This window comes from Schistocerca americana, chromosome 1 (assembly GCF_021461395.2).
Source record: "Schistocerca americana isolate TAMUIC-IGC-003095 chromosome 1, iqSchAmer2.1, whole genome shotgun sequence".
In the NCBI taxonomy this organism is placed as follows: domain Eukaryota; kingdom Metazoa; phylum Arthropoda; class Insecta; order Orthoptera; family Acrididae; genus Schistocerca; species Schistocerca americana.
In genome coordinates, this window is record NC_060119.1 from 566,770,776 (window position 1) to 567,347,491 (window position 576,716).

The 576,716-nt window shown below is 42.1% G+C and overlaps 2 protein-coding genes and 1 non-coding gene across 3 annotated transcripts; 2 read left to right on the forward strand and 1 right to left on the reverse strand.

Moving 5' to 3' along the window:
• The first annotated feature begins 66,725 nt into the window (after nt 1-66,725).
• On the forward strand, nt 66,726-216,068 carry LOC124606522 (amphoterin-induced protein 3-like). The gene is made up of 4 exons (XM_047138510.1): nt 66,726-66,789; nt 191,714-191,884; nt 197,931-198,504; nt 214,373-216,068. Exons 2-4 carry the CDS (start codon nt 191,714-191,716, stop codon nt 214,660-214,662), a joined length of 1,035 nt encoding a protein of 344 aa, XP_046994466.1. The 5' UTR covers nt 66,726-66,789; the 3' UTR covers nt 214,663-216,068.
• A 924-nt stretch (nt 216,069-216,992) lies between these two features.
• LOC124577761 (sodium channel protein Nach-like) lies at nt 216,993-410,063 on the reverse strand. Its single transcript, XM_047131226.1, has 14 exons — nt 409,957-410,063; nt 396,349-396,555; nt 393,732-393,750; nt 365,576-365,716; nt 365,318-365,463; nt 353,914-354,109; nt 328,846-329,047; nt 284,144-284,197; nt 282,705-282,867; nt 273,183-273,289; nt 271,759-271,863; nt 243,851-244,077; nt 239,219-239,344; nt 216,993-217,061 (listed from the first exon to the last, which is right to left on the reverse strand). Exons 1-14 carry the CDS (start codon nt 410,061-410,063, stop codon nt 216,993-216,995), a joined length of 1,869 nt encoding a protein of 622 aa, XP_046987182.1.
• A 10,479-nt stretch (nt 410,064-420,542) lies between these two features.
• Trnat-ugu lies at nt 420,543-420,618 on the forward strand. The gene has a single exon. It is a non-coding gene; the product is annotated as a tRNA-Thr (tRNA).
• Nucleotides 420,619-576,716: the final 156,098 nt, after the last annotated feature.

Here is a 576,716-nt window from a genome sequence, read left to right on the forward strand (position 1 = left end):
GCGTAGACGGCTAACGTCGTGTTTCGTGTCTCTGGGAAGTCATTAATGTACAGGTTAAACAAGATGGTCCCTGGGATGCTTCCTTGGGGTACTCCAGCTTGGATACCGTGTTGTTGTTTATCCTGCACGTTAGTGTTGAAACATCTGTTCGTGAGATATGAGTGTATGAGACGTACGAGTCCGTCCGGGAAACCAGCTTCGCTTAGTTTGCGTATGAGTCCGTTGTGCCAGAGACGATCGAAAGTCTTTTCGATGTCTAGGAACACGGCCCCTGTGGCTTTGTTCATGTTGTAGCCGTGTGTTATATGTTCGACTACGCGGAGGAGTTGTTGTGTTGTCGAGTGGTGATTCCTAAAGCCGAATTGCTCCGGTCTTAGAGTGTCGTTGGCGATGCAATGCCTAGTGATACGTTTTAGTATTACCTTCTCAACAATCTTGCTGAGCGAGCACAGCAGACTGATAGGTCGAGTAGTGCTGCTGATAACACGGCAACAAATGGGGTCTTGCGTTCTCCGTTTCGGAGATGCTATCCAACTACGAGAGCGCGGACTAATTTTCGTCGAACCAAAATCCAAAAATGTTTCGGGATTGCATTAATAAAAAATTCGAGAACAGTTAAGAAGATGGTTTTAATAAATCGGGTGTCCTACATAGCCGCCTCGCACTTGAGCACAACGCACACAACGTTCATACAATCATGCGAAACCGTCAGAAAAGTCATTCTTTGGCATTTTGATCAACTCGCGCGTCACATTGTATCTTCTTTTGTCTTGGCGAATCATCAGAGACTCTACTCTTTGCCGCTTTGTGGTAGGATCGTATTGATAACATCGGCTGTCATTGACGTCATGATTTTTTCAAGAACAAGAACTGTCCGCGTTTTTCATTTCAGTGATGCAGCAGCAGGCGTCCACGCGCCCTTGTTTTTTGTGCGTGCAGGACAAATTTTGCACACACTTTTCGCTTTTTCAAAAGATTCAGGAGACCGTCTTCAGCACTTCATTTAGAGATGTTCAGTTCGTTGCTCCATTGCTCTTTGCGTCAACAACATTGACACATTACCGTTGCACGGCCACTGCTTAACATAGATGCATAGATACAAAGGTACAAAAAGATCTGTAGGAAGGTGCTGATTGCTGCAAAAAAGTCATTTAATGACAAAATAATATATAATGCGGGGAATAAAAGCAAAACACTCTGGGATGTTATAAAAAAGGAACCGGGGAGAGGCAAACAAACGTAGAATAACATACTGCTAAGGGAGGGGGATAAGGTAATAATGATCCACAACACTTAGCTAACTACGTAAATGTATTGCAGAGAAGTTACAGCAAAAATTCCCCAAAACAAATTTAACACCTGTAAATAATGTTGCATTAAACACAATGATGTTACTTCCAACCAACGAGAATGAAGTCAATAAAACTGTTCAAAAACTAAAAAATAAAAAGTCAGTAGCTTAGATGAAGTACCAATGTGTCTACTAAAACAATGCACATGGATTATACAAGGCCCGTTAACAAATATAATAAATGAATTCTTCACATCAGGGACATTTCCAGAGCAGTTAAAACAGGCAAGAGTTGTACCTTTACTTAACAAAGGTAATTCTCAAAATTAATAGAAGCAATTATGAAAGACACATTACGAGTTACCTGAATAAATACAATCTTTTAAGCGAATCACAGTTTGGTTTCTGTAGCAGCAAAAATACGGAGTCAGCCATAGTAGAATTAATAAAAGTTGTACTTGATGCTCTCAATAAAGATGAGTGTGTCACAGGCATATTTTTGGAGCTTTCTAAGGCCTTTGATACAGTCGACCACAAGATCCTATTAAATAAACTAGAAGTATTGGAGCCGGCCAGGGTGGCCGAGCGGTTCCTAGGCGCTTCAGTCAGGAACAGCGCGACCGCTACGGTCGCAGGTTCGAATCCTGCCTCGGGCATGGATGTGTGTGATGTCCTTAGGTTAGTTAGGTTTAAGTAGTTCTAAGTTCTAGGGGACTGATGACCTTTGAAGTTAAGTCCCATAGTGCTCAGAGCCATTTGAACCATTTTTTAGAAGCATTCGGAATAAGAGGAGTAGCTAATGACTGGTTTCGATCATACCTAGCAGACAGGGTACAAAGAGTAGGGACAGCACACACTTGAAATAGATCCAAACATTTAGTAAATACTTATCAGAACCAAAATACATTAATATAGGTGTTCCGCAAGTTAGCATATAAGGACCAATACCATTCCTGATATACATCAATGACTTTCCCAGTAGTGTTACTCATGGTGAAAACATTCTCTTCACCGACGACAGCAATATTATAATCACTGAGAAAACAAGAGAACTCCTCACAGAGAAAGCAAATGAAACTCTCAAGGAAGTTTACGATTGGTCAGTAAGCAATAAAGTGACAGTGACCATAAAGAAAACTAATGCCATGAATTTCAGTTTGAAGAGAGAAAATGACAGTGTTAAATTAAATGTAGATGGCACCTCTATAGACTGCGTAACAAATGCTAAATTTATAGGAATGAATATCGATTCTCAGTTGAAGTGTTGTGAACACACAAAGGTACTTGCAGACAGAATGTCATCAGCATGTTATGCACATAGAATCCTGTCATCAATGTGTAACATGCAGTGTCTTTTAGTTACATACTGTTCATATGTACACTCAGTTCTTTGCTATGGCATTCTGTTTTGGGGAACAAATGCACAAAATATGAACACAGTTTTCAAACTGCAGAAAAGAGCCATAAGAATAATAACCAAAATTGTAGTCGAGCTCATTGTAAAGACCTGTTCAAAACACTGGGGATTTTAACTGCACCATGTGAATACATTTACCAATCAGTTGTGCACATCAAAGATAACATTGGTAATTACTGCACAAACAGCTCTGCCCATGACCATGGAACAAGAGCTAGACTCAACTTACATTTACCAAGAAAAAATAAACATAAAACTCCAAAACTGAATTTTCTAACAAGGAATAAAACTGTACAATAAATTACCAAAAGAGATTAAAGAAGTTGCAAAAATACACTTATTTAAAAATGCAGCTAAAACGTTCCTGTTAAGCAATACGTTTTATACATTGAAGGATTACTTAGATAAAACAGAGTGGGGGTTTGGTAAAAAAAATGTTATACAAATAAATAATAATAATGATTAATAAATATCCAACATTCCACATAACATTTTCACGCTATGCTTTTTCCCTTCTTTTTTACTTTTCTATAAACACTTACCCCCAAGCTATGCATGGCACAACACTAACACCTATTCCTCTTTCTGAGCTCAGCATCTCACTCATTATAGAGGGATGCTGACTCAGTTTTTCAGGATACAAATTGAAAGTTGTGGTACGGAAAATGGCACAGAGATCACCGATGTGTGTGTGTGTGTGTGTGTGTGTGTGTGTGTGTGTGTGTGTGTTAGTGTGTGTGTGTGTGTGTGTGTGTAGCTACGTGAAGTGTTACGAAACAATGTGTGTATAGTGTGTGCAGTGACTGAGAGTGAGATATGAGTGAACAGTGTGGCATTACATTATTTAATAAGTTATTTGTAAAAAGGTATTGTATACTAGGAGTAAATCTAATGATAGTCTCTAACCAGATGTCAGTAAATCTATGTGTATACGAATTCGCTTATTTTAAATTGGTCTAAACGTGTAAATACTTTGACATGTCCTATATCCTTGTAAAAAGAGATCTACTGATGAATAAAGCTACTACTATTACTACTTCTACTGCTACTACATTGTCTGCTCACAACTGACTGGTCGAATACGTGTCTGTTGTTTACAGTTGTTAGTTCAAGCTGCCACCACAGTACTGCGCTGACGTCGCTTCTATGTTAGGAATAAGATCAGTCTTGAAATTTTTTGGGCTGACGTAATGGATGTACGGATCTCACAACGCGCCATTTGTTTCGAAGGTCGCCTGATATTTCGGTATGTGATTTGTATTGTGGAGATTTGTGACAGGCTCTATGTGCCCAACCTTTCAACAAGTTCGGCTGAACAGTGTCACCTCATAGCGGTAGCCGTAAGAGTATGGGACGATATTGACTGTCGTCTGAGTGTTTGTCGGGGGTCCGGTCGAAGGGAAATTGATCATTTGTGAAAGTTAAATTCATACGTTGATCTTAAACGTGAACTTCAGAAAGTCATATGGGTCTTTTGAAAATAAAACGTTAGTTAAAATTCATCCTATTCGTGTAGAAGATATATTCTTATGAAATGAGATGAATCTTCTTTTAAACGCCCTGTATATTTTACCATCATAGTCCCGCATTAAAGCATACTGTATCTTAACCCTAGACAGCAGTAACTTTATTTTTGTTTGTTTACATCTGCATTTTGTCTTCGTGATACTGTGTCGGTAGGAACACACGCACTACGGCCCATTGCAGGTAGCAGCATGGTGCGACACTTCCAACGTTAACATAGCGACGTGCTCAAGATGAGTCACCAGTCTCTTCCTACTCTTTACGGTGTCTTTAATGCAGGCTCGAAACAGGCAACAGCGTCACAAGGTTGCCGCGAATGTGCAGCTTGCGTCCTCCTGTCTACCTCCAAGCAATTTCTGTGCAAGCAGTCTTAGGGCTTGTGTTAGATATTATGCAGTGCCCCAGAATCACAAGGTCTCACACCCAACCTTGTCATCTGCAAAAACTATGTTTGGTTCGATACGACAATAAAATGGTACAGGCCAGTATGAATTCCCTCCAAAAACATTCTTGCCTACGATGCCGAAAATTACTTGTAAAAATATTATGGTCACTCGAGACTTTAGATGGCGCTATGGTATTATATACTGCAGAGAACCAAATCTGTATTAGATAAATTCAGTGACATCACTCTTCTATGGTTCGGACAAGACATCTGCTTCGTTGATTTAGTGCTAAATGCAAAGACAAGTTGGTAGCAGATTTCCAGCCTTCACGCATTTCCACTTTCTTCACCACTTCTGCGTAGGTTTTTTTCTCTAATTTACTTTGTACATCAGTCGCGGTCTTTTTTCATTGACGCACAGTGGTAAGCCAAAAGACTATGATCATCTTAGTAATAGGATGTTGGTCCGTTTTTGGAAAGCAATAGAACAGCGATTCTGTATGGCATTGATTCAAAAAGTCTTAGAAGGTTTCCGGAGGTATGTAGTATCAGATGTCTAAGCGCAGGTCACGCAATTCCCGATAATTATCAGTCAGTGGTTTGAGAGAGCGGAGTTGACGCCCATTAGCGTTACAGATGTGTTGAGCTCAGGAGTATTTGGTGGCCAAGGATCAACGTGAGTGCACTGTCACGCTGCTCAAACCACTTAGCACGATTCTGGCCATGTGACACGGACAGTCGCCACCGCCGAAGGAGATGACATCAAGGATTATGGGATGCACGTGGTCCGCAATAATATCCATGTAGTCTACACCTGTACAGCTGTAATGGTGTCTTCCATTATTGACACAGGCCCCATCGAAGCCCAGTATAATACCGCCACCACTGGCCTGTATCCGTGGCACACTTCATGTTTCGAGCAGCCATTCGCCTGGATGACAGCATGTCCAGACACAACCATTGGTGTGGTGTAACAAGAAAAGTGAGTCTTGCGACCTGGCGACAGGTTTCCACTGTACCACGGTCCAGTCTCGATGATGTCCACTGCAGTCGTAATTGGCGACGTCATTGGGTCAACACGGGAATACGTATGTGTCGTCTACTCCCGAGTCCCGTCTTCAACAATGTGCTCTGAGTGGTGTTCCGCGGAACACTAGTACCTGTCGTCAGATGTCACAGATCCCCGCCTTTACTGCTTTACAAAGTGAGCAAGTCTCCGATCTCGACGTCCTGTGGTGAGTCATAGACATTGAGCAATCTGCCGTCCTTCGACAGTTTCCTATACGTGCCGGTGACAGCAGCACACGAACAGCCCACCAGCCTCGCCGTTCCCAGGCGCCTGGCTATAACACTCTGCCTTTTTAGAGAGTCACTTCTCTCAGTGAGTTTCCCAGACTGCGGTCCGTATCGCCGCAAGAATGATTTTGCATTCATCTATGCTCCTCGTATTTATTTAACTTACCGCACTATGTGTTTGCAACGCCACCAGGTAGCATTCAGCGTCATTCCTCCGTATCTCTTCATTATTGTTTTAAAAGCATTTCGTGCCTCGGGATATGACTTTCTTCAGTAGTGTTTCAGAATCTTCTTTTCCCTCTCACTGTGTTAAGGTATGTCATCGCAGTCTTCACAGTCCATTTGATTTTCACGGGGCGACTGTAACTCCACTTCTTAAAAAAATTCAGTCTGTTCCTTTCCTGAGTCCCCAAGGCCCAGTCTCACAGACAATAAATTAAGGAGTAAAAACAAATTGACTCTGGGTAGTTTTGTGGTGTTGTTCTGTCCGTTTGAATAGCACGCCGTTCTCAAGTTCACGCCACTCTCCACGGGAACTTCAACTATCACTGTCGAGGTAAGCGATACGCGGTGCTTACACCACTGCCGGCGGTGAGTTCGTGTGTGAACTTTATGGTTTTCAATCAGTAAACGTGGAACCAGTTGGGCACCAACTCTACGATAATCCAAGTATAAAATCATTCCCTGCACTGCACTAGATCCTAGTGCCAGTTTTTTCCTCCGAGTACATTCACAGTGGGACGCCTGTCTTCTCAAACGACCTCGTCGACTCTTCCTCTCTCGCACCGCGTTGAGGCTCATATTGAACGGTCGAGTTCCAGTCTCTGAAGAGTTTCACCAGTGTAACGCTGCCGGCGGCCCGGTCCGGTTGGCCGTGCGGTCCAACGCACGGCTTTCCGGGTGGGGAGAAGCACCTGGTCCCCGGCACGAATCCGCCCAGCGGATTTGTGTCGAGGTCCGGTGAACCGGCCAGTCTGTGGATGGTTTTTAGGCGGTTTTCCATCTGCCTCGGCGAATGCGGGCTGGTTCCCCTTATTCCGCCTCAGTTACACTATGTCGGCGATTGCTGCGCAAGCACGTTCTCCACGTACGCGTACACCATCATTACTCTACCACGCAAACGTAGGGGTTACACTCGTCTGATGTGAGACGTTCCCTGGGGGGGTCCACTGGGGGCCGAACCGCACAATAACCCTGGGTTCGGTGTGGGGCGGCGTAAGGGTGAAGTGGACTGCGGTAGTCGTCGTGGGGTTGTGGATCACTGCGGCATCGGCGGGGACGGAGCCTCTCCATCGTTTCTAGGTCCCCGGTTAACATACTATACAATACAAAACGCTGCCGGCGCCGACGCACAGAAGTGTGTGGATAATTTTAGCAGCAGACTTTTTCTCTTTCACGATAAATTCTGTGATAATGAGCTATTGAATTGAAACACCCTTGTCAATTAGTTTGCAGGTAAAGCTGTGGCCACGTTAAGATATCTTAATGTGCCAGCCATGTTTCGATCCAAGAAAAGTGGGTGGGAGGGGATATTTATGTACGTCAGTTCCTAAATATCTGAGTTAAGTTTTGGAGAATAAACCAGTATGAAAACTGAGAGTGTCAAAAATGGCCAGGAATTCTACAACTTAATAGCTACGTCTAACAAGGTCTATTTTCCAGGTGACTGTGAGTCGGCCTCCTCACGTAAATGCACATACAACCAGGTTAAGCTCCACTTTCACAGGCTCGCCCACATGATGTCATCAACAAGCACAACACGATTCGTGGGTCCTCAGGTAAAAGTAGCAAACGACAGGAATTGGAGTAAGGGAAGACAGAAGGTAAAGAACGTCCTCTAAAACAAAACAATAAAGAGAAAGAAGTTGCAGAACTACAGACTTCCCAAGCAAAACGACTGAAAGCAACAACATTCCTTCGTTTACTCGCACGTACCGTCAAATTTTGCACATCAGTGTTCCACAACCGTAGTTCTTGGTGAAAGGCTGATAACTGTGATTGAATACTTCGAATTTTATATTTTACAACTTCTGATGTTAACAAAGTTGTAACAGTTGGTTGTCATTATAGTTCTTTAAATTAACTGCTTGACACACGTACTACAATTTCCAGACGTATACTTTTCAAAGGCTACATTTTTCCAAATTGCAATTTCTTGGACGTATGTTATCTATATCTACTGTTTACCGATCTAAACGAATTGCTAATGTATTAAAATATTTTATATAGCTCATGGTAATGAGTCAGTTTATTATTATTGAGTTAAAACACTTTTCATTTTCCACCTATCTATTTATCTATCTATCTATATCTGGATCCCGCTCCAGCTACTGCCGGGTCTGGGTGCTGACGAGTCCTCTCCATTTGGCTCGGTCCTCCCACCACTTTTCTTCCTCCACATGCTGCCAGGTCACACCTCCTTTCTGCACAGATATTCTCATTCCCATTTTCCACCGTGTTCTTGGGCGCCCTGTAGGTCTTTTCCCACCCATCTTTAGTTCTCCGATAATTTTGGGGAGTCTCTGCCCATACCATCCTAATCTCTTTTTTTCAATTTCTTCTCTCATACTTTCTTGTTACTTTTTATTTTATTGCTGTTATTACAAAAATCGTACACATATATGACAGCGTGTTATAAACTATCTCATCACAAATATCCGGGCTCCTGTTGGTGGACATTACTATGTGGTATATGTGGTGCGTCCACCCTACGCCTTGATAACGGCATGAACTCTGCGGCGGACACTTTCAATGAAACGTCTGAATGAATGCGGAATAATAGCAGCTCATTCTTCCTCAAGAGCCAACTAGAGAAGGTAGTGACGTTGGATGTTTGGGTATGGAGCGAATTCGAGATTCTAAATCATTCCAAAGGTGGTCCATTGCATTTAGATCTGGAGTCTGGACAGGCCAGTTTGTTTCAGCAATGGTTTTTGTCCACAAACCATTGCCCCACAGGTGCTGAAACAAACTATGATCGTTCCCGAACTGTTCCTCTACTGTACGCAGTACACACTACTATAGAATTTGTCTGTATCCTTCGGCATTTAACGTTCTCTTAAGCGCCATAAGCGGGCACAAGCTAACCACGTAAAACTCAGCCGTACCGTAGCGCCAGATCTTCCGTACTTCACTGTTAGCACTACATGTGATGGCAGGTAACGCTCTCCAGGCATTCGTCAAACACGAAACTCTCCCATTGGGCCGGCCGCTATGGCCGAGTGGTTCTAGGCGCTTTAGTAAGGAACCGCGCTGCTGCTACGGTCGCACGTTCGAATCCTGCCTCGGGCATGTATGTGTGTGATGTCCTTAGGTTAGTTAGGTTTACGTAGTTTTAAGTCTAGGGGACTGATGACCTCAGATGTTAAGTCCCATAGTGCTTAGAGCCATTTGAACTATTTTGAACCTTCCATTGGATTGCTACAGAGCATAAGTGATTCATCACTCCAAATTACTCGTTCCCAGTCATTCAGCGTCCCATGACATCGCTCTTTACACCACTTCAAGCGTCGCTTACCATTGACTACAGAACAATGTGGCGTACAAGGAGCTGCTCGACCATTCTACCTTACTGCTTTTTACTGTCTACGCACAGCCACTGTGTTGGCTGAAACACTGGCAGCACTTTGGAACTGACGATTGATTTCATTCGATTTTTTACAACCACCGTCTGCAGTGTTCGACGGCTCATGTGCATCAGTGCATGAAGTCTGTTTCTTCCTGGTTTTGCTGTGGTAGTTCCTTTGCGTTTCTACTTCATAGTCACGACATCAACAGCCGGCTTGGGCAGCTTTAGAGGTGTTAAAATGTTCGTGATGGATTTGTTACTCAGCTGACATCCAGTGAGTAGTCTACGTTCGAAGTGACTGAGCTCTACTGACCGACCCATTTTGCTGTTGCTGCGGCTCTACAGCCAACAATATATTTCCCGCCTCCTATTACACTGGCGGGTCCGCCTCTTGTGACGTCTAGTTATCCATTCCGCATTATACCCTTCGTAATATAATTAAAGGATCACTTTTTCGAAATCCCGCGATTGTCTCCCTTTGTGACGCATTAATTCGAAAGTTGTCTCAAATACGCGCACAACCTTCCTCTAGAATGGTGCAAAACCGTGGCGCCCTGCTGTTTCATCCTCCCGCTCAGTAATGCTTCGAACAGCAAGGTGTCGACAAATGCGAGGAAAAGCCCAGAGTTCCGGAGTTCTTGTGTAATGTATGTTAGTGATGTCTCATTGGCACCAAAATTCACCTCAGTTCTGTTCAACGTCGCCGTGACATTTCAAACGACGAGAAGGTCTCACATCCCCTCTTGCCCACATTTCACCCTTTCTTTTGGCACCTCTGCGATGGGTCAGAACCGCGACACCCAGCGTTGAAATCTTGCGGATTCTTATGAGTGGCCGAGCAAAACATTTCAGACACACCGCTCTTCAAACCCTCAGCGGGTAGCATAAAGAGTGTCAATGAAATCACCCCATCCATCGGCCCGTTGGTTGCCAAGCATTTCGCGATCGAAAACGACAGTTCGCAGAGCAACAGGAAGTTCTTTGCAAATCTTGCCACTGCCGGTACCCACTGGTCGTTTCAACTCCGTTCTATGGACGCTGGGGGGGCTGCAACACCATAGAACATGATCTTACCTCTCTGGAGTGTTGCTTGAGGAATTTTGGCTGTTCCATACAGGATGGAGCTGTTAAGTATCGTTCAAAACCATTCGACGAAATTTGATCGCGATCCGTGACGGTAAAGTATTTTTATGCTTCTTCGTTTGTCCTTTTTCGCGCCCTCTTGTGGCATGTTCACGGAAGGGTCCAACGTTGAGAAATGTGTGAATAACACGAGAAAGGGTCGGTTTAAGACCACCCTTCGTGCCATTCTTGCACCTTTGTTGGGCACGTTGAAAATGTACCTGTCAGACACTTAGCCACGAATTCAGTTTCGCAGCTGCTTTAGTGCTTGAAAGGAGGCAATCTCCACCTAAGGGTGTCGAAGGGGTTGCCTAAACTTCAGGCGCTCGAGCTGCTAAGTTGATTGGTGTCGAAGTTTCTGATAGATACATTTTTAACGTTCTCAAGAAAGGTGCGTCGGTGGCAGCGAGGATGTTGCCGAACTGGGTCATCTTCGAGGAACACACTGCCATTTAATTCACTCATGAATCAAAGTCGTACCCTCCCGTCATCACGGCACAGGAGGGAGTGAAAAAGGAGCATTTTACTGCGTCGGATCATGGTCAGATTTCCTTGAATGATATTGAACTGTTCCTAGTGATTGCATCCTGTATGGCAAAGCAGTCGCTACACACCAACGTGGTGACATCAAGTTCATCATGGTTGCAGCTCCTCGATATCTTTAGAGTAGGATTGAAACGCCCAGGGGGTGGCAGTAGTGGCAAAATTGGTCAAAAACATAGACCTGCTGCTGTTCGTATTGCGAAATGTCGTTTTCGATCCTGAAATATGTGGAAATGAACACGCCAAGGGAAGGAGGTGGTACCATTTACGCCCTTTATGTCGTCCCTGTGGCGTTTTCATGTCGATTTTGAGCGGCGGTTAGTCAGAAATGTTTTAATCGTCCACCCATACGAAGACCACGTGATCTCAAAGCTATGTGTCGCGGTTCTCGTCACCGATGAGGCGTCTAAAGAAGTCGTGAAATGTGGTCGGAGAGGGTTTGACTACCTCCCCGTCGTGTGGTACATCCACGGTAGCGTTGGGCAGCACTGTGATGAAATTTGGTGCCAATGTGACATGATTAACCCACCTTACAGCTAACTTGATCTTCTGAACTGTGGCCTTTTATTAGCATATGTCCACACTGTGCTGTATGAAGCGTCGCCGAGGTGGGGGTGGCGGGGGGGGGGGGGGGGGGGAGGAGGCGGGAGGGTGACGTCACAGGACACCACGCTTTTGCACCATTACAGAGGAAGCGTGGAGGCACCTCTGAGCCAAATTTCAAACAAGCGTTGCAGTGGGAGGCAATTACGGGGTTTCGAAAAAGTGATCCTTTAATTTTTCTGCCCTGTGTATAAAGATGTCCGAATACTTTTGATCAGATAGTGCAAGTGCGGGTGACGACAAGTAATAAACTTTTAATCCACCCTCCCCCCGCAGGCTACGCCGAACCACTGGTCCACACCTGACGTCAACACATAGTAGAGTCCTTCGGATGATGGTAATGAGAAAGGTTTAAATATATATGTTATATACACAGACGGAAAATAATCGCAGTACAAAAAATTATTAAGGTAGAGTAATGAAATTTCGGGAACACATTTGTCTAGGTAACGTATTTAAGTAATTAATGTTGCAATACCACAAGTTAATAAATGTAAGCGCGACCCAAGTCATTGCAGACACGAAACGCTGGTATATTATTAACAGGTGTAACCACCAGAATGTAGAATGCAAGGATACAAACGCTCATGTAATGTGTTGTACAGCTGTCCGATATCTGTCAGTGCCTGTCGCACTTGGTCAGTCAATACAGGGACGGTTAATGCTGGTTGTGGATGACGCTGGAATTATTGTCCGATGATGTCCCATATGTGCTCGCCTTGGAGTGCTGTTCATGATGGCAGCACAACAGGTCGAACCACAATACTGACGTACTAATTTACATTAAGAGTGCGTAGGATAACCATGAGATTGCTCCTGCCGTCATACGAAATCGTACCTCAGACCACAACTCCAGGTGTAGGCCCACTGTGTCTACCGCGCAGACAGGTTGGTTGCAGGATCTCAACTGGGCTCCTCCTAACCAACACACGGCCATTACTGGCACCGAAGCAGAAGTAGCCTTAATCGGAAAACACAACAGGCCTCTCCACCTTGCCCTCCAATGAGGTATCGCTTGATACCGCTGAAGTAGCAAATGGCGATGGTTTGGGGTCAGTGGAATGCACGCCAAAGGGCGTCTGGTTCGGAGCTGTCCTTGAAGTAATCGATTTTTAACAGTTCGTTGTGTCACTATGGTGTCAACTGCTGTTCTGATTGCTGCTACAAATGCCTATTGCTGCTACAAATGCCTATTATTTAGGATATTGCCTATAAGGCTGTTAACTATTTAGGATGAGTATTATTGCGAACGTGATGGAATTCCCACATTTCCACGAAGTGGGGCCGGGACTGTTCCTCAGCTAAGTAACGTAACTTGGTACTTTAGTTTTTTATGTTTGACGGTGCCTTATTCTGGCATACATTAGTTTATTTTATGCTTCTGAAGAAGGCTACGTTACTCTAGCTGAAACCTGGGTAAAGACCAGTAACATTTCGCAATTGAGGGGGATATTTGACATATTAATTTATCACAGTTGCGCACAGGGCTGCAACGTGTAAAAAATTCGTATATTCTTGACTAACATCAACTCGCTACGTCCAATCTCAAAGGTAACAAAGGCGCGAAATTTGAATAGACATCATCGTTTAGATGTAGAAACACTCCTACCAACTTTCGTTTATTTCGCACAACTTGGTGTTGTCGTCAGTATATTCCGGCCTCTGGTTAGTCAGGTGGTGGAACTTCCGGTTCCGATATTATCAGATGACTTGAATACGTTACAGAGTACTCGTCAACCACCTAAGGAGTTGCTATGCTTTCTTGCCGCGCGCCATCCCGAAATGGAACAGTGAAAGTGAGGGAAACATGAGATATACGAGAAGTGGTCTTCGGTACACGCTGTAAGGTGGCTTGCGGAATGTAGCTATTAATAGAAAATAATTTATATACTAGGTGATGTTGCTAACTGGGAACAAACTGCAGGAGATGAGTCCTAAGTGCATAACGGGTAAAACAAGATGATACGGGACATGTGACCGGAAACGATAGGGGAAATATTCTTACGTAAAGGTGGATCTTTAACAAAATGAATTTCAATGATTCGAAGTACACATGAGAACACACGAGGCAAATAGGGAAGTTTTGCTCGTACTAGTGTTTTAGCTCCACACTAAAGAGGGCAGTGAGCTGGAGCACCACCATGTAGTAGCAACATCGTCCTTCGTATCACCAAAGGCACATCTCCCAGCAAGGGATTCAGAGTCATGCGTAGCAATGGCAGAGATAAACCTCACATTTGAGGCGTTGTGGAAGGATGAGTGGTCCGACGGCACAGTCGCCAATCACAGCTGCCCAAACACAGGCGCTGAGGCCACCGTACTGCGGGGATTCTCCGTTGCCCACACATGGGTCTTGTGAAGATTGACAGTACCGCCCCTCGTAAAAGCATCCTCATCTGTGAATAGGATGGATGACAGGAATCCCAACAGCGTAGTGACATGTGCGACGAACGGTGAGAAAACGTCGCCGAGGAGGCAATCCCGTAGATAATAACGCCTGCAAGTGGTGTCAGTGATAACGGATAATGGCAGTTGTTGTGAAGAATGTTGTACACAGTACTCTGGCTTGCCTCATGCTGGCGAGCCATCTGCCTAATGGTGACACCAGGGTTACTGTCAAAGATCTTTATCTCCACCTTCAGCTGTGCGTACCTCACTTCGGACGCATTTCAGGCCACATGTCCATTTGACATTTTCTTCCCCTTATCATCTGAGGGAGCGTTTTTTGCGGTTTGTCCTCATTTACCAAATCACCTAGTGTAACAGCTATTGGAGACGACGGTCATCCAAAAACATAAACAAAAATTCATCATTGTGAATGAAAATGCACACAAAATGGTGAAATATTCTATAATATTTATTATTTACTTCACATACCGATTTTCGGCCGTTATGTCGTCATCAGGTACAGGGATAGAATACATGTGCTGAAGAGTGGGCAGTCCCAAAGAGAGCGCAGCTTGCGTTGCTGACACTTGACTAAACTGATGAGCTCGCCACTGACGTACGTGTATTCAGAGTGGTATCAGAAACGACTCGCAGAAGTTGTGTGAAGGAATTCTGTTTGTCCTAAATGAAACAGGTAAGAATCACTTTTTAGATTTCTTGATGTAGTTCTGGTACTCTGTTTCATAAGAATACACAGAATACACGAGCAATAGCCTTTAATTCCTGATTGCGTTTTGAAAGGCTGGCTTGCAATCTACCATACTGCATCCACATGTTATGAAAATGTGACATATGGTGCCATCTGTTGACTCCTCTTGGAATCATTGTTTCTGTACGAAAGAGCGTGCATAAAACGACCTCAAAGAATGTGTGCATTCTCCTTAGGGTTGGTTGGTTGATGTGGGGGAGAGGACCAAACAGCGAGGACATCGGATCCACCGGATTAGGAAACGATGGGGAAATAAATTGGCCGCTCACTTTCAAAGGAACCCTCCCGGCATTTACCAGAAGCGTTTTAGGAAAATCACGGGAAACTTAAATCATGATGGCCTGACGTGGGTTTGAACCGTCGTCCTCCCGAATGCTAGTCCAGTGTCCTAATCACTGCGACAACTCGCTCGGTCTCTCTTTATGGCCCAACTGCAAATTTGTACCTCTTGGGTGCGCTGTCGAGCCCGAAGGATGGGTTTTGTTTCTGAATTCAAATTAAGTACAAAAATCGGACCGGAAGCTCATCTAAACTGAAGAGCTATTCACTGAGGCCAGACAACGAATTGAAAATGGAGAAAGCAAACAAACGTTGCCGCTGCTCTTGGTACGAAAGAGTCTGCTGTAAGAAAAAGACTAAAGATTGTGAGTGGAGAACATAGATTTTGTCATTTCCAGAGAACTGGATCCAGCGCATTAAGTGTGAGAGATGGTGGCACAAACAGAGCTCCTCATTTGAGGGTGACATTACGTTCATTTGTGACATTTGATAAATGTGTTCTCTTTGGGATTGTTTTGGATACTCTTAAGCGCAGGTGAACGAAAGAGTACAGTAAATATGTAGTGCAGTGAAATTTTGTTGGATCAAAGATTTTAAATTAGTGCATCTGCTCAGTATCTGTATTTCCAGAAATGAAAAGTCAATGTAAGATTTAGGAATAAGACGGGAGGAATTATTTCAGTGTAAATGGGATGTAAGAGTACAGAACTAAGATAAAATATGTGACACATTAACTAATGAACTACATATAAATAGCAGTTGTTCATAGAAGAAAATAAATGTTAGATTATACTTACGAGACATGTTCCAAGGGTGTGGCTGAAAAAAAAAATCTTGTCTTTAATAGATCCTAAATTACAAACAAGTAAGATATACACTCATGTTCAAGAAAACAAAACATCTTGAACGACTAGAGATAGGACGTCCATGTTCACAGGACATTTCTACACTACTGGCCATTAAAATTGCTACTCCACGAAGATGACGTGCTACAGACGCGAAATTTAACCGACAGGAAGAAGATGCTGTGATATGCAAACTATTAGCCTTTCAGAGCATTCACACAAGGTTGCCACGGGTGGCGACACCTACAACGTGCTAACATGAGGAAGGTTTCCAACCAATTTCTCATACACAAACAGCAGTTGACCGGCGTTGCCTGATGAAACGTTGTGATGCCTCGTGTAATGAGGAGGTATGGGTACCATCACGTTTCCGACTTTGATAAAGGTCGGATTGTAGCCTATCGCGATTGTGGTTTATCTTATCACGACATTGCTGCTCGCATTGGTCGAGATCCAATGACAGTTAGCAGAATATGGAATCGATGGATTCAGCAGGGTAATACGGAACGCCGTGCGGCTGTAACGGATCGTGCAACCACGTCTCGATCCCTGAGTCAACAGATGGGGACGTTTACAAGACAACAACCATCTGCACGAACAGTTCGACGGCATTTGCAGCAGCATGGACTATCAGCTCGGAGACCATGGCTGCGGTTACCCTTGACCCTGCATCACAGGCAGGAACGCCTACGATGGTGTACTCAACGACGATGCTAGGTGCGCGAATGGCAAAACGTCATTTTTTCGGATGAATCCAGGTTCTGTTTACAGCATCATGATGGTCGCATCCGTGTTTGGCGATATCGCGGTGAACGCACATTGGAAGCGTGTATTCGTCATCGCCATAGTGGCGTATCGACCGGCGTGATGGTATGGGGTGCCATTGGTTACACGTCTCGGTCACCTCTTGTCCGCATTGACGGCACTTTCAACAGTAGACGTTACATTTCAGATGTGTTACGACCCGTGGCTCTACCCTTCCTTCGAACCCTGCGAAACCCTACATTTCAGCAGGATAACCTACGACCGCATATTGCAGGTCCTGTACGGGCCTTTCTGGATATAGAAAATGTTCGACTGCTGCCCTGGCCAGCACATTCTCCAGATCTCTCACCAACTCCAAACGTCTGGTCAATGGTGGCCGAGCAACTGGCTCGTCACAATACGCGCCAGTCACTACTCTTGATGAACTGTGGTATCGTGTTGAAGCTGCATGGGCAACTGTACCTGTACACACCATCCAAGCTCTGTTTGACTCAATGCCCAGGCGCATCAAGACCGTTATTATGGCCAGAGGTGGGTGTTATGGGTACTGATTTCTCAGAGTCTATGCACCCAAATTGCGTGAAAATGTAATCAAGTCAGTTTTAGTATAATATATTTGTCCAATGAATACCAGTGTATCATCTGCATTTCTTCTTGGTGTAGCAATTTTAATCGCCAGTGTTGTTGTAGTCTTCAGTCCTGATACTGGTTTGATGCAGCTCTCCATGCTAGTCTATCCTGTGCAAGCTCATTCATCACCCAGTACCTACTACAACCCACATCCTTCTGAATCTGCTTAGTGTATTCATCTCTTGGTCTCCCTCTACGATTTTTACCCTCCACGCTGCCCTCCAAGGCCAAATTTGTAATCCCTTGATGCCTCAGAACATGTCCTACCAACCGGTCCCTTCTTCTTGTCAAGTTGTGCCACAAACTCCTCTTCTCCCCAATTCTCTCCAATACCTCCTCATTAGTTATGTGATCTACCCATCTAATCTTCAACATTCTTCTGTAGCACCACATTTCGAAAGCTTCTATTCTCTTCTTGTCCAAACTATTTATTGTCCATGTTTCACTTCCATACATGGCTACACTCCATACAAATACTTTCAGAAACGACTTCCTGACACTTAAATCTATACTCGATGTTAACAAATTTCTCTTCTTCAGAAACGCTTTCCTTGCCATTGCCAGTCTACATTTTACATCCTCTCTACTTCGACCACTATCCGTTATTTTGCTCCCCATTTAGCAAAACTGCTTTACCGCTTTAAGTGTCTCATTTCCTAATCTAATTCCCTCAGCATCACCCGACTTAATTCGACTACATTCCATTATCCTCGTTTTGCTTTTGTTGCTGTTCATCTTATATCCTCCTTTCAAGACACTGTCCATTCCGTTCAACTGCTCTTCCAAGTCCTTTGCTGTCTCTGACAGAATTACAATGTCATCGGCGAACCTCAAAGTGTTTATTTCTTCTCCCTGTATTTTAATACCTACTCCGAATTTTTCTTTTGTTTCCTTTGCTGCTTGCTCAATATACAGATTGAATAACATCGGGGAGAGGCTACAACCCAGTCTCGCTCCCTTCCCAACCACTGCTTCCCTTTCATGCCCCTCGACTCTTATAACTGCCATCTGCTTTCTGTGCAAATTGTAAATAGCCTTTCGATCCCTGTATTTTACCCCTGCCACCTTTAGAATTTGAAAGAGAGTATTCCAGTCAACATTGTCAAAAGCTTTCTCTACGTCTACAAATGCTAGAAACGTAGGTTTACCTTTCCTTAACCTTTCTTCTAAGATAAGTCGTAAGGTCAGTATTGTCTCACGTGTTCCAAAATTTCTACGGAACCCAAACTTATCTTCCCCGAGGTCGGCTTCTACCAGTTTTTCCATTCGTCTGTAAATAATTCGTGTTAGTATTTTGCAGCTCTGACTTATTAAACTGATAGGTCGGTAATTTTCACATCTGTCAACACCTGCTATCTTTGGGATTGGATTTATTATATTCTTCTTGAAGTCTGAGGGTATTTCGCCTGTCTCGTACATCTTGCTCACCAGATGGTAGATTTTTGTCAGGACTGGCTCTACCAAGGCCGCCAGTAGTTCTAAAGGAATGTTGTCTACTCCCGGGGCCTTGTTTCGACTCAGATCTTTCAGTGCTCTGTTAAACTCTTCGCGCAGTATCGTATCTCGCATTTCATCTTTATGTACATCCTCTTCCATTTCTGTAATATTGTCCTCAAGCACATCGCCGTTGTATAGACCCTCTATATACTCCTTCCACCTTCTGCTTAGCACTGGTTTTCCATCTGAGCTCTTGATATTCATACAAGTGGCTCTCTTTTCGCCAACGATCTCTTTAATTTTTCTGTAGGCTGTATCTATCTTACCCCTAGTGAGATAAGCCTCTACATCCTCTAGCCATGCCTGCTTAGCCATTTTGCATTTCCTGTCGATCTCATTTTTGAGACGTTTTTATTCCTTTTTGCCTGCTTCATTTACTGCGTTTTTATGTTTTCTCCTTTCATCAATTAAATTCAATATTTCTTCTGTTACCCAAGGATTTCTACTAGCCCTCGAATTTTTACCTACTTGATCCTCTGCTGCCTTCACTACTTCATCCCTCAGAGCTACCCATTCGTCTTCTACTGTATTTCTTTCCCCAGTTCCTGTCAATTGTTCCCTTATGCTGTCCCTGAAACTCTGTACAACCTCTGGTTTAGTCAGTTTATCCAGGTCCCATCTCCTTAAATTCCCACCTTTTTGCAATTTCTTCAGTTTTAATCTGCAGTTCATAACCAATAGATTGTGGCCAGAGTCCACATCTGCCCCTGGAAATGTCCTACAATTTAAAACCTGGTTCCTAAATCTCTGTCTTAGCATTATATAATCTATCTGATACCTTTTAGTATCTCCAGGATTCTTCCATGTATACAACCTTCTTTTATGATTCTTGAACAAAGTGTTAGCTATGATTAAGTTATGCTCTGTGCAAAATTCTACAAGGCGGCTTCCTCTTACATTTCTTCCCCCCAATCCATATTCACCTAATACGTTTCCTTCTCTCCCTTTTCCTACTGACGAATTCCAGTCACCCATGACTATTAAATTGTCGTCTCCCTTCACTACCTGAATAATTTCTTTTATCTCGTCATACATTTCTTCTATTTCTTCATCATCTGCAGAGCTAGTTGGCATATAAACTTGTACTACTGTAGTAGGCATGGGCTTCGTGTCTATCTTGGCCACTGTAATACGTTCACTATGCTGTTTGTAGTAGCTTACCCGCACTCCTATTTTTTTTATTCATTATTAAACCTACTCCTGCATTACCCCCATTTGATTTTGTATTTATAACCCTGTATTCACCTGACCAGAAGTCTTGTTCCTCCTGCCACCGAACTTCACTAATTCCCACTATATCTAATTTCAACCTATCCATTTCCCTTTTTAAATTTTCTAACCTACCTGCCCGATTAAGGGATCTGACATTCCACGCTCCGATCCGTAGAATGCCAGTTTTCTTTCTCCTGATAACGACGTCCTCTTGAGTAGTCCCCGCCCGGAGATCCGAATGGGGGACTATTTTACCTCCGGAATATTTTATCTAAGAGGACGCCATCATCATTTAACCATACAGTAAAGCTGCATGCCCTCGGGAAAAATTACGGCTGTAGTTTCCCCTTGCTTTCAGCCGTTCGCAGTACCACAACAGCAAGGCCGTTTTGGTTAGTGTTACAAGGCCAGATCAGTCAATCATCCAGACTGTTGCCCCTGCAGCTACTGAAAAGGCTGCTGCCCCTCTTCAGGAACCACACGTTTGTCTGGCCTCTCAACAGATACCCCTCCGTTGTGGTTGCACCTACGGTACGGCTATCTGTATCGTTGAGGCACGCAAGCCTCCCCACCAACGGCAAAGTCCATGGTTCATGGGGGGAATCGCCAGTAGTGTAGTATATTCTGCAGAAATGATTGTCATTCGCACCTTGTCTGCCCGTGGGTTCAAGGTTAATATCGAAAGCGCGGCGTAACCTTACTAACCGGTAAAATGTGCCTGAGGGTCTCGTTGTCGCTATAAACCGAAGATAATATATCATTGTGACTTGAGCAGAGGTGAAGGGTGCCTCGTAGACGTATGAGCGAATCGTAACGTCATATCAATGAGTTTGAAAAAGGGTGCATTATTGGCATGAGAGAATGTGAGGCAGCCATCTGTATAACTGGTGCTCGTGTAGGCCCATGTGTTTCGGCAGTGTAACGGGTGTGTACAGAATGGTTGACGGAAGGCCGTAGAACGCAGCGAGATGGGTCAGGTCGCACCACCCAGACCACCCCCCGAGAAGATCGACACCTCATCCTAATTATCTGTGTCCTCCTCACCTCTGGCGCAACAGTGGAACGCATCGTACACTATCAGGGGCGACAGTCCGTCGGTTCCGTGCGCGTCGTCCACTTCTCTGCCTACCTTTGAAGAATGTGCAGCAACATGCTAGACAGCAGTGGTGTGTGGAACGACGTCATTAGCGACAGGAATGGCATCAGATAATGTTTTCGGAAGAATCCAGGTCCTGTTTGTTTGAAATCTATGGTCGGATTTTGGTTCGCCGCAGACAGACGGAGCGGCATCACGGTGATTACGTTCGCGCCAACTCATGGCTGCAATCACAAATCACAGTTGGTGCGTGTCCAGGGCATTGTGACAAGTCTCACCTACTTGAATGTCATACTGCGACCGGTAGCCATACCCCTTCTAAACAACACTCGAGACGCCATTTTTCAGCAAGATAATGTACGACGACATGTTGCTGCACGGACCCGTGTCTTTCTGGTATCACAGGATATCAGCCTTTTGCGCTGGCCCGCCAGATCACCAGACTTGTCGGCAGTCGAAAATGTGTAGAGTATGGTGAAACGACGGGTGCGGCGCTGTGACCCAGTGCCGACCACCAGAGATGAACTTTGAAACCAGGTGAACGCAGAGTGAATGAATATACCACAGGACTCCATTCGCACCTTAAACGCGTCGATGCCATCACGAAGGAACAATTTACCAGGGCCGATGGCGGGCCCTGTGCCTACTAGGCAGCAGGGCACTGTGACTGTAATGCTGATCATTTCTGCAGAACATACTAATGTACATGTTCTGTGAATATGAATGTCCTATCTGTAGTCGTTCAAGATAGTCTGTTTTTTTTTTTGAACAAAGTGTACTAGTGGGATTAATTAGGTAACGGAAGCAGCCATGATTATAAAAAGTAATTTTTCAGCGAACATGTCAGGTAAGTTTATTATTAAATTTATTTTCTTCTATGAACAATTCTTGTAATTTGTATATCGTTCATCGATTACATAATCTTGTATTACTTTTACACTGAAATAATTCCTCTCGTTTTAATCCTAAATCTAATATTAACATTTTCATTTCTGGAAACAGAGATATTGTGTAGATATACTACTTTAAAATCTCTGATCCAACAAGATTTCACTGCATCATATATTTATCTTTGTACCTGATGATGACGTAACAGCCGAAAACCAGTTTGTGGAATAAATAATAAATATTATGAGCCGTGTGCGGCTCCCGTTCGTGCCGTTCATAGCTTGGCATCTTGTAATAGCGATAGTGGCGTCTCGTTTCCTTAGTGTGTTCACTGGTGTCACTAGGTTTGCTCGCTTTGTCTCTCCGTGAGTGGCAGCAGCAGCGCTTATCGATAGCAGCCTCTAATATTTCCGGGTCGTCGTGTGTCGAGCGAGTGGAGTTGGGACGGAGCGGCAGTGAGGTCCGGACAGCCAGTACTCGCCCGACCGCTGGCGACACACATGCACTGTCCGATGGAAGGATGTGGTCGCGAGAGTGCACGACCACGTCAAGGACCGCCGGATTCAGCGAGTTTTAGTTGAATGGACCGTGATACTCGAGTAGTGCAGCTTTCACCTGTGTGTGTGTGTGTCCGCCCGTCGAAGTGACCTCATGGCATTAAGCTGTCAGTCAATGATGTATATTGGGATCTTTCCCGTGGCTGCCTTGAGTAGGAACGACTGTTGGTTGGTCGTTCAGTCGGTCGTCGCAGAGGACGACGTGCATTTGGTCTTCCGACCGCTTCTGGCTTCTCTGTGTTTGTGCTGACGTATAATTCGTCCGTGTTGTTTCACAGTGACTGGTTTTATTATTGTGAGTTGTTGGTGCAATTGTTTTCCCAGATCCGTGTGTATCTTGTGGTTTTAAATGAGCAGTTATTTTATTGCTGTCTGCGTTCTGGATTTGGTGGGGAGTTGTGAACGGACATCAGTTAGCTTGGGACGGAGCAGTGAGGAGGTCCGCAATACGAGGGCAGGCCGGGACCACTGGCGGGATGCAGGCACTGACGAACCGCGGGGCTGTAGCCGACGACCGAACCCAGCACGTTCGAAGTTGAGTGAACCGTCTTCAGTACTGAACCCGCCACTCTTTGAGATCTCGCTGTTGTTTGCGTGTTCCTGCTCTGAGGGTCGGTGAGACCAACCGCATTAAGTGGAGTCTGACAGGTTGGCGAAAGCTATTAGCCGCCTTCTACTCCTTGATGTTAGTTTGGATTTAGTATTATTCTTATTAGTGAAGTGCCTCTAGCGGTATTTTCTGCCTTGTGGCCGCTAAAGCCCCAATTATCTGCCCTGGAGTGTTTCCTTCGGCCTTGGGTGTGCTTCTAAAGACATGATGCAGTCCGTGTCTTTGCCCTTACCTAAAAATATTCCATCGTTGTACCGGTGATCGGACGTTAGGCGGATTGGTTAGTCGGTCGGTCGGCGCTCAGACTACCCCTAGTGTGAGTTGCCATCCTGTTACGTGAGTACAACTCTTGGCTGCCTGTCTCACCGCTTACACAGCTGTAGTCACCTTCCTCAGGTCGATCCAGGGAGCACTGTCTGTGGATCACTCCATCTTATTTGGACAAGTTGTGATAATTCTTTAAAATTTACTCTTATTGCCTTGTCCACTTGTAATTCTGGTCTTCAGCCGTTAATTGTTCGTAACACTGATTATGGCCTTCAGCCGACAAATTACTTTCAATTTTCTCTTTATAAGGCCTGCAGCCGTCACTATAGCCTGTTACAGTTCGTTAAGATTGTTTTAAAAATGTTTTAGTATTTTAACATGCAACTGCCTTCCTTACTTGTAATTCAGGCCTTCAGCCCTTGCGTATTCTGAAATTACTTGTGGCCCTCAGCCCACGAATAATTTTCAACCTTCTTAATTAGGCCTCCAGCTGTTGATTGTGTGTAACATTGTTTGTGGCGTTCAGCCAACCAATAATTTGCAATTTTTTTTTAATAGGGCCTTCAGCCGTTACTATAGCTTGTTACCGTTTTCATTGTTAAGAAGAAAATATCTTAGTATTTGTTAATGGGTAACTGCCTTCCTTACTTGTAATTCAGGACTTCAGCCGTTGTGTATTCTGAAATTGCTCCTCGCTTTCAGCTGTTAAATGTTTATAACACTGCTTGTGGCTAGCAGCCGACAAATAGTTTCAGCCCTGCCCTCGGCTGTCACTATAGCTTGTTACAGTTATTAAGATTGTTAAAAGGGTTTTTGGTATTTTCAACGTGTAACTGTTCACCTTATTGGTAATTCACTTCTTCAGCCGTTGTGTATTTTTTGAAACTGCTGCTGGCCTTCAGCCGAAGAATAATTTTGAACCTTCTTAATCAGGTCTTCAGCCGTTGATTGTGTGTAACATTGGTTGTGGCCTCCAGCCGACAATAACTTGCAATTCTTCTAATAAGGCTTTCAGCCGCCTGTGTAGTGAAATCTTTTAAAAATGATTGTTGAGAGTTTGGTTTTTTTAAAAAAATAAAGGTTCAAAATGGTTCAAATAGCTCTGAGTAGTTTGGGACTTAATTTCTGAGGTCATCAGTCCCCTAGAACTTAGAACTACTTAAACCTAACTGACCTAAGGACATCACACACATCCATGCCCGAGGCAGGATTCGAACCTATGACCGTAGCGGTCGCGCGGTTCCAGACTGTAGCGCCTAGAACCGCTCGGCCACACTGGCCGGCTAAAAATAAAGTGTATGTGTTTTATGTGCAACCAACGGTAATGATCAGGCCCCGTCCAAACGTTTCCTGCATACCCTATGTCCCACGTCTTATATTGTAGACTATTATACCAGTGATGTGTGTTTCTTCATTCATAATGTATAAAATAGTCTATTAAGAACCGAGAGAACAGACAGTCAATGCAAAAATTAATTACGTAACTTCATCCTTACGAGGCGATACTCATCCTATGACTCTTGTACTTACGGTTGTCTGTTTACATTGTTTTGCATTGGTAAAGATGTGTCGAGTCGAATTTTTTAGAAATTGGCCGCTGCCGCATCGGTCTCTATTGCCAACGGGAAACTGGTGCTACGTATCGGCTGACTCACCCTTTACGGAACAGCCTAACCTTTGACTCGTTCACAGCCCTGCCAGGTGTCACGTCGTGACTGCTAGCTGTGCGCCGCGCCGCCTTCCCACGTCAGAGCGCCACAGCCGAGTGGTCGCCGGGGGTCGCAGGCTGCTCTTGTTACACTCCGGCCAGCCGCAGCTGCGGGCCGCCAGGTGGAGCCGACGCGGCCCCGGCCCAGCTCGCGCCTCTTGTGCGGGGCCGGTTACACCGCTCCCGGCTCCTCCTCCCCACCTCCTGATTTCTCTTCAGGCAGCAGCCGGCGAGCATAATGTGTCTTTCCCGAATGACGCCCACCCTTATCTGCATTAGCATCGCGCCTGTTGCTGTTCCCATACATCTACATCTACACCACTGGCCATTAACATAGCTACACCAAGAAGAAATGTAGATGATAAACGGGTATTCATTGGACAAATATATTATACCAGAACTGACACGTGATTACATTTTCACGCAATTTGGGTGCATAGATCCTGAGAAACCAGTACCCGGAACAACCACCTCTGGCCGTAATAACGGCCTTGATACGCCTGGGCATTGAGTCAGAGCTTGGATGGCGTGTACAGGTACAGGTACCCATGCAGCTTCAACACGATACAACAATTCATCAAGACTAGTCACTGGCGTATTGTGACGAGCCAGTTTCTCGGTCACCGTTGACCAGGCGTTTTCAGTTGGTGAGAGATCTGGAGAATGTGCTGGCCAGGGCAGCAGTCGAACATTTTCTGTATACAGAAAGGCCCGTACAGGACCTGCAACACGCGGTCGTGCATTATCCTGCTGAAATGTAGCGTTTCGCAGGAATCGAATGAAGGGTAGAGCCACGGGTCGTAACACATCTGAAATGTAACGCCCACTTTTCAAAGAGACGTAAGAGTGAACAAGAGGTGACCGAGACGTGTAACCAATGGCACCCCATACCATCACGTCAGATGATATGCCAGTATGGCGATGACGAATACGCGCTTCAAATGTGCATTCACTGCGATGTCGCCAGACACGGATGCGACCATCATGATGCTGTAAACAGAACCTGGATTCATCCGAAAAAAATGACGTTTTACCATTCGTGCACCCAGGTTCGTCGTTGAGTACGTCATCGCAGGCGCTCCTGTCTGTGATGCAGCGTCAAGGGTAACCGCAGCCAAGGTCTCCGAGTTGCTAGTCCATGCTGCTGCAAACGTCGTCGAACTGTTCGTGCAGATGGTTGTTGTCTTGCAAACGTCCCCACCTGTTGACTCAGGGATCGAGACGTGGCTGCACGATCCGTTCCAGCCATGTGGATAAGATGCCTGTCATCTCCACTGCTATATAGTTATACGAGGCCGTTTGGATCCAGCACGGCGTTCCGTATTACCGTCCTGAACCCACCGATTCCATATTCTGCTAACAGTCATTGAATCTCGACCAACGCGAGCAGGAATGTCGAGATACGATAAACCGCAATCGCGATAGCCTACAATCCGACCTTTATCAAAGTCGGTAACGTGATGGTACTCATTTCTCCTCTTTACACGAGGCATCACAACAACGTTTCACCAGGCAACGCCGGTCAACTGCTGTTTGTGTATGAGAAATCGGTTGTATCTTTCCTCATGTCAGCACGTTGTAGCTGTCGCCACCGGCGCCAACCTTGTGTGAATGCTCTGAAAAGCTAATCATTTGCATATCACAGCATCTTCTTCCTGTCGGTTAAATTTCGCGTCTGTAGCACGTCATCTTCGTGGTGTAGCAATTTTAATGGCCAGTAGTGTACATGGTTACTCTGCAATTTACACTTAAGTGCCTCACAAAGGGTTCATCGAACGATTTTCATACTACTTCTCTACCATTCCACTCTCGAATGGCACGTGGGAAAAAGGATCACCTAAATTATTCCGTTCGAGCTCTGATATCTCTTATTTTATTATGATGATCACTTCTCCCTACGTAGGTGGGTGTCAACAAAATATTTTCGCATTCGTAAGAGGAAGTTAGTGATTGAAATTTCGTAAATAGATTTCGCCGCAAAGAAAACCGCCTTTGTTTCAATGACTGCCACCCCAACTCGCGTATCATATGAGTGACACTCTCACCACTATTGCGCGATAACACGAAACGAGCTGCCCTTCTTTCCACTTTTTCGATGTCCTCCGTCAGTCCTACCCGGTAAGGATCCCACACCGCGCGGCAATATTCCAGCAGAGAACGGACAAGTGGGTTTGTCGCACCTTCTAAGTGTTCTGTCAACAAAGCGCAGTCTTTGTTTCGCCTTCCCCACAATATGATCTACGTGGTCTTTCCAATTTAAGTTGCTCGTAATTGTAATTCATAGGTATTTAGTCGAATTGACAGCCCTTAAATCTGTGCGATTTATCGCATACCCAAAATTTATGGGATTTCTTTTAGTACACATGTGGATGACCTCGCACTTTTCTTTGTTTAGTGCCAATTGTCACTTTTCGCACCATACAGAAATTCTCTCTAGATCATTTTGTAATTGGAATTGATCGTCTGATGATTTTACTAGACGGTAAATTACAGCGTCATCTGCAAACAGTCTAAGGGGGCTGCTCAGATTACCACCTAGATCATTTATGTAAGCCAGGAACAGTAGAGAGCCTATGACACTACCTTGCGGAACGCCAGATATCACTTCTGTTCTACTCGATGATTATCGTCTATCACTACGAACTGTGACCTCTCTGAGAGGAAATCACAAATCCAGTCACACAACTGAGACGATACTCCATATGCATACAATCTGATTAATGGCCGCTTGTGAGGAACGGTATCAAAAGCCTTTTGGAAATCTAGGAATATGGAATCGATCTGAGATCCCTTGTCGACAGCACTCATTACTTCATGGGAGTAAAGAGCTAGCTGTGTTGCACAAGAACGATATTTTCTGAATCCGTGTTGTTTATGTATCAATAATTCATTTTCTTCAAAGTGATTCATAATGTTCGAGTACAGTATATGTTCCAAAATCCTACTGCAAATTGAGGTCAGTGATATGGGTCTGTAATTCAATGGGTTACTCCTATTTCCTTTCTTGAATATTGGTGTGACCTGTGCTACGGTCCTGTCTTTAGGAACAGTCCTTTTCTCAAGTGAGCATTTGTATTTGATTGCTAAAAAAGGCGCTATTGTGTCTGGATACTCTGAAAGGCACCTGATTGGTATACCATCTGGACCGGAATTCTTGCCTTTCTTAAGTGATTTGAGCTGTTTCGCAACACCTAAGATATCTATTTTTATGTCACTCATGCTAACAGCTGTTCTGGTTTCGAATTCTGGAATATTTACTTCGTCTTCGTTCGTTAAGGAATTGCGGAAAACTGTATTTAGTAACTCCGCTATAGTGGTACCATCATCGGTAACATTTCCATCGCTATCGCGCAGTAACGGTATTGACTGTTTTTTCCACTGCAGGAGCCAACAGTTTTGTAGTGCCATCCGAGGGGGAAACAGTGAACCTGTCGATACCACTCATTTGCTGTAACCAGTGACATCATAAAATGGTGTACATAAACCACTCGTAGAAATCCAGAATGAGTAAAATAAACGCCGTAACAAGAATTACAATTATACTCGTGAAACGAAATTGGTTGGCGGCTCCAAGTCACAAACTGTCAGCTTTGCAAACGAGGAAGGTTACGTTTAATCAAGAACGTTGGTACTATTCACACTAATAATCATGCAGTCGGCATCACGCGAGGACTGGAGATTCCGTCTATACATCTCTTTTAATTTGAGGACCCGCAAGCCCTTGATGCAGTCGCCGTATGACCTACGAAGATGTCTCCCGTAGTCAGAGACGAAACTTCTGGGAATAATTTTACATGCCGGCCATTGCCTCCCAGATCGAATGTTTTAACTGAAGTATTGGTCAGTAATTCGTGTGTCACTGATACCACACCACAGTTCGCGTACCTCGATAAATGCAGTCATGCTTCGACAGAAAAAAAAAAAAAATGAGAATACGCAGTTGCAATGCTGACGTCAAGCAACATTACCTGAACTGCTTGGTCGATGTACTACCGTTACTTTGTAGGGTTTAAGTCTTAGTTTCTGCATAGCTCTGTCAGCAGTCACTACTGACACCCAAGTAGAAACGCTAATTAGAGCAACGATTCTCTCGGACTTCTTTCCAACCCGTCTGAAACCAATACTACACCAGCTCGTGCAATAAATCGTAGCATTATGCGCTGATCGTAATCTCTCTGTGTTTTAAATAGTTCTCGCGCAGCACCAGGGGCAGTGTCTGCGTCGTTCGCCAAATACTATTCAGTATTCATTTTCTTTTGTGTTATGGGACTCATAATTAACTGATATGAATAGAAAGCGTTATAGTAAATGCTTAAAGTCAGCGAAATTATGTTACCGTAACTTTGACCTACGAAAGTGAACTGGTGAACAGCAAAAATAATTGTTTCCTCGAAGTCTTTCACGGTGGCATGCTTCAATAAAAACATCTCGGTCTACAAGCCGCGTCACTTCGAATACAGCACTCGAGCGTTCGATAACTGTCTCCACCGTCGATTATCAGGAGTCAAAAATCACCGACTGCTGAGATTGGGACTGTGTTCTGTTTTATACACTGTAGCGCCAAAGAAACTGGTTATAGGCATGCTAATTCAAATATAGAGGTACGTAAAGAGGCAGACTATAGAGCTGCGGTCAGCAACACCTATGTAAGACAACAAGTGTCTGGCGCAGTTGTTAGATCAGTTACTGCTGGTACAAAGGTAGGTTATCAAGATTTAAGTGAGTTTGAATGTAGTGTTATAGTCGGTGCACAAGTGATGGGACACAGCATCTCCGAGGTAGTGATGAAGTGGCGATTTTCCCGTACGACCATTTCACGAGCGTACCGTGAATATCAGGAATCCGGTGAAACATCAAATCTCCGAAATCGCTGCGGCCGGGAAAAGATCCTGCAAGAACGGGGTCAACGCCGACAGAAGAGAATCGTTCAACGTGACCAAAGTGCAAACCTTCCGCAAATTGCTGCAGGTTTCAATGCTAGGACACCAACAGTGTCAGCGTACGATCCATTCAACGAAACGTCATCGATATGGGCTTTCGGAGCCGAAGGTCCACTCGTGTTCCCTTGGTGACTGCATGACACAAAGCTTTGCGCCTTGCCTGGGCCCGTCAACACCAACATTGGACTGTTGATGACTGGAAACTGTTCCCTGGTCGAACGAGACTCATTTCAAATTGTATCTAGAACGTGTACGGGTATGGACACAAGCTCATGAATCCATGGACCCTGTATCTCAGCAGGGAACCGTTCACGCTGGTGGAGGCTCTGTAATGATGTGGGGTATGTACAGTTGGAGTGATGTGGGACCCCTGATAAGTCTAGTTACGACTCTTGACAGGTGACAGGTACGTAAGCGTGCTGTCTCATTACCTGCATCCATTCACGTCCATTGTGCATTCCGACGGACTTGGGCAATTCCAGCAGGTAGTGCAAGGTACGAGCATCGACCTCAGAGCTTCCTGTCCATTCTATCCGCTGCAGCCCCGCGCTCAGGGGTGAAATTTTTTGACGAATTTTCGCTAATGCCAAGACCCAAGTAGCACTTAGTTGAAAACTGCTGCAGTGGTCGTAGTTAGTTGAAAGCCGATGTCCCAGAACATATTGGCTGTTGAGAATCGAACATGTGTCCTTCGTTAATGCTGTTTTCTGTCACAGCAGGGTTATCTGTCTGACGGAGGCGAATGCTTCTTAAGTGCTGCGCATAACGTCGCATGATACAGCACTGCGTCCAGCAGGACGGCGCCCAATGCTGTAAACACAGGCGTCCGTAGCCGCAGTTGTCATTTGATGGAGCTTGACTTTGGGTACTGGATGGATTACGTATCTCGTATGGTGTTTCTCCAATGTACTAGCAGTGTGGGCAGTAGCCGCTCCTGAATAGGGTACCAAAATCAGACACTCGCTTTCTTCTACTGGCGTCATATACTTTTTCCTCAGGAGAGTACATTTTGTTTGTATCTCTGACTAGCCATTGTTGCGGTAGGCTTCCCATATGTTCTATAACTCAGTCCGAGAATAAATTATCAGTGAAATTGACCGAGAAAATCTTATCATATTAACGACGGTGAGATCTTACTAACTGTACAGAAACTGAAAATAGACAATTATGGATGGCGGTTAACGCCGCGTTCTCCTCAGTAAAACCATTCCGACAATTCATGAAGTCAGATGGGCTCCACCTGAATCACTTTTTATGTTTATTTGGATTGCTGACCTAAAACGACTGTCTACGTGCTTCCGTACTAGCCCTCATTTTTGTTACCTTGTTTTCGCGGTCTTTACGCGAGATGAATATATTGGTGGTTCAAAAATGGTCCAAATGGTTCTGAGCACTATGGGACTTAACATCTGTGGTCAACAGTCCCCTAGAACTTAGAACTACTTAAACCTAACTAACCTAAGGACAGCACACAACGCCCAGTCATCACGAGGCAGAGAAAATCCCTGACCCCGCCGGGAATCGAACCTGGGAACCCGGACGCGGGAAGTGACAACGCTACCGCACGACCACGAGCTGCGGACTATTGGTGGTAGTAGGATCGTTTTGCAGTCCACCACAATTGTCGGTTTTCTGAACTTTCTCTGTAGCGTTTAGACAAAAGAATTTTCTTCTCACCTAGGTTTCCCATTTGAGTTCACGGAGCATTTCCATCGTATTCGCGTATTGATCGAATCTATCGGTGGCAAATCTAGCATCTCGCGTCTGAAATGCTTCGATAATTTTCCTTTAATCCGACATCACGGGGATCCCAAACACTCCAGCGGTACTCAAGAACGGGTCGCACAAATGTTCTGTGTGCGGTCTCCTTTATAAACGGCCTACACTTCCCTATAATTCCACGAACGAACTGAAGTCGACCTTACGTGTTCCTTTCATTTCATGTCGCTTTGGGGACGTTACGCCTAGACACTAGGTGGTTATAATTAAACTGATTGTGTTCTAAGTGCTATAGTACAGGCAGTATGCATCGCAGGACGCTCAAGCGTCGTAGGTATGTTCATTAATCTGTGGGCTCGGCGGAGTATTCTGAAAAACTAGAAGTTCCATTTTCTGCCACCAGGTGAAAATATGGCAATGTAAGCAGTCAGAAGGTGATTTGTGTGCAGGAAAATGGGAGCAACGATCAAACACATGATAACGGTGGTTCTGACACGTTTATTAGGATATGGTCACATGTTACAACTTATGTTCAATATGGCATTCCGACTCAGTAACATGCTGCATCCGTAACACGGCATGGTCGACAGTTGCTCGAAGCATTTTCTATGTAATGGGAGCGATATGTCGTCATATGCTATACTTCAGATCTGGAAGAGTCTGGGTACATACCTGACAGACACGATCTTTCAGATATCCCCACAGCGAGAAATTGTGTGGATTTAGATAGGCAGATCTAGAAAGCCACAAAAATATGTTCAAATGTATGTGAAATCTTATGGGACTTAACTGCTAAGGTCATCAGCCCCTAAGCTTACACACTACTTAACTTAAATTATCCTAAGGACAAACACACACACACATGCCCGAGGGAGTAGTCGAACCTCCGCCGAGACCAGCCGCACAGTCCATGACTGCAGTGCCGTAGACCGCTCGGCTAATCCCGCGCGGCGGAAGGCCACACATCTTGAAACAGCCTAGAGGTGGTGCGCTCGTCACCGAAGGTTTCTCGAAGCAAATCTTTCACATGGCAAGCGATATGTGGCGTCGAACCATCTTGTGCGAAAATAATGGTGTGGAAACAGTTGCGCTCTTACAAATCTGGAATCACGTGTTACACAACGAGGTCCTTATAACATGCAAATGTCACTGGGCACCTAACAGACCCGCGAAGTGTCATCTCTCCGAAGAAAAACGGAACGAGAATGATGGAAGTTGTAAAATCACACCACACAGTCACATAAAATGTGGATGTTCCTGTAAAACATGTGGCGGAGTAGAACCCAATATGCGAAAGTTCTATGCATTCACGGCACAGTGCGGAGTAAAATGTGCCTCGTCCGTCTAAAGACACCTGTCACATGTCGTCCACTTCCACGCGTGCTAAAAAACGATGTGCGAAGTCACGGCATTGTAGTCTTGGATTCATTTGATGCACATTCAGAATCTTGTAAGCACACCAGTGTAGTAAAATGCACGGGCAAAATCTTGTGAACTGTTGGCAGGGGCAGGGACTATTCCCGTGACACAGCTCGGGCACTGGTTGCAGATTCTGAGGCATGTGCTGCACGGTCAGCTATAGCTACAGCAACTTCATCAACAACTGGCATAAGAATGGGACGCCTCCCTCCCACTGCTGCGCCACCTAACTCACCTGTTTCTTCAAATTTCTTGCTCATATTATTTAGTGCATTTATTGACATGGTGCCTCTTCGCAGCTGTTTCTGTCGGTAATATTCCCGCACTGCGGCGTTGTTATTTCTGCCATTCTGATAAACAACTTTACCAGCAGTGCACGGTCTTTCTGCTCAAGGGGCCATTGCGTTTCGTACAGAAAACTTGCCAACAGTCACTTCACAGAAGAAATCAACTCGCGCCGCCAAGAGACAAATAGCATACTGACATGAAAAAGGGCAACATTTCATATTCTAACTGCTCACAGCGCCATAGTTTCACCTGGTGGCAGGAAGTTCAACTCTAATTTTTTTCAGAATACTCTGTGAGTGCACCGATTACTGAACGTAGTTACGATGTTTCAGCGTCCTGCGATTTATAGAGCCTGCGCTACTGCACTCAGAACACCGTCAGTTTAATTATATTCGACCAGTATTTAATCCATCTGACTGTGTCAAGCAGCATTGTACTCGAATACTGCAGGATTGTTTTCCTAGTCATCCGCATTAAATTATTTTTATCTATATTTATCTGAACACAAAATAAGCAGTCTCGCATATGCGGATGCCTTAGTGGTGATGGCAGATTCGATTCAAAGTTTGCTAAGTAACATTTCAGAGCTAGATCAGAAATGTAAGGACTATTGTGTTAAGATTAGCATCTCCAGTGGGAAAGAGATATAAACGGATTGAGTGCCAAATAGGAGGAACAAAGTTAGAACAGGTGTCGGTTTCAAGTACCTAAGGATGCATATTCTCACAGGATGGCAACATAGTGAAAGAACTGGAAGCGAGGTGTAGCAAAGCTAATGCAGTGAGCGCTCAGCTACGATCTACTCTCTTCTGCAAGAAGGAAGTCAGTACCAAGACTAAGTTATCTGTGCACCGTTCAATATTTCGACCAACTTTGTTGTATGGGAGCGAAAGCTGGGTGGATTCAGGTTACCTTATCAACAAGGTTGAGGTTACGGGTATGAAAGTAGCTAGGATGTTTGCAGATACTAGTAGATGGGAACAATGGCAGGAGGGTGTCCACAATGAGGAAATCAAAGAAAAACTGGGAATGAACTCTATAGATGTAGCAGTCAGGGCGAACAGGCTTAGATGGTGGGGTCATGTTACACGCATGGGAGAAACAAGGTTACCCAAGAGACTCATGGGTTCAGCAGCAGAGGGTAGGAGGAGTCGGGGCAGACCAAGGAGAAGGTACCTGGATTCGGTTAAGAATGATTTTGAAGTAATAGGCTTAACATCAGAAGAGGCACCAATGTTAGCACTGAATAGAGGATCATGGAGAAATTTTATAAGGAGGACTATGCTCCAGACTGAACGCTGAAAGTCATAGTCAGTCTTAAATGATGATGATGATGATGATGATATTTAGAGAAAGCTACATTTATCACACGTAATATTTCCCTGAGGAAAGACGTTTGCACTTCCGAACTGGCGACCCACAGAGATGTAGCGATGAGCCGTTTTTCTGTGAAGCCCGGTTGGCCGCTTCACGGATGTCGCCGCACCGCCATTTCAGAGTTTACGGGATGTTTACGCCCTCCGCCTGCTCGCCGCAGCGTTGGCGGCCTCTTGGCAGCCACGGACGTGATCGGCCCGCCTGCGGACTTTACGGGCTGTAGCGTAGCTTTGCGGGCGGAACGCGACAGTTGAAAGCACAACAAGCGCCCGTCCCGCAAGCTGAATCACTGCCCGTAAAGCTGTCCGGCCGCATCGTATTTGCACTCCTGGCACGATACGCGAAGGCGCTATGTACTCGTAAAGTTCCGCACTCGGGCACGGTGATTAATGGGTCTAGGATAAACCCAATCCTCTCAGTCGATCCGTGAACGTAAAAAAACAATATGGAAGTTCAGGATCTTCTCACTGCAGGAAAGTATAGTAGGAAATGCAGAAATACAATAATTCCTCTTGGTGTAAACAATGTCAACTCTCTTTAAGTGTAAGATAAAGCATGTACATCTACATGCAGACTCCGCAAATCACACTTAAGTGCCTACCAGAGGGTTCATCGAATCATCTTCACAATAATTCTCTATGGAATTTTGCCATATGATGACACGATGGAGACCGTGGCTGTTGTTTGAAGACAAATGTTGATGGTATTAGGACAGCAACCAGCCACAAAATTTCTTTCAGTTCCTTTATTCAAAGGGTACCGTTACCGGCTTCGAATCGTTGTGATTCATCCTCAGACGGTTTACACGCTTTCTTTATGACATGTAGTGGTTCTTTTTTTTTTTTTTTTTTAAAGAATGCAGTGGGAATGTATTTACATCTGTTGGACGAATGTTATGAAAGCAAACACCACTTGTCATAAATAAAGCGTGTAAAGCGTCTGAGGATGAATCACAACGATTCAAAACTGCTATCGGTACCCTTTGAATAAAGAACCTGAAGTAAATTTGTGACTGGTTGCTGTCCTAACACCATCAATAATTCTCTCTTATTCCAATCATGAACAGCTCGTGGAAAAAACCAACACGTATATCTTTCCATGCGAGCTCTGATTTCCCTTGTTTTATTATGGTGATCGTTTCTCCCCATGCAGGTCGATGTCAGCACAATTTTTTCGCATTCGGAGGAAAAATTTGGTGACTGAAACTTCGTTAGAACATTTCGTCGCATCGAAAAACGCCTTTCTTTTAATGATGTCCACCGCAATTCCTGTATCATGGCAGTGACACTCTCTCCCCTATTTTGTGACAATACAAAACGTGCTGCTCTTCTTTGAATTTTCTCAATACACTTCGTTAATCCTATCTGGTAAGGATCCCAATCCGCTCAGCAATACTCCAAAAGAGGACGCGGACAAGCATAGTGTTCAAATGGTGCAAATGGCTCTGATCACTATGGGACTTAACATCTGAGGTCATCAGTCCCCTAGAACTTAGAACTACTTAAACCTAATTAACCTAAGGACATCACACACATCCATGCCCGAGGCAGAATTCGAACCTGCGACCGTAGCAGCAGCGCGGTTCCGGACTGAAGCGCCTAGAACCGCTCAGCAACAATGGCCGGCAAGCGTAGTTAGGCAATCTCTTTACTAGACCTGTTGCATCTTCTGTTCTGGCAGTAAAACGCAATCTTTGGTTCGCATTCCCCACAGCATTTTCTATGTGTTCTTTCCAACTTAAGTTGTTCGTAAATGATATCTTGTCTAAATCGTTTTGCAATTTGTTTCAATCTTCTGATGACTTTACTAAACGATAAACGACAACATTATCTGGAAACAACCTAAGACGGCTGCTCAGATTGTTTCCTCGATCGTTTATGTAGATAAGGAACAGCATTGGTCCTCTAACAGTGCCTTAAGGGAACGCCACAAATCACTTCTGTTTTACGCGATGAGTTTTCGTCAATTACTGTCGCTCTGACAGGAAATCACGAACCCATTGACATATCTGAGGCGATATTCCATAAGTACGCAATTTCAGTACAACCATCTTGTGTGTACAGTGTTAAAAGCCTTCTGAAAATCTAGAAATACGGAATCAATTTTATATCTCTTCTTAATAGCACTCAACACTTAGTGTGTGTAAAGAGTTAGTTATGTTTTACAAGAACAATGTTTTGTAAATCCGTGTTAACTGTGTGTCAATAGACAGTTCTCTTCGAGGTAATTCATAATGTTCGAACACAATATATGCTCCAAAAATCTGCTGCATATCGACTTTAATGATATGGGCCTGTAACAAAGAGAATAAATCCGATAATAACGGAGTACAAGAGAAGTGGAACACATCTGGAGCAGGAATTAGGAGCTTTTCACTAAGAGACAGTATGATTCGTGATACGACCCGTTAAAATAAAGATCTCGCCAAGCGACGTTTATCGATGTGGCACTCGTGTTGCCACTGAGATGATACGATATGCGATACAACATACTATGTGACTCACCATGCGATAAGGAACAAGACAGAACGAATCACGTTTCTGATTCAATTTAAGTTGCAATCATCAGCCCCTCTCCAGAGGGCGTTATTGTGGCTTATCATTATTTAAAGCCCATAAAACTGAAAAAGAAAAGGAGATACTACATCTACATTTATACTCCGCAAGCCACCCAACGGTGTGTGGCGGAGGGCACTTTACGTGCCACTGTCATTACCTCCCTTTCCTGTTCCAGTCGCGTATGGTTCGCTGGAAGAACGACTGTCTGAAAGCCTCCGTGCGCGCTCTAATCTCTCTAATTTTACATTCGTGATCTCCTCGGGAGGTATAAGTAGGGGGAAGCAATATATTCGATACCTCATCCAGAAACGCACCCTCTCGAAACCTGGCGAGCAAGCTACACCGCGATGCAGAGCGCCTCTCTTGCAGAGTCTGCCACTTGGGTTTATTAAACATCTCCGTAACGCTATCACGGTTACCAAATAGCCCTGTGACGAAACGCGCCGCTCTTCTTTGGATCTTCTCTATCTCCTCCGTCAGACCGATCTGGTACGGATCCCACACTGATGAGCAGTACTCAAGTATAGGTCGAACGAGTGTTTTGTAAGCCACCTCCTTTGTTGATGGACTACATTTTCTAAGCACTCTCCCAATGAATCTCAACCTGGTACCCGCCTTACCAACAATTAATTTTATATGATCATTCCACTTCAAATCGTTCCGCACGCATACTCCCAGATATTTTACAGAAGTAACTGCTACCAGTGTTTGTTCCGCTATCATATAATCATACAATAAAGGATCCTTCTTTCTATGTATTCGCAATACATTACATTTGTCTATGTTAAGGGTCAGTTGCCACTCCCTGCACCAAGTGCCTGTCCGCTGCAGATCTTCCTGCATTTCGCTGCAATTTTCTAATGCTGCAACTTCTCTGTATACTACAGCATCATCCGCGAAAAGCCGCATGGAACTTCCGACACTATCTACTAGGTCATTTATATATATTGTGAAAAGCAATGGTCCCATAACACTCCCCTGTGGCACGCCAGAGGTTACTTTAACGTCTGTAGACGTCTCTCCATTGATAACAACATGCTGTGTTCTGTTTGCTAAAAACTCTTCAATCCAGCCACACAGCTGGTCTGATATTCCGTAGGCTCTTACTTTGTTTATCAGGCGACAGTGCGGAACTGTATCGAACGCCTTCCGGAAGTCAAGGAAAATAGCATCTACCTGGGAGCCTGTATCTAATATTTTCTGGGTCTCATGAACAAATAAAGCGAGTTGGGTCTCACACGATCGCTGTTTCCGGAATCCATGTCGATTCCTACATAGTAGATTCTGGGTTTCCAAAAACGACATGATACTCGAGCAAAAAACATGTTCTAAAATTCTAGAACAGATCGACGTCAGAGATATAGGTCTATTCGACGTCAGAGATATACTGAGTGCACCTGTACAATATAAATGTCAGACAAAGTTCGGCTGTTGTTCCTCGTTAGGCCTCTCAACGTGAAATTCTCACGAATTCGGCATTATGAGTCCAGATAGTTTCCACATTTTGCAGCAACTAGTACCAGCTACGCTGACAAAGAAGCACAAAAATTTTCGACGCACTGTTTCTTTTGCTGAGGAGCTACTCATTAGAATTGGGTAAGTTGGTGACAGTGTTCGAATGAAGTAACAACGCCACCATGAAAAGCATGTTTTTTTGTAAGACCAGCTAGTATGGTACTTTACTCAGTGTGGCCATTTATAAACAATCGTTCCAAATCAGTAAACTTAAGATACCATATCTACACCTGTTTAGTTGCGCAAGCTAGTATATGATTCAGCTTGAGGAGCAATAAGAAGAAAAGTTCTTGATTTGGTGTGAAATCAGTCACCGTCGATGGAGTAGCAGTGGGTGGTGTACTCTTCCTAGGGGTAGACAGTGTATTTGAAGAAACAGAATAAACCCTTGATGATAAGCAAAATCGCGACATATACTTCTCGGCTTCGTTCAGCTGCTCATTCAGAAGCAATAGGAATTTGGTGTTTGGATTTGTTTTACACTTGTCACGAAGTTTCCTGAAATTACGGGTCAGAGACTGAAAAAACATCCAGTCAGCATCATCAGCTGATGAATCCCGGTGTCTTTTCATTTCAGGAAGTTTTTCACTACCCAGCATCGGCAGCATACGAAAAAGAGAAAAGCGAGGCAGCTCCGCACTTCGCATAGCAGCCGGCAGTATCGTCGCGTGTGGCGCATATCTGCTGACTGGTCTAGAGCCGTCGGCACACGGACCGTGCATCCGAACGTTGAGCGTTGAGCGTGCCGAGTTTATGACGTCATCGCGTGGAATAGCACGTTTGGGAGTCTTTCTGAACGTCCAGAGCAATATCTGGCATGTCAGGTATTCTGAGCGTGCGTCTGAACGTTGACCGATGAGAGCACAATGCCAACTAAGTCACATGCACGCCATTTCCCTGCAGCACAGACCTTTGAGGCGCCATATTGGCATTCAGTTCAAGCCTATACGTATTATATGCCGTTTCTGAGCACCAGCAAATTGAGAATCACTGGAAAACCCGTTGTTAACTGTGTGATTCGTTCCAATAAAATAATGAGAAACATCAGATTTGTGGCAAACGAATTATTGTGACTTGCGTATTATGAGAGTAGGCTATTTGAAGGCAGCGACACACTGAAGATCCACTCAAAACGCATTGTTCTTGTTACACTTTGTTATAATTAAATTTCAATTAGTAACATATCTACAATTAAGGTTTTCAGCAAGAGTTAACATACTATGATAAGATACATGACGCTTGTTGTTGGTATAGCGCAATGAGCAGCGTCACTTTCCAATAATGAGATATTTGTACAGGGCGGTAGTTCGCGTCTTGACACCTTCATTTTTTTCCCCTAACATTCGCGTTTTTATTAGGCTCTGATACTTTATTATTAGTTTAATATTAGTATATACTATAATATTTGATGTTACGTAAATACAAGTTTACCTTTTTTTGAGGGGTGGCACTTCGAATGGCTTAATCTGCAGGACAGCTTACGCTACTTGTATAAAGATATTTTGCTCCTTTCTCTTTTACGCTTCATAATTCACATGTTGCAAAGATTCTGCTACTGGGTAGGAACACTGATCAAGTAAGACTGTCCTTGGGGTTTTACTAAAAGTCTGGAACCGCGCGACCGCTACGGTCGTAGGTTCGAATCCTGCCTCGGGCATGGATGTGTGTGATGTCGTTAGGTTAGTTAGGTTTAAGTAGTTATAAGCTCTAGGGGACTGATGACCATAGATGTTAAGTCCCATACTGCTCAGAGCCATTCGAACCATTTTTTTTTTTATAATTTAGGTTAAGTAGTGTGTAAGCTTAGGGACTGATGACCTTAGCAGTTAAGTCCCATAAGATTTCACACACATTTGAACATTTTATCTGCCGACTTAGTCACACACAACGTCCACCATATCTCATGTATTTTCTTGAGAACGGAAAGAGGTATCGCAGTCTGTCCACCGCTAAAAACAATGTCATTATGTTAACTATATTTCATACGCAGCAACCCATGACCTAAAACCCACCAAACGTAAACCGGCCGGCCACTACATACTTCACTACAACCTTTTCAAACAATACGCGATGTAGTACGTTACTGCGATGTATCACAATAATTATGCACAATAACGAAACGAAAACCAGGTTATCATCAATTTGTGATATCGGACAACACTTCTAGAAAATTGATAAGGAACAACTGATTCTTGCTATGGAACAACTGCTAGTTTCTACGGAACAACCAACAATTGTTGCAGAGCACCCAACCAATGACAGGAGAAGGAAATGTAAAGGGAGGGAAGTGTTAACTGCTGTGAAGCCTGTGCACGAGCACTCTGTATGCATTCGAAATTTTATGCAGAGCGATATTTGACTAAAGTTGTTGTGGAACCGTTTTGTGCGACAACATACAGTGTGATTATAATTGAAGTTAAACTTTCAAACCGCTGTAGAAATAACACCACAGGCAAGAATGACGCCAAACTGCAACAGTATATTATCGGAGAAGGGGCAAAACGTATGGCAGAAGAAAAAGAAATTGTTACAAAATGTAGCAATAGATGGCGCAGTAAACATTATAATTTAATAATGGTCGACTGCAAAAGACAAATGAATCATACAAATATGTCTAAAGCGTACATTTGACGTTAAACAGTGTGCTTAGGTGTGTAGGTGTGATACTGATAGTTGCATAAGCCCATCCACCTCGGCAAAGTCATATCACATCAGTTGGGAAAAATCGGTTTTTTTAATTGTCCTGAGGCCAGAAACCTCATAAAAAGCATCTCTCACATCTGTTTTTAACCCCCTCCTTTCCTCTGTCCTTTTCCCAGGCTCCCTCTCCCCCCCTTCCATCCTCTTTCTTCCCCTCCTCCCCTGTCTTTGCCCCCTTCTCACCCCCGAGCCCTTTTACATTTCCCTCCTCTGCCTCCTCTCATTCCCTCTCGCGTCTGCCCTTCCCCCCCTTTATTAGTCCTCTCCCTCCTTGGTTCCCCCCCCCCTTTTCGTTTTTTCCTCTCCTCCCTCCTTGTTTTTCCCCCTCATCCAGGTCCCCCCCCCCCATCTGCCTTTGGATTGGGAGTGCCATATTTGTGCCGCCATTTTCGTGCAGTGTTTTACGGTGTGTTTTTCCAGTGAGTGTTCCGTGTTGTGTCTTTTGGGAAGTGTAGCAAACAGCCATCATACTGTTGCTGGGTGTAATTTTTTTATCTCTTGTGAACAGAAACCAGACTGTCGCCATGTTTTTTAATTGTGTGTCTACTATGTTACTTGTCTGATTCCTGTGTATTTTATCAACATTGCCAACCCCTTTTGCTTTCTGTTTAAACTTTCCGCATTTTTACGCCATTTTACACTTTAAATCACCGTTTTATCGCCTGTTTTTCCTTGTTTCTTTCTTCTTCCTTTTTTTACAAAAAAGTCTGTAGGCTGTAGAGCAGCGTAGTAAGCTGCTGCCAGTCCGCCCCCTTCAGGGGGAATTGAAAATCAATAAAGAAGAAAAAAAATCTGTTTTTAATTGTACTGAACCCACAAACCGCATAAAAAGCATCAATCACATCGTCTTTTAACTGTCCTGAGGCCGAAAAAAAGCATCAATCAAAATGAAATCGGATTATTAATTTCCGGGTGACTGCCGCAAAACATATTCAATATGCTGTCCATCGTTTTTGCAACAAGTTGAAATCAAGAAACAGCATGTCCCACAACTGAACGACGTGTTTCTGGGGTCGCGTGCAGGATGTGTGGCGCAATGCATGCCTTACAACGGGGCACTGAACACAACATCTTTCAGACAGCCCCACAGCCAGAAGTCACACTGATGAAGTTCAGGTGATCGGGACGGCCAGGCTGTAGGGAAATGCCGGCTGATAATTCTAGCATTTCCGAAATGGCGGTTCAGCAACTGCTTAACTGGATTTTCAATGTTCAGAGATGCGTCGTCTTGCATGAAAATCATCCCATCCACACATCCATGCTATTGGAGACCTGGAATGACGTGGTTGCGCGAAAGACACTCATAGCGCTTACCAGTGACGGTTCAGGTAACAGGACCGGAATCACCTGTCTGGTTCAAATGGCTCTGAGCACTATGGGACTCAACTGCTGTGGTCATTAGTCCCCTAGAACTTAGAACTACTTAAACCTAACTAACCTAAGGACATCACACACACCCATGCCCGAGGCAGGATTCGAACCTGCGACCGTAGCAGCAGCGCGGCTCCGGACTGGAACGCCTAGAACCGCACGGCCACGGCGGCCGGCGGAATCACCTGCCTCTTCGAAAAAATACGGCCCTATGGTAAATGATGCCGTAAACCCGCACCACACAGTGACCTTTTCAGGATGAAATGGTACCGGTTGATTTGCTTGTGGATTTTTCGTTGCCCATATTCGATAATTCTGTGTATTGATGTATCCTGTCAGATGGAAGTGTGCTTCGTCTGTCAACAAAATCTTAAACGGCCAATCACTGTCCACTTCCATGCGAGCAAGAAATTCTAAAGCAAAGGTCTCTCTTGCTGGCAGGTTAACAGGAAGCAACTCGTGCACATGGGTAATTTTGAATGGTAGGCAAAGACGGATGTTTCGTAGGATTTTACGCACCGTGCTCAAGGGTATGTCCAATGTTCGGGCAGTTCTCCCTGCACTAAACGTTTGCACACCACCTCTCGTCTCCACCTGCATTGCTGTGGCCACTGCTTTCACTGACGTCATATCAATTCGCTTCCTCCCTCTACCAGCTTTCACACCAAAAGAACCCGTCATTTCGAATTTCCGAATTATTTTCTCCAGGCCCACGGCAGTTATCGGACCAACGCCTTTTTTCAAAGTTTTCAATATCCGGAACTTCTGCAGAGCGACGTGTGCACAGTCATCATTCTTGTGATACAGCTTTACACGCAGAGCGTGATCCTGCATTGAGGCGAACGTCGTGTATTTACAAGCTGGTAATTGCCTTAACGTACGTTTGAAGCACAGCATTGTATGGTAGTGAAACACGGACTGTGGGAAAACCGGAACAGAAGATATTGGAAGAATTTGAGATGCGGTGCACAGACGGATGTTGAAAATTAGGTGGACTGATAAGGTAAAGAATGAGGAGCTTCTGCGCAGAATCGGGAGGAAAGGAATATGTGGAAAACACTGACAAGGAGAAGGGACAGGATATAGTACATTTATTAGGACATCGGGACATGTCTTCCATGGTACTAGAAGGAGCTGTCGAGGGAAGAAACTGTAGAGGAAGACAGAGACTGGAATACATCCAGAGGCTGCCATTAGAATACATTCATAGGTTGGCGCAGGAGAGGAATTAGTGGCGAGCCACATCAAACCAGTCAGAAGACTGATGATAAAAAGAAAAAGAAGCCTTAATACGATGTTTAAGAAAATTGTTGGCTGTTGACCTTCAGCATAACAAAATGCACCGAAATGCGCACATATAGGCAGAAAGATCCAGTACTGAATGATTAAACAACCGCAGCATAGTCACTAAATCCAGTGACATCCATTAAGCATCCAGGAGTATCACTAATCGTGGGAAATGGTCTACTGACTGAGCTATCGACGGAAGGATCAGGAGACGCCCTTACAGCTTTACTTTCGCCAGTGCCGCTGTCCTGCTTTCGAAATCTCACAGAAGTTCCCTCTCATACTTCAGCTGGTAAGCTTCAAATCATTACAAGACAAGACAAGAGGGAGAAGAGGCACTTGGAGACGAGGATATTGAAGAAACAGACAGTGAAGTGGGGGAAGAAATTTCTTCAAACGACGATACGTCTGATGAACTCTTCGTTGCTCCTGAAGAAACTGGGGATCCCTTGCAACAGCCAGATTTAGGCGACTATGAATATAGAGATTTCGTTTTGGGGAAGGATGGACAGAGAATCTGTACGACGTTGCCATTGAGAACTTATACAACCAGAACTCCTCGAAGAAATTTAATTACCAACCTCCCTGGTGCAAAAGGAACTTCCAGAACAGGCAAGACTACTCTCTTCTTCATTGAATTATTCGTGAGTGAAGGTATTACTAAGAAACTTGTACTTCACACTAATAAAGAAATCAGTAAAAGACAGGCTTTGGCCCCGAAGTTAGAGAGGTACAGTGGATCCATTGATGACATAGGGGTGAGAGAGCTTATCGCATTTATCTCTGTTTGTGGGGCTACCAAGAACTCTGTTGTGATTCTTGATGGTCTTTATAGCCTAAAATTTGGTCTTTCATTTGTCAGATGTGTGACGTCCAAAAATCGATCTGAATTCCTCCTTTCACCAATGAGATTTTGTTCTAAACAAACACGCGATGAGAGCGGGAGAAATGATAAATTAGCGCCCATTCATGGGACATTTTCAATGCAAACTGTGAGAAATATTATACCTCTTCCAAGTATATGACTGTCGATGAAACTCTTCTTAGTTTCGGAGGGAGGTGTCCCTTCAAAACGTTTATTCCTTAAAAAAGCGATAAATATAGATTGAAGACTGTGTCACTTTGCGACGTTTGCACACTTTACATATTTTTGCAGTGTGATAGCCTACGTAGGTAGAAATACAATTCAGAGGGAAAGCTCCCTTCCTTTGTAAAAATGTTATGTCGTTCGCCTGTGTGAAAACATACGAAATAACAATCGCAATGTAATAGCAGGCAACTGGTTTGGCTCGTACGAATTGCCTGAGACGATTACAGAACGTAAACTCACATTTGTTGGCACCATGCGGAAAAACAAAAGAGAAACACTTCCTGGATTGCTCGCTGGGAAAGGATTAGATTCTATGACATCAAGATTTGTTTACAGCCCGACAAAATACTCACCTCCAACGTTGGAAAGAACAACAAAAAGATAGTACTTTCATCCACGATCCATGATTCAGGAACCGCAAATCCTGATACACGGAAACCTGAAGTCGTTCAATCCCATAATTTGACGAAAGGAGCAGTTGGTTGTTTCGACAGAATGTGTCACTCTTACACAACAGTGCGATATTTCTGTGGCATACTCGACATGGTGGGAATAAACAGCTGTGTTTTATTCACCTTAGCTGGAAGCAAACTGATTTTTGAAAAATCTTGCCAAAAGTTTGGCTGAACCTCATATGGAGCGAAGGCAAGCTGATGTGATGATTAGGAGAACCCCAAGTCTCGAAATAGGGTGGTTTTTGGAACTAAGGAAGATAGCAATCATCCAGTCTCTTGCAAACCTAGCCTCAAGAAAAGGAAATGCCACATGTGCGACAGAAAAAAGGCAACAGTTGAAACAACATATGCACCAAATGTAACCATCCAGTTTGCAAGGAGTACGAAAAATTAAGTCTGTCATGTTTACTGTGTGATCTTGCGGATTCACAAAATGAATCCGGAGAAGACTGATTCTGTGACGGAAGAGATTATACCGACATTTGGTATTGTCTGTAGTATAAGCTGTTTTTGCTTCGTCGCTGAAAAGGCAATTTCCAAATCTGTGGCAGTTTTAATCAAACTGTGCTCGAGTTTATATTTATTTTTGAAGTCAATACAAAATTTCGAGTTTATGTACTTTTCTACGTCTGTTTCCGGACGTTGATTGGTTGGCTGTAATTCGTTTCTGGTGGCAATTTTCAAGAAATTTCTGAAGATGATGCCTGAAGTCTGAGTTTGCGATGAAAATATGTGAAGTTTTGTAAGTACCTCTACCTATACGAGAAATAAGGCCGTTCTCCTATTCATTGTTCGCTCAAGTTTATATCTCTTTCTGGTGTCAATAAAATACTTACCAGGCTTGGTGTTTTTCATTACGGTGCATCGATAATTTTTAATTTTTGGACCGTCTGACTACAACTGAATGAAACACCATTTTCATGCCACGAAAATTATGTTTCATTCAGTTGTGTCAGACGATCCAAAAACTAAAAATTATCAATATACCGCAATATTACACGCAGCTGAGGAAGACAGGACTACGAAAGTTGAAGCTGTTGGTTTTTTCCATTTCGTAATTTAACAATGTACCCACTTCCGTATCATTTTCTTGCATTATTGGTTTTCTGAAATGACAAAATGCTACTTTCCATGTATTTTCAGTGCTAAAAACTGCTTGAAATTTCTAAATACGCTCGTAAACACCTGTGAATTTACTGTACAATATTTTGACGCCGGTACGATGCTATCACTTGGCCCCGGAGCAAAAAAATGTGAGTAAGTTCCAGGCAGACCCCACGTTGGCGACGGCGGGTTAAGACGGAAGTTCCATTTTAAATTCTCCGCACATGTAGTGTCAGATATTCAAGGGATGTAACTGCTTTCAGCGATTGTTCGTCAGTCGTTCAGTAATGGGTCTTTCCACCTCTCTATGGGCAGTTCATTACATTTGTTAATGTCGAGGGTGAATAAATAATCCCCGATTCATGCTTCATTCCTCTGTAGATTTTGCTACAATTTTATATCGTTACGGTTCTCTCGCACAGCTTAGCCACATATCAGGTCATCGACAACGTCTCTACGGAGCGCTAGCTGCCATCCCTTCATGGCTGGTAGCTTCTCCATTGAACAAGAGATTATGTAAACGGTCAGTTGTCTCCAGTATAGTGCTACATTGGTTCGGGGAGCATTATGGTGAATGCCAATTAATTTCTTAGTCCCAGAGCACGTGGGGCATCGGCGCTATATGTCACATCTTCTGCATCTTACTGCCGAGGTAATTCAGAAATACCGTGTCTTATAAATGTATGTTTCGTGTTACATGCTACCAGCCACACACTAAGCACTTGAAGAATTCGCGCTACAACGAACCCCAAGTGTTTCTTGTACCACAGTGGAATGAGTAAATTTCTATGTTGATGGTCGAAATATTCAGCTGATCGGCTGATGTGCTATGTCGGTAATTGAAAGACTAGTTAGACCAGCGTTACATTTCCGAAGCTCCCTGATCCCCGCTTGCTGCACACAGTATGACCTCGCCTCTGATCCAATGACCTTTTATCGCTCAGTATCGCGCTGTACCCGCATATGAATCACTCCCGCCGGCCTACGCCACAGACTTTTCGTTCTAAAACAATTTTAAGTTTTTCATTCCCTGAGTACGTTGTCAAGAACTTTTCCTAAAGTATCATTAAGTAATGGTTTACATGGATAAATGAAAAATTGTAAAAGTAGCTATAGCTCGAAACGTTAAACGTTCAATACGATAAAGTTTTATCGAGCTGTAAGGTACCTGAAACGGCATAACGAAAGAAAACTCTCCTCCAACTAAAAATTATTTTCAGCTCTTTAGCAGTCAGTTCGCCGGGAATGAAAGTTTCTACCAGCTTCGAACCCGGACGATCGCCGCACTCATGAAATACTCCAGCCGGCTGAGCTTCTCAGTAAATAATACCTCTCTTTTCTTTAAGTTAAGTGGTCTCCCTTTAAGTGGCTGGTATATAAAGCGGAGCATGGTGCAATGCTCGTTCGATTGTCCAGGTAATGGTTGGCGTGAATGAAATTTCAAATTAGGTAATAGGAAAAATGCTGTTAAACTCGTCACCGATATCAGGCTATCGGTATCGCTGCACCATTATCTGCCAATACGAAGCTTTTTATCCTGAAATGAAAAACAGTTAATATTCCAGTCTAAAAACAACTGTGCTGACGCTATACTGTAGGGTTAAGTCTCACCAATAGCCAGCGTTGACATTTATTTGTATATTCAGTTTTAATCCAGAAATCACGATATAAGTTTTGAATAATAACGTTGGCAATCTCGTAGCACAGTTTTATACACATATATCACCTATGACGAGCGATACAGTGTGTCATTATTTCATTTCCTTGTAAGGGAATCAATAAGAACAAAAGACTGGCAACAGCGAGTACAATACATATTGGGCGCATAAGATCGCTACTACACACCTAATAATAATTCTGGTGAAAAGGGAACGCGTATCTCGTAATACAGCATGATATCTTACACCAGGCACAACTCAAAGCTTTAATTTCCCACTACCTCTCACTACCTTTCCCAACTTCTCAGACTTTTCCACACAGTCTTTATAGCGGCTAAAATCGACGTTTGGGTTCACAAAATAATGTGTAAGCGTACAAAAGCAACATATCAATGCTGCCCATTAAAACTGCAACGCCAGAAACAATAGTAGATAACTAATTTCTGCTTATGGTAAGTCTACAGTGTAGTAGGAAGATGATTAAATTTTTAGCTGATTTGGGGCTGTACAGAGAGCAAAATTTAGAGTTGCCAGCTCTGGCTGTAACAAAGACTGATCGACCTGGAGGATCGAGACAAGATAAGGATGAATGACAGATACGAATCCGCCATTCCATGCTGTATCTGTTCTATGTTAGAGTTCATCAGGTGTGGGGCCGACGAATAGTTGTGGCCCATCATCAGATGTTTCCGACTGTAAGACATCTGGGGCAAGTGCTCGCCAGGCCAACAGTCGAACATCCTTTGTACTGCGGTAGGTCAGGACAGCACGGGCAACATGCAGTCTCGCGTAATCTCGTTGAAAGATAACGTTAGGGTGGCCTCAAAGATAGTACACAGCCACCGACCTTTGCCGGCCGAGCGGTTCTAGGTGCTTCAGTCTGGAACCGCGTGACTGCTACGGTCGCAGGTTCGAATCCTGCCTCGGGCATGGGTGTGTATGATGTCCTTAGGTTAGTTAGGTTTAAGTAGTTCTAAGTTCTAGGGGACTAATGACCTCAGATGTTAAGTCCCATAGTGCTCAGAGCCATTTGAGCCACCGGCCTTTACACGTCAGGATATGATCTCTGCTGTCCATATGACCGGCCACGTGGTGACAAAGGAGCTTGAGAGAAGAGGAAAAGAGCTGGGTGCAACGAAAGTAGGTGAAGATTTATTTAAAGGAGATAATGAAACTGAAATGTATCTACAGTTAACGTCTATGATGAAAATGTTGGGAATGATGCATTAGAACAGGGGGCGAAAATCAGCCTGGAAGTGATAGAAATTAAAGTTACCTCGAATTCCGAAGAAGTATTTTGTAGTGGCAAGGAAGATTTGAGCATAAGCGAAATTAAAGCTAGGGAGTAAGAAGCATAAGGTAAAATTCAAAAGTATTCAAACAGGGGAGCGACGTGTCGACTGCACTCTAAAGGTTTAACACCTGGAATAGTTCGGAAATAATAGCGCAAAAGTCTCTATTTCTGTGTGCAAGGACGTACAAAAATTTGAGGGCATGGGCGCGCTCTAGGTGCATGGTGGTCGCAAATTCATGAGGAATTAAGTGATATAATGTAAAGAATGGAATACGAATAGTTAACTGGAACTTTAAGTATCATATTGAGATGGGTAGAAGTTACTGAAGTACATAAATGCCTAATTGAAACAAGATTTAGTATGAATTCATTAGAGGGATAGTAGAATAAAAATTTGAACTCACATTAAGAAAGTCATTACTGTTGGTTACTGGGTAAACTGATGTTAACATGGAGCTCTTTTTGATAAATGAAAGGACTGTTGTTTCAAATAATCAAGTATTTCAGCCGGGTAATTGCGTCATTTACAGTGCCACTTATGTGTGTGTCAATTCCACTGGGGAGACCGTTCAGGGCCTGAACTCCTGGGATTCGTTAGAATGTAATATATTGATCACTTCCCCGACAGATCTCACATCTTCATTGTTGGCTGTAGCTCCAAAATAACTTATGCGTGGTCGCGGTACTTGTCCTCTAGTCCCGGGCTCGTCTCCGAGAGATTCTGCAACTCTGAAGTGTAAGGAGTCCGACACCAGAACACCTTTCATGATGAAGTCCCATACTCGTTGACAGAGCGTAGGGGAACGATGCGGGAGACCCGCCGTGCTATGCAAGGTCCTAGTGGAGGTGGTTTGCCATTGCCTTCCTCCGGCCGTAATGAGGATGAATGATGATGATGGAGATGACACAAAAACACCGTCATCTCGGGGCAGGTGAAAATCCCTGACCCCGCCGGGAATCGAACCCGGAACATCGTGCTCGCGAAGCGAGAACGGTACCGCGAGACCACGAGCTGAGGACAGAACATCTTTAAGGTAATGTGAAATGATTGAGAAAGTAACGACGAATTCTGTGCTGTGGAGCAATACCGTGTGCTGTTTCAGAAGATACAAATATCGTTTCAAATGAGTTGATTTATTAAAGCAAGCAATAAATTGCGTAAATGCACGCAAATGCTTAGAAAACGTCTAAAAGTCAGAGATCTACAGTTACTGTTATTGTAATTCAAATGTTCAAGTTAATTTAATACTAAATGTACATGTTAGTGTATTTGTACTGAATACTTTTAAATTCTTTAGGTAAGTCTCATAGCTTCATGTACCACCAAGTTGTTTGCACTGCTGTGTAAGACGCCAATATAGGATGTGCTCTATCATTAGTTATGCTAGGTGCTACTTAATGTCGTATCCAGGAAACTAAATGTCAAATTAAGTAGAAGTATTGTAATGTAACGAGTTGAGGAAGGAACCCTTCGTCTAAATGGTCATGACAAGCAGTTAACGTTTGTTGAGCGGCGGAGAACGCATTAACGAGTCTCGGGAGAGTCCCCAGGTAGCAGTGAAACATAACAGAGACTTAAGTGGGTGTTGAGTCTGAATAAATATGAACAGAAAGCTATACCTCAGTAATGATTGCTGCTAAGCAGGTATGGAGAGGGCCTACGGACAATGACAATATTAGCACGAGCGAGCGACTGGGTTTTACCGGCAGGGCGAGTAGAGGCTGATTCAGGGTAGCCGCGATGGACCGCAGGTAGCAGGACCCTGGAGTACACGACCGGCTAACTGTAGACATATTCATCACTTTAATAACATGAACTGAGGCTAGAGAAACTGGTAGTGTGAGTGCAAGAGCATCAAATCAATCAACACAATGCATTACATCGTACAAAAAGTTGCCAACTGCAATCATAAACATATTTACAATTAGACCATTCACTCCACCACATATGTTTACACTTACTAAGTAATAAATGATTTTCTGATGCAGAATAAACCATACGGCCGATAACAGCGTTGCGGAGTAGACATCACTGAGGGTAACAACCAATATTACACCGTTGATGTTAAATATTCTATAATATTAAGTTTATGCGAGATGTAGCTATACAATAACGGGACTGAAGCTGTCGCATAGTAAATACGCATGTGCCGAAGATGAACGACCAATAGCTGTGGAACGTGAAACCTTCGCAGGCTAATGCGGTACCCTGGTGCCTGTAGAAAAATCAGTATGGCCATTGTCCTCGTTTGTGTCAGAGCTGTTATTTAGTTTTGCCAGGAAAATAATGCGTGTAATATAGAGCAACGAACTGTCGTCAAGTTTCACATGAAACTTGGATAAAACTGCTACTGAAACCTGTCTTTTACTAGAAGAAGTGTTTGGCGAAGACTGTTTATCACGTATCCGAGTTCTTGAGTGGTTCAAGCGTTTCCAAGACGGCCAAGAAGACGTTGAAGATGACTCACGCCTGGGACTTCCATCAACTTCAAAAACGGATGAAAATATTGAAAAAGTAGGTAATATAATTCGATCTGACTGTACATTGAGTATTCGATCGAGTGCTGAAACTAGGAACTGACAAAGAATGGTAAATTATACTTAAACAATTTAAAATGAGAAAAGTACGAGGGTTGGAACTTTAATAGTGGCAACTATTTATTTACAGCTCGTACAAAATAGATACGTGTTTCAAAGTTTTACTGACGAGGGCTTAAGTCAGGGGAGTGCAGTAGGTGGTATAGCACTTAGCAGCCCCATCAGTCAAACAAATCAGTAACAGCTTGCACTGTACGTGCTTGAGTATTGTCCTGCAAGATGATGGTCAGGTCCTGCACGAAGTGTCATCACTTCTGTCTCTAAGCTGGTCGTAGGTTGTGTTCCACAAATGAACAGCATAGAGAAAGAAGTGGTGACACTTTCTGCAGTATCTGAACATCATTTTATAGGAGAGTGATGGATGCAAGCTAATACTGATATGTTTGACTCATGGGGCTGCTAAGTGCTATACCATCTACTGCACTCCGTTGACTTAAGCCCTCGTGAGTTCAAAAAAAATGTTTATATGGCTCTGAGCACTATGGGACTTAACAGCTGTGGTCATCAGTCCCCTAGAACTTAGAACTACTTAAACCTAACTAACCTAAGGACATCACACACATCCATGCCCGAGGCAGGATTCGAACCTGCGACCGTAGCAGTGGCGCGGTTCCGAACTGCGCGCCTAGAACCGCGAGACCACCGCGGCCGGCCTCGTGAGTTCAACCCGATTTCTAAAGTGAAGGAAACACTTCACGGCATTCGCTTCAGAACTGCTACAAATTTGAAGGGCAATAGATCCCGCCACTCGAACTTTCAACACAACTGGCAGTGCTAAGAGTATCCTACGACTTCCACATCGCTGGCAACGGGTTGTACACATTGCAGGTGAGTGACTGCAATGAAGGTCAGTAAAACTTTGAAACACGTATCTATTTTGTACGAGCTGCAAATAAATAGTTGCCACTATTGAAGTTCCAACCCTCGTTTGTGTGAAACTGCTGCCGAAAATTCTCACGATTGATCAAAAACGTCGTGAAAATGTTTGCAATGATCCTTTGAATACCATTGAAAATGATCCTACTTTCTTGGAAAGAATGATAAAATGAGACGAATTTTGATTTTTCGCTTATGATCCAGAAAGGCAGAAACGGAAGCACCAATTCATGCGTTGGAAGATAACAATTTCACCAAGCGTGAAAAAATCTCGAATAAACAAATCAAGATTCAAAGCGATGATAATTGTTTTTATCGCGATATTTATGGAATTGTGTATCTTCACTGGGTTCCTGAAGGTCAGAGTATTAATGAACATTACTTCCTTGAAATTGTTGGTCAACTCCTCGAGAAAATAAGAAAAAAGCCATCCGAATTGTGGAAAAACAAGTCACTGGTTCTGCATCAAGACAATGCACCAGCTCATACCACATTTCCTACTTAAGAGGTTTGTAGAGACGTACAGAGTCTCAGTGTTAGGGCACCCATCTTATTCGCTTGAATTAGCATCATGTGACTTCCATCTATTCCTCGAGGTCAAATCTGCATTTAAAAAAAAAAAAAAAAAAAAATTCAGTGCATCGAAACAGTGAAAGCAAAACTGGTAAGCGTCACCAAGGAGCTCACAGAGAGAGACTCCCATCACTGTTTTCATCGACGGAAAATTCGCATGGAGCGTTGTAGGGATAGAGGAGGGGGGGGGGGGTATACTGAGAGTGACAGAAACTAAATATGTATGTTTTTGAAATAAAATTGTTTGCAGCAATAGTCCTGTTATTTTCTAGTCACTTCTCGTACGTCTAAGGATGTCGAACTAGATCGTTCTTCACAATTACACTAATAAAATGAAGTAGTATGTAGTTACTGGCGAATAAATTTATTAATCTGTGATCAATGAGGATTACAATATCAATGAGGACGTGTTAGATACACAAATAGATCGATGTTAACAAGATATGTAATTAAAAATGATAGGAATTGGTGTCGGCAGATAGTCATGGCATAAACTGTCAGTTAGAATATGTAGCTCTTTAGTTACAGAATCATTAGAGTAGGAGTGGTGGTCGATTTGTATGTATGTGAAAGTATTGTACCACGTGCGTACCCTGGTGGGGAGCTCCTGAACTCTCACTGGCTGAAGTGTCATAACGTGGGTGCGTGTTGGTGGTGGAAGAGGTGCTCTTGGGAGCAGGATGGACGAACAGAAGGGAGAACAGTTCCGGACATGCCGTAGAAGACTGCGGCAGAGTGGAGTGATTGAATTTATTTAGACACACTTCGGGTCTAAGCTACGGGCTTATAAGAATGCAGATGAAGAAATTCACGTACTGAGTACATGTCGTGGCTTGATTCTGAGTGGGGATTCTGTCATTTTTCGTGTCACACAAGATAATTCAAGGACTATGCTATATTTCGCACCATTCAGTAGGAGTTTGGACCTTACTGAATAAACCGTCTGATATTAAAAGTTAAATTGCAATGCCGCCTATGTTGATTACAAATGTTTCCCCGTTTGTTTACGTTCACTGATTTCCAGTTCTTAGAACTTGTCTACTCTCAATTGTTCTACCGAAGGATCCCCTTTTAATAAAGTATTTTGCTAACACAGCAACATGTCGTAAAGCAGACGGTGTACAGCTCGTCCCGAGAACATTTACGAGGCGAGCTTTATTCGGAGCCATTCATTTGCCCTTCTGTCTCAGAGCAGTAACGTTGCATACGTGAACTAGAAGCGGTGTGTGTGTGTGTGTGTGTGTGGTTTGAGGTTTTCGGGCGCTAAACAGCGTGGTCATCAGCGCCCAAACGCATAGAAACAGGAACACATGCGGTGAAGGGACGAAGACGGACAACGAACAAGGAGAACGGCTAAAAGGCACAGGCCTGACGCAGTTCCAAATCTTCTTATGCAGAGGCAAAACAAGAGGAAAAGAAACGCACTAAAAAAGGAAAGGAAACACAAGGAAAAGAGAACAGAAATCGAAATGAAACAAGTAGGGTATCGTGACTGACGGACCTCGTGAACTAGAAGCGATAACGTTGTGTATCTAGTGGCATCCCATGTCAACACACCCGATTTTATCTTCGTGGTGTCGCCGCTGTTTTAGTGGTCTATTATTTAATATATTTAATTTTTTCCTTTGGTTCTGTTTAACTGGGGATCGTCTGCTGCGTACCGTAGTCATAGACTGCTGCTTTTGTATTTGCCTCGCGAATCAGGGATGTCGAGAGGACGAGTTCCATGAGGCCGCGTAGACGCTGTTCTTTTTTAACAATAATTATTGTTTTTTGGCTTGGTGAGAAGAGGTTATTTAGAAAAAGCATAAGATGTGTAAATTAGCACCGTTGTGCAAAACTTAACATCGATCTCACTAAAATATCCTATACATTAGCAGAACTAAGTTGACTTTTTTGACGAATTATTTATGAAAAAGTCACCACAAACAAGTCGTCTTCTGAGTCAGCTACCTTCTCTAGGAACGGACTGGACCTGCGATTGAGGAATAGCTCATGAAAGGGAACGAATACACGGTTAACTTAGTATTTCGAGATCAGGAGCTAATGGTCGGAAATTAATATTTAGTCTTTTATTGACATAAGCAACTTAAACCTCACAGGAACAACCTAAGCTCGTAGAAATTGTTGAAAGTGTCACCAGCACAATTGCACACATTACAACGGCCACCGAGCGAGGTGGCGCAGTGGTTAGCACACTGGACTCGCATTCGGGAGGACGACGGTTCAATCCCGTCTCCGGCCATCCTGATTTAGGTTTTCCGTGATTTCCCTAAATCGCTTCAGGCAAATGCCGGGATGGTTCCTTTGAAAGGGCACGGCCGATTTCCTTCCCCATCCTTCCCTCACCCGTGCTTGCGCTCCGTCTCTAAAAACCTCGTTGTCGACGGGACGTTAAACAATAATCTCCTCCTCCTCCTCCTCCTACAACGGCCAATAAACATCTGGCCTCTCTCTCTCATAAGACGCTATTGTGCTGTTGTACAATGAGACTGGCAGTTAGGACCTTGCTAACCAGTTACTCTTCAGTTTCTATTGAAGTTTCCACCCATAACCAGTTCCGAAGCTTTCCTGTGTACATTGTCGCTTTTCCGGGCACGGCATACTGTTGCTCTTCACATTAATGCAAATTCCAGAGTAATACTCCTTATTAAGTCGACCGCATGCAAATACTGTGTTGCATCAGAGCAGCTAAAAATGTATGTACTATGCACATAAAGGAGAAAAAGAGGACTGCAAGTTACGGAATAAAAGGCAGTTGCAGCATTCAAAATGCAGCCGATAAAAACGCTATATTGACTAAAATAAAAATTTATTAGGCCTGTTGAGGAAGGAGAGAGCCCGAAACGCGTCTTAGCATAAATGTCAAATATTGTTCGACCTTACGGCTTCCCCATCCCCGTTACCCAAGGTGTGGTAGGTGTATAATACCAACACAGTATTTTTATACAAATAATTACATAAAAAATACAAATAATGAATCATGTGTGTGTAAAAGTGGGGCGAAATTGCTCCAAACGTACGTAGATTATGCGTGCGCGCTCTTTTCATCTCCACCTCCAGCGCTATATGAAGTGTATGGTTTTTATACCCTCGATGCTCTTCACATTAATGCAAATTCCAGCAACAAGTAATACTCCTTATTAAGTCGACCGCATGCAAATACTGTGTTGCATCGCTTCAGGCAAATGCAGGCAAATGCCAGTATGAACCATGGACCTTGCCGTTGGTGGGGAGGCTTGCGTGCCTCAGCGATACAGATAGCCGTACCGTAGGTACAACCACAACGGAGGGGTATCTGTTGAGAGGCCAGACAAACGTGTGGTTCCTGAAGAGGGGCAGCAGCCTTTTCAGTAGTTGCAAGGGCAACAGTCTGGATGATTGACTGATCTGGCCTTGTAACAATAACCAAAACGGCCTTGCTGTGCTGGTACTGCGAACGGCTGAAAGCAAGGGGAAACTACGGCCGTAATTTTTCCCGAGGGCATGCAGCTTTACTGTATGATTAAATGATGATGGCGTCCTCTTGGGTAAAATATTCCGGAGGTAAAATAGTCCCCCATTCGGATCTCCGGGCAGGGACTACTCAAGAGGATGTCGTTATCAGGAGAAAGAAAACTGGCGTTCTACGGATCGGAGATCCCTTAATCGGGCAGGTAGGTTAGAAAATTTAAAAAGGGAAATGGATAGGTTGAAGTTAGATATAGTGGGAATTAGTGAAGTTCGGTGGCAGGAGGAACAAGACTTCTGGTCAGGTGACTACAGGGTTATAAACACAAAGTCAGATAGGGGTAATGCAGGAGTAGGTTTAATAATGAATAGGAAAATAGGAATGCGGGTAAGCTACTACAAACAGCATAGTGAACGCATTATTGTGGCCAAGATAGATACGAAGCCCACACCTACTACAGTAGTACAAGTTTATATGCCAACTAGCTCTGCAGATCACGAAGAAATTCAAGAAATGTATGATGAAATAAAAGAAATTATTCAGATAGTGAAGGGAGACGAAAATTTAATAGTCATGGGTGACTGGAATTCGAGTGTAGGAAAAGGGAGAGAAGGAAACGTAGTAGGTGAATATGGATTGGGGCTAAGAAATGAAAGAGGAAGCTGCCTGGTAGAATTTTGCACACAGCACAACTTAATCATAGCTAACACTTGGTTTAAGAATCATGATAGAAGGTTGTATACATGGAAGAACCCTGGAGATACTAAAAGGTATCAGATAGATTACATAATGGTGAGACAGAGATTTAGGAACCAGGTTTTTAATTGTAAGACATTTACAGGGGCAGATGTGGACTCTGACCACAATCTATTGGTTATGAGCTGTAGATTAAAACTGAAGAAACTGCAAAAAGGTGGGAATTTGTGGAGATGGGACCTGGATAAATTGAAAGAACCAGAGGTTGTACAGAGTTTCAGGGAGAGCATAAGGGAACAATTGAAAGGAATGGGGGAAAGAAATACAGTAGAAGAAGAATGGGTAGCTCTGAGGGATGAAGTAGTGAAGGCAGCAGACGATCAAGTAGGTAAAAAGAAGTGGGTTAGTAGAAATCCTTGGGTAACAGAAGAAATATTGAATTTAATTGATGAGAGGAGAAAATATAAAAATGCAGTAAATGAAGCAGGCAAAAAGGAATACAAACGTCTCAAAAATGAGATCGACAGGAAGTGCAAAATGGCTAAGCAGGGATGGCTAGAGGACAAATGTAAGGATGTAGAGGCTTATCTCACTAGGGGTAAAATAGATACTGCCTACAGGAAAATTAAAGAGACCTTTGGAGATAAGAGAACCACTTGTATGAACATCAAGAGCTCAGATGGAAACCCAGTTCTAAGCAAAGAAGGGAAAGCAGAAAGGTGGAAGGAGCATATAGAGGGTCTATACAAGGGCGATGCACTTGAGGACAATATTATGGAAATGGAAGAGGATGTGGATGAAGATGAAATGGGAGATATGATACTGCGTGAAGAGTTTGACAGAGCACTGAAGGACCTGAGTCGAAACAAGGCCCCCGGAGTAGACAACATTCCATTGGAACTACTGACGGCCTTGGGAGAGCCAGTCCCGACAAAACTCTACCATCTGGTGAGCAAGATGTATGAGACAGGCGAAATACCCTCAGACTTCAAGAAGAATGTAATAATTCCAATCCCAAAGAAAGCAGGTGTTGACAGATGTGAAAATTACCGAACAATCAGTTTAATAAGCCACAGCTGCAAAGTACTAACACGAATTCTTTACAGACGAATGGAAAAACTAGTTGAAGCCGACCTCGGGGAAGATCAGTTTGGATTCCGTAGAAATACTGGAACACGTGAGGCAATACTGAGCTTACGACTTATCTTAGAAGAAAGATTAAGGAAAGGCAAACCTACGTTTCTAGCATTTGTAGACTTAGAGAAAGCTTTTGACAATGTTGACTGGAATACTCTCTTTCAAATTCTAAAGGTGGCAGGGGTAAAATACAGGGAGCGAAAGGCTATTTACAACTTGTACAGAAACCAGATGGCAGTTATAAGAGTTGAGGGACATGAAAGGGAAGCAGTGGTTGGGAAGGGAGCAAGACAGGGTTGTAGCCTCTCCCCAATGTTATTCAATCTGTATATTGAGCAAGCAGTAAAGGAAACAAAAGAAAAATTCGGAGTAGGTATTAAAATCCATGGAGAAGAAATAAAAACTTTGAGGTTCGCCGATGACATTGTAATTCTGTCAGAGACAGCAAAGGACTTGGAAGAGCAGTTGAACGGAATGGATGGTGTCTTGAAGGGAGGATATAAGATGAACATCAACAAAAGCAAAACGAGGATAATGGAATGTAGTCGAGTTAAGTCGGGTGATGCTGAGGGTATTAGATTAGGAAATGAGACACTTAAAGTAGTAAAGGAGTTTTGCTATTTGGGGAGCAAAATAACTGATCATGGTCGAAGTAGAGAGGATATAAAATGTAGACTGGCAATGGCAAGGAAAGCGTTTCTGAAGAAGAGAAATTTGTTAACATCGAGTATAGATTTAAGTGTCAGGAAGTTATTTCTGAAAGTATTTGTATGGAGTGTAGCCATGTATGGAAGTGAAACATGGACGGTAAATAGTTTGGACAAGAAGAGAATAGAAGCTTTTGAAATGTGGTGCTACAGAAGAATGCTGAAGATTAGATGGGTAGATCACATAACTGATGAGGAAGTATTGAATAGGATTGGGTAGAAGAGAAGTTTGTGGCACAACTTGACCAGGAGAAGGGATCGGTTGGTAGGACATGTTCTGAGGCATCAAGGGATCACCAATTTAGTATTGGAGGGCAGCGTGGAGGGTAAAAATCGTAGGGGGAGGCCAAGAGATGAATACACTAAGCAGATTCAGAAGGATGTAGGTTGCAGTAGGTACTGGGAGATGAAGAAGCTTGCGCAGGATAGAGTAGCATGGAGAGCTGCATCAAACCAGTCTCAGGACTGAAGACCACAACAACAACAACAACCCACGATGCTTCCTTTCAAATAGTGACTTATTACAACATTTGACTGAAATCGACCTAATGATTTAAAAGTTGATGTGTAACGTACACATATAACAATGATTGATAGTTAGACATCCTAGCACCTCTATGGTTTAGCATGGGTTAAAAGGGCATAATTTAAGACTCCTGAAGAAATCTCACCAAATTTGATGTTTATACGATTCATTATTTCTACAAAAATACTGTGGGAGTAAGATACACCTGTTAGCCCTGGTTGAGGAAGTGAGGATAAGAAAAGGTGTCAAATGGAAATGTTCGAAGCTGGCCAGCGAGTATTTCTTTCCTGAATCCCTTCGAAGAATGTTTCACGAACACAAAGAGTTTATTTGTTTTCGGAGAATTTTTCTGAAATGAAATAAGAGTTGTTTTCAAAACTCCACAGCTTTTAATTTAAACCCAGACTCTTCTGAATAACGGCTTTTTAAACAAGAAATGAGAGTGAACGTAAAAAGTATTTGTTCAGTTTCCACATTTAAAATGTTGAACCACTGCCAACGACTTTCTCCATACGTCTTAACCACGCAGCATCCAGACACCTACTAGTGGACATTATTATGATGTGTGTCCACCCTGCACCTTCATGATGCTTTAAACTTTGCTTAGGACACATTCAGTGCAGTGTCTGAATGTCTGTGGGGGAATAGCAGCCCATTCTTCCTCAACAACCGGTAGTGATATAGAACTCTGCGGTCTGAAGCGAAGTCGACTTTCTAACACACACAAAAGGTAAGCCATTGGATTTAGATCAGTCTACATCTACATCTACATGGTTCCTCTGCAAGTCACACTTAAGAGCCTGGCGGAGGGTTCATCGAACCATTTTCATACTACATCTTTAACATTCCACTCTCGAATGGCGCGTTTGAAAAAGGAACAACTAGATCTTTCCGTTCGAACTCTGATTTCTCTTATATTATTATTATGATCATTTCTCCTTACGTAGGTGGGAGTAAACAAAATATTTTCGCATTCGGAAGAGAAAGTTGGTGATTGAAATTTCGTAAATAGATCTCGCCGCAAAGAAAACCGCCTTTGTTTCAGTGACTGCCAACCCAACTCGTGTATCATATCAGTGACACTTTCATCCCTTTTTGGCGATGGCACGGAACGGGCTGCCCTTCTTTGCACTTTTTCGATGTCCTCCGTCAATCCTACCCGGTAAGTATTTCACACCGCGCAGCAATATTCCAGCAGAGGACGGAAAAGTGTAATGTAGGCTGTCTCTTTAGTGGGTTTGTGGTATCTCCAAAGCTTTCTGCCAATAAAGCGCAGTCTTTGTTTCGCCTTCCCCACAATATTATCTACGTGTCTTTCCAATTTAAGTTGCTCGTAATTGTAATTCCTAGGTATTTAGTCGAATTGACAGCCTTTAGATTTGTGCGATTTATCGTGTACCCAAAATTTATTGGATTTCCTTTAGTACCCATGTGGATGACCTCACATTTTTCTTTGTTTAGTGACAATTGCCACTTTTCTTACCATACAGAAATTCTCTCTAGATCATTTTGTAATTGGAATTGATCATCTGATGATTTTACTAGACGTCAAATTACGGCGTCATCTGCAAACAATCTAAGGGGGCTGCTCAAATTATCACCTAGATCATTTATGGTTCAAATGGCTCTGAGCACTATGGGACTTAACATCTGAGGTCATCAGTCTCCTAGAACTTAGAACTACATAAGCCTTACTAACCTAAGGACATCACACACATCCATGCCCGAGGCAGGATTCGAATCTGCGACCGTAGCGGTCTCGCGGTTCCAGACTGAAGCGCCTAGAACCGCTCGGCCACTCCGATTATTTATGTAAATCAGGAACAGCAGAAGGCCTATGACACTACCTTGCGGAACGCTACATATCACTTGTGTTCTACTGTATGATTTACCGTCTATCACTATGAACTGTGACCTTTGTGAAGAGGAAACCACGAATCCAGTCACACAACTGAGACGATACTTCATATGTACGCAATTTGATTAATAGTCGCTTGTGAGGAACGGTATGAAAAGCCTTCTGTAAATCTAGTAATATAGAATCGATCTAAGATCCCTTGTCGACAGCACTCATTACTTCATGGGAATAAAGTGTTGGGTTGTTTTGGGGGAGAAGACCAGACAGCGAGGTCATCGGTCTCATCGGATTAGGAAAGGACGGGGAAGGAAGTCGGCCGTGCCCTTTTCGAAGGAACCATCCCGGCATTTGTCTGGAGCGATTTAGGGAAATCACGGTAAACCTAAATGAGGGTGGCCGGACACGGGATTGAACTGTCGTCCTCCCGAATGTGAGTCCAGTGAGCTAGCCACTGCGCCACCTCGCTCGGTGGGAATAAAGAGTTAGCTGTGTTGCACAAGAACGATATTTTCTGAATTCGTGTTGGTTATGTATCAATAAGTCACTTTCTTCAAGGTGATTCATAATGTTCGAGTACAGTACACTCTCCAAAATCCTACTGCAAATTGAGGTCAGTGAGACGGGTCTGTAATTCAATGGTTGACTCCTATTTCCTGTCTTGAATATTGGTGTGACCTGTGCTACTTTCCAGTCTATAGGAACAGACCTTTCGTCAAGTGAGCAGTTGTATATGATTGCTAAGAAAGGCGCCATTGTGCCTGCATAGTCTGAAAGGAACCTGACTAGTATACCATCTGGACCGGAAGACTTGCCTTTCTTAAGTGATCTGAGTTGTTTCGCAACACCTAAGATATCTACTTTTATGTCACTCATTCTAACAGCTGTTCTGGTTTCGAATTCTGTGATATGTACTTCATCTTCTTTCGCGAAGGAACAACTGAAAACTGTATTTAGTTAACTCCGCTTTAGTGGCACCATCATCGGTGACATCTAGGTCGCTCGATGGGCAGGTCCATTTCAGGAATAATATTGTCCGCAAACCATTACTTTACAGATGCTGGTTTATGACACGGTACATTGTCGTGCTGATGCGATCAACGTCCCACAACTGCTCCTCTACTGTGTGTAGTACACGTTGCTGTAAAAAGTGTTCATATCCTTCCACAATTAGCGTTTTCTTAGGCGCAAGAAGGGTACCACACCCTAACCATGAGGAACACGTCCATATGCAATCAACGTCCTACAACTGCTCCTCTACTGTGTGTAGTACACATTGCTGTAAAAAGTGTTCATATCCTTCCACAATTAGCGTTTTCTTAGGCGCAAGAAGGGTACCACACCCTAACCATGAGGAACACGTCCATACCGTAAGACCAACTCCTCTGTATATTTCAGTGTTGGCACTACACATGAAGGCAGGTAAGAGTCTCCAGGCATTCGCCAAACCAAAATCCTTCCATCAGGTTGCCATTGCGTGTAGCATGATTGATCACTCGTTTCGTCATCCACCGTCCAGTAGTGCCGCTCGTTACTCCACCTCAAGCGTCGCTTAGTACTGGCTACATAAACGTGTGGCTTATGAGGAGCCGCTTGACCGTTTTACACCATTATTTTAACTACCTACACACAATCATAGTTGCTACGGAGTTGGTGACAGGTTTTTACAACCACCCTCCATAGTGCACGCTGGACATTGTGCGTCAGAACACGAGATCATCTGGTGCTGGTTTAGTTGTGATTGATCCTTCACGTTTCCACCTCACAGTCACGTCGCCAACAGTCGACTTGTTACTAAGGTTCCATCTAATGACTATACCACGTTCGACTCCCGGCTGGGTCGGGGAATTTTCTCTGCCCAGGGACTGGGTATTGTGCTGTCCTCATCATCATCCTCATCGACTGCAAGTCGCCGAAGTGGCGTCAAATTGAAAGACGAGCACCCGGCGAACGGCCTGCCCGACGGGTGGGCCTAGCCATACGATTAAATTAAAAAAAAAGTTCGAAATCACTGAGTTCTCCTGAACTGTCTCATTCTGTTGATACTGCTTCTCTGCTGGCAACACAAAATTCCCCGCCTCCTTTTATACCACAGGGTCCACCTAGTAAAGCTCTATGAAGAGTAAATAAAACTAAATGAAACCAGAGACCTTTTCAGGTCGCAAACGTCTATGGTCATCTATGGTCTATGATGCATGCATGCAGACTGAAATCGTGAATGAAAATATGTACCAAGGCCGGGATTCGAACCCGGGATTCCTGCCCATTAGACAGTGCACCAACCACTACGGCACCAAGCATAGTGGCTTTGCGCAATTGTTACTGTGACAGGATAGCGTAGTGGTTTCCGCATCTGCCTAGTGAGCACGGGGACCCGATTAGAACCCTGGGATGGTAAAATTTTCATTCGTCCCTTCAGTATGCGTGTATACATTATACACTGATTATACACTGAAGGCTCAAGGAAGTTGGTAACCTGCCTAGGATCCCCGCGAGGAAGCAGAAGTGCCACAAAAAGACGTGACATGAGCTCGACTAATGTCTGAAATAATGCTGGAAGGGATTGACACCATGAATCCTGCAGGGCTGTCCATAAATCAGTAAGAGTAAAAGGGGGTGGAGATATCTCATGAACAGCACGTATGCTCAATAATGCTCATGCCTGGAGAGTTTGGTGGTAACGGAAGTGTTTAAACTCAAAAGAGTGCTCCTGGAGTCACTCTGCAGCAATCCTGGACGTAAGTGGTGTCGCATTGTCCTGCTGGAATTGCGCAAGTCCGTCGGAATGCACAATGGGCATGAATGAATGCAGGTGATCAGACAGGATGCTTACGTACGTGTCATCTGTCAGAGTCGTATCTAGAGTATCCGGAGTCCCATATCTCTCTAACTGCACACGCCCCGCACAATTACAGAGCCTCCACCAGCTTGAACAGTCCCCTGATCACATGCAGGATCCATGGATTCATGAGGTTATCGCCATACCCGCCGCGCACGATACAATTTGAAATGAGATTCGTCCACCAGGCAACATGTTGACGGACCGAAGGGAAGCGTAAAACTTTGTGTCGTGCAGTCATCAAGGGTACATGAGCGGACTTTCGCCTCTGAAAGCCCGTTTCGATGACGTTTTATTGAATGTTTCGCACGCTGACACTTGTCGATGGCCCAGCATTGAAATCTGCAGCAATTTGCGGACGGGTTGCACATCTGTCACGTTGAACGATTCTCTTCAGTCGTCGTTTGGTCCCGTTCTCTTAGGATCTTTTTTCTGGTCGCAGCGACGTCGGGAATTAGATGTTTTATCCGGTTCCTAATATTCACGGTACACTGGTGGAATGGTCGTACGGGAAAATCCCCACTTCACCGCTACCTCGGAGATGCTGTGTCCCATCGCTCGTTCGCCGACTATAACATCACGTTCAAATTCAATTAAATCTTGATAATTTGCCATTGCAGCAGCAGTAACCGTTCTAACAACTGCGCCAAGACACCTGCGGTCTTATGTAGGCGTTGCCGACGGCAGTGTCGTATTGTGCCTGTTTACTTCTCTCTGTATTTGAAGCCGGCCGCGGTGACCGAGCGGTTCTACTCGCTTCAGTCCGGAGCAGCGCGACTGCTACGGTCGCAGGTTCGAATCCTGCCTCGGGCATGTATGTGTGTGATGTCCATAGGTTAGTTAGGATTACGTAGTTCTAAGTTCTAGGGGACTGATGACCTCAGATGTTAAGTCCCATAGTGCTCAGAGCCATATTTTTCTGTATTTGAATACGCACGCCTTCATCGGGTTCTTTGGCATTTCAGTGTGTAAAGAGTGGTTGATTGCATTATTTCCTCAAGTAAGTTCCATTCGTTACTATTTGACATAAAATTCAACTGATTATGTGGCTATAATAATCTGAAACTCTTAGTGAAAAAGTTCAATACAGTTGATAATCACAACTGCGACCGTCAAGTCTATTCCGTAATTTTCACATTTGAAGTTATCCAGTAATGTGTCTGATTCTGCTTTCAGGGGTCCGTTTGAGGAGAAAGGACACAGCACACCTGCAAGTACGTAAGCGGTTTCTCTCGCCTGAGAGTAGTCGTGCTCGAACCCCGGTGCAGTCGGCGGCAGTGGCACGGCTGAGCAGATAGCGGACCGCGACTTCTGCCGTGACGTCACAGTCTGCGCGGGCAGCGGTGGCGCAGGGGCGCCACTGGTTGGCGCATCCAGGCGTCCAGTCCAGTCGACCAGCGGCGGCCGAGGCAGCCAACAGCGAGCGGGCGGCAGCAGCGGGCAACGAGCGGCATGCGGCGCGGGGTGGCGGCACGTACGGCGGTATAGCCCTCGAGGTAGGTGGCGCCGTCAGTGTTCTGCTGCCAGAGTGCGTGACAAGCCGAGTGCCGACGTCTGTGTGTGGCATCGTGTTAACAGTTCTGGTGTTGAGTGGGGATCACGAGTGACGTTGACTGTTGGACACCACAACGAGAATAAAGGTCAGTTCAGCGGTAAACAAAAGCAAATTTTTATTTACGGTGCATAAAGCATTTCGAACGTTGTCGGCCTAATTTCAGACAGTATTTCCAATATTACCCTACATTTGCGTCGGGCGTCGACTTTTTGTTTGCGTACCAAAAATCTCTCAAACGACCACTAAAAATTTTTTGCCGTTTCTTGTGACTGACTGATTGTTGTGTGTACCAGAAGTGGCGATCACAGGAATTTGTCTCAAACTGAAGTAATAATTAACTAATGTGTGAATAAAAACAGTTGTATCAGGTGTTTAGCTCACCAAACTCGTTTTATTCTTTCAAGTATAGGAATGGTGTGTTTTCGACATTTTTTTACGCCCTTGCATGCGTCCGTGGAGCCTTTTTTTTTTTTTTTAATTTTTTCGAGATCGAAAATATTTTATGATCGCTGAAAGAAGTTTGGTATACAGATGAAACGCCACGCAGCTACTTAATCGAATTAAATAACAAAGAAGTGCCGAGGGTTTGCTGTCACGAAACTGATTTTCCTACGTACTGCGCCCCCCCCCCCCCACCTCACCGCGAGATGGTGCTTTCCCACATGCCACAAAAAACCAAGTGATGTGGAGCATTGTTTTATTTGCGAAAAGACCATAATGTTCACGCGCTGGCCCTAATTTATTTTTTTCGTTGCTTCCTCTACGTCTCTAGAGGCATATGACTGTATGTTCCTACCAAGGACGACATATTTTTTCAATCCCTTGCCCAGGCAGAATTAGTATTCCGTTTGTGCCCCCCTTTGCCCCTTCGACCCTTCGAGTAAAGATACCTCAATTTCCGTATTTATTAAATCTGTTTTGATAGATTTTAAAGAAGTCTAGTATTCCGAATAGCACTAACTTTACTAAAATTAATGGCAGATCGACTTCAGACATTACTTACTTGGTCAATTCTTAAACCATTGTTATAAACTGTAAAATAAAGAAATTGCGGCATATTTTTGCAGGAAGTACAGAAACTGTCAGGATCGGACGCTGACGTAGGTTTTTTACCGAACCGAACACCAGAAAACATATGGTTCTCAATTCTTTGTTTCGACGGTAAGTGGTTATTGTTAATGAAAGAAATTTTGTTTCACTGAATGCCCCCTCCTGTTATGGTTGTAAACATTTACGTTATAGATAAACTGAAGAGCAAAATGTTGATCCGTAGCTCCTCTAGTTATTTTGATAGTATACCTGTCGTTCAGAATTTCCCTTTCTATCGCGTCTTTCTAGTGTCTCTGCGACACTTTAGGCGACAATATATCTGCTATAATTAATCTAATCTTTTATTCTTCAGTGATACGCCTTCTGCTGTTAAGTATTTACGATTATCTCCTTCCCGTAGTTTTGCAGTAAGGCCTGTCGAGATAAACCATGTCATACTACCTCCGCCAGTCATGCAGCCATTGAGACTAAGACTTGTTTGTAGACATCTGATGGCTATCAACTGTTTTCTGCGCTACGTTTAGTGCTTGTAATTAGTATGTTCTGTTAATTATTAAGTAACTTTGGATATACAAACATTCTCCTTGCAGAAGGGGAGAGAGGGAGTGAAAGAGAGAGCGAGCGGGTAAATACTGTGGTATGCAGCATATAGCTGTACTTAGACCAATCATAAAGACATTCCCATTTTTCTTCTATAAAAAATGGGAGCAGACAACCTCTTCGACCGGGAACGGCGACGGCGTCTTGAATACGTCGTTTTTTTTATTATGTTCTCAGATTTACGTATATTGTTACTTCCGTATTATTGACTCTTGTTTCATGAGTCCTGTAACTGTTGTTAGTTCCACGCTAAATGGAGACGCGATCAAGGTCTGGTAATGACAGGAACGGTACTGCGATGAATAACCTGCAGCGCATAGCTATGGAAAGACTACAATATTTGGTATACTTAAAGAGAATGTAGATACAATGTGTGTATCTGTTTTCTGAATAGCGTCTCTCAACAAAACTCGATTAACTAAAGAAAAACTAGGAATTCTTCAAGAACAGATTTTGAAATTGGCAGCAATTTCACAACTTCGCGCAGTTCTTTGACGAATCAGGATAGTTTGTGGACAAGATTTCTCGTTAATGAACTATATGCATTAAATCTTGTAGATGGACGTTGAGTAGTCACGCAGACTACTCTGTGGAATACGACAACCAGTAGCTGTGTACGCTGCACACAATAACTGTTGCAACTCAGTGCGTTAAATGGTAGGGGATCTTCCGCGGCCGTTATGCTTCTCGAAATAACGCTGGTGAATGATTAGCCATATAGTCAAGCTTCTTTGTGTTGTGTTTATGGCCTGATAACACGTGGTCCGTGAACGACCCCCGTGAATCCTTTGGATTCTTCGCTAATGAAAGGCAGACGAGAGCTCTCTTGTGTTGGAAATATGGAACAAGATGTACCTGCCAACTAAGAATCACACTTGTAGTGAAAATTATATTATCTTACGCAATGACAGCATTATGCGTTTTCTTTTAAATTTTAGGTACTCGGGGGTTACCCATAGCATAATAAAAAATCTGTGTACAACAGAATAATATCCGGAGACTGACTTGTCAGTGCTATAGTTTACTGACCAATAGTAGCATGTGATTGTTGGTAAATCCCATTAGTAAAATGATTCTGAGGCGCAAGTCAATACAGCAGTTCTTACGTTGTACCAATCTACATGACTGCTCTGCAGTTCACGCTTAAGTGCGTTGAGAGGGTTCATGAAATAGTTTCACACTATTTCTTTATCGTTCCAATCTCAAGAAGTACGTAGAAAAAAAGAACGCCTGAATCTTTCCGTGCGAGAGCGGATTTATTAGATAACGGTGGTCTTTCCTCCCCATGTAGGTGGGAATCAACGAAATGTTTCGGCTTTCGTAGGAGGAAGTTGGTGGAAAAAATCTCGCCGCAACAAATTTGTCTTAATGATTGCCACCGCAACTCGCGCATCTTATCTGTGACGCTGTCTCACCTGTTTCACGATAGCACACAATGAGTTGCCTTTCTATGAACTTTTTCGATGTCTTCCGTCAATCCTGTTATGTGACGATCCCATATCGCGCAGCAGCGCTTCAGAAGTGGATGGAAAAGACTAAATGTTGCATCTTCTTGGTATTTTGTTTACCCTCACGCGATAGTTACAGAATAATTGCGGATCGGAAAGCAAGTTTGCGACGTAAAGCGTATTTACTATTTCACCGGCTGTGTGATAAGATAGTACTGGAGACAGTCTCCCTTTCAAACTGAACTTCAAAATGGTTCAAATGGCTCTGAGCACTATGGAACTCAACTTCTGAGGTCATTAGGCCCCTAGAACTTAGAACTAGATAAACCTAACTAACCTAAGGACATCACACACATCCATACCCGAGGCATGATTCGAACCTGCGACCGTAGCGGTGTCGCGGTTCCAGACTGCAGCGCCTAGAACCGTACGGCCACTTCGGCCGGCTCAAACTGGACTTCGGATCTGGTAACTCGCCTTCGGATCGTAAGTTAAGCCATTCCTCTTCATTCGGTTGGTTGTTATCCTCGTATCGAACCGTTCCCTCTCTTCATTGCAAGTCGAAGCCTTCTTCCATCGGTACTTTTTTTTTAATCTCATTTTGTTCGCTTTTGTTCGTCGCAACTGCTCGGGGCGGACGTCGTAAGACATCCATTTATGTTCGTTGTTGATCGATTGACTCAGTTTTTTTTATTACAGAGGGCACGTAACCCTCTGACCGAACATGCTGAGCTACCGTGCCGGCTTTCTCATTTTGTTCGTTTTCATTCGTTGTATCTGCTCTGGGCGGACGTCGAAAGACACCCGTTTCAGTTCGTTGTTGATCCATTAACTCAGTTTTTTTTTATTACAGAGGGCAACTAGGCCTCTGACCGAACACGCTGAGCAACCGTGCCGGCAATACTCAATAATTGCTCAGCTCATAATTTTCGCTGTCTGTTACGGGATGGAAGCGATTATGTTCAAGAGCCAAATTTCTCATCATACAATTCCCCATGAATAGGAGCCCCCGTAATCTGCTGCCTACCTTCTATCAGACCTATAAACTCGGCATTCCAATAGAACGTCGTGTGCACGAATGAGTCCTCAGTAGCTCATGTGTTGGTCTTTAATTTGGAGTCGACATAAATATACAGATTATTTATCATGTCCTGTAAACGCACAGGAGCAGCTGTTGGTTCGATGTGAACTGACATTTTGGAAGCGGCAGTAGCTTCACCTTCCAGTGCCAGAGAAATCGCATCTCCCGCCAATCATTCATGAATCATTAGCCCCCAAGCATTTCATTTACTTTGTGGGTTGGTTCGCTCACCCAGTAGGTGACTGCTCCTGCTAGCAGATCAAGAGGCAGGACCCCCAGAAGACACAGCTATTTTCCGTGTCTTAACGTAAGAAGACCGCGCCATGTGGCGAGCACGTCTGCGCCGCCCTTCTACGTTCCCCCCTGCGACAGCCTACAGCCGGATGTTCGCCTCTGCAGAAACCCGGCCTGGCGTCGCGTCGCGCCGATGTTCGGCAGACGAACGACCGCCTTTTCTGTCGCCGCTGCGGTCTTGAGATTCAGAGCGGCTCGCCTCCCGGAGAGGAGAGGCCAGCTTTTGTGCCGCGGCTGCAGCGGGAACCCGTTCCGCGGCTTGCGCTATGGTGCGGCGCTGCAACTGCCCGTCACGAGTCGGCACTTCGCAGATCGCTTTGTCCCGATAGCAGCGCCCGCTGTCGCGGGCTAACCAGCAGCGCCCTCGCCTGCAGCCCGCCAGCTGCTCCTGTCCTCCTGCTCTGCTTGCGCCTTCTATTCTGCATGCTGCTTTTTCTGCCACTGTTACTGCTCCATTATCTCTAATAACCCTCTCAAAACGTCGCATACATAACACTTTGGCAGACTATAGACTGCGACGAAAGTCCGTCATAATATAAAATTATTTGCCACACCAACATCGCAATTACCAGTTGTCTACATCTACGTGATTACTGCGCTATTCACAATAAAGTGCCTGGCAGAGGGTTCAATGAACCACCTTCATGCTGTCTCTCTACCGTTCCACTCTCGAACGGCACGCGGGAAAAACGAGCACTTAAATTTTTCGGTGCGAGCCCTGATTTCTCTTATTTTATCGTGATGATCATTTCTCCCTATGTAGGTGGGTGCCAACGGAATGTGTTCGTAATCGGAAGAGAAAACTGGTGATTGAAATTTCATAAGATCCCGTCGCAACGAAAAACGCCTTTGTTTTAATGATTGCCACTCCGATTCACATATCATGTCTGTGTCACAATCTCTCCTATTTCGCGTTAATACAAAACGAGCTGCCCTTCTTTGTACTTTTTCGATGTCTTCCGTCAGTCCCACCTGATGCGGATGCCACACCGCACAGCATTACTCCAGAACAGGGCGGACAAACGTGGTGTAAGCAGTCTCTTTAGTAGACCTGTTGCACCTTCTAAGTGTTCTGCCAATGAATCGCAGTCTTTGGTTTGCTCTACCCACAATATTATCTATGTGATCGTTCCAATTTAGGTTATTTGTAATTGTAATCCCTAAGTATTTAGTTGAATGTACAGCCCTCAGATTTGTGTGACTTATCGCGTAATCGAAATTTAGCTGATTTCTTTTAGTACTCGTGTGAATAAATTCGCACTTTTCTTTATTCACGGTCAGTTGCCACTTTTCGCAGCATACAGGTATCTTATCTAAATAATTTTGCAGGTCATTTTGATCATTCTACCCTTTTACTCCTCAAGGAATCCATTACAGCATGTCACTATTTTACCTACTTCTACACTTGTGTTCCGCAAGCATGGCTGACGGTACCCTGTTCCACTACTAATTATATATCCTGTTTCATTCGCAAATGAAGCGAGCGTAAAGCGACCGTCTACGTGTCTCCGTGTCTCCGTACAAGCTATTATTTCTCTTAATTGTAGTGATCCTTACGCGAAATGTAAGTTAGCGGCTGCCGGTTCTCTAAATTCTCTCAATAGCCTTTCGCGAAAAGGTCGTCGTATGCTGTCCAAAGATTTCCAGTTGAGCGTCTCCGTAATACTTGTTGATCGAACGTACCTGTAATAAATTTAGCAGCAACCCTCTGAATTACTTCGATGTCTTCCTTTAATCCGATTTGATGAGTATCCCGAACACCCGAGCAGTACTTAAAAATAAGTAGTGCTCTATACGCGGTCTCCTTCATACAGGGTGAAAGTTATTGAACTATATGAAAACGTAAATTAATTACAAACTACTGCGTACACGACCTTTATTCGACCTGTAAATGTCACTAAAGACATTCGGATTTGAGTTGTGACGTGTTCGATATGCCTGCCATCCTTGGCGATGATGTGGCGCAGAGGAATAGCGAAATTCTGCTGAAGTGCCGGAAAATCGATACGTCGATGACCTCCTGAATGGCTGTTTTCAGCTGAGCAATGATTTTGAGATTATTGCTGTACACCTGATCTTCAGTACAGCCCCGCAAAAAGGAGTCGCAGGTGTTCAGATCCGAAGAATATGGCGACCATTCGAGGCCCATGCCAGTGGCCTCTGAGTACCCCAGAGCCAGAATGCAGTTCCCAAATTGATCCTGCAGGACATCGTTCTCCTGCGTTGATGAGGTCGATCTCGGTCTTGCATGAACCATGTCTTGTCGAAATCAGGATCACTTTGTATAATGAGGATGAAATAATTTTCCAAAATCTTGACATACCGTTCGGTAGTACCGCTCCATCAAGGAATATTACACTGATTATTCCGGGACTGGACACTGCACACCACACAGTTACCCACTGAGACGAAAAAACTTCTCGATCGCTAAATACAGATTCTCAGTCCCCTAAATGTGTCAATTTTGCTTATTGACGATCCCATCCAAATGAAAGTGAGCTAAACCAAACCATGTTCATACTAATTCCCATCATGCCCCGCGACCACCTGTGAAGTTTGAACATCCTGACGCAAACCGTTCAGAGGTTATGACTATTTTTAATTCATATAGTTCAATAATTCTTTCCTAAAACTCCCCCAGTTAACCGAAGTCGACCTCTCTCCTGCCATCCATTTCATATCGCTCTGCAATATGAACCACCATCAGCTGACAATGAAAATTTTTGCCAGACCGGGACTGGAACGTGGATTTCCCACTTCGGCTAGCCGTGCCCGAATCACGGGGAGACCCCGACTTCCATATGTCGTCCATGTCACAATCCACTCGTACGTTACATATATTCCCGTCCAAGGAAGACGTATTTATCGATAGTCGAGGGCCTGGTATTTGCGAATAAAATCAAAATAGCAATGCCTGTGTTACTAAGAAGTATGGTGCAATGTTCCTTGTATCGTACTTCGTAATAAGACAGGCATTGCTATTTCGTGTTTACCCAGACATTTAATCGGCGTGACAGTGTCGAGCATCACATCACTAATATTATATTCCAACATTATAGGATCGTTTTTCCTTCTCATCTGCACTAACCTCCTTTTTTTGTGCATTTAGAGCAAGCTGTCATTCAGTACAACAAAGTTCGTCGAAATCATCCCGTGTCCTCCTACAGTCACTCAATGACTACACTTTTCCTTACACTGCGGCGATTTCAGCAAAGAGTCACAGATTGCTGCTCACTCTATCCGTCAGATTATTTACGCATAACTTTAATGTAGAGATCAAGATCGGTCCTGTCACACTTCCTTGCGGCAATCCTGACGACACTCTAGCCTGGTGAACACTCCCTCCAGGACAACTCACAACTGTTGCTAAAGAAGTCTTCGAGCCACTCACGTATCTAAGAAGCTTTTTTTTCTGTACAAATTACTTCTGACAATAAATATTCATTTCCAACTGATGGTTTATGCCAGTCCTGGATTCCTGCTCATCTCAAGCAGTCACTTCACCCAATTCGGCCATTCGACCACGCCTCCAAGACTGACTAAAAAGTTTCAGTGTCGCTCTTCCTTGAGTGGATAAGTAGAAGTGTTACCTCTGGGGCAATCTATTTTACAGTAGCTTACTCTCCCACAGAGATACACATAAAGTGAATTAAATTCAGTGAAATGAATGTACTCATTGAAAATGTAAAGGCATGAAAATGCATAAATGAAATCTGTTTATGAATGCTGAACCGTTGACGTAAAGCATATCGCAACAAATGAAAACTAAAAGTAGACCAATATTCCAAACAGGCATTGTGAGTAGCTGCCATTTTTAAAAGAATTTCATTGATATCTTTTCGTGTCAATGCACTTGATTTCATTGTGTTTTATTTTATTCATTTCAGTTAATTTAATTTATATACGTCTAACAGCATTCGTTCTGGAATACATACGATTTGAAATAATAGTTTATTCTTCTACATGGGAACCTCTTTCGAAAAGACGATGCATCTGAAAAGTTTCATAAGCCTTAGTGAATAAAATACAGTGTAAGGTATATGGACTTTCCTGTCTCGGACTGGGAATGACAATTCCAGCAATTTCTGTTCTTATTTGTTCACGTATTCTGTCAAATTTATAATGTTATCGATATTTACATTCTATGTTTGATGTTACCGTCCCATATAAAGACCACGAGTTCCATTTTTCAGTGAATTTTTGTACAGAGAAAAATAATAAACTTTCTTCATTCATTCAGAGTCAAAATTAGTTCTACAGACAAGTGTAAATAATTGTTATTTATCAGAACACTGTATATCTTTAATAATTAATTTCACTATGAAAAAGAGCAATAGGTTCATTATTCATGGATGTGTACTAACTTTTTGCAAATAAATGATAATTCCAAAGACGAAATACACGTCTATGAATTTTGAAGCAGTTAAGCAACGATAGGAAACAGATAAAATGACGAAGCTCATTATGCAGGTAGAACGATGTTGTTCTTTTGTGGTCTTCAGTCGAGAGACTGGTTTGATTCAGCTCTCCATGCTACTCTATCCTGTGCAGCGTTCTTCATCTCTGAGTAACTACTGCAATCTACATCCTCCTGAATCTGCTTAGCGTATTCATCCCTTGGTCTCTCTCTACGATTTTTACCCTCCACGCTTTCCCCGAATACTAAATTGGTGATCCCTTGATGCCTCAGAACGTGTCCTAGCAACCGATCCCTTCTTCTAGTCAAGTTGTGCCACACCTTCGTCTTCTCCCTCATTCTATTCAGTACTTCATCATTACTTACGTAATCTAATCCTCAGCATTCTCCATAGCACGACATTTTTAAAGTTTCTATTCTCTTCTTGTCTAAACTATTTATCGTCCATGTTTCACTTCCATACATGGTTACCTCGAAGGAAACGATCTATTGACACACAGTCATCACGGGTTTAGAAAACATCAGTCCTGTGCAACACAACTAGCTCTTTATTCACATGAAGTGCTGAGTGCTATTGACAAGGGATTTCATATCAATTCCGTATTCCTGGATTTCCGGAAGGCTTTTGACACTGTACTACACAAGCAGCTCGTAGTGAAATTGCGTGTTTATGGAATATCGTCTGTAATGTGACTGGATTTGCGATTTTCTGCCAGAGAGGTCACAGTTCGTAGTAATTGGCGGAAAGTCATCGAGTAAAACAGAAGTGATTTCAAGCGTTCCCCAAGGTAGTGTTATATGCCCTTTGCAATTCCTTATCTATATAAAAGATTTCGGAGACTATCTGAGCAGCCATCTTCGGTTGTTTACAGATGACGCTGTTGTTTATCGACTAATAAATTCATCAGAAGACCAAAACAAAGTGCAAAACGATTTAGAAAAGATATCTGAATGGTGCGAAAAGTGGCAGTTGACCCTAAATAACGAAAAGTGTGAGGTCATCCACATGAGTACTAAAAGGAACTCTTTAAATTTCGGTTACACGATAAATCAGTCTAATCTAAAAGCCGTAAATTCAACTAAGTACCTAGGTATTAGAATTACGAACAACTTGAATTGGAAAGAACGCACAGAAAATGTTGTGGGGAAGGCTAACCAAAGGCTATGGTTTATTGGCAGGACACTTAGAAAATGTAGCAGACCTACTACACTACGCTTGTCCGTCCTCTTTTAGAATACTGCTGCGCGGTGTGGGATCCTTACCAGGTAGGACTGACAGAGTACATCGAAAAAGATCAAAGAAAGGCAGCACGTTTTGTATTGTCGCGAAATGTGGGAGAGTGTGTCACAGAAATGATACGGGATTTGGGCTGGAAATCATAAGAACAAAGGAGTTTTTCGTTGCGACGGAATCTTCTTACGAAATACCAATCACCATCTTTCTCCTCCGAATGCGAAAATATTTTGTTGACACCGACCTACATAGGGAGGAACGATCATCACTATAAAATAAGGGAAATCAGAGCTGGTACGGAAAGATACAGGTGTTCATTCTCTCCGCGCGCTATACGAGATTGGAATAATAGAGAATTGGTTCGATGAACCCTCTGCCAGGCACTTAAATGTGATTTGCGGAGTATCCATGTAGATGTACACTCTATACAAAAACTTTCAGAAAGAACTTCCTGACACTTAAATCTATAATCGATGTTAACAAATTTCTCTTCAGAAACGCTTACCTTGCCATTGCCAGTCTACATTTTATATCCCCTCTGCTTCGACCATCGTCCTTTATTTTGCTCCCCAAATAGCAAAATTCATCTACTACTTTGTCTCATTTACAACGAATCTAATTCTCTCATCCTCACCTGATTTGATCGACTACATTCCATTATCCTCGTTTTGCTTTTGTTGATGTTCATCAGAATGATTATATACATTTGAAATTAAATACAGAGTGATTGAGAAAGAAAGAACAGATGTCAGTTATTTCTTACAGACTAATAGTGAAATATGGAAAAACATTGCGCTTGTCACTGGTCAGAGGAAGGTTCAAAGTTTGGTGTTCGCACAGACACTGTACCTTAAACTCAACATGAGCACCACGCGTTTCTCGAGAAACGTCGAAACGGTAGGTCATTTCATTCCACACACGAGTCCACAGGCCCCTATTTATTGAATCGACAGCTTGAACAGTTAGTTTTTCCAGCTCTTGGTGCGTATCTGCGATAGATAGGAGAAAGACTCCGACTTTTATGTGACCCCACAAAAAACGGTTTCGTTGATTAGGTCTGGTGACCTGCGAGGTCAAAAGCAATGAGCAAGAGCCTGTTGTCCACCTCTATCAAACGTTATGGTACGTATTGTTAAGATAACGCTGCACCTCAAGATGAAAGTGAGGCAGGGCGCAGTCACGCATAAAAATGAAATCACTGGAAACTTCGTGAAATTGAGGAAACAACCAATTTGGCAGCATGTCCGTGTATGACATTCATGTGTCAGCTTCCACCGCAAAAGAGAAAGGTCCATAAACTTTATGAACAGAAACGGCACAAAACACATTCAGTTTCGTGAGTCTCTTTCTAGTTCGACGACGCCACGATTTTGTGAACCACAAATTCTTAGATTATGGCGGTTCACTTTACCCGGTAGGTGAAAGGCCGATTCCTCCGAAAAGATGAGTCTGTCGGAGAAAGTGTCCTCTCCCATATCCTGGAGACGTGAAAAGCAAAATACGTATCTTCCGTTAGAGTCGCCGGAACGAAATTGATGGAGTAACTGCAACTTGTAAGGCGTCGTTTTAGAAAACGCTACACCATTGCTGGAGGAAGTTGCAGTTCCTGGCCGGCTTGTCTTGTGGACTTGCGAGGGCTGCGTGTTATCGCGTCTCGGATACGCTCGACAGTTTCATCAGACGTGCATGGCAGACCAGTGCTCTTCCCTTCGCATATGCAACCGCCTTCCAAAAATTTTGTTTGCCAGTCATGAACCTGCTTGTGCAGAGGCGGCGGCTTGCTGAATCGACGGTGGAATGCACGTTGCATTTGAGTAGTGGATTGACTTAGTGCAACTTCCAACACACAATCATTTCTCTTGTGATGTAGTCGCCGTGCTGCCAGAAACAACTGCGCAACGATTTCTAAACTTTGAACATTCCTTGATACAGTGACAAGCGTACTGTGTGTCTATCTTTTATAGTTGGTGCGTAATAAACAACTGAAATCTGTTCTTTCTTATTGAATCACCTTATATACTGGTCGGCCAAAAATAGACGTAAACAGTTGGAGATATTAGACAGTCCTTGTTACTTCTGCAGTGCATTTCTAAAGACTCGGCGATTATGTTTCTCCAGTTGACCAACAGTTTTTGGTCTCTTACGTTACGTCCCTATTTGTCCAACGTGCAGAGGAAGTAGTTGTAGAGGGTTATGTTATAACTTCTTACGAGCCATTACGGACTTCTGACTGGCGTCAAAATGTTGCAATCCTTACTATTACGCTGACCTGTCTCGAGCCCCAGAAAAAAAATGGTATCGTGTTACGGACTGATCAGAATGCGAAATACGGTGGTGTCCTATTTTGATTTGATTTTTGTTGTTGTACGAAGTTGTTACAGTACATTGAATGTAATCAAAGTAGCTCTCATTCATTCTCTGTATAAGTAACAGCAGTGGATCAAAAACTGAAGCTTGTGGAACCCATTTAATATTCTCTCTGTCATCTGAATCATTTCTATAATACACAAAACAGGTAGCGTCAAAATATTTCAGTCTTAACTGTATTGCGTCTGTATTGCTTCTACTGGGACAGTTTCGCCACTTGGCGCGGTTCCGTCCGCAAGGGCGGAGCCCAAGATCTGCTCTGCTGCCGTGGCGTGACGTCGACCATTCAGTCACAATGGCGGGTGTAGCCTGTAGTTTCATCGTCTTATCATTCGTCCGCAGCGATCTTCGATACGTGATGTGGTACATTCTGCGCTATTCCGAGAATGAAGCAGACGCATTTCGCTACGAAGCAATGGAATCAGTTGTACTCTAGAACAGATGGATAAGATTAAGGATTACTCATTGTACACTCACACCATCTTCGTTTCTGTCTTGTAACAAACACAAGCAAACTGTGACCGTTCGCTGCATGTTTTCTGTCGTACTGGTTGTACTTTTTTTTCAGTAAAAGAGAAAAATATTATCGCCAGAGAGATTGGCAAGGGAAAATATTCGTCCTGAGTGATACAGGCTTCTTAATTTGACTTTTCATAATTTCCTACAGCATAAAAGGTTGTAATATCGCTTACAAAGAACGAAGTATCGCTTCGCCGTTAAAATACGTGTCGTCATGAGAGAAGTTAGATTCAGAATTCCCGACCAAACTTTCTCAACTGGAGCGAATCTTGTGTAGCGAGCGTTGAGGTAAAGTTAGTCAACTCAGAATCCAGCAGATATTTCGGAAAAAAGAGTATCGATATTGGAAAACAACCTTGTCTGCGTACTTCGCTGGAGGTCGAAACTGAAGAAACCAAACCGCTGCTACAGGCAAGGCTGATCAAGTGGAACGCCCAGAGCTCACTTTAGCGGGCTGAGGAGGCGTGCCGCTCCTACAGGACTTGCTTTGTTTGCCCACGGTCACTTGTTGAAGTCACAGCACTATGGGTAACTCGAAAATAAAGTAAACTTGGCATACGAGTCGATGCTAAATGAGAGAACATGCGACCATACGCATGCAATGGCCGCTCCATAATAATTTAATCTGTGAAACTGCAGAGACTTCCTCCTGGGATGAGCGTACTAGTATTCACGGCCGTATGCCAATACCGTACACCAATTTAGCTATGCAAGCATAGATTATTGATGTATGAATTTAAAACGTGCTAGGAGAAATGAAATGACCTTCGTATCAGTGATACGTTGTCATATGAGAATTATGTAACTGGCTGATAAGGAGCAATCTTTAAGCCTGATATCCACTAAAATGAAGAGTAATGACCTTTAAAAAAATACAAGCCGTCCGTCATTTAGAGATTCGAATGACAGTGTTATCGGATACTGTACAATCAACTCCACTGACTCTATAGTTACGCAGCTGCTACAAGCATTCCAGTATATTTCTCCAGAGTGAAATGCAAGGACAGCATTTACCTTTAAAATTGTTCGTTGTACGAGGTGCATTCAAGTTCTAAGGCCTCCGATTTTTTTTCTAATTAACTACTCACCCGAAATCGATGAAACTGGCGTTACTTCTCGACGTAATCGCCCTGCAGACGCACACATTTTTCACAACGCTGACGCCATGATTCCATGGCAGCGGCGAAGGCTTCTTTAGGAGTCTGTTTTGACCACTGGAAAATCGCTGAGGCAATAGCAGCACGGCTGGTGAATGTGCGGCCACAGAGTGTCTTTCATTGTTGGAAAAAGCCAAAAGTCACTGGGAGCCAGGTCAGGTGAGTAGGGAGCATGAGGAATCACTTCAAAGTTGTTATCACGAAGAAACTGTTGCGTAACGTTAGCTCGATGTGCGGGTGCGTTGTCTCGGTGAAACAGCACACGCACAACCCTTCCCGGACGTTTTTGTTGCAGTGCAGGAAGGAATTTGTTCTTCAAAACATTTTCGTAGGATGCACCTGTTACCGTAGTGCCCTTTGGAACGCAGTGGGTAAGGATTACGCCCTCGCTGTCCCAGAACATGGACACCATCATTTTTTCAGCACTGGCGGTTACCCGAAATTTTTTTGGTGGCGGTGAATCTGTGTGCTCCCATTGAGCTGGCTGGCGCTTTGTTTATGGATTGAAAAGTGGCATCCACGTCTCATCCATTGTCACAACCGACGAAAAGAAAGTCCCATTCATGCTGTCGTTGCGCGTCAACATTGCTTAACAACATGCCACACGGGCAGCAATGTGGTCGTCCGTCAGCATTCGTGGCACCCACCTGAATGACACTTTTCGCATTTTCAGGTCGTCATGCAGGATTGTGTGCACAGAACCCACAGAAATGCCAACTCTGGAGGCGATCTGTTCAACAGTCATTCGGCGATCCCCCAAAACAATTCTCTCCACTTTCTCGATCATGTCATCAGACCGGCTTGTGCGAGCCCCAGGTTGTTTCGGTTTGTTGTCACAAGATGTTCTGCCTTCATTAAACTGTCGCACCCACAAACGCACTTTCGACACATCCATAACTCAATCACCACATGTCTCCTTCAACTGTCGATGAATTTCAATTGGTTTCACACCACGCAAATTCGGAAAACGAATGATTGCACGCTGTTCAAGTAAGGAAAACGTCGCCATTTTAAGTATTTAAAACAGTTCTCATTCACGCCGCTGGCGGTAAAATTCCATCTGCCGTGCGGTGCTGCCATCTCTGGGACGTATTGACAATGAACGTGGCCTCATTTTAAAACAATGCGCATGTTTCTCTCTCTTTCCAGTCCGGAGAAAAAAAATTGGAGGCCTTAGAACTTGAATGCACCTTGTATTGTAGAGTGCTCTTCACTTACCTAAGACAAGGTATGTCTGACGAGTCATCGGGAAACACACCGACATTGACTATGGAGAAACGTTTATTCAGAGTTCTATTCGGAGCAAATACTTATCACTGTTGTTTCGTGACATTTCCTCTTTTAATAAAACTGAACAACCGCCGCACTGTTCATCACGCTACTAAATTAGGAGGAAAAAAAGGACGTTTTCATAGTTCCGTTTTCTGAACCCTTTTTCAGTCAACTGTATAAATCACTCCAGTTGGATTTTTAGCTCCCGTCGATGAAGTCTTTTGTGATGGAGCACAAGTTCGGATCGGACAAGGATGACACTAAACACTCCGCTACACATTGTTTGATGATGTTGGTCTTCTTTGGTGATGCGGAATCCAAATGTTTCTACCATTGCCTTTGCTCTTTGGTTTCGGGGGTCTTAATGATAAACCCATCAGTCGTCACGGTAATAAGGTGGATAAAAAAAGGCTTCAAAATTGTCCTGGCACAAACACGACGTGTACGCTACTGTCTCTGTTTCGGCGCGCTTTTTGAATGAGTGTTAAAAGTCGTGGAACCCAGCGGGCGGCGACCTTTGACACGTTCAGAATGTCTGAAACTGATGCATGATTCCAGAATGAGATTTTCACTCTGCAGCGGAGTGTGCGCTGATATGAAACTTCCTGGCAGATCAAAACTGTGTGCCCGACCGCGACTTGAACTCGGGACCTTTGCCTTTCGCGGGCAAGTGCTCTACAATCTGAGCTTCCGAAGCACGACTCACGCCCGGTCCCCACAGCTTTACTTCTGCCAGTACCTCGTCTCCTACTTTCCAAACTTTACAGAAGCTCTGCAAAGTTTGGAAGGTAGGAGACGAGATACAGGCAGAAGTAAAGCTGTGAGGACCGGGCGTGAGTCGTGCTTCGGAAGCTCAAATGATACATGATTGATTTTCATTTTTTTTTTTCGCTACCGCCTTGGTAGTAATAGGCTGGTTTTCGAGCACCAGGGCCATCAAGTCTCTCGCGGTTCCTGGTTCTTGGTCTGCCAGATCGTTCACCTTCCAGACTTGTTTACCACAGGGGCACTGCCTGTGTTAACGAAGCACTGTCATACGGTAGTGCACCGTTGCCGTACACTTCGACCAACTCAGCATGGACTGTTTCAGCGTTCCTCCCCTTCATATGCAGAAAACTAATTATTCACAGTACTTCATTTTCTCAACAGCCTCCACTATTTTATTTTCGCGTCTCTAGCGGCATGCTGCGGTACTGCGGCACGGAAATTTCAGTGCGTACCAGCTCTGCAGATACATTGGGTGGATAAAAATATGGACACATCGCGAGAAATGCATGCCTGAACAAAAATTCAGGCGCTAGCCAAGCCTGCAAGTTGCGATGTTGTATATAACCACGAACGACACCTATACAATGTCCTCAATACGTGGGAAGTGTCAGTCTTGGTTAGAACAGTATTTTGTGTAATCCTGAGTGCACTACGTCGGAGCGCAGTGCATTCGAATGTGGGAAAATTGGTGGTGCTCATATGATGGGTGCGTCCGTAACCAAGGTAGTCGAAGTGGTTAGTGTCTCAATCATCATCTAAGTCACAGCATATACAAAAGTGTGTGTGACGGAGTGTTATTCAAGAGGATTGTGACGAAAAATGTCAGGTCGACAGCTGCAAGTCACTGCAGAACTCATTGTCGCTTTTGCGAAACTTGCCAGCACCAGACGCAGGAAACTGCAGCGCGAGCTGGGTTTCCAAAACCACTTACCGGTGATGCAAATACTGGTAACGGGAAAACGAGGTTCCGTAGCCTTAAAACCTGGGCTATGAAACTATAGAATGCCATTTGGTCGGATGAGTCTTGTTTCAGTGTTTCCAAAGTCTAGCCGAGTTTGCGTCCCAATAGTGAAACTTGGCAGGGGTTAGGGGATTTATGTGGCAGCTATGGTATCGCATGGGGTCCATGGTTCACACAACCCACATCATCCAGGACTGGTTTAGTGCTCGCGAGGATGGATTGACGCCTCCCCCTGCAACCAGTCACCAGATCTCAATGTTGTTGACTTTGACTTACGAGGGGCGTTCTATAAGTAATGCAACATTTTCTTTTATGAATGCAGGTTGGTTTTATTCAGCATTCCAATACCCCATATTATTCTTCACTGTTTTGGCTACAAAAACCCTATTTTTCGACATAATCTCCATCCAATGCAACGTCCTTACTGGGAGGGCCTGAAAGCCCAGATGGTACTACTCTACTGATCGACGTCGGAGCCAACGTCAGTATCTTCGCCATTATCCATGTACTGCTTTCCTGCGAGTGTATCCTCCTTTGGGCCAAACCAATGGTGGGCGGACGCTGCTCTTTATGATCTTCTGTTAGGCGGCACACACTAAGTGAGCATCTAAACTCGTGTACAAGTATGTCAGCACTTCCAAGAGAGACTTCCATTCGAGCAGTGAGGTATTTGATTATGATCCGTCGATCACCTCGAAGGAGAGTACCCGCACATTCCATCATTGCAGGAGTCTCAGCTGTGTGGGGCCGACCGCCACGCGGGAAATGGAACAGGTTTCTGCGACTTTGTGCGATGAAGGCAGATTCCTCGCCCAACGACTCACCGTGCTTTTGTTCATTGCAGCGTCTCGGTAGACATTCTGCAAGCGCCTATGAATACCTGGGACTATATGTTTTTCCGCCAAAAGAAACTCAATGACAGCTCTCTGATTGGGACGCATCGACGTTACAGACGCCATTTTGAAGCCTACGTACAGTGTCACCACCTGTCGGACGTTCATGAAACGATAGTGACTGAAGCGGGAATATTCCACGATGGCCCACAACAAATTCTGCGTTTTTTCAATCGAAACTGGCCGAGAAAAAAGTATTACATTACTTACTGTACGCCCCTCGTAGCTCGGGGAGAAGGGTTCGTGATCGCGTGCCCTCTCCGTCATCGTTACGTGAACTTGACACTATTTCGCAGGAAGACTGGTATAATATCCCGTTGGACACCATACAGGATCTCTGTTTAACCATTCCAAAACGACAGGAATGCCAAGGGTTTTCGTATACCGTATCATAGCGTAGTTTTTCGTGTTTATATACCGCGTGATGAAAAAGTCAGTATAAATTTGAAAACTGAATAAATCACGGAATAATGTAGACAGATGGGTACAAATTGACACACATGCTTGGAATGACATGGGGTTTTATTAGAACCAAAAAAATACAAACGTTCAAAAAATGTCCGACAGATGGCGCTTCATCTGATCAGAATAGCAATAATTAGCATAACAAAGTAAGACAAAGCAAAGATGATGTTCTTTACAGGAAATGCTCAATATGTCCACCATCATTCCTCAACAACAGCTGTAGGCGAGGAATAATGTTGTGAACAGCACTGTAAAGCATGTCCGGAGTTATGGTGAGGCATTGCCGTCGGATGTTGTCTTTCAGGATCCCTAGAGATGTCGGTCGATCACGATACACTTGCGACTTCAGGTAACCCCAAAGCCAATAATCGCACAGGCTGAGGTCTGGGGACCTGGGAGGGCAAGCATGACGAAAGTGGCGGCTGAGCACACGATCATCACCAAACGACGTGCGCGCAAGAGATCTCACGCGTCTAGCAATATGGGGTGGTCTTTTTTTTTTTGTTCTAATAAAACCCCATGTCATTCCAAGCATGTGTGTCACTTTTTACATCTCTATCTACATTATTCCGTGGTTTATTAAGTTTTCAAGTTTATACTTTTTGACCACCCGGTATTTTTGTCCACCTACACTCAGATAAAGTATATAGTTATTTTTTGGTATTCATTATAATTTTTGATTTTTTTCTTATTTTCCCAACAGCTCATAATAATAACTGACTCATTTGAGAAATTTATCTTTGTTGTATATAAGATCGTGGTAAAGAGCTCATTCTCTTGCTGTATTGATGGGGGTTTAAAAACTGAAGCGAATGTTTCCGTATGCTGAATGCTGTATTGGTTGATTCGTTGGTAGGATGTTGAGGTATACATGCTGGAGGCGAACTTGGCCACAACATCGTCCTTTGTTGTGCGGATTCGCGTGCGGACGCGCAGGTGTCCTGCGAGGTTGGACGCGGGGGAGGACAGCAACACGGCGAACCACAAAACACGGCAGCGACAGGCGGCGCGGCGCCGTAACATCCGCCGGCCTATCGCGAGCACCCTGCATGACGCCGCATCCGCCGCTCCGTTCTGCACGCCTGCGGTTCCACAGCTGTCGCTGCTCTGCCGGTAGCTGCCTACGTCACTGCACCGCACTTGCAGGGAAGACAGCACCGTCCTCAAAGGCGAGTGTTTGTCGGAGACAAAGGTGTCTTCAGGAGTGCTCCAGGGAAGCGTGATGCGGCCGCTCCTGTTCTCTGTGTAAACGAACTATATGACAAACTGAGCAGCAGTCTGCGGTTTTTTGCAGATGACTCTGCAGTATACGGAACAATATCGTCTTCTAACTGGCTGTAGTAGGATAAAGAATGACTTGGACGGAATTTCTATTTGGTGTGACGAACAGCAGCTAGGAATAAATCCTATAATATTTTAGTACAGTATTAGAGGCGTGTTGGTTGAAACAACCACATCGATTAAATATTTAGATGTAACGTTGCCAAAGACAGCAAAGGACTTGGAAGAGCGGTTGAACGGAATTGACAGTGTCTTGAAAGGAGGTTATAAGATGAACATCAACAAAAGCAAAACGATGATAATGGAATGTAGTCGAATTAAGTCGGGTGATGCTGAGGGAATTAGATTAGGAAATGAGACACTTAAAGTAGTAAAGGAATTTTGCTATTTGGGGAGCAAAATAACTGATGATGGTGTAAGTAGAGAGGATATAAAATGTAGACTGGCAATGGCAAGGAAAGCGTTTCTGAAGAAGAGAAATTTGTTAACATCGAGTATAGATTTAAGTGTCAGGAAGTGTCAGGAAAGTATTTGTATGGAATCTAGACATGTATGGAAGTGAAACATGGACGATAAATAGTTTAGACAAGAAGAGAATAGAAGCTTTCGAAATGTGGTGCTACAGAAGAATGCTGAAGATTAGATGAGTAAATCACATAACTAATGAGGAGGTATTGAATAGGATTGGGGAGAAGAGGAGCTTGTGGCACAACTTGACAAGAAGAAGGGACCGGTTGGTAGGACATGTTCTGAGGCATCAAGGGATCACAAATTTAGCATTGGAGGGCAGCGTGGAGGGTAAAAATCGTAGAGGTAGACAAAGAGATGAATACACTAAACAGATTCAGAAGGATGCAGCTTGCAGTAGGTTCTGGGAGATGAAGAAGCTTGCACAGGATAGAGTAGCATGGAGAGCTGCATCGAACCAGTCTCAGGACTGAAAACAACAACAACAACAACAACAACGACGTTGCCAAGCTGCATAAAGAGGAACGTGCACCTAAGGTCGGCTGAAGGGAACGCTAAGGGTCAACTGCATTTATTGGGGAACGCTAGGAAAGTGTAGCCGATCTGCAACCCATTCTTGGATGCTATTAGTGTGTTCCGCCAACGCCTCTACTCTCTGTCGTTAAGTAATGGCCGTCGCCACAGCGTTGTCCTTAGTGAGTGGTAATGCGTAAAATACGATCTTCTCGTCACATTCTTGACACCGTGAATCTCGGAATATTGAAACCTCTAACGATTTCCGAAATGGAAGTAGACGCGTGGAACATTCCAGCTACCACTCCTCGTTCGAAGTCTGTTAATCCCCGTCGTACGGCCGTAATCACGTCGGAAACCTTTTCACAAGGGCCACCTGAGTACTAATGACAGCTCCGCGAATACATGTGTATCCGACGCTACCGCCATCTGTATATATGAAGATAGCTATCCCATGTGTTTCGCCACCTCAGTGCAAATCCGCTGAAAGCGAATATCTTGACATCAGCTGTGTTAGGTATAGTTGTACTTCCTAATAGTCACATATGAAAATTAGTGCTGGACCGGTAGTGCAACATGGATTTACGTGCAGGTACATTTTACGTGCCAGCGTGGGCACAAGATTTCATGGGCCCCGGTTACTCAGGCTAGTTCTCACTGGTGCGGGAAAACAGACTGAAGCTGCGTTTATTAAATGATGAATGTAGGGGACTATGATGTAGCGGTGTGACATGTGGAAGTTTGGGTCGGTCCGGGAGACATGCACTGAAAGCCGAAGTGGTTAAAGCGACCGCTCGCGATACGCTGACAATCCGGGTTTGAGTCCCGTTCTAGCACAAATCTCCATATGTAACTAACAGGTAGGACACCTATACTTTAAACAGCTGATGCCAAGATGTTCGCATTTAGTGAATTTGTTTCAAATTAATGTCGGACGGCTGTCAGTCGTCATTCTGTTCATCCAGACATACAAGTAAAAATTGCTGAGAAAGTTTAGAGAATGCATTACTCAAAAAATTCCTACAGTTAATGATGTAAAATGACTCGAGAAACATACTTCCTCCACCTACATCTCGCAACTCAAAAATCAGAGCAATTCAGTCCAGTATAGACATACTACAGAATGATTATATTAACCGATTGCCTAAGTGTACTGAAGAGCCTAAGAAAATGGAACATTTGTTGCCTGTAATTGTAGACATTATTAAAGAAGTTGATACAAATTTGGAAATTTGTAAGTTCCTGTAGGACAAAACTGCTGAGGTCGTCGGTCCCTAGGCTTACACACTACGTAATCTAACTTAAACTTACGCTAAGGACCACACACACACACACACACACACACACACACACACACACACACACACACACACACACACACACACACTCTCTCTCTCTCTCTCTCTCTCTCTCTCTCTCTCTCTCTCTCTCTCTCTCTCTCCCGGGGGAAGACTCGAACCTCCTACGGGGCAAGCCGCGCGAACCGTGCTTCAGACCACGTGGCTACACCGCGCGGCAGTTGATAAAAAATCGAGGAGGAACAGTAACATTTTTTTCTGGATTCCAGAACAGTGGCATTTCTCGTAACGAAACAGCAGACAGGTTAGGTAACTATGTCAAACATTATCAAGAGGAGTCACTGCCTAAAATTTGGCAGCAATAAGGTACGTGATAGTCTGTGCACTGTGTTACAGAACATATTTTAGATTCAGTAGTATTAACTGACAAGCATGTCATTACTATAGAAGTGCATAATTTCCCACTGGTGATGGGTTATAATCCCGAAAACCGGTTTTGGCAAATAAAACATTTCTAGTTGAGCTCATGGTGCATAGATTTCTTTTAGTAGACATCTTAGGGAAGCGAGCAGTGAACTTATGCTGAATCCTAAATGGTAGACTTCGTCACCAAGTAACGTTGAGCCTATTAAAAAAAAAAAAAAAGCGAGCATCGAATGGCAGACGTAATGGGATTCGGCCAAGATCTCAAAAACTGTACAATACAGCCGGCTGTAAACTAAAACAGCGTTACATCTTTCTTTTACCGACTGCAGTAGAAACAGACGAATCATAACGACGATTACGTGCATGTGTTTAGTTCACATAGATTTGCAGCCCACATATTTCGAAGAGATTTGAAGGAATCCCTATTATACGATTTGTGCAATAAAAGAGGGCAAATTAACCATGTACTATTTTCTTGTACCAGGTACAGAACATGACAAAAAATATTTTATCCGATCATTCGCTTACGCAGACATTCTTCTTTCAACAACGGCCGCAGTGTTGCTAACGGCTTAAGAGGGAACTAGCATTGATTGGGATGTTGAAGCACTTAGGAGATTTAAGAGTATAGATAGTGTACATGATGTGTGGGTATCTTGTATGTTGATATGGTCTCCTTTTAATACGGTACAATGACTGAATAGTCGTTAGTGGCGTTATGTTTCATTTATTCAAGGTAAGTTTTTTCACATAGCAATTAACGAAGTGCGTAGTAGAACAATCATTCAAAATGAAATTCTGTAAATGTTTTGGTTGGCTGTACGGCGATACCCAAATGTCAATAAAGAAGGAAAAAACTATTTATCTTGCCGCCTAACAACCGTGAATAGAGTAAGAGTTACTTTAATGAGATTGATGCACAGTGTATTCTCATATTTAGGTACATTATGTAAGCAAAAGTGTTGTAGCGGTATATTCTCGCACCTTAATTTGTGGGACTAAATGCGAGAAAGTGTTGATATGTAAAATAAATAAAAATTGAATTTACTATATTCCAAAGTTTGAGGCCGCTGGTGCTACTGGCAACAGTCCTGAGGACATTTTTTCCTGTAGTGATGGTAGCAATAGGAAAGCCAAGATTGTATTTACTCTCGCACCAGGAGAGGGACATTGAGAATGTTGTCTATATGAATTAATATTATACGATGAATTCGTCAAATACTTCTACTATATAGTACAACATTTACTCATCTAAAATTCAGATTACTTTTACACAATAAACAGATTCATTCCTTTTCCACCCTTCTGCCCTTGCGAAAAATTCTTAAGTGAGAAATGCTTGGTAATCAGCTAGTGGAAGGAGTTACAGAAGAGATGAGTTCATCTCTGCTACTGACTTTCAGACTTTACTTCGAATGTTCGTTCCTATCATCTCTCTGAATAGTGACCAGTTCTCCTGGGATACCCTGTGTAAAACAACATCTTATTACTCCACCAGCTTACACACTAACGGCCAATACAAAACCGTTATTTCAAGGAGAGTTCGACACACTGAAATTCGCAGAACGGCTGTGCGAGTCAACGTACACGATTACTCTCCAATGGGGCAACATTATGAGAATCGGGTAAAATGACGTCGTAAATGCTGTCAAAGAATTGGCGTCTTGTAAATTTCAGAAACCAAAGGAAAATATGTGAAGAAAACACTCAAAAATCACACTGATGGGCTCTGATTCATCAGAAGTTAACTATTGCGCGGGTAGCAGTTCTCCGGTAAAGTAAGTCTTGGAAGTGAAGCGTAGTGAATTATGCTGTATTTCAATTAGAGAAATAGTGAAGGATTAAAAACCACTGCATACAATGGTTTTTTGTTTAGGGTCGCATATTGCACAACGAGCGAAAACTGAAAAGACTGTAAATTTCCTTGCACGAGACAGAACGCAGAGTTCCTTTTAAATCGTCCATTTAAAGAAGCGATAAATTTGATATCCATCTCGCTGTATTTGCCGGAATCGATTTTTCAGGTAAACGACAAGGTCAACCGTTGGCGGATAAGATTCGCAATCTGGAAAGCAAACATTCGGTGACGAATCTCTAGATAGTGTACTTGTTATCACATGATTTGTCACCATCGTGAAATCATCTCGTTGTAGCTTAACTTGATTTTTTCAGGAAAAGCTGAATAAAGTTTCCAATCTTTTGGTTATTCGAATAAAGAGTATGTGTATATAGCCCGTGGCAAAATTTACGTTCTCACCCTTTTAAAGCATTTCGTTTTAGTTTTATACAGTATATTCAGATGGGCTCACAAACAAACTTGCCATTTTAATACTATAAAGATAAGTCGTAACATCGTATACTCACATAGACGAGAAACTTCAAGTATTTTGTTGAATAATCTCCAGAATTATTCTTGTTTTACTTTTTGTATCTAGAACTATTAGTCTAGAAGTGACCATATAGCCAGGGATATATCTCTAGATCAACGAGTTATATGTATGCTGGACAACGAAAGTCTTGGATATTGCGACGTAGAATTATCAAGAAGTACAGACAAAGAAAAGTGATTCATAAGAACGACAAAAATAAGAATGAAAAGCTAAGAAAAGTGAAGGATAGTACTGCAACTAATCGTAACTACAGTTTGTGCTGTGTTTAGAAGCAGCGATGTGGTGAATGTAAATTTCATAATATGGATGAAAGTATAAGGGTCACAGATGTGACAGATATCCATACCTGATGTAAGGATTACTTGCAATAAAGGGATGGACAGCGCTGAGTTAGTAAAATTGATAACATTGAGGGTGGCATCAAAGGATCTGAGGGCAGAAAGCAACCTATCTCCAGGGGAATAGATGAAAAATGAAAAGGTAGTCTATTTCATGCATCATTTCTCACCTTAAAATAATTAGAACACCTTGAGGAGCCGCCAGAGATTGACGCCTATTTCCTTTTACTCAAGATGTTTGTTACACTGTTAGATACGAAGCGTGTGCTGCGCTCGAGAAACAGGAAGCGGAAATTGGACTTTGAAGACAGATTCGATGATGAGGAAAGTAACTCGCACGATACATTCCTTGGAAAAATTTTCAGACGTAGTATTTATAAGTCAATTTCGTTTGTGTCAAAGTAAATAACTTCTGAATCATTGGGGCTGCACTACGTAGGTAATAAGAGAACTTTTTCTCGGTTTTCTGTCTGTACCGGATACAACAGTAGATGAATGGCATATGGCAACTAGAAATTTAAAATATGAAGTAAGCACAGCGTAAAAGTTGTTAACAGTATAAACTGTCATCGTTCGCAGCATTAATTTAGATTTTTAGAAAATTTGAAGGTACACTCCATGACCATCCGAAATGAAAGTAAGACTGCGAAGAAACAACGTTATTCATCACACACAACACATTTTCAGTATAATGGAACATGACGCCATGGATTTTTTTGTCATTTACTCCTGGAAACCTAATAACATATAATAGATGAACAGTTGCAAAGCAATCTCAAACCACTAAATGTGTGTTTCTCTGAATGATAGCTATGTAGAGAGTTATCATTCTGTGCATTGACATTTGTTAAAAACGGTGTATTTACTTAATGCTTATTGACAGTGTATCGTTTCTGTATTACCAGTGTTTTTTTTTCAGACGCTAAACCGATCGAGGTGGTGAAGTGGTTAGCACACTTGACTCACATTCGGGAGAACGGTTCAAACCCGCGTCCGGCCATCCTGATTTTGGTTTTCCGTGGTTTCCCTAAATCGCTTCAGGCAAATGCCGAGATAATTCCTTTTAAATGGCACCGCCGACTTTCCCACCCTCCCTTAATCTGATGGGACCGATGACCTCGCAGTTTGATCCCTTCTGCCAAATCAACCAATTTATGTCAGACGCTAGGCTCCATCAGTACATAAAGCAGGGGCTGTTAATGGTCTCCTTCGGTTAGTACTGACAGTTAATTTGAATGGATTTGTTTAATAATTATTTATTAATGTAATTAGACGACCCAACATTACATTCCCTAGGTATCACATAATGCTTTCCACCTTCCATGAGAAGATTGGAGCAGCTATTTACAGTACAGTTTCCATGCAAAATATTGTAATCATTTACCTTGTGTAGAAATATCTCGAAATTCCAATTAAGGAAAAGGGGTGGTGGAATTTCCGTATTATTCAGTGGTAGCTGTCGATTTAACAGCAGTTAGGGAAATCTCATTCCATTTGAGGTCAAGAAGGCTGAGGTACCTTTCGTTGAAATGGCTGTAGATTTATACACCAGACAGATTTCTACACCAGAACGTCGAAAATACTATTGTCTCAGTAGGCAGAGAGAGATTCCTGCATCTTTGTGAAAGGGGTGGGGGGGGGGGCGGGATTTATCACAAGAAAAAGTGTTGTTTAAAGTGTCTGACCTCGATTGCTTGATAAATAGAGCTTGAAGAACTCGAGAGGTCGTTTTCATTGGTTCACAGACCACATTCTGATCGGAACAATAGATCTTTTTGCCCCATTGAAGGAAACGGCACCTTGATTGCAGGCTGTTTTTGGGTGGAGTTGGTCAACACCGAGAAATCGACTGTTTCCTAAGAAATTCTTGACCTGGACTTGACAAGTGTGAACCACCTTTAAATCGCTTTACCTAACGCTATGTGCTAATGTCTTCTTAAAAAGGTTGTCGGTAATCTTAGTGGACAAGTATTTGAATAGATAACAATACTCTTCCCTAACCCATTTGGTAAAGAAGTATACCGCAATTAGTTTCACATGAATGGCTTGACTAAAGTTTCCACAATTGGCGTTCGAAAGTTGACTCTGTCGCTCAGAAGGAACATACTCCAGAATGGACTCGTTATCTGTGCTTTGGTTTGTTGTAATTACAGATTCCGTTATTTTGATCGTCTTTTAGTACGTCCATTTTCACGTCGATAATTTTACTCCACTGTAGACAAAAATCGAACTTCCTTTAAAGGCTGAGTCAATTGCAACGTCAGAATTGAAATTTAAAAATTAGGTTCACGTACTACGTAGCAAAAATCAAACGAATACTGTTACTTAGATTTGTCAAACATGAGTTCTTACAAAATTGCAAGTGAGTATGGAACCATATAACTTAAAATTACACCGTGTAAGGCTTTTGTACGAATTCGAGCGGAGTTAATAATTTCTGGTTTATTTTGTTTTAGAAAATTACTGTGCTATTTGATATACAGTTGAAATGGAACACAATTCACGTATTTACGTGAAATATTCCACACTTTTCCTTTCTTCGGTTCGGTCTGTTTCAAGAGAGTAGCGTTTGATTAACAGCTGCATACTTCCGTTGGATATCACTGATTCTAATAAATTAAAAGCACCAGTTTGCTTTTGTTATACAGTATTACGTTTGTGTTAACCGGTTTTCGGCTTACAAGCCCATCTTAAGACATTACTGAGTATTGTCACCGAAGTTACAATGTTTGCAAACAACACTGAAAGAGAAGTAACACATCTAGACTGAAGCAGAAACATACAGTAAGTAACCTCTTTGACAGTGTGGTGGTAATGCAAAAAGTAAAAATTTGAACAGTAAATAAATAAAAATGGAGTAGACAGGTAAAACTTTAACACAAAATAGGAACAGCATGCCTGCATAAGTTTCTATTAATAGACAAAACTAATACAATAACACAACTACCAGCCAGTGTCCTATATACTTCACTTAGTGAACAAAGGCCATAAACTCAACCTGCTCGAAGCCCTGGAAATTAACAAACATCTTGCTCACAGTCCAGATATAATCTTAAATGACCAGAGACAGCTCAACACCTCCCCCCTCCTAAACTTCATATGATCATCTCTGTTGTTCACTACTTCCCACACTGTCTGTTCCTACATATTCCCATTTTCCTGTATTCATTAAGGTCTTTTGTTTTATTGACGTTGTTTATGTACTCCATGTAGATTGTTGTTTAAATTGTCAAGGCTTTCTTTTAACTGGTAATTGTATTACTGTCCATGTTTAACACCTCTTGTAGTTGTCTCATCAAATATTGTTTGTATTTTACTTGGTTCATTTATTTAATGCATACTGTTGCACAGTCACAATTTTTAATGTAATGTTAATCTTAAAGTGCAGTACCACCACACTCTCAAAGATTGCATTTACTGTATGCTCCCTCAAACACCTTGATTTTCCTGCATCTATTTATTTCTGTTTATCTTATTGATATTTCTTAAGTTCCTTATTTATTCTGTAGTTACATTGATAATTGTTTCTTCTTTTAATTGGTTTATGTATCACTCTCCATGTTTTATACCTCCTGATGTAGCCTTGTCGAGTACTAATCCTATTTTATTGGTTTTATTTAGTAATAGAAACTGTTATGTAGGCATGCTGTTCCTATTTTGTGTTGAAGTTTTTTCTGCCTACTCCATTCTTATTTATTTACTGTTCAATTTTTTACTTCTTCATTGCATTATCACCACCCTGTCAAAGATGTTACTTACTGTATGTTTCTGCTTCAGTCTAGACGTGTTACTTCTCTTGACGTTTTACTTTTGATTGCAAATATTGTAATTTCTTCGGTGACAACTCAGCAAATGTCTGAAGATGGTCTTGAAAGCCGAAAACTGGTTAACACAATAAAAGTAATATTGTAGAACAAAAGTAAACTGGTGCTTTTCATTTATAATAATGTCGTTATACCAAGAAACGACGGAAGATTCTGTTAACATTACTGATTCTGTTCTTTTGTTGCCTGCCCCATGGTGGTGTACAGGGCGTACCAAGAGGGGTGATCAGTGTTCGCAAAAATGTCTAGTAACCAAGGGCTCTAAGATGCATGCTTTAAGAGCTATGAGCACTTGTTCATCTTCAAAACAGTGAAACCCGTCTCTTCTATTGGACATATGCTCACAGCTCTTAAGGTATGCATTTTAGAGGCCGGGTTTTACTAGACATTTTCGTTTAGAATGGTCGTTCCTGTCATCCCTGCATATTGACAATTCCTCCTTGGACGCCCTGTAACACTTTACTGCTAAACCAGCCAAACGTGTTCACACTGTGTCGCGTTTTAACTCGTGCAGTTCCAACTTATCCATACATATTATAAAAATGTATGCATGCATTCTACATTTCCTCCTAAACTATAGGACCGATTTCAACCAAATTTAGTACACACATCACTTACTGAAAAGAATCGCTGCGGGGGGTAGCAGTCACCCACGACGCGCAAATAGCCGTACTTTAGCCATCCAGTATTTGGAAATGAGAGCACTTTGTGACTTTGAAGGAAAGTTACACACAATTTCAAACCCTTACGAAACTTTCTCTCGCTGACAAGTACCACAAAATAAAGAAAGGAAAAAGTTTATCGCTTACATTTTTGCTGTTCATGCAGTAAAACTGCACATCAGGCGTGACGTTCTAAATTACTTTTTTACTACAAATTCTGTTTACAACACATTTCACCGACAATAGCCACATTTACTACTGGATGTACCGGCGAAGTTATATTATTGTACAGCACATAGTCCAACATCAAGTTGCATGGAAATGAAACTGCATCGCGAAATTCACTAGACACACAAGCGAAATAAGCGTACAGATACATGTGAAGTGTGTTAAATATTTGTGAAATACATTTGACGTGTGCATTCACAGGCAAAGCCATAGGTAAGATCATTCTATACTCCTGGAACGATTTCAACCAAATTTGGTATTCGTGTTAGTTGTGATCTGGAAAGAAATATTGTGGGAGTTACAAACACGTATGTCCTATTGGCCTGAAGGGGATAACGTGGAAAGAGAAGGGGGAGGAGTAGATGGCCAGACGGGGGGAAAGGGGAAACGAACGGAGAGAGGAGATGGACTAATAAAGATCGGAATAAATACATACCCGGGTACTCAGGTAATTTAATAAATATGTATGTTGCCGTCTGAAGGGTTCTGGAGTACGCATTACTGAGAACCAAATCGAAACTCGTGTGTAAGGCGTGAAACTGTTTCTTAAAACTAGTCGTCAAACAAAGCTACGTACTGCCAAATAATTGGACAATCACGTGGACTTTGACGATTCTGTAAAGTGAAAACAAAAGCGACCACAAATCATTCCTTTTCGAAATAAATAAAATTCAATACTTAAACAGAGCCACCCTGTACTTCATGGAAATCTTTGAGTTAAGTTGTGGTGAACGAGAACTTCTGGAACGAGATCGTCTGGACGCGTGATTGCGACTGTTTACGTCCCTGGATGATAAGAGGGAGATGACCTCTGCCACCATACGCTCTCGGAATAAAGAGCAACTCGTAGAAGTCTGCATCGAATCTGCACTTGATGAAATCGGCCACAGTTGTTTCCTTAATAGGAATGCAGCAAGTAACTCTGAAGACGAAATAGTACCTAATATTTTTTTTCCGTTGCGTAACTACCCTAACCAGTGGAATACTGTTGACGGAAAGTTCCGCTACAGCCGCCTAGGCGTTAACGATTTCATAATGAGGCTTTTTCCCCTCTATTCCGAATCGTAGTTTAAGTAATGTTCTCCTGATGTTTCCTCACTGCAGCCCGTATGTTTCCATACAGCACCGGAAAAACCGATATCGTAGATCCAGTTCATCTTGAAGATTCCGAAGCTCTTTAATAACACAAAGACGCTAATATTAGTTTCCGATTACGTTGGCGAACACTACGTAATTCCTTCTTCGCTATAAGCTCCAAACTATGTTTCTTAGCGTATATTTCACAACAGGGAAATGTATGGCCACGGAAAGCGCTGCTGGAAAAAACTCTCTTTGCGCATCTGCTTCTTTCTGGAACTATTAAATGAATGTATGATGGAGTGAAACTTATTAAGGCGGAATTAAACGAAAAGTCAGAAAAAACTGAACAGATGCGCTGAATCCTAAGCGCGAAAAACGTGTTCTGACGAAAGAGCATTCTGCCAGAAAGGCACTCGAATCCCTATTACCTACTTTCTGCCACCAGTAGCCTTTGCCGCTATGCTATGCGAGTATTTTCGCTGTCTAAAAGCTGGAAATCAAAGTTCAGCTCCCCATATGACACCAGTTTGCGATGTTTTCATCCCCATCATCCATTTCATTTCGGCGAATGTAATTCAATTGAGAGGAGAAATTTGATGAAACTTTTGTGGTTCAACTTCTTTCTTATGTCTGTAGGTCAGGTTTTGCTCATTGGGGTGACAGCCTGTCCTGTCAGCTCACAAAATTCTATGTTGGTATGCAGGAGAAAAGTAAAAATTTTCATGTATTTATTGGGCATTTCTTTTCTCTTTAATACTGCGAGAGGCTGCATTCAAATGCTCTGCGTCCTAGACGCAGCAGATCCTATAATACGTCTGAGTACCTAGAGGCTGGTCTGGATCGACATCTACATGGATACTCTGCAAATCACATTTAAGTGCCTGGCAGAGGGTTCACCGACAATCAAGGCAGAATGCAAGTGTTCGTTCGACTGGCCCTACTTCCCAATATCAGGAAGTTTGCTTTGGATCTCTCTATAAGCGTCTGCGTGTGTTACGGGATTTACAGACTAGCCAACTGAGAAGACGGCTAAGTGTTACTCTTCTGTTGCTTCCATCACGTGATGGGCTTTTGCATAGAGCACACCTCGACTTCAGATTGAGTTCAGTGCTCCTAGTCCTTGGTTTCTCAAAGTATCGTTTTCTATTGTCGTCCACAAGTATCATTCGTGAATAATAACTGCCTGTCTGAGGACTGAATCTGACGGAAGCCAATACAATTCTATGTAGAGAACGCAAAAGAACTTTTCCCTCTTCTAGCAGTAGTAAAGCGTAGGTTGCTGCAGAAGCGAAGCGTTTCTAGTCATTGCAAGAAGCTCAGCCGTTTTCTTGAAGGTTTCTAGCACAGATGCACGAAACTGTGTGGATATAACCTAGTGCCGGCCGAGGTGGTCTAGCGGTTCTAGGCGCTACAGTTGGAACCGCGCGACCGCTACGGTCGCAGGTTCGAATCCTGCCGCGGGCTTGGATGTGTGTGATGTCCTTAGGTTAGTTAGGTTTAAGTAGTTCTAAGTTCTATGGGACTGATGGCCTTAGAAGTTAAGTCCCATTGTGCTCAGAGCCCATTTGATAACCTAGTGTATTATTTCAGAAGTTCCGTGAAGAATTTCGAGGATGATGCTGTTGTATACAGATATGTCGAAACGCTAGAAAACTGTAGCGAAGTGCAAGAACACCTGTAGAGGATTTGCGCTTGGAGTAGCGATTGGAAAATACATTTTGCCCGTAAATAGGCAGAAAGAAATAATATATGACTAGAAAATGTCGGGGTAATCACAGAAATCTGCGGTATCCATAAAATATCTAAGAGTATTGCGTGCGGAGTAATTTAAAGTGGAATGACGATGTAAAACTAATCGCAGGTACGGCACAAGCCAGACAGGCTAATTGGAAGAGTGTACCTAGAATGTGTGGGAAACAGGGAGGACAAGGGGAAAGACAGAAACCAAGTGGGTTGTTGAACGTCGGAAGGACTGGTTGGAATTGGGGATCAAGATCGAAGGAAAGGAAAATTGGAGGAACAAATATACACCGACCAATATGCCGGAGATCAGTGCCAGAAAAGAATACAGGAAAAGATTAGTGTGTCACCAGTGGAGCTGACAGGAGAAACGGACACTGAAGATCTCAGAAGAAGAGCGGGAGAGAGGAAGAGAAAGAATGAAGAGGTTCTGGGAGAAGAGGAAAATGGAGTCTACGAAGGGGCTACCTGTGGTCCTACAGAGGCCGTTACTGGAGGAGGAGGAGGAGGAGGAGGAGGAGAAGAAGAAGAAGAAGGTGTAGGTAGCTTACAAATCCATCGTTCGACCAATACTTGAATGTTGATCGTCAGTCTGGGATCTTTACGAGATAGTACTGATACAGGAAATAGAGAATATCCAACGAAGAGCAGCACGTTTCGCTCCAGGTTCATTTAGTAAGCGCGAAAGCGTAACGGGGATACTCAGTCAACTCCAGTGGTAGGCGCTGAGGCAGAGTCGCTGAAGCGTGCTGCAGTACGGAGTGGTTTACTGTTAAAATTCTGAGATCGTACTTTCCTAGAAGAGAGACGCTATGTATTGCTTCCTCCTACGTATATGTCGCGAGAAGACCATGAAGGTAAAATTACAGGGATTCGTAATTGGTATGAAAACAGGAACCTGACACTGCTACACAAAGTACCCTCTGCCACACGCAGTATGGTGACTTGCGGAGTATAGACGTACACACTGATAAGTAATACTCATGAATCTGTCTTACAAGTATTTAGGGAGACAAGACACTAGTGAGTCATTTACATTGCCGTAATAGTCTTCCAGTGAATATCAACCTGGCATCCGCTTATCCTACATTAGTTTTATGTGGTCATTACACCACTAATCACTCTGAAACAGTTGTGTGGAATCAGTTGATCGTGTGGTCTTGAAAAACAGGATCACGGTTTCTGTGAGCGACCCGCGACTCTGAGCAGCCGCGGCGCTCAGCGTTGTCTCGTCAAGCATGACCGGATCACCAGGCAGCCGCGTGCGGGGCTACTGGGTCGCAACAGTGTTGTGGAAACGGCGAGGCGCCAAGTCGAGAAGAAACCCTGAGGCGATTGTCCACGGCGTTCGCGGCTGGAGAAAAAGCTCGCTTTGTGGCTCCGTTCTGTTCTGGAGAGCAGCGGAGCGTGGGAGTTTCTCCGGAAGTCGAGGCCACGTAGCAGTCTGCCCGCTCCCTGCAGCAGTCTCTGCCTCTTGGTACCCCATGGCGAAGAGCCTGATATCTGCTGACAACGGTGTCACCACACGTTAAGGAGGAAGTCCTAAGAACCGAAGATGTCGAGACAATTAAGTCTGTGCAATACTGAGTCTCGAATTTAGGTTTCTTGCCTTCCGGAGCTGTGGCTGTAACCATTCGGGTGTCTTAGGCAGGATCCACGCTGGACTCACTTTTTGTTTTGAAAATTGTTTATTTTCCTGCACAACGATACAGTTTCAATAAGACATTATTGGTACATAGTCTGCTGGTGTAGAATCACTCTGGGAACGAAGTCTTTGGGGGAACCTTGCTCATCGTGTTATACACGATATGATCAGAACTACGTGGACACCTATTAGTGACTATTAATATCATGTGTATCCATGTCTGTACAGGAATGAGTTCATTATTCCTAAAGGGCCGAAACCGTACAAAGTAGTGATGGATACTGGGATCTGCAGCGGAGTCGGGAATCCAGCTAGTCACCAAGGTGTTCCACTTGTTTCAGGCTGGGACTGTGGGCGGTGTAGTTCATTTCGGGAATTTTAGTGTCCACAATCGATTGCCCAATAGGTGTCGGCTATGCTGATAAAATGAGTCATCGTCTCCGAACAGTTCCTCTACTGTATGAAGTACACAGTGTTGTAAAATGTGTTCGTAACATTCCGCTTTAGCATTGTCTTCAGCGCAATAAGGGTCGACACCCTAACAATGAAAAAACCACCATACAGTAATATCACCTCCTCCGTACATCTGTTGGTACTGTACATGAAAGCAGGTATCGTTTTCCAGGCATTCGTCACACGCAGGATATGACAGTGCACCATGTTTTATTGTCCTGTTCCCGTTTTAATCAATCTTCGTGTTGTCCTCTCTCTGCCATCTACCTTACAGGAAATTTTAGCTGATGACGCTCGAGCAGCTGCTCGTGTTCTTCGTTTTATCACTTTGATGGACTTGTCCAAAGACATCTAACTTTTTAATAATTTTATCTGCGTCTTTGTAAGAACTATCTGGTGTCACCCCCCCCCCCCCCCCCCCCCGAGTTCTACCAGATTACATGTGCACTTACATTTGTGACTGGGCGCTAATGACCTTAGAAGTTGCGCGCCCTAAAACCCCACAAAAAAAAAAAAAACACGCAGGATATGGTGGGCGATGCACAGTGACCAGTTTTCGTGCAAAGCGCCGGGCGAGCTCATTCGGAAGGGGAGGCCGACAATGTTTGCCACCTCTCGTCCGGTCGGCCAACAGATTCGAGGCAATATTTTACATAAACTGTTCAGTAAAAAGAAAAATTCACTTTTGAAGTAGCTATAGCTTTTTACGTGAGATTCACGATGATGTGACCATCGTTTCGTTAATGGTCATTGTTACTGCGATATTTGCGTGGAAGTAAGATATTGTGAGAAATTCGAAGTTTGTAATGAAAAAGAGGTTATGATTTTGCATTTGGTGCATATTACATAACACGTTTCTGTGTGTGAAATGTAGCTGACACTTAGAATTTTTCTTTACACATGGGTGGAGGTCTCTGTCACCAACCTAAAAAAAAAACTGATCTGATGTAGTACACTCATTTGCAATCGCGGCGCGCCAGCGATAAAATCAGAGTGAAATATCCACAACATTCGTAGTATTTCATAAACGATTTGAGATATCGAAAAGAGGTTTTGGCAAATGATGGCACACAAAGAGGAGAGTATTTTGCCATATGTTTACGATGAAAAACTTCATTATCTACCCTGTCATTCCAATAACACACTTTTTCAAAGAAAGAATGTAATTTTTGAGTCATCGATAGCTGCTGAAATGACGAATGGAACAGTATAACTGAAGACATTACACGATTATTTTGTACCGAGGACGAATTTTTTCATAAGCTACTGACCTTACTTTCCCTCAGTTCCTCACTTGATAAACATAATGAACCACTGTTTCAGAATTCTCCCGCAATTGTGTCTGCACAACATGTTGTGAGGTGACATTTGTAAAGTCCCTAGGCGCTCAGTCCGGAGCCGCGCGACTGCTACGGTCGCAGGTTAGAATCCTGCCTCGGGAATGGATGTGTATGATGTCCTTAGGTTGGTTAGGTTTAAGTAGTTCTAAGTTCTAGGGGACTGATGACCATAGTGCTCAGAGCCATTTGAACCTTTTTTGTAGAGTCCGCTTTGTTTCGGCAAAAGAAACAAATTTTAACGTGGCAACAAGAGAAATGTGTAGCTTTTTCTCAAAATTCGCCACTCATGACGCTTCTCTGAAAGATACAAATGGTTAACAAGCCAATCGAAATTAAGTCGCTGCAGTTCAGAAGAATTTTTTTGAGATACTATCCAAAGCAAGGGTGACAGTTTTTCGAATGGTCACTGTGCAAACGTGGGCGTGGAGGGTCTCCACTTAATAAATAAAAAAAATGTGGGCTTCAGTTTAGAACGACACTTCCCCTCCAGCGCTCGACATTTCCCCTCCAGCGCCTGCTCGTAGCCCCCGCAACTACCGCTCTCCCCACGCGTGCCTTACCGGCTGCGATCTACTGGCCACAGTATTTTGCGTGGACTCAGTAAAGTGATTAGCCAGGCCAAATCGCTCATTTCCTGTCATCCACTATCCAGTGGCGTCGCTCTTTTCACCACCTCAGGTATCGCTCAGCACTCACCTCATTACATAAACGTATAGCGTATGAAGAGTTGCTGAACCATTCTACCTAATTCCATTTAACTCACTGTGCACTGTCATTGGGTTAGCTCGACTGCACGTAGCCATGATCTCATGGTAATTTTTAACCCCCCCCCCCCCCCCAGCAGTGCTCGACAGTGCCTGTTCATCAGTACATGAGGTATGCCTGGTCTCTGTTTCCCTGTGGTTGTTCCCTTACGCTTCCACTCGACAGTCAAATCGCCTTCATCAGACTTCTGCGGCATTAGAAGGGTTGGAAGGTCCCTGATGGTTTACTTACTCATGTGACACCCAATGAGTAGTCCACTTCCGAAGTCACTGTGCCTTTCTGCTATTACTGTTTCTCTACTAACAACACAATACTTCCCACCCCTTTCATATTGGCAAGTCTCGTAACATTTAATGGCAAGTTCCCCATTACATAGGAAGACCCGTACACTTTTGATCAGATAGTGTATACAGGGTGATTCGAAATTGTTAACAACCAGATGATAGGCCGGGCCATGAAATGCGTGTTTTAATGAATTTAAACGAAAGTCGCCATAATTTGTAAATTACATAATGGTCTTAACTTGCGAAACACACTGATATCAAAGTTTAGCGGGAATGGATATCACTTTGCGTATTCTATCTTTCAGATCAGTGATCACCCTTTTCAATTCCAGTTGCCTTACAGTCGTTTACAAGCGTACACATCTTGTCAGGCCATGTACCATTATTCTATATGCTAGATGACCCTTCTTGTTCCCATTATTTAGAAATGGTAGGTTGTAGAAAAAGACGTAAAAATTTTAAAACTACTAACAGCCCATAGCAAAAATTAACAGAAGAAGAAAACTATCACATCCAAAAATCGATAGCCCAAAGCAAGAAATTAAAATGTACATACATCAAAAAAAGTTTTGCATCACCTCGTTTCCCAGAGCTTCGCAACCTGTACAGAAAATTGGAAGAGAGATCAACATAAACATCATTTTCGCTCTTTTTATTGCTCATGAAACCTTCACACTACACACTGCGTGGTGTACCACCATACAGCGAGACCTTCAGAGGTGGTGGTCCAGATAGCTGCACATACCGGTTCCTCTAATACCCAGTAGCATGTCGTCTTGCGTTGATGCATGCCCGTATTCGTCATGGCATACTACCCACAAGTTCATCAAGGCACTATTGTCCCACTCCTTAACGGCGATTCGTCGTAGATACCTCAGTGGTTGGTGGGTCATGTCGTCCATAAGCAGCCCTTTTTAATCTATCCCAGGCATGTGCGATAGGGTTCATGTCTGGAGAACATGCAGGCCACTCTAGCCGAGCGATGGCGTTATCCTGAAGGAAGTCATTCACAAAATGTGCACGATGGGGGCGCGAATTGTCGTCCATGTAGACGAATGCCTCACCAATATGCTGCCGATATGGTTGCACTATCGGTCGCAGGATGGCGTTCACGTGTTGTACAGCCTTTACGGCACCTTCCATGACTACCACCGGCGTACGTCGGCCCCACATAATGCTACGCCAAAACAGCAGGGAACCTCGACTTTGCTGCAATCGCTGGACATTCAGCTCTAAGGCGTTGAGCCCGACCGGGTTGCCTCCAAACACGTCTCCGACGATGGTTAGGTTGAAGGCATATGCGACACTCATCGGTGAAGAAAACATGATGCCAATCCTGAGCGGGCCATTCGGCATGTTGTTGGGCCCGTCTGTACCGCACTCCAGGGTGTCGTGGTTGCAAAGATGGACCTCGCCATGGACGTCGGGAGTGAAGTGGCGCATCATACAGCCTATTGCGCACAGTTTGAGTCGTAATACGACGTCCTGTGGCTGCGCGGAAAGCACTAGTCAACGTGGTGGCGTTGCTGTCAGGGTTCCTCCGAGCCATAATCCGTAGGTAGCGGTCATCCACTGCAGTAGTAGCCCTTGCGAGGCCCGAGTGAGGCAAGTCATCGACTGTTCCTGTCTCTCTGTATCTCCTCCATGTCCGAACAACATGGCTTTGGTTCACTCTGAGACGCGTGGACACTTCCCTTGTTGAGAGCCCTTCCTGGCACAAAGTAACAATGAGGACGCCTTCGAACCATGGCATTGCCCGTCTAGCCATGGTTGAATTACGGACAACACGAGCTGTGTAGCCGCGCGGGATTATCCGAGCGGTCTTAGGCGCTTCAGTCATGGACTGTGCGGCTGGTCCCGGCGGAGGTTCGAGTCCTCCCTCGGGCGTGGGTGTATGTATTTGCCCTTAGGATAATTTCGGTTAAGTAGTGCGTAAGCCTAGGGACTGATGACCTCAGCAGTGAAGTCCCATAAGATTTCACAAACATTTGAACGAGCTGTGTACCTGCTTCCTGATGGAATGACTGGAAGTTATCAGTTGTCGGACTCCCTCCGTCTAATAGGCGCTGCTCATGCATGGTTGTTTACATCTTTGGGTGGGTTTAGTGACATTCTGAACAGTCAAAGGGTCTATGTCTGTGATAAAATACCCACAGGCAACGTCTATCTTCCCGAGTTCTGGGAGCTGGGGTGATGCAAAACATTTTTTAATGTGTGTATAACTGTATATTCCATGAGTCTCGAAATACTTCGTGCCTGTAGAACTAAATTTGGCAAGCAGCACATAAAGCGCATGTTAAAAGTTGGTGGTTATCTTCTCAGTATTTTGAAAGTAGATTATTTTTGTACCTAAAAGGTACAGGTAAGTATATTTAAATAGTATATGAAAAGTACACATTCTTATGTTAATAACATGAATATGGATGTAACCTGTTTTAATCAACGAAAGAAAATTACGTCCTCATATGATTATATCGGGGATATTCGAGTTACGAAATGAAGCTAGAAAATACTCACAAAAATAATTGTTATAGTCTCATGATATGTTGAAACTGAAAAGTGGAAATCTGACAAAGAAAGAAAAGTCAGAACGACTGTGAAAACTCTGCTCGGTATAAACAAAACTGCCACATTAATAGTCCTCAAAGTGGGGGAACGGAAAATAAACTTTATAAAAGGATTACTCAATCCTGATGCCATGTATAAAACTTCGTTTTCTTATAACACTTCAAATGCATTAGTCAATTTTTTTTAAGGGGGGCTGCGTAATTGAAGTTAAACAATACCTATTCTAGAAGCTACATTTTTTAGGTCGGTTAACTAAAGTGTGGTCCAGGGTCAGTATTCGACTAAATGAATGTGGAAAACCTTCCCAACGCATCCTCAAATTGACTGGTATAAACATCTGGTGGCCTGGAACTGCGAAAAGATAATCCTCGTCTCTACCGTCTGTCACATTACTGTGCACCTTGCCAATTCGAATGCAGAATTCGTAGCTCTCTGGCTTTATGTGGCACTGTGTTGTACTCTCAGAGCTTCAGATGGTCCCTATCCTACAGATATTACTTAGACCTTGAAATTTGACAATGGCGTCCCTCATTCATAAAGCATAGAAATAGTATTTTTGTCCTTCGATTGGTGTGTTTGGGATTAAGTATAGATGTATACACCTAAAACGATACACACATGTATTCTTCCGAGTGTCCTAAGATAGCTCTCTTCTGCGAAACTTAATTCAGAATCATCACGCCATAATGTGTTTTAGTTTTCGAAAGACAAGTTATAAACTACTGTTGTGATGCCGTTGTGCATTAGGGGAAGGGGATAGCCTTATAGGATTTCATGGGACGTATGCATTCTTCATGTTTGTGATGGGAATCGGCTACGGAATCTGAAACCAGGGTGTCATATCGGATCGTCTCTGCAATTTGGTAGGGCTGAAGGAACAAGCGACAGAAAAAATTGAAGACACAGTTTCTGCACGGGTCTGTAAAGGTTCGTATTCATGTTAACTGTAAATCAGTGCCGAAGCCGTAGCTGCACCAAGGAATCTGCATAATTTTCCGTGAACAGTGACAACTAAGAAAACTCAGTGTCTAATGAGTGGTAAAGCTACAGTGTTTCTCGTCGTGGTTGGCAATGTAAAATCTGCAGCTTAGTGTAGTTGCAGAACGTGACGGCTAGAAATTGGATAATTTTCTGTAATGAAGAAAACCTTATCTAGATTGCCTTCTCTTGCCCCCCCTCCCCCCCCCCCCCCTCCGCCCCCTTTTGCGGACGCCTATGAGCATGATTATCTGCTTGAAATTCGAATCGCACAAAAGTCAGAAATACACATGTCTCATTGGTTTTACTTTCATTGTATAACTTGAAATATTTTAAATAGGTACTGTTTGCCGGTGCTAATGATACCTTTAAATTGCCACAGAGCCCACCTTCTGGCACAGTTCGGGTGTTAACACTAACCACAAGAAAGTACTACACTTCGCCCACTATAAACCAAAAGCATACTCGAAGAGCGTCTTTGTAGTATGTCGTTCATATTCCATTAAATTCTGGCATCCACACCGCTGTGGTGCCCGTTTCACTCAGCTGAACAGGAACAATACAGTATCCCAATGTGTGACTGTCACTTCTGTAGCGGTTGCATTGGCAGTCTCTACTTTATCCCAAATCTTTAAGCATGCATTGCTGTACTGTGTTTCAGCACCGTCATTTATGCTGCCTTACGATTCGCAAGAGTTCTGAACAATCATTGCTGCTTATTTGTGTATTATCAATCTGCGAAACCTGTCGGATTAACTCGTTTAACACATCCTCAAAATATAATCGTATATGAGACCGCAGCAACCAAATCACGCGTGGAAATAAGACTATAGCCATAATGTAAAATTTGCTTATAACTGATAATTAATAAATAAACTACATTGTTATCTATAATCCCTGTTTTGTTCTAAGAATATTTACTTCACAGCCTCATATGGCGATTTCATTAAAATAAACTGCTTTTTAGCTGAGGCATTCAGTGTTACATTTACACACCAGTGCTTATTCCTAGTTTGTCATGTAAAAACATGCACTGGCGCTCCGCAGTTACGTCATCACATCATAAATCTCGGATCAATTGAAGAATTAATAACACAGACCAGAAATGTGATCGAACGCTACCTAAAGACATTGTTCAAAATTTGGCCATTTGTTTTCTTACACACAGGTTTCTGATCAGTTTTTCGGTGAGCATTACTTCTTATTAATTTCGTACTAATATGAACAACATAGAGAATCTACATGCTAAAATTCTATCAGCTGCTGTCTGAGCATCCGTCACAAACTATGCGTTGTCAGCAGTGAAGTTCTTACATTTACAACACAGAGAAATATACATGGACAGGTACACCTGTCACTAATTCTGCTACTGTGCTGCAGTTCGTGAAAAATGCTCACTCACCACAAAAATTGCTGTCCATAAAAACGTTTTTTTTAGGCTATTACGAATGTATACTTCTGTACATCACGTTAGGTCACAGTATATATATATATATATATATATATATATATATATATATATATATATAGACTAATATTTATGTGTTTTCTGACAATCACTACGAGAACTTACACGCAGAGTACATGAAACTTCCCAAACGGGGCTTCAGAATTCATGTTCTCCTTCTACCTTGGAAATTTGGCTATGTCAATCTACCTACATAATTAACTAATAATAACTATGCAAAGGCAATGCTTTTTTGATCTAGGTAAGGGTATGAAAGTTTCATTTTATTAGATCAAGGTTAGTATAATAGATAGGCACTAAAATGTGGAGTATTATCGCTTTGACAAATGGGCCAAACTTATAACTTTTTTTTTTTATTTTGTAGGCTGGTTTCTTTGCCCATGGTACCGAGTACGATGCAGTTACTTAGAGAGTAAAATTGTAACAGGTTCAAATTAACCGTGATTTGTAGTTCGGCGGTCAACTACTCCAATAAATTGCTTAAGCTTAGTGTAAGGGACAAAGTGCACAGAAACACAATGTGCTAAGCGTGAGAGTGAACAACAGGTGTTTTTCCTTATTGATTCTTATACATATTGAGTATTACCTGTTTTTCTCTGTTACTCACATCCATTTTCCTGAGAATTTCGAACATCTTGCACGATTATATTTTGTCGAGAGCCTTTTCTCGGCTTGGTGCATAAGATGTTCAGCTGATTGTGCGGTAGTTCTCGCAGATATCTACCCTTACTATCTTAGAAATTGTGTGGATATTTTCTTCTAAACTCTTGCGGTGTCTGAAAGTTCACAGATTCTACAGATCAACTTGAATAGTAGCCAGCTTTCCACTCCCAGCAGTGATTTCAGAAATTCTGAAGGAATATTAACTATACTTTCCGCCTTGCTTGATCACAAGTCTTCTAAAAGCTCTGTGGAACTAGTTTTCGACATATTAAATTTAGCAATGAAAATGGCAAGTACGTAATCCTGCTAGTGGAAAACCTGTAAGGCGTCTACTCGTGTAAACTTGAAAGGCACGAACGCAAAAGGATTATAACTACAGGGAGCATCTGATACGCAGTAACTCTGCCGTCTGACTACTCCTTCAGTTGTATGCTCCCTTACAAACGAGATACCGCTTTTCCTTACTTAACACTAAAACTTGTGAAAATCAAGAAAGTAGTCCTTCGTTCACAGCATCCGAAATTATAAAGATATTATTTCGCAACTTGTCTTTAAAGGAAACGTGAAACAAAATACAGAGCCCGGGAGGTGTGTATATTCCTGTGTACAAACTCTGCTGTCTGGCTACCCCGGCGCGGTTGCAAAAATATTCGTAATCGCCATCCTGTTTGAAGGACACCGTGCCTGAGTAGCTGAGAAGCTGAGCTCTAAACATTGCAGCTGATGCTGAGCCGAGCGCAGTCATTAGCGTCGATCAATATCACACAACAGTTCACCACAGTGACGCGTTCGTTCTTCGTTCACATCTTAGCTGGTACTGTACAGTAATTTCCATATCTTTTTTAGGATTATGTTATCTTGGGAACGATACAGGAGGAAACTACTGAAGCAAAAATGATCGTCGTGAAACAAAATCTTAGCGAGTACTACGGACTAGACCCGGCTTTTATTAACATGTATCGTTTCATGTGTATCAGCCACTGTTTTTTTTCTGCAATGGCGGTTATTTTTATTTTGCGTGCTACGCCATTTCGACTGTGTGGCCATTCTCAAGTAAGATGTTTAACTCGTTAACTACAAACTCTTTAGGTTACAGTTGCTTTCATGGGCAGTCCGTGTATGCCTGATAAGGCTTGAAAGCTGTAGCCATGATAATTCGTACAGTACAAACATTAGCACGAAACCATGCTATTCAGTAAATGGCGCGGTTTTGTGACACTGTTTGTACTGTATAGAATATCATGGTTGCTGGTTTCAAGCCCGACTAACCACAAACTGCCTATGAAAATGAAAATGACTGTAACTCAAAACACATGTAGTTAAAGGGGTTAAACATTTTAATTGCGACTGGCTACACAGCCGAAACGTAGTTCAAAATGGTTATGAGCACTATGCGACTTAACTTCTGAGGTCATCAGTCGCCTAGAACATAGAACTAATTAAACCTAACTAACCTAAGGACATTACACACAGCCATGCCCGAGGTAGGATTCGAACCTGCGACCGTAGCGGTCACGCGGTTCCAGACTGACGAAACGTAGTAATACGCAAAATAAAAATAAGGTGAAAATAAATAACAGCCATTGCAGGAAACTTTTTTTTTTCAAGCATTTTCGAGCAGCTATTTACCCTAGTGCAAATAAATTAATATAATTGTTCGTGAAGTGTTTATCCCCCCCAGATGATCTCCGGCACGTGTGTGTGTGTGTGTGTGTGTGTGTGTGTGTGTGTGTGTGTGTGTGTGTGTGTGTGTGCGCGCTGGGATTTGATGTAGCATGTAACTACCTCTCAATCTCATCTGCATCCGACTCCACGGCCTAGAAAATATAACCAGGACCCCGTAGTCCCGTCATCCTGACAGGTTGCAAGATAACATACATCACCAGCTTGAGATGAACGTTTTTATTCCTGTTAGGGTATTTGTATGATATTGGCGAAGAACGCAACCAGCCAACAATTCTTGGCTATCGCGGAGGTCACAAGATCCAGGATGGATAAAATAATACTTTTACGTATTTTTGTTTTATTTAGAATCTGAAGAAACATGACTGCTGACAGCCTGCTTCACGCCCACCCCACATCTTACTGGGAGAATGTAAACAGTGGATAAATAGATAAACTCTTTTTCTCCACGAGCGTCACACAGAAACAAATGTTCGACTTAACAGTGCTCTGGTGCGGGATGTAGGATTAAAACTGTCTGTACTGCAGCAGACGCGGCCAGACGTCCTAACGAAGCTAAGCCTCTTATCTGGTGGCCGATAGCCTGAACTTTAATCCTTGGCGCTGTTGTCTGTGCAACGTATCGGCGCAGTCGCCGGCGAGGCTGGTGCAAGACTTCCGGCGAGCGAGCGGAATTGTTTCCCGTTGACTGGAAACGTTCGCGTCACGGAGAAAGCGCTAGCCACAGGGGAAGACCTTGGTTGTGCAATCACAGGTTGCCGGAGGATGTTTCAACACGTTCATTGCTCGGAAGCGCGATGAATGGCGAGCAGCGTCGTACGCCTACACACCCGTTAAACTTCTGAGATCCTCAGTGTAGCGTTGCCTGCGCCAAGCGGAGGAGGGAAAAAGTTAATGTTATGATAGGACATTGTCCACTCGGTCCTCTAGGAAGAACACCGCTTCGCTTGATATTGGCGCAACCTGGTGAGTCGTTCAAAGTGCCAACAAAGTTGGATGTCTTGCATCGAATAATTTACAGCATGTTGCCGTGCGAGTCATACAATTTCGCGATCGTCTTCAACGCTCTGTACAAAGAGATGTAGACGTACATATAGTATAGAATGTAGCCTGAACGCCTCACATTTTACAAGACTGTTAAATATGGAGCAACAATACGCGAAAGTTCCTGTTTCTTGATAATCTGCTGATTTCCTCTATCATAACACACTGAACCGCCAAAGAAACTGGTATAGGCATGCATATTCAAATACAGAGGTATGCAAACAGGCAGATTACGGCACTGCGGTCGGCAACAAGTATCTGGGCTCAGTTGCTAGATCGGTTATTGCTGCTGCAATGGCTGGTTATCATGATTTAAGTGAGTTGGAACGTAGTGTTACACTCGGTGCACGAGCGAAGGGACACAGCATCTCGGAGGTAGCGATGAAGCGGAGTTTTTCCTATGCGACCACTTCACGAGTGTACCGTGAACATCAGGAATCCGGTAAAACAACAAATATCCGACATGGCTGAGGCTGGAAAAAGATCCTACAAGAACGGGACCTACGGGTATGGAGGCAACATCATGAATCCATGGACCCTGCATGTCAGCAGGTAGAGGTTCTGTAACGGTGTGGGGCGTGTGCAGTTGGAGTGATGTGGGACGCCTGATACATCTAGGTACGACTCTGACAGGTGACACGAACGTAAGCATCCTGTCTGATCACCTACGTCCATTCATGTCCATTTTGCATTCCGACGGACCTAGGTAGTTCTAGCAGGACAATGCAACACCCCCACACGTTCAGAATTGCTACATAGTGGCGGCAGGAAGACTCTTCTAAGGTTAAACACTTCCGCTGGCCACCAAACTCGGCAGACATGAACATTATTGAGCATATTTGGGATGCCTTGCAACGCGGGAGATCTCCACGACCTCGTACTCTGCAGGATTTATGGAGAGCCCTGCAGGATTCATAGTGTTTCCTCCAGCACTACTTCACACATTAGTCGAGCCCTCGCCACGTCGTGTTGCGGCACTACTTCGTGCTCGCGGGCCAGGTGTACCAGTTTCTTTGGCTCTTCAATGTATTGTCTTCCTAGATATCGAAGGAAACGGAAATTCAAACATTCTTGCTGACTTTTCGAATTTTAATTAGTAAAAAGACGACCAGTTGTTTCGTCTAGAGGAGGCCATTGTCAAGTATATCTGAAAGATGTGCTGTAGGGAAGTGACGTCAAACTGTTTCCCTACAGCATAATTTGCAGATACAGTTGATAATAACCTAATATAAAGGCCGAAACCGGTCGCACGGACTTAATGAAGTTCTAATTAAGCAGCTGGAGCGTGTCTGCATTAACTAAACGACAGTTGCGGAATCAGCACTCCTCAGCATTGAGAAACTAATTATTTCGAATTTTTATGATGCAGAACGTACTGTACTGGAGTACATTCACAAAAATACCGAAAACGTTCCGTACGTGAAATCCAAGGCCGCAGAGATAGCGATTTTTCATCGCAGTTACGTTGTTTACGTGGCAGTAAAATATGTTGCGCTGGCACACTCGACATTAACTTCTGACACATCACGCCACAACTATTGAATTTCAAATATCGACAAGCAGTATTCCACACCTTTTTTTCCTAGACGTTACCTAAGTGTGATAGTCTGATTACTTACGTGGTGATCGCACGCCTCGGGGAAGGGACAAGCAGTTAAAATACCGTGTCCGCCTTTCGTAGTTCCACTGCTGCGTTCTTAGTAAAACATTCACGTCCAGGATACGCATCATGTGTTTTCCGACGATGTCTTACGTAATACCTGCTTGACCAGCTTCGCGCCTGTTAAAATATCAGAGCATGAATGTAAAGGTTTGTCCACTCAACGTTGTTAACATGGACTTTATCTTTCCAAGATGACACACTGCGTTACTTGGTTGTTCTCTATGATTGCTTACGCGCGTCCATACGTTTCAGTTTTTAGCGTTATATCGACGAATTTAGAAACCATTATTGTATGGTTAGCTGTCACTGCTGTCAGTGATGAACTCCACTTTAGTGTGGCATACTCAAACTACACTAATGGGATAAACAATCATGCTACTGCCCACCTCGTTAATGAATGAATGTCACCTGGTGGCGTTGCGGGCATTGTTGCCGAAAGGGGAAATTTATCAGCGGAGCATAGAAAAATGGAAATCTAATGACAGTACGGATCGCTAATAAGTGACTTCATCAAATGGCCGATTCTTGTGGCTCGGTGCCTAAGAAACAGGCGAACCTGGCCGGCTCTTCCCGTGCTGCTGTCATGGGGTACTATGGAAGGTCGCTGAAGCACAGTCATAACACGAGTGGGTGACAAGGTGTTGGACGTCCACGTCTCTTCACAGAACGTGAAGGTCGTGGACTTGCTCGACTCGCTCTGTAAGGCAGGATAGGCGGCGATTTGTGACCGACCTGACGACAGAACAATACCAGCACAGGCACAATCGAGTCGAAGCAAACAGATCAGCGCACATTGTTGAACGTGAGGCTCCTTAGCAGACGACCTCCACGTGTTCACATAGGGTTGCCATATCTAGCTGGGACCTTGTCGGGACACTCTGAGATGGGGATGGAGAAATGAAGTTAAAAATTTATTTAATGTAATTACATTTTATTTAGAACCCTACATGGAACTTGTTGCGGCACAGGTAGGTGGTACACCATACTTTTTGGAAAGTTTCTCCCTTTTCAGGAGGTCTTTTTTTCCCATTTACGTATTTATAAAACTCCGCGCAAGTCAGCTTGTTGTTAAACTGGCGCTGTAAGACTGATTCCACAGTGCCTGTCAGCAGTCGATTTCCTTCATCAGTCCACTGGGCTGACATAAGCGTAAATACTCTTTCCACAGTGGCGTGCGAGAATAGAAAACAAATACTCGCATAATTTTAGCAGTTGGCATTTGCGTTCAGGATTTTCAATTTCCTTAAGAAAGTAAATCCAACTTTCTTCCAGACTGTTTAGACTTCCATTCTTCCGAGTGCGTGCCCCTACGTCACGTCGGTCCCCACAGATGCGCAGCATTAATGCGCAATTTTAAGCCTGCCATGTTAAGACGGTGTATATGAATGTATTTAAATTTTATTAATTTTGTTAATAAAAATATTAATTTTTACACAATCACAATCATCAGCATCATTTCACTCAGGAACTGTGGAACAGCAGCAAACGGGTTACCTTGTATGTCCCATATCCATAATCTCTCTCTCTCTCTCTCTCTCTCTCTCTCTCTCTCTCTCTCTCTAACGGACAGTCTATCTAACCTAATGGAAAATGGCAGCCTAATGTTTGAAACCTGAAATTACTGCGACAGCAACAGCTGTTCATTTCGACGCACTGCTCTCTTCACACTTCGCGTAAATTTTAAATATTTCTGCATAACAACAGTTTTTATGGAATACGCAGAAGAAGAGTATGGTCTTTACCGGTGTTCATCGACGTTTGGCGATGGTTTTAATGGGAGATGCCCGTTGCCTCCAGTCTCTCTATCTCGAGTAATTGCGTTACGTTCAATTTTCTTACAACATTTAAATTTGTATGTTTCCGAGGAATGCTTGGAGCATTGTTTATAAATAATACCGAACCATTGACTCACTGTAGTCGCTGTAGACTCTAATCTTTAATATTTCTTTTTCCTGTTTGCCATAGATTTGGCGTGTTTTAGTCCTGCTATGGGCGTGTGTTTAAAGCACTTTGGTGTACTTGGGGTTTTAGTACACAGCGGTTACAGATATCTATCGCTGCTTATAGTACCATCGTAATTAAATCTCGATTATTTTTTATGTTAAGACATCACACGTAGAACAAATCGTCAAACTCAGAGAGAAATGGCACAGCAGTAAGACAGCGGACTCAATTCAGAAGGGCCAGGATTTACTTCCCCCTGCGGTCATTGCGGTAGGTTTTACATGGATGCCCTAAATTGATTAACGCGAATTCCGAGGCGCTGCCTTTGAAAAGGAGAAAGCCGAATTTTTCTGTGTGTTTATCCTGTCTGAGCTTGTTCTCAGTCACTAATGACCTCGTCGGCGACGGGAGGCTAAGTTCTAATATTCCTTACGTTTAGTTTCATCAAACACGGTAACACATCGTGGGCAACTGTGGGTTTCTTAAATCACATGTCCCAACAAGTGTCCTTAACAAATACTGAAAGGGCATCATAAATATTTCGCCAAAGATACTTAGTTAACCTATATATAATCTACGTCACTTTGTTGAAGCGGTAGGGTTTTTTTTCACACGAATATAACACATAAAACATGGTAAAATAGTCGACATAGATTCAACAGATTTACTAAAGGTATAGTTTAAGCTTTCCGCGAATGTACCATCAAGCTCCAGAATCCGACAAGGCAGGAAAACTAAAATTATATATTGGTGATAGTTTCTAGTGAATATTACTGGCTACATTTTTTTAAAAACATAGTTTTGCTTAATATGTACGCTATTGTAGTACGGGGGACATCTAAGCTACTAGGACTGAATGTGAACTTGAATTTGTATTATCTGTGACGGTGTGTCTTTCCGTAATCACAACATAAAATTTACGATACTTGTTACGTTGTGTACAATGTACTTCTTGTACAGAGAGCCACGGCTACTTCGTCGACAATTCAGTTTAATGCCGAAACAGGTAAAAATTTTACGGATTATTGTAAAGGACATAGCTATTGCATTTCTTTAAATATCTCTGTTTATATGTTCTTACCTTTTTGTAATTCTATAGGTTGGGCTCATTCGATTGTACAGAAAGCTGTAGAAAGGAAGAAACTTGGAATAAACTTTCAGGAATGGTCTTACTTTAAACTGTTTACCGCCGTTGTCCTAAAGACCATCGAAAATGTTTGAGCTAGACATTTAAGATATCGGTGAAAGGTTTTAATAAATTCCGTTAAAAGAAACTTTTCTTGTTAAATATTTAGTCAATGTATTGTCTACCTGTAATATATATTTCCATCAGATTATACCGTAGTTAACTGAAGTCGGCATAATATTTTACGACCAGAGATGTATGTTGCATTTTTGATATCCGAAAATTAAATTCACTTTTGATCACAGTATTCAAGGAAATACTATTCTTCCATTAACCAAAGGAAATTAAACTTATCTTCTCTCATTCTTAGGAGTTAGATCACGCTCATGAACCTGTACATCAGTTTTTAAAATAACATGTGAGCACTATTTATTTACTGTACTTTGTACATCCACTAGACTCGATAAAAATCAAAGAACTGTGGACTGTTAAAGGGCCAAGAGTAGACTCCACAGATAATCATATTTTAGATGTTGTGCCTCTTTGTGTCAAATACTTCACAAAATAAACATCTTTACAATATAAGGCTCCAGAAGAAACTGAATACAACATCAGAATCATATATTTTGTTCAGTATCGGCTCCCTTTTAAACGAGTAACTGCTACGATCATAAAATAATAATAATAATAATAATAATAATAATAATAATAATAATAATAGTAATAATAATAAATCCCGTGGAGGCCCGGGAAAAGAATAGGCCTCCGGTATGTTCTGCCAGTCGTAAAAGGCGACGAAAAGAACAAACCACTAATAGGGCTAACCCCCCTTTTAGTGTGATTACTTGGTTCAGGACAGAACTAAAGAAGCCTCGGACAAGCGCCGTCATGGTCGGGGACGACGCTTGAACCCTATGCCCGCCCACAATGGTAACGACACTGCTAGCCAACTGGAAAATGATTTAAATCCAAATAGAGGTGTTTTGCAGGATATGCTTCCTGCAACCACCCTAGAAGGAAAGCAAAGACAGAGGATGAGATGGTCAGATGAAGTTAATCGACACCTCATGTTCTGTTATTACCAAGCAATAAACCTAGGAACTAACACAACTGGATACAGATCACATGTATACACAACACTATTACCAGATACCCAGAATTAAAATTTTTAACAGAACGACTAGCTGATCAGATCCGTGTAATAATAAAAAATAACGGGATACCCCAGTCAGAATTAGAAAACATCAAACATCAAGTACAACAAATACTGGAACAAAATAATGTGCAATCAGAAGAAGAAGAAGAAAATACAGTAATGGACTCAAACATCCCAGAGCAAACAAACAAAGACCAACACGCATCAATTAAACAATCAGAGGAAAACGAAATCTTAAGACAGCCACCAGAACAAGCACAACTAGAACACGAAGAGACACACATGTTAGATAGAGAAGAGAAATTTCAGCTGACATATATAGAATACAAAGACACAAATACAGACATCAGACCATTCTTGCATAGACCGCCAAATAACCCACAAGTCGAAACAACAATAAAAACTATCAACACAATCATACACAACAAAATAAATGAAAATACAACTATGGAAAAGTTAAAACTACTGGTTTATATAGGAGCACTCACTACATTAAATATGCACACTAGGCAGAGATCAGAACAAACTAACACACAGAAGAAACCCACAAAACCAGCATGGCAACACAGGCTACAGATCAGAATAGAAAAACTGAGAAAAGAAATCGGACAGCTAACACAATTTATAAGAAATGAAATATCAGACAAAAAACGAAAAAGGTTAGGTAAAATCTCACAACAAGAAGCAATAGACCAATTAGATGAAAAGAAGCAGAAATTACAAGCATTGGCCAAACGACTTAGAAGATACAAAAACGTGAAAATAGAAGGAAACAAAACCAAACATTCAACACAAACCAAAAGAGAGTTTACCAAACAATAGATAACACACACATTAAAATAGACAATCCACCAAACATAACAGACATGGAACACTTCTGGAGCAACATATGGTCAAACCCGGTACAACATAACAGGCATGCACGGTGGATACAAGCAGAAACACACACATACAAGATGATACCACAAATGCCTGAAGTGATAATTTTGCAACATGAAGTCACCCGAGCAATTAATTCTACACACAATTGGAAAGCCCCTGGAAATGATAAAATAGCAAATTACTGGCTAATGAAGTTCACCTCAACACATTCACATTTAACTAAATTATTTAACTGTTACATTGCAGACCCATACACATTCCCTGATACACTTGCACATGGAATAACCTATCTGAAACCTAAAGATCAAGCAGACACAGCAAACCCAGCTAAATATCGCCCCATAACATGCCTACCAACAATCTACAAAATATTAACTTCAGTCATTACACAGAAATTAATGACACATACAACACAGAACAAAATTATAAATGAAGAACAAAAAGGCTGCTGCAAAGGAGCACGAGGATGTAAAGAGCAACTGATAATAGATGCAGAGGTGACATATCAAGCTAAAATTAAACAAAGGTCGCTACACTACGCATACATTGATTACCAAAAAGCCTTTGATAGTGTACCCCACTCATGGTTACTACAGATATTGGAAATATACAAAGTAGATCCTAAATTGATACAGTTTCTAAACATAGTAATGAGAAACTGAAAAACCACACTTAATATTCAAACAAATTCAGATCACATCACATCACAGCCAATACAGATTAAGCGTGGAATTTACCAAGGAGACTCATTAAGTCCTTTCTGGTTCTGTCTTGCTCTGAACCCACTATCCAACATGCTAAATAATACAAATTATGGATATAATATTACTGGAACATACCCACACAAAATCACACATTTGCTATACATGGATGATCTAAAACTACTGGCAGCAACCAATCAACAACTCAACCAATTACTAAAGATAACAGAAGTATTCAGCAATGATATAAATATGGCTTTTGGAACAGACAAATGTAAGAAAAATAGCATAGTCAAAGGAAAACACACTAAACAAGAAGATTACATATTGAATAACCACAGTGACTCCATAGAAGCGATGGAAAAAACAGATGCCTATAAATATCTAGGATACAGACAAAAAATAGGAATAGATAATACAAATATTAAAGAAGAACTAAAAGAAAAATATAGACAAAGGCTAACAAAAATACTGAAAACAGAATTGACTGCAAGAAACAAGACAAAAGCTATAAATACTTATGCTATACCAATATTGACCTACTCATTTGGAGTAGTGAAATGGAGTAACACAGACCTAGAAGCACTCAATACACTTACACGATCACAATGCCACAAATATAGAATACATCACATACATTCAGCAACAGAGAGATTCACATTAAGCAGAAAGGAAGGAGGAAGGGGATTCATCGACATAAAAAACCTACATTTTAAGAAAATTCTTTCTAGAACGAGCAGAAACTAGCAAAATACACAAAGCAATCACTCACATAAATACATCGGCTACACCACTGCAATTTCATTACCTCCTTTACAACCCTTTAGATCACGTAACATCAACAGATACGAAGAAAGTAAATAGGAAAAAGAAAACACAACATGGCAAGCACCCGCATTATCTAACACAGCCACACATCGATCAAGACGCATCCAACACATGGCTAAGAAAAGGCAATATATACAGTGAGACGGAAGGATTCATGATTGCTATACAGGATCAAACAATAAACACCAGATATTACAGCAAGCATATTATTAAAGATCCCAATACCACAACAGATAAATGCAGACTTTGCAAACAACAAATAGAAACAGTAGATCACATCACAAGTGGATGTACAATACTAGCAAATACAGAATACCCCAGAAGACATGACAATGTAGCAAAAATAATACATCAACAGCTTGCCTTACAACATAAACTAATAAAACAACACGTTCCTGCATACAACTGTACACCACAATATGTACTGGAGAATGATGAATACAAATTATACTGGAACAGAACCATTATAACAGATAAAACAACGCCACATAACGAACCTGACATCATACTCACCAATAAAAAGAAGAAATTAACACAACTAATCGAAATATCCATACCCAATACAACAAATATACAAAAGAAAACAGGAGAAAAAATTGAAAAATACATCCAACTGGCTGAGGAAGTCAAAGACATGTGGCATCAGGATAAAGTTGACATCATACCAATTATACTATCAACTACAGGAGTCATACCACACAATATCCACCAGTACATCAATGCAATACAGCTACATCCAAACATATATATACAACTACAGAAATCCGTAATTATTGATACATGTTCAATTACCCGAAAGTTCCTAAATGCAATATAACACATACCGTACAGTTAAAAGGAAGTGACGCTTGATCAAGGTCCGCGTCACTCCATTTTTAACCGGACTTAACGTCTGAGAAAGTGAAGGAAATAATAATAACGTAATGTACTATGTATCGTGAAAATGTATAAATCCTTAATGATAAAGTTTAGGCCCTGCCTCAATACAACGTAGATTATCTTTACTAACATTAAAATACCTGACAGTTCTTTTTGTCTGCATTTCCTGTATCTTTCTGAATGTCCTTCAGTGTTTGACTGTATCTTTGCGCTCTATCTTACTGCCTTTGCATTGCTTGGATTTAAATTGTGAAATTACTTTATTCACAGAGTATAACATGAAACAGTTTCATCCTCGAAGTGTAATAAGCTACACAAATGGCTCAAAGTAAACCCTCCTATATTGTCTCTCGGACATCGTGTTGTTAGTGGGCTACATTTCACATCGCTGTGTCCGGGTGCAGCTTCGCATCTCGGCACGCCATCTGGAAAGACAAAACGAACAAAAAGGAGCCCTACCGTAACAGCCAGCGAGGCAGTGTTTCCAATAAGCAAGACTCGTTTCATGGTTACTGGAGATTGTCATCACGGATGTATAAAACTACGTAGCTGCAGACAGTGCAGAAATTTCGCAGTTAATGTCGATGAGCTATTTCGGCGAGCGCCAGTAAGTGACAGAGGAGAGGGGGGGATTTTATGAAGTCGACGTACCGGTATCAAGGACACATTATTTCTGAATCTTAATTATTGCCTTTTAGTTGATAATAGTACGAAGCAATTTTCACAATGTATATTCAACCAGTAGTACATTATACCGAATATTACATTTTAGTTTTTGCTTTATTTCAAAAGTAAAAAAATTGTTCTGAAAATAAATTGCTTTTGAATGAATGTACCGATACTGAAAAAAAATTATGACGAAATGTTTAGCCAACCGGAGTTCAGAAGTCTACAAAGGAGATCCAAATGGGGATATGGAGACAAGATATCAGATATGAAGTCCAAGAAGACTGAGTAAAGGAGTGTTCCGAAGAGAAGCCGTAGGGTGATTATTGCCGAGTGTGTTCCTGCATTTCCCCGCAACACAGTCTCATATCTCACTATTCCCCCGCCCCGTTGCAGCTATCACTCGTTCTATGCTCTTGTAGTTAGTGTTAGCATTAGTATTCTGTGACCGTACTTTATTAACGTTATGGTACATTATTAACTTCTCAGCATTTGTCTTCTTTGGTATTGGGCTTACTACATTCTACTTAATAATTCTGAAAGGTTGTTCCAGGGGAAGTTAGGACATGTAGTAATGCCATAGAGCGAGACACCTTACCAAATCCTCTACGCCGATTTTTTTTTGTTAGCACCACGCCTTGCTGAAAATCTGATATGCATGTCTATTTCGTGCGATTCAGATTTCTTAATCAAAAAATACCGAGAACAATCGAGCTAAAATTTTTACATGCATTTAATGTTGTTGTTGTGGTCTTCAGTCCTGAGACTGGTTTGATGCAGCTCTCCATGCTACTCTATCCTGTGCAAGCTTTTTCATCTCCCAGTACCTACTGCAACCTACATCCTTCTGAATCTGCTTAGTGTATTCATCTCTTGGTCTCCCTCTACGATTTTTACCCTCCACGCTGCCCTCCAATACTAAATTGGTGATCCCTTGATGCCTCAGAACATGTCCTACCAACCGATCCCTTCTTCTGGTCAAGTTGTGCCACAAACTTCTCTTCTCCCCAATCCTATTCAATACTTCCTCATTAGTTATGTGATCTACCCATCTAATCTTCAGCATTCTTCTGTAGCACCACATTTCGAAAGCTTCTATTCTCTTCTTGTCCAAACTATTTATCGTCCATGTTTCACTTCCATACATGGCTACACTCCATACGAATACCTTCAGAAATGACTTCCTGACACTTAAATCAATACTGGATGTTAACAAATTTCTCTTCTTCAGAAACGCTTTCCTTGCCATTGCCAGCCTACATTTTATATCCTCTCTACTTCGACCATCATCAGTTATTTTGCTCCCCAAATAGCAAAACTCCTTTACTACTTTAAGTGCCTCATTTCCTAATCTAATTCCCTCAGCATCACCCGAGTTAATTCGACTACATTCCATTATCCTTGTTTTGCTTTTGTTGATGTTCATCTTATATCCTCCTTTCAAGACACTGTCCATTCCATTCAACTGCTCTTCCAAGTCCTTTGCTGTCTCTGACAGAATTACAATGTCATCGGCGAACCTCAAAGTTTTTATTTCTTCTCCATGAATTTTAATACCTACTCCGAATTTTTCTTTTGTTTCCTTTACTGCTTGCTCAATATACAGATTGAACAACATCGGGGAGAGGCTACAACCCTGTCTTACTCCCTTCCCAACCACTGCTTCCCTTTCATGCCCCTCGACTCTTATAACTGCCATCTGGTTTCTGTACAAATTGTAAATAGCCTTTCGCTCCCTGTATTTTACCCCTGCCACCTTTAGAATTTGAAAGAGAGTATTCCAGTCAACATTGTCAAAAGCTTTCTCTAAGTCTACAAATGCTAGAAACGTAGGTTTGCCTTTCCTTAATCTTTCTTCTAAGATAAGTCGTAAGGTCAGTATTGCCTCACGTGTTCCAGTGTTCCTACGGAATCCAAACTGATCTTCCCCGAGGTTGGCTTCTACTAGTTTTTCCATTCGTCTGTAAAGAATTCATGTTAGTATTTTGCAGCTGTGACTTATTAAGCTGATAGTTCGGTAATTTTCACATCTGTCAACACCTGCTTTCTTTGGGATTGGAATTATTATATTCTTCTTGAAGTCTGAGGGTATTTTGCCTGTTTCATACATCTTGCTCACCAGATGGTAGAGTTTTGTCAGGACTGGCTCTCCCACAGCCGTCAGTAGTTCCAATGGAATATTGTCTACTCCGGGGGCCTTGTTTCGACTCAGGTCTTTCAGTGCTCTGTCAAACTCTTCACGCAATATCATATCTCCCATTTCATCTTCATCTACATCCTCTTCCATTTCCATAATATTGTCCTCAAGTACATCGCCCATGTATAGACCCTCTATATACTCCTTCCACCTTTCTGCTTTCCCTTCTTTGCTTAGAATTGGGTTTCCATCTGAGCTCTTGATATTCATACAAGTCGTTCTCTTATCTCCAAAGGTCTCTTTAATTTTCCTGTAGGCGGTATCTATCTTACCCCTAGTGAGATAGGCCTCTACATCCTTACATTTGTCCTCTAGCCATCCCTGCTTAGCCATTTTGCACTTCCTGTCGATCTCATTTTTGAGACGTTTGTATTCCTTTTTGCCTGTTTCACTTACTGCATTTTTATATTTTCTCCTTTCATCAATTAAATTCAATATTTCTTCTGTTACCCAAGGATTTCTACTAGCCCTCGTCTTTTTACCTACTTGATCCTCTGCTGCCTTCACTACTTCATCCCTCAAAGCTACCCATTCTTCTTCTACTGTATTTATTTCCCCCATTCCTGTCAATTGCTCCCTTATGCTCTCCCTGAATCTCTGTACAACCTCTGGTTCTTTTAGTTTACCCAGGTCCCATCTCCTTAAATTCCCACCTTTTTGCAGTTTCTTCAGTTTTAATCTACAGGTCATAACCAATAGATTGTGGTCAGAGTCCACATCTGCCCCTGGAAATGTCTTACAATTTAAAACCTGGTTCCTAAATCTCTGTCTTACCATTATATAATCTATCTGATACCTTTTAGTATCTCCAGGGTTCTTCCATGTATACAACCTTCTTTCATGATTCTTAAACCAAGTGTTAGTTATGATTATGTTGTGCTCTGTGCAAAATTCTACCAGGCGGCTTCCTCTTTCATTTCTGTCCCCCAATCCATATTCACCTACTATGTTTCCTTCTCTCCCTTTTCCTACACTCGAATTCCAGTCACCCATGACTATTAAATTTTCGTTTCCCTTCACAATCTTAATAATTTCTTTTATTTCATCATACATTTCTTCAATTTCTTCGTCATCTGCAGAGCTAGTTGGCATATAAACTTGTACTACTGTAGTAGGCGTGGGCTTCGTATCTATCTTGGCCACAATAATGCGTTCACTATGCTGTTTGTAGTAGCTTACCCGCATTCCTATTTTCCTATTCATTATTAAACCTACTCCTGCATTACCCCTATTTGATTTTGTGTTTATAACCCTGTAGTCACCTGACCAGAAGTCTTGTTCCTCCTGCCACCGAACTTCACTAATTCCCACTATATCTAACTTCAACCTATCCATTTCCCTTTTTAAATTTTCTAACCTACCTGCCCGATTAAGGGATCTGACATTCCACGCTCCGATCCGTAGAACGCCAGTTTTCTTTCTCCTGATAACGACATCCTCTTGAGTAGTCCCCGCCCGGAGATCCGAATGGGGGACTATTTTACCTCCGGAATATTTTACCCAAGAGGACGCCATCATCATGTAATCATACAGTAAAGCTGCATGCCCTCGGGAAAAATTACGGCTGTAGTTTCCCCTTGCTTTCAGCCGTTCGCAGTACCAGCACAGCAAGGCCGTTTTGGTTATTGTTACAAGGCCAGATCAGTCAATCATCCAGACTGTTGCCCTTGCAACTACTGAAAAGGCTGCTGCCCCTCTTCAGGAACCACACGTTTGTCTGGCCTCTCAACAGATACCCCTCCGTTGTGGTTGCACCTACGGTACGGCTATCTGTATCGCTGAGGCACGCAAGCCTCCCCACCAACGGCAAGGTCCATGGTTCATGGGGGGGATGCATTTAATAGTGATGATGATAAAATTTCACACACACTACTAAAAGTAAAGGATTTCTTGGTTGCAATAATCATCCTCGTAATTATTAATTTCAGTTTTCTTTGTTGTTGCGCTCAATATCCAGGAAGTTTTTCTACGTTTGTTGCAGATATTGTGTGGCCAGCGGCTTTTTAGATAGATGGTAATCTGATAACAGAAATTTATGTAAGGATATACAAACAAAATAGCGGATACCAGATCATGGAATATGCAAATACGCACTAATCTTGCTCTGCCTCTCACTCCTTCCTTCCCTTCACCTCAGTAATGTATAGCAAAAATGTTAATACATTAATTTGTTCTTAATTGAAATTATTACTCATTTTCTGACAGTTGTTAAGATTACATTGCGTCAATATGTAAAAAATGTAGCTTACTAAATACAAAATTTTTAGAAGTGAAAACTTTTACTACCTAGATCGCAATTTTCGTATCGCAATTAAAGTTCGATAACTAGTTTCGATTGCTATCTGCAACCATCTTCAGACCGTTCAAAATATGAGAAAGTGGTGAACAAGCATCGGAAAGCATCGTTAGCTGTAGTCATGCAACAACATGCTTTCGTAAGGACCAAAACAATAACAACACTTAGCTGTAGACGTCACCGTGAGCAAGCCAGGTTGTAGACGATAATGCCGGTCATATAGGAAATTGTCCAGTTGCATGAGTAGAAGCTGGATCAAAAGCTGATTACTTGCAATAGTATAACAGGTGGTGTTGTGAGGGCAGTATATGCAACGGTTCCAAAAACTGTCAGCTGTTGCATTGCCTGGCTTACATAAGAATGATCCTGCGTGACGCATAACGTAGTCATCTTGATAACGTATTACAAATTTAAGGATGAGAACGCTCCACGCCACCAGTCTCATTTTGTGATAGGAAAATTGCAGTCTAAACAGTAAAAGTTTTACTTTTAATATTTTTAAATTTAATAATCCACATTAAGACCGCCGTCTCGCCCCCCAGATCAAGTCAGGCTTCACTGAGAAGCATATAGATACGTCACAAGCAACTGACAGACTCACAGAGGCTCTTCGTGAGAAGAAATGCACAGATGCTCTCTGTAAGTTGTTATATTTTCAGATGTGGGAATAGTAAGGATACAAGGAAGAAAATGGTATATAAAGTTGCCTAGTCTCTTTTACAAATTTTCATGGTCGAGATGCCACTCTCATGGAATTTTATCGCTTTAAGTTGTTGCACGAGGCAGCTACCACGATCGAAGTGCAGCCTCATGACGGGAAATAGGTGCCGTCTATCGCACGTCCCATCCGTTAATCACTTCTTTGGTGGTGGTGGTGGTGGTGGTGGTGGTGGTGGTGGTGGTGGGAGTTGCAGATTCATAATAGTGCCGGTCGCTGTGCCATGGTGCAAGTGAAATAGAAATATTATTAGATGTTTAATAACTTCCCTTCCCATGAAACGTACTTTCAGAATTATTAAGATTGTCGAGAGCTGAAACTACAAAAACACTGTTACACCTGATACAGAGGATATGAGATAGGTGAGATACCCTTGGACTCAAAGAGAATGTAGTAATCCCAATACAAAGGAAGGTAGACGCTGACAACTCTGTATCAGAAGCATCAATTCCATAAGCTATGGTTACAAAGTGTTAAAACTAATTACCTACAGTGTTATCGAATGACTGATAGGTGACGTGGAGGGGGTGGGCTGGGCTGGGATGGGAGGGTCTGGGGATGGGGGATTACAATATGTTCTAGAGAAATGTAGGAACATGCGAAGCAATGACACTACGACTTATCTTAAGAGAGAAGTTGAAGAAAAGTAAATCTACGATTATAGAATTTATAGATTTAGAGAAATGTTTTTGTCTCTGTTTACTAGAATAACGGTTCAAATGGCTCTGAGCACTGTGGGACTTAACTTCTCAGGTCATTAGTCCCCTAGAACTTAGAACTACTTAAACCTAACTAACCTAAGGACATCACACACATCCATGCCCTAGGCAGGATACGAACCTGCGACCGTAGCGGTCGCGCGGTTCCAGACTGTAGCGCCTAGAACCGCTCGGACACTCCGGTCGGCATTTACTGGAATACACTTAACAGGAATAAAATACGGAGAGCTAAATGTCATCTACTATTGGTATTGAAACCAGACTGCAGTTAAGTCGAAGGACAAGAAAGGGAACCAATACTTCAAAGGAAATGAAGCAGGGTTCCCTGATGCTATTCAGTCTACACATAGTCGGTAGTAAAGGAAACAAAAGAAAAATTTGGAGACCGAACTAAGCGCAGAGAAAATAAATAAAAACTTTGAAACTTGCGCTTTGACATCGTAACTCTGGATCGAATAGCGTCTTGAAGAGAGTTTCTAAGATGAACGTCAACGAAAGAAAAATAAGGCTAACGAAGAGTATAAGTATTATGTCAGATACGCTGAGAAGAATTAGAATAGGAAGTGACACTGAAAACAGCAGACGACTTTAACACAAGAAGAGAATTTGAGCATAAATTATGGAGCAAAACAACAAACATAAATCAATGATATAATAATTAAGAGTTTATCGGAATGTCGCGCAACACAAAAATGCTTAAGTTTAGATGGTTACCTCGAATACCTAATGAACAGGTACTCACTCGAATTGTAGAGAGAAACCCCTCGTGGCGCAACTTAGCTAGTGCAAGAGGTCTCTTGACAGGTCACAGACTGAGGCATGAGGCATCGAGGAGTCATTCGGGAAATAGTGGGAAGTGTAATGTGGAATGGGGAGGGGATCGTTTTTTCTGCGTTATTGATGCTTAAATACAGGCCCAAACTTGATGTAGGTTGCCGTAGCTACGCGGGGATGAAGCAGCTGGCACAGGGTAAGACTACAGTGGAGATCTGCTTGAAACCATTCTTCGGAGTGTTTACTATGACGGTATCCCTCGGTTTCTTCAGTGGCGTCAGGAGATAAGGTGCTGCTCCGACGGTCGACTATGAGTGGCGTGTCGTCACCCCGCCGGCAATTACCGCCGCTGGAAACAAATTAGAGCCTGCGCAGGAACTGCGCTCCCATTGTCCGGTACACTCGCTCCGCCCCTCGCCGACTCATGCTGACTTCTCCAGCCACACGCGGCTTCGCGAAAAATGCTATACACACCGCTTACGGTACATAGCTTTTTACAAGGTGTGCAACTTTGCTTCCGCCGTTTGCCGATAGTTGGCGACAGCTGTAAGTAGCGGTCGAAAGGAACAGATCGCAGACGTCAGGCATTTAGCTTTCACCTCGGTCAACATAACCTCTTTCAAACATTAGTCGATTTGTGTCTGCATCAAACAGTTGTTCTTGATTGAAAATGTCAGTTTACGAGCCTCATTCTCATCATTTTTGGGAGGTGTTACTTTTTTGTTTCAATATGAAGAAAACAGCTGCCGAGTATCCTCGAATGCTCTCAAGTACGTATGGTAAGGATGCTGTTAGTGAAAGAACGTGTCGTGAGTGGTTTCAACGCTTCAAGAACTGTGATTTTAACGTCGTAGACCGGCATAGTGGTGGAAGAGAGAATGTTTTCAAAGATGCAGAATTGGAGACATTGCTGAGTGAAGACTCGCGTCAAACTCAAGAGAATTGGCACGATTAGTTGGAGTAAAACAGCAAGCCCTCAAGGCTATCGGCACGATTCAGGAAGAAGGAACTAGGGTCCTGTGTGAACTAAAAGCAAGAGACGCTGAACGGAGTTGGTGGGTTTGTGAACAGTTGCTTCAGAGGCAAAAACAGAAGGGATTTATGCATCGCATTGTGACCGGGGACGAAAAATGGGTTCATTACGATAACCCTAAACGCAAGAAATCATGGGGATATCTCGGCCATGCTTCCACGTCGTCGGCCAAATCGAATATTCACGGCTCCAAGATCATGCTCTGGATTTGGTGGGACCAACTCGGCGTCGTGTACTAAGAGGTGTTAAAACCAAGTGAAACAATCACAGGTGTTCGTTATCGAACGAAATTAAGGCGTTCGAGCAGAGCATTAAAAGACAAAAGGCCGAGACACAGCGAGAGGCACGGTCAAGTGATTTTGTAGCACGACAACGCTCGACTCCACGTTGCGAAACATGTCATAAGGTACTTGGAAACGTTAAAATTGGAAGACCTATTCCACCCGCCGTATTCTCTAGACGTTGCTCCCTCTATCACCTGTTTAGATCAATGGTGCATGGCCTGGCTAACCAACACTTCTGATCTGAAGAACAAGATACAAATTGGATCGACTCATGGATCGCTACAAAAGGTGAACAATTTTTTCGATGCGGGATTCGTACATGTCCGAAAGATGGCAGAAAGTAGTGCCCAGCGATGGAAAATACTTTGAATGATACACGTGTAACCAATTTGTTTCATTAAAGCCTCAAATGTTTGGGAAAAAACGGCGGAAGCGAAGTTGTACACCTTGTAATTATTACATTGTTCACGCGTTTAAGACTCTGCAAGTGATGTTGATGCTAACGTAGCAAAGACGCCTACCAAACTTAGAATGTGTCAAAGTAACTTCATTGTAAGCTAAAACATATGCCAGAATATCTTTTTTGGGCGTACGCTGTTCATTCTTTAGGGAGAGTAAATTATCAAAATTATAACTTACGTCAGAGTCAGCGACTTTCCAGCCAAACACTAAGCGAGCCCTAACTGGGTATACGTAGGTCACAAGTTTCCACGATTATCGTAGGACCAAGAGAAACCTTCTGGAAACGTGAGTCAGATCTGGGGAATGGGAACCAATTTTAATTTGATTGGGACAGTGTGTACCAGACAATAAGCTGAAAGCCTAGTGTACGTGAGAGTAGGTTGTATGTACTTAACTCCGTGGCAGGCACAGGTGAAGTAACTAATGCTATATCCTCGATTTGCTTAAAAGTATCCGGACACCCCTGTGTAACGCGTAATTTACAACTAGAAGTCACGAGAGGCGAGCACGCCAGTATAAAAGACGTTGAGTACTGCGTTGTCAGCAGAAAGCAGTGACGGCAGAATGCGTCGGGCAGGAGAACTCGTAGACGTTGGTCGCGGACCGGTCGTTCGATGTCACCTGAGTAACAAATCCATCGGGGACATTTCAACCCTGCTCAAGCTGCCCAAGTCAACTGCTGGTAATGTGAATGTGACATGGAAACGCTAACAGCAACTAAACAAAGGCCAGCGATACTTCATGCATTGACGAAATGGACCGCCGAGAATGGCGGCGGGTGGTTGTAAAAAATCCGAAGGAATCAGTGGGAGGACTCACTCGTGAGTTCCAAAGTGCTTCCAGCTGGCACAGCGACTGTACGCAGTGTGTTAACAACAATGGGGTACGATGATTGACTGGCTTCTCATAATCGACACATTTCTGTAGTTAATACTAAGCAGTACCTCAAGGTATTGTAAAGAGCAAGGCCACTGGACACGGAATCACCAGAAACGATTAATGTGGAGCGACGACTCACGCTATACCCTATGGCAATCCTATGGAAGGATCTGTTTGGTTAACGCATGGCAAACTTTATCTCCCATCATGTGAAGTACCAATAGTGAACTACGGAGGAGGTCCTGGTAAGGTGTGGATGTGTTTTCTCGATGTTCCGTATGGTTCCCTAATTATACTAAAGAATACGCTAAATACGGAAGGACATAATACATTTTGCAGCACTGTGTGTTGTTAGCCTAGCAAGGGCGTTGTTAACAGACATGGCAGTTTTGTCGAAATCTGTGTAGCTGCCGTGGTCTGGTTCTTAATCACGCAGTCTTGTTTCCGATCACTTTTGCATTGTTTGGCTTAAGCCTTTTTGTTGAAGCTCAAATCAGGAGCCTCTATGCAGTAACTTAAAAAAAAAAATTGTTTGTGAACGTGGCGTGGAGTCTGACATCGATGCTGGTCTACCGTTCCGCATCCTGGACTGTTTCCCGGAGGAGATTGCGAAGTACATCGGAGCAGGCGTTTCCTCATAACCGCAACCGAATGCTTAGGTACAGACGAAACACGGCTAAGGATTTTCTGCGTCTAACATGTTAAGCCATATTACTCTTGCGTAATACGAAGTGTGGAAAAAAATTGACCGTAAACAATTCAGATGGTTTCACACTGCGTTTCCTACGACTTTTTTTCTGCCGTTTGTTGTTTCTTTCACTTCTGTCATTGATTTTGCATGTGACGCGGTTCGGAGCCCACATTAAACGTAGGGCCCCTTATCTTAACGAGGTAGTCATTTTAGAAGTGGGTGGAAGGCAAGAGTACACCACCTCCAGTTGCACAGTGCCTAGTAAAACACTGTGTGTTGCTCAAACCAACTTTCAAGTTAATAACAATTTTACGTTGTTACATATAATTACTACTCCATAATTGTCTAGAGCATTACAAACAAATACATAGACCACCATTTTGTTCAGAGGTGTAGAGTATTTCTAACGGTTTCAAACAAAAACTGTGATATATGTGCAGGGTAAGGTCAGTATAATTACTTTGCTTCACCTTACCGCGATCTATATGTAACGTACAGCTTGTTTCCTTATCTATGATCTATACGCCAACGATACAATAAACGATAAATATAGAAAAATACTGTCATAGCCCGTCACACAATCACACAAGAGTTCTTTGTTTATGCTTTACTTAAAACTGCAAATATCTTGTAGCTTGTTCAGATGTTAATTTTGTGTAAACCAATCTTACTCGCGGCAAGACTTCTGGAAATATACGCACAGTTTATGTTATAATACTATACAGATTTTATAAACGATCTGTCTACGAACGATTATCATTTTTGGTACTTCGCTTGCTGTTTTTAAACGGAGTCCAGTTGTGTTCAGTCGCTGTTATCAGTCTGTTAAAACATAAAACACGAAACTTAGGAATGGGATTAGCAATCATCTTGCTCCAATTAGACAGCTGTCAAGCGGAAGCTGGTGATTCATCAAGAATTCAAAGCAGTTAGTCACCTATGCGTCGATGCGACGAGCTGCTACGGATGGGTCGCTGAACACCAGCAACAGCCAGCGAATGCACTGGGAAACCCCAAGTGGTACGTTAATCACCGCTGTGCTGATCACGTGACTTACTACATGGAGTAGTACTCGGTGAGACACGGGGAGAAGGGGAACTGCAACGGGGGATATAGTGCCACTTCAGCCTAACATTAAACGACGTTTACTTTCTTACAAACTAAGTTCTATTTTGTTCTTATCTGCCTTCCAATTCGCAATCTGTCTGCTCCTCGACATCTCTACGAACAGAACATTTCTGCTGTAAAAGTTTCTTGCGTCCAAGTTTCTTAATCCATACAAAGCACACACTGACGGAAATAAAGACTTATGTGTGGGATTCTAAGTCTCTAATGTCATTGCTGTCCTAAATGAAAGGGGTGAAGAGTTGCAGCACTTGTTGAATGGAATGACCAGTCTAATGAGCAAGGAATATAGACTGAGGCTAAATCGAAAAAAGTCGAAAGTAATGAGCAGTAGCAGAGATGAGACGAACGATAAATTGATATTGGAAATGAGGATCACAAACTGGATGAAGTGGAAAAGCTATATCGCCTTGGAAGGAAAAAATAAAAATCACGGACGATGCAAGGAGTATATAAAAAACCAGCACAGAAAAGGACATATCTGGGCAAAAGAACTGTACTAATATCAAGCATCGGGCGTTATATGATGGTGAACCAAGGACTCTGATAATACCGGAAAAGAAGAGAATCGAAGCGTTTGAAACATGTTGCTGTGGAAGAATGTTTAGGTGGGCTTATACGGTAAGGAATGAACAGGTTCTCCTCAGAATCGCTAAGAAAGGTCGTTGAGGAAAACATTGAGGAGCAGCAACAGGATGATAGGACATGGGTTAGTACATCCTTGGTATTAGTGGGACCAGACGAAGGTTAAGAGGAAGACACGGATGGCAATATACACGACAAATAATTGTAGACTCTGGGTGTTAGTGCTAACAAAAGCTTACAGCGATGGCTAGAACACTCGCCTGGTAACCCTGCAGGAGCGAAACCTGTATTCTCATTTGGCTATCCTAGAGAGAGAGAGAGAGAGAGAGAGAGAGAGAGAGAGAGAGAGAGAGAGACTCAGCTTTCGCAGTGTTTTATGGATGGTTAGATATTAGTGGGTGGAACACAATGACGACAAATTTGCCCGTCCAAACTACTCTTGAGCAGCACCAAGGTTGTATCCCGGTTGAACCGTTCTATGCGATGGACGGGTCGTTATGACAATGGGTCGTATGATGACAACCCTTCCTGAAATAATGTGGAGTTGTTACGTATTTATTTTAGGCGATCTCCGCACAGTTCGGCCATTCGCAACTGCACGCTGTACATTTTCTCATTACCTGCCTGTATTGGTTACAAATTTCAAGATATTGCTGTGTTCCTGTACCAAGATTGTTCCACTCCATCACTTCCGTAGTCCCTTGTAGTATTCAAATTATTTTTGTTCTTATTTGAATGTTACACATTTTAGTGCGCCGCAGAACTCACAGGAGCACAAGGGGAAGACATAATGGTGTGAAAGTTAGCGTGTTAATCAGAGAAACAAAGTAGAATCGATGATTTGACCCATGCCGACAGTTTTTCAAGTTTAGAGTAAAGTGAGCGTGTAAGTATTTTAAAATTTAAAAGAGGGATCTGCTGATATTCAGTTGTCTGGATAATGGGAGTTTAAATGACCGTGGCTCTGTTGTTATATATCACTGATTTGTTGCATACTGAAACAGCAGCATGACTGTCAGTTTATCTATTAAACATGACGCTGCTGCACAAAATTGTAAATTACTTCTCTACATAACTTGCCGGTAAATAAAAGTTAGAGCAACAAGGAGGTAAAATTATGAAACTGATTTGTATTTACCACAGTCATTCATAATGTTCGTGAGTGTGCTGATTTGCGCTAAATATTAACGCATTAGGACAAGCAAGAATAAACTTTATATAAGATTTTAATATATACGAAGGGGAGATACTAATGAAGAGTGCAACGAAGACTTTCACAGCTGAGAAGTCATCTGAACATTATAATTTATATTAGATATAATTTATATTAATATTAATATTATTTATATTAATATAATAATAATAATTTAATAATAATAATTTAATAATAATTTAATAATAATAATTTAATAATAATAATATAAAAATAATTTATATTAATTTATAATAATTTATATTCGATATAATTTATATTCGATTTTACATGTATGATTAGTAAGCTGTGGTCTAAAGCAAATTTCTTCAAAATGCTCTGACGTCAACTCGCTTCCAGTAAGCCAAGGAATTCCATGAGCAAACATATGGTTCGACTCTAGGTGGCTCAGTTAATGCAGCTGTAGAGAATTTTTATACGGAAAAAAATTGAAGAAGCACCCTTTCGACGGCCAAGAAGAAACCACTGATGGCTTCGGTACGTTGGCGACATTTTCGTTGCATGATCTCGTGAAGAAAACAAACAAACTCGTAGAATCTATAAATTTTGTGAACGATATTGTCATATAAAGTGCACATTCAGACGAGAGAGGGGTCAAATTTCCTTTCTGATCTATGGGTACTTAGAAAAATGTCGCAACTTTACTACCTCAAATCTACATCATTCCGACGCTGTCAATATTTTCACAAAAATCCCGGTCAACCATCCCAGTTAGAAGGGAGAAATAATTAAGGTACTGATGGAGCGTGCTAAAAGAATCTGAGTGTCACAGTATTTGGAGGAAGAATCCGAACATTTAAAAATTACTTCCAGAGTAAATGATTGCAATGACCAAAGGCAAATGAACAACATCCTAAAATATCTAGCGCTTCTGGCGAGAAAGAACCAGTAGAGTGTTAAGAAGACACAGCATTGCCACAGTGTTTAAACCAACAAGAAGAATGGTTAAATATTTTAATATAGTGAAGGGCCTGTTCTTACAGCTTTCCACGATAGGATCATTGCACATGCACATGAACTCAGGAATACATTGGACTAAAAAAAAGATTATCATCCACTTCAAGAAAAGGGTAACAGTCGTCTGAGCAACACACACTCTACCCATCTAATCTTAAGCATACTTCGGTAACGCCACATTTCAAAAAATGTTAATCTCTTCTTGTCTGAATCGCTAATCATCCAAGTTAAACTTCCCTATAAGCTTTCAATCCAGACAAATACTTTCCAGAAAAGACTTCCTGAAGTTTAAATTTATGTTCGATGTTCACAAATTTCTTTCTAACATACGCTTTCCTTCTATAGCCAGTCTACAACCTACATCCTCTCTACTTAGGTCATTGTCAGTTATTTTGCTTTCCAAATACCAAGACTCAAACTTTTAATTGATCTAATTCCCTCATCATAGCCTGATTTAAATCGACTATTTACCATTATCATTGCTTTAATTTTTTTTTTTTTTTTTTTTTTTTTTTTTGGTGTTCATGTAATAAACTTTTCAGAACACTATCGATTCCGTCCATTCGATCTTCCAAGTCACTCGTAGTTTGAGAGAATTACAGTGTCATCGGAAAATAGTTTTTTTCCTGCCTTTACCAGTCTGTCCTTGGTTTCATTCAGTGGGGGATTTGCTGTAACCCTGCTTCTCTTCCTTCCAGATTAGTACTTGCCTTTAGTTTCCTTTCACTTCTATAGATGTTACTTGGTTTCTGTAGAAGTTATGTATAATCCTTCGCTTCCTGTACTTTATACCTGCTACCATCAGATTTTCAAAGGATGTATTCTCGCCATCATTATCAAATGTTTTCTCTGAATCTGACACTGACTTTTCTAGTGTTCAGGTTCTCTAACACCCAACTGTTTTGTGGTTGTGTGTAGAGAGTCCGGGTTGCTGAGCTTCGACAATAGACAAAGTCGTTATAACATCTAGGGTTGTCTCCACTTCCAACGTGAGACATATATGTAGGCCCACAAACGTGCATTTGATCACAGCCTAATACTCATAAAACTGAACATCGCTAAGGATGTAAATATCGGATTAGCAAACATGCATTGTAAGAGCTACACTTTTATAAACTTTCTATTTTGAGGAACAATTTTCCTTCCTATTGCCAGTCCACATATTATAACCCCTTTACTTCGTGTCACCAGTTATTCTGCTGCCCAAATAGAAAAACTTCTGTATCACTTTTTAACCTTTTCTCAGCCCTATTTCCATTTCATTGAACTGGTCTTCCGGGTCCTAATAAAGTAAAAACGGAAACAATGTTGAAATAGAAAGCAGGAGTTCAGACTGTCCTGGGATGTGGTGTTACTACTCTACTAATCCGCGGAAGAATCTCAGTTGATGGTGACTAGAGGGCCCTTCTCTTACTTTACTTTATGGGCCATTACCCTTAAGCATTTGACCGGCGAAATGAAGAGTTTGATTGTTGTCAATATCATATATACAACGTAGGTATTTTAAATTACCACAATAAAGTATGAACTTAATGATGCAGTTTGTACAATTGAAAGCTGTTGTTGCATTTCACTGCTTGGAATATCACAAGCGCTGTAGACCGCCCTCCGTATACGTCGTGTGTTGATATCTTGAACATATGAAGTCTCAAGAACACTGCACCGGTAGGTATCCAGCCGACATCGATATTCACCTGATTGTTCAACACTGACCATCTGTCATCTTTCGCTGGATTCCAACTGGCGAGGCAGGCGTTTATTAAATGGGGTGTTGTTTAGGAATCTCTTTGCAATGAATTAGCCTCTACCTTTGCGTTTGCACCATATGTGTATAACCGATCATTCAGAAAACAGGCAGTAATGAAACGACCAGCCGTGGAGAGCTGCTGAAACACTTTTGTAACAGACCTAGGTTGGGGAATTCCTGCTGTTAACAGGTGCTTGAGAAGCCTGCACTGTTGCGTTTCATATCGCGAACATCCTAGTATCACGTGGTTGTCTGCTGTATTATTTGGATGTTCTTCCAAGTACGGGTATGCCTGTTTTTTCATCCTGTGTAACTGCGAAGGGTAACCAAGACACAACCTGATGCGTGCAACAGTAATGATGTGTCGCCTAAACAGTTTTATTCACGAAAACAAAGTTTTCGACTGAACGCTCGAATATATTGAAGTCTAATATGTTCCTTCCAACTGCTATGACGTCTGCCACATATGCACCAATTCCTGAAGGGCTTGCTTCTTCAAGCTGGCAACGAAATCTGTATGAGGTAGGCAACTGTAGTACAGTGACCATTAATCGCACTTCATTTCTCCAAGTGGTCCGCCAGCTCATGAAACATCAGTCGCTCTTGATTCACAGTAGCTAGATATATTTGTCATGGCGTTAACACGATTAATTTTAGTACATCAAGCAGTTGCGGTTAGTACCATTTCTGTTTCAATAGATTTTCCAGGACCCTCCGTGAATCCGTGATAATACGGGCGTCGTCTGACAAGCTGTTTATCGAAAGACCCCTGTAAGCTGACAGTCAATTTGGCAAACGTAGACTGAGTTCGACGTGTTTGAGAGAAATTTTTATTGCTACCGATTTGACCCGATGGCGGCCGTTGTGTGTGTGTTAATGTTTCGCCGCTCATAATTCGCGAGTCACACACAAATTGGTGAAGTGATTTTTCCTTTGTCTGCATTTATCAGTGTTCTGTACCTCAACAGGTAAAAACAACCATTATAGGGGCATTTTGCTGTGTCTCTCTCTGTCAAGACCCCTTTTTCTCACGAATGGTAGAGGTATCAAGTTGAAATTTGTAAATGCTACTGCCTATGGTCCCTTGGCGGTATAGTCATCTGACTATATTGTTTAGATTCCACACTTGTGGAAATTACAAGAATAAAATAAAAAGTGCACTGGCAGTCACCATAATGGTAGACGTGTTGCGTCTTTCCCAGCCCTGTATCACTCAAAAAGACGTTAAGAAAAATGAAATAATCGAAGCTCCCCGCTTCCGCTACGGACGAGTCTAAGAAGTATTTCCCTGATTACAAACATTCCTAAGGCATTAAGTATGACACACAAACAAATTATTTTTATCTTGAATTGCACGTGACATACTCAAGTTTTTGTGTACATGCATATTTTCTGTTACTTCTTTGCAGGGCACAGTGACGTAACAACAGCGGAATCTGACACCATTTGCGAACATGTACTAAAACCATGAGAAAGAGCAAGGTGTCCTCTGGTATCGCGAGACACATTCACGGTGATGCGTCATCTGAGAAAAGGACGCTTTTCGGACAGTGATCATCATCTTCAATCTCAACCAACATGGCAACAGCGAAGTCATAATGAGCACTGTAATCCATTGTTTGGAGGTTCTGTAGGATCTGGACGTTGGACGCGCGGAAAAGTTGTTTATGTAGGATGGGTGGACAGATGTCTTCGGAATCTGGAACTCAGGTGAGGATCTGCGGACTGATCTTGGTTCTTCTCACGAAGGCCTCTCTCACTGTCTGAACTATGCATGAGCTTTAGGCCTGCCTGTTCTAGGGAGATCACAGACGCTCCATGTTTCCATAGACTTTGCCCACCACATCTTGATCGTTTTAACATCTGGTGGCTCTCTATGGTATGCCGTCTGGAATTTTCCCTCGACTGTTTTTAGTGACTGTCTCTCGTGGTACTAGAGGACACATTGAGCTATCTCCTGGATTGAGTTGATTCAATGGACCCACGATTCAAAGGGCCCTGTAACAAAGTACCAGTAAGTGTGAATGTAAACAAAAACTTGAATATGTCACACGCAATTCAAGACAAAAATTTTGCCTGTGTATCATACATAATGCCTCATCAACGTTTTTAATCAAGGAAGGGCTCTGAGACATCCGATGTATATTGCGGCTTTGTGTTATTTTGATGGATTTCAGATAGATTTTGATGTACATATTTACGTTTCAATTTCAACCACTCATTAGACAAGCGTCTTGTTTTATATTTTATTCTTTATATACAGAGCTAAAGTCAGTGCATGAACCACATTGTCGCGAAGTATTCTGACAGTAGCGGGAATGGCTACCAATGCGGACAAACTGGCAGCTGCTTCAAAAGAGATAACCTTGATAACACCTCTGTACTTTTGACAAACCCGCGGATAGGAAACAGCGAATTTGGCAAACAAGTTGGATCTCTACCAGGGGCCTTAATGCGTTTCTTGATTGCGACAACTTCGGCAGTTATGCTGGCTCCCACAACGCTCTTAGTACCCGGTTACATGAGAATCTTCGGCAAGTTGTGTTGACCGTCAAGACCACTGCGCGCATATTTCGCATGGGGCAAACACGCCGGTATTTCGGAGCCGCTATATATAGCGAAGCAGCAGCGGTGGACGCCCGCCCGCCACGGACAGCGGCCGGTGGGAGGTTCCGCCAGACAGCTGGGCATCGGCCATTCACAGCACAGCGCAGCACAGGTAGGCGCGGGCCTTTCATCCGCGAGACTTCATTCAGCGCGCCCTGCCAGCTGCTGGCCGGCCAAGAGCTCGCGACTGGTCCGCCGCCGCCCCTGCCACCACCGCCGCGTATGCCTTCTCACGACCCAGATGCGCGCCTCCCCAAAAATAACTGTAGCCGCGGCGCCACTTGCCGAAGGTGACAGCCGCAGCCACGGTCCGCTCGGTAAACACGCCGGCGCTTTCAACACCGTTGCCGAGGCGAGAATAACTCGGCGAGCACGTGGAAAGTCTAATGAGTTTACGAGTATTCCATTGTCATATGTAATAATTCGTATTCCAAAGAAAGCACGTGCATGAGGACTGCAGCAGTTACCGAAAATATTGGCACTAATTATTTTTGGCTGGACGGAAAAACTAGTAGAAGCCAGCCCATGGAAGGCCAGTCTGGGTTCAGGAGAAGTGTAGGAACATAGGAGGCCGTACTGACACTGACTTACCTTAGAAGACAGGTTAAGGTTAGCCCAACCAACGTTTACAACTTATGTAGATATGGAGGAAGCCTTCGGCAGTGTCGACTGGAATGCACTCTTTGAAATTCTAAAGGTACTAGGGCTAAAGTACCGGGAGCGTAGAGTTATCAACTACTTATACAGATATTTGACTGCAGCTGGACGATTCGGACATGAGAGGGGAGCAGTAGTGGAGAAGGGATGAGACAGGGTTGTTGTCTCTCAATGTGTACATTAAGCAAGCGGCACAGGAAACTAAGGAGAAATATGGAAGAGGAATTACAGTTCAATGATAAGAAATAGAAACTTAGCAGTTTGCTGTCGATGTTGTAATTCTGTCAGAGGCAGCAAAGGATTTGGAACAGCAGTTGAACGGATTGTACTGAAATGATATAACATATAAAATTTCAATAAATATAAAAGAAGGGTAATGAAATTTTATGGTAGTAAATCAGCTGATATAGATAGCAAATAAGATCCTGTAAGCAGTTACTGAGTTGTTATTTGGGCAGCAGAATGACTGACGAGGTCGTAAAAGTATATAAAAAGCAGATGGCAATAGCAAGAAAAGCTTTTCTGAAAAAGATAAATTTAGCCCTGAATATAAATGGAAATGCTAGAAAGTCGTTTCTGAAGGTACTGGAGTGCAGCCTTGTATGGAAGAGAGACGCTCATTAGACACGAAGAGAACAGAAATTTTTCAAATTTGGTGCTACAGAGAATATTGAAAATTAGATGGGTAGACTGAATAACTAACGAAGAAATACTGGATGAAATTCACGAAAAAATTCTTTTTTCACTCATTTTGACTAAAAGAAGGATGTGTTGATAGCCCGTGACATCAAGGAATTATCAAGTCGGTAATGGAAGACTGTGTGGGAGGTAAAAACTGTAGACACATAAAGCCTTTAACACAGAAAGCAGGTTCAGAGGGATGTAGTTTGCAGTAGTTAGGCAGAGGTACGTAGACAAGACTAGCGTGCAGAGCTGCGTCAAAATAGTCTCCGGACTAAAGACCACTATCACAAGACAAAGATTACTGATGAGCATCCAGGCTTGTGATAGCCTGCTACCAACATTAGTTGGTCAAGAAAATATGACACGAAAGTTTCTTTAATACATAATTGTTTCACTGGGTTCTCCCTGCAAGTCTAAGTGTAAAACTGAAAGAAAATCTGTGGCTGAATAGGTCTTCCAAAATTACTGGCATTTAAAGTTGATCACACAGCTGACATTTAAATTGCACGGTACTAAGTAGGACACTGTGAGAGGTCGGGTCGGCCGCCTGACTGTGAAGGCTTTCTCGTCCTAGCTGTATCAGTCCAATGTAGAAGACGGGGAATACGTGTACAGTTGAGTGCCGGGTTCCTGTTGTTGACCACGCTGACGGATGGGTGCCACCAGTGAGGGGGTGGCGCTAGCTAAGATCAGTCTCTCCGCTCTCGGCCGGAAATAAACATAACTGTCACTTCCAGCGGGCAAGTTTCCACATGTCAAGATTATTTTTAGTGTTTACCTTGGAATCGGGATTTGACTGCTGTAATAATGGAAAAGTAAACATTGTCAGAGTGAAACGTAGCAAAGCGCTGAGCGAAGTCATCCAGAGGAAGAAGCTCACAAATGTGTGTGATGAATAAATGAATTTCAGAATTCAGAGCAAAGTTAGTAGGTAACATGATTTCAAAACAAAAGCAGTGTTAGCTGTGGAAAAATACGAGGGTTGACTGAAAAGTAATGCCTCCATCTTCGTAACTCTTCAACAGTTGGCAGCATTGGCTTGCAGTAGGTACTGGCTTGTGCCGTAGCCTCTTCTCTACAGCTCCAGTTGGCGGGAAGCCTTAGCACTGAATGGTTGTGTTGTTACAGTTTAAAGTGTGGAACCCTGCGCAGACGGTCGGTCAATGCGATTTAAGCAACGTGCAGTCATTGAATTCTTGACAGCAGAGAGTGTCACTCCAAAGGAGATTCATTAGAGAATGAAAACAGTTTACGATGATTGTGTTGATGTTATACTGTGCGTCGTTGTGCGAGTAAGTTTAATGATGTTGAGGCGGGAACATCTGACCTGGGTGACAAACAAGAGTTGGGCGTCCTGTGACAGTAACCACCGAGTTTCACAAGCAAAATGTTGATAATCTGATTGAGGACGATCGTCGTATCACTCACAGAGAAACTGCAAGCAGCACAAGCGGCAAGAACATGTGGATCACATTATTGCTTTGCTTGGCTGTGGAAAGATCTGTGCCCGATAGGTACACTGCGTACGGTCAACATAGTGGCTGCTAGAATCAGTCCCCTGTCTGCTGACAAAGCAGTAACAGTAGTGTTGTACATATCCAATAAGACACTGAAGAGAGAGACTAAAAAACCCAATCTAAGATATTATCTCGGGAACTGTCAACTCCAATTTCCTTACTTGCCGGCACTACTGTAATGAAGAAAATTTGTCTCCACAGTCAACTGGTTACCTGCGTGCAGGACATCACATAGTGTAATTTAATGACTTCAACTCTGGAGACGTGTAATAAGTAGGTTTTGACCGCATAAATAATTTATAAACCCCTGACATCTTTTGGTAGAGAACGAGAAATAACAGAATTTGACGGCCTGTTCAGCTGCCTAGCTTGAAAAAGATTTTTCCCAGGACAAAAACGGGAATTTGGCTAAGTCTAAGTTTGTTTCTTCCCGTGTGTTTTCATTTTATTTTATGGAATACGATAGTACTGATAACGAAGAGAAAAGGGACAGGCTGCGTTTTAGCGGCAGCACATGCCGAGCTATTCAGAAGTACTCTCAAAGGAATTGCAGAGCTCAACATGTGGTCGCGACGAGACGGATTACCATCACCCCATGAGTCAGTGCATAGAAAGTTGACGCTTGTCTTCAACTCATTCACGTACAATACACTGATGGGCACATGTACACTCATCTTTCGTAACCGCTGTTGTACGTATCTGGGGACAAAACGTAATTCCACCACTCTTACTTTACCGGCCAGCTTGAGTTCGACCTCTGTGCCATATGCACGACCTTTCAGTAAGTTACGAAACACCCAATTACGCATCAAGCCATTTAGTGTTTTCCTGAAAACTTTTTTGTAGTAAAACAGTTTGACGATTGAGCTTACCTTTGTCTGCATTTGTGTGTTCTGTACCTCAACAGGTAATAACCATTATAGGGGCATTTTGCTGTCTCTCTGTCAAGACCCCCTTTTCTCAAGAATGGTAGAGGTATCAAGTTGAAATTTGTAAATGCTGCGGCCTATGGTCCCTTGGCGGTATAAAAATTTAAGGTTTTAAGTCAACTTTAAATGTGAACGTTTTAAGTTAGGCTTGGCCGTGACTGTTATTGACACATATAGTTGTCCAGTAATCTAGTTTCTCCAAAAAAAATCACACACACACACACACACACACACACACACACACACACACACACACACACACACACAATACTAACAAATGTAAATCCAGCTGATGATGGAGGTTTAAACCTTTCAAACGCGTCGTGGTGATAAATAAACAGTTACTGGTAACAGTAAACTTCTTGTTTAATATAATTTCTTCCAAGTCAATACAATCAAAGAATACGGCTATGTGTCATGTATTTTGATACTCGCATACACACTTGTCAAGCTGTCTGTATGTATAAACTGTGTGTATTTATAATTTTGTACGGAACCTCAGAGCGCCAGTCCTACTTAGGTTGTTTTTATTGGCCTCGTCACTCAGTACTTCTCTCTATCACTGACTTGTTAAGAGTGAAAAATATCAATTTTATACCATGCTTCGGAATCCACTTCAAACAATGAGATCAGTACTGGTGGGATAAGCTAGTTAAGAGGTCGTAGGAGAGCAATAGCGTACCATTTTCTGCAATACCACGCCAAGTGAAGCACTTTGGTGTTGGAAACCTACATTCGGACTGAAGGCAGCCTTACTTCTAGAGAGGCAGTTTAGTTTTTGAGGGCAGAAAATAGAAATATTTCTTAGCGTATAACGTCGCGTTGATAACAGTGCAGAGGATGAACACTGAGAAAAAGGAGTTTCATCGGCCTCGTTGGAGGACGCATTCGGGGAAATAGTCGTACATCATCTGAGAGGGCCGCATCTGGATCTGAGTCAGACTACTCCAGAATCTCGGCTGTTTACAAACACCTTTCGTATGCAGTTCATTACTCGCATCTCACATGCGCTATTTACAGAAGAGTGTCACAGTCAAACGAAACGTTACTTACCTCACCTTGGTGAGAGCATTACGTATTATACTCATCCCTCCGTAAGTCGCTACTCTCTTCCACCTCCAGATACCTCCTCTAGTCTATTTGTAGTAACCAAACACCGATGGAATTTACGTCTGTTTCGATGTTCGCTTCAGAGACGCCGAGCGGACGCTGCTGTTTTCAGTCTCCTGTTGTTTGAAATAACTCTGGAAAGAAACTTCACTGGCCACTGTTTGCAAGAGACTTGTCTGATGATTTACAGCGGTGAGAACTGCAAGGGAAACGACCGGTAAATAGACAAGATATCATTCTCACAGCACATTTCACATCTCGCGCTACTGTAGGCGCGGCGAAAGCGCGTGGGTGTCAGGTGTCTCAGAGGAGAGCCAACTTTCCCATACATCAGGGCGCCACTGTCTCCACGGCAACACCCAGACAGTAACAGTTAGTTGCCCCGCGGTTCGAATTCCACGTTGGACCTCGTCTCCGCTAATAAATTAGTCAATTTCTAGGCCGGAGGAAAGTAGATCCTTACCATAGCCAATACAGACCTGGCGTAGTAAGGCATTGTTGTAATCAAAGTGACATTCAGGTTGATAAATATGTAGCCTTATTTACTTTCAGTACGTACTGTGCTCCATGAGAAAGCTATCTGTTTCCCCACTGGTTCTTAATAAAACAAACACCGAGGTGACAAAAAATCAACTTGTATACTTCCGCAAGCTACCTTACCATGATGGAAGGTACCCAGTGATTATAATTAAACTGCAGCGGTTCACATGGATCCAATGCGCGCTGTATACTTGGCAGATATTTTAATGCATTACAGCCGAAGAAATTTACGCCGAAAAAGTTTCCAATTTTGGCCAGCAGGTGCAAATCTGGCATTGAGTATGCAAGAAAGACCTATAGAACTCCTTACATATACAGTGGGTTGGGACCGGGACGTGAGCAGGGAAGGTCAAACAAGTGAGAAAGACATCATATTGATCTTATTACTAACTGCCGCTTGCACAATTTGTTCAATATAAGCACTGGAGACGTCACCGAGATGCTGTACAGCACCAGATTTGCACCTGGTGGTAAAAAATGGAACTAATTTCTTTCCACCATAAATATGTTCCACATCAACGCATTAGCATATCTACCAAGTTCCACTGCCATGGACCTCCGTGCGTAGGTGCACTTCAATTACAGTCACCCAGTACATCTGCTTCCATTGTCATTTCCCTGCTTTTCCGTTAATTACTGGCTGGGTGCGAGATAAGAACGACGATCTGTAAGCCTCTTTACGACCTCTAATTTGCTTGATTTTTCTGGTCGTGCTAATCCCGAGACGCTCGTCGAGTGGAAATGTAAAACCTTCCTTGAACTTGTTCCAGGTGCCAAATCAAGGAAAATGTGTTTCAAACATTCACTACTAGATCTTCCGTGGTCTCTGTACTACGCAGTGCTTCCCAGTCGAGTTCAGTTCAAAGTTCCATGCGTCAACGTCTCCTCCGTTTGGCTCGGGATGGTCTGAAGACTTTTCGATGACTGGGCACAGCGTTTTGAACTGCGACATACATTTTGCAATAATAGAGAAACGGTGAAACGTAAGCAAGGCCTCTGTTCCACAAGATTTACACAAGACACTTGAGTCGGATTAGCCTACGAACCCATTACAACGCATGCAACTGACTCCGGTGATTTTAAAGATGCCGCTGAAACATGGTTGTCTGTGCAGGCGTGGCGTGTAAAACCTCCAAATGCAGTATGACCAAAGTGGTTCATACTCATAAATCTCAAATGGCTGCATAAAAAAATCTTACACTTAAAGAGGAGAATGGAAAAATTCTAACGTATTCAAAAGAGGAAAAACTGTGACGCCTTTGTACTTCATCTGAAAGACAAACCACCTTTATCAGCTGCAAAACAGAAGTACCTTTTTGACAGCGTTACGACTTCCTTCTCATCGGCAGAGGCAGTTCTACAGTAGACTTCGCAGTATCTGATTCCAAGAATGAAGTTGTGTAATAAACAGAAGTCAATACTGAGAAATTTTTGCTTGAACTTCATTACGTTAGTCTCTTGTAAAAAGATTTAAAAGAACTGAGAATTGGTTTTTGTTGACTATAGTTGTACTAGTTAAAGTATTACTGGGGTACTTCTGTACTTACATTATCACAGTTCAAACAAAATTTCTCTGTATAAGTAGGTTTGACGCAAAACCTTTCGTGTTGGCACTTCGAACCAGTCAGTTTCCTGATACGGCAGTTAGAAAGTTCTTAATAAAGTATTTCCCCTTCCCCCTTTTTTTTTTTTTTTTTTTTTTTTTTTTTTTTTTTTTTTTTTTTTTTTTTTTTTTTTTTTTGAGTGGTGAGGTGGGCAGTATAATTCGGTGGTATCACAGTCCCGTCTTAGTTTTTAGATTCAAGTAAGTAATGTACAAAATGAAACTATTTTTGATTCTTCCGAAAAAATCGGAGATTTGGTACTTAAATTTTCCATTTCTACATCTAAATGTATACTCTGCAAATCACATTTAAGTGCCTGGCAGATGGTTCATTGAACCACCTTCACAATTCTCTATTATTCCAATCTCGTATAGCGCACGGATAGAATGAACACTTGTATTTTTACGTACGGGCTCTGATTTCCCTTATTTTATCTTGGTGATCGTTCCCCCCTATGTAGGTTGGTGTCAACAAAATATTTTCGCATTCGGAGGAGAATGTTGGTGACTGGAGCTTCGTGAGAAGATTCCATCGCAACGAAAAACACCTTTCTTTTAATGATTTCCAGCCCAAATCCTGTACCATTTCTGTGAGTCTCCCCCATACTTCGCGATAATACAAAACACACTTCATAAGTGGGAGAAAGCAACATGTTACCTGAAGCTTTGTGGAATGTACGTTCCCGGCATTTTATCAGTAATCCTCCTCGCGATACACAATGCTTCTCTTACAGTGTGTGCCACTCGTGTTTGCTGAGCATCTCCGTATCTTTCTCGCACTTACCCAATAAATGCGTGACGTAACGTGCTGCTCTTCTTTTGATCTTCTCGATAACACTCTGCCCTACTTCATCAGGAGTCCCAAACTGATAGGCAGTTTTCAGGAATCGGTCGAACGAATATTTTTTAGGCCTCCCATTCCACATGTGGTTTCCCTACAGCTAGTTTTATATGATCTCTCCGCAAAATAACACACATGCACGTGCACAACATGTATATGCAATACTTACAGAGGGTGATTCAAAAGTCGTATTCCATTTCAAAAGTAAGTTAAACCAGAACTCCACGAACACACTTTCAGAGGTGCCAAAACAAGAAAAAGAAAGTCGGCAAACTTGAGCTCTATAATTCATGCTTAGAGAGCAAGGAGCACTGCTTCAGTAGACGAGATGTGTATCACAGTAACGAAGATGAACAAGTATCATTGCTCTTAAGGTATGTATTTTAGAGCGTATGTTCACTAGACATATTTCTTGTATTGGTCTATACTACCAACTCTGAAAGTTTGTCGAAGGGGACTTGATTTTTGAATCACCCTGTATGCGTAATTCTTATCTGTGACAGTAAATGACATTGTCTCAGAGATAAATTGGTCCAGTCTCCTAATTCGGACCAAGGTTTTTGGGAGTGTTTCTTTAGTTGTCATGTAAATTCTGAAACTAGCAAGCACTTAGTCTAATTTACTCCTGATTGGGAAGCCACGATTTCCCCACTCCCAGCCTACTGGGATCTTCGACTGACCAGGACGATCTTCTAAAACATCCCGCCCAGCTCTCCTGAGAGAAAAAAAAAACGCTCTTAATAGATATTTGACTGTTGCTATTGATTCCGGGGGTGAGGATTAAGTATCTCGAGATCTTCCAGCAAGCAAATGATGTACTTAGTACTCCAGTACAGCAGAAGCGTCGGCAGACGGTGAACACCCACCGTGCAGCAGAGTAGAAAGCTAACGGTACACAGGGAGCGAGGTTACCGTATTGCAAGCGCCGTCAGAGTAGCTCTCTGGGAAAGACGGACAGAACTCGCACAGTTCCCACCGCCTGCAGTCTCACGTCGGAGCTGCCTACGGGAAACACGTAACGGTGCCGCAAATTACACATACTGTGCACCAAAGTAGCATCTTGACAAGTCCACTGTCTACGCTCTGACCTAAAACGCCTACCTCAAAAGAAACTTCAGCCTTGGAGTCACATTCATAGTATTATCGATTACAATCAATGTCGACAGCAAAAACATTTATTTTGCGGTCGAGACGGTTAGTATACCATCGTTTAAAGTACTTTTAGCCAGACTGCTGTTTCGCCACGAGAAATGTTCTCAAAATTACGTTTTATTTTTGTTTATCCTTTGCAAAGGGCCGTATGCGCCCAGAATATTGCAGCGTGTTTTCAATCGTGCAGGAACCTGGTAGAACGTGTAATGCCGCACATTGTGGATTTTCGTGTTGCAGCAACCAGGCGACAGGAAATCTTGACGTCAACTACCTCATCTTTATTCCATGTGAAACCCACCCACCCACCCACCCTCCCTCCCTCCCTCCCTCCCTCCCTCCCTCCCTCCCTCCCTCCCTCCCTCCCTCAACATAATAACCGCGAAATATTCAGTATGAAAAATGCACTGCTTGACACTTGATAAGGAACTACGGACACTATAGAAAATCCGACCAATGACAGTAAAAGGAAACGTAGAAGGCGGGACGTGTTAACTGTAGCGATGCCTGTGAACGAACGCTCTGCTTGCATTCAACATTTGATGCAGTATGGTATTCGAGGAAAATTTTGTGGAATCGATTAGTGAGGCATTCCGTTTAGGATGGCAACGTGTCTGTAAGTCATCATTTGAGTGCTTGCGATCGTGAACGAAAAGTGAACGGCTTGAAGCCGGTCAAAATGTCACTACTGTGCCCACAGTAATGGTTGATCTCGCAATTAAGAAAGGCCAAGTAACGGACATTCCACTCCAGTGCAGATCGCTGCAGACCTTGCCACTGCTACCGATACACGTGTCTGTCAGTACCATTTTGCAACGATTAAATCAGGCTGATTTGTATCCCCGGAAGCCTATTAAATGCATTCCATTTCAACCACGCCATCATCGAGAAAGAGTTCGTTGGTTTAGGGAGCATGTAGGTTGGGGTAAGAAACAGTGGTCCATAGTGATGTCCTCCGGAGAATATCGCTACACTGGAAGTGCTACTGACCACGAGTTAGTGTGGAGAGAGAGGGAAACACGTTACACACAACAGAATATTACGAGCAGTGGTCAAACACTGCTGCATACTGCATATTGGCGCGAGATACCGTTACAGCACAGCGGTATTGTAGGGAGCATATTCTGGACCATTTCCATCTGTTTAGGGATCGGTAGGTCCCAGCTTTCTGTTCATGGACTAAAATGCCTACTCACACAGGGCAACTGAGGTGTCGGACTCGGTGGAAATTGAAGATACTGAACGTGTGGAATGCCCTGCGTCCCCGGAAATCAACCCTATTGAGCATGCCCGGGATGCTTGAGGCAGACATGTTTCTCAACAAAAACCCCTCCGCTCGCAGAGGCCTTACACGGTATTAGGCAGGTATACTAGTTTCTTTCGCTCTTCAGTGTAGCACAAGGTGCATAAAATGTATCTACCGTAGAACGCGTAGAACGTTTCGTAGGCTTCCTGGATCTTAAAACATTCATGATTCTTCAACAACCACTGAAAATTTCTCTAGAGAAACCGCTGCCCTGTCCTTCATTTGCTCGCTAATGAATTGTAAACCACCTACACCACACCGCAGTCATAAAGACCTGGTGATTATTGATTTTTCAAAATTCTGTACTAGGAAAGTACCCGAAATAAAGGGTAAAACTACAGTGTTAAAGGCAGGGGCTGCGGAAACGTGAAGCAGCAGGAAAGCCATTAGCAGGTGCCGACTGTAGCCCGCATTTGCATAACAAGCGGCTGCAGACTGTCAGGTGGTGTGTCCACCTCGTTTTCAATGCACTGGTACGTAACATCCGTTCCAAGGAGTACGTCTGCTCTCCAAAAGGCATTGTGCGGTTGTTGGAGAAGGGTGTTTCGTACCATAGAGCTCACTCCTTGCCCTATTCCTTTCGCGTATGGAGCGAAGGAAAACTTGTCTGTATCACTCTGGACGCTACATCATAAAACATCAATTTTTACAAAAAATTATTAATGGCAATTTCCCGTCTTTGGAGTGTGCAAAACGTTTGGCTATATTCCAGTTACAAGTACGTCTAAGAAATATTTGAAATACGGACTGCGCGAGCAGCCGTGGCACACTAACAACTGCCGAAGTTGTCAAGATAGTACCTGTGTATCAGAGACATGCATCTGATACTCTCCTGGACGGATGCACTGACGGAAAGACACAAAATGCGAGTAAAAGTTTATACCGTGTCCTTTCGTCCAAGTGTCCCAATGTAAAAACGAAATAGGTATACTTCAGGGTCTTTTAGAGGCTGTTTCTCAGTTAAGTACGGGTTGTTTAAAGGCTGAAGAAAGTATGAGTCCCAGCACTCCTTTATCAACCTTCCAGAAGAATATCTGCTTGTTTAGACAGCAATAACTCAGCCTCGACTGACACCCTTCGCGCCGGACGATCTCCATGCACCAATCGCTCCCTTATGCAACTACAGGGCATCTCGGACAGCGATGCCACAGCGCTGTAGCAAAGTAGCATAAATAGAATCGGTATCTGTGCTCTTAAAAGTACGGTAGGTCATTTCTAAAAAGTTTGACATGTTGCCAACTAGCCGATCTTATACGGTCATTGACATATTATTATGAACATAAAAAAAGTCTGATGTAAAATTTAAATTTTGGGTACAGAATTTGAATTTATTGCAAGTCTTCACTCAAAATTTAAATTATCAAAAGTTCACTTACAGCTCTTGGAAAAGAGCAAATTCGCGCGGTAAGAGCGTACTGTTTCGGTAGCAAGCTGCGTTCCGTCAACACTACGTTTTCTCAAGAAGGCGGAGGAGAGTAACACCATGTCGCTGCGTATATCATTGTCTCCTCAGATTTTCTTCTGTAGAAACTGTCCTGAAGCCAGTCAAAAATAGGACTACGTGCACTGATGAACACTGACAAGAAATTTTAGTACTTCTAGATTATGAAGCAGGAAAATAATATAAACACTTCAGTAATTGCCAATCTGCCTCTGTGACGCAATACCCGATCTCAGGACGTCAGATCAGAACTCGCTCAGCAGAATATTCATGGTGGAACACATTGCGACACTGGTAAATGTAAGACAAAGCCCGTGAACAGGAGGAAGAACCCATTTGTACCAGATTGTAATATTAATGACAGGACTGAATCGCCAAACGAAGCTGAAACGTGAAAACCAACAGTCAGTGTGCCCTTTGCGATACCAAAAGATGTATTATCAACATGTGAATTCTAACGGATCAGAATGAGCGGTGTCTGCGTTGTTTTCCAGCTAGTTTGTTGAGGTCCATATAGCGTCATGAGTAAGGAGCCAGGATGACGACGAACGCAGCGGCGGGTGAATATCGAACCAGGCAGTGTTGCACAGCAAGAGGTGGGACAGACCCTGAAACGAGTTAAGACTGTGTCGACGGTCTGACATTGTTCGCTGCAGACAAGACTGGTAGCACGCATCACAGCGCGTCAGCTTCAGTTTGCAAAGCCCGTATGAACGTCGTCACCGGTGCGGTAAGCGACAAAAAGGTGGTAGTTTTCGGGTGGGTTCCCCTTCGACTTGCTCTATAGTCGTACCCTACTGTGACCACTGCAATCTGATAGACTGCATTGTTAAGTGGCATGACTGACAAACAAGTATGATCATTTCCTGTTCCGTAATACGTGGTTACGCAGAGGTATAAAGAGGGGCAAACATAATGAGGAGCCGGCCGGTGTGGCCGAGCGGTTATAGGCGCTTCAGTCTGGAACCGCGCGACCGCTACGGTCGCAGGTTCGAATCCTGCCTCGGGCATGGATGTGTGTGATGTCCTTAACTTTGTTAGGTTTAAGTAGTTCTAAGTTCTAGGGGACTGATAACCTTAGAAGTCAAGTCCCATAGTGCTCAGAGCCATTTGAGCCTTTTACGCTTCGCCTGGGACCGTCAACACCGACATTGGACAGTTGATGACCGGAAACTTGTTGCCTCGTCGGACGAGTCCCGTTTCAAATTGTATCGAGCGGATGAACGTGTACGGGTACGGAGACAAGCTCATGAATCCATATACCCTGCATGTCAGCAGGGGACTGTTCAGGCTGGTGGGGGCTCTTTAATGGTGTGTGGCGTGTGCAGTTGGAGTGATATGTGACCCCTCATACCTCTAGATACGACTCTTGACAGGTGGCACGGTGTAAGCATGCTGTCTGATTACCTGCATCCATTCATGTCCATTGTGCATTCCGACAGACTTGGGCAATTCCAGCAGGATAATGCGAGATCCCACACGTCCAGAACTGCTACACAGTGGCTCCAGGAACACACTTCAGATTTTAAACACTTACGCTGACCACCAAACTCCCTAGACATAAACACTATTGAGTATATCTAGGATGCCTTGCACAGCGCTGTTCAGATCTCCACCCCCTCGTACCCTTACAAATTTAAGGACAGCCCTGCAGGAATCATAGTGTCCATTCCCTTCAGCACTACTTCACACAGTAGTCTCGTCCATGCCACATCGTGTTACGGCACTTGTGTGTGTTCGCTGAGGCCGTACATGGTTTTAGGCAGGTATTCCAGTTTCTTTGGCTCTTCAGTGTAGATGCTTCCCTTAGTTGTGATTGAAAGTGTTGTCTAAGTTTCTTATCGTCTAATAGTGTCTCGAAGTATTACGCGAAGTAAGTGTTTCGATCCGTGTCATTAATACTGCAATAGGATACAAATGGGTTTTTCTGCTGGTTATGGGCTTTGTCTTGCATTACCAATGTGATAGTGTATTCCACCATGACAATTCTGCTGAGCGATAGGAAGTAAGTGATCACGAAAGTGCTTTCTAAACTCACGTCCCGTCTGTCCAACGTATGGACAAGGGCAGTGGACGTATGTCATTTTGTAGACCCCAGAATTAGAAATAAGCATAAAAAAGACTTTCCTGCTACGTACACAGCTTCTACCTGAGTTAAAGTAACTTTCTTCTGATTTCTGAATAAAGTGACATCTCGACCTGGGAAAGAAAAAAATTCGATAACGTTTGCATGACTGGATGACGTCACTGTTTTCCCCTTTCGCAATTAAAGAAGAATGAAGCACGTGCTACAGTGACAAAACTTGCTAGGCTGCCTCAGCACTGTTGACCCAGTGACTGAAAAAGTTAGCATATGAAAACGCGAAGCACAGCAGTGAGATTTGTTATTCAAATAGGGCGTCGTGTTGCACAAAACCTTCAGTGAGGCGAGGCGCCAGGTGCAGTGTGTTAGAGGAGACGCCGGAGGTCCTTGAAGACAGCAAGCAGCGCGGCGCCGGCGCCCAGACGTCGCATCGGCGCTGCAGGTAACCGGAGACTCGCTACGTGACTGGGACAGCGACGGCAGGTGTCAGTCAGCAGTGTCTACGCACGTTGCTGCATCTACACAGCACTTCACAGCAACTGAAGTCGTAGAACCGTTCACTGAACAAAGGGATGGGCATTATTTAAAGTAAATAAGAAAATGTGCGTGTAAGCGGCAGTTAGTGCAAGCAATAATGTTGCCGTCGTCATTGCTGGTATGCGACATTATTACCCTGCTGTGACTCCACATGGCCAGGCATAATACAATATAGCACAGCAATGTTGCTGTATGACTCGTCAATATTGCTGATGAACGGCCATACCTGCCTGTTTTTTGTCTAGAAATTCTCCCTCCCCCTCCCCCCCCCCCCTCTCTCTCTCTCTCTCTCTCTCTCTCTCTCTCTCTCTCTCTCTCTCTCTCACACACACACACACACACACACACACACACACACACACACACACACACACACACTTGCTTTCTCTTCTTTCGTCGAATGCACGGCAATGGAAGGTCATGAAATTTGACCAGGACAACAAGCCAAGTGCCATGATCAGATTTCCCAAAAACATCGCTCGGTATAAGAGGGGTCAAAGTAAGCCAACACGTGTCTCTGCTTATCCGTAGATACTAGACCTTTTCTGTAAAGACGACAGTCTGTCTCCGAGGTACTTTACGTGCATTTTACGGGTCGATATCCTCAGACGAAATGGTGGCACAATGGTTAGCGTCTCGGCTTCTAAATTCTATGCCTGACGCTCGAAACCATTTTATTAATTTCGCTTTTGTTTTTCATTTATATACCCGTGTCTGTAGTAGATTACTACACGGATGTTTTCCAGTGTATGTTGATGTAACGTTGCCATTATTCATGTATTCATTGTACATAAGATGAATGAATTTTTTTAAAAATGAGAAATTGTTTTCGGTGAAATTCCTGTAGTGTATTTTCAAACGTAGTCAGTTGCAAGTGCTAGTTCTCGTGAAAGTGATCCATTACGCATGGTTTGTCGCGAAATTATTGCCAACACGCGAAATTTTCGGCCATGTTAAGCGACGTCCTGTTCCCGAGTGGGATTCATACGAAGAAACTTCGCTGTGACAAACCAGTCTTCGCGCGATGCTCGTGGTGTTCTAAATACCTGTGTTTCGAATATTTCTACTAGCGGTATCACCCAAAGGAATGCACCAACCTTTCCTGAAGAATAAACAAGTCAGCAAAATATAAGAATCAATATAACAGCTGATATCAGGCTGAAATATCAGAATATAAGAAATTAAAGATTGTTATCCTCAACTTTCCATAAAATCATGTATAATAAATACACTTCCTGTGAAATCCAGTGGTCATTTTACCATTAATATAACGCCCTTGTATCCCCTAGTTTGATAAGAAGCTTATTTATAGTAACCACCTACGGAGAGGGATAGAAAAATGAAAAGCAAATAGATAAACAGTAATCGAGTTCCGAATACAGGGCGCAAAAGTGAGTCGCTGCGGCGCTACCCCCTGAGCCACCATTTCTTCTGAGGATATCGCTCGGGAAAAGGCAGATAAAAGTACCTCTAAAATATCTCGATAACTTTTACAGTCGTTTATTTAGAAACAGATCGAATGTCTGCGGATAAGCCGCGACACGTCGTCTCTGATTTTCTCCCTCTTCCACTGAGCGAATTTCCTGGGAAACAGGATGATGGCACTGGCCGTATTCTCCTCCTCGTGAGTCGTAAAACAAAATTATCTCACTTCAGTTCGAAAGTTGTCACGATTTTGTAGAGGCACTCGCTTTGCTTGTTGTCCATAGGAATGCAGAAATGGAAAAGCCAGAGACCCACGCATTTTGTAAACGTGATAAATCTACGACCAAAACTTGGAAACATCGAAAGATTAGAATCTGGAAAGAAGTTCTTTCTGCCATCATTGTATTAGCTGATCTGCAGCAGTGAGCCATTATTATATTCGAAATCTATTGTAAATTTCGTCACCTGTTTCTTTGTTCTCGAGCAGTAGCTTGCCAATTGTCCCTTTCTGATAACGTTCTTCGTATACGTTACTTACCACATTCCATAGCCCTGTATCGCACTTCTGAAATTCATACTTCTGTCACATTACCGGTGAAGCACTTCAAAATAAAGAGTTTCAGATATAGCTTTATGAACTCCTTGAGTTCTCTAACCAAATCTGCTCGTACCCAGATGCATATAGATGAGCAGTGTACTTCAGAAGTACATCAAACTTCTGAATATATCACGAACACCCAAAGACTGAAGGTGATCACCAATCTTGTTGTAACTGATATAAGTCTTTCATATTGGTATTGGTCTTAGCAGCTGTCCGACCAGATGCATTTACGATGTATTCAAAATCGTGATTCGGCATAGTGGTGATATTCTGGTAGGGATTTGTATCCAGTTTTTCACGAGTAGCAGTTTCGGAAGCAGTTATATTACATAACAAAACAACGCAGCCACAAATGATACGGGCACATTAATTTCGGTGTCAAGATTTTCCTAGAACCCCTTCGATTCCTTAGAAATCAAGAAATGTACTGCGTATTTAGGACATACGTAGACAGCCCAGTATTAGTCTTTCGACCCGGCCACTATCTTCAGGCAAACTAATTTTAGTGCTCCCATTAATTTTCGTACGAGTCACAACTGCAGAACTTCTTAGCAACGCTCGGGGAACTGATGAAAAGTCTAAATGACGTTGCACAAGAAATATTGCTCTTGTCACTTTTAAAACTCTACGAACGTCTTTGTGAAACCCGTTTCCATTGTTTGTTTTCGACAAGCGAGCTGCGTCGATTAACTGAAGTGCCTTCCGATAAGGATTACGCAGTCGCGGCACAATTATATCGAAACCCAAGCTTTATCGAGATGAGAAATGAGCGACTAGATAGATGACACTCGTGTCGTAACGCTGAGCCTCCCTGATATCAGAGATCGAAGATTCTCACTTTCACAGTTAAGAACGAGCTGCGAGTAATTTTTCCCGCAATATCAGCAGCGTTTGGCACTCATACATCTAGGCAATGATAAACGAGAAAGTACGGATTAGATAGGCCAGTAAGATAAAATTTAAAGGGACGGAAGGGGTTTGGATTTGTCCGCTGATGTAAGCGATGCCCTGACTGTATTATCATACTAGCGGTACCATATGCTGTCAGTTCTGGAATTTGGTTTGGGAACAAAGCTTTTGGACCTGCCGGTATGAAACTTGCCTGATCAAATGACAGTGAGAATTTCTAGAAAATTTTATAGTAAGTTTGTTTCTATGCAAGCGTTATAATTGGAAAGTATGAAAAGAAAGAAAGATAAAAGTGTCTTGCTACTGGTAGTTAAGTGTATATTGGATGAACGTAAGCTCTACTTGATTTCTAGGCGTATCTTTCACTGGACGAATTCATAGGTGCTTAACAACGAGCGAGGTAAAGAAAAGTTCTTCGTCGTGGTAAACAACGTTAAGTTTTATAGAAGTAATTTAAGACAGTGAAATACGTGAAGGTTTGAAATCTAAAATCTCGTGTGCGCCATGTGATGTGTGTGATGAAGTAATCTTTTTCTCCATTCTGAAATCAGATTAATTTAACACACTAGGAGGAAGAGAAGAAAAGCGTAATACTAATAATAATAATACATACAAATACATCGGCTACACCACTGCAATTTCATAACCACTTCTACAACCCTTTAGATCACATAACATCAACAGATACGAAGAAAGTAAATTGGAAAAAGGAAACACTACATGGCAAGCACCCGTATCATTTAACACAGCCACACATCGATCAAGACGCATCCAACACATGGCTAAGAAAAGGCAATATATACAGTGAGACGGAAGGATTCATGATTGCAATACAGGATCAAACAATAAACACCAGATATTACAGCAAGCATATTATTAAAGATCCCAATACCACAACAGATAAATGCAGACTTTGCAAACAACAAATAGAAACAGTAGATCACATCACAAGTGGATGTACAATACTAGCAAATACAGAATACCCCAGAAGACATGACAATGTAGCAAAAATAATACATCAACAGCTTGCCTTACAACATAAACTTATAAAGCAACACGTTCCCACATACAAGTATGCACCACAAAATGTACTGGAGAACGATGAATACAAATTATACTGGAACAGAACCATTATAACAGATAAAACAACACCACATAACAAACCTGACATTATACTCACAAATAAAAAGAAGAAATTAACACAACTAATCGAAACATCCATACCCAATACAACAAATATACAAAGAAAACAGGAGAAAAAATTGAAAAATACATCCAACTGGCTGAGGAAGTCAAGGACATGTGGCATCAAGATAAAGTTGACATCATACCAATTATACTATCAACTACAGGAGTCATACCACACAATATCCACCAGTACATCAATGCAATACAGCTACATCCAAACTTATATATGCAACTACAGAAATCTGTAATTATTGACACTTGTTCAATTACCCGAAAGTTCCTAAATGCAATGTAACATATACCGTATAGTTGAAAGGAAAACACGCATGATTAAGGTCCGCGTCACTTTCCATTTTTAACCAGACTTAACGTCTGAGAAAGTAAAGAAATAATAATAATAATCCGTGGAAGCCCGGGAAAAGAATAGGCCTCCGGTATGTTCTGCCAGTCATAAAAGGCGACGAAAAGAACAAACCACTAATAGGGCTAACCCCCCTTTTAGTGTGATTACTTGGTTCAGGACAGAACTAAAGAAGCCTCGGAAAAGCGCCATCATGGTCGGGGACGACGCTTGAACCCTATGCCCGCCCACAATGGTAACGACACTGCTAGCCAACTGGAAAATGATTTAAATCCAAATAGAGGTGTTTTGCAGGATATGCTACCTGCAACCACCCTAGAAGGAAAACAAAGACAGAGGATGAGATGGTCAGATGAAGTTAATCGACACCTCATGTTCTGTTATTACCAAGCAACAAACCTAGGAACTAACACAGCTGGATACAGATCACATGTATACACAACATTTATTACCAGATACCCAGAATTAAAATTTTTAACAGAACGACTAGCTGATCAGATCCGTGTAATAATCAAAAATAACAGGATACCCCAGTCAGAATTAGAAAACATTAAACAACAAGTACAACAAATACTGGAACAAAATAATGTGCAATCAATGGAAGAAGAAAATACAGTAATGGACTCAAACAGCTCAGAGCAAACAAAGAAAGGACAACACGCGTCAATTAAACAATCAGTGGAAAACGAAATCTTAAGACAGCCACCAGAACAAGCACAAATAGAATACGAAGTGACACATATGTTAGATATAGAAGAGAAATTTCAGCTGACATATATAGAATACAAAGACACAAATACAGACATCAGACCATTCTTGCATAGACCACCAAATAACCCACAAGTCGAAACAACAATAAAAACTATCAACACAATCATACACAACAAAATAAATGAATACACAACTATGGAAGAGCTACAACTACTGGTTTATATAGGAGCACTCACTACACTAAATATACGTACTAGGCAGAGATCAGAACCAACCAACATACAGAAGAAACCCACAAAACCAGCATGGCAACACAGGCTGCAGATCAGAATAGAAAAACTGAGAAAAGACATCGGACAGCTAACGCAATTTATAAGAAATGAAATATCAGACAAAAAACGAAAAAGGTTAGGTAAAACCTCACAACAAGAAGCAATAGAGCAATTAGATCAAAAGAAGCAGAAATTACAAGCATTGTCCAAACGACTTAGAAGATACAAAAAAAGTGAAAATGAAGGAAAAAACCAAACATTCAACACAAACCAAAAGAAATTTTACCAGACAATAGATAACACACACATTAAAGTAGACAATCCACCAAGCATAAGACATGGTACACTTCTGGAGCAACATATGGTCAAACCTGATACAACATAACAGGCATGCACAGTGGATACAAGCAGAAATAGACACATACAAGATGATACCGCGGATGCCTGAAGTGATAATTTTGCAACATGAAGTCACCCAAGCAATTAATTCTACCCACAAATGGAAAGCTCCTGGAAATGATAAAATAGCAAATCTCTGGCTAAAGTAGTTCACCTCAACACATTCACATCTAACTAAATTATTTAACTGTTACATTGCAGACCCATACACATTCCCTGATACACTTGCACATGGAATAACTTACCTGAAACCCAAAGATCAAGCAGACACAGCAAACCCAGCTAAATATCGCCCCATAACATGTCTACCAACAATATACAAAATATTAACTTCAGTCATTACACAGAAATTAATGACACATACAACACACAACAAAATTATAAATGAAGAACAAAAAGGCTGTTGCAAAGGAGCACGAGGATGTAAAGAGCAACTGATACTAGATGCAGAGGTGACATATCAAGCTAAAACTAAACAAAGGTCGCTACACTATGCATACATTGATTACCAAAAAGCTTTTGACAGTGTACCCCACTCATGGTTACTACAAATATTGGAAATATACAAAGTAGATCCTAAATTGATACAGTTCCTAAACATAGTAATGAAAAATTGGAAAACCACACTTAATATCCAAACAAATTCAAATAATATCACATCACAGCCAATAGAGATTAAGTGTGGAATATATCAAGGAGACTCATTAAGTCCTTTTTGGTTCTGCCTTGCTCTGAACCCACTATCCAACATGCTAAATAATACAAATTATGGATACAATATTACTGGAACATACCCACACAAAATCACTCATTTGCTATACATGGATGATCTAAAACTCCTGCCAGCAACAAATCAACAACTCAATCAATTACTAAAGATAACAGAAGTATTCAGCAATGATATAAATATGGCTTTTGGAACAGACAAATGTAAGAAAAATAGCATAGTCAAGGGAAAACACACTAAACAAGATGATTACATACTGGATAACCACAGCGACTGCATAGAAGCGATGGAAAAAACAGATGCCTATAAATATCTAGGATACAGACAGAAAATAGGAATAGATAATACAAATATTAAAGAAGAACTAAAAGAAAAATATAGACAAAGACTAACAAAAATACTGAAAACAGAATTGACAGCAAGAAACAAGACAAAAGCTATAAATACTTACGCTATACCAATATTGACCTACTCATTTGGAGTAGTGAAATGGATTAACACAGACCTAGAAGCACTCAATACACTTACACGATCACAATGCCACAAATATAGAATACATCACATACATTCAGCAACAGAAAGATTCACATTAAGCAGAAAGGAAGGAGGAAGGGGATTCATCGACATAAAAAACTTACATTATGGGCAGGTAGACAATTTAAGAAAATTCTTTCTAGAACGAGCAAAAACTAGCAAAATACACAAAGCAATCACTCATACAAATAAATCGGCTACACCACTGCAATTTCATAAACACTTCTACAACCCTCTAGATCACATAACATCAACAGATACGAAGAAAGTAAATTGGAAAAAGAAAACACTTCATGGCAAGCACCCGTATCATCTAACAGAGCCACACATCCATCAAGACGCATCCAACACATGGCTGAGAAAAAGCAATATATACACTGAGATGGAAGGATTCATGATTGCAATACAGGATCAAACAATAAATACCAGATATTACAGCAAGCATATTATTGAAGATCCCAATACCACAACAAATAGATGCAGACTTTGCAAACAACAAATCGAAACCGTGGATCACATCACAAGCGGATGTACAATACAAGCAAATACAGAATACCCCAGAAGACATGACAATGTAGCAAAAATAATACATCAACGACGTGCCATACAACATAAACTAATAAAACAACACGTTCCCACATACAAGTATGCACCACAAAATGTACTGGAGAATGATGAATACAAATTATACTGCAACAGAACCATTACAACAGATAAAATAACACCACATAACAAACCTGACATCATGCTCACCAATAAAAAGAAGAAATTAACACAACTAATCGAAATATCCATACCCAATACAACAAATATACAAAAGAAAACAGGAGAAAAATTGAAAAATACATCCAACTGGCTGAGGAAGTCAAGGACATGTGGCATCAGGATAAAGTTGACATTATACCTATTATACTATCAACTACAGGAGTCATACCACACAATATCCCCCAGTACATCAATGCAATACAGCTACATCCAAAATTATACATACAACTACAGAAATCGGTAATTATTGATACATGTTCAATCACCCGAAAGTTCCTAAATGCAATATAACAAATACCGTACAGTTAAAAGGAAGTTACGCTTGATCAAGGTCCGCGTCACTTTCCATTTTTGACTAGACATAACGTCTGAGAAAAGAAAGAAATATAATAATAATAATAATAATAATAAACACCACAAGACATCTGATCTCAGTTGAATTCATTTGTACGAAATTGAGTAATCTAAGGTGCTGGGAAGCGATGGTCGTTGTCATAAACTATGATTCACAACGTATCTCATAACCCAGCCGGTCAGAGATTCCTATGCAGTGGGACTACGTTTGTGTACAAACTGTCCTCTTGTGATTGTGAGTTTGTGAGGTAGATCACGTGCGATTTACTGTCTGCTCAAGTCTCATTTACACCTTAGAAAACAAGAAAACATAAGATTAGAGTTTTTACAAACAACACGAAAAAGGAAAGTAGAGTTGATGAGTTACAGCTTTGCGTTCTGTCTGTATCACCGGTCATGAAAGCTGGAGAGATGAACTAAATAAGTTGACCAAAAAGTAGAGATCTAGGAGGGTTGGATAAGTAATCGCCTTTAGCTTAATTGAAAGATCCATTGCCATATCAAGTTGTTTGGAAATGTTTACTTTGTAGTTATTTTATTCTTTTATTCCTCGCGTGTAAAGTCTGCCTTCTAGTGATAAACACACCAGCAATTACACGCAAAAGGATATACCACAGTGTCTTAATACAACCTGTCTTGGTATCAATATCGCTGCGTAATATATTTCTGGCTACTTCAAGTTACACATTATAATTACCCTTATTAACACTGATGCGTCCTGGAATCACTAGACTCAGATGTGCACGTCCAGAGCCGAATTGATCCATTTAACAGCATCGGCCATCACAGCTTCCCTGATGCGTTTTGGGACAACTCGAAAAACTACATCATGGATGCCCCTTTCTGGATACCGCCCTAGTTCCTGTCGAATACGTACCCAGTGTTATAATCAATGCGCCAAATTATCCTCCTGGACGTAAGACTATAGTTATTTAAATATGTATTTTTTTGGAGAATAATTAGCGATTTTAATTCCTCACCATGATTTTAGTATTTGGGACACAAAATACCCGTATGCAACTAAGAATAACACTGACACGACAGATGTAAGGAAGTTTCGTGAAATTTATGTACGTCTAGTTTAGAAAAGTTCATTTACTTTCAAGCTACTGAACAAATTTCCTTAGTTGTATACTTTTAAAATTTGCCTCATGTTCTGGGAAAATAATCTTCGCTATATTTTCTATACACTCTACTTTTAAAAGATCTCTGTAGCCCTAAAAAGGCAGTTCTACGGCGGCGAACATAAACTGATAGAAGAAGAAATGATATGCCGTATTAAAGGTATAAAATTACTACTTGTAAATTAAATATGTCGTAATTGGAAGTAGGCTGTGTACAACATTGCACCATATTTCTCTGCTGCAAGGAAAGATCGAAGTACTAGTTACTCATACTGTAAATATGACGAGTAACTAGCTTCTGATTTCGTGTGGGGTAGCAAACCACAACTGCGAATTTTTTTCGTATTACGGTCCTCCATATAAGAATAATTTAATGGACGCATTCCTTACATATATTTACTTAGGACTCAGATATACAATTTTGGAGTATCCGTTCTATAACTTTTGAGTTATTATGAAACACCCTCAAGACTTTGGTTCAAAGCAGCTATCTCATTGTGTATTATAGGAAAGTAGTTTGCTGTATCCAGTCTACATGCTTTCACCGCGGGCGATGTGATTACGCTTCGCCATGATGTAGTGGCTCCAAATGAAAACAGGAAAGAAAAGTCACACAGAGTATTGACTCACTGGTATAGAGGATGGTCGAACAGTTGTTTGGCAGGATGCAGCTCTCAAACAGAGCGTACAGAAGAAATTGCGGTGCCGAGGAATATAGAGCAGTCTTAGAAAACTGATCCACGGTGTTTGCCTCGTCCGGTGTGGAAAAGCTTTCTAGACGCAAACATTTACTGTAACTCTTAATTCGTGTCGCAATGTGTACCTCAGAGATACAGCAGATAGCAGGGACTTTTGTCTGGTGTTTAGGAGCGCTAAGATAAAAAATTATGGGGATTAGAGATACGCAAACAGCGCATGATAAGGCAACGCCGCAAGACGTCTGCTGCGAGAGTAACGTCGTAGCTGGCACAGTCTCTAATTACAGCATGTCTCCACGTGTCGAAGAAACACCCCACAGCTTTGAGTACAACGTTGCAATTGCTGGCGAAAATTACCTCCCTCTCGCTCATTATTATTCCGCTCTTATTATATCATTGCGTAAAGTGGCTTTAATTATTGTACCAGCAAAATATTTCATCAAACCTTTTTATCATTTTGAAGGTGGTATCCCTTTCGTGTTCTGGCGTAATTTTTTCGCGGCGTTAGTGTCTCTTCGATTCGCAGAAACGAGAAACTTCTGGAGTAGACCCTTGTATCAAAGGTGTTAAAATATATCAGCGTAGAACAGGGTACGGTTGCGACGCGTTTAATCCAAATAAACAAGTAGTTGCAAATAGGAACGCGAGAGGGAGATATAGCATCTTTCCCTTAAACTTTTCGAGCGTAATAGCGTATAGCGGCTACGAGTTATACAGTTGAAAATTGTTTGTGACGTGAATTTCTATAATGCAAGGGGTTTACGCCAGCAAGCAGCACTTACCAACCAGCCGCACTATTCCTAAAGATTTCCCCAATAATGTATTTATAACATTTACTGATATCCACCAATAATCATCGTAGTATTGAACATCTGATTCAAAACACAAGATCAGCAAGTTGACATACTGTTTACAGTTTCTAGGCGAGTAGATGGAAAATAGAGGAAGTTCTTTGGTGGATTTCAGAAGATAATGACGACGACGACGAGCTAACTGAAGGTGGACAGATGACATTAGGTAACATACAGCAACGAGGAGTATTTGGATTCATTCGCTGAAGAATTTAATGCAAGGCGAGGTGTAGAGGAAGGGTTTCACCCATAGTGGATGTTAAACGGTTGATGGTTGTTCGAAATGTCATCCTTTAATAGTAAACAAGCAACACCAGGTGAGTTATTATTGCTCCAGGGGAAATTTTCATTTGCAGTTACGTCGTCCACGAGGGTAAACTTCTTTCATATAGTAGGTTGCCATTTTGATGGCCTGAAATGTCAGTTCATTGTATTCGAAATAGTGAAGGAGAAAGAAAATAGTGGAAAGTAGGCGTGTTACCAGTCTTGGAGGATAATTTCATTACAGTACCACGGCTAAGGACTATACGTAACACAAATCGAACTGGTATCAGTCTAAGAAGTCTTTAGTCGACGATGGAAGTGGTATCAGTGATAAGGAAAAAGTGGTGTGTAGCAAATAGCACATTGCAGCTGTGAATACAAACACGAACTCGGTGACGAAAGTGAGAAGCATTAGCGTCAAGGCGAAGATGGTACAGATAAGTAAAAGGAAAATTGATTCCACTAAGATTAGTGAAGATATTGCTGGGTCTAAAGGAACTTACCCGGGGAATATTAGTATTACGCTGTGGTCGGATAAATTTCTCAATTTCGTGCCTAACTGAGGAGGACATCTGCCAGGGAGGGTCAGAAGCGATTCAGGGTGCGCATCGGACTTTCAAAAATGCTGCACCTCTTGAAGATGTACCTTCCAGACGGGGACGAAACGTTGAGTTTCAGTAAGAAAGTCCTCCGACCACGGCATAGTAGCTCGGAAGATTTTTAAAGGTGTGACATTCCCAGCCTTGTAAGTTTATATTACACAAGATGATACAACTGATAGGTACTGTAATTGTTTTATATTATTCATTGGTGTTTGTAATAGTTCTTGGTAGGGTATCCAGTAGTGTTACTTACTTGTAAGAAATTCTTCCCTTTAGTTATCATGGAATACGTCCCCCCCCCCCCCCCCTCTCTCTCTCTCTCTCTCTCTCTCTCTCTCTCTCTCTCTCTCTCTCCCTCTCTCTGCATCATTTTTTGCGAGCAGATATTATTGTCTCACAGATTTCGCTTTTCTATCTCCGATGTACTTCAGCAGAGTCTTGCCTGCGTCTAATTGCCGCCTTAATTTAATTTATATGCAGAACTCTGTTATCCACATTTATATAGAAATTTCATAATGAAAGCTATGCAGTTGCTTGTTCTAATAAACACGATGTTACTTACAGAGTGGAAACGGGAATGTGAAATGAAAAGCTGTGGTTTCAAGCGGGATGGTGGTGTTGAGATACCAAAACAATAAAGTCATGACTACTTCTGTGTACCCTCCACGATGTACTCTTGCAGACCCTCCCTCTCGCCTTAACACACACACACACACACACACACACACACACATGTATAGCATCCTTCTAGTTAATGGTAGACTTCACGATCGTAATCACTTCCATATGTTACCGCGCTACTTACGAATCACAGGTGTCACACTACCAACAACACGCTATGTACGAGAGGTATCATGATAGTTATAGGTACACGGTATAAGTCGATGTCGTCTTAGAATTAATATACCACCTGTAAAAAAAAAATTGCACTCTACTTTCAAACTTGGTACTGCAGGCGCATAGTACTACATCCGCATGGCGGTGTACCGACGAGTCACCTGAAATAAAGTACGCGTTTATAGTGTTCTCGTACCCCGTCGTCTACGCTGTCTGCTTTCAGTCCGATTTCTCTGACGCACTGTCATAAAAGTCTGAGCGTTCAAAGACAGACTGAAGAAAAATAAACACAGGACTTTCCCGTTTAGATACTGCACTTGTGTAAACCACGCTCCAATTTGTGTATACCTCACTGACGCGTTAGAAATAGCCCTTACGTTTGCTGTGCGGTCGCCCCCAGCAAATAAATCTACTTTGCGGATTTAGCAGAACCTCTAACACCTCAAAATTTCACGAAACTGTTAAGGCAACTGCACCAAGTACACCTGTATAAATGCCACCTCTCTCTCTCTCTCTCTCTCTCTCTCTCTCTCTCTCTCTCTCTCTCTCTCAATCTCTATGTCCCCCCCCCCCCCCACCCTCTCTCTCTCTAGTTTTATGTCTCTTCCCGCGATTAGTTTCCGGCGGAAAACCTTCAGAGATACAATTTTATAGAAGCTTCGATAACTTAGCAACCAGATCACGTCCGAGTATTGACTGAAGTCTTGTCATCTTGACCTCAGAGGCGGCAGTCCGCGTTATTGTAACTTGGACTGGTTCCATAATCATGCTAAAGTTGGTGGAGGATCGTGGCTTACCTGTATTGGGGATAATAAATTTTCTATTATCTTTTATAACGTGTTTTCTACTACCAACGAGCCATTTTATTTATACGGCTCCGTAGACGTTAATAACACTCAGTACGTAATTAATTTGTGACGGTTCAAAAATTTTGCCAGATTTTTATTCGAAGAAACAAACAAATGAACATAGGTCCAGAAACCACTGGTTTCCCCGATTCTACGTATTACGGTTGAGTACCTGAAGGTCTTACAACAGATTCCACACTGCAGATTCGCACCGGCGTTGATGTGAAAACAAGTTTCAACAAGTCTCCTCATCGATGCCTCTCACGTACAGAAATCTCAGACTTCTTTCAAATGCACTGATAACCATATAAAATGCATTCTCGAATATCATCGATACTAGGTGCAGGTCTGTCGGGCATGGTAGTCCAGCGGTAGAGCGTGTTCCTTGACGATCAAGAGGTCACGGCATTGAATCTCTGCCGGACCCCGAAAATTTTCGCTTGGCCTTCAATCTAACCTTCACCTCTTCGTGATCTGAAGAGTAGCTAGGAACTGCACATGGGCGGGATTGCACGTCCAACTGAAAGTCCCATCTTCCCGATAGGACTATGGTGGTTTCATAAATCTGGTTAATTTCCGTGAAAGAATTGAAAATTTTTGTTGCACCTGCATGGTTGATGAGATTGAGTATTCAAAGGATAGCATAAAGAATTTCAACAATGTACAACGTGCAGTTCATTGTTGAAAGCCGTCTGAATTGGTCAGTGTGTCGAGTGCGATTGAAAACGGGAAAAAGTTGCGTGCTTTTATTTAAAGAACTGGACTACCACACAAATCAAAATATAATTGGATGAAGTTCACGCCGACTCTGTGCTATCATTAAAGACCATCTACCGTTCGGTTAATGAATTTAAACGTGGCCGGACAAGCACGAAGCGCCCGCCTGCCGCTCAATTGAGGTCACCACAAACGAAACCATCGACAAAATCATGATACGATGCAACGTCACCGAAGAAAAATGCGTGAAATTGCTGAGACTATAGGCATCTCAACTGAGCAAGTGCACACACAATAATCTGCACAGAGAAGTGGCTACGAAGAGGCTGTGTGTGAAGTGGGTGCCACGATTGCTCACAGGCGACTAAAAGTACATCAGTCAAATTTCAACACAATGTCTGGTGATTTTTAATGGCAATCCACAAAACATCTTGGGCCGACTTGTGACTGTTGATGAAACGTGGATCCATCATTACACACCAGAGTCAAAATGGCATCAAAAGAGTGGACAAAGGCTGGAAAAGAGTACCATAATAGGCGTTGCCTGGTGAAACGTCGTCGTGATGCCTCATGTGAGGAGGAGCAATGTGTACCACCAAGTTTCCGACTTCGGTAAAGGTCGGATTGTAGCCTATCGCGATTGCAGTTTATCGTATCGCGACATTGCTGCTCGCGTTAGTCGAGATCCAGTGAGTGTTAACAGAATATGGAATCAGTGGGTTCAGAAGGGTAAGACGGAACGCCATGCTGGATCCCAACGGCCTTGTATCACTAGCAGTCGAGATGACAGGCATCTTACCCGCATGGCTGTAACAGATCGTGCAACCACGTCTCGATCCCTGAGTCAACAGATGGGGACGTTTGCAAGACGACAACCATCTGCACGAACAGTTCGACGTCGTTTGCAGCAGCATGGACTATCAGCTCGGAGACCATGGCTGCTGTTACCGTTGACGCTGCATCACAGACAGGAGCGCCTGCGATGGTGTACTCAACGACGAACCTGGGTGCACGAATGGCAAAACGTCATTTTTTCGGATGAATCCAGGCTCTGTTTACAGCATCATGATGGTCGCATCCGTGTTTGGCGACATCGCGGTGAACGCACATTGGAAGCGTGTATTCGTCATCGCCATACTGGTGTATCACCCAGCGTGATGGTATGGGGTGCCATTGGTTACACGTCTCGGTCACCTCTTGTTCGCTCTGACGGCACTTTCAACAGTGGACGTTACATTTCAGATGTGTTACGACCCGTGGCTCTACCCTTCATTCGATCTCTGCGAAACCCTACATTTCAGCAGGATAATGCACGACCGCATGTCGCAGGTTCTGTACGGGCCTTTCTGGATACAGAAAACATTCGACTGCTGCCCTGGCCAGCACATTCTCCAGATCTCTCAACAATTGAAAACGTCTGGTCAATGGTGGCCGAGCAACTGGCTCTTCACAATACACCAGTCACTACCCTTGATGAACTGTGGTATCGTGTTGAAGCTGCATGGGCAGCTGTACCTCTACACGCCATCCAAGCTCTGTTTCACACAATGCCCAGGCGTATCACGGCCGTTATTACGGGCAGAGGTGGTTGTTCTGGGTACTGATTTCTCAGGATCTATGCACCCAAATCCGGCGAAAATGTAAACACATGTCAGTTCTAGTATATTTGTCCAGTGAATACCCGTTTATCATCTGCATTTCTTCTTGGTGTAGAAATTTTAATAGCCAGTAGTGTAGTTCCTCATCCACCCTATTCACTAGATTTAGCCCAATAGTCACTTCTTTGGCTTGCTGGGAAGTTACAGAACCTATTTTAGCGCTATGGGCCGAAAAAGCTGTAGGATCGCTGGATCAGTTGTGTACTCTAGAAAGGAGACTACGCCGAGAAGTAAGCTGACTTGTTTACAAAAGAAGCATTTCTTCTTCCTTTTTTAATTGACTTACCAAACTACCCTTGTATAACTAGAGTAGATCAGCGACGCCGAAATCGCTGAAGTGGCGTCCAGTTGTAAGACTTGCACTCGGGCATTGAGTCACACGAAATTGCTGTAAAAGGGATTGAGTACGCCACAGCTTTCAAATAACATCACACAGAAAAAATCAATGGTTGAAGCCGGGGGATCCTTTGGAGTCGTCATACTGACGAGCCACGACCGACACATTTGGGAAGATTTGTGCTCCCAAGCAAGTTAACGAAATCGTGTCGGTACACTGTCATACACGTACCACGTACTCATCCTTTCACCATAAGGGACACCGTCGCCCAAAATGTAGCAATGTGGTAACACTGGAATGACGACTGCACTTGCCCGTACGTCATATCGGTGATACCATTAGTTTCAGGACTTCTTATTATTGAAGTTATTTGCTTGTCTCATTGTCCCCTCCTCACCCACCGTCTCCCCTCTTTCATTTGCACCTATAATAGTCAGACACGTTGCATATTCGTAACAAACGTATTACTTGGATTCGTGTCTACAGCAAGAGGCCTAGTGGCTACAGTCGCTGCCTATGGATCCTGTGGTTCCGGGTTCGATTCCCTGCCGGGTCGAAGATTTCCTTGGCTCGGGGACTTGTTGTGTTTGTGTTTAATCATGTCATCTCCATCACAAAAACGCGCGAGTTACCTAAGTGGCGTCAGATAAACTTGAACCACACGGCCGAACGACCCCGTGGTCTTCCGGTCAAAAATTCCCTTTACGATAATTTCATTTTTTCACTTGAGTGAGCAATGGAAACTTACACATGGTGAAGTAGAAACAATGTATAGACTACAGCACGTAAACAACTACAATATCCATAAAGGTAGGCAAAAATGTTCGTTTTTTCCCCAACTTAACTGATTTGCACATACATTCCGACAACTGGTTAACGTGTTCAGTATGTGGTGTTGACCAGCTCTGGCAGCAATACTAGCCTGACGGAGCACCTGTGCGTGATGTCATCAATCAGTAACAGTCATTCTGCCTGCAAAGCTGCTCCCATTTCTCGGTGTGTGGTCGGTGGATGCTTAAAATTCCTGCCCGCAGCATTAGGGATGCTCCTCGATATCAGTGTCTCTTTACAGTGTTTGGGTCCTGAAATAGTGTTCCACGCTCCCTCCAGATGCAAATACGTCGAGAAACACTTTCCAGACCATATCTGGACTCACCTGTGAAAAGAACGTTGGTCCACTGTTCGACCGTCCAGGTGGCGTGTTGACGACTCCACTCTACACGTTCCTTTCAGTAAAGGCATGTCAGAAGTACGCATACAGCAGGTCTCCGGCAATAAAGGCCACTCTGCCGAAGCCTTCTGTACATCATTTGCGTAGATACAACTCATCTAGTGCATGCTGCGAGGTGAGATGCTAGTTGCCCTGGAGTACTAAGGCGATACCGTCGTGCCTAACAGCCAAATAACGGTCCTTCCTTTCCGGTGTCACACATGGTGGGCCCTGCCCCGGTCTTCAGGATACAACTTCTATCTCTACAAACTGTCGCCACATCCGAGAAACAATAAAGCGGTTCACATTAAGCCATCGGGCCACGACAGTTTGCGAGTGTCTTGCCTCCATTTTCCCTATGGTCCTCAACTGCAGAGAGCCTGGTAGGAGTCTTCGCTGTACCGTAATGCACCGTCTGTGACTGTGCCTATAGCGACTGCGGATGTGGGGTTACCCGGCACACACTGCCACCTTCAATAGGTGCCCTGATTCTGTCGTTGGCGTGATTGTCCGTTGACTGGAATGCCATCTTCCGTGCAGAACATTATCGTACGGACATCGGTCGACAGTTCTTCTGATTATATCGTGAATAAGGCACAGGGGGAAATCGCAGTTTCTTGCTTCATTTTTTGGACACTAGTATATTTTCTACTACCAACGCACCAACCAGAACAGCCTAAATCAGACAAATAAAAAAATGCCGTCGCCGTGCGTGTACTGTAGACATTTCGCAGTGGATGCCAGATGGTACTGCAGCCGTTACGTCAGATCCCCAGAGTTAGGAAACAATTTCGGAGTGTATTTACGCAACTGTCGTGCCGTCGCTGTTGGAAACCATAATCTCACCTATTGTCCTGACGGTGGCTACCGTGGGTAGCAGGAGCAGCGAGCCCGCGATTCGATACGGACGCACTTGGCGGCTGCAGAGAACGCGCTCGACAGCACGGGGAACGCCTCGTCGGCAGTGCTGCGCACCTTAGAAGGCAGAAAACGACACCTCGTCGCCTGCGCGCCAGCGCTAAGTTCCTCATGCAGCAGGTGTCCAAGCTCCACACGAGAGAGTCTATAAGACCACACACAACATTCGTGTACGACACCTACTTCAGGACTATCCAACTCTGAGCGTAGCGCCTAAGCTCTCGCTCAGCCAACCAGAACAGGCGCTGCTGTGTAGGCGACAAGGTCGTCGCGAAACGAAAAAATGCGTTTGGAACGTGAAGCCCGTTGTGTTAGAACAGTGTGTCTGCATAGTGATTTCATGGATTATAGTCGATCTATACTACCTGGTCAAAAATTAGCCAGGTGTGAGTAGGACTGACGCACTATAGATTCCGTATAAACTTAATTATGTATCTAGGCAGTTCGTTAATTTCGAGCATCGAGGATATTGACGAGTTTTGCCTCTTACGAGCAATGATACTGGCAAAATATCGGTCTCAGGGATTCAAAGACTTGTGAGAATGTTTTAAGTCCAAGTCTGAAGTCGGATAATAAACGTCAAAAGAAATATTTTTTCGTGTGATACAATTACAAATTAACTATTTCGGATTTTACCCTTTGCTTGTACTGTTAAGCCAACAGCCTTCCCGTCATATAACTGAAGTTAAACTCTGACGGGCTGGGCTAGCACTTGGAAGGGTGACCATCCGATCTGCCGAGCGCTGTTGGCAAGCGGGGTGCACTCAGCCCTTGTGAGGCTAACTGCGGAGCTACTTGATTGAGAAGTAACGGCTCTGGTCTCGTAAACTGACATACAGCCGAGTGAGCGGTGTGCTGACCACATGCCCTTTCACATCCGCATGCGTATGGGCTCAGGATGACAAGGCGGCCGGTTGGTACCGTTGGGCATTCTGAGGCCCGATCGGACGGACTTTTTACTGTTAAACCTTGCTTCTTTTAAAAGTCTATGATACGAGATCAATAGGAAGTATCCTATAGGTATTGATAAGTACTTTTTCGAGTATCAAAATGTGACATAAGTGGCCGTATCTTTCGATTGCAATGACTTAGAAGATTAATTTTTACACCTTCAAGGGACCATTGTCTTTACAGTGTAAGCTCTCCACCTCAGCTCCTTCAGATTTAGTAGTAAAATGGTCTAGCGTATAACCCGTCAAAAACGGAACACAGATAAAGCGTGAAAACAGTAAGATGATGTACTGAACTGCGAAAAAAGAAGCGAAATAGAAACAGTGAACGCTTAAAGTTCAATATGTGTAACATCGATTTGCTGTAAGAATCATGACGACGTGGTCGTGTGGTCACGGTGTTGGACTGCTACGCTGGAGATTCGTGTTCAATTCTCACTCATGCCACATTTTCTTCTCACAAAATTATGAAAGATCCGTCCGATCATCGACGTGTCTGTTTTCCTTCTGTAGTCTTCGCAATTGTCATATTATACATTGGTTATAGAATACGTGTCACGTGATAAGAATGTATTACCATCGCAAGTAAATGTCATGAATAGTGAGAGAATGAAAGATCTCGGGTAGGCCTCTCACAGAACTAAAAACAACAAATAAATGAGAGTGAACTATGTTCTTTGAGAGGAATTCAAGAGTCAAAACTTCCAAAACGCAACGCAAGAGTAATAACATGTGGTACTTCGGTAGAACAAATACGATGTACGTACGTCTGGAGGTACATCCATACATCTTGCTGTTGCAAACGGACGTTACACCACGACATAGACAAAAATTTCAATATAGCGAACAGACACGGCAATGACTGGACGGACCGTTCATAATTTTATGAATATATACACACATCAAAAAATGTTTTGCATCACCCCGGTTCCCAGAACTCCTGAAGATAGATGTTGACTGTGGATATTGTAGATACACGGCTCGTGTTGTCTGTAGTTCAACCATGCCTAGACTGTCAATACCGCTATTCGATCGTGTCTGCATTGTTACTTTGTGCCAGGAAGTGCTCTCAACAAGGGAAGTGTCCAGGCGTCTCGGACTGAACCAAAGTGATGTTGTTTGGACATGGAGGAGATACAGAGAGACAGGAACTGTCGATGACATGCCTCGCTCAGACCGCTCAAGGGCTACTACTTCAGTGGATGACAGCTACGTACGGATTATGGCTCGGAGGAACCCTAGCAGCAACGCTACCACGTTGAATAATGCCTATCGTGCAGCCACAGGACGTTGTGTTACGACTCAAACTGTGCGCAATAGGTTGCATGATGCACATCTTCAATCCCAACGTCCACGGCGAGGTCCATCTTCGCAACCACGACATCATGCAGCGTGGTACATATGGGCCCAACAACATGCCGAATGGACCACTCAGGATCGGCATAACGTTCTCTTTACCGATGAGTGTCGCATGTGCCTTCACCCACACAATCGTCGGAAACGTGATTGGAGGCAACTCGGTCGGGCTTAACGCCTTAGAGCTGAACGTCCAGCGATTGCAGCAAGGTGGAGGTTCCCTGGTGTTTCGGGGTGGGATTGTGGGGCCGACGTACGCCGCTGGTGGTCATGGAAGGCGCCGTAACGGCAGTGTGATACGTGAATGCCATCCTCCGACCGATAGTGCAACCACATCGGCAGCATATTGGCGAGGTATACGTCTTCATGGACGACAATTCGCGCTCCCATCGTGCACATCTTGTGAATGACTTCCTTCAGGATAACGACATCGCTCGACTAGAGTGGCCAGCATGTTCTCCCGACGTGAGCCATATCGAACGTGCCTGGGATAGATCGAAAAGGACTGTTTATGGACGACTTGACCCAACTATTTTGAGGGATCTACGCCGAATCGCCGTTTGAGGAGTGGGACAGTCTGGACCAACAGTGCCTTGATGAACTTGTGGATAGTATGCCACTACGAATACACGCATGCATCAATGCAAGAGGACGTGCTACTGGGAATTAGAAGTACCGGTGTGTACAACAATCTGGGCCGCCACCTCTGAAGGTTTGGCCGTATGATGGTGTGACCACGTAACAACGACGCCATGGCTATTCCAGTTCGCTCGATGTTGCACATCTTCAGCTTCGACAGTTCACTGTTTCGATTTTACTTCCTTTTTCACTGTTCAGTACACTTTTTTCTTGTTTCCATGCTTCATGTGTGTTCAGTTTTTCACGAGCTATTCACTGGACCATCTTACCAGTAAACCTGATGAAGGTGCGATGGGAGTTTCCTTTGTTACTGACATGAATTTGAAGTTAATACGTTTACTCGTTCTAGAGAAAAATGGTTCTGAACAGTCAGACGGACAGACAACAAAGGGACTCTGCAAGGATCTCGTTTTTACAGATTGAGGCACGAAACACTAAAAGTATTTGGACACCCCTATTTAATGCGGAATTGGTGACTTGACGTCACGAGAGGCGAATTTACCAGCAGACGAGGAGGCGGGGAGTATAGTGTTGTCAGTAGAGAAGTAGTAACACCTCAATGGGTCGGTCAGGAGAGCTGGTGAAGTGGACTAGGTATTGGATGTCGCCGGAGTAACAAATCCATCACGGACGTCTCATCCCTTATAAAGTTTCTAGAATCGACTGTTGTTGACGTGACTGTTAAATGTAAACAGAAAGGGGCAACCACAGGCAAACAGAGACGAGGATGATCTCATGTACTGCTGGACACAAACTGTGGAGCATCGCCAAAGGTGGCTGTAAAATAAAAATAATAGAAAATGCAGTCAGCTGAAGGAGCCTCTCGGTGGAGTTTCAAAGTACTAACAGCTCTCCAGCATCTCAGAGACAGTGCGTGTTGGTGTTGTTGTTGTTGTTGGTGTTGTTGTTGTTGTTGGTGTTGTTGTTGTTGTTGGTGTTGTTGTTGTTGTTGTTGTTGTTGTTGTGGTGGTCTTCAGACTGGTTTGATGCAGCTCTCCATGCTACTCTATCCTGTTCAAGCTTCATCTCCCAGTACCTACTGCAGCCTACATCCTTCTGAATCTGCTTAGTGTGTTCATCTCTTGGTCTCCCTCTACGATTTTTACCCTCCACGCTGCCCTCCAATGCTAAATTAGTGATCCCTCGATGTCTCGGAACATGTCCTACCAACCGATCCCTTCTTCTAGTCAAGTTGTGCCATAAGCTCCTCTTCTCCCCAATTCTATTCAATACCTCGTCATTAGTTATGTGATCTACCCATCTAATCTTCAGCATTCTTCTGTAGCACCACATTTCGAAAGTTTCTATTCGCTTCTTGTCTAAACTATTTATCGTCCACGTTTCACTTCCATACATGGCTACACTCCATACAAACACTTTCAGAAAAGACTTCCTGATATTTAAATCTATACTCGATGTTAACAAATTTTTCTTCTTCAGAAACGCTTCTCTTGCCATTGCCAGTCTACATTTTATATCCTCTCTACTTCGACCATCATCAGTTATTTTGCTCCCCAAATAGCAAAACTCCTTTACTACTTTGTCTCATTTCCTAATCTAAATCCCTCAGCGTCACCCGACTTAATTCGACTACAGTCCATTATCCTCGTTTTGCTTCTGTTGATGTTCATCTTATATCCTCCTTTCAAGACACTGTCCATTCCATTCAACTGCTCTTCCAGGTCCTTTGCTGTCTCCGACAGAATTACAATGTCATCAGCGAACCTCAAAGTTTTTATTTCTTCTCCATGGATTTTAATACCTACTCCGAACTTTTCTTTTGGTTCTTTTATTGCTTGGTCAATATACAGATTGAATAACACAGGGGGTAGGCTACAATCCTGTCTCACTTCCTTCCTTCCCAACCACTGTTTCCCTTATACAGTAAAGCTGCATGCCCTCGGGAAAAATTACGGCTGTAGTTTCCCCTTGCTTTCAGCCGTTCGCAGTACCAGCACAGCAAGGCCATTTTGGTTAGTGTTAAAAGGCCAGATCAGTCAGTCATCCCTTGCAACTACTGAAAAGGCTGCTGCCCCTCTTCAGGAACCACACGATTGTCTGATTGTCTGGCCTCTAAACAGATACCCGTCCGTTGTGGTTGCACCTACGGTATGGCTACCTGTATCGTTGAGGCACGCAAGTCTCCCCACCAACGTAAGGTCTATGATTCATGGGGGGGGGGGGGGGGTGTTAAAAAGTATGCGGCACAATCTCCTCGTGAACTAGAGATTTCTAGTCAGTGCTAAGCTACGCTTGAGCTTGAGTGGTGTAAAGAGCGACAACTCAGGACAGATGAATTGAAACGAATGAGTTGAAGCGATGAATCACGCTACACCCTGTGGCAATCCAGTGGAAGGGTGTGTGCTTGCCACATGCCATGAAACCTTTACAGCGCCAACAATGAAGTACGGTGGAGATGGTGTTTGGGTATAGGGCTGTTCCTCGTCTTTGTGTGGGTCGTTTCACGGCACTTAAGAAAACGCTACATCCGGAAGGATATGAACACGTTTTACAGCCTTGTGTACTCCATACGGTAAGGACCAGTCAGGAGAAGGCAATTGACTGTTCCAGCACCAAATGCACCCTCACAGAAAGCAGCACTTCTATAGAATGGTTTATGACTTACTTGACTTAATTCCCTTGGCCCCTATGGGGGCATAGGGCATCCGGGAGAACTCGCCATCCGTCTCTGTCTTTGGCCATTTGCCTCAATTCTGGCCAGGTCTTGCCAACTCATTTTGCTTCCCCTTCCACTGTTCTCTTCCATGTGCCCCTTGGTCTTCTTCTCTTCCTTGTTCCCTGGGGATTCCATTCCAATGCTCTTTTTCTCGATGGCTCCATCTGGTTTTCTTAAGGTGTGCCCCAACCATCCCCACTTTCTCTCTCGTATCTGGTCTTCTATAGGTTTCTGGTTTGTTATTCTCCAGAGCTCCTCATTACATTTTTTTTCTGGCCACCAGATATTCATGATGCGTCGAAGACATCTATTTATGAAGCTTTGTAACTGGGATGTTTCCTTTTTATCCATTTTCCAGCTTTCACTGGCGTACAGAAAGACAGCCTTCACATTTGTATTAAAAATAGGGATTTATTTTTTTTTGTTTTTTTGTACGTGATATTTCTATTTTTCCATATTGGATAAAATTGTATGAAGGCAGCATTTGCCTTTTTAATGCGGTTTTTCACGTCATCTCCAGCTCCACCATCTTCTGCCACTATACTACCCAGATACAGGAATGAGTTGAGTCTCCACCCGCTGCTCACCTATTAACAATGGCACCTCCATGTTCCCTGAATTTACTCTCATTTCCTTTGTTTTGCCTATATTTATCTTGAGGCCAGCAGTCTCTGCTTCTTCTTTCAGCAAGTTTAATTTAGCTTGCATATCAGTCAGCCTTGGAGCTAGTAAAACTATGTCGTCTGCAAAATCCAAATCCTCTAGATGTTCGTGGATCCCCCACTGGATTCCTCGTCTCCTGCCTGCTGTGACTCTTCTCATAACAGTGTCTAGAACGAGTAGAAAAAGTGTTGGTGACAAAATACAACCCTGACGGACTCCAGTTGTTACTTTTATGGGCTCTGCCATATTTCCCTTGTGGAGTACGCAGCATTTGTAGCCATCATATAGAACTTTTATGACGTTTAACATCTTCTGTGGTATGTCATACTTCCACAATACCTGCCAGAGCACTTTGTACCACGGAATCGAAGGCCTTTTGAAAATCAATGAATGCCTGGTACATAGTTGCTTGGAATTATTTGCTTCGCTCTAAAATGATCCTAAGAGTGTTAATAAGATGAACACAACTGCGTTGTGTCCTAAAATCGGCCTGTTCTTTACGCAGTCGCTTTTCAAGGGATTCTTTAATTCTGTTTAAAATAATTCTGGTGATGACCTTACTGGGCACTGACAACAATGTAATACCCCGCCAGTTGTTACAATCTGACAAATTTCCCTTTTTTGGGAGCTTTACCACCAAACCATTTTTCCGCTCCTTTGGAGATTTCTCTTCAAGCCAAATATGCTTCAGCAAAGGATGGAGCATTTTAACAGTACTTTCAATATCAGCTTTTAAGAGCTCCGGTTCTATGTTGTCTAGGCCTGGAGCCTTTGTATTTTTTAGTGTTTTCAAGGAAATCCTAATTTCGTCCATTGTGGGGCACTGCAAATTTATATCTTTATCTTCTTCGACTTCCCCTGGAGCATCTCTTATGTGTTCCTCTTGGTTGTCTTCACAATTTAACAGTTCCTTGAAGTGCTCCTCCCACCTCTGTAGCTGTGCCTGTTGAGTTGTATGCATCACCCCATCCTTGTTCTTAACTGGTCCTTCATGTCTGAAATTCTTCATTGACAACCGTTTGGTAATATTGTAGAGCTCTTTCATATTTCCTTGTCTTGCTGCCTCTTCTGCTAATTTTGCAAGCTCATCTATCCATTTCCTTTTATCTCGACGTAGCAATATTATCACTTTTTTGTTCGCCTCCATGTATTCTTTATGCGCTTCGCTCTTCTGCGCTCTTGTCTTACAAAAATTTAACCTAAGTTTTAGTTCTTTCCTGTGGTTGATTTCATTCCACGTAGCATCTGAGACCCATTCCTTCCTTTGATGTGCCTGAAATCCTAAGATTTTTCTCCCACATCTAAATAACTGTCTTTGATTTTTTGCCAGCATGTTTAAATTCCCTCTTCCATAAAGTTTTCTTCAGAGAGGACCTGGAATCTGTTTTGTAGTTAAAGGGCAAATGTTTTTTTGATCTGTTGGTCTTTTAATCTTGCCACATCTATTTTCTTGCACCTGTGATTGAACTTGGTTCTATTTGCCACTATCTTCAGTCTGAATTCCGCCAAAACTAGGTGGTGGTCACTTCCAACGTCTGCCCCTCTTCTATTTCTGACATCTAACAGAGAGTGTCGGAACTTGCGGCTCATGACTATGTGGTCTATTTGATTTTCGGTAACGTGGTCTGGAGAAACCCACGTTATCTTATGGCAGTTACGATGTGGAAACAATGTGCTTCTAATGACTAGGTCATGTTCAGCGCATGTATCTATCAACATTTCACCATTTACATTCCTGATCCCCAATCCATGCACGCCCATGATATGTTCAAGCCCTTCATTTTCTGAACCAACTTTTGCGTTCACGTCACCCATTAAAATTTTTATGTCCCTAGAATTTGTTTGTCTAAGGACTCCGTTAAGCTCTGTATAAAATGCATATTTTAATTCTCCTTTAGCTATTTCAGTAGGTGCATACCATTGAATTACAGTGACATATCGCACATTTGTTTTAAAGCGTGCGGTTATTATCCGTTCTGAGACTGGTTTCCACTCCAGCAAGCTCTTCTTGCTGTTTTTAGATAGTAAGAGCCCTACACCATTCCTATGCATTGCGTCCTCACCTGTTTGACCCGCATACAGCAACACTCCACCATTTTGTGTTTGGAATTCCCCAGATTCTGGCCACCTTACTTCACTTAGTCCCAATATATCTAGTCGATAGTTCTCCATCTCTTTTTCAACCTGTCTTAGTCTCCCTGCCTCTCTCAAAGTCCTTACATTCCAAAAACCGATACGGATTTTCCTTTTCAGGCCAAAGGTCATATCCTTAAGATCCATCCGGCTGCTTCTCCTGTTAGTTTCTGCGATATGTGTTTTTTGGTGGTGCGGGTTATCAGCCCACAGCCTCAGTGTCCTGGTGGGGCGGCCACCTCATGGCCTGGATACCTGTTAGGTTTTATTTCAGGGCCTTACCCCTTAGATAGCTTGTCTTCACCACGACTACAGAACGCTATCCATCCCTTCGCAGTAAGGCCTATGTGTATCAACGTTGTCCTGCTGCCACACAATCACGAGGAGGAAAAGGAAAGGGAGTGTATAGGATGGGACAGAACAGGATAGGATAGGACAGGACAGGACAGGACACTAGACGGGACGTTGTGAGACACACTTTGTCTGGATCCTCTATAGAGACCTGTCCGGCTTGGGAGGCCCTGCTGGTAGTTACACCACCGCCGGCGTAGCCCTCCACTTCATTGGATCACACCAACCCCCTCGCCTACACGGACAGTGTTTCGTTAAGGCGGTGTCTCCTGAGGGGGATACAATGGTTTATGCGCAATAACGTCCTCGAAACGGATTGGCGTGCCTAGAACCCCGACCTGAACACCTCCAGAATCAGCTAAAACATGAACTTCGCTCCAGATCCCAGCCTTTAGCATCATTACTTTCAGCTCATTAGGTAGAATGGGCTGTCGTTCCTCCACAAACATTCAGATGCATCCCTCACTGTATCTACCAGAGTTCAAATTGTCGCCGGCCTGAGTGGCCGAGCGGTTCTAGGCCCTACAGTCTGGAACCGCGCGACCGCTATGGTCGCAGGTTCGAATCCTGTCTCGAACATGGATGTGTGTGATGTCCTTCGGTTAGTTAGGTTTAAGTATTTCTAAGTTCTAGGGGACTGATGACCTCAGAAGTTAAGTCACATAGTGTTCAGAGCATTTTGACCCAATTCAGATTCTAAAGTCGAAGGATGGACTCATTCCATATTAATGGCTACTGATAAATGTCCACATACAACCGGTCAGATAGTATCTGAGAGATGTGAAGGAAGTACTGACTATCCCCATTGTGATCTAACGTTCGGTGGAAGTTTATATTACGGTAACTTCCAGCGTACCAAAATTTGTGCTACCACAAACTGATGAGGACAGGCAGACTTTCTACGGATTTAATTTCAATTTCTCATCGCCGGTGCATTCTCATAACGGCTGTTTACTGTTTGTTGAATGTATATAGACGTTAACTATGACGTTTTGCTACCGAGAACGATAAAAGTAGCAAACCAAACTTGCGTTAAATTAACTTCAGGAGTGCTAATACATGATATCTACACTGACCACTAACGCAGGCAGAATTGTTACACTGACTGTCTTTCCTAAGAGAAGTCAGGCGCATTTTCTCCGGTGTTTCGGCAGATATTTGTAGTTTTGTTTTTTCGTTGTGTGGCTGTAGTCAGCCCAAACAAATACTACCTATCACGTCTTCCACGATACGCTCAGTGTCGACGAAAAGCGCCGGTTTGTTTTCCGTTACAAATAGAATGATTTTTAAAGCGTAATTTTACGTGTCCATTCGATAGAGCGGTCTCACATTAGTCCAGTGTGATGTGTTTTATCGGTATGTTGTAACAGGGACAGTAAAAAATGAACAACCACCTGTACGCGAGCAGCGGTGCTGCGTGGCGGTATCACTCATGGGAGAATGGTCGGTGTTGCCGCTGCTGGACTACAGGTTATTCTTACTGTTTCACTGTCCATGTTAATATATACGGATAAAACAGATACCACACTGGACTAATGTGGGGCTGCTCTATCGAATGGGAAACTGGAAATTTCCTATGGGACCAAACTGCTGAGGTCATCGGTCCCTAGGCTTACACTCCACTTAATCTTAGGCTAGGAACAACACACACAGCCATGCCCGAGGGACGACTCGAACCTCCGACGGGGGAGCCGCGCAAACCGTGACGAGGTGCCTCAGACCACGCGGCTACCCTGCGCGACGCCCTATCGAATGGAACGTGAAATTCCGGTTTAAAACTCATTTTGTTTGAGAAGGGAAACAAATCTACGCTTTCCGTAGACTCTGGGCGTCGCATGAAATGAGCAGTATTTGTTTGGGCTGACTCCAGCTACACAGTTCAAAAACGAAACTGCAAATATCTGGCGAAACACAAGAGAAAACGCGACTGACAGACCTTATGGAGGGACACACTGCATAAACGGGACGCGTTTGACTTAAAACGTATAGGCATTAACTGATAATTTGAAAATAAACTAAACGGTAGTAAAATTCTGTATTAAAATGTTCTCGTTAAAAGATATTTTATTAATCATCGTATTTAAAGCACGCTACTATTGGTAGCAACAAATGTGATGAACAGATGAGAGCCCCACTACTCTTGAGTCAGTCCGATGCGGTATATTAAAAACCTATAATCTTTCTTGAGTACTGTCGTCAGTCTTTGTGGGTTACGACGTATTACGTCATTTTCTCGTTCGGCAAGCGACGACTGTTGCGGAAATGCTCATAGAAGTCCAGAAACAGACGCTGCAGAACAGGCGTTGTGCATCACGCAGAGTTTATGCTAAAATTCCGAGATCAGTCGTCTGAAGAATAGTCAGGTAATACACAATATTATCTCTTCCAACATGCATATCGCGAAGTAACTGATAAATTAGAGATAATCCGGGGCCTTACAGATTCTTGATACTCCAACATACAATTTGTGAATGGAATAGGATTGGAGGAGGGGGGCTCCATGATTTGTGATACGTAAAGTACCCTCTGCCACACATCGTAAGGTGGCTCGCAATATATATATATATTTATATGCGGGCAGACATTTACAATATACAGGGTGGTCCATTGATCGTGACCGAACCAAATATCTCACGAAAAAACTACAAAGAACGAAACTTGTCTAGCATGAAGGGGAACCAGATGGCGCTATGGTTGGCCCGCTAGATGGCGCTGCCATAGGTCAAACGCTTATCAACTGCGTTTTTTTGAATAGGAACCCTCATTTTTTGATACATATTCGTGTACTGCGTAGAGAAATATGAATATTTTAGTTGGACCACTTTTCTCGCTTTGTGATAGATGGTGCTGTAATGGTCACAAACGTATGGCTCACAATTTTAGACGAACATTTGGTAACAGGTGCCGGACATCCATCATGTTGGAAGTACATCGCCATTCTGTCATGCAGTGAAACATCTTGTAGTAACATCGGTAGAACATTACGTAGGAAATGAGCATACACTGCACCATTTAGATTGCCATCGATAAAATGGAGGCCAATTATCCTTCCTCCCTTAATGCCGCACCACACATTAACCCACAAAGGTCGATGATGTTCCACTTGTTGCAGCCATCGTGGTTTTTCCGTTGCCCAATAGTGCATGTTATGCCGGTTTACGTTACTGCTGTTGGTGATTGACGCTTCGTCTTTAAATAGAACGCGTGCGAAAAATCTGTCATCGTCCCGTAATTTCTCTTCTGCCCTCTGACAGAACTATACACGACGTTCAGAGTCGTCGCCATGCAATTCCTGGTGCATAGAAATACAATAAGGCTGCAATCGATGTTGATGTAGCGTTCTTAACACAGATTTCTGAGATTTCCGATTCTCGTGCAATTTGTCTGACACTGATGTGCACCATCATTTGTTGCAGGTCGTGGTTGACGTTTCACATGTGACTGAACACTTCCTGTTTCCTTAAAAAACGTAACTATCCGGCGAACGCTCCGGACACTTGGATGATGTCGTCCAGGATACCGAGCAGCATACATAGCGCACGCCCGTTGGGCATTTTGATCACAATAGCCATATATCAACACGATATCGACCTCTTCCGCAATTAGTAAACGGTCCATTTTAACACGGGTAATACATCGCAAAGCAAATACCGTCCGCACTGGCGGAATGTTACGTGATGCTGTGTACTTACACGTTTGTGACTATTACAGCGCCATCTATCACAAAGCGAAAAAAGTGCTCCAACTAAAACATTCATATTTCTCTACGTACTACACGAATATGTAATAAAAATGGGGGGTTCCTGTTTTAAAAAACCTTGACCTTTGGCAGCGCCATCTAGCGGGCCAATCATAGCGCCATCTGGTCTCCCCCTTCAAGCTAGACGAGTTTCGTTCTTTGTAGTTTTTTCCGTTTGATGCTTATTTCGTGAGATATTTGGCCCGGTCACTATCAGTGGACTACCCTGTATATCCTAATTTTCTCAAACAAATAATGCAAATTACCAACGAAGCCTTTAATGTAAGAGGCAATCACCTGCTGCACCTGCTCTTGTCTCCGGAGGCTACATAAAATTAAAATCTGGGTTGTTGTAATGTAAGCCGAGAAACAATTTAAAAAAGCAACCCAATAAAACCAACTACAATGACGAAAAGCAGGAAATAATTTAATTAATATTGCGTTTAAACTTTTCTTGCAGTATAAGGAAAAGAGTTAAATAAAATTTACACTTCCAGAAAAACTTTAACTTCATGTAGAAACGCAACTGCTGTAAAGTACAATTTAGTGCTTTTGGGGAATAACAGAAACTTATAGACCTGGACTAATTTCTTGGCTTTTTTTCTCTCCTAAATTATTTTTTAATTTTGATCAAACAATCTCATAGGTGGAGAAGATTCTCTCAGTGGATGCAGTAGGGGAAGGAATGAGGCTTTCCACAAAAGCAATAAATCCTGTTGATAAATTTTCTGTTTTCATTCATTCATTTGTTTGAATGGAACTTAGTTAAAATGACATCAGTGTCTGGGAGATAATCGCAATCAGCAATCCTGAAAGACACACTTGCAATTCAATCTGGATGCATCTCAGAGCCACATTTCAGCACACTCTTCTTGTTCAGTAGTTAATCCCCTCCCTCTAAACCCTGGATCTGACATACTGGTAAATTAATGAAAGGGTTCTAGTGCTTGTTCCTTTCGTTTTTTTATTGGGTTCCACATCAGGACTTTCTACAATATCAGTCCACAGATCGACAGCTTGTGCAATATTTGTGCTGACTGCTTGACAAAGAATTAAGATTGTACAAACCTCCGACAGTTGTTCGAGAAGATAAGCATCATATTATTAATACTGTCAAAGATTTTGCTAATGTTAGCAGAGACTTCTTCAGAATGTTGTATTCCAATTTTAACACTAAAAGTAGTTGCAAGAATGGGTTAGTGTTTTGAATAAGTTAATCATAAGAATAAGCTGAATATATTTTGAGAAAATCCCAAAACATTGATTAAAACCCATAAAATACAATTATCCCACTGGGTAGAGTTTTTTAAAATTACTTAGGTTTGTGTCAACCCTAATTCAAATACTTTGATAGATGATCGCTCCTATCAAACGCAGCCTCGACTCTGTTGCATATAGGTTTACAGCAATAGAGCAGATAGACAAGGCCAGAGATGTAGGAGGAGGCAGCTACTTCCTCACAATGTATCGAGGTGACCGTACGTGTTGATCGGTGTGGCGCCCGACTTCGCGAATAGCTTCCACAAATACTGGTTAGCTGGTGCTACTGCGTATACATCCACTGCGACACACGCTCACAAAAAAAGCGCGCCGTGCTGAAGAACACCTGCAGAATTTCAGCAGGACATACACAATCAAAATTTTCCAGAAGTGCCATTGTGTACAAACGTTAGGCTTATTAGGAGGAAAAGAAAAAGAATATATGCAGAGAAATGGTAAGCAGTCGCTGTAAATGACGTGAAGATTTCCTTACAAAAAATATTCTTACTTTCAAATACGCAAAGATTGACGAAAATCAGGATGTTTGACTGTCATTGCTGGTAGTACTTGGCTGGAAACAGACTGAGGCATAACGACTGTCTGGCGGGGTAAAGTAGTCACATTGATTGGACACATAGCAGCCTCAGTAACGTACACCATTGGCTAAAAGTATTGAACACCGTAGAAATTTTGCAGTTGTGGACTATACAATGGACAGCCAAATCTGAGGCGAACCGGTTGATCGTGTCTTGAGACCTTTCCGTTGTTGGACACGTATTCAGGAGGACTGGGGTTCCAGTCAGTGTCCTACCAATTTTATCTACGTTTTAAAGTAAATGTCAGGGTGCTTCTTGTGAAAAGGGCGCGTCGATTACCTGCCTTGCCCACTTCAAATGACCTCTACGCCGGTGGGACGTAAAACGCTGCCTTCCTTTGTCCTCACCAAAGTGCCGCGTGACATTAACGTCCCCATCCGACGTGTTGGATCACCAGCGACAGTGTCGCGTGCCATCAGCGCAGAGGTGTCCGTCCCCTGACCTGTGATAAATTGCGGGGTCGCAAATACAGTGTCACCTTCCGACCATACCTTGTAAACAATATGCAGTTGTTGGGAAATTCCTTCCAGCAGTCGGGTTGTAGTCGACCACCGCTGCTCAACTCGTATTAGACGATGGATAAACTAATTAAGGGTTGAGTAGAAGCAGATGAGTACTACTAACCCCTGCCATGTGAAATGCTTAACAGTCGAGCATAGTTTCCGTAGTCAGTGTGCTTTATGACCGGGTTACATTAAACGTACAAATGGTTCAAATGGCTCTGAGCACTATGCCACTTAACTTCTGAGGTCATCAGTCCCCTAGAACTTAGAACTAATTAAACCAAACTAACCTAAGGACATCACACACATCCATGACCGAGGCAGGATTCGAACCTGCGACCGTAGCGGTCGCTCGGTTCCAGACTGCAGCGCCTAGAACCGCACGGCCACTCCTGCCGGCTTTAAACGTGCAATAGCTAACTGCAGTGTAATGCATCGTTGAGTTGGTCAGCGATTGTGTTGTCCTGACTTTGACGATCTCCATCGTAACATACATACCTTCTTATCCTCCTCAGTCCCGAGCTTAAAATGTTCAAATGTGTGTGAAGTCTTATGGGATTTAACAGCTAAGGTCATCAGTCCCTAAGCTTACACACTACTTAACCTAAATTATCCTAAGGACAAACACACACACACACACACACACACCCATGCCCGAGGGAGGACTCGAACCTCCGCCGGGACCAGCCGCACAGTCCACGACTCCAGCGCCTTACACCGCTCGGCTAATCCCGTGCGGCGGTCCAGAGCTTAGATTTTATGTATGAATAGTTTATATTGTTGGCCAATGTGTTGTTCTGGATAAAAATACTAAATTCAAAAATAAATTGGCACGATTCACCAGAATTTTGGAACATGTTGAGAGTTAAAAAATTAGAGAAGTATTTTCAGTACCTCAACAGCTGACATTAAGCACCTAAAAATGAAAACAAAATGCCGCTGGGATGTAAAAGTACAGGTCGTTGCCGAATGCTGTCACAGTGCTACCTCTGGAATAATATATAGTTGTATCGCTGTGTTGTAAGTAATTTTGTATTAAAGGAGACCACTCATCGAAAGACAGTTGACGGAGTGATTTATAGCCAAGCAGAAAAAAGAAGAAAAAACTAACTTGCTTTTGGTTCTTTCGGACTTGTCAGAAATAACAGACGACATATATAAGTTGAACGAAATTATAAGTAACACCTTCAGCCGCTAACGGGCGTTGATACATATCAACGGGGACAGGTGAAAATGTGTGTCACGACCGGGACTCGGACCCGGGATCTCCTGCTTACATGGCACACGCTCTAGCCATCTGAGCCACCGGCTAGCGCCCGTCAGCAGCTGAAGGTATTAATATAATTATAATTTCGTTCTAGACGGCTGCAGGTCATGTCCGAAAGAACAGACACCATATCCATATAAATATATAAGTTGATCCTGCAGCCGCTATGAATCAAGACACAAAGAAATTAATGACATCAGCTTCTAGTGGACAGTGATTTAAATCAGTGCCCACTGGCAGGAAACGTCATTAATTCCTTTCTGTCTTCCCCTTTTCGATGAGTGGTCTCCTTTAATCCGGAATCATTAATATTGTGCTAGAATTTTAATATAACATTTATATTACATTATTGCTGTGATAAAATAGTCACTTATTCGATAGTGAAGAGTATATTAGTTAACAGCAAGTTTGACACATTCTAGTCTAGAATTACTTTTAAAAAAATCCTCAATTTTCGAAGACCTGCTGACACTACGAACCTACTGGGCGCATGCAAAATGAAGATAAATGGTGTACAGGCAGCACACTGTACAAAGTATACAGCAGGCTACAATCACGCACAGCAAGTTAAGTATGGTCCCTTGGTTGAAAAAAGTATGGATGTCTAGTATACCTTACGTAATGTTATTTGTATTCGTCGTAAGTTCGAGAAAGGATTATTCAGCAGTAGTTTTGTCTTAGTAGAAGGAAGCGTTAATCGTTAAATCAAGTTACTAATAGTGATTCTGTAACAAGTTTCGCTATAGTAATCAGAGGTGACAAAAGTCATGGGTTACCTCCCAGTATCGCGTCTGACCCCACTTTCTTTCTCGGCGTAGTGCAGAAACTCGATGTGGCATGGACTCAATGGACTCAACAAATCGCTGGAATTCCCCTGCAGAAATGGTGAGCCATGCTGTCTCTACAGCAGTGCAAAACTGCAAGCATTGTCGGTGCAGGAACTGATATCTTAATTATATCCCATAAGTGTTCTAGAGCATTCATTTCGAACTATCTGAATGGGCACATAATTCGCTCATATTCTCCAGAATGTTCTTCGAATCTACCGCGAACAACTGCGGTCCAGTGACATGACTCACTGCCGTCTATAAAATGGGGTCCCTAAAATGCTGCAAATGATCTTCAGGTTGTCAAAAATTACCATTTCAGGCCAATGATCGGTTCAGTTGGACCAGGGTACCCGGTCCATTCCATTGAAATATAGCTGGCAACATTGAGCCACCGCCAGCTTGCACAGTGCCGAGTTGACAACTTGGATCCATGCCTTCGTGGGATCTTTACCACACTCGAACCCTACCATCAGCTCTTAAAAACAGAAATCGAGACTCACCCGTCAAGGCCACGGTTTTCCAGTCGTGTAGGGTCCGACCAGTATGGTTAAGAGTGCAGGAGAGGTACTGCGGGCGATGTCGTGTTGTTAGCAAAGACATTAAAGTTGGTCGTATGCTGCCATAGCCCTTTAACGCCAAATTTCGCCTGCTCTAACGGATATGTTCTTCGTACGTCCCGTGTTAACTTATGTGGTTAATCGACACAGTATTGTTCGTCTGTTAGCACTAACAAAGCTATAGAAACGCCGCTGCTGTCGGTCGTTAAGTGAAGGTCGTCGGCCCCTGCGTTGTCCGTAGCCAGAGGTAATGGCTGAAGTTGGTGTTCTCGGCACACACTTTACACTGTTGATCTCATATTACTGAAGTCCATAAAGATTACCGAAATCTAATCTCCTGTGCGTTTAACTTCAACTACCATACCGTATTCACAGTCTGTCAACTCCCGTCGTGCGTCCGTAATCACCTCGGAAACCTTTGTACGTGAATCATGTAATTAAAAAGACACCTCCTCCAACGCACTGCCCTTTTATACCTCGCGTGCGTGATACAACCTCTATCTGCATGTCGCTACTCCATGACTTTTGTTATCTCAGTGTATAACATAGAGCAGCGCGTATTGAAGAATAGAAATGTCTGGTAAAACTTGGATTTCACTGAAACATGCTGTGCTTAGAGGAGCCGCTAATTATTAAAGTTTCAGCAGAAATTTGTTAGGGAAAGGAAGTGAGCGCTCGCGCTTCTGTCAATGTGCGACAGGTGTTGGTCGTTAGAGAAGCATTAGCAAGTATGGCTGCGCCGCTGCCGGAGCGTCGGCTGCGATTCCGCAGCGAGCGTAGCTGCAAATGCTGATCTCAGGTGGGACTCTGGTTACAGCTGCGTGCACGTGCGTGTTCCAGATGCTCTGGTGGTGGCTGCTGTTGCTGGCGGCGGCGCTCTGCTGCGCGGCCTTCGAGCTTCCAGAGAAGGGTCGCGGCTGCGTCGTGCTGCGGACGCACGGCATGCTGGGAGCGGACTGCAGCTCCAGGGACCTCAGGGACGTCCCGCAGAACCTCGACACCCGCATAGAGGTGCGTGGCCTCCCGGCTCCTAACGCTTCCCGCTAGGGAAGTTCCAGAACATCCTAAAATCAGAAATTACAGGCCGCTTGCACAGAAACATTACAACAATGTAACTATGTATTCCCAACAAAATTTCAGACTTCACTCACGGATATTTCTGAGTGTTTGCTTCTTCTTCTTCTTCTTCTTCTTCTTCTTCTTCCCGTGATTGAGCGGAGTGAAAACAACACTCCCTAGAAATTACAAAATTGATTTTTGTCCGAATTTTTATAAACAAAGGAAGAGTAGGAAATCGGCAAATACGGTATCAAACTGACCAGCATGATGTGTAGTGTTCCAGAAAAAATTCTTGTCCGAATTTTCATGGCCAAATGTAGACTGGGAAACGGACAAATGGGTCATCAAAATGACCAACATGAGATCTTGCGTTCTTTCTTTCCTTTTTTTCTTTCATGTTGAAAAATTAAATAACAGATCTTAATACAAACAGAAACTCGTTTTCTTTTCGTCAACGTACTTTTAGAAATAATAGAATACTCACTGATTTTTAAACATAAAGGGTGAACATTAGTAAAGCCGGCAAACTGCAGGGATGATTTCCTGAATGGAAATGGAGGAGGAAAGGTACTACGAACATGTCTGGAAATGCGTCGTTGCCATTGTAGACGTCACTGACGAATTACAGTCCCTCTGACCACATGCAGTGTGTTCCTTGTGTGTTATAGGCTGTGTGGTTGACGCAGCATACTGTTAGCAGGAGAATGTCCGGTATTCATTTCGGGAACAAGCCGAGATGGTGTTTCTGAAAGGCCATGGTGATGAAAACGGTAGAGAAGCAGAAGGACTATACGAAAACAAGCACACTCACAGACGGCAACCACATCAGACAACATATCAAGCCCTTTTTGGGCGTTTGTGTGTTCATGGTTTCTTTCACACAGACGAACATGTGGGCAGCCGGCGGACTGTGCATACACCAGATTTAGCAGACCATGTTCTACACGATACTGAGACGATTCCTAGAACAGGTTCCAGGCAAGTCCCCCGCCAATGAGCTGTGTAAGCCAACATACGATTGTATCTTACATGACAACCGCTACTATCCCTGTCACCTGCAACGAGTGCAAGGATTGTCAGCAGCGGATTTCCCTCTGTGGGACGGATTTTGTCGGTTTTTGCACCAGATCATCACAATTAAGGGATTTATGTCATTAGTCCTTTTTACCGACGAAGCAACCTTCACCAGAACTGACAACATCAATCTGCATAATCTTCCTCTTTAGGCTAAAGACGCAGTACGTGGTCAGAGCAACTTTAATTCGTCAGCGCCAAGTACCGTGGTAAAGATGCATTTCCAGATGTGTGTTCATAGGACCTTTTTTTCCTTCATTTCCAGTCAGAAATCTGTCCCTGCAGTTTATCCGCTTTATTAATGTTCATCGTATATTATATTTCATACCTTGTGAACAAAATCTGAAAATACAAAACGGTCAATTGTTTTATGAAAATATTTGTTTAAAAGTAATAAGTAAAATGCATTAAAGAAACATTTGACGCTCCTCCGCATCATTTGACAATATCATCTCAAGACCACTAAACAGCAGACGGCACGTTCTACGTAATCTAGAAGACAAATATCCTCCAGTACTATTCAAAATTCTAAGAAAATCACTGAACTCTACATTCTCATCGACATCTCAGTTGCTGTCCATAATCTCGAGCGTTATTGAGAGAGGTGTGTAGCATGTTTCTCTTTTTTATTCCTTACTTTTAGATATATAATTTCATAAAAGATTTTATCGCTTTATTTTAGTTTTCAAATATTTTTATTTCGTATAAGGCACCCATGGATTTCAGCGGCTTTTTCCTGAGTTAATTGCAATCTGTAGGGTTTCTTATACCCCATCTGCTTGCGTGTCCGTATTGCACTAAAAATACACTGAAGGAAAAGAAATCGCAACACCAAGGAGGAGTTGGGCGCATAAATGGAAGTTAGTAGACGTGTTTTTGCACCTGAGAGATGTCTACGAGAAACTGGATGTTTCTTCTGCCGTAATGCAGTTAGGTGTCGTTCCGGTAGCTCCTCAAGCTTCTGCAGAGAGCTGTAGGGACCAGTGCGAGTCTGGCTAAAACACGAGAGTAGTGCATCTTGGAGAGAGTCGCCTGGAGGAAGCCGTTTCAAAACCAGAGCCACGTCGGTCTGTTTGCGCTTCTCAGGGTACATTTTACTGATCCCAGTGACTCCACGAGGCAGTTGGAGTGGGGAACAGTTTGCACAGATCCCTGTGTACTGACCTCTCGACAGAATCAACGCTATCTGATCTTGTTTTATGTATTTTCTGTCTCCTGGTGAAAGCAGTTTGTGTCAGTCAGACAACAGCCATTGTGGAGGGCGGAGTTCTACCAACCAAAAGGCGGGAGATGTCCTCATTGGACATTCTTAAGAAGTAACGGGTGTTTATAAATTACTTTTAAAACAGTAACCTTCAATTATCAGAAGCGTAAATAGCTTACAGAAGTTTTGGATACAGCAACTGAATGCAGTATATTCCCTGTCTAACACTTAGATTCTGACGTTCCCGCTAGGTGGCGTGCACAAATGACTTAGTCATCATGGAGTCGTATAACGGTACAGAGCGTGCACGGTGTTATTTATGGCTTCATGATTCCCAATCCTGTACCAGAGTTCAGAGACAGTTCAGGACTAAGCATCGCAAGCTACCACCTGAAAGACAACTGTTATTAATTGGTACCACTGTTTCGTCGAAACTGTGTATCACATAGGATACTGGGTTACGGTTGGCTAGCGGTCTTTGACGCAGCAATTGAACAAGATCGGCAGTCTTACATTAGTAATCTGGGTAAACAAAGACGTGCCAACTTACAGTTGAATATGTCTGGTGTTGCAGTGTGAAAGGTATTACAGAATCACCTGTCATTCATGCCCTACAAATTGGAACTGCTGAAAGCTTTAAGAGAAAGTGACCTAGAAAAACGAGCTGAGTTTTATGCAGAAATGTTAAACAAAATGCAGACTGAAGATGATGTGCTAAATAACATTTTGTTCAGTGACGAAAGCCACCTTCCGTACCTGAGGTTAAGTGAGTCGGCACAGTGTTCTTTTGTAGACTGAACAGAAATGACGTCACGTAATCGAACATATGCGGGATTCACCTAAGATAAATGTTCCTTTGCACTGTAAGCTGCAACAAGATTTACGGTCTTTGTTTTCTTTTTGCCGAGTCAACTGTAAATGCCATATCGTACCTGAACGTGCTTCAACATTGTGTAAGGCATGAGTTACAGCACGATATGGGCACAGAACTTATTTTCCAACAAGATGGCGCACCACCACGTTATCATCGTGAAGCTGTCGTATATCTCCGTAGGAATGTGCTGACTTGGCTTGGACGTGGTAGAACAATATCCTGGCCAACTTGATCACCTGACTTAACCAGAGTCGACTTCTGTGTATGGGGTTACATCAAAGATATAATGTTTGGTCCTCCGCTCCCGCGAATCGTCGACGAGCTGCGTAACACAAGCAGACTTGCTTCATAGGATTTTGCAGGAAACTGATTACAGATGGGACATTTGTCGTGTTGCTAAAGGTTGCTACACTGAGCACTTGTAAATAAACCTTGAAGATACATTGCATTCAGTGCTGTCTCAAACATTTCTGTAATTTGTTTCCCTTTTTCACTATTAAAGGTTAATTTTGTATAACTAATTTATAAACACCCGAGGAATCACGACATCGAATGCTTTAGAAATGGTATTGATGGGAAGCTGGTTGATTATAGAAGATTTTAGACAGATTATTTGATGAGACACCAGACAACTCCTTAACGGTTTTCTCATTGGCCAGAGTTTGGCGCACCTGTATTTATTGGAAGATTATTTCTTTGCCCGAGACTGCTCAGAACAGGACAGTATATGTAGTTTTGAGTAGACTGTGGAGGGAGACGAGAAGCAGTACACACGCTCAAAGTTAAGACTAGGGACTTCGAATTTCGATACTTATTTAAGTATCGAAAAACGTTAATCATCAGAAAGAGAATTCACGTTGGGAGAGGAGGCTGTCGCGTGTCTGACGACTGTTAGAGACAGCTGGCACCACCTATGCAGCTTGAATTTCTACTCGGCGATTATGGTGAGTTATCTGCCAGCACCAATTGGTTAGGGAGATGTCAAATTAACGTTTCTCGATATCTAAATAAATTCTCATCGGTGAATTCATGACGAGGTTCAAATGGTTCTGAGCACTATGGGACATAACTTCTTTGGTCATCAGTCCCCTAGAACTTAGAACTACTTAAACCTAACTAACCTAAGGACATCACACACATCCATGCCCAAGGCAGGATTCGAACCTGCGACCGTAGCGGTTACGCGGTTTCAAACTGTAGCGCCTAGAACCTCTCGGCCACTCCGGCCGGCCATGACGAGGTGAGCAGGCGTAGGTGCATGTGTGTTTTTCATTTCACCTTTGAGCATGATCCTGCTATCAATGTGTGTGCACCTGCAGCTACGTTCTACACGACTAATTTATCAGGATGATGATTATTTCTGAATCTCGATTGCTTTTTCGAACATGTCACAAAGTTAGTCAGTGCTAGTTTTATGTCATTTCCGTGTTCGAATTAGATCTTTCTTCTGCAGTGTGCTTATTAAGATCCATGTTCATGTCATTACGATTAATAAATTTAAATTCACTTGGGTGCAGATTTAATTCAGTAGTTTGTGAATACTTTTTCCATGCATTATACTTTTTATGATTGTTGTGAAGACCAACATCATACTCATTTACTGGGGCTACCCTTTGATGTTAAATCTGTTGGACACAGTTACTAAAAAATAAACCGCTTTGTTGAAGGGACGAATTCCAGCAAAAAGCGCCGTCCATATCCCTGAGGTCACTGGCGTTAAAGACGACTCGGGGTTTCAAGAACTCATTGAGGTTTTAAAAGAATTCTAGGATAGTTTTCTAAGTGTTGTGAGTACAATGCCAATCTTACATCTTTTCGAGAAGTTTTCAAGATCGTTTGTTCTTTGAGCTGAAAGCGTGCATGTGCCATGTACAGATGGAACTGACTGGTCTGCAATGTAATTACCGTTTACAAGACAAATTCTTTTGCATTAAAACCATACAGGAGATCTAGATTGTTTTGTTCGGGAAGTGTTTTCACTTCTCCATAATGAGGTTTCAAGTGTGTTAAAATATTTCGATCAACAGGCATGTGTGAAAGCCTTTCGTCGATTATGAAACTAAAAAAGTCACGGTTACATGGCAATCTGAGTGCAAGAGTTATTTACTGTCCATAAAATGCCTGGGAAAATAAATACTGCTATGTGTGTAAAAAGAGCTACCATATTGACGATCTGAGACCATGTTAGGAGTAAAGAAAGTGTGAGAAAGGCAAACCCCCTTCGTGAAACTTTGCTGCTTTTGGGGCACTACACTCAACTTATGGGTACAAAGGGACACCAGTGACTGCACGCTGTGGACGCAGTACGCTTCGGCGAAGCGTCTAATCTCCGTCATAAAAGTTCTCTGTACTCAGATGAGTATTGGATTTCTTTTGTTTCTCCGGAAAGGGTTCGCTAATGCATGACTTATCGATTTTTTCATTATTAAATGTCAGCGTTGGTATTCGTACAGCGAACAAGTACATTTATAAACAGAAACTGGAGGTATGAGGTGAACGAAGGTTCTGCGTCTGAGGTGTTAGCACAAAAGCTGACAAACAGAGAAGACAAAAACACCAAGTGTCTGTTTTCTAGCTACAGAACGCACTTACAGCTTTAGTAAACAAAGTGTTTTATCGAAAGTCTTAAAACTAAAAAAGTGGACTGTGAACACACACAACTCTGTGGCACCTGACTGAAATGTCACTATTCTAGTTTCTTCTTTTCTTTTACTGGTGTCTTACCCTGTCACCTTACATGGGCCTTAAATATGGTGTTACCTGTTGTGAAGATGTTTTCATGAACACAAGAATGTTTAGAATATTCTGATGTAAAATCATAATGATTTTATTTTCTTTTTTTACAGGTTCTGGATGTGTCTGACAACAAGATAAGAGAGCTCACTACCAACTCTCTGTCAAAATATTCCAGTCTGAGGTTTCTCTACTTAGGAGATAACACGATATACCTTGCGGACGATGGAGTGTTCACTCCTCTAAGTTCCCTAGAGGTTCTCGATCTCTCTTTGAATGTATTCCGTAGAATACCCTTCGATGTTCTGCGGTTGCCCGTGTTAAGAAAACTCGACTTTTCGCAAAACGGGATTATTCTGGACGATCCAGATGTTTACAAAGGTGCTCCAGTCAGCAACAGCCTGAAGGTGCTGTCACTTGCCAAGAACAAGCTGAAAGAATTTCCCCCTCTGTGGATGGTGCCTCAGTTAGAGTACTTAAATGTTTCAGGGAATGAACTGCGAAGTATAAAAATCACAGACATTGCTCCAATGTGTCGCTTGAAAGAAATAGATGCAAGCCACAACTCAAAATTGTTTAAAGGTGGACTCGATAAGTGTGACTGTTACTTGTTCTCCACGTGGATTGAGAGGAGGAACATTAAGTTAATTCCGCAAGTGTCTCTCAACTGCCCTCCAACCGATACAGGTACGTATCTGTTAATGTATGCCGTGTATTTTTCTTGTAAATGAACACTGTTTGGTGCGGGCGCACACAATGTCCACTATTTTGTGTACCTACGAGTGGAGTATTACCTCCGACGAGAAACGTGATTCAGTGATGACAATATCAACTTTCATGGATGATAGAGACTGGTAAATGTATCAGTCTTAGATAAGGGACTTGTACGATAACGACAGAATCGGAAGTCATAAGCAAAAATCACGCTGATACCTCCGATCGGTACTGTTGCTGCTAAGATTGTATCGTAGGCAACTATCAGATGTCGGAAACGGGAGGGCGGGGGGCGGGGGGGGGGGGGGAGGAGAAAATGTCCAGTGAACATGGGCTCTAATATGCATACCTGTGAAGAGTTCAGAGCTCATCATCTTCACTAATATAACATACCGTTAACAAGGTATGCATTTTTGAGCCCATGTTTACTGCACAAAGTTTCCTGGTTTGGCCGATACTATCATCTCGGAACGTTGCCTGCCCTACAATCTTAGCAACTACAGTACCACTGCATGTATGCCACTGTCGGAGATACCAGAACGATTGTCGCTTGTAAATCTAGCCTCCATCAATTCCAGACCAGACTGATACATTTAGCCTTCTCCATCCCTGAAAGTTGGTAACTTCATCTCGGAATCACACTGTGTATCTAGCAGAAGACATTTCCTCACGCATGTAGCAGCTTCTGTTAGCTAGAAAAGTGGTTTCCTGAAACTGTTGCTCTCTTACAGAAATTGACCTAATTATTTTTGTAACTGTGAAGGCATAGATTCACTTTAGGTGGTCCTGAATTCATCTTTGTTGAGTGCTTGTGGAGAGCAATGTAGTAAAACTATAACATTTGTTGTCAACAAACACACAAACTATAGTAAATGCTGGTGTGAAGATGTGGAACGACAGACCTAAAACAAAAATAGGAAGATGAAAAGAATTTAGAAGTCAAATAGTATGAGTTCGGAAAGAGGGAAACCTTTGACGCTATTTAACAACATACCAGCCATTTTGAAAGTCACCGTCTTGGATAAAACTCCTAATTTTCAAATGAATAAGGGGTCATGGCATATCAAGCAGACAGAGAATTATACCAGAAAAGCAATGAATTGTTTTTATTTGATCATAGCTTTATTCAGCCTAGAATTGTCCCCATTATGTACACAATAAGGCGAATGTTGGTGATAACACACAGACTAGAGGCTGCGCTCCAACTGTTGTTTAGCACATTTGTAAGTCTGTTGTTATTCACTTGAGCCATTCCTCATGGACTTGACCAGACCCATTACCGGAATGGGAGCACAAGCGTCAACAATACGCTCTCTAAGGTAGGCGAAGATACTGATCCTCGCCGCAAGCGCAATTGCCTTTGTGTTTCCCAACAGATGCGGATGTTCAAATACATCAGAGTGTCGATACCTACTCAGTTCAAAACAACTGAAGTCGTCTGGCGTTATTACTCCTATGACTACTCCAAAAGTATCTATATTATACTCATATCGATTCTTTCTTAATTTCGTATGCTAATGAAGCAATGCAGTGTATGTATATTTGACCTGATTGCTTATTTTATGTAGTCCAATAAACCAAAGGTATTTTTCATTGCGGCGTGATCTTTTCAGCAAATTTCGATCTCCAACCTTCTCCCCCGAAAGAGAGAATATTTTCTTGACGCTCACCTACTTAGGGAGAAATGACAATAAAATACGAGCTCGTACGGAAATATTAAGGTGTTCGTTTTTCTCGCGCGCTTTTAGAGCGAGACACTATAGAAAAAGAACGAAAGGGGTTAGATGGACATTCTGCCAGGCACTTGAGTGTAAATTGCGTAGTGGTCACGTAGATGTAGATGAAATAATTTTCTTTACCAATGAAAATCCTTAAACAAAAAAGCGACCCCGTCCAGAAAGAGGAATTATTGTAAATATCTAGGAGTCAACTTGTTCTATTCTGAGTCATAGATGCATCATCTTTCTGAAATGACACTGACTTAATCGACAGAGATGTTGTAACGACCATGAGTTAATATTATTGAGTGTATTTGTATAAACATGGGAAATTGTCGTTCATGTCTTCCAATGCACCAAATGGATTTCTCTTTAAATATATTAAGAGGTTTGCCAAGTAAATAGTGCCGCCCGCTAGCTGTTTGACGTTTCCAATAATCGTATTCCTGTGTACAGTAGACGAAGCAGTATCTTCCTCCGATCACGTGGACTACGCCATTGATCATAAACCGTAATTTTGAGTTTTTATATGACTCGCCTCTATGCTGCTGGATTTTGAAAATGCAGGTGTTTAAATTTAGATCAAATAGGGTAGCAGTGGATGCATCGTCATCTCAATCAATTAAATGATACTTTTTCTCCAGCTCTCTCAATAACGCCTTGCAATCTTTGACATTTGTTGATATTGGTGTGATACTGCTAAGTTTTGTTGGCAAAAAATTAATCATTGGTATAATTTTGAATATTGTAACATCCTTACGTCCAGAAGTCTCTTTTGTGACATTCAAAAGGCTTTTGAAAAAGCCGTAAAATGGTGGAGCGTTTCCATCGCTACATGAATAGGCATCTCAGAGGATATCAGAAGAGAATTATTATTACAGCTCTGAATCTTACAGCTCTGAATCTTACAGCTCTGAATCTTACAGCGCTGACTCTTACAGCGCTGACTCTTACAGCGCTGACTCTTACAGCGCTGACTCTTACAGCGCTGACTCTTACAGCGCTGACTCTTACAGCGCTGACTCTTACAGCGCTGACTCTTACAGCGCTGACTCTTACAGCGCTGACTCTTACAGCGCTGACTCTTACAGCGCTGACTCTTACAGCGCTGACTCTTACAGCGCTGACTCTTACAGCGCTGACTCTTACAGCGCTGACTCTTACAGCGCTGACTCTTACAGCGCTGACTCTTACAGCGCTGACTCTTACAGCGCTGACTCTTACAGCGCTGACTCTTACAGCGCTGACTCTTACAGCGCTGACTCTTACAGCGCTGACTCTTACAGCGCTGACTCTTACAGCGCTGACTCTTACAGCGCTGACTCTTACAGCGCTGACTCTTACAGCGCTGACTCTTACAGCGCTGACTCTTACAGCGCTGACTCTTACAGCGCTGACTCTTACAGCGCTGACTCTTACAGCGCTGACTCTTACAGCGCTGACTCTTACAGCGCTGACTCTTACAGCGCTGACTCTTACAGCGCTGACTCTTACAGCGCTGACTCTTACAGCGCTGACTCTTACAGCGCTGACTCTTACAGCGCTGACTCTTACAGCGCTGACTCTTACAGCGCTGACTCTTACAGCGCTGACTCTTACAGCGCTGACTCTTACAGTTTCGAACATGGCTGTCTTTCAGCAACCATATGCAAGTTCAGTGGAGAAATAACACAGCCATCGGGTTGCAAATGATTGTTTAAAACAGTGCCCTAGGTTTCGATATCTCTAAGGATGTCTTCATCAGAATGAAAATTTAAAAGCCCTATAAAACTTAGAAATTTTTAGTAGTTTTCACGACAAAGTGAGCTTCACTTGTGTGTTAGAAAATGATTGTCAGCTGCATTACTTGGACCTTAGTATTGCCATAGATTGCTTCGGTAGTTTTCGAAAAGCCACTAATACAGATCAGATTGTGCCCGTTAGTTCAGTGCATCCTCATTCCTACAAAAAGCATTTTTCCCTTCAACCATTCATCGTGCAGTTTCTGTGCCGTCATCACCAGGTAAGCTTAATGAAGAGATGAATTTAATAAAAGCTATTGCAATTAATAACGGTTATGACCCTTCGTATGTTGAAAACATCTTCAACGTTAAAACTTACTTCAAGGTGAATATTATAGGTGTCAGTGCTGTTTTTGACAGTACCGCGTATAAGTTATTAGATTCCATTTTGAAGCCCTATTTCTTTATAGAATTCGTCGTCTTCTAGTTGGAAAAAACATGGAGGCAAAGTTGCCTTTTGTATAAACACTAATCCGCAGAAAAATCTTGTTCACAATCTCAAGTCCACAGTTGCTCTTATACACAGTTCAGGAGTTTATGTATTCACTTCTGGTACGTGTACTGTTTGCTATATCGGACAAACTGGAAGATCTTTCAGTGTCAGATATAAGGAACATTTATCGGGAATAAGAGGCACTAATGTACATAAATTTACTTTTGCTGGTCGTCTTTTAATTTCCGCTCACAAACTCAAAAGTGTCGAAGGGATTACCATTTTGCGTAGGGAATAAAAAAGATCACAGGTTCGACGTGCTCGGAGAGCAGGAGATTTTTAAGCATATTTCTAAGAGTGATGGCTTCATCAATGAACAGTTAAAACTACGCAACATAAGTTTTTTTTCGATGGCTTTAATCACTACTTGCTGACTTTTTATTCTTTTATTATTTACTGTGTTTCCTTACCTCTAGTTCCAAAACATCCTTTTCTTCAAATCTCATGTAGCTGTGTACTCCTAATGTTTCCTTCAGTTAGAGGTTTTTGGACAGTGCAGCTGTTTGTGTAAATATTCTACAATACTCTATACTTGGGTACGTAATGGACATTTCAGTAAAACCTGATAGATAGCTAGTAGTCGCACTTCATTTCCCCGACTACTTTCTATTTTCTAAAATACATTAAACTCTCATCCTTTAGATTTTGTTTTGATGATAAACTGTTCTTTAATTCGATTATTTCTGTTATAATGTCTCAATTGGGTCGCTCAGTCTTACGTTGTTCCTTGCAAGATGTACGTACAAAAGGCTGGAATGTTTTTAATTTTTGATTTGAGCATGACTGCTCTAAAAGTTGACTATTGCCTTCTCACTATGTAACTTTACGTAAGTAACCTTCATATGTTATGACATTGTTCATCTTGGTTCATGTTTCTGTGAAACCGGTTTTCTGTATTATTTAATAGGGCTTTTGAATTTTCGTTCTCATGAAGACATCCTTAGAGGTGCGGAAACGTCACTGTCTTAAACAATTATTTGCAACCGGTTGGCTGTGTTATTTCTCCGTTAGTTCAAGATAAATTCACTGAAGGAAAACATAAAGGCGTCAGCAGTGTTAGGTACCACCTGTTAGTGTCATGTGAACATTTGTGCCGGACTGGGACTCAAACCCGGATTTCACGCTTACCCTGACTGTTCGCCTCAACCACTTCGGCTATCTGTGCACGCATACTGGCCCAACCGAATCTTCCACCTGTCAGACTGTCTACAGCCCGTTACAGTGATGACTGTAGGGGACTGCAGTGCAGAATGTACACAGTGTGACGTGTGGAAATTCGGATCGGTTCGGGAGGCGTGCATGGATAGCCAAGCTGTTTGAGGCAATCATTCGCTATAAGCGGGAAATCCGTGTTGCAGTTCCAGCCGGCATAGATTTTTGCATGTCACTATTAGGTGATATAATTGTGGCCAAATACAGCTGATGCCAAGATATTCGCATTCAGCGAATTTGTTTCAAATTAATATCACACGGCACAACTGTCATTAATGTCCTTTTTCATCCAGACATGAAAGTTAAAATTACTATTAGGCTCATACTTACATTTTACTTGCTTAATCAAACTCAGAGGCACTGCTGATTTTGTATTTGTATTTTCATGAGTACTGGTGGGTTCACTAAATTGGACGTAATGCCGAAAACTTCAGCTTTAAAACACTGTTTGCACTTTGCCGTGTTATTCATTTTAGCAAAGTATGTCCGTACTTTAGATTTCGGCGGCGCCACCATACAGGGAAAGCGAACACATCAACGAACAATATGGCCGATGGAAAGGTTAGCAGGCCCGGGGCAGCAAGATAAACACGGAGGGCTGAAAGTACCATAGACACAAGAAGGCACTCACTACCTAGATGCATGCGTAAAACCGATTCGGGACAAGTACTTTCCTTTAGATACTCAGTAAGTATCAAAAAAATGATTTCGTTATGGAAGTATTCGGCATTGAAACAAAAGTACTGAATATTTAGTTGCATTGACTCGTATCGCAATGTCGCTACCCACGGAGAGAGAGGCGATGGTGTTAAACCAGGACTTCGTCGTGGCTACTGCACCAGATCTCTGCTATCTATTAATGTACGGCCAAAATTCTCATTACTGACTTAAAGCTTGCCAAAGTTTCCGCGAGACGTGGCAAGTACTGTGCTCTTGGCGCCAGAATAGTATTTGGCGTTACTTCATCCGTAACAGTTTTCGATCATCCAGGTTTGTTTGCTTGTAACAGAGCCCGTTTCAGGGAATTTCGCAAGAAATTTCACCACCTCTCAGCGTAGCTAATAGGTGGTATACCTGAGTGGCGTTACTTGAAACCCACTGTGAGAAGACAGCTTCCTCCTCCTCCTCCTCCTCCTCCTCCTCCTCCTGCTCCTCCTCCTGATACGAGGATAATCTAAATGTGTTCGGCATGTGTTAACACCGTCAGCTTTCACGTCACCTGTAAGCAAGAAATGTCAGTCATGACTCGCGACCGCTCCCTGGATGGGGACGTACGCTGTCCCCTAATCGAATCCGTGCGGCGGATTAATGATGAGAGGTCGGATTGCTGGCCAGCCTAGATGTGGTTTTTATGTAGTTTCCCACATTCCACTAGGTGAATACCGGGCTGGTCTCAAAGTTCCGCCTTGGAAAACACACTACGCAAACATTTAGTACACTTTCTCACACTTGCACACAGAATTTGCACCATAGACAGACAGATCGAGTACGCTGCTTCTGTCCTGGGAAGAGGTAAATAGGAAACTGATGACCTTAGCTGTTTTGTCTCCTGAATCACCTAGTCAGCATCAGCATCATAACTCAAGACTGAACAAAGCTACGCCCAAATGAAAGGCACTAGTGATTTTCTCATATTGTTCTCTGTTTGAAAATTCACATGACACTCTTTGTATTTGAAAATTAAAAGTTACACCCAAGATAGTGGCTTCCAAATGCTCATTACATTGATAGCATAGCGTCAGATATTTTCTCCTCTACCAGCTCATACCATTTGACTTCAGATTTTCGTTTGTACACTCTATTATGGACTACAATCAAGTTGTACTATCAGTCTATAAAAGGAAAATTTTAAACTCACCTAGCCTGCCGCTGAGGAAAGTAACCTAGATATTAATATGAAGTGTGCTGTATTATGACACTGAGACTTACACACTAGGAATGTATGAAAGGAGGCAGGCTGAGGGGGTTCGAAACTTGGTGTTTCAAACAGAGCCAGGTACAGCTGCGCTCCTCTGGCAAACTGACAAAAAAAAGTAACAAGCCAGTGGATGACGATGAAAGAAGAAACACCTGCATGGAACCCATTCTGAGACCTAACAGCCGCCTCCACTCCAAATGGAGAGATTTGTTAATGTCCAAATAATGCAGCATTTCAGTTGTGGAAAATTCGTCGAATTGGGTTAGGATGACAACTATCGTTTCTTTTGGACAGGCACTGGAAATCAACCCAAGTACTCCAAACTTCAAAAAACACATCAGTTCAGTCAGACTATTGCAAAATAAAGTATTTTAATCTATGTTGCACATTTTCTGAAACTTGCACAAAGTGACAAAGTCCTTTAACTGATTTCACATGTCACGCTTGAGTCCAGATTGCAGTTATTTTATATGGTCATCACACAGGCATTGTGTTAAAGATTATCATACAATAAATGAAAACAAAGCAGCGTAACTGTACTCACAGAGTTAAATCTTAACACTTTGCATAGATTAACATATCTTATTATTGCATTACTGAATAGCTGTATTTATAAGGGAACATTCCCAGGTGTAATTAAACGATTTTGATGAAACTTAGCTCGTATGTGGAGGACTCATAATAATGCAATACTTAGTTTTTAGTTTCTGCTCAGTTTCACTTTTAAGCAATAAAACATACTATGAAAGGTAATTTGGCATTTCATGCAGAGAAGGAATATCTTCAAAACCATGATATAAAAAAAATGCTTCATACAATAGTTAAAATATTATTAATGTTCTTGAAAACTGTGTAATCAATTTTGTAATAAGCTGAAGTAGTACAAACTACCCTACCACACTTAATTATGAAAAATGGAAACTTTTGTTACAACTAAAATTAAAGAAGCTTTCATGCACATCTATCTGCTTGTACTAAAGCTGTTTCCTGAAATACAATCTTTGGAAAATAAGCTGTACAGAATGTGCTACCAGAGTATTTTCAAAACCTATAATTAAAATATATAAAAGTTAATTACTTTTCTCGTTATTATTTACTCACTTATTTTTGTTTCCTGTTTGAAATTGTTACATTATAAATTCGTCTTTTTTATCATTTCACATGTGTACTTAATTTAAAATAATAATTTGCTCATTATGAATGTACAAAATCATTACAATAACGACAATCTGCAAAAAAATACTTAAATAATAATGTTCTTATACACAATGCACATGAAATGAACAAAATGTCGTCATATAACACTGTGTGACACTGTGTAACATTGTGTAATTCAATATTTTAAAAAATTCATAAGATTTGCAAATTGTGGGCGATCATCTAAATATCCTGATTTCTATCAGGCACATTTCAATACATTGAACAGCCTTGGGGAACAAAACGTCCTTTTGAGCTATCAGTCTTCAGACTGGTTTGATGCAGCCCATCACGAATTCTTCTCCTGTGCCAAAGCTCGTCATCTCAGTGTAGCACCTGAAACCTACGGCCTCAATTATTTGCTGGATGCATTCCAATCTCTGCCTTCCTTTACAGTTTTTGCCCTCTACAGCTCCCTGTAGTACAATAGAAACCACCCCCTCGTTTCTTGGCAGATGTACTATCGTTCTGCCCCTTCTCCTTGTCAGTGTTTTCCGCATATTACATTCCTCTCAGATTCCTATCAGAACCTCGTCATTCCTTAACTTATCATTCCACCAAATTCTCAACATTCGTCTGTAGCACCACATCTCAAACGGTTCGATTCTCTTCTGTTCCGGTTTTCCAAAAGTCCATGCTTCGCTACCATACAATGCTGTGCTCCAAACGTACATTCTCAAATTTCTTCCTCAGATTAAGACCTGTGTTTGATACTAGTAGATTTATCTTGGTCAGGAATGACCTTTTTGCCTGTACTAGTCTTCTTTTGATGTCTCCTTGCTCAGTCTGTCATTGGTTATTTTGTTACCCGGGTAGTAAAATTTCTTAACTTCATCTACTTCCCAACCATCAATCCTGATGTTAAGTTTCTCTCAGTTCTAATTTCTCTCATTACTTTCGTCTTTCTTCGATTTTCTCTCAGTCCATACTCAGTACTGTTCATTCCATTCAGCAGATCATGTAATTCTTCTTCACTTTCACAGGATAGTAATGTTGTCAGCAAATTGTATCATTGATATTCTCTCCCCTTGAATTTTAATTCCACTCCCGAACCTTTCTTTTATTTCTGTCGTTGCTTCTTCGCTGTACAGATTGAACAATAGAGGTGAAAGACTACATCCTTGTCTTACACCATTTTTAATATGAGCACTTCGTTCTTGGTCGTCCACTCTTATTTCCTCTCGACTCTCGTACGTATTGTGTTTTACAGTCTCTCCCTATTGCTTACCCCTATTTTTCTCAGAATTTCGAACATCTTGCACCATTTTACATTGCTGCAAGCTTTTTCCAGGTCGACAAATCCTATGAATGTATCTTGATGTTTCTTTAGTCTCGCTTCCATTGTCAACTGCAACGTCACAATTGCCTCTCTGGTTTCTTTACCATAACCAAACTGATCATCTAATACATCCTAATTTTCTTGATTCTGCACTAATAACTGTAGCTTGATTATGTCGTTTCTCAGGTGCAATTTTGCATTGTAACCATTAAGAAGTAGTAATTTGAAATTTTTCTTCACACACCATACACTCAATGGCTCTACCTGCTCTGTCAAGTCTCTTGTGATCACCAGATGAAACAGTTTCTTGTCCTCAGGTATGATGGTCAAAACGGTTCTTTCGCACAGACCACACCAAGAATCTAACAATAATACATACACTCCTGGAAATGGAAAAAAGAACACATTGACACCGGTGTGTTAGACCCACCATACTTGCTCCGGACACTGCGAGAGGGCTGTACAAGCAATGATCACACGCACGGCACAGCGGACACATCAGGAACCGCGGTGTTGGCCGTCGAATGGCGCTAGCTGCGCAGAATTTGTGCACCGCCGCCGTCAGTGTCAGCCAGTTTGCCGTGGCATACGGAGCTCCATCGCAGTCTTTAACACTGGTAGCATGCCGCGACAGCGTGGACGTGAACCGTACGTGCAGTTGACGGACTTTGAGCGAGGGCGTATAGTGGGCATGCGGGAAGCCGGGTGGACGTACCACCGAATTGCTCAACACGTGGGGCGTGAGGTCTCCACAGTACATCGATGTTGTCGCCAGTGGTCGGCGGAAGGTGCACGTGCCCGTCGACCTGGGACCGGACCGCAGCGACGCACGGATGCACGCCAAGACCGTAGGATCCTACGCAGGGCCGTAGGGGACCGCACCGCCACTTCCCAGCAAATTAGGGACACTGTTGCTCCTGGGGTATCGGCGAGGACCATTCGCAACCGTCTCCATGAAGCTGGGCTACGGTCCCGCACACCGTTAGGCCGTCTTCCGCTCACGCCCCAACATCGTGCAGCCCGCCTCCAGTGGTGTCGCGACAGGCGTGAATGGAGGGACGAATGGAGACGTGTCGTCTTAAGCGATGAGAGTCGCTTCTGCCTTGGTGCCAATGATGGTCGTATGCGTGTTTGGCGCCGTGCAGGTGAGCGCCACAATCAGGACTGCATACGACCGAGGCACACAGGGCCAACACCCGACATCATGGTGTGGGGAGCGATCTCCTACACTGGCCGTACACCACTGGTGATCGTCGAGGGGACACTGAATAGTGCACGGTACATCCAAACCGTCATCGAACCCATCGTTCTACCATTCCTAGACCGGCAAGGGAACTTGCTGTTCCAACAGGACAATGCACGTCCGCATGTATCCCGTGCCACCCAACGTGCTCTAGAAGGTGTAAGTCAACTACCCTGGCCAGCAAGATCTCCGGATCTGTCCCCCATTGAGCATGTTTGGGACTGGATGAAGCGTCGTCTCACGCGGTCTGCACGTCCAGCACGAACGCTGGTCCAACTGAGGCGCCAGGTGGAAATGGCATGGCAAGCCGTTCCACAGGACTACATCCAGCATCTCTACGATCGTCTCCATGGGAGAATAGCAGCCTGCATTGCTGCGAAAGGTGGATATACACTGTACTAGTGCCGACATTGTGCATGCTCTGTTGCCTGTGTCTATGTGCCTGTGGTTCTGTCAGTGTGATCATGTGATGTATCTGACCCCAGGAATGTGTCAATAAAGTTTCCCCTTCCTGGGACAATGAATTCACGGTGTTCTTATTTCAATTTCCAGGAGTGTATTTTCCCCTGCACCAGGAAAGTAAACGTCCAGCGAATATTAGTCTTCAGAAAGAGATTATTGAAATCTTGCTCCAAACTTTCTATTAGTCTCTTTCAAAACTATGGAAAAGGGAGTCAATGAGAAAACAGCTTTGGGTGTCATACCTGAGGACAAGCAACTTGCTCATCCTGTGATCTCAACAGGGTGCGTACAGCTGTTAAATGTATATGGCTCTCGATGTTGGAAGGACTTTGTTAGAAGATTTTCAGATCTAGTTCTGCTGAATGACTGATGTCAGACCCCAGTCTAGGAACAATATAATCAAGCTTCAATTGAAACGTACCTATATTGATTGATTGTTACGATAAGCATGACATGAACTGTTGACCTCAGATGTCAAGATGTCACTTGTGTAGACTTAAGTAAATTTTGTAACAGTATTACACTGAAATTCCCAAGAAACTGGTATAGGCAAGCGTATTCAAATACAGAGATACGTTAACAAGCAAAATAAGCGCTGCGGTTGGCAACGCATATAAAAGACAACAAATGTCTAGTGCAGTTGTTAGATCAGTTACTGCTGCTACAGTGGCAGGTTGTAAGATTTAAGTGAGTTTGAAATGGTGTTATAGTCGGCGCACGAGTGATGGGACACCGCATCTCCGAGGTAGCGATGGAGTGGGAATTTTACCTGCGACCATTTCACGAGTGTGCCGTGAATTTCAGGAATCCGGTAAAACATCAAATCTTCGACGTCGCTGAGGCCGGAAAAAGATCCTGCAAGAACGGGACCAACAACGACTGAAGAGAATCGTTCAGTGTGACAGAAATGCGTCTTTTTCGCAAATTGCTGCAGATTGCAGTGCTGGGCCATCGAGTGTCAGCGTGCAAACCATTAAACGAAACATCACCGACATGATCTTTCTGAGCCAAAGGCCCACTCGTGTACCCTTGATGACTGCACACCACATAGCTTTGGCCTTGCCTGGGAGCATCAATACCGACATTAGACTACTGATGGCGGGAAACGTGTTGGCTGGCTGGACGAGTCTCATTTCAAATTGTATCGAGCGGATGGACGTGTATGGGTATGGAGACAATGTCATGATCCATGGACCTGCATGTCAGCAAGGGACTGTTCAAGCTGGTGGAGGCTCTGCAGTGGTGTGGGGCGTGTCCAGGTGGACTGATATGGACCCATGATAAGTCTAGGTGCGACTCTGACAGGTGACACGTATGTATGCATCCTGTGTGATCACCTACACCCATTCATGTCCATTGTGCACTCCGACGGACTTGGGCAATTCCAGCAGGACAATGAGACACTCACACATCGAGAACTGTTACAGAGTGGCTTCAGGAACACTCTTCTGAGTTTTGACACTTCCGCTGGCCACCAAGCTCCCCAGACATGAATATTATGTAGCATATCTGGGATGCCTTGCAATGTGCTGTCAGAAGAGGTCTCCACTCCCTTGTACTCTTAAGGATTTATGGACAGCTCTGCAGGATTCATAAAGTCACTTCCCTCCAGCACTACTTCACCCATTAGTCGAGTCAATGTCATGCCATGTTACGGCACGCGAGTGTGCTCGTGGAGGCCCTACACAATATTAGACAAGTGTACCAGTTTCTTTCTCTCTTCAGTGAATTTCATTTATCTGGTAATTTTAGAACTCGGTTTATTGTACTGATTCATTTTCAGAGATTAATTTCGTTTCGAACTTACCAAGCATACAAATATCTTTGTGTTGGTTGGACTGACACAAAACATAAGCAATTTTAAGACGCAAAGGAATTACAGACATTTACTGCAAATGGGTATTGATTGAAATCAATGGAGAAGGCAGAAAATTTATGCCAGACTGGGATTCGAACCCAGGTGTCTAGCTCACTAGGTAGATCCTTTAACTATTAAGCCATCTGGACACAATGGTCATCACATATGCACACCTCCCATCAGACCCTAATTTTTAACTTACCTACACACACTTACGTAGTGCCCCACGCCCATTATCTGCATTACTCATGGCATTTCGATGATTCCCATAAGAGTTCAAGCTTGGTATGCTTCTGGATGCATGTGTGAAACTAGCTTATTGTTATAATTTTTAATAAACTCATGTGAATGTTAGGAACATTTTTCAGCACTAAAAGCTAAAAGCCGTGTAAAACTTTGTTGCAATGTGAGAGGAATAAATTAATGCATAAGTGGATGTGGCCAGTCAATTTACACCAACGAGGTTTTGATTGTAGTCCATAAAATTTCTATTTCTAATAGCGAACGGTACAAGCAGTGATGGTTAGAAATATATATGAACAGTGGTGAATCAACCATGAAGGCCTCAGTTTACTGAGAGACTTTTGTGATCCAATGTTGTTACAGTTTTCAGCAAAAGGGAATATCATGTCATCCTGAATTTCTTAAAATTTCTCTTGGCACTACCAAATCATCAGCTACACTGTCAATAACTCTGAAAGTTCTAGCAAATTTTGTTGGAGTAGATACTCAGAGAATTCTTTTATAGGTTCTGCAGCATTGGAGATGTCCAAGAAATGAAGAGGAGTAATTGTTATTTAATTGATACTCATTGTAATATTTCAGTCACTAATACATAATCGCTTCTCTTCACCAAGGAACACCAGTGTACTGAAATATGACTGATATAAATAAAGATATTTAGAGGATTGTGACCGCAATTTGAAATCCTGCTGAATTTTGTTGTAATTGTGTCGTTGGTGTATGATGCACAAAAAATTTTTCATTTTATGTGCATGATGTAAAAAAAGTTATGTTTGAAGTATGCCTTTACAGATTAATATTATTGTAATGATTTTGTGTGGTGGTGATAGTTACTATTTTCAATTAATAAAGTATATGTACAACAATAAACTAAAAACAAAAAAGCCATGGATGTAAAATAACTGTTACCAAATATCAAACAAAAATCAGAAAAAATAATTTGGAATAATAATGAACATCTAGATATCTTAATTGGGCATGCTGGAAATACTCTGACACGACATTGTGTACAGCTTATTTTCTAGAAATGTTTCTTCATAAAACAGCTTTATTATGCATATATGGATGTGCCATGAAATCTTCTTCATTATTTATGAAAAGTTGTTTATTTTTCAAAATATATTTTTGATAGTGAAGGGTTTTGTAAAATTTCAAAGTATTATTAAAGTTCATTGTACACTTTTTAAGAATCCTAACTGCATTTCCACTTTCACATGGAACACATTTTTAAATATGGTGGTTTCAAAGATACTCATTTGAAACTTACTATGCAAATTACCTTCGCAGTGTGTTGTACCCCTTAAAAGTGAATTGGACAAAACAAAAAATATGTGTTGCATTATTTTGATTCTTTTATATACGCACCAAGTTTCATCAAAATCACACTTCAGAATGTTCCCTTGGTTAGTTGCAATAAATTTAAATCCTTCAGTACAGGCATCAAATCAGTTTAGTGACATTTGGTAACAGTCTTTCATTTGTTAATTTTGTCCTTCCTATAGTCTAGGTTTACCACAGGTTTTTTTTCCTAGTAGATTCTTTCCAGTGGCCCTAGATTTCACAGTTTGTTACTGATTATGGGGTGCCAAAAGTACACTTCATTATTTCATCAGTTACAGACTCTGCTGTTAATATATTGAATATCTAGGTTAACCATTGTAGATTAATTGGCAAATGCACACTAGATTGCTATTTACCAGTTTCCAAATTTGCAGTTAAAGAAAGTTACTCTTGTGTAGAATGTTGTATAATAAGTTTAATTTTTTTAACTGTAATATTTCAAACTCTAAGCCTCCCCTAAAACATTGGTGTAAGAAGTGCAGTCTTTGACAGACAATCTACCTTGTGCCCAATTAATTATGAAGGCAGCTACAATAAAAGTACAAATGACTCTTGAGAGTCCCTCCAACAACTTCACTACTAGTCCCGCTGTATTTCAGTATTTAGTCAGTGACAGCCAAAAGCAATAAATTTAAAAACATAATTTATACATAAATTGTGTAATTCAACCAACACTATCTAAAACATGCTGTAACAAGAAGATAGTTGGTAAAAATACTAAAGTGGTTGAAACTCGTGCCCTTTATCATATGATATATCTCTGAACCACAGGTAATTGATTGTTGAGTCAATTATATTTTTATAGTATGGAAATTTTTCTGACTTGGAAACAAAATACACACACTCATGTAATTTTTTAGTTTGTTGTTGATATTGAGGGTTTGCTGCTATTGTCTGCGGTCTCACTTATTTTATATTTTAGTAAGAAATTGCAGTAAAAAAATACTGCGATTAATTTTTAAATTTTATTTCTCCTGACTATAATGTATTCATATGTTTGAGATAAAATTGTTTGGATTTAGTGTAGCTGTAAAGATACAGTGCATGTTTATGGTAACAGAGCCAGTAATAGAAAGATTTTGCTTTACATTTACAGAACTCTGTGAGAATTCAACATCACTGAGAGAAGCATTAGATCTCCATTCGAGATGTAATAGCAAAGTAGAGACATTTCAGCGTCAAGCTGCAATAAAGAAGACATGGATGTGGGCAGGGATAGCAGCTGCTATCTTTGTGATCATCGTGCTCACTGGGGCACTGTTTATGCACTGCAGGAATTCCTCAAGGAGAAAAGTGTCTGCAAACAATAACAACCAGATGGCGTGTAATGATGTGAAGAAAATGCCTCCAGACCCTTCATCTTCGCAGCTTCTACAAGACTTGTAGTTCTTAATGGAGCAGAGAGTGACTCGAGCTTCCTACACATTCTCTCATCTCTTTGTACATACAACTGTTCTGCAATACGACTGTGATGTTTCTGTGATGTAAGTGGTTAGTATTAGTTTCGCTTCGTGAAAGTGAATGCACTGAAAATATGATAGTGCAAAGACATTCAAAGACAATATATACAATCACTTTAGTGTTCAGTGTGGCTGTGACTAGAGCAAGAAACTATAGCTCACAAACTTACCATGTCCAGCATTTATGTGCCTAAGAAGTGTTCCTTGAAGTTTATGAAAGTTATGACAACTCGAGGAGATAACAGACCAAGCAAATCTATTTGAAATTTTGCTACAGATCAAAGGCAGTTAAATAGCATTCATCATCTAATTGAGTGAGAAGCAGTCAAATTTTGGCAAAACTATGAACTTCAAAATGAAAGAATGAAGTAAGAGTATATTCAATAATACAACCGTCTGCTGGAATTGGCTGTGTTCTTTTCAGCAGATATTATTTTCAAGATATGCTGTAGTGGTTATCTAACCCATACTGCTTTGGAACGTGAATGAGGCTTATTTCTGATGTGTTTAGGTGAAAATAAGAGGACCCCCAAGGTTTCTCATTGCCCTCAACAATATTTTTCTCCTCTAAAATCAGTATAGAGCTAAAAGTTAAAGAGAAAAGTGATATTAAAACCTGCGAGCACCTTCATTTAGCAATATTTATTATAGAACAGTTATTTTGATTATAAACTGTTCAAATTCCTGTGTCGCATTGTTTCAATCTTTGTTAGAGTTACTGGTACAGACGTTAACTGTTAACAGAATCTGCATGGAAGTCATTTGAGTATAAATATTATTGATGTTTTAAATTTGATTAAGACAGTATAAAAATCTCCAGTAACAGAATGTTACTTTTAATGACATCCATTAAATTGCAGAGGCAGTTATATAAATGATTAAATTTGTTATGTAGTGACGAGTGTGTCATTTTATCAGATATGCTGAATGGTGACTTGTACTATATCAGACGAAGTTTGGAAAGTTGGACAGTTTCTATAGGTTCTTCTTGAATGCACTGTAAATATGCTCATTCAGTGAACTGCTTGTTAATTATTAGAATGCAGTAAAATCATTTCTCACAGTGCAGCACAATGACAGCAACAATGCTGAGTAGGTGTTCTTATCTTACAATCTGTGTAACATAAATCACTGCTGATCAATATATTCGAACTAATTCAGAGAATGTTAGACATTTAAGCCAGTTCGTAGGTTATTTTCTTGTTAGTATGAGCTTTTGTATGTTGTAACTTGACTGAAAATGAGGTTTTGCCAACATTTCGGTTTCATGTAGTGTGTTCAATATTTGCTAGTGATCACCACCTTGCATGCCGCCCCCCCTCCCCCCCCCCTCCCCCCCCTCCCCCCCCCCCCCCCCCCGGCCTTCCCACCACATATACAAACACATTTACGAATTTTAAATCCTACAAGTTTTCCAGTTTAATGTAGGTGCTTGTAAACACATCTCTTCCTTTTGTTCTTTTGCCCATTTTCTTCATAATGTGGAACGTTAATGGCCCAAGTGAGATTTACTCATTAGTCATTTGGCAAAATAGTGCATGTGTAACATTAAGCTAAACCCTTATTTTCCTTCCTATCTTTAATTTTCTAGATACTTTCAACATACAGTTAGACAATAAAGTCACTTGTGTTGTGTGATGTGTATTAATCTCTACTTGTCTGTCCAGATTTCACAGCAGATAAACTACCTAATATGTTGTTACAGTTTTAAATCCTTTCTCATACCGTTTTTTATTGGGTCTTTTTGTAGGCTAAGAGTTGGGAATTTTATAGGTGTGTTACATTCTTAATGTCTTCATGTTCAGTGTATCATATAAATCGGCCTTCCATCTTTAACTTAAAGGGAGTATCAATGCTCTATCCTGATAATGTTAAATTTAACATAGTTGTAGCCCATTTCTTTAGGAACTATCCAAGGCAATAAAACTTTGAAAGGATGTAGTGAAATATCTTACACATTCACCGATTTCTTAGCACATATCTCACTTTGTTAGGGATCAAGACATGAATGTAATGTAGGTCTTAAAAATTTAGGTAAGTCTTAAAAAATGTTTTTATGATCAAAGAATGAGTGCTATCTGTACCAGTGTAGATCCACATAAATAAAATATCACCACCAATAAGAGGTAAAAATTACAGAACATTAGTTCGAATAGCGTCTGAGATAATAGGAAACACTTGCAAAAACCTAGTTTATCAGAAATTGCACTTGAAAGTTGAAGTAAAGGAAAACTCACTATTGAATGAAGTGACAGCCTAAGCCTCTCCAGCCTTCGAATCTTTCTCTTTCTGGGGATCTTGCTGCTGCTGCTGCTGCTGCTGCTGCTGTTGTATTTTTTAACAAAGTTTCTGCCTTGAGGACTCACTGACTATCCATTTCTTGAAGGATTGCCTCTGTATTGTGGCCAGACTTAAAATTTCTTCAGAACCTTTATTCTGCTTGCATTCATCACTGAAGGAGATCACAGCACTATTGACACCAATATTCACTCTTTTAAAGCCCACAAATACACTTTTGTACACCCTGGTCCATTTTACATTGTTGACTCATTTACAGTTTGAGGTTTTCCTGCAAGGCATTTCTTCAGAAGATCTGGATGCCCTAGATCTCTGTGTGCTGGGTTTACTACTGCTCTAACAGCTTCAGGGATGGCATTTCAATGGATATACTAAGTTCCTGTTGCCTCAGCTCTAAAGTATTACACGAGTCAATTGAACACAATTTGTGTAGCGGTTTCTCATCACTTAACTTTGCCCAGACAGCATTTCTCATTCCTTACAGGTTGTCTGTATTCTTTCTAATGGCTTGGCCAAAGTATTCACTTTTATGTCAGTCAGACATCATCTAAACAGTCTTGCCTCCTTCAACCTTTTTGCTAGAAATCCTCTGCCTGATTTTATGCAGTCAGGTATCCATTCATTTATGCACAGGACACATATTCTAACTTTTGTGGTGTTACATCGTCATAGGGCCTGCTGTCAATTATTGATTCGGATGAGCTGGAATCACCATCACAATGAATTCAGCATAGCAAACCCCATGTTGTTCTTGACAGTGCTGAAAGATCTTCACTGATGAGAAACTTCCATACCTTCACTGGATCCCTCATATGTTTTTTGGCAGTTATGATCATGCAGTTGTTTCTTTTCGTTATTAGTACCAACTTTTGTGCATCTACGGCAATGTTTCAACAGTACTTAAACATCAAGCATCTGCCCCTTATCAATACTTACAGCAGCTGCGCTAGATTGTTTAGCTTCATGGTCCATTTTCTTCCACAGTCCATCAAATGCTATTCAGATGTTGTTGTTACCATTATTTCCGTCAACTACTTTTACTGTTGCAGATTTGAGTCTTTGCTATTACTTCTACCACCATTTCCCCCAAAAGTATCTGTGTACCTTGAAACATTAGTAACTGACCATGACAGATTCATAAGAGCACACAGTTTTTCCAGCCCAAGAGTCTTTACTGATGCATCTCAGCTCATAGAAATATCTGATGTTCGTCTCGGAAAGGATACTATTCTACATTCTTCAGAGGTCCAGAATTCTTTCTTACTCTCTCATCTCGAACAAGATACTTCCAAACTAAGAACTAAACTATTTCTTTTGAAGACATTTTTAGAAATTATCCTCTCTCCATCACACAGATTACAGCATTCAATTTCATTGAACATTGTGGTCATTCACTACTGTTAACAGGCTGCTTCTTCAAAGCACTTGATGTAAAGCATTTCATTCAGTGTTGCCTGCCCTAACCACATTCTCTGAATGTGGGGTTACAAAAGGACATGATCTTTAGAATCCATTTAAAGGATTTCTTCTCCTCCCAATTATTCCCATTGGAGGAGTCATATTAAAGAGAGAGACACAGTTCAATTAGCAACACGTTCAAATATACACAACGAAAGGTGTAAAGCGAGTTACAAAAATTGGTTGTTACTATGCATTATACCACAAACAGGAAGTGGTATCAGAGCAACCAATGTAGCCAATCTAGACAGCAAGTGGTTTACTATAAATCAATGTAAATCACAGTCTTCAGGACCAAACAGCTCCTGAGATAACTTGTTGCAACTGTGAAAGTGCTCATCGAAACTGTAGAAATTACTTAATTACTTAATTTTAAAATAAATTAAAAGTACATAGTTATCTAAAATGTACAGAACATACACAAAATTAGAGAGAACTTCAAATAACAATTTTCCATAAAAAAATTAAAATCAAAGTTATACACTCGCACCACCTTTTACAGTTACCTTAAAAGTTGACAAATGTTACAGACAAATTTAATTTCTAGTTTTCAAAACCTTTAAAATCATATGTAATTTCAAAACTATTTATTTTAAGCCATGATAGGTTCCCAGAGAGAGTTTGTTGAGAGATGGATGCAGGCATCACGATTTCAATACACTTTACTTACATGCTCGGTAACATGTTGAATATTCCTAAGCACTCAGAATAATCAAAGACTTGCTTACACAGCCCTGCAAAAATCTTACACTGAAGAGAAGGCCAAAAACGACTAGCTTAGAACATCATAATTCTGTAATATGGACTTGTAATCCAAACACGATTACAAACATTGAACTTCTCCGATCCTGTAGGAGATGTGGAGAAAGTACACCTATGAACGACCAGGAACACAAAACCCTGACAATGTTCTTCACGAGGGGCTTTACAGCAAAGAAGAAAATGTAATAAAATATTAAACATGAAACGTCTGTGAACTTCAAGGCGTATTATGTTGCGTAGGTAATAAATGAAATTGCTTGTCGACCCATACAAATATTTTGTACAGTGAAATTTTACCGTATTGTAGCTAAATTTCCAGTTTTGATTTGTATCATTTCTATGTATACAAATAGGCCACTACTGCCTTTCAACGTTAGTTGTTCATTGTGAGAACTGATACTAATTATTTGATACTCCCTGTGACTGAAAACGTAATTATCTTTCATCAGGTACATGAAACAAATGTTGGCAAAATACTTAACTTGAAGATAAAGCTGCCATGAATGTGGGTTTAGTTTTTTAATGTATGAGCTGGCAAAATTTCGAAAAACGGGGTCTCATGAACTGCTGTTAAAATTAAGAAAAATTTTTTCTAGTCAACATGTATCTGTTCTGAAATGTATTGTTCCGTACGCTATGTTGTAATTTAGAAATTTTCTATGTTGTGATTTAGAAATTCTCATATAGAAGAAAATGGGCTGAATGTAGTTGTTACATTTAATGTTTAATAAGTCTCTCTCTCTCTCTCTCTCTCTCTCTCTCTCTCTCTCTCTCTCTCTCTCTCTCTGTCACACACACACACACACACACACACACACACACACACACACACACATTCACTTGTAATCTATTTTAGGCCTGTAAAAGCCGTGTAATTGATGAGGTGATGATTTATGGAACATAGTTATTTCTTATTTAGTTTATTTTCAGAAAATACGTATTAACTGTTTTGTACAGACATATAGTTTTATAATAAAGGTGTAAATAAATTGTTGAAGTTTTAATTGAACCAAGTATAAAAACTAATTACCTTTTGTCATTCCTTCGTCATTTTATGTGACTGCAGTAACTGCCATTAATGGAGAAATCCGTTTCCCTAAATCCATTCAGCGTTATTAACAAATCTGTGTGTGACCCTAAACTTAATCAAAAGCTGCTTCACCTAGTGACACAGATACTATGCTTGCGGAGCAATGGTGATTTTTTTTTTTTTTTTTTTTTTTTTTTTTTTTTTTTTTTTTTTTTTTTTTTTTTTTTTTTTTTTTTTTTTTTTTTTGAAGATTATGGTGCCAGTCTCACCAGAAACAGTTCTTCGGGAAGAGTACTAGCTGAGATGAAACAGATTTTCTGAATGTATTCATCAAAATACTTTCATATAATCCGTCTTCCCAGAAAATTATTGCCTTTTAATTTTCACTCCACTCATGTTGAATACCATATACCTAAACACCAGCAGTTCCACAGAAATTGTTTTTCCCCAGACAGTAATGCTACAATAGGTCGACATTGTGATTAATCTACCCTCAAAGTATTTGTAGAAATTTGTTTTGCAATCTAATCCATAGGCCTGCATGGAACAGCGAAGAACAAGGTCTCTTCCTTTGATTGAACATAATGTGTAAAATTCTTGCAGGTTCATTTATTTTTTTATTTTTTTTTATTTTTTTTTTTTTTATACACCATCTGACGAAAAAGAATTGGTCAGTGTGTCCCTACGCACCAATACGACTTCGCGAACGAACCCAAACCCCTTCCCCTCTCAACTGGAATCGTGCACTGATGGATGGGGACGGTGGTATACGGCCATTGCATCTTCTTCTGAAGCAAGCTGGCTCACAACGATTGTAACTGGTCCTTGGAACGCTGGATACTGGTACTGAGACAGTGTTGGCATGCGACCTGATCCCACCCGTGTTCTGTTGGTGGCAAATCTGGGGGTGTTGCTGGCCAGAGGAGTACTATAGCATGATGCCTACAGTTTGCACACATTTTCTATGTGTGGATGAACATTGTTCCTTGACAAATGCCAGCACAATATACTCGCATGAGAGTTATCATAATAGAACGCATTGTGCACCTGGCATAGTGTAAGCCATCAGAGTTAACTTAATCACTGCAAGCCTTGACCCGAACTTGTAACCGACACCGCCCCACGCTGTGACGCGAGGAGTAACACTGCTGTGTCCCCCAAGACATTGGAAGAATGGTCGCCGCCATACTGGCTGACGATGGTCATTCTGGGTAGAGCAGAACCGCCATTTACCACTGAACGCAAAACGATGCCATTCATAATCAGTACATGCTACCTGGTCATTGCATCACTCCAACATTAGCCGATTTGGTTCTGCGGTTTAACAGAAACCTGTACAAGGGACGGTTATTCCATAGTCTGGTTGCTGTTAGTCTGTCCAATAGTGCAGCGTGAGACAATGTTGCAGGGAGTACGCTGCTTCACAGATGGCAGGTGCAGATGTGAAGCAGTTAAGATGTGCTTGGCGTGCAATACAGCGTGTGGTCGACTGGAAGCTAGAAGAGAATGCCTGCCTTCACAATCCCGTGCAATGCAACATTGGGTAACTGTCTGCATTTGAATGCCCCAGAAATCAGGATATTGTCCGATTAGAATAACCTGCCTAATGGAGATCCACAATGAGACCCCTTTCAAACTGTCAGATCCTGATAACGCTGTCTCAAACGAGTCTGCAGCATCTCTGTGTACTTAATTGATCACTGAGTACTCGACATTGTTCGCAGTTATTATGTATCATGCCAGGCCTGGGACCCTATTCTGTATCGTTCACACCGATCGGTGTTGTCAGTTATCCTCGGTAGTGGCGTCATTTTCTGTTCTCTATCTGAAGTTGCTATTGTGCAAGCTTCTGAGACCAGTTACCGATCGGTCCTACCGATTTTCCGACAACTGTATGGAGATATGGTTAGGTTTCGGTATGGTCACTCGTTCGATTCGGTGTGATTTGTTTATAGTTAGGATTTGTTATGTTAGAACTATTGAGAGGTTTTAGTTTCGGATTTAGTGATAATTTTTTACTGAATAATCACTAGGAAGCATCAGAGTGCATAGTGAGTTCACAGTGTGTGTGTGTGTGTGTGTGTTTGTGTGTTTGTGTGTTTGTGTGTTTGTGTGTTTGTGTGTTTGTGTGTTTGTGTGTTTGTGTGTTTGTGTGTTTGTGTGTTTGTGTGTTTGTGTGTTTGTGTGTTTGTGTGTTTGTGTGTTTGTGTGTTTGTGTGTTTGTGTGTGTGTGTGTGGTCAGACAGGAATCTAAGAGCGCAACTTAAATTACTGCAAATAAAACTAGCAGCAATCATCTCTATTCTCCTGCTTCTCACAAATATTTATCTGCGATTTAATCCTTAACAACATTAGACAGAGATGAAAAAATCCCATCATAATATTTTTAGACTGTATGCTCCCAGAGATCCAAAAGATGAAGTAGCCTCCTTTCCTAAATGTGGTCTCACAGTCGCGTTCTCGCTTCCCGAACACTGGGTCCCGTGCTCAATTCCCTGAGGGGTCAGGGATTTTCACCTGCCTCGATATGACTGGGTGTTTGTGTTGTCCTCATCATTTCATCATCATTCATGAAAGCAGCGAGACTGGACTGAGCAAAAGATTGGGAGTTTGTACGGGCGCTGATAACTGCGCAGTTGAGCTTCCCACAAACCAAACGTCTTCGTCATCATCATCATCATCATCATCATCATCATCATCTGCTGAAGTTCGTCGTAGTTTATAAAATGCATTTGATGAATCAAAATGTTTCGTATATGGTGATACAATAATCATCTTGTGGTGCAGTTCTTCTTGTTGTCTCCGTGCTTACTAAGAAAATGGGATGAGAAGTTCCGCCTTGTGCAAGACACCTTTTTTCTTTTGTTTCACCCATACATGTTTCAGCACTTTTGTGCTATCGTCAGTGGGTTCTATTTTTATTTTTAACTGTAAATTTGTTGTTAACATATTAACATTTGTGTCGTTTACAACATTAAGTAAAAGTTGCATTTATAACTTAATTGGCGAAAAGTGGGTGTAATCATAAGTAACATACCTTACATGATGTTATTGTCCGTTTATTTTGGTAGCTGTTCTGCTACACAATATACAACTTGTCATCTGCAAACAGCAAAACGTAATTTATTTTCTGTTTGTTATGCATTTACGAACGGAAATAAGACTATATCACGTTTTCTTTCTCGTCCTCTGAGCTGTCACGATGTGGTGTCATAGGCGCAGAGTAGCTGTTTCCTCATGACATTCCTCCCTCCCCCCTCTCCCCCCACCCCCCCAAAAAAAACAGATGTAGAGTGGCGGTGACAGGTCTCGGAATCTTTTACAAAGTCTGTGTTCTCTGCCAGTGCAGGAAGATCTGGCTGGGATGGGGTCCATTTCCATGGGGCTGACTGGAATGGTCTGCGATCTGTAACCCCGGGTGCAACATCCTCCAGTAAAGCCGCAGATCGTGGTGTCCTCATTGGTGGACCCCTGTTGCTTGTGAGTCTGTAACAGATACCTGTGTTAGGGTGTCCGGCTGTAGAGCTGGGCTATGGCAGAGGTGTACTTGGTTTATATTTTTGGCATTGGATATCATCTATGAGTTGCACTTCCACGATGGCTCAAGCTAGGAGGTGGGTGACTTTTGCTGGCAACCAATGGCTGTATCCTCGTGAAAAAGCAAGGGCCCACATCAGGACTTAGAGGCAACCTGTGGAGTTCGCTGCAAGTGAGGTGCGTTTCCTCTACCTAGGATGAAGGATGGAGAGCTCGGAGCAGTGAGGGCAGCCACAGAGGTGTCGTCTTGTGGTGTACAGTGACAAGGTTACTGCCTCTTCTAGTGGGTGACACAGCTTCACAAGGTGTGTTTTTAAAGTATGGAAAAATCTTCCCACTAACCCATTAAAACTGGGTGAAATGGTGCAGTGTGACGAAAGAAAAGCCATTTTACTTGCAAAAAGCCAAAGTGAATTGAGGAGCATTGTCTGCGACAATGGACTCTGGCAGCTCTCAGAAGCATCTTTGTCAGCGATTGGATTTTTCCCTGTGCCGGTGTCTCCTGCTAGTCTTGGAAGCACATCTGGAACTCATTTTTCGTTGTGGTTTTCGGCTCCTTCAGCAACTGCGTTATTACATAATCAATGGTGGCAAAACGTCAGTTCATGGTTCAGTTCAGCCTCGGAAATAAATTTAAAGAAAAAAAACCTTGCTTGGGGCTATGTCCAGCGCTTACAGTGGTTAAGGTTACTTAACGGTTTAGCCGGCCGCGGTGGTCGTGCGGTTATAGGCGCTCCAGTCCGGAGCCGTGCTGCTGCTACGGTCGCAGGTTCGAATCCTGCCTCGGGCATGGATGTGTGTGATGTCCTTAGGTTAGTTAGGTATAATTAGTTCTAAGTTCTAGGGGACTGATGACCACAGCAGTTGAGTCCCATAGTGCTCAGAGCCATTTGAACCATTTTTTGTACTTAACGGTTTTGTTGTTTGCCAAAAGATCACGAACAAGCATTGACGTGCGAGTGGAAACATTGTCATGCAATTTCCACGAGTGGTTTTGCCACAATTCCGTTTGTTTTCAGTAGATTGCTTCAAGCAAACGGCACATGATTTCCAGATAGTATTCGTTATTGACCGTGTAACCATAAGGCAGGAACTGATGATGCACTGTCCCACTGTAATCGAAGAAAACAGTGGAATAACCTTCACATGTGATCCAACTTGCGTAATTTTTTTCGGTCTTGGATTTTCAGGCGGTTTCCATTGGGGTGAATGGGTCTTGGTTTCGACGTCATACCGCTATACCCGTGTTTCGTCACCTGATACAGTTTTTAAAGCTATGATGGATCCTTGATGATTTCATTCATCCGTTCGAGCGACATCTACGCGACTTCCTTTTTGGTAGAAATTCTACAATTTCTAAACAAACTTTACTGCCACACGTTGCATACCCAAAACATCCGAGAAAATTGCTCGCAAGAGCCAAAGGATCTGCCGACATCATAAGCAACTTTCTAATGGTGATTCCCCGATTGTTCAGAACAATTTTCATTGCTGATTCCTCATTGCCGACATTAAGTGACCTGCTAGGGCGTCCAGGGCGATCGTCGTCTTCAACGTTCTTCGACACTCCTTGTTACGTTCATGCCACTAGTAAACTCTTGCATTATTCATAGTAGATTCGCCAAAAGCCGCAATCAACATTTCGAATGCGATACTGCAACGTCATTCCATTTTTCAAACAAAACTTAATGCAAATTGTTTGATCCATATTAAGGTAAAAATATAGCCAAGCACTCGAAAATATGCATAACCTTTTTGACTGCCAATAATAAACTAAATATTGAAAACAGCTGAAAATGCAAACATACATCAGGAACCTGTGTGTCAATAACATAAAAAAATGAGAAAATCGGACTATGAAGCACACGAAATTAAAAAATTCCCATTGCTTTTTGATCACACCTCGTATGTACGAAGTTACCGTGACATCCGGCCATTCCTTACTGGGTGCTTACCTTTTTTTTGTCAGACGGTGTATATTTTGGAAACCTATGATCACTGTCGCTTATGTTAAGATTAATCAACGTTTCCACATTAAGTTTTCAAATGGTTCAAATGGTTCTGAGCACTATCGGACTTAACATCTGAGGTCATCAGTCCCCTAGAACTTAGAACTACTTAAACCTAACCAACCTAAGGACATCACACACATCCATGCCCGAGGCAGAATTCGAACCTGCGACCGTAGTGGTCGCTCGGTTCCAGACTGTAGCGCCTAGAACCACTCTGGCCGGCCCTTAAGTTCTCCTTCCTCCCCTGTTTATCTCGGCATCTCTCAAATAGGTCGAATCCGTATAATGTTTCAATTCATTCGTCAATAATATCATCTATCGATCGAGGTGGCGCAGAGGTAAGACACCAACTTGTATTCGAGAAGACAGCGGTTTAAATCCTCGTCCAGCCAAGCAGATTCAGGTTTTCGTCGATTTCTTAAAAACTATGAAGGCGAATGACGGTATACTTCTTTTGAAACTGAAAATCCGAGCTTGTGTTCAGTCCTCGATGACATTTTCATCGACGCGACGTTAAACCTTAATCAACTTTCCTTTAATAATATCGACTATTCATCGTTTCTCTTCGTTTTGGATTGTGAGTGAATTGTTTAACGCTTTTCGAACTCTACAGAGTAATATTTGTGTCGTGCAGTATCAGATTTATGTAGAATTTGCATCTGTATCGCAATAGCCTGTATGATGATCCCCTAACGATGCAACAGACACTACCACGACAGCCTGTCAAGTTGTTTTGATCTTTGGAAATAAAGAAAGAAAAAGGTTGGGCAGTTTGAGATCGAAAGACTGGAGGAGCTCAACAGCTTTGGAGACCTGGTTCCATCAGAAACTGGTTAGTGCAACTTTTGTCAATTCCAACTTCCTTTTCCTCGAAGAGTTTGGCCAGTGTTCCAATCTCCACTGCGACGTCTCATGTTCGAAATTCTTCTAAAAGAAATCACATTCATTCATTACTGATATGGAGAATTGGCAGTACATATTTTTTTGTTGGTCGTTTCGGAATAATTGCGATACACGACATCCTCCGCCAGAATCTTGAACCAAAATGGCGTAAATGTTGGCCGGCGGCCTGATCCCACAAGAACCCTAATTTTCATTAGTTCTGCATGTTGAAGGTTTAGCTGAGTGGCTTCCGTTTTCCATTACTTGTACACTGCTTTCTTCCTCACAAAAAATTTTGTACTGTATGTAAGGAATGTATCTGTTGCAGCTTTTTGCAGCTCAAACTCAGATAAATCAAGCTCAACAAATCTTGATAGTACGCATCCGCCCGAAATTTCTTTGTTCCGTTTTTCGCAACACTACAAATTGAGAACCTCACTCATTACAAACTATGCAGTCATTTAGTTTACGAACGTCGAAATTTGTACTACGAAACAACCATTCCTAACCTGAAGATGAATGGTTCAAATGGCTCTGAGCACTGTGGTACTTAACTTCTGAGGTCATCAGTCCCCTAGAACTTAGAACTACTTAAACCTAAGGACATCACACACATCCATGCCCAATGCAGGATTCGAACCTGCGACCGCAGCGGTCGCGCGGTTCCAGACTGTACCGCCTAGAACCGTGCGGCCACCCCGGCCGGCGGTGAGGAATGGGAAGCGTACATCTCCCTTAAATCACTGTGTGATGCAAATCTCATTTTTTGCCGCTCGTCATGTATACAAAAAAAGAAACTTCGAAGGCTGTCACAAGATTTGAAATGCAGAACTGATAATATTCATGACTGGTATCCCGCATTGACGAACAAATACTGTTTGAGAGGTCTCTATTTAAAGCGGTTTTTCTAAGACGACGAATTTGCCCTTACAATGGAGTGAGAATAGAGCTAGAGTTTCACATACGCAAAAAACTCGCTTGAGAGACAAAGAAATGCACCGAGACTGAAACCGACGCTTCTGTACAAACTGACTACTAGTTGGAAATAAGCTAAGGAGGAGACGATAATCGCATTCTTCAATTGTAGAATTTCAAGAACTAAACTCCATACGTCATCTTGCTGAGTGAAACCTGCCAATTCCAAAGTTCAAATCGCTAGCGCAGGAACGACCATCTATAGTTTTCTCTTTGACACAGTTTGTTAAAATGTTGGATGATTGTCTTCCTATGGTGCCAGAGGAAACGCGTGGAAATTGTTAAGAGCCATACTTCCGAATATCCTACGTAGAAGCCACGTGCGTCTAATAGCTGTCATACTACACGTGTTCTATAGTGTTGGGGAATAAATTCAGTGAACTGGTAGCTAAGGAGGGGAGGCGTGATTATTGGTCTATTTGTGGAATGAAATGTCGAGACATTAACTGGAGTAAAGCTTTGTGTCAAGCAGCGAAGAAGAAAATACATACAGGGACGTGGAATGCATGAAAGACCCTAGGACGAGCGCTTGAACGGTCTTACTCTGCATACGTTATGTAAATGTGCAACTGAGGAACCAAATTAGCGTGCTAGGAGTCTCCAGACAGAACACTGTATTCACAGCTCAACACACTAACATTCTTGTGATGTGTTGTCGTTTGACACATTCGCAGAAGAAACTGCAGATATGTCTCACATCAATACCACGAAGATATCAACAAGCGAACTTCGACGTCGCAAGAACTTTGAGAGACCGCTTCAAAGACGGATGATTGCTGAATAGTAACACATGCACTTGATAAGATTAGAACAGCCTGAGAATAACAATTAACAGATGCACACTGTTATGACACAATCTCTATCGTCGTTCCGTATCTGAAATCATGCCTCAACACATTTTAGCCTGTCGAAGCAGAGAGAGAGAGAGAGAGAGAGAGAGAGAGAGAGAGAGAGATATATGTCACGGTATTCAGCGCTCCCTGTAGTGCCATTCTGTACTATTAGCCGTCATGTGTTGTGAAGACTGTGGTTGATTTAAAGGCGACAGTACATGTGCGACCTTGTGAAATAGCGCCTGCCGAATTTCTTTTCGAAATCATGCCTTCCGTTTCCACTGCACGCTCAGAAGTAATGAAACTATAAAGGTTTTTTATTCTATATGCGTACTGTTGAAAAATATTATATTAGTGGTTTTGTACATTTCTCTTTCACACCAGCGCGGACTTACACATTTCTTAATTTTACGTGGAAATGTGAATTTATTTTACCATGGGTTTCCGTCGAAAAACAAGCTCCTGGCGAAAAGATGTGTTAATACGACGAGGAGAGAGAGACTGGTTTTCAATAATAACACTTGAATTTTTTCCTCACATTTTAAATCTGTGTTATGTATGAAGTGGATGACAAAAGGTGATTATATACCAATTCCGTGTCTGGTATTTTCGATACTCCAAATGATCTGCAAAAAAAGTAATGTACAGAGGCGGCCACCCACAGAAAGTGTATCAAACAAACCGAGTTGGCAGCACACTACCTGCTGAATGAGGTAATGTTTCCTTGCCCCGTCCAACACAATTTTTGTTTCGAAGTTGAATTCAGTGGTGCACACAAATGAAATTATCGCAAAACTTTTTGCAGAACATTCGTCTCTGAAACCTTTGTCATTCTTCGAAAGTTTTGCATAGAAAAGAGCATACTAAAACACACGAAGATTGGTTCTCAAACTAAATTTTCCAAACCGATTCTTCTGCTCATAAATTATAAGTTACTGAACGCATGGTTTTGTAGTATTTATACGAAAGCTACTGACACCCTCAAGAGAAGTTGTACACGGTGGTTATAACTAAACTTTCGCTGTTTAAGCTAGTGTAGATGGAAAACTATTTACAAGATAGTTACCCAACTTTATAGGAATGATGTTCAGACAGTGCGATCCAGGATTTGGGTTAGTGGCAGTGTCACGACTAGCATTAAGGCACTGGCACGGAGACATAGCGTTGAAACACGAGTAGCAGTGTGCACTGCAGTTGCAGTCAGCAAGTGTCTACATAATGAGAGGTGGGCTTTACTCGTAAAGCTGTTCTATCAGAACAACAGCAGTATTGCTGCTGCTCTTCTCGATTATGTATACATTAAAGATATAAGGATAGATCCTCTTGTCGCGCTGGGGTTGAACATGACGCGGAAGTTCGAACGAACTGGTGATTTGGGAATGCGCCACAGACTGTTGAAGTTACTATTGCCTTGGGTGATAATGCTGGACGCAATGTGTAGTCTTCAAGTTTTTAAACTTCACATGCAGAAGGGCGTAACACTGAACAACTTTTGTAACCTGGAACGTAAACATTGTACGCAAGTAAAAAATGTTACCATCCTAAGTGCAAACAAAAATATTTCTTTCAATGGTTTATTCGTTACTTTTCTTCGTGTCCTTACAAATGTTTCCACAAAGTTTCACTGTCTCAGCCGGCCGGAGTGGCCGAGCGGTTCTAGGCGCTACAGTCTGGAACCGCGCGACCGCTATGGTCGCAGGTTCGAATCCCGCCTCGGGCATGGATGTGCGTGATGTCGTTAGGTTTAAGTAGTTCTAAGTTCTAGGGGACTGATGACCTCAGAAGTTAAGTCCCATAGTGTTCAGAGCCATTTGAACCTTCCCCCCCCCCCCCCCCCCCCACTGTCTCACGATCACTTATTTTTCATGAGAGCCCTCTCAAGTAGCCTAAGTTTAATTAGAACCACCTTGTATATAAAGTATTAGTGTGGTGTACTCGGAGGTAATATTTTTTCTGGCTAGAAGTGTTAAACGTTAACAGTTAAAAGTTATTTCGTTATTTCCTTATGTACTAAATGTACTACGTCCCATTCTTTTGTCTTCACAAAACATGATTGAGTGTTTTTGTTCAGTTTGCTTCACTCTGTTTGTGGTGTTGGCTCTGAGGTATTATATGTATCTGATACGGAATATGGCGAACAGAGTAAACATTTTGGACTGTATCGGGTGAATAATAACTTAAGTATGACACAAATTAATGCCTGCTCGTGTATTGCATTCCATTTGTGTTAATTCTAGCCCTCCCGCCAGACGTTGTTCTTTACATTTACAGCTTTGAGAGAACACGGCTGCCTAGCATGCGTTTTCGTGAAATTGGGTTATTGGTGTCAGTTCTACCGATAGTGTATAAGTCCTGCAGATGACAGGAAAGTGTCTTTCATCATACATTCTGTGACAAGCTGATTCTGCCTGAGGTATTAACAGTTACGGATAGCGGCAGAGCAAATGTAGAGGTCAACCCGGTTAGCCCTGAAGCCCACGCCCAGCTCTTGGAGTCCAATCATTTAAGCGACATGTGAAGATACTCGTTTCCTCATCCCATAGTCTCTCAGATCTAGCGTTGTTGAATGGACTGGACGCCATTGATTTTCTTATTTCACATTTGCATTGCTTTGACGAAAATCTAATTGCTTGTTACGACACAATAGGAGCCGTCTTCCAATACGGCAGTTTTGTGCTACTCCGTTGTAACTACACGGAAGACATAAAAACATGGAACAAATTATTAAGGAAAGGAACTGAGATACCTACCTACCTACCTACCTACCTACCTACCTACCTACCTACCTACCTACCTATCTACTTACGAGTAACTATCAGAGGTATAATGTTGGCTGCAAGCATCGCGCCAAATGCCTTGCCGCAGTGGTAACACCAGGTTCCCGTCAGATCATCAGAGTTAAGCGTTGTCGCTCTTGGCTTGGATGAGTCACCACAAGGTTTGCCGAATGCTGTTGGCAAGTGGAGTGCATTCAGCCCTTGTGAGGCCAATGGAGAAGCTACTTGATTGAGAAGTACCGGCACCGGTCACGAAAACTGTCAACAGCAGTGAGAGAGATGTGCTGACCACATGCCCCTCTGTACAACAACCAATGACGCCTAAGGGCCGAGGATGACACGGCAGCCGTTCGGTGCCGTTGGGCCTTCATGGCCTGATCGGACGGTGTCCGTCTGTCTGTCTACCTGCAAGCATTGTACATGATACTCAATCATTTCATCGTTGTCTCGGGACATAGGAACCAAATTAAGTAGAGTAATACAGAAACATGAGAAAGCAAGTTGCAAGCAAAGCAACATTACATGAAGGCATTAAAAATGTAAACAATAGTCATGGTACACAAATAAGCAGGTAGCCCAGTGGGAATAGCACCGTATGAAAGAGCTATACAGACTCGTCTGTATTTTCAGATTCTTTCTTATATTGCAATAATGAATTAATCTAATCGTTAGTTCTAACCCGAATGCTGTGAGCGATTCTCCTCAATTAAACAACGTAGTTAAACCACTCGCAACATTCCTCCTCGTTTTTATTACACGCACTCACTGCGGTGGCAATGCACCAGTGGCCAGCAAGCTAAAATTCTGAATACGATATTGGATGAGTACGAATAGTATCGTTTATATTGATTTGTAACACAGCTCCCATGGAAAACCAGTCCAAAGCAAAGAAGGGAAAGCTGAAGGGTAGGAGTATATAGGTCAATATAAGGGAAATGGATATGAAGGCAGTGTTATAGATAGGGAAGGGGGCGTAGATAAAGATCATATGGGAAATACGTTACTGCGAGAAGCATTTCACAGAGCTCTGAAAGATCTAAGTCGAAACAAGGCCCTGGGGATACACGATATTCCGTCTGAGTTACTGATAGCCTTGAGAAAGAGAGCCATGACAAAACTCTTCCCTCTGGTGTGCAAGATGTATGAGACAGGTGAAATACCAGTACACTTCAAGAAGAACGTACTAATACCAATTCCAAAGGAAACAGTTGCCGACAGATGCGAAAACAGCCGAACTATCAGTTTAATAAGCCATGGTTCCAAAATGATAACACGAATCCTTTACAGATGGAAAAACTGGTGGAAGCCGACCTCTGAGAAGTTCAGTTTGGATTTCGGAAAAATATAGGAGCATGCGAGGCAGTAATGGCCGTACTACTTATCTTAGAAGGTAGGTTAAGGAAAGACAAACCTACGTTTATAGCTTTGTAGACTTAGAGAAAGCCTTTGACAATGTTGACTGGAATACTTTCTTTGAAATTCTGAAGGTAGCAGGGGTAAAATATTTGGAGCGAAAGGCTGTTTACAAATTAAGGGACAAGCAGTGGTTGAAAACTGAGTGAGACAGGGTTTTAGACTATCACCGATGTTATTCAATATGCACATTGAACAAGCAGTAAAACAAACCTAAGAAAAACTTGGAGTAGGAATTAAAGTTCATGGAGAAGAAATTAAAATTCTTAGGTTTGCCGATGACATCAGCAGAGGACTTGGAAGAAGCAGCTGAACGGGATGGACAATTTCTTGAAAGGAAAATATAAGATGAGCATCGACAAAAGCAAAGCAAGGTTAATGGAAAGTAGTCGAATTAAATTATGGGATGCTAAGGGAATTAGTTAGGAAACGACACTTAAAGTAGTAAGTCAGTTATTTGAGCCGAAGTAGAGAAGATATAAAATTTAGACTGGCAGTGGCAATTTCCGAAGAAGAGAAATTTATTAACGTCAAATATAGATAGAAGTGTTAGGAAGTCTTTTTGTGAAGGTATTGGTATGGAGTCTTGCCATGTATGGAAATGAAATTTGGACGATAATCAGCTTAGAAAAAAATAGTTTTCGAAATGTGGTGTTACAGAATAGTGTTAAAGATTAGATGAGGTGATCATGTAATAATCAGGAGGTTCTGAATAGAATTTGGGAGACAAGAAATTTGTGACATAACTTGACCAAAATAAGGGATCAGTTGATAGGACACATTTTGAGTCATCAAGGGATCACCAGTTTAGTATTGGAGGGAAGTATGGGGGGTAAAAATCATAGTGTGAAAGCAAGTGATGAATTCAGTAAGCAGACTCAGAACAATGTAGATTGCTGTAGTTACTGGGAAATGAAGAGGCTCGTAAAGGATAGAGTAGCATGGACTGCTGCATCAAAACAGTCTTCGGACTGAAAACACCACCACCACCACCACCACCACCACCACCACCAGATAGCTTTTACACTAAGGAACGTAGGTAATGTCATAAACATCGACAATAACTAAAAAGACACTACAATTGTCTTTCTTTAGTCTTCTAATGACCTTGGGAGGTAGGAAATCGTATATTACAGGAAATTTTATTAGCGAATCTCTTGTAACGTACTGATATTTACCGAAGAATGTTTTCCTTTAAGAACAAAAAATTGCTCGTAAACAACAGACGACCTGATCTTTTGCAGAAAGACGGTGTATTTCTACCCAACAGAGCATCGCAGTCATGCATAGGCGCTTGCAGAAGAAAAGCGTGTTGAGTCGTTGTTTGCTACTCTTCCGGCCAAGTCAGTGAATACTGGATGTAGGAAACGTCTATGGAATGCAATACCTATATTATTTAAAATACCAAATAAGCCATCACACCTGTAGCTGAATGAAAAACCACAAAATGGGTGATAAAACGAGGGGTGTTCAGTAAGTAATGTAAAACTTTTTTTCGGAAAGCAGGTTGGTTTTATTCAGGATTCCAATACACGATATTATTCCCTACTCTTTTGGTTACAAAACCCTATTTTTCCATATACTCTCCGTTCAATGCGATGGCGTTACGCCACCTTACAGGAAGGGCCTGTAGGTTCGACGTCGGAGCCTACATCTTGCATCATCAATAATCTCCACATCATCCATGTACTGATTCCCATAGAGTGCATCCTACATTAGATTAAGCGGATGGAAGGCGAAAGGTGCGAGATCCGGGCTGTCGGATGGATGAGGAATAACAGTCCAACCAAGTTTTGTGAGCTGCCCTCGGTTGCGCAGACTTGAGGCCTTGCGTTGTCATGGAGAAGAAGAAATTGTTTGCATTTTTATGGCGACGAACACGCTGAAGTCGTTTCCCCGATTTATTGCGGATAGCACAGTACACTTCAGAGCTGATCATTGCACCATGAAAGGAACAGGTCAAACAAAATGGCCTATACCGAGTCTAAGAAGACAGTCACTCGGGCTCTACCAGCTGAGGATGCGGTTTTGACCTTTGTCTTCGGAGGAGAGGTGGTGTGGAGCCAGGAAGGTGCGGTTTTGACCTTTTTCTTCGGAGGAGAGGTGATGTGGAGCCACTCCATGACATGCCGTTCTGTTTACGATTCGAAGTGAGGAACTAATGTTTCATCGTCTGAGACGATGTTCGACAAAAAAACTGTCGCTATCAGATTCGTAACACGCAATTAATTCCGCACAGGTGGTCCTTCGTTGCTCTTTACGGTCTTTGGTTATGCAGCGACGCACCCAGCGGGCACACATCTTTGGCTATCCCAATCAGTGGACCAGTGTGTCAGCACTACCAAAAGAGACGTCCATTTGAGCAGCTAGGTGTCTGATTGTGATCTGTCGTTCATCTCAAATGAGAGTGTCCACACGTTCCAACATTACGGAGTCACTACTCTGTGTGACTGGCCAGCATGCAGGAGATCAGACAGGTTTGCGCGACCCTGTTGCGATGGTGACAGACGCCTTCCCCAATAACTCACCATACTTTTGTTTCTTTCCAGGTCTCCGTAGGCATTCTGCAAGCGCCTATGCATGTCTGTGATGCTCTGGTTTCCCGCCGAAAGAAAAACACTCTGCTTGGAACGAATTTCCGTTACAGACGCCGTATTGAAGGCTACGTATAACACCGCCGCTTATCAGAACTTCATGAAAATATAGGGGCTGAAGCGGGAATATTTCACGATGGCCCACAACAAATTTCGATTTTTTTCAGCCGAAATTGGTTGAGAAAAGAAGGTGTTGCATTACTTATTGAACCCCCTCCGCAAAATGTCAAAAGCAGTAAAACTATTTCCCAACAAAGAAGAAACCAATCTACATCTGAGCCACAAACGCCAAGAATCATTTTGAGGCAAAATTGCATTTACAAAAATATTGGTGTATTAGAAGGTCGAGTAAAGAGTAAGAATGGGCAAGTCATTAAATACATAAAAAATTGTGTGCCAAGGATCGTGTCATTCGTAATAACAACAGACAGCAACAGTAAATGTATCGTTCGTATGCATGAAATATGCCTATGCCTGTCGCCTTCAGTGGAGTAAGCTGCAATTGTACATACATTCAAAAGTATTTCCTCATAATAAGTTCAAAAATGGCTCAGAGCAGTATGGGACTTAACAGCTGAGGTCATCAGTCCCCTGAACTTAGAACTACTTAAACCTAACTAACCTAAGGACATCACACACATCCATGCCCGAGGCAGGATTCGAACCTGCGACCGTAGCGGTCGCGCGGTTCCAGACTGAAGCGCCTAGAACCGCTCGGCCACTCCGGCCGGCCATAATAAGTTGTAGCTTGTGTCATTATATCAGTGAGATGTGAGATTTAATTGTTTGTACTTTTATTTCACGATCATTCGTGTCTCTTTATGATCTGTTAATACGCGGAACGCAACAATGTAACATCTGTTTCGTTGGATGACACATGTGATTGCTTTCTCACCGCTTGGAAATCTAGTGTTGTTCCAGTTGTAGAATGCTAACAATTTTTGCAGCAGAGAATGTCGCGACTGTATGTATTAGACTAAGGTTAAACAACCAGCTCGGGATTTTGATGATCTAATGCTCCAGTTGGACAGAATTTGGCACGAGATCAGGCTAGAAACTCTACCGCTCAATGCCATGCCGAATATCTGCTTAAGTAAGGGCCAGAGGTGGACCAACGCGTGTTGTTTTTCTCGATTTGTGAAGCTCTCTACTCCTTATCTTGAAAAAGTCATGCATTTTTTTTCTGAAATTGCAATCATTTGTTTGGCGGTAAATGTAAATCACATCTACCGATTTCTGCCCCATTTGGATAATTCCTTCGTGGTGCGTGGTTTTTTTCTTTTTTTAGAATGTACCTAACCACCAATATTTAATGTTTTACAAAACTAGTCCGAAAAAGAAATGTTTTCGATGACGTATGGACGGGTACCGAACCGCTCATAATGTAGCGGTATCGGGCAGTTTATTGATTTAACATTGCGCTAGTTACATTTCAAAGTTTTCCAGACTTTCCAGATATCCCGGTTTGTTTCCTCTGAAAAGGACGTGGCAAATTTACCTGTTAACGAGACGTTGAACCCTAAGTTTCCTTCTTTTATTTCCTCGGCCCCTCACCCACATCACGCCTCAACCACCCACCCCCACCCCCACCCCCTCTCTTCTGACACTTCCATAGAAAGGTTTAGATGTCTCGGGTTGCCATGTGAAGAACTTAATGCGTGCAAGTGCTGTGGAGCATAGGGTTATAACAGTGTTGTGGATGTTTATGATAGTTCAGGAGAGGGTAACACGCAATGGCTGGCCGCGATGGCCGAGCGGTTCTAGGCGCTTCAGTCCGGAACCGCGCGACTGCTACGGTCGCAGGTTCGAATCCTGCCTCGGGCATGGATTTATGTGATGTCCTTAGGTTAGTTACGTTTCAGTAGTTATAAGTCTAGGGGACCTCAGATATTAAGTCCCATAGAGCTCAGAGCCATTTGAACCATTTGAACACGCAATGTTGATACGAAACCAACTCATGCCAAAATAACCATCAAGAAGGCCATTAGGTTGAATTTTCCCATCGTGAACGGCGTCACATGTTCTTATTCGGACAGAAGTTATGTGAGAACTTTGGAATTTAGAGGACGCTAATGCATGGTCTGGAGTTAAAGAACTTTTTGCATCACCCCACTTCCCTGTTCAGCCAAATTGTGGAAATCTTTTTTCCTGCCGTTGAGTCGAGTGTCACCGCACTAGCGTACACTATGCACTTCAGATAGGGAAGTGAATAGAGCGGTTGATGTGCAGCGAAAGCAAGATGCATGCGACATTACGTTTCGGTAGTAGTTGGAAAAGGTAACATTCCTCCGTCTGTTGAAAACATCTGCTGATTTAGTGATAGCGACATCCGAGCAACCAAGTTCTTGCTAACAAGCAAGCAATGCGGAATCAGATAATATCCACTTTAAGCACTGAAGATATGAGATTCGTTTTTATTCGAATATTGCAGTGGAATTTGGCTTAGAAGGATACAGCAGTACAATATGACACGACTGTTGTTAAGGATTCGCTGACGAACCAAGCAGTAAACACAAATGGTCTTTGACTTTAGGGCCGTGGCTAGATTCGATGGTATAAGCTAATAATAAAGTTTAGACTGGGAGCAGACGCTTTAATGTTATGTGGCTAATTACTAATTTCTCTAGTAAATAGTTCATTCATTATACAGCACTGAATTCAAAATGATTTATTGAAAATGAAATTTATCCTTCCCACAACTAGGTATTCCTGATGATAAGAGAAAAGTTTGTTGGCTACAACTCCGTTGGTGCTACAAAGCTAAAGCCATATGATGTTGGGAGGCTTTTATATATCACCAGTTTCTATTTCACCTACATTTATAAATAAACTGATTCAAAGGAAGCAGAGATGCACAGAATTACAGGCATGCAATGACAAAAAATAGTTTGTTGTGAAATAAAAACAAAACGATAACCAAAGTAAGGGCAGTTTGTTCGGTAGTGCACACTATTTGATCTACCCTTCGTCTTTATGATGGCCCGTACTCTGTTGGGGACACGTTCAACGGAATGTCTGTGTAGGAATAGCAGCTCATTATTCCTCAAGAGGCGAAACCGGAGCAGATAGTGATGTTGGACACTGGAACCTTGAGGGAAGTCGAAGCTCCAATTTGTCCCAAAAGTGTTTCATTCGGTTCAGGTCAGGCCTCGAGGCGGGACAGTCCATTCAGGAATGTTTTTGTGCAAATCCCACTGCTCCAAAGATACTACATTATGACAAGTTACATTGTCATCCTGATATAATCAGTCATTGTTTCCATACTGTCCATCTACTGTACACAAGGCTGTAAAATTTGTTCATAGCCTCCCACATTTAGCGATTTCTTAATTGCAGTAAGGGTACTCCACCATAAAAGCGAAAAACACCCCCATGCTGTAACACAGATGGACAAAAAAGTGATCCTATAAGGGTTCCGCCTGTACAGATTGAGGTATGGAACCCTAAAAAATGGCACTAGGTTCATGAACGAATCAATTAAGCACTTATATTTATTCATCATTGTCAATACTTACATTTTTGTTAATGGAATGCATTTTTCACAAGTATTTTTGACATTTAGAACATGTTTTAATAGTGTTTCTGTCTCCACGGCATGGACATATGAGGGACCGTGGCACCTTTGACTTTTTTGGCTGGTACGGTCCTGCTTGAACTTGCACTGCAGATTCGTCATCTCTGCTATCATTTAATAAAAATTTTGCGAAGAACTTCGTTCATTGCAGTCTGCAAGTCCCTAGAAATTTCCTGGAATTCATATTCCTCTCTCTAATATTTGCTTTGAGCAATGATAAGCCGAGTTGTTTCATGAAATCTCGATGCACCGTCTTTCTGTTTTTATATACTCTATAATCGTTTTTTCCATAAGGATAGCCAGATTGTCTTACTTTTTATTGGTTTTCTTCGCAAACCTTCTCTTCGTACGCCTTTTCGTCATCCTCTGTGTCACTGTCACTTTCATCATCAGATATTTCTGTTTCTTGCCACGAAACTTCAGCATCTCCAAAGAATCTAGTGTTTCCAAGAGTCTTCAGTAGCTAACAAAAACTCCAAAATTTGATTAGCATTCATATGTCGCCCCATTCTATCTAAAACAATAAAAACCATTTGTAGTGACAAGAAAAGCAACGCTTTAAACTTCGTGGGATAGATTTCGTCCCCTAGTGGTACGTTTCTACAAAATAATGGTCGCTGCTTAGTAACCTACATGCCAGCACGATGCAGAAGCTCAGCCGGCACTAAGATTACTTAGAAATTAGAAGCGGAGTGGCTACTTTCCATTAGGAACGGGATTGTAAGCAAAATAGTGACGCATAGGTAATACATTAGCCACGAACGTAATCAAGGGTCAACATTCCATTCCATCTAACTTGTGACATGGTAGCCTGCTGCGTTTTATGGGCTGCCACCAATAGCTCCATAGGTGTATATATTAAATTCCCAAATATTATTTTCGGTGCAGGATGAATTGGGCAGGTTTCTCCGATAGATAAATTTGGCACTAAATGTTACCACTAACTTATTCGATAAATGAGTAAGACAAAAACACACAATCTACTCGACAAATCAATCTTCGAAAAAAAAAAAACGGTCTCTCATGGCCTCTTTCACTTGTAGGCCCTACATTTATAGTTTATTGACAATATAAATCGGTCCTTATTATCACAAAATCAATCATGATTAACTTCAAAACATCGTGGTGTTTTTAATGTTTTCACATTACAAATTATTTAACTTTTCTATTTTTAATCAATAATTTGAAAACTTTTCATGAAATTAACTTTTTTCGCCACAGACCCATTCTTCACTTTTGTCACATTCTCGATTTCATTTGTACATATTCTACTGATTTTGGTTTTTAACGCCTTATTTGTGTACTAAATTTCGTCTGTGTTCAAAGTCAGTTTTGCGAAATAACGTCACCTTTTACATAAAACACGCAGATTTTCATTACCTTAAACAACAAACTATAAATTACCAACATATCGTTATTGCCCATGTATAATGCGACAAACGTTTTTTCATATTTCAAATTAAACTATTAGAGCCTAATTTCTGTCTACATTCATCAGCTACCCAGCAATTAATATTCTGGAATACAACATTGCATTTCATAAAAAAAAGTAGGTACGAAAAAGTAGTGCTTTAGAGAACGCACGTGTGAGCACAGAAAGTGTTGTAATATGACAATATCGGGCCGCCATCCTTGCGATGGTATCTGGAGTACAATGTTTTCATAAATCATAAAATTGTTCTTAGATTAGGTTAGATTAGATTCAGTTTTCGTTCCATAGACCCAAACATGAGATGATTCTCGCGGGATTGGAACATGTCAGAAACTATAACAAAAAATACATAAAACATTTGAATATAACACTTACTACTCTGGCCATTTGTCAGTAGATTGTCGAAATAGGTGAATACGTTACAGTAAACTCGGAACTGCTAATATTTACAGAATTAATACGCTGTCAGAATGAACATTGTAATGCACTTTTAATAAATTTATCATACACAAAATACTCTCGGATATTACGTGTTGTAGAGCGGTAATAACACACTTTAGATGTCGAAAATACATTTATTTAAGCACATAATAAAGCGAATACAACATGGCTGTACAAACGTAGGGCGCCGAGTAAGTCTAGACAAGGATAAATCAAAGATGATCGAGTCAAAAGATATAGCTCTTTACGCTAGAGGTGCCACAGACCCCCCCCCCCCTTTTCTCCCGACAGTGCTGAGCACGGCAGAGGGAAACTTTCTCACTTGAACACAAAATCTTCATGTCAGCGCAGCAGTTGAAGACGGTATCCAGTGCGAGAAGTGGGCGCCTCGGAAATCGCACTGACAGGGTCATGTGCATCAGACTGCTGTGTAGATGGCGGAACATTGCTCGGAGTTACATCGGCGGCGTCAGCAGGCATGGTGGCCGCGATGGCAGGCAGATTGGAAGCATCGGAATGTGGCTCAGAGAGGGACCACACCGGTTTTAGGTGGTTAACAGAAATCGTATGAGATGTATTAAAAAAGTATTCACTCCACGGTGTAAAATGCAGTGCGGGCCTGATTAAGGTGGTTGCAAGACCGCACACACAGAGTCATCACGCAGCATCATGAATTCACATGATGTCAGTACTTTGTGGACAAATAGCAGTGGCATGATATGAGGGTGGGGTAGGGGAGGTCATAGGTGAGCGACGTGCGCACGCACCCGTTCTACAAGGCTAGAAGGTCAATGACATCAGCCGGCGGTGCACCCACCACAAACTCTGGTGGCAGAAGGAGGGGCTCTCCATGTAGGATCTACGTCAGCGAAGCATTCAGGTCGTCCTTGTGTGCAGAACGGATGTCGAGTAAGACCCAAGGGAGTGCCTCAGACCATAGCCCACCGTGGCACAAGAGTTTGGCTTTTAGATTTTGGTGCCATTGCTCAACCAGGCCATTCACCTGCAGGTGATAGGCCATAGTGTGGAATTTTGCTTCACTGCACAACTTTCACATTTGAGCAAAAAGTGTGGACTCTGTCATCCCTGATCAGTAGTGAGTGAAAGAGGGCAACCAAATCGTGCGGCCTACACAGATAAGAAAGTGCAAGCTATCATCTCTGCTGGTATGTTAACAAGACGGACTGCCTCAACCCACGGGATTACGTGGACAGTCATAGATTATATGTATTTGTACCCCTCGGAAGGGGGGAGAGGACCAACGACGTCAATGTGGACATGCCAAAGGCGATCCCTTGGGATGTCGAATTGGCGTAAAGGAGGCTGCAAATGTCTGCCTGCTTTAGTCCGCTGGCAAGGGACACATGTGCAGGTCAAGGTGCGGCAATCATGTCGCATGCTGGGCCAGACGAAATGTTCAGTGACTAGTCTCGTCATTGCCCACATTCTGGGCTGGTCCAAGTTGTGTAAAGCATCAAAATCCCCATGCCAAAGAGCGGACGGCACCAAGGGGCGGGGGGAGCCCATAGAAACGTTGCAAAGGACCAGGGTCGTCAATACATGCAGGGTTGGATAGTGAGCGAAGACTCTTTGTCCGAAACTAATCTCTGTGTATTGATGTCTTCAGCCTGGAGTTGGACGAGGTCATCTAACTTTCAGGGTGCGGTAAGCACTAAGATACGATATAGATGTCAGCTACAACATTTTCTGCACCGCAGATGTAACAAGCATCCGAGGAATGTTGGCAAATACAGTCCATGTGCCAGAAGCATTGTGGCAGAAGGTCCTTCACTAGGTTGCGTACTGCGTCCACGAGAGGTTTGTGGTCCGAGTAGAGAGTGAAAGGGCACCCGTTCGCGTCTCTCCAGAACTGTTTCATTGTCTCATAAACTACGAGAATCTCATGGTCGAAAGCCGAACACTTATATTGACTCCTGGTTAGTTTCTAGTAAAAGAAGTGGAGTGGGTGGGTGGAGTCAGTGGTCTGCCATTGTAAAACAGTGCCCACAGCTGACTCGCTTGTGTCAGTTATAATAGAAACACGGGCCTCAGGATTGGGGTGAGTGAGAGTGACAGCTTTTGCGATCGCAGTTTTCAGATTATCAGATGCATCGAGCATATGTTTATTCCAGTCTAACCTTCGTTTCCTCTTGGTACTTTTACTGGAGAGGTCAATGGCAAGGGCCGATTGGGCAGAGGCAGCCCGAGGAATATGGTGTTGATAAACGTGTACCATACCCAGAAAACGACAGAGTCGAGCAGCGCGAGAATGGTTTCGACATGAGAATCCGTCGGTCAGAGGCTGTCGGCCGAGGCAGTATGGTTTAGGAATGTAGCTGATGTAGAACAAAGCTGAGATTTATCGTTGTTGACCACCACACTGTTGGCCACGAGAGCTGAATGAACTGCATCAAGGTGAGACTGGTGCTCCTCGGCAGATGAGGAAAAAAATCAAGATGTCATCCAAATAAGTAAAAGTGAAAGGCAGAGGTAGGAAAAAGGGAACCCACGAACCATTGCCATGTCTGTGCAGCATTTTTCAAGCCATAAGGAATGTAACAGCATTCAAATAGGCCAAGGGGTGTGATGATATTTTTCAAGCCGTAAGGCACGTACCAGCATTCAAATAGGCCAAAGGCTGTGATGATGGCCATCTTCAGAATATCTGGTGGGTGCATGTGAATTTGGTGATATGCTTTTGAACAATCTAAGGCAGAGAAGAACTTCAAGCCATGCAGTAATTGCACGAAATCCTGGATATAAGGAATAGGATAGTTATCGATAATTGTTTGAGCATTAAGGGACCTGTAGTCCTTACACATGTGCAAGGAGCCGTCCTTCTCAGGAATAAAGTGGATAGGTGATGCCAGTTGCTGTCTGATGGTCGGAGCGTGCCGGAAGCCAATAAATCCTGAATGATTTCTCTCACACGCAGAATTTTGGACACGTTAAGACGTCTAGCTTTATAATATGCAGGTGGGCCGTCCATGGTGCGGATTCTATGACAAGTGCCATTGCTGATGCCCGATACCTGTGTAGGGAGGCAGGCAGGAGGGCAAGAGGGGGGGGGGGCAGGTGTGGCAACGGTTCACTGACCTTCCTGGGCTGGAATGGAGTGGGCGGAGCATCAGCAGCAGACCACGACGGAGGGCATGGCGCGGCAGCCACATGATGCGAGGGATCCCATGAAGCAGTAACATGAGTATCCTGTAGATTCACCTGCGACGGCACGGATACAACAGTAGGTGGAGGATAGCTCGACACAGTAGCAATGTAGTGCGAAGGTGCAGTAGATATGAGTGATGGGTCGATGCATTGTGGCTCTGCAGACATGATGTGAATCATACTCTGTGCTTCTGATAATTCGACAGAGGTGCCATCAAAGTGGGTGTGTTACACCTTGTTATGTGTGCAGAACTCGTCGATTTATGTACACGTGTCCAATAAATCGGAGAGTCGTGCAGTAATACACTCGAGCAGAGATGCACACGTGGAAAGCATAGCCAAGTAGGCAGAGAGCAGAGTCGTCCTGAACTCGTTTGAGCACAGAACAGTAGAACCACATTCGTGGCGGAGTGTGGCAACCTGCAGGTCTGGCGAAAGTTTGTAATGGTGTAGGAAGTCCAACCAGATCACAGGTTTGTCCACATCAGTGATGTGGAAAGTCCGAGGGAAGTTGGCGGCCGGTAATAGGGGAAGTGACATCTTGATGGAGCCAAGGACAGCGTTAGAAGAGTGATTTGCAGCGATCAAAGCGAGGTTAGCAGGAGAAGGCATGTTGCACGCGTGCTTGGCCGGGATAACGCTGACATCAGCGATGTTGTAGACTAGAAAGCGAGTGCCCGGTGACGTTGAGGTGTTGCGCAGATGGAGAAAGTGGTGCAATGTTGGCCGGTGGGTGCCGTGGACGATTGTTACGGGACTTGGCGCCTAAATGTGCCCGTTGGAATCGTTTAGGTATGCACGAGGTGCCCTGCAGTTGCAGGTGGTGTCCACATAAGTGGCACGGTATCAGCATAGCGGGTAAGCTTGGAGGCGACGCAGTGTGGAGTGGGAGGGAGATGCAGCTGACTGCATCGTTGTCTGAGACCACATGGGCTGCTGCTCGGGCTTGGTCGGCTGCTGCCAGGATTCCACAGGCAGTACCTCCTGTAGGCCACTAGGCAGCATATCCTAACAGGCCACTGAGGTGCTGAGGCGAGCGTGCTGGACTCTGCTGGCAGAGTGTGGAATTGAAGGTGCAGGTGCGCCAACTGATGGCGACAGGTATGTCGTCTGTGACAGGTGTTGTCAGTGACGAATGATTGCATAGGCCCGATCGGCCATGCATAGACGAGAGGGTCAGTGACATGAAATAGCAGGTGAAGTTGCAGGTCCGATGGAATTCTGACCATCCACAAAGTTCAATTAATGCATGATGGTGCCGCCAAAGCTACGAAGGTGTATGGTCGTTGAGGTGCTCGTCATTGATGACGTGGTGGATAGTCTGCACTGGTGGGAGAGAAAGGCATTCAATGAGCAATGTTTCCATCATTAAATACTTGGGCAATGTGGTTGGTGATGAGGAGCAGATCTCTGATGATGTTTGGACGAGCGTGGAGCTTGCTCACCAGGCAGACGAAATGTGCATCATCATCCAAAATTCCGTGGATATTCAATAGGTAATCCACCAATGCAAACCAAGTCTTAGGGTTGTCCTTTTACAAAGCAGGCAGCTTAGGAAACACGCCAGGTAACATATGTTGATGCAGCACTGGGAGGTGAAGATCTGTGTCAGATGTGTAGAAATACCCCGACACTGGGAGTGCAGTAGTGATGGACAGTGCATCGCCCGAGGTCTGTGTGGGGGCAGCTGCAAGCAGCACATGATGTGGAGTGAGCCGGTGCAAGCGACGGCATAATGTGTCCCAACTGCAGGCCCGATAACAAATGTGGCAGTGTGGGTGTAATTGCCAGTGCTGTTGCAACAGCGGGCGGAAGGTGATCACAGTGCACCCATGGGGGGCGGGGGGGGGGGGGGGGGAGGCTGATCCAGTAATGTACATGGGTGGAATGGCGGGCACTGTTACGAAAGCAGGTGGAGGACGATTGTGGTGTGACCACGGAGTGATGGTCGCGGAAGGTGCGCCCAAGTTGACCAGCATTGATGCGACGTCATGAGCGGGGGGGGGGGGGGGGGGTTTGGGGTGAGGTGTTATGACTTCAGGCATATAAGAATGTGTGACCCCATGTACTTGAAAGTTCGAATTACAGCTCTCGGACTTCGTCGGCACATCAAACCAAACTGAAGGAGACTGCATAGCTGAGGGGTAAACCACAACGTCCTTCACTTGATTATTGTTGACAATGTCATAAAGAGGCGTGCACTGTCTGTGTAGCAGCTGTTGCTGTGTAGTTGCAATTGACGGTGGCCATTTTAGACCAGTTATGGTTGAGCAGCCGCTGGCATGGCTGGGCATAGGTAATTGTACACTTTTAACCAAACACCCATTGGGCACACTTGTAAGTACACAAACACAGTTAATAGGATGCAAGGCACGAGCACAGGAAGACACTGGTAGATACATTGTTCTGAAGACAATGTGGGCCGGCACACAAAGCCGGTTAATGATGAAAAGGAGCACAAAATAATTCGCAAACAGACGACGACGACGACGTCAGGGTCGCTGCTGTGGATACTACATGTCGTAGAGTGGTAATAACACACTTTAGATGTCGAATATACATTTATTTAAACACATAAGAAAGCGAATACAATGTGGCTGTACAAATGTAGTGTGCTGAGTAAGTCTAGACAAAGATAAATCAAAGATCGAGTCCAAAGACATGGTGCTTTACACCTAATCTTTCTTGCGACCAAGTACTGTCAAAACTGAAATCTAACCAGACATTTTTACTTAAGCTGGTCTAACAGCCCATGTTACGATATTCATCTATAGAGTAGAAGGAGATGGATATCAAAATGTCTTTCAAACACTGTTGAAACCATGCTTTACCTGAAACCAAGTTTTTAATGGTTGCTGGCAATTTATTGGAAGTGTGCGTTCCCGAATATTGGACCCCTTTTTGGACCAAGGTAAGTAATTTGAGGTCTTTATGTAGATTGTTCTTATTCCTCATTTTGATACTGTGTATTCCTTGAACAGGTTTCTACATGATTTTCTTGATTTACATCTCAAATGGTTCTTATTACATGCTTTTGCATGCTAAAAACTTTTGCTTGGTTTGATGAGTTATCACAGAATGTGATCTCATATGATATAAAATAATCACTGCACACACAGACTTCATTAGGCACTTAAGCAATTCTATGGTATGCCCTTCCTATCTGAATTTTATTGAGTTGTAACCCAGAAATTTAACACTATCAACCTCTTTAATTTGCATATCTTCATATGTTATACACTTTCTGGAAGGAAGCAAGGTTCTGAAATGCATATAGTGGGTTTCCTCAGCATTTAATGACAGTGAATTAGCTTTAAACCATTTATTAAAATCAGTGAAAATTTGGTTAGTAGCTATTTCTAAATCTGTACTTCAGTTGCTACTTATTGTAATGTTTGTGTCATCTGCAAACAAAACAAACTTAGCATCTGGTACTATAACAGATGAGAGGTTATTAATGTACACAAATAAAAGCAATGGATCCAAGATGGAACCTTGAGGCACACCACATGTAATTAATTCCCAGTCAGATGAAGACTGACTGCTTACTGCACAGGTATTTTGCAACGACATCCTATGTTTCCTGTTATATAAGACTCAAACCATTTTGCAACATTGCCAATGACACCATAATATTCTAATTTTCTTAAGAGAATGCTGTGGTTCACACAGTGAAAGGCTTTTGACAGGTCACAGAGAATGCCAATAGCCTTTAATTTATTATCTAATGAATTATGTACATTAACTATATCAGAACCCCTAAGAAATCCAAACTGTGACTTGGACAATACATTATTTGCAGTCAGATGCTTAAGCAAACACTTGAACACAACCTTTTCAAATATTTTTGAGAAAGCTAGCAAAAGTTAAATTGGTCATTAGTTTGATGGTATCTCTTTATCCCCCTTCTTGTAAAGAAGCTTAACTTTGGTATATTTTAGCCAGTCTGGAAATCTTCTGCTGAGAAGAGATTGATTATGCAAATAACTTAATATGGAACTCAACTCGCATGAGCACTTTTTTGATTAATTTTATTGATATGTTATCGTACCCATTAGATTTTAAGGATTTTATGTTGGTTGCTACTTCTTTGAGAGATGTGTGAGTCATTTCCATTTTATTAAAGTTATTTTTAAAGACTGGTCTCAGAAACTCCATTGCACTGTTCACCAAACATGATAACCCAAGGCTGCCAGTAACAGAAATGCAGTACTTGTTTAAGAGGTTTGCAACACTACATGTAGTTCTTACCAAACACTCATTTATTTTTAGAGCTATCTGTTCCTCTTCCTTTTTGGGTTCACCTGTCTCTGTCTTCACTATATCCCATACAGTTTTATTTTTGTTGCCTGATGTAATTATCTTTTCTTCGGAATAAAGCTGCTTCGATTTCTGAATTCTTGCTTCAATATTCTTTGTAATGCATTACAATGCTAACACCAGAGCTGTTCCTAGATGGTAGATACAGTCTGCTTTCTGTCCCACAAGATATCTTTATTCCTTATGTAATCCATGGTTTATTTTTTTACTTCTGTATGATTTGAGTTACCTTTAGGAAAAACAGTTTTCAAGAGTGGAAGTTACTTTATTAATGAATGCTTTGTATTTTCCATCTGACTCAAAAATATTGTAAACATCTATCCAGTTCATGTTTTTGAGTAATTTCCTGAATTTCTCAATTTTTGACTGATTTATTACCCTCCTGTAAACAGATTTTTTATCCTGACAAGTTTTGACATTTAAAACACAAGACGCTGCATGTCATGATCAGATAGCCCATTTATTACTGGTTTTATGATATTACTTTTTTCCCTATATTTGTCTATGAAGATATCAGTAGCAGTCTCAGAGCATTTACATAACCTAGTTGCGAAGTTCACAGGAGGAACTAAATTGAATGATAGTGTTATTGACTGCAATAATTGTTCACTGCCAGAGATTTTCAATAAATCCACATTAAAATCATCAGCAACCACTATACCCCTGTTTTTTACTGTAAGATGGGGCAACTGAGATTCCAAATTTTTTATGAAGAGGCTAAAATTTCCTGAGGGTGATTTTTATGTACTTACTACTATAAAGGACTTATTATGAAATACTGTCTGTTCCACAAGCTTCTAAGTGCTGTTCTAAGCAAAATTTATTAATATCAATATTCTTGAAATCAAAACAAGTTTCTGACAAATGTGGCAACAACTCCTTTCTCCTATTTTCTCTATAGAAGTAAGAAGCTAACCTCAATCCTGCGACATTTCACATATCTATACGAGTAATCACATGATGTTCAGAGAGGCAGATTATATCAACTGGTTTGCACAATTCTAACTCTTCAACACAAATAAGCAACTCATTAAGCTTACCCCATAGTTCTTGGATTTTCTGATGCAATAAGGATAACTGATTTTTTTACGCTAGCTGAATCAGAACTGGATGGACCTAATTTTCCTGTCAATTTTTGAGTATCTCTAGTTTCAATCAGAGGCTGTCTGCATGAGTTGTGTACATGAAAATTTGCTTTCTGGCTGCCTGTTTTATCAATGTGAATGTCATTTTCAACCTGTCTCCAAACATTTTTGTTTCTGCCCTCCTTATCCTAAAAAAATTGCTGTTCCATCACTTGTAGCCACTGGTACTTAACTACTTGTGACAGTGACAGTGTCCCCCCTTAAGTTATTTGCTATTAGCCCACACAGTTTTCCCTTCCCTTTGCTGTTGAGGTGAAGGCCATGCCTAGTATAGTCCCATGTGCTTATAGAGTCAACAGGAACCACACTGATATGAAACCCCATACCTGATACAAGCAGCCATTCCACCTCTAAATTAACTCTTCTAGCAGAAGAGTTTAAATGAGGCTTGCCATGGCACCTTAGAACAGACACATTCTCAACACCAATATGTCTCGTTGCTGAAGCTGTCTTTACCAGGTCACTCTCAATTGAATAATTTGGATTCCTGTCTATGCTGTTGCCCACCCCACCCATTATTACCACTGTGACTTCCTTTGTGAAGTGTTTGGAGAGTGAACCTACATTCTCTATCACCTATCCCAGGCTTGTAATAGGTTTAAAAAACTCGTGATTTCCAGTGATTTCGCAAAACTTCTCATTTAGTCAGCTGTAGCGTTATGAGATTGATTGCAATACTACAACATTTACCATCTTCTCTTTAGAAAGCATAAAATCAGATGCTTGATTATGGAGTGTGGGCTTCATTCGTTTATGAGTTGTTCTTCCTTCCATAATGAGGAGCATACTGCTGTATGGTGGATCAAACAGAAGTCGAAGAAAAGTCACTCCTGTGCACCATGCTGAATTCTTTTACTGTCTTCCTCGAAGTACTGTTGCCAAGTTGCCTATGAGATGTATCCAACTGTACTCCAGTTAACGAAGGAAAATTACAGAAAAAATTCACACAGTTACAGATTTTTCTACAGTGGTAGGGTGGAATATGTATAAGGGATGTTTTTTTTTTTTTCCTTAAAAAAAAAAAAAAGGAAAAAAAATGCGCCAGAGGCATAATTACAGAAACCAGTACCTGTATGTTAGAAGTATTGAACCTCGCTGTTGAGACACATTATCCCACTGCGACACAAGGCAGTGAATGGCTATCTCATAAAACTCCCATGGCTGCGATGTTAACCAGTTCTGCATGTACAGCTGGATGTTGTCATCCGAGGTGAATTGTTTGTCCCTATGCTGAAGTTCTTCTTTGACCAAGATGACCCCCTTTTGATTCACTTCCTGCAGCACAGGACAACAGTGAATGCCCAGTGTTACTTGAAAACCTTGACCACCCTTCGCCAAGCGATCAAATCAAAACTACCAGGCAATCTCACCTGTGGGATCATTCTGCTCCATGACAATGCAAAATCTCACATGGCCAACACAGTTGCGACACTCCTGCAGAAATTCAAATGGGAGGTTCTTGGCCACCTTCCATACAGTCCGGACCTCTCTTCCTGTGATTACATCATTTTTGATCCCCTTAAAAAAGCTCTAAGGAGCAAACAATTCACCTTGGATGACAACGTCCAGCTGTACATGTGGAACTGGTTAACATTGCAGCCCCGGGAATTTTATGAGACAGCCATTCACTGCCTTGTGTCACAGTGGGACAAGTGTCTTAACAGACAGGGTCAATACAGGTATCTTTTTTTTCCTTTCTTTTTGTTTTTTTTTTTAAAAAAAGGGCCCTTTATATATAGTGGAGCTATTTTCAGTTTATTAAGTGAGTATTTATTGCAATTGTTAAGTGGCCTTTTATGTAAAACATGTTCCTGTAAACAATGGCTGGAAAGTGTTTAATTTGTAGGTGTAGTATCAGTGACCTGTGTAGTGTTCATGGGAAATGGATTGGATTGGATTGGTAAATGTGGCACGTTGGTGCTGCTTATCATTGGCAGCATACAGTGAAGCTGTGTAACTGTGCTGTGGTCACATGGTGGTGAATTAATGAATGATTAGAAAGTTACTGCATTTCTCTCACCATTAATAGTGCTACTGATAGACTAAACAAATCATTTCCATTCAGAAACTGCTGCCACTTGCAGAGTGGGTGACACTGAGTGGAATCACTTACCGCACATCCACAGTATATCTTGCAGGGTGGGTGCCAAAATGTCTGATGGAAAAGGACTGATTATGTTCAGATCTAGAACTTCAATCTGCTGCAATGCATTACTTGACTTGTGTTTAAATATCTCAAGTTCCATAACACGTAGGTGACCTACTTCTGTTGGAGAAGGAGCCAAATTAAGCTTCTGGGCCTCTTCAGACATTGGGAGAGCTGAGGCTGGGTTGAAACATATCATATCCCTGATGCTGTGAAAAGCATTCCAGCCAGTGATGGTGGAGACAATGAAATCGACATTGTCGACTACGTATCGACAGCATGTTATTTTTGTGACAGGCTCTTCAGTGATGAAGTCAATGGAGAGCTTCATCTGCTGAATGTTTTTTCGTAAAAGGTAACTTAACAACTGCAAATAATTATTCATTTAATAAACTTAAAACAACTTCAATATATAAACATGAGCTCAATGAAATTATTTTGTCTGCTTGCATAAGAGAGTTGGACAAGAAATGTATGGGAGGTGCAAACTGTCTGTAAACTTAAAAGCAAGTGGGACTCTTGGTGAAGTAGGTTGCCTTTCCCAGAAGAATGCTAAAGCTGCTTTACAGGATAACTAACGTGAGAACCAATTTGCCCTTCATCAGTGTAGAACAGTGTCCAGAGATCTTCATAGATTCTATCCATATGCTTTTCTCACATTTGTATTGTTAACAGCTCATATCTGTATTCAATGTAGTGTTAACACACTTTGTGGAAAATAACCATCTGCACCCCTGGGATGTCTATGCACTGTGACACGAGTGGTTCACAAAGTCAGCTGCAGATGGATCCGTATGATGTTATAGCCTTTACTTGCTTTTTGTGACGTAATGTGATACAGAGAAAGGGGAATTGCCTACTTGCTCTTTATTTCATGGACCTATGAAGGAGGGAAGTGATGGCTACAATCTAGTGATCCATCTTTGCTCATGATTCTGCCCTGGAACACAATTCATTCCTAATGCCGTTCTGCTGCACTTACATGTGGTGCAAATATTTAATATTTGTTCTTAACTCACTTCATTTAACAGGGAACATCAATTTTATGTCATTCAGAACACTATTTTAATAATCTACGATTTTTTCAAAAAGTGCTAGTCTTGGACAAAAAATTGTAGGTTTTTTTTTTTTTTTTTTTTTTTTTTTTTTTTCCTCTTGTGGGAAGTTTAATGTAGTTTAATACTGTATTGGGAAAAATTTTCATTAGAGCTGCAGCTTCTGAGATATTCAAGAAAATCCTAAAAAAAGTGACCTTTAAATTCCCCCTCCCCACCATCACCACCACCACCACCACCACCACCACCACCACCACCACCACCACCACTACCACCACCACCAAGCTTACATCCACCCAGTCAGAATTTTACCAGTGCACAAAAAATTACTAATACACAATTCCCTCCCTCCCCCCCCCCCCCCCCCCCTCCCAGTTGACATGCTTTCGTCTTCATTGACTGGGCTCTGGGCTATTGTAGCAGAATTAAATTCCTCATGACAGTCTTCAACACTAGCTAAACACAGCACTTCCTGGAGCAGTGTTTGGTCTCACAGAAATCCACATGGGTTCCTTTTGCCCTGTGTTATGTCTTTCACAGCAATTTTGTCATCTTCATCATGAGAAGACATCCAACAGTACAGTATGTTGTGTGTTTGTTGCCAGTAGAGATCTGCTGGAACATAAGCACTGGAACCCACCATGGTATAGACTGTGAGGAGAGGGGGATAGCAATGTCACACCATTGCAGTCAGTGGGCACAGATTTTTGCCTGAGTATGGTACGGTTCAGACAATGTGTAGAGATTTTTCCATGTGTGAGTGAAGGTTCTGACATGATTATGGGGCTTAATTTCTTGCATTAACATTGCCCCAAAATTGACCTTCTGGCAACACATTGTGGAGCCTGATAGAAACATGTTTCCACTAGGTGAAACTGTTGCCAGTGTAGCAATGTCATTTGATGAATCTGTCAAATATGATGAACCATTTAAACCATTAACAGTCACACTAAGACTCAATTCTCACAACTGTGTATCTGAGGGTACCAGAAAATTACTATCGGTTAATGTTAAGCCTGATTTACCAGTCTGGGTGTTGTATGTGGTAGAACCATTGGGAGTAAATGAAGTACTATATCAGGCAGATTGCTTAGTGAAAAGAAGTGATGTATGCATACAAGATGCAAATGTTGAAAAGGTGGTACCTGTGTTTGTGGATAATTACAGTGCTGAGGACTGGAGGTTAACAAAGGGGTTGTTGATCACTAACATGGAAATTATGGCAGTGGAAGACAATGGGTGCCAGCCGTGGACAGTCACCAAATGCTACTGAAACTGCATTATGAGGGAAAGTGAAGCATCTAAATGAGAGTGATCAACAACAAATGGAAGCATAACTGCTTAAATTTAGGGATTTGTTTTTGTGAAACTGCCATTGTTACAGTGAATACTGTTTGGAAAAAATCACCACTTTTACGCAAACTATATAGGATACTGATGTACTTGCAGCTGATTCTGGAGGAATTAATTGATCAGCAGCTGAAGAATGTGATTCTCGAGAAAAGTAATAGCCCATGGGGGACCAGAACTGTTGTCCTGCCCAAAATATCAGTGGATGGGTCATGAAAATATAGGTTTCATGGCAATTTTTGACGCTTGACTCTCAAGACACCTACCCTTTGTTAAACATTATGGAAACCATAGATTATTGAGGCTAGTGCCAGTATTTCTTGACAATGGACTTAAGGAGAAGCCACCATCAGCTAGTAGTCACTCCAGAGGACCAGCCAAAAACAGCATTTGTAACAATCTAAAACAAAGTTATCAAATTTAAATGGCTACTTACAAGATTTTTGCACCAAAGTTATTTTCATATAAAATCAACAAATAGAAAGTTCTAGAAAAATGCTGTTTAATGTTGTGACTAATTATTGAAGCTGTAAACAGTTCAGCAGATAATGATTTTTAATATGGTTTATAAGATAATTGGAAATATCAAATATTTCTGAGTTGGCTTCCACCTCCGCCAACTAATATGTTTCAAAATTTTACCAAAATGAAGTCTTTAAGTGTCCCTTATTAATACTAGGAGTGGTGCAATGTGGGCTGGTGGAATTTTACAAAATGTAAATTGCATGTAGTGATTTACTAACCACTCTAAGCTGTATGATTGATTAAAAAATCTTGGATTTCTTGTCTGAATGATTGCAGATTTTGGTCATACAATAAGCAAATGTGAACACTGCAGATTAGTAATAAAATCTTGCCAATGGCTAATCAGTGGCACATCAAAGTGTTGAATCTTACACATGAGGAAAGCTAAGAAATAGAACTTGTAATATAATAAAGATTGAGATAAACCTCTGATCTGGTGGGTTAATACAGATACAACACATTGTTTACTCAGTCAGTTTGCATATTAGAAATCAGTAATAACTACAGCACTCAATGCTTACATTCTGATGGCTGTAAGAGGAAAGACAAATGCGAACAGCCAGGCTCCTCCTAGCACTCTCAAACACAACTGAAGGTCATACCTTCCTTTAGTTGTACAGATAGTGCAAATATAAACATCAACTCTTTGGTGAAAAATCTTTACACAAAATTTTACATAAATATAATTTTTTAGAAAGTGTTATTACAATGTCCCCTGTATGACTACAATGCAGTTTGTTGCTTCATTGTGAGTAGTCATGCATCTGGAAACATTCATTTCTTTCACTTGTCTGACAAGAACAATTCCAGTTAGTGTACAGTTTGTCCATTACGAAGTCCTTGGCACAGGCTTGTCTTTTTGCAATATTAAAATGGAAGATGAGCAACACAATATTCTGAGCGCGAGCACTGATTCCAGAAATTTGTCGGTTTGTGTACATGGTGCAACGCTGGCTGCAAGTCCATCAGAGGATGGACATCAGAAAATGGACATCAGAAGTGGATTTCTTCATCAGACACAGGATTGCAGTGTAGAAGTAGGTTACATGATGTCACCCAGGCAGTGTTAAGCCAGCTGATCTGATCTGCTTAGTGTGCTGGCAGTCCAAAGACACTGTGTTGTCTTATTGGTTTGCATCCCAATGTCTGCTCATATATATGTGCACTTTGACCCATGAAACATTTGTATCGATCATGTATAGATAATTACATATACCATAGATAAAAATTTGGATAGGTCTCTTAAAAATAGCTAATGACAGAAGGTCAGGATGAGCAATTACTCACTTTTCACATGAGGTTTTCGTCAACTGGAACGACTTGGACATTGCTTATAGCACAACAATAATGTAAATTCAAACAAAGTTGAATGATCATTTTTGTTTGGGTAGTATATTGCTTATTTATGAAGGTCAAAAGTTGATAAATTCACATGTGTATCAACATGTCCATAATTTTATTTACTTGTATGCATATTAGTGAGTACATTTTAATGTTCAGAAGTGTACACCACGCAGATGCCCAGCAACTATTATGCTCTGAAGAGCCAAAGAAACTGGTATAGCTGCCTAATATTTCATAGGACCCCTTCGAGCATGCAGAAGTGCCACAACTTGACATGGCATGAACTCAACTAATGTCTGAAGTAGTGCTGTAGGGAATTAACATAATGAATCCTGCAGGACTGTCCATAAACCCATAAGACTATGAGGGTGGAGATCTCTTCTGAATAGCATGTTGCAAGGCATCACAGATATGTTCAATGATGGTCATGTCTGGGGAGTTTGGTGGCCAGCAGAAGTGTTTAAACTCAGAAAAGTGTTTCTGGAACCACTCTATAATAATTATGAATGTGTGGGCTGTCACACTGTCCTGCTGGAATTACCCAAGCCCGCTGGAATGCACAATGGACATGAATGGATGCAGGTGATCAGACAGGATGCTTGTGTACATGCCACCTGTCAGAGTCATATCTAAACATATCAGGAAGCCCACATCACTCCAACTGCACATGCTCCACACCATTACAGAGTTTTAACCAGCTTGAACAGTCACCTGCTGCCATGCAGGATCCATGGATTCATGAGGTTGTCTCCATACCCGTACACCTCTATCCATTCAATACAATTTGAAATGAGGCTTATCCAACCAGCCCACATGCTTCCAGTCATCAACAGTTGAATGTCGGTGTTGACAGGCCAAGGCGAGGTGTGAAGCTTTGTGTCATGCAGTCATAAAGGATACACGATTGGGCCTTTGGCTTCAAAAGCCCATATCAATGATGTTTCATTGAATGGTCCACACCCTGACACTTGTTGTTGGCCCAAAATTGAAATCTGCAGCAATTTGCTGAAGAGTTGCATTACTGTCACACTGAATGACTCTCTTGAAGTCATCATAGGTCCTGTACTTGCAGGATCTTTTTCCAGCTGCAGTGATGTCTGAGATTTGATGTTTTACCAGATTCGTGATATTCATGGTACACTCATGAATTGGTGGTATGGGAAAATCCTCACTTCATTGCTACCTCAGAGATTCTGTGTCCCATCGCTCGCAACCTGACTGTAACATCATTTTCAAACTCACTTAAATCTTAATAAACTCCCATTGTAGCATCAGTAACCAATCTAAAACTGTGCCAGACACTTGTTGTCTTACATAGGCATTGCCAATTGCAGCATAATATTCTGCCTGTTTGCATATCTCTGTAATTGAATATGCTTGCCTATACCAGTTTCTTTGGTGTTTCAGTGTATTTTACTGCTGGTTCGCCCTTGGCCTACTTCAGACATGACCATTGGACCCAGCTCAATGTGTTTATGTGATGTAAAGATTTTTCAGCCAAGACTGGCATTAGAGACACATTTTGAGTTCCTATGCACTTGAATCCACTGACATCCCCTTCAGAAGCACACCCTCTTAGAGCAGATGGCTTCAGTTTTTTCAAAAGGTAACTGCATAGCTTTGTGTCTGGCAGAAATGCTGTTTACATGTCCTAATGTGCATTTAGCATCCAACCAGTGATCAGGGTAACACACAGTGCAGTAATTCTCTTGTTTTGTTATAATAAAAGCCTAGGTGCCTGTGTACTTAATTTCTTATTTACTATGGGCATTTATATTTATTGATTTTCTTTCCAAATTGTTTTATCTATTAAATTTCTTTCTGTTTACCAGTTTCACTTGACTTACTTTCAGCCTTTTAAAATATGATTTAGAATCTGTGTGTAGAATTCATATATTAGGAAATTAATATTTCAATTACTTGCATGCATGTAAAAGTTAAGTCAGAGAAAAATCACAACACATGCTACCTAAAGTTCGTGAGCACAAATAAAGTACCAACATTTAGAAATGATTCAATTACAGAACAAGCAAATACTCATCAAAGGGAGCAGGTTTTCCATCAGTGGTACATTACCATTCATGTTGCTTAACAGTATAATGTGTCACTGTACTGCTGATGTTCACTTTGTGAATAGATTAATACATTGTGTATATGTGTAAGATCATGTCATGTTTAGAGAGTGCATGGCACACAGTGTAGTGTATCTGCATAAATGTCTTCATTTATTGACAAGAAAACATTACCTGGTATTTTAACTATTCACTCAATCTTATCAGTTCATGATTACCTTTTACTCTCTTCACAAAATTTACTCTCTTCACAAAATAAATATTGTAGTATGCTAAGCATATGAAGTATTCAGCAATATGCAAGTCCAAGGTACCCCATTGTGTACAGAGAAAACAACCTTATTATACCTGTGCAGGTGTACATCTTAGCATTTAAGTAACATAGAGAAAACCATGAAAAAAAGTGAGTTGGTGTTGCTGCATATCCTCTTTAGATTGATCATGCATACTGTTATCACTTCTGCACCACTCGTTAGCAGCAGACACAGTAGCTGTGCCAAAGACTGAGATGGCGTGGAGTTTTACAATTATGTATTGAACTTTCTTTACAATTTCTCCCTTGTCGTCGCTGCCCAGCCCTGCAGATCCCTCCGCCTGGCTGCTGATGTGTAGATTCTCCAACAATGCACGCAACATGCACTGCTGATCACACTCAGGAGCCTCAGGCCACCAGTACTCCGCTGAAGCAAGGATGACCGGTGATTGAGATGAACTCGTCACTGCTCGGCTCCCCAGTATGGGCACGCCCACGGAGCCATGTCACTGTGAGGTCAGTTGCCAATGCCTGCTGCACCGGCAGCTGGGAAGCCATCAGTCGTGATGTCTGCAAGGTCCCGTCATGGACGGACCATGCGACATGGGGCTGGGTTGCCGTGAAGTCCGGGCATCAGTCCCCGGCAGCGTCTGTGACCAAGACTGCCCTGTGGCTGGTCCTGCTGGAAGTTCTCGCTGTAGTTAGTCAGCCATGGTGCCGACCGAACTCGGGCCAACCTCCAGAGCTGAAGTTGACATCTGGTGTCGAACGGATGACTCCTGTGAGATGGAACAGACTTCCGGAATCGCCACCTATGAAGACTGAACATTCGGACAGGGACCACATCCGTCCTCAGATCCGAACTGCTTCCTAATGGCTTCTGTCTGTTGCTGCCTGCGCTCCACTGTTTATATCCAGCAGGAAGATGTTTTTTACCCTCGGTGGTAGCTTTTTGTTATTACTCCCACAGTATATTGGAGCATAACTTAGCGTGCTGGCCTCACTTCCACTTACTCAGCACTCTCCAGGCTTCGCTCGGTGCTCGGTTTGTGTGCGTCGTTGCATCAGTCTGTTGGTGGACTGCTGCTGTCAGCAAGGCTATCTGTGCCTGCCTACTTCGCAACGCCTCGGTCGCCAGCGTGCCTCTGTTTTGCCATTCTCCACTGCGTGAACCAATGCTTACAACATTTGGCTGCAACACTGCCTCCTCCTAAAAATTAAATTCGTCCCCGAACTTACCCTATACGTTAACTCTAAGTTCTATCCTATCTTCTACTTCTTTCCTATATACATCCAGGTTGCCCTGACTCATCCCCTACTGGTAATCCATTCTACAGGAATCTCATGGAGCGGTCTTGCATTAACATGCTGAATCCTCCGTTTTAATAAGAATATACCACACCGATAAATACAATCAACACGGTAATAGTACTGGTTGAAATACCAATGGTCACTATGCTATGTTCCTGCCTGGTATCGTACTCCTCCACATGCCTTAATAATTGCTGCATTGAAATTTGACCTTTCTCCAAACCTACTAGTTTATCTATCGTTTGCAATAGTGTAGCATCCAAGGTGTTGTTAATATACCTCAAATTTTCTCCTGGAGTGATGCTGAATGACGCATCTGGCCAGTACAATGTCAGACGAGTATCTGTAACCTTGGTGATTCCCATAACTATCGCTGGTAAGCTGAAATGATCCCCTACTATTTCACAATTTGTCCCATTGATTAGCAAACCACTGTCCCATAATTCCATTTCTGTGGTTGCTGTCCAATTCCCATTGTCATAACACTTGGCTGATATCCTCTCCGTAGTGAATACTGAATACAACCAATACCTCCCAACTTGCTGAAAATGTAGCGTAGGCTTCACTATTATTCTCCAACACTCCGAAGCTTCTGCTTCTGCCCTAAATCACTGGATCTCACAAAACCCCTTGCACGTGAAAACTACCCGTGATGGACAAATGGAAACTGACTCCGTTAGACATCTACTCAACTCTAAACTCGAAATAGTAGCATGAGTATCCCCCTCCTTAGAAATTAATAAAACCTCCTGTATCCTGAACTGTATGCCATTCCCCATGTGCTCCCATCTGACCGGATAAGGATGCACTGTGCAACAGTGATACTGTATCCCCACACTAGTTACTGGAAATCTAATCTATATTTAGTCTTAACTAGATCCGTTGTTGCCTTAATCCTAGACATATGATAAAAAAGTGACACACTCACTTCAATTATCAGCACTATGTGCTCTACCCCCTCTGGAAACTCTCCCTCTGCCTGCTTCATACTCCGTCTGAATTTTTCTGGTGACATCAACATCACACTCACCTGCCCATGCAATGCGTGATGTACTGCCTCTTGCAGTTCATCCATCCTCACTCGTGCATCACCAATGCTGTTAACCAGTTCCCACAGCAATTTAGCCATTTCCAGCTTCCTTTCCACTACATCCAATCGTGTTTGTACCTGTTCCAGATCCGTATTCAATAATTTCTGTGTTTGTTCTAAATATGCCTGTAACCCTGTAGCCATCTCTCACACCACACATGTCACTTTCAACAACTCTGTACCTAATCCCTGTATCTCTGTTGTGTGTATATCCACTAACTTCCCTATGCTTTCCTCCCTGTCGCGAATAACTGTTAAAGAATTGTTCAAACCCTCAATATCGCCTCTACCCGCTGTTCCAAAAATTGTTTTCAGCAACTTCCCACCTGCATTCAACCAACCCCTCTTTACTCTCTTTCTCCTCCCTGGAATCATGCTCACGACTTGATGCAATTGTTCCCTTATTTCCTTACATGACCTATCAAAAGCCTTGTACTCTTCTTGCACGTCCCGTAATATTCCATTCTTAGATGCAACTGTTTCCACACTCAATACCACCTCCTGTAGCTGCCGCATCTTGTTCCTTACCTGCAGGATGCTGAGTGCCAGCCAAAGCATCCACTCGTGACTTGTGAGGACCACATCCAGTTGTTTCCCAAACAACACCCCACTTCACAACAGCGTATCCTGTACCTGGCCAGCTTGTGTCAGCTGCCAGAGGGCTACACCCCATCCTATATCACTTGTACCCCATCCTGCATCACCTACAGAATGGAGAGAGAAGGAAAAACTCCTGTCACTACCCCTTAATACCAATAAAATAACCCTAGTCTGTGCACAAAAATAATACACACATGATAATTACTGCTAACTACACATCCCTCGAATGCAACTTATACTTAATACCTGGTTAACTATCTGCTTCTGGCGCTTCTTTTCGCTTTCTGCCAGAAGGAGAAGTACATGTACACGGATCTACTACCCCCTGGAATGGCTTAACTCTACTAACATGAACCACCATTGTCTTGATAGGCAATTGTAATTTTACATTGACAGGTGATGTCATTTCCACCACCTGGAATGGTTCCTGGAACTTGTTTGTGAACTTCTTGGTTCTCCCTTTTGGAACATACGGATTAGCTAGTGGCACCCATTGGCCTACTCTGTACTGTGGCAACTTCCTCGTTCTACCTACCATCCTTTCTTGTCATTCCAATGCTTTCATGTTAGCTCGTCTAACTATCTGCCATACTTCCTTAATGGTTTTCGCAAATTGCCTTACATACTCGCCCTTCGCTCCAAGCCTTGGACGAAGCATGTCAAAAGGTGATGGCATCTTCTGCCCATACACCACTTCATACAGCGACAATCCTGTCAACATATGTACCTTACTATTATATGCACTGGTTGTGAATTGCAAATACACGTCCCAGTCAGTGTGTTGACTATTTACATAGCGACTCACCATCTTAGTGATCGTGCGATGCACTCTCTCCATTTATCCATTTGCTTGTGGATGGAATGGACTAGTCCATAGTTTCTTTACCTTCAGTAACTTACACAGTTGCTTCATCAGATCAGACGTGAAATTAGTACCTTGATCCAAGATTAAGGACTGAGGTATCTCATACCTGAATAACCAATTATTAACTAAAGCTTGTGCCACCGTAGTTACTTTGTGATCTGGTAATGCAACCATGACTAAATACCTAGAAAAGTGGTCAATCACACATACTTATTCCCTGCTGCACTCCTATTAAATTGGCCTAATACATCAATTCCGATTTGTTGGAAAGGTCTGTCTGCCTCTGGTAATCTATGAAGCTGAATCTTTTGATGGCTCAAGACCGCACGCTGTGCGCATGGCACGCAGTTCCTGATGTACTCATCCACATCTTGACGTCTTATCTCCACCAAAACTTCTCCACTATCCGCCTATCCATATCTCTTCTCCCACCATGTCCTGAAAGAAAATGGTCATGCGCCTATTGCAAAACTTCAGATCTTAACGCTGCTGGTAAGACGACGCGTGGACCCATTCCATCGACCTGCAAAGTAACCCATCCTGTACTAGGAACTGCGGTTGCTTTCTGAACTATTGGCAATCACTATCCATGGCCTGTGCCCTTTACCACTCATCTTCAGTCACCCCTGTTACTTGCAATACTGCCACTTTCCTGCTCAATGCGCCAGCATTGGCATGTTTCACACCTGGCTTGTGTATCACCTCATAATCGAACTCACTGAGTTTCAGCGCCCATCTCACTAACCTACTCACTGGGTCTTTCAGACCTAATAACCATTTCAGAGCTGAATGATCCGACACAACCTTAAACCTTCTACCCTACAGATAACATAGAAAGTACAAAATCCCATATATTACCGCAAACGTCCGCCCCGGTAGCTGAATGGTCAGCGTGACAGACTGTCAATCCTAAGGGCCCGGGTTCGATTCCCGGCTGGGTCGGAAATTTTCTCCGCTCAGGGACTGGGTGTTGTGTTGTCCTAATCATCATCATTTCATCCCCATCGACACGCAGGTCGCCGAAGTGGCGTCAAATCGAAAGACCTGCACCAGGCGAACGGTCTACCCGACGGGAGGCCCTAGCCACACGACATTTCCATTTTTACCGCAAACAATTCCTTCTCCATCATGGAGTAATTTTGTTCCGCCTTGTTAAGTTGACAAGACGCGAACACAATCGGATGTTCTTTGCCATCAATTTCTCGCCCAAGTACAACCCCAAGAGCACGATTAGACACATCACATTGGTGTATAAACTCCTTCGAAAAGTCTGGAAACTTGAAAACTGGATCTGATGTCAGTATCCGTTCCAACTCTTGAAATGCTTTCTCGCACTCTGACATCTACTGGAAGGTAACACCTTTTCTTAGCAACTTAGTAAGTGTCCTCGGTATTCCTGCGAACCCCTGTATGAATTTTTGATAATAGCTCGCAAGACCAATATATAATTGCAGTTGTTTAACCATTTGCGGAACCGGAAAATCTCATACTGCAGAAGTGAGACGAGGATCTGTCCATACCCCTTCCTGACTGATAACATGCCTGAGTTAAGTTACTTGAGCTTGTGCAAAATGGCATTTGTCCAAACTTAATGTTAGTCGTGCTGCCCCTAATCTTTTAAACACCTCCTCTAACTGTTCCACATGCTGCTCTATATCTCTTGAAAAAACTATAATGTCATCCAGATAAACCATGCACTTTTTCGGTTCCAACCTGCAAAGGACTCCATCCAGCAAACTCCGAAATGTTGGTGGAATGTTTTTTAGTCCAAACAGCATTCTCCTATACTACAAGTGACCACAATGCGTCGTAAATACTGTTTTTGGCTTGTCCTCCGGACATACTTCAATCTGGTGATATCCGGTTCACAAATCCATAGTGGAGAAAAATTTACACTGCCCTAGGTTGTCTAACGTTTCTGTGATATTTGGAATTGGATATACATCTGCCACTGTCCATTCATTCAAATGTCAGTAATCACAACAAAAGTGAAATTTTTTTGTCCCGTCCGTGTCTTCTTCGGAACTAGGACCACGCTACTAGACCAAGGACTATTACTGTGCTGGATTATCACATCTTCCAGTTGTTGCTCTATTAATTGCTCTACTACTGGTTGTAATTGTTTCAGTAGACTGTATGGCTTACGATACACTGGAGCATGATTCCCTGTTGGAATTCGATGCTGTGTTATCGGTGTAGCAGGTAATGTAACCTGTGCTTCAAACAATGCTTTATATGTTAGTAATAATGCTTCCATACCCTAATGATCATTTACTCTCAAATGATTTACCTTGTCACAAAGTGCAGACATGCTGACAATTTGCTTTACATCATAGTCTAGCCTTGAACTATCGATGTCCTCTTCGTCCATTAACTCTACTGTGGCTATTACTAATCCCTTCAGCAGATCAACATCATCCCGCCCAAAGTTATCTAAACTCACCGGAACCGTAAACTGCCCATTTATGTCCATTACCCATGATACACACCTACGAATGAAGCAATGCTTTTCATTCAAAACTTCATTACTCGGTAGTGGCTCTACCAAGAATAACCCCTGCTGTGGAATATCGACATCCACCGGTACCCAGATCAACTTCCCTGTACCTGTTCATACTTTGTCACATGAAATCACCTTTAATGCACTTGTACGCAGTTTAGTTGGTATCACCTTAGCTATCAGTGCACCTTGTGATTCTGAAACATTTGCAACGGCTGTACCCATTGAGAACAAGTTCCCATCGAGTTCCAGCGTATGTTGCGAATGGCCAATTTTGGCATGATGTTCAATCAGAAATTCCAACCCAAGTATCGCTGAAAATCCCTGTCCCACAGTTGACAACACCTCCATTTGCTCCCAGAACCACACATTCCATATCTTAAACTTGAGCTGTGCTGTCCCTAGTGCATCTAATTTTTTATCACCTACTGCGCGCAATCTGTATCTCGGAGCTTCCAATCCTTTCTTGTCCACAAGGTCCACACTGACAACTGATACATGCGCTCCAGTATCCACTAAAATTCTTCACCACTTTTATCCAAACCATCAAACTACAATCCGCCTCTTCGTGCACTTTCTGAGTACCTCTTTTTACTGGGAATGCCTCCCGACGGCAGGAACACTCCCTTTTTTGTTTAACAGTTTTTTTCCTGCTGCATCATTAACCCATTTCTTGGCTTTACACTGCCATGCCTTAAGCCCTATTTTCTGACAAATGAAACGCTACCGTTCCTGACATTGTCCCTTAAAATCACCTTGCTTCCTACAATGGTAACACTCTTTGGAAGACGAAAAATTTTTCTTGTCATTGCGACTTCTAGTGGCGCTATCCACTTCCTGCAAATGTGTAGCTACGCGCAATGCTGCTGCTAAGTCACTTGGATTTTCCATCCATATCCGACATGAAAAATCTGGCGAGACCCCCGCAAAATTGCATCTAAATCTCTACTCTCTGCTTCTTTCAATAGAACTTCTTTTGCACTCGCATCTTGCGTTAACTCATACATGTGCAAATTCGTTCTCCTAATACTGTCTGAAAATTCTTCTACCATTTCACCCATTTTTTCCATCATCCTCCCCAATTTTTCTCTAAAAAATCTGGTACTGTTTTGTTTCCTAAACCTTTGCAATAAAACCTCACCCAACTCTGTGAACATAGTAGCATCCTTTAACCATTTGTCGTATGCCACATAAGTCTTTGCATCACCTACTAACCATAACCTCACCATTTGCAAACACATTTCCTCTGACCAGCCACACAGTCTAGCCGTACTACACATCCTCTGATGTTTTACCCGAGAAGGAAGGTATCAAATTAGCCACTGAACAATCTGCCACACCGGAAAAGACAGTACTGTTGCATTCGACACTATTGCTTCCCGAGCCTGAGTGAGTATTTTGCAGCAATTGTTGCTCGATCCTCTGCATGTGCTGCTTTTGCAACTTATTTTCTTCAATCAGTTTCTTAACTTGCTCTGTCAATGCGGCTGTGGTGTCACTTGTCCTGGTTGCACGTGTCTCTGGCTTTTCCATGTGGTATACCTCACCTCACAAAAATAAAATTGTATTACTAAGAAGCAAGTAAATTCCTAGCACGTCTAATGGCAAGCCATCTAGACTTACCACATTGCCCCATTACATGACCATAGAAGCCACACACATCACAAGTGCTTGGTACAAATTTATCACAAGGAGTGACGTGACCTTTTAATCCACACACTACACATTTAGATGGTGCTAAGTTAACGTGACTATCATTCCCACAGAACTGCGATAAGTCTACAGGGCTGCTAGGCCTTTCAAATGACACTCTCACGTCCCTTAACATTACCCTTGACATGTCTAGCTACACAGAAAACATAGAGAGAAGGCAGTTGCTGGACTCACCCTATTGGGTGTTTCTCGGTTGCTCCACACAGTGCTAGTCAAAGTAATGGTGTGGGTGCACATGACACCACTTGTTATGACTTCCGCACCACTTGTTAGGAGCAGACACAGTGGCTGTGCCAAAGACTGAGATGGCGTGGAGTTTTATAATTATTTATTGAACTTCCTTTACAATTTCCCCCTTGTCATCAATGCCCAGCCCTGCGGAACCCTCCGCCTAGCTGCTGCTGTGTAGATTCTCTGACAATGCATGCAATGCGTGCCACTGATCACACTCGGGAGCCTCAGGCCACCAGTGTTCTGCTGAAGCCAGGATGCCCTGTGGTTGAGATGAACTCGTCGCCGCTCGGCGCCCCAGTATGGGCACACCCATGGAGTCGCGTCGCAGTGAGGTCAGCTGCCGACGCCTGCTGCACCGGCAGCTGGGAAGTCATTAGTCGCAATGTCCGTGAGGTCCCATCATGAACGGACCACGTGCCGTGGGGCCGGGTTGCCGTGAAATCCAGAAGTCAGTCCCCAGTGGCGCCTGTGACCAAGACCGCTCTGTGGCCGGTTCTGCTGGAAGTTCTCGCTGTAGTTAGTCAGCCATGGTGCCGACCGAACTCGGGCCAACCTACAGAACTGAAGCTGATATCTGGCAGTGAACAGATTACTCCTGCAAGCTGGAACAGACTTCTGGAATCATCACCTATGAAGATTGAACATTCGGACATGGACCTTGTCCGTCCTCAGATCCGAACTGCTTCCTAATGGCTTCTGTCTGTTGCTGCCTGTGCTCCACTATTTATATCCAGCAGGAGGACATTTTTCACCCTCGGTGGTAACTTTTTGTTATTACTCCCACCGCAGTATATTGCAGCATAACTTAGCATGCTGGCCTCATTTCCCCTTACTCAGCACTCTCCAGGCTTCGCTCAGCACTCGGTCTGTGTGCATCCTTGCATCAGTCTGTTGGTAGACTGCTGCTGTCAGCAAGGCTATCTGTGCCTGCCTACTTCACAATGCCTCGGTCACCGGCGTGCCTCTGTTTTGCCATTCTCCACTGCGTGAAGCAATGCTTACTACATGTGGCCGCAACAATACATATGCAGATGTGTAGATACAACTCCAGTTAGTGCAGATCTTGTATCAGTGATACGTACATGTGTTACAGATTTAATGTTCATTCCAAAATGAAGTCAGGATGTGTGATGTTTTGTGTACTTCAGTTCATCTGGACATCAGTATGACCAATATTCCTTCCCTACACAGTGTTTATTTACAGTTTTGTGTACATTGAAACTTCTTCAAATATTTGTGTGGGTACAATCCTTGAATCATATTGGTTCTAGGATTTGTTAACAAATAACAACCTGGATGCGGAATGTGTGTGACGACTTATGGTCCTCCACAAAGTAATGCCCACTTGCTGTTTTTTTGTTTGAGCTGTGAAGATCTGCAGTGAATTCTGAGCAAAACATAATTTCATTCTTTCTAATTTTGGATGTTTCTAAGACGTTTGTCATACCGTGATTTTCTAAGATGCAGTTGATGAGTGAGTGCAGTTAACACAGATATTTCCATTTTTTGTAGTATTCAGCTTGTCTTGGAAATTTTGGAAGAGGGTTTACCCACTCACTGCTCTCTTTGACATTCAGAATCAAGTCTGCAGGTGTGTACTATCTGTCATAAATAGGAAGATAGTTTACTGTCTGCTCAAATAAATTAAGACACTGCACCCAATGTGTGTGTGTGTGTGTGTGTGTGTGTGTGTGTGTGTGTGTATGTAATGTAAACCATAACATAGTGCAAACATATTTCAGATGTCTGTGAGGTGTGTAATTGCAGTGGGACGTGTGTACTAGCCCGGGATTCATTGAGTGGGATGTGTTAAACCCCTTAAAAACCACATCCAGGCTGGCTGGTGCACTGGCCCTCATCATTAATCCACTGGACAGATTCGATTTGGGGATGACACACCTACCTGAGTCCAGGAAGCACTACATTAGAGCTCTCAGCTAACCTGGCAGGTCTTATAAATTCAATTTACATACTTAACAATTAAAACTTTTACATACATCTTCTCAAATTACATAGACATTTACATGAAATAAAAGTGAATAATTTCAAACAAAGACAGGAAAGAATCTATTTCTATTAGGACCATAAATTACATGTTTTATCATTGCAACAATATATTTCATTAATTTGCATATATCATTTTACTTACTTAAAGGACAATCATCCTATCATTTTCAGGTGAACAGAGGGATTAGTTTTATTGAATGGAATGCCTAGATTCAATTAATTAAAATTTGTATGAGTAAAATTTTACATTTCTATATAGTCGTAATAAAAAGTCCATTAATTAACACCAATTAGAACATGAGTATGCTTAATTCTGACTGAAAAATTATCATGTCATACTTCTATTACTTATACAATTTGTTCTTTAGTTTGAAAACATAAAAATAGCTATCTTTCAACGACTAGAAATATTGGAACTGTAATCATTAATTACTCCATAATTACAATAGCAATTTTATTCCTACCATGTGCCTGAAGTTTGTATAATGTACGAATTGTGATTAACCTAAAATGTTTTCTTCATTCTGCATATTGATGAGCCCCAAAGTAAACAATGTCAAAACAATAATGTAAATTAGTGCAAATTATTAATTTGTTGCAATAGAAAATCTTCAGTGAATTCGAATCCAGATAACCATAAAAGACAACATCAAAGCTGGATACTGATATTATTCATATGCCCTCTTCGGGAGAGTGGGGATAAGACTGGTAAAAGGATGTAGGATCCCAAAGGGTTGTGGTATTATGACTTTTGCAGATAACACAAATATGAACATTGGCTCTTTGGTCACAAATCTTTACACAAAAAAAAGTTTTGAAAGGGATAGTGTATTATTGCTTATCATTTCGTTTTATACAGGATGACAATTATTGTAGTATGTGAAATGAAATGGTCATAACTTCTGAATGGTTTGCATTATGACATTCAAACTGCATGGCTGGTCATGGGGCATGGTGGGAAGTAGTAAGCTCTGTATGGTTTGATTTAGCGATGAAGCCCACTTTCGTTTGGATGGGTTCATCAATAAGCAACACTGGACTGAGAATCCATATTTCGCAATTGAGAAGTCTCTTCACCCTCAATGGGTGACTATTTGGTATGCAATGTCTGGTCATGCAATAATGTCCAGTCACAGAATAACTGGTGTGATATTCCTTGATGGCATGGTGACTACCGAATGGTACGTAAAGGTTTTGGAAGATAATTTCATCCCCATTATCCAAAGTGACCTTGATTTCGACAAGATGTGGTTCATGCGAGGCAGAGCTCAACCCCATCAAAGCAAGAGAGAGTTTGATGCCTTGGAGGAGCACTTTGGGGACTGCTTTATGGCTATGGGGTACCGAGAGGCCATTGACGTGGGCCTCGATTGGCCATTCAGGGGGTTATATCACCGCTGATGTTTTGACACTTCAGTGGGTCACACAGGAGTTCACTATTCATCAGTGCCATGTCATTGCCAAAAACGGCAGGCATATAGAACATGTCATAATCTAAATCCAAATATCTGTAGTGGTGTTTACATGTTGAATAAAGCATGTGCTCACCATAGTTTGTAACTAATTTACATTTTTATCACCACGTATACAGGGTGTATGATAATTAATGGTGTAAATGCATGCAGTTGAAGGAACACAATACTAGAAGCAAAAAAGTCTCAGTAAACATAGGGTTGAAAATGTTCATCTACGACGATATCTTGTCATCGATACTGAGAAGCAAATCTCTTCTACTGCAACCTCTTTGCTTTTCATATTTTGGGAGATGGTAATGTGGACCAAAACAATAAAAAAATCTCCAGTAAACATGTGCTGGAAATGCATACCTTAGGAGCTATGAGCATGTCCTCATCTTCGCTACTTGGAAATGCAACTCTTCTAATGAACGATTGCTCATAACTTTTAAGGTATGCATTTTAGAGCAAATGTTTGCTGGAGATATTTTCTTGTTTTTGTTTATACTACTACTTTCCCAAATGTGGAAAGCAAAGAGCTTGCAATAGAAGAGATTTGCTTCACAGTATCAGAGATGAAAAATTGCTCATAGCTCTTCAGGTACGCATTTTCAACTCTATGTTTACTGAGACTTTTTTGCTTCTAGTATTGTGTACTTTCAACTGTGTGCATTTATGCCATTAATTATGATTCATCCTGTATATTGTAAATCTACCAGAGGTATTGATGGATGATGCCATATTACTGATGTGGCTCATTAAACCTATATCAGGCAGGTTTCTGTGAGCAGTGAGCAGACAACATTTTTGAGTGGCAGATAATATGGGCCTTTCAGGGCCAAGCGGTTGCAGGCTCACACCAATTCTGTCCAAATGTGTTCCTCTCCACAGCCCACGGAAATATTATGACTCTGCACTACACCAATTATTATTTGGACTGTTCATGTTATTATTGGGCCTGTTTCAGATCTGACTACAATGATGTCCTATCTTAAGATCACATCCTTGCCAGCAAGCATTTTGCAATGCTGTAATTCATGTAGTGCTAATTTTGATTGTTTTCATTGTAGTCCTAGAAAACTCAAAAATGCAGATACTCTTATGAATTATGCCTAATTTTTGCATTTCAGTTTATTCAGTGAAGTGTTAATAAATGATTGTTGTGATATAAATTGGGGACTACAAAAATATGGACAGGTTTGAATGTGAATTTCAGTGATATGAAGATTAGTGTCAAGGAAAGTCATTCATTATGAATATTTTCTCTACTTTTAAATGTGTTTATTGCAAATGTTGGACTTTGGGCTCCTGAATGTAAATACTGTTCAGACATTCCATCTTCTTGTGATTTTCCATATACTTAGTCTCTCACTGTTACATTAGGAGCACACAGGCAAGTGTCAGACTCTTCATGATGAGATTTCTTTTTTACCTATTTATTCTCTTATACTACTACAGCTGCAGCTTTACTTTCAGTGTACATGGAAATGATACACTGTTTTAAAAGTGCCATATAGTCGGTATGACAGTAACAGCTTTATGACATATTTATAATGGAAATGTTCAGTTCCGCATGCCTACTTTGACATCTGACAGACAGAGTCATAGTATGTAATTGTTTAGCATTACATTTACAAATAAAAAGTATTTAATATCATGTGCAAAACTTTCAAAGCATTTTTCCATTCTGTTAACAATTGAGAATGCTGTCTTCAGAATAAGAGCTAAAGCTTACATTAATCTTAAGGCAACCAGTTGTGAACAAGAACTTTCGGCTTCTTTTTAACAAAATTATCCGGAGACTGTCTGATATAAAAGGGATAAATCTTTTCTTGAATAGTGTTTGCACTTTTGCCTTTCAGCAGCTTGCATGCTGGCCTCAGAGTGAAAAAGTAAAGCAACTCCAATAGGCTGAGGAGGCTACAGCCCAGGCATAGACCCACAATTCCTCCAAATGCAGCTGGAACATGGAGAATAAATAAAATCAGATGTGTTTCTGTTGCATGTAAAAATAAAAATAATAAAAAATTAAAAATAATAATAAATGAAAAAGAAGCTGACTCCTTTTTCAATTAACCAGTTTACTTAGTCAGAGAAGACTCTTTGGCAACTTTCATAAGACAACTTTTCTATGTAACTGACTGATACAAAGACTTGAAGTTTTATGTTTTTTATTTCCACACACACACACACACACACACACACACACACACACACACAAAAAGGAAAGTTAAATGACAAAGTAGCAGAATTATAAACATGTATGTTAAATGGGGCAAATCCATACAAATAAAAGGTTAAACACACTCATGCCCATGTAAGGGAGCATTTTCTTGTGAAAAATATTATATGTGCTGACATTTGATGAAAATGTGGAAATATGTGACGTACAAATCACAGTAGTAAGAAGTGAAATAGCAGTCCCGCAATGGCCAATGTGTGTACATATGTAGGATATATGTTGACTACATCTCGTAAGCATCCTACAGATTGCATTCAAATAGTAGTGAAGCATAATTGGCACAGCAAACATATTTCCATAATATTATTTATTGTTGGATCATTGATTGGTGATAGACAGGGCACACTGTGTGTTAGGGAGCATCTTACTGTTGTGGATAAAATTTCATGAGAAGGAAACTTCCTGTGGCATTATCATCATGCCAGTGTTCTAATTTGGGACAATATCATTTTAGGAACATGTATCTGTCTGTAAGTGTTTCATGGGAAACTACAATGGCTAGGGTGTAAAGAGCTGACACTCAACTGAGTGGAAGTATTTTTCATGTCACATATAAATCTCAGTACATACGGTGGATGGTGAAGCCCAATCTCACAGGACTGAGCTAACGAATAAGTACCTTTAACATGAGGACACCAAGGCTCTAGGATAACCATCTCACACAATTGACTAAACTATACAGGATAATATAGGACTGTGGGCCACAGTATGGCACCATGTACCACTGATGACCTTCATTGGACACTTGTTTAGCAATGGAAGGGAGCTGTGCTATTTTGCTATTCAGACACATCACACCACATATTGACACCCTGTATGTCACTGGAAATGGAACATCTCACACAACAAGAGGCACCATTAACCCATGCACAGTTTTCTGATCTACTTCATATCCACATCATCATGCCATGTGTCACAGTGTTATCGGGGCACCCTCAGATGCACACATCATTTCCACGTCTCATGGTCTGTGGATCTAAGAGAGGTTTTACTATGGAAGTGAGTGTATCTTTGAAAAAGTGGTACTGGTTCTATACCTAGTAGATCATTCCAGCTGTAGGCCACTTCTCTTCTGTAACGAATGGATGATATATCCTTGAAGTATACATGCAGAATTGAATGATTTGTTATGTTGATTTCATGACTGAAAACAGAAAAATAATTTCTATTTTAGTATTTCATTTTTAAGCTAATTTTTGATTGCAAGCCATTAAATGATCTACTGCTCCTCTTGTAGCATTTATTTTCTTTTAGAAGACATCTGTTAAATTTATTTGATTACACTGATACTTTTCAAAGAAAATAGTTACCCATAACAATGGGGGTGTGTTTGCAGTACACAACAACTTTTCATGCAGATTTACAGTGAACACTACTTCATCATCTTGTATAGTCCTAATATTTCTGCTGAAAACTAAACCTCTCAGCTATTCCACCCATTTCTGTGCAACCGCTGAACCAGGTTGATACTTCAGTGCAACCTGCTCCTTTATGATAATAGCATAGTCATAACTGCAGTGTTTGTTTCACAAAAAGCTATCAGCATCAACATCCAAACAAGTTTTGGTACAACACCCTAGGTGAAATGGCATTGGTTTGTTTTTGCATTGATTGGCATTCCTGTCTAATCTGTGAAAGTTTCACTGTTATTTATTCTGACAGTATCACCATAATTTAGTATAAATTGCTCATTTAAAATTATTTGTACAAAATATAAAAAAAATATTTGGGAAAATATGTGATATTATGGACTTCCAATTTTACTTTATTATGGTGAATTTTGAGGTTGATGAAGCAGTGTTCCCTGTAAAGCTGCATGAAAATTTTGTAATACAGATACACCCCCACTGTTACAGATACCAGTGCAGATAACTATCTACTTTGAAAAATACCAGTGTAATCAAACAAATATTAAGCCACCAAAAAGTGATCAAACAGCAGCTATTTATTACAGTTGACAAAGGAGCAGATGTTTTTTAAAGTTTTGGCTGTAGGTGACATTGAAATCTTGGCTACATGATTTAAGGAACAGTTCCTAATCAAGTTAATGAAACATAACTAATCACACATAGATAAATTAGTTGTAAGTCAGAAGATACAGAAAATACCATAAACAAGTATTTGCTACAAATTAACAACTACGAAAGAGATTACAACAATGTTCATGTAACTGAAAATCATTTCTTCTACTGAGTACCCTCCGATCTACAGTCCAAAGATTCAATTGTACACATATAACAAAGATATGAAAAACTCGTGTCACACAGATATTACACTAAACTGCATTTTTCTTTTAATATTGACACTTCCTCCAAAGAAAAATTAAAAGTGAATACTGAATTCCACATGGATTTAATCTTCTGCACTCCAATTCTTTGATGCAGCATCTCGAATGAAACCCTTTCCAGTGGCTTGGTTAGTGGATCAGCTAACTGGTTGGTCCCATCAATGTGTTCAAATTCAAGATCCCCATTCAAGAATCTTTTCCTGGCATAGAAGTGACAGACTTCTATGTGCTTTGATTTTCGATGATACATTTGATTTTTTGACAGTTTTACTGTACTTGCATTGTCAGCATCCAGTGTAGGAGGTTTCACTTGTTTGGAAGTTCCAATCAATTTATACAATAGCCTTTTAACCAGATTAGCTCATTTGCCCCATCACTGGCTGATATTATTTCTGCTTCCACACTTGTCTTTTGTAACTGACTGGTCCATGATACAGCCCCATGACTGATAGTTGTGATGACACCTGTTGTTGAACGTCTAGTGTCTTTGTCACCATCATAATCAGCATCACTGTAGACTTTCAACCTCTCTTTGTAGTTGTACATCCTTTCACAGTCCACAGTACTCTTCAAGTATCTAAAAATTTGTTTTACTTGATTCCAATCTTGAAGTGTTGGATCTGGATCTGAAACTGTAGTCAAATACATCAGACAGCCCACTGTCTCTCGATATGGAACTTTGGCTGTGATCTTCTTTTTGACATTATTTACTTCACATCCAATTGGAGTAGAAACTCCATTAGACTCATCCTTTCTAAATCTTTTCACAATTTCCTTTGTGTAGTCTTCCTGGTTCACTGCTATTGACCTGTTTTCATTTTGCTGTATCTTCATACACAAAAAGATCTTGAGAGACTCTCTAGTTGTATGAAACTCCAGCATCAACATTTTCATGAACTCTTCAATATCTGTTCTGTTGCTGCCCACAACTAAACCATCATCAACACAGATTGCAACATACAGACAGTTCTTGTTGCTCTGATGGTAGAAGAGACACGGACCAGCATCACTGTTTTTAAATCCAGCCTTCATTATGAAGTCTAGGAAATGTTTGTTCTAGCGATGTGGTGCCTGTTTGAGAACATACAGACTTTTCTTCAGCAAACAAACATGCCCAATACCATCTTCAAAACCTTCAGGTTGTTCCATGTATACATATTCTTTGAGTACATAATTAGGAAAAGCTGTTTTGACATCAAACTGTTTGAGCTTCCATTTCTCTGCAGCTTCCACTGCCAACAGAGGTCAAACTGTATCATAACACATGACAGTGCTGAACATTTCTTCATAGTCAATTCCTTGTTTTTTAAATGTTCTTTGAGCACAAGTCAACCTTTGAAGCGAACTTCCCAATTTTCTGCAGTTTTCTTCCATAAGACCCATTGATTTTGGAAAATCTGTACACCACTTGGACACTCGACTAATATCCAAGTATTACTTTCTTTCAGGGACTTTAATTCTTCATGAATGGGCTCAAGCCATTGATTTTTATTGCTAGACTGCAAAACGTCTGTGCATGTGCTTGGATCCTTGTCCCTGATGATGGGAGTTCCAGCCGTGTACATGCACTCTCCAGTGGTTATCCATTCTGGTTTCTTCCTCTCGCATTTGCTTCTTCATTTCTCACTCAAAAATTTGCTTCCTCCAGAACTTGATACCATATCCAAATCTTCTTCCTCTTTATTACTTCCTCTGAAACTTGACGTTGTCTCCGAGTCTTCTTACACTTTACTTACTCTTTCTATTCTCTTGTCATGGGTGACAGCTTATGATTCCTTTTCCTCATTAGGAGTCTGATTAGGCTGACTCTGTTGAACAGTGTCTTCACCAACAACTTCAAATTCAGCACCACTGGTGTGCAGATGGCATACAACTTAAGGCTTGAATACTACATCATGACTTAGTACAACTTTTCTATGAGATGGAATCCAGACCCTAAAGCCATCTCTTCATTTATGAACCCCGCCAGAAGTCCAAGCACAGCTTTGTCATCAAATTTTGAATGAAAATTCTTAGTCACATGCACATAACTCTGGTTCCAAAGATTCTCAGATGATACAGGTTGCTTACTGGTCATCTATAACACAATCTGCAAGGAGGTTTGTTTTCAGTAGAGGACTTCCCAGTGTGATTTAAAAAATATGCAAGAGTATTGCATGCTTCTGCCCACAGTTCCTTTGGCAATTTACTGGGGTTCAACATAGAATGTACACACTCCACAACAGTGTGGTTTTGTCTTTCCGCAACACCATTTTGCTGTGGTGTGTAAGGTGAAGAGATGCAATGCTCTATGCCTCTGCTTGCCAGCAAATTTTGAGACTTTATTGTTATCGAACTCTTTTCCGCCATCACACCTGATCTGTTTGACAACATGACCATTTGCTTGGCTTCATTCAGGAACTGTTCCAGGACTGTGCTGACTTCATTCTTCTGCTTGAGAAAGAAAATTTTATGGAAATTGCTAAAATCATCTTTGAAATATACGTAATAGCAAGCTTTTCTGAGAGACTCTGTAGACATAGGTCCATTTATGTCAGCATGGATTTGTTCACCTTTAACCATTGGTCACTTCATTCTGTTCCTGAGTAGCAGTCTATGTATTTTACCGAGCGCACATCCATCACAGAATTCTTCTGTACATCCATCCACATTGATGTTCACCTGCTTCAAGATGCATTTCACATGTCATTTGTGTTGATGTCCAAATCTCTCATGGTAAACTTGCAGCATATCTGACGATGTCACCAAATTCACTTGAGCCAGCTGCACTGGTTTAGTGACACATATGTCAAGAACATAGAGACCATGTCTGACATGACCACTCATCATAGTTTGCCCAGTCACTTTATCCTTAATTTCGACACTTTTGTCATCAAGTCTGGTGCAAAAACCTCTTTGTACAATTGGTTTGAAGAGAACAAGTGACCACTCACTTCTGAAACAATGTATATCTTCCAATTCACCAATTTTTCTGACATTATTCAACTGCATTTGAATTTTCACAGTTCCCAGTCCATGAGACAACATGCTCACACCTCTTTTCCTAATAGAAATCTTTTCAGGGTTGGTGAATTTCGTATATGATACAAATTATTGTTTATTTTCAGCGATGTGATTTGTGCCACCACTGTCACAATACCAACTGTCTATTTCAACACAGTTTTCAATGGGAGCCCTAAAAGCATGCAACAAAAATGAAACATGCTTTTCCATGTTATCTGTCTTTTTTGTTGGACACTTTGGTGCCCAGTGACCTACCTGCCCACATTTGTACAAAGGAAATCTTAGTTTTGCACATTCAGTATTCTTTTCAATTTTTCACTTGTGATACCATCACTTTTGTTTTGCTGAATTTTCTTTTTAGGGCAACTAGGTGTAACAAACACAGCTGATTCAATCATACTTTGATCACACAATTCAATTGTGCACTGGTTTTCGATCAAAAGGTTCACACTTTGATTTTCAGATGGAATCGTGTCACACAGATCCTTGAAATTGTCATATTTTTTGCCTAATGTGGAGAGAATTTGACCATTTAAAATTCTTTCAAACAAAACTGCTTATGCAGTTCATCATTCAAATCCACAAAAAGCTTCTGCAGTTTTACAACTTGTGTGCTAATGTCCTCTTTGGCGTCACGCTGAACACAAAAAATGCTTCTATCAATATGATCAGACACTGTGTTCTGCTTCATCCAAATCATGCATGTAACGTGTCCCAAATTTCACTTGCCTGAATGCATAATAACACGAGCTCGGCAACAGATTTTCCTATTGCACTTGCTGGTAAACTTGCTGCTTTCACATTGTCTTTCAACCACTGCTGATGTGCCACCTTTTTCTCCACATTGCACTGTGTGGCAATTCAGGACATTTGTACATACCATTTACAATGTCTTCAAGTGCATATGCTGGCAACAGCACTGACACGTGCCACTTCCACTTTGCCCAGTCTTCAGGTGCTTTCAGTTTTTCCACTTGTATTTTGTAATTACCAACACTGGCTGTCATTTTCATTGAACACACAAACAATGGGCAAATTCACATTATTACAGTTTTGTGACAATGATGAGTACCCTCCGTTCGACTGCCCAAAGATTCAATTGTACACACATAACAAAGACATGAAATACTTGCATCATACAGATATTACACTACATTTCATTTTCCTCTTAATATTGACACTGTTAATGATTCATTGCTTGTTTGCTGATAGACTGAACTGTTCATCATCATCACCTATCTATGGAAATATGAATAAATAAGTAACACATAACTACAGACCTTTTTCATAGCCATAAGTTCATTCACCTCTTTAACGGAAAAAGTTGGTGAGAAACAATGATCTGTTTTTCTAAGAAATCATTAATTGTCTCTTCGTCTGACTACTGTAAGGAATGTTCCATGAAAAAGACTATGTATGTATTCAGAACAAAATTATCAAAACTGTATTTCCTGTGACTTTTCAACAGCATTTGACTGTGCAAACATAAAATTTTGCTACAGAAATTAGTATGTTACGGTGGTAGTGAGAGCCCACTTTTGTGGATCGAGTACATCTGACTAGGAAGGAGCAGATCATCACATTATTACAGAGCATTTCTCCAATGCTCTGTAAGCAGAATGGTGAAACATTAGATATGGTGCCTTGCAAATCCCTTTGGTTGATTTTAATAAATGTCCTTCCAATAAACCAAAGCATTTGCTCTTCACCTGAATACACTATAACAGGGCTCAAAAATCACCCCAGAAAAACCAAGAAATGAAAATTCATATAAATAGTTCACAGCAAACAAAACTCTAAAGCTTACAATAATTCCTAGTTTGCTATGTAAACAAGTGACTATGATTCACACACATCAGAAACAGGAGTTAATTGACACATATTAAATAAATACCTCATACATGACAAGCATGAATTAGTTCAGCGATACACAAACAGATCAAAAATCTCAGCTTGGGATGCTTTTTTCACTTGAGATGTATAACATGTTGCTGAACTATAACAAAAAAATCTATCTTATTTTCCATACTTTCATTTTCAAGTATGAAGTGAAGAACCTAGAAATATTTTTCAGCCTCAAATGTATTGCTTCCATAGCAACCATGAAGGCAAGATTTGATTAATCACAGTTCATATAGACATTACTAAGCAGTCATTCTCCCAACACTTGTTATGCAATTGGAACAGGACAAGACACTGACATATGATACAGTGAAGTGTATGCTCTGCCATGCACTTCACAGTGGTTTGCAGAGTTCATATCTACATGCAGATGAAGATGCTATGACAAATCTTTTGAATTAATGTACCTTCAAACACTAGAATATTTATTCTACAAAGAGTGAAGAGAGAACGACTTTGTAACCAAGCATGTGGATTCTTTCCATCTCTTATGTTTTTCTTCCCACAATATTACCTTTTTTCTAGTATCTTCAATATTATCATTTATATTAAATTTCTCCATTACAAAACAATCTCAAATATTGACTCAGGACTAATTCAACTTATCTTTATTGTCTACTAGTTTTTTTTTTATGTTAGGAGTGTATTAAGCTAATCAGTTTAGCTGAAGACCATGCTAATCATTAAATATCAGTAATTTTGAGTTTTCTTATCATTGTCCATATTTAAACATATGCGCAATTACTGACTTTGTGATAAAATACATCAACATCTACATCGATACTCTGCAAGTCACATTTAAATGCCTGGCAGAGGGTTCATGGAACCAACTTCACAATTCTCTGTTATTCCAATCTCGTATAGAGCGTGGAAAGAACGAACACCTATATCTTTCTGTACGACTCCGATTTCCCTTATTTTGTCATGGTGGTCATTTCTCCCTATGCAGGTCAGTGTCAAAAAAATATTTTCGCGTTCGGAGGAGAAAGACGATGATTGGAATTTCATTAGAAGATTCCGTCACCATGAAAAAGTAGACAAAAAAGTTGTAGACATGTAAGGCACAATCAAAAGTTTCCATTTGAAGGCTGTACAGTCCAGAATTGATGTACCAGTCAGGCAAAATCACCATGAGTATTTAAGCAACTATCCCACTGATGCACCAGGTTGAAGATTCCTGTTTGGTAAAACACCATGACCCGCTGAATGAAGAAGTCTGTAACTGCTTACTGCACATTCTCATCAGACACGTATCACTGACTCATCAAGGCCCTTTTAAGGGATTGATGATGTGATAACCACACTTGGAGAGATCAGGATTATAAGGTGGTGGTTTAGTGTCTCCCACCTGTGTTGATCTGTAATGTCCACAGCTCGTGATCTGGCAGCTAGCGTTGCTACCTCTGGAGCATGGGCTCCGAGGTTCAATTCCCAGCCATGTTGGGGATTTTCCGTTGGGAGACTAGGTGTTTGTATTATCCCCATCATTTCATCATCATTCATGAAAGTCGCTCGATTGGACTGTGAAAAGATTGGTACTTTGTACGGGTGCTGATGACTGCACAGTTGAGCACCCCACAAACCAAATGCCATTGGTCTGTAATGCATGAGGCTGGCAGCTCTGATCGAGTCTTGTGCTGAATAATAATCAGCATGAAACTTGGTGCACTACTACACAATATTGGTTTTCAAGGGACATGCTGTCATATACACATTCTTCATTCTCCAATGGACGTCTACTAGTGTTTGTTCTTTGGCAGCCATGAAAAGAACAACAACATATTGATCCCTGTTTGGATTCATTTGGTAATAACATCGCCATAGTTCATATCTCTGCATATACCATGTGGATGTTGAAAAAACGTCAGGATCACAATGATCCCATGCCTACATGTCAGCACATATATATTCACATTGGAATCATAACTTGTTGCATATAAGCTGCAGTAATGTCTTCAGACAGAAACTTTTTGAGCAGACCTTATAATTAAGTATTCATACAATCACACCAAAGATATACTGGCAATACCTGCACTCAGTTAATTTCAAAGTGACTCACATCCTTAGGTATGACTTATTTACTGAAGTAGAATCAAATATCTCCACAAACCAACTGGTATAATTCGATAGAAATTATTACTGTATCTGAAAATTCATGTTTAAACAAACCTCCATCCTCTATTCATTTACTCAGGAATGTAAATCTTTAATTATAATCTCTGAAAATTCAATTTTAATTATTTGAAACTTATAAAAGGAGCATGGTACAAGCCATGTTACTACAGCTGAAGTTCAGTTAGGGGTGAGTTTTCAATGGAGCTACATCTATGTCCGCCAGCACAGGAAATGTACTGCAGTTGATTTAGTACAGATTACAAGTAAGAAAATGTACCGCATTTTGCATCCAGGAGTTTATTCAATAATTTAGTCATTGTTTCAAATTATTACTTGAACTGTGAGTATGTATTTATTCTCACTGACTCTTTTAAACTACAGTAATAATTATCACCAACAGTAACAGTGGAGTTATGTAATGAACAGTGTTGTCTGCAAAACTGATGCTGATTGTGCAAATTTTATTTGTTCTGGTATGATTATTTGCTTGGAAAGTCAGTGTAATGACTGACTATTACAGTGACTGGGTTAATTATTTACTTGCCACACAGAAACAATTGTGACTGACTACATTGTGGTTAGATTACTGCACCCGAACAATACTGTACGATGTCCGCTGAGTGTAGTATGTGATTACTCATTTATCTGTGCATAATTAAAGTAGATAAGATGTGAATTGGCCACAAACATTAGTTTATTTACCAACCAAGGGCAAACAATGTGTTTGAATTTCAGTTTTTGACGTGGTCTGCATCATTGACTATAGATTATTCCCAGCACCAACTTTTCAGCCATTTCTAATGGAGATACTGCTACCAAGGTTAACAGTGCAGGTAAAAATGGATGAGCTACAAGATGAGGAAAAGGAGGAATGAAACAATAAATGTAAGTAAAGCACCAGTCAACCAGCCCCAGCCAGTTGTGGGTGGAAGGCAGTTATGAATTACAGTACAGTTCAGTATCCAGTATTGAAGTCACCACTACTCAATATCTTTTGCTTGCATAAGGTACTGCCATACAACTGTCAAAAGGAACCTCAGGGTCAGGGATGTTTCCTAAATATTTCCATTTTCAAGTTGACATTTACCTACTGAGCTAGCTGTCAATTAAGCATTTTGCAAAACTAAATTGTCTCATTACAGTTAAAAAAGAATTCAAACAAAAACTTTTCTCAATATCTATGGTACAGGAATAGCCAGGTCTCTTTTATGCACATATCAGCTACTAATTCAAGACATTTTGCAGAAATTACAAGAAATGTGTCCTGTCATATTCACTTTTGAAGAACTGGCCTTGAGATAGTTCTGTTCTGTAGTTGATGTCTGTGCAGGATGGATGACAATCACAACTCATGCCATCTTGACCATCAACAAGGCCAGGAATAAATATGGGTGGCTTGAGATTGGTGAAAATTCCTGTAAAGTTAGGAACAAACATGATTTAACAATAGCTAACCAATAAATTGGTTAGAAGTTTTAAAAATTGTGTTTTAAAATTATAGGCATCTTTCAGATCTCATACACAGAAGACATTTATGAAAACAGAAAACTTCCATTCTTCGTATCACATGATAAGTTATAGAATTGACTAATCCATCTCATAGCCTAAGTACCTGATTGTTTAAGTTTGGATAATTAATGCTGAAATTGTTAATGAGACTTAAATTACCAAACAGAATTCAGATAATATGTGCACTGGAATATAATAGGGGTAAGGCTAAATTTATTGCTTTTATAATGCTAAAGAATACTCATATCAAAATTTTTCTCATAGCCATAAAGACTGCCAGTGGATTTGATGTGGAATCCCTGTAATGTAATTTAGGCAATTGCTGAATTAAATGGAGAACACAGTGAATCTGAATAATTATAGCTACGTAGAGAACTACAAATTACGTTGTAGATATAATAAGTAGTGAAAGTAGATAATGGAAGAAGAATACGTATAGAAATAGCATAAAAATAAGTACATTTAATCTTAAGTTTCAGCAAACAGTTAGATAGAATAGTAATAAACTGTGGTGATTTAATGGAAAACTCATTATTTATGGAACTATAAACACAAAATTTTCTGTATAATAGTATGAAATGGGGACATATGAAGTTGCTGACACACAGTTTTTGATTATTTCCCACAATAAACTTTTAAACAAGAATTTCAGTTTCATTAGCCATTCAGTACATCAGCTATTGAACATTTCTTTCTAAATACCTTCAGTGATTTAGTAAATATTTCATCCTATCATGACCAAATGTTATTAATTAAGTGTACTGACTAGTAATGCTTAGAACAGAAACATGAAGAAATACTAATAACTGGTGAAATGTGATGTACCCTCTGCCATGCACTTCACAGTGGTTTTCAGAGTATTGACATAAATGTAGATGCAGAAAAGAAAAAAATCACTCTATAGAACCATTTCCAATGATTTACTTGTGGTACTGAGAAATAATATGTAGGAAAGTCAGAGGAAAGTGATTTACAAAGCAGACAGCGTTGTTAAAAATTTAACTGTTTCTTATATTTCTCCAGCACTTAGCATCCTCACTTTCCCTAAAACCAAGAAAGAAAATATTAAAAAGAAGCAGGAACAATGACTGTGTAATATGTAGGATTAAAGTGTCTTGTGCCAAAGAAGAAATCTCTGTGTCATTCAGCAGACAAGTTGCAACCAAATGTTATATTACTCACGCCTGTGTTCAGCAAGACATTTAACATCTAGCAGCCCACACTGCCTGGTGTCTCCTGCAATATTAAAACAAACTACATTAGTTTTAAGTTTACTTTTCATTTTTGTGATGATGGTGAGTATTAAAGCATTTACTTTAAAGTTGTAGAATTCTTTTATGTATGGGATAAATAGTATGGCTAGACATATTACTTAATTGCCCAGAAAAATTTATGCAAGATATGCTAGGTAAATTATATTTCATTGCATATTTCATTCTTTATGTCTGATTCTTGTTATCTCTAGAATTACTGACTTGTGTATGTGTATCATCCCACTATTTTCAATATGAGATCTGCATTTAAGTGTGTACAAGTGGGGCTAAGACAGAGTATTTGCACTCCCACTCCTGTCCTCCCACATCATTCCACCCAGAATCTGGGTACCTTATCTGTATGATTCCCACCTTTAATTTTAGACAGTTTTAATTGTATATGCTGCTGCAATCTGTATGTCCATTACTCTACCAGAGCCTGAAGCATCTTCAAGAAGGGGCAGTTTGTGGGGTGTTGTGACAGTGCCACGACATTCAAAAGTGCCGCTACGTTAGTACGCGAACACGGCGATAGAGGCGCTCCGCAGCTCGGCCGAGCGTGGGAGCGCCACCTGGTTATGAACGGCGCCGGCCGCATGTCACGGCCCGGCAGTCGAGTGACAGATACAGAGTTAGTAACATGTAACCCACGAGTGTTTCTACTTTTGTATCTCCACGCACTTTATTAGTGATTAAAGGTTATAACACTTTTTGGCGACGAGGTCGGATATTTTTTTTTCCCCTGCGTTGTGGACTTGTGTGTTCGTGTTGGGGCAGACATGGAACAGCTTCTGCAAGCGCTTATTGAACAACAAACACAGCTGACGGCTGCTATTCAGGCGCAACAAACACAGCTGACGGCTGCTATTCAGGCGTTGTCGACGTCGCTTACTCATCGTCTGTCTTCCTCTTCTCCGCCTCCGTTTCCTCCTTATGACGAGGCCGCTGAAGACTGGGAGGATTATGAGAAGCGTTTGTGGCAACACTTCTTGGCTTTCGGTGTTGTCGATGCTCCTATGTGTAAGTCGTTATTTCTATCTTGGATTTCCCCACGGATCTATCAGCTGTTATCTCAGTTAGCCCCTCTGCGGGAACCTGCCTCTCTGTCCTTCCAAGAAATGTGTGACTTATTGTCTAACTATTACCGAAAAAACACCCCTGTCGTTGCCGCCCGCGTGGCTTTCTACCCATCAATCTTACCGGGCTTGGGCGGCGGAACTACACGGTCTGAGTCGGAAATGTCAGTTTGTCACGGACACTCATCATGAGTCTTACGCTGATTCAATGGTTCGGGACGCTATTTTACGGCTTGCTCCTGATAAAGAAGTTTGGCAACGTGCCTTACAATTGCCAAACCCGTCGTTGTCGGAAGTTCTCAGCATCGCTCAATCGTTTGAAGTGTCTCACGCTGCTGGTGCGCAAATAGACGCGTGGTGTGATGTAGGCGCTGTACACACCACTTTCGACGCCGACAATGTGCCTGTTTCACAGGAAAACGACGATGTGGCGGCGGTGCACTCGCGTCAACAATGTCGCGTTGGGCCGCCACGCTCGCAGCGAAAACAGCAACCACAGAAGCAGGCTCGTTCCGCCCTTCCTTCTTGTCCACGTTGTTTCGTACAGCATGACAGAGCCGCGTGTCCAAAACGTTGGGCCACGTGTAATTCATGTAGGAAAAAAGGCCACATTGCTTCTGTGTGTCAGTCCCCTAAAGTTCCTGTCGACGAGGACGAGGCATCGGACATGGATGTTAACTGTGTGCTTTCTCAAACGAATAAGTTGTTTGTTACTGTTCGTGTTCTGGATAAAGACATTCGCATGCAAATGGACACTGGCTCTGCAGTAACTCTCATTAATTCTCGCACGTATTTGGAGTTAGGCTCCCCTTCCTTGTCTCCAGTTACACGAAATCTACGAACTTATAATAAGCAGAAAATTCCTATCGTTGGCCAGTTTGATGCTTCCACTGCCTACAAGTCTGTTGTTCGGCCCCTCACGTTTTATGTGGTGGATCATGCGGGCACTGAAAACCTGTTCGGTTATGATGCTTTCCAGTTGTTCGGGTTTTCCATTGATGATGATGTGCACCTCATATCTGAGGACATTCCGTATCAACAGCTGGATGGCTTGTGTTCTGAATTCTCGTCCGTGTTCTCTGCGGGTCTGGGTCGGGCCAAGGATTTTGAAGCCCACATTACTCTTAAACCTATGGCTCGCCCTAAGTTTTTCCGGGCACACCCTATTCCGATGGCGTTGCGTGCGCCTGTCAAAGCTGAGATAGACAGGTTAACAGCTTCGGGGATTCTCCTTCCTGTTACCTCCAGCGAATGGGCATCGCCCGTCGTGGTGGTTTCTAAACCAAACGGGAGTCTGCGATTGTGTGGTGATTTTAAAGCCACTGTCAATGCTCAAAGCCTCATTGACACTTATCCTCTTCCCCGTCCTGAGGAGTTATTTACCAAGCTCGCTGGGGGCCAGTTCTTTTCCAAACTTGACTTATCGGAGGCGTACCATCAGTTGCCGCTGGATGCATCTTCCAAGGAATTTCTCGTCATCAACACTCCTTGTGGGTTGTATCAGTACCAGCGGTTACCATTTGGCGTCGCTAGCGCGCCGGCCATTTTTCAGCGGTTTTTGGAACAGCTCACGGCTTCCGTTCCCGGCTGCATCAACTACCTGGATGACATTGTTGTCACGGGGGCCTCCACTGAGGAGCACCTTCGCAATTTGCGTTCACTGTTTCGGGTTCTGCATTCAGCAGGGTTGAAGTGCAATCTGGACAAGTCTCAGTTCTTCCAACCCTCCATTGTGTATCTTGGTTTCCACTTGTCCCGTGAGGGTATACGTCCTCTACGACAGCACGTTGCGGCCATTACTGCTCTACCCCGGCCGTCTACGGTCAAAGAACTTCAGGCGTTTCTAGGCAAGGTTGCTTATTATCACAAATTCATTCCCTCCGCGGCGGCGGTGGCTCATCCTCTGCATCAGCTGTTACGCAAAAACGTTCCTTTCTGTTGGTCCGCCGAGTGTGAGCAGGCTTTTGTCCGCCTGAAGGCTCATTTGCAGTCGGCGCCTTGTCTTGCCACATTCCGTCCGGGTCAGCACTTGGTTCTGGCGACTGACGCATCACAGTATGGCCTAGGGGCTGTTCTCGCCCATCGGTATGAGGATGGGTCGGAACGACCCATCGCCTACGCTTCCAAGACCCTCAACGATGCCCAACGGCGTTACTCTCAAATAGAAAAGGAGGCGCTCGCTATCGTTTATGCTCTGAAAAAGTTCAGCGTTTTTTTGTATGGTTCTAAGTTTCACCTCATCACCGACCACAAGCCGCTGGTCTCTCTGTTCAGCCCCTCGGCGTCGCTTCCGGATAAGGCAGCTCACCGCCTGCAACGTTGGGCCTTATACTTGTCTCGTTTTCACTATGAGATTCACTATCGCCCTACGGCCCAGCACGCCAACGCTGACGCGTTGTCGCGTTTGCCGATGGGCCCCGACCCGGTTTTCGATCGCAATGAACTCCTCTGTTTCCACATTGATGAGGAAGAACGTCGTGCGGTCGAGGGTTTTCCACTTACAGGTTCGCAGGTCGCGTCGGCTACTGCGCGGGATCCGGTCCTGCGTCAGGTGATTGGTTTTGTTCAGCGGGGTTGGCCGGACAGGACCAAGGGCCGGGCGTCGGATCCCCTTCGCAACTACCATGCCTTGCGCCTTCGTCTGTCTGTTCGTGAGGGTGTTGTTCTTCTGGCCACGGATGGCGCATCTCCACGGGTTGTGGTGCCCGCCTCTCTTCGCAAAGCTGTTCTCAAACTATTGCATGAGGGCCATTGGGGGATTTCTCGGACTAAGTCCCTGGCCCGCAGGCACGTTTATTGGCCCGGTATCGATTCGGACATCGCCCACATGGTCGCTGCGTGTGCTCAGTGTGTTCAACAACTGGCTGCGCCCCGCTACTCTGCCCTCTCCGTGGCCTGATCCGGCGCAGCCGTGGGAACGGGTGCACGCTGACTTTGCCGGCCCCTTCCTCGGCACTTATTGGCTACTGTTGATTGACGCCTTCTCGAAGTTTCCGTTTGTTGTTCGCTGTCCGTCGCCCACCACTGCGGCGACGACGCTGGCTTTGTCAAAAATCTTTGCGCTAGAAGGTCTTCCATCCACGATTGTCACGGACAATGGCCCTCAGTTCTCTTCACAGGCCTTCCGTGATTTTTGTACTGGACAAGGGATTCATCATGTTACAGCACCGCCCTTCCATCCGCAATCGAATGGGGAGGTCGAGCGCCTTGTCCGCACTTTCAAAAGCCAAATGAAAAAATTCCTTAGTGATTTTTCCACAGATGACGCTCTGTTGCAATTTCTGAGTTCTTATCGCTTCACGCCTCTGGGTGATCGCAGCCCTGCTGAACTCTTGCATGGCCGCCAACCGCGCACCCTACTGCATCTGCTTCACCCTGTCAGGCCTTGTACTGTGTCCCCTAGTGCGGGAAAATACCCGGTGGGCGCCGACGTGTGGGCACGGGGGTATGGATCTCGCCCTAAATGGATTCCAGGGGTGGTCCAGGCTCTTCGCGGCCGCCGGCTTTGTGAAATACGTACGGACGGCGGCATGGTTGTTCGCCATTACGACCAGATGCGCCCACGAGTGGTGGCCACGCCGGTACCACCGCCCCTTCTTTTGTCTCCACCAGTCCGAGAAGCCAGTCCTGTCGCTGCTGCCGATCTTCCGGGCGTGTTGTTGCCGCCGCCGTCGCTACCGCTTCCGAGTACGCCGGAACCGGCCCCAGTCGCGACGCCGCCTTCTCCGGGACCCATCTCGCTGGAGCACACCCCCAGGTCCACGACACCTATGGATGCTGCTCCGGAGTTTTCACCCATCATCTCGTCCAGGAGGCACGTTCCACGCGCCAGCTTCCGTCCTGGACATTTTCGACCATACTCTCGTGTTTCTCCGCGGGATCTTCTCGAGACCTCCCAAGAGGCCATGGATGTCTCCGCACTGTCCGTGTCTCCACGAAAGTGAGCGTTTTTTTTTCAAGGGGGGAAAAGTGTTGTGACAGTGCCACAACATTCAAAAGTGCCGCTACGTTAGTACGCGAACACGGCGATAGAGGCGCTCCGCAGCTCGGCCGAGCGCGGGAGCGCCACCTGGTTATGAACGGCGCCGGCCGCATGTCACGGCCCGGCAGTCGAGTGACAGATACGGAGTTAGTAACATGTAACCCGCGAGTGTTTCTACTTTTGTATCTCCACGCACTTTATTAGTGATTAAAGGTTATAAAATGGGGATTCATCTCTTGTGGAGTCTGAAGTACAGAATTCTTATTCATTGCAGAATTCTCTTGTATTTCTAGAAATGACTGTCTGTTACTCTACAAAATCATGAGTTTAGTCTAGTCTGGTATTAAATTTCCAAGTATCATAAGAAAAACTGCAGTCAACATTCACTACACTACATACTTTAATTTTGTTTTGTGATCATGTTACGTGCAAGAGTAAACAATGGAAAATCCAGTATGGCATAACAACAATACAAAAAGGATAGGCTGCTACTCATCACATAGAAGAGGCACTGAGTTGTAAACAGGCAGCTTTTGGACAAAAAAGTCCTTCTTGGGAAACAAAACACACATACATTCATGCGAGCATGACTCACACTCACATGTCTACTGTCTCCAGTCATTGGGGACTGACTCATTCTCAGCAGCCATAGAAAGTACCCATGTGTGTATCAGTCATGTTTATACGAATATAACATATAAAACATTCTGTTTTGCAAGAAGGACTTCTTTGTCTGAAAGCTTAAATGGTTAGCAGTCTGCAACAACTCCTCTATGTGGTGAGTAGCAAGCTATCCTTTTCATATTGCTGTTATATCTGCGTGCTTTCAAATAATAATAATGAAGAAATAATGTGGTGGCCCTCAACTACGCACCCACAGGCTCAGAGTTGAAATATTAAAAAGTTTTGGTTGGTTTCACTGTCTAGAGGGTGGGATACATAGTTGCCACATTACAAGCCAAATACTGATGAGTGTACAGTATACAATATGAATACACACATGAATCGAATGGTCGAAGGTTCCTATCACTCAGCAATTGAGAATTTTATAAATGAAAGATTGCAATTAAATAAAATCTGCAGGTACTATCTTAACAACTTTAAATGATGAGTACGATAGTAGAAGTACTTTTGAGAATGTGGTATACTTCTGCAAAACACTTATTGGTGTCGATGGTCCAGCAATTAAATAAAATATACGTTGATTAACAGGGAAACAATAGATTCCTACTTCACGTAATTAGTTATGAACAACAACATGGCTCACAAGATATTCACTTCTAAATGCACACTACATCTTCACTGTAGATGCCACGGAAATCTCATAAGTGCACGAGTCAGCACTCCAAAGTATTTGTATCTGCTGCGACCACGCCCAAACCGCTCCACACTCTCCAAGTCTCTCTCGCGACCCTGTGTCCATTGTGCCATCATGCCCAGCACTTCTTGTGTCCTCTCTCATACGGTCCCTCATGCCGCTCTCTTCCAAACTGCCTCTCCATTCAATTCAGTAGTCACCTCCCTTAATAACCAGTACAGTGATTGGCGATAGTGCTTCCGTCATGTCATCAAGCCAACACACACTCACAAACATTTTTAAACACATTTGAAATAATGGATTTACATTTAAATAACTTGAAATTAAATAAATATTCCTATGGCTGAACCATAAACACGCTCTACCACACATAATTAAATACATAAGCAAATTAAATAGACACATATCAAAAGAATGGCAAGCAAAAGTAGACCAGTAGCCTAACGTCTCTGTGCTTTCTAAAACACAGTAAATGACTGACCAATTTCTTCATGAATAGCGTATATCAGATATAAACAAAGACATAGATGAATAAATATATTTATAAGCATGCTGCTACCATTTTTTCGTGTAACTGTGGAGTACTTATGGCCTGACGCGGTCGATAGTAATCGGCCACTTTGACCTCCAATAATTCATGTACTATTAAAGTTTCATGCCTGTAATTTATACCAGTTTAGGTTTACACTAATAGCTTTCTAAAGACATGTTGATTGACAAAATTGGATGTACCGTTTAGATTTTGGAAGTTCATTGCTGGGTGTTACTTGTATAATTTACAGTCTGATACTAAACTTTAAACAAATAAAGATATTGAAAATCTGATTACACCATCAGAATCATTGGGCAAATAATGGTAACGTACATGTTTCTTTTTAAGGTACCATGTTTCCTCTGGTTATTATTAATTTCTGCATGAACTGCAAAATGTCTGCCATTATGTTTTCACAAAGTCCACCATCTTTGGCACTCCTGGCACGTCTCCTTCATCGACACAGCATCACCATGGAATTCCCAGTCATGCGGCTGATGGACCACGTGCTGTGGCTACCCTTCATGCTCAGCTAACGTTCAGCACCACGTGGTTGCTGCTGAGCCGTGGCCCACTGAGAGACTCCTGCGTGACCATGCCAACTCCGAAATTATAATATTTCCAGGGTGCCACAAATTGCCAGTTACCTCACACACCTCCACTTATTAGCATTCTGGCTTGCCAGAATGTTCAGAAGTAGCACCCTTCAGTTCATACAAGTACATATAAAACAAATTTAAAACAACAGAATTAAGTGATTAAAATGCAAGGCCAATAGTGTTTACAAAATTCTGTTTTAGTGGTGTGTGAGCAGCATGAATTTTGAAATAACTTAAACTAACACAAATTATGAATGAAACAGCATATTAAATAAATGCCTGCATTTCAATGCATAATCTAGCATGAATTTTGAAGTAAACTTGAACTAACAAAAATTATGAACGAAACAGCCTGCCTGCATTTCAGTTATGCATAAATAATTTTTTGGACAAGAAATAAAATTTTTAATGCACTTTTGCTTATGCACGATTTTGTAAGCACTTCTTGTGCCACTCACTCGGTGCTAAGGTGCCTTCCTGCACTAATTTTTCTGTCACACTACAAATGCTCATACAGATTTTAGCACGAAGTGTTGATCAACTCACATCAGTCTTTTGGCCAAGTGCCTCACAGAAATCATGTCTGCCTCTGAATTCTCAGCTCCGCCATTTATCATGACAAACTTGTCTACAACGAAACCCAAAAGTATAAAGCCCTCAACAAACCATTTCCCAAAACCAACCAGCATCCTTGCTAAGGATTCCCTCCAGCTGAAAACGATACTTTAGGAACAAAGCCACAAGGCAATCAATTGAATCATAGTGAGCTCAAACTCCCACAAGTTCTATTTAATTGACTGTAATCAATCTGTCCTACCTCCACCAAAAATTGTGTGCATTTACAATTACAATTGTAATACCCTTCAAATTGACCACTAAATTCTTTCACACACTCTTATACAAAGCATATATCAATACATATTTTACTTAAATCCACAAGGTCACTGACCTCCACACACTCTCAGTGCATGAAATTCCCCCTTTTGCACAAGTACTGTGTCAAAACAAACTAACAAATTACTAATGAATCCCCAATAAATATATGAATTATTCCTCCAAATTTACTACCACTAATTACAGATTAGAACAGCTTTTCACTTCTGCCCTTTCTCTATATAGCCTTAGCAATTTCAAACTTCTCACTTTTCCACAGATATGGTAGCAACAACCATAACACTCTACCGTACCAACACCTATCAGTCTCACTAGAATCACACTCCTCCTTCATATACCAATTTGTACAAACTTCATTACACAAACTGTCACCATCCACACTATTTACTTCAGCTCTCTAAGTTTTCTGTTGGTTCCTCCACACATTTCACCAATTCACTATCCACAGCCTGCACAACTGTACTGTTTTTCCCCACCAAAACATACACAACTTTATCCTCCACCACTACATTACACAAATTGCTGCTACTGTCTTGTACAATTTTGGGACATCCAGACTTGCTACATTCCACTGTGATAGGACAAAAACCAGCACACACTGCCATTTCCATACACTTTTCATCCAGATTAACCCCTGTTCCTACTTTACATGCATTCCCACATTCATACTCTGACCAACATCTTAGATCCACATATTCATCAATAAGTTTCATTTCGTCTTCATTCGTGACTAGAAACACATAAATTCCTTCCTCCAGAGTTTCAATACCAGTAGCTTTTACATCATTACATAAATTACCATTACTCTGCTTCTTTAAACAGAAATCATCTACCTCTGCAGATACATTTTTAGCTTCAACTGCTGGTGAGACCAATGCTAAGCCTCCCTTTGTAACTCTTTCTGCTGAGACAAAATCACCCTCACTTGTAGCTGGTGAGACCAAAGCAATGCCACCTTCACGAACATTGATGCTTTTTGGCAACTCACAAACACTTTCTACTACAACACCTTCCCTACTGCAATTGCTACTGTTTGCTAATACCTCTTCAGAATTCTCCACACAGTTTGCTTTCACAAAATTCATCTCCTTTTTAACTTATTTTTGAACCACTGAATCTTTCAATTCATCACAATTCACACACTCATTCATTACAAATTCATAACTTACATCATTCCCTGCAAATTTATTCCCATTACTTTTACTTAAATCTCTCACAGATCTATGCTTCTGCTGTTTGCGCCTGCTTTTATGAAAGAGCCACCTATATAACCTTCTTCTTTAGCATACTCCAAAATACATATTTGTTGCCTTTCTACAAAACTATCAACATTTCTACCATTATCACTATCTACAGTCCTTTTCATCACCTGTTTAGATCACCATCCCCAGATCTGAGATGTGGTGAACATCAGTTTCCTGACCGGTTGTTACACGATTGCACTTCACGTGAATTTCTCCCGTCAAATCTGCATTCTTTACTCAGATCCCATTCACAGAAGTTATCACTCCTGTTTGCTCTCCAACCATTCTGCTCGTTCCAGCTATTATCTCCCTGAGAATTGCTTTGATTTCTCTCACGTTTATTATTTTGGTGATGATTATTTGGATTCCCACTTTGATAACTACCACCCAGTTTGCTCTGAGGTTTGAATTTCAAAGCCCTCTCTAATTTTTCTGCAAATTCCACAAATTCGTCCATGGAATCACATGGACTATGGACAAGATCCCATTGCAAATTTTTGGGTAATTGCCTTTTTAATGTGGTGATTTCTGTTAAAACCCCCAACGGATTTTTCACACGCATAAGCTTGCCAAGTTCGCACTTGCAAAAATCGCTCATCATCCCATTACCATACCTGTAACTTGGCCTGTTTAAGAATTCCTTTTGGATCTGCATCTGTTTTGCCTCGCTCCAAAATTTATTCAAAAAACTTTTTGAACCCTTCATACAATTCACATGAACTACATTTAACATTAGGCCAACACTGTGGGTCTCCCTCCAAATGCCGTTTAACATATTTTATTTGCATTTCATCCGACATGCCATGAACAAAAGTGTCCCTCCACACAGCCAAGAAATTTACTGGGTGATATCTTCGATCATCTGTGTAACATTTCACAGATTCGGTATTTCCCCAAGGGATATTTATAGCCGCCATGGCCTGTTTTATTGGTATTTTTATATATGACCAAACGGGTATGCACTGTGTAACCATGAAATGTTCTTAAAATTTGTATGTACTCTCGGTAGATTTCATATATCACCAGACTGATGTACTGTGTATAACCCTGCAGATCCCATAAAATATCTATGTATGATCATTTTATGTATAGGACCAGACAGACGTACATTTTTGTAATTCTGCAGTTCTCATGAAATTTGCATTTGCTTTTCAATATGTCTTATATGTGACCAGGCAGATGTGCAATTGTGTAGGTCTGCAGCTTTCATAAGTTTTGTATACGTTTGTGTGATACAGTAATCTCTAGAATTATGTACAAGCCTTAATGACGTAATGTTACCACAAACGCAGAGCCCGTTTATGACGCGAACTGTGACATTCATTGGCACCTCTTCCGCTAGTGCCATCTTGCGACGCAGCCTGTCATGTAAGAGCAGAGCCGGAGTTGCGGTAGTACCTAGCTTGTACTTGTATGTGATGAACCAGGCTGCCCGTTAGTCTGAAACCTGAACTTGATAGAGAGGAGCTCATCTGTTTCCTTTTGGATGTCAGGTCCCAACAGGCGATAAATAGTTTTCCAATCCCTAGTACCCAGCTTGCCAAGGATACAACATCTGACCCTGTCCTCAAGCAGATCATCTATCTCGTCTAGTAATGTTGGTCATCTGATCCTCTGGGCTGCACTTACAATCTGCTTTGTAACTATTTTGTCTTGTGCCATCATCTCTCAGTCTTAGATGGAGTCCTCCTCCTCTACCTGTATGACGCAGACCACAGGGTGGTCATTCCCAGGAATCTGTGGCAGGAGGTCTTACAGCCATTGCATGAGGGCCACTGTGGTGTTTCCTGCACTGAAGTCTTGGTTTGCAGAAATGTATACTGGCCAAGCAATGACTGGGAACTGAAGCATTTGGTAGCTGTGTGTCCCCAGTGCACTAGTCAGCAGGTGGCTTCTAGGGCTTTGCTTTCCCATGTCCTCCAGCAAGCCATATATATAAATGACTTAGTAGATAGTGTCAGAAGTTCCATGCGGCTTTTCGCGGATGATGCTGTAGTATACGGAGAAGTTGCAGCATTAGAAAATTGTAGCGAAATGCAGGAAGATCTGCAGCGGATAGGCACTTGGTGCAGGGAGTGGCAACTGACCCTTAACATAGACAAATATAATGTATTGCGAATACATAGAAAGAAGGATCCTTTATTGTATGATTATATGATAGCGGAACAAACACTGGTAGCAGTTACGTCTGTAAAATATCTGGGAGTATGCGTGCGGAACGATTTGAAGTGGAATGATCATATAAAATTAATTGTTGGTAAGGTGGGTACCAGGTTGAGATTCATTGGGAGAGTGCTTAGAAAATGTAGTCCATCAACAAAGGAGGTGGCTTACAAAACACTCGTTCGACCTATACTTGAGTATTGCTCATCAGTGTGGGATCCGTACCAGGTCGGGTTGACGGAGGAGATAGAGAAGATCCAAAGAAGAGCGGCGCGTTTCGTCACCGGGTTATTTGGTAACCGTGATAGCGTTACGGAGATGTTTAATAAACTCAAGTGGCAGACTCTGCAAGAGAGGCGCTCTGCATCGCGGTGTAGCTTGCTCGCCAGGTTTCGAGAGGGTGCGTTTCTGGATGAGGTATCGAATATATTGCTTCCCCCTACTTATACCTCGCGAGGAGATCACGAATGTAAAATTAGAGAGATTAGAGCGCGCACGGAGGCTTTCAGACAGTCGTTCTTCCCGCGAACCATACGCGAACAGGAAAGGGAGGTAATGACAGTGGCACGTAAAGTGCCCTCCGCCACACACCGTTGGGTGGCTTGCGGAGTATCAATGTAGATGTAGATGTAGAATGCATCCATGTGGATTTTGTAGGTCTGGTTTTGAATGTGTTGGCTGACTGTCACTGATGGATTTTTACGTTTTCCATATGTGGTCCAGTGCTACCATGGTTGCTATTCAGGCTCTCTCAAAATAGTTTTCTGTGGAAGGTGTCCCAGTTTCTCTCATTTCTGATAATGGACCTCAGTTCCTGTCCCAGGCATTTCATGATTATGTGTGCACTAGGGTATTTGACATTTTTGCTCCCCTCCCTTTCACCCCCAATCCAACAGGGAGGCTGAATGCATGGTTTGCACCTTTAAGGCCGAAATGAAAACAATATCTGTGGAACTTTCACACCAAGGAGGCGTTACTGTTTTTCCTGATGGTCTACTGGATGCTTTAGCTCTACTGCATTTCTCCACAGGCTCCAGTCATGAACAGTGCTCCACTTCCTCCACCCAGCTTCTCACCCACCATCCGGTCCACAGTACCACACTTTCCACCAGGGACAGCAGTCTGGGCACATGGATTTGGTCAGTGCCCCCAGCATTAATGGCAATTGTTGTATGCCAGACTGGACATCCAGTCAACACTCTCCCCATGGGATACTGCAATGTCTGGCACCACCAAAATCAGCTCCAATTCCAGGTGGGCAGCCACACACACCTCCTGGCCATACCACCATCTTTGTTGGTGTGCCAGTCACTCAGTACCTGCTATACATCAGAGTTGCAGCCTCATTTTCTGCCTGCTTCAGCACTGCCTGATGAGTCTTCACTGTCACAGCCTGCGGAAGCTGCTCTGGTGCCCCTTGCCAGTTTGATGTCTCCTACTTGACCTCAACATGTGGTTTAGACACCCCCACCTTTCCTACCACTGCTGGACATCACCACGGATCCTGTCTTGGCCTGGTGTTGGTCCAGTCATCTCATGCTCACACAAAGGGTGTTGGGCACTCTTCATGCTGGCCAGTTTCATCCATATTCCAAGGTCTCCACAAACCAGGAGTTACTCTCCCCTCATGCCTCTGAGGTTTTCATGGATGTGAGCACTATGTCCACATCACAGCCATCCACTCATGGCCTGGAGAATCAGTGACATTCTGCCCCCCAAAGGGGGAATGGCACAGAGACCCACTTAACCCCCCTGCGGGTCCGGGGATTAGAATAGGCCCGAGGTATTCCTGCCTGTCGTAAGAGGCGACTAAAAGGAGTCCATCCCCCTCACGGGGGTAGTTAGCGCCTGCGTCCGGAGACGGACGGTTTCACGACATATAATCGTGGTCTTTTTGGTTTTTCACTTCTCGTTTCTTCCTTCCTTTTGTTGGTTCCTTTCTTTGCTCTTCTCCACTTCACTGTCTTCCTTACTCTTTCCCTTGACTTCTCCTTGCCTTCTCATTGCCTTTTTCTCCTTGCCTTCTCATTGCCTTCTTCTCCTTGCCTTCTCATTGCCTCCTTCTCCTTGCTTTCTCATTGCCTTCTTCTCCTTGCCTTCTCTGGTCTCCGCCTCGGCATTTGAGACAGTCTGTCCTCTTTCTCCCTCTCTCTTCTTTTTCCTCTTCTTCCTTCCTCCCTGTGCGTGTCTGAAGGCCGACCCACGCGTTCGCACGCGTAGCCGGTGACGGGGTAACGCGTAAGTCCCCGCCCTGGGTAGACATGTAAGGCACGCGCGTACCCCCTGGTAAAGGCCAGGCCCGGGGAGGGGTGATTGCCTGAGCTGATACCTTCTGACCATGCCAATTGGTCCCTCCGTCTGTTTCTCGGGAGGTGTGACCTGAGGTGTAAACATTCACCTAAGGCGGGAGTGCCCTCTGAGAGGGTCCCCACAAGGAAGGAGCGCGCCATCGGAGACGCTGGCAATCATGGGGGATTCCTCCGCAATGGATTCTACTCCATCTCTTTCGACTTCGACCCACAAACGGAAACGTGACCAGCCAACAGTGACAAAAGTACTACCGCCTGCCCCACAGTTCCTTGTAGTTTCTCGATCTGAGGACGGAAAGGATTTTTCCTCTGTCAACCCCTTCGTTATTCAGAAGGGCGTAGATGCCATAGCCGGATCTGTCAAATCTTGTACCAGGTTGCGTAACGGTACCTTATTACTAGAAACTGAGAGTGCCTTTCAAGCACAAAAACTGCTTCGGGCCACACTCTTGTACACGTTCCCTGTCCGGGTGGAGGCCCACCGCACTTTGAATTCGTCTCGTGGTGTAGTCTATAGTAGCTCTCTCGACGGATTGACTGACGAGGAGCTTCAATCTTTCCTCGCTGAGCAGGGCGTGACGGCTGTCCATCGGGTCATGAAAAAGGTCAACAATGACCTTGTACCGACCCGGACACTTTTCTTAGCCTTCGATAGTGTTAAGCTGCCATCGCGCATCAAGGCGGGCTACAAGGTTATTTCTGTTCGCCCCTATGTCCCGACACCTATGCGCTGCTACCAGTGTCAGCGTTTCAATCACACTCGACAGTCTTGTTCCAATGCGGCTAAATGTGTCACCTGTGGCAGGGATGCCCATGAGGGTGACTGTCCACCTCCGTCTCCTCGTTGTGTGAACTGTCAGGGTGACCATGCAGCATCCTCCCGCGACTGTCCTGTCTATAAGGAAGAACGCTGTATCCAGGAAATTCGAGTCAAAGAGAAAGTGTCCACCTCGACTGCTCGCAAGCTATTGGCTAATAGGAAGCCCACGCTGCTCCCAGCGGGGAAATACAGCACTGTCCTCGCCTCTCCTCGGACTACCCGGGAGGTAGCAACCCAGACATGCGATCTGACCTTCAGCACCACGGTCGTCCGTTCGGCCAGTGCTAAGATCGCGCGGTCGACGTCTCCTCTTCCTCCCATCACCCCACAGACACCAGCCACTTCCTCAGCTTCTGCTCAGTCGAAGACCCCGAAGTCAGATGCACGGGCCTTCAAGAAGGAACCATCCCGTGCAGACTTCCTCCGTCCCTCGACCTCCCAGCCTTCGACCGGTACTTCCACCAAACGTCCTTCTAAAAAGGCGCATAGGAAGCACAGTTCTCCTTCTCCGCCGCGGCGCCTTTCTTCTCCTGCGCCACCCAGCGGTTGCCGCCCCAGGCCGTCATCCGTTTCGCCTGGCCGCACCGCTGGTAGCCGAACATCTGGCCGTTCACCGGCGGAGGAAGCTCCCCCTCCCGGCCATCCTCCCGAGATGGCCGATGACCCTATAGACCCCATGGACGATGACTGTCCGCCTCCTGCTAGCGGCGGCAGTGCTCGCTCGAAGCCAGGCCCTAAGCGGCCTTCAAGGTGACCCCTTCTCTCATCTTCCTTTTCTTACGATGGCACTTATTAACTGGAATATTCGCAGCATTCGCTCCAACCGAGAGGACTTGAAGTTGCTGCTCCGCTTGCATCGTCCGCTCGTCGTAGCCCTCCAGGAAACGAAGCTACGCCCATGCGATCAAATTGCCTTGGCACACTACACCTCTGTGCGTTTTGACCTACCCCCTGTGGTAGGTATCCCAGCTCATGGAGGGGTTATGTTGCTGGTCCGGGATGATATTTACTACGATCCCATCACGTTGCACACCGGCCTGCAGGCAGTTGCCATCCGCATTACTCTCCCCACTTTTACGTTTTCCTTTTGTACCGTTTACGCTCCATCGTCATCTGCCGTTACCAGGGCAGACATGAAGCAACTTATTGCTCAGCTACCTGCACCATTTTTGTTAACTGGAGACTTCAATGCCCACCATCCTCTTTGGGGCTCTCCAGCATCCTGCCCGAGGGGCTCCTTGTTAGCAGACCTTTTCAACCAGCTCAATCTTGTCTGCCTCAATACTGGCGCCCCTACTTTTCTTTCGGACACATCTCATACCTATTCCCATTTAGACCTCTCTGTATGTACTCCCCAACTTGCACGCCGGTTTGAGTGGTATGCACTTGCTGATACATATTCGAGCGACCACTTCCCGTGTGTTATCCATCTCCTGCAGCATACTCCCTCTCCGTGCTCCTCTCGTTGGACCATCTCCAAGGCAGACTGGGGGCTCTTCTCTTCCAGGGCGACCTTTCAGGATCAAACCTTCACAAGCTGCGATCATCAGGTCGCACACCTCACGGAAGTCATTCTCGCTGCTGCTGAATATTCCATCCCTCACCCTACTTCTTCTCCTCGTCGCGTACCGGTCCCCTGGTGGACCGCAGCATGTAGAGACGCTTTACGTGCTCGTCGACGTGCTTTACGCACCTTTAAACGCCACCCTACAGTGGCGAATTGTATTAATTATAAACGATTACGTGCTCAGTGTCGTCGTATTATTAAAGAAAGCAAGAAAGCCAGCTGGGCTGCTTTCACAAGCACCTTCAACAGTTCTACTCCTTCTTCTGTTGTCTGGGGTAGCCTGCGCCGGCTATCTGGCACTAAGGTCCACTCCCCAGTTTCTGGCTTGAAGGTCGCGAATGAAGTCCTTGTGGCCCCTGAGGCTGTCTCCAATGCCTTCGGCCGCTTTTTCGCAGAGGTTTCGAGCTCCGCTCATTACCACCCTGCCTTCCTCCCCCGCAAACAGGCAGAGGAGGCTAGGCCACCTGACTTCCGCTCCTCGAATTGTGAAAGTTATAATGCCCCATTCACCATGCGGGAACTCGAAACCGCACTTGGCCGATCACGGTCCTCCGCTCCAGGGCCTGATTCTATTCATATTCAGATGCTGAAGAACCTTTCTCCTGCGGGTAAAGGTTTTCTTCTTCGTACATACAATCGCATCTGGATTGAGGGACATGTTCCCGCATGCTGGCGCGAGTGTATTGTTGTCCCGATTCCTAAGCCGGGGAAGGACAAGCACTTGCCTTCCAGTTATCGACCTATCTCGCTTACCAGCTGTGTCTGTAAAGTGATGGAGCGAATGGTTAACTCTCGATTGGTTTGGCTGCTCGAGTCTCGACGCCTACTTACCAATGTACAATGTGGATTTCGAAGGCGCCGCTCTGCTGTTGACCATCTGGTTACCTTGTCGACCTTCATTATGAATAACTTCTTGCGGAAGCGCCCGACCGCGGCTGTGTTCTTTGATTTGGAGAAGGCTTACGACACCTGTTGGAGGGCGGGCATTCTCCGCACCAAGCATACATGGGGCTTTCGCGGTCGCCTCCCTCTTTTTATTCGTTCCTTTTTAATGGATCGACAGTTTCGGGTACGTGTGGGTTCTGTCCTGTCCGACACCTTTCGCCAGGAGAATGGGGTGCCACAGGGCTCAGTTTTGAGCGTCGCTCTCTTCGCCATCGCGATCAATCCAATAATGGATTGCCTCCCAGCTGATGTATCAGGCTCCCTTTTCGTGGACGATTTTACCATCTATTGCAGCGCGCAGTGTACACGTGTCCTGGAGCGCTGTCTTCAGCGTTCTCTTGACCGTCTTTACTCCTGGAGTGTCGCCAATGGCTTCCGTTTTTCTGCCGAGAAGACGGTCTGTATTAACTTCTGGCGCTACAAAGAGTTTCTCCCACCGTCCTTACGACTCGGTCCCGTTGCTCTCCCGCTCGTGGAGACAATCAAATTTTTAGGCCTTACCTTTGACAGGAAACTTAGCTGGTCTCCACATGTGTCATATTTGGCCGCCCGTTGTACCCGTTCTTTAAATGTCCTCCGTGTTCTCAGTGGTATGTCGTGGGGAGCGGATCGAACCGTCCTACTTCGTCTATATCGGTCGATCGTCCGCTCCAAGCTGGATTATGGGAGCTTCGTATACTCCTCTACACGGCCATCCATCTTACGCCGCCTCAACTCCATACAACATCGGGGTTTACGACTTGCGATCGGAGCATTTTATACCAGTCCCGTAGAGAGTCTTCATGCTGACGCTGGCGAATTGCCACTCACCTACCGGCGCGATATACTGCTTTGTCGGTATGCCTGTCGGCTACTGTCAATGCCCGACCATCCGTCTTATCGTTCCTTTTTTGACGACTCTCTTGACCTTCAATACGGGTTGTATGTCTCTGCCTTGCTACCCCCTGGAGTTCGCTTTCGTCGCCTCCTTCAACACCTTCATTTTTCACTCCCTGCAACCTTTCGAGTGGGCGAGAGCCGCACGCCACCTTGGCTCCAGGCTCAGGTCCGCGTTCACCTCGACCTCAGCTCGCTCCCAAAAGAGGTCACCCCCGGTTCGGTCTACCACTCCCGTTTTTTGGAACTTCGTTCGAAGTTCAACAACATGACTTTCATTTATACAGATGGCTCTAAGACCAATGACGGGGTCGGGTGTTCCTTTATTGTCGGGGCACAAAGTTTCCAATACCGGCTCCATGGCCATTGTTCGGTCTTCACAGCTGAGCTCTTTGCCCTCTACCAGGCTGTTCTTTACATCTGCCGCCACCGACATTCTGCTTATGTCATCTGCTCAGATTCCCTGAGCGCCATCCAGAGCCTCAGTGATCCGTACCCGGTTCACCCTTTCGTACACCGGATCCAACGCTCTCTTCAGCAGCTGGTGGACGTCGGTACGCCGGTTAGCTTTATGTGGGTTCCTGGCCATGTCGGTATCCCTGGGAACGAAGCTGCAGATGCCGCGGCCAAGGCTGCGGTCCTCCAGCCTCGGACAGCTTCTTGTTGTGTCCCTTCGTCCGATTTTAGCAGGGTCATTTGTCGGCGCGTTGTGTCGCTGTGGCATGCCGATTGGGCTGCACTTACCGACAACAAGCTTCGGGCCTTAAAACCTCTTCCCGTGGCTTGGACGTCCTCCTCACACCCTTCTCAGTGGGAGGAGGTCGTTTTAGCAAGGTTAAGAATTGGACACTGCCGGTTCAGCCATCACCATCTGCTGACGGCTGCGCCGGCGCCGTTCTGCCCACGTGGGCACTTGCTGACGGTTAGACACATTTTAATGTCCTGTCCAGATCTTAACACACTGCGCCTCGATCTTAACCTGCCTAATACTTTAGATGCCATTTTAGCGGATGACCCACGAGCAGCTGCTCGTGTTCTTTGTTTTATCAATTTGACAAACCTCGCTAAGGACATTTGATGATGTTTTTTAATCCTATGCCTGTCAGTCTGTCTTTTATTGTGTTTTCCCTTTTAGTTGTTGTTGTCAACTTGTGCCTCGCGGTGCATTCTTAGAGTAGTCAGGGCGCTAATGACCATTGAAGTTGTGCGCCCGAAAAAAAAAAAAAAAAAAAAAAAAAAAAAAAAGACCCACTTAAGATTCCACACTCACGTCCAGACGCGCAGTTGCACAGTGAACCACAGAAGTTACTGGTGCTCCGGCGAGCAGAGCCCCCAATCTCAAATGTACACTCAGCCTCTCCTCTCCATATTGCACTCTACTGGCTGGCTAACAGTGTTTAGAGTTGGGCCCAGCAAGCCTTGAACTCTGTCTGATGTTTACTTCAACTAATGTGACTAGCACTTAGGGCAGCTACTCTATGACAAGTGTTTTTTTCTGTAGCAGTATATTTGAAGTAATAAAGTGTTGTATTCATTATTAACTGTGTGTTCTTGTAGCCAGAACAAGAACTTAAGTCAAAAGTAATTTTAATTGGAGTTTAACTTAGGCATCACTTAGATGGAAAGGGTATGCCCCTCAAGCCTCTGGTTGTTGTACCTTCATGCGGTCCTGAGGTTACATCAATTTAATTGATACATTTTCTTTCAACCTCATGTTTCTGAAGCTCTTTCTGTATCCTCTTCAGGGCTTCATGCTACATTTGATCTGGATAAAAATAGAAGACAGGCCTACCTAAAAATGAAATGTAAATGGATTTCGCAAAGTTCTACCTTTCATGATTTTTTCCATACTAATTTACTGATTTAACTTTTGTTAATTAATCTCTGGGATATTATGATGCTCAATAAAATGGGCTGTGAGATGATTTTCCAGAGCCTTTATCATTTTATAGTCTAAACTGAGTATGCTGTACGCGGAGGATAATTGTCTGGAAGTACAAATGCATATGCATTACTACAAAAGATTGCCTGTCTCCTCCACCAATCCATCAGTAAAAGCTGCTAGGAATGTCCTATGACTATCAAGAGCATCACCAGCCATAGCTGTTCCAACTGCATCTGTGAGAATTATATTCCTTTAAAGCTGAAATTTCATAATTTAGAAGGCACTTTCAAAATTTAGAGGAAAGGACAGAAAAATGACAGAATAATTTTATGTTTCATTAAACAATGCAGTACATAAATGAATTTTGTGAACAATGTGCCAAATGAGCAACATTCACCACAAAACAAAGTAGTGCTAATCAAGCCAAGAAATCATTAAATTCTATCAGAATAGGTAATAAAAGCAAAAATCATTACCAGTATGTAAAAACCTTGAAGCTACAAAATTAAATGATTGTTAAGTACGTAATTCTGAACAATGTCAGGGACATAATTTGTCAAGTATTCTGAACAAAAATATAAATGTTAAATGTGCAGGATATGTGCATCCTAAGTCAAAAACTAAGGATATCTTATGGAGGGCAGATACCAACTGCAGTACAATATCTGATTCTGATGATGTTATTATATCACAGTCTGACAAAGCAAGCTGGGATATTTTTACTTCCCCTCTTGTTTTGTCATCTGACTCCTTAAAATTCATTTTTTCATTTTTGACTAATTACTGTTAACGCACTTAAGTATGTTAACAGAGAAAGGTTGGCTCTCAGTTTTAAAGAATATAAAACCAGATCTAATTTTGCGCTTAGTTTTATGTGTGCAATTGATGTTCTAATTTATTTTGACTATTCCTAGTTAATGTCTTTTGTTATAAGGTGAAATCAGTAGGTGTTTTGTAACTTAAATTCTATTGTCGACTTATAAACAAATATAAATTCTGTACTCATTATAAACATTTGCAGGAACTACTATTTGCCTCTATTCGAAAACAACTTAGCAAACCCATCCCTCAATTAATTCCAAAGTAATTAACAGTTTTGTCAAAAGTAATGTTTGTATAATAATATCTGTTAATTTCATCATTTAAACAAATAACTTGCCCTAACTCTTGTAGCAGAAGAAACTGTTAAAAAGATGGAATTTTTTTATGTATTCAGTTAATTTAATGGCTTAAGTTTTAATTGTAATTTCTGTAAATTAAACATCAAACAATGTGTAGTTTCAGTGCCTCTTATTGTGAGGATATAAAGGGCCCAATTTTTGGTCTCGAGACAGTCAGTCCACGGCTGCATTTCAGACAAGGAACCCATATTGGTTAGATCAACAACAATGCATCCCTTAACTGTGAAATAAGTGTAATAGGCTGTGTGCTAAAACAATGACAATTTCTGTTCAGTACATACCGTATTATGCAGCAAGAACTGTGTGGTTAGGTTTTTACTGCTCGTAGATGTTCAACAGTAAACTATTGTAGCAGTATGTTGATGTTTGCTTGCAACCTATTAATGAGACTTATCAAAAGTTAAACAATACTGCACTGGCCATATAACTGTGTATTAATGTGGGGCTGTGAGCAGTGAAAGTAAAGAACTGTGAAACACAAATATATACCTGTTGACTACATCATTTAAAGTAGTTAGTGTTGAACTTCCATTCCCCCACCCCCCCACCCCCACCCCATTTTTCAGCCAGTGTAGCAACGCATACGTTGGCACCAAAGACAATCAATGAGGAAATAAATCAGGTGAATGTCACAACAGGAAAAAAATTAGGTAACTGAAAACAACAGCCAAAACTTAATAAATGGTTTAAGAGACACATTATATGGCATTACACTGAAGAAAGTGCTTATAATTGATGTTCCAGTTATATATGACCTCACATATTGGTAGTTTGTATATCTAGAAGTAATGAAGGTAAACAAATGACTGTACAACCTATGCTCAGAATTAAAGAAAAAAAGCACAGTCAAAAGTAAATGATTCTGCAGGGAGCATTACATACATAAAAAATTTCACCTGAACAACATCAGAGAGGAGAAATCTCAGACCTTATCCCCAAAACTGGAAGTAGAGAAATGATCTGTCTCTCAGTAATACATCTCAGATACTGCAATAATTTCAATGCCAATCCATGTGTTTGTGCAATGTCAAAAGAACTTAAACATTATAATGTAATGAAAATCCTGTCCTGTGTCTTGAGCAGATCTAATATTGTTGAAAGCAGGGAGATCAGAAAGTCACACACCGATAATGGAACCCGTAGGTCCAAATGCAACAATACAGCAAGCTCCCACCAAGCAGCTCTGAACCAACAATATGCCATGGACTGTGATGCCATCAGCTTCAGCTATTATGAATATATTAGTGTGGAGCAGGGACACTGACAGAAATGTCTAGAGACATGATCCAGAAATCCCTATACAGTTTTAAGATTACCCACCAAAACTTTAGAAACCAAGTAAATAAGCTCAATGATTTGCACCCCATAGTGTGTATCAATTAACCAGATATTTTAGTCATTACTGAGCACTGATGTCTTCTCACCACACACCCATTAACAATGGGTCTTTGCTCAGCCTTCAGCAGGGAGGTCAAGCTTAGTGGTTATGCAGTGTCAACAATAAGTGGTAGTGATTACAGTGCTATAGATGAAAGTTCTTTAGGTGTCATATAACTTTCTGCAATAAACTATAGATGGGAAAGCAACATATTAAAATTGTGGGTGTATACAGATCTTCATGTGCAAGTGAACATGTTTTTCTAATTTGATCTCCAACAACTGCTTGTAGCAATGGGTATTAAATACCCTGGGGAAAAATGGTTTTTCATGATAAATATAATAATAATTCTTGATATCAATATTAATTCTTTAACCAATAATAACACCATGTAAATATTACAGCTATTACTAGAAGAAATTAATTTTAATTCACTGATTCTGGAACCAAGTAGGGAAGTAGGTAGGACTAAAACTGTTAAAAGCATCGAAGCAGTATACCTCGTTTCTTTTCATTCCATAATTCATTTTTATGAAAATTAGCCACATTTTTATATGCAAATTAAAGTCAGTTGATATGAAAATTAATTAAATTTCAATGAAATCCCATCAAAATCAGGGAGACAGCAGAAATGGATGTTCGTTTTCAACTACAATACAACACTGATTGTATGGATGATTTCTTCCTTTTCATTCATCTCTGCACTTGTAGATATTCCTAGCCTGCATACCAAGTATGGTCTAAGATGATTTCAATGAATTGTGTCAGCTGAAGAGCAAACAGGACGTTTCAATGGAAGAACTGTCCTACCCTTAGTTAGCTTAGGAGGCAGGAGAAACACCGGTCTCAGGTGCCGGGCTTAGGTAGGCAGGACGGACATTGTGCAGGCAGCCACTGTGAGCTGCCTGCTTCCTGCGGAGCTGTCGTTAGTTAGGCACCATCTCCTACAATTTTTACTGCCTCAGACACCTGTGAAACACTTCCTGGGTGAAAGGAGGATCTTAAACAACATGGACAGTTTTTTGAGCCATTCTTTAAAGGAGCTTTCTAGGGGAGATAGCTGCTTGCCTGTTCCCTGGAGAGTCATTGTCAGCCACGTGCCCTCAGCTAACATTTTTGCTGCTATGGACATCATTTCTCTGGCAGTAGGAGAATGCTTAAAAACAAAGCCAGTTTGTTTTGAGCCATTCTTGGGAGGAACTTTCTAGGGGAAATACAGATTTTTAAAGCTTTCTAAAAATACACATAGTTACATGATTTGGCTGTCTGTTTGGTGTCCAGTCCAGCATTTTCTTTTCTGTTTTACATTCATGCACTAGAAAACAACATACCAAAGGCACCAAAAATAAGGCAGCTAGATTGGCTAACATAAAATTCTTAGATGCAAGTTTGTGGAATTGAGGCATCAGTACACTTGAATGGGAGGGCTGCATGGTGCGAACACAGTGAGTCAGCTTAATTTTGTCATCAGTGGGACAATAACATTACTTTTCTGATTGGCAACAGCTTCCTGAGATGCAGAAAACATCCACAGTACTGATGTGGTCAGAGCCTTTTTTGAAATTTCAGATTCTCCATTTGGTAGACACTTCAGAGTCTACACTGAGCAGGGTGGCGTCAGACTCTACTTGCAGAGAGGACTCTGGTCTCTGTGCCAGCTCGGTAGAGACAATTTGGATTCTGTAGGCAGCTGGGAAATATTTCAGTCAAGATACTTCAGGAAGAGACTTTTTACAGAAGACTTCTGGTTCACATCTCACCTGAGGACACTGCAGCAGCGGCATATTCACAGGTGCATTTAACGAGCCATCAGTATCTCCAACACCCAGCACATTCACACTCCAGTGATGGTGAAATTTACAGGCAGCACTAGGAGTATAGGTTGCAGCCCTCCACAATTTCACATTCAGGTTATACTTGGCCACAGGGCAGGCACAGTTGCACAATAGTTTCACTTCTGTTTGAAGTATGGTAAGCAGTCACTGTTGTTGAATGACATATTTGTGTCAGTTAAAATTTAATATGTTAGAGAGCTTCAGTTACAACTGTGTACTTTCCTTCCTAAACTGTTCCAGCCATAAGTCATTTCAACTTCATTTTTTCTTGCTTATTGTTGTTACTTCTGGAGTAAGTTTATACCAAATTACTTGACACTGCTTAAAGGAAGTCAGTTAGTGCTAATAAACACATGGATTTAACTTACCTATGAATTCTTCTAAATCTGCGTCTACATGGATACTCTGCAAATCACATTTAAGAGCCTGGCAGAGGGTTCATTGAACCACCTTCACAATTCTCTATTATACCAGTCTTGTATAGCGCGTGAAAAGAACGAACACCTTTATCTTTCTGTATGAGCTCTGATTTCCCCCATTTTATCATAGTGATAATCTCTCCCTATGTAGTTCAGTGTCAACAAAATATTTTTGCATTCTGATGAGAAAGTTGGTAATTGGAATTTCGTGAGAAGATTCCATCGCTACAAAAAACGCCTTTCTTTATTGAAGTACAGCCCAAATCCTGTATGATTTCTGTGACACTCTCTCCCATATTTCTCAATAATATAAAATGTGCTGCCCCTCTTTGAACTTATTTGATGTACTCCATCAGTCCTATCTGGTAAGGATCCCACCCTGTACAGCAGTATTCTAAATGGGGAAAGACAAGCATAGTGTAGGCAGTCTCCTTTGTAGATTTGTTACATTATGTAAGTGTCGTGTCAATAAAACACAGTCTTTGGTTAGCCTACCCCACAACATTTTCTATGTGTTTCTTCCAATTTAAGTTGTTCATATTTGTAATTCCTAGGTATTTAGTTGAATTTACAGCCTTTAGATTTGACTGATTTATCATGTGACTGACATTTAAAGAATTTCTTTTAGCACTCATGTGGATGAACTCACACTTTTCGTTATTTAGGGTCAACAGCCAATTTTTGCACCATCCAGATATTTTCTCTAAATCATTTTGCAATTTGTTTTGATTTTCTGATGACTTTATAAGTCGATAAATGACAGTGTCATCTGCAAACAACCTAAGACGGTTTCTCAGATTGTCTCCAAAATTGTTTATATAGATAAGGAACAACAAAGGGCCTGTAACACTACCTTGGGGAATGCCATAAATCACTTATGTTTTACTCGATAACTTTCCGTTAATTACTATGAACTGTGACCTCTCTGACAGGAAATCATAAATCCAGTCACATAACTGAGGTGATATTCCATAAGCTCACAATTTCACTACAAGCCATTGTGTGGTACAGTGCCAAAAGTTTTCTGGAAATCCCTTGTCAATAGCACTCAACACTTCATGCGAATAAAGAGCTAGTTGCATTTCACAAGAACGATGTTTTCTAAAACCATGTTGACTGAGTGTCAGTAGACCATTTTCTTCAAGGTAATTCATAATGTTCAAACACAATATATGTTTCATAATCCTGCTGCATATTGACGTTAATGACATGGGCCTGTAATTAAGTGGATTTCTTCTACTACCTTTCTTGAATATTGGTCTGACTTGTGCAACTTTCCAGTCTTTGGGTATGGATCTTTCATCAAGCCAAAGTCTGGACCAGAAGACTTGCTTTTATTAAGTGATTTAAGTTGCTTCACTACTCTGAGAATATTTACTTCTACATTACTAGTGTTGGCAGCTGTTCTTGATTCGAATTCTGGAATATTTACTTTGTCTTCTTTTGTGAAGGCATTTTGGAATGCACAATTGACTGAACTTTGTAATTATTACCCACCCATTGATCCATTGCTGGAACAAAAATTATTGTTTATTATTGCCACTGTGCATGGTTGAATTAGTGTGGTTCCTTGGGCAGAGATTTAAAAAGGTAACTAGCTAGCATCATTACTCTCTATTTTTAATATTAAGGGGGGCTTTTGCATATATGGGCAACCCTGTCAGGATTTCTAGTATTTCTATGCTCTTTTGTGAGGCAATGAAGTTAGAAATGTAGTCAATGAAATTTGTTTTTCATTGCAGAATATTGAGATACATTAGAACAGTATTTTTGCAATATTAAGTTAAGTTTCCGGCACAAATACTCAACAGATTTACCTTTCCTACAGCTTTTCCCTTGTTTTGTGAATTCTGTCCCACATCCAGTGAAAAAAAAATTGGAGTTGACAACAACATGGTAACTTTTGGATGAGCTTATATGTGTGGTAGGCATTGTTTTTATTTGCACTTTATTGTGTTAGGTTTTCTCAAACATATTCGAGTAGTTCATGGTTTGAGTGAAAACAGGAAGCCAGCGAAGATTATCAAGGGGCCAGGCCAAAGTTAATCAAGTAACAAACACAGCAAAGTCAAGATAGGGAAGATGTGAAGCACATCATTTTTCCAATGGAACAGGCAACTCATAGTACACCCAAAATGAGACAGGGGGAGAAGAAAGCATGGAATTAAGAGGCAATGTGGGTTATGATAGTGAGGAAGAGGTCATAGTTGTGTCAAGGCACATTTGCACTGTAGCAAAAAAATCAGAGAGTACGATGTGTGGAAGAGTGATAGGCCAGATGTGCCACTGCACTCTCATAGTCAGTTCAGGTATCAATGCAGGTATCAACTCCAAGTAGAAGATATCATCAGCAGGAAGGCACAGATTGCTCTATTTCAGAATATTTGAAGAAAATGGGCGAGACAATCAGTAAGGCTTGGAAAGTGGGCATCAAGAAGTTGACACAAAAATTAGAAGAGCTTAGGAAAGAAACAATGGAAACGGTAAAAAAGGCAAGGGATGAAGCCAATGCAGAATCAGAGAAGACTAAGACAGAAACAAAAGAAAGTAGGAAAATTGCAGAAGAGGCAAGAGAAGAGGGTAGTGTGGCAATAAAGGAAGCAGGAAGGACAAGAAGAGAAACGAAGGCAAGATCAGAAGAAATAAAGAAAGAAGCCAGAGATGAAACTAAAACATTTATAAAATAAATGAGGGAAAAATGGATAATAGCTGCAGAAATGAAAGCGTTCAGAAATGTAGTGAAGGACGCAAAAGACTAAGCTACAGAGCTTAGGAAAGAAGTCCAAGCATCTAAAAGAATGGCTATGGAGACAAAAAAGGTGCAGGAAGTAATGAATGTTCAATTAGAATAACTTCCAGTCATAGAGCAAGACCCTGAGAAGATTAGCAGTAAGCACTAATAGCAGGAGAAGCCGACAGAAAAGACAGGAGATAGACAATATTGAAGAATGTATTATCAGCAAATTAGATGAAACTATGGGACAGCTAGTGTCACTTTATCATGAATTGATGGAGCAAGATTTGCACAAGAGGTATGAGGTCAGACAGTTCAAACACAGCTTCAGCTGCAGTATCAAAAGAAGTTCAGTTGCTATTACTCCAATTGAAAATGGAACAATAGTGAAGAAATCAATACGTTGGCAGATACAGAAAACAAGCAACATGAGTGCTAGGATTAGAGGCATACATGAGGAGGAAACACAAATGTATGCCACTGAGGAAGACTCAAACATGAGAAACAAATGACTTTAATGCAAGGGCAAGCTGCAGTAATGAGTTCACAACAAATGCAAGATGGTAGGAAGAGAACAGAGTGTAACCAACAGTAACTAAGACAGGTGCCAGTGAGGAAGAGGTGTTTGATTTCAAATGCTTCCTTTCCATACATAATTCCAGGTGTATAAGGATGGTGAGAATGTACTCAATTCCCAAGACAGGGATTTCTCAATCTGATTTGTCGTTTCCACCATTGTGATTATACTACAGTATAAATAATACTTTTTGTGTACACGTTTAGAGAGGGACATGGTTCGAATCCTGCCTCAGGCATGGATGTGTGTGATGTCCTTAGGTTAGTTAGGTTTAAGTAGTTGTAAGTCTAGGGGACTGATGACCTCAGATGTTAAGTCCCATAGTGCTTAGAGCCATTTTTAGGGACATGGTGGTAAGGATGATGCCAATAAGACTTACTTGCACATCTTACAGGGAGCTTAATGAAGCCTTCCATATGATCTATTGGTCAAGGGGAACACAAGAATGAATTAAGCAAAATATAACAATGTAGGAAAAGACAGATAGCTATGTACAGTAAAGAAGGCATGACAAGTTGCAGACAGGCACAATTAAACTGTCTGCAACTTGTGTCTTCTTTACAGAAAGCGTTGTTGATATTCCTATCTGGAGTTTCCACAGTTTGATTTAAGCAAAAGATAGCAATGTGTAAAGATTTTGAGGCATCAAGACAGAGGAGCCAGTATAGTTTTTCAACATGTTACTGAGAAAGAACATGTTCCTAGCCATGTCCTGTAGTGCTAGTGAAATCATCAGATTTATCTACATGAAGTTACTGATTAGATACCAACAAGTACTGACTGGTATATGTGGTGATAATTTTGAAATTCCAAGAATGTGTTGCACAAATTAGAATTCACATTTGATGAGAGACAAACATGAGAGAGAAGGAGCGAACAAGAGAATAATAATATTCACAATAACTTTTGCAGACCATCATGATGGAATAACAACAGAAGGAACAATGTGAACAGACAGCCAGGAGAGTGCGTTCCATTGAACCCTTACTCAGCAAATAGAGGAGCAAGCAATTTCTATAAACCAAACAATGGGCCATATTTCATAGCAAACTGGCAAGAACCAGACAGAAATAAACAACAGGGAGATAATTGAAATCAGACAACTGAATCCACGAAATAACAATCACACTGGAGATCCATCACAGCAATGACTGGTGACATGCAAAAAAAACTGGATTGAGCCAAGTCAATGTAAATGATTCATAAATATGAGGGAAACCTTGCTGTGGGAGGAGAAGGAAGATGTTGACACTGAGGTGCCAAGTTAAAATAATAGTGATGCAGAAGATGAGCAAACTGGAGAGTATAATAGGATTGTTTAATTATTTGCACACTAGGTCATGCAGCAAAAGAGATGATGAGCCATCAAAAACATGAATTGGAAGGACAGAATGCACAACAAGAGGATGAAGGAGACGGAGAGTGCACTTAGGATGAACAAGAGTGAAGAAGAGGAAGGTCCAATTTTAGGTCATGAGAAGTATAGAATATGGAGACAAGCAAGGTGATATACACTCCTGGAAATTGAAATAAGAACACCATGAATTCATTGTCCCAGGAAGGGGAAACTTTATTGACACATTCCTGGGGTCAGATACATCACATGATCACACTGACAGAACCACAGGCACATAGACACAGGCAACAGAGCATGCACAATGTCGGCACTAGTACAGTGTATATCCACCTTTTGCAGCAATGCAGGCTGCTATTCTCCCATGGAGACGATCGTAGAGATGCTGGGTGTAGTCCTGTGGAACGGCTTGCCATGCCATTTCCACCTGGTGCCTCAGTTGGACCAGCGTTCGTGCTGGACGTGCAGACCGCGTGAGACGACGCTTCATCCAGTCCCAAACATGCTCAATGGGGGACAGAACCGGAGATCTTGCTGGCCAGGGTAGTTGACTTACACCTTCTAGAGCACGTTGGGTGGCACGGGATACACGCGGACGTGCATTGTCCTGTTGGAACAGCAAGTTCCCTTGCCGGTCTAGGAATGGTAGAACAATGGGTTCGATGACGGTTTGGATGTACCGTGCACTATTCAGTGTCCCCTCGACGATCACCAGTGGTGTACGGCCAGTGTAGGAGATCGCTCCCCACACCATGATGCCGGGTGTTGGCCCTGTGTGCCTCGGTCGTATGCAGTCCTGATTGTGGCGCTCACCTGCACGGCGCCAAACACGCATACGACCATCATTGGCACCAAGGCAGAAGCGACTCTCATCGCTGAAGACGACACGTCTCCATTCGTCCCTTCATTCACGGCGGTACGTCCACCCGGCCTCCTGCATGCCCACTATACGCCCTCGCTCAAAGTCCGTCAACTGCACATACGGTTCACGTCCACGCTGTCGCGGCATGCTACCAGTGTTAAAGACTGCGATGGAGCTCCGTATGCCACGGCAAACTGGCTGACACTGACTGCGGCGGTACACAAACGCTGCGCAGCTAGCACCATTCGACGGCCAACACCGCGGTTCCTGGTGAGTCCACTGTGCCGTGCGTGTGATCATTGCTTGTACAGCCCTCTCGCAGTGTCCGGAGTAAGTATGGTGGGTCTGACACATCGGTGTCAATGTGTTCTTTTTTCCATTTCCAGGAGTGTAACTGAAGTGCAAGCGGGAGGTAATTATTTTGTGCATATATGGGTAGGAGTATTAGGAACAAGGTGATATAAATTTTGGGAAAATGAGTAGTTGTAGGATATCAGTACATTTTTGTTTTGCTATGACAAATTTCACAGTGAGATAATAAATGTATGTGAAAATGTCTTTATAATTGTGTTAAGTGATCATTACTTTTTTTCTGTAGAGATGTTTCATCATGTCATAAGGTAACATATGCAGGAGATCATGTATATATTCTTTCTCCACAAACAGTGTAGATAATTAAGAAGGTTAATGAGAATGAAGGAGGTGGTTTTGGATTTGTTGTGAAGTAAGGGCATTATGAGGATTCCACAGTAGAAGTGCAAGTCTAAGGAATAATTGAAGAAAAGTGGAGTGTTAGGAGAATTGGGAAAGTTTCTGCTACTCAGTGTATCATGAGCACTAATACATGTTTTGTTGGTTGGTTCTGGATGGCAGGAAAGATGGAATAGTTTAGTGTAAAATACTTGGTGTTCACACCATGGAAGCATTTGGATGAAGGTTATTGAGGAGGATTTACATACATATTTATGGTGTACCTGCACTGGTATAGAGTAGTTGGTGTCCATGCCATGGAAGGATTTGGACAAGGGGTTTTAATGAAGGTAAATTTGTATTTCCGTCAACACCAAGAGATTCAGGACCATTTATTGTGTAATGATGTTTGTATTTAGGTTGTTCAGCATAGTATGCCTGCATCCAAACTAGGTAGAAATCTGGAACATGAATTGCATGATGTGAAGCATGTACATAAACTTAAAATATCACTTGACTAAAAGAGAATGATAATGTGTGGTTACTAACCAATTATATAATACTACCTACTAACACTCTAACAATCACATATACAGGGTGATTCTTATTAATGACTGAATAACTCTGAAGTGATGTATCTGATGCTGAGAAAACTGATTTAATATAAGACACATGGGGCCACATCTTCATTCTATCGCACATGATCATCTCAACCCAAGTCAGGTATTCATGTTGTCTGACTCTCAGTGAACTGTAGTGCCTTGAGAATTTCAATGCAAATTCTAGAGACCCTCCACTTTCCACCATCTTGAACACCTGATATTTTATGTATGAGTGTGAGAAATGGGAGAGTGTCTACCTTGTGCCGGTTTTCTGTGTGCGCAGGGTGGACGTGTGTCAAGAGAATACCACAAGGTGAACAGTTGATCGATGCAGGCAAGTGGTTGCCTCACTTGTCACAGAAGTTACATGACCAGCACCAGGAGCAAGTGCACCTGCTCTGTGATGGTGCTATGTCAGTCATTATTGTGTACAGTTGAATTGTGTAAAAGAAAATAAAAGACACTTACTTTTACTTACTAACTCTCTAGAGTTGTGGATGGTGGACTTGGGAGAACCTTGAGAGATTTTTTGGAACTGTATTTACTGTAAAAGTAATCAATGGTTGCCTCACTTGTCACAGAAGTTACATGACCAGAACCAGGAGCAAGTGCACCTGCTCTGTGATGGTGCTATGTCAGTCATTATTGTGTACAGTTGAATTGTGTAAAAGAAAATAAAAGACACTTACTTTTACTTACTAACTCTCTAGAGTTGTGGATGGTGGACTTGGGAGAACCTTGAGAGATTTTTTGGAACTGTATTTACTGTAAAAGTAATCAATAGCTTCTGATAGACCAGGAGTCATTGGATTTGCAAAATATGATTCATTGATGTGAAACTGTCATGTGGTGTTCTATTTGTGGAAATGAAATATAGTATGGCTGATTTAAAAGTATCCTCAGTGTACACAATCATTTTAAGAGTAGAGAAAATTCCTCCAAATAGCATCATATCTCTGGAGAAGAAGTTGGGCAGATCATCACAGCTGGCTATCCTGAGAAGAAGACCAGCAAAGCAACTCCAAGTAAGTCCAATGATGAAGGGGGCATGTGAGTCTTACACATCAGCACACATTGCTTCCTCTAATCTCCGGAAACCGCCAGAATGTGGTGACTGTGACAGGACTCAAAAAGGAGGAATTTTATGGCAGAAATTGAGATACGAAGACACTGAGTTGCCATAGCAGCTGATAGCAACAAGACAAAGAAACTGTTATGCAGAATTGGATTCTGCCTAAAAGAAAAAAGGGGTGAAAAAGTTAATAAGCACCAAACAAAAGGAGATGTAGAGAATAGTTCGACTAAGAAGATTTGGTGTGGGGAAGTAAGCAGTCCTCACACATGTCGATACAGCCGACGCCGATTCAGAAACCAGCCCCCAACGTCGACGCAGTATCCTGCCAACGATGCCAATGCGGTAACCACCCATTGTCACCATCTGCAACTGCTGTTCATCGTTAGTGACTTCACATCTACTTGCTGACACTGACACTGCAATCACTGTTCAATGCTGCTGGTGCCTGTGCTGTTCACTGATGCCGATTCTATGCCTGCTTACCGATGCAGCCTAGACCTCTATGACAGGTGAGCAAAAACCAATAACTGTTTGGTAAAGTTGAAAGAACCTTGGGACAATCAACTGTAGGTGTAGTTATTGTACACAATATTGTAATTTAGGTTAGATGATTATGAGGTCAAAGAAAAGTAGAGATGAATAATATTCAGAAAGCTGGAGAAACTTCAGAGCCAGCCATTGTAATGACAGTATCAAAGGAATTGCCAGACTGGACTAAGGTAGCAAATTTAATTAGAGCACTAAGCGTTAAATTAGATAACCAAAGACAAGAACTGGATGCTAGATTAGATAACCAGAGACAAGAACTGAATGCTAGATTAGATGACCGAAGTGCTAAGTTGGATAACCAGAAGGCCGATACCTTCTTTCTTCAGGGACTTCAAAGGTGAAGGTGAGAATGTCTGTTCTGCAGGAGACATTTAACATCATACTCCTCCGGCTTCTCACTCAAGTACTGGTGAAGTGGGGATCCTGAGGAAGGGGGGGGGGGGGGGGGAAGGGTTTCCTGTCTTTGGGGCTATCTTCTTTTACTCCTTAGATCTTAGCAACCATCTCTATTTTTTCCTTTCTTACTTCACTACTGAGTACCAGTCTATCTTTCCATATACATACGCTTCTATCGCTGAAGTCCTCCTCATTCTCCATGGTTTTCTGTAACCTTCAACTTATTTCAAATAAGTAGGCCGAAGGATCATGCTGCATGAACACACATCAACATACGCACAAAGAAACACAAAGACACAAACAAGAAAAGTACAGTTTGAGAGCTTGTAAGAACATCAAATGTTGTAGGGGGAAGTACGTGCACATGGTAAAACATGAGCACATGGTATTATAGGTGATGGTTCTATAGTGACAAATTCTAAAAATATATATGTATATAAATAAGAATGACTTGACAACTTGTTGAATAGTGGGACCCTCTGATAACCTAAGTAAAGATTATATTCCCTTTGATAACCTAAGTATATACACTAAGTAATGAATGGTATTTAGAGGTATGGTAGAGAGGTTGAAAAGTAAAGGACGACTCTAGGATACAAAATGAAGTATTAATGAGCAATATTGGAGATTGAAGTAGATTTTAATTTTACCAGATAATATTTAGTGATAGTATACATGAAGGTGTATACTAGGGCAATGAACCATGGGGTCCATTCACAAAGGATAAAAGAGGGGGGGAGGGTGCTCCCAGATTTTAGTGAATGGAAAAAAGGGCAGATAGGCAGAACAAAGAGAGGCTGACCTATACTGTGCAGACAGGGGCACTAAGAAGGGGATTGACCCATACCATAGATTAGGAAGTTAAAAGGGGTGTACCTACCAACACGGAAGGAGAAAGTGTACTCCTAGGATCAACCAATGTAAGATATAAGTACTGTTCCTAAAGGGAAAAAGGGCAGTATTGTGACAGAAGTCACATGTTTAAAGGGATGAGTCTGGTAAATTTGAATTCTATGCATAAATAACATCATTAAGTTTCAGGTTTACAAATGTCCAAGAAGGGAACACTTTTATTTTAACTAGAGTTCCTCCAGACTACAGAAAGCTGTATAGGATAGCACTAGACCATACAAACAAAGGAAGGAGTAGCATGAAGGATTAAAGGTACTCACTCCATCTTCAGGCCACGAGTGGTCTACCGGGACCATCCGACTGCCGTGTTATCCTCAGAGGAGGATGTGGATAGGAGGAGCGTGGGGTCAGCACACCGCTCTCCCAGCCGTTATGATGGTATTCTTGACCAAAGCCGCTACTATTTGGTTGAGTAGCTCCTCAATTGGCATCATGAGGCTGAGTGCACCACAAAAAATGGCAACAGCACATGGCGGCCTGCATGGTCACCCATCCGAGTGCCGGCCACGCCCGACAGCGCTTAACTTTGGTGATCTCACAGGAACCGGTATGAAGGATAAAATGTTTAAGGGTCCACAACACCTGGAATTTACGAGTGGAACTGAAAGAGGGAGCTTAACCTGTGAAATTCAAAATTTATGAAAAATACATATATATCTAGAATTATGGAGTAACTGAATATCTCAAAGAAGTGGATTGTTATTAAGTATGATGTCAATGTACATATTGAATATGTATAAAATATCGAGTATTTGAGCTAAGGGAAGGGATATGTAGTGGCTCGAGAATTTCGACGCAAATTCTAGAGACCTTCCACTTTCCACCATCTCAAACACCCAATGTTTTACATATGAGCATGAGAAATGGGAGAGTGTCTACCTCCCACTGGTTTTTTGTGTCTGCAGGGTTGACGTGTGTCAAGAGAATGCCACAAGGTGAATAGTTGGTTGCCTCACTCATCACAGAAGTTACATGACCAGCACTAGGAGCAAGCATGCCTTACTCCATGATGGTGCTACGTCAGTCATTATTGTGAACAGTTGAATTGTGTAAAAGAAAAGAAAAGACACTTACTTTTACTTACTTACTTACTTACTTACTTACTTACTCTCTAGAGTTGTGGATGGTGGACTTGGGAGAACCTTGAGAGACTTTTTGGAACAGTATTTATTGTAAAAGTAATCAATAGCTTATGACGGCCTGGGAATCATTGGATTTATGAAATATGATTCATTGATGTGAAACTGTTATGTGGTGTTCTGTTTCTGGAAGTGAAATATAGTACGGTTGATTTAAAAGTATCCTGAGTGCATGCGATCACTTTAAGAGTAGAGAAAATTCCTCCAAACAGGATCATACCATCGGAGAGGAAGTTGGGCAGATCATTGCAGCTGACTATCCTGAGAAGAAGATTGGCAAAGCACCTCCAAGTAAGTCCAATGATGAAAGGGGCATGTGAGTCTTGCCCAACAGCACCACACTGCTTCCTCTTGTCACTCGAAACTGCCAGACTATGTGAACAACTTTAGTGCACAAGGTTCAGGGCTTGAGTCTTATGACTGGAAGTAAGGATTTTTTTTGCATTACATTAGAGAATGATGTGTTTACATTGAGGTAATATTAATTTACAGGTCTCGCAGTCTCTGCTGGTTAATTGCAAAGTGCAGTACAACAAAAATCTACCATACTGTGTCACAAGTAAATAAGTATGAGCTTCTGAATTGCATTACTAGTAGTGAATGACCCATGTTCTTTACTAAATAAAGTTTGTGTACAAGAAAAGAAGGGATAAAAGGCAGTACACATAAAATAAAAACAGCTTTTGCTTGGTTACAGTGAGGGCAATAATTTTGTTGCTTATACATTTCAAACAGGTCTCATTTAAAAAAGGTGTTGGAAAACAGAGTAACCTAGTGGAGTGATGTATAGCACTGTCCCTACTGGTGAGGGTGGAATTGACAATCCTAATCGCTTCACATGTGACAAGGTACATCATCTGGTGATGTCACATGTTCAATATTTGTCTCCTTTTAGGGGTATTTCCCAACACCTGTAGCCCCTTGTATCTTACATTAAATTACTTGTCTCAGTGTCATCTATGTCACTTTGTGGATATTTAAATGTTTGTAAGAATCATCCTGTATGTTTTTTTTCTTTTTTTTTTAATAGTACAAATTAATGTAGAAATTATGAGCACTGGAGCAACAGGGAATGGATTTAACACAGAGGACAGGACATTGGGGCATCAGGGCCCAGCAAGAAAGGTGTAGCTGGTGAGCCAACTGACCTGAACCACTTTCACCATTGATAGGAGGGGTGGCAAAGCAGCATAGAGCCAGATGTCAACAGTGGTATTCTAGAGGATTCATGACCAGTGGTTCCGTGGCTATGTGGGCCACCTTGTGTTACACAGGTGAAGCCAAACTAGTGGAAAATCTCCTCCAACAGCTTAACTTTAAGGATTGCTATGCACTACAGGAAAGATAATACATCACATGACAGAGTGAGTTAATGCATTCTATTCACTCACTGCCACAGCAGAGAAGGAACTTTTTTTGAGTCTCTGCAAACAGCATGGGGGGAGGGTGGGGTGAGGGGGGACCAAGATCTGGTGCAGTACCTAGTTTGGAAAAGCAAAACAGACAGGCTGCATCACAAGAAGAGCTGTACAAAAAGTCAATCCAGAATATTGGTTGCATTTGGCTTTTCCACACCTTACATGCTGTACTGTGAGAGCTGAATCAAACACCATGTCCTCACTTACCGATCCTTTCACCACCACACCTGGTGAGTCTCTTCAGAAATAATAGCAGAGTGGGAACTTGGTGTAAATGCTCCTTGCATACTGCTAATCACAACACACAGGTGCACATAGATAGCCATCAGCACCTCCAATAGATAGCATATTCATACTCAATGATGGGGAGCCTTACAGCCATCACTGGCAGAATAGGTTGTGATGAATTTAGTAACCCTCCATTAGTTCAGATTTAGGCTATACCCAGATAATGGAGGCAGGTACAGTTGTACAACAATTTCAATTCTGTTCCAACCATGATGAGCAATCACTGTTGTCAAGTTATGGATTTGGGTCAGTTAAAATTTAATACATTAGAAAGCTGAACTTCCCATTGTTATAACGTCAAGTTTAACACATATATTTCAGAACAACACAACACATATAAGTCACAGAGTAAGTTGATAAGCAAGACATGTGTACACGTTAGCATTCGAATGAGCACTGAGTCCCAGTCTAGTGGCCGCTGCTCAGCTGGCCGCTTAGGTGGCGCAGCTGCCGCATGGCTGGCAGACAGCGCTGCATGTAGAGGACGCGCGTAATTGTGCGGCAGCGCTTGGAATGATCGGCGAGTCACAACACTTTCCCCCCTTTGAAATTATTGCGCTGGTCTTGATGGAGTTGTGCTGGGGATGGCTAACATCCATAGGCATTGTTTGACTCGCCGGAAAGTCTTGAGGAGGAGGCTTCCCGTACGGACGGAAGTGTCCCCGATGATAACGGGTCGAGATGACAGGAGATGTAGGGGTCGAATCTGCTGGGGCCCCATGCACCAATCTGCCCATTGCGGCAAGTCCAGTTGATATGACAGGAGACATGGGCGATGTGTCGGCATCCATTGGAGGAGGAGGCGAGTAGATTTGCTCTGACAGAGGATGGTCATCCGGTTCCTGCATGGGCATGTCTCCTGGTGGTGTCCGTTCTTGTGCTGGCATCATGATGACAGTGAGAGGGCTGCGTTGTGAGTATTGAGAGATGCCAAGATCCTGAGTGTCAGGTAGAGCCAAAGGTGTTGTAGCAGCATTCGGAACAGGCGTTGCTGGCACACTAGGCCGAAGCTGGTCCGAATGACGCACTGCAACACCCGTGTCCGTCTGGATTTCATACAGGCGTCTGCCACGGTGTCTTAAGATGTGGCCTGGGCTCCATTATGGCTGCCTGCCATATCCCCGTACCCAGACGAGGTCGTTGGTGGTGAACCAGCCAAGTGAAGGCACCCGCGGCCGTGAAGTGGAAGGCCGTAGAAGATGAAGTAGCGTGCGGGGCTGTCGGCCATGTAAGAGCTCAGCCGGGCTGTGGTCGCCCATGGGGGTGAAATGATAAGACGCCAGAAACTGGGGAAGCGCATCATCAGCAGCAGAAGAAGTCAGGAGTTTCCTCATCTGACCCTTAAATGTGCGGACCAGTCATTCAGCCTCACCGTTGGATTGTGGATGGAACGGCGGGGCCGTGATATGCATAATGCCGTGACGAGCACAAAAATCCACAAATTCGGAAGAGGCAAATTGTGGACCATTATCAGTAACAAGAGTAGAGGGAAGGCCTTCCAAAGAAAAAATGTGGGTGAGAGCACTGATGGTTGCCGCGGTGGTAGGCAACGTGGAACAGACAATGAAAGGAAAGTTAGAGTAGGCGTCAATTACGAGGAGCCAATAAGTCCCTAAAAAGGGTCCTGCAAAGTCAGCATGAATGCGCGCCCAGGGCTTCTCAGGCGAAGGCCACGGTGACAAAGATGACTTCGGGGCAGCGGCCTGTGACGCACAAGGGCCGCAGGCAGTGACCGTGTGTGCTATTTCAGAGTCAATGCCAGGCCAGTACACATGATGGTGCGCCAGAGATTTTGTGTGAGACACACCCCAGTGCCCTTGGTGAAGGAGGCGCAAGACCAAAGCACGCAAAGACGCAGGTACCACAACATGCGGCGAAGCATTGTCAGTGGAGAGGAGGATAACACCATCCCTAGCCGTGAGGTGGTAGTGCAAAGCTTAGTAGTTCCGCAATGGATCAGAAGTCTTAGCGGACGGGTGATCTGGCCAACTCTTCTGAATACAGCGTAAAAGCCGGGAGAGGGTAGGGTCAGAACCCGTACCAGCCGCCAGCCTGTCCCCAGTGATGGGGAACCCGTCCACAACCCGATGCTTGGCAACATCCAGGTGGAAACCCAAAAGTTCATCCCTATCGAATGCCTGATCAGGATCCATGGGAAGGCGAGACAGAGCATCAGCATCTGCATGTTGAGCTGTTGGCTGGAAATGAATCTCATAATTGAAACGAGATAAGTAAAGAGCCCAAAGCTGGAGGCATTGTGTAGGCTTGTCGGGAAGTGACGTTGATGGATGAAACAAGGAAACAAGTGGTTTGTGATCCGTAACAAGATGAAATTTTGAGCCATAGAGAAAAACACCAAACTTATGAAGAGCATAAATAATGGCCAAAGCTTCTTTTTCAATTTGAGAATACTTTCGTTGGGCATCCGTGAGCGTTTTGGAGGCATAAGCAATGGGTTGTTCCGAGCAGTCAGAAAATTGGTGCGCAAGGACTGCACCAACCCCATATTGAGAGGCGTCTGTGGCAAGAACAAGATGTTGGCCAGGTCGATAAGTAACCAGGCACGGGGCCTGTTTCAGCACAGTCTTCAATTTCTGGAAAGCCGCTTCGCATGACGCGGACCAGTGAAAAGGCATGTTTTTATGCAACAGGTGATGCAACAGCTGAGCCACCGAAGCCACAGATGGTAAAAACTTGTGATAGTATGCTTTTTTCCCCAAGAAGGCCTGCAGTTCCTTAACAGATGTAGGGTGGGGAAGGGCATCGATCGCAGTGACAGTTTGCTGAAGCGGACGAATACCATCCCGAGAGAGTTGAAACCCCAAGTACGTGATAGATGCCTGAAAAAATTGTGATTTCTGAAGATTACACTTAAGACGGGCAGTCTGTAAGACATGAAAAAGTGTGCGGAGATGTTGAAGATGTTCTTCCATGGTGGAGCCAGTGACAACAATGTCATCCATGTAATTGATACACCCAGGGACAGGGAGCAGTAATTGTTCCAAGAATCGCTGAAAGCGAGCAGGGGCGCTAGCAACCCCGAATGGCAAGCGTTGGTATTGATAGAGGCTGAAAGGCGTGTTAAGGACCGGAAACGGCCGGGAAGCAGTGTTGAGAGGAAGTTGATGATAAGCTTCTGACAGGTCAATTTTAGAAAAATACTGGCCTCCAGCAAGTTAAGTGAACAGTTCTTCAGGACGGGGCATAGGGTAAGTGTTGATGAGGCATTGAGCATTTACAGTGGCTTTGAAATTGCCACAGAGATGAATATCACCATTTGGCTTAGCAACGACAACGACAGGAGGGGACCACCCACTGGAAGTGAAGTGACAGGATGCAAGACCCCTGAAGTAGTGAGACGATCCAGCTCCCGTTTTACCCGATCATGAAGGGCCACAGGAATGGGCCGAGCCCAAAAAAACTTAGGCCGAGCAGTGGGTTTGAGCATGATATGAGCTTCAAAGTCGTTTGCATGGCCTAACCTAGGAGAAAAAAAGGGACAAAAATGTCATCGACAAGGAATCCAGTTGAGCATAAGGAATAGCATCAGAGACAATATTGACAGAGTCATCTATGGAGAACCCAAAATCACGAAAGGCATCGAAACCAATAAGATTTTCTGCGTTGCTCTGGTCGACCACAAATATGGGAACAGTGCGAACGATGGATTTGTAAGATACCTCAGCATTAAACTGTCCCAAGAGAGAAATCTTCTGTTTATTGTGCGTCCGTAATTGCCAAGTGACAGGTGACAGGAATGGAGAACCCAACTGAAGATACATCTGAGAATTAATTATAGTGGCAGCAGAACCGGTATCCACTTGCATGCAAAAATCTCGACCAAGGATTTGGACAGTGAGGAATAACTTCCCTGAAAGGGAAGAAGTGCAATTGACAGACAACACAGAATCAGAATCAGTGTCATGTTCATGAACAATATGTATGCAGTCGGATTTGCAAACGGAAGACACATGACCTTTCTTTTTGCAATTGTGACACGCAGCCCAACGTTGGAGACAATCCTCGGGTGAATGTTTCGTAAAACACCACGGACATGAAGGAAGTTGCCAGGGGTTTTACTGCAGTTTCTTAGTGGGTTGTTTACGGCTAGGCCGAGGCTGCGCGTGGCAGCGCACTGCGGAGATATAGCTAATGACGAGAAGCGCCCCGCATTTGACGCCGCGATGAAATCGCGAATCGCCGCTGTTAGAAGCGTTTGCTGTTCAAGGAGATTTTGCAATAGTTGCTCGACAGTAGCCACGGAACCCTGTGGGTCAATGGTGAAAAGGAAAAATCCCATCCTCGTCGCCAATTGTTATAATGTCAAGTTTAACACATATATTTCAGAACGACACAACACATATAAGTCACAGTGTAAGTTGACAAGCAAGACACGTGTACACGTTAGCATTCAAATGAGCACTGAGTCCCAGTCTAGCGGCCGCTGCTCAGCTGGCCGCTTAGGTGGCACAGCTGCTGCATGGCTGGCAGACAGCGCCGCATGTAGAGGATGTGCGTAATTGCGTGGCGGCGCTTTGAATGATCGGCGAGTCACAACACCCGTCACATGCCTAAACTTTGCTAATTTTATTATGTTTGGTTTTGTTTATTATTATTGTTCTTACATATGGAGTAAATTTTTACTTAATTACTTGACAAGGAAATCAATTTGTGCCAATAATCTCAGGAATTTAAGTCTCTTACCTGTGAATTTCATTTCATTGTTAGTCATTCTTGTGCATGATTAATGAAAGTTTGTAATTTATCCCCACCTGTTGATCCATTGGTTGGCTAAACATTATTGTTTATTGTCTGTGTTGCTTACAGTTAACTTAATGTGGTTCCTTGGGGACAGATCTAGATAGGTAACTAGCTAGCATCATTACTTACCCTTTTTAATAGTGAGGGCAGGGTTTTGCAACTGCGTGGATAATATCCTAACTAACATGGATAACTTACATCTCTGACCATCACATGCTTTGGAATTTCAATGTATATCTAAAATAAACCCCTCACTCAGTAAAATGAAATGATTTTTAAAAAAAAGAATATTAGATAATAACAGTATCAAAAATCTCAACAACATGTTAGGAAATGCTGCATAGACTGACACAAGTTGTAACAGAAACAAAAATTTTGCTATGACTTCTTCCACTGTTTTGACATTGCATGTATAATGAAAACCATAACATTGAAAAATAATCAAAATATGCATGATAGTACCTGGATAGATGATGAAGCACACTCAAGGAAGGAGTTAATACTTTACAATGAAAAATGTTAGAAAAACAAGAGAATTTGCAGTTGAAAGAAGCATTCAGTAAGTATCATGTATGTTATAAGTATGTAGTAGTAGGCCTACCTACAAGAAGTATCATGTAGCTCACCTAATAAATAATGGATGCAATAGGCCCCTACTACTGCTAGTGTTTGGAATGTCATAGATAGGTTCTGGGTAAGAAATGATAATTTCATTAATGAGCTCCATAAGAAACCACAATGATACTATAATAAAATGCTAGCAGCATATTTCAAATATCTTTAATGAATATCTTTCATATGTTGGTAAATATAATTTCAATAACCATAAATGTAACTTGAAGGGCAGTACTTCTCCATATTCTACATACAGTATGTACCCCCCCCCCCCCCCCCGCCCCCCCCCCCCCCTCGCCCCCCCATACAACCAATTCACAAGTGTACTGTCAATATCAGGAATCTGGCAAAACATCAAATCTTCAACATTGCTGTGGTTGGAAAAATATTATGTAAGAACAGGACCAATGGTAACTGAAGAGAATCATTCCACATGACAGAAGTGCAACCCTTTTGCAAATTGTTGCAGATTTCAATGCTGGGGCAACAACAAGTGTCAGCTTGTGAACCATTCAATGAAATGGCATCAATATGGGCTTTTGGAGCAAAAGGCCCAGTCGTGTACCCTTGACAAATGCAGAACACAAATTTTTGCACCTCACCTGGGCCATTCAACACCAACACTGGATTGTTGATGACTGGAAACATGTTGCCTGGTCAGGCAAGTCTCACTTCAAATTGTATCAATCAGATGGATGTGTATGGGTATGGAGACAAACCCATGAACCCATGGAGCCTGCAGGGGACTGCTCAAGCTGGTGTAGGATCTGTAATGGTGGTGGGGTGCATGCAGTTGGAGTGATATGGAACTTCTAGTATGTCTAGATATGACTCTGACAGGTGACATGTACATAAGCACCCTGTCTGATCACCTGCATCCATTCATGTCCATTGTGGATTCCAAGGGTCTTGGACAATTCCAGCAGGACAATGCAACACCCTACATGTCCAGAATTGCTACAGAGTAGCTCCAGGATTGCTCTTTTGAGTTTAAACCATTCTGCTCGCTACCAAACTCCTCAGACATGAAAATTATTGAGCATATCTGGGATGCATTGTAACGTGCTGTTCAGAAGAGATCTCCACCCACGTGTAATCTTACGAATTTATGGACAGCCCTTCAGGATTTACGGTGTCAGTTCCCTCCAGCACTACTTCAGACATTAGTCGAGTCCATGCACATCGTGTTGTGGAACTTCTGCATGCTCACGGGGGCCCTAAATGATGTTAAGCAGGTCTACCAGTTTCTTTGGCTCTTCATTTCAGAAAAGTAATCATTGTATCATTTGTGTTGAATGAAGATTATCATTATTATTATTATTATTATTATTATTATTTATAATTATTATTACCACTATATTTCTCACAGTGCAATCAGCTTTCTGCAACTACTAAATTTATAGTAATAAATACAATTCATGTTTTTGGACACATAATGTAGGCCCTAGCAAGTAAAGTTGCATAGACTTTTAGTCTCCCTCTGTGTAATAGTCAAGAAAGTTCTTCAGTGAATGGATGAAAAATTAAAAAACATCTCCTTGTCAGAAAATTTCTCAAAATTGTCTTTGCTTTATCCAACTGTGTCTTCCAGTACACCATGTTTTATTGAAATAAAAATGTGGAGATTTTGACATACCTGTTGAAGGATAGAAATATGGTGTACAGTTGCATATTTGTCTAAGATGTTCCATTCTACAATAAATTACACAATTTCCATAGGAGTATCTAGCTCTTCCTAAATTTCTGTTTTCTCCACTTTCATCTTCAAACAGACACTGGCGCTGGTCTATATTCAGTGTTCTTACAGCTGGAGTGCTGTATGTTGATTCTGCTGTGATCTAAAATGTAAAAAATTTAAGGACAGTGTTTTTGAACAACTGAGACAGAGAGTTGCTTGTGTCATTGCTGATTTTAGTTGTATAGATGTTATGCCATAGTTTAAGGCATGTTGCTGTACTTTATATTTTGTCTTGTAGTGGTGAAGATATAGGAGTCTATAAAGACACCATTAGTTGTTTTTCATACCCAAACAAGCGTGTTTGAGTTCAAAATCGAGCTATGTGAGACCAGAATCAACTAGGGAAGTCTTTATAGCATCTGAGGATGTCTTCATCATTGGGAGACTTAATGTTGGACATAGAAACATGTCTTAGACCATGGTATAATGCCTATACAAATAAAATCACCAAGACTGTAAGTGCTGGCCAAGAAAACCTACACTGCCAAATGTTGTTTGTGTCAGTACTTTGAGTTGTATTTTATTTATTTATTTATTTAGCACTCATATTATCACATTCATGGACTTGTCAAAGTACAGAACAGTATGAAATATTACATATTTACATCATGTACAAAATCTTATCATTGGTATCAACAAATCTTTTTTTTTTTTTTTTTTTTTTTTTTTTTTAAAAAAAACTTTATTCTGCTTACGTACATACAGATAGAAGAAACGCTTGTGAAACCCCTTGGCTGATTTTACTAAAACTATTAAATACCAGTACTTTAGTTAAGTAGGCATATTAACTTACAGCACAAAAGCTAAATGCATTATTTGTTTAGTTGAAAACACAAATATTGGAGAGACCAGCAGAAACTCCAAGTACTTTGAGTTTTTGGATGCACACACAGCTTCTTCTCAGGCAGAGGAGAGAATGAAGAAGGAGAAACATTTGAATGCTTTAAAAAATAATGAAAATAGGGTTTCATTAATAGAAAAGGAAATAAAGTGCTGCTACATGTATAAAGTAATCTTTAAAGCAGAACATAGATGGTCTGATGTCTTCGGCATCTAATGCACAGCTGCCAAAGAGGTGAAGGTTATGAAAACAGAGTACATGAAGTAATTAGCAAAGGAAAAATTAGTATACCAAACGCTTTGTAAATAGATAAAGAAAGGACAGAGGGAAAGACCAGCAGAGTCTCACAGGTTGACTGAGTGTGGGTGAAAATGAAAGGGGAATAAGTGGACCATTTTAAGAATAAATAAAGAAGGATGTAAGGGCTAACTAAGTCTTAGAATAAGTCATACACAATCATGCTATTGAAACAGATATATTCTAAGAACCTGGATGGAGTTGTAAACTACCAATTCCCAGTTATTCTGCTGAAACAAAGTTCTTCAATTTCATTACATGTACAATGTTTTTGTATATGCCACCATTATTATTATAAGTTTCCACATTTAGATTTCCAAGTAGATTGTTGAGTATAAGAGTCTATTTTAATGCTTTCACATAAAACTGTACTCTTAATTAAATAAATGTTATCAACAAGTGAGCTGGAGCAGATACCAAAAAGGTGAGGCAAGAAAAAAGTTATATATTAGATAAAATTATGATCTTGTAAAGTTATCTGTTTGTAATGAAAATCAGATAGCTGTATACCACACAAGGCTGTATGAGAAACAGAGCCCATTACAAATGGATAATTATGGAACACATTTTATCAAAAATTCTCTTCTAAAAATTAACATTGATTGTGTAAACAGAGGTCTTGTAAAATTTAGTTTACTCTGTTCATCCATGAGAGGCATGATCAGACAGTAATGTCCAGGTTGTTGTTATGTTCTTTGACTTTTGGAAGGCAGTGAATACAGTTCTCCACTCTTGTCTAGTGAAAAAAATTTGTCACTGCTGAGTAATGAGCTATAATTGTGACTGGATTCAGTGCTTTATTGAGATAGAACTTAACAGTAATATGAAATTGACAGCTGTTGAAGTGCCCCAAGTTGATATTCGCAACTGTCTGCTGTCAAAAAGTGCTTTCTCAAAAGAACTGAAAACAGTCAAAGTGAAGCCTCTCTTAAAAAAAAGGCATGAAAACAAAAGGTCCTTATCATCCCTATCATTCTTTTTAAAAAAATAACGAAGAAACTCTATTATAAGGGTTTAAGAAATTCATATTTAATAAGGACTGACTGATACTCACGGTATAGAGTAGGGATTGTGCAGCACTCTGGCACGGGTGGTGAGGGGAATAATGAGGCATGATGTGGGGAGGGGCAGAGATATAAGGATAGAGGTGGGGGAAGGTGGTGTGCTACTTGTGGCAGTGTGCAGGAATGTTACAAAACAGGAGTGTTTGGGTATTTGGGGACCAGCCTGTAAGCGCTTAAAATCTTACGTACAAAATAGGGAACAAATAGTTGTACTTGCATTCCAATAAGGGAATAACATAAAATCCTATTACTCAGGAAAACTTTGTTCAATTATGGTGCATCACAAGGCTCCATGATGAGACCAGTTTTGTTTCTGCTTAATGTAAATGTCATGGAACCAACCAGCCCACATCACAAATACATTAAATTCTCAAACAAAGCAAATGTGCTACTAAAAGGAACAACCGAACAGGAGTTATGGAATGAAATCAAAACATGAATCTCACAAACTGGTTTTCTGGAAACATTCTAACAAATACATAGAAGAGTTACTATGAATCTCAACATAGTACAGAATAAGCATATGTTCACAAGAAATGCCACAAAGTTTCTTGGAGTACTAATTCAGAAAGATCTGAGATGGGTCCAAATACAACATATATATTGCTGAAACAGAATATCTGCTGTGATATGGATAATCTTCTGGAGAAAGTTGAGTGCTAGCAAAGGTTGTTTCACAGCCCAAAAGAGAATTTTATGATCCATCAAAAGTGTAACTCCCATAATCTCTAGCAAACCTTTATTTGAAAAAACTGCCAGCCCTTCCCTTGTCTTGTCTCTATGTTTTGCAAGTAATAAATTTCATTAGGAAAATCTCAGATAATGATAACAAATTTGAAGTTACAAATGAGGGTATTCAATCGCAAAACATAGTATTCAAAAATAATATCAAAACAAAATGGACCATGCTGTCAGGAAGAGAGTTATACAACAAACTACCTACTGACATCAAAATAATCAGAGATATTTCAGCAATGAAAACAGATGTTCATGCCTGCCTACTTCAGAAATGTTATTGTGTTATAGCTGATTATCAATCAGTTTAAAGACATAAATCTGTACATTGTTATTGTAGTAATATAATGATAGTGAGAAATTTGAACAGATTTTTTAAAGTATAAAACTGTAGCTGAATTTGTTGGACCATGTGTAAATGTCCCCCCCATGAACCATGGACCTTGCCGTTGGTGGGGAGGCTTGCGTGCCTCAGCGATACAGATAGCCGTACCGTAGGTGCAACCACAACGGAGGGGTATCTGTTGAGAGGCCAGACAAACGTGTGGTTCCTGAAGAGGGGCAGCAGCCTTTTCAGTAGTTGCAAGGGCAACAGTCTGGATGATTGACTGATCTGGCCTTGTAACAATAACCAAAACGGCCTTGCTGTGCTGGTACTGCGAACGGCTGAAAGCAAGGGGAAACTACAGCCGTAATTTTTCCCGAGGGCATGCAGCTTTACTGTATGATTACATGATGATGGCGTCCTCTTGGGTAAAATATTCCGGAGGTAAAATAGTCCCCCATTCGGATCTCCGGGCGGGGACTACTCAAGAGGATGTCGTTATCAGGAGAAAGAAAACTGGCGTTCTACGGATCGGAGCGTGGAATGTCAGATCCCTTAATCGGGCAGGTAGGTTAGAAAATTTAAAAAGGGAAATGGATAGGTTGAAGTTAGATATAATGGGAATTAGTGAAGTTCGGTGGCAGGAGGAACAAGACTTCTGGTCAGGTGAATACAGGGTTATAAACACAAAATCAAATAGGGGTAATGCAGGAGTAGGTTTAATAATGAATAGGAAAATAGGAATGCAGGTAAGCTACTACAAACAGCATAGTGAACGCATTATTGTGGCCAAGATAGATACGAAGCCCACACCTACTACGATAGTACAAGTTTATATGCCAACTAGCTCTGCAGATGACGAAGAAATTGAAGAAATGTATGATGAAATAAAAGAAATTATTCAGATTGTGAAGGGAGACGAAAATTTAATAGTCATGGGTGACTGGAATTCGAGTGTAGGAAAAGGGAGAGAAGGAAACATAGTAGGTGAATATGGATTGGGGGACAGAAATGAAAGAGGAAGCCGCCTGGTAGAATTTTGCACAGAGCACAACATAATCATAACTAACACTTGGTTTAAGAATCATGAAAGAAGGTTGTATACATGGAAGAACCCTGGAGATACTAAAAGGTATCAGATAGATTATATAATGGTAAGACAGAGATTTAGGAACCAGGTTTTAAATTGTAAGACATTTCCAGGGGCAGATGTGGACTCTGACCACAATCTATTGGTTATGACCTGTAGATTAAAACTGAAGAAACTGCAAAAAGGTGGGAATTTAAGGAGATGGGACCTGGATAAACTAAAAGAACAAGAGGTTGTACAGAGATTCAGGGAGAGCATAAGGGAGCAATTGAAAGGAATGGGGGAAATAAATACAGTAGAAGAAGAATGGGTAGCTTTGAGGGATGAAGTAGTGAAGGCAGCAGAGGATCAAGTAGGTAAAAAGACGAGGGCTAGTAGAAATCCTTGGGTAACAGAAGAAATATTGAATTTAATTGATGAAAGGAGAAAATATAAAAATGCAGTAAGTGAAACAGGCAAAAAGGAATACAAACGTCTCAAAAATGAGATCGTCAGGAAGTGCAAAATGGCTAAGCAGGGATGGCTAGAGGACAAATGTAAGGATGTAGAGGCCTATCTCACTAGGGGTAAGATAGATACCGCCTACAGGAAAATTAAAGAGACTTTTGGAGATAAGAGAACGACTTGTATGAATATCAAGAGCTCAGATGGAAACCCAGTTCTAAGCAAAGAAGGGAAAGCAGAAAGGTGGAAGGAGTATATAGAGGGTCTCTACAAGGGCGATGTACTTGAGGACAATATTATGGAAATGGAAGAGGATGTAGATGAAGATGAAATGGGAGATATGATAATGCGTGAAGAGTTTGACAGAGCACTGAAAGACCTGAGTCGAAACAAGGCCCCCGGAGTAGACAATATTCCATTGGAACTACTGACGGCCGTGGGAGAGCCAGTCCTGACAAAACTCTACCATCTGGTGAGCAAGATGTATGAAACAGGCGAAATACCCTCAGACTTCAAGAAGAATATAATAATTCCAATCCCAAAGAAAGCAGGTGTTGACAGATGTGAAAATTACCGAACTATCAGCTTAATAAGTCACAGCTGCAAAATACTAACACGAATTCTTTACAGACGAATGGAAAAACTAGTAGAAGCCAACCTCGGGGAAGATCAGTTTGGATTCCGTAGAAACACTGGAACACGTGAGGCAATACTGACCTTACGACTTATCTTAGAAGAAAGATTAAGGAAAGGCAAACCTACGTTTCTAGCATTTGTAGACTTAGAGAAAGCTTTTGACAACGTTGACTGGAATACTCTCTTTCAAATTCTAAAGGTGGCAGGGGTAAAATACAGGGAGCGAAAGGCTATTTACAATTTGTACAGAAAGCAGATGGCAGTTATAAGAGTCGAGGGACATGAAAGGGAAGCAGTGGTTGGGAAGGGAGTAAGACAGGGTTGTAGCCTCTCCCCGATGTTGTTCAATCTGTATATTGAGCAAGCAGTAAAGGAAACAAAAGAAAAATTCGGAGTAGGTATTAAAATTCATGGAGAAGAAATAAAAACTTTGAGGTTCGCCGATGACATTGTAATTCTGTCAGAGACAGCAAAGGACTTGGAAGAGCAGTTGAATGGAATGGACAGTGTCTTGAAAGGAGGATATAAGATGAACATCAACAAAAGCAAAACAAGGATAATGGAATGTAGTCTAATTAAGTCGGGTGATGCTGAGGGAATTAGATTAGGAAATGAGGCACTTAAAGTAGTAAAGGAGTTTTGCTATTTAGGAAGTAAAATAACTGATGATGGTCGAAGTAGAGAGGACATAAAATGTAGGCTGGCAATGGCAAGGAAAGCGTTTCTGAAGAAGAGAAATTTGTCAACATCCAGTAGTGATTTAAGTGTCAGGAAGTCATTTCTGAAAGTATTCGTATGGAGTGTAGCCATGTATGGAAGTGAAACATGGACGATAAATAGTTTGGACAAGAAGAGAATAGAAGCTTTCGAAATGTGGTGCTACAGAAGAATGCTGAAGATTAGATGGGTAGATCACATAACTAATGAGGAAGTATTGAATAGGATTGGGGAGAAGAGAAGTTTGTGGCACAACTTGACCAGAAGAAGGGATCGGTTGGTAGGACATGTTCTGAGGCATCAAGGGATCACCAATTTAGTATTGGAGGGCAGCGTGGAGGGTAAAAATCGTAGAGGGAGACCAAGAGATGAATACACTAAGCAGATTCAGAAGGATGTAGGTTGCAGTAGGTACTGGGAAATGAAAAAGCTTGCACAGGATAGAGTAGCATGGAGAGCTGCATCAAACCAGTCTCAGGACTGAAGACCACAACAACAACAACATGTGTAAATGTAGCTAACTGAACAGTTGCATTGCTGCTATGGTTTGCTATGATGAAAATGATATAATATGTCACTCTTTTTAGCAATATTTTGTAAAGACTGTTATATTCAAGAAAATGTGATTACTTTTGTTTGTTTAGAGTTTGTCTGGTATGGCACAAGATTTGATCAGTGTAATATCTCAATGTACTTACTGTATAAGAATTATTAAAAAGGACCAATGAGAAATACAAAAGAACACAATTCTGAGAGTACCCCAACGGAGTTTTACAGGGGCATTACTGTCCCAGACGTATATAAGCAATCTGACAAAATCTGAAGCTGTATGAGACTGTTTCTAGATAAGGTAGTTGTCTACAAGAAGTTTTCAGTGGCAAAATACTGCAAATAATTGCCAGAAGACATTACGTTCAATCAATGATTGATGAAGGAACTGGAAGGTGACACTAAATGTAAATAAATGCAACATATTGTGCACAAATAGGCAAAGAGCTCCAGTACAGTTTAATAACACTGCTCACAAAAAATTGCTGGAAACAGAATAATAACATACCTGTAATAACCATCTGGAGTGACCTAAAGTGAAATGGCCACAAAGAAATAACAGTAAGGTAATACACATCCAAGACTGAGATTCAATGTAAGGCCCTCAAATAAGAAAACTAGCTCATCTATGATATAAGTGGTTTATGGAGGACTCTTTTGTTGGTTCTTATGTGCTGTTCACCTGGGTGGGAACCTCACCAGGTTGGGTAAATAGAAGATACAGTGAAGGCCCATCCAACAATAACAAATTACATCATGTGATCATTTAGTAATTGCAGGAGCTACTTTTGAATGCATTACGGGAACAGCAGTGATCAATGTCTTGTAAATAATTACTATTAAAAACAGTCTTGATCACGATTTATTTAACAAGGTGACCGGTTTCGACCACTACTGTGGTCATCCTCAGACCATTGAGTAGGAACCCCTTTCTGTTGGAGAATCACAACTGATTCTCCAACAGAAAGGGGTTTCTACTCAATGGTCTGAAGATGACCACAGTAGTGGTCGAAACCGGTCACCTTGTTAAATAAATCGTGATCAAGACTGTTTTTAATAGTAATTAATTGCAGGAGCGTTACGGAGATTCTCAACAATCTCCAGAGGCAGATCCCATAGGCTTTTTCCATCATGGAAAAACTTACCATTGAAATTCTGAGAGTGTACATTCTAGGAAGACTCAAGAAGCATATTACTTTTTCTCACACATTTCTTGCAAAATTATGATGACAAGAAAATCAGAGAAATTAGAGTTCACTTGCAGGCATGCTGACAGTCATTCTTCACAAGCAAGATCCACAAATGGAACAGGCAAAGAGGAATATGATAGTGGTACCAGAAGTACCTTCTGCCCCACACCACTAGGTGGCTTGTGGAGTACTGATATAGATGGAGAAAGTTAAATGATCATCTTATTCTTTCAGTCAAAGGAATTGCTCAATGGATGTTCAGTGGTGGTAGATTTGAGTAAAATATACTCTTGCCATCAAAATCCAGGAGAAAAGAAGAGGAAGGTTGTGATTAAGAGGGAGACAGGAAGGGGAGAGAGTAAAGGAGAGGGGTGAAAAGAGAGAGAGAGAGACAGACAGACAGACAGAGAGAGAGAGCCCACAAGGGGGATGGGGAGGAGGACGAGTGGTGGTGGGACAATGCAGTATATGATCTGGATAGCAAAGGAATGGTGTGAACAGACGAGAGAAAAGAAAAGGTGGAGTGAGACAGTGGGAAACAAGTTGGTGGAAGTTTAGGCCTGTAGGATTGCAAGCATGCAGGATATACTGGAGGTACAATTCCCAACTGCACAGTTCAGAGAAACTTTTGCTGGAAGGGATCATCCTAGTGACCCATGTAGTGAAGCAGCTGTTGAAGTCATTTGTGTTTTTGTGTGCAGCATGTTCAGCTACTTAGTGCTCAAGTTTATGATTTTCTAGGCTTACCATACATCCAGTATTAGCTCAGACAGTTCTGGTTTTTTAGTGCTGTCTGTGGCTATAAAAATGGTTAGAGTTTGAGAATTTTTTGTCTGATGTGGACTTTTTTTTAAAGCTTTAGACCTATATGTTAGAGTTCACATTTTTAAACATTCTTTTATGGCTGTACCCCTCTCAGTTGATGTGAGGGCAACCACTGATGTCATGGGGAGGTTCAGAACAGCTTTTCACTTCATCATTTGGCAGCACTGCAGGGGCTGTGGATTTACTTTGTTTTTGTGTGTGAAGTAAATCATTTACACATTTTTGCTCATTTTATTTCTATTGGTTTCTTGTCTTATCATTTAGCAATAGTAAAATAAAAGTGTGTGTTTAATGTTAACCTGCAATAGGAATAAAAAATGTTGTAGCTGAGTAATGATAGTAACAATAAAAGTGTTTACTGCACACCATGTGTTGGAGAATTTCCTGTTACTCATAAAGGAAAGGGTGTTGTTAAAGACCACACAAAAACAGATAAACATAGAAATGGTATTAATGCTACTGCCTTTGTTAAATATAAGAGATATTTTAAAGTGAAAAATGGCAGTAACAGTGATCTGGATTGTGCTTCTAAAGCTCTGCATTTTCATACCACACTGCTACACATGAGCTCAGTTTCAGATCAGAGTGAACCTCCAAACTGGTTAAAAAGTTATGTGACCCAAAATTTTCATCAGCTAGAACCAAAATCAGGATGATACTGGGTGAAATAAACTAAGGTAGTTATTGTTAAAACTAGTGAAAAATACAAATGAATACATGAAGTTTAATGTTTCATTGAACTTTAGGACTTTTAAGTTGTTTAAAAAGTGTTTCCTTGGCTGGATAAAAAAAAAAAAAAAAAAAAAAAAAAAAAAAAAAAAAAAAAAAAAAAAAAAAAATCGTAATATGTCCTGACTAGCATCCAAAAAAATGTAATAAGCCTAGGTTTGTCACAGTTTGGCAGTGGTTGTTTATGCAAGTGGGCAGTTGGTTACTTGTCATGCCCATGTAGAATACTGTACAGTAGTTGCAGCATGGTAGATAAACAACATGGCTGCTGTGAAACTTCCTGGCAGATTAAAACTGTGTGCCAGACTGAGACTCGAACTCAGGACCTTTGCCTTTCGTGGGCAAGTGCTACAATAATAAAGCTTTCAGCAACATAATTAACAAAGGAAGTGGCTACTCGGGTAGCAGAGTACTTGTGGCGTGCACATGGTTTTTTTTTAGGCTAGGCAGTAGTGCGAGGTGTCCTGATGAACACTCACCAGTCGCTGTGCAGGCAGGGAAATCAGGATGCATTCAGTGTAAAGACACTTCAGCTATCAAGATACTACCAGTAAATTTTCAGAGTGTTTGGAATAAAGTTCCTGAATGTACTGCCCTCCAGGAAGGGTGTGGCATGCAAATTATTCTCAGGACTGAGACCTGGCTGAACCCTGAGATAGGAAGTTCTGAAATATTTATTGAGGGTTGGAACGTGTATCGGAAAGACAGATTAGACACCGTAGGAGGTGGTGTCTTCATAGCAGTTGACAAAAATATTTTGTCTACTGAGGTCAAAGTAGAGTGTGATTGTGAAGCTATTTGGACACATTTAACAGGGCTAGGAGAAATAAAGTTAATTGTTAGGTGTTATTACCGGCCACCAGGTTCCACCCTGACAGTTTTAGAATCATTCAAAGGGAGTCTACACTCTGTACCGCAGAAGTACCCAGATCATGCTATATTAGTCGGAAGCAACTTCAACCTACCTAGTATAAACTGGGTATGGATTCATTACAGGTGGTACAGAGAAGCCGTCGTGTGAATTACTTATGAACACATTATCCGAAAACTGTCTTGAGCAGCTAAATCGATAGCCAACGTGTAATGGAAATATTTTAGATCTGGTAGCCACGAACAGACCAGACCTCATCAATGGTGTCAGTGTTGAGACAGGGATTAGTGATCATGATGTTGTCATTACGACTATGGTTACAAAAGTTAAAAAGTCAGTCAAGAAGGCTAGGAGAGTATTCTTACAAGAAATAGCAGATAAGCAGTTGTTAGCATCCCACTTAGTAAATGAATTGACTTCATTTACTTTTGCTATGATGGATGTGGAAGAATTATGGGAAAATTTTAAACACATTGTAAATCATGCAATGGAAAAGTATGTGCCGAAAAAGTGGGTTACGAACAGAAAAGACCAACCGTGGTTTAACAGTGCAATTCGGAGAATGCTCAGGAAGCAAAGACAGATGCACTCATGGTACAAGAAAGATCGGGAGAATGAGGACAGCCAAAAGTTAGTAGAGATTTGTGCTGCTGTAAAAAGAGTAATGCACGAAGCATACAACCACTACCACCATCATACCTTAGCAAAAGATCTTGCTGAAAACCCAAGGAAATTCTGGTCTTACATAAAATCGGTAAGTGGGTTGAAGGCTTCCATCTCACTGATCAGTCTGGCCTGGCAACAGAAGACAGCAAAACGAAAGCTGAAATTTTAAATTTAGCATTTCAGAAATCTTTCACACAGGAGGATTGTACAAACATACCGCCATTTGAGTCTCATACAGATTCCCGTATGGAGGACATAGTGATAGACATCCTGAATGGGTTGAAAATAAATAAATCACCAGGTCCTGATGGGATTCCAGTTCCGTTTTACAGAGAGTACTCTACTGCATTGGCTCCTTACTTAGCGTGCATTTATTGTGAATCTCTTGCCCAACGTAAAGTCCCGAGTGACTGGAAAAAAGCGCAGGTGACGCCTGTATATAAGAAGGGTAGAAGGTCAGATCCTCAAAATTACAGACCAATATCGTTAACATCGGTTTGTTGCAGGATTCTCGAACATATTCTCAGTTCGAATATGATGAATTTCCTTGAGACAGAGAAGTTGCTGTCCATGCATCAGCACGGCTTTAGAAAGCATCACTCCTGCAAAACACAACTCACCCTTTTTTCACATGATATCTTGTGAACCATGAATGAAGGGTATCAGATGGATGCCATATTCCTTGACCTCCAGAATGTGTTTGACTCGGTGCCCCACTGCAAACTCCTAACTAAGGTGTGAGCATACAGGATTGGTTCCCAAATATGTGAGTGGCTCGAAGACTTCTTAAGTAATGGAACCCAATACGTTGTCCTCGATGGTGAGTGTTCATTGGAGGCGAGGGTATCACCTGGAGTGCCCCAGGGAATGGTAGGTCCTCTGTTGTTTTCTATCTACATAAAAGATCTTTTGGATAGGGTGGATAGCAATGTGTGGCTGTTTGCTGATGATGCTGTGGTGTACGGGAAGGTGTCATCATTGAGTGAATGTAGGAGGATACAAGATGACTTGGACAGGATTTGTGATTGGTGTAAAAAATGGCAGCTAACTCTAAATATAGATAAATGTAAATTAATGCAGATGAATAGGAAAAAGAATACCATATTGTTTGAATACTCCATTAGTATGTAGCACTTAACACAGTCATGTTGATTAAATATTTGGGTGTAACACTGCACAGTGATATGAAGTGGGACAAGCATGTAATGGCAGTTGCGGGGAAGGCGAATAGTCATCTTCAGTTCATTGGTAGAACTTTGGGAAGATGTGGTTTGTCTGTAAAGGAGACCACTTATAAGACACTAGTATGACTTATTCTTGAGTACTGCTCGAGTGTTTGGTATCCCTATCAGGTCGGATTGAGGATAGGACATAGAAGCAATTCAGAGGCGGGCTGCTAGATTTGTTACTGGTAGGTTTGATCATCATGCGAGTGTTATGAAAATGCTTCAGGAACTTGGGTGGGAACCTCTGGAGGAAAGGAGGCATTCTTTTCATGAATCGCTACTGAGGAAATTTAGAGAACCAGCATTTGAGGCTGACTGCAGTACAATTTTACTGCCGCCATCTTATATTTTGTGGAAAGACCACAAAGATAAGATGCTAGTTGTGGTATGAGGTACCCTCCGCCATGCACCGTATGGTGGATTGTGGAGTATGTATGTAGATGAAGAATTGATTAAAGATTAGTTGTTGTGGGAAATACATTTCACCATACTACAATATTTGTTTATTGCATTGGGTCTTCACATGTTTCCTCATAATACTAGGACTCTACGACACTGGTATAAGCTTGCTTCCACTGCATCCCTAATCATTTACTTATTCTAATTTTCTATTTCTTCTTCTTATTATTAAATATTATTATTATTACTGTACTGACAAAACCATTTAGGATAGGGAAAGTTAGTTTTGTGTGATATTCTGAGCACAAGTCACAGTCAGGTGCAGGCCAGATTGCAGTGAGTTATGCATCGGCGCATTAGCAAAACAGGGGCACACAGCCGAGTATAAATGGTGCCGGTTTTCTAACGAGAATCATTCAAGTGTGGCAGCTCTCCTGGATGGCAGGGCATATCACACCACCGTGCTACATGCAGCAACAGATGGTGTGCCAGCATCCCAGTCCACGGCCGATTGTTGGTTCGACCCTCTGAGGCCAAAGTGGGGTCTGCAGTCAGCCACTATTCGGCTCACTATTGCGCACAGTTGTCTCGGTTCCCAACACGTGCCGGAGACATCCCAAGCCTAGGGCCACAGTTTTGGATGCCGTATTGCAGGTGTCATTGACATTGCCATGATGTCAGCCATGCTGGCAAGGAAAAGCAGCAGCTGACCATCTGTGGCTCACACCAAGCAGTGCTGAGTCGGCAGGGATGCAGACCGCTGAGTCAACTCCTGACATCCTGACGACGACGCTCTCCACTGGCTTACAAGGCCGACACACAGCACATTGCACTGCGTCGCTGGGGCAATGGCCTCAGCATTGCAGGACCTTATGACATGCACTGAGGTGAATGGGGCGCTGTAGTAGAAACAAATAAATCACCTGCAAAGTTCTTGCTGAGTCTTAATACAGCATCTCCTGGCACCCATCCACTACATTTGGTGTCTTCCCACTACATTTGGTCATCCTGATACATTACTATGGAAATTCTACCCTTTTACACCATTTTGTCTTTTTCTTGCACCCCCCCCCCCCCTCTCTCCTCTCACACCTTCAAAAATATTTATGGTCTCTTGTTCACATTTTTATGTAATCTATTTTTTCCACCTCACCAACTTTATTTTTCTTCTTCTACTTATTCTTCTTCTCCTTCTTCTTGCAATGCATATCAACTAATGGATTTTGCAGTCATATTTCTCATTGCTTTTCAGTTTCTGTGGCAAGTGACTGAATATCATATCTATCCATCATCTAATGTTTCTCAGACAAGACAATCTCTTTCTTTCAATTCTTCTTCTACCTTCAGGTACCAGCTGCAGGAATCAGTGTATTTAATTTTCGTGACATGTCCTCCATACACTGCCTATTTCTCCTTAATTATGCTGGGTGGTTCTAGGTCTCTGCTGACAAAATTAAGGATTTCCTCATTTGTTGTTCCCATTGTCATGATGTCTTAAGTTCTCTACAGCAGACACACATTCTAAAAGCTTACATTTTGTTGATGTTCTTTATGTTTAATGTCTAAACTTTTATACCATTTAAATGGTATCAACTGAATCTAACATTTTACAAACCCTAGTATTATGCTGTTGCCAATGGCCTTGCTCTAGTGAAAACACCAGTTACTGCCAGTTCACTGAAGTTAAGTGCTGTTGGGCTCAGCTAGCACTTGGATGGGTGACCATCTGGTCTGCCAAGTGCTGTTAGCAAGTGGGTGCACTCAGCACTTGTGAGGCAAACTGAGGAGCTACTTGATTGAGAATTATCAGCTCCAGTCTTATAAACCGACATGCGGCTGGGAGAGTGGTGCGCTGACCACATGCCCCTTCATACCTGCATTCAGTGACACCTGTGGGCAAAGAATGACACGGCAGCCGGTTGGTACCATTGATTCTTCATGGCCTGTTCAGGCAGAGTTTGGTTTTAGTTTTAGTATTATGCTATTGTCAATGACCTTTCTGCAGTGGTAACACCAGTCCCTGTCAGATCACCAAAGTTAGGAATTGTTGGGCTTGACTAGCACTTGGGTGGGAGTCCACCTGGGTCTGCTGAGCAGAGGTGAACTGAGGAGCTACTTGATTGAGAAGTAGCAGCCCTGGTCACAGAAACTGACAATGGCTGGGAGAGCAGTGTGCTGACCACATGCTCCTACATATGGCCATCTGTAACATTGGGCCTTTGAAGGCCAGTTTGGATGGATTCTGAGTTTGAGTATTATGCTATCATTTAATCCTTAAGTAAAAGGTAATTTCAGTTTGAAACCACACAAAACACTTTATTTTCACACTGAATGAATGTAACATAGAATATTTGCTTTACAGCACTCAACATGAATTATAACAAATTGAAAAGACAAAAAGTGTCTTTAGTATCAATACCAAATTTGACTTTTTACCAGAAGTATGGATTCTAAGTGATAACTTCCAACATATTAAGTCCAGATCAATTTATAGTCATGTAAGGACTTTTTAATATAAGATTTAGAAACACCTGTTGAGCTTGTTCAATGTTATATTTTAGTTCTTTGTCAAATGTCCACTAGTTTCCACAATAATTTTTATTATGACTTCTTTCTACACATACTCAACTTTTCTTCCACTTACACAGCAAACTTACAATACTTTACATTATCTCTTACAGTTTTCAACCATTTTCATTGCAGCACAAGGTCATTAGCCTCTTGGGAATTGAAATCTTATAGTCCACTAATATAATCCTCTCTTTCTTAACTTACGGGTACCAATAACAAAACTTTTCCTGCATTATTTTCTTTGCCTATCAACACTATATTGATTGTTAATTCTGTTACTTTTGATGCACAACAAAGAGAAACATTCCAAAAATTTTGGAATGTTTATTCTGATATCACTGCCAGATTCTATCTTAAAATATATTACTCTGATAAGCTCAAATTTTTATCTTTCCTGTATGTTTCTCAACCAATCTGTTTTGCAAAGTAGCTTTTCACAACTTATTGCTGTTGAATATCAGCTGCAGATCAACTACATTATGCCTCCAGTACAATGTCTTTGCCCTATTTGTTTGCCTACTTTTGGCCCACAGGCATCTCTCTACCAGAGACTATTTACAAATATCACAAGGGACTCGTGTACTGTGGACATCTCATTTAGAAAAACTCTGTTGATACACCAACTGTTACAGTTGCCACCAGGGGCACCAGCTATGCTTCTGAGCAGTGCAAATGTCAGGAAACTGGTGGCACTGTTATTAAGGGAAATTTCATTCGCACATCACTTGGTTGCACACATACTTCCACCTGCCGGATATTAAGGCAGAGCAAAACCTGCAGCAGGCAGCATTCAGCTACTTACTCAGCTCCTGTCCAGACACCAGCTACAGTTTGTAGCCCATCAATCGGAACTTTCCAACACCAGCCAGGATGCTCCGTTGAACACTACACCATCTCTGTACTGCTCCATGGTACACCACACAGTGTGGCCCCACAGTCGTCACTCCAACAGCCATTCATGATGAGACTTCCCATGGAACTGATATTAGGCAAGTGGACTTAGTTTTTATTATTCTCAAGTGAACATGGATGATATTTCAGTTGTTATTTGAAATTGAATTTGTTGTGAACTTGTGCCATGAATGAAGTGTTCTTAATTTCAGCCTGGGAATCATCATTCACTAAAGTGTACATCATGCATAATGGGTCTTAAGAGGGGTGATGAGGATAGAAACACATTTTCTATTACACTCTCATCTAATAACAGGAAACATTGGTTTAATGTTCACGTTGGTTACTATTTCACATGAGTGATGACTTCACTCTGTGTGTACATATTTTGCATTTTTGTTTACAGCATAGACATGCATAACCATGTGGTTGTTTGCTATTCCCATTGTGTTCTGGAGGGCACTGCTTGTGGCAAAACCGTGTCACATGCGATGGTTCATCACTGGTGTAACTGTTTGTGGCAAAATGAGCTCAACAGAGACAGTTCATCACAGGTAGCTGGTACCACTTGCCAATGTATCAGGGCTGATACAGCAATAGACTTAGCATCAGTACTTCTTCAGACTCCAGTGCTTGTGCTGGTTCCAGTTCCTGGTCTTTTCTGTCACCCACTCTCCACCCTGCTCTGGCCGTGCCTGATGCTTCAGTAGCCATGGCTGGCCCTACTCTCAAGAGTGGCCCTGCCTGGTTTCAAGCTAGTGATAAGGCTACTGTTTGTACATCCAGTGCTCACCTGCCACCCACTTTCAGCTGAGCCCGATGCTGATCTGCACACCACAGCCATGGTCGACCCTTCCCATGTGGTCGACATCACCTGGAAAGCTGTTAGTGACAAGGGTCAAGTCCACATGTTCCAGCTCTTGCCATCATCTGGCATTGTTATCCTGTCTGGCCAAAATGTCTTCTTCCTTCAGCCACACCCAATGATACCCAGCCATTTCATGCCTTCACCACAAAGATGCAGTCATGGGTGGTCTTCCTCATTGGAGCAGCACAGCCCAGGATACATCATCTGGCACCTCCAACATCCCCCTGATCTTGCTGTACCTGACCTCAACTGCCGCCCAGTCTCTGCCTCCTCTAGCTGTGACTCCAACACTGCTTCCATCCTCCTGTGTTTCTTCCACAAGGATGCAACCATGGCTCACCTCCCTCAAGAGAGTGGCACACCATGGCTTTTGGCACTTGGGTGTCTACTTGTATTCACTCCCATCACACCTAATGCTATGCCCACGATGCCGCAGCCATGGTGGGCCCTCTCCACCCAGCACCATGACTCCACTGCCACCCAGCTGCAGCCCTTTCCAGGTAGCATCAGATGCTGCTTATTTTCTACACCTTCATCTTGGTGCAGCCATGGCCAGCCTCCTTTTCCAGGGTGATGCTACACCTTCACAACTGCCCGGTATGCAGTCCAAGTCTTAGTGTCATCCCTTAGCTCCATTTCAGTCAAATATGACGTTGTCCTCTCATGGTTGAGCCCGACACTGCCTGCCAATACTAACTGCTGTGCCAATACTAACCACTGCTTTCAGCCGATGCAGCCATGGTTGACCTGTTTCTCTTGAGGACAGCACATCACTACATGTCTCTGTTTTTGGGTAACACACATCCTCCTCTCTGGTGTAGATTCTTTCAATGCTCCTGCACACACTGTGGCTATACCCTTCCCACTGCCCTCTGTCTCCCTCTGTTCAGTAGTTATCGAGCTCCATATGGCTCTCCCCTCCACTCTGGGCCATCCCCTCAATCTGCATTCTTCATGTGCCCCTGCACCCATTGTGGTGACAACTTCCCCACTGTCACTTGGCCTCTCTCTGGCCACCTCCTTCCAAAATAAATAAAGGAAATATTAATGACATATAGTAATGTATTGCAAAAAATGTGAACAGCATATCAGTAACAGTGCAAGGAAAGGCTCTTCTTTCTAAATTTCCTTTGGTATTACTCAGGTCAAAATGACATAAAAGCCTTGTGTATGGCACTGTGGAATTATACAACTTACATTAAATAAGTTTCTTGTTATGATCCAGGGAGTTTACTATCATGTATGTTAAGAGACATCCAAGAATATGTGGAATAAAATAATATTTCTTGGTTCATATTGGAATACTCATTTCCAGAATATGAAGAGTGATGTAGAGCCTGTGGCATCTGTCAAATAACTCTCTTACCAGAATATATGGTGTACACTTTCATGCAGATTAAAGATGCAGCTTTTCTCTGAATCTTCTTGATATCTTCTGGTAACCAAGCTTGCAAATTTGCAAGACTGATAAACTGCATCAAACATTCAGCGGGATGAAGTTTTTGTAAGCAGTCTCCTTTTTGTCTGTAATACACTTCATTAGGATACTGAAAAATCAGATCAAGTGGATGACTGGAGTCTTACAAAAATACCTAGAAAACTTCAGGAAGCAGTTTTAATTTCAACATCCAAGAATACACTTTTTATTTTCCTACATACCACTCCCATGTGAATATAATATTATATTAGTTATTGTGTAAACAATGGTATATGAGCAGTTATTTACCGTAAATGCCACTTGCAACTGAAATAAGAAAAAATCTAAATACACTCCTGGAAATGGAAAAAAGAACACATTGACACCGGTGTGTCAGACCCACCATACTTGCTCCGGACACTGCGAGAGGGCTGTACAAGCAATGATCACACGCACGGCACAGCGGACACACCAGGAACTGCGGTGTTGGCCGTCGAATGGCGCTAGCTGCGCAGCATTTGTGCACTGCCGCCGTCAGTGTCAGCCAGTTTGCCGTGGCATACGGAGCTCCATCGCAGTCTTTAACACTGGTAGCATGCCGCGACAGCATGGACGTGAACCGTATGTGCAGTTGACGGACTTTGAGCGAGGGCGTATAGTGGGCATGCAGGAGGCCGGGTGGACGTACCGCCGAATTGCTCAACACGTGGGGCATGAGGTCTCCACAGTACATCGATGTTGTCGCCAGTGGTCGGCGGAAGGTGCACGTGCCCGTCGACCTGGGACCGGACCGCAGCGACGCACGGATGCACGCCAAGACCGTAGGATCCTACGCAGTGCCGTAGGGGACCGCACCGCCACTTCCCAGCAAATTAGGGACACTGTTGCTCCTGGGGTATCGGCGAGGACCATTCGCAACCGTCTCCATGAAGCTGGGCTACGGTCCCGCACACCGTTAGGCTGTCTTCCGCTCATGCCCCAACATCGTGCAGCCCGCCTCCAGTGGTGTCGCGACAGGCGTGAATGGAGGGACGAATGGAGACGTGTCGTCTTCAGCGATGAGAGTCGCTTCTGCCTTGGTGCCAATGATGGTCGTATGCATGTTTGGCGCCGTGCAGGTGAGCGCCACAATCAGGACTGCATACGACCGAGGCACACAGGGCCAACACCCGGCATCATGGTGTGGGGAGCGATCTCCTACACTGGCTGTACACCACTGGTGATTGTCGAGGGGACACTGAATAGTGCACGGTACATCCAAACCGTCATCGAACCCATCGTTCTACCATTCCTAGACCGGCAAGGGAACTTGCTGTTCCAACAGGACAATGCACGTCCGCATGTATCCCGTGCCACCCAACGTGCTCTAGAAGGTGTAAGTCAACTACCCTGGCCAGCAAGATCTCCGGATCTGTCCCCCATTGAGCATGTTTGGGACTGGATGAAGCGTCGTCTCACGCGGTCTGCACGTCCAGCACGAACGCTGGTCCAACTGAGGAGCCAGGTGGAAATGGCATGGCAAGCCGTTCCACAGGACTACATCCAGCATCTCTACGATCATCTCCATGGGAGAATAGCAGCCTGCATTGCTGCAAAAGGTGGATATACACTGTACTAGTGCCGACATTGTGCATGCTCTGTTGCCTGTGTCTATGTGCCTGTGGTTCTGTCAGTGTGATCATGTGATGTATCTGACCCCAGGAATGTGTCAATAAAGTTTCTCCTTCCTGGGACAATGAATTCACGGTGTTCTTATTTCAATTTCCAGGAGTGTATAATGAATACAGATTTCCTCTGTCACATAGTTTACATCTGTTTGCATAGTATGGGTGATTGCTCATTAATATGGGGTATCCAACAGAAAGGTAATACAGCATGTTTGAAAAAGAACTCCCTACTTTTAAGTATAAATTCAATGTAATGAAAAATTACATCAGTGAGTAATATCATGAAAGAGAATTCCTTCAAGTTTTGTTTAATGTTAGTAGACATCAACATGGGATCCATTTGTTGCCCTGCACATGTCAAGACAATATTCTACTTCTCCCTATGTATTCACCAACATTGCAGGTGTAACTGTCTGGAATGCCATGACAATTATTTCCCATAAATGATTGATATCTCTGATCTTTTCACTACACACAACATTTTTCATGTGGCCCCAAAAGAAAAAGGCCAGTGGGGTTAAGTCGGGGCTTCATGGCAGCCAAGTTATAGGGCCTGCCCTGCCTATCCACCTTCCTGGAAAGTGAGTGTCAAGAGCCGCACGCACATGGTTACTATAATGAGGTTGGGCGCCATCTTATTGGACAAAAACATGCCCCTTTTCTGTCTCAATGTCATCCATTTGGGGAAAGATGTACTCTGTTAACATCTCACAGTAAACGTCCCTGTTTATTGTTTTTTCTACAAAGGTGAAAGGAGCAATCACGCGATCTTCCATCAAACCGCACCAGACATTAACTTCGGGAGAGTCACCACATTGATGCTGAATAACTTTATTGGGATGCTCAGCCCCCCCCCCCCCCAAATTCTGCAGTTATGATGATTAACTGTTCCACTGATTGGTGGAGCAGACATTGTTGTTGAGTTGCTTTGCACTGCACTGAACACACACTTGGACTGAGCTGAGGGAACAGAGGAATACAACAGTACTGATGCTGTCTCAAGGTCAAGCAGAACTGCCAGCTGCAGGGGAGCCAAACCTGGAGAGTTGATGAATCAAACACCACAAACTAGAACACTGTGTGTCACTTTTTACAGATCCTAGGACACATTAAAACTAGGGAGTTCTTTTTCAAACACCCTGTATTTCCGAGAATGCTAGTCTTGCAAATTTGGCATGAGAGCTTCTGTGAACTTTGGAAGGAAGGAGACAAAGTACTGGTTGAAGTAGAGCTGTGAGGACAGGTTGAGTCATGCTTGGGTAGTTCAGTCAGTAGAGCACTTGCTACCAAAAGGCAAAGGTCTTGAGTTTGAAACTTGGTCCAGCACACAGTGTTAATCTGCAAGGAAGTTTCACATCAGCGCGCACACACACACACACACACACACACGCACACGCACACGCGCACGCACACACACACACACACACACACACACACACACACACACACACACACACACACACACACACACACACACTGCTGCAGAGTGTCTGTATCCCTATAATAATATCTTGGGGCATTGTACATAGAATAAGCTCCAAAATGGCAAGTGTGTAATGTCTGGATGTTTCAGTCAGGCAAAGAAGGAAGATGTAATTTAACATGGATGTAATTTCTGTCTCATTATCCAGTTTAAGAACGAAGTACACAACCTACACATCATCCTGGTCCATCCCGATATCACTCCCATTCCCTTCCCATTACAATAGGGGCTGAGCAGAATATAGCTGCATCTGAAGCAAAAGAAGATTGCCTAATGTTGTTAAAGTGTTACAGTGCAGAAACTGAAAGCATGCCATGCATTAACAGGAGGCAGTAAGCATAGGTAAAAATCCTGTGTGCCATGGCTGAAGTAAAATGAATAGTTACAGCAAAAGAAGTAGCAGATAAATGGCAATGAATTTTAAGTGTATGAGTACAAGAAGACCTGCATATTAGTAGTGAGATTTAATGGAGGACAACAAAAATTGAGGTACTGAATAAGGTGTAGAATGAGGAAAATATGTTAGAGAAGAGGAAAAGTGCTAGATTTATTTATTATTCATCTGTAGGTCCACTCAAATAACATTCAGCTGTGAATATTTATACATGGAAAGTTTATTCAGCATAATATTTATGCCCTGAATAAATGTTTGGTAATTTTATCATTTTGCAATACTTGAAAGATTAATTACGATTAAAACAGTGTACATTTAAAACAATTTTAAGATGCATTGAAAGGAATTCTATTAATGAAGTTATACACACTTAAGAGCAGCTGAAATAAAATTTTCTATCTTGTTGAATGCAGCACCCCCTTCCACATCATGACAGGGGAGGCACACTTGGTGTGGACTCTAGGAGACAATGAAACCACTGAGAAGAAATTCTGATACATGACCTCTTAATTGCCAGCCACTATTCACAGAAACTGGTCAGAGCTCTGGAGCCAAGGTGGGAACCTCTATTTCAGTTTTTCAATAAATGCTCAATACAATTGAGATGAAGTGACCTGAGACCAAACGAGCATCCTTAAATCCATGGTGTGTTTCTCAGATCATTTTTTATGTGATTACAATTCAGTAGTGATAGGATGTGCCTGTATGTGAATAAACAGATGCTGATGATCAGACAGCAAGTCTAGTATCATCTGTCAGTGAGAAGCACTGGTAGACATATAAAAGTTGCTATTAAATCCATGTAAACACCCCCCACAAAAGTACAATAACAGTTCCTGCTTGAATAGCACTTTGCTAGGAAGCTATGCTATGCCACATTTGGCTTTTAATGTACTTAAATTCTGAACTACCATTGCAATATCCTGAAGTCTATTGCAACTAATCAGTCCAGGTGACTCTTTTCCATGCCTTAGGAGTATGTGTCCTGTGACTTGCAGTGAGCAGTAGCGCACATATTGTGTGGAAGCTTCTTCATCTCACAGCAAGGATGGGGTTCTGATTGGAAATATTATTTGTTGTTGCCTGTCCATAAATTAGTAAAACATTTGCTCTGCTATGGCCTACATATCTCATGATTCAATCTGCAACAATCAGTGGTAACCACAGATACCAAGATTTTACTGTCCTCAGTAGTGGATTATCCTAAATGAAGATACTAACAATACACTCCTGGGCGGCGGGATCTCAGAAGTCCAAAGCCTCTATAACCTTAGAGAGGAGTATTGCATACATTAAATACTCACAAAAAATGCACTAATATCACGTTTCTTGTCCAGTCTACAGTCCACCACTAGTACAACAGCCAGAATGAGATTTGGAAACTTCCACTCACAGGATGTGCTGAACTGTTCTGCTAGTTGTGCTTTCTCTTCAACACAGAACCTTTCTCTACTGCAATTGTTCATGAATGTATAAAAATTTGAAGCTCTTTGCAAATGGAAACACAAATTGTAAACATATCATAGACAATATTATTTTAAGGAGGTGATGATTAACAGTTTTCAAATACTTCTCAAAAACCATGATTTGACATAATACAGATGTGACATGCATCTATCATGCCAAGCCATGAAAAAGAGGTAACGTTATTGGCATCAAAATTTTAAACAATTATTTATTCTGTTGTAAAAAAAAAGAAAAAAAAAACACTAGAAAGACAGTGAGGTGAAAAAGTAAAAAAAAAAAAAAAAAAAGTAGTTCTATTGCTGACTTGCAGAGAAGTTTCCATAGCATGAGCCTAAGCTTTTCTTTGAACATGCCACTGTTTTCACTTTGATTAGCATTGGCTATAAATTTCTCCTCATATAAACGATCCATGCAAAAAGTTCTTAGACCGATTTTAATCCTGGCATTCAAGCAACATCAGCACAGTAACTGTAGTGGAATCTGGAACTAACAACTGTAAGCAAGAGATGTGAATTAGACCAGTCAGTTGTGAGGAGTCAGTGTTAAGTAGTAGATGTGCAACTTTCTTGTGTCAATATCATTGTATAACAAATTATAATGTAGCAATATGGTTCTACGAACATTCTGTGCATTCCACTCATGTGTGGAAAGACTATGAAGAAGACCTGAAGCATTAAAACCACTATGTTAACTTTTCTGTGTTTTTAATAAGCCTGTCACCAAACATTTTGGAACATTGCTCCAGATGGGAATAACTGAAACATATCCTTCATCAAGGCTTTGATTTTCTATCATGCCAGGAAATAAGTAACATCCTATCCAAGATCCTTCTCACCCCTTCTAAAGTGGTATTCCAAGGCCCACCCAACCTACACATCATCCTGGCCCATCTCGATATCACTCCCATTCCCTTTGCATTACAATAGGGGCTGTATGCCTGTGGAAGACACAGATACAAGAACTTCCCAATTCATCAACCCATCACATCCTATTCCAGTGCTGTTGCAGGCTTATACTATCCCATTAGTGACAGTGCCATCTGTAAAAGCAGCCATGTGATAAACCAGCTCTGCTGCTATCACTGCACAGTATTTTATGTGTGCAGGAGCACCAACCAGCTGTCCACCAAAGTAAATGGGCACCATCAAACAGTGGCCAAGAACAAAGTTGACCACCCGGTGACATGACATGCTGTTGAGCCTAACATATTTGAGTTCAACGGGTGCCTCACAACCTGTGCCATTTGGATCCCTCTCTCCAGCAACAGCTTTTCTGAACTATGCAGAGGGAAGCTATCCTTGCAACACATCTGTCACTCCCATAATCCTTCTGATCTCAATCTCCACTGGCACAATGTAGATGCACAGGTGTTCAGTGGCACAAGATGCACAGTTGTATGTGACAGGGAGGGGGTGAGGTGGGGGTGGAGGGTTGCATGCCTCTCGACAACTCAAACCTGTTACTACTCAGTGACTGATCTCTTTAGCACTGATCATGAAGATAATATTACATTGATTATAATATACATGAATACCTGTTTAATAATAGTCACTTAAAATGATATTATTTTCCTACCTGCAGTGGAGACAAATAGGATTTTTTACCTGGAGAAAAGCTTCTTTTTGGGGTGCTATTATGAGTCCTCGGGCTGATATATCTGGATAATCCTGAGGGGAATGTACCAATACTTGCACTCCATAAAAAGAAAAGAGAGCTGCATAATAGTCCTCTAGTCGTGGATCCATCAACATTGTTAACCCTGTGAGATATCCAGCTCCATTCACACGAAGGTATGAATTTCTGAAATGGAGGCATACAAAAACATATTGCTTTTTCATTGTTTCATGCACTTGTTTGTTTCTGTTATAAAACTATTATTCAGTTTGTGCTTACTTATCTGAAATGTGATCTATAGTGAATACTAAATGAAATGTCAGTAAAAACATCAACATTTACTTTATCATAGAATTTATTTGTGAACTGCAAAGGGCAGGAACATTACATGGTCCTTAGGTAATTCTCAGGAAGATAGGAAAAGATAAAGAAAGGCAATAAGGAAGTACAATATCATGTGCTAAATTAAACAAAACTATTCATAAATGTCTTTGAGAGGATGCAAGGCGACCTAGTGCACATAAACTTGAACAGTGAATAGAAAAATGTAATACAGCAAATCTGAAAGGACTCCTGAAAATAAAATATAATAAGACTAAAATAATGCACAGAACACCTTTTACATGTTAACTATGAAGTCATAGACCTGATGAAGAGTTTTTGTATTTAGACCAGTAGAAGTCATTGCCTGGATAAACAACTGTGAAGTAAACAGGAGAGTGAAAATGATCAGGTGTGCTTCTGGTACACTAATTAAGGTAAAAAGGTGTTGGGAAAGATGGAGAGTTACTCAACAAACAGTGGATAAATGGGTGTCAGGAATTACAAAGAGTGACAGCAAACAGACAAATGGATTATGGAACAGACTGCAGAGAAGATTTAATTATGGAGATAAAATGGGATGGACTGAGCTGCAGATACAAGACATAACATTTGACCCATGATGTAATGATTTTGTGGTGTGTGTCTTCACATGTGGACTGAGATAGACAATTCTTATTTCACTTCTGTATTATTTTTTGGCATCTAGGTTGTGGTGACATACAGATCTGTAGCTCAGCCCAAGGTCTAGATTACATTAGAAGGTGACAGTATGATTGTGAATTCGTAAAGTCAGTGGATGTGCATATGAAGCCTTTATGAAATTGTAGTTGTGTCATGCTTATCTGTACTGTAGCTTGAAGTCTTAGTTATCTTGGACGATGGTGGTATGACTGTGAGCAGGCAAAGTCAAAAATGTGATGTCATGAGAACAACTATAATTTTTTTACTGCATATATTTTATGTATACTAGACTTTCATGAATAGCTATGTCAGCCCCATGAAATCATAGGGCAAAGGAGGTAGGTGGTATTGGTAGGTACCATTTTATCTTGAAAAGAAAATGAAGGGAAGTGGAACAAGTATCCAGGTAAATGGGTAGTGGATGAATCAAGGAAGTTCTACATCTACATCTATGCCTACGTAGGTACTTTGCAAGCCACTGAAGGGTGCATCGCAGAGGGTACCCTGTACCACTACTTGTCATTTCCCCTCCTGTTCCACTTGCAAATAGAGCCGTATGAGCCCTAATTTCTCGTATCTTATCTTTGCCGTACTTAAGCGTGATGTACGTTGGTAGCAGTAGGAGCATTCAGCAGTCAGGTTCAAATGCTAGTTGTCTAAATTTTCTCAGTTGTGTTTCTAGAAAAGAATGTCGCCTTCTCACTTGAGTTCCCAAAGCATCTCCATTGTTTGAAGTTACCGGTAACAAATCTAGCAGCCTGCCTCTGAATTGCTTTGATGTCTTTCTTCAGTCTTACCTGGTACAGATCCCAAACACTCAAGCAGTACTCTTGAATACATCACATCAGCATCCTATATGTGGTCTCCTTTACAGGTGAACCACTCTTCCCTAAAATTATCCCAATAAAGCAAAGTCAACCATTTGCTTTCTGTAACACAGTTCTCACATGCTCATTCCACCTCATATTGCTTTGCAACATTACATCCAGATATTTAATCAACTTGACTGTGTCAAGGAGGCCACTAGTGACACTGTATCTGAACATTATGGGTTTGTTGTTCCTACTCATCCACACTAACTTTTGTGTTTCCACATTTAGCGCTCGCTGCCATTCATCACACCAACTAGAAGTTTTGTCTAAGTTGTCTTGTATCTTCCTATAGTCACTTAACTTCAACGCCTTGCTGTACATCATGGCATCATCAACAAACAACTGCAGATTGCTGCCCACCCTGCCTGCCAAATCATTTATGTATATAGAGATCAACAGTGGTCCTTTCTTATGTCCTTGTTCTTCGCTAGATTTCTAAAGATAAGGAAGGCTGAGGCAACAACCTTCTGGGGAGTAGGTATATGACATAGAACAAATTTATGAGAAACATCATTGTTTCCAGAAGATTGTAATGCATGAAAAACTCTAGAGGAGGCCCTTATCAGCAAGTAAATGTTAAATGACTGATGATAATGATGAAAATGTTATCTGTTGTCCAGAACGTTTTTGTTTACTATGTTAACTTCTTTGCTTGTTTAATTTCAATGTGGAGACTTATATGTCATTTGGCTACACTACCTTCTTAGTTTATAACAGTGAAATCTGAGAAAAGTTAAAAAATGTCCTCTAGCAGAATATCACATGACAATAAGTAAGAAACTGAAAACTCTTGCAAGATTTAAACTAGCCTCAAATTGATTGATATTAACTGCGAAAAGAAAAGAAAAGATAGAAATGCTGCACCAATATGTCACATGAGGATTAGTAAGCATACGTGTGCTGGGATTACATACCTGAAGAATTAAATTCTAAACAGCATTAAATGATATAAATCTCAATGACAGGTTGATCTGAGATATAAAGGTCGTACAATCTGCATCAAATGTGTACTTGATGGATTTAAACTAGGAACTATACTTTTTATTTATTATGTTATTTATTTATCTATTTACTATCCATCTTTAAGCATTATAAATGCTATCAATGTCATATTTTGTATAAATACAAACTTACAAATACCATTACATAAATAACATATGTGGTGAATAAGATACAAAGTTGTCCATCTCACACCATATGAAGTATTTAATGGATTTATGTATGTAAGTTTAATTGAAATTAAACTATATTAGCACTTAAGGTCACATATAGGGCAAATTTTATAAAAAGCTTTTTGTCTAAGACATTTGTGTGTGGTGTTTTCAAACATTCTCAGTGACATTGTGTGCCAGTACTGGCAACAAGTGAAATAGTTTTTGCGTCATGTATTTTTAGTTTCCTTAAGTCAGTCTGCTGTTTTACACATGTGATATGTTCATGAACAGGTTGTTGCAGTTTGTGAGTGTGTTGGTTTTCTTTTGTATGTATTGTACCAGTATAAACAGAGACCTAACTGTTAGTATTTTTAATGTTTTGAAATTTAGTCTACAAGAATCATTATTTCTGACACCACAGATGCATCTGATTTCCTTCTTTGACAGTTTTTTATGTTCCAGGGTTTTTTTGTCCCCCATAACAAAATAGCCAATGGAAAAAGGCACAGTATCCATTGAATAATAACTTATCACTATCACAAGACTTAGGCTTACCTAACAAATATCTAACATGTGCTAGCTTAATATAGATGTAAGTGGTGCAACTCTTCTTCATTAATTTCAAGTCAAGCTGCATCCCAAGAAGTTTACCTGAAGCACAGTTTTTGTCATCATATTTAATGCATAAGATAAAGAGAATATTTACAGTTTGTTCATGATTAATACACAATTCATTTATTTGGAAGAACTTACTGGCTGCTCTGAGATGATCCCTATTTTTCTGCTGTAATACTCCCAAATCTTTCCTATTAGTAACAAAAGTGATATCATACCTGTAATGTCTGGATTTTCACAACATAATGCTGGGCCAGTCTTCTACGTGTATAATGAAGAGTAAAGGTCTGAACACAAAACCCTGTTGTACACCCCTCACAACATCCAAGGCATTTGACCTCATATTGTTGAACTACACAATTATTTTTCTATAACTCTGATCAGAGATAGTTCTGAGCATTTAAAGCCATAGGAGTAGAGTTTTTCTAGCAGAAACCTATGGCTCACAGAGTCAAATCCCTTGCTGAAATCCAAAAGGTTAACATTAACAGATAATCTTGATTCAAATGATCATAGTACAAATGAAACAATGCTTTCCACTGCTTTTGCTGTTGACAATCTGGACCAGATGTTGACCATTTTCGAGCTATAAGCAGTATTCCACTGCTTTCAAAAGTATGGATATAAGAAAGTTTGGGCAATTGTTACTAGGATAAGACTTGCCAACTTTTTTTTATGCAGAAGAGTAATGATAATCATATTTAAGGATGAAGGGAAACAGCTACTGACAAACATCTGGTTTGTAAGACAACATAGCAGATGTACTACCACATCCACAGTTAAAAAAACTGACTTAATAGTACAATAATTTCTCATTAAAAGTGAGATGCTACTGAAACATTGATATGTATTTATTATTACATCATGAAAGACTATCATAATATACAAAAGATCATAAAATACCCGAAAGCACAATTTCCATCAAGGAGGAGAAGCCTATAAAAGCACCCCAAAGTACAGCTCTTGGTTTGTGGTTGCAATATAATCTAAAATGAGATATAAATATGAATATAGCAAGTTAAGTCAACAGTGTTATGCCTGAAGATTTCTGCAGTCCTGTAGTAGTGAGAAGTCATTGTTTATGATCTTCACATTCAGTCCTATCTAAGTTATGGAATTATTTTCTTGATGAACTCTCAGGCTTCAAAGAGTATGTTTACAATTCAACAGCATCTATTAGCTGCAGCTTTGTAAGTGCTTGGCACATAAAGACATTCCCAGAAATATTAATAAATGCCTTTTCTGAAGACTATCTAGAACAGATACTTAGGAAGCCCACTCATGATGGAAATATATTAGACCTATTGGCAATAAGTAGACCTGACATCTTTGAGGATGTACATTTTGAAACTGGTATCAGTCACCATGAGTCAGTTGTTGAAACAATGATTACTTAAGTACACAGGTCAGATAAAACAAGTAAATAGGTTCATATCTTCAGTAAGCTGGATAAAGAGGCTCTAGTGTCACATCTCAGAGAGAAACTCCAAATATTTACATCTGGGCAGGAGCATCTAGAACTGTGGCTCATATGTAGATATATTTAGTTTTACAGTGTAGATATATTTATAGTAGAAAAGTTATAATGGAAGGGATCTTCCATGGTAAACTGACTGTGTAAAGAAATGTCCAAAGAAATAATGAATATCGTATAGCAGGTGTAAAATAAAGCAAAAGGCTACAGAAGATAGATGCTATGTAGAACACATTTGGCTGCCAAGAAGGCAATATGTGAATCCTGCCATAGTGCATTTTTATTGACAGATCTCTCACAAAACCTCAAGAAATCCTGATCATTAGCAAAGACTGTTAGTGGCACCAAAGTTGGTGTCCAGATACTCATGGGTGACACAGAGTAGCAAAACAAAAACAAAAATACTGAACTCAATTTCCAAATGTTCCTTTGTTAATGAAGATGCAGAAGTACTATCCTTTGATGCTGTAGAACTGTATATAAATATACAAGGGCGGTTCAGAAAGTAACCTCCGATTGGTCACAGTGCGGGTTGTGGGGGGAGTAGCGACGCCATCTGTGCGTTCACGCACTCAACAGGTCAGTCGGCATCAAGCCGTGGTCGAGTGAACGTCATACCTGCGCTAGTTTAGTTTTTGTGGCAGTTTGAAATGTGTGCTGCAATAGAAAACCCCGCCAAATGTGAAGTGCGTGCTGTCATAAGGTTTTTTACAGCCAAAGGATATTCTGCAGCAGCTATTCATCGTGAACTTTGTGCCGTGTACGGACCAAGAGTTATGAGTGAAGGAGTTGTCCGTGAATGGGTACGTTTATTTAAAAGTGGACGAGAAAACGTTCATGATGAAGGGAGGAGTGGTAGACCATCATTGGTGACTGACGAACTTGTTCAGACAGTTGATGCAGAAGTTCGTGAAAATCGACGTTTCTCAATGTCGGAGTTGTCTACTGGCTTTCCACAGATTTCTAAGACTCTCTTGTACGAGATAGTGACAGCAAGATTGGGTTACCGTAAGTTCTGTGCATGATGGGTGCCCAAAATTCTTACCGACCACCACAAAACTCAAAGAATGGCCTCTGCATTAGACTTTCTGTCACGTTATGAGGACGAAGGAGAACCATTGTTAAACAGAATCGTGACTGGTGACGAAACCTGGATTAAGTACGTGAACCCTGAGACAAAAGAACAATCAAAGATGTGGGCACATTCAAATTCGCCTACCAAACCAAGAAAAGCCTCGCAAGATTTTTCTGCCAGAAAACTGATGGCAACGGTGTTTTGGGATGCCAAAGGGGTGTTGTTGGTTGAATTCATGGAATGTGGTACGACCATTAATCAAGATGTGTACTGTGAAACAATAAAAAAGTTACGACGGGCTATACAGAACAAACGCCGTGGTATGCTGACTTCCGGTCTCGTTTTTTTGCACGATGACGCCCGTCCTCACTCTGCTCGCAGAACAACGGCCCTTCTTGAGTCCTTCAAGTGGGACGTTATCAACCATCCACCTTACAGCCCAGACCTGGCGCCAAGTGATTATCACCTCTTCATGCATTTGAAGAAATGGCTCGGGTCACAGCGGTTTGATGACGACGAAGAGCTCAAAGATGCGGTCACAGGCTGGCTCCAGGCACAAGCGGGTGATTTTTATGCAGAAGGAATTTCAAAGCTTGTGAAGAGATACGATAAGTGCCTCAATCGCTATGGAGACTACGTAGAAAAATAGTGCAAAGATGTAGTTGTAAGATGTATATATTAAAATATTTTTATTTAACTTGGTGTATTTTTTTAAATCAACCGGAGGTTACTTTCTGAACGGCCCTCGTATTTATGTCAGGGGTGCTCTGAAATAGTAAAAATCCCTCAAATTAAACAAGGCACCAGGGCTCAATAAGATCCCTGTCAGATTCTATAGAGAATTTGTATCTGAGTTAACTACAATATACTGTAGATCTCTTGAATAAAAAGTTGCACCCATTCATTAGGGGAGGGCACAGGCTACACCTGTCTCCAAGAAGGGGGCAGATGTGATACATAAAACTACTGCTCAATGTCATTGAAGTCCATGTACTGTAGAATTATAGAACACATTCTGAGAACAAACACAATGAAGTATCTTCAGCAAAATGACTTTATCCATGCTACCAATGACTTTCTCCATGCTACCAACCCTGGATCCTGAAAACATCAGTCATGCAAAATCCAATTTGCACTCTTCTCATATGGCATCCTGTAAGTTATGGATCTAGACAATCTGGTAGACGCAGTATTTCTTGACTTCAAGAAAGTATATGAGTGGGTACCAAGCTAATCCCTATTATTGAAAGTATGATCATATAGGGCATCCAATGAAATTTGTGATGGGACTTAGAATTTCTTGGTAAAGAAAGGATGTACATTTTGAAACACAGATGAATGAAGAGTCATTGACAGAACTAGAAACAACTTCAGAACTACCACTAAGAAGTGTAGTGGAACCCTTCATTTTGTATTAATGACCAAGCAGACAACATTAACCATAAGATCAGATTTTTACCTATGATGAGGTACTATATGAAAAAAGCTTCATAAATACCCAGTCCGATTTTGGTGAGATTTCAAAGTAGGGCAAATACTGCCAACTTTTTTTAAATGTTCATAAATATTAAACTGTGCACTTCACAAAAGGAAAAAAAAAAACATACTGTTTTATGACAGTATCAGTGAGTCATAGGTGGAATCAGCCAACTCGTACAAATATCTGGATGTAACAGTTTGTAGGGACATGAAATGGAGTGACCACGTAGGTTCAGTTGTAGATAAAGCAGATGGCAGGCTTAGATTTATTGGCTGGATACTGAGAAAGTGCAGAAAAGGAGAGGAGCAGAGAGGAGAAAATACTGGTGGTTACAATGGCAGAGGATGGCACACAAAGATGGTAGAAGACGAGAACAGGGAGGAGATGATACTACAGAGGGGGCAGAAACTGTTAGGTGGAGGGTATGGGCAAGGTACGTTATTGTTGTTTGAGGACAGGATGATTTCAGAAGTGGAGGATGTGTTGTATGGCTTCAATCTATGGTAACCTACTGTACCCACACCATCCACCTTAAGGTTTCTGCCCTCCTCTGTCCTATCACCTCCTTCCAGTTCATGTCCCTCACCATCATTGTGTTCCACTCTCTCTCAATGCATCCACCATTCTTTTCTCCTCTCTGCTCCTCTCCTTTCCTGCTTCCTATTCCTTCTCCCCCTCCTCCACCACAAACTTGCAATGCTGCATATTGCAGCCTTATTCTGGCACCTGACAGTCCCTGCATGTTCCACCAGACAGCACTCTTCTCTTCTCTCCTCCCCCCCCCCACCTCCCCACACTCACACCTGTACACTGTGACCCCTCCCCCTTCCACATCCCACTCCAATTGCTATTTTCATTCAAGGTAATAGTTTGTAATCCTACCCTCCCACACATCATCATTAAATTCATCTTAGTCTCTCTATTATTTTCAAAAGCTTTGAGAGACATAAGATATACAAAAGAAAAACTTTTTACTTATCTTCATTTTCTCTTCTTATTTCCTACAGTTCTCATGTCTAGGGGTACATTCTTGAAGATGTAATTTTTTTATAATGTTGTGGGTTCCAGAAGACTAAATAATTGATGAAGTACTATGTGTTGCTGTGATTTTATTTTATTTTATCCCATTCTTCTATTTCAAACTGACTTCACAATCTCCTTTTTTATAAAACCACAAAATTAAAAACACATGCGTTTCCATCAGAGGCTTGCCCACTACTACTAACAATCTTCAGTACTCACAATATTCCAAAGAGTTTACAAAGCAAAAGAATTTACACACTTTCATGATAAAAGAAGAATATTTACCTAGTTATATCATTATTTTATAAATTAGTCCAGTAATAAATTTAATAATTAGTGTTAGATTGTGCAATTAATAATATGAATTTTAAGTCTTTCAGATATTTCATAGTTTCAAATACTTCTGAAAGGAAAATAATTTTAACCGTACATACAGAGGGTAACAAATTTATTTCTTTTTATATATTTCAGTCAGAAATATAATTCATTGTATACAAAATTGTATGAAATTCTTTTAGTGAGGCAGCTGAGATAATTTTAACCTATATAAGATTTAAAGTACTTTTTGGTATCACATATTTCTATAAAGAAAAAAATGCAATTCTAGGGGAGTGTGTCCCATTACAAGTTGCATTCTGGGCCGAGTGGTTGGTGATAGCAGTCAGGTATGCATGAGGTGTGCTGCTTGTGTGGATGTATGAGTGTTTTCCTTTCTTTCATGAAGAGGGCTTCGGCTAAAAGCTCAGTGTGAAACAGTCCTTTTGTTGTATCTGTCTGCAACACAATGTGTCATCTTTACAGTGAGTAGCAATGTGTCCTATCCATAATTGTTAAAAAAAAAACAGGCAAAATGCACTATTAAAACAGGGTGGCAGTAAATAATGTCCTATTAGTTAATCTTACACAATTGCAATCCATATGTTTATTGAGAATCATTGGTAGTGGTCTTAGATGAGTGTGGTATCTGAAAGCTTGGCACCAAGATACTGCACTGGATAATCCATTGACAGAATTAGACTCCAGTTCAAAATAATAATGCCCCATTGCTTGCAAAAACTGATTGTAGCAGGTGGGCAATTGCTGCTCCACCAATACCTTCCACACTGAATTCTCAGTAGTGTGGATTTCACATGTAACTTGACAAGTGCTTAATGATGGATTTTCTTCCACAATCCAATATGATCTCCTCAAATTCTTCTATGTGAACAATTCTTTGTCTCTGAGGTGTGAATCACCTATTTAATGTAAGTTTCTGTCTGTGATAAAATATTTCTTCGAATTTGGGTGATTCCTATGTGAATTTTTTTTGTCCTTTCATTCATATTTATGGACACTACATCATGCTGCAACCATCCTATAAATGTGCACCAGCAAGTAATTCTACACATTTCATAACCAGTCACAAACTGTAAAAAGTGGTTAACTGATGACACACAACAGAGGATGCTGAATTGTTTGTTAACGTAGCACCACCAATGCTAAAGTGCCAGTAAATTGTTCCTTATGAATCATAAGCAGCTTACTAACATGTACATCACCATTTTCTTATTCAAGACTACCTGAAGTATTCATTTTCAACCATTTATTCCTCACCTCATATACTCATCTGCATAATTTTGATCCTATAGGTTTGCATGTGAAAGTTTGTAACTACCAGCAAGTTTTGTTTTCATTTATTAAATATTGTTGTTTCAAGTAAAGTAGCTTCTATGAATAACAACTTAGTTGATATCATACACAGTCCTTATAAGTGACTTTTTCCTTACTTAATTTTATTAAAGTTAAATTACCAGCTACAAGATGCACACTTTATGCTATAAGTTGCAAGCACACAAAAACTAAAATCAACATGAAGATAATTATCACTAGAAAATTAGATTCTGTCATTTATGTTTGAACAATTATATATTTTACCTCATTACATGGCTATTCTCTCATCTGACAGGTAATGTCCAATTTTTTGGTGATAATTAACATTTATTTCCCAATATGACAAAAGTCTACATAAATGTTTCTGTATCTGTGTATCCGTTTGAACTTAACTTCAATAAAAAAAGAACACATAAGCTTCTTAAATATCAATACTGATAATCTTAACCTGCTTCTGTAGCTGTGGGCAGTCACACATGACTCTACAATGGTGCTCAATTCAGAGATGGCTGGTCTGAATCCTGAAGGTGGAAGAAATTTTCATCACCAGCATTTGGGCAGCAAGAGGAGGAGGGTGGCAGTGTAAAGTTCAAAATATCAAAACCTTTCCACTATGTTTCTTGGAGTGAGAGCTTGTGGTACTGTTGACAATCCTTCCACTGGACAGGGTCATTAAATTCAGGAGCCACCTTGGTATTATTGATGAGTAGTAGGTTATGTGTCAGCACCAGGTTTCATTCTCTTCTTCCTGTCTTCATCATAGAACACAAATCTTACACCAAACTACACCTCCATTACAGTGTCCTATCACCAAAAGATACACACAAGAGACAGTGCAAGAAAGGGGGATACTGTGTGTAGAGGAAGGAAACCCTTTCTGATTAGGTAGCTGAAACTAACCTTCAGTGTGTTCCAGACAGCAAAACCATATGATTCTTCATTTCTTTTTACAGGTGCATCATTTTTCTTACTACTGAAGTTAATTTGATTTCAGTAACCTTGTACCTCAATGCCTACAACACATAAAACACGGACAGTGGACTTACGTATCAGTATCCATTTCTGGAGGGTAATAGTTAAAAGAACAGCAGAATCCAGAATCAGACTTTTGCATTGTGAATAATTGATTACATGGAGTTATTTCTCCTCTCCATTTGCACTTCACCATGAGAGATGAGCATGGTTGTGTAAGCTGTAAAATTATAAAAAGAAGACATAAAAAAGTTATTTTACTGTATTTTACACTAGCATAGCTAGAATAATTCCATTAAACATGTCAACCATGAGAATAATTAGCAGCATACTTTCAACATCAGTGTCTCCATAGTAAGGCTGTATTCTTGTAATGTCTGTTCTAGTTCACTTATATTGTGTTGAAATTGATTTACTTTCTCTGGTTGGATAATTTCAGCCAGTTGTTGAACAAATCCATAATACTCATCTTCCTCTAGTTTGTCCTGAATACCTCTGGAATAGGAAGTAATTGTAAATGAAAAGAGAAATTTTTATTCATCACTCAATAGCAGCATGCATCACTTCACTTAATTATTTCTGTTATTACATTTTTTGGGAGTGAGATACATGCAGACCATGTTTGGCCACTTAAGCACTATAAAATAGTAGAATACTGTGAAGAACAAGCACTTTTCCTGTACTGAATTTCAAGTATTTAATTTACTGACACTGCTTTTGTAATATTGTCTCTTACAACTTAAAGTATAATGATAGTGACCACTTTATTTGGTAACATTATAAAACCGGTTTAAAAAATTGAACCATTTTCATAGAATATACAACAAAGTTGAGCAGACCATGTAAACTGTCTGTAGATTACACCAACTATAATTTGTAGGTGTATCTCAGAACATGATCCACTACTTTTTACATACCATTACGCACAGTCAAATAATGATCATGTGGCTGCAAATAATGCATGACATGGGTTAGAAGTCAGAAAGAGGGATGTATTAAGCTATTCAGGGCTTCCTTAGAAACACAAACTGAGACTTTGTTCATGAATACAGTGTAGATAAAGAAACTACTGAAACTTTTTTTCATAATTTATCTGAAACATGTATTGACTTGTGGTACTCTTGCTCACCACTGAAAAGATACAGTACTAAACCAGACAGAAACATTAAAACACTTAAATGGTACACTGATGATCTTGCTTGTGTGAGGTAAGATACTTTAACTGTACAAAATAAAAATGTATAAAAATAATTCCAACTGTAATACAGAACAGTATGAGATATCTTACAAAGCTTGCCTAAAAAAAAGTTATTAAGCCAAACTTCAACTTGCTAGACAAGTTGCTTATGAAAATGACATAGAAAGAGCCCAGAATAAATGCAAGGCTGCCTGTGATATTATAACAGAAGAATAGTATAATAGAAAGTGTAATTAGACAGAATAGTAATTTTTATAGAACATGCAATACTTTGAACGTTGCCCTGCATGAGATTAGGAAGGGTAGATCCACTAACACAGCAGTAGCTGAATTTGTAGTGCACAGTTTGTAAATGATCCACCCAAAATAGTAGGTGGAAATGCTGTCATGTAAGCAGATGAAACTTCATGTATGTAAAAGCAGGATGCCATCTACACAACAGTTCGCCAAATTATATGAAGATAACAGGTAACATACCTGTTTCAACAGAGACTTGGCAGAAACAAGTTTCTCTAAATATGGAAAATGAATACAATTATTTCAGAAGAAATAATCTTTTTATAAATGTAAACAAAACCACATACATGAAAATTCATGGAAACAAAATATCTAAACAGTATTACTATCAGGCCTGGAGACTTGGCTCTAAAAGAGACAGAAACCTATAAATTCCTGTGCATTGCAGTGGACAGGTACTTGACACAGGACAAAAACACATAACTAATATCTGTTGCAAAGTGAATTCAAGTAAATTTCTAATGAAAAAATATGAAGGACAACAGACACACTAGCACTGCTAACAACATACAATAGGTTAGTTCACTCACAAATTTCATGTGATATCCTGGTCTGGAGAAATTCTACAAATGTGCGCATACAAAGAGTACTAAAGCTACAAAGTTATATCCTAGAGATTTCTGCAGAAATAAATTCAGGGAACTAAATATATCATGAGTAGCATCACGATACATACATGAATCAATTATTTGTGTAAAAAGTAACCATCTGCAATGCTAAATAGAGATATCCATAACTACAACACAACAAATAAAAATAATTGTTATATCAAAGCAAATCAGCTCACATTAACTGACAAAGACTATGCAAAAGCAGGATGCCATCTACACAACAGTTCGCCAAATTATATGAAGATAACAGGTAACATACCTGTTTACAAAAATAAACTAAAATGTCACTTGATTAAAACTTGTCCCTACTGTGCTGAAAATATCTTGAAGCTAAAAATTAATGTAATGTTTCATATGTAACTGTGCAAATATGTAAAAATTTTCAGAAAACATAAATTGATTAATCTTTGATAATTATGTATGTATATCATTTTCTTAGTTGTTTGTATTTTGGAGGCTATTTTTGAAGAAATCTGCCATTTTACTGCTATATGCATGTAGCTGTGTAATTTTGAAACTTGTTATTTTTCAAACATCGTGTAAATATGATGTAACCAATACCATTGTACAGAATGGTCCATGGACATAAAAAATAAATAAATAAATTCACTTCTACAGAAATCCAAGACTTTCTGTTTGAGTCAGAACAGCTCAATAAATTCTGTACTATCGCAGAAAATGAATTAAGATGAAAAATTAATTAGTCAAATATTTCAGCATCTGATCTACTCACTAATCAGCTTCCTACATGGCATAAATTCCATGGGGATTATTCATCTCACAATGTACAGAATTTCAGAACATAAGTCTCATGTGTAGAAGACATGTCAAGGTTACAGTTCACTTACCTGAAATTTAGTCACACTTGTAATATTACTTGGTGAAGAATTTACTTATTTTAAATTTGTCAAACTTAACAATATTACTCATTGAGGAATTTATACAGGATTATTTCTGATGGTATTTCATAATTTGCATCCACTACAGCTAGCAAATTACATTTTAGGGCTCCAGTCAAAGTATCACTTTGTCTTTCATGAAATCTTCCAATGAGTAGTAGCATCTTTCAATTAGAAAACATGTAACTTGCTTTTTAAAATATTCATCTTCTTATTCATTATGTTATATCCTTTTATGTTGTTGTGAATTGCTGTTGTGTATGCTGAGGAATCTGAACATATAATTTTAAGCAATGTGAGGTGAGCATAAAGGTTTCTTTATGTCTTGTGTTGTATGAGTGTTAAAAATGGATTTTTTTTAGTAGGTCAGCTCTGCTGTGTAGTAAAAGAATCACCCTAAATATGTATATCAACCTTTAAATAATGTTCAACATGGTGTCCTCAGCTGTGCAGGTGTACATGTTATGAATGATTCGTTTTGCAACTTAAAAATTTGTACATTTCCCAAGTTTCCCTAAAAAATATGCCATATCTGATGAAAGATTCATAGTAGCTATAGTATGTTATTTTTCTTGTTTCAGTATGAGTGGCACTGGCTAAAATTTCCATTGTAAATTGCAAAACTGTTTTATTTATTTGCTAGGTATTCTACATGTGAATTCTAACTCAAATTTCTGTCTGAGTTTGTTCCTAGGAATCTGACCGAGTCAAGTTCTTCCATTTCTTTTTTTTTATTATTCTGAGTAATACAGATTTCTTCAGTTTTTGAATGTATGGTTTTAAAACTCATCATGTGGTTTTTTTAAAATGTTTAGCCTTAAGTATTTTGACTGAACCATGTTTCCAAGTTCCTTAACATGACACTCTATGGTATATTGTCAGAATTTTCATTTTCAATTAGGACAGAAGCATCATCTGCAAACAAGGTTAGGTGAATATTTGTATGGAGATGCAAGTCATTTACAAAGAACTGGAATAAAATTGATCCAGGGATTGAGCCTTGAGGAATACCTTGTAAAAACAGTTTTCTGCTCTGAGAAATAATCTGCTCCACTTGAAGTAATTATTACTCTTTGCATCCTAGCTATGCGATCTGATCCAAACTATTTCAAAGCAATATCCCTTATTACATACCTGTTGAGTTTGAAAAGCAGCAGGACATGGTTTACAGAGCCAAATACATTTGTAAGATAACAGAATATTCCTGCAAATTTAACTTTCTTGTTTAATGATGAAGTAATTTTTTCAGTAGGCTCATTTATAATATCTGTTGTGTTTTTACCTAGTTGGTAGGCTGATTGGTTATTTGAAATGATATCATACTGTGTGATGAAGCTCTTTATCTGTAAAGAAGCATTTTTTCCAAATACCCACAGATATAGTAAATGCTATTTCAGGATTTTAAAACATGGGAAGTATAGTCTGCTACTGGCTATCTAACTACACAATAAAGAGGACAATACATCTTATTTGCAAACTGTTTTTATTACAAATAAATGTTTAGAATCTGGAATTTTCTACGTGTAACTCAAATTTCAAAAGTTATATCTGCATAAAAATGGGGGGAATGTATGTCCCTAAGAACTACAGTACAGTGTCTATTGTTATAAGCTTTTCAAAAATAGCTGAAGCAAATTTTTCACATACACCTTACTAACTACTTTGAAAAATATGACCCTTTTTAATAGACAGCATGATTTTCAAGAAGGAAAAATTACCACTTCTGCAGTCCTTGAAATTATTAATTAGACATTAACTGCATCAGAAAAGAAGAGCACAGTCTCTCTTGAGTTCTTCAATTTCAGTAAGGTATCTTTCAGTACTGTCTTTCACATCTTACTAGCCAAACTATAATATTACAGTATAAATAATACAGCATAAGAAATCATTAAATCATATCTAAATAACAGGAGACAGTTTGTGTCTGTTCAAAATAGGCTTTCTTCCTTGAAGAAAGTCACATCTGGTGTGCATCGTGGTTCTGTCCCTGAGCCATTCTCCTTCACTGTTACAATTAATGGTTTGCCACATTAGGTTGACCTTCATTCGGTTATCTGCTATGCGGACAATACAAATTTAATCACTATTGATTGAGTTATGTCAGGGTCACACCAGAGATCAGATGATGCCCTCTCCTACACACTAAATTGGTTCTCATCTAAGAAACTATTGCATAAATACTAACAAAGAGATAGAGGGGCTGGCCAGTACTTACCTCAGCCCAGTACAGCTGATAGATACATAAAAAAACAGAACCGAAAATTTACATTCCTAGCTTTCGGAACAAATGTTCCTTCATCAGGGAGGAGAGAGGGGAAAGAAAGGAAAGAAGAGAAAGTGGATTCAGTTACTCACAACCAAGGTTTGAAGCAACAGGGAAAGGAAAACAAGGAGGGTAGCAAGGATGGAGGCATTCGTGTCAGAGGGAAGCCAAAGATATTCTACTGTAAGTACTGTGCCAGCTTCAAACCAGAGAGGATGCATACAGAAGTAAAGAGGTATACTGTATAAAGATAAACACAACTATGTAGGATGCAAAGATGCGTTAATGGATAAAGAGGAAAGGGAAAGAGGAGAAGACTGAAGAGTAAATGGGAGTGAGGTTGTTTAACATAGGCTCAGTCCAGGGGGATGGCGGGATGAAAGGATGTGTTGGATTGCAAGTTCCCATCTCCGCAGTTCAGAAGGACTGGTATTGGGTGGGAGAAGCCAAATGGCACATATGGTGTAGCAGGTTCCTAGGTCCCTAAAATTATGCTGGAGGGCATGCTCTGCTACTGGGTATTGGACATCTCCTGGGCGGACAGTTCGTCTGTGTCCGTCCATGCGCTCAGCCAGTTTAGTTGTTGTCATACCGATGTAAACGGCTGTGCAGTTCAGGCATGTCAGCTGATAAATGACATGTGTAGCTTCACACGTGGCCCTGCCTTGAATTGTGTATGTTTTACCAGTAGCGGGGCTGGAGTAGGTTGTTGTGGGGGGATGTATGGGGCAGGTTTTGCAACGGGATCGGTTACAGGGGTAGAAACCACTGGGTAGAGAAGGTAGTCTGGGAATATTGTAGGGTTTAACAAGGATGTTACGGAGGTTAGGGGGGTGACGAAAGGCAACTCTGGGTGGTGTGGGGAGAATTTTGTCAAGGGATGATCTCATTTCAGGGGTTGACTTGAGAAAGTCATATCCCTGGTGGAGTAATTTGTTGATGTATTCGAGGCCAGGATAATATTGGGTGACAAGGGGGATGCTTCTGTGTGGTCTGGGGGTAGGAACATTGTTGTTGGACGGGGAGGAATGTATTGCTCAGGAGATCTGTTTGTGGACAACGTCCGCAGGATAGTTGCCGGAGAGGAAAGAACTAGTCAGGTTATTGGTGTAATTGTTGAGGGATTCATCACTGGAGCAGATACGTTTGCCACGAACACCTAGGCTGTTGGGAAGGGAACATTTGATGTGGAATGGATGGTAGCTATCAAAGTGAAGGTACTGTTGTTTGTTTGTGGGTTTGATATGGACAGAGGTGTGGATGTGAGCTTCAACAAGATGAAGGTCAACATCCAGGAAGGTGGCTTGGGTTTTGGAGAAGGACCAGGTGAAATTCAGATTCGAAAAGGAGTTGAGGTTATGGTGGAAATTAAGGATTGTTTCTTCACCATGAGTCCAGACCACAAAGATGTCATCTATAAACCTATACCAGGCCAGGGGAAGCAGCTGTTTGGTCTTCAGGAAAGCGTCCTCCATGCGGCCCATGTAGAGGTTAGCATAGGACAGAGCCATCCTGGTTCCCATGGCCGTTCCCCTGATTTGTTTGTAGGTCTGGCCTTCAAAAGTGTAGTAATTATGGGTTAGGATGAAGTTGGTAAGGGTGATAAGGAACAAGGTTTTTGGAAGATCTTCGGGTGGGCATTGGGAGAGGTAGTTCTCAAGGGCAGAGAGACCAGGGGTATGTGGGATGTTTGTGTAAAGGGATGTAACATCTATGGTGACAAGAAAGGTTTCAGGTGGGAGAGGAGTGGGAATGGATTTGAGGCGTTCTAGGAAGTGGTTTGTGTCTTTGATGTAGGATGGGAGTGTGCGGGTGATAGGTTGGAGGTGTTGGTCTACCAGAGCTGAGATACATTCTGTTGGGGCTTTGAAGCCTGCTACAGTGGGACGGCCAGGATGGTTCTCTTTGTAGATTTTGGGTAATAGGTAGAAGGTAGGAGTACGGGGCTCAGGTGGAGTGAGTAAGTCTATGGAAGCTGTTGTGAGGCCTTGTGAGGGACCTTGGATTTTTAGGATTTTCTGCAGCTGAGTCTGGATGGAGGGAATGGGATCCTGGGTAACAGCTTTGTAGGTTGAGGTGTCAGAGAGTTGATGCAGTCCTTCTGCCACATACTCCACATGGTCAAGTATCACAGTTGTGGAGCCTTTATCCGCCGGGAGGATGACAATAGAGCAGTCTGTTTTCAGCTCCTTAATGGCATGGGATTCAGCTGGGGTGATGTTTGGGGTTGTCGGGATGTTCTTCAAGAAGGGCTGGGAGGCAACACTGGATCTGAGGAATTCCTGAAATGCCTGCAAAGGATGGTTTTGGGGTAGGGGAGGAGGATCCCTTTGAGAAGGCGGTTGGAACTGTTCTAGACAGGGTTCTACACTGGGTCTAGTATTTGGGGGCTGTGTTTGGGTTGTGAAGTGATATTTCCAGTTGAGGTTCTAGGTGAATGAGAGGAGATCTTTAACCAGGGCAGTGTGGTCGAATTTAGGCGTGGGACTAAAGGTTAAGCCTTTTGATAGAACAAATGTCTCTGGAGGAGAGAGGGATCTGGATGAGAGGTTTAGAACTGAATTGGGACTGGTGATATGTGGCATTTGACTGTGGTTATAGTTGAGATTTGGTCTGTGTGGGGTACGTGCTGGGATGTGTAGATTGAGTAGGGTTGCTAGGCTAGGTTTGTTGGCTATGAGGGGGTTTGTTGAAGGTTCTGTTGTGGTTGGTGTTTGTGAGGGATAGGGAGAGGGACCCCACTTCTTAGGTGTTGCACTAGCACTGTGGATAGTTTTTTCAGGTGGTGTGTGGCATGGAACTCAAGTTTGCAGCTGGCTTCTAGGATGATGTTCCTGAGTGTGTTCTCCAAGCAATGGTTTGAGAGGTGGAGGACTTTGAAGAGAGATAGGAGCTGTTGGGAGGGGTGGTTACATGAAGTAGTGTAGAGATTCAGGACAAGTTGGGTAAGGGCTAAGGACTGAAGGTTCTGGAAGTCCAGGAGAGACTGGTGGAAGGAGGAATTGCACCCAGAGATGGGAACTTTTAAGGTAAGTCCTTTCGGGGTAATTCTAAAGGTTAAGCAGGACCAGAGGAAAAGTACGTGGGATTGCAGTTTGGCTATGGTGAATGCATGTCTCCGGAATGAATGTAAATAGGGTACATGGTGAGTAACTGGTGGGTAGGGAAATTAAATAACTAAAGTTAAAATAGTAATCATAAGAAGGAATAAAACACGGAGGGAAGGACGAGAAAGAAAGAAATTAAGAAATTGTGTTGGTAATGTTCAATACCAAAGGAAGACCACTAAATAAGAAAAATACGGAAAAAGTTGACCAGACCAAGCAAGTACGTCGAGATCAGGGGAAAAGAACATACGTTGCTCAAAAACTGAGATAGCGAGTGGCGAAAAAAAGATCGCGCGTGCCACAAAAAAGATCGCGCGTGCCGCAAAAAAGATCGCGCGTGACGCAAAAAAGATCGCGCGTGCCGCAAAAAAGTTCGCGGTGGGGCAGAAATGTCCAAAAAAAATTTTGCTGTGGCAGAGAAGGATAGCTAATGGCATAAAATTATCGCCAGCAACACGAAATCGACGCCTAAATTCAACCACACTGCCCTGGTTAAAGATCTCCTCTCATTCACCTAGAACCTCAACTGGAAATATCACTTCACAACCCAAACACAGCCCCCAAATACTAGACCCAGTGTTGAACCCTGTCTGGAACAGTTCCGACCGCCTTCTCAAAGGGATCCTCCTCCCCTACCCCAAAACCATCCCTTGCAGACATTTCAGGAATTCCTCAGATCCAGTGTTGCCTCCCAGTCCCTCTTGAAGAACATCCCGACAACCCCAAACATCACCCCAGCTGAATCCCATGCCATTAAGGAGCTGAAAACAGACTGCTCTATTGTCATCCTCCTGGCAGATAAAGGCTCCACAACTGTGATACTTGACCGTGTGGAGTATGCGGCAGAAGGACTGCGTCAACCCTCCGACACCTCAACCTACAAAGCTGTTACCCAGGATCCCATTCCCTCCATCCAGACTCAGCTGCAGAAAATCCTAAAAATCCAAGGTCCCTCACAAGGCCTCACAACGGCTTCCATAGACTTACTCACTCCACCTGAGCCCCGTACTCCTACCTTCTACCTATTACCCAAAATCTACAAAGAGAACCATCCCGGCCGTCCCATTGTAGCAGGCTTCAAAGCCCCAACAGAATGTATCTCAGCTCTGGTAGACCAACACCTCCAACCTATCACCCGTACACTCCCATCCTACATCAAAGACACAAACCACTTCCTAGAATGCCTCAAATCCATTCCCACTCCTCTCCCACCTGAAACCTTTCTTGTCACCATAGATGTTACATCCCTTTACACAAACATCCCACATACCCCTGGTCTCTCTGCCCTTGAGAACTACCTCTCCCAATGCCCACCCGAAGATCTTCCAAAAACCTTGTTCCTTATCACACTTACCAACTTCATCCTAACCCATAATTACTACACTTTTGAAGGCCAGACCTACAAACAAATCAGGGGAACGGCCATGGGAACCAGGATGGCTCCGTCCTATGCTAACCTCTACATGGGCCGCATGGAGGATGCTTTCCTGAAGACCCAACAGCTGCTTCCCCTGGCATGGTATAGGTTTATAGATGACATCTTTGTGGTCTGGACTCATGGTGAAGAAACAATCCTTAATTTCCACCATAACCTCAACTCCTTTTCGAATCTGATTTTCACCTGGTCCTTCTCCAAAACCCAAGCCACCTTCCTGGATGTTGACCTTCATCTTGTTGGAGCTCACATCCACACCTCTGTCCATATCAAACCCACAAACAAACAACAGTACCTTCACTTTGATAGCTGCCATCCATTCCACATCAAACGTTCCCTTCCCAACAGCCTAGGTATTCGTGGCAAATGTATCTGCTCCAGTGATGAATCCCCAACAATTACACCAATAACCTGACTAGTGCTTTCCTCTCTCGCAACTATCCTGCGGACCTTGTCCACAAACAGATCTTCCGAGCAATACATTCCTCCCCGTCCAACAACAATGTTCCTACCCCCAGACCACACAGAAGCATCCCCCTTGTCACCCAATATTATCCTGGTCTTGAATACATCAACAAATTACTCCGCCAGGGATATGACTTTCTCAAGTCAACCCCTGAAATGAGATCATCCCTTGACAAAAGTCTCCCCACACCACCCAGAGTTGCCTTTCGTCGCCCCCCTAACCTCCGTAAAATCCTTGTTAAAACCTACAATATTCCCAGACTACCTTCTCTACCCAGCAGTTCGTACCCCTGTAACTGACCCCGCTGCAAAACCTGCCCCATGCATCCCCCCACAACCACCTACTCCAGCCCCGCTACTGGTAAAACATACACAATTCATGGCAGGGCCACATGTGAAACTACACATGTCATTTATCTTCTGACATGCCTGCACTGCACAGCCTTTTACATCGGTATGACAACAACTAAACTGGCTGAGTGCATGAAACAGACACAGACAAACTGTCCGCCTAGGAGATGTCCAATACCCAGTAGCGGAGCATGCCCTCCAGCATAATTCTAGGGACCTAGGAACCTGCTACACCATATGTGCCATTTGGCTTCTCCCACCCAATACCAGTCCCTCTGAACTGCGGAGATGGGAACTTGCTCTCCAATACATCCTTTCAGCCCGCCATCCCCCTGGACTGAGCCTATGTTAAACAACCTCTCTCCCATTTACTCTTCAGTCTTCTCCTCTTTCCCTTTCCTCTTTAGCCATTCATGCATCTTTTCAACCTACATAGTTGTGTTTATCTTTATACTGTATACCTCTTTACTTCTGTATGCATCCTCTTTGGTTTGAAGCTGGCACAGTACTTACAGTAGAATATCTTTGGCTTCCCTCTGACAACCATGCCTCCATCCTTGCTACCCTCCCTGTTTTCCTTTCCCTGTTGCTTCATAACCTTGGTTGTGAGTAACTGAATCCACTTTCTCTTCTTTCCTTTCTTTCCCCTCTCTCCTCCCTGATGAAGGAACATTTGTTCCGAAAGCTAGGAACGTAAATTTTCGTTTCTGTTTTTTTGTGTATCTATCGGCTGTACTGAGCTGAGGTAAGTACTGGCCAGCCCCTCTATCTCTTTGTTAGTATTTGTTTCACATCTTTATAGGAGATTTTCCATTAATCATTTAGAAACTATTGCATAATCCAGAGAAAACTCAGAATCTACAGCTAGGATTAACTAAAGAAACAGACTCAAAACCATTACAACTGTTTGAAATACATATTCATTCCTATCTGAACTGGCAACCCACATTAACTATGTCTACAAAAAAGATATCTTGGGTGTCTTATTTCACGTGGAAAATTGATATCTAGTGCATAGTAAATATCTTAGGACAGCTTACATTGGAGTTTTTCAGTCTCACATATCTTATGGGCTGTTGTTATTGCGTTAATTGGGTTGTGTCAGTATAGCATTACTTATTCAGGAAAAGGTGCTATGAATACTGTCTAAGGTTGGTCCAAGTGAACACTGCCATCCTTTATACACTAAGAGCAAAATATTGACAGTGACAAATCTTTATATCTATATGCTAAAAACAACATAATAGGGTTTTGAACTAGAGAGAATATACAATGTTATGACACTAAATACAAAAATAGTATTGACATTCTTAGGTATAGGCTGAGAAAAACAGGCAAGTGTCACAAAGTGTACTGCATGAAATTTTTTAAAAAATTGCCACATTCTGCACTTAATACACCTCTCAATAATGTTAAACATAAGTTGTATAACTTCTTAATAGACAATCCAGTCTACAGTTTAAGAGAGTGCTTTCGAAACCTATAGAGTAGAAACTGAGTTTTAAGATTATGAATCAAATTGTGTACAAATGGTTAATGTAGGATAAATAATTTGTACATATAATGTGAACATTAATGAAAATAGTAATTTATTGCTGTAATTATATTATGTTGTCAATGTAAAAGTGGTCAATGGCAAATAAAGCAACTGAATTGTGTTAAAAAAAGCATCACTTACACAAAAAATGAAGCTAAAAACAGTATTTAATATTTCAAAAGAAGTATTCTGTACAGACAAAAGAAACCTGCAAGATGATGCCTATGAATTTTTTGTTTGTACTAATTCTATGTATAACTTCTGAAGAAAGTCAATACATTCATACGGTTGTGTGTCTTTCCTATAGGGAATATTTTCCAAGTAACTGAAAAAGAAACAACTTTAAAAACATTAATTATGTCCCTGGCTATGTGATATGAAAGAGATTGCTTCTACTTCAAGCCAAGAGACTACTAGCAGTTGTATTGGTGCAACTTCCTTGAGACCTGTTACATAGTGTATACTTGTTATTTGTTTTACTGTAATGTCTTCTTCTGAATCAGTGAATTGTGAATTGTGTTTTACTCATGTCGTGATGTACATTTGCAATCCATACAGGAGACATGTCATAAATTTATAATGCAGTCACAATTATTTTTACACTAATAAATAATAGCACTAAAATAAATGATAACACAATAAGGATATTTTTTGGAATATGTAACACATTGTATACAGTTCAGATTTCTAGGTTGTCCTGCATGAATTCATCCACTGAGTAATAACATTTCAGGGTCAGTGTCTTGTACAGCTTTCTTTTAAGTGGTCCTAAATGCATCTGCATTAACTTGTTCCATCTTAATTTATTACAAATTTTCATTTCCATGTATTGAGGTCCCTAAGTATACAGCCTGAGTTAGTGGCTGGGGAGCATAAATTTTTCTTTGTTTCTAGTATCATGTGAATGGACAAAATGGTTTCCCTCAAATAATTCATGTCTGATGTACAAAAATATAATAATCTCATATATGTACAGGGTTGGCAGAGTTAATATTTTAAGTTTTCTAATAATGGATGACATGGTTCTTTATGATTTGCAGTGCAATAATGGATTCAAAGCAGCTTTTTTGAGTGTCCCTGTCAGTTGCAGTTGATGATATTTACATTGCAAATGCAAAGTTACTGTTTGTTTGCAGGGTATTCAATGTGTGCTTGCCAGCTCACATTTTTATCTACATTTAAACATAAGAATTTGACTGAGTTAACTTCTTCTTCATCTTGGTTGTTGTGAACAATCTTAATCTGCTCACATCTTGACTGTTTAGTTTTGAATTGCATCATATGTGTCTTATATATGTTTAGATTCGACCCATTTAGCTGAAACTAAGTTTATAAGGTACAGTGGGTACTGATCACAGATTTGGGAATTTTTTTTTGAACCCTGATCTTCAACTAATACATAAGTACCATCTGCGAACAGAACTGATGGGTAGCTGATATTTAATGGTAAGTTATTAACATAGAAGAGAAATAGGACAGAGCCTAATATGGAGCCTTGTGGAACTCCCTGATATATCTTTTTCCAGTCAGAAAAATAAAATGTGCCATTTAAAGAGATGCTAACTCGTTGTCTCCTGTTTGATAAGTAGGGCACTACTGCTAATGCCATATTTTTCAAGCTTGCAAATAAGCAATGCATGGTTTACAGAATCAAATGCCTTTGTGAGGCCGCAGAAAATTCATGCCACCTTATTTCTCTTGGCTAATGGTGTACTTATTTTCTCAATGAAACTGTTCACTGCGTCTATGGAATTTTTCAATGATCTCCCTTGATCCCTTTTTGAACAGTGGTTTGACTTCAACGTATTTCAGTACCTCTGGGAAACAGCCCTCTTCAAAATATTGATTTATTATTTGAGCTAATGGATTTGCAATTTTACTGTGTACCGCTTTTAAACTTTGGTGGGTATTTCTTCCCAACTTGCAGATTTTTTGTTTTTTGATGTTAAAATAGCATTTTCTACATCCTCTACAGAAACTTCTAAGACTTTGGTAAAGTTTTCAGAGTTTTCACTAAAGCCAAAGGGATTTACTTTGCTGTGATAATCTGTTACATATACATCAGCAATATTAACAAATTATCTTGAGCTATCTAGTTTGTAATTCAAATTTACAAGCATCAGATTACAGAGACCAAATTTCTGCTCCTTTGAATTTAAAGTCTATCTTTGTCATAGTGCTGCAGTGAGACAGTTAATATTCAATTTTATTTTCATAACTCTTTTGTAAGTTTGTGATTTAGCTCTAGAAAAGATGTCTTCCATAACCCACAATTATGAGAACAAGTTTTTGTTCACCATCAAGCCTTTTAGTCATAGAATGATTAGTTCAGGGTGATTGCACATAATGAGAAAGCTTTCAACATATATGTATGTGGAACCTCTCTCAAAAACCCCTAATGGCACAAAAGAAGCAGTTTTCATGGCACCATAAAAATGGCATGCAATGAGATGAAGAGTGTGCATTGTCTCTAACATGTAGTTAATTCTGCCAAGATGCCAAAAACATTCAGCCTACTTTGTGGTCACAGGAGCCTCTACTACTAAATGACACTAACAGTTATTCATGCTGGAGATTGTGTCAGCTTTAATTCAAAGTGTTGCTGACACTTGGGGGAGGCAGCAGGCAGGGAGGGCGGGGTGTTAATAAAAGAAGCATTCTCTCTATATTACAACAAATGTCTGCATAGAAACAATATCAATACCATAATAAGGAATAGTTAATTTATGCCTCCATAAGTTAATTATTTGTGATCTTTAGTAAGTTGTGAGACAGGACTGAAAGGCTGTATTACCTTCATGAGACAAACACAAAATATACAGTACTGTACAACGGATATACAATATAAAAGTGAATGTGAGGATAGTACCCTAAATTCCTTAACTATTTTCCTTGTTGTTATTTGTTCTTGCTAAGTTAGTTTAAGTTGCCTTCCTAGGTTCTTTGCTATGTTATTATTATCTAGGTTGTAGTCTTTTTGTGTGTGAGAAGCTTGGGGATAGCAAAATAAAGTGTGTAGTTTTCATATCTGTATATTACTGGGCAACCTAAAAAATGGCAATGGGAAATTAAAGAACAAATCAACATACATGCCTTTGTTTATCAATATTCACTGAAATAGAATGTGTGGAGAAATATAACAAACATCTGAATTAACCACTGATTGCAGCATGTCAGACACTGATGGTGAACATGAGGAGAAGGAAGTAGCAAAGTAGATTCACATGTCTGTGGGTAATGTCGGTGCCATTGCAAGGCATGAGTCCACAAATAAAGTAAAGTAACTACACAAGATTCCAGTCAACCTGCAAACTAACTACCTATTAAGTCTCATTGGATTTGAGTATGCAGCTCTCATCACAGATCTAGCATATGTTAAGAAGCCAGAAGACATGACTTTCAACCAAATTGTGAAACTAATGAAACACCATGTATAGCCAGCACCTTCAGTGATTTGTGAGCACTATTACATTTCACACAAGAGACCAACTGCTGGAAGAATCCATTCCACAGTAGGTATCTCAATTGAAATCTTTGGCACAACACTGTGGGTTTAAAGATAATCTACAAGAAGTATTATGAGACAGATTGGTGTGTGGTTTAAGAAGTGAAATAATTTAAAAAAAGACTGTTTGGAGAATGCAAACTGACATTCAATAAATGACAAGAATGATTACAGAAACTGCTGAAACTGATGTTGCAATGTCTGGTGATCGATATAATGAGGCTTCTTCAAGCAGAGTGCATCAAGTGAACTTGCAATCTGGAAAAGCACACTGTTGTTGTGGGAAACAAGAACCCATGAAGCCACAATGCTCACTGAAAGGTTCCACTAGTAAAATTTGTGTATGCTATGCCATGTTCCAAAAGTGTATTGCAGAAAATGCAAGCAGTCAACAGTCAACAACTTGGGGCCCAAAGGAAACCAGTGGGAGAAGGAAAAAGACGATAATCCAGGTAATGAAACAAAACCCAGGAAAGTGTAGAGGCTGCTTTTGGAGGATTCTGACACTCACTCAGAGGAATCATATTCAAATAGTGTGGTGGAAAGTGATCAAGTAGTGCTAAAAATGTCAAGGCTGGATAGCTGTAGATCAAAATAAGCGTGAACCAAAACATGATCTAAATGAAGAAAACATCATATGTACAAGGAGTCGATATGTGTTCCACTGTGATAGATGAAGTTCCAATGTATAAAAGTGGATAATGATGCCTGCATTGGGGAGCTAATTGCAGATGGAAAGAAAATTCCTTTTGTGTTGGATAAGGTGCACATGTCACCTGTATGATTGTATGAAATATAAGGAATAGTGCAAATATTTCCCTAAAGAAAAGTTGGGCAAAGTCAACACAAAAATTATTCACTATGATACACACACGTGAAGGGCTATGTATATTTGGTTAATGTGGCCACTGAAGTTGACAAAGTAAGCTATTTATTTTCTAGCTCCAAAAGAACAGACACCATGTGGAATCTACAGCTGTATTACATTATATGTAAATTGAAGGTGAGTGGGAGGAGGGGGTGGGTGGAGGAAAGGAAAGGTGAGGGATTACTGTTGTCAGCTGAATCAGGACATTAAGTGGAACCGGTGGACAATTAAAAATCATCCTGGACTGGGATTATAATCCCAGTCAGGTACACATTTTCACTCATCACTGCTGATTCCGAATAATGTCCTGATGCAGCTAACATCAGTAATCCCTTAGTTTCCCTTTCTTTTCACCCCTTCCCCCCCCCCCCCCCCCCCCCCTCATCAACCATCAATTGAAATATGACTTACATCCATCCCACTTAAGTGGGACAGTATTGTCAAAATACATCAAGTGAAAAATAAGAAATTTTACACACAGAAATAGATCCAGTGAAACATCTTTGGAGGTTTTCACAAAAAAGACAGGGATCTCAGACTGTGCCAAAGATATCCTAGTGCTAAAAGTAGGAACCCAACCCATTGCCCTTCATGCCAAGTCAATTCCCCTAGATCACCAACTTTTTTTAAACAATAAAATACAGAATATGGTTGGAAAAAAAATCTTTGTAAAGTTGCTCGATGAGAAGTTAACCAAAGGCAGTCTGACTACACCCATGGTGCCTGTCCTACAGCAGGCTAAAGGCCAAACACCTAATGTAAGACTTCTGGGGCTTTTAGGGTTACTGTTAACCATAACCTTGTCATTCCTCAATATTCCTTACCAAAGATAGATAAGATTTTTGATAAGCTAGGAGGAGGAGAGAAATTCACCAAAACTGACATAAACAGTATCTATTCATGTTAGGAACGAGTGAGTCATCTCAAGATCTGCAGACCCTAGTTACTTCTTGCGGCCTGTATAAGTTTATTAGAAGCTTTTGGAATGGTTTGTGCCCAACCTATATGGCAAGTAAAAATTGATAGTATTCATCTTGGTCTTTAGAAAACACACTCCTATACTGATGACACTATCATCACAGTCTTCTCCCCAGCAAAACATCAGTTCCATTAAGTTGTGCTAAACAAGGCATGACTGATAAAAGTGGACTGAACACTACTAACAGAAAAGTGAAAGCTGTGCAGAAAGCCCCAAAGCTAACAATTGGAACTCAGATTTTATCGTTTTGTGGTATGACGAACTAGCATTGAAAATTTTTGCCACACTTGTCAAGAATTTTAAGTCCTCTGTATTCATATGTGAAAAACCAAAGTTGGAATGGAATCTAAAATGTGACAAAGCTCTCAAAGATGCTAAATGTATGTTGCTGTGAAACAAAATTTTGTGTCATTATGACCCAACACTTCCACTATTTTTAGCTTGTGATGCTGCTGGGCAAGGGTGCATGTGTTTGTCATGTATTTCCTGATGGTACTGACAGACCTCTAATGTTTGTTAGTTCCACATGGAGCTGAGCTGAACACAGTTATTGTATCTTGGATAAGGAAGCCAGAATCATGGTATGGAGTGTAAAAAAGTATGATCTGTACCTAAGAGGGAGTCACTTTACTGTGATAACAGATCATAAACCACTCATGTATATTTCAGTCCCAAAGCTGCACTGTCTTCCATTTGTGGTACAAGATGACAAAGATGGGATGAATTTTTATCTCATTTTGATCATGACATTAAATATCATAAAACTAAAGATAATTGTAATGCTGACCGTTCATTAAAATTGGCATTACTTGGGCAGATTGAATCTGATGAGTGTGCTGTATGTGTAAATTTCCTCATGCGTGATAGTGTCCCTGATAAAGAAATTTTTGAAGAGGCAGTCAAAGATAAAATACTATATGTTGTGGTGAACTCTTTTTGAAAAATAATCAATGGCCACCTAAGATGCCAGACATTCTTAAAAATATTTCAAAGCATTGCAATGAGTACTCTGTTTCTTCCCCCACTGGTTTCCTTTGGGCCCCAAGTTGTTGACCTTCAATTTACATATAATGTAATACAGCTGTAGATTCCACATGGTGTCTGTTCTTTTGGAGCTAGAAAATGAATAGCTTACTTTGTCAACTTCAGTGGCCACATTAACCAAATATACATAGCCCTTCACGTGTGTGTATCATAGTGAATAATTTTTGTGTTGACTTTGCCCAACTTTTCTTTAGGGAAATATTTGCACTATTCATTATATTTCATACAATCATACAGGTGACATGTGCACCTTATCCAACACAAAAGGAATTTTCTTTCCATCTGCAATTAGCTCCCCAATGCAGGCATCATTATCCACTTTTATACATTGGAACTTCATCTATCACAGTGGAACACATATCGACTCCTTGTACATATGATGTTTTCTTCATTTAGATCATGATTTGGTTCACGCTTATTTTGATCTACAGCTATCCAGCCTTGACATTTTTAGCACTACTTGATCATTTTCCACCACATTATTTGAATATGATTCCTCTGAGTGAGTGTCAGAATCCTCCAAAAGCAGCCTCTACACTTTCCTGGGTTTTGTTTCATTACCTGGATTATCGTCTCTTTCCTTCTCCCACTGGTTTCCTTTGGGCCCCAAGTTGTTGACTGTTGACTGCTTGCCTTTTCTGTGGTACATTTTTGGAACACGCCCTTGCATTCCACAAATTTTACAAGTTGAACCTTTCAGTGAGCATTGTGGCTTCATGAGTTCTTGTTTTCCACAACAACAGTGTGCTTTTCCTGACTGCAAGTTCACTTGATGCTCTCTGCTTGAAGTCTCATAATATTGTTAAAGGGGAGAGATTTGTAATTCCTTGTAGTCTAAGACTTTAACAGAAATACACTCAGGCCATTTGAGAATCACAAAAATGAAGTGTGTAGTCAAACCTATGTATGATGGCTTTGACTAAATAAAGAAACAGAAAAAGTCACAGCTGTTTGCAGTGGATGTTCTAGAGTTAGCAGTGCTCCAGCCAAGGCCACTTACCATTCATGGGAATGGCCTACAGAACCACGGGAGAAGCTTCATATTGGTTTCACAGAATTTTGTAAGACCATGTATCTAATTGTAGTGGATGTCCACAGCAATTGGTCAAAAGTAATCAAGATTCCCTCTTCCAATACATCGGCTCTAGTGGCTGCATTAATCGTTTCATTCACTCAGTGTGGCCTGCCTAAAGTGACTGTGTCAGACAATGGGCCCACTTAAACAGTAAGGACTTTTCATCATTTTGTGTAAAAAACAGAATTAGGTATTTAAGCATTGCATCTTACCATCCCAATTCAAATGACCAAGCTGAGTGAGCCATCAAAATTTTTAAGGATGCACAGAAAGCCAGTACGTTTTATGAAACATACAATCATGATAAATTGTATACATTGTTACCTGTATATTGGAATGCAGAATATGCATTCACAGACCAAAGGCCAACCATGCTTATGTCTGGGAGGGAGCTAAGGACTCAATTTTAACCAAATAATTTGGCATCCAACCAAAGATCAGTCCCAAGTTAATACAGTAATAGATATGAGTCATACATTCAATGCGAGAGATTTTGTATACATGAAAAATGGAATTAAAACTGATGCATGGAGAAAGGGTAGTTTTGGAAAGAGAAAGAAATGTTATTTACACTGTAAAATATCTTAATGGAAATATTCATATGGAACCTGGATCAGCTCTTGCCATCCATTTCTAGTTATAAGAGTGCCGTCTCTGAAACTAGTACATTGCCAACAATTGATGCAGTAGCTGATTTTCATTTTGACCCTGACACCAAAAACATTTCTGAGACTGAACCATTACCAACCTCTGTTATGAATGAGGAACTTGTGGCTGCTCAGAATAATGAAACTACTGTGACACCAATTGCTCAGACAGTAGCCCAGTATGTCTCAATGTTGTGCTTTAGCTCTAGTGTTATTGAAAAACCAGAGACACTTAATCTTAGCCCTAGGACACCTAAGAGAGGGTTCACTGAACTCAGAGATTTTTCTGTTGTTTAGCTTCTGTCCAAGTAAATGTCATACATTTTCCCTGTGAGACATTGCTTACTGAATACTGTATGAAACTTTAGCATCAATAAATTTTATAGAAAAATCCTCCTTTTAAAGAAAAAAATTGAAACGTTTAATGTGGGTTCAACCGCCCCCTTTAATTTCTTTGCTATACAATATTTTTCTGTGTAACTTTTTTACTTGCTATCTCCACAACAATGCAAGTCTATGTTTTGTCGGTTAGTATTCTTGATATCCTCAACAGTCAGTCTGTTTACTGAGGAAGAGATTGTTGATGACATTCAGCTGTTATTTATCTAGTATATTTCCAGTCAGCTAGTGCAATTCCTTGCTGTTCACATCAAGACTCAGAAATGTCTTAAAGAATACAGTGTGTGAATCATCTTTAGAAAGAGTTCTGAATGAAATTTTAGCTGGAGATTCTAACTCAGGGAGTGAAAATGAAGATGGCATTATGGAGTATGATTCAGATTCAGAAAGTGATTTGTACGTTACAGACAGAGCAGGCAATGAAGGTAATGTAGCTTCATATAGTGACCATCAGGATGTGGCTTTAACCGCATCTAAAAGAAGGTTTGTGACCACACAGCTCAGAATACCTAAGAGGTCTCTTGCAAATATAGTAAGGTAACAGGCAGGGATAACTCCAGCCTGTATTTGCCATTCTCCTGAAGAAGTCTTGATGCTACTTTTTACACCTGACATCATGGATGTTTCAGGAAAACATTCAACTGAAGAAGCAGTTAAACTAACCATTACTTCTACAAGTGAGGACATGCATCTGGCCATCCTGATGTAGGTTTTCTGTGATTTCCCTAAATTGCTTCAGCTAAATACTAGGATGATTCTTTTGAAAGGGCATGGCCAACTTCCTTCCCCATCCTTCCCTAATCCAATGGACTAATGACCTCACTTGGTCTCCTCCCCCAAATCAACCAACGAAGCAACTACAAATGAGAAAGAATTGCATGCCTTTATAGGAATACTGATACTGATGTGTGAAAATAAGGACAACTCTGTCAGTGTGCATGATGTCTGCTCAAACATAATGGGTCAACCTGTTTACAAGGGTATTAAGGTAAGAGAATATTTCACGGAACCTATTAGAATCATTAGATTTGATGATAAAACTAAGTGACAGCAAAGAAAGGAAACAGACCAATGCATTCAATGCTGATGTGCACCATCTTTTCATTGACTTTAAATCTGCATATGACTCAATAAACTGGGCCAAACTTTATGAGGGAATTCCTGGAATTTTGAGTGCCTGGAAAATTGGTGAATTTAATAGAGGTCACCCTAAAGTATCCCCAGTGTACCGTGCGAGTGCAGTCAAGGCTGTCACCTCAGTTTCCAACTCGAACTGGGCTAAGGCAAGGAGATGGGCTTTCTTGCCTACTTTTCAACTTGGAACTTGAAAAAGTGGTACACAAATTGGGTATTCAGACAAGAGGAACTATCTACTGTAAGTCTGTACAATTGCTGAGATAGGCAGATGACTTGATTTAATGAGCAGAACAGTTAGATATCAACAAAGTGCATTGTCAGATCTAAAACTGAGTTCAGAGAAGACGAGCCTGAGAATTAATGAAGGAAAGACGAAGTATATGTATAATGGGACTAACCAACTCTTACAGCCCACAATAACCCTTGATGGAATGACATTTGAGCGACTGGAATGTTTCACCTATCTGGGCTCAAAGATAGAAGCAAATGGCACCACCTAAACTGAAATTATGGCTCACATAAGTGCTTCTAACTGATGCTACTTTGGAATTTTGCAACATTTTAAATCCAAGCTTATATGACGAGGAACGAAGTGCCGACTTTACAAAATGCTGATACACCCAGTACTTGCTTATGGCTCAGAAACATGGGCAATTAAGAAGCAGAGTGAAAACAAACTGAGATCATATGAAAGAAGTATATTGAGGAGGACTTTTGGAACTGTATTTGAAAATGGGACCTGGAGAAGGTGAAGAAATGGCGAACTATATGATTGCTATAAGGAGGATGATGTGGTAAAGTTTATAAAGGTGTGTAGACTGAGATGGGCTGGACATGTGATGTGACTTGATGAGACAGATCCCGCAAGGAAAGCTTGCTGCAGTGAACCTGGTGGAAGAAAAGCAAGAGGATGACCTAGGTTGAGATGGAGTGACAAGGTTGGAGAGGATGCTGCCAGAGTCAGTTGCCATAACTGGAGGTCCACGGTGAAGTCCAGAAAATTATTGAGGAGGCCAAGTCCCATCCTGGGATGTAGTGCCAATGGAAGAAGAAGAAGTTGAGCTTATAAAGAAGGCCTCCATGTGTCTCTGGTGGAACTCATTTATGGAGAAGCATTCACTGGTCTGTTGGACTTCACAGGGCTGTCCCAACTGCCACCAGACAAGCAATTACCACAGCATGTCTACAGAGTAAAATAACACATTGTACACATTAAGATACCAACCTATAGGTGCACAGCTGTCAGAAAATCTTCATCTGCAGGACTTTGACCATGTCACACTGTGAGACAATATAGTCTGAGCCGCATTCCACTCCCCCTGTTCATGCTCACATAAAGTGATTAGACAGGGTGACAACACCTATGACATTTTACTGCACTGCAAAATGATGACAGTTATGCTCAACAGGTTTAAACTGCCATGGACCCTACTTTATGCCACTGACACACCTGGAAGTAGCATTAAACCTGTATATGATATTCCACACATTGACATGAATGGCCACAAAATGATAGCGCAAGTGAACTTATGCCAGTTCTGACCTGACGAGATCTCAGTCAAACCAATCAACAACATTATCGTTGTAAGAGGACAATAAGATGGCAATGCATTCATGATGGCACACTGCCAGGAACATTCCCTTGAAAATACAGACTCTTGTTGGATGTTGATCCAGATTCCATCACTTCCAAACTTTCAGCAGATGAAGTTCTCATGGTCACAGCTACTAAAAAACATGCTCAACTCCAGAATTTGTCACTGGAGCATGACACGTGAACTGCTATGGTACTATCGCCTCCCTTGGTTCAACCTCCACCACTCACCAACCCCAACATCCATACCTACTTTTCTGACTGCTTCTGATCATGCATACTCCACCTACTCAACACAGTGAGAAATGGTCCAGCCATGCACCTGAGTAAGCAGCCAGCCACGGCATGCCTGGTCATGAGTATGCGCGTGAAGATACGGTCTGCAGTAGCACCATCCACATCCATGTGCTCTGCAGTCTGTGGGGCTCTTATAGCAATTGCATGATGCAGCATGGGGAATGTCTTTGGCCATTGTTACATTTCCAAAGTGGGATAATCTTTGACCTAGTTCATTCTGAACTTCTGTGGTGTACACATATTCTCCCATGTATATTTTTAATGAATAGTGAATAGTGTATAGTGAATAGTGTTTTATTCATCTCATAACATACAATTTCTAATCATATGATTAGTGTACAGGAGACACGTAAAAAAATGGATAACACAACTTAGGCCTAATTGGTACAAAGAATTTTAACATTAATATAAACTTTTATTTTTCTTTCCTCCCTTTTGTGAAGGACAGATACATTACTCACAAGACTATATGTAAATTTATCCTGCTCAAATGTTCAGTTCATCCTTCATGAACTCCTCAACACTGTAGTAGCAGCGTTTGACAAGTATATCATATAGCTTTGTTTTCAGTGTCTCTAGGTTCATACTCAGAACATTCTTTCCATTTAGCTTGTTACGAATTTTCATTGCCATATACTGAGGAGACTGCGCATATAGGTTTAAGTGATGAGTGGGAAGCATAAAATTGTCTTTGTTTCTCGTGTTATAAGCGTGATTGAAACAGTTTTTCTCAAATAACTCTAAATTGATATGTAGAAAGATGATAATATAATAGATGTATAAGGAGGGAACTGTTAATAACTGTTGTTTTTCAAATAGTGGGTGACATGATGTCCTTGGATGGGCAGTACACATGTTCCTTATTGTTCTTTTCTGTAACTTTAGTATGCGCAATATATTGCTCGAATTTCCCCAAAAAATAATACCATACCTTACAACTGATTGAAAGTAGCTGTGGTATGCAATTTTCCTTGCATACATGTCTGTTGCACCAGCTGATATTTGCATAGCAAATGCAAAGCGACATAATTTGTTTAACAGGTAGTCAACATGTTTATTCCAATTTAAATTTTTATCTAGGTTTAACCCTAAAAACTTCACAGAATCCACTTCTTCTATATCCTGATTTTTATGAGTTATTTTAATTTCTTGGGGCTTTGACTATTTTGTTCTGAATTGGACCATGTGGGTTTTGGGGATGTTCAGTCTTAATCCATTCAGTTGGAACCATGTTTCTAGTTTGTTCATTGTGTTTATTATGTAGAGAGGGATGTTTTCTGGCTCCTGGTTTTCAGTTAATACAGATGTGTCATCTGCAAATAAAATCAATGGAGCATTTATATTGTTCGGTAAATCATTAACATACAACAAAAACAAAATACGTCCTAGTATCGAGCCTTGAGGGACACCTTGGCCTACTGTTTTCCATTTTGAATAGTGATTTGCTGCATTTGATGAGACAATCACTCTTTGTTTCCTATTTGATAAGTATGAAGTGAGCCAATTTAGAACATTACCCTTGATCCCATACTTGTCAAGCTTATACAGTAGATGAGCAGTGCATGATTTACAGAGTCAAAGGCTTTTGTGAGATCACAAAATATTCCTGCAACTTTATTATGGTTGTCTAATGATGTGCTGATCTCGTCGATAAACTTGTTAATTGCATCAGTAGTACCTTTGCCTCGCTGGAAACCAAATTGTTTTTCCATAACAATATCATATTTCTCCACAAAATTTCGAATCTGCATAGCAGCAGCATTTTCAAAGATTTTTGATAGGACTGGAAGGAGGGAGATAGGACAATAATTCCCCATATCCTCTCCTGACCCTTTTTTGAGCAACGGTTTTACTTCTGCATACTTCAGCACCTCTGGGAAGCTTCCTTGTTCAAAGGATTGGTTTTTTATTTTAGATAGTGGGTATCCTATTATTTTACACACAGATTTAAGGACTTTTGCTGGTATTCCATCCCAACCTGCAGAATTTTAGTTTTTTAGTTTTACTATAACTTTTTCTACATCTATTGTTGAAACTGTTTTGAATTTTGTGAGGCATTCAGAATTATGATTTAGTCCAAAGGGACATACATTGTTCTCATAATCTGCAACATTAACCTCTGGTTTCACTACATTAATGAAGAACTCATTGAAGCATTCTGAAATTTGAGCCGGATTTACAATGATCTCATCTTCAAGCTTAATTGTACTAATTCCATGTCTAGAGGCTTTGATACCTAATTCGTGTTTTACAACTGACCACACAGCCTTTGATTTATTCTCACGTTTTAAAATTAAATTATGATTTGTCATTTGCTTTGCTGCTTTGACAACTTTCTTAAATGTACTTTTGTATCGTTTAACATATTCAATAAATTCAATTTTTTTATTATGTCTTAGTTCCCTATGTAGCTGCCTTTTCTTAGCACTGGAGATTTTTATACCTTTCATGATCCATTTTAATTTTGTCATTTTATTAAAATAAGTTTTTGTGGAAACATTTCATTGAAAACACTTAGAAAATCCCTAAGAAATGCTTCAAAATTTGCTGTGCATGAAATCTTTTTATCAAAGTGCCATTCTGTCTCCTTGAGCTTATCATGGAATAGAGTCAAAGTTTCTTGGTTGAAGATCCTTTTTACATAAGCCTGCTGTGGGTAGCTCAGTGAATAATGCTGAATGATCAGAAATTCCTAGGTCTAGACAAAATTTATATACACCTTCAAATACGTAATTTGTTAAAATATTGTCAATGCATGTAGCTGACTGAGCATTTTCTCTTGTAGATTTACAAAAATTTAATTTGTAGCCATATTTTTTAATTAAGTCTGTAATTTTTTGATGCCTCACATGTTTCATTCAACACAGTCATGTTGAAATCAGCAGCAACCACAATTTTTTTCCTCTTTTCTTTACTGAGGTATTCTAACAAACTCTGAAATTTATGTAGGAAATGCCCAGTTGTCACCTTCCCTGGGATTCTATAAATTGATATTATAACAACATTTAAGTCCTTTAACTCAACACAGCAACCCTCAAAAATACACTCTTCATTAAAACAATTGAAGTCACATCTTACATGGTAATCTAAATCAGAATGAATGAGTATGCATGAACCTCCTTGTGACTTATTTATCCTACAAAAGCTGGTGGCTACCTTGAAGTTTTCAATTTTATTTAAGATTTTTATGGTATCATTACTAAGTCAGTGTTCATTTAAACAATTTACTTTAAGATTTAGAAATTCAGATAAAAAAACTTGTGGCTCATGGAAGCCATCAAACCTATATTCAGGTCAGTGGAAATTAAAATTTCCTGTAGTGTCTCTCCTGTTCCCAGGCGGTGGGCTTGACATCCTACCCCCTTTTTAAAAAAAACTCACAATTAATAGTGGGTGGGATTACTTGTGAGAAATTTTCAGAAAATTTGCTCTCTTTATTGCCTATTAGCTAATAATTTCCTCTTTTGTGTGATATAAAAGTAAATGTAGGAGACAAAAAACCAGTAAAGATAAGAGACAAGCAAGACAGTACACACTTTCTCAGTCCTTAGGACCGAGCAAGGTGGCGCAGTGGTTAGACACTGGACTCGCATTCGGGAGGACGACGGTTCAATCCCGCGTCCGGCCATCCTGATTTAGGTTTTCCGTGATTTCCCTAAATCACTCCAGGTAAATGCCGGGATGGTTCCTCTGAAAGGGCATGGCCGACTTCCTTCCCCATCCTTCCCTAATCCGATGAGACCGATGACCTCGCTGTCTGGTCTGCTTCCCCAAAACAACTAACCAACCAATCAGTCCTTAGGTGCCAGCATTTTTTTCTCACTAATCTTGCTATAGCTTTACACAGTGTGCTTTGCTTTCTGTGAAGAATCTATTACTAGTACCTCATCAAAGTTCCTCAAACGTTTTGCTACGTGAAAAATCAAAATGTCGTTCTCTAACAATGAAAAAGCTGTTAACACGAATAGTACCCAAAACTGGTTTGGTTTCACGATCTGATTACGTCTATTTCGTCACTGTCTGCTAGACAGGACGAATATGCCTTTCTAATATTGCAGCAATTGTAGCACACGCCAAACAAGCGAGACTGTTTTGGCACAAATGGTCATTTTTATGTATCTCATTTACATAAATAACAAGTCAGAACATAATTCATGAAGTACCAACAGCAAATGCCTATTAGGCCTACTACAAACAAAAAGTTCTCTATTAGGAAATAGTTTCACATTTCATTGATAACATCCAGTTTCTCAAGCATGGGATCAAAAAGAAGTTGTACGAAAATTTTTATATACATTTGGAATCGTCATATTCTTCCATATAATTTGTGTGCTGTTCCCGTTTCTTCTCCTTTCTCGTTCTAACAAACAATGTTGTCATCACTAATTCTGTGCATACTCCTGTCATTGCCAAAACTCATCCTCCTGTTAACTTCACTGAGGCTGCGGTCACAGTCGCTCTGGTATCACAGGATTCTGCCGTGACCGACATCGACCGGAGACTGCCGATCTTTTCCAACCAGTGCGCCATTAAGTGCGCAGTCACACTATAGCCGACTTTATCTTCCGAACTGACAGACTTTGGACGACAATCGGTGAAATTCAAATCAGTTTGTTTTCTTCGGTCAAATTAACCGACGTTCTCACACACGTAACGTGGAGTGTGAGAAACTCATAAATTTAGCACAAAAAAGAGTCAGTCTGTGGCATCCTGACGATGAAAACGTCATAATCTGGATTTAGTTTGGAATCTATCGACTGAAACTGCAGATTCATTTTACATCTAAAAGTGGGCAAAATCTTTATTGGAAACCTTAGGCATAGATTATAACCTCAAAAAATTATTTTTTCAAGTGAAAAGGGTGGCATATCTCATATGCTTATGGCTACTGTACTGATTCTTTTTTGTGGTAAGTTGTCATTAGTTGTCTTCAAATTATTATTACTGCTTACTGGCGTTTTATGCCAGTAGGGTAGTGATCCTGTTAATACGAATGGTTTGCAAATATGGCGTGCGGTAGGACTATGTATTTCCAGTTTTAAGTGTTGTAGATTATAAGAGAATCTTATGATACACTTTATGCTTGTCTTTCACTCACTGCACTAAATGATAGCCATTAAACGTTAATTGATGTACGTCTGCACAACATTAAATAAATAGAGCGAAACGAGAGTTTATAACTTGCTTTTCAAGATCTTCTCGAATTATCTCGAGTATTTAACAGAACATTTCGCCCTCCAGCTCATATATTCGTAAAACTTGTCTGGATATTGCGATAACTGAAGACATAGTGTATAATACTCGCCACGTTCTTTACAAGGCAGGAAAGATCATTCGCATGCGTTCGACGTTTCTGTAATAGCAGAAGCCGCTATGCAGCACTCATATCCAAGCACAGAGGCGTCATGGTATCCACCCCACCCTAAAAGGTAAAAACATAACCTACTTCATACACAGAATAGATTCTAACGTAATCTATTCTAACCTCCTTGACCCTGCCAAAAACTGACGAAGGAGATCGTATGCTCTATGACCACGGTGTCGGCCGATGTTATTGGGTGACCTCTGACGACGGTGTCCGACGACCATTGTCAGTGCTGCTGTGGATGCGGCCTAAACCTGCCAGAATCACAAGTACAGATATCCGGCGTTTATTCTCCGGTTAGGCATTATTACGTATGCGTACAACGCGCTTTCCACGCTATTCCGAGACTAGAATTTACAGCGGCTGCTAGCCAGGAACTGTACATCTGGTAGTGTAGCGATCTGGCAAAAAGTTTTCTGTCACAATTTCATTTTCTTGAATACACCGAGAAGGTAATGTGTACCCTTTCTTACCTGTTATTCCTGCTAGTCGTTTATGTCCACTCTGATAATTTGAATCTAAAGATCTCGTTAACAATTATAGTGACACTGATAATTCGCACACCCAATCAACCACATAAACAAGCAGCGATTGGTATTCACCCGTTCGGATTTATTCGGCTCAGCTTATATAGCCCGGTCCCCTTTTGTCTGCATGAAAGTTTTTATTTCTAGATGCTATGGAGATTTGTCTGGTAGAGACATTACATACACTAAGAACACATTCAAAAATTAGCTTATGATTCGTTCAGAAATCAACATCGAATGTGTTCAAAAATGTTTAAAATCCAACTGGGATGCGATTCAAAATCATACGAATAATCGATAGACCAACGTGCACTGGATGTTAGGTTCATTGTGAAACAAGGTTCTTTTCTTCAAGAATATGAATCAGGCGCCCCCTGAAATTGCCGCCCAGGACAGATAGCCCAGTTTGCCCCTTGCTAGATCTGGGCCTACCTGTTCACGAAACCAGTACTGGATTATGCGTGCAATATGAACAAAGGCCTTGTCATCTTGGAACACAGCATTACCATTGGGGAACAAACACTATACCATGGGATGGACATGATCACCCAAAATTGCAGTAATGTAGCCTTGCAGAGAAACCGTGGTATCTATGGATTCCTCGATACAGCTGCCCAAATCACCGAATAGCCACCATGCTCCACTCTTGGGATGTAAACTCGGACAGAGGCTGGAAACAGTGTGAAAGGAGACTCATCCGACCAAATGATACTCTTCTATTGCTCCATAGTCGAGGTTTTATGGCATTTGCATCACTGATCAGTGGTTTTGGAACTGCAGCTCGCTCCACAATTGTCTGCTTTCGGAGCTCCCTTCATGTTGTTTTGGTACGACAAGATTTGTGAGTGCAACATTCAGTTCTGAAGAGATTTTTGCATCTGTCGTCCTCTTACTTTTCTTTACATTCTTCTGCAATGGCCGTCCATCAGGGTCACTCGAAATATGCTTTTGTCCGCGTTGTGACTTGGCACATGACATTTTTCCACTTTTCCTTTATGGGGTATAAATCTTCGATATGGTGCCTGTCGAAACACCAAACACTTCGGCTACCGTGATTATGGAAGCATCAACCATATGAGCACCAGCAATTTGACCATGTTCGAATTCACTTAACTCCAGCATTATGCACATACAGCCACACAGACCACTGTTCTGAACACGATTGACACTTGCAACTTATTCCAGATTTTGCATAGGTGCTGTTTGTGGTCAAACCAACAGTCCAACCTGCAGGCTAGAATGGCACCAGCACTTTTGTTCCAGGATGCATTTCTTGCAGCGTTTCCAAATGTTTGTCCAACCCCTGTGGTTTGGAAGTTCTAGAATTCTACACCATTTTCGAAAAACTTAGCTTTCATGCTATTTTATTTTCCAAAAGGTAACTGTGAAATGTGGAAGTTGATATATGTGACAGCACAAAAGCTGCTGCACGACCCCGTCTCCTCCCCCTTGAATCTGCACCTGATAACAACATTTGGCTACAGCAGAATCAGGTTACAACTTACGATTGTTCATAAAGTCGTACGGCATTGGTGAGGTGAACTTTGTTTATGTTGCAGACAGTGACGGCGGGATACGGGACGTTCCAGATGGGGTAGTGAGTTGACTCCACTGTCGTGATGGTGGGGGACGTGATGTACTGGGACCACACCAGGTTGATCAGGATGCTGGCCGCTGTTGCTCCAGCGGCACAGCCAAGCAGCCAAAGCACCCTGTAACATACAGAGTGACAGTCAATCGTTGACCTATACAGAGTGCGAACTTACCAGTGTACATGTGGATGAGGCCAGTAGATGTTAATTTCCAAGTAACGAGAAAATCGGCATGAGAGTAGGAGACAGTTCGTTCCTTTCAAATAGAGTAAACATTTTTAATTGAACCGAGGAAAGGGCATAAACAGGTAACGCAAAAGTGCGTTAACATTAGAAAATTCAGTATTTCACGGAATAATCTGGGTAGAGACGTAAAAATTGACATACGTCCTTGAAATCCTGGGTGTGTATGTACTAATGAGAGTTGCATCGGCTGCTGGAAGTCTTATTGACTACTAGTCGCACAACAAAATTTAAGATAAATTCTCGACATAAATGGTATAACGGCTTGTTTGTAGCATTTAGTCTCTTCTGCGAAATAGTCCTCATTTCATACAAGATGTGGTGTCTTATGGAGCTGATAATCATTTAGAAATGATTTTAGTTTTATTGTGCCGCAATACAGCCGTAACAAAGTATTAAGAGGCCTATGCACTTTCTATCATTGTAGGATTAATAACAATAAGATACTATAATAATGGATTCCAGTAGAAGACACAATTCTCATTTGCACATACACACACAGTTACAAGTTAACAGGTGTAGAAACGTAGGTTTTCTGCTGAATTGAGTGAGCGAGCTCGGCCTACCTTCGTGACGTACGCGCCGCGGCCTGCCTTTCTCGTGGGCCTCGATTAATAAATAGTGACACCGCATGAGAATTGTTTATAAAATGAGCTGTAGGCACGCTGATACGTTACAGAACCGCATCATCCCTAGCCTGGCTGATTAGCACCTGTTGGAAGGTAAGACTTCAATCCGTGTGATTATTGGTTGTGGTGTTACCTGAAGTCGCATGTCTACCACGACTATCCGACCTCATTAGAGAAGCTAAAAAACAACACCTAATCGCAATGTCTCACCACACCTACCGATTAGTTTACAGTGCTCTTCAGAATACTCTCTCCCGAATACAGGCATTGTTTATGAATGACAGTTAATACGGTGAGCATGTGTCACAAAGAACTTTATCACCAAACAATGGGCACAAGAGATCTCTCACGCGTGTAACAGTATGAGGTTAGGAATGATGCGATTTTACAACGTATCGGCGTACCTCGCACCCCCATGCGGCGTCACTGAGATGGACTGTCCAACGCCATATGTTAGCCAGTGTTTGCAATAGGTTTTGGTTTCAGTGGAACTCCTTGTCATTTCAGGCATATGTGTCAAGTTTTACCCCTTTCCCTACAATATTCCGTGAATTAGTGCATTTTTAATTGTTAACTGGCTTTCGGGTCACCCCTTATGAGCATTATCACAAAAGTTTTGAGGACTCTTCTGCTCCTTTGCACCACTTCCAAAAAAATCCATTACTTCAACGTGCAAAACGTTTACGGTATCAAAAAGAGTTTTAAGTGCAGATCCAACCGTTACCTTGAGCGACCGAGTCTAGCATTGGGAAATCCTTGTACCCTCAATGGCCCTTAGCTGGTCCAGTGAAACAAGTCAAGACAGAAATTCTGTTGAATATGCAAATCTGTGAATAACCACCGCTAAAGAAGAAAATGCTTTTATTATGAAGATCAATTGCCAAAATGCACCTACGAGCACTCACAGTGAAGTGTTGGAGATGATCAGCCACTTATGAAAATACTCTGGGCTATTATGCGGTGGTAGGATGAATTTCGTATTGAAAACCAATGTTTCGTCACCTTTTGTTGAGGCACGCAAGGAGCATTGTAGTTTCTTTGAAGGTCCGATCAGTGACGAATGTAGCGGCTTTCGTCCGAGGGAAGGCGGGAGGGGAGGGGTATGTTAGAGGCTTCAAATTTTGATGATACCATACTAAAAATAGCAATGGTATTAATAGTTAAAAGTTTCGTTAATCTGTGACATTTATTTAAATTATGTGTAAGTGTTAAGTAGCTGTAGACTAAATTAATCATCATTTCTAATAAAATTCCTCTTGCCAAACTTTCTAAATCCGCACTGTCTTTGTGTATATGTTCACAAGCCATCATTAAGGACCAACAGCATAGGAATACAGTATGAACAATGCTGCAAGTACTCGGCCAGCGGTTATAAACAACATCGGGTATTTTTGAAACAGGTTGCTCTAAAGCACACTTAATTTCATGCAATACATTTATTATTTAGGAGAAGCATGAAAAAGTTTATAAATGTCCGTAACAATATGTTGGATGCGTTTTATTACATGGTATTCATTCCTACAGTTGACTGCAGCAACTGACAAAAACATGTGCTCTGCAGTGAATGTATGGTAACACGCGGCCTCTTTTCTCTGATAGTCGAGCGCAGACGCTTGTGACAGAATACAGAACCACTAAAATAAGCAGCACCATTGAAAGAGCCTGTTACTAATTTGTCGTAATAAAGAGCGAAAACTCCAGGTAGGAATATCAGCAATGTAGGAAAAGATAAGACTGCAACTTACCGTAAAGACGACACGTTAAGTTGCAGAGAGGCACAGTTAAAGGACACTTACTTAAAGCTTTCGCTCAGCCTTCATCAGAAAAGGGAAACACACACACCTCACCCATACACGGATAATACTTGTATCGCACTCCGTATATCGGCAGCGATTCTTGGAACATTTCCACAACTCCTTTTAGCTCCATTACTCCACTTTCTTCAGGGTAGTTAGCTAGGAAATCAGCATCATTATTGTTGGTCATTCTATTTTCGCATCTGCAATACTTGGATAAAATTTTAAAATCAATTACCTTGCCTGTGTTTCTTGCTATTGCAGTTGCAATTCCATTGAGTCATGATACAAACCACTGCGAACTTCTATTGAAGCAGTGGCTGTGTCTATAATGGCAATGTTAACCTTCAATTAAAATATGAAGTGAAATAAGTGAAAAGAAAGCCCAAGTGATGGAAACGCACGAATTGTGAATATGCCAGTCGTATGCGGAAGACCTTGGATGAGGTGTTAACTGTTGTGATTAGTGGAAAGTTGTTATTAGATTCCGTGAATTATCTGTGACATACGTGTGGAAAACCTTCTTGTACTACTAATGAGGTAGTAACGAAGTAAAACCTCAATCGACTTCTGACAATCTTCAGATCTATTATCATTTGTAAATTATACTTCCGATTCGGAAGATCCGGAGGGGTAACAACGTCACAAGTTGGACTAACGCGTTTCCTTTTCAGGAACTGACTCATTGATTTAGTCTAATACATGTTTGTTGGTTTCATATCATCAGCCCCAAAAGATTCCGAGATTTGATGATCATCCCAGTTCTTGTTCCATCCCACTTGCTTCTGCACCAAAAAGGACTTTCCTTCTTCCACCTTTCAAACCATCGAGATCTTCACCTTGTCTTCCTAACCGTCGTGCAATTTCGACGACGGCGCTTTCATATCCCACCGGTGAGTTCAAGAATCGCATTTTGAACATTCTTAATTACACCAAACTCTCTCAGTATACATGAATGGACACTGACAAATGCTATAAAAACTTATCTGATTATGCAAAGGACAGTTATTGTAATAAAATACCGATATGTCAGTAACTGTGATTTGAAAGTGAATTGCTCTTTCAATTTTAAACCCGTGTGGGTTATCAATAATTTAAACTTATCAACTAATTATCTGCGAAATCCATATGATGCTGACTGGTTTGCAGTCAGACAAGCAGAAGGTTGACGAGTCTTTCCCGGGGTTTTCCACGGTTTTCCGGTGAGATCTGCCCAAACAGGGAGACCTTAAAGTTAAATTTCCATGGCAAAACTTGTTGTTCTATTGTACCCGAACACACGGTATCATCGACCTTATTGAGCGGTAGCTTGTTGTCTTATGCTGCCTTTAACCATTGTATCTGCTGCTATTGTGTTCTTCACAGCATTTGGTACTGAGTACAGTGCGTGCTTGTCTTTAGTCGTCCTTAGTAGTACAAAAATGTGTTTATTATAGAAATTTCATTACCACGAGGGGCGCCATGTAATGATACAAGAGATGAGAAAAGTGCTAAATTTGAAATGGGCTGTGTATATCAGCAGTGCTGAATATTTTACCACACAGACGTGTTCAACGAACTCGGCGCTATGCGCGCTTGTAAGTTAACGAATTTGCGGCAGCGAAAGAAAGAGAATAAACCCTGTGTAGGCGATACTACTCTTTGCTGATACAGCATCCTTGTCACTGGATTAACAATACTATTTACCACGACTTGAGGTACTGGATAAGAAAGACGTGTTCTCGGAGCGGATCTAATTGTCTTGTTGCACGGCAGACATTACGGAATTTGAGAATTAAGTTTACTTATATAAACGCTGAGGCGTAATATCTTGTGAACAGAAATATGAACGTGGTTGTTTTGTTAAAGAGAACTATGGTATAGTTAAATAATTATTCAAAAGTGAGCAATTTCATCATTTTAACAACTTTGGATATTTGTGCAAGTTTACATACGTATATATGCACGATTAGACATTCGTCTCTGCGGCTTTGTTAGGGTTAGTTCTAGTCTGCACGTGATCCGGTTCCTTCGCAATAGATCATCTTTGCATTGGAACTGTAATTTATTAATATTTTCTTCCCACAAAACTGAGACGACTGCATTCATACATCCCAGAATGGCCTACGAGTGTAGGCTGTCACGTACGTATAACGTGAGAAATAAATAAACTTTACAAGAGAGCGGCGTGCAACAGCAGCGATGCGGTAGGCGGCAGCTACAACTTCGTAGCACTGCCATTGGATCTTTAGGGCGACTGTAGGAAACTACGTCATACAAGTAAACTTATTAAACATAGGCATAGCTGGACAGCCCTGAAAGCTTAGATGGGTTTAAAGGCACTCTTAATTAAGTGGAACAACTTCTTTGTGAAACAACTTAAAATTTCACTTAACATTCAACATTCCAATTTTAACACTTCAAGTTTAATATACATTGAAGTAAACTGCACTTTAAATTTCTCTCCATTTATTCTTCTGTCTCCATATTAAAAGATACGATCCGGCCATTCCACGCGTTAAATTATTTGCTGTCAGAGATATTCTTCTTGCGCAAGACGTCGAGCGTACTCAAAGAATACATCTCCTGCAGTGGTTCTCAACTTTCTTCAGCTGAGTTTCGTCTTGATGCCTTCGAACGGCGACCAACAACCCCCCCCCCCCCCTCCTCCCTCCACTCCTTTTCCCCACTACGTGCCATTTGAAGCACGAATATTCCTACTTTAAACGCAATCAAGGAATATCTTTGCACTTTGGTAACAAACGCAACTCGCATTTGGGAGGATGGCGCTTCTAAAACCGTGCGGTAACCCACATTTACATTTTCCATGATTTTTCTTGTTCGCTGAAGGTGAATGTCGGGACGATTCCTTTGAAAGGACATAGCCATTCCACATAAGATTTTCTTCCTCATCCTAGCTCGTGCTCTGTCTCTAATGACATCATCGTCTATGGCACGTTAAAACCTAGTCTTCTGTCCTTTCTAGAAACCATTCTATGTACAAAAGACTGTCTTAATAACAACTCAAAAAACAGGAATTTTTTTAATATATAACAAATTTGTATTAATCGTAATTAAATCTATGTGTGTTCAAAATACGTGGAGGGGGCAAAAGGAAAGGAAAAGCGAAGGAACTAATGATATCAGGAGAAAGGAAAGGAACAGAGAAAGATCAAATATCATGTGCATGGGGATTTGGTGCGGAATCAGCGGCGACGAGCTAAAATGTGTGCCGTACCGGGACTCGAAACCGGGCACCCCTGCTTACCTGCTGAACCCAGACACAGTGTTTATCATCACCATCCCCAGTCGACACACAATCCCAAGTAGTGCCACCTATCCGCAGTCACCGTCCATGTCCTTCACGCTCACTAATTTTAGGTTCCCATTGGAGGTCGAAGGTAACGTGCATCGGCACTCAAGGCTGTCGATTCATTGCCCATCGAGGCGAATCAATTACATGAACAACCTCGAGGGCAGATGCACATTTTTCATTCGAACTCCACCGGGAATCTAAAATTAGCAAGCATGGACGACATGGACTTTAACTGCGGATAGGTGGCAGTGGGTGGGAATGTGAGTCGACCAGGGAGCGTGTCGAGATAATTGCGCATTTACGATAAACTTGGTTTGTGGATGGCGCAGTGGGTAACGCAGCTGCCCAGTAAGCAGGGAATGCCAGGTTCAAATCTCGGTCTGGCACTCATTTTCCCTCGTCACCACAAGGTTCCAGTGCAGTTGACATCATTAGCTCCTTCCTTTCTCTTCCCTATCGTTTCTCCTCCCTATACCTTCAATTACTTAACCACATCCAAATTTTTCAGCGTTTACTTTCTCAAAACTAAATAACAGATTTCACAATACCGAACATATGTGAGTAGAAATTGATATTTTTTTCAGAATAGCGCTCATTGAGAAAATGGCCAAACAATTATTTTAATCAGATGAATAAATTAATTAAAAATGATAAATTGTGGATACAGTAAGGCCTGATGGGGAAGATTTATTTAGATGGAATAATTTAAACCTTAATTAGCATCAGATAGGAGCACATACTGTAAAAAGACAATGGAAAGTATAAGGTGCGATCAGAAAGTTTGAGGGCATTACTGCAGAGTATACAGGGTGTTACAAAAAGGTACGGCCAAATTTTCAGGAAAAATTCCTCACACACAAATAAAGAAAAGATGTTATGTGGACATGTGTCCGTAAACGCTTAATTTCCATGTTAGAGCTCATTTTAGTTTCGTCAGTATGTACTGTACTTCCTCGATTCACCGCCAGTTGGCCCAATTGACGGAAGGTAATGTTGACTTCGGTGCTTGTGTTGACATGCGACTCATTGCTCTACAGTACTAGCATCAAGCACATCAGTACGTAGCATCTACAGGTTAGTGTTCATCACGAACGTGGTTTTGCAGTCAGCGCAATGTTTACAAATGCGGAGTTGGCAGATGCTCATTTGATGTATGGATTAGCACGGGGCAATAGCCATGGCGCGGTACTTTTGTATCGAGACAGATTTGCAGATCGAAGGTGTCCCGACAGGAAGACGTTCGAAGCAATTGATCGGCGTCTTAGGCAGCACGGAACATTTCAGCCTATGATTCGCGACTGGGGAAGACCTAGAACGACGAGGATACCTGCAATGGACGAGGCAATTCTTCGTGCAGTTGACGATAACCCTATTGTCAGCGTCAGAGAAGTTGCTGCTGTACAAGGTAACGTTGACCACGTCACTGTATGGAGAGTGCTACGGGAGAACCATTTGTTTCCGTACCATGTACAGCGTGTGCAGGCACTATCAGCAGCTGATTGGCCTCCACGGGTACACTTCTGCAAATGGTTCATCCAACAATGTGTCAATCCTCATTTCAGTGCAAATGTTCTCTTTACGGATGAGGCTTCATTCCAACGTGATCAAATTGTAAATTTTCACAATCAACATGTGTTGAGAATCCGCACGCAGTTGTGCAATCACGTCATCAACACAGATTTTCTGTGAACGTTTGGGCAGGCATTGTTGGTGATGTCTTGATTGGGCCCCATGTTCTTCCACCTACGCTCAATGGAGCACGTTATCACTATTTCATACGGGATACCTTACCTGTGCTGCTAGAACATGTGCCTTTACAAGTACGACACAACATGTGGTTCATGCACATTTCAGTCGAAGTGTTCGTACGCTTCTCAACAACAGTTTCGGTGACCGATGGATTGGTAGAGGCGGACCAATTCCATGGCCTCCGCGCTCTCCTGACCTCAGCCCTCTTGACTTTCATTTATGGGGGCATTTGAAAGCTCTTGTCTACGCAACCCCAGCACCAAATGTAGAGGCTCTTCGTGCTCGTATTGTGGACGGCTGTGATACAATACGCCATTCTCCAGGGCTGCATCAGCGCATCAGGGATTCCATGCGATAGAGGGTGGATGCATGTATCCTCGCTAACGGAGGACATTTTGAACATTTCCTGTAACAAAGTGTTTGAAGCCACGCTGGTACGTTCTGTTGCTGTGTGTTTCCATTCCATGATTAATGTGATTTGAAGAGAAGTAATAAAATGAGCTCTAACATGGAAAGTAAGCGTTTCCGGACACATGTCCACATAACATATTTTCTTTCTTTGTGTGTGAGGAATGTTTCCTGAAAGTTTGGCCGTGCCTTTTTGTAACACCCTGTATGTAACGCAGCGCGACTCCTATGCGGGTATATAAGCACCACCATTAGGGAAGGAACTGGTGTGACATCCGTGTCTTCCCGACATGCTTGCGGTAAATACGGGAAAGTCAGCTACGATGACGTCATTATCAAACCGTCCAAAATGTTTTCTTGGCTGCCGAAGGACAAATAGTGGTAGACATCCTTCGGAGAATGAGGGAAGTGTATGGGGCAAAATAACTGTCAAAAACCACAGTTGTGGAATGGTGCGAGTTTCGTGCTGGTCGTGATTCGACAGAAACATGGTCGATCTGGACGGCCAACCTCATCCATTACAGGTCAAATCAAGTGTCTGACACTCTATAGACCTGCTCCATCCCGATGCGATTATCACATCTTCGATCCCTTAAAAATGACCTTGAAAGGTCGACGATTCTTGTCGAACGAGACTTCGTAGTAGGACACGGCGTTCTATCATAGGGGTATCTTCAACATGGTGCGTTGAGGGGGTGATTTTCTCAACGCTCACGGCAATTCTGCCTGATTGGCATATGTGCAAAAACTGGCTGTCAGATGGTAGTGAACACCAACAAGTCAGTCACGCAACATGAGAATTGCGTACAAAATGAGCTGTAGGTACGCCGGTATGTTACAAAATCGCATAGTTCCAACTGGACTATTCATGTCAGAGGTTGAGTTCAATAAACATCATTTCCGACTAACAGCTGTACCCTTTGCAATTTGAGAGGCCGTATAGTGCTGTTCACAACATTGTCCCTCGACTACTGGCTGATAAACACCTGCTGGAAGGTGCGACTTTCATGCAGGATGCTGCTTTACACCATATTGCTAAACGTGTGAAAGATCTCTCGTGCACAAGGTTTGGTGAGGATTGCGTGTTGAGGGGAGTCGGGTGGTTCTATCTCGGCCATGTTAAATTGTATGACTTTAGGACCATTTTTCTCTCTAAACAATTGATATATTATCATGATTTTTTTGTTGTGTTCCTTATATCTTTATCTTCATTTTAAACTGATAAGCCTTAAAAATAATAAAAACTTATTTTAAAAAAATATTTTTTAAAGTAGCTATAAAACTGCAATTTTTTACTTTAATTAAATTTATACCATAGTTCTTTAAAAGATATTCATATTTCCTCACTTTAAATCAACAACTAACAAATAAGGAACAATGAAAAAAAACATGTTGATAACATTAATAGTAGCCAAGAAAATTGTTCCTAACCATTGAAAAACATAGTTGTCGGGGAAACGCAAATAAAGATAAGACTATTAAACAATGATTTTATTGACATGTGAAATAATCGGGTCTACTGCCGGATGTTTGTGTCGCTCTGGCACAATATTTTGGCCACGTAACTCGTTGCCTTCTTCAGGTGCCACCTGAAGAAGGCAACGAGCTACGTGGCCGAAATATTGTGCCAGAGCGACACAAACGTCCGGCAGTAGACCCGATTATTCCACATGTCGATCTCGCCGGGAAAGCCTGAAGAGTTACAATGATTTTATTCTTACTTTGGTACATTCCAACTTCATATGAAGGTCTATTTTGATCTTCTAGTTCTTCAAACTGTTCCTCGATCTTTCTTCTTGCTTGCTGTGTGGCCTGGCGACACTTTTTCTCAATTTCTGTGACAGCTTTGTCCGCTTTTTTAATCCGAAGTTCGTCGTCCTTTTTCTAAAACTTGACACAGTTCTTGCCTGGAGATATGCCTAGATGACTCAAAATTTTACACTTTGCTAAATTTCCTTCATTGAAACTTGTAATAGCTTCTTACACTCCCAACTGAAATGTAGTCATCAAAATGAAAGTTGCTTTTGGTAGCCGCGACCATACAACATTGTTGAACGACTCTGACGGATTTTGCGTTCCACCATGTAGGCACTTATGCAGGAGGTCTGGATGGGCCAAGTCTCTAAACAAGGGTTTTATTTGTTCCATGACAGCGAAAGGAAGATGAGTGTGGTCATTGTGGCCATAAGGCTCATTTTTCTCTTGGGCTTTTCGGAATTTGCACCAGCTTGTCTCACTTTGTCCGTGTCCAGATGTGTCTTCGTTGGTAGCCGTCAAATGAAAAAATTTTGCCCAGACCGCTGCTTTCATGTCCGTTAGAGTTTTTGTAGCATTCCTTCTTATAGCTAGGCAATAATATAGTTGTATTTGATTTATAGCCTCACCAGTAAGGCGGCCACGACCCCCGATTGTTTTGCCGTCGGTAAGTTTTGTTTTCCCAAGTTTCTGTTTCAATTTCCTGAGCCGACTACCCATCCGCTTCTGGATGTGAGCGCAACATTACAATTTCTCAATTGAAAAGTCGGGACCATATGGTTTGGCCTCACAAATCTTTGGGTAAGAAGCACTGTCCCCGTCTCCTAAATAATACTTGTACCACACTCCGTATTTCGGCAGCGATTCTTGGAACATTTCCACAACACCTTTTAGCTCCATTCCACCACTTACTCCAGAGTAGTTAGCTAGGCAATCAGCATCATGATTGTTGGTCATTCTATTTTCGCATCTGCAATACTTGGATATAATTTTAACATTAATTACCTTGCCTGCGTTTCCTGCTATTGCAGTTACAATTCCATTGAGTGAAGTGTGGCCCCTACGTTGCCACGATCCGTCAAATATTGCTGTCAAGTCTCTATTACCATCATTTTCGCCGACACTTTCTTCAACAGCAGCCTCTCTTCACAGACCTCTTTTGCAGCATCTCGAAAGAAAGTTTTCGCCGCTTCTTTAATTTTTCCAGTACATCGGAATGCGTAGGCTAACTGAACATTCTCTTCTGATTGTTTAGTCTGGTAAGCATGGAGAATTAGTAGTGGACACTTCAAAAGAACAGTTACTGCACTTTATTACTATCGGTACTTGTAAGCCTAGCCTGGTTCCAGTAGGGACAGTAAGGGATCCTTTACATTTTGCGCACACCGCAATTTGGCTAACTAGGCTAACTAAACAATCATAGCAACCTTCTTCTTTTCCATATATCTCATATTTAGCCAAGTTACGGGTAAGCTTCTTAGAAGAAGAGCTTGTTTTTAGAAACACAAGCAGCTTCAGTACTAGTACTAGCCCTAGGCTCACCTTCAACAATGAACTTCCACTTCAGATTCACCACAATGCAAAAACTGTTTTTGCTTACATTTACCCCCACTGAACTCACGTTCTCTTTTCTTGTTTTGTATTCGCGGCGTTTTTACATAGTATAAATTTATTTGCTGAGATCTAAATACTGAAATACGAACATCGTAAACAAACTTCATTTTCAATCACCACAAACAAAAAACTGGAAACAACAAAGTAAACTGGCAGCTGTTTTCATCATTGTTGCCAACAGTATTTCATCAGTGTTACCAACTAAGCTTTCAAACAGCTACACTATAGCATGTAGTCACTAGCGAGTAAAAAGAAGGTTGAGTTCATGAAAAGTGTGCGTTGCTGGGTTTCACTAAAACGCTTGTAAAACGGAAACCACTCAACATAAATTAATAATTTTGGTATCAATTTAAACCGAAATATATGCGTAGCAAAAACGTGCAAGAAACAAAAATAAAAAATTTTGAACCAAACAACCATCAGACTCCCGTTGAGCCACCACTTGCATAGTGCTTTGCGTCCCAGTTTCCCAGGCCTCAATCTGTGCGTTTACTAGTTCTGGACTTACCTGAAGTCTCAAGCCTACTGCGATTGTCCGACCTCATTAGGAATGTTAAAAGATAACATCGGATGGCAATTTCTCACCATACCTTCTGATATAGCTGTGTAGTCTTACCAGATTTGTCACCAAAGGCAAATAGTTGTGCCCAGCAACTGTATTTATTTTAAATAGTGAAGGGTGCAGCAATCAGTCGGAGATGATATTTATTGGATATCTAGATTTCGGTTACTGTGTGACCATCTTCAGGGCAGTAAATGTAAATTAAATCATTAAAAACACTTTTATATGTACATGGTTCCAACTGGACTATTCATGTCAGAGGTTGAGTTCAATAAACATCATTTCCGACTAATAGCTGTACACTTTACTATTTGGGATGCCGTATAGTGCTGTTCACAAAATTGTCCCTCGACTACAGGTATTGCTGATGAATTACGACCGACTTATTAAGCATTTGTATAAAGAACATCATCTTTGCTAAAAATCAATTCTTTTACTAATTATTGTTTTAGTATCGTATCAAGCACCACCTGTTGGTCAATTTGTGCATTTATTTCTGGCTTCAATAAAACGCAATTTCATTTGAAGCATATGAGTCAGTTTTTACTTGTCTACCTACGTGACGTATTGAATCTGCAAAAGTTAACGGACTTTCGGTTCATCTTGTATGTAATGAGTGCAGTCCGCTGATCTCAGGGGTAATGAGAGATCTGTATAATGACCGTCTTTGCTCTGACTAGCATTTCCATATTTTTTTACACTGACAGCAGTGCCTAGAAGTGTGTCTGAGACAAGTGATATTGTATTTAAACACAACTCTTATAAGAAATTGTCTGGTCATCGTGTTTACGTGAAGATGGTCCTTCTTTTCCATTTATAGTTTTACAGTTTTATAACATGAATAATCAACGATCTGTGTACTCCACAGGTGAGACATTCCGTTTTTTTACGACATAATTGTCGCTACAATGGTGATACATGATGGTTAATGATGATTATGTAGAGATTTTCAATTAGATTTTAAATATTCTCAGGGTTTCCATGTTTTGCAGAATAGCATAATTTATAATCATCGTAAAGATTTTACCCCTGGCAGACATTTAGTTTGATGTAGGCATGCACAATATGTAAGTAATTTTATTTGTATTCTTTAATGTATACAAAGTGTTCTTCCGATATCGCCATCGATTGCGTACATTTGTTGTCTACCCTCTGTATCAGATACCATTGGATGGTGTGTATGCCTGAATACCGGTCTGCAAGTAAATGCGTCTGGTTTGCAGCTCCTGGTGTACAACGAGTTGCTCCACCAAGAATTTTATTTCTAAAATGGGTAAGTGACATAAAATTTTCACCAAGAATACTTTTTAAACGAGGTTTGGAAATAACGTGCTGTTTCCGGAATAGAAGGACACACCACACAGGAGTTAGTGATGTCAGCCCTTTACAGTGATTGCACTAACGTTGTGTTAGGTATTTAATAGTACCACAGGCGCAGACATTCCAAGTGAGTTTGTTCGCCGTCCTCACCTTTCAAACCAGTGCCGGCCTTCCTCGGTGATATACTTCAGACCGTGCAGGGTAGTGGCCTTGCAGAACTCGGACAAATGCCGACTCAGTGTATTCACGATCTTCATGGTTCTCTTGCCGCTGATTTTCATTAGAAAGCCTGTAAAGAAAATAACGGTCGTTATATCCTTTTTTAAAAAAGCCTTCATTCAAGAAGCATTTACTTCAGGCTCAGAAATTTTTATGCCACGCAAATAAGAATTCTTAACGTAACAGCAGTGCTATCATATTGATAGGAACGATCTTCCCGTAAACAAGAGACCCCGAAGACGAAAGATTTCGAAAAACCATTATTTGGCTTATCATTCTCTGGGACGTCTACTTTATTGTAGCGTTCATTCCATGTTCGCAAGGAACACCGTTATTTAGTTACAAGCCGTTTAATGGAAAAGTGTCTCCGAAAACCATTCACAATGGAAAATGATAGTCGACATGTAATTTCAACAACGGCCTAACGGGAATTATGGAAATTATGAACGTGTTCGAACTTGTGATCGGGCCAGCCTGTTACAACTTCTGCACAAAAGCGGACGAACTGAGCAGAGCAGCGGGTGACAGTAGCCACCATGGTCACGAAGAAGATGGAGGAAGACCTCCTTTTAGATCTGGAAGGATTGCTGTATGGTCCAGGGATCACTGGCTAGAAGTATATCTAACCCAACTACAAAAAATATAACCCAAAACTTTAAATCAGTGATTCTCGAAACCGTATTTTTCAGATTGGCGGGAAACATAACTTGAGAATGGTGCAAACGATTTTGATGGGAATTCGATTGCGGCATTGTAAATTGAATTCTCTATCCGCGTACATAGTTGTTTTGCGGTATCATAGGAAGTATACTTTCAGTGCATGCTTTTGTCTCGATTTTAACACATCACCATTTTGTTTTTTCAACTACTGTATCTACGGTATATATTGAAAATGACTTGCAGAAAATTATTTTGTTCAGGAATTCCTGCCGATGACCAGTATTCCGGCTGCGAGGGGTTCTCCCACCTGGAGTAGTGGTTACAGGGGCCGCCCGATGTGGAAACAAACATGATTTCTCGAAGACAGAACTGTAAGCAATAAAACTGTATCATCAGATTTATCGTTACTTGTTATTTAACTTGATAAAAAAATCACGAAAATCACCTTCTTGTCATGTGCTCACGGACGGCTACCCCCGTAAGTCACGTATTGAAGTTTTTCAAATCTCATTACAAGCTTCGTGAGCTTGTTGTGAGGATCTAGCAGTGTGCCCTTTCTGTGTTGTAGGAAAAGATACAAAGCAATAAATTTTAACCTCCTTCATATACTGTATGAAAAAGTGAAGGTAGTTCACTCCATTAGTACTAAACTTGTTATCAGTTAACGAATGTGGTAATACTACTTAACACTATGACCAGACTAAGTACGCGGTGGTTAAGTGACTCGCATTCTGCAGGGGGTGGTGGTGGGGGGTGGGGGGTTGGGGGGAAGAGGGCAGATGGGGTGGGGGAGAGTTGGAGGGTTGGAATACCCGGTTAGTAACAACATTAATGTTTCCCACAGTTCCCCGAAATCACTTATCACAGCCCCATGGTTTCCTTTGCACGACACGACAGATTTCCCTCCTTATCCTTGTGCCGTTTGAACTTTTGCTACATTTATGAGGCCCTCGTCGTTCACGGGACTCTAAGCTTCCTTTCTTTACCGAAAGCTAAAGGATAAATGTAACGTGCGGTTTTCATTGTTAACATTTGTGAAATTATTATTTTTTAACAAAGCTTCTAATTTTGTAGGGTGTACTCATCCATTTTCTATAAATCTGCTGCTGTCTCAGGCTCATGTTGTTAAGGGGCTCCAGAAAGGCTCAAAATCATGAAAAGTTCAATTTTTACTTTTTTGCGTTTTCTGAATCTGCAGACTATTACCTTTTAATAGATATATAATTTATTCAATTCCGAAGACTACAACTATTTTTAAATTTTTTTTGAAATGTGTTCTACATGGGTGTGACCCACTGTGGCGCTGTTAAACTGCTGTCAAATGGTGTTATTATTAACGTCCGTGTTCATCAGGTACATTTTAGTGATGTGAGATAAAGTATGTGTTGTGGCTAACCTGTGATGGTTCAATATATATCGCTGGTGTGATTGTCGATTGTTTCATGTTTATTTACTCTGTCGTTATCTCGAAAATATTCGTAATTAATTCTGTTTCTTGAGTCTCTGTTTTGTTGAAGTATAATAATGAGTAAAAGTAAAGTTATTAGAAATCCTCTGAAGGCTTTTAAGAAAAGGAGAAATGTTGGAAAGCCAAAGGTATGTGTTATTACTGTAAACAATAAAGACGATAACCAAGTGAGTGAACCTAACCTCTCAAGTACACCTGCCCATAGCAGTCAAAGTGGGAAAGAAAATACTTCACAGAAGAAGCTTGGTTCAATGAGTGAAAACTATGAATGTTTTATGGGCGATCGGATGTGAATGAAATATTTGATATGTCGGTTCTCAAAGGAATTTTTTCAAACTGTGTAAGATGTATTCATTGTAGTGAAGTTGGTCTGGAACTCTCCATAATAAAGCATGTAGGACTTGCTAGTGAAATACAACTGAAATGTGATAAGTGTTCATACATGACCACCTTTTGGAACAGTGTTGCAGTAACTGCAACCGAAGAAAATTGTAGCAAAATATACGAACACAACAACGAGCGATGCTTGCTTTAGACAAGGAACGCCTTCGGGCTGCAGATAGGGCTGTAAAGAGTGTAGAAATACAAGCAAGAGTAAACAGGAGGAGGAACAAGAGGAAGCTGGAGGAGGAGTTTGCAGAGGATGAAGATAATCCATCCTATGGACCTGGAATGCACTAAAAAGTTGATCCAATCTTTGTCGCTCGATTCCCAAAACTTTTATTTTTTCATACTAATTACATGTTTTCTAAGGATCTTCCAAACATATTTGTTTCAAACTTTCAGTAAATGTTACACGGTACCTTCTACATAATTAAACACAGCCTTTTTCCAAAAAACTGTATATTTTTGAATATATAAATAAAAAATTGCAAAAAAAAATGTTGTGAATTTTCATTACAATTGAAAAGAAATCATCTTTAATAACTGAACTAAAATTTTGTAAAATTCCTGTGTTAAGTTGTAGCCCATATTCCAATAAATAATCTGTAAAAAGTTCAACTTCCTACCTCAAATACTTTGTGAGGAAAGATGTAATTTATAAGCGTTATTTTAACATTGCAAGTATAGGGCGTTCCGGAGCCCCTTGTCACGCCATGAATAATAAATAAAAATGTTAAGTTTCAGAACTTTTATTCTGTCACTTCATAATTGTACTGAAATGCTTACAACACTGACGTTCATCTTCCTGAAGTCATCACATGCTTCTTGCATGGAAATTAATGACACTGGCCTGTCATGCCAACATGGCTGCCCCTTTATATATAAATCCGAACAATTCTCGCTATTGTTATAAAGGATTTTTTAATAAAATCAAAATTAAAACTGTTGTCTTAACAGTAATGACAAATTGCAACAGTTGCACTGGCACTTATAAAGCCAATACATTTATCACATTCGATGCATTTAACATTTTATCAGTGTGAAAATATTCAAATATGAAATATGAACAATACCTTCACTATTTTTATTAAATGCAAAAGACTGCATGGATCAGAAAATGTTCCTACCAATATATATGTTTCCAAGTCACCAATTGAGTGTGGCAATATAGGCCTTTCATTTATTATTGACAAAATACCTAAAGAAGTACCTATGTTTACACGCCACTTATAACATTTACGCTAATTACGTTTTGTAATCAATTCTGATTCTTTCAATTGGTTTTTCGTTTAAATACCACAGACTTTAATTTAGTTATTGTTTTAACACAGATCCATCTCAGTTTCAAAGAAATGACTTTGACCAATGTACCCGGTCATATATTTCAGATTTCACCTAATTACGTTAATCCTAAAATTTCTATCAATTACAGGACTTATATACTTCAGTACAATTACAATTTAATCATTGTATCAATTTTGTAAATATAGGTTTACCTATACCACTGCCTTTTGTTTATATCAGTGATTCCTGTTTATTTCAAATTGAATCGAAAAAATACGTGTTTTAAATGGGTTTCAATGTACTGTTACGTCTCACATTGTACACCCACCCATTTGTAGCTACCGTTGGTCAACCAAAGTAGAATTTCAGATGTAGTGTCTAAAAAGTCTCTACTGCTAGCACTGAGTTCAACTTCACGAAATTTTTCGAAATATGCATCAGAAATTGCAACGAAAGTTTTACGCTTGTCTAAACCAGTTTTGTATTTGTGATGATGCATAACCTTTTCAAATTTATGATTTTATTCGTAGCTGTTATTTTCTCAGTAACTGTACTACGTACTTTTTTCGAAATAAAATTCAGTCGTCAGCCGCACAATTGGAATATTTTATTGAATTTAACTGATATCTACAGATTAATCTATCATCATCGTAAGTGTAAAAAGTTAGAAAAACATAAATGGTTAGAACATGGTCATAGGAGAAAGTGACCCAAATTGACACATCAGAAGTTAATTGTCTTTCACAGCTCATGTAAGTCAATTAAAATTATATAAATGTTACATTACACTGAAGTTTCTAGAATAGCTTGTGTATAAGGGATTCAATGTTAAATAATAAGTAATGTTAGGAATTCAAAGTTTCAGAAATGTTGTCAGTGTGTCATTTTGGGCTATTCGGTGGGACAAAATGACACACCTTTCCTCTTAGCAGAGGTGTTCCTTTATTTTTAGTATTAAATTGTTACAGTAAGCATAAATTTTAAAATAAACATACATTATATCTTAATTATTAGAACTGTAAGTCTAATTAACAATGTGCACTAGTAAAATGAACAAAAAATATGGGAAATTATTTCCAGAAACCTAGAATCTTGCAACTCAGTTACAAAAAATAGTATTTGCTATTGCTAGTTACAGTTTTAATTTGTCATAGACTTTTTATAAGCAGACACACTGCATTTCATCAGTCGATAATGTTGTGTCCTGCCCACTCGTCTACTATAAGGTGCCTAGAAACCTGCTTTCTCGGATCGCTAGTCAACAATTCAAGCAAATCGTATAAATGAATTTTTATTACAGTTAGATGAATGACAACACTTAACGTTGAGAATTTACAACGGTGTGTCGCGAGCAACGGGTAACAGACAAAATCAGAAAATCTCTTCAGTGTACACAACTCCTGATACAAGTGAAACAGTACAGTTTCTAAGTCGCTGCTGTAGAGCTCGTAGAAGGGCTGGTCTTCAACTGGGCCGCGGCCAGTCGTGCCGCGTTCGACTTTTACGCGGGAACGCATAATTTGAACTATAGAACAATTCAAAAACGACGTAGTCCTGTGTCATTATGCCTCCTCAACACAAGTGTAATATTTTGTCATAACTTAGGAACCTAGCAAACACACAATCAAAATATTGCTATAGATTTAAAGACTTACCTCTAGAAGCTCTCCCTCTGATGGTAAATCTTCCACAAAGACAATCAAAACTGCATAATTTCAAAAGTTTTGTAACAGAAATATTTGTTTCCACTGCTTCTAAAATGGTGTCTCCGATCTCACCTCACCAAATGGAAGCCGCAGAGATTATTGGCTTGTGGAAGATGTGTAGCCATCAGAAGTAATCAAGTAAACCAGGGATTATGATCCCGATAACCACCACTTTAAAAAAAAAAAAGAAAAAAAAAAGAAAAGAAAACCACTACGTTGTTTTTGCTCTTCTGTGTCATTTTGTGCCACTTTCCCCTACATATATGTAAAGTACAAGAAGCGCATTACAAAAAACTTAATACTGGCTTATAACACAAACAAGCAGAAGTAAGTACCTTCGTCAGTGAAACATAATGTCATGGCATATCGCAAAATGTACACAGTGTATGCGATAATCATAACCATAGAATTAATCACACGCGTATACAGAGTTAGGTTGATGCTAGAAGCAAGGGACGTACATAACAGCATATAAAAAGGGTAACTAAGGCATATAAAAAGGAAGTTATAGGTCAGACTCAGCAGCCAATAAAGTGTACATATATATTTTAGATTAAAAGGTCTTAAAACGTTGGTATCGGCTCCTTTCTCTCCCACCATCCTTCCTACATCACCATCCATAACACGGATTCCTACACCTTTTTCCCCTCCACCGGTGTGCCCCAAGGCTCCATCTTCTCCCTCCTTCTGTACCTTTTGTATACGGCGGACATGCCGCCGCCGTCACCCCCCATCCACCTTCTCCAGTTTGTCGATGACACCGCCTTCCTTGCCATTGCCCCCACCCTGCAGCGCTCCCAACACCTTCTCCAATCCCATCTTGACCGGTTCACCGCTTGGTGCAACCAGTGGTTGCTCAAGGTCAATCCCTCCAAAACCCAGGCGATCATTGTAGGCAAAACCACCCCTTCCTTCCGCCTCCTTGATTTCTATCTTACCATCTATGGCCGTCCTATCGCCCTCACTCCCACCCTTAAGTACCTTGGCGTCACCCTTGACCGTTGCGTCTCCTGGACTCCCCATCTCCGGACAATCCAAGCCAAGGCACGCTCCCGACTCCGTCTCTTCAAGCTCCTTTCCGGCCGTTCGTGGGGTCTGGACCCCTCCACCATCCTCCACACCTATAAATCCCTCATCCGCCCTATCCTTTGTTACGCCCATCCGGCCTGGATCTCTGTCCCCCCTACCTTTTATAAATCCCTTCAAATCCTTGAATGCCATGCTCTCCGCCTCGCCTATCGCATCCGTCTCCCCTCCCCCACATGGATCCTGTATGATCTCATTCCGTTCCCCCACGTCCTCCTTTTCCTTGAAAGGATACGGATCCTGTACACCTCCCGCAAACTCGATCCTCCTCACCCGCTTGTCTCGCCCATCCTCTCCCACCCCCGCCTGCTGCCGTGCCTGTATTCCCACGTCCCACCCGGCCTCCATCTCTCCACCCTCCTTACCCTCTCCCAAGGTGGCTTCCGCCAGCTCCCCCTCCCTGATGATGTCCTCCTCCCCTCCATCTACCCCTCCTATCAACTTTGATCCTGTCCCCCCCCACTTCCGGTGTCCTTTCCTTTAGGCACCCTCCCTCCCTTCTCTCTCCTTTTCCCCCCATCCCTCTTCCTCCATCCCTTTTCCCCCGGGCTTCCCCTCCCCCTTCCTCCTTTCCTCCTATCTCCTCTTCCCATGGGATCTCTACTCTACCCTCTCCCTCTCCCACCCCCTCCCCCCTCCTCCTTTCTTGGCAGGTTCCCGGACTCGCACACGCTACTGGATGAGGTATCGAATATATTGCTTCCCCCTACTTATACCTCCCGAGGAGATCACGAATGTAAAATTAGAGAGATTAGAGCGCGCACGGAGGCTTTCAGACAGTCGTTCTTCCCGCGAACCATACGCGACTGGAACAGGAAAGGGAGGTAATGACAGTGGCACGTAAAGTGCCCTCCGCCACACACCGTTGGGTGGCTTGCGGAGTATCAATGTAGATGTAGATGTAGACTTTCGCGCGATGGAGATCATCGCCCTCAGTGTCTCGTGTGTGCCGTCGTGTTTAGTGGTCAGTGTTCACCGTCGCACTCCTTCGTTCACCTGTGCCATCGCCATCTTCAGTGTTTGTGCGTCGTTTCAAAAGTTTGATGTGTGGATTATCGTCGAGTGTAAACGGCTCCATGTTTGTCTTTATGTGTCCCGTTCTGGAACTTATGTGTATTCTTCCTGTTTTTTTCTCGTTGTGTATTCTATGGCTGAAGAGCAGCGTAGAATGCTGCTGACAGCCTGCCTGTCTTACAGGTTTTAAAATAACAATAAAGTAAAAAAAAATTGTTTAATTTATTCACTGTTACAGAAAACAACCCACGCCTATGTGATCAGTAAACAAAAGTATTTTTGGCTAAATATGTACACTACTGGCCATTAAAATTGTTACACCAAGAAGAAATGCAGATGACAAACGGGTATTCATTGGACAAATATATTATACTAGAACTGACATGTGATTACATTTTCACGCAATTTGGGTGCATAGATCCTGAGAAATCAGTACCCAGAACAACCACCTCTGGCCGTAATAACGGCCTTGATACGCCTGGGCATTGAGTCAAACAGAGCTTGGACGGCGTGTACAGGTACAGCTGCCCACGCAGCTTCAACACGATACCACAGTTCATCAATAGTAGAGACTGGCGTATTGTGAGGAGCCAGTTACTCGGCCACCATTGACCAGACATTTCTGTTGACTCAGGGATCGAAACGTGGCTGCACGATCCGTTACAGCCATGCGGATAAGATGCCTGTCATCTCGACTGCTAGTGATACGAGGCCGTTGGGATCCAGCACGGCGTTCCGTGTTACGCTCCTGAACCCACCGATTCCATATTCTGCTAACAGTCATTGGATCTCGACCAACGCGAACAGCAATGTCTCGATACGATAAACCGCAATCGCGATGGGCTACATCCGACCTTTATCAAAGTCGGAAACGTGATGGTACGCATTTCTCCTCCTTACACGAGGCATCACAACAACGTTTCACCAGGCAACGCCGGTCAACTGCTGTTAGTGTATGAGAAATCTGTTGGAAAATTTCTTCATTTCAGCACGTTGTAGGTGTCGAAACCGGCGCCAACCTTGTCTGAAAGCCCTGAAAAGCTAATTATTTGCGTATCACAGCATCTTCTTCCCGTCGGTTAAATTTCGCGTCTGTAGCACGTCATCTTCTTGGTGTAGCAATTTTAATGACCAGTAGTGTATAAAAATTCATGCTTCCTAGTACTGTTCGCGGCTATTAACACACTGAATTTCAAACGCAGCCTCGCTGTGGCCAAAGATCGCAAAGTTACTCCAAAATGATCCGTCGATTGGATTTTCGCCGGCCGCAGTGGCCGAGCGGTTATAGGCGCTACTGTCTGGAACCGCGCGACCGCTACGGTCGCAGGTTCCAATCCTGCCAAGGGCATGGATGTGTGTGATGTCCTTAGGTTAGTTAGGTTTAAGTAGTTCTAAGTTCTAGGGGACTGATGACCTCAGATGTTAAGTCCCATAGTGCTCAGAGCCATTTGAACCATTTTGATTTGATTGGATTTTCCTGTCTCATTGCCACATTATTAAATAATTCTTGTCCATAATCTACGTATTAGAGTACTACAACTGTTGGTTAAAGGAAATTTATAATGAATTATCTGCAACCGGTCGCTTTTATAGGCGTTTATTTTCACATGATGGCGTTTCAAGACACTTGGTACCACATCTTCGGAAGTTTACATTTATTTAAGTCTTGTGAACATTGTTTCTTTATTAGCGGCGTTGCAATATCTGTAAACGTCGTAAGTAAAGAAACAATGATCACGACAAGTAAGTAACTGCAAACCTCTGAAGATGAGTTGAATATAAAATGAATGTACTCTCAAAGAAGTGAGTTTTGAGACGTAATTTGTTAGCGTGACGTGTCAATAAAGGGGTATCATTCATCCTGGTGCCTACCACATAAACATTAACGCCATGGACGCTGTAGTTTTGACTTTATGCGTTCGGAGCGCTCTTGTCGTATCACTTGACGAGCCGGCTCGCGAGCTGAAGAAAATACTGTACGAGGCTATTTGGAAAGTAAGGTCGGATCGGTCGCGAAATGGAAACCTCTGTGAAAATGAAAAAAAAGTTTAATTGCAACATTTAGCTACACTTTCCAACCACTTCTTTATACAGTCGGCGCTCCGACTTCGAGATTTGTCTTAGAAAGCAGACGCCTGTGCTTTCTGCCAATTCTCTGTCCTCGTCTACAGCTCACTGTCTTTGCCAAAATGCTATCTTCATAGCCAGCGGCTCATGTGAGCAGAAATGAAACTTAGGGGGAGTCAATTACGGGCTGTCCGGTGGCTGATCAAACGCTCACCTTGGAAAAAGCTGTAGGAGCGTCACTGCCCCTGTAAAGCACGGCCGAAAATTGTCATGAAGAGGGAAACCCATGACAGTTATGCATCGTAGGCTGCGTGACATCAAGCGAAAATTTCTCACTAGGCCCTAATACATGGCCCGAAACACTATTTTCTAGGCATCTGTACGGGTCATTGTGCGTTCAGAAGTGAAAAAAAGAACGTGATGCGATCGATGGACACACTACAGAGACACAGCCCAACACATATGTGCAAAGCTTCATCAGATTTCCACTGTGGTTTTCATGCCACGCCCGATCGCACCTTACTTTCCGAATAGCCCTCGTATTTATGAATATCAGGCACTCGAATCATCAAATACGGATATGGTGTCCTTTCGGACATGTCCGAAAGAACAGACACCATATCCATATAAGTATATAGTTCTGGCAACACCGGCCATGACCTTCTTCTTCTGTGCGGATGCACACATATTCCCCGACCTCTTACGGGACTAGGTAAGAATGTCTTCCACGTGTAATCTGTGTGTTAGGGTGGGACGCTACGAATGTAGTGTGTGGACATACAAGGTTAGAATGTGGGTCTCGCGGGAGGCGTGCGCGAGATAGTCCCTGCAGTCGCGCTGTCCTCTGTGCCCTCGGTGGTTCAGATGGTTAGAGCGTCTGCCATGTAAGCAGGAGATCCCGGGTTCGAGTCCCGGTCGGGGACAGGTGAAAATGTGGGCTCCGACCGGGCACATATATCAGTATTTCCGCAGGGGACTTCCAACGACTTGATGAGTCCATGCCACATTGAGCTGCAGCACAACGCCGGACAAGAGGAGGCCCAAAAGGTAATTAGGAGGTGTCTCATGACTTTTGTCACCTCATTGTATTATGAAATGCTATACGGGAAATGGTGCGCAAACATACAGTCAGACATTGATAAAATATCAAAGTGGTTAATAGTTTAGCAATTTGCTTTAAATTTTCAGAAAGGGGAAATTTTCCGTTTCACAAAACGATAAATTTAATATCCTAAGGCAACAACATCAGTCAGTCACAACTGGAATCAGTCAACTGATACAAATACCTGGGTGTGAGAATTTGTGTAGACATGGAATGGGATGATCCCATTGGTTCAGTCATAGGTAAGGAGTGTGGCAGACTTCAATTGTGAAAATACAACGAGCCTACAAAGGCAGTTGTTACAATACACTCGTGCGAGCAATCCTAGAACATTTCTAAAGTGTGTGAGGCTCATATCAAGTATGACCGTCTCAAAGGCCGAACAGTTGACTGGTGGAACACTGAGAAACGAGAGAGCCGGTAAACTAGTCATAACCGGTACGTGCCACGCCAAGCCACTGACCAGCGGCGACAAATTTCGTGGTCGTCACTGCTCCCGGATTTTATATAAAGTCGACCACCCATTTGTTTCACAAATAATGGCTCGCTTCGCATCGTGTCACGCGCTGATACTCCCATCTGACAAATTTTTTGAAAGCAGGATATAAGATGAACGTCAACAAAAGGAAAACTAGGATAATGGAATGTAGTCGAATTAAGTCGGGTGATACTGAGGGAATTAGATTAGAAAATGAGACACTTAAAGTAGTAAAAGACTTTTGCTATTTGGGGAGCAAAATAACTGATGATGGTCGAAGTAGAGAGGATATAAAATGTAGACTGACAATGGCAAGGAAGACGTTTCTGAAGAAGAGAAATTTGTTAACATCGAGTATAGATTTAAGTGTCAGGAAGTCGTTTCTGAAAGTTTTTGTATGGAGTGTAGCCATGTATGGAAGTGGAACATGGACGATAAATAATGTGGACAAGAAGAGAATAGAAGCTTTCGAAATGTAGTGCTACAGAAGAATGCTGAAGATTAGATGGGTAGACCACATAACTAATGAGGAGGTATCGAATGGAATTGGGGAGAAGAGGAGTTTGTGGCACAACTTGACTAGAAAAAGGGATCGGTTGGTAGGAAATGTTCTGAGGCATCAAGGGATCACCAGTTTAGTATTGGAGGGCAGCGCGGAGGGCAAAAATCGTAGAGGGAGGCCAAGAGATAAATACACAAAGCAGATTCAGAAGGATGTAGGTTGCAGTAGGTACTGGGAGATGAAGCAGCTTGCACAGGATAGAGTAGCATGGAGAGCTGCATCAAACCAGTCTGAGGACTGAAGACCACAACAACAACAACATTGGCCTCTCATCTATCAAACATTGGAGTCTACCGAAACAGAGATGACTTTTTAAGATATAATTTAGTTTTTTTAGCAAAATCATAGTCGAACGATTTTTGTTTTTAAAAATGGCTCTGAGCACTATGGGACTCAACATCGGTGGTCATCAGTCCCCTAGAACTTAGAACTACTTAAACCTAACTAACCTAAGGACATCACACACATCCATGCCCGAGGCAGGATTCGAACCTGCGACCGTAGCAGTCGCGCGGTTCCGGACTGAGCGCCTGAACCGCTAGACCACCGCGGCCGGCTATTTTTGTTTTTACCCCGCAGAAAATTATATTTTGACTCCTTTTTCCTTGGCTCATGGAACTCCACTGACCCCTTTTTCTCTCATGCCTCATTTAATTAACTACCACATTACTCCGTGCGGATCATAGGGGGAGAGTCATGACACCCCTCCCCCTACAAAAAATGTAGAGGCCTTTTTTTACACACATGTCAATTTCAGAATTTCGTAACAAACATTTTAAGACTAGATTATCTTGAAAACTAGGAGTCTTGGAAATGGCAAGGCGGTCTGGAACTTGCAATCTATATTTCACACGGAATACTTTCCAGCTACACGTTTGAGGGCCAGCTCACATGGATGGGCTTGCAGCCTGAAAGGTAACATTCCAGCCAGGTAAAGGTGGCCGGCCGAGGTGGCCGAGCGTTTCTAGGCGCTACAGTCTGGAACCATGCGACCGTTACGGTCGCAGGTTCGAATCCTGCCTCGGGCATGGATGTGTGTGATGTCCTTAGGTTAGTGAGGTTTAAGTAGTTCTAAGTTGTAGGGGACTGATGACCTCAGAAGTTGAGTCCCATTGTGCTCAGAGCCATTTGAACCATTTTTTAGGTAAAGGTGTCCATTCCCTGGTTGATCGTATCTGCTGCCAACAACAAGTTCGAAACGGGTCGTAAATCTATAGGAAGAACTGGTAAACCACAGGCGACGGATTAAGGAAGAGGAGGAGATAATGCAAAAACAGAAAACTCCTTTACAAACAGGAGGAAATAACGGAAAGAAACAGCGTTCCCCTCATTTATACGGCCGTCAAGCCATAGTTAACAGACCGGTGCTCACAATCGTGGTGCTTACTGAAATTCTAATAATTGTGAGTGCACACTTCGATTTTTTTTATGCGCGAAGTATGACGTTATAACGTGCCAGAGGTCCCATGTGTGCATTACAAAAAGTGCTACATTACTCCTCTTTACCTCCAAATATCCAGTCATATGCTTTCCTTTGCTGGTCATCTTACTAGGAACTCCTCGAGTGCGAGATCGCAAAATGCCAATGATGGTTACGGCATTAGAGGCCCCACATGTCGTCCACCATGCAACCACAATATTGGTTGCTAATGGCAACAGGGGGCGGAACTGGAGGTATCCCACAGTGAGCACAGCGTGACGCTACGGAGTGCAGTGGAATTACTTAGTCGACGAGTAACTCACAAGAGTACTAGTGATGTTGATACAAAGCAAAGCAATGGCAACGATAAACAAAGCAAGCATTACGTCATATCTAAAACAACAGTTGCCGAAGTTGACATCACGTCAGGAAGTAACAAAAGGAATTCCGCAGACTGAGAAAGAAGTGGCAAAAGATTCTAGTCCAGGACGCGATGCGTTTTTACAACAGACAATTGCGAGTGTAAACCACCAGCGATGACTCTGCAGTATGAGTCAGTGGAATGTGTGGTGTCGTATACGCTCGACTGTGCAGCCAATGTACACGAAGAGTACAATGATGACGATACATGCTTAACAAATGAAAGTGATACTGAAACAAGTATCGAACCATGTAGTTCATCATCCTTGTCAGATAGGGAGCCACGAGTCCCCTCTCCAGTGAAACGTAGTGAAGGACAATCGTTTGCCAACCAGCGGGCACTACGTGGAAGATGATCCGCAACATAGTAAGAAAGCAATTATGAACAGATTTTAAATAAGTCTGCAGCAATATGATCATGTAGTGCATAAGCAAAACTACGGATATTCAGAGGAGGACAAGGTGCACTTGATAGAAAAATCGGTGTTTGCACGTTTCAAGGATGCTCTATCCAATTTAAGGGATGTGCATGATAGTGGCCTACTACTTTACGCACGTCAAACTGTGGGAGATATATATAACAGCGATTTCGTGGGAAGCAGTGGATGGTTGCATAACTTCAAACAGTGCTACAGAATTGGCAGACGTAAGAAAACGAAATTTCCAACAATGCATCAGACAGACGATGCACAGCAAACTGCGGAATCGGCTCGAAAATGTGTGGATGAGATAAATAAACACATCCCACCGTTCAGTAAGGAGTTTGTTTTCTATTCTGAACAATAGGATTTGAAGAGGAAAAGCATATGAAAGGAACCTTGGATATTAGAGGTACCAAGAGAGTTGTATCGAGATCACCTAACACCAATGCCTTAACGCATTAGTATACAATTATGCTGACATGTTAATCTGAGTGGTAAATTGGATGTAAAGTTTTTTATTGTGCTGCGAGAAGTTAGGGGTGCTCTGCCCCGTACGATTCTTTCTCATGTGCGTGACCTTGAAAAGGCAGTAGGGAATTTTTACGCCACAGCGCGCGAGAGTGGGAAAATGGGCATAAGACGACTGTGGTATGAGCACTGCTTTTCGCCAATAACTGGTCAAAATACTTGTTTTTGCTTGTGTCCTGGCCTGCATGTAAAAATTATACTCCTTTAGAGCAACCTACGCTACTGGCCATTAAAATTGCTACACCAAGAAAAAATGTAGATGATAAACGCGTATTCATTGGTCAAATATATTATACTAGAACTGACATGTGATTACTTTTCACGCAATTTGGGTTCATAGATCCTGAGAAATCAGTGCCCAGAACAGCCACCTCTGGCCATAATAACGGCCCTGATATGCCTGGGCATTGAGTCAAACAGAGGTTCGACGGCGTGTGCAGGTACAGCTGCCAATGTAGCTTCAACACGACACCACAATTCATCAAGAGTAGTGACTGGCGTATTGTGACGAGCCAGTTGCTTGGCCACCATTGACCAGACGTTTTCAGTTGGTGAGAGATTTGGAGAACGTGCTGGCCAGGGCAGCAGTCGAGCATTTTCTGTATCCAGATTGGCCCGAACAGGACCTGCAACATTCGGTACTGCATTATCCTGCAGAAATGTGGGGTTTCGCAGGAATCGAATGAAGGGTAGAGCCACGGGTCGTAACACATCTGAAATGTAACGTCCACTGTTCAAAGTGCCGCCAATGCGAAAAAGAGGTGACCGAGACGTGTAACCAATGGCACCCCATAACATCACGCCGGGTGATACGCCAGTATGGCGATGACGAACACACGCTTCCAATGTGCGTTCACGGCGATGTCGCCAAACACGGATGCGACGATCATGATGCTGTAAACAGAACCTGGATTCATCCGAAAAAATTGTGTTTTGCCATTCGTGCACCCAGGTTTGTCGCTGAGTACACCATCGCAGGCCCTCCTGTCTGTGATGCAGCGTCAAGTGTAACCGCAGCCATGGTCTCCGAGGTGATAGTCCATGATGCTACAAACGTCGTCGAACTCTTCGTGTAGATGGTTGTTGTCTTGCAAACGTCCCCATCTGTTGACTCAGGGATCGAGACGTGGCTGCACGATCCGTTTCAGCCATGCGGCTAAGATGCCTGTCTGTCATCTCGACTGCTAGTGATACGAGGCCGTTGGGATCCAGGACGGCGTTCCGTATTACCCTCCTGAACCCACGGATTCCACATTCTGCTAACAGTCATTGGATCTCGACCAACGCGAGCAGCAGTGTCTCGATACGATAAACCGCAATCACGATGGGCTACAATCCGACCTTTATCAAAATCGGAAACGTGATGGTACGCATTTCTCCTCCTTACAGGAGGCATCACAAAAGCGTTTCACCAGGCAACGCCGGTCAACTGCTGTTAGTGTATAAGAAATCTGTTGCAAACTTTCCTCATGTGAGCACGTTCTAGGTGTTGCCACCGGCGCCACCCTTGTGTGAATGCTCTGAAAAGCTAATCATTTGCATTTCACAGCATTTTCTTCCTGTCGGTTAAATTTCGCGTCTGTAGCACATCATCATCGTGGTGTAGCAATTTTAATGGCCAGTAGTGTATGTCTCCTGAAAAGTGTGTGACATTGCAATTCATGCCTCCTGGAACCGTTGGACAAATTCAGCTTCCGTATGTTTGTTTTTTCCGTGCCTATAAAACATATTAGCGCACTGTCTGCAGCTGCACATTAAAGTATAGCCAGCTTCTGGATAAGCTCTACTGCAGACTGTGTCTCTTTCGGTTGCATGCCATCACAGTCCATCAGTTCCCATCACCCCGTTACACCAATATGATTCTACATGCATTCCTTAGGAGTGGATACCTAGCTGAACTCCTGCGTGGTTTGTAACTCCCAAGGAGTGCACCTTTGATCTTGACGGTGTGAACCTTTGTGATCGCTGTGAAGTGCCATTGTTCATTCGGTGTTCTTGGTGCAAGTTAGTGGTTTGTTTCGAACATTTCTTGAATGTCGACGATGTGCATTTTGTAAAGAGTAATGCATACATCCCACAACAGGTTGACTCTGCACTTTCCCGCCACTCGTTCCCTATCGCCCTCATGATGCACATGACGAGTCTTTAGCAGACAATATTTTCCCTGTCCTAACTGCTAATACAACACTTTCAAATGGGCCTTACTAAAGACTGAACTTGTGACCTCGAAGTCAAGGGGTTCCTCGTTAGGAAGTAGACAGTAAGGAATTCGATTGATAACACTTAACGGCAGATCTTGGACTGTACGAGCTATTACTGAAATTGTGATTCGCTTAAAACCAGTTTAACTACACTCACTTTCAGTAAAGTCGTATATGCCACAATACAACAGCTTCACACCGAAACTTTGAGACGATAGAAACGCGGTGCAAATAGACTGAACCCATTAGTTCCGAACATGCACGTCTCACACGAGCGCAGCTCCACAACGATAACGACAGACACAGACACCCAACTGCTGTGCTTGGTAACACGAGGGCGCAGCGTGAATAGTTTGCCGGAATAAATTATTCAAGGCCACACATCTCACGCGACCGCGTTTGGAGAGCACGGTCAACCAATGTTCACACACACACACATTGCTGCCTTACACCTAGCATGCGCACGAAACGAGACGAAATCACAATGGGAGGGTCCTATGCCAGAATGAACCAACAAAAGATTGTATGTTGCGGGAATTCATCTTTAAAGTTCAACCGTAGATAAAAAAAAGTCAGTTGAGATACCGAAGGTAGTAAATGACATTCAGCAGACTCCTAAAATAAATTTGATGTTGTTTATTGCCTTTTCAAACAAAACACACATATTACAGGCCTGCAACATTTGCTGTCATTACAGAGAACTACAATAACAATTGAACAACTTAGATGTCTCATCAGAAATGTCTTCTGTACAGCAGTTTTGCTTCATTCATGTAAGAAAAAATGTCATGTGCCCTCAACAGACAATTCCTTGTACAATTTAAGTAGAATTTTGGGGAATCTCATTCATCTCCGACTACAGTTTAGTACTGCAGGTTCTGGGACAGATAAAAATCGGGTGATGCATCACTTTCGGCATTAAGATACTGATGTAACTCGTAAGTAGTAGCTATCAATGGCCCGTTGTGGCCCAGTTAACGATCTTACATACTAAGGCAACTGCGTTAGGTCACCTTCACTCTCCTTCCCATGGAGAAACACCATCCATCCCACGCACCTTAACAACTGTGCAAGGTCACTCACGTCCTCCCCAAACACCTAAGGCAATTATATGTGGCACAGGACATAAGCCGATAATTGTAATGTGGTTGTCAGATAGTTGTGTGATGTAAAATTGGCAAAGAAATGAAGTCAAACCCCTAATCCGATAAAATTCAACCTCCGCCTGTAATTCATTCTTTATAACTAGGCCAGTTACGAAGGACTGTTCATTTGAGGCCTATGAACCAAGGGGGAAGGATCAGATTTGTTGTAAACAAAGTATAAGTAATAATAACATTTTATCTATAATGAAAGGGTCAGAAATAAGAATATCACAAATTAACATATCGCTTATTAATAACAGCATCTTGCAGTACAATTTTTTTACAATATTTTATCGTTGTTTATTAACAGCCTTTTTGTGGATTTATTTACAATTGTTGTGAACAACAAATACTTTTTATGACATTTACATTGGTCTTGTGGGACAAGTATCTCCGCAAGTGAAGTGCCATGTACGAACTTTGGAGTGTGCAAAGGGTGAATTATAGTTGTTTCTTGAATGAGTTGTTGTTCTTAGCTGCTTTCTGCTTCAATAAAGTTGAGATACACACACACACACACACACACACACACACACACACACACACACACAACACATACACCAACAGAACTACCACGCACTCAAGACGGCATTGATCACTTGTTCCAGCAGGTCACCCGAACAAAAGCTCAAGCAGTCTCTTTATCATGAGCGAAGGGATGACATAATCCCATCAAAATTCTGCAGACACTTACGGGCTGTGGTGGAAGATAGTGTGGTCTCTGTAAAGTTGATAATCCACATCTGACAACAGCTACTGTCTCCACAGGTGAATTTAACCTTGATAGCACATGAGGGGCAGCCCTTGGTTTAATTGTTCAGGTAACTGATCACGCACACAGCACTTTAGACTCGGTAGTTGTAGCACCTGCGGATACTGATGTTGCCCATATTAATCAAGGATTGGAGGTATCAGAAGAACGTTTTCATTGTTGTGTGGTGACGTCATTTCGGCGAACACCGAGTAGAACCAGATGTTATGAAGATTTACAAACCACTATGGGAAATATTGCAGAACGATTTCATGCACTGGCATTTCGGATGGGTTCCACTACTCCTTAAAGTTAACTTTTGTAGCGGCAACCATTTTCCCACCTATCTTAGGAGCAGATCTTCTTGCACATTTTGTGCTGCTGGTAGATTTACGTAAGACCTGCCTCATAAGTGGAGCAAGCAACAGCAAAGCCACTGGGGTTTAAATGGTTCTGCAGATGGTAGGATATGTCGTATCAGCAATATACATCAACGGACCATTCTGCAGTTGACGCTACGACGTAGCATAAAGCACAAAACGTTACCCTACAAACATAAAACCACAGAACCGCTGGTTGCATGATGCTTTCGTAGAATTGCTGTAGATGAAATGCTACAAATTAAAACAGTTTTTGAAGAGATGTTGCATTCCAGTATCATACAGCGTTCGCAGAGTCCCTGGGTGACCCCCTACATTTGGTCCAGAAGAAGGATATCACATGGCGTCCGTGCAAGGATTGCCAGGGATTAAATTCCAGGGCCGTTCCAGACAAATATCCTATACCATATACTCAAGAGTTCATGTATGCATTGGCTGACGCAGCAGTTTTTAGAGTCCTGGATTGCCACATGGACTTAACCACATTCCAGTAGCACTTATGGATGGTCCCAGGTCAGCAGTGATCACTCCTTTTCGTCTTTCCGAGTTCTTACACATACCTTTCACACTTAAAAATGCAGCTCAGACCTGGCAACATTTCATCAACGATGTGCTGTAGGGATTGATGTTTTGTTTTTCGTATCTTGATGAAAATTTGGTATTCTCTGTTGACGCACAATCACATGTCAGGCATGTGACAGAGGTATGGCAAAGGTTGCAATATTATGGTGTGGCGCTGAATGAAGACAAATGCAATGTGGGTGAAGTGACCTTTCTCAGTTATCGAATGACACGTAATGGAATCTACCCATTGACGGAAAAGTTGGCTTTGTTGCAAGAGCGCCGACCGGAGTGGACGAGCGGTTCTAGCCGCTTCAGTCTGGAGCCACGCGACCGCTACGGTCGCAGGTTCGAATCTTGCCTCGGGCATGGATGTGTGTGATGTCCTTAGGTTAGTTAGGTTTAAGTAGTTCTAAGTTCTAGGGGACTGATGACCTCAGAAGTTAAGTCCCATAGTGCTCAGAGCCATATGAACCAATTTTTTTGTTTCAAGAGCTGCCACATTCGAATAATTACTAACTACAACAGCTGTTAGGTACGGTGAATTTATATCGTGCCCATTTACTAGCCACAGAAGCTTTTCAGGCACCTCTTACAGGCACACTTAACAGCCGTCACCAAAGGAAAGCGTTTACTGACGTCGACTTCAGAGATGGACAAGGTCTTCTGGACTTTGCAGAACTGCCTGGACCAAACACTGTAACTCACCAACCCAGTACCAGCCGTACCATCAGCTATGGCAATTGACGCCAGTCACACCACAATCGGAGTCGCGCTACACCAGAAAGCGGACGACTTGGTAGTTATTAGACATTTTTTCGAAGAATCTACTGCCACGGCAAACGAACTGGAGCACCTGTAATAGGGAATTGTAGACAATTTAAGAGAGCATGAAGCACTTCCATCTTCATGTCGAAACTCGCCTAGTGACAGCATACATAGACCGCAAACTGATTGTACCCACATTCCAGAACGGAAGCAAGAAGTGCTCATCTTGACAGTTCAGGTACACTGAGTTTGTTAGCCAGCTCACAAAGGATGTTGAACATATTCGAGGTGCTGAAACCATAGTGGCTGACAATCTTTCTCATGCATGTGGTGTGCTGTAATACTGAAATATGGCGATCGCGCTAAGGTACAAGTGGCAGATCATCAGCTGCAAGACTTACTGACAGATCGACCTCCAAGTCTGCCATTCCAGCAGGTGGATGTACAGGTTGCAATGTCAAGTTCTGCTGCGATGTCTCTCGGCTGGGGCTACGGCCCTAATCACACCACAGTTTCGCAGGATAGCGTTCGACAGCAAGCACAGTCCGGCACATCCAAGGGCGAACACCACTGTCAAGATGATAACGGAACGTTTCATGTGGCCGTTAGTTCAGAAAGAAGCTCACAACTGAGCCCACACCTGCTTCCACTATCAATGGTGTAAAGTGGGATGTAGTACCCATGCTGAGGCTGGGCATTTTCAGGTCTACCAGCGAGATTTGAAGATGTCCACCTTGACATCAAGGATCTTGTACTGCACTCTGACAGTAACAAATAAGTGCTCACACCCGTGGATAGATGCACATGATGGATAGAGGCCATACCACTACTACACATACTAGTGAGACAACAGCAAAGGCATTCATTGCACACTTTACGACAGACCAGGGCAGACACTTTGAATCCAATCTATTCAGCAGGCTGGCTGAGCCTTGCGGATTCCAGCACCACCACACCACCAGTTACCACGCAGCCAGCAACGATATGGCAGAGAGGCAGCGTCGTATGCTGAAAGCAGCCCTCAAGTGTCTCCAAGACAGGTGGACTGAATTGCTCTCTGGCAGTGTTGCAGCTACGGACAGCTTTTAAGGATGATATCAGCGGCTCCGGGGCTGAAATGGTATATGGTGAGCTGCTAAGGATCCCAGTGGAGATTCTTACCCCTGGACCACTGCCGGACCAGACAGAGTTACTCTTGTTGGTGCAGAGGATTCGGGATCACGTGGCAGAGATTCGATAAGTACTGTGTGCACATCACGTCTCGCACCCCGTTTTCTTGCACAAGACACCAACATATTTACGACCTTCCAGTATGCTGCAGTATCTTGGACGAGCAACTTCTGTTAATCAAGAGAACGAAAAACCAGTCCCAGTTGTAAACTTTTACTTTTTATTCATTTGATGGCAAGATTCAGGTCGAGACCCATTTAAATTTACACTCCTGTGTAATACAATTATTACCGAGTTTTTTTAAGCTTATGCCAAAGACACAGACTATATCGTTTCAGAATTACATAACATAGTCGAAAATGCCATTTCCTAAGATGTCAAGAAGGTGGTTCAAATGGCTCTGAGCACTATGGGACTTAACATCTGAGGTCATCAGTCTCCTAGAACTTAGAACACCTTAAACCTAACTAACCTAAGGACATCACACACATCCATGCCCGAGGCAGGATTCGAACCTGCGACCGTAGCAGCCGCGCGGTTCCAGACTGAAGCGCCTAGAACCGCTCGGCCGGCTCAAGAAGGTGCAATGTACATTTACAGTATATACAGACAACTGGCAGTTTACTCTTTCCGCTGTCGTAAGGAACCCTCGGGAAGGGGGCGCCCTACCAGGATATAGGAAACATTTTTCATTTATTAAAATGCACTACAATCATCAAGAATACAACAGTTCATACAATAACCATACAAGTCAACAATAAAATTAATGCTTTTTAAAATCTTTACCAAAAACCTTCAAGTACTTAAAATTACTACTGACCAGGAATAGACAGCAGCGCCACATACGGTGCGTATTACAAAGTTGTTTGGAATGCTGGCGGGTAAAACATCATTAAACGTGAACATGTACAAGTCAAGAATAAAATTATTACTTTTTAAATCCTTTACCAACAAAGCAGCACCGCCTACGGCGCGTATTAAAAGATGTCAGCCGTGTTGGCACGTAAAAATCATTAAATGTGAACAGCAACGATAGTATTAAAATAAAACAAAACAACGGGAGATTAAAAATCTTCATCATTTCCACTATTTACAAGCATAAAAACTTTACCACATCAACCTTTACAAATTACGTGAACAACCTTTTATAATATGTCCTACGTAAAAATAAACATTAAACCATCAATGAATTTTATCCATAGTGGATGCTGTCGAACTCCGTGACTGCTCCTTTATGGGGTTGAAGAAAAATATCCGCTACCAGTCACAATAAAAGGTGTTTATTCGTCACATGACCGGTTTCGGCTTGCGCCCATCTTCAGGTGTTAATACATTCGTTTACATGTTTGTACTGTTGGAGATCACTGTATAAATACAAAAAAATATTTGCTGGTGACTACACAAATACAAGTGGGACAATTGTAAGTGGTAAGGCAGCATTTGATGGAAATATATCTGTACTTACAAAAAGTTGAAGCACCATTATTACAGTTATGCTGTGATGATAGTTTTGCCACTTAGTTATACACTTATGGTCATTTTCACGTCCATATATCAGTATAGCTCCATATTACACTGTTATGATGTGCACTACACTATGTTTACATATAAACATGTGGGCTGTGGTCAAAGAACTTCGATGTAGCAGATGTAAAGATGTTGCTCACACAGAAACTCATGGGTTCTGGTCAAAGAACTTAGCCACAGTAAGTGCAAAGGTGTTGCATATATAAAAATTTAAAAAGCTATTATAGACATTTCTTTACACACATTATGAAATTTTTGTGGTTCACATTTTTGACAGAAAACTTAGATCTAGGAAGTACAATGTTGTTATATATATGAAATTACTCAAAGCAATTACAAATTAAAAAATTAAAAAATGACATCTAGAAATGTTTTGAGCCACACTGTTGTCAGAGAACTTAGATCTAGGAGGTACAATAATGTTGTTGTTGTTGTTGTTGTGGTCTTCAGTCCTGAGACTGGTTTGATGCAGCTCTCCATGCTACTCTATCCTGTGCAAGCTTCTTCATCTCCCAGTACCTACTGCAACCCACATCCTTCTGAATCTGCTTAGTGTATTCGTCTCTTGGTCTCCCTCTACGATTTTTACCCTCCACGCTGCCCTCCAATGCTAAATTTGTGATCCCTTGATCCCTCAAAACATGTCCTACCAACCGATCCCTTCTTCTAGTCAAGTTGTGCCACAAACTTCTCTTCTCCCCAATCCTATTCAATACCTCCTCATTAGTTACATGATCTACCCACCTTATCTTCAGTATTCTTCTGTAGCACCACATTTCGAAAGCTTCTATTCTCTTCTTGTCCAAACTAGTTATTGTCCATGTTTCACTTCCATACATGGCTACACTCCATACAAATACTTTCAGAAACAACTTACTGACACTTAAATTTATACTCTATGTTAACAAATTTCTCTTCTTCAGAAACGATTTCCTTGCCATTGCCAGTCTACATTATATATCCTCTCTACTTCGACCATCATCAGTTATTTTACTCCCTAAATAGCAAACCTCCTTTACTACTTTAAGTGTCTCATTTCCTAATCTAATTCCCTCAGCATCACCCGATTTAATTTGACTACATTCCATTATCCTCGTTTTGCTTTTGTTGATGTTCATCTTATATCTTCCTTTCAAGACACTGTCCATTCCGTTCAACTGCTCTTCCAAGTCCTTTGCTGTCTCTGACAGAATTACAATGTCATCGGCGAACCTCAAAGTTTTTACTTCTTCTCCATGAATTTTAATACCTACCCCGAATGTTTCTTTTGTTTCCTTTACTGCTTGCTCAATATACAGATTGAATAACATCGGGGAGAGGCTACAACCCTGTCTCACTCCTTCCCCAACCACTGCTTCCCTTTCATGCCCCTCGACTCTTATAGCTGCCATCTGGTTTCTGTACAAATCGTAAATGCCCGCATCTCGTGGTCGTGCGGTAGCGTTCTCGCTTCCCACGCCCGGGTTCCCGGGTTCGATTCCCGGCGGGGTCAGGGATTTTCTCTGCCTCGTGATGGCTGGGTGTTGTGTGATGTCCTTAGGTTAGTTAGGTTTAAGTAGTTCTAAGTTCTAGGGGACTGATGACCATAGATGTTAAGTCCCATAGTGCTCAGAGCCATTTGAACCACAAATCGTAAATAGCCTTTCGCTCCCTGTATTTTACCCCTGCCACCTTCAGAATTTGAAAGAGAGTATTCCAGTTAACATTGTCAAAAGCTTTCTCTAAGTCTACAAATGCTAGAAACGTAGGTTTGCCTTTTCTTAATCTTTCTTCTAAGATAAGACGTAGGGTCAGTATTGCCTCACGTGTTCCAGCATTTCTACGGAATCCAAACTGATCTTCCTCGAGGTCGGCTTCTACCAGTTTTTCCATTCGTCTGTAAAGAATTCGCGTTAGTATTTTGCAGCTGTGACTTATTAAACTGATAGTTCGGTAATTTTCACATCTGTCAACACCTTCTTTCTTTGGGATTGGAATCATTATATTCTTCTTGAAGTCTGAGGGTATTTCACCTGTCTCATACATCGTGCTCACCAGATGGTAGAGTTTTGTCATCACTGGCTCTCCCAAGGCCATCAGTAGTTCTAATGGAATGTTGTCTACTCCCGGGGCCTTGTTTCGACTCAGGTCTTTCAGTGCTCTGTCAAACTCTTCACGCAGTATCTTATCTCCCATTTCGTCTTCATCTACATCCTCTTCCATTTCCATAATATTGTCCTCAAGTACATCGCCCTTGTATAAACCCTCTGTATACTCCTTCCACCTTTCTGCCTTCCCTTCTTTGCTTAGAACTGGGTTGCCATCTGAGCTCTTGATATTCATACAAGTGGTTCTCTTCTCTCCAAAGGTCTCTTTATTTTTCCTGTAGGGAGTATCTATCTTACCCCTAGTGAGACAAGCCTCTACATCCTTACATTTGTCCTCTAGCCATCCCTGCTTAGCCATTTTGCACTTTCTGTCGATATCATTTTTGAGATGTTTGTATTCCTTTTTGCCTGTTTCACTTACTGCATTTTTATTCTTTCTCCTTTCATCAATTAAATTCAATATTTCTTCTGTTACCCAAGGATTTCTATTAGCCCTCGTCTTTTTACCTACTTGATCGTCTGCTGCCTTCACTACTTCATCCCTCAGAGCTACCCATTCTTCTTCTACTGTATTTCTTTCCCCCATTCCTGTCAATTGTTCCCTTATGCTCTCCCTGAAACTCTCTACAACCTCTGGTTCTTTCAGTTTATCCAGGTCCCATCTCCTTAAATTCCCACCTTTTTGCAGTTTCTTCAGTTTCAATCTGCAGTTCATAACCAATAGATTGTGGTCAGAATCCACATCTGCCCCTGGAAATGTCTTACAATTTAAAACCTGGTTCCTAAATCTCTGTCTTACCATTATATAATCTATCTGATACCTTTTAGTATCTCCAGGATTCTTCCAGGTATACAACCTTCTTTTATGATTCTTGAACCAAGTGTTAGCTATGATTAAGTTATGCTCTGTGCAAAATTCTACAAGGCGGCTTCCTCTTTTTTATTCCTTCCCCCCAATCCATATTCACCTAGTATGCTGTCGAACTCCGTGACTGTTCCTTTATGGGGTTGAAGAAAAATATCCGCTACCAGTCACAATAAAAGGTGTTTATTCGTCACACGACCGGTTTCGGGCTTGTGCCCATCTTCAGGTGTTAATACATTCGTTTACATGTTTGTACTGTTGGAGATCACTGTATAAATACAAAAAATTATTTGCTGGTGACTACACAAATACAAGTGGGACAATTGTAAGTGGTAAGGCAGCATTTGATGAAAATATATCTGTACTTACAAAAAGACGAAGCACCATTATTACAGTTATGCTGTGATGATATTCTGGTCAAAGAACTTAGGCACAGGAAGTGCAAAGGTGTTGCATATATAAAAATTTAAAAACCTATTATAGACATTCCTTTACACACATTATGAAATTTTTTTGGTTCACATTTTTTATGGAAAACTTAGATCTATCATATAATTTTATACCTACAAAAACAATTTTCCAGTTAAGAATAGCTATGAACTTATTGACCACATCAAAGACTTACCAATACCAGAGGGTGCCAAATTTGTTTCATTGGACATAGTAAACCTTTACACCAACATTCCTGTACATGACACTATTCAGATAATTAGAAACAACCTATTAAAACACAAAAAGCTATCCAAGGCTGAGATATGTGAACTCATTGACTTGCTAGAACTAGTCCTATCACACAATTATTTTATTTTAATAACAAAATTTATAAACAAGAAGATGGTCTTGCAATGGGCAGTAGTTTGGCTGCAATACTTGCAGATATTTACATTAACCACATAGAAAATAAATTTTTCAGATCCGATAGTTCACTTAAAAATAAAATAATATACTACAAAAGGTATGTGGATGATACTATTATCTTGTACAATGGTACAACTGAGGAGATTGAGAAACTTGCTAAAGGCCTCAGCAGCATGTGCAACAACATCAAATTCACTGTAGAACATCAAATAGACAAAGGCATCAATTTTCTTGACCTTACAATATCTAATGTAAACAACAAACATGCCTTCCAGATTTACAGAAAACCTACCACTAGTGTTGTTATCATTAACAACTCCGCATGTCATCCAGAACAACACAAAATGGCATTCTTCAGATCCACACTTAATCGTATACATAAAATCCCACTCAGCCTCCATGACGAACAAAAAGAAATTAACATTATAAAAGAAATTGCACGGAGAAATGAATACAACACAGATGTAATTGATAAACTTAACAACAAATTCAAAAAGAAACAATCCACACCTACTAAATCAGATTCACAAGAAGGAAAAAACACATTCACCTGCATACCATTTATAGGTAAAATTTCATACCAAATTGCCAACCTCTTCTGGAAAACTAGTATTCAAATTTCTTTCAGCACTAGCAACAAGCTACAACAGCATATCATCCACAACAGTAAGACAAACAACCAATGCCACCACAAATCAGGTATTTACAAACATTTATGTGACAACTGCCCACAGTTCTACATAGGCCAGACTGGAAGGAGTTTCACTATAAGATACCGTGAGCATATGGATGCCCTCCGGCTAAATAATTTTGATAAATCCACCTTTTCAGAGCACTTAAAAAACCATGGTCACTCAGCTACAGCCATTACAGAAAACCTACAAATACTACACACTGTGAACAAAGGAAAGAAAATGAATCTGCTTGAAGAACTAGAAATTTATATCCACAGCTCTAACTCACCAGACCTTATTCTGAACGAACAAGTGGAACTTGCAAACAAATCGTATCTTTACGTATTTCATGAAATATTCAGAAACAGAAAATAGTTATCCTCTGATATAATAACAAAGTAATTGGGGACTGATGACCTTAGCTGTTTAGTCCCCCTTAAACATCTCAACAACCACCACCAACAACCACCACCACCTAATATTCTATGAAATTTAATGTAGCAGTCATACAACAGTCCAAAGGTCATAATAATAATTTGTAATAGTCATATTGTAAACACAAGCTATAACTGGGATTCTGTAATGTGTAATAGCTTTAAAAAATAATAATAATATCATATATGTAACATTATTGTACCTCCTAGATCTAAGTTCTCTGACAACAGTGTGGCTCAAAACATTTCTAGATGTCATTTTTTAATTTTTTAATTTGTAATTGCTTTGAGTAATTTCATATATATAACAACATTGTACTTCCTAGATCTAAGTTTTCTGTCAAAAATGTGAACCACAAAAATTTCATAATGTGTGTAAAGAAATGTCTATAATAGCTTTTTAAATTTTTGTATGTGCAACACCTTTGCACTTACTGTGGCTAAGTTCTTTGACCAGAACCCATGAGTTTCTGTGTGAGCAACATCTTTACATCTGCTACATCGAAGTTCTTTGACCACAGCCCACATGTTTGTATGTAAACATAGTGTAGTGCACATCATAACAGTGTAATATGGAGCTATACTGATATATGGACGTGAAAATGACCATAAGTGTATAACTAAGTGGCAAAACTATCATCACAGCATAACTGTAATAATGGTGCTTCAACTTTTTGTAAGTACAGATATATTTCCATCAAATGCTGCCTTACCACTTACAATTGTCCCACTTGTATTTGTGTAGTCACCAGCAAATATTTTTTTGTATTTATACAGTGATCTCCAACAGTACAAACATGTAAACGAATGTATTAACACCTGAAGATGGGCGCAAGCCGAAACCGGCCGTGTGACGAATAAACACCTTTTATTGTGACTGGTAGCGGATATATTTCTTCAACCCCAAACATTAAACCACAAAGTTGTCCTTTCAGAAAGCAGAAAAAACGTATTTGCTATCCTGAGGAAGACATGGTATAGCCATACCCATGGGCGTGCAGGGTGGGAATGTCGTTGTAGGGGGGAGAGGGGGGGGGGGAGGGAAGGGAGAGAGGGAGGATGGAGGGCCGGGAGCTGGGGACAGGAAGGAGCGTGAAGATGAAGGAGTCACAAAAAAGGGGGAGGTCAAGTGGACCAGAAACGACTAAGCGCCATTTCTTTGCAATCAAATAAATAAGAGCTACCATCTTCAACACAGAAATCATACATTATTCAGGAGTAACTGTACAGATAATACATGCTAACAAAAAGGAACTCAAACAATTTTTTAAAATAATTTAGTGCTGAAAATCACATAATCTGCCAGTAAATCGACCTTAATAATATGCGATACTCATCATATTACACGAGTATAAGCGGCGTAAAGGTACAACAAACACAGAAACCTTATTATCCAACCAGCAGCAGCCTATAGGCACCACAGACATAGTGCATACTTAAATGAAGAGTTGTACTCCTCAGCGTATCAGCAATGGAACATAATAACGATGCAAGAACCGAACCACATACTGTAAAATGTGCAATGTATTTTTCTGAAATGAGAACGGGTGGTGGAAGGGGCGAAGGGAAGAGGGGTGGGGGGGAGGGGGGGGCACGAGTTGCAGGCGGTAGTGAGATAGATAAAAGAACTGGAAACTGAATTTGGTACGTGACAATGAACCCAGGGAGCAAAATGTCGCTACGAGAATATTAGACAGTGAGTAGAAGGGGGTGGGGGGCGGGGGGGTGGTGAAAGGAAATGGGGTGTAGGAAAAGGGGGCAGCGAGAGAAACCCCAGTGTACAAGGGTTCATGGTCCAGGGGTTGGCGGAAGTAACAATGGGGTTGGTGGGAAGGGGAGAGAATATGAACTATACATCATTTTGGAACAGAGCAAAAAACCGAGTAAACAGGAAAATCGACTTGTTCGTTCAACACTTTATCTAAATTCCTTTATTTTACTCTTAAAAAATCTCAAGTTTCCCCAAAATATCCAACTGCATACGTTTTGGTGCGTGATGCAAAACCTCAAGTGCATTGGCTATAGTACCAACCCGATGATCCTCATTTTTTAAGTGCTGTCCAAACGTGGTGCTATTAGAAGGAGCTAGATGTTCTTCAGTCAGGGTGACAATACCACTACCAGTTTCTCCAATATAAAATGATTCACAGGATCCGCACTGCAACTTACATACGCCGCATGAATTAAGAGGCTTGGAATTTCATTGGCAACTATTTATTTACAGCTCGTACAAAATAGATAGGTGTTTCAAAGTTTTACTGACCTGAAAAGTAGTCACCAGCATTGTGTATAACCCGTTGCCAGCGATGTGGAAGTCGCAGGATACTCTTGGCAGTGTCAGTTGTGTTTACAGTTCGAGCGACGCGGTCTATTGCCCGACGAATTTGTAGCAGCTCTGAAGCGAATGCCGTGAAGTGTTTCCTTCAGTTTAGAAATCGAGTTGAACTCACGAGGGCTTAAGTCGGGGGAGTGCAGTAGGTGGTATAGCACTTAGCAGCCCCATCAGTCAAACAAATCAGTAACGGCTTGCACTGTACGTACTTGAGCATTCTCCTGCAAAGTGATGGTCAGGTACTGCAGTAAGTGTCACCACTTCTGTCTCTAAGCTGGTCATAGGTTGCGTTCCAAAAATGAACTGCATAGAGACAGAAGTGATGAGATTTTTTTTGCAGGACCAACAACTACTACAGTAGTAGAAGTTTATATATCAACTAGCTCTGCAAATAATGACGATATTGAAGAATGTATGATCAGATAAAGAAACTATTCGAATAATTACGGGACACGAAAATTCAATTGTGAAGGGGGATTGGAATTTCATAATAGGATAAGGAAGTGAAGAAAAAATAGAAAAATGGTTCAAATGGCTCTGAGCACTATGGGACTTAACAGCTGTGGTCATCAGTCCCCTAGAACTTAGAACTACTTAAACCTAACTAACCTAAGGACATCACACACATCCACGCCCGAGGAAAGATTCGAACCTGCGACCGTAGCAGTCGCGCGGTTCCGGACTGCGCGCCTAGAACCGCAAGACCACCGCGGCCGGCCAAAAAATAGAAGCTCTCAATTTGATTATATAATGTAAGACAGGGATTTTGGAACCAGCTTTTAAACTGTAAGACATTTCCAGGGGCAGATGCGGACTCTGACCACAATTTATTGCGTTATGAACTCTAGATTAAAACTGAACAAATTGTAAGAATGTAGGTTATTAAGGAGAGGCGATCTGGATAAGTTGAAAGAACCAAAGGTTGTTGAGGGTTACAGAGGGCGCATTAGGCAACGGTTGTCTAGAACAGGGGAAAAGAAATACAGTAGGAGACGAATGTTAGCTTTGAGAGATAAGATATGGAAGGCAGAAGAGGATCATATAGGTAAAAAGATAAGGACTAGTAGAAATCCTCGAATAACACACGAGATACTAAATTCCATTGATGAAAGAAGAAACCATGAAAATGCAGCATATGAAAAAGGCGAAAGGAAATACAAAAGTTTCAAAAACAGAGTTTGACAGGACTGCAAAATGGCTAAGCAGGAATGGCTAGAGGACAAATGTAAGGTTTCAGAAGCATATTTCCCTAGGGGAAAGATAGATACCGGCTACAGAAAAATTAAGATGCCTTGGCGGAAAAGAGAAGCAGATGTATGAACATCTAGAACTCAAATGGAAAACCAGTCCTAAGCAAAGAAGGGAAAACTGGAAGGTGGAAGCATTCATGCAAGGGAGATAAACTTGAAGGCAATATTATAGAAATGGAAGAGGACGTAAATGAAGACGAGACGGGGGAGATGAAACTACGAGAAGAATTTGACAGAACACTGGAAGACCTAAGTCGGACCACTGCCCTGGAGTAGACGACATACCGTCAGAACTATTGACATCCTTGGGAGAACCAGCCAATACAAGACTCTTCCATCTGATGTGCGAGACGAGCGAAATACCCTCAGACTTCAATAAGAATGTGTATGCCCAGTTCCAAAAGAAGCAGTACCTGTAGGGTGTGCAAATTACCGAACTATCTGTTTAATAAGCCATGGTTGCAAAATACTAACACGAATTCTTTACAGACAAATGGAAAAACTGCTAGCCGGTCTTGAGGAGGATCAGTCTGGATTTTGGGGAAATGTAGGGACACGCGAGCCAATACTGACCCTATGACTTATCTCAGAATATAGGTCAAGGAAAGGCAAACCTAAGTTTATAGCATTTGTAGACTTAGAGAAAGCATTTTACCATGTTGATTGGAATACTCTCCTTGAAATTATGAAGAAATCAAGGTTAAAATACAGGGAGCAAAAGGCTATTTGCAACTTGTAGAAAAACCAGATGGAAGTTATAAGAGTCGAGGGGCATGAAGGTGAAACAGTGGGTCAGAAGGGAGTGAGACAGGGTTGTAGCCTGTCCCAGATGTTATTCAGTCTGTGCATTGAGCAAGCAGCAAAGGAAACCAAAGAAAAATTTGGAGCAGGAATTAATGTTGAGGGGGAAGAAATAAAAACTTAGATGTCTGCCATGACATTGCAGTTCTGTTATAGGCAGCCTATGTTTATGCGACCACTACGGTGTTCGGAGTGGCTTACCCGCTTTTCTATTTTCTTATCCATTATTAGACACACTCCTGCATTATCCCATCTGAATTTGTATTTATAGCACTGAAATGTCGTGTGGTTAGGGCCTCCCGCTGCGCTGGGTAGACCGCTCCCCAGGTGCAAGTCTTTTGATTTGACGCCACTTCGGCGCCTTGCTTGTCGATGGGGATGTGTAGGGACTGTGGTTGTTGTGAGCGGACGCAAGGAGAATTGGCCACTCTTCGGGGGCAGGTGGAGGCTTTGTCTGTTAGGCTCATCGAGCTCGAGGCGCAGGCGCCGGCTCGTAGTGGCGTTGGGGCAACTGTGGTGAGACCTATGCCTACTTCGGTGGCCTTGGAATCGCATGGAACCCCTGATGTCGCTGCGTCTTCCGGCAGTGAGCATCTTACCGGTCAGCCATCACTCCAGGGTGAATGGCGGACAGTGGTGGGCTCGCGCGTGCCTGGCCGAAAGGCGAAGGTGGGATCTGGCCGCGTGGCAGCTGCCTTACCCCTTTCCAACAGGTACGGGGTGCTTCCTAGTGGTGATGACATCGTTTCCGAGCCACCACAGGATGCCTCGCCTGTTGGGCCAGTGGCCGATTCTCCGGCAAGGTCCCGACAGTCACAGAGGGCGGGCCTATTAGTTATAGGGAGCTCCAACGTTAGGCGGGTTATGGAGCCCCTTAGGAAAATAGCGGGTAGGTCGGGGAAGAATGCCAGTGTGCACTCGGTGTGCTTGCCGGGGGGTCTCGTCCGTAATGTGGAGGAGGCCCTTCCGGCAGCTATTGAACGCACTGGGTGTGACCGGCTGCAGATAGTAGCACATGTCGGAACGAATGACGCCTGCCGCTTGGGTTCTGAGGCCATCCTTGGTTCCTTCCGGCGGCTGGCTGATTTGGTGAAGACAACCAGCATCGCACGCGGAGTGCAAGCTGAGCTTAATATCTGCAGCATAGTGCCCAGAGTCGATCGCGGTCCTCTGGTTTGGAGCCGTGTGGAGGGTCTAAACCAGAGGCTCAGACGACTCTGCGACTATAATGGTTGCAAATTCATCGACCTCCGTTATTGGGTGGAGAACTGTAGGGCCCCCCTAGACAGGTCAGGCGTGCACTACACACCGGAAGCAGCTACCAGGGTAGCAGAGTACGTGTGGCGTGCACACGGGGGTTTTTTAGGTTAGAGGGACCCCCCCTTGGGCGAAACGATAAAATACCTGACGGCTTACCAGAGAGGACATTATCATCGTTGATAAAGAACGTCCGTCCTCAGAGACCAAAAACAGGAAAAGTCAACGTAATATTGGTAAACTGCAGGAGTATCCAGGACAAGGTTCCTGAATTAGTATCTCTTATTGAAGGAAATAGTGCGCATATAGTATTAGGAACGGAAAGTTGGTTAAAACCGGAAGTGAACAGTAACGAAATCCTAGACACAGAATGGAATATATACCGCAAGGATAGGATAAACGCCAATGGTGGAGGAGTATTTATAGCAGTAAAGAATTCAATAATATCCAGTGAAGTTATTAGCGAATGCGAATGTGAAATAATCTGGGTTAAGTTAAGTATCAAAGGTGGGTCAGATATGATAGTCGGATGCTTCTATAGACCACCTGCATCAGCAACCGTAGTAGTTGAGCGCCTCAGAGAGAACCTGCAGAACGTCGTGAAGAAGTTTCGTGATCATACTATTGTAATAGGGGGAGACTTCAATCTACCAGGTATAGAATGGGATAGTCACACAATCAGAACTGGAGCCAGGGACAGAGACTCTTGTGACATTATCCTGACTGCCTTGTCCGAGAATTACTTCGAGCAGATAGTTAGAGAACCAACTCGTGAAGCTAACGTTTTAGACCTCATAGCAACAAATAGACCGGAACTTTTCGACTCCGTGAATGTAGAAGAGGGTATCAGTGATCATAAGTCAGTGGTTGCATCAATGACTACAAGTGTAATAAGAAATGCCAAGAAAGGAAGGAAAATATATTTGCTTAACAAGAGTGATAGGGCACAAATCGCAGAATATCTGAGTGACCACCATCAAACGTTCATTTCTGAGGAAGAGGATGTGGAACAAAAATGGAAAAAATTCAGAAACATCGTCCAGTACGCCTTAGATAAGTTCGTACCGACTAAGGTCCAAAGCGAGGGGAAAGATCCACCGTGGTATAACAATCATGTACGAAAGGTACTACGGAAACAAAGAAAGCTTCATCATAGGTTTAAGAGTAGTCGAATCATAGCTGATAAGGAAAAGCTGAACGAAGCGAAAAAGAGCGTAAAGAGAGCAATGAGAGAAGCATTCAACGAATTCGAACATAAAACATTGGCAAACAATCTAAACAAGAACCCTAAAAAGTTTTGGTCATATGTAAAATCGGTAAGCGGATCTAAATCCCCTATTCAGTCACTCGTTGACCACGATGGCACCGAAACAGAGGACGACCGAAGAAAGGCAGAAATACTGAATTCAGTGTTCCGAAACTGTTTCACTGCGGAATATCGTAACACGGTCCCTGACTTCAGCCGTCGCACGGACGCCAAAATGGAAAATATTGAAATAAACGATATCGGAATTGAAAAACAACTGCTGTCACTTAGTAGCGGAAAAGCATCCGGACCAGACGAGATACCCTTAAGATTCTACAGTGATTATGCTAAAGAACTTGCCCCCTTTCTATCAGCAATTTATCGTAGATCGCTGGAAGAACGTAAAGTACCTAGCGACTGGAAGAAAGCGCAGGTCGTTCCCATTTTCAAGAAGGGTCATAAATCAGATGCGAATAATTATAGGCCTATTTCGCTTACGTCAATCTGTTGTAGAATAATGGAACATGTTTTGTGTTCTCGTATTATGACGTTCTTAGATAATACAAATCTCCTTCATCATAACCAACATGGATTCCGCAAACAGAGATCATGTGAAACTCAGCTCGCCCTATTTGCCCAAGAAATTCACAGTGCCGTAGACACTGGCGAGCAGATTGATGCCGTATTCCTGGACTTCAGGAAGGCATTTGATACGGTTCCGCACTTACGTTTAGTGAAAAAAATACGAGCTTACGGAATATCGGACCAGGTTTGTGATTGGATTCAGGATTTCCTAGAAGAAAGAACACAACATGTCATTCTTAACGGTTCAAAATCTGCAGATGTAGAGGTAATTTCGGGAGTACCGCAGGGAAGCGTGATAGGACCTTTATTGTTTACAATATACATAAATGACTTAGTTGACAACATCGGTAGCTCCGTGAGGCTATTTGCAGATGACACGGTTGTCTACAAGAAAGTAGCAACATCAGAAGACTCGTACGTACTCCAGGAGGACCTGCAGAGGATTAATGCATAGTGCGACAGCTGGCAGCTTTCCCTAAACGTAGATAAATGTAATATAATGCGCATACATAGGGGCAGAAATCCATTCCAGTACGATTATGCCATAGGTGGTAAATCATTGGAAGCGGTAACGACCGTAAAATACTTAGGAGTTACTATCCGGAGCGATCTGAAGTGGAATGATCACATAAAACAAATAGTGGGAAAAGCAGGCGCCAGGTTGAGATTCATAGGAAGAATTCTAAGAAAATGTGACTCATCGACGAAAGAAGTAGCTTACAAAACGCTTGTTCGTCCGATTCTTGAGTATTGCTCATCAGTATGGGACCCTTACCAGGTTGGATTAATAGAAGAGATAGACATGATCCAGCGAAAAGCAGCGCGATTCGTCATGGGGACATTTAGTCAGCGCGAGAGCGTTACGGAGATGCTGAACAAGCTCCAGTGGCGGACACTTCAAGAAAGGCGTTACGCAATACGGAGAGGTTTATTATCGAAATTACGAGAGAGCACATTCCGGGATGAGATGGGCAACATATTACTACCGCCCACATATATCTCGCGTAATGATCACAACGAAAAGATCCGAGAAATTAGAGCAAATACGGAGACTTACAAGCAGTCGTTCTTCCCACGCACAATTCGTGAATGGAACAGGGAAGGGGCGATCAGATAGTGGTACAATAAGTACCCTCCGCCACAAACCGTAAGGTGGCTCGCGGAGTATAGATGTAGATGTAGATGTGTAGGTGATGATGAAGACAACACAAAACCCAGTCTCTGAGCGCAGAAAATCTCTGACCCAGCCGGGAATCGAACCTGAGCCCCTTTGCTCAGCATTCGGCGACATTTAGAGTACTGTACTCAGCTGACCAGAAGTCCTGTTCCTTCTGCCACCGAACTTCACTAGTTCCCACTACATCTGACTTCAACCTCTGTGTTTCCCTTATAAATTTTCTAACCTACCTGCCCGCTTATGGCGTATAATATTCCATGCTCGATTGCAGAACGCCAGTTTTGTTGCTCCTGATGACATTTTCTAAGCAGTCTCCATCCGGAGTTACAAATGGGGGACTATTTTACCTCTGGAATATTTTAGCCAAGAGGACGTCATCATCATTTAACTACACAGTGGAGCCGCATGCCCTCGAGAAAAATTACGGCTGTAGTTTCCCCTTGCTTTCAGACATCGGGGGACAATCACATCAAGATTATTTTGGTTGGTGTTACAAGGCCAGATCAGCCAATCATCCAGACTGTTGCTCCTGTAACACTAAAACTGCTGCCCCTCTTGAAGAACCACACGTTTGTGTGGTCTCTCAACAGATACCACCCCTCCATTCTGACTGCACCTAGTGTACAGCTAAATGCTCCCCTCCCCCCCCCCCCCCTGCCCCCCGTTGCATGAATTATGATGGACCAGTGGAGAGAAGAAGACTCTTAATACTACTAAGTTTCACATTAAATTTACACGAGAGGCATTCAGTAAGTAACGCAACACATTTTTCCTGAAAGCGGATTGGCTTTATTCATTATTCCAATAAACCACATTATTCCCAACTCTTTTAGCTACAAAACCCTATTTTTCTACTTAATGCCGGTTTAATGCGATCGCCTGCCTGTCACCACCCTACTCGGAGGATCTGCGTGCCCGCATAGTACCACACTACTGGTCGACATCAGAGCCATCATCTTGGTGCATCATCCACGTACTGCTTCCCACGGAGAGCATCCTTTTATGCGATAAGCAGATGGAAATCGGAAGTCGTGAGATCCGAGCTGTAGGGTGGATGAGGAAGAGCACGCCTTTGAGTACTACAACTGTTGTGTCAGCACTGTCGGGGCTGCGTAGGCATTCTGCAAGTCTGTATGAATATCTGTGATGCTCTGGTTTTCTCCAGAAGAAACTCAATGACAGCTTTCTGTTTTTGGAACGCACTTCCATTACAGACACCATTTTGAAGGTGCACCACCACCTGTCGGAACTTCATGAAAATATAGAGGCTGAAGCGAGAATATTCCACGATGTTCCACAACAAATTACGCGTTTTATCAACCGAAACTGGTAGAGAAATAAAAGTTGCATTAGTTATTGAACACTCCTGGTACTTCGTAATATATTTTTCTTTTTATGTACAATATTCGCACTTTCTTTCTGATTGGGGTGATCATTATATGTACAGTATTTACATGTTCATCATTTTTCTATATACAATACATGGGAAACTGGAACTAGCAGCATCAGGGAACAGTGTGAGTATGATAGAGTTCTGGTCCTGCTTTCAGAGATGCATCATTTGTCATCACGACATGGTAGCCCTACTTTCAGCTAGTTGCAGTGCAGTATGTACCTCATGGCCTCGCGATCGAAGATCTAACTGGTGCACCATATGTGGAGTGACGCCATCGCCTTCTAACTGGCACCGTTTGTAATCCTCAATTGTGAGAGCGTACTAACTCCCTGATCTACGAATCATTCGCCTCGATTTTTATCAGGGCAATAATGGTCTTATTTCGTAGTACTGTTCTATAACGATTAATGGTTGCATATCTGAATGTGTATAATTGTTGGGATTGCGTCTAATTACTTCATATAGACTGCAGCCTATAACCCAGTAGAGGAAATTGTCAGTATCCATGAAAAGTAATTTGGGATCAGCGAAGTTGGGGTTCGCAGACTCATAGTGGAATGTGGAGTTCCGAGAGGTCCAGAAAACACATACCGATATAGGGAGGTTCATGAACTGCATTGAAACCGTAGCCATCTTCACAGCGACTAGTCCTTTATTAAAGATGGTGGCTCACTTGCAACCTGGCCAGGCGATGTAATCACTTATATGTAAACGACCCTCCTATCTGAAAACTATATGAATTTCGCGCTATTCTCTATTTTTTTCAGAAAATTTAATTGTTCATTAATTTATAGAAATCTTATTCAAAGTTTCTCATAGCGAGTGCCCTCTGTTCGGTGTTTACATCAGTGTATTCCTTTAACCTTCGAAGCTGCTTGAAGGAGTTCTACGGGTGATTCTAACAAGTTCCATCCCCAAACTAAAACAGTTTTGGAGGTCTCTGTAGTCCCAACGTTGTTATCAGCTCGGAGACGCAATCATTTTGCGAGTCTAGGTGCTCCAGACACAGCAGCAAGATACTGTGTGCGTCTTTTAAACGGGTGGGTTACGTCAGTTCTGTCTCCAAGACAGCCATCAGAACCCTCCAAACGGCAGAGATTGTTGCATGATATACCTGTAGAGATTTTACAGCCAAGTAAAGACCCTGAACTCCGTCCGAACAGGTCTTGGAAGGCTCAATAGTCAATGTAATCCTCAGCTGATAAGCATCACTGGGGACGCATGTAGAGGCACATGTGATCAACAAACACTCTCCCAGCCATTATCGTTTCACTTACGCAAGCGCTAGCCAAGCTTGACAGTGCTTAACTTCGGCGATCTTACGGAAACGGGTGTTACCACTCTGCCGAGACAGTTGGCACAAATATGATAAAAGGATGTAACTTAAATCGTCAGATGACTTGCACACCTCCTCGCTCATTTGCGGGTTATTCTCCTTGACACACCTGCGAAAACACTGGCAAAGTCCACTGCGAATATTGTGTTCGAAGACGAGCAGTATGCCAACATTGGTTCAAAATGGTTCAAATGGCTCTAAGCGCTATGGGACTTCACATCTGAGCTCATCAGTCCCCTGGACTTCGAACTACTTAAACCTAACTAAACTAACGACAACACACACATCCATGTCCGAGGCAGGATTAGAACCTGCGACCGTAGCAGCAGCGCGGTTCCGGACTGAAGCTCCTAGAACCGCTCGGCCACAGCGGCCGGTGCCAATATTGGTCGACAGTTTGCTGCTGACATGTTCTTCTTAACATTGGAGCCCCCAAAGCCCTGCCACAGTGAAATAGAAGGTAGGATCCAGAGGGTATGTGGCCACCCATTAACTCTGGAATTTCTCAAAAACATCTGCGAGCTGGCATAGGTCGGCGTTCACGTACTATCCGGCATATTCCCCTGAATCACAGTTGCTGAACTCCTGCCAAAAATTCACTGTGTGCTCAAACTCAGCATCTGTTATGGCAGTTCCTGGTAATTTACTGAGGAATGCGGTTATGTGGGCAATGCAGTTTCGTGGAGTTGTTCCTACGGATCCTGGTATTTATAAGTAAATACCTCCTTCCTTGGCACAAGCTGAGCATCATCAGAATATGCAGCTCTTGTGATGTGCTTTTTCTGCCGACATATCTTCTCAGCAAGTTTCTGAAGAGACACGTGCATGAAATGTAGTGAATCCAAGAAGCAGAGCATTATCTTTGCTTGATTCGCTTGAAATGTATTTTTCACAGGTCCCATGAATGATAATGATCTTATCTTCCTTCAAGTCAAAATCACCCAAGTGCTCAAGAAGAAAGCATTATACCTGCTCAAATTATGGAAGAAAACAGGTATGTGTCGTGGCAGTTGGTACTTTAAGTCGCATTACCTTCACGTCGTGCTGCAGGAGTTAGGTGGTGCCCAGAATCATTGTATATGATGAAAGGACGTTGCTTCTGGTCGTGAGCATTCTTCAACTTTAAGAACTTTTTATCCTCAGTAGACATTTCCGCACAAACACTATGTGATTGAAAGTATCCGGATACCATCAAAAACATATGTTTTTCATATTAGGTGCATTGTGCTGCCACTTACTGCCAGGTACTCCATATCAGCTACCTCAGTAGTCATTAGACATCGTGAGAGAGCAGAATGGGGCACTCCGCGGGAATCACGGGTTTCGAACGTGGTCAGGTGATCGTGTGTCACTTGTGTCACTCGTCTGTACGCGATATTTCCACATTCCTAGGTCCACTGTTTCCGAGGTGATAGTGAAGTGGAAACGTGAAGTGACAGTACAGGACAAAAGTGTCCAGGCCGACCTCGTCTGTTGACTGACAGAGACCGCCTACAGTTGAAGAGGGTCGTAATGTGTAATAGGCAGACATCTATCCAGACCATCACGCAGGAATTCCAAACTGCCTCATGATCCACTATAATTACTATGACAGGTAGGCGGCAGATGAAAAAACTTGGATTTCATGGTCGAGCGGCTGCTTATAAGCCACACATCACGCCGGTAAATGCCAAACGACGCCCGTTTGCTGTAAGGAGCGTAAACGTTGGACGATTGAACAGTGGAAAAACGTTGTGTGGAGTGCCGAGTCACGGTACACAATGTGGCGACCCGATGGCAGTGAGAGGGTATGTCGAATGCCCGTTGAACGTTATCTGTCAGCGTATGTAGTGCCAACAATAAAATTCGGAGGCGGTGTCTCTTAAACCAATTAATAGTAAATTAACGACTACTTTTGATGGGGAAATTTAAATCCCAATGTCGTGTTTTCCCTGGAGGGGGCTTGCACCCCCTGTTGTTTTGCTTGGCACTATCACAGTACAGGCCTACATTGATGTTTTAAGCACCTTGTTGCTTCCCACTGTTGAAGAGCAATTTGGGGATGGCGACTGCATCTTTCAACACGATCGAGCACTTGTTCATAATGTACGGACTGTGGTGGAGTTGTTACACGGCAATAACATGACTGTAATGGACTGGCCTGCACAGAGTCCTGACCTGAATCCTATAGAACACTTTTGGGATGTTTTGGAACGCCAACTTCGTGCCAGGCCTCACGGACCGACATCGATACCTCTCCTCAGTGCAACACTCCGTGAAGAACGGGCTGCCATTCCCTAAAAAACCTTCCGGCATCTGATTGAACGTATGCCTGCGAGCGTGGAAGCTGTCATCAAGGCTAAGGGTAGGCCAGTACCATATTGGATTCCAGCATTACCGATGGAGGGTGCCAAGAACTTGTAAGTAATTTTCAGCCAGGTGTCCGGATACTTTTGATCACATTGTGTACCAGTTCCTGGCCAGAACAATTGACAACGTGTCTTGATGAAAGAATTGAGATAGCTATGGCAAAAATACCTTGGACCTTTATTTTTGGACAACTGGGATTGAAGTAGGTGGGACATGTCTTTGATCGAGACATAGTACAGCTTACTGCCCACAGAGAACAGCAACAAATCTATGTGCTTGGGCCAGTGAGCAGCTAATTTTGAATAGTAGAGGAGTCCATCTTCTTTACACTTTGCGCTCCTCCGTGAGAAAGAAACCATAAAAACAGCGTAATTTTCAGATATTACACCATATATTAGTTAACAGAAGGAAATAAATAGAAAATACTTCAAAAGTCATCAATAAAGATGGAAAAATTATGTGGGAGGAAGAAGATGTTTTGAAAGGACGAAAAGAATACTTCCAATATCTGTATGAAAGATAGGATGCAACAAAGACAATGAATGACATAGAGGGACAGAAAGAAATAACACCATCACAGAGAAAATAGAAAGAAAAGATCTGCAGATGTGGGACATAGAGAAATTTGTATTAAAATTGAAAAATGGCGAAGCTCCTGGTATAGATGACACCAAGATGGAAATGATCAAAGCCTCAGGATCTATTGGAATTCAATAGCTGTATAGAATAATGAGAACAGTATGGACATATGGAGAGATTCTTTCCGACTGGACAAAGGTAATTATTGTAATTTTTTTTTAAGAAAGGTAACAAGGTAATATTTGGGAACTACAGAGGAATAGCATTACTGTGCCACTATATGAAGATTTGTTAAAACATGATTTTGCAGAAAACGAACAAGATAGAAACACAATGAACAGAAGTACAACCTAGAATATCAACTGCAGATGCAATATTTTCAGCTACACGTGTAACTGAAAAGAAATGGGAGTGTGGGAAAGATATAGTAGGTGAATCCACAGATGTATAAAGACTTGTGACACTGTTAGAAAGGAAGAAATATGCCAAGGTCTGATTAGACTAGAACTGTCCAAAGGAAAGCATGTCACAATAAGAAACATATATAACAAATGCCTGAAAGACCGAAGAGAAATTACGACATCAGCTGCAGTCGGACATTGCAATAAATCCAATGGAAAGTGAAAATTTGTTACAGAATGGGACTCGAACCCAGATTTCCCACATATCGCGAGTGGTTGCTTTAACCACTTTGGCTATCGAAGCACTCTTCCTGTCCAACTCAGATTCCCATATGTGACACACTACTTACGTAGTATCCCCTGCCCACTACCCTCACTACTCGAGGCCAATCCTGATTTTCGCGAGAGGTCGAACAAAGAGGTATCATTATTTGCCACCAAGGCACGAAAGAACGCGAAAGAACTTGCCCCCCTTCTAACAGCCGTGTACCGCAAGTCTCTAGAGGAACGGAAGGTTCCAAATGATTGGAAAAGAGCACAGGTAGTCCCAGTCTTCAAGAAGGGTCGTCGAGCAGATGCGAAAAACTATAGACCTATATCTCTGACGTCGATCTGTTGTAGGATTTTAGAACATGTTTTTTGCTCGAGTATCATGTCGTATTTGGAAACCCAGAATATGCTATGTAGGAATCAACATGGATTCTGGAAACAGCGATTGTGTGGGACCCAACTCGCTTTATTTGTTCATGAGACCCAGAAAATATTAGATACAGGCTCCCAGGTAGATGCTATTTTTCTTGACTTTCGGAAGGCGTTCGATACAGTTCCGCACTGTCGCCTGATAAACAAAGTAAGAGCCTACGGAATATCAGACCAGCTGTGTGGCTGGATTGAAGAGTTTTTAGCAAACAGAACACAGCATGTTGTTATCAATGGAGAGACGTCTACAGACGTTAAAGTAACTTCTGGCGTGCCACAGGGGAGTGTTATGGGACCATTGCTTTTCACAATATGTATAAATGACCTAGTAGATAGTGTCGGAAGTCCCATGCGGCCTTCCGCGGATGATGCTGTAGTATACAGAGAAGTTGCAGCATTAGAAAATTGTAGCGAAATGCAGGAAGATCTGCAGCGGATAGGCACTTGGTGCAGGGAGTGGCAACTGACCCTTAACATAGACAAATGTAATGTATTGCGAATACAAAGAAAGAAGGATCCTTTATTGTATGATTATATGATAGCGGAACAAACACTGGTAGCAGTTACTTTTGTAAAATATCTGGGAGTATGCGTGCGGAACGATTTGAAGTGGAATGATCATATAAAATTAATTGTTGGTAAGGCAGGTACCAGGTTGAGATTCGTTGGGAGAGTCCTTAGAAAATGTAGTCCATGAACAAAGGAGGTGGCTTACAAAACACTCGTTCGACCTATTGCTGATCAGTGTGGGATCCGTACCAGATCGGGTTGACGGAGGAGATAGAGAAGATCCAAAGAAGAGCGACGCGTTTCGTCACAGGGTTATTTGGTAATCGTGATAGCGTTACGGATATGTTTAACAAACTCAAGTGGCAGACTCTGCAAGAGAGGCGCTCTGCATCGCGGTGTAGCTTGCACGCCAGGTTTCGAGAGGGTGCGTTTCTGGATGAGGTATCGAATATATTGCTTCCCCCTACTTATACCTCCCGAGGAGATCACGAATGTAAAATTAGAGAGATTAGAGCCCGCACGGAGTCTTTCAGACGGTCGTTCTTCCCGCGAACCATACGCGACTGGAACAGGAAAGGGAGGTAATGACAGTGGCACGTAAAATGCCCTCCGCCATACACCGTTGGGTGGCTTGCGGAGTATAAATGTAGATGTAGATGTAGATGCACTCTGCGCGACAGAAGTGAGGGATCACTTTTCGAAACGCTGTAATTGCCTTCCATTACAAAGCATAAATGTGAAATTTCGCTCAAAGGTGCCTTCTACCATTCTCTATAATGGTGCGAAAGCATCGCACCCTGTGACGTCACCTTCGGACGCGGAGACACTTCAAGCAGCGAAATGTCGACACATGCGAGGAAAAGGCCGCAGTTCAGAAGTTCATGTGAGCTGTAAGGCGAGTTAGTAACGTCACATACGCAGCAAATTTCACCATAGTTGAGCCCAACAACACAGTGAACGCGACGCACGATGGGAAGTTCGTCACAGCCTCTCCCACTCACATTTCACTCCGTTTGACGTCTCTGCGATGGAGCTCAGAACCGCGGCACCCAACGTTGAAATCTCGCGGTCTTTTCATGGGTGGCACATTTCAGACACACAGCCGTTCAGATTCGACACGAAAAGGCCGCAGGGGATGGCTTACAGGACGTTAGTGAAACCACCCTTTTGCCCTGTGCGTTGATTCCCACACATTTCGCCGTCGAAAACGACAGTCCGCAGTGCGATGAGCAACAGGAAGACGTTCTAGGCGACATTTGAGACTGCTGACAGCCTCACACATTTCAACCCTTCTGTATGCACACTGTGGGCCCCATCGCCATTGAACGTGATCTCACCCCTTTGGAGCGCAGCATGACCGTAAGTTTTGCTCTCGTTTGTAAGTCAGAACCACTAGGTACCGATCAGAATCATTTGACGAAATCTGAAGGTTACCCGAAGCAGTAAAGGGTGAAAATGCTTCCTCTACCCACCTACTTCCCGCCCTCCTGTGGCATAATCATGGGGGAGTGGAACATCTATGTGAATAAAACAGCAAAGGTCCTTTTAAAAACTCCCACTTTGCAACACCCTCGGTGCCACCCACACAACTTTGTTGAGCTCGTTGCAAATGTACCTCTCAGAAACTTCGTTACTTAATTGATCCTGGCGGTTTATCTATCGCCTGTAGTTAGGCTGTTGAAGCGTGACGAAGGAGTTACCTAACTCTTAGGCTCCAGAGTAGCCGCCAGGCTGCATTGGTGTCGAATAGCAAAGGTCGTTCATAAACCCCCAATTTGGCAACATCCTCGGTGTCATCCGCACGGTTTTTTAGAGCTAGTTACAAATGTATCTCTGAGAAACTACGACACCAATTCCTCCTGGCTATTGATCTAACGCCTCTAACGCCTGAAGGTAGGCAAACGAACCGGAAGCTTAGCGAAGGGGTTACCAAACGTTCAGGCGCTTGAGCAGCCGCCAGGCTGCACTGGTGTCGAGGTTTCTGACTGGAACATTTGTAACATGCTCAACAAACGCGTGAAACGTGGTGAAGTGAAGCCTTCTCATCGTGTGACTCGTCCACGTTGGCGTTGGTTTTATCTGTGCTGAAATTTGGTGCCAATGTGACGTAATTAACCCATCTCACAGGGCACATGAGCTTCTTAGTTGTGACCTTCCTTTCGCATCTGTCGACACCTTTCTGTTTGAAGTTTCGCCGAGTCCGAGGGTGATTTCGCAGGGCACCAATCTTTTGCAGCATTAAAAAGGAAAGTTGAAGGCATCTTTGAGTCAAATTTTAAAGTTACGTGTCGCAATGGGGCTTTTCGAAAAAGTGATCCTTTAATTTTATAGCTCAATATATTTAAATGGGTGGTGTCCGGTATTTCGGACATGTCCGAAAGAGCAGACACCATTCATAATCGTGCAGTTGTATATACGCGATGAAAGAGAAACTCCGACATCTGCTGCAATGAGGTATTGAAATGAATCGAATGTTGGTAAGTGGAAATCTATGTGAACGAGACTTCTCAACTTTATTGTTTTCAAAGTAATTACAGGAACAGATTGAATGTAGATAGTAATTTGAGGACGAAATAAAGTAGTTTTAATCCGGTTACTGATTCTCTCTTTGCTGGCAAACAATTTAAAAAATCAATTTTTAAAATTGACCTCTCGATTTTGATTTCTATCAAGTTGTGACAGCGAGACGAATATAATGAAAAGCTTTTCTTTATAAAAAAGAATTCCATACAGCTAAAAAGTTTGGGAACTGCTGCCCTAAATGGTCTAGCCGCATTAAAGAACGGGACCCGAAAGACTTCCGAGAAGAGTCCTAGAATGAGCAGAATCTGTAAGGAGACAAATTGGAAGACTACGAACAAGATAGAGAGGACAGGTGACGGATAATGTGAACGAAAGAGAAGTGCAATGGGAGAAAATGCTGAACAATAGACTGTGGGAGAAAAGAGAAACTTGGAAGAGGTTCCGTAAACGACCTCAATAAGCAGAAACGTTTCAGGAAGAAGAAGAAGAAGGAGAAGAAGAAGAAAGAAAAAGTTGATGGTGTCGTCCACCGAAGGTGGAGAATATTTCGTATTGCAAGACGATATCTATCTCTATCCTTTTCTGTAAACACCTCCCTCTCGCTCTCACCTTTGTTTTCTACTTCTCTCACCAACAGCGCTGTAATTAAATGTCTGAGAGAAAACAATAGCTTTTAGCTTTTGTTCAAAAGCTTGCACACGTACATAAAGCCCTGTAGCGATACTCTTTTGTTACTAACAACAGTAGATAGGTGGACAAACGAGAGGGAGCTATGAATTTCATAAATGCGATTCACCGACGACCAGAGCTATGGGGCGCTGAGAAAATCGTAATTTGAAACTGGACAGTTGGCAAGCTGTTGCCTATGAGGTCGAAATCACTGTTGATTTTATTGCGAGCTTTATCGCGTGTTTTTCCGTGTGCTGGTGAACAAAAAGAAAATATTAATATAAACGGTATTTCTATTTAAAATTTATCTTAATGAAATCCTACAGTTCTTCCCTCAGCATAGCATACTTCTCCTAAAATGAGGCTTATTCATGGATAGTGCGCTTTAAAGAGGTACGCTACATTAAACTTCTGTACGAATGACTGGTAGCTAGAAACCGAAAGGTGATTGTCAGTCAGGTTGTGTCTGGTATACACTCTCTGAAATTTGCATACGTAAACGAACTTCTCCTTCTCCATGACAACCAATGCCTCACACAAGTTTGTACACCCGAGAGGAGTTCACGAAACTTCATTGGACTGTTCTTCCTCATCCACCCCACAGTCCGGATCTTCCAACTTTCTTCTATTTGGCCCAACGAAGGATGCACTCCGCGGGAATCACTACTTGGGTGATGGGGAGCTTATTGATGCAGCAAGGCGTTAGCTCCGACGTCGATCATCAGAGTGATACCATGCGGGCATACAGGTCCTCCCAGTAAGGTGGCGTTGGCCGTAACATCGAACGGATATTATGTTGAAAAATAGGATTTTGTAGCCAAAAGAGAAGGAAATAATATGGTTAATTGAAATAACGAATAAAACCAACATAATTACAGAAATAAATGAGTTTCATTATTTTCTGAATGCTCTCGTATGTACAGACAGTAGCTTGATTGTGTCCGGATCTACTCTTAGGCATCACTTGAAAATGGGCCATCACTCGATGATTATAGTTTATGGACAACGCGGCTCAGTACACCAATGCGGCTACCGTTGTTATCAGAGAGTCTTTCCCTTCTCTGTTGTCATAATCAACCTCCTGCTCTACCAGGAACTTACTTACAAATCCTACCGGCTGTCTTGTTGACAGTCTATGGTCGTGAGACTGCCGCTCGCTGCAAGTCCTCTGCAGCCGGTCACATCTGTCCAGCCTCGTAGGCTTGCTCTCATGCAAACTGAAAAGTTTCCCCTGTGTTGCAATTTACAGCATTTCTCGATCTTTTCGAGTCCTAGTTTGCATGTCACTTTATTCTGCGTTAGTTAGCTGAGATATCTGGTTATCTGTATTTATAAAAATACAGACCCTTTCATTAAAATGCTTTTCTTTTGGAGACGGATCATAACACCAATGACCCCTCCTCCAGACCCTCCACTAACCCTCCCCCCCCCCCCCCCACCTTCTCCCCGACTGTTCCTTCTTATAGCTGTGATTTTACTTTGCTTTTAAGTCCTGCCATGCTTTTCCATGTGTTGTTGATGCATTTCGCGCCAATGTTTCTTCGTTAAGAAACATCGTTTGCTCTAATTTTCCGGTAGTTTACTAAGTTTTAATATTGCTTCTAATCGAGACATCGTATTTCCTGAATAAATTTTCACTGATGTTTTTCAAACTTCGAACCCTTTTTTGTGTTACTTAACTAATACTATCACACCTTGAATTTTTTGTCTAGAACGTCCTCTCTCATCCTCCTATTATTTTTGATCAAGTCCAGTAACCTATCGACCAGTATTCTGTATTTTTAAGTATTTTAAGTGTGACTGTAACTGAAGTTACTAGCATAGTTACTAATGAGCCAGAAAAACAAAAAGCCTTTATATTTGCTCTTAAACAGCAGTTACTACAACTTGAAATTGAGGAGTTCTGGCATAAAATCAGATCAATGTTGTAGCTACAACATTCTACGGCATTTGTACTTAATGTATCCACGAAAGTGTTGGAGGTGGCAAGAATATTCCAAATTAATGGAGAGAGAATCATTATGATAAAGTTGTCAGACCAGTGAGAACTTACTGATGACTACTGTTATGCGAATAAAGAGTGTCAAAATAAATAGCTGGACTAGAGCAGAGGGTAGGAGCCAACTAGATAGCGCTGTCAGTGAATAATGTCAGTAAATTTCTATTGATTTTCACAAAGAATGAGTATGTTCAAGACATATCAGTTGCTTCGTTGAATTTTTCTCTTGTACCTCTGCTCCTAACACGTGAGTAGAAATAGTGTGTTTACATATGAGGTATCACCAGGCTTACAATATTGCCTCACATCTAAGATGTGTACTAATTAACTTTATTACTCTCCTATCGGTATTGAGTGAAATGTTATCAAAATAGTTTGTACTATGTTTGTCTGAGTTAAAATTCTAACATTTACTGATTTCCAGTTACACGTCCTAGATTTACCCAGAAGCATTTTGAAAATGCTCTCGCTTTGCTAAAAAATAATATGTGAACGTCATGCTACAGTGGTTACGCAGAACTTACTCTAAGACAGGATCAGCTCCGTGGAAAGGACTAGATTTGCAGATGGTAAATTGTGGGTAAGAAAACTATAGGAGAAACGACGAATCGTCCAAACAAGCTACTTTTGTATTTGAAGGTGGCACAAGATCTTCGAATGCATCTTTCCGTAAATTGGAAGACTAAATTATATAATGTATATTTTTTTGTGGTCCTAATCACAGAAATAAGAAGCTTTGCCACTATCATGTATAGTATTCTACCATAAGTTATAAAAGTAGTAACATTTTCGTGAGATGAAAAGCGAATATTTAAATACTTATCGTTCCCCCAAGTTGTCGTACTATCTAATGTTCTATCGAGAGGGAATGTGATGCGTGGCAGAACAGTATAAGTTAGGTGTTTTGTAAATTACCTTCTTAGCCGAAAGGGAAGCGGGTGACGTTTCACTGCGTTGGCCACCGGTATGTCTGACTCGCGGTTTGAAAACTCGAGAACTCGAGCTCGAAGTAGAATCGTGTCGGAACTGCTATACGTGCCCAACAGAGGAAGGAAATCGCAGCGGGAAGGTCGTTACTACACACAAAGAAGTATTTCAACGCTGTACAAACTCCCAAATAAAGAGAATAATTAAAGGGTGTCTTGCTACAGCCCGTCCGTAATTTCTAAAACACGCTACGCCAGTTGAACACAGAATGTGACGACAACAAAGCGTTTTTACTAAAATCTTATTATTAGTGCGCTGCCTGGCGCAGTATGAACTCACAGACATAAATGTTTGCCAAATAGCTCTTGCGTGAACGCGTCTAACATACTTTGATTTCGGTAATGGGAAAATTCACGGGAGTGACATTTCTGTATGCCTCTTTTAGGGCACTTCTTTGAACTCAGCGGCCTAATCATAACCCGGTAGTTTATCTGTTATTGCTTTCAGCAGCTGAATGATTTCTGCTCATTACTTGGCTCCTCTCAGCGACACGACTACATAAAGTATTCTGTTCTCCAAAAGAACTGTACCCCTTGCATTGATACTTGAGATCTGAATGTCAGGCTCTAGATCAATGTTCCCAGCCTTTGTGATATTACCCCTGAACGAGATCTAGATTTAAAAAAAATTGTTTGAACACCGCTGTTTTTAAAATTACAGGAAAATACACACCATTTCGTTAAGATCAATGGTCAATGAGCTTATTGGTATTGCTTATTTTTTTTTCTTTTATATTCAGTTTGTTCTCGGCCAATGCACATCGTAAATTGTGTTCCAAGTTCAGTCAGTTTCTTGCTATTGTTTTCACTGCTACTATTATTACAAATCTACTTTCACACTTATATGTTATGGTGAATGGACTTAGTACTCTTTAAGACTTTTCCTGATAATGATGCATATCTATCACCAATCTTTCTCCAAAGTGTTCCTGGTTTTGTCTTAGAGAAATCTATGTTTAGTGCATACTTTTCGTGTAGTCTCAGATTTTCTACTTACACTTGAACTTCGCTATGTGAAAATATTCCTTCATTCGTTGAAAAAGGAGTTAAAACCCCACCTTACTGGTCGGTTCTCCAGTCCAGGAGAACAGTTACTGGTAGAGTTTATTACTGGCGATAATAGCTGACTTACTTCATGCGTGAATGAGCATTTTTCACTGTTGACGTGGAGTATCACTGTCAGTTCTGGGAACATCGAAATGACGAACTTCAGCCCTGCGTAGATAAACCTACAGCCTGGAAAAGGAAACTGGCAACTTATCTTCTACTGTCAAAATTTTCACAGCATTTTTTTGCAAGTCGCTGTCAAGCGAATTTGTTTCTACAAAAAAATCCGCAAGATATTTCGCTTTCGAAATAAATGTATTATCTGTTACTTTTGCATATAAATCTTCTTCTCGCCCTTCACAGAAACAAAGCAGTTTCTTGTCGAAGCTCGAGCTCTCTATGCATCACCTTGAGACTTGGCACCCCCCGTACTTCTCTCTGGAACAAGAACACATAGAATTTGGCTCCATCCTCTTTGCACAATTCTTCAAGAACTCTTGTGCTTGCTGCCCTGCTTCGTACGCAGTTTACAATCTTCATTACCTTAGTCGAGTACATTCAACAAATCAGGTGGGAGTGTTTTCACTGCCAAAGCAGAACGAAGTATAATGCAGTGGCTGAACGTCGTACTTGGAGCTACTTCTTTCACCAGTGTGAGGAACCCCGAGCGAACGCCCAACATGGAAGATGCATCTGATTTTCCTCAACAAAATTGTTCGCTGATCGGGAAAAATCTTCGCCACGTGTAGCAGCGTCCAGCGATTTCGGGAACAAGTTTTCTTCTTTCAGGCCGTCGTCTTTTGTGCATCGAACAACATAGACAGGCAGGTGGGAATAAGAGGCAACGTCGGTCGATTTGTCAAACTGCAGTGTGGACTTGATCTTATTTTATTGAGCACCGTGTCCAAACGTCAAAATCTATGTCCTCGATACGACTTCTGATTGTGTTGTTAGAAACAATGTCTTTTTTATCTTTTCCACATATTGCTATCCTAGAACTAACTTCACCGTATCTAATAAGCAAGACTTGATGACATTCTCTCCTATTGTTTTGGTCTCTTGGTTTCAGTGATTCGCAGAGTGATGCTGTACGGAGCTTTATCACCAGCAGACTGAGAAAGTGGTCTGATGAATCCACGAGTGAACTTTCCAGTGAAGCTTTTTTGCGTCTGAAGATTACAATATATTTTCCAGCGAACTCTACATGATTTCTATGTAACTAGTCTTTTCATTTATTGGGTTTCATTATCTGTACTACTAGCACTTTATCGTACAGCGAACACTGGGAGTTTTCATTAGCTTGTAAGTTGTGAACTGTGCTGTGATTGATCTGCTACCCGTGAATGCTTAGAACAAGCCTAGATTGACTGAACAAGCCCACACTGACTGAAGCTATGCGCTATTATCTGAATAGTCATGACCCAATAACCAAAACTGAAACACAACCTGACTGCTAATTAACCTAAAAGAAGTGAACATACCAGCACACACTAACAGAAATCCAGCGCAACGGAAAATTTATATGATTAGCTGGCACAATTTAACAATCAAAACTGTGTAGTTGCTCTTAAAATCCTCTCAAAATCAGTGATTGTAAGGTAGTTAGCTTGGAGGCAAACGCTGTGCTACTTGATGATTTCCCTTCATCGTAATGACAATACTTTAATCTGAAATTGATCTAGCGTAGAAAACACTACACCAAAGTGATTGAAAAAAGACATAATTCAAGAACATAATTCACCCATGCTGTTGCAAAAGCTGAAGGCATTACCATCATATTCTGCACAAATTATTGCTTGAGGACATCAATGTACATATTACAAAAATTACCTACAGCAAATTTCCGTCCCAGAAAAACCGGCAAAACTCACCTCTCAATACCTTGAGGTTATATGTGTAGAGAGCGGGATATTTATTACTAATTCGTTGAAGGAAGGACTGCGGAATGCAAAAAAGCTAACTACAACACTAAATTAACACTCTGTGTTAACCTCAAAAGAAACGAAAAAATGGTTCAAATGGCTCTGAGCACTATGGGACTTAACATCTTTGGTCCTCAGTCCCCTAGAACTTAGAACTACTTAAACCTAACTAAACTAAGGACATCACACACATCCATGCCCGAGGCAGGATTCGAACCTGTGACCGTAGCAGTCCCGCAGTTCCGGACTGCAGCGCCTAGAACTGCACGGCCACCGGGGCCGGTAAAAGAAACGAACCATAGATATATGCCACATGGGATTTATAGCACACGTCTACATGAATGGAAGTTCAAATTTTGGTAGGAAGATAGGTCAATTGAGCTACCTCAACTAACCTTAATCCCTTCCCTCCCTCAGAAAATGGTGGGAAGTTCGAATTTTGGCAGAAAAAAGGTCACTTGAGCTACCTCCACTAACCTAAGTCATCCGACCATCACATCTTCCTTGTAATTGGTGGGAAAACGACTCAACCTGTGCTGGGCTGCTGGATATGATGGATATAAGTCTTTATTTTGCAGCCATGCTTTATTTAAACAATTTGAGGCCGTAGCTCCATTCAGTGTGTTCTTCACCATGAGGCCCAGAGCCTTACTGACCTAGTACACAGTACTGCCACAAGATGGAAATGGCGGGAAAAAAACTCAACCTGTGGTGGGCTGCTGGAGAGAGGAAGGAGTGTACTGTATTTATTTTGGAACGATTTATTTAGGGACGTATTTCACATACTTTATTTATCACACTGATACAAAAAACTTGCCCTGACGTGCTTGAGGTCACAGTAACTAGTCTACAGACCTGCAAACTACTCGTAAATAGCCGAAATAATGCAGTACACTGATGTACAGACACGAAAACAACTTGTAAATTTTCAAAATAATGCATGCATAATGCTGTTCAAACATGCTTGCTAATTGTAAACTGTAGAAATAATGCACTGCACAGCCTGCACACCTGTTCACAAAATAATGCAAGAGTCACGAAAACAACTCGTAAATTGTTAAAAGATAATGCATGTGTAACACAATACTTAAACAGTCGAAAATAATGAAGTGCACAAACACTCTTTGCACGTAAAAAACGCTTTCGAACTCTGGTCAACCGTGACATATCAGCAAACAGCCCCCCCCCCCCCCCCCCCCCCCCCCACAGAACTCCCAAGGCGCACATGCCGGGCGGCGCACTCATGCCGTCCCATATGCAAGAAACCTCTGGGCCACACACACATGTTTACCATTGCTACTGCGATGCCTCTTTACCTGCGGTCCAGTGAAGACCTAATTGCTGAGTGACTCACCATTGTAGGTGCAGATAAAAGGCCCTCAATTTTATACTGACATCACATGTCTATGTAAATAACAGTCAAGTCTCTCTCTCTGAACACTCTATAGAAATGTGTTGCAATGCTTCCTAGAATAGCTCAGGATTCACTGTTCATAGCAATCCTAACGGGACATGTGAGGTGCATCTAGCCATGCACGTGTTTAATTATCCATTGTGGGTGATGCATCGCCCCCAAAATATTCCCATAGCGACTCACCATTGCAGGCGCAGCTGACAGGTTTTCAGCGTTATACTGACATCACATGGCTACGTAAATAAGAGCCAAGTCTACCTCTCGAAAATTGTAAAGTGCCACAGAAATAGCTAACGGTTGCTTTTGTAAGAGCTTTCGTGATGTCTCAGCTTGTCTGCATGGCAATTATTGTCCTAACAGAACCTGTTTACGAAAATAGACCAGAATAACGCCAAATGCATTCCTCCTGATGGTCCTAACGTGGCACCCCGCCCATCACGTGTTACCTGGAAATCGTTAAGTCCAGCTTTCAACAAACATCTCTGAAACACAAACGTTCTCTCTACTGTGTAGAGGCTTCTATGTCCCAGCACAAAGGATGTCTTGTGAATGAATGTAGCATGCTGACTGGCTCTTAATGAATTTGTCTGCCAAATTACTGATGCTGCTGGTGAGGAAGCAATGTCCGCCTTTTTCTTTCTGCAGATGAGACTTTCAGTGGGAAAACTATTTTGTACAGATCGCCATATTCCACTGACAGTTCAACCCTGTAAAAATGTCTTACAGATCGTCAAATATGGAAAGACTTTTGCACAACTACACTGCTTTGCCACTGAGTACAGAAGCTTGAATATTTCAGGGCGAAACCAGTCTCCATGTGGCATATCAATTTAGTAAACACAATTCGTATCCTGCACCATAAAAAATAACTCCCATTTACATCATGCGTACAGATATAAACCGCTAGACACTTGTACCTATACTGCGAAGACAGACAGCGTAAGCACATACACTGTATATACTCCTCACAGCACTAAATATTTCCTGCAAGCTTGGGCAGTCATCCACCGCAGCTGACAGTCACAAGTCATCAGCTTCCGATGTGTGACCAGAGTCCCCTCAGTGGACTAAAGCCGCTCTCCAACTTCTTGTACAAAGTCGGTCTCGCTTTCTCTTGGAACAAAGACGTTACTGTTTCTGGCCCCGACCTGCTTGCTTGCTTGCTTTCTACACACATCTACAGACTCTGGGATTACAAGACCACATGGTTTGCTACAATATTATATCATTTACGCGATACCACACAGCAATATCGCTTGCATTGCAGTATCGGTCGCACACTATAATTCTGAAGATGTAGACTCGAAAGTATTTCTGTAGGAACTCGAAACATTAGCCAGGTGGAGCGTGCTGTAAACCACTGAGTAACTAGAAACGTATCCTGTCTGTAAAGACCTTTACATGAAAACTCGAAAAAAATAGAGAAAAGTCAACTAAGGTGTTTCTCATGTCTAGAGAATCGGCAAATGTGTCTTCCACCCATCTTTCACCTGATAGACGCACACAACACAGTCTACGTTATCTCAACTAAATAATGGCGCGAAATGTGCAGAAGCAGTCAACCAGACTATTAACATGGGAGGGAATAATGGTCCAGCGCAAACACACGTCCATATTGAATCTTCTCAAATTTCCACATGATCACGAAAGCTGTCCAAAACATACTAGATATTATTTCGCTATTCCGTCGTCTACAGGACGACACGTGTAAGTCAGCCACATGCCTGTATCCCAACAGGCCTTTCCATCCAGATGGCTCCTGCCGTTAGGAGGAAACGTGAATCATTCCACCCTCCCCCACAGGCCACCGATGCTGCAGTGTGATATGCGCCCCTACACAGAATTGTCCTAAGAAACTGGCCACATACATGTTTGATCATTGAGCACACGTAGTGATCCTATTAAATATACAGGTATGGATGCACTGCACAGGCCAGTTTAAAGTTTAATCACTTGTACTGTAGGAGGATGACCATATCCCACTGACTGTACTGTAAGTCACAACTGATACTCCCTGTGAACATGTGTCATTGTTTGAAACACTGCACATCGGTATACTGCATTATTTCTGTGCTTTACGAGTAGTTTGAAGGTCTGTAGGCTATTTAATGTGACCCCAAGCACGCCTGTGTGCATGTTTTGCAACAGTGCAATAAATAGAGTATGTGAAATCTGTCTGTAAGTAAATTGTGTGCATTATTTCGAGAGCTTATAATTAGTGAGTGTGTCTGAAGAGCATTTTACATGCATTACCTTGACAATTTACGAGTTGTTACCATGTCTGCGTATCAGTGAACTGCATTATTTCGGTGAGTTACGAGTAGTTTGCAGGTCTGTAGGCTGGGCAATGCGTTATTTCCACAGTTTACAATTAGTGAGTGTGTTTGCACAGCATTATACATGCATCATTTTGAAAATTTACGAGTTGTTTTCGTGTCTGTACATCAGTGTACTGCATTATTTCGGGATTTACGAATAATTTGAAGGTCTGTAGACTAGTTACTGTGACCCCCAGCATGTCAGGGCAAGTGTTTTCTATCAGTGCAATAAATAAAGTATGTGAAATACGTCCCTAAATAAGTTGTTTCAAAATAAATAAAGTACACTCTTTCTTCTTTCCAGCAGCCCACCACAGGCTGCGTTCTTTCCCCACCATTTCCCTCCCTCCCCCAGACTGCCATGGGATGATAGCTCCCTCTGGTGGCAGTACTGTGTACTAGGTCGGCAGGGCTCTGGACCTCATGGTGAACCCACTGAATGGAGCTACTGCCTCAAATTGTTTAAACAAAGCATGGCTGCAAAATGAAGACTTACATCCATCCTATCCAGCAGACCAGCACAGGTGGAGTCGTTTTCTGACCAATTACAAGGAAGATGGGGCCGTTGGATGACTTAGGTTAGTGAAGGTAGCCCAAGTGACCTGTTTTCCTGCCGTTTTCTTAGGTTAGTGGAGATAGCGCAAGTGACCTTTTTCCATCAAAATTTGATTTTCCCGCCATTTTCTGAGCGAGGGGAGGGGTTAGGTTAGTTGAGGTAGCCCAATTGACCTATATTCCCACCAATAGTTGAGTTACCCACCAAGACGTCATTGTGACATTGCCATATCTACGGACGCCATCTTGGATTCGCCATGTTGAATAAATTTGGCAACAATGGAGAGTGGGACCACACCGCTCTTGTCCCACTTCTGACTGCATGTCCACACTCATAGATGGTCACCAAATCAGCATGTGAAATATAGCGAATTAAAGTGTAAAACCCTTAATTGATATATCTTAGACACTGTGTATTAATAATAATGATCTCCCAAAATCGTCAACTGCAAACAGCAGATCCTATCAGATAACAACTCATCGGCATCCATAACATGTCTAGTCTATTCAGACTTCGTGGGTGACCTGGCCCATTCAACCGCTCTCGCAGCTGATTGGCTGAATCAATCTAAACGCCATCCATTTGTTATGTTACTCACTGCCTTTTTCCTCCTTGATATATTTTGTAGCGGTTCCCAGCCTTGGTTGGTAGGTAACTGTGTTTCTTCTGTCTCTATCTTTGCACCCTATAGCAGCATATTTCCATACTACTTCTTATCGGCCTCTCCTCTCGAGCATTCTGCGCGCCGACGGTTTCAATCGCACTATGTCAACAAGGCTGTTGGCCTTCCTACTTGAATCGGAGTTACATCTCCAACATGTGGCTTTTGCTGGCACATGTTGAATTTTCATCACTGGTGAGTTTGTACATGTTTCTGTCCTAACATGGAGTCATTCTGTATGATTTTCTTCCGTGGTCTTACTTCAACACCTTTTCTAGGTCAATACCTGCGGCTCCCAGTGTTCATATACAGTGCCTGCAACTGATACTCATTGGAATTCTTGATGTTTATCTTGTAACTATCCAAATTAGGCGGTTCTTATAATTGGAATGTCATCCAAATATTGGGGCATCGTGGATTTTTAACGAAACAATGTCAAATTAGTTATGTGAGTATTTATTCTCTTGCCCTTCTGGGTTATTGCCTTATTTTTCCCATTATTATACCTTCTAGATCACATTGTATTTCATCATAGATGTATACGCGTGAGAGGGCGATTAAATCATCGTGAAACTGGATGTATATGATTTTGTAGTAGTGGAACTACAAACAATTAATTCGACTATCAAAAGTGTTTAGTAGATTTTAATCGTTTTTAAAAAATTCAAAAAAATTCTTTAATATATCTAAAGATGCCATAGCCGTAGTTATACAATCTGAACTCGCCAGAGGTGAGAAGTTTATGTACATTGGTTTGTCGCGAAGAGATAGCTCAAAGAGGTTGCATGACCTATCGATACCAATAGCAGGATATCTCTGCGAAATGAATATGAATATGATTTCAGGATTTAAAGAAAACAAAAGTATGAATGAAACGAAAGTACTGTTGAGCACGCAACTTTCAAGTTTTATCTCCTATCGTAGTAAAGCCCTATTGCAGAAAAATGTCTTAGCACGATCACTTTTTCTACGTGGCATGGCTCCTGAAATAAATAAAAGCTGTCTAACATACAAGTACTTAAGAGAATTTCTGAAAAAAAAACGTCGGTAAAATGTAACATTACGATTCAAGAATATAATTAACTAATGTTTATTGAATTGAGAGTTTGGGGTTACGTCTATTTACAACTTACTTAAGGTTGCTTATATTCTACCGTACACATTTCGCCTCAATTTAGTTTGAAGCACTTTCAGTAGCCGGAAGTATATACACCTTTATGTGCTGCTCATGCCATATTTAGCTGCGGCTGGACGTAATCTCAAAGTCATTATAACTAATAGTACTGTACTACGTTCATCATAAGCTTTACAAGAATGTCAACATTGGGATATGTATTACCTGGCAAATGAAAGAGAAGAACTAGTCAGGGGAACAACGATATGTTTACAGAAAAGGAAGAGAGAAACGGAGATAATAAAAGCATACGCGCAGTATTCTTAACACTATGGCGCACTGGGACGCAAAACTGCGACTCATTGTCACAGAACTGCCTCTGGGATGCAACTCAAGTGTGTCCGCGACATGACGTGTGGAATCCGCGACACTGAATATTGAATCTGGTGCTTGCGCGATAGTACTTCGCAGGCGTTCTGAGTCTTATCCGAAATGAGGTTCTCAGATTCAATGCGGAGCATTGCCATTGTGGGCGGGAATCCAGCGACAAGCGACTTTAGAGCTGTGTCGCTAAGCAGAATACAGCGTGAGAAGTTATAGCGTCTCACATATTCCGTAAACGGCTTTCTGTTCGCAGGCGAAGTGACCCGTTGACTTTATTCGCGTTGAGGCAATGTGTTCTCATTAAGTATAGACTGGAAGCGCGAAGTTAGGTGCTGAAGGTCTTGAAATGCTACAGATCACCTGCGTCAGGAGTAACAGTTGCGGAACATTTTGAGTGGAAACTTGGAGAAAACTTCACTTAAATTTTCTGGTCACGTTGTAGTTTTAGGGAAGATCTCTACTTACCAGATACTGACCGGAAGACTCAAGTGATGAAGGCTCGTTATAGAAACCAGGAAACTTGAAATTATCTCAGATGCCTTATCTGACAATCGAGGACTCGACTGTACAGATGGTAAGGGGTAAGTTGGCGGTTTTGGGAAATTGCACAGTAAAGTTTTAAAAAAATCTCATAGATGAGATATTTCAAGTACATCCATTGAGATTTTTTGATTCAGATAAGTCATTGCTATCAAATATTTCTTGCGTAACAGCACATTTTTAAAATAGGTAGTTCTGTACAAAATTTTGTTCTTAAAAATATGTCAATTCGTAATTACCATTGTTTACTTGCAAACTGAGAGCACTTAACATGGGTTTGAATTGACTTACAATTGTTTACTTGCTGCGCCAGCTTATGAAACTTTACTGTGAGGCCTCTAAAAAGTGCAAATTTAAAAGGCCCAACTAGTTTCGTTTATGATAGGAGCATTTGCATTATCAATTTGTGCAATAGTAAAGCATAACACAACAAAATTAATCTATGATTCAGCCTAATATAAAATTAATTTTGCTTTCGCTTTACTACAGCACGTATAAAATGTTGAGGATAGCCCCTACCATTTCTGCCATCACACTGTCACAGAAATTCATATGGACTATCGTATGGGACACAACATTGTTTATTTGCTTAAACAATTACACTACTGGCCACTAAAATTGCTACACCAAGAAGAAATGCAGATGAAAACGGGTATTCATTGGACAAATAAATATATTATATTAGAACTGACATGTGATTACATTTTCACGCAATTTGGGTGGATAGATCCTGAGAAATCAGTACCCAGAACAACCACCTCTGGCCGTAATAATGGCCTTGATACGCCAGAGTATTGAGTCAAACAGAGCTTGGATGGCGTGTACAGGTACAGCTGCCAATGCAGCATCAACACGATACCACAGTTCATCAAGAGTAGTAACTGGCGTATTGTGACGAGCCAGTTGCTCGGCCACCATTGACCAGACGTTTGCAATTGGTGAGAGATCTGGAGAATGTGCAGGCCAGGGCAACAGTCGGACATTTTCTGTATACAGAAAGGCCCGTACAGGACCTGCAACATGCGGTCGTGCATTATCCTGCTGAAATGTAGGTTTTCGCAGGGATCGAATGAATGGTAGAGCCACGGGTCGTAGCACATCTGAAATATAACGTCCACTGTCCAAAGTGCCGTCAATGCGAACAAGAGGTGACCGAGACGTGTAACCAATGGCACCTCATACCATCACACCGGGTGATACGCCAGTATGGCGATGACGAATACACGCTTACAATGTGCGTTCACCGCGATGTCGCCAAACACGGATGCGACCATCATTATGCTGTAAACAGAACCTGGATTCATCCGAAGAAATGACATTTTGCCATTCGTGCACCCAGGTTCGTCGTTGAGTACACCATCGCAGGGTGCAGGGTGCATCTGTGATGCAGCGTCAAGGGTAACCGCAGCCATGGTCTCCGAGCTGATAGTCCATGCTGCTGCAAACGTCGTCAAACTGCTCGTGCAGATGGTTGTTGTCTTGCAAACGTCTCCATTTGTTGACTCAGGGATCGAGACGTGGCTGCACGATCCGTTACAGCCATGCGGATAATATGCCTGTCATCTCGACTGTTAGTGATACGAGGCCGTTGGGATCCAGCACGGCGTTCCGTATTACCCTCCTGAACCCACCGATTTCATATTCTGCTAACAGTCATTGGATCTCGACCAAAGCGAACAGCAATGTAGCGATACGATAAACCGCAATCGCGATAGGCTACAATCCGACCTTTATCAAAGTCGGAAACGTGATGGTATTTCTCCTCCTTACACGAGGCATCAGAGCAACGTTTCACCAGGCAAGGCCGGTCAACTGCTGCTTGTGTATGAGAAATCGGTTGGAAACTTTCCTCATGTCAGCACGTTGTAGGTGTCGCCACTGGCGCCAACCTCGTGTGAATGCTCTGAAAAGCTAATCATTTGCATATCACAGCACCTTCTTCCTGTCGGTTAAATTTCGCGTCTGTAGCACGTCATCTTCGTGGTGTAACAATTTTAATGGCCAGTAGTGTATTCAGTTTTCCCTGATTAGCAACAACTTTAGTAATGCATTTGCGTTCAGGAACGTATTCAGTATATTTGTCTGAGTCTTAGTTATCCATACCATCCTTGGATTTCTACAAATCTTTCCTGAAAAGCAATTTCCTTATACGAACACCCCAGTCTTTACTGTTTCTGGCTGCCATGTTGTTGGCACGTACCACTATTTCCATGCAGACATTCTGGTGAAGTTGTCAATAGCGAATCACATACCATGTTTACCAGCAATAACTGGGTTTCTCATCGACTGTCCTCCACCACGGTATAAAGCGTAAGTCTTCAGTTACCTTGAACAGCCATTGGCAGACCTGCCTCGTGAAAATAACTTATTAGATTTCCTGGTCACTGATGAGTAGTGTTTCTGGCCGAAGCCGATTAATCAGCTATCGCCAAAGGTATAATGTTGTTGTTGTTGTTGTGGTCTTCAGTCCTGAGACTGGTTTGATGCAGCTCTCCATGCTACTCTATCCTGTGCAAGCTTCTTCATCTCTCAGTACCTACTGCGTATAATAGCCCCAAGAAATTTCGTTCAAGACTGGCAAAATGTGAATAAAATAATTATTTTTTAATAATATTATATAAACAATTTAACGAGATGATTAAAATTACCTTGCAGTCAATCAGAAATAACAACACTTGGAAATAAAGTCAGTTGTAGTATTTATTTACTTAAAAAAGTACTTGAATAATTACAACTGGAAGAACGCATAATAATAGGCAAATGAATCTTAATTTTCCATTAGCGTTTTGATATCGATCAATGAAAAAGAATTAATAACCGAAGTTAACAGTTTAATGCTGTAAGCTAAAAATAATAATTTGTTCACATTTCCACCAATCAAGTTAGATCGCCTCTCCGCGCATATCTTTCCCGCTGCGCTGGACAATTCTTCACCGGGAACACTAGTAGGAGGAGCAGATAAATATTTAAGCGTTATTGGGCGTTGATATGTATATGGACTAGAAGCCTAGTATTCATAAATGTCAGTATTCCTCAGAAGCAAAGGTTCTTTTAAAAATATGTTAGATGTTCTTCAAAAAGGAGGACAGTGATGTTCCAAATCCAGCTCGTTGCCACTTGTGACAGATAATGCAAGTTTATCATGTGAATCCCATAAATCGTCATCATTTTTTGGAGATGCGTTTTCGATACCTGGATATGACGTTGAACAGAAAGGTCGAGGCTCATCAACATCTATGTTCAGACGAGCTATTTGACTTGACCGTGACTCATTCTGTCGTAGAAATGATATTCCAGTCTTCGCTTTTTCACTAGTTATATACTTCGTTTTAAAACGGGGATCTATTAGAATTGCAATCAATAAATGCGGAGTATTTTTTGCGTAAGATAATCTGTCAGCAGACTCACACAAGTGGATCTTGAGCAGTTGTACACTTTCAGGACCTTCATCTTTTGCGGTGAGTTTTGAATTAAGAATGACGGTCAATGGTATTACTATAGATACTGATGAATATTCGCTTTAAATATTCAGTGTTGCTTAATGAAAGCACTTAAGTACTATTATACAGAGGCTTATTTGTACCCATTCTCCTACAGTTACGTCTATTGTCAAATGGTTCAAATGGCTCTGAGCACTGTGGGACTTAACATCTGAGGTCATCAGTCCCCTAGAACTTAGAACTACTTAAACCTAACTAACCTAAGCACACACATCCATGCCCGAGGCAGGATTGGAACCTGCGACCGTAGCGGTCACGCGGTTCCAGACTGAGGCACCTAGAACTGCTCGGCCACGTCTATTATCCTACCGCGTTCTGCCGTGTATGAAATAATAGCAGTTTTTTGTTCAACGAGTGTTTCCAACATTAAGTAAATGCTGTTCCAGCGGGTTTCGACATCAAGAATCAAAACGTGTTTAGGTAAGTCGTATGTTTCTTGAAACTTGTTTAAATATCGGGAGGCTTGTTCACTTCTTCTAAAATGTCGTACAATTTTGCGACATATTTTTATTATATCCCTTACAGCACCATCTTTGAAAATAATATCATGAATAACAAGCTGCAGCGTATGAGCTAAGCATCCAATATAAGCAAAGTTTCCACAACATATGGCCGCTTGCGTATTAAAACCATTGTTGCAGATACCCGTGTGGATCTTATTTGTTAAATTAAATTTGCCAATAATTTTGTTAAGAGTCTCTGAAATATGCTGCCCTATGTGATCTTGTTCCGAGGCACTGGCTTCCAGTATAACTTTCTCCTATTGGGGCCTTTAATGAAGTGGGCTGTGCAAGTCAGCAATGAAAACGTCTTTGATGAATTACTCCAGATATCAATGGTAAAGCTGAGTCATTCTGCCTTTTCTAAATACAGTATGACTTTTGCTTTTACTTTTTCGCAAGCCGTTGCCATTAAAGTCGTTCCAAACTATTTCCTTTACCTGGATGGAGTGTCAGGGTCAGTCAAACTGAGCCTACGAACTGCATCTCCTCCAACAACGTCGTATGGCAGCATGTCGATGATAGTAAGATCCATAATACTTTTATCGATTCTTAACGATACCGGATGACTGTCAGGCCACGGCGGAGCTACTTTTTTCTCCATTATAGCAGGTAAAGTAGACTGTTTGACTGCCTTTTTGTTTTGCAAAGAGTTAAATGTCTTTGGTTCTTTTTTGATCAAATTCTAGTGTTTTACATTTGTCTTACAAAAAGCTGCCCGTTCACTCTTATGAAGTTTTGACAAATGATTTTTAAATATTTGTCATGTTTTTTTGGTAAGGCACTTCAAAGAGACAGTGATATCCTATATACTTTACAAGTTGATTTACCGCTGTTTTTCCAAAAATGTTCCCAGGTGGGATTTAGTCTCATAGAAGCCATTATGTACCTGAAAGATAAGATAATAAACAAATAAATCTTTCAACAACTACACCAACTATCTCTAGCTCAAAACTACGCTGAAGCTTGTACTACGGCGACTAGACAGCGTAATAAACATACTTAAATACATACAAAAATCCATTCTACTGTTATAAATGCCAGTGCTCATCACACCCCCATTTATCCACGGGATTCGAACTCGCAACCTCACGTATAAAGTTATGGTCACAGTGCCACCGACATCGGACGTCAGATTATATTCAACAGACGTCGACCTATATCTTCGGCTGATTGGGTGGTCATAGTGCTTCAGACCGTATTCGTCGACTACACGGATTTCCGTATGTTCGCTTCGCGTCAGTCAATGCGGTCTACGATGTGGATTTTCCACTACCTTTTTTAGCAAGCTATACACTAAAATACTGATTAATAAATGCAAGGCAATTCGCAACGGCGAAGTTATTCTTATTAGAACAAAAAGCAGAAAATCTTGTGCGCTGTTTTCAACTTCTCTAAAATTACTAATTTCTTGGGGACTAGAGAAGTTAATTTCTTACTGTTACTAATATATTTTTTTTATTATTATTACTTTTCCGGCCCCTCATGGTGTCCTTACCTTGTCGTGGTGGTGGGGCTTGCGTGGTCAGATGATCCTGAGAGCTAGGCTGAGGGTGGCTTTGCTACTACTAGGGTCTCCCATACCAGATAGGTCAAAGGTGATGATCAGGACTAAATGGGATGTTCTCCAAGTTGGGAGTTGGGCGTGGGGCCAACACCCCCACACCATAAAAAAGATGATTGTTACGAAGCACCAAGAAATAGCCTCGGATTCGGTGCGGAACAATGGAAACGACCCCAGCAGATCACAGAACGAACATAGAGTGAAGTGTGGCACTTGGAATGTAAAAACAATATTCTCACCTGGAAAGGCGAAGGTCTTTAATGAAGAACTGAATAAGTACTGGCTAGACATAGTGGCACTGCAAGAAATGAGATGGTCTGGAGAAGGAATGCATAAAGAAAAGTGGTATAGCTACTTCTACAGTGGAAATAAAGAAGGTAAACATCATTTTGGAGTGGGCTTTTCAATAGCCGATAGAGTAAGTGGACATATCATGCTGGATAACAATAAAAGGAAAATTCTACAACAAATTCATTCCAAGCACCTACAGAAGATAAAGATGACAGTGAAAAAGACGGTTTCTACGAAGACCTAGAATCAGTGTATGAAGATGCACCATCACACGATTGAGGGTTTTCCTTGGTGATGCCAATGCTAAAGTAGGAAGAGAAGATATTTTGAGACCTTACGCTGGTCTTCACAGTCTGCATGATTCCTCTAACAACAATGGAATGAGATTAGGCAATCTGGCAGCTTCAAAAAACTTAAGAATAATGAGTACCTATTTTCCTCGCAAAGGCATCCATAAGATAACATGGAAGTCACCTGACCAAAAGACTCAGAACCAAATAGACCACGTACTTGTGGATGCCAGACACAGAAGTGTTATCCAGAATGTAAAATCCCAAGGAGGTGTAGAAGTAGGATCAGACCATTACCTTGTGGTGTCAATCATATAAGAGAGGACAGAAAGCCTTAACAGCAGGAGAAGAGAAGCAGGCCAGAAAATAAATGCAGACCTGTTGAAAGAGAACCATATTAAGGAAAGATATGCACTTGAAACAGGAAACAGGTTTGCTTCCATAGAATAAGAAGAAGACAAAGATGATATTGAAAAGTTTTGGTCGAAAACCAAGACAGGTTTAAAAGACCTGTAAGTGAGGTGCTGAAACCAATGGAGAAAAGGAGGAAGAGCTGAGTATGGTTTAATGATAGGTGTAGAGATGCTATCACCAAGAGAAAAGCAGCGAAACTGTTATGGCTGACAAACGAACAGGATGGAAGAACAAGGATGGGATACACGCAAGCAGCTAGAGAAGCGAGACAAGTCCTTCGAACAGAAAAGCATAAACAGTAAAAAAGTAAAATAAAACAGTAAAATAAAACTGGCAGATGAAGACTGGACAGTAGGAAATACGAGAGACTTTTACAGGATAGTCAGGTTCTTCAAGAAAGGATACAATCCAAGGATTGACATGATCAGAGGTCAAGAAGGAGAGATAGTCACAGATAAAATCAAAGCTATCGAGGAACGGAGAAACTACTTCGAAAACCTCCTGAATGTGGATGTAAACACCATGAGTGCTACAACAGAAAATGAACAAGAAGAATCGTATATAGAAAACGGAGATAATGTACCATTGGGGGAGTACCAAGCATGGAAGAGGTAAGAGCAGCCATAAAACTGATGAAGAGGGGGAAGGCACCAGGAATAGATGGCATACCTGCAGAGATGCTGAAGGAGGGAAGAGCTACTCTACAAGCGAGACTATACCACTTAATCTGCTTAATTTGGAAGAAGTAAAGCATCCCACCTAATGGAAGGAGTCTGTCATCTGCCCTATGCTAAAGAAAGGAGACTATATGAGATGTAGAAACCATAGAGGAATCACACTACAGTGTACAGCTTATAAGATCTTGAACATGTTGCTACTGAAGCGACTAACACCACATGTCGAGAAAGTACTGGGATTCCAACAAGCCGGTTTCAGAAAGGGAAAGTGAACTGTAGACCATTTACATACAATACGGCAAGTGCTGTCAAAGAGCTGGGAATTCCGAAAAAATGTTCACTGCCTTTTTCTGGACTTCCAAAAAGCGTATAATAGTCTGAATAGCCAAGCAATATGGCAAAAACTCGAAAGGACTCAAGTTCCCAGAAAACTCAAAACTGACACAGATATGCACCCAGGAGACAGCATGCGTGGTGAAAGTAAATGGAAACATAAAAGAAGTTCAAGGTGAGGACTGGAGTGCGACAAGGAGACTGCCTCTCCCATCTACTGTTTAACCTGGTACTGGAGAGATCCCTGAGAAAAGTAGGAAGCCTAGAGACAGGAATACAGCTGGGAAGAAGGATCAACACCCTGGGCTGTGCGGATGATGTAGTTTTAATAGCAGAGAAAGAGCAAGACCTGGTTCAGATGACAAGAACATTAATGGAAGAGGCAACGAGAGCAGGCTTGAAGTTGAATATGGATAAGACAAAATACCTCATAGTTGACAGAGAAAATGATGACAGACCCCCGAAGTTGGAGGACAAAGAATTTGAAAGAGTAAAAGACTTTAAATATCTTGGGGCTATACTCAATGAAAGGAACGAGAGAGACCAGGAAATTACCGTACGAATAAGTCTCAGCTTCTATCGAGATCCTCAAAGACCAAGATCTACAAGGCGATAATACAACCTGTAGTCTTATATGGAGCAGAGACCTGAACCAGCACCCAAAAGATGGAAAGAAAACTCCTGACATTTGAGAATGCCATCCTCAGACAGATTTTTGGGCCAGTGAAGGATGAAGATGAATGGAGGAAAAGAAGAACTGTGGATTGCAGGAGCTGTAAAACCCCCGATGGACATCGTGGCAGTGATCAAAGAAAGAACACCAGTGGTATGGACATGTAATGCGTCGAGAAGGCCAGATCATCAGGTAGTGGAGGAAGATATTAGAGGCAAAAGACTATGGGGAAGACCACAACTCTGATGGATTGATCAGGTCAGAGAAGATATGAGTACGCTGGGGAATCTGAAGAAGAAGACATGGACTGAGGACGCTGGACGACGTTGACTGGTGAGGCTGAAGACCGAATGTCGTTTGTGTGGCCAATGCAGTAAGTAAGTAAGCAAGTATTACTTTTCCGGACTTCCCGTTGTCCCAGGAGGTACCTGCATGTCTTGCGAATTTATTGTTTGTCCTAAAATTCTCACAGACAGCAATCAACGCTGCTGAAACGAAGTACACAGTTTTTTCTCAAAAAGAAAATTTGTGAGACCGACAAGAACGCCATTTCACGTACTGCTCAAACGACCTGACTGAACAGAAAGGTATAACATCCGAGCATCTACCGTCTTCAACACATAAGTATGTAAAGATGAAGAAAAACAGAACTTCTTATTTTGGTTCTTCAAGTATATAGAGCAGTAGATTACGCAACACGAGACGTATTTGTCAGATATGAGCCCCCTTCTAACTAAATAAATGTTCTTCGGTTTAAAATTAACATTTTTTTCGTTAGTTTGCAGACGACCTGTCTTATTAGGACTTAAAACTCTTCGTTCCTAAAGACAACAATGATGTAAGATCCTAACCCTCTAATGTATGAATGTAAAGGGACACAAGAAGAATATTTTGAGCAGCTCGTACATAAAAATGCATTTATTTTCAAAAATTAAATATTGCCTACTGATGATTGCATAAGAGTGAAGAATACATGTCGCAACAAATCGAAAATTATGGTTCCAAAAAGCGGCACAAATCGTTGTTTCTGTAGTATCAGGGCCAACACCAAGACATAAATATCTTTGACCTTAAATTGAAAAATAACTTAGGAAGGGTAAAGAATAATGAATAACTATGAAGTTATCGCGTGTCAGTGCGAGCCACGTGCCAAGAAAATATATAAAGTAAGTGGTTACAAATGTACATAAAGGGTTACAAATGTTAAATGTCCAAATGTGCAGTATATACAATTATTGTACATATTTTGTTCAGAGATAAATTCAGAAGATGACCGTTTTCGCTTGGCTTGACATTTGTACACATACTCGGAAACATCCCTTATGGCAGTCCAACAGTAAGCTGCTAAAATAGTAGAGCTCCACTTTCTGGCAGATGTCTTCTCAAATGTGGTAATACCTTGATGAAATCACTCCCCTTGTTCATCACTTACTGCACCACAATCTTTGGGGAAGAAGTCAAGATGACTATGTAAGAAACGCATTTTCAATGACATGTTGCAATCAAGTTTTTCATAAGATGACAACATGTTATCTACAATCTCCTTGTAATTTATTGCTTGTTTGTTCCTTAATAATTGTAAACAAACTGTCTTAAAACATTCCCATGCATGCTTCCCTTCACCTTGTATGATTCCATCAAAAGTGTGGTCTCCAAAAAGCTCTCCAATCTGTGAGCCTACAAAGATGCCTGCCTTTACTTTGGCATCACTTAAGTAAGGGAATTTTTGCCTTAAGTATTTAAACGTATCACCATCTTTGCTCATTCCCTTATCAAAGTTTTTCATGACACCCAACTTGATGTGCAAGGGCTGGAGCAGAATCTTTTTAGGGTTTACTAGAAGTTCACTCGTAATGTTCTTTATACCTGGTTGAAGAGATTTTCTGGTGGGCCATTCATGTTTACTGTAATGAGATGCACGAGTTTGGCTATCCCATTCACAGACAAAGCAGCAATATTTAGTATACCGTAACTGCATACCTAATAGCATTGTAACCACTTTCAAGTCACCACAAATCTGTCACTGGAAGTCATTATACTTTATGGCTTCTAGTAAAATTTTCATGTTTTGTTATGACTCTTTCATATGTACACTATTCGCAACTGCAATAGAAGGAAGCTCATTACCAATATGTAAAGCTCAACTTTGACGAATAAATAAAGAGTCTCCACTCATCAGGGTTGTAATTAATTCTGAGAGCCTTCATTAGACAATTTATGTCTACACATGCTACAAGACTATCTTGCATGTTAAAAAAGGAGTGAATTGTGGCTCTCTTCTGTGGCAGAAAGAAACATTTACATTGCTTTCCAGAAAATTGCGCTGCTGCAATCCTGATGCTAAAATCTCAGCCTTAGCTTTAGAGAGCTCCAAATCTCTAATGAAATCACTTAACTCAATTTGAGACAACTTTTGTGGATCATCAGTTGATGATATATTTGGAAGAAACTCTGGATCTTGTGATGTACATAGTTCACGACACTTAGAATCCCCATCAGAAGTAATCTCGTACTCTATTGGTGGTTAAGATATTGGCAATCTTTCCCCATGTAGAACATGACGTATGGCAGATGAATTGTTCGGATAGATCACTGTCCGCTTCTTCTTCTTAGATATTCCCTTCTAGATAGGAGGAACCATACAAAAGCAGAAGTCACTGACATGGTTAGTTGGCTCACGCTAGACAATGGGCACTGCAAAGGGCGTTGAACGTCCTTTGCCATGCATCCAAATCCTAAGGTTGCTGGCGCGAGTGTTGCAGATCACATGTGGAGCCCAGGGTTTATCCTGATCACTTATTTTGCATCCAAAATAACAAATGTAAGCTTTTTTAATCAATGCAGTTATTTGCTGTTTTTGTGAAGCAAATGTTACTTCTCCACACATTTAGCAAAATATGTTAGCACTGGTAACACAAACTCGTGGCATTGTTGTTCACTTCAGTAGCAGTCAACTTGAACAACTGATACTTAATCTGGAAACAAATGTGCAAACATTATTACATGCATTAATGAATTCATTGAATTTGAAGAGGAGAGAGACAAAAAAAAATCACTAAAATTGGTATCAAAATGTTTATATCTAAAATATTGCAAACAAGTAAGATCAAGGACAATAATATAATCCATTGCTACTAGTTATTATAGTTATTATGACTTTGACATACCATTATAATATCTGATTTTAAACTTAACATAAAAACCCGTGTATAATTCTCTCACCGTAATAAAACAGTGTAAAATGAAAACTAGAGCTAATTTGGAATTGTCTTTGTGATATTCGCGACCAACACATTAGAACTGACGGGAATCGGCTATTTTCATTCGATTTACATTTTCATTGTTGCACAGTGTTATTTCAATACTCAGAACGAATATAATCATTGACAAGTCAAGCACACTCACTAAATGTCCACTGCGCACTGAATGTCTGTTCATTACAGTGTCGCACACTGCAAATCGCATTCGCTGGCAGCTGTGCTTAGACCTACGGAAGATTCCGGATTCTTTCGATGAGCTCCAAGAAGAACTGAGGGAACTCAGGGAACCAGAAAAACTTTACGAGGTATAGTGACACTTATCACCAAAACCGTAACATTAAGAACAGATATTATTATTTTTATTATTTTGAGCTTTCCCTCATTACATAGGCTTAACTCCAACATAATAATTTACTTGGAAATTGCTATACAAAGAATAAACGTTCTTAAACTATATTTTCAAAATATTCCTCCAGGTGTTTCGATCTTTTGTGTCCTCTTCCCCTGCGCCCGTTCTCCTCACTGTGTGCTGTACACTTTGGAGCCAGGTGGTCATAGGCCGTCTTCTTTTTCTTCTCCCCTCCGGTTCCCACTCCAGTATCAATTTTGGTATTCTGGTTTCCTCCATTCGTCGTACATGCCCGTACCACTGTAATTTTTTCCTATCCATTACGTCACATATTCTTTCTTTTATTTCCATTCTCCTTGTTATTTCGGTGTTCCTTATCTTCTCTTTCCTGGAGATTCTTGCTGTTCTTCTCCAGAAGTCCACCTCTAGAGCTTGTAATTTTTTAATGTGCTTCAGGTTAACTGTCCAGGTCTCCGTTCCATACAGAACCACACTCTCTAATATGGATTTGTATATTAATTTTTTAGTTCTGCTCATTACATTCCAAGAAGAACAGATATTAACAAATAAATAACGCTTGAAGTACAGTTGAGAAGTAAATAACTTAATAATTATTGTAAAAACAATACTTACGTTTTTTCTTATATACTTTTCAAAACTTAATCTTCTATTCCTCTCGGGCAGATAAAAATTGTCGCAACCATATGTTAAAACATCAAAGTAGATAATCTAATTCGCATATCAGCTTGTCTTTACTAGCGATGGCGGCCGACCGACGCAACACGGTGTACTGCAGTACGTTGCAAGTATGTTAAAGCTTCACGACTGTTGCAGTTTGTCAGGTGGTCATTACGCATGCGCAGTACTAACGGTTAGTTCAGTTTCGACGCTTGCTAGAAACCATCGGCTTTGGGCAAAACTTCAGCATATTTTGGCCGAAGCCGAAGGTTTGGCCGAGAGTGGGATTTTTGGCCGAATGTGGCCGAAGCTCAAATGGTTCAAATGGCACTATGGGACTTAACATTTGAGATCATCAGCCCCCCAGAATTTAGAACTACTTAAACCTAACTAACCTAAGGACATCACACACATCCATGCCCGAGGCACCGTAGCGGTCGCGCGGTTCAAGATTGAAGCGCCTAGAACCGCTCGGTCACTGGCCGGCCGTGGGCGAAGACGAATGTTTTATCGGACGCTACCAACAGGCATGAACTTATAAACTCAACATAGAACGAGGAATCAGTGGTCATCAGGCCGCTATAGTATCACTAAATCCGATTGTAAATAGCAATCTAAATAAAGGCAGGAAGATATTTCTCCTTAGCAAAACGGACAACAAACATATTTCAGTTTACTTGAGTGGTGAACATGAAAATTTGATCTTCAGCTCTGACAATGTTGTACATCAGTGGATGAAGTTCAAGAGTATTTTACGACACAGAAAATCCTAAAAAGTTTACGGTTTATGTTAAATCAGTAAACGGATCGACTACACCAGGGCCGGCCCCAGACTTCACGTGCGCAGCGTGTGTGGACCAAGACCCAGGCTATCACTCGGCTTTACTCGGTCCTTCTCGTGAGTACCCGGAACAGTGCGACATGTCATTTAGCACTGCAGTGCGGCCTCATGCGCTCGACGCAACTCTCTGAGTTCAGCAGAATTGAGGTGTCAGCGCTGTTTGTTCTTGGTATGAGAGACGTTCGCAGACCCAGTGGCTGTTTGCACGTAAGAGGCAATCTAGCGATCTACCGCCACAATTCTTTAAAATGAATGGGAATTCCAGAAGGGAAGGGTGAAAATTCTCAATTCTCATAAGCGATGGGTAATGCTTATTTACTACTGAACGACAGTATGGTACCATGCAGAAAGAATTTAAAATTTTAGATGACAATGAAAGAGCAAAAAATTACAACGATCGACAGTCGGAATTCATTGTTCTGAACATCAACAAGCACTTTATACTAAATTTGGAGGCATGGAGCACTTAAAGAAATTGGTGATACGAATAGTAGAATTTCTGAAGTCGCACCCGTTATTCCACATTCAGTTGCAACAGTTGTCAATGGAAATGGGCGAAGAGTATGGAGAATTCGTATTTTATCGCAAAATACCTTGCTTAAGTCAAGGGGCATGCCTGGAACGATTTTTCGATTTAAATCTCGCTGTTCTTGAATTTATGAAGAAAAAGGGAGTACAGGAAAGAAAATTAGAACATCGAAAATAGATTGCAGATTTCGCATTTTAAGTGGACTTGACTGCACGCTGCACGTAGTAAGACTCTGCAAGGCAATTTCTTTCTGATTTGATGGGGATGCATTTAAAAACAAACTCGCGTTGTAGAAGGAACCCGTTCTGTACCCTAAGCTCACTGGCGTCAAAGAAAGCCCGAGATTTGAAGAATTCATTGTGACCTTGCAAGAACTACAAAGATACTTTTATAAAGGTTTTGAGGACAATGTCAATCTTACATCTGTTTTCGAGACCGTTTGCCGTTTCACTTGAAACCGCCCTGTGCATGTGCAGATTAGTTGATTGACCTGCAAGGTAATTCCAGTTTTAATTACAAATCTTCAGCTATGCAGGACGTCTACATTTCAGGTAGATTTTCCAGTATTTTGATCGACGTATCTGTGTGAAAGACCCTTTTTTCCGTTGTAAAACTAAGTAAGTCACGATTACGTGGCAAATTGAGTGTGAAACTCTGTGAAATTGTCCGCGTCTGTCCATATGCCAACAGTTTGTACCAGATAAAAATTGTATTATGTCTTGAGCGCACCAAAAATAATTATTTAACACTGAAAACTTTTTTGCTGTGATCTATGTTGTAGTGAAATGTAAAACCAAGACCTATGCTGTACGACTGTAAAATGAAATGGAATGATCGTTTGGCACTGAGGGCCGGGAAGGCCCACCTGAGGAAGCTCGGCCGCCGGATTGCAAGTCTTCATATAAAATTAATTGTTGGTAAGGCGGGTACCAGGTTGAGATTCATTGGGAGAGTGCTTAGAAAATGTAGTCCATCAACAAAGGAGGTGGCTTACAAAACACTCGTTCGACCTATACTTGAGTATTGCTCATCAGTGTGGGATCCGTACCAGGTCGGGTTGACGGAGGAGATAGAAAAGATCCAAAGAAGAGCGGCGCGTTTCGTCACCGGGTTATTTGGTAACCGTGATAGCGTTACGGAGATGTTTAATAAACTCAAGTGGCAGACTCTGCAAGAGAGGCGCTCTGCATCGCGGTGTAGCTTGCTGTCCAGGTTTCGAGAGGGTGCGTTTCTGGATGAGGTATCGAATATATTGCTTCCCCCTACTTATACCTCCCGAGGAGATCACGAATGTAAAATTAGAGAGATTAGAGCGCGCACGGAGGCTTTCAGACAGTCGTTCTTCCCGCGAACCATACGCGACTGGAACAGGAAAGGGAGGTAATGACAGTGGCACGTAAAGTGCCCTCCGCCACACACCGTTGGGTGGCTTGCGGAGTATCAATGTAGATGTAGATGTAGATGTATTTCCGGTAACGTCACAATGGGCTACTTACATGTCGGTGACGATGAATCACGGCTGTACTGCCAATTAATTGTGGCGCATGTGCCATTTTTTCCTCTTGCCCCTGTTCGTGCTCAGCGCGGATTGGCTGTGGGGGAAATGCGAAGTGCGGCTGACAAGTGAGTACTATGGCAGTCGACCCCGAACTTGAACCACTGCCGAAATCTTGGTCACCCCTGGTCTTACTGGCATCGAAACGCAGAATCATACAGAAAAGGCTGACATACTAAACGTCCTTTTCTACAACAACTACACTGAGGAATATCGCACTGTAGTTCCTTTAAATCTTCGTATGGATATCAAAATAAAAGATATCGAATTAAGTGACAGCGGGATAAAATAGTAACTGAAATAACTCAACAGTGGGAAGCTTACTGGACTTGTCAGGACGCCAGTTCGATGCTACACAGAGTATACGAAAGAACTTGCGCCTCCTGCAGCAGCAGTGTAGGCTACCGTAGGTCGCTGAAGCAGCAAAGTGTTCGCAATCATTGGAAAAAAGAGCGGAGCATTTCCGTTTTCAAGAAGGGTCGTCGAAGAGATGCACGAAGCTACACGCCCGTATCACAGACGTCGGTCTGTTCTACAACTTGCGGAAATGTTTTATGCTCATATATTTTGACATTTTCGGAAACCGAAAATTACTTCTGTAGAAATCAACATGGTATCCGAAAATAACATTAGTTGAAATCCAGAGCGCTCTGTTCTTTTGCGGAACCAAGAAAGCAGTAGATACTGGCACGTAGGTTGACGCATTGCTCCTTGACGTCCGAAAGCCATCCGCACTGCCATCTAATGAACAAAATACGGAATATCAGCCTAGCTGTGAGACTGCATTGAGACCTGTAGCAAACCTAAAACTGTATGTCACGCTCAGTGGAAAGGAATACTCAGATTAAAATCAACTTTGGGCGCACTGAAAGGGAATGTTACAGGACCATTAGTATGCACAATATATATATGGTTGGTGTTTAAGTTCGTAACGTTTTTCCATAAGTTTAATAAGCAAAACTCTACACGTAATAGAGACGTTAGTCAGGAATATTATTTTCTCCTTCACTATTTACAACAGTCTGACAGAGTTAGATGAACATTTCGGTTCGGCGACTGTAGAAATCACATGCTTTTGAGGCGAAGAACTCGTGAAGCCATGTTCGGAGCGCATTTTCATCTGTAAAGGAAGTTCCTTGAAGGTTGTTCGATACAGCGCGGAAATATGAAAATCTGAGGCTGCAAGATCAAGTGAATAAGGTAGGTGCGGAATGACTTCCTATCCCAACTCCTGAATAGTGGTTTTCGTCAGTCTAGCAGAATGCAGGCGGGAGCTATCATTGAGTAGCATCACTTCACGCAGTCTTCCTGGTCGTTCTTCTTGGACTGCGTCTGCAAGACTTCTCAGTTGTTGATAATACATGTCAGCAGTGATGGTTACCCCTGGTGGAAGCAATTCGTGGTACACCACACCGTCGCTATTCCACCCACATGCATAACTTTATCTTTTGTGGGTGAGTGCAGTTATTTGTACGGGGAGTTTCTACTTTGTTTGGGCCCAACCATTCCTTTCTTTTCCTTATGTTAGCATTAAGACACCGCTTATCTACATCAGTAACGATATAGGATAGGAAAGGTCGGTGTTGTTCACGAGATAATTGATGACGAGCAAGCAGAGACGCACATATGGCCATACGCTGATTTTTCTGATTCTGGGCCACAGCATGTGGTACCCATGCACCAGATTTTTGAACCTACCCATTGCAAGCAAATGTCGTATAATGATGGAGTGATCACAGTTCATCACATTTGCCAGTTCTCGAGTACACTGACGTGGATATTTATGGATTAATGCGTTTAAACCATCTTCATCAAACATGGAAGGTCTTGCTGAAAGTGGAAAGTCACTAATCTCCAAACGATCCTACTTAAAATGAAAAAATACGTGTTCTTTCCGTGCTCTATAGATTTGCGTTATCCCCATACACGGCGAAAATGTATCTGGCTGCCTCAGCTGCTGTCGCCTCACATTGAACTCAAAAAGAAGAATATGTCGGAAATGTTCCGATCCTCCCAATTGGCACACCGTTTTCTAGCGTCCACAGCTGCACTCACTATCTCCAGATAACAAAGTGACAATGTGTAAACCCGAATAGCAGCAGTGAACTACAAATAAAAATGACAATCGATAAATAAACCCATAGAAACCTTAATACCAAAATGCAAAACAAAAACGCTCGAAGTTTTGCGCGAATTTAATATAAATTATCTAGTGGATAGCGTCGGAATTTCCTTGAGACTTTCACGCATGATGTTGTTCGAAATGTGGTGCTACAGAAGAATGCTGAAGATTAGATGGTAGATCACGTAACTAATAAAGAGGTACTGAATAAAATTTGGGAGAAGAGGAAATTGTGGCACAACCTGACTAAAAGAAGGGACCGGTTGGTAGGACATGTTCTGAGGTATCAAGGGATCACCAATTTAGTATTGGAGGGTATCATGGAGGGTAATAATGGTAGAGGTAGACCAAGAGATGAATACACTAAGCTGATTCAGAAGGATGTAGGTTGCAGTAGTTAGAGATGAAGAAGCTTGCATAGCATAGAGTAGCATGGAGAGCAGCATCAAACCAGTCTCTGGACTGAAGATCACAACAACATTGTTGTATACAGAGAAATAGCAACGCTAGAAAATTGTAGGAATACCTGCTGAGTATCGACTCTTCGTGCACGGTTTGGCAGTTGACCCTCTGTAAAAACAAATGTAACGTACTACGCATTATTAGCGAGAGAGGTCCATTTTTGTATTATTACACCATCGTAGAACAATCACTGGAAGCAGTTAACTTCCTAAGATATCTAGGTATTTGCGTAAGGACCGATTTAAAGGGAAATGAGCACATTAAATTAATCGCAGGTAAGGCAGATACCAGACTATGATTCACTGGCAGAATGTTCAGGAAATGTAGTCCACTCCCGATAGGAATTAGGTTACAAACGCTCCTTCGACTAATACTTGAGTAATGCTCGTCAGTATGACATCCGTGCCAGATGGGTTTGAGCCAGCCGAGGTGGCCGAGCGGTTCTAGGTGCTGCAGTCTGGAACCGCGCGATCGCTACGGTCGCAGGTTCGAATCCTACCTCGGGCATGGATGTGTGTACTGTCCTTAGGTTAGTTAGGTTTAAGTAGTTCTAAGTTCTAGGGGACTGATGACCTTAGAAGTTAAGTCCCATAGTGCTCAGAGCCATCCAGATGGGATTGACACAGGAATTAGAGAAGATGCAAAGAAGAACAGCGTATTTCGTTACAGGTTCATTTAGTAAGTGCGAAAGCGTCACGGAGATGACCACCCAACTGCAGTGGCAGACGCTGCACGAGAGATGTTCTGCGTCGTGGTGTGCTGTACTGTCAAAGTTCCGAGAGCAAACGTTCCTACAAGAGTGAACGTATATCTAGCGAAAAGACCATGAAGGTAAATTATATTCGAGCTCATACGGAGGCTTACCAGCAATCGTACTTCCCGCGAAGCATTCGCGACTGGAAGAGGAAAGTAGGACGTAATAGTGGTACACAGAATACTCGCTGCTACGTATCAGGAAGTGTCTTGAGGAGTATGGATGTAAATGTAAAACCTACGTATCTTTACGGAGAAAAGCTAGGATTGTAGGACCCTAACAACAATAACTATTTCGTAAAAACAAAAAAAAAAAAATGATGATTGGCACTGGTTTACGAGTGGTGTCAGCTGCAAAATCAACGATGCAAAAAGAAGTGCAAATTTCGATGGCTTTGGATATCTTGAATAGACACATCAAACTCGTAAAAGATATCTCCAGCTACCAGAAAACGTAAAGTTACTTCCAGACTCTCTTTGCGAGGTGTTGAAGTTGTACAATTTGTGTCCATTATTCATGGTTCAGATACAAAAGATGTTCAAAGTCTTTGAACGACATTCGAAAAACATTTATGAACCGTCCATTCTTACAGGTAAGCAGTACTCTGAAAAGATTATATCCGTCACAAATTTTCCTTCTTTAACACAGGTGTTGGGTGCGGCGAACTCAGTGTGGACACGCCTTGACGCACTCCTGTTTGTTTGGACATCTTGAAATTATGCGTAAGGCGTAAGAGAATCTCCACTGGTGACTTAGCAATATAGGTCTTTAACGATCATAAAAAATTGTTCCAATATGTTAGCTACATTTCGTACACGTTGGTGCGTAACTAAAGTGTCGCAGCTGAAAAGAAACAACATTGCTCATAAACATAGGTGGATTTGTGAGGCTCCTAAAGATGGAAAAAGAAATGGGTAAAATCATCTTGACACCTCAAAAATGGAGGATGGAATGCGATTCAGAAATTCCTTATGTATATCTACCTCAGTTTTAGAAAGACTTCTTGACACGGCGTGGGGATCGCATTTCGAGAAAAAGACGACAGTTTGAGATTGACAATTTCTGCTTTCGTCAGATTAGGAATCGCACTTTGCATTTATAATCCAGTGCAAATTTTTCTAACAATGGATAGTTACTCAACTTGGAAGTAGCGAAGTAAATATTACCAACAACAAAAAGTTTTAAGAGGGTCACAGGCTACACCTGTGGATCCGGCGAGTTCAGGTGGCGAGTTGTCCAGCACGTGCATCGTGATAAAATGGGGCGGACAGGCAGCGGTATTTAGTCACAAACTATTCACTGTCTTTCCAGACATGGCCAGATGTTACATTCGTTGTATCCTTGACCACAAGCAAGGACACTCACTGGGCTGTAATGATAGTGAATATTTTATTTTTATGTTAATGACGATATTCTAACAAAGCACGTCTCACAGATTTCTAGAAAGTTTTTTCGCGTCCTAAATTTCATCCACCATGGTTATGCCCATGTTAGAAATCATAGACCTCTGAGTGCAACTTATATTCTGCTGTGAAAACTTTGGCTTTGCAACACATACGCAACTGAGTTCTGTCCTTAATGTGAAATGATTTTTAGGTTGTAACTGTGCACGTCAGTTTTGGTGATGTTTTACGATTACTGCTCGGAGGCACCACAACTGCAGATAAGAAGGAAACTTATACACGTACTTGAATGTTATCAACTGATCTGTTTACGTCTACTAGTAAACGAAAGGCAATACTATAAATAAGCAGTGTATTACCGATATTGGCACTTGAATGAGAAAGATTTCACTCACCTGCTTCTGCTTCTCGTCTGACAATTCGAAATAAATTGAGAAGATAGTGAAATCTAATACACTAACATAGCATTCATTTCACGATTTGCTTGGCAAGAGAACGACCGACTAACGAAAGAAGCGCGAGGAGCGATCCGACAAGTCGGCGGAAGTGGTAGTGAGGGTACCGCTCCAAGCAAGCTGCCTGCTGCGGCTGGTTGTCATCGTAGACGGCACGTAAATTTCAAATAAACTCGTTAATACGAGGGGCGTTTGATGAGTAATGTACACCTTTTTTCTCTACCAGTGACTGTAGAAAAAATGAGAACTGTTGTGGGACACAGTGGAATATACCTGCTTGAATCGCTATTGTTTCATGAAGCGGCAATAGGTCGCGGCGCTGTACGTAGCATTCAATATGACATCTGTAACGGAGACGCGTTCCAAGCAAAGAGCTATCATTCAGTTCTTTTGGCGGAAAACCAGAGCATCGCAGATGTTCATAGGCGCTTGCAGAGTGTCTCCAGAGACATGACAGGGAGAAAAAAGCACGGCGAGTCGTTGGGCTAGACATCTGTCACCACAGCAACAAAGTCGCGCAAACATGTCCTATCTCCCGCATGCCGACCGGCTGGAAGAGCCGCAGCTGTGACTCTTGCAGTGTTGGGACGTGTGGACACTCTCTTTTGAGGTAATCAACAGATCGCAATCAGACAACTCGCTGCACAAGTGGACGGCTCTGCTGGTAGTGCTCACACACCCGTCCACCATTTGGGGTACCCAAAGGTGTGTGCTCCCTGCGTTCCTTGCCGTCTAACAGGAGAACATAAAGAGCAACGAAGGACCATCTGTGAGGAACTGCATGCGCGTTACGAGACTAGTCGTGACAATATTTTGTCGAACATCATCGAAGTCGATGAAACATGGATTCATCACTTCGAAACGGAAACAAAACGACAAGCTGTGGCGTGACGCCACACCATCTGTCCTCCGAAGAAAAAGTTCAACATCGCACCCTCAGCGCACAAAGTCATAGTGAAGTCTTCTGCGACTCTGAAAGGGTTATTCTGTCAGCTACGATCAGATATGAAGTGTATTGTGCTGCTCTAAGGAAATTGAAGAAACGTGTTAGTAGCCAACAAAAATGCGAACGAACTTCTCCTTCTGCATGACAACACAAGGCCTCACACAAGTTTGTGCATCCGAGAGGAGCTCACGATACTTCACTAAACTGTTCTTCCTCATCCACTCCACAGGCCAGGTCTCGCAGCTGTTGACTTCCATCTATTTCGCCTAATGAAGGATACACTCCGTGGGAAGCAGTACGTGGATGATAGGGAGGTTGCTGATGTAGCAAGACGCTTACTCCGACATGGACCAGTAGAGTGGTAGCATGCAGGCATACAGGTCCTCCCAGTAAGGCGGCTCAAGGCCTTCGCATTGAATGGAGCCCATGTGGAAACAAAGGGTTTTGTAGCCAAAAGAGTGGGAAATAATAAGGTATATCAGAATCTTGAATAAAACCAACTTGCTTTAAAAAATATATATGTTGCATTACTTACTGGACGCTCGTCACACATTCGTTGTGGGTTACACCACATAGCGTCACCCGTTAATGCTTATATTTGACAATATTAGTGTTAGCTACCTATCTGAAAGTCGTTGCCGAAACAAGGTAGTGATACTGATTTTCTAAAACAATTTAGTTTCGTGAGTTGTCATTTCGGGATCCGTCTCCAGAACATCAAGCAGAAGTTCATCATGTCAAGGCAGGCCTCCTGTAGATCACGGGACATTGACTGGAAGGCACCCCGGTCCGGGAAAGGTGTCTAGACAACATCGCTGGGGAACGCACCTCGATGAATCATTTGTCGCGAAAACACAAACGTTACTGCTGATCATTAGTCACAGTGCTCCATGACTCAGAGCGACGTCAACTGACGACACAAAAGGACAATGCCTCTGAATCTTTGGAGCACTTCCACCACCTCTTAGCCGGTGCGCCAAAGGACAACATGGTGGAATTGGAGATATTTTGTAAACCCTCCTCACCAGTTTTGTAAAGGCCTCGTCGGTACAACTGAAGAGGCCGAGTTGCCACTGTTTTTACGGTAGGCCGAGTATGTGAGTTCGTGAAGCGGCTCCTGGTGCAGTACACTGCTAAGACTTTGTTTCCCTGCCACTATTACACAGGTATGCCCCAGGGTCAGGTAACAGAACAGGAGAACGAAGGTTCTACAACACTCCGACAAATTAGTAACAAAGTCACACAAATGAGTTAAAAAGGTTTATTTATCTTTGCGACTTGTTGAATAATGAAGTCTGCAACACCGCATGTAATGTAACACAAAAAAGGTCCTCAATGACTAAGTGCAAATAATAGTAGGTAAACTTCACAGTACATAGCAAATGAAATTTACAACTTTCTCTTCACTTCTAAGAGTTCACTAAACGACGTTCTCTGTCTAAATTTGTGGTAAGGTCTTATGGGACCAAACTGCTGAGGTCATCGGTCCCTAAGCTTACGCACTATTTAATCTAACTTAAACTAACTAACTAACTTACGTGAAGGACAACTCACACACACACCCATACCTATGCCCCCGAGAAGAGAGGACTCGAACCTCCGACGGGGGAGGGGGGGGGGGGGGCGAGCGAACCGTGACAAGACGCCTTCCCTGTTTAAGTCAGCCATGGACGATAGTCTGTAACCAAGTGGCTGAGAGCTGCTCTTCTATCTTCGGAGAAGGCTTTTGTCCGTTATCGTCCGGTCATTGACAGATTTTACTTGGCCGGCAAATGGCCGAGCGGAGTTGATATCTTCATCCTCGGCGCCGCCCGTGACGCTGGTGGAACACGCGCAAGTAGCGAGTCTCTGTGGCGCTGGCACCAGCTCGCACCTGTGCGTCTCTGGTGCTTTTGCCATGGTTGTGTCTTGTTCGGACAACACAGCACACGTTTCAACAGTTACCAACGAGATTGACTGAGATGGATAAGGTTGCACTAATGGAGCCACTCACAGATGAAATAATGGGGACACTCAAGAAAGTAGCAGCACATAAATCTTCTGGGTCCGGCCGAGTGGTTCTAGGCGCTTCAGTCTGGAACCGCACGACCGCTACGGTCGCAGGTTCGAATCCTGCCTCAGGCATGGATGTGTGTGATGTCCTTAGGTTAGTTAGGTTTAAGTAGTTCTAAGTTCCAGGGGACTGATGACCTCGGGTGTCAAGTCCCATAGTGCTCAGAGCCATTTGAACCATTTTTGAAATCTCCTGGGCCGGAGGGGATAACGTTAAAATTTTATAGGGAATTCGTGGAAATGATGATGCCACAATGGGTGTCGATTTACAATGAGCTGATGCGCCCTGACATGCGCGTGCCGCCGGACTTTGTGACGGGTTTTATTCTTCTCATTCCAAAGTCAGAGGGAAGTCGCAGGGCGAATCAGTATCGGCCGTTCACTTAACTAAACAAAGACTACAAAACCTTTGCGCGACTGCTAGCGTCTCGTCCTAAATTGGCGGTATCCAGGGCTATCTCCCCTGATCAGCAAAGCCTAGGGGAACGAAGCTGTAAGTGAATATCGTGACGTCATAGTCCTTGCAGACACGTGTCGAATGCGAGCAGCTCTAATATCACTGGACTTTGATCGTGCATTCGAAAGGGTAAACCATTACTTTGTTACCGTCAATTATGAGACGAATGGCGCTTCCACTGGTCTTCATCTCCATTGTTACGAGACTGATACGAGGAGCAACATCAAAGGTGATGGTAAACGGGCGGGAAGCGGGCTCAATTCACACAAACACCTCGGTGCGACAAGGGTGTCCGCTTTCAATAGTGCTTTTTGCGATGGCACTCGAGCAGCTGATGCATATTATGCGACGCTCTCTCATTGGCATAACGCTACATGAGACCTCATTCATCCGTCGTGCTTACGCGGACGACCTGATTCTCTTCGTCCGCTCCGGACATGAAGTGCGTCAGGTTGTTGAACGTCTCAATATTTAAAAGATGGCGGCAGGTAGTGTAGTTAACAGAATATTAGACACTGGACGAGGTCTGGAACACGTGCTAGGACCATTTCAGATGGTGGAAACGCTGCCGTGCCTAGGGATCACATTTACTCGTTCTTTACGGCGGTCAGCGGCGTCAAGTTATCGGCGGCTGTTTCAGTATGTTCGATTGTTCATAAGTAACAATTAGTTGATAGTCCATGACATGGTCCAACGTGTAGCGTGCACCAACGTTCACCTCGCGTCACAATTGCCACATCTAGAGCAGATCCTACCGAGGTATCGTGGACCGCCTCATGGCTACCTTTGGGTACTTCGTCAGTACTGGGACGTTACTCTAGATCAAGTATGACACGTTAACCCTACCGTTCCGGACGGTGGCCTCAAACTTACGGACGTGCGCATCAAAGCTTTGACACTTTATCTGAGAGCAGTGGTTCGAAATTGGCAACAGCAAAAATACGCAGCTACATCAGCTCTGATACATGAACTTCTTCGGCCATCGTTCGAACCTCCGATAGCGATGGGCAACATCTCACCTTCAATTGTACACGTAGTTTCTTTTTTCTGTGGATTATTAAGTTTGTCCTGAATTATCTTCCACGACAGCACCCACGGCTCAAGAGACCTATCAGTGTTTGATGAGTCATCACAGTCGCAACGTCATCTAAATCAATCATCCAACGAGAGCTTGGCAACGTATCTCGTGCGCAGTGCATACGCCACTGCCGTCAACGGCAGGGCGATCGACGTGGTATATCCTCATCAACCGTCAGTCACAGGGAACAGGTTTTACGCCATTCATTTGGTTGGTTCTCCCCTTTGCATAACCCATGGCTTGTTGGACACGGAAGACCATGGCTTAGTGTGCTGCGCGGCGAGGGAAGTTTGGATGCTGACGCGTCGTATACTGCCTTTCCTTTGGCACACAACCGACACAGAAGTCACGTCAGATGCACTTTTTTAAGGATACGACGTTCTTTCCCAAACATAAGCAGCATGAGGTCAACTAGCTCGCGGCACATGCGACGCAATCCGTGTTTTCGCTAGCAGTATTGTCTGTGATGGATTATTTGATATATCTACAAGAATAACATGACCTCTTACATTGTCATACGAAATACAGAACTTACTTTGCCAATTATCTAGGAATCGCATTTCATAACCCACCCGATAGCTAGGGTTCCCGGGAGAGAGACGAGTCATGGATCCGAAAGACGATGGTGTACACGGTTTATGCGTGTTGACATATTGCACACTGAGAAGACGACTGGTCCCCACGGTTACAACGACTAACACAATGTTCCGATGAATGGTCGACACCCAAAATACGGGTGCCACCCCAGTGGCGGGGATAATTAAGTTTACCCGGCTGTACTCAAGATTTAATGACGAATCACCACGTGCTTCTGGGAATTTGATGCAGATTATTGTTTTCTTTCGACTCCCACCCGTAGCGAGGATTGTCACTTGTCTTTCCTTTTTGCTATATAAAAAAAGCAAAATAAAATAGAGCAGTAGAAAAGACTTAGTAGAACATTTTCGTACGAAAGACAAAGGTCTCGAGTTCGAGTCAGATTCTGGCACATATTTTAATTTGTCAGGAAGTTTCAAATCAGCGCACACTCCGTTGCAGATTGAAAATTCATTCTAGAAACAACCCCCAGGCTGTGGCTAAGCTATGTCACCGCAGTATCTTTTCTTCCGGGAGTACTAGTTCCGCAAACTATGCGGGAAAAATTCTGTGTAGATTTGAAGTTAGGAGATGAGATACCAGCGAAAGTAAAGCTGCGTGGACGGGTCGTGACTCATGCACGGGTAGTTCAGCGGGTTGCAGTCTGCCTTCAGCAGGGGCCGTGTGTGATTGATGGTCTAGCGTGGGCTTTGGTCGTCTCGCTCACTCATGGTAAGTCTGAGAACTCCTTACTTCTTTTTGGTGAAGGGTTTGTTGGTTGGTGGGTTTGTTTGAAGGAGAGAACCAAACAGCGATGTCATCGGTCCTATTGGATTAGGGAAAGATGGGGAAGGAAGTCGGCTGTGTCCTTTCAAAGGAACTATCCCGGAATTTGCCTGAAGAGTTTGTGTTTGCGCGAATATTACAAGATGCTGGTACGAGTCAACGAATTACAAGAGGCACTTTAAATTTCGTCTACGTTTGAAACTTTGGTAGACTGAACTCCTATGAATTTGAGTCTTTTTTTGAAGAAGTTGTGAAGATAGGTTGTGATGATATAGTTGGTATCCGTTTCTCGATCGTTCAGTACTGTTATATATTTCATACCCCAGAATGCCGACCTTCGTGATAGAATTTTCAGATCTACTGGTGGAATCTTTCAATTCAAGCACTCTGACATTAGAACAGTACAGATTTTTGAATTCTCATTTGAAGACCCAGGCGAGCAAATAAACGCAGTAGTACCATTTTCTAGGAAAGTAATATTCCACAAAAGTGGTCGAACTCACCTAAGACTCGGTTCTGAATTGCACCAGACAACTAAAAGTCGAATTACAGAAAGTTATTCTATCTTATATTAACATTTGTGCTTACAAAGCTATTACCATGCATGAAGGGCAGCCCAGAATGAGCACAGAGTGTGACTCAACAGGTCAGCGTGTGCCCAATGTATAGCATTGTGTGTCCCAGCTGTCGGTCGGTGCAACTGTTACACCTGCTGCATTGTCTTCTTTGCCGGTAAAGTACGCGACGGCTGTCACTGCACTCCACCCCCCCCCCCCCCCTCTTACTTCTTAAACTGACAATGTTACTGATACCGGTATTCCAAAGGAAGCGACTGAAGTAGTGGAGGTAATTCTAGCCAAACCACAACCGTTCGGACATTCCAAGGAAGCCCTAATCGAGCCAGTTCAAGAAAGTATTCCGAAATCGAATGCAACATCCGCTGACAAGGACATTTCTGTCCCTGAACAGCAGCAGCAGAAAAATCTGCAAGCTCATTGTAAAGTCGCTCCCTCAGGAGACATAAGAAAGGGTGGATCGCGCATCAAGCTGCTGAGAAAATTGTTCCTCCAATGCGCGAAAAGATCAAATAAGTAACCAAGAAATTAAATGAAAGTTCAGTGTAATTTTCCCATCGTACAAAGCATGCACTAGTTCACACACCAGCTGGAGAAAACACAATCACCCCTGTGGATGCAGAACAAGACACAAGTGTAGCTCTGCAGAAAGGTGCCGCAGAAAACCACAGTGCAACGGGGAAACGCATCTTAATTTCAGAAGAACTGGGCAGTAAAGAGCACGGACGATGATGAAATGAGAGGAACTCCGCTAACTTTCAGATACGCAGTCCAGTCTCCTCAAATAAACGATTAACTCATCCAAACCAAGTAAGAGAGGATGGATATGATCGGATACTTATTAACAGCTTTAACACTGAATGCTGGTGATAAAAATATAGAACTTATAAATCGTGGTATATTATAAAACCATCTCAACCCTATAGAATTGCAGCTTTGAACATAAACAGCATACGCAGTTCACTGAAATCAAATAGCTTGAAAGACTTTCTGTATGCGACACGTACTGATATTGCTTTACTTACAGAAGTGGCACACATCGAACCACACGAAATACGTGGTGTAACGCGGTAATTAATGCGGGAACGGAAATGAATTGGGGACAACAACAATCTTGAAGGATGGTATAATAGTAAAGCAAGAAATAGAAGGATCTCCTGTATTACCCACAACACCAGGATCGTTAATATGTATGTTGGATATGGTAGCAGCGAAAGACGCAACCGAGCAGAGTTTTTTAAATATGAGATAGTTCCCCTCACCGGAGCGCATCATGATAATATCATTCTAGCGGCAGATTTTAACTGTATCCTAGGTTCCAAAGACCAGATCCCTAATTTTAACACGTCTCCTGAATTATAATAAATGTTTAAAGAGTTCAGTCTAACTGACACGTGAGAGCAGAAAAAGGGTGTTGCGCCTAGTTTTATCTTCATCATTAATTTACTCGAAAGGTCTCTTAGGCAGGGTACTGGTATCTAACAGCTTAAAGACTAATATCCTGCAGACAGAGGTGCGAACCACCAGTTATTCTGACCAAGCTACATTTATAAGCACAATTAAGATGGAGAAATAGGGCCCCTAGTGACCTAGAAGTTATTGGAAGTTAAATGTCTTAAACGTTCTAAACTTCCAAGATGCCGAATGTTGCGAGCGTTTCCACGAAACGTGGCAGAAATACGAAAATAAGTTCACATCCTATAATTCTGCTTTGACACAGTGACATAAATGCGGAAGTCAGAAACTAAGGAAAATGTGGATCATCTATTCACGGGAAAAAGGTTTTTGGTACAAGAAAAACGGTCGAATGTTATTTCCTATGCCTGTGGGATCTCTACACTCTAGAAGAACCTGCTATCGAAAATTAAGTCGCGATCAAGAGAATCAAATCTAAAATTCTGATTCTGGTTGAAGAGAAAACAGTCAGGTTTCCAATTCCATGAGAGAACGCAGTGTGCTACAGGGTACCCAGCCAATGAGTCCCTGATTTCAAAATTAAATATCTCGAAAACTAAGATCCATAGACGAGTGCAACAAACAGTATGTTTATTGTGAAAGCTTTAAGAATTTCACACAAATATTTCGAAATAGTTCGAAAATTTGCTAGCAGATGGCGCCGTAATCGCAATGCGTAGTGTCTCTACTCGTACATAGTGTGCCGCGGCTCACACTGATCAGCTGCACCGTTAAAACGTGAGAGGAGATAACCGTACCGAAGTAACAGGTTGAATCCACGGAATCCACTGAACAATGGGTTTTTCTGGTACTTCAGTGCCACTGGTTAGAACATAGTCCTACGGTAACAAAGCGCAGTTTTCTAACACGATTTATTATTTGATAAGGATTCAGTGCGAAAAACATTAGAAGTTCTTCGCCAAATACCAACGGACAGGCAGTGTGGCTGATCACATAGCAGGAACTATTGGTCACAAGCAAACTATGATTATTCCTGTGAATGTCTCCACGGTCTCTGGAATTTTTCAGCAAAATCCGACGAAATCCGTTCGAAGAATTGCAGCAGAGACTGGCTCCAAGCGTTCCAGCACACAGAAAGTACCGCGACACAGGCTTCATACATTTACATTCAAAACCCAAAGCCACCAGGCCATACCTTGTACGAACTGTGCGGCGGAGGGCTGACTTTGCGAACCAGACTCTCACTGTGACTGATGATAAAGGATTGCATGTTGGTTCCACCTGGTTCACAGATGAAGCACACTTACATCTGAATGGAGTCGTGAAGAAACAGAACTGGTGATTTTGAGGTTCGACAATTTGCAGCTGTACATCAGCTGTATTCAGTCAAAGTTACTGTTTGGGCTGCGGTGTGCAGCAGAGACATCATTGGCCCTTTTTTTGCAAGAAACGATGACTAGTTAATTTTACGTTGCAATTGGGGAACTGTTCGTCGCCACACATCTAGCGTTGGGGGATCAACTATCGAGTTTTTTATGCAAGATGGGGCGAGACCACATCGCACCGAACAGATGCTTAGCTTTTTGAAGACTGCTCCGGTAATAGACATTGCATTGGATTATTGCAGATTTGCTGGTCCAGGGATGGATTGGCCTTCATATCGGCCCGATCTGACTCTTTATGACTACTTTCTGTGGGGCACATTAGAAGACACTGTCTACCGGGACCATCCCACCACGCCGTCCGCTGTGGCCGAGCGGTTCTAGGCGCTTGAGTCCGGAACCGCGCTGGTGCTACGGTCGCAGGTTCGAATCCTGCCTCGGGCATGGATGTGTGAGATGTCCTTAGGTTAGTTAGTTTTAAGTAGTTCTAATTCTAGGGGACTGATGACTTCAGATGTTAAGTCCCATAGTGCTGAGAGCCATTTTTGAACTATCCCACCACGCTGGACGCGCTTGAATCGGCGAACCGTGTGGCACCTGAATCCATTTCTGTTGAGACACTACAGGATGTGACGGCAAATTTCACTGTTCGTTTGCGACACCTCAGTACTGTGAGTGGTGGATATTTTAAAAAGATTGTGATATGGTGGTAAGAACTGCTTTCAGAAGACGAGTTTAGATATGAACGCTGATACTCAACGAGCTGCACACCGTACAGCCAATCGCGCCATCTGTTATCAGCTTTTCGAACTATTTCGAAACTTCTGTACTACTTCTATATAAAATACTTACAGATTTCACAGTGAACGAGCCTTTTGCTGCACCTGTTTTTTTGGAAATTTGTGGTAAGATCTTATGGGAGACCAAACTGCTGAAGTTATCGGTCCCTAAGCTTACACACTACTTAATCTAATTCAAACTAACGTATGCTAAGGACAGCACACACACCCATACCTGAGCGAGGACTCTAACCTCCGACGGGGGGAGCCGCGCCAACCGTGACAAGATGCTTTAGACCTCCTACGCTGGTTAGCCGGCATTTCACGTGAAAAAACTTCAATATTTAATGTTACACGTGAAAAGAAGAGAGCACATAGAAAAATATCCATAGATATTAAAAGAAATGACGGAACTATTCTCATAACACAGAATGATATTACACAAGAAATCTATGGCCATCTTGCTGACTTTATGTCTGGTAGTGATAACTGCGAACCACAAGAAGACCTGTTACAAAATCTTCAAGGCAAACTTAGCACTGCGGCATGTCGAAGTCTTGTAGTAGAGACTGACGATGATGATCTGGTAACTGTAATCGCGCAGAGTCCTGAAAACAAATCACCGGGGCCTCAGGGCCCTCCAGCAGTTTTATCGTCTTTTCCAGGCGCTTTATGATTCTAAATTGCCTCTCATTTGTAGTGTGCTTATGAACTCTGACGCTGAAATCTCGAAGGAATTTCTGGAAGGAATTGTGGTGCAAATTCCGGAACACCCACACAGCGTGTTTATAAAAAGCCCATGACCTATTACTCTACTGAGTATTGGTTACAAAATTATGGAGTGTATGCTTGCTCGAAGACTAAAAATGGTAATGCATGGGGTAATAGGCCCATATCAAGTTAGTGTGGGCAAGGAAAGATCAATTATTCAAACTGTGTATGTCATCGCAGCCACAGCAGATGTTCTCGGGCTTCAGTGCGTCATTGACGCTTGATTTAGAGAAGGCTTTCTATAGGGTGAGCTACCTGTAGCTTCTTAAAACAATGACCACAGTGGATTTTTCACAACATTTTGTCAACATCGTTGGTATTATTTTAAAGAACAGAACATCCAAAATCATGATTAACAGTCAGCTAATGAGGCAACTTGCGTTTACGAGTTCAGTGAGGCAGCTTTGTCCAATGTCGATGGCCTTGTTTGTCGCTGCCATCGCATCCCCGCTAGCCACTCTGCAGAAACAACTGCGAATGTTGTTCATACATGATCAGAATATCGTTTTGAAGACGTACGTAGATGATGTGTACATTGTCATCACAAGTGAAATTGACGCGGCGAAGGCATTACAGGTAATCAACTTGCGTTAGGTGCAAAGCTAAGCAAAACTAAATCAAGCATTACGAGTGTAAGGCGTGGAATGTCTTCGCAAAAGACGGAAGAACCAAATGTGATCTCCCACATGCAATTTAGAGGTATCGATTATAGGTCTAATATAAAGCATACTGTTGCTGAAAACTCTAGGAAAATCCTCGCAAGGGCGCGAGCGAGCGTCAAAGAACATAGCGCGGGAAAACTATACGACATCCAAAACACAGCCCCTGCAAATATGTACACGCTTTCCAAAATCAACTATATGACACAGGTTTTTGCCGGTACCACGAGAAACAGTACCACGAATTCTCTCAGTTCTGGCCTATTTTGTAAGACGTGGTAACATTTTCAAAGTCAGGTTTGACACGTTGACCCTCTTTGCCGAGAACGGCAGATTAAATCTCACAGAAGTTGTCAGCAGTCACGAACGCGCGAGGTTAGCCGAGAGCACTAACGCGCTGCTTTCGGGACTCGGGTAGGCGCGCCGGCCGCGGATCGAATCCGCCTGGCGGATTACCGACGATGGCCGGTGTGCCGTCCAACCTAGCTGTGATTTTTAGGCGGTTTTCCACATCCCCTAAGTGAATACCGGGCTGGTCCCCACGTCCCGCCTCAGTTACACGGCTTGCAGACATCTGAACACTTGTACCCTATCCCATGGATTACTCTAGTCGTAGACAGTTGGGGTACACTAGTTCCTCCCCAGCAAGTACGGGGTGGCGGCGGGAGGGCATCCAGCCACCCTTTAAACTAACATTGCGACATCCGATTACCCATGTCGACACTGTGTATCCACGGGTAAAAAGGCACAAGCAAAAGAAAGCAAAAAAGAAAGTTGTCGGAAGTCACAAGATTTAATCGTGTGTCCCACATAGAAGCTGTGGGAGAAGACACCACCAGTTTCACATTTCATTTACTAGACGAAATGACTGCCGTTGCCTTCCCCCCCCCCCCCCCTCTCCCCCCCACCCTAAATGTTTCCAAGACGTTCCTAATGGCTTTAGCATTTTAAAAAAATGTTTTAATACAGCTTAGTTACTTGCAAATCAGAGTCTGCATCGAATATAATAAAAGTTAAGGACATACACCTGAAATTAATGGAACATAAAAGCAGAAATATGGTTTAACAAAAACATCTGCAGTATCACCAGTCACCTTCCGTCAAATGTGAAAACTACTTGGAATATGGCAGTAAACAGGCAAACTACTATCAAATCGAAACTTCATGACATCCATCTTGCGGATTCGCCAACGTCCATGAGTTGTGGGTTAATAGACACCGAAGTACACACGAGGGGCTTTCAATAAGTAATGCAACACTTTTTTTCTCGGCCAGTTTCGGTTGAAAATATGTGTAATTCATTGTGGGACATGGTGAAATATTCCCGCTTCAACCTCTATAGTTTCATGAAGTTACAGTCGATGGCGGCTTGAAAATGGCGTCTGTAACAGAGGTGAGTTCCAAGCAGAAAGCTGTAATTGAGTTTCTTTTGGCAGAGAACTAGAGTACCGTAGATAATCACAGGCGTTCGCAGTGTGTACGGAGACCTGGCTGGAAACAAAAGCACGGTGAGTCGTTGGGCGAGGTGTCTGTCATCACCGTAACAAGATCCTGCAGTCCGGTCCAATCTCTGCGTTCCAGCTGTGACTCTTGCAATGTGGGAACGTGTGGACACCCTCATTCGAGGTGATCGATGGATCACAATCAAACTCCTGCTACCCAACTGGACGTCTCTGTTGTTGACACAGTCGTCCACCAGTTTGGGAGCTGAAAGGCGTGTGCCCGTTGTGTCCCTCGCCGTCTAAGAGAAAACCACAGGGAGCAACGAAGGACCGTCTGAGCAGAGTTACTACTGCGTTATGAGGCTCATCGTGACAATCTTTTCTTGAACATCGTGACAGGTGATGAAACAAAACTGCAATCCATGGAGTGGAACCACAACACCTTTCTTCCGAAGAAAAGGTTCAAAGCCGAGCCCCCAGCCTCTGAATTCATGGCGACGGTCTTCTGGCATGTATAAAAAAATTTACTATCAGCTGCTTTTATTTTAAACCCAAATATCAACCGGTTTCAGTCATGGACCACCTTCATGAATAAGAGTTAAAACGGTTTAAGTCACCACATTACATTTGCCACTACTTAAATAACGTTTAGAGCATTTCATGAATATAAATATGCGACACAGGACTTTTAGAGGCAAGCATACGTACACCAAGTGTACACAGATCAGTACTCAAAAGCAGCTGTTGGTCAAACATTCATTTTATACGTTACTTGACGGCTGTTGATACTAACCTTCCAAAAAGGTATCCTGGGCCCCTGAAGGACTTATTCTGTTTGTTGTCCTCTCTTATGGTGCAACTGCGAAGGGTATTGTGCTAATCAGGAAACTGAAGAAACGACATCACCGTGGTCGTCGGCGCGGAGCCCTATGATCGAAGGCTAGTAACACGAAGTCCCGTATTATTGAGGTGCGGTGCAACAGCGCAAAGCGGAGCCGCGCGCCGGGCAGCTGCCCCACTGCTGCTTCGTGCCCAGGTATCGTGTGGCACAGAGGGGCGGGGCAACTGGCAGGCACCCTTAACTCCGTGAAACCGTTTCTGCTATCTTTTTCAACCGATTTTATAGAAAGTATTCGGTGAAAAAAATTAGATTGTAGCGCATATCTTAGCTTTACTCGTTAGCTTCGTGATGAACTACCTATCATTTCGTTAATGGTGATAGTTACTGAGAGAAACGGCCTTGCCGCAGTGGTAAAAATGGTGCCCATCAGATCACCAAAGTTAAGCGCCCTCGAGCTGGGCTAGCACTTGGATGGGTGACCATTCGGTCTGCGGGGCGCTGTCGGCAAGCGGGATGCACTCAGCCCTTGTGAGGCAAACTGAGGGACTACTTGATTGAGAAGTAGCGGCTCCGGTCTCGTGAAGTGACACACGGCCCGGAAAGCAGTACGCTGACACATGAAGGGCTCATTTCAATAGTGGTACAAGTCAATTTTTGTTCATTCTGAGACACAGAGTCCTAAAGTTAAATGAGCGCTGAAAAATCTGCGGTTGAGATACCAGAAATATTGAAGCATATGGCATCTTGCTAGAGATGAACCTTCCTTTCTGTTTGTTTGGACAATTAATTTTAGAAGCATTATAGACAGAAAAGTTGAGGTAATGGACTTGTACCACTATTGAAATAAACTCTTCACATGCTCCTCCATATCCGCATCCAGTGACACCTGTTACCTGAGGATGACACGGCGGCCGGTCGGTGCCTATAGGCCTTCATGGCCTGTTTAGGCGGAGTTTAGCTCAGTTTTTCATAGTTACTGTGATATTTTAAAATTAAGTAAGCTGCTGCAAGAATTTCGAAAAATTTGCATTGAAAAATAGGGGTCGTTACGAATTTGCGTTTGGTTCATGTTAGGTCAAATGTTCTGCGTATGAAATGTAGCTAACATACTGAATTATTCTTTAAGCTTTGAAGGGTATCACTATCTATCACCAGTCTCCAGAAAAGTGATCGTATGTAAAGCACTTCGACCCGAACTTGCATGACAGCGAAAAATCCAGAATGAAATATTTGAAACGGTCTTCATACCGGTATCGCGCAAACGGTTTGAACATTCGAAACGAAATTTTGGCAAATGACAGTACGCAAGGAGGAGACTATTTCGCCATATCATTAATAAGCGGAACTTCCCTATCTAACCGACAATTAAGTAACTACAGATTTTTTAAATGAAATATCATTTTTAAAGGCTGTCGAAATCTGATGAAACGAGAATTGTTACAGGTTCCTAGAAACCAGAAGGAGTTTCCGAGACACGGCTCTAATATTCACAATAGGATTCACAACCGTTGTAAGTATTATGGATTCAATTACCAAAACGTTATTGCATTGCCTCCAGCCACGCCACATGCGATTGCATTTTTGTAATTACTGTTAATTACTTATATAACATGCAGAACTTCCCATTTGAAGTTGGTTATATCAGCAGAAAACAGTCGCCTAAAATGCCCAGAAAATTCTGTTACAATGTTTTATAGTTACACTACTGGCTATTAAAATTGCTACACCAAGAAGAAATACAGATGATAAACGGGTATTCATTGGACAAATATATTATACTAGAACTGACATGTGATTACATTTTCACGCAATTTGGGTGCATAGATCCTGAGAAATCAGTAGCCAGGACAACCACCTCTGGCCGTAATAACGGCCTTGATACGCCTGGGCATTGAGTCAAACACAGCTTGGATGGTGTGTACAGGTACAGCTGTCCATGAAACTTCAACACGATACCACAGTTCATCAAGAGTACTGTTGTTGCGGTCTTCAGTCCTGAGACTGGTTTGATGCAGCTCTCCATGCTACTCTATCCTGTGCAAGCTTCTTCATCTCCCAGTACCTACTGCAACCTACATCCTTCTGAATCTGCTTAGTGTATTCATCTCTTGGTCTCCCTCTACGATTTTTACCCTCCACGCTGCCCTCCAATACAAATTTGGTGATCCCTTGATGCCTCAGAACATGTCCTACCAACCGATCCCTTCTTCTGGTCAAGTTGTGCCACAAACTTCTCTTCTCCCCAATCTTGTTCAATGATTCCTCATTAGTTATGTGATCTACCCATCTAATCTTCAGCATTCTTCTGTAGCACCACATATCGAAAGCTTCTACTCTCTTCTTGCCCAAACTATTTATCGTCCATGTCTCACTTCCATACACGGCTACACTCCATACAAATACTTTCAGAAATGACTTCCTGACACTTAAATCTATACTCGATGTTGACAAATTTCGCTTCTTCAGAAACGCTTTCCTTGCCATTGCTAGTCTACATTTTATATCCTCTCTACTTAGACCATCATCAGTTATTTTGCTCCCCAAATAGCAAAACTCCTTTACTACTTTAAGTGTGTCATTTCCTAATCTAATTCCCTCAGCATCACCCGACTTAATTCGACTACATTCCATTATCCACGTTTTGCTTTTGTTGATGTTCATCTTAGATCCTCCTTTCAAGACACTGTCCATTCCATTCAACTGCTCTTCCAAGTCCTTTGCTGTCTCTGACAGAATTAAAATGTCATCGGTAAACCTCAAAGTTTTTATTTCTTCTCCATGGATTTTAGTACCTACTCCGAATTTTTCTTTTGTTTCCTTTACTGCTTGCTCAATATACAGATTGAATAACATCGTGGAGAGGCTACAACCCTGTCTTAGTCCCTTCCCAACCACTGCTTCCCTTTCATGTCCCTCGACACTTATAACTGCCATTTGGTTTCTGTACAAATTGTAAATAGCCTTTCGCTCCCTGTATTTTACCCCTGCCACCCTTAGAATTTGAAAGAGAGTATTCCAGTCAACATTTTCAGAAGCTTTCTCTAAGTCTACAAATGCTAGAAACGTAGGTTTGCCTTTCCTTAATCTTTCTTCTAAGATAAGTCGTAAGGTCAGTATTGCCTCACGTGTTCCAGTGTTTCTACGGAATCCAAACTGATCTTCCCCGAGGTCGGCTTCTACTAGTTTTTCCATTCGTCTGTAAGGAATTCGTATTGGTATTTTGCAGCTGTGGCTTATTAAACTGATTGTTCGGTAATTTTCACATCTGTCAACACCTGCTTTCTTTGGGATTGGAATTATTATATTCTTCTTGAAGTCTGAGGGTATTTCGCCTGTTTCATACATCTTGCTCACCAGATGGTAGAGTTTTGACAGGACTGGCTCTCCCAAGGCCGTCAGTAGTTCCAATTGAATGTTGTCTACTCCGGGGTCCTTGTTCCGACTCAGGTCTTTCAGTGCTCTGTCAAACTCTTCACTCTTCCCATTTCATCTTCATCTACATCCTCTCCCATTTCCATAATATTGTCCTCAAGTACATCGCCCTTGTATAGACCCTTTATATTCTCCTTCCACATTTCTGCTTTCCCTTCTTTGCTTAGAACTGGGTTTCCATCTGAACTCTTGATGTTTATACAAGTGGTTCTCTTATCTCCAAAGGTCTCTTTAATTTTCCTGTAGGCAGTATCTATCTTACCCCTAGTGAGATAAGCCTCTACATCCTTACATTTGTCCTCTAGCTTTCCATGCTTAGGCATTTTGCACTTCCTGTCGATCTCATTCTTGAGACATTTGTATTCCTTTTTGTCTGTTTCATTTACTGCATTTTTATATTTTCTCCTTTCATCAATTAAATTCAATATTTCTTCTGTTACCCAAGGATTTCTACTAGCTCTCGTCTTTTTACGTACTTGATCCTCTGCTGGCTTCACTACTTCATCCCTCAAAGCTACCCATTCTTCTTCTACTGTATTTCTTTCCCCCATTCCTGTCAATTGTTCTCTTATGCTCTCCCTGAAACTCTGTACAACCTCTGGTTCTGTCAGTTTATCCAGGTGGCATTTCTTTAAATTCATAACTTCTTGCAGTTTCTTCAGTTTTAATCTACAGTTCATTACCAATAGATTGTGGTCAGAGTCCACATCTGCCCCTGGAAATGTCTGACAATTTAAAACCTGGTTCCTAAATCTCTGTCTTACCATTATATAATCTATCTGAAATCTTCTACTATCTCCAGGCCTCTTCCATGTATTCTACCTTCTTTCTTGATTCTTAAACCAAGTGTTAGCTATGATTAAGTTATGCTCTGTGCAAAATTCTACAAGGCGGCTTCCTCTTTCATTTCTTCCCCCCAATCCATATTCACCTACTATGTTTCCTTCTCTCCCTTTTCCTACACTCGAATTCCAGTCACCCACGACTATTAAATTTTCGTCTCCCATCACTATCTGAATAATTTCTTTTATTTCATCATACATTTCTTCAATTTCTTCATCATCCGCAGAGCTAGTTGGCATATAAACTTGTACTACTGTAGTAGGTGCGGGCTTCGTATCTATCTTGGCCACAACAATGCGTTCGCTGTGCTGTTTGTAGTAGCTTACCACCATTCCTATTTTCCTATTCACTATTAAACCTACTCCTGCATTACCCCTATTTGATTTTGTGTTTATAACCCTGTAGTCACCTGACCAGAAGTCTTGTTCCTCCTGCCAACGAACTTCACTAATTCCCACTATATCTAACTTTAACCTATCCATATCCGTTTTTAAATTTTCTAACCTACCTGCCCGATTAAGGGATCTGACATTCCACGCTCCGATCCGTAGAACGCCAGTTTTCTTTCTCCTGATAACGACATCCTTTTGAGTAGTCGCCGCCCGGAGATCCGAATGGGGGACTATTTTACCTCCGGAATATTTTACCCAAGAGGACGCCATCATCATTTAATCATACAGTAATGCTGCATGCCCTCGGGAACAATTACGGCTGTAGTTTCCCCTTGCTTTCAGCCGTTCGCAGTACCAGCACGGCAAGGCCGTTTTGGTTATGGTTACAAGGCCAGATCAGTCAATCATCCAGACTGTTGCCCCTGCAAGTACTGAAAAGGCTGCTGCCCCTCTTCAGGAACCACACGTTTGTCTGGCCTCTCAACAGATACCCCTCCGTTGTGGTTGTACCTACGGTACGGCTATCTGTATCGCTGAGGCACGCAAGCCTCCCCACCAACGGCAAGGTCCATGGTTCATGGGGGGGGGGGGGGGGGGGGTATAGTTACACTACTGGCTATTAAAATTGCTACACCAAGAAGAAATACAGATGGTAAACTGGTATTCATGGGACAAATATGTTATACTAGAACTGACATGTGATTATATTTTCACGCAATTTGGGTGCATCAGTACCCAGAACAACCGCCTCTGGCCGTAATAACGGCCTTGATACGCCTGGGCAATGAGTCAAACAGAGCTTGGATGGTGTGTACAGGTACAGCTGTCCATGAAACTTCAACACGATACCACAGTTCATCAAGAGTAGTGACTGGCGTATTGCGACGAGCCAGTTGCTCGGCCACCATTGATCAGACGTTTTCAATTGGTGAGAGATCTGGAGAATGTGCTGGCCAGGGCAGCAGCCGAATATTTTCTGTATCCAGAAAGGGCCGTACAGGACCTACAACATGCGGCCGTGCATTGTCCTGCTGAAATGTAGGGTTTCGTAGGGATCGAATGAAGGGTAGAGCCACGGGTCGTAACACATCTGAAATGTAACGTCCACTGTTCAAAGTGCCGTCAATGGGAGCAAGAGGTGACCGAGACGTGTAACCAATGGCACCCCATACCATCACGCCGGGTGATACGCCGGTATGGTGATGACGAATACACGCTTCCAATGTGCGTGCACCGCGATGTCGCCAAACACGGATGCGACCATCATGATGCTGTAAACAGAACCTGGATTCATCCGAAAAAATGACGTTTTGCCATTCGTGCACCCAGGTTCGTCGTTGACTACACCATCGCAGGCGCTCCTGTCTGTGATGCAGCGTCAAGGATAACAACAGCCATGGTCTCCGAGTTGATAGTCCATGCTGCTGCAAACGTCGTCGAACTGTTCGTGCAGATGGTTGTTGTCTTGCAAACGTCCCCATCTGTTGACTCAGGGATCGAGACGAGGCTGCACGATCCGTTGCAGCCATGCGGATAAGATGCCTATCATCTCGACTCCTAGTGATACGAGGCCGTTGGGATCCAACACGGCGTTCCGTATTACCCTCCTGAACCTACCGATTCCGTATTCTGCTAACAGTCATTGGATCTCGACCAACGCGAGGAGCAATGTCGCGACACGATAAACCGCAATCGCGATAGGCTACAATCCGATCTTTATCAAAGTCGGAAACGTGGTGGTACGCATTTCTCCTCCTTACACGAGGCATCACAACAACGTTTCACCAGGCAACGCCGGTCAACTGCTGTTTGTGTATGACAAATCGGTTGGAAACTTTCCTGATGTCAGCACGTTGTAGGTGTCGCCACCGGCGCCCAACTTGTGTGATGCCCTGAAAAGCTAACTATTTGCATATCACAGCATTTTGTTCCTGTCGGTTAAATTTCGCGTCTGTAGCACGTCATCTTCGTGGTGTAGCAATTTTAATAGCCAGTAGTACATAAAAATTTTCATTCAATCGTATTGTAAGGAGTTGCAGATCCTCAGGGGAAATTGGTTACAATCGATGTTGGGGGTCTCGGAAGGAAAGGGAAGGTGGTACATTGTATTCTTCTAGTATATGTTCGCTCGATTAAAGAATGGGAGCTAGTATACCGCCGGACTCTCCAATACGAAATACATCAGTTGGGTTGCCTTTTGTATTCATTGGAGATTAGGCATACCCATTATCGGGGCATTTTATCAAATGTTACAGTGAATGTGTCTTAGATCCATGGTATGAATATTTCAACAAACTCTGTTACAGACCACAACGATTAACAGACTGTGCTTTTGGCATAATGAGCGCTAAGTGGAGCATATTTAGTAAGCCAATAGAAACTTCACCAGTTTTGCGGACGATATTGTGAAACGTACGTATTCTCCACAGCACTGCCATTGACCTACTGATGAGCAAGATACAGTAGACATTTATCAGACAGGATGAAACTTCAACAGATCTTCAAATGAAGCTGTGCAAATCAAACAGTTTTGAAAACTTTTTCTGACATAATAATGTAAGGTTTGTTTCTTAGCTAAGCTACTTCAACTTTGTTATCGCCTCTCGTTTTAAGACAGTGAGAGAAATAAGAGATTAATGGAATGCACTCGGTACTTGTAGTCTTTAATTCTGAAGCCACTTCATCAGATAACTTGTTCCAAATTTGTCGGTTGTGATGATAGTTGTTTGGGTGAATCCATAAAGAACGCCAAGTAAAAAAAAAGCTGCTATCAAAACTTCTGCCGATGACATTTTCTCAACAGCACAACGAAAGAAACCCAAGTGCCAGAAACAGTACTACCGCTGCTGTTCGGACTGCTGATATTTTTAAAAATATCGGGAGTTCCGATATATCGATATTTAAAAAATAATAATCTATCGGCTCTATAAACACCGGCCAGAAGTATCGATATATCGATGTAATAAATATCGACGTACAGGCCCATAATAATATCGGCTTCACACTGTAAATATATTGACGGTTTTAGATCTGTATATTTAAATATTCATTTATTATGACATATTCTGTACATCAACAAACTAGCAGCCTGCTTATTCCCCTTAGAGCAAGAACTGAAAGGAAAACGAAACACGTTCACGCTTAGCGATATCCACTTAGCTAACAATGGTAACTGCATGTAAGTGGCACGATAAAAGGTGTCCGATGGGTCCTTCGCTCGGTTTCGTCACATATCGGATTTGTCTGAAACACTTCACGTCGAATTCCCTGTTTTTTCATTTCTGCCGGTGCCAGCGACCTAGCAGCTGTAGTGTCAAAATTGCATGGTGAAGCTAAACGAGCCGGCCGAAGTGGCCGTGCGGTTAAAGGCGCTGCAGTCTGGAACCGCAAGGCCGCTACGGTCGCAGGTTCGAATCCTGCCTCGGGCATGGATGTTTGTGATGTCCTTAGGTTAGTTAGGTTTAAGTAGTTCTAAGTTCTAGGGGAGTAATGTCCTCAGCAGTTGAGTCCCATAGTGCTCAGAGCCATTTGAACCATTTTTTGAAGCTAAACGTTGCAGTTTCTGTTGGTAGCGCCGAGTGCCGATTACGTCAGTATTTCCCCTCACACGTCTCCGCCCACCGCAAAGACCGATCATGTCACTTAGATTTTTGTTCATCATTTTCAGAAACTGTTCTTTGAGAATACCGATGGGAAGAAAAGCACACTAGTTGGGCTGAAAATGGTTTTTAACGCAACTGGTGTGCTATTTCTTCACATCGGCAGTTTTGTTATGCCATTCACTCCGCCACTCCCCATTGCAATCGGATTTCTCCTTTGGGCCACATGTACTTGCTTCACACAGTTAAAAAGAAAGACTGGATGTCATGAAAAGCTCAAGTATGGTTCCTTCACACAGTGAAAGGAAAAATACGCTCTACTACAATTTCAAAATAACTACTTCAAATATGTACCGACAACTGTGAAAAATATTTAAATTCTTCCAATCTTACTACATGAGCCCCCATCTTATTCTGTTATTCGCTCCTTTGAACGGGAACGCGTTATGCAGATCTTGGTGTCTCGCGCGTCCGTCTAGAAAAGATAACCTAAAGATGCCTAAATAAGGCGAAACGCATCGTTGAAAAATAAAAAAATAAAAATTGCACCCAAGACTGTTTTTAACCAATACTGAAAAATATATAATATAAAATAAAAATACCGGCACTCGATATAACCGGCCGGTGTGGCCGAGCGGTTCTAGGCGATTCAGTCTGGAACAACACCACCGTTACGGTCGCAGGTTCGAATCCCGCCTCGGGCATGGATGTGTGTGATGTCCTTAGGTTAGTTAGGTTTAAGTAGTTCTAAGTTTTAGGGGACTGATGACCTCAGATGTTTAGTCCCATAGTGCTCAGAGTCATTTGAACCATTTCAGCACTCGATATAGCCGTTTTGACATCGATATATCGCTATGCTGGTCGAGAGTACCGCTGATATAAATATATCAATATACTTTGGAAAAATATCGATATTTTGTCAACAGCCCTAGCTGCTACCTGCAGCAACAGTCGAATGCTGCCGGCGTGACCGCAGCCGGAGTCATTCGAACGTTCTGGTCGCCGCTCGCTTGTCGCATATTTACGCATCCAGTAGACACCTAGTCTTAACAGACATTTCTCTTCTGAATTTCGTACTTGCGGTTTTTGAATTCATAATGGATGGAAAAGATTAACAATTCTCACCTTTCATTTCTCGCTTCCTCACTATTGTTGCCACATCCATTGCACTAAGAGAGGAGAACTCAACAAAATTTACGTGTTGAGCTGTGCTCTCTGCCATGTGAACTTATGAGACATAGGCCAGACCCATGTGCCATGTCACTCCACAGTGAGAACAAACAAAGAAATTCGATTCCAAAATTATAAATCGTGTTACTGAAGACTGAGTATTGGTTGCTAACGACACGTAAGTGCAGTAATTAGAGTTTGTGAAAAAAGGCTCAGCTCTGTCCCGTTTCCTCCCTGTCTTCGAATATCCGCGCTACAGCTATGTGTGGCCAGGGTTGCAATTATTTCGCGCCGACATGATTGTACTAGGTGGAACTTGCACCGTACGTTACGCTGCCTCTTGTGAACATTCGTTCGATAAATCCGTTTGGCCCCCTCCTGCTGATCAAGCAGTCGTAGAACAATGTACTAATAGCTGTGCGGAAGGGCCCACTGTATGAAATTAACATTCGGCGCTATTGTTTAGTGACAAAACATGCCAACATACAGGGAGGAATATTCTTCGAAACCAGGCTTTTAAGCAGAGCTTCTGTCTTTCTAACTAGCTCATTCTATTCGAGAATATCTTCTCCTGAAACGGTCATGGAAGGAGAGGTCCTTTTCTCCTACTAGCGTATGCTAACGGATTTCACCCTAGCATGAAACTGCTAGTAATTTTACGGTCACTAACGAGAGGATAGAGCTGTATGGGCATCAGAAACAGCACATTTTCTCCTTTCGTTAACCAACAGAACAGAACACATTGACAGTTCACACAACTGGAGATGTAGGAATTCCTACATTCTTCATGGTGCCCTGTTAGTTTCTTGACAGCTGCGACAGCACCGGTACTACAATCATCTGATTAGTCGAATCCCGTTCTTTTTCAGTGTTGATTCAATCACTTCTGAGTTTTTAACTTCTTGTTTTTCTCATCTGTTTTGTGCGCACGTGAACAGGAAAAATGAAAGAAACCTAGGAAGTCCATCTGTGGTATATCCGTACTAACTTTGTTTCTGGACGTCTTCTAAGGATCCAGTAACAAGTGATAATCAGCACTTCGCTTTCCATAACATTTTGTGGAACAATCCACCTTACCGTCAAAGGTCGTCCACTACGTTAACGAAGGTCACATTTGTAGCTAGTTTATTTCATTATTTTCTCTGCTGTTTGGTTCCTAACACACATTAATCTTATTCTCTGGTTTTCTTATTAATCTGTACAGAAGTTGTAGTGCGGTGTACCATTTAAAAACACATTAAACAATCTGCAAAATATACTGAAGATGTTGTTTTGCATATGAACCTTTCAAAAATAGAGGATTACTTTTCCAAATCTGACGTAACTTCGTCAGTAAAACATAAAGATCTGGAGCACATAATTTTAATAAATCAGTATTTTTTTCTTGATACCATTTTTACTTTAATCTTTGTGCATAGTACATTTTCATCTGTGAGACAATTTAGAGAAATCCAGCCTTCGCCGACGCAACCGTTTTATGGAAATAGTGTTCTACACTCACCAGAAAAGTTTAATTGAACATTATTTTCGAGGAAAGCAGACAGCACAAGCCAAAGTTAAGAACAATATTTTGTGAAACTGAGCCCGCTTTTATTCTGTTTATAATAACGAACGTTCTTGGAAATATTTAGACGTCTTTGCAAAATTTAAGAGAAACAGTAAATGCCACAATTTTGTATAATTTAGAGAAACAGACGATACGATAATTTTGCACTGCTTATTTATCAGAGTGTCGTGTGTAGTCTACGCAGAGGCGTATTCAAGTAGCTCATTGGGTTGTTACGCCACAGCGCCTTCCGGAAACCAGAAATTGCCTTGTGTGTCTTTTCATGGGCATAATCGGAGTATTATGTTCGATAAGTTATCTGACCGCTACGAAAGAAAATTATAACTCAGTTCTCTGGCCTTACTGAAACAATCGTACATTTGTTAGAACTGCCTCCTAATAGCTCTTTACTGGCAAAGCCTGCGTTCAGAATTCTTCGCCATCGAACGTACTGATGTTAACGTTGTACTGGAAAAGTCATTTTTTTCTGTTCTCTTATGGAATATTAATTGTACCAGGATCTTTTAAATTTTTAATATAAATATTAAAATTCAATTTCAGTTACCCGGCGCAAATGATAGTAAGTAGTTATTAAAGTTTAGTTTTGTAAGGATCTCCAGACGCGTCTACGCTGAAATCCTAAGTGACAGTGAGATGGATATACACTATAGTTCGTGACGGCCTAGGCAGGTTACACTACGTTATGCTTTCAGTTAGGAAAATTCAGTTATCTGAATCGCGTTCCGCTGTTTAGATAATGACAAGTTTCCTAGATAACTGGAGACTGTTATGGAGCAGAAATAAAGTATTAATGACTCATCTGTATCAAGAAGAGGAAGGATATGTACAGTCATCCCTGTTTTAGGTTACAAACGCAGCGTCACTATCTCGTTTTACAAATTAAACGTCTTTTCTTTGGTGCAATAATGCTGTTTCATTTCTAGATGGGTTTGATCTTTTATACTGATGGAATTTTAAGTACTCTTTGCATGTACTGACAATTTCTACGGTTCTCATTTTATATAAAAAGTGCCTTCAGTGGATTTTTAGTTACTTTTTGCGTGTCCTGGGCATTTCTGCGCTTCTTATCATGTTTTCATAGGTTAAAAGAAGTGCTACCACTTCACTAAAGAAATTTCGAAACTTGTTTAAGCCTGACTTTCTCAAGTGAAGTGAATTATCAGTATTTGCAAGAAGCATAAAAAGGTCCACCGTATATACATTTTATATAAATGACGTAACGTGCCTGGAAATCTAGTGTTACATCTGCTACAAGATAAAAATGTGTGTGAAATCTTATGGGACTTAACTGCTAAGGTCGTCAGTCCCTAAGCTTACACACTACTTAATCTAAATTATCCTAAGGACAAACACACACACCCATGCCCGAGGGAGGACTCGAATCTCCGCCGGGACCATCGGCAGCGCTGCTACAAGATAACGAAATTTAATTTATAAAACAATTATGTATATACTTGTGACAGAAAATACCCATAATACCGAAGTTGCTCCGTCACCTCTCCACGTCGCGATAAGATAGAAGTAGCAAGTTAATGACTGTAAGTTTACACTAACCTACTACACTGGTGACAGTCACCGACGAATACGGGTAGTCATTGAGCTTCACAGACCAATGCATTCCTACTCTCGTGGCACTTTGTTGTATGTGCGGTAACTATTCCGTTTGTCAGAGTAGTTTTAGAGCAGATTTTTTTAAAATAGAAAATTTCACTTACCAAGTAATGATACTACCTCCTTTCGAAGTACTCCACTTGGCTATCTATACACAGTTGCCAACGTTTCGGGAGGTCTTGGAAGCAAGCAGGGAAATTTTCAACTGCATTGCTTGTAAGATCATTTGTCACAGCCAGTTGGATGCCTGCGATATCTTGATGAAGTTTTCGTTTAAATCGTCTTCTTGAAAGTGCCTCGCCGCCGTCTGCTTGTTTAATCACTGTCCACGTTTCACTAAGGGCTTTCCCGAGCTTAACGCAGAATTTAATGTTTACTCCTTGCTCTCAGTCAGCATCCATTGTGTCACCATAACAAATGCGCCAGGTAACCAAACACTGTATTGCAACCATAGCCCTACCATCTATTGGAATGACATGTACTTATGTATTGTTCGTCAGCCAGGGCTTCTTAGCTGTTTGGATTAACGTAAGAGAAGAGCAGACTCAAAGAAGATATCCAAGATTTGACATGATCGTTTGCCAATTTAGGAGTGTCATAGAAGTTCTCAATTCAGGGGGAGAAGCTATTATAAACACGTTGCGCATCTCGGAGACACTCACTCTAAAAATTCCGAAAGCCCACATTCTTGATGACTTCCTCCAATCTATAACACACGCCATGAGAATAATTTGGGTTCAGTGGTTGAACGGTCTTGCTGTTAACCGGGTCACCTCTATGTCTTACAAATACCCACTAGATGTGACATTCCTATTGTTTTAAAATTTGTCATTTATTACTGACAAAACAGTGGTGGCTCTGGAACTGGCTGTGTCGTTTGCGTACAGGAAGGGTTTAAATGAACAGCACTGTGACAAAATGAAAATTTCACATGAGGGTTATCGTTGGAGAAGTGTTTCGAATTTTTGTAAAGTCAGCTCAAAAACATTGACGAATGATTTTGTTCAATACTCACAGAATACTTCGCTTATAATCTTACCTGTTGTGCCATATGCATGAGTCCCATAAAGGAGGCGGCCTGCCATCGTAATTGCTTTCCTATTAATTTCTAAGACCTGTGAAGAATTTGTCACCTGTACTGTATGAATGTTACAGAAGTCATATGCCGAGAAAATTTCGTGAAAAAATATTTTATGGATACCGTATGTCAGAACAAAGACAAATCAATTAAAATTATATCAATAAGTGGAGTTAATATTAACTTCAGGAAGTTGTCAGAGTTGTCAGTCCTAAAGTATGAAGTACACTGTCATCTGAACAGCGTGTGACTATGAGGTTATTGACAACGTTGAACTGTGTCACAACCGATTTTTAGAAAAGGTGGGACTGCTATTCTTTCCATGCAGACACATTGCTATTAGTGATAAATGTATACCTTCTATTTCATCACATGCTATGTGTCGGAATACTATTTTAGATAGAGTAGGAGCATTTTTGTTGTAATAAATTCAGTACCAACGAATACTTTTCACAAATAAAATGTTTAACTACATTATTTTCATTCGTCATTTTGCCTTGTCTAATAATAAACCGCCAAGTGCAACAAAAACTGAAAATTTACGAACTGCCACGTTTTCTCATTGTATATTTTCACTGCTCTCGGGCAACCGCCACACTTTGATACTGCAAATAGCTGAACTTTTAAGTTCCATCGGATCCTCACATCAAGAACTGTTCTACTACATATGTGTGTATCCTACGCGTGGACAACTATGTTTAAACTTGATCGATGTTTATTCTGCATGTTCCTGTCTGTAGGTAAGTGTTTTTAGTTCCTCCTTGAAATATGTCTCGACTATCTCTTTATCTAGATTACTCAGCATGTAAATCATTCTAAACGCCATTTGCATTTTAGAAATCTGAACTGCATATTGTATTCAATACGTCTGAATTTTTGGTGAAACGAAGCAGTTTAGAAAGACAGACGGTCATTTATGTTCACTTTTGTTAATTTGATTTTATATAGTAAGGTATACAAAGACTTACTAATATGCACTAATACTGATGTAATGTTAGGTAGTATTGCTGGTGGATCACACATACTGCGTACTGAAGCAAAATATGCCTCTAAATTAGTAGCAAGGTCTTTTTCTGAAGTGTTCTGGTGGATTAGCTTTGTAAATGCATGCCAGGAATTTATGAAAATCCATAGTATAAGGCCGCCACCCAAGATGCTAATACACTGCACATTGGATGGTTGAGTTAGCACATATCAGGCTCTGGATGTAGATACTGCCAGGTGTCCTCATTGTATATTTTCACTGCTCTTGGGCAGCCGCCACACGTATTGTATGACAGTCCAGTAACACTACAGGTGTTTGAATGTTGAGCATGGCAGTTATTTGTTTTGAATTCTGGCAGAACTGATACCATTCATATTTTACAAGCACAACTTTTATGTCCCTAAATCATGGATTTTCAAAAACTACCATTACAGTGAACTGATGGTCTGAGGACAACCATGTAATTATGCTCTTCCTGTCACTTGCATTCAGGTTGTATGTTTCAGAAAATACCACTTTCATAGCTGTACTATACCACGGTATAGTAATGGCTTCAAGAGTGCTACAGGTTATGGCGAGAGCGGAAACTCATTGTCTGGACTCAATTCTGGATGCTGACTTGATTTCTGCTCCAGCGTATCAGATACGCAATGCAATGCTGGTGGCGCTAAAATTTATTCATATTTTGTGTGTCTTGGAAACTTAAAGTCTCGAAGTAATTCTCTCCCCAGCTCCGATTTAACAGATGCTGTGTCATGAGACTGTCTTCATCTTGACTTGATTTCTGTTGCTGCTTAGATGGACCAGATACTACATTGGCTATGTCAGGAATCCGTTGCGCGGAGGAAGAAATAAATGGAAACTATGAAAACATATATACATACACACAATGAATAATAATAATAAGCATTAAGAGAGAGGTATGGTTTATTGCTTACAATTGACTATATGAGTTTTTTTTTGTGTGTGTGTGTTGGTTATGGACCTCTGATGATGCTTCAGGATCATCAGCCTTTCACAAGGGTGTACTGGACGTGGTTATCAAGTTCACCTGATGAAAGGACGGTGTGGAGGAGTGGTGGAAGTAAGTGACTGCAACGCCTCAGAACCTAGAACAGTCATTTTGGACTGTGTGTGTGTCTTTAGGTGCGCCGCTTGGATTGCTGTGATGGGTTCTGACTTCATCGATGACATAATGGGTTGTCATCTTGGAAGACAATCTTGGAAGACAATTTTGGAAGGCAATCTTGGATTCTAAACCTAGAACCATGCAGCTTGCTCCAGTATAGTCGGCCCTGTCAGTTTTGATTAGTCACCATCTAGGGTCAATCACCTTCTTTACGGTTTTGGGGCAATGTGTTATAGTTTTGGAGCAATTTGTTACAGTTTTTGGGACATTTTGTTACGATTTTTATTTAAACATGTGTAAACTGTTGAATTTTGCAGGAAGTTTTTTAAAAATTCTGGGGGAATTTTTTTGTAGTTTTGCTGTAACATGTAAATGTATAAGGTGAAGTGTTATGTAGTCTCCTCTGTGCGACACTCAAATAGCTCAATTTCCCACCACAGTGCTACTTCATATGGTTCATGCCAAGTTCAAACTCTTTCCAAAATATTTCACAGTAGCCTTCATAAAATCGGCGTCCTCTTGAGCTTATATAACTGTAAGTTTGACAATTGTCAGAAATATTTTACTACAGTTGAACATATTTCAGTTTCCCAGAAACTCAAAAATGGCCCCTCACCTCCCCAAGTCCACATGTGTGGTTGTTTTACATCATATCTCTTGAAACTGTTATTGTCATCAGTAAATGACCTTCTGCGCAAGTACACTTAGAATTGGCTGTGGCATAAGGCTTAGATAATGCTACAGTTGTTTGATGAAATGCCTGGTTTATTTGTTTCTAATTTAAAATTTTTTAAAGGCCAGTATTGTTAAAGTCTTATCTTCTTGCATCTTCTTTAAGGCCATTATTATTGTAATTCGGTGACTGCATTATTCAACATTTTGAACAGTTTCAAGTGTGTAAATTTAACACGACATATTAACTTGAAATTTTTCTATCTGATTTTCTTAAGCGGACCTGTTGTTATTTTGAAAAAAAAAAGTTTCTTGTCAAAAGTATAAATTAAGTTAGTTAAAGGGACTTAGTCCTTTCATGCCAGTTTCCTGATTCAATGGTAGCAGAGCATGGTTACGATCCACGGACGTCTGGGTTATGGGCCCAGAATGCTTCCAAAAGCTGGGCACAAAATTAACCATGGCAAATTTTTAGAGAGAACGCTGGCCAACAGGTTAACACAAGTCACTTAAAACAACACACAGAGTAGACAGGGCAATAAATTTGCCCTAGGATCACATAGAGTCAAATAATAAAGGCGTGCATGATGGCCCAATGAATATAAACGCGAACATCTGCTAAAAGAGCTTGTGGACCAGGACATTTGTTCACAGAGCTGAATAACGAGATACCCACGGCATGTGGGAAACAAACGTTTGCCTTCTACCCAGTCCTGGCGAAGAAGAGTGGGCGACGACCCGGAGAAGACGGCGTGCCGCTCTGCACCACGTGTCCGTTGCTGCAAGCGTTGCCGCTGGCCCCAGCCTCACACTGCGCGAAGACTACAGGTAAACTGGCTGCAGTGCGCTGCTCCAAGATCCCTCCCGACGCTGCTCTAGCAGTCGCTTTTGGAAGCCCAGCCAGGGCAGCGATAACCGCAGAAGGGACTAATACCAGACGCCAGCTAGAAGCTATCCATAGCGGGAAGGTGAAGTGGCTCACCACGGTTCGAACGTTTGACAACTAAGTTCACTCTCGCCAAACAGCAGATTTCCTTTTGGGCCATCTGGTTTCTAAAGATGGAATCGCAATTGATCAAGAACGTACTTACGATCTCAAGAAGTTTCCTCCTCCTCAGAATAAGAAAGGCGTCGCCCCGTGACCAATTACTTTGGGAAGTTTGTCCCTAATTTCGCTCAGTTAGCTGCCACTGTTAGCGATCTTCGTAAGAAAGGATGGGAATTTGTTTGGGTAGAGAGCCAGCAGGCCGCAGTTGAAGAGATTAAGACAGCTCTAAATAACCCACCAGTATTACTGATTCCTATTTCTAGATGAGATTCGTTCTCTATAACGATGCGTGTAATGACGGAGTGGCCGCAGTTCTTTTACAGGAAGACACAGGTTAGAGATGATCTATTGCCTTTGCATCGTGATGACTGGTGGGACCTGGCCTTCAGTTGGGTTTTGGTCCGCCAAAGGAAGACTGGCAGGATTGCCACGTGGGCGATCCGTATATCTGCTTTTCGTTTCAAGCTTCGCCGTATGAGGCGTTAATACATCCAGGTGACTGACAGGCTCGGCCACATGTTTGAGGATGGCTCCCACGAATCCGGGGAGTGTTGTTCAGCCATCAGTTCTTCTGTTTATAACGTGTTAACTGAGATACCTCAATTATTTTCTGATCTCGGGAATAAGCAGGACCGAAGTCGTCATTTGGGGCCTATAAGAAGGCGGTTGTTGGCTCGTAAGGAACTTCCCGGCTATTCCTTGAGAAAGGACATACTTTGTCATGAAGTTACGAAGTAAGCCGACCGCAAGATTTGTTTACGAGTTGAACTCGTGCCGTCTGAAGTTTATTTTCACATTTCCTTACCAGGTGGTCATCTGGACCTCTATAAAACCCTTGCTATGGTTCGTGCTCGTCTTACATGGCCATCCTTGTATAAGGATATTCGCCTACTGGTACCGGAGGATGAATCTTGCAAATGGCGAAGATCAGTTGCAACTCACGTAAAGGCTTACTGCATTCCGAAGAGGAGCGAAGCCCTATAAGTAATAATTGATTATGTGGGTTCCCTGCCACGAATAAGAGCTGGAACTGTTATATATTAGTTGTTGTTGATGGCTTTTCTCGTTTTCTGTGGCCTTCGCCCAGTAGAGGGGTTACAGTCTCGCTAACTGTTCGTCATTCAACTCAAGTATTTACCTAGTTCGGACCGTAAAGGCCCTTGTCAGTGACAATGCCGGCGCCTTTGTTTCAAGACAGTTTAAGCCGTTTTGTTTGATAATGGCATTATGCAGATTGCTACCACCCACTACACCCCTCACCCTTCCTTTTCTGAGACGATTAATCGTAATCTTAAGGCTGCCTTAATTACTTATAACGCTAAGAATAAGGCCAAATGGGACACTTCCAACCCTTGGATTAATGCTGCCATCAGTTCAGCTCTGCACGAGGCTTCGAAAGCAGTTCATGCTATTTTGATATTTTCTTATTCCCTGAATTCTCCCCTGGCTGATTTGTCGAATGTAAAATATCTGTTGCCTGAGCGGAATACCTCTTGTTTGGTTAAAGAAAACTGGGAGAGAGCTAGGAAAGACATCGACCTAGCCCATCGCCTTCAAGACAAATGACATGATCAGCGAAGATGTCCCTTTTGCGGAAAGGTATTAACCGGAAGTTTGCTCCTAGGTTTGTGGGATCCTGTGCAATTGTTAAGATCGTAAGTTCGGTTAATTTCCTAGTGCACAATCTTGTGACTGGCAAAATCGTGAAAGTACATGTCAGACAAATAAAAAACTAGCAAAGTGATTCGTTACTCTGCTTTTACTCTCTTAAAAAATAAATAAAAACGGGGGGCAGGGTTTTTGGCTTGATTGGTGGAGACTGATATGTGGCAACTTATTTCACCTTCTCACTACCAACAGCTTCTAGCTGGCGTCTCAACAGGTGGCGCGAATTACTGCCTTGTATGGTTATCATTCCCACGGGTAGACTTCAAAAGCGACCACAGAGTGGCGTCGGGAGAGGCCTTGGAAAGCACGGTGCAGGCAGTTTACGTGTAGTCTCCGCGCTGTGTGAAGCTGGGGCCTGCAGCAATGTTTGGAGCAGTGGACATGCGGTACAGATCGGCATGACGTCTTCTCGAGGTCATCATTCAATCTTCTTCACCAGCACTGGATAGAAGGCAAAGGTTAGGTTCGTCTATGCTGTGCGTATCTGGTTGTTCAGCTCGGTGCACCGATTTACTGGTCCGCAAGCTGTTTTAGCTGATTTTGTTCCAATGTGTGTGAAATCTTATGGGACTTAACTGCTAAGGTAATCAGTCCCTAAGCTTACACACTACTTAACCTAAATTATCCTAAGGACAAACACACACACCCATGCCCAAGGGAGGACTCGAACCTCCGCCGGGACCAGCCACACAGCCCATGACTGCAGCGCCTAGACCGCTCGGCTAATCCCACGCGGCTGAGCAGATTTTCGTGCCTATATTCTTCGAATCATCATGCACGCCTTGGTTATTTGATTCCTTGTGATCCTAGGACAAATCTATTGCCGTCTGCTTTGTGTATGTGTTTTTTTTTCGTTTCTTTCTTGCGGGGGTTCCCTCTAAAAATTTGCCATGGTTAATATAGTGCTCACTGAAATCCTGGTTGTCGCAGGACAGAGCGGATCAGGTTGTGGAAAGGGGCCAAGGTCAATTACTCTTAGGTATACAAGAACACACACACAACTTTATTCCTCAAACCAATGCACAGTTTTTTCTTTAAAACAACGAAGGTCAATTCACGGCTTCTCCAGAATAAGTTTAAATGATAACTATTAAAACACCAGGATTTAGAGTAGAATTGCAATATCTTCTCGACTAAATGCCGAAATAATATTTCAGACCAGCTAAGGAAATTCTTCAGAAGCCAAGCATTTACAATTTTCGGCTAAAGGCCGTATTAAGGAAAATTCAAACAAATTCTTGAGCTGAAAGCCCAAAAAAAATTTTTTTACACACGAAAAGACAGGCTTTATAGATAAGCTCTTACACAGTACAACAAAAACACCTTAAGAAAACTTGAAGTATCTTGCCGGGTGAAAGCCCAGACAATTACTCAAGAATAATTAAAGACCAACTTAAGATAAAAGTTTACAGAACACGGCTGAAGGTCGTTTCAAGAATTCAAGATAATTAAAGTGAAACCTTACAGACAAGGATTTACATGTTAAAGCCACAGATTCCGAAACAAATACGGCTGAAGGCCTAAATACAGAGCAACAAGAATTTTAAATAAAACACGGCTGAAGCCCTAATCTTAAAATAGTTGTCATGAAGTCGGCTGAAGGCCATATACTAAACATAAAACAGACAATATTAATACACGGCTGAAGGCCTGGCACAGTACCTACGAGCACATAAAAGGCCGGCGGGAGTGGCCGAGCGGTTATAGGCGCTCCAGTCTGGAACCGCGCGACTGCTACGGTCGTAGGTTCGAATCCTGCCTCGGGCATGGATGTCTGTGATGTCCTTAGGTTAGTTAGGTTTAAGTAGTTTTAAGTTCTAGGGGGCTGATGACCACAGCAGTTAAGTCCCATTGTGCTCAGAGCCATTTGAACCTGCATGTGACTGGTTTTGTAAACAGACTGTGACCACTTGTGGGAGGAAGTGGGATAGCGAAATGGAGCAACGTGTAAACTTCAAGTTCTGCTACAAATTGGGGAAGACTGCAACGGAGACACATGGAATGTTGGTACAGGTGTACGGGAGGGAAGCCGTGAGCAAAAAATGAGTTTACGAATGGGTTAAACCTTCCGTGAAGGGAAGGAAACAACTGAGGATGAGCCAAGTTCAGGTCGGCCATCGACAGGCAGAAGTCCAGAAAAGGTCGAGAAAGTGCGACAAATGCTGGCAGAAGATCGGCGACGGGCTCTCAGATTGATTGCGGAGGAATTGGGCATCAGCAAGGACACGGTGCACACCATCGTTCGCGATGATTTGTGTAATAGGAATAGCTGCTCCCGATTCGTGCCGCACAAGCTCACAGTAGAGCAGAAAGCAAGGCGGATGGAAACTGATGGTTATTTCATTTCCGCGTGTGACCAGGATCCATTGCTTCTGAACACCATTGTCACGGGAGAAAGGGCGTGGTGCTACCAGTTCGATCCGGAATCAAAACTTCGATCGATGTCGTGGTGTTCACCGTCTTTCCCGCTACCAAAGAAAAAGCCACCTGCTGAAATCGAAGATGAAAACGCTGTTGATCGGCTCCTTCGACAACTATACCCTCATCCAGACTGAATTTGTTCTTGTAGGTCAAACCATTAATGCTGTATTTTGCCAGTCCGTTATGAACCGATTGCTGTACAGCCTATCCGGCGGGTCCGGCCAGAGTTGCACAGGACTGGAAGATGGATGCTGCTCCATGACAATCCCCCTGCACTCTGTGCGATCCTTGTGCACCAATTCCTGCAGAAGATGGTAACTGCTCTTGAACACCCTCCGTACTCCCCTGATCTGGCTTCTGCGGACTTCTTCCTGTTTCCCCGCTTGAAGGCGGTAATGAAAGGTATACGTTGTGAGCACGTGAATGACATCAAAGATCTTGTGAAGCTTTTCTGCGATCGATTCCACAGGAGGACTTTGCTGATGGTTTCCAGAAGCTGTACGAACGTTGTCAGAAGTGTGTTGTAGCGCGTAGCGACTATTTTGAAGGGATATAAAGAACATTTGTTTGTATCTTCTGTTTGCATGTTTCTGACAGCATTCACCAAACTTTTTAGACACACCACATATCAGTGGCCAATGAATTATCTAGTATTTTGAAATTTTGCGTTTGTTTCGAAATTGTTTTATGCGAGAGAACAAACTGTTTCTGAATTTTGATATAAGTTTTCACTATGTTTTAAAAGCTGGTGTGATCTCTGGTATTACTATTATCGAGCCCTTTAAGTTTTATGTGTTATGACCTCCATCTAGTATTAAGAGCTATACGGAGTTTCCCCTTTGATGCTATTGTGATGTTCAATACATATTGTACCTCTGTTCTAAATATTATTTAAAATTATTTGTTGCAAACACTTTGGACAACCGTATAGGCGAAATATTTTGTCTTGTTCACTAGTTAATATTTATCTTTTGGGGGTCAGTCTAATACCTTAGTTTTGAGCTCGTTTGCAGAACTGTATCTAGAACGCAGTTTTAATTATTTCTATTTACTGGTTTATTTACATTTTTAAAGACCAATGTTGTTAAGGTCTTATCTTCATGCGTCTTGATTAAGGCCATTATTATTGCAATTTAGTGACTATTATTCAACATTATGAATGCTTTGAAGTGTGAATATTTAACATGGCAAATTAACTTTGAATTTCCTTATCTGTTTTTCTTAAAGGGAATCTATTGTTGAAGAAAATAAATGTTTGTTGTCGTCAATGTTGAATCATCTTAAGTTGGTCTGACGGTGTATGTACCTCATAGAAATGCTAGTCTAATAATTGCAGTCATGACACCCCTGCTACCCACTATGTTGACTATGATACTGGATGAAGGACGCGGAGTTATGTACAGATGAACTGCAAGGACTGTACAACTGTGAAAAGCTGCATCAAACTCCTAAGAGAATCTTCTCTGTCACACCTGGTGAACTTTTAAGCAGTTTACACATTAACTGAGTAATTTAATTTCATAGCTATAGTGATTTTCAGGCATTGATAGGAAATATTGTGATTCTGACAGCACTATGTACACATTTCTCTAGCCATTTGCTTGATAATTATTGAGAGAAGGAGGGAGAGAGACAGAGAGAGAGAGAGAGAGAGAGAGAGAGAGAGAGAGAGAGACTGGACTGATCTAGAGTACTGTTCTTGTCCAGTATAATATCAACAGAATACTGTATGTTCCGACTTCAAATGCTGATGCCTTGCATTCGTCTCTTTCCGTCAGGGAGCATGCTTTGATCAGGTTGACAAGTGAGCTCTGCATTGACTGCAGTCAGCTTTTTATAAGTACAGCTGATGTCGAACTGTGAGAAGCTGGCAGTGTACGGCAGGCAAGGATTAAAACAAAAACCAGGTTTGGGATGTGCAAACACTGTGGTATCATTCTCAAAACTTCCACAAGTTTGAAAGTTGTGCCACCAACTTAATATGTAAACATAGTGTACTTGACATAAAGTATTACTAAACATATCAAATTATCGTGTTATTCCCTGTGACTCCTCTAAACATTTAGTTCTTCCACACTTCCTCATATCTCAGCCCTCCTAGTCCACTTGTTGTCAGACGTTTTACACTATGTGATCAGAAGCATCCGGACACCCCCAAAAATATGTTTTTCATATTAGGTGCGTTGTGCTGCCACCTACTGTCAGGCACTTAATATCACCGACCTCAGTACTCATTAGACATCGTGAGAGAGCAGAATGGGGCGTTCCGCGGAACTCACGGACTTCGAACGTGGTCAGATGATTGGCTGTCACTTGTGTCAAACGTTTGTACGTGACGTTTGCACACTCCTAAATATCACTAGGGCCACTGTTTCTGATGTGATAGTGAAATAGAAACTTGAAGGGACACATACAACATAAAAGCGTACAGGCCGACCTCGTCTGTTGACTGACAGAGACCGCCGACAGTTTATGAGGGTCATAATGTGTAATAGGCAGAAATTTATCCAGACCATCACACACGAATTCCAAACTGCCTCAGGATCCACTGCAAGTACTATGACAGTTAGGCGGGAGATGAGAAACCTTGGATTTCATGGTCGAGCGGCTGTTATAAGCCACATATCACATCGGTAAATGCTAAACGACACCTCGCTTGGTGTAGGGACCGTAAACATTGGACGAGTGAACACTGGAAAAACGTTGTGTGGAGTGACGAATCATGGAACACAACGTGGCGATCCGATGGCAGGAAGTGGGTATGGCAAATGCCCGGTGAATGTCATCTGCCAGCGTGTGTAGTGCCAACAGTAAAACTCGGAGGCGGTGGTGTTATGGTGTAGTCGTGTTTTTCATGGAGATTGCTTGCATCTCTTGTTATTTTGTGTGGTACTATCACAGCACAGGCCTACATTGATGTTTTAAGCACCTTCTTGTTCCCCACTGTTGAAGAGCAATTCGAGGATGGCGATTGCATCTTTCAAGACGATCGAGCCTCTGTTCATAATGCACGGCCTGTGGCGGAGTGGTTACACAATAATAACATCCCTGTAATGGACTGGCCTGCACAGAGTCCTGACCTGAATCCTATAGAACACTTTTGGGATGTTTTGGAATGCCAACTTCGTGCCAGGCCTCACGGACCGACATCGATACCTCTCCTCAGTGCAACACTCCGTGAAGAACGGGCTGCCATTCCCTAAGAAACCTTACAGCACCTGGATGAACGAATACCTGCGAGAGCGGAAGCTATCATCAAGACTGAGGGTGGGACAATACCGCATTAAATTTTAGCATTACCGATGGAGGGCGTCACGAACTTGTAAGTCATTTTGAACCGGGTGTCCGGATTTTTTGATCACATAGTGTATATCGTTAGATTTAGCTTAAAACATGTGATGTTTTATGCCTCTGGAAACCTGGAAGAATCCACTGTAGCACTGATTTACCTCCATGGTAAATCTGCAGACTATCCTAAGCCGATTTTATAGCTGCTTAAATACCAAAATTCATCTACTACTTTAAGTGTCTTGTTTCCTAATCCAATTCCCTCAGCATCATCTGATTTAATTCGACTACATTTCATTATTCTCGTTTTGATTTTGTTGATGTTCATCTTATATCCTCCTTTCAAAACACTATTATTTCCGTTCAACTGCTCTTTTAAGACCTTTGCTGTCTCTGACAGAATTACAATGTCATCGGCGAGTCTTAAAGTTTTTATTTTTCTCCATGGACTTTAATTCCTACTCCAAATTTTTCTTTTGTTTCCTTTTTTCTCGATATACAGATAGAATGACATTGAGGATAGGCCACAACCCTGTCTCACTCCCTTCTCAACCATTGCTTCTCTTTGATGCCCCTCGACTATTATAACTTCCGTCTAGCTTCTTTAAAAATTTTAGACAGCCTTTCGCTCCCTGTATTTTACTCCTGCCATCTTTAGAATTTAATAGTGTATTCCAGTCAACTTTGTCAAAAGCTTCTTTCAAGTCAACAAATGCTTTAAACGTAGGTTTGCCAGTCTTTAACCTAACTTCTGTGAGAAGTTGTAGGATCAGTACTGCATCGCGTGTTCCCACATTTCTCTGGAATCCAAACTGATCTTCCCCGAGCTCGGCTTTTACCAGTTGCTCCATTACTCCGTAAAGTATTTGTGTTAATAGTTTGCAATTGTGAGTTGGGGCAGGTGGAGAAATCGGCAGTGGCAGAGCACGCACTGAATGAGACCGACCACGTAATAAAATTCGCCGACACGGAAGTTCTGGCTGTAGAGAAGCACTATCACACGCGCTTGTTCAGAGAAGCTGTAGAAATCCAAAAACACGCGAACAGTTTCAACAAGAATGAGGAAAGCCTTAAGGTAAACGGATCCTGGCTTCCCGTACTGCAGCGAACGACCGTCGCAGGTAGCAAGAGGAGAACCGCACCGGAAATGACCGCGGAGAAGCCCTCGGACGTTGGCGCGCCAGGTACATATAGTCCGCGGCCGCGAGCTCGCTTCCAGTTCACCACCGGCAATGGAGGGTGAAGCTTTGACAATGCCAGCCACTCGTGCTGGCGAAACGTCAGAAAAATCATTAGATGAACGTCGGCCGAAGAACCCGAGACAGAAGCCAATAGGCAGTTTGTCAACAAGTGGCCACGAAAGCCTTAACAATTTTCTACTTGGAATAAAGTATACTAAATTAAAGTAACTTGAGTAAAGTCACTATTTAGAAACTAATATTCCACTGAATATCCATTACAAAAACAGTAATAACACTGTATCTCGGAGCTAGAATTTGCAACCTGACACTTTTAATGGATATACGCTCGCAGCTAGAATTTGCAACCTTAGATTTTTATTGAAAATCTAGTGATATTAGCAACAACATGGACATAACTGAAGCACCTGCCCAGCGAATAGTTAACTATTAGTAATTATCGTCGCAGTGGAATTATTTAACATTGGCATATTTATGTTGGTATATGTATTTATTTGTATTCATTGTGCTGTAAGAGCAACTGAGTGAGAGTGATTGTGTTACCTTGTTCATCTCTGATAAGAATAAAAGAAAAATCAACTACAAAAGGATCGTAGGGATTGATTTAGCGGGATCTGAAACTTCTTATGTTGAGCCGAATTTATCAAAAGAGGCATGGTACTTCAAATTAATTTTGGCCAGTAATGTATTAGTTTGGACACTGTGTGTACTGAGGTGTTAAGAAACTGCGACAGTGAAGTGAACTCCTGTTGGCAGAGCATTACAGACGGCGTGAGAAGAGCATTGATTACGATCATATTTGCTATTTACAGTGGGAAATGTTGAGGTTTGCGTAAGCAGATTTGCCGTGGCGCGACGAAGATATACCCTTTGTCAGAACTGTTCCAGGACAGTTTTTTTTAAAATAGATGATTGCACTTAACAAGTAATGACCCTAGATGGTATCGAAGTAGTCCCCTTGGCTGTCTACGGTATACACAGTTACGACGTTTCTGGCGTTCTTGGAAGTAAGAATGGAAGTTTTCAATTGCGATGCTTGTAGCCTATGTCACAGCTAGTTGGACGTATGCGATATCTTGATAAAGCTTTCCTTTCAGCCGTCTTTTCACTCGCGGAAAGAAAAAAAAAAAAAAAAGGGGGGAAGGTGAGCGGTCGCGCGAATATGACGGATGTGGGATGGTAATAACAGAATGTCTGGCCAGATACTGAGTAACAGATAAAGCAGTATTGGGTCTTGCATTTGTCATACAGTAAGAATGAGTCCAAGAATGCCACAAATCAGGCTGACGACATAGAATTGCTTGTCGCAAACTTTTCAAGACTTCGATGTAAAGTATTTGATTCACTGTTTGAACTCGAGGAACATACTAATCTTTTACTATCAAAGAATGCGACCAATATTGTCTTTGTCCTCGAAGGCTGTCGTTACTTTTTTCGAGGCTGGTGATACTCGACTCCGCTATTCAGCACTTTTGACGCTTCGTCTGGGGGTCATGCTGGTATCATCAGCTTGCACCCCTAATAGTAATCTTCAATTGAAATGTAGGATCACGTCTGGCTTTAGTGAGTACTTCAGCAGAAGTTCTTCGTCTTTCCTCTTTCTGTTCCTCTGTACAGCGTGAGGGACGAATTTTGCTTTACGTTTCTGTTTTCCTAAATCTACGCGTAAAAAAAAAAAAATGAGACACGCATCACCATATCAATTAAGTTGTTCTGATATCGCACGCACAGTTACATGACAGTCTTCTTGTAGAAACTGTCTTACACGCTCCATGTTTGGATCGATATGTATTGTAGACGGGCGACCAGCTTTGGGATCGTCTTACACTGAGTTTCTACCTTCACGTAACCACTCCAAAACACGACTTCTTGAAAGTGCCTCGCCTGCGTATGCTTACTTAAATCATTGTCCACAGTCAACATTTCCCGAGCTTGAAGAACAACTTAATGTTCACTCTTTTCTCACAATCAGCATCCATTGTGTCACGGTAATTAATGCGCCCAGAACCCAAACAGTGTGTTGCTAAGCACAGCTCTGCCACCTAGTGAGTTTGGGTGGCAAAATAGCCAATCCATTTGAAGGACTCACATGTACCAGGTAACATAACAACATTTGTTCGTTTTTAGTGCTGGAAACTCATAAATAAAACTTTCCTGACGAAGTGAGTATGACGCTCGATCTGTCGCGCTTGATGAGGGCATATGGCGTGAGTGAAGAGACGATATCTTAGCATTCTGTTACAAGCAGATGTGTGGTGAACATGGTAACACGTCAAGAGTTAATCCACATTGAACATGAGTTGATATTTGGTGCAAGGCGCATTGTTGACAACGTTCCGTTCCCTCCACGGAGTCAAAAGGGGCGACTAACAGTCTATGGTGAGGCAGATCGCTGCCGACTTGCTTCTGAGCCCGTCAGGAACACATTTCTAAAAGGACTGTACAGAGAAAAATACGGCACATAGACTTCAGCAGCCGATGGCCTGACGTCACTCATTGTATCGTATAGACATATGATCAAAAGTATCAGGATGCCCCTATGTAATGCGGAACTGACCACTAAATGTTATTAGGGGCGAACACGTCAGCATAAAAGGAGTCGGGGAGTATCGTTTGTCATTAAAGAATCAGTAACAACAGAATGGGCTGGTCAGGAGGGCTCGGTGATTTCAAAATGGTTCAAATGGCTCTGAGCACTATGGGACTTAACTTCTGAGGTCGTCAGTCCCCTAGAACTTAGAACTACTTAAACCTGACTAACCTAAGGACATCACACACATCCATGCCCGAGGCAGGATTCGAACCTGCGACCGTAGCAGTCGCGCGGTTCCAGACTGTAGCGCCTAGAACCGCTCGGCCACTCTTGCCGGCTTCAGTGGTTTCGAATGTGGGCTAGTCATTGTATGTTACCTGATTGTGAGTAACAAATATTTCAGGGACATTCCAACTGACCTAAAGCTGTCGAGGTCGACTGTTAGTGATGTGACTGTGATGTGAAAACGCGAAAGCGGAAGGAATCACATGTAAGTTACAAGAGTGCTACCAGCAGTCCAACTAGCTCAAGGGCTATGCGCAGAAGGTTGAAAAAAACAGGGTACAGTTGGTGGATAGCTCTTCGTAAGCGACACATGTCTACGGTCATTGCTAAGCAGTGGTTGAGATGATGTGAAGAGCTTCGCCACAGGAGAGTGGGTGACTGGAAACGAGTGGTTTGGGGTAATGAATCACGCTATTCCCTGCAGCAGTCCGATGAAACGGTTTGGGTTTGGCGAATGCCTGGAGAGCGTTGCCTGCCCTCATGTGTAGTGCCAACAGTGAAGAAAGGAGGAGCCACTGTTATGGCATGAGTGAGTTTTTCGTGGTTAGGGAGTGGACCCGTTATAGCGCTTAAGAAAACGCTGAATGCCATAGGATGCGAACATATTGTGCAGCATCGTACTGCGTGCAGTAGAACAGCTCGTAGACGATGATTGTTTGTACGGCAATGAACCCCGTCATAAAGCAGCATCAAAAGCAATGGTCTACCTAGAGTTCGGACCTGAACCCAACGGAACACCTTTGGGATGAGTTAGGACGTAGATTTCGCTCCAGACCCCAGCGCCAAACGTCACTACCTTCGGCTCTTGACGAATAACGCGATGTCACTTGGCCACAGACACCTCACTGAAAATGTCCCCAGCAGAGTCGAATCCGTGGTTGGGTCGAAGCGTTCCACATTAATGTCCACTAATAGTTAGCTGTCTGGATGCATTTGATCAGATAATGAATACGTAATGCAACATGATGTGGAGTATTTCCTTAACTACACGATAAATGTTTCGCTCCTACATTTAATATTTTATGTAGGGTCTGTACCATGTAAAAACGTATTGAAAAATATTCACCCAGGAGAAAAACCCGCTGTCAGTACGCCTCTGTTTGCAGGAAAGAAATTCTACCTTCTTTTGGGTTTCATTTCAGAACTTAGATTACCCAGCCACAGTTTAAGATTTTGTAGCGTACATGATAGTACAGTTTAGTGCAGAATTTTGAATCGTGACATTAACTATTAGATTTATTATCCCCAAAGGCATTTAGTAGGTTTACAGAGAAATGATGCTTTCCATTTGGCCGGCGAACCTGGTGTCCTGCTCGGAGATGTTTTCGATCCACTTGTCCAGTTTTTTGATGTCAGGGAGCAGCTGCAAGTAAAAAGAAGACAATATAAGTTTAGTATTTGGGGAGAAGATAAGAGAAACAATCATCACTGGCCACTGTGTACGTTCAAAGTAATCGCACATACTATAAAGTGATGGTGCAGCATACGGTGAAATTCAAGTTGTGTGTACTTCAATATGAAAGCGTAATCTTCGCGTGACCTTTACCCTTACCTGACTTCTAAAAATGTGAACATGTATCGTGAGGGTTTATGTGCTCCAGTAAATGTGCCGAAAAACAAATCTAAGACGGTTTTTCGTACAAGTGTTCGCTGTTTTATAACTTTTGCCGATAGCACGGTAGTCGTCTCTTAGCAGAGGAAAGCAGAGCGCTGAGTATTGTTGGGAAGGATGGGGAAGGAAACTGGCCGTGTTCTTTCCGAAGGAACCACCCCGGCGTTAACCTTAACAATGTAGGGAAACTACTGAAAACCCAAATTATTATATCTGCATGGGGATTTGACCCACTGTCCTCCAGAATTCGAGTCCAGTGTTTTACCATCGCGACAATTCGCTCGAGCGATAACTGGAAAGCAATGAAAAATGTAGTGGACACAGCTTAATGTAGTATGAAATACAGATTTCTACACGGTCCAGCCACATTAATGTGATCGCCATCTTTGTTGGATGTCAAGGTTCAATAACCTTTCACAGACGGCAAGCGGCAGCACTAGCAGTGAATGGTATATAAATCGTGTCAGGGGGTAAGCGGAAAACAGTGCAATCGCTGTCCTAATACGAAAAAAGAGTGAGTTATATCGAAAAGGGTATGATCATTGGCTTTCGGACCAAGGACGGAAGCATTTCGGATATGACCAAACTTGTAAACAGTTCACGTGTGGCCGTGGTTAAAGTATACCGAGCACGACAAATTGGTGATATCCAAAACAGGCGCTGAGGCAACTGTGGTTCACCAAGGGCCATTGGTGACAGGGGTGAACGACGGCTTTGGAGATGTGTACTGACGAATAGACGTGCAACTGTTCAGCAACTGACCACCCAAATAGACTAAGGGGTTCCCAACAGTGCGTCCTGAATTACCTTTGAGCGAACTTTGCTGTGCGTGGGACTCTGCAGCAGGTGCCTGTTTCATGCACCCATGACTGCTCTTCGTCGGCGGCGAAGGCTGGAAGTTGCGTGCCATTTTCGCAACTGGGTGTCCACTGAGTGGTGATAGGTTTCCTTTCTAGATGAATAATGCTTTATGCCCCCTCGGACAGAAGCAAACATCCTGCAACAATCGCCGGCCACGGTGGCCGCGCGGTTCTAAGCGCTTCAGTCTGGAACCACGCGGCTACTACGGTCGCAGGTTCGAATCCTGCCTAGGACATGGAAGTGTATGGTGTCCTTAGGTTATTTAGGTTTAAGTAGTTCTAAGTCTAGGGGACTGATAACCTCAGATGTTAAGTCCCATAGTGCTTAGAGCCATTTGAACCCTACAAGAATCGTCGGAAGGGTCCAGGCCGGAGGAGGGAGCTTTAATGTCTGGGGAAAGTTTTCGTGGTATTTCCTGGGTGATCTCGTCATTCTGGAAGTCACGATGGATCAACAAAATTGTGTGTGTATGCTCGGGGATGATGTCCACGTCTACATGCAGTTTGTTTTTCTTCGTTCCGATGGCATCTACCAAAAGGACAATGAAACGCAGTGTACGTGCGTGGTCGGAAGAGCATCAGTATGAGTTTACTGTACTAGCCTCCGGATTTAAGCCCAATCGAGAATCTGTGGCGGCCCTTGTGGCCGAGCGGTTCTAGGCGCTTCAGTCTGGAACCGCGCGACCGCTTCGGTCCCAGGTTCGAATCCTGCGACGGGCATGGATGTATGTGATGTCCTTAGGTTAGTTAGGTTTAAGTAGTTCTAAGTTCTAGGGAATTGATGACCTCAGATGTTAACTCCCATAGTGCACAGAGCCATTTGAACCATTTTGAGAATCTGTGGGTTACCTCGATCGGGCTGTTCGCATCACGGAGCCTCAACCGCGTAGCCTAGTGCAGCTGGCCACAGCAGTGGAATCAGTATGGCTTCACATCGCTGACTTTCCAGAACCTCACTGACACTCTGGCCAGCACGTTTGGCAGCAGACTGCGCTGCAAAAGGCGGTCACATCGCTGTGACTGGACTGCGTGTATACAGCACAGCGCGATTTGTAAGATCGATGACTAAATTGTCCAGTAGTCTGATTTGAAACAAGTTTGTATATCAAATGCAGGCGACCCCGTGTTTCATTCACAGTTCCTCAGCACCACTCAGAATGTAAGTACTCGCACACTGCAAACAGTCTTACTGCACATATAGAGTAAAATTGTGAACTATATTTATTTCGTTGTCTTTTTCTCTGCTTTTCCAAGCTGTACTTTTTGATTTCTTCCGTTTCTAGCAAACGATTTCTTTAAATATGGTCAAAGTTCTCGTAGGCCTTTCTGTTATAAACAAAAATATATGTGGAACATAACAAAACAATAATAATTATTAAACAAAAAAGAAGAAACAATTAAAACCAACCCCTATAATGGCCGCTACAAATATGGGATAATTTCAACCAAATTTAAGTTATATAAGAGTTGCTATTCGGGAAACCACTAGAAATAAGGTATTTGTAACAACACTAGACCTAGGGGTGGGGGTGGAAAAGTGGTGGCACTGAAAATAATCGAAATTGACGGAAATTAGTGTTGTATACAAAGACCTTACGGATGTTTGGCTGATTAGTAAAGGTCCCGAAGTCAGTGCACCACTGCTAGTGGAGTGGGAATGTGAATGGGGTTACACAAAAATATGCAACCGACAAACGCAGGATCGTTACCTAGTAATGTGAATGTTTGAACCTTTGAGGTAGATTCTGTGCTACATAACGGTAGAATATAGTAGGAGGTATGATGAATTATAGGTAAAGGCCTATTTTAATTGCACAGGACAAAAATTCCGTTTCTGTAGGGCGCTAAAAGCAGCTAAACTTATAGTTTAAAACGCTTAAAGTTTGGAATCATTAATAATATAGACACTCTCGCTGGCTGTCAGTTAGAATGTTTGAGTTATTTCTATGTTGCAAGGCACTTAAACAAGTGGCCTTACCTGTTTTTCTTTATACAACTAAAAATACATACGCGCCTCGTTGCTGACTAAGTCATTGTTATACATGTGGTAACATTGTCCAACCTAATTTACATCATTTCATTTATGTGTGAAGGAAAGGAATCTGTGTTCAGTGGTAAGTATTTTTTAAAAGAAAATATTGTCCATTATTGGCTGCACAATATTCAGTTTATTTGCTATTGGCCAATTTAGACTGTAAGTAATTATAAAGCAACCCACAAAACATACCAAGTGAGTGCAAAGTATAAAATCTACATATACTTCTTTTTATATGTTTTGCATAGATCACTTTCCTGTTGTTAGGATTATTTTACACTGACGTTGTAACCAGTGTTACAGATAGTGTTTTTCAGAAACGAAACATCTAATTATACCTCTCATAACTCCATTCAACTATGTATAATACATAGGCATATACACTGAAGAGCCAAAGAACCTGTTACACTGCCTAATATCGTGTAGGGCCGCCGCGAGCACGCGGAAGTGCCACAACACGACGTGCCATGGACTCGACTAATGTTTGAAATAGTGCTCGAGGGAACTGACACCATGAACCCTACAGGGCTGTCCATAAATCCGTATGACTACGAGGGAATGGAGATCTCTTCTGAACAACACGTCGCAAGGCATTCCACATATGTTCAATAATGTTCATGTCTGTGGAGTTCGGTGGCCACCGGAAGTGTTTAAACGCAGAAGAGTGTTCCTACAGCCACTCTGTAACAAATCTGGACGTGTGGGGTGTCGCATTGTTCTGCTGGAATTGCCAAGTCCGTCGGAACGCTCAATGGACATGAATGGGTTCAGGTGATCACACAGCATGTTTACGTACATGTCACCTGTCAGTGCCGTATCTAGATGTATCAGGAGTCCCATATCACTTCAACTGCACACGACCCACACCATTACAGAGCCTCCACCACCTTGAACAGTCCTCTGCTGACATGCAGGGTCCATGCATTCATGAGGTTGTTTCCATGCCCGTACACGTCCATTCGCTTGATAAAATTTGAAACGAGACCGACCAGGCAACATGTTTGCAGTCATCAACAGTCCAATGTCGGTGTTGTCGGGCCCAGGCGAGGCGTAAAGCTTTGTGTTGTGCAGTCATCAACGGTACAGGAGTGGGTCTTCGGCTCCAAATGCCCATATCGATGATGTTTCGTTGAATGGTTCGCACGCTGACACTTGCTGATGGCCCGGCAATTTGAGGATGGGTTGCACCTCTGTCACGTCGAACGATTCTCTTCAGTCGTCGTTGGTCCCGTTCTTCCTCGATCTTTTTCCGGCCCCAGCGATCTCGGAGGCTTGATGTTTATCGGATTCCTAATATTCACGGTACACTCGTGAAATGGTCGCACGGGAAAATCCCCACTTCATCGCTACCTCGGAGATGCTGTGTTCCATCGCTAGTGCGTTGACTATAATACCACGTCCAAACTCACTTAAATCTTGATAACCTGGCATTGTAGCAACAGTAACCGATGTAACAACTGCACCAGACACTTGTTGTCTTATATATGCGATGCCCACTGCGACGCCGTGTCCTGCCTGTTTACATAGCTCTGTATTTCAATACGCACGACTATACCAGTTTCTTTGGCACTTCAGTGTATTATAGATATACACTTGTCCTGTGTTTGACAATAACTTTATTATACCTTAGAACAACTGATTAGACTCCAGTCTGAACATGGATGTATCAAGAGAATAAGATGAGGTTCATGTACGGAATAATGTAAATTTTCAGTGCTTGGTTGTCAAATACGTACATAAGCCATTTGAACGATTGTCTCAGATGTAAGCCAATAAACTTTCTGTTTATATTCGATACAGTTCATTTTAAAGTTTATATGTGGTTACACTCGTGGATTAATTTATAAATCACTTCTGTTGCGTATGTTGCATACATATGATCTGTGTGTCGAATTTACGACTAGTCTGTCATTTGGATTTTTTATCAGTTTTTTGGACTTTTATATCAATTTACATGTTTTATTCTTTCCATAACTGATGTGTTTTGTAGGTTGCTTGATAATGACTACACAGTCGAAAATGGCCAATAGGAAAAAACTAAAGATTGTACACTGATAAATGTGTCTGCTTACATATGACCATATACACTCCTGGAAATGGAAAAAAGAACACATTGACACCGGTGTGTCAGACCCACCATACTTGCTCCGGACACTGCGAGAGGGCTGTACAAGCAATGATCACACGCACGGCACAGCGGACACACCAGGAACCGCGGTGTTGGCCGTCGAATGGCGCTAGCTGCGCAGCATTTGTGCACCGCCGCCGTCAGTGTCAGCCAGTTTGCCGTGGCATACGGAGCTCCATCGCAGTCTTTAACACTGGTAGCATGCCGCGACAGCGTGGACGTGAACCGTATGTGCAGTTGACGGACTTTGAGCGAGGGCGTATAGTGGGCATGCCGGGTGGACGTACCGCCGAATTGCTCAACACGTGGGGCGTGAGGTCTCCACAGTACATCTATGTTGTCGCCAGTGGTCGGCGGAAGGTGCACGTGCCCGTCGACCTGGGACCGGACCGCAGCGACGCACGGATGCACGCCAAGACCGTAGGATCCTACGCAGTGCCGTAGGGGACCGCACCGCCACTTCCCAGCAAATTAGGGACACTGTTGCTCCTGGGATATCGGCGAGGACCATTCGCAACCGTCTCCATGAAGCTGGGCTACGGTCCCGCACACCGTTAGGCCGTCTTCCGCTCACGCCCCAACATCGTGCAGCCCGCCTCCAGTGGTGTCGCGACAGGCGTGAATGGAGGGACGAATGGGGACGTGTCGTCTTCAGCGATGAGAGTCGCTTCTGCCTTGGTGCCAATGATGGTCGTATGCGTGTTTGGCGCCGTGCAGGTGTGCGCCACAATTAGAACTGCATACGACCGAGGCACACAGGGCCAACACCCGGCATCATGGTGTGGGGAGCGATCTCCTACACTGGCCGTACACCACTGGTGATCGTCGAGGGGACACTGAATAGTGCACGGTACATCCAAACCGTCATCGAACCCATCGTTCTACCATTCCTAGACCGGCAAGGGAACTTGCTGTTCCAACAGGACAATGCACGTCCGCATGTATCCCGTGCCACCCAACGTGCTCTAGAAGGTGTAAGTCAACTACCCTGGCCAGCAAGATCTCCGGATCTGTCCCCCATTGAGCATGTTTGGGACTGGATGAAGCGTCGTCTCACGCGGTCTGCACGTCCAGCACGAACGCTGGTCCAACTGAGGCGCCAGGTGGAAATGGCATGGCAAGCCGTTCCACAGGACTACATCCAGCATCTCTACGATCGTCTCCATGGGAGAATAGCAGCCTGCATTGCTGCTAAAGGTGGATATACACTGTACTAGTGCCGACATTGTGCATGCTCTGTTGCCTGTGTCTATGTGCCAGTGGTTCTGTCAGTGTGATCATGTGATGTATCTGACCCCAGGAATGTGTCAATAAAGTTTCCCCTTCCTGGAACAATGAATTCACGGTGTTCTTATTTCAATTTCCAGGAGTGTACAATGTGAAATTCGGAGTCAACTGAAATATACCGTCGTAATAGTGTCACTGTTTTAAAAGGTTTATCACTATTGCTCCGTGTGCCATACTAGGAGTCGCTAGGAGCTCTAAAAACTGGGAGTCGGTCAGGTGTTCCATGTGAGCGAGAAGAGATGTGACTTTGATGAGATGGTAAAGGGTCCATGTTTTCAAAAATAAACGGAGCGGAAAGCAAGGGGTAGTGCATGATGTTCGAGGATTTTGTAGAGACTGGTAGATCGATGATGGAGCGGATACCCATGCAACAAAATTTTCTTCGGAAAATTGGGTCAGATCATGGTTTTGTAGCCGGGAGTAGGAGGGGGAGGAGGAGGAGGAGGAGATTAGTGTTTAACATTCCGTCGACAACGCGATCATTAGAGACGGAACACAAGGTCTGATTAATGAAGGATGGGTAAGGATATCGGCGGCTCCACTTCAAGGGAACCATCCCGGGAATTGCGTGAAGCGATTTAGGGAAATCACAAAAAACCAAATCAGGATGGCCGAAAGTGGGTTTGAGCCGTCGTCCTACCAAATGCGAGTCCTCGCTTGGTTTGTAGGTACGGAAGACAGTGGACAAGTGTAACCCTCAAGTTCGGCCATTAAGTACCGTTACTAATTTTAATCTATTGTGAGATTTCTGTTGAATGTTAGTAGGTGTGGTTTCCAACTTATTTTCTGGTCGAGGGTGACTCCAAGATATTTTGGTGTACTTGTTAGCTGGCTACGATGCTTGTACATGGGGAGCAGGAGTCGTTGATTGATTGGAAGCTACAGTTGGTTCGTCGTATCATTAATGTCGGGGTTCTGGAGTGTATGATGATGAGCCTTTCAGCAGGAGGTAAGACACGACTACAGCAAGCTGAAGCTCACGATATGTGCGCTAGTAACACTCTACCTGTAATACGCCGACGGGACTGGGCCGCACGCGCTCCACGAAGAGGGTGGACCTGTCGACGTGGCCGTCGATGGCGCCCCTGGCGAGCGCCCGCAGCACCAGCTGCTCTGCCTCGTCCTCAGACAGGTGGGTGGCCGCCGCCGCTGTCTCCATGGAGAGGCGGCGCTGCGATCGGCACACCTGTCGAAGGTTTGGACAGTCGGCTCTCTTCCTCCCTTCCAGTCCTTCAGAAATTCCAACGGTCACTCCTGTTGAGTGGTACTTAAGATAGGTAAATAAATTAGTGATATCAATGTGAAATGAAGTAGAAATTATAAAATAAATGAAAAGCTTAGTTTAGTTTAGAAGAATTACACACTGGCAAACAGCGGGCAGAGCAGAAGAGGCAATGACCGTGAAGTCAGCACGTTCAGGAGAAGCCATTGCCCTCCCCACATAAGCAGACGCTGTCAATTCAGCCATCAGGGCATTACCCGACCAGCTCACGTGTTTCTCAATTGTCACATGTGATCAAAGGCCCTCGCCTACATTCCAAGAGCCAATGACCGACGTTAAGAAGTTTCTTCGAGAAGCTTTTCAACGTGACAGAAGAGGCAATGACCATGAAGTCGTTCACCTCCAGTGAACTGAAGTAAATAAATACGCGAGACGCAGTGGGCCCGACAGAGTAGTTTTCAGTTGAGTTTCGGTGCTGAAGACCGTCATGCAGGAAGAGACTACATCGTACACAGAAGAACCAAGTCCGCTGCTGTAATAGAATAGCAAGCAGCAGCCTCGCTGCCAGAAGACAGAAGTTAGAAGGTATTTGAAGACTGATTTTTACGTACCCGGGTAACTCGTGAGGACGGGAAGGAGACAGCCTCACATCAGCAGTCACCTGTGAGCTGGGATGAAGATCTGACAGCCGAAGACTGGCAAGCTGGAGTCTGTTGTTTGAGTCTGGCCCACTGCCCTTCCCCCGCCGCGCCGCTCCGCTGGCCGACGCACAACACTGACACACGTGGCCGCTTAGAGAAGAGAAACACTGGGACGCCACATCCAAGGTATCACCATCCGATTCACGACATCGTTCTCAATAATTAAACGGGCCACAGCACGATGCGCGTCTCCAGTCAACTGGGCGAAACAGTGACACGAGATACACACCGCCAGGTGTAATCAGACGCCGCCGCTCACGCAGCAGAGGTTTCGCAGACTACACAGCTGCCGCTCTCCCAGCCAGAACAATCCAGTAAGGAAACCATTGTACAAAACTTTCAATAAATGTTATCTTATGTAAAAATGCTGTTTCATTCTACCTCATACCCGAGCCAAGGAAGAACCCACCCTGCCCATTTCTTGTTAAGAGAGAAAAAGTAAATTATTGAACGTTTTCACCCTAACATAATGCTTTAGAATCAAATGCCCTTTGCAGTAATGCTCATCCTGACAACTGACTAGCATCAAAATAGGGCACCCAGTTACGCTCCAAGTACATTACAACTAGTTTACCTCCTGAGTGCAACCAGTACTCTCAGCGTAAACTTTTTTTCAAAACTCTGGCATTAATCTGTACAATCGAGCCTCAGTTTCAATCCTCATAATCTTCACCTATCATTTCATATCCCTCCTATCAAATTCACTGTTAGGCCTATATGACATATTGTAAACTAACCCTTATCCTTTACCTTCACCATCGCATAAATTTCTCCTTCCTCGTCTTCCATGAGGAGCATTCAACAAGTAATGCCACACTTTTTTCTGAAAGCAGGTTGTTTTTATTCAGGATTCTACTACGCCATATTATTCCCCACTTATTGGCTGCCGGCCGGAGTAGCCGAGCGGATCTAGGCGCTACAGCCTGGAACCGCGCGACCGCTACGGTCGCAGGTTCGAATATTGCCTCGGGCATGGATGTGCTGATGTCCTTAGGTTAGTTAGGTGTAATTAGTTCCAAGTTCTAGGGGACTGATGACCTCAGAAGTTAAGTCCCATAGTCCTCAGAGCTATTTGAACCAACTTATCGGCTACAAAACCCTATTTTTCAACAAAATATACGTTCAATGCGATAGGCTTGTTCCACCTTACTGGCAGAGCCCATATGCTCGCATGGTACCACTCTACTGGTCGACTTCAGAGGCAACGACTTGATGCATCGGTAACCTCCCTCATCCACGTACTGCTTCCCGCGGAGTGCATCCTTCATTGGTCCAAACAAATGAAAGTCGGAAGGTGAGGCGATCCAGGCTGTTAGGTGAGTGAGGAAGAACAGTCCAATGAAGTTGTGCGAGCTGAGCTCGGGTTGGCAGGCTTGTGCGAGGCCTTGCCTTGTCACCGAGAAGTGGTAGCCCGTTTGCATTTTTGTGGCGACGTTTGTTCAGTTTCCTGAAGGTAGCACAGTACACTTCAGAGTTGATTGTTGCGCCATGAGGGAAGACATCAAACAGAACAACCACTTCAGAGTCCCAGAGGACCGTCGTCATGACTTTACCAGCTAGGGTGCGGCTTTAAATTTTTTCTTCGGAGGAGAGGTGGTGTGAAGTCACTTTATGGACTGCCGTTTTGTTTCCGGTTCGAAGTGATGAAACAATGTTTCATCACCTGTGCCAATATCCGACATCTTTGTCGGATACTGTCACCGTCAGCCTCGTAACTCGCAAGTATTTCCAACAGTCCCTCGTTGCCCTCTGTGGTCTTGTGTGAGGTAGATAGGAACCCAGGGAGCACACATCTTTTAGTACCTCAACTGGTAGAAGTGTGTTCAGCTCTACCAACAGAGGTAGAGATCAAAATATCCACGGGTGTACTGCCAGTCTATAGTGGCCAACGGGCACAATATTTCGGCTTTCATACATGTCTCCATCATCAGGTGAACTGACGGACTGAGCTCCTGTGAACGTGCCGGTACGGAGATCCGTACGCTATGGCTGCTCAGGGGGAACTGGGTTCGGTCGCGGCGGCAGCGATTTAAATACCCTCCGCCCGCGGCGCACTCCCTCCGCCGTCCGCGGCCCGCGCCACGGTCGCGCGGTGGAACAGATTGCGACGGCGTCTGAGATGACATCGGTGTAATGGCTCTGTCCGCCGTGGTCGTCACAACTATACGTTTGCTCGATTTACTCTTGACTAACCCAATTGCTGGTTCCCAAGCCTTGCTAAGATTATAGCCATAGTCACGGTTTATGAGGTCGTCATTGGTGCGAATTTCGATGGCCTCTCTAACAACGCTGTCCCAGTATATCGACGTCTGTACCAGAATCCTCGTGCGTTCATACTCCATAGCGTGATTTTCCGACAAACAATGTTCAGCGACCGCCGACTTGCTCGGATACATCAGTCGAGTGTGCCTCTGGTGTTCACGGCATCGATCCTCGACGGCACGCATCGTCTGACCAATATACGACTTGCCGCATTGACACGGAATATGGTGCACGCCGGCCTTCCTCAAACCGAGGTCATCTTTGGCGCTCCCCACCAGTGCACGAGTTTTATTCGGAGGACAAAACACAGTTCCGACCTGCTGTTTCTTCAAAATGCGGGAGATTTTCCCCGAGAGTGCACCTGTATATGGAATAAACGCAGTGCCTACCTCCTCCCTCGTGATTTCATCCATCTCCACAGGTTGTGCTGTAGTGGTTGGGCGTAGAGCACGTGAATCTGCCACTCTGAGTACCCATTTTTTCGAAATACAGTTCTCAGATATTCCAATTCCTGGGGTAGACTCTCTGCGTCAGAGATAGTGCGCGCCCTATGTACTAAAGTTTTAAGTACACCATTCCTCTGTGAAGGGTGGTGGCAGCTGTCTGCGTGCAAATACAGATCAGTGTGCGTTGTCTTCCGATACACCCCATGACCTAGGGTGCCGTCAGCCCTTCTCTTGACCAAGACGTCAAGGAAAGGCAATTTACCCTCCGTTTCAGTCTCCATAGCGAATTTGACGTTGGGGTGTATGGAGTTTAGATGTGTAAGGAAGTCAAGGAGTTTATCCATACCATGTGGCCAGATGACGAACGTGTCGTCCACGTAACGGAAAAAGCAAGTAGGTTTCCATTCGGATGACGACAGGGCTTCCTCCTCGAAGTTCTCCATGTACAAATTCGCTACCACCGGTGAGAGTGGGCTACCCAGGGCGACTCCCTCCGTTTGTTCGTAGTATTCTCCATTAAAAAGAAAATACGTGGAAGTCAAGATACGCCTAAAAAATTCAGTGGTCTTCTCGTCAAACTTCTGACTAATCAATTCTAGTGACTCTCGCAGGGGTACCCTCGTAAACAAGGAAACGACGTCAAAACTCACCACGATATCTGACTCATCCAAACTGAAGCTATCAAGGCGTTTAACAAAATCCACGGAATTACGGATGTGATGAGGGCATTTACCCACATAAGGACTTAATATTCCCGTCAGGTATTTGGCCAACAAATATGTAGGTGCCCTGATGTTGCTGACAATGGGGCGTAATGGTACCTCCTCTTTGTGAACCTTCGGGAGTCCATTTAGTCTAGGCGGTACCGGACCTTGTGGTAACAATTTCTTAGCGTCACCCTCCGGTAAATCTGCGTCCTCGAGAAGCGACTTCGTCTTGTTCTCCACCTTCTTTGTAGGGTCAACGCTGATCTTCCGGTAGGAATCGTCATTTAGCAGGCTCTGCATCTTATCAATGTAGTCCTTATGGGAGACAACAACTGTAGCATTGCCTTTGTCAGTCGGTAAGACAACAATTTCAGAGCGCTCCCTCAGATCACGAATGACCGCCCTCTCTTTACTGCTGATATTTGACTTCATCGGCTTGGATTTCGTCAACGCACGACAAGTTTCACGACGTATTTCCTCGGCTGATTCAGGCAGAAGCCGAGCTGCAACCTGTTCAACAGCGCTAACAATTTCTGCGACCGGAGTGAACTTGGGGGTGGGAGCGAAGTTGAGACCTTTCTGCAAAACCGAGACCGCATAATCACACAATACCATGCCACTCAAATTGATGACAGTCTTGCACGGAACCTGCAGAGATGGTTTTTCAAGGAGATGTGAGAACTTAGCTGTTTGACGTCCCGTTGCCTTCTTATGGGCGGAACCAGCTGCAACCCAGGTGACACCATCAATCCAATCCCAGGAAAAAGAAGTGAAATTACTAGCCAGTTGCAAATGTAGTTTGAGTAATTCCTGTGAGGTAAACTCAAGGCTCCGGCGGGTGAATTGCACTCTCTCACGTACCAATGCGAGGCTGGCTCGTTTCTTGATTCTCTTAGCTGGTGCAGAATCGATGTGATTCATAACCTTAGCAAAATTTGGAACATCATTCTCTGAACGACATCTCTTCAGAAAGGTAAGAGTACTTAGCAAACGACATCGCCGTGACGCGGGCCTCGGACGGCGGAGGGAGTGCGCCGCAGGCGGAGGGTATTTAAATTGGCCGCCGCCGCGACCGAACCCAGTTCCCCCTGAGCAGCCATAGCGTACGGATCTCTGTACCGGCACGTTCACAGGAGCTCAGCCCGTCAGTTCACCTGATGATAGCGACATGTATGATCGCCGAAATATTGTGCCCGTTGGACACTGTAGACCGGCAGTACACCCGTGGATATTTTGATTATCAAATACGCCGGGACAAACTCAAGAATCACAGTGGTAGATATGTCCAGTTGAGCAGTGAGGTGTTACGTTCCAGCATTGCAGGAGACACAGCTGTGAGCGGCTGGCCCTCACGCGAAAAGTCGGTCAAGTTTGCACATCCTTGCGATGATGACAGACACCTCGTCCAACGATTCACCGTGTTTCTGTTCACTTCCTGGTCTCTGTAGTTATTTTGCGAGCGCCGGCAAATATTTGCGATGCTCTGGGTTTCGCAACACATCGGAACTTCGTCAAACTCCAAGGGCTGAAGCGGGAATACTCCACGATGACCGCCCGCATCTCGTGGTCGTGCGGTAGCGTTCTCGCTTCCCACGCCCGGGTTCCCGGGTTCGATTCCCGGCGGGGTCAGGGATTTTCTCTGCCTCGTGATGGCTGGGTGTTGTGTGCTGTCCTTAGGTTAGTTAGGTTTAAGTAGTCCTAAGTTCTAGGGGACTGATGACCATAGATGTTAAGTCCCATAGTGCTCAGAGCCATTTTTTTCCACGATGACCCACAACAATTTCCGCATTTTTTAACCGAAATTGGCCGAGGATAAAATGTGTTGCATTACTTACTGAACAACCCTCGAACAGTGAACGTCTGTGTGTATCCTATACGTTCCGAAAACACGACACCAGTTCCATCACCTTACCTAGTGAGGGAAATTTAAATACGCCCTATCGTTTCTGACGTCAGTGCTCTCTAGTCCATTTCCATAATATCTTTTTCTACTTCCTCCATAATCCTGATCTGGTCTCAATTTTAGTTACCCTTATCACTCATGTCATGTCTTCTGCCACCCATTCTCCACAGTATACACAGATCAACCAGAACATTAAGACCACCGACCTACCATCGATATAAACCCGTTCAGGAGACAGCGGTGTCACCTGGCGAGGAAAGACACATGCACGGTGCACATAGTATCGATGAGCATGCTGTCCATATGCAGAATGGGGAAGGCGGGCCATCCGGCAGATTGCGATGGCCCAGAGGCTCGCCACGAGCATTTTGGAAGCAGCATGACTTTTCAGGTGTTCCAGGAGTGCGTCTTCAACACGTGGCGAAATCAAAGTGAAACCACGTCCAGGCATTTTAGGGTTGATCGGTCACCCCTCATTACAGATGTCGGACTTCGTAGATGGGCAGACAGGCTGACAGGAAAGGTGGCGAACTGTGACGGAACTAAAATCAGATTTTAATGCTTGGCACAGTACAAGTGTGCCTGAACGTACAGTGCACAGAACGATAAAAAGGATAGGTATCCAAAGGCAAAGACCCGTGCATGTGCCAATGTTAACACCACGACATCGGGAACTATGACTGAAATGTGCACATGACCGTCAGCACTGGACGTTGGCGCAGTGGCAGAGCGTGGCGTGGTGTGATGAATCCCGATACCTTCTCCGTCATACCGATGAGAAGGCGCGAATCTGTCGACTGTCAGGGGAACAGATGCTTGACACTTATTCTTCGGGACGGAGACAAGCTGGCGACGGCTCCATTGTGCTCTGGGGAACATTGACATAGGCGTTCACGGATCCGGTAAAGCTCGTGCAAGACACAGTGACGGCCAAGGAATATCGTACACTGGTTGCAGACTACGTACACCCCTTCATGGCGATCATGTTTCCTGACGGCAGCGGTATCTGCAAACGAGACAATGCGCCATGTCACAAGACCAGAAGTGTGATGGAGTGGTTCGAAGAACACAGTAGTGTGTTTCAATTGATGTAGTGCCGCCTCAACTCGCCAGATCTGAACCCGATCGATATGTTGTGTGATTGAACGTGACTCAGAGCTCATCGCTCCCTTCCTGAAATTAACGGGAATTAGGTGACTTGTGTGTGCAGATGTGGTGCCAATTCCCTCCAGTGACCTACCAAAGCGTCATTGCATAGCACTAAATAGCAGTTTTAACTTTTCGTAAGTAGTTATTGCCTTTCTATAAGCGAACAGTTGTTATGAGCATGTGCATGTATTTAAGTTCTATTACGCAAGGAATAACCACGACCTTGAACTGATTAAAATTAAAATGGGCTTTCCAGACAACCACTGGAAGTAAAATGTAAATATTTCTAATGGTTTTAATATTTTAGATGTAGTTGTCCTACCCTTTCCTATTTTATGTTTATAAAATGAAATTCTTGATCCTAGATGAGACACCTAATTCATTGGCTTTAAATAATTTAAGTACGAGGTTCGTTCAATACGTAACGCCCCACATTTTCTTCCTCAGAACATGTTTATTGTTAAGAGTAAGCATTTGTTGACAATATACATCAACATGTCTTGCCCATGTCCTATTTTTCTACGTAATCTCCGTCACGTTCCATGGTTGTACGCCCACGTCGTGGATGAGCATGCATTCCCTGCCGGTAGAAGCTCTTGTCCTGTAGGCGTAGCCATGTTTTCACTGCATAACTGACACACTCGTCATCTTCGAAGTGTGTTCCCTGTAGAGAACCGTTTAGCGCCCCAAAGAGATGGAAGTCTGCGGGTGCCATGTCTCGACTATAAGGTGGATGAGGCAATGATGGTTCAAAATGGCTCTGAGCACTATGGGACTTAACATCAGAGGTCATCAGTCCCCTAGAACTTAGAACTACTTAAACCTAACTAACCTAAGGGCACCAAACACATCCATGCCCGAGGCAGGATTCGAACCTGCAACCGTAGCAGTCGCGCGGTTCCGGACTGAAGCGCCTAGAACCGCTCGGCCACCGAGGCCGGCAGGCAATGATGTCAAACCCAATTTGGCGATGTGTTCCCGGTTTCTCAGACTTGTCTCGATCAGTGTAGACGTGCTTCCAATGTTGACCAACAACTGTAGAGCCAATTGTTGAGTTGTGATGGGCCGGTCGGCACGAATAATGGTATCCACAGGATTCGGGACGTCTGGAGCAGTGGCTGTGGCAGGACGTCCCGAGCTCTGTTTCAGCATGTCCTGAGGCTGTAACTTTCTTCACCCGTCGCCCAACTGTACTCGTATTAATTGCAGAATCACAATACACTGCACACAAACGTTTATGGATATTCACGGCGGTTTCTTTTCCTGAACACAAGAATTCAATAACAGCACCCTTCTTGTAACGTGGGTCATATGTGGACGCCTTTTTGGCGCTGTACTACGGCTCTCCCATCTGCCAGAAATGTTCGAAATTTCACCGGTGCACTGAACAAACATCAAATGTGAAGCACCAACAGGGACGTTTGTTAATGTATATTAATGACTTTTTAAAAAGTTGTGGGCATTACTTATTGAACGACCCTCGTATTTGTAACTAATGATAATGAACATATACTTCAATGCAAAGTTGTGCGTACGCTAAAATATAAAGCTTCTTTGTTGGAGCTACGGTGTGCTATTTTTCCCCGTGACACGGGTAATGCCTGTTGTCCAAACCTTGAATAGGTTTGAGCCTGTACAGTAGCAAATTTTCAGACAAAATCGGGTTAATCTGGCATAAACATTTGCTCACCAAGTTAAATGTACAATTTGCTACAGTTTTAGCTACAACATGGTGATGTATTGGATGGAGGGGCAATTTGTTACAATCTTGCTGTAAGATGGCGATTTATGGTGCATTTTGTAGCAATTTTGCTGTGACATTATAATGTAAGGGGTAATTTGTTACAATTTTTTTATAACGCAGTGGTGTACGGGTCAGTTTGTGAAGTTCGGATGTCCAGGAATGTGACATCCTGATACCACAGATAGGTAAATGTAGCCTCACTGGAATGTTGCGGGATCTATTTATAGAACCCACATAATTGAAATCAATGTCAAGATACATATCCAGCCAGGAATGCAATACTCTGAGAATGCAGGCACATAAATGTGAACTGGAAAAACAGCAGCATATATTTTTCGTACGATCTTGCTACAAGTGTGCGCAACATGAAGGTGTATGGGGTAATTTGTTGAAATTTCGCTATAATATGCCGATAAATAGGTGCCAGTTTGCTATAATTTTGATGTGAAATAACGGTATATGTGGCGAAATGTCATGTACTGTGCGAATACATATGTCAGCATTATCAGAAGAAGAAGTAAAGCGTTTTGTACTGCAAGATGAAGTTAAAATGCTAGGATGGAGCGGCTACACTATCTCAGTGATTTTCAGTTGAGAGCGGGTAGCTGAAAGCATAACATGCCTCATTTCTGATATATATAAATGTGTAGTACTAGTAGTCAGCAGGCTATTTCATTGAAGCGTTATATAGTTTCCACTGTATGACAGCGTAAGTCGTCCTTCTAGCCTGTAAATTAGATTAGTAACAATGTCATGTGTGGTTTGTAAAGGTTAAAAAGTAAGTATTTTTTATGATACCCAAACTGTTCCAGTTTACGCATGGTTATGAAATCAAAGATTCATGATACAGATATGAATGTAAGTCCAAGAGAGAAGTACTTCGATCAAAAATTGTAAGACAGGGATGCAGTCCTGTGCCCATAGTGTTGAACCCGTGCACTGATGACCCAAAAGCTGCTGCAATATTTGAGGTGGTTGACCCATCAGAAAACCCATTTTAACATAAGCCGACTCCGCTTTTATGTGACACGAGCACAGGACATTTAGGGGATTTCTTGCTTAATTTGCGCAGTGTTCCTCTTGCTCCCACATTATCATTCCTATGTAGGAGAAATGGTATTTTTGATTTTGACACTGAGGCTCGCACAGATGAATTTGGAGAATTTGTCGTATAGATAACGATTAAATGCACAAAGCTTAACAAAGCTTAACCTTCTTCAACATGACAGACTGTCTATTCTCTGATTTTTGGTGGTAGTTCACCTAAGCATAGATTTTAACCACCGTTATATTGTCATAAAACGGTTCTGTGATAGACGTAACCACATTTAAATTCTTCTTGCTAAGGACTGTGTCATTTTTGGTGTAATTTATGCTATCAAACTCAGCAACATGATGCTGCTATTATGCTATTAAAAATAATGCCAGTATAAATGTTTTACTGTCGATCTCCTTTTTTGAATGGCGGTGGTTCTATGAAACATGACGTTAATTGTTTAAATACGACATAGAAATATTGCACATTTAAGGATGTGTAAATACGTTGAGTGAGAAATTTTAAGAAACTTATACATGGCAGTAGCCATCGAACACAGAGCATTCTGCTTGTGGTGGCAACATCGGCAGAGAATTACTCGGTTCCTAAAGCATGTCTCTGGTTTTAAAAACCGAAAATTTTTAAAGCAATGTTAACTTAAGAGTGCTACTGTAACTAGCTTTATGAGCCACAAAACGACAGAGAAACGGCCAGAGACAGCAGCTGTCTGTCGGGGGCTCTGCCTTTGTGAGGGTGGTGGCGGCTGGCAGCCTAGGAGGTAGCAGGGGGGGGGGGTGATGTATAGAATCTTGGCACCCTGGCTGCGGGATTGTCACAGGAAGGCGGGATGGGGCACTGTACGGCGAACCGGTTTGATGAGACAACATTGTCAAACACAGGAATGTGAGAGGTCGTATGGCCACGTGCAGTGTGTCTCACGCATATGGCTCGCCGCATGCTCAATGCCTTCACAAGATGCGATGGCTCTGCCACAGCATAACTGCTGCAAGTCAGTGTAGTAAGGCCGATTACTGTTTATAATAATGTCTCAACGACTGTCGGTGGCTGATGCAAAGGGTGTGGCAAGGCGCATGATTGCCCATTAAAGATTTCCCTTGTTGGAACCACAGGTGCACAATTTGAACAGAAAATGTATGATTGCGAGAAGAGTCACAATAGTTTTTTACTTAGTCTCTATGACTGATTGCGTTTGGCATGGCAAGGGGCCCCCATAATAGGTTATACAAGGGATTCGGATTTTAACACGCAAGTTACGGAGTAATCCGCTCTGTAACCTTGAAATTTCTCTGGAGGAGGCAGAAGGGGGTGAGGATTCTGTTACAAGGACTACCTGGAAATCCTTGAATTATCAGCTGATCTCAAATTCTGTGTCTGCTACCAGCAACCTTGGAACCCCATCTCCGATCTTTTGACTTTGAGGGAAGAACAGTTTTCCGACATAAGTATATCGGGGCCAGAACCAGTTAAGGAGAGGGTTAAGGGGGCAATACTTTGTCTCCATCAACAACCAATCTGCAGTGAGGGATGGGGGGAGGGGGAGAGATAGCCTTGATCTTGACCTGTGGAGGGGAGGAGTAGGTTCACAGTGAAATTCTGGCGATATATGAACAAAATACAATGCTGTGTCCAGTTGTAGTCAAATGGTGCCAACAATTTGACCAGTGCCACACAGACATAGATGCTACTGATCAGGAAGGAAATCCGTGAACATCGACCACAGACAATTTCGTCCCAACAATTGAGGAGCTGATTTGCAGAAATGAGAGATTTTCTAAAGATGAGAATGTTCACACAGCGATTCTGGAATGGCTCAGTAAGAAAGGATTGGATGTCTGTTCTAGAGGAAATGAACGATTGGTACAAAATCCCGATTGTTGTTTAAAGAACCTTGCTGACTACGTTGAAAAATAGTCTCATGTATCCATGTCACTTTGAGGTATAATGAAGCATTCAATAAAACATACTTAGGCTACCATAATAACTGTTTAATTTATATTTCGAAGTAACCTCATAACAAACGTGGAGGGCTGGATCTTGGAAGTAGAGGAAGGAATAGAATAAAGTGTTTCTGCATAATATAGCCTTGATAGTAGGACTGAGAGAGAAGAAAGGCTTATTGAGATCTGCAATTAATTTCAGCAAGTAATAGCTAATACACTGTTCAGAAATCCAAGAGGAGGAAGTATACTTGAAAAAACACTGGGGCATGAGCAGATCCCACCTGGATTACAACATGGTCAGATAGAGACTACAAACTCGGATACTGGATTTTAAGGCATATCTAGTAGTAGATATAGAACCATATCACAGTCTAGTATTGATGAAGCGTACACTAAAGTTTGTCGGGAAGAATCAATGTGGAAAGCAATGGGACACTGTTGAGATGCTTCTGAAGTTCTCCAAGACTGTAGACGGTGCCATAATGAATAGTGCAAGAGGTAGGACAATTGAAGAGCAACTGAAACTTCTAAAAAGGTCGATCACGAAATTATGCAGACAGATAAAGGTATGAGAAAGATAATTGCGAAGAGACCTTGGGTAACAGGTGACATACTTCAGCTGATCCACGAAAGTAGAAGTACAATAATCTTCAGGCAAAGACAGAGATAAGCAACATAAGTCACATAGAAATGAAATAAACTGGATGTGCAGGGGAGTCAAGGCGAAATGGTTGCAGGAAAAAGTGAATAAATCGGAGATGAAACGGTCGTCAGAAGAACATATGCAGCATACAGAAAAATCGAAACAGTCTTTTGGAAACTAAAACGGAGGACAGTAATATTAGGATTGAAATTGGAATTTTATTGCTAAATGCAGAGGAGAGAATCGATAGCTGGAAGTCGTACACTGAAGGGCGAACGAGACAGAGGACTTGTCTGACGACGTGCCAGATAAAGAAATGGGCATCGACACGGGTATAACGGGGATAGAATAATATAGTCAGAGTTTAACAGAGCTTTGGGAGACTTGCGAGAGATAGACAACTCCTTAGGAATTCCTTAAACCGTTTCGGAAAGGTAAAGGCACCAGCGATGCATTTGTGACGTTGTGCTTGATAATGGAACCAAGACTTAGGAGAAAACGTTCGACAATGCAATATAGTGCAGGATCTTCGAAATTCTGAGGAAGATAGAAGTAAGCCGTAGGGAAAGACGGGTAATATACTGTAGGTACAAGGATCAAGCGAGAACTAAAAGAATGACATAGCTAGAAGGTAATGTTCAGATTGAAAGAGGTATAAGACGGGGATGCAGTTTCTCGCCGTCTACAGTCTATACATCGAAGAAGCAACAATGGAAATGAAAGAAGAATGGGATCAAAAATCAGGGTGAAAGGATACCATTGAAAGGATTCGCTGATCACATGGCTATTCTTAGTAAAAACGAAGAATTACAGGATCTATCGACTGGAATGAATACTCTTCTGAGTACAGAATATGGACTGAGGGTAAACCGAAGAGGTACGAAAGTAATCAGGAGTAGGAGAAATGAGATTAACTATAAACTTTGGAAACGAAATAACACAACACCACCGTAGAAAAGAGGGCATAAAAAGTAGATTAGCACAGACAAAGGGGGTATATGTGGCCGAAAGAAGTCTATTAGCGTCAAACATAGATCTTAATTTGAAGATGAGCACAGCATTTTATGTTAATGAATCACGGATTGTGGAAAAATCGGAAAAGAAGAGGATCGAAAATTTGAGATGAGGTGCTATAGAAGGCTGTTGAAAATCAGATGGTCTGATGAGACAATGACTGTGGATGTTCTTCACGGAATCGGTGGAAATAGGAACAAATGGGTAAACTGCCAAGAAGAAAAGATAAGATGATAGGATATGTGCTAAGACTGCAGGATCTAATGCTACTAGAGGATTCTAGAGAAGTTAAAAGAAAGGTGGGAGACAGAGATTGGTATAAACAGAGCAAATAATTCTGTTCATAGGGTACAAGCGTTAATCTGAGATGAAGAGATTGACACAAGAGAGGAATTCGTGGCCGCCCTCTTCAAACCTGTCAGAGACTGATATACAGGGTGTTTCAAATATTCGTTACAAACAATGGGGAGAGACTCCTTAGATTGGAACAAGTTCATGTAAAAGTTTGTCACAAATTCCTTCTTTTCGAGTTATTAATAGAAGTTTACAATTTAGGTGATGGGAGCTAGTCTACACATAAACTATAATAAAATCTTGAGATATCCTCGTCTTGCTGCTAAAAACCCATGCCCTCGTCGCACCACGGACTGTCGTACTCTTACAAATACTACCTGACGGTTTCGAATGGTTTTCCGAGATTCCATGATACTTCAATGAAAAGTTTCTGCCTTCAGATGGTCTGCTGCAAAGAGCTAATGTTTGAGGTGCCATAATAGATAAGAATCCAAAGGACTGAGGTCGGGGGGGACGTGGACCTTCTCTACCTATTCGTTTGCCATGGGAGATACCGACCAGTATATCTCTAACACTGAGACCGAAATTTGCTCGAGCTCCATCATTCATAAATCACGTGTTTCTTCTTATTTCTAGGCGCACATCTTATAGTAGGGCTTGGAGGGTGTTCTGAATAAAGTCCCTGTAGGCAGCACCTGTAAAATATGCTGTGAGACTTCAAGGCCTTGCCAGACAGTCATCTACAATTTCAGCCCACACGTCAACCTTAGACTGATGCTGTATAGCCTGCATAGTAGCACGAGGACTGCGGTCAGCCCATATGTGTTGGTTGTGGAAACTCCGTATGGCAGGTCTTCCAAATATTGCCTCGTGTGTACACAAAACTGAATAACTGGCAGTTCGCGCAACAAGCCACCCCCAAAAGTTCTCATGTGCTGGGTGATCAGCAGGCGTAGGTCCCACACACGTTGAAGATCATACGGATAGACGAGCTGCTCGTGAAGTATTCCCCATGTTGAACTTGGAGATGTACCACTTGCCATGGTCACCTGCCTTACGCTGATACCTGGCTCTTCTTCGAAAGTCTGTAGAACATGCTCTCTCTATTCAGCCGAACGAGCAGTATATGGTCTTACCCAATCCATAATCTGTGGTGCTACGGAGCCTGTCTCGGCAACGGAGACGATGCACAGCACTAAATATTGGTCGAATCGGTTGACAAGGTGAAAAAAGAGGAATGACGAATGTAAAAAGTTTCTCTGGCAACACAATTCCATGTAGCACACGGATGAACAGATAAATGAAGGTACTGGATTGAACCTGGAAAGCCGATGGACGTGAACATTCACTGACAATTCCAAAGCAAAGGATTTTCGAACATACTAACGGAAAAAAATCGGGAAACCAAAAGGGAGTTGTGCAATATAAATGAAAGTTGGTAGGTATGTTTCAGCATCTGAAAGATGATGTCTGTTCAGATTTCGTACCAGTCGCATAAGAGTGGCGCTAGTCGTGCCACCACAAGTATGCAAATGAGATTTTCTTTAAATACACGCAATAACAGTCGTGGGCGTTAGTTGCCTTTGAGACTGGACATGGTGAGCTGTTGATAGTCAAGAATGCCTTGAAGGCGACAAAGAAGCCATTATCAGCACCTCACAGAGTTTGAACGGGGTCGTGCAATTGGGCTACGAGAAGCATGAATGCGGAAAGACGTGCCTGGAAAGTAGCCACTGTACATGATTGCTGGCAACGTTGGTCGCAAGAATGTACGGTCGCAAGAAGACCGGGCTCCGGACGGTCAAGTGGCATTTCTGGGAGGGAAGACCATAATGTCTGGCGTATGACTGACTCATTGCACTGCATGTGCAGCAGCAGTTTCAGCAGCAGTTGGTACCACTGTGACACAACGAACTATTACAAATGGAAATTTTCTGGCAGATTAAAACTGTGTGCTGGACCAAGACTCGACCTCGGGGCCTTTGCCTTTCGGGAGAAAGTGCTCTACCATCTGAGCTACCCAAGCACGACTCACGAACCGCCCTCACAGCTTCAATTCTGTCAGTACCTCGTCTACTACCTTCCATACTACACAGAAGCTATTCTGCGAACCAGAAGAAGAGTTTTTGTGAAGTTTGGACGGTAGGAGACGAGGTACTGACAAAACTGAAACTATGAGGACGGGTCGTGAGTCGTGCTTGGTTAGCTCAGATGTAGAGCACTTGCCAGCGAAAGGCAAAGGTCCAGAGTTCGAGTCTCGGTCCGGCACACCGTTTTAATCTGCCAGGTAGTTTCATATCAGCACACACTGCACCGCAGAGTGAATATCTGATTCTGGAAACATCCTCCAGGCTGTGGCTAAGCCATGTCTTCCCAATATCCTTTCTTCTAGAAATGCAAGTTCTGCAAAGTTCGCAGAAGAGCCTCTGTGAAGTCTGGAAGGTAGGAGACGAGGTACTGCAGAACTGAAGCTGTGAGGAAGGGTCGTGAGTCGTGCTTGGATAGCTCAGATGGTAGAACAATTGCCCGCGAAAAGCAAAGGTTCCGAGTTCGACTCTCGGTCCGGCACACAGTTTTTATCTGCCAAGAAGTTTCATATCTGCGCACACTCCGCGGCAGAGTGAAAATCTCATTCAATTACAAATCGGTTATTTCAAGGACAGCTCTGGGCCAGGTGCGTGGTAGCTTGATACCACTGACCCCAAACTACCATCATTTATGACTTGAGTTGGGTCAAGCGAGATCTCATTGAAGGGCAGGTTGGAGGTCTGTTGCGTTTTCTCATGAAAGCTGGTTTTGCCTCAGTGCCAGTGATGTCATGTGCTGGTTAGGTGGAGGCCAGGTGAGGGCCTGCAATCAACTTCTCTGCGTGCTAGACACACTGAACCTTCACCTAGAGCTGTGGTCTGGAGTGTGATTTCGTATGACAGCAGGAGCACCTTCGTGGTTATGCCAGACACCCTGACTGTCTGTAAATTTGTATGTCAGTCTGGTGATTCGACCTGTTGTGGCTGCCATTCAAGAACAGCATTGCCAGGAGTGTTTTCCAACCGGATAACTCTCGCTTACATACTGCTGTTGCACCTTCACGGTGTGTCAACATGTTTGCTTGGCCTACTCGATCACCAGATCTGTCCCCAATGGAGGACATACGGGACATCATTGGACGACAATTCCAGCGTCATCCACAAACAGCGTTAACCGTATTGACCGACCAAGGGCAACAGGCAAGGGGCTCCCTCCCAAGATCTGACATCCGACATCTGTACCACAAAATGTATGTACTTTTTCATGCTTGCAGTCAACATTCTGGCGGTACAATGGTTGTTAATGTACCAGCATTTCATACTTGAAATGGTTTACCTAGCACGTACATTAATTTGTGATCTTGCAATGTTAACCACTTAATTATGCTACCTAGGCAAATGCATTCCCGAAATTTCATTAGTCTAAATTAATGATATTGTGGTGTTACGAAAATTTCCCGTCAGTGTATTTTGATATTAACTTTTTTTGTGTTTTGTCCGCAAAGTACACTACTGCCCATTAAAATTGCTACACCAAGAAGAAATTCACATAATAAACAGGTATTCATTGGACAAATATACTATAACTGGCATGTGAATACTTTTTCACGCAATTTGGGTGCCTAGATCCTGAGAAATCAGTACCCAGAACAACCGCCTCTGGCCGTAATAACGGCCTTGATACGCCTGGGCATTGAGTTAAACAGAGCTTGGATGGCGTGTACAGGTACAGCTGCCCATGCAGCTTCAACACGATACCACAGTTCATCAAGAGTAGTGGCTGGCGTATTGTGACGAGCCAGTTGCTCGGCCACCACTGACGAGACGTTTTCAATTGGTGAGAGATCTGGAGAATGTGCTGGCCAGGGCAACAGTCGAACATTTTCTATATCGAGAAAGGCCCGTACAGGACCTGCAACATGCGGTCGTGCAGTATCCTGCTGAAATGTAGGGTTTTGCAGGGATCGAATGAAGGGTAGAGCCACGGGACGTAACTCATCTGACATGTAACGTCTACTGTTCAAAGTGCCGTCAATGCGAACAAGAGGTGACCGAGACGTGTAACCAACGGCACCCCACGTTTTGCCATTCGTGCACCCAGGTTAGTCGTTGAGTACACCATCGCAGGCGCTCCTGTGTGTGATGCAGCGTCAAGGGTACCCGCAGCCATGGTCTCCGAGCTGAAAGTCCATACTCTAAAAACGTCATCGAACTGTTCGTGCAGATGGTTGTTGTCTTGCAGACGTCCCCATCTGTTGAATCAGCGATCGAGACGTGGCTGCACGATCCGTTACGGCCATGCGGATAAGATGCCTGTCATTTCGACTGCTAGTGATACGAGGCCGTTGGGATCCAACACGGCGTTCCGTATTACCCTCCTGAACCCACCGATTCCATATTCTGCTAACAGTCATTGGATCTCGACGAACGCGAGCAGCAATGTCGCGATACGATAAACGGAAATCGCGATAGGCTACAATCCAACCTTTATCAAAGTCGGAAACGTGATGGTACGCATTTCTGCTCCTTACACGAGGCATCACAACAACGTTTCACCAGGCAACGCCGGTGAACTGCTGTTTGTGTATGGGAAATCGGATGGAAACTTTACTCATGTCAGCACGTTGTAGGTGTCGCCACCGGCGCCAACCTTGCGTGAATGCTCTGAAAACATAATCATTTGCGTATCACAGCATCTTCTTCCTGTCGGTTGAATTTCGCGTCTGTAGCACGCCGTCTTCGTGATGTAGCAATTGTAATGGCCAGTAGTGTATATTTGAATACTTTTGAATTTCTGAATATTATGGCGTTAGCGGAATAGCGTGATTTCTCTTGGGGGCTCATAGTGGTGAGTATGTGGTGGGACGGGCACGCACCGCCTGTAGCGCCCTGGTGGCGGCCTTCTCCTCCAGCAGCTGCTGCCTGTGTTCCAGCCGCGGCTCGCGCTGCAGCAGGGGCGCCGCGGCGCGCACCGCCTCCACGTCGCCATCGTCCGTGGCCTCCAGCAGCGCGGGCAGCCAACCCCGGCTGGGCGACTCCTCCAGCGCCCACAGCACCGGCCGCAGCCGCTGCCAGCACAGCCAGAGCCATTAGACTGATGCAGTCCGTAGTGGTTTTGTTTTGCATGTTGGTATTCCGTCTGCTATGTGTTTATTCATCGACTGTCTTTTTTTATTTGTAGTCCACTGTTGCTAATCAAGTTTACATATTGTCATTTTGAGATGGTGAGTGGAGCTGTGGACGCTACAAACGGAGTGCCAAGCGGAGAAATCGGAACATTTCCGACATAGTCTTCTTTTTTAGTTCAATAGAAGGGTAACATCAGCGGTGTCGGACAGAAACGTTTGTGCCGTGTATATAATGCTGAAGGTGAGATGGGTAGATCATATAACTAATGTGGAGGTATTGAATAGAATAGGGGAGAAGAGAAATTTGTGGCACAACTTGACTAGAAGAAGAGATCGGTTGGTGGGACATATTCTGAGGTATCAAGGGGTCACCAATTTAGTATTGGAGGGCAGCGTGGAGGGTAAAAGTCGTAGAGGGAAACTAAGAGATGAATACACTAAACAGATTCAGAAGGATGTAGGTTGCAGTAGGTACTGGGAGATGAAGAAGCTTGCACAGGATAGAGTAGCATGGAGGGCTGCATCAAACCAGTCTCAGGACTGAAGACCACAACAACATGGGTATAATGTCATTGGACGGAGCATGGCAAAACATTGGTTTTCTCGTTTTAAGGAGGATCGCTTTGACATTAATGACTCTCCACGTTCGGGAGGATCTTCGAGGTTTGATAAGGATCGTTTAAACGCATTAACCTACAATGATCCACTTCATTGTACTCGAGAACTGGCAAATGTAATGAACTGTAGTAAGTCCACTATTGCCCGACATATGCACGGAGTGGGTACCGCATGCTCTAAGCCAAAATCACAGAAATCAGCAGACTGCCATATGTACACCTCTACTTGGTCATCATCAACTGGGTGGTGAATAACACTGAACATTCCTATCCTATATCCATACTGGTGGATCAAGTAAATAACAACTAATTCCTATAATCAGAGATCCCTTCACTCTACGTCCGTACAACTGTCCTACATAGAAGTCGGCTGTTAGCAGCTGTTACATAGCCTAACACGACGGAAGCGACGAATCACAATCGTTGCGGAAAAGAGGATGGTAGAGGTGACACACCGCTGGACTGGTCGATCTTCTCCGCGCTCGGCGAGTCGAGAACTGCCTCCTGAACGGCCAGGCGCCGGCTTATATATTCCCGGGGGAAAGGATATGTCCGGGACTATTTGCACACACGTGATCGCCAGGAAATAGTTCGTTGATCGTCGCGCCCCCTTCCTCTGCTGCTGGTTGATGCCTTCTGATGTATGTTAGCCGCACCTACGTGTTCGTTGTCAACTGTGGTACTTGTTTGCAAACCCTCTTGCGTCGGCCAGACTTAAAAAATGTTCAAATGTGTGTGAATTCCTAAGGGACCAAAATGCTGAGGTCATCGGTCCCTAGACTTACACACTACTTAAACTAACTTATGCTAAGAACACACACACACACACACACACACACACACACCTATGCCCGAGGGAGGTCTAGAACCTCCGGCGGGAGGGGCCGTGCAATCCGTGATATGGCGCCCGAAACCCCGCGGCCACTCCGCGTGGCGTCAGACTTCGCAGCGGAGGCCGGCAACCCGCATCGCTGGTCTGTCTGCGGTGTTGCTACTACAGTAGGCGTCTGTGGAGACTGCAGCAGCTAGCTTTCAAAATCAATATCGATTTGTGCTTCAGCGTTTTCCACGAGCGCTTGGAGCTCCGGTTATTTCCCATCACAGCTACAACAATTTAAAACGTTAACGCGAATGTTTTCTAGCCATTACCTCGCCCTGTTTTTGAGCTGCTCCCTTCGACACTGTACCCCTTTTTATAACCTTTCCGAGACCCTCTGACCTAAAAATTGACCAGTCTACGCCACATAGACCCTGCTACCAGTGTAGCCGCCTCCCTCTCGTTGCGGACATATGATCGATTAAGTGGATGCCGATACTCCTCCATCTTATGGCACAAGTAAACAAATATGCTGCCTACATGGGCACAGAGCCGTCTGAGCTTCAGCCTGCGATCCTCCATTCGGCTCTTACCAGAGATCCTAAATCGGTCCTGTCAATGATGCTGCAAATGAATGCTAATAGTAGTAGGACAAACTATTTTCCTATAAAAGTTCGAATAATACGTTAAAAGCTTAAATAACTGTCGTCGGTTTACGGATAATAATCAGAGTGGAAGACAAATTACTACTTAATTTTCATGTTCGGTAAGTACCTCTGAAGATATGTTAGCAACTTAACCAAACAGAGAGTGTTTCTCTGGTCTGACTCTCCCCGCACGCCTCAAAAACCCAAGCGATGAAACAATCAGTAGTGCTGTAAATTGTTAAAAGTGGTTAGTAACGTAACCTTAGGAGGAGATCTAGCAAGACGTTCAGGGAGCAGCGCTTAGGGGGTCTGGAGAACGGAGTGCCCCTGCTAGTTGACACGCGTCGCACGCCGTTACTGGAACGTGGTTCTCAGATACACTGAGGTGACGAAAGTCATATCGTAACTATATGCACATGTACAGATGGCGGTACTACCGCGTACACGAAGTATAAAAGGTCAGTGCATTGGCGGAGCCGTAATTTGTACTCAAATAATTCATGTGATAATGTTTCCGAAGTGATTGTGGCCGCACAGCGGACATTAATAGACGTTGAACACGGAGTGGTACTTGGAGCTACACACATGTGATTTTCAAAATGCATTCAATATTCCGATATCCACAGCGTCAAAAGTGTGCCGAGAATACCTAATTTCAGGCACTGCTTATCACTGATAACGCAATGGCCGACGGCGTTCACTTAACGACCGAGAGCAGCGGCGTTTGCGTAGAGTTTTCAGTGTTAACAGGTAAGCAAAACTGCGTGAAATAACTGCAGAAATCAATGTGAGGCGTACGGCGAAAGTATCCATTAGGATAGTGAGACAAAATTTGGCATTAATGGGCTATGGCAGCAGACGAACGACGCGAGTGCCTTTGCTAACAGCACGACATCGCCTTCAGTGCCTAACCCGGGCTTGTGACCATATCTATGAGACCCTAGACTACTGGAAAACCGTGACATGGTCAGATGAGGCCTGATTTCAGTTGGTAGCGGCTGATGGTAGGGTTCGAGTGTGGCGCATACCCAACGAAGCCATGGATCCAAGTTTTCATCAAGGCACTGTGCAAGATGATGGTGGCTCCATAATGGTGCACGCCGTGTTTGCATGGAATGGACTGGGTCCTCTGTTTTCAATTGAACCGATCACTGACTGGAAATAGTTATGTTCGGTTTCTTGGAGACCATTTCAGCCATTCATAGACATCATGTTCTCAAACAACGATGCTATCTCACTGGGTCACCGTTGTTCCCGACTCGTTTGAGGAACATTCTGGACAATTCGAGCGAATGATTCGCCCACCCAGATCAGTCGACATGAATCCCATGCAACATTTATGGGACACAATCTAGAGGTTAGTTCGAGCACAACACTTTCGCAATAATGCACGGTCACAGAGGTAGCATGGTTCAATATTTCTGCAGAAGAATTCCAACTCGTCTAGTTGCTGCAATATACCGGACGAGAGGAGTTCCGACGCAGTATTGGAAGATATCTTTTTTTCATGTCAATTTATGTTGTATATAACTATAAAACTATAAAACTTTGTATTTAACTATAAAACTATAAAACTTTGTATTTAACTATACAACTATAAAAATGAATGTTAATGAGCAGGTTACAAGATTAATTTACTGATGGAGTATTTAATTATTAAGTCTGATGTTAAAAACTGGTCCATTAAACAAATTTAGTGTTGTTGAACGTGTTTAAGGGAAATGTTAGATGGCTGTAAGTTAGGAGGATTGGAGCGTCAAGGAACCAGTGATAGATAATGTGGTTAACCAATGTGTTCATTTCTGGTTGCTCTGGATGTACGCACTGTAAGTAGACCAATGATACCTTTTAATGATTTGCTAGAAACTAGGTGCAATCCGAATGAGGTAAAATTAAAGAAAGAGACGCACATCTTGAAGTAAGTAACGAACACATTATGTTCCAATTCAAGTAACAAAATTGTGCAATGAGATTATAATACAACCTCCTCTTTCTGTGGTAGTTATACGATTTGTAACAGTCAGTAAACCGTGAACCTCACGCTTCAAAGCATATAAATAAAATAAAATAAGTAAAATAATTGTAAATTTGTACACGCTCAGTTACCAAGTTAGCAAGCAGATGTCATGATCGTGTAAGACTAAAATGTAACTGTACCCAATAGAGTTACTACGTTGAACTCTTAGACAGAACACAGAAACAAATCCCGCCTAAATGCTTTTTACCATCAGCTAAAGAAAAGTAAAAATGCAGTAGATGCTTTGAATCAGGAGCTAAAACTTGTCGACATTAGGGAGCGAAAGTATGCACCCTATTGGAGACGGAGTTGTTGTCTGGACTCAAATAAATAGGTTGACAAACTAGCTTCTATTTGAATCGCTCAAACTGTTACAGAGATATAAGGACCAAGTTCATTTGCCAGAGGTTGGAAGGCAGTAAACTGACTATGTTTACAATGTTATGTCAGCGCAAGTGGCCTTGGAAGTCTATTGTAAGGAATAGGCAAGCTCATAGAAGCTGAAGGATCCCACACATGAGGCAATGTTTCGATGATAGTTACTACAGTCACCTCTACAACAATGTTAAAATACAGTAGTGATAATGCCACAGAAGCACTTCATATCTGATAAACTGAAAAAAGCGAAAGATAGCCACAAATAAAACTTGGGTGTATTAGTGTCGCTGTCAGATGACAAACTGAATATTTATGATTCAGATCCATCACAGAGCCTAAGATATTTCTTGCTACGTAACGCGATTTCTGTCTCTTTGTGTAATTTGTATATTTTAGAAACACCAAACTGAACCTTGTTTCTACATCCAGGTTAAGCTGCATGGTAACGTCACACATGTCTGTCAAGATCGGAGCTGGTAGAGCATAGTGGTATTCGTGTGGAGATGGGGTGAAAAACGTAAATGGAATGTTGGCGGGAGTAGTCAAAAATGTGTCGTCAGAAAGTCAGAGCGTTCTATGGTCTTCCACAGTTCGAAATGCCCAAGACCGAGTATCCTCTACCAATCACTGAGATGTTTATCTTTAGTTTTCTGTGCTTTTCTACGGAAACGGCTAGCTTTCGACACGTTCCGTACAAAGGTGCATTGCAGGTAAAGAGACCGAGTTCTCACTTCATTTCTTTATCGCAAAACATTTCATCAGGCTTTTCTCTATGGGACTGATATCTGCGTTTCTGTACAATGGCCCGGCTTTCGGCAGTACTTCTGCACGGCAAAAGCCTGTGTGTGGTGGTCGGTAATCCCTCGGACCACCAGCGGCGGCCTTCCCAAGAACTTGTCCCTGTAGTGTGAATCTCTTACGGCTCATTGCCTCCCAGTGTTTCAATAATTCCCACTAAAACATCACATGAAAATATGAATTAAATGTAAGATAACAGCAAGACTGTAGTTATCTACCGACAATCACTAATACTTTGGTATATCGATTTTATCGTTGTAAATTAAGTATTCTGATTAAATGGGAGTTTCAGTACTGATATGCGTATGTGGCTAGGCTGTTTCTGAAAAACTGTCCTGTCACATCTTCAAACCAGCCTCAGGCTCAATTTTTAACTTAGCACAAATGAATTTTCTTGCAGAAAATTATCAGCAACCATGCTGTAAGTGTAACAACATAGTCGTTACATGTATTTGATGAAACGATAATTGAGGCAGCATAAATATGAATTGTACAGTTATTAGAAACACATCTAAATTGTGTACATCAAAGATCTCTCGCCATAATAAATAATTTTGTAGCGACTGATTAGAATAGTACTATCAAATGCATACTAACTCCCATAGTGAATTACGCTGTTAGTTTGTAGCTGGGACGATAATAGTAAGAAGAAATAAACAAGCTACAGGAACATGCTGTCAAAATCCACTGGAGTACTTTTTAGAACACATTTCAGTGGTATTAGAAAGAGGAAGTGACCTGGTGCAATTTTGCACGTAGCATAATTTAATCACCGCTAAGACTTTAAGAATAATGAAAGAAGATTGTAAACGAGAAAGAGACCTGAGGACATCGATAAGTTTCAGACTGATTATATAATGGTAAGACAGAGTTTTCGGAACCATATTTTAAACTGTAAGACATTTCCAGGGATAGTTGTGGACTGTGACCGTATTTTATTTATTATGGACTATAGATTAAAATTGAAGAATTTGGGGAAAGGTAGGAAGAATAGAAAAACTGGTAGATTCCGACCTTGGTGAATATCATTTTGGGTTCCAGAGAAATGTTGGAACCTGTGGGGCAATACTGACCTTAAGAATTAGATTAAGAAGAGGTCAACCTTTGTTTACAGTTTTGTATACGTAGAGAAGGGTTTTGAGTGTGTTGACTGGAACACACTCCCAGAAATTATTTGGTAGCAGGGGTAAGATATAGATAGAGGATGCTATACACTACTTGTAAAGAAACCAGGTGGTAGTTATAAGACATGAGGGGCATGAAAGGGCAGCAGTGGTTTACAAGGGAGTGAAACAGAGTTGTAGTCTACCCACGATGTTATTCAGACTTTGCACTAAGCAAGCAGAAAAGGAATCCAAAAATGATTTCGGAGAAAGAATTAAATTTCAGGGAGAAAAACATAAAAGCTTGAGGTTTGACAATGGCTTCATAATTCTGTCAGAGACAGCAAAGAACTTGGAAGTGCAGCTGAAAAGGATGTAAAGCATTTTGAAAAAGGATATAAGATCGCTACGTTACCTGAGGGCGAGTGTACAACCTGTTAGATGGCTTGTCTGGACAGGGATTTGGTTGCACACCATTGCTTTGAACTCTACAGTAATTCAATAAATAATATACCAGCCTATGAACAATAAATGAATAATTTGAACTATATTTGACTACGAAAATATCAAGTAATCTGGGAATGGTCCATTTCTATAATGATATACCCCGACACAGTTTTGTTTCAGTCAAAAAAAAAAAATTCCTCAATTGGTGGCCGTACAGAGGTTAATGTTCATAATCAATAAACATTTTTTTTAACAGTGCAAGCAAAAAATTCCTACAAATGCAGTGTTTCACTTTTGTGAAATCACACTAATGTCGATTAATTCACCACAGTTTTCGGGTTCACACAGTCTAATACAAAGATAAGCAACATCTGTTCAAGATAACGAATACAAACATCTTCACAATTGCAAACTGTTGTATCAAGAGTAAATTAAGTCCAAACTGCCAATAACGTCATCAGACGCAAACACTCGCTAATACCAACGGCTCTTAGCCCTCAGCTCTTACCCTCACCACGAACACTGACAAAAGACCGTGAACCTGCACGGCTTTCTCCCTCCACAACTTGGTTACGTGATCACTACTTTACGCAAAATAGTGTTTAACTCATAGACCACCAATTGAAATTATTTACAGCTTTTAAGCTTAGATAGATCTCTAAGCTACTTTTGCATTTCATTATTATACATATTAATTCTACACCCAGCTAAAACTGTCTTTCATATACTACATTTCGCACTATGAATCAGAACTGCAGGAAACCAGTCAAATTTACAGTTTAATTCTTTACGCTCGCCGGTTATTGCAGTAGTCAAATGACAGTTGCACAGCATTATTTTACTAGAATGTCTAATTAAAACATTTAAACAATAACTATGATTTTATAACTACGAGTATTTATGCAGAGGCTAATCCTTGAATGTAATTGTGGGAGCTCTTTGTACGTGGGTTGGCACTTCGATAGTGGTAACTATTCATTTAGCCCGTACAAAATAGATACGTGTTTCAAAGTTTTACTGACCTTCAAAGTAGTCACCAGCATTGTGTATAACCCGTTGTCAGCGATGTGGAAATCGTAGGATACAGTTAGCAGTTCCAGTTGTGTTGACAGTTCGAGAGTGAAGTATTGGATAAGGAAGAGGGGACACAGACAAAGTGAGAGAGGTATTAGGGCAAAGAACAATCTTGCACCAGGAAATAAGATTGCGAGTAATGAGAGAACTGTAGATGGACTGAAAATGGAAAACGTTATGAGCGTCATTTTTTCATAAAATGCGTTTTCAGTGCTGTTATGGTCAAAATACAAGATGATTCTTTCAAATAAGGCAACAGCAACCAGTCACTGTTAACAGTGATGTTTATTTGTACGAATAGCACCGTTACTGGTTTCGAACCGGTAGGTTCATCTTCCGAAGGCTGTTCATCTACATATACATGATTGCTCCGCAATTCACAGTTAAGTGCCTAGCAGAGGGTTCATCGAACCACTTTTAAGCTGCTTCCCTATAGCTCCACTCTCAAACAGCGCGAGGAAAAAACGAAAACTTAAATCTTTCGGTGCACGCTCTGATTTCTTTTATTTTATTATGATGATCATATTTCCTATGGTAGGTGGGCGCCAATAATAAATTTTCACACTTTTAGGAGAAAGTTGGTGATTTCTTCACGAAAAACGCCTTTATTTTAATGACTGCCACCCAAAATCGTGTATCAAATCTGTGTCACTAGCTCCCCTGTTTCGCGATAACGCGAATCAAGCTAAGCTGCTTTGAACTTTTTCGATGTTCTCCGTCAGTTGTATCTGATGCGGATCCCACTCATCACAGTAATACTCCAAAAGCGGGCGGGAAATAAAGAGCTAGTTACTGGTTATCACTGTTAGCATTCAACCGCGATTCTTGTACATGTATTTTAACAACGCGTTTCAAGAGACAATGCTCCCATCATCAGGTTGTAAAATCTATGTCATCAAATTAAACGGACTAAAAAGACAAAATACCATCACAAATAGTCGATGGTATTTTGTCTTTTTAGTCCGTTTAATTTCATGACATAGATTTTACAACCTGATGATGGGAGCATTGTCTCTTGAAACGCGTTGTTAAAATACATGTATAAGAATCGCGGTTGAATGCTAACAGTGATAACCAGTACAAGGTGCATTCAAGTTCTAAGGCCTCCGTTATTTTTTTTTCTAATTAACTACTCACCCGAAATCGATGAAACTGGCTTTACTTCTCGACGTAATCGCCCTGCAGACGCACACATTTTTCACAACGCTGACGCCATGATTCCATGGCAGCGGCGAAGGCTTCTTTAGGAGTCTGTTTTGACCACTGGAAAATCGCTGAGGCAATAGCAGCACGGCTGGTGAATGTGCGGCCACGGAGAGTGTCTTTCATTGTTGGAAAAAGCCAAAAGTCACTAGGAGCCAGGTCAGGTGAGTAGGGAGCATCAGGAATCACTTCAAAGTTATCACGAAGAAACTGTTGCGTAACGTTAGCTCGATGTGCGGGTGCGTTGTCTTGGTGAAACAGCACACGCGCAGCCCTTCCCGGACGTTTTTGTTGCAGTGCAGGAAGGAATTTGTTCTTCAAAACATTTTCGTAGGATGCATCTGTTACCGTAGTGCCCTTTGGAACGCAATGGGTAAGGATTACGCCCTCGTTGTCCCAGAACATGGACACCATCATTTTTTCAGCACTGGCGGTTACCCGAAATTTTTTTGGTGGCGGTGAATCTGTGTGCTTCCATTGAGCTGACTGGCGCTTTGTTTCTGGATTGAAAAATGGCATCCACGTCTCATCCATTGTCACAACCGACGAAAAGAAAGTCCCATTCATGCTGTCATTGCGCATCAACATTACTTGGCAACATGCCACACGGGCAGCCATGTGGCCATCCGTCAGCATTCGTGGCACCCACCTGGATGACACTTTTCGCATTTTCAGGTCATCATGCAGGATTGTGTGCACAGAACCCACAGAAATGCCAACTCTGGAGGCGATCTGTTCAACAGTCATTCCGCGATCCCCCAAAACATTTCTCTCCACTTTCTCGATCATGTCATCAGACCGGCTTGTGTGAGCCCGAGGTTGTTTCGGTTTGTTGTCACACGATGTTCTGCCTTCATTAAACTGTCGCATCCACGAACGCACTTTCGACACATCCATAACTCCATCACCACATGTCTCCTTCAACTGTCGATGAATTTCAATTGATTTCACACCACGCAAATGCAGAAAACGAATGATTGCACACTGTTCAAGTAAGGAAAACGTCGCCATTTTTAGCATTTAAAACAGTTCTCATTCTCGCCGCTGGCGGTAAAATTCCATCCGCCGTATGGTGCTGCCATCTCTGGGACGTATTGACAATGAACGCGGCCTCATTTTAAAACAATGCGCATGTTTCTTTCTCTTTCCAGTCCGAAGAAAAAAAATTGGAGGCCTTAGAACTTGAATGCACCTCGTATAACGACAACTGCTACCTCGACTCCATAATGGATTATATTAAATAAAGAGCTAGTTGCGTTTCACAAGAACGATATTTTCTGTATCCATGATGACTATTTGTCAATGTATCGTTTTCTTCAAGGCGATTCTTAATGTTCGAGCACAGTATAGTTCCAAAATACTCTTACTACTGCAAATCGCCGTTAGTGAAGTGAGTCTGTAATTTAATGGATTATACCTTTTTTTCTTGGGTATTGTTGTGAGCTATGCAACATTCCAGTCTTTGGGTACAGATCTTTCTAAGAGCGAGTGATTGTATATAATTGCTAAGTATGTAGCTATTGTGTCAGCATACTCTGAAAGGAACCTAAGTGGTATAAAATTTGGACTGGAGGCCTTTTCTTTCTTAAGTGTTTTTAGCTGCTTCACTGCAGCAAGGATATTTACTTCTAAGTTACTCATGTTGGCAGTTGTTCTTGATTCGAAAACTGGAATATTTCCGTTCCTCTTTATATTACATATCTTGTGGCTTTTACTTTAGTTTCTAGTAACAGGCAGCCAACATCTAATGTGAACAACGAAAAATGTAATACAAACGTGAAAAGCAGTCTGAAGATGATCCTGTAGGTTCGAAACCGGTAATGGCGCTATTTGTGTAAATAAATAGCATTATTAACAGTGGCTGGCTGCTGTTTTCTTGTTTACAAGGACGAACTAATAAAAATCCTCTTATTGGCACACTTTCTTGGAATGGCACTTAGAACATTTTTAATAAAGTATTTTCTAATTTTCTCATCATTTTTTGCGGTTATACGGTAAGCTGAGTATATCTGTGGTATCAGAATATCTACTCAATTTTTTTGAAACAAATCATGTATTTCCAAAAAGAAATACATTGTGTTTTCATTTTCTTGACCAATGTCAGATTTGCAACGTTTTCTTTTTTCCACTCTTGAAATCAATCAGTCATCAATTTGAAATCCATTCCTGGGTAAAGGCTTCATGTATATGCATTGCAGTCTTATGTGATACGAATTTTAATTGTTTCCGATGCCATCAGCCGACCTTCCACTATTTCGTCACCACCTTCTCTTGTCGCTTAGAATATGGCAAAGTACTTTCTCAGTTCATTTCCCATTTGTCCGCATAGATGTACGTTCCGCCCACCTTTTCTTGTTCTCTATCCAATCGTTGTCTTCAACTGCTATAAATATAAAAATCCAGCTATTCTTTCTAGGTCTCCCTTGGTGTGTGACGTACTCAAAGAAACGACTTTGCTTTCTACAGATTAGATTAAAGATCCGAAAACTTCCTCCAAGGCTATTTAGAACAGTTTTAGTGATATCAAATTTCTGTAACTAGCTCATATTTCAATTTTTAGTTTCCCATTGTCGTGTTGCATTGCAGTGGAAGCTGTAGCATTGACGTATAAATTCTTTAGTACAATATGGGTGATAACAGTGCCTTATTGCTCAATGGCTGTTAGTACAAATTTATTTCTATGGAAACTGAATCAAATAGTTTCCCGAATCTATGAATCCCAGGCGAAGTGGTAACTCATGCTCATTACTCCGTTGTATAATTTCATTCACGACTAGAAAATGGTTCTCTGTACATCTACATTTGTACGTTATATGTTGGAGGATACTTCACTACATCTGTAAGATCTTTGGCGGAGGGTATCTCACTGTACACCTACATGCGTACTGTGTGTGGTGGAAACAACCTTTGATACCACCGTCGTTTTCCCCCTTCCTTATGCCATTCGCGAATGGTGCACGAGAAAAACGAATATCGATTTATTTTGTGTTATATACTTTCTTCTAAAACCTGCTTGTTTCTTTGTCTCACGAAAATATGATCTTTTTTCTCTGGAGTTGATCATAAAGTCAGTATCTTGAACATTAGAAAGAGGAGGCTATGGGCCTGTGAAACAACCTGTATACTTTTTTCTGTGTCTTACTTGTCTATGATCACTTACAATTCTAAAGTAGTTCAGTACCGAAATATCTAGGACAATTTCCTTAATATCTGCTTAAAATTTAACACTTGTTGTAGTAGGCATTCGAATCAGTTCCTACCATTTCGGCCGTGGCGTTTATGTCTTCTGATAACAGGGAGCAGACAACAAGCTCCGTCGCTAAGAACTTCCGTTCTTCCTCAGGTAGGGTCATCGGGTCCACGTGACAGAGGTACCTGCCGAAAAAAGGAGATACGTAGACGTTTTGGACTCGTTATATATGAACAGAGAGTTTCAAACTGTATTTCTATTAAACAAATGCATCGAAGTAGTATGTGTTTTAAGGAAATAGAGCCGGCCGAAGTGGCCGTGCGGTTAAAGGCGCTGCAGTCTGGAACCGCAAGACCGCTACGGTCGCAGGTTCGAATCCTGCCTCGTGCATGGATGTGTGTGATGTCCTTAGGTTAGTTAGGTTTAACTAGTTCTAAGTTCTAGGGGACTAATGACCTCAGCAGTTGAGTCCCATAGTGCTCAGAGCCATTTTTTTAAGGAAATAGACAACTATAATTGCTATTAGCTGCAGTTAATTCGTAAGTAGTTTTACTAGATTGACATCTTTAACTCATGGCATAGGGATTTTATCTTGTTATCAAGTATATGTGGAAGAGACCTTGTAGGTGGTGCTACTATCGATAATGGTGCGTTGTAGTCTGTCTTACCCCTTCCTTACGTACTGTCGGTTCTCTGGAACATTCGGAGGAGCTGAGTGAGTCAGGGGGGGGGGGGGGGAGGTGTTGTCTTTCTGCTTCGTTTAACAATGCCCATACGCTACGGGTCACGCGCCTTTCTGTGAGGAGGAGGCCTTCGTTGGGGTTTCGTGTAGAAAAGTCGCAATCGATTCGCACCAAAATGATATGTGAACAACACGCAGATGTTTATAAAATTTACGTTTGGAAGGTTTCCGCCGAACGGTAGGGAAAAGCGATTAATCGATTTATTCGCGGAGTGTGCTCGTAGAGTAAAACTGAAGAAAATGCAGAAAGGCAGAAAATTAGGAGATGCGACTTGGAAACGTTGAAACAACCAGAGGTTGTTGAGAGTTTCGAAGGAAGCATTACGCAACGACTACCTAAAATAGATGAAATAAATAGTATAGAAGATGAATGGGTAGGTTTGAAGGATGAAATTGTGAAGTCAGTTGAGAAAGCCTTGTAGGAAACTTAGGATAGAGATACTAAATTTAAATTATGGAAAATGAAAATATTAAGCAGAGAAAGAACCAGAAAATGGGAGTATAGACTTTGATAAAATTAGGTTGACTGAAGGCGCAATAGCTAGAGGAGATAAGCAAAGCTGTAGAGCCATGCGTGAATACAGGAAACATAGATAAAAATATTAAAGAAGCCTTTGGAGAAAGTAGAAGCAGCTGTATGACTATAAAGAGCTCAAATTGAAAGCGGGCACTAAGCAAAGAAAGGAAGGCTGAACGGTGAAAGGAATGTATGCTAGAACGGCTTATACAAGGAAGAAAAACTGAAGACAGTATTATGCGAAGGGAAGGGTACGTGGACCAAGAAGACATTAGTGATACAACACTGCAACAAGATTCTGACAGATCATTGAAAGAACTAAAGCAAATAAAAGCACGCAGAGTAGATGACACCATCTCAGAATAAATTCAGATTCCCGGAAGAATGAACCATGACAAAACTGTTCCACTTCCTCAGATTTCAACATCAAAGATAACAGATGTACTACCGAATCTTCAGTATAATACCTTATTATTTCAAAATACTAACATAAATTATCTACAGAGGTCTGGAACAATTGGTAGAAATCCATCACTTGAGAGACCAATCTGACTTAAGGACAAATTTAGGAACACATGACGCAAAGCAGTTCCTTCGTCTTACGACATATCATGCAGTATTTGTTGAGTAAATGTAAATCCATATTTAAAGCACTTGGAGATTTAGGGAAAGTTTCTGACAAAGCTGATGGAGGTACAAACTTTGAAATTATGAAGGTAGTAGGGATAAAATACAGGAAGCGAAAGATTACCTACAATTTGTGCAGAAACCAGATTGTAGTTATGAGAGTCAAAGAATATCGAAAGAAGTAGGAACAGAGAAGGGAGTGAGGCATGTGTGCAGAGCATCCACCAGTTAATCGACCTATACACAGAGCAAGCAGTGAAAGAAATTAACGATAAAGTGGAAAAAATTATAGATCAGGAAGAAGAAACCAAAACTTTAAGCTTAGCCAATGATATTGTGATTCCGGCAGAGGCAGCAAAGATTGTGAACGATTCGTTAAATGGAGTGGCTAATGTCTTCTAAAGAGGTTGTAAGACGAATATTAACATGAGTAAAACACGTGTAATGGAGTGTAATAGGATTAAAGTAGATGAGGCTGAGGGAAGTAGAAGAAGATCACAAAGCTTTAGTAGCAGATGAGTTTTGCTATTGGGGTAGCGAAATAACTGACGACGGCTAAAGTAAAGTGGATGTAGAACGCAGACTAGCAATAGCAAGGAAAGCATTTCTGATAAAGTTGCTAGCGTCAAGCATAATTCTGTTTTATGAGGTCACTTCTGAAAGTATTGCTCTGAAGTTTGACTTGAATGGTTATGAAAAATTGACGGTAAACAGTAGTCAGAGGAGAACTGAATATTTGCAAATCTACATCTACAGACATGTACCACAAGGCACCTTACGGTGTGTGGAGGAGGGTACTTCGTGTATCATTGTCATTTTCCGCTTTTCTTGCTCCAGTTGCGAATGGTTCGCGGGAAGAACAATAGATGTTAAGCTTCCATGTGAAATATGGTGCTGTAGAAAACTGTCAAAGATTAGATGGATAGACCGAATAAACAATGATGAGGTATTA

What these genes read in the sequence shown, in the direction of transcription:
- LOC124606522 (XM_047138510.1), top strand. Translation starts at nt 191,714, where the DNA reads ATGCTCTGGTGGTGGCTGCTGTTGCTGGCGGCGGCGCTCTGCTGCGCG. An exon ending in ACCTCGACACCCGCATAGAG is followed by an intron (nt 191,885 to 197,930) that starts GTGCGTGGCCTC and finishes CTTTTTTTACAG; the next exon opens with GTTCTGGATGTGTCTGACAA. An exon ending in CTGCCCTCCAACCGATACAG is followed by an intron (nt 198,505 to 214,372) that starts GTACGTATCTGT and finishes TTACATTTACAG; the next exon opens with AACTCTGTGAGAATTCAACA.
- LOC124577761 (XM_047131226.1), bottom strand. Translation starts at nt 410,063, where the DNA reads ATGAAGATCGTGAATACACTGAGTCGGCATTTGTCCGAGTTCTGCAAG. An exon ending in ATGTCTTGCTGAACACAGGC is followed by an intron (nt 282,868 to 284,143) that starts GTGAGTAATATA and finishes CTAACTTTACAG; the next exon opens with GAATTTTCACCAATCTCAAG. An exon ending in TATGACAGGACACATTTCTT is followed by an intron (nt 273,290 to 282,704) that starts GTAATTTCTGCA and finishes TTCTGTTTTCAG; the next exon opens with TCATGAAATCAACATAACAA.